This window comes from Kogia breviceps, chromosome 15 (genome assembly GCF_026419965.1).
Source record: "Kogia breviceps isolate mKogBre1 chromosome 15, mKogBre1 haplotype 1, whole genome shotgun sequence".
NCBI lineage: Eukaryota > Metazoa > Chordata > Mammalia > Artiodactyla > Physeteridae > Kogia > Kogia breviceps.
Genome location: NC_081324.1, coordinates 61,574,119 through 61,982,382, shown reverse-complemented (window position 1 = coordinate 61,982,382; position 408,264 = coordinate 61,574,119). Strand labels below are relative to the sequence as shown.

At 46.8% G+C, this 408,264-nt stretch overlaps 6 protein-coding genes and 2 long non-coding RNA genes across 36 annotated transcripts; 2 read left to right on the top strand and 6 right to left on the bottom strand.

Annotated features, from left to right (window-relative positions):
• Positions 1–1,829: 1,829 nt before the first annotated feature.
• On the bottom strand, positions 1,830–12,444 carry TUBB6 (tubulin beta 6 class V). Of its 3 annotated transcripts, XM_067015259.1 has the most exons (5): positions 12,343–12,444; positions 12,079–12,178; positions 10,901–11,009; positions 9,270–9,380; positions 1,830–3,145 (listed from the first exon to the last, which is right to left on the bottom strand). In XM_067015259.1, exons 4-5 carry the CDS (start codon positions 9,328–9,330, stop codon positions 2,082–2,084), a joined length of 1,125 nt encoding a protein of 374 aa, XP_066871360.1. In that variant the 5' UTR covers positions 9,331–9,380; positions 10,901–11,009; positions 12,079–12,178; positions 12,343–12,444; the 3' UTR covers positions 1,830–2,081. The 3 variants fall into 3 exon arrangements, with proteins under 3 accessions (XP_066871360.1, XP_058895726.1, XP_066871361.1); XM_059039743.2 differs by lacking the exons at positions 12,079–12,178; positions 12,343–12,444 and adding an exon at positions 11,301–11,455; XM_067015260.1 differs by lacking the exons at positions 9,270–9,380; positions 10,901–11,009; positions 12,079–12,178; positions 12,343–12,444 and adding an exon at positions 8,557–8,784.
• Positions 12,445–18,423: 5,979 nt separating this feature from the next.
• On the bottom strand, positions 18,424–21,661 carry LOC136792710 (uncharacterized). Its single transcript, XR_010836918.1, has 3 exons — positions 21,548–21,661; positions 19,321–19,453; positions 18,424–18,938 (listed from the first exon to the last, which is right to left on the bottom strand). It is a non-coding gene; the product is annotated as an uncharacterized lncRNA (long non-coding RNA).
• Positions 21,662–24,267: 2,606 nt separating this feature from the next.
• On the bottom strand, positions 24,268–37,998 carry CIDEA (cell death inducing DFFA like effector a). Of its 4 annotated transcripts, none has more exons than XM_067014835.1 (5): positions 37,326–37,998; positions 30,677–30,821; positions 29,836–29,982; positions 26,652–26,833; positions 24,268–24,600 (listed from the first exon to the last, which is right to left on the bottom strand). In XM_067014835.1, exons 2-5 carry the CDS (start codon positions 30,806–30,808, stop codon positions 24,453–24,455), a joined length of 609 nt encoding a protein of 202 aa, XP_066870936.1. In that variant the 5' UTR covers positions 30,809–30,821; positions 37,326–37,998; the 3' UTR covers positions 24,268–24,452. The 4 variants fall into 4 exon arrangements, with proteins under 4 accessions (XP_066870936.1, XP_058896185.1, XP_058896186.1 ...); XM_059040202.2 differs by having other exon boundaries at positions 37,645–37,978; XM_059040203.2 differs by lacking the exon at positions 37,326–37,998 and adding an exon at positions 37,049–37,301.
• A 4,560-nt stretch (positions 37,999–42,558) lies between these two features.
• Positions 42,559–70,430, bottom strand: IMPA2 (inositol monophosphatase 2). Its single transcript, XM_059039463.2, has 8 exons — positions 70,194–70,430; positions 60,782–60,915; positions 54,401–54,505; positions 52,564–52,609; positions 50,738–50,846; positions 44,921–45,029; positions 44,176–44,327; positions 42,559–43,063 (listed from the first exon to the last, which is right to left on the bottom strand). Exons 1-8 carry the CDS (start codon positions 70,287–70,289, stop codon positions 42,948–42,950), a joined length of 867 nt encoding a protein of 288 aa, XP_058895446.1. The 5' UTR covers positions 70,290–70,430; the 3' UTR covers positions 42,559–42,947.
• Positions 70,431–82,684: 12,254 nt separating this feature from the next.
• Positions 82,685–105,408, top strand: MPPE1 (metallophosphoesterase 1). Of its 21 annotated transcripts, none has more exons than XR_010837088.1 (13): positions 82,849–83,035; positions 83,782–83,844; positions 91,469–91,869; positions 94,812–94,920; positions 96,074–96,215; positions 96,936–97,038; positions 97,585–97,659; positions 98,346–98,454; positions 98,567–98,635; positions 98,714–98,836; positions 99,422–99,562; positions 103,915–104,098; positions 104,443–105,408. XR_010837088.1 is itself a non-coding variant. In XM_067016082.1 (13 exons), the coding sequence occupies exons 3-13, from the start codon at positions 91,574–91,576 to the stop codon at positions 104,531–104,533; spliced, it is 1,341 nt and encodes a 446-aa protein (XP_066872183.1). In that variant the 5' UTR covers positions 82,849–83,035; positions 83,782–83,844; positions 91,469–91,573; the 3' UTR covers positions 104,534–105,408. The 21 variants fall into 21 exon arrangements, 20 of the variants coding, with proteins under 20 accessions (XP_066872181.1, XP_066872186.1, XP_066872195.1 ...); XM_067016082.1 differs by having other exon boundaries at positions 103,915–103,997; XM_067016084.1 differs by having other exon boundaries at positions 103,915–103,997; positions 104,792–104,912.
• GNAL (G protein subunit alpha L) lies at positions 102,508–190,331 on the bottom strand. Of its 4 annotated transcripts, none has more exons than XM_067016099.1 (13): positions 189,771–190,259; positions 172,744–172,985; positions 172,440–172,512; positions 171,717–171,771; positions 171,116–171,235; positions 135,116–135,213; positions 107,580–107,634; positions 106,755–106,828; positions 106,266–106,324; positions 105,887–106,007; positions 105,005–105,135; positions 103,704–103,771; positions 102,993–103,236 (listed from the first exon to the last, which is right to left on the bottom strand). In XM_067016099.1, exons 2-13 carry the CDS (start codon positions 172,883–172,885, stop codon positions 103,090–103,092), a joined length of 1,143 nt encoding a protein of 380 aa, XP_066872200.1. In that variant the 5' UTR covers positions 172,886–172,985; positions 189,771–190,259; the 3' UTR covers positions 102,993–103,089. The 4 variants fall into 4 exon arrangements, with proteins under 4 accessions (XP_058895428.1, XP_066872200.1, XP_058895430.1 ...); XM_059039447.2 differs by lacking the exon at positions 189,771–190,259 and adding an exon at positions 173,504–173,679; XM_059039448.2 differs by lacking the exon at positions 189,771–190,259 and adding an exon at positions 173,504–173,597 and having other exon boundaries at positions 172,744–172,982.
• CHMP1B (charged multivesicular body protein 1B) lies at positions 115,269–117,068 on the bottom strand. Its single transcript, XM_059039466.2, has one exon. It carries the CDS (start codon positions 116,780–116,782, stop codon positions 116,183–116,185), a length of 600 nt encoding a protein of 199 aa, XP_058895449.1. The 5' UTR covers positions 116,783–117,068; the 3' UTR covers positions 115,269–116,182.
• LOC131742052 (uncharacterized) lies at positions 189,683–402,456 on the top strand. The gene is made up of 9 exons (XR_010837089.1): positions 189,683–189,786; positions 263,601–263,752; positions 355,738–355,917; positions 376,268–376,602; positions 378,863–378,960; positions 383,208–383,356; positions 395,359–395,616; positions 400,093–400,140; positions 401,596–402,456. It is a non-coding gene; the product is annotated as an uncharacterized lncRNA (long non-coding RNA).
• The last annotated feature ends 5,808 nt before the right edge of the window (positions 402,457–408,264 follow it).

Sequence of the window (408,264 nt, the reverse complement as noted above, 5' to 3'; positions counted from 1 at the left end):
GCAGGGCACTGCCACTGGGCTGGGAAGCCCTGCGCCCTCCACGAGGTCACTGTTACTGTTAGAAGGGATTGATGTGCTGTTGTGGTTCCAGAAAAGCCAGAGTCCACAGTGCCGCAGACCTAGGTCAGAACTCACCAGAAGGTGGCCCGAAGATGTAGGTCTTCAAATGCCATTATCTGGACTTGGAGGCACCACACATTTCTGCATTTTTAATACTTTTTAGCTGTCTCCTTTTGTGTTATTCCAACTTGCTTGTGTGTTCTTGACGCAGATGTGTTGTGGGACGTGACTTGTCAGGCTTCAGGCACAGAAGCGGCTGGCATCCTGGAGGAGCACTGGACCGATGGGGTGGCAGGTGGCCCGGTGGCCCCCACCCATCCTGGGACCGCTCTTCCACTCTCCAGCTTGCCAGGCCACAGAAGCACTAACAGCTTCACAGCATCCCGGGAGCTGGGGCTGCAGGGGTACCGATCACAGCCTCCCTTCCCTTCCTCACGGAATGCTCTGGGCGCTTGTTGAGTGAGGCTGTTAGGTGAGGAGGACAGCCCTGCAGGGAGGGAGCCAGCGTGCGCCACCCCTGCTGAGCCTCCTGGGTGGTGCCAGTCGTGAGTCAGGCCTGATGGCGCTCGGGTGGTGACCCACATCTCCCCTGCACTGTATGAGGTCCTGCATGGCCGGCGGCCAGTGGGGCCTGGAGTGGCTGCTGCAGCCTCACTGCGGCTCCTCTCCACACCCACGGAGCATGAGTGTGTCGGGGCCTGACTCGGGTTTGGCCTCAGGGCACCCGTCTCTCCTCCAAGGCCCGTCAGACCTAGTGAGGGTCCAGCGTAGATGGGGGCAGTGAGAGATTTTAGTCTCTCAGAACGGTTAGAGACTGTAGTCTCACAAAATGGTTAGATTTTTGCAAAAATGGGATCTTACCTCGGTTCAAGCTATGTTACGTGTTTTGTGGGTCACTTTGTCCAAGGTGCAGCAGACAGAATTACAGAGGGCCACCATGGGGCAGGGGCTCAGCTCAGCGGTTCCTCAGGGACCCACGAGGGGTGGGGAGGCTGGGCAGGGGGTCCAGCACCAGCATTACCACCCGCAGTGACACGCTTGTGTTCCCTGGGCTGAAGCAGCTGGGCTCACAGTGCCCTCCAGGGGGAAGAAGCCAGAACCTGGGAAGCGAGCCTGCTCGCCCCTTGGAGGCTGAGCCTAAAAGGCATCTTAGGGAGCAGACACCGTGAGGTGGGGGGGCGGGGGATCCCGTGCCCTGTGCGGGGCCTGCCTGCTGGCCCTGCACCCCCAGAAGGAAGCACAGCAGCTCCCAGAGCCGCCACCTGGCCCCCCACCCACCTTGAGCTTGTGTGTCCCCAGCTTTGGCTGGAAGCCTGAGGGTCATTTTCTGTGGCTCCTCCAAGTCTCAACCAGGTTGTTAGGGGAGGCTGGGTTGACTAGCCTAGGGCCGGATGCAGGAAAGAATCGTGGGGGTGTAAGTGCTGGGGACGTACAAATGGGGACAAGGGCTTTTATTTGGGGGTGCGCTGCTTTCCATAGCCACCAATTAAAGAATCTCTGAGAGCCTCCAACGGGAGAGAAGCCCCTCCCTGTGTGGAGTGGGCTGTCAGGGCTGCACCCCAAGAAGGGGTGGGTGCTGTCGGGGAAGCAGAGGCTGGAGAGACAGAGGGGCACTTAGGGTTTATTGTGACCAGGTTGTTCCCGAGTTCAGAGCTGCACGTCCAGTACAAGGTGGCACCTTGCGGCTCCAGGTGTCATCACAGGATGAAACACACCGTTTCTAACCCCCTAATTCCCAGATGTGGTTGAACACTTAAGAGAAGGTGAGGTTTATTTATTTAGCCCTTTATTTATGGCCCATGAGTTCTTTCAAGTCCTCTCTGGTCTGACGTTTGGGTAGGGATGCCAGTCCCCGCTCTTCTGATGTCCTTCATCCCGGATGATGGACAGGACAGTCTCGCTGCCTCTGCGAGGGGCCCGTCCCCACACACTCAGACCAGGGCTCCCCTCAGCGGCCAGGAGACTCACCAGGGTTGGAGGAAGGACCTCTGAGCCGCGGCGTCCAAGGCAGGGACGCACCTCTATTCGTTGACCTCCTCCTCATCATCCTCAAAAGCTTCCGCACCCTCGTCGGCTGTGGCATCCTGGTACTGCTGGTACTCGGACACCAGGTCGTTCATGTTGCTCTCGGCCTCGGTGAACTCCATCTCGTCCATGCCCTCACCCGTGAACCAGTGCAGGAAGGCCTTGCGCCGGAACATGGCCGAGAACTGCTCCGAGATGCGCTTGAACAGCTCCTGGATGGCCGTGCTGTTGCCGATGAAGGTGGCGGCCATCTTCAGGCCGCGTGGCGGGATGTCGCACACGGCCACCTTCACGTTGTTGGGGATCCACTCCACGAAGTAGCTGCTGTTCTTGTTCTGGATGGCCAGCATCTGCTCATCCACCTCCTTCATGGACATGGGGCCCCGGAACACGGCGGCCACGGTCAGGTAGCGGCCGTGGCGGGGGTCACAGGCTGCCATCATATTCTTGGCATCGAACATCTGCTGGGTGAGCTCGGGCACCGTCAGCGCCCGGTACTGCTGGCTGCCACGGGCGGTGAGCGGGGCAAAGCCAGGCATGAAGAAGTGCAGGCGCGGAAAGGGCACCATGTTCACGGCCAACTTGCGCAAGTCGGCATTGAGCTGGCCAGGGAAGCGCAGGGAGGTGGTGACCCCGCTCATGGTGGCCGACACCAGGTGGTTGAGGTCCCCGTAGGTGGGCGTGGTCAGTTTCAGGGTGCGGAAGCAGATGTCGTACAGGGCCTCGTTGTCGATGCAGTAGGTCTCGTCCGTGTTCTCCACCAGCTGGTGCACGGAGAGGGTGGCGTTGTAGGGCTCCACCACCGTGTCCGACACCTTGGGCGAGGGCATCACGCTGAAGGTATTCATGATGCGGTCGGGGTACTCCTCGCGGATCTTGCTGATGAGGAGAGTGCCCATCCCAGAACCAGTGCCGCCGCCCAGCGAGTGGGTCAGCTGGAAGCCCTGCAGGCAGTCGCAGTGCTCGCACTCCTTCCGCACCACGTCCAGGACCGAGTCCACCAGCTCGGCGCCCTCCGTGTAGTGGCCTTTGGCCCAGTTGTTCCCGGCGCCGGTCTGTCCTGGAGTCAAGCAAGGGCGGGGACACGTTTCAGACAGGGCTGTGGGGTGGGGAGAGCTGCACGGGGCCGTTAGTACGTTTAAAACGTGTTAGGAAACAATTAGATAATAGAGCGGGGTGGGGGCCCGTCCCCCAGGAGCGCGGGAGGCCAGGCAGCTGCTTCAGACAAGGGAAGCCCTCCAGTTTTAAGATGTACTGCGTGTTCTGACCTGGTAATTCCATTCTTGTTTTTAAGCAGATAATTCTCCCACAAGGTAAAAGACAAAGAGAACAGAAAGTATACATTAAAAAACAAATTGCTTTCCCCTCTGCTTTGGGCTCTCTGAATTTTGTACTATGCACAAAATACTTTCTTTTCGAAACAGTAATACTTTCTCATGTTAACGGGGCTTCTCGTTCATCATCCAGAATTACAGTTGCCAAAGTTTCTGAGCACCCACTATTTTGCACCTGTAATTAAACACCCAGCACAGGAAGCCATTCCTGCCCTCAAATTCCTTCCAGTCAGTCGTGGTAAGATTAACATGTGTGAAAGTCTTTGTATTTTTTCCAAGGAGTTCAAGTAACTAGAAAGAGACCTTCTCGTTAGTCTGTTTTGGGTTTTTTGTTTGTTTGTTTTAAACAACTGTGCATTTTCCCCAACATGCTTATTTCTATTTTACTTTATGGAAGAAATTTTTAATCTGAAAACTTGGCTGTTCAATTTAAAATCCTAATTTTCAGTTCACTTCGTTATAAAATGGAAGCTCCATCAGTAGACAAAGCATTTTTCCCAAGCTGTATACACAGGCCTATGTTTGTTTGAATGGATGCACTTAAAAAGATCTGGCAAAGAGGACCGGTAGGAACTTATTTTCATTTTTGCTTTTCTGGACACTGCATTTCTTGTAATGCAGTGCTCTTCAGACACCACTGCTCTGTAGCCCTGAAAATATTAAAAAACTACATACCCCAACATTAAGCTGACATCTAAGGTCTTCACAAAATTACATAGTTGCAAATGATACTTTAACTTCTGAGGTACTATAAATACTCCCTTTTGAAAACAAACATGTTACATCATTCTATTAAATGTATCCCACAGAGTCCCTGTAAAAATCAGGAATAGGGAATTCCCTGGCAGTCCAGTGGTTAGGGCTTGGCAGATTCATTGCCGTAGCCAGGGTTTGATCCCTGGTCGGGGAACTAAGATCCCACAAGCCGCGCAGTGTGGCCAAAAAACAACAACAAAAAAAAACAGGAATAAATCCTAAGTTGAAATTGATTTTTTAAAAAAAATTCCTATGATCACAAGGTGTTTAAAATGTCAATAACTGTATTCTTTTCAATCAGTTCATTTATCCAAGTGTGAACATCACATATTGACAGAATGAGACAAGGTTTGACATCCCTTTTTTTTGGCCGCACCACACCACATGTGGGATCTTCCCTGACCGGGGATCAAACCCGTGCCCCCTGCAGTGGAAGTACAGAGTCTTAACCACTGGACCACCACAGAAGTACTTGGCATCCATTTTATTCCTTTTTCTTTGTTTTTACATATATAAACACTGAGAAGTCTTGTTCACATAAATATGTAAATGGAATCAATTGTATTCTAAAATTGTCATTGAATTATTTGATCTGCAGAGTTTAAAGGCCAAAAATCAAATAGTGACCTATCACTTCCTTGTCTATGCCACACGGCCAAAAAGAATTTTTAATCATCTTTCAGCCCAAAACTCAATTTTGTAGAAAGCAGAATTGGAAACACCTGACTTGCATCAATCACACTTTCCTTCTGTTGGTCCAAAAGGCTTTGCACCAAGACTTACCTAATGCTCTCTCATTGAAAGGCTCTTCGTGTGGTCCAGTATACTTAGAAAGGGTTGGAAAATTTGAAATCTTAATTCCAACACAACTTTGCAAATATGGTTTTTAACGAAATGTTTTAAATATATTTTTGTCAAAATTTTTAGGTTGCAGATTTATCTTATTCAGGTTGTAAAAACTATTGGCCATGTAACCTAACTGGCAAAGGCAGCCCTCATTATCAGAGCGATTCTGTAGATTGGACTTACTTTCTGTCAGAAAAACATGACTTTAATTTTCAACTCAAATCAATATGTTAATATGCATTTTAAGGAATATTAGAGAAACTACTGAGAACTGAATTCTAGAGCACACTATAAGGTAAATTACAAAAAGCAGTAAAATCAAAGTAAATGATGCAGAGATTTAAAGATAAATTAAAAAGACAAGGCATTGCCATTTCTCATTAACTGGTAATTAGGCAGTGTAAGGTGCGGCTAAAATGGTCAGCTGTTGAGGAAGCAAGGAAGGCTATTTAAAGGCATTGTATTTCTTCAGTTTGGGTATATCAAATTTGGTTTTGAAAAGAATCATGTATTACAAAAAATTTAAAAATAAATTCATCAGCCCCCTTATCAAACTTTCCCTACATATCGAACAAAAGAGACCACGGTGGTCCCACTGCTGAAGGTGGCGTGGGCAGGGGATTCAGCTGCGTCAGGTAGACTCAGAAAACAAGAGGAGCAGAGGGGCCAAGGCGCTGCTGGCACATGCTGTGCAGACCTCTCCCCCCTTACGCCAAAGACATTCCCTTGATTTCTGTCTACACCCACTGGTGGCAACAATTCACCACCAGCCCCGTGCACCGATGGGGGAAACAGCTGTGGCAGTGACACAGCCGGGGCTGCCCCTGGAAGACCCGCCTAGCGCCACAGCAGAAGGAAGGCTCTGGGCGCTTGGGGGCGGGGGCCTGCTCTCGGACACCCCTGGATTCTGCAGTTACCCCGGGGGGCGGCCTCACACATGGGGAAGGAGTCTTAGCTCAAATGTCTTTGGATCTTGCACAGCATTTATCAGCGCTAAGCCCTGTGGTGTAAAGTGCAAGTCTGTAAAAGAAGAACCACCGAAATACTGTGATTCTTCAGTAAGTTTAAGGTGTACTGACTATTAGTGATTCGTATCTTATACCAAGGGAATCCCTTTGGAAGCATCTAAAGAAGTCCTACAAATCCATAAGGACAACGACAGCCTTTAGGAATATGGGCAAAGATAAAAGCACAGATCGCAGGGCGGGAAGTGCAAGTAACAACCCCATGGCATACTCCTCACGAGGGAAATGCAATAAATGAGATTCGATTACCCTCCATGAAGCTGACAGAGCTCAAAATCTTGGTAACACCGTGCTGACAGGGGTCTGGAGCAAGGCCCTTCCACACACACTGGAGCCACTGAGGGCATGAGGAGGACGGGCCTCCACAGGAGGCAAGTCAGCGACAAGGATCAAAGTTGGTCCCATTGACTCAGCAAGTCTACCCAAAACGTGCAGAATGACATATGGACAGAGACTCACCAGGGAGCAGTTTGTAATAGTGAAAAGGTCAAGAGCTAAATATCTATGAGTAGAGGACTGGTGACATCAGCAAGGCCATTGAGCCGGGGGCAGAGATGGACAGACTCCAGAGGGGCAGCCTTGAGTCCTGCCACGGCCCCTTGGGGTGTTTCCCGCCCCCAGGAGGTAACTGCATTCTCACTCAGGAACACAGACTGCCTTTACGGTGAAACCTGGCTGGTTGCCTTCTCGTACAAGGTTGGAAAACCATCACATCCTTCCTAGGCCCCCACAACTCTCGCACCTCCCCACCAAGCCAGCCTCCCACCTGGAGCTTGGTGAAGAGCAGCTGCACCTTCAGCTGCCCCGAGGGACTAAGAATGATTTCACTAAACAGCGTAGAAACCAATGATCAGAGGGCAGTGGGGACACCGGGCGACAGGCAGCCACAGCCAGTGAAGCCCCTTGGCCTTGACCCTCCCCTCCCTCCAGCTCACACCATCCACTTGGCTTCCTTGGTGTTTACATCATGATCAGCCATGAGGTTTTCTCGGCCATCGACAAAAGAAGGAAGCTGGAGGCTTCTGAAAATATTTTGCCACTGTCTCATAGCAACAGACGTTCCCAGTTAAATATTTGGGGGCCAGGAGTTGAACATCTTCTGCAATAGAGGTTGGGACATTAACCAGTGGCTCCAGATTGTAGAACACAAAACTGCAACAGATCCCAAGGGCCTCAGAGCCCACCCCTGGTTCACCTCCAGCTCACACGGGGTGTGGGGTAAAGTTCAGGGCTACGTGCTCCAGGACTCCCCTCCAGCCCTGAATCTGGAAGAGAAAGTTACAAGTACGGAGAGACCTAAGGTCAACCTCCCTGGTGCTTCGCTTTGTCCCACAAAACTCTCTCCCACTAATAGGCATGACTGCTATGCAACGAGCAGTTTGTTAAGAAAAAACTGGAGTTTTCTAAAGCATACTCATGTTTAAAACTCAAATGCAGAGAACTCCACTTTTTAAATTACAGTCACTTCAAGTCAGTGGTTTTTTTTAAACTACTTCAAACTATATCTGAAAATGGAATGACACTGTTTTTTTTAATTCACCAACTCTGAAGGCAATGGGGGTGAACCATCTCCATTCACAGGCAACTCGGCCTCTTTTATTAACTGGAGAATGACTTAAAAACAATTGTTGGGGCTTCCCTGGTGGCGCAGTGGTTGGGAATCCGCCTGCCGATGCAGGGGACATGGGTTCGAGCCCCGGTCTGGGAGGATCCCACATGCCGTGGAGCGGCTGGGCCCCATGAGTCATGGCCGCTGAGGCTGTGCGTCCGGAGCCTGTGCTCCGCAACGGGAGAGGCCCGCGTACCACAAAAAAAAAAAAAAAAAAAAAACAATTGTTGAGCCTAATAGCATACCACAGTGCGTTCAGACATCCTGGGTCCTCTCCATGCCCCATGGCAAACATGTTATTTTCTTAGTTAAAAATAGTGTCAACTTTTAAAAATTACTATTAAAGCTATTTCACATCAGTACCATCTTCGTTCCCCTAATTTGGTAGAATCTCTATGAAGGCTGTGAGCACTGCTGTCTGATACAACTTTCTGCAGTGATGGGACTGTTGTATCTTTGCACTGTCCAATATGGTAGCCACTAGCCACACTTGGCTATTGAGCACTGGGTGTGTTGAGTACAACTGAGGAAGTAGACTGATTTTATTTAACTTTAATTAAATTTAAATAGCCACATGTAGCTAGTGGCTACCATATTGGATGGTAGGATCTTGAAGCATCTTTGCTAGAGAACAATTATGAAAAGTCTAGTTCAGCAAAAGGTAAAGAATATAAATGTCCCCATTTGTAGACTATAAAAATACTGGTAATTTAGATTTTTTGATGTAATAAAAGGGGCACCAGAGACCTTCATTCGTCCTGGTCTATTTGAAATATCAAAGGTGACAAAAACCCTTGAACAAATTATCAGAAGCTTCGCCTGTCCCATTGCTTGTGTAGGTTGTATTGTGATGGGGAAGGGGATGATACCAAGAGGACTCATAAACTTCGTGAACACGTACCTCGCTGAAGGTACCTCGCTGTACCTTTATAACAGGTCACTGCCTGATTCTAATACAAGGGAATCAATTCATGTACCAATAAAATCTTCCAAGATTCTGCCTCTTCTTGTACATTTTGAAGTAACCTTGACTCCCCAAACCATGGCTCCAAGGTGAAAGCGGCTGGTCACACTAACAGTGCCACTTCGTTTAATTTTATATAATTTTCTTTAGGAGTTTGCAGAGGAACAGGCACTGCCATCATTTTCTGGGTGGAGGAAGGAGGAAGGAAGATTTGCCCGAGTCCGATAAAACTAATAAATTCATATGGCACCAACCTTTGGAAAGAAAGCAGAACAACTCTCTATAGATGATGGAAGAAGAAATATAGATATAAACACACTGAAGTTAAAAGATGAGCAACATAAAAACCAAAGACAAATTATTATTATCATATTAGGACAGTCATTTATGAGAGGGAAAAAGAAGTTAATGTCTAAAAATTTTCAAAATCAAGAACTATCACCAGTAAGCATTTCATTTAGAGAATCAAAGGTTACTTTTCCCCAAGGGGGTACTTTTCTTAAAGAGGCTGCCTATGATGGGGCTGGGGACTGCTGATTTCCATTCTAAGCTTTTCTACACCACATGATGTTTTCAATCTTGCACCCAAATTAGCTGGATGTTTAAAAAATAAAAAAGAGGAAGAAGAAAGCAGGAAAGACAGAACCTACCGAAGATGAAGTTGTCAGGCCGGAAGAGCTGCCCAAAAGGCCCAGACCGCACGCTGTCCATGGTGCCCGGCTCCAAGTCCACCAGGGCGGCCCTGGGCACATACTTCTGAGCTGGAAGAGAAGAGCCCACCCACAAAGGTCAGTCTCTGGTTCCGAAGGCAGTGGACTTCCCGGGAGCAAGTCCCACCAGCACAGCTGCCTGGGATGTACAGAGCAGGCTTTCTTAGAGTCACAGAATCTCAGCCCTGGGGGAGGGGAGCCCCAGAGAACACAGTCCACCGTGGACTTGTCCGGATGAGGAAGCCAGCCTGGCACAGGGCACAGGAAGTTCCTGGAAAAGGCAGGATGAGAAACGAGGTCTCCCGACCTCCTGCCGCCTGTATTTTCCATTTCTCACCCATGGACAGTTCTACTTTTTAGCTCCACGAAAATCGTACTTGCTGCAGCGAGTGGCCGAGCTGCTGGGACACTCTGGCACCTCCCTCCCTCACATGCACGTGAACCCACGAGCGAGTCTGAGCACCTGTTCCAGGTGCATCCATGGCTGTTTCCCGAGAGACCGTCTCATTTATGGACAAGTGTGGCCGTGTGCCATTTCATCTGTAAGCACACGCTCACACCAACTGGGCAAGAAACTGTCCCCATGAGGGTGGGGTCACTAGGACTGCATTGGGAACTGCTCTACAACCCGTCCTGCTACGCACACACCCAGGCTGAAGAAAGAATGTCACCAGGCTAGGCCTGAAGGTGACCAGCAAGTGCCATGTATATTGCCCTCTTCTCAGGTCCAACCAGGAATCTCACCATCCATGTCCTGCTGTTCCAGACCTTTTTAAAACCCAGTAATTTATGTGTCCTGTTCTTCCCATCTCTCATGTGGACAAGCAGCAGTAACTCCAAAGACAGAGCGTGATTATCTCTGAGGCCGGGGACACGTGTATGGAAGGGCAGCGCCTGTCACTTCCTGGGTGTTCTTTCAATGTGTTAGTTTTGTGTTGTCTTGTGAAGGGCATGTATCACTTTTATAATAAACGTTGTTACAAAAATAAAGTATAATGTAACCACCATATAGATGTAGCTACCCAGGACAGGGGTGATACTATTCTCAAACTTGGATAAACCACAACCTGGAATTTTTACTAAACTCCACCGGACAATGACCCTCTCTGTCTGTAGTTGCAGCTTCCAGGGGATGTAAAGTCTTTTTGGAGGTCTGCCAAGGGCCAGAAAAATCATTTGAGGGAGTGTTTTTCAAAGTTTTAGCCAAAATCCTTCATTAAGAAATAAAATTTTAAAAGATAAAATAAATTTTAGTAAGAGCCGGACATGACCCACTAAGCTGATTTCACAGCAGCAACGGGTCCTATTCAAGAGCTCAGACCCGCCGGGGAGGACGAGATGCTGTTTGAAATCAACCGACGTCGGATTTCCCGCCCCAGCGGGAGCGAGGGAGGAGCCGGGCGTCCGGCTACATCTGGGAGGATTTTTCCAGAGTGAACCACCCACGCGCCGGGCGGCCCCGCGGGTTGGGGAGGGGGAGCATGGCCGGGGTCCCACAGGGCGATGCAGGGGTCCCAGAGAGGAATGGCCGGGGATCGGAGGGAAGGGAGGGGTCGCGCCGCGCCACTCACACGATGACTCATTGTAGTAGACGTTGATCCTCTCCAGTTGGAGCGTCGAGTCACCCACGTAGCCTCCAGCAGCGTCGATGCCATGTTCGTCGCTGATCACTTCCCAAAACTTGCAAAGGGCGGGGCGGAGGACAGACGGTCAGCCCAGGGCCCTGGCACCCGCGGCTCCCCTAGGGCCGGCCCGGCGGACGGGCGGGCGGCGCGCGAAGAGCGACCGCAGAATTCCAGGCGCTCCTGAGCTGCCAGCGGGCGCTCCGGGGCCGGGGGGACGGGGAGCGGGGCCGGGTCCCGCGGTGACGTCCCCCTCGGCCGCGCCGGTCCTCCCGCGCTGCCCCGGCCCGAGGGATTAGGGAGGGGCGGGCCGCCCACCCGCAGGGAGCCCGGCCCGGCCCGCGCCCACCTTGGTGCCGATCTGGTTCCCGCACTGGCCCGCTTGGATGTGCACGATCTCCCTCATGGCGCGAGCTCTGCGCTCGCTGCTCGGACAGCGCGGCGACTGCGGGCCCAGACGCTCGGCGCCCTGCACTCGGCGCCAGCCGCCCCTCCCCGCCCCTCCCCCAGCCGCCCTGGCCAATGGCCGGGCCCGCCCACCCCCCGGCCGCGGACCCTCCGCCCCCGCCCCTCGTGCGTCCTCCCCCATCTCCCCCGGCCAGGCCGGGTCTTCCCAGCTCCCGCCTCACACTCCCTCGCCCCCTCGGTCCTTGCGCCTTCCCCCTGCGCCCACCCCGGGCCCCCAGCGGTCGGTGCGCCTCCCTCCGCTCCTCCCCGCAGCCTGAGCGCCCTGGGCTCCTCACCCAGGGGCCGTTCTTCCCGGGCCGCTTCGACCCTGCGCGGTCCCAGAAGGGAGAACAGACCGGGGACAGTGGAGGGACCCCTGCTGGGGCGCCGGGCCGGGAAAGAGCCGGTCCTTGGGGCGCCCACCCGAGTGGGTCGGGGCAGAGACGCAGCGGGCGGGCAGAGGACGGGAAGGACAAGCTCGCCCCCCAGCCCTTCGCTGCTCCGCGCGGAGGGAAACCGGAGACCCCTCGCGGGTTCCCGGACCGCGGGCCTAGGGGTGCTCATGGTCCCCGCCACGGGTTCAAACCCAGCGTGTAGAGGGCTGTGAGACACGGGAGTGGAGTTTTTCGGGGCAACTCTGACCCCCGGCCCTCGACTCAGGCTCCGGCACGACTACTTACGTCTCCGCCCTATTGTATCCGTCTCGATACAGGTGCCCTTCGTTTCTGAGCACTTGGAACAGTTTGTGATGGAGTTTGATTAAAGTGAACACGGCTGGACCTGAAAACGAAAACACACACACACACACACCCGCCCTACACAGTTTACGCAGCCTCTCCATCCGGAATCTGGGAGGAAAGGCTCTTTGTCGGCCCCGGAAGGGGCAGGGGTCTGGGCTCCCCGCCTGGTTCCCTCACTTTCCCCATCGCTGGGTCGGGGCCTACCTTGCTGTTGGGAGGGGGTGTGGACGCGGACCTCCTGCGTGTGAATAAATGCGAAGCTGGAGGAGGAGGAGAGAGGAAACTTCAATCTTACGGGGGCTCGTGTGTCTTCTGTCTCTGCTGGGGCCACGGAAAGTCGGGGGTTCCCTGTGGAATGAGCTAAGCCCTCCCCAGGCCTAGGAGACAGTTCTGCTGTGCAAAGCTTGGTTTCCTGTTCCTTTTACAAGGTGCAGCCCGACCTTTCTGAACCCCCGCTCTTCGCTTCTCCAGTATTTGCCCACAGCCCCTCCAGCAGGTAAAGTCTTTACTCCTTAGCTGCTGCTATCAGTGTTCTGGGTCCCCCACCCTACTTTCTCAGTGGTCCTCAACCCCCAGGGGCTGTCACCCCAGCAGCCTGGGCCCCCGCTGCCAGCCTCCCAGGGGCACGGCTCCACCTGACACCCAGAATTCTCCAGGTCACTCCCATGGGCAGCCCAGCTGGCCAGGCGGCTCACAGGCATTTCTGTGCCACAAATGCCTCCTGTGTGCCAGGTGAGAGTCGAGGTCACTTCTCAGTGTGAATTAGGCTCTCAGGAGCAGCAGTCCCCCTTCCAAGCACTCCTCTATGGTGGAAGGGAGTGACCACTTTGCAGTGAGTCAGGGTGACTTGGTCAGTCCCGACTCCGTTTCCAACTAGCTCCATGCTACCTCAGATCATCTGGGCTTGGGTTTGTGCATCTGTAAAAGGAAAGGGTTGTCCTGGGGTGTCTGAGCCCCTGGAACCTTCAGTCTGAGTGTGTGTGAGTCTCCCCGTGAATACTTCAGGTGAGGAGAGTGTGGAAACAGGGGGCTGTGCCCCACCCCAGCCAAGTGGAAACGCCCCATGATGAAGAAGCAACCCTTTTGTCATTGGCACCACCAGTTTCCTTTTAGATGCGTGAAAACTCTGGGGAAATCCTAATGCGCGCGCGTGCGCACACGTGTGTGTGTGTGTGTGTGTGTGTGTGTGTGTGTGTGTGTGTGTGTGGTTTGAAAGAAGTGGAGAACTTAAAATGTTTTCTTCTGCAGTTTTTCAAACGTTCTCAATTTCAGGGGTCAGTTTCTTTAACCTTAAGACCCCTGTCCTGTCCCCCTCACCCTCCCCTGCAATGCTGCTTCTCTGCCTTCCTGTAGGTCCCCATACCTCTCTTTACACACAGGGCACCCGGGGAAGCAGGTTAGGGGGCACAGCCCCACCCATGCCCCCAGTCAGGACCCGAGACAACCCAGCACCCTTGCTTAGCCTGCATGTTGCTGTCGCTCAATTTATTGACTCCAAAGAAATGCTCCTTTTATCTGTGTGCTGGTGCTGAGTCTGGTGCAGGGAGTGGAGGGAGGGCCTGTGGTTCCTGGAAGAGCCTGGTCACTCAGTCCCTGTAGAATCAAGCCACTGAGTAAAGAGAAGTGCCCACATCGGCAGCTTCAGTGCTTTGTTGAAATGGCCACCTCACCAAAGCTAGTCCTTGGGTGGAATTTGAGTCCAAGGTGTTCACTGGAGCCAGAGAATAGGTGTTGGCATGGCCTCAGGGACACCTGGATTTGATGGGGGGGAAGCTGATTTACTGGAGTTTCTGATGGACTCTCCCTGCTGACCAGTGACCCAGCCTGCCCCCTGCACCATGAGGGGGGAAGGGGAGGTGACGAGGGCTCAGTGCTAGATGCTTTTGTACAGAATTTGCACGCCACCCCTCCAAGTTTAGGTGTCACTGCCGCTGAGCCAGGTTGGAATGAAAGGGTCCCCTGCCCCTAACACGGATGGGACCCAACCAAGGGCACAGACAGGCTAAAGACACAGCAGCTACAAATCAGGCTTGTGGAAACCATTCCTGCGTCCCACGTGGGAAGCCTCTCATGTGCACACCAACCCTCGGTCCATCTCTTCTCCCCCCCCCACTATGGCCATCCCTGGGCCACATTCCGTGTCACAGTCACTAATGGGAGGAGGGGGCCCTGAAGCAAGCTCAGGGATGTCTGGGCAGGGAGTCCTGATGTCCCGGTGGCCCCAAGTGGGAGGGGAGCCACCCAGGGCCCGGTCTGGACAGAGACAGAGTTCTGGGTCCTCGCCTCCTGTCTGCTCGCTTTCCACCTCCCACAGCCCCTCCCCCTGCCCTGTTTCCTCCATGGTCACCACGTGGGGTAAGGACCTGGGGCCACTGTCCAGGTCTGGATATAGGTGGGGAAAAGCCCCCCAACCCCAGGAACAGGTCTCACTGCTCCCTGCCCGTGTCTGAAAGTCATGGTGACGGGGAGGTAGGTTCCATCCTGTCCTCTCCAAATCCTGAGGAGCCCCTGGAGAAAGACCCCAAGGGACCAGGTCAAGCTCTGGGACCAGGCTGGTGGTAGCCACCTGTGGCCTTATTTGCAGCTAAAACCCTAGGTTTTGACAAGTGTAATGACATGGGACCATTGTGCTTCTATGTGATGTGACTCTTGGTGGACAAAGGACAGTGCTTGGGAAGGGAGTGGCTGTCCACCCGTGCTCTGTCAGGCAGGGGCAGGTGCTGGGACCGGGAGTGGAGGCTGGGCGGTGCTGTGGATGGGGGCGGGGGTGGGGGGGCGGTCTGGATTCCTGGGACGATTGGGAAGGGGCCACCGAGTGCCGAGTGCCAAGCCTCTGAGCTGACTCTTGGGATTTTCTGCCATCTGCACCTTCAACAAAGCCGTTCTGAAGCTGTCAAAGCTCCCTCCCTGGAAGTTCTGCAAAGGGGAGCTCAGGTTCTGCTCATCTAGCAAGTGGGCCCTGGGCCCGCGTCCGTGGAGCCTGAATGTGGCTGGTGGGTCCACCTGAGGGTCTTGGTTATGAGTGGAGCCTGCAGACCTATTATATACTGGCCCCCATCGTGCTGTCTAGGAAAGTATATTTTCTTGGGTTCTAATTCTTTGGAAAAGTCGTATTTCATATATAGTATTTAAACAAATATTTGACCAACCAGAACACCAGGCTCACAGGCCAAGTGGATGTGAGAGGAACACTTATTCCAGAGGCCCAGGGGCTGCGGCCCTGCCCAGTGCAAGGCCCCCAGAGGTCAGGGCCTGACTGCATCCCTCGTGTGATCACAGCCGGGCCAGAGACCCAGACCTTGTAACACAGGGTCACAGAGCACCTAATGCTTGGGGTGGTGTGCGGGTTAGACCATTTGGCCCTCTGCGTGATGAGCTGCCCTCTGCCTCATGGATTTCAGTTATTCCATTGAAAAATGAGACCAGCCTTTCCAGGCTCAGCATCTCAAACAGCAACAACCACCTCTGGTTTTACTTTAGGATGAAGAGCCTCCCTTTCTCAACAGGGAAGGTGGCCAGAGTGGGGGCCTCCGGGGGGCTGCCTTGCTGGATGAGCATGTCACGGGGTGCAGGGCTTATTTATTTCTGTGTAAATCTGATTACAGAAGATCTGGGAAACTCGAAGAGAGTTCAGAATAAAGCCACAAAGATTCTTCAGGATTTTAGAAAGATGAAGGGAGGGGAAAGAACCGCGAGGGAGAGACAGCAGCCCTGATGGGATCCAAGTGCTGCAGTTGTTTTCATCTCCAACAGGCCTTTGGAGAACAGGTGTGGAGCATGGATCATGTCTAACGGATGTTATTTTAAGTTTGATAATGAGATGTCAGGGGTACAGGCAGCCTGCTTTCACATGCTTCATAGGAAGGGTGGGCGTGTGTGCTCAGAGGGGAAGAAATGTGGCTGAGTGTTCACAAAGCCCAGCCCAGACAAGGCGTGGGTGTGCATTTTGCTTCGGGATTATTCTTTCAACTTTCCCGTTGGTTTGGAAACTGCAGATGAAATGGTGATGGTGGAGGATGAACTGAAGGATTTAGCCGGCCAATGGGGAGCATAGCCAGCCAGCAACAGTCCCAGGGCTCTCTAGGTGATGGCGAGGTGATGGGCTTTGCTTCCTGACTGGGGACAGAGAGGGTCAGAGGAGTGTGGAGTGGCCAGAGGCCAGGATGGCAGCTCCCAGGGACAAGGAGGATGTCCCCAAAGGGCCTCCGAAGTCTGGAGGTCTTCAAAACCATGGCAGGTTCCCTTCGTCCACAGGAGCCAAGTGTGGGGGCGGGGGATGGCATATGAATCCCTATTCCTTCCATGAGGGTCACCAGGCAGCTGGGGACACAGCTCCTTCGAGTCCAACCCAACCCACCAGCGTGAGCTGTGTGTCTATCCTGTGCTGGCCCCGTGCTGTCTGGGATGCAGTGAACAGCCAGGCTGCCCAACTAGTAGGATAACTGGACATCAAAGGAGGCCGGGCTCTCGCTCACAGCTCTGCCCGCCCCACCTGCCTCTGTGTTGGGTTCATCTGGACGGTGGTGAACAGGTGACAGGCACCCCACACACACACACCCCACCTCGGCCGATCTTGTGCAGGGTTGGGAACAAAAGTACAACTCCGTTTTCTGTGCCTTTTCTAGACAAGAGTCCAGACAGGGTGGGATGTGTGATGGTAAACCCCTGGAGGGCCAGAGGAAGGCCGCACGGAGGGTGACTACAGCCTGTTTTGTTCTATGCGCGCGTGGGAAGTGAATTGAAACTCTGACGAGATGCTCAAACCTGCCTCCTGGAAGCTCTAGATTCAGACAAGTCAATCTCCTCATTTGCAGGTGAGTGAGTAGGACCAGACGGTCTGTAAATTCCCTGCCAGCTCTCACATCCTACGACTGATCAACACCCATCCTAAGTTACATCAGACAAAACCCAGCTCACCTAAAATGCAATCTGATAGTCCTGAGTCATCTGTTTTTAAAGAAGTAGTGAGCATGTATCCAGGAAGTGCACAATGAAGAAGAAATTCATGTATAAAGCTGAGTCTAGAAAATCAAATTTATAACAGATGTGAGCGGATGATAACAGAATTATTACCACATTCTGTAGCAAAGAGAAACAATGTCTCACCCATAATGAACCCAATGGCTTTCACCAGCCAAGCCTCACCCTCTGCATTCCTTATTTTCTGAAATGTGGAGTCAGCTCCATCCTGACCACCTTCTCTGTTCCCTGGCCCAGTGTAACCGTCTTCAGCTTCTTGTAAAAGGATGGGCTCTGAACGGGGTGACAGAACCCTGGGATCTGGTCCCCCGTGACCCCCTGACAAGCTGTGTGACCACGGAGCCTGTTTCTCCCTCTGCAGCATGTGGGGGTCAAGGGCTCTGCAGCCAGGTGTCCAGAGCTTCCCCCCACCCCGGCCCCTTATCTCAGACACACAGGCAGGGTGTGCGGGGCTGGGACAGAGGCAGCAGCTATCAGTGAGGAGGGTGGAGGGGACACAGTGCTGGATGGGGTGGGGGTCCAGAGGCCGCCAACTGAGACCAGCTCTGTAGGGTTCCCATCAGGGGCTGGGGAGGGGGAGGTGAGGAGACACGCCTTCACCAGGGTTTTTTAAACCAGCTGAGGCCCAGCAGCTTTCAGGACTGGCCTTGGGCAGGTAATATTTTTTTAAATAGTCTTTATATTATTTTTCATTAAAAACTAAAGATGGGGCTTCCCTGGTGGCACAATGGTTAAGAATCTGCCTGACAATGCAGGGGACACGGGTTCGAGCCCTGGTCCTGGAAGATCCCACATGCCGCGGAACAACTAAGCCCATGCGCCACAACTACTGAGCTTGTGCTCTAGAGCCCACGAGCCACAACTACTGAAGCCTGAGTGCCTAGAGCCTGCGCATCACAGCAAAGAGTAACCCCCGCTCGCCGCAACTAGAGAAAGCACACATGCAGCAACGAAGACCCAAAACAGCCAAAAAAATTAAAAATAAATAAATGAATAAATAAATAATTTTTTTTAAAACCCAAAAAACTAAAGGATGAGTTTTGCAAGATATGAAGTCCTGGAGATCTGTACCCAACAATGTGGATGAAGTGAACATCACTGAACTGAACACTTAAAAAGGGCCACAATGGTGCATTTCAGGTGATGTGCTTTTTACCACAATTTCTAAAAAGGAGAGTAATAGACAAGCTTCAGAAAAGTTGGGAAAGACTGAAAACTAACAAAAGACAACATCCAACTCCCAAACACCATTAATTAATTAATAACATTTGGACACACTTCCTGCTGTCTTTTCTTAGCCCTGATGTCCATCCCTCTAAGAGGAAGGCCTTTGCGGGGACTGCAGGCCGGAGCCCATCCAGGTGGAGGTGGCCTGGGAGCCGCAGGATGGCACCCAGCCGGGTGGGGAATGGGTGGTGCTCTCCCAATGGCTCTGCCCAGCATGCCTCCCCCTGCCATTTCATCCGCACCCCCCGCAGGAGAACTGCAGTGTTATCTGTCCCCTTCTCTGTGACTTCTGCTGTGTCCTCTCCTTGGGGACATTGGGGCACATAACTCACCACTAAGAAAGGTCAGTGCCGTGGGGAGTCTGAGGTCGGGCAAGTGGGCTTCATTTTGGCTCTGCCGAAGGGTGATGTGGGCTGTAATTGCAGCTCCGCAGGGTCGCTGGGCATATTGTGGGGGGATATGGAAAGTCTTCTCTCTCTCTTGGCGCCCCACACAGCAGGCGCTCGGCATGTGCGGTTGCTACCCCGTAAATGCACATCTCCGTCCCGGGTTGTAGAAGGCAACCTTGCTTGCTTGCTTGAGACCACTGGGATCTAAAAAATTAAGGGTACATTAAGCAAAATAGAAATTGATCTAAGTGATTATATGATTTGGAAGGTAGTTGGTTTTTTTTGTGTGTGTGTGTATGATGGAGAAATATATACTCAGCCACCTTTTATTTAAAATCAAATATTGACTTAGTTGATAGAACAAACAGTAAGTTCCACCTTTTAGTCGGGAAAGAGAGAAGAGGGCAGGAGGAGAAAAGGGGAGAGGAACACAGAGAAGGGCAAACAGAGCACCGTGCTGAAGGGGGTGAGAAGTACGGGGAAAATTGGCCGTGCGTTTCCCCGGGAACCGTACCCCGGAACCTTGCCTGGCCCTCAGACCCACTCACTGGCAGCAAGGCTGCTAAGGTCAGGGGCTGGGTCCCACCTGCTCCCGTCGTAGGATGCTGTTTAAGTCTTCAATGATGATTCATTGATTTATTCCGTTTTCTTCAACAGTCCTTACTGCATCCTGGACACGGTTAGGTCCTGACTAGAATCCTCGCGAGGTTTAGTAACGTCTGCAACAGATGAAAAATAACATTTATAATAATGTGATGTGCTGGAACAAATAGTGATCGCCATCATGCTTACTATTTTCATGTTAATATTAAGGAAGCAGGCTGCCCATGAGTGTGTGCATGCAGGCTTGTGGAAATGGCTGAAGGAGAATTCGACACGACCTGTTTGCACAGGCAGAGCAGACCCCTAGGAAAGCACGGGCAGGGCTGGCTGGCTGGCCGAACCAACGAGTCCTGGCAAGACGTGGGATCTGCCCTCCAGGCTGGGAGCCTCGGGTACTGACTTCTAGGCTGGAGGGCAGAGAAGCCACTGATGCAACTGGCCTTAGGGCAAAAGCCCTGGACCTGCAGCTTGGAGCTGAGCTGTGCACCAGAGAGCTGGGGTTTTCTGGGACACCCAAGCCCCAGAGGACGCCCCGCCTGCACATCCAGAGGTTGATTGGTAGTTTCCAGTGCCTTGTGGATGATGAATCCCGTGAGCGTTGATATACATGCCAGGGTACATTTTTTGTGATAAATATGTTATAGGCCAGAACTTGTGTCCACTGATTAGTTATCCTTGTCTTTGCTTTGCAATATCATTCGTGGAAAAGATTTAATTTTGCATGTCCCTGCTCTAAACTCTGACCTTTGGTTCCAGTCACGGAACTTTGTTTCCCTGTGGTTTGGACGCTGCTGTGGGTCCCTGGCCCCAGCCTTCCTAGGAGCTGGAGCCTCTCCCTAGGCAGCCCCCACTTCTTGTTTCCTGCTCTCCTTGGCCACTGCCTCTCCCTGCCATATCTCCTGCTTGGACCTTGGACCCCTGACAACAAGCCCTGTCCACCTTGGGGACTCTCCTTCCCCTTCCTGTAAGAGACCCTCAGGTCACCTCCTCACCTGCCCCCGGCGCTTACAGCTTGCCTGCCCCTCCTTTGCACATCTCTGGATCTTTTGGACCTGATCATCTTTTTTTCCAGCCCTTCTTTTCACCCACTGGGCTGTTGTGTAAGGAGAAGCTTCCAGGAAAGATATTTAAAGCTATGTTGCACTTTCACAACTAAAAGCACAACTGGGAATGTTTGTCTTTTTGCTACATAAACCTGTAGATTGGATTAAATTAAGTTAATCTGCATCATCGCCACCTGCAGGTGCAATGCTCTGACGGGCCCTTTTTCTGGTCCCAGATTCCAGTTGGATGTGAAGCACCGAGTAGGTGTGTCAGGGCTGAGCTCTCATCTGCTCCCTGCCCCATGTCTGCACCAACCGCACACCATGCGCCCACCGACATGCCAGGTGCCCAGGTGCCCAGGCATTCCACGTTTAGAAGCCTTGCCTCCTGGGCTGGGTTATAAGTTCCTCAGGTTGGAGACTAGACTTCCTGCGCGTTGCCTGTAATACTCAGCATGTGACTTAACATGCAACTGCACTGAATAAATGATTGTGAAGGAAGAAAACAGGCACAGAATTCACAGCCTCGAAGGACTTTCCTTTTCTGAAAGGGGGGCCCAGAATATTACAATGGGAAATGAAGAAGAATTGTATAATTCCTCCCTAAACAAAGAGGTTTCCACCAGGGTTTTGTTCGAGTTAAATATAAAGTCAGGTGGTGCTTTTAAAAGAGTCAGAATCATTCACAGCTGATTATGATCCTCCAGGTATTTGCCGGAATTGCTTTCCCACCTCTCCTGCTGGTTTGTGTCTGGTCCTGACTGCTCCCTGCAGGGGTGGTGCGCATGGAGGGCAGGTGGGGAGTGGCCCTGCGTGCCTTCCCTCTTCAGAGGCTCTGGGCTGGGCGGCTTTCTCTGCTGACAGCCTTGCTGGGAGGGTGCCTGAGATAAGGTACGAAGTACCGACATGAAGCCGTGTGAATTCTTCCTTCTTCCCCACAAGAGAGCCCTGGCTTTTTGGAGAGTCAGACGCAGCTCAGGCCGAGCCCGCCCTCCAGCTGTCTCAGCTGTTGCCAAGAATGCGGTGGGTGGCGACAGCGCCGGTGCCCACAGGCCCCTCTGGCCCCAGATTCAGAAAACATCCCTCCCCACCCACGCCCACGGCTCAGCTCACCCCGATTCTATAGCCCTTCCCTCCTAAATCTATGTGTGACCAACTCCCAGATACCTGCCATGTGGCTCGCTCATCCTGTCCAGGGAGAAAGAGAGGGTCCCAGTGCCGGGAAGGGGCCTGGTCCTTCTGCGATGTGTTCACCCACCGTCGTCTCCAGGCAGCTACCCACTGCACCTTCACAGGTGAGGAAACCAAGTAAACCATCGAGCCACACATTTTGACCCCAGCTTCTTTTATTTTTTAAATTCATTTGATTGGAGTAAGAACACTGAACATGAGGTCAACCCTCCCCCAGTTCTCAGGTGTGAGCTGTATGACTGTTGACTCAGGTACAACCAGCAGCCACTAGACGTCCTCACCTGACTTCACTGAACCCATAACCCACCACCTAGACCCTGGCTTCCTGAGCAGGAGACAGGCCGGGGCTCTGCAGCTCTGCCTATATGACTTGTTTCAGCTGCAACAGGATTGACTAGAAACTCATGAACAGGAGAACCGCTGTGTCGGATGCTCATTCCAGGGCGGGCTGGGGGGTCGCAAGACTTTTCTGTTGGGTGAGACTTTCCCGCCCCCCGCCGGCCCAGCCTTCCAACGCAGCTGCCCGGCTGCCTTCACTGAGGCCCCCGCCCCCGCAAATCTGGCTTCCGCTCAACACAACAGCTGGAAAAGTGGCACCTTGAGGCCCCCGACTATTTTTATGAGGCCATCTGCCTCCTGGACAGGCCTGGCCGGCCTCAGCAGGCCTGAGGAATCCCACAGCAGGTGGTGACAGCTGGACAGCTGGGGACACCGGCCCTGCCCTTGACTGTTCTGGGGATGCTGGAAATGTGGCCTGAGGACATGGAGGGGAAAAAGGATGCCTTTACCAGTCGCAGCTCAGGGCAACGTGGTGCCTGGCTTCCTCTCCATCTCTGGAGCCCTGAGGCCAGCCCTGCTCTGTCTGCCGTCACCAGGGTCTGGGTGGTGGGCTGGGAGGGGAGCCCCCAGGTGTACGGGTCGGAAGCTCTGGCCATCTGCGGGTCTCACTGCACAGAAGGGAGGGCGCAGCACCCAGAGAAAGCACTGGGCTCCTGCTGGTGACGAGGCCCCGAGGTCCCTGCCGCAGACTGACTGAAAAACTGCCAGAGCAAAATCTAGCTCCTTTTTTTTTTTTTTTTTTTTCCTGTACGCGGGCCTCTCACTGTTGTGGCCTCTCCCGTTGCGGAGCACAGGCTCCAGACGCGCAGGCTCAGCGGCCATGGCTCACGGGCCCAGCTGCTCCGCGGCATGTGGGATCTTCCCAGACCGGGGCACGAACCCACGTTCCCTCCATCGGCAAGCGGACTCTCAACCACTGCGCCACCAGGGAAGCCCAATCCAGCTCTTTTGTAGAAACTACAATCATCAATCATCGGAGAAAGGAACGCGCATCCCCAGAGAGGAAGATGGCAGAAAGGAGAGAGGAAACATCCAGAGTTTTCTTTTTGCACACAATTTATTCATCACGTGGGAGCAGGAGACAGGAGGCCGGTGGGTGGATGCAGGTTGTTGGAGGAGCTCGTTCAGAAACTCCCAGACTCTAAGCCGTCCTTCTGAATGTAACCCGCTTCCAAGACACCTGTCCGTTCCACATTCTCCTCCTGCTTAATCCCCCTTAGAACAGGCCAGGGAGCCCCTGGACGCAGTACAGAAAGGGTGCTGAGTCAGAGAGACGGCTGAGTCAAGGCATCAGGGCACTGAGTGAAAATTCCTTTTTTGGAAGCCGGGCCGCCCCTCTCCAGGAGGCCAAATCCCTGGGAAGTGATGCAGCCCTCAGTCAGAGAGAGGCAGAAGCCGCCCAGCGGAAGGTGCTGGAAAGCCATTTCCGTCCTCCACCCTCTCTTGGGAAGGGCTTCCAGCAGAGCTCCTTGTAAGGGAAGCGCTCATAGCAGAGCCCACAGAGCTGGTGGCAGCACCACCCACCTCTGCCAACCTCCCCACCCGCTGCATTTCCCCCAGAAGGAGGGGAAGGGGGGCCCTGAGATGCCTTTTTTATTTTGCTCTGTTTGAAAAAGAGGCTGTGCTCTGAGGAATGCGGCTGCAGTTCCTTTACTTCTGCCCCTCCTGCCTGCGGTCCTGGGCTCCCAGCCCTGCTGTTGGGCGTGTGAAGCAGGGAATGGATGGGAGTCAGGTCGGCGTAGCAGGGGTCTGAGGGGATCCGGGCTGTGATGGGGGTGGGGGCGGGGGAGCACGAGTCTGGGCCCAGGGCTCTGACTGTGGGCGGTTCTGTGCTTCTGGGACAAGCTGTGGTGTCTCCCACTGTCCTGGGCTGTCAGCCAGGAAGGGGACAGTCCTCTGTGGCAGCATTTCTTAGGAGGAAAACCACAGATCCGAATGGCACCTGGCTCCTGCAGGTCTCCTAGTCTAGCAACAGCGCCCCGTTTCCCCCCACCCCGGGAGCCGCGCTGCCCCCTCCCGAGCCGTGTGGTCCGGGCTCGCCCCGCGTCCCTCGTGGCCTGGGGTCCCGCCCGACTCGGCCATGCCCGCCCTGCATCAGGCCGCGGTTTGGAGCAACTTTAAGGAAAGGTTGCCAGTGCAGTTCATCACCTCCAAAAATTCAGATCCAGAGGCTTTCGGGTCACTGGGCTCATTCAGGACCGACACTATAAAACCCCACAGTAACATCTGACCTTCCTGTCTCCTGACAGACTTAAAAGTGATTGCACGTGTTACCAATGCATCTCTGGCTGAGTTTTGCTTCTGTGAGTTTTGTGTGCTTTTCTGACATGAAGAAGACAGGAGGAAGAAGTGCGGTATCACAGCAACTCTCTTGACTGGTTTATTGTGGAGCCGCAGGCCTTGTGCTGCCTCCGTCCCCCCACCCCATCCCCACCCGTTCCTGAGCAGGGGACAAGTGGTGGGAACACAGTGCCTTCCAGATGCGTCCCCCGGAGAGGGACCTGCGGGGTTGAGGCCAGCGGAGATTCCGCACTGTGTGCCCCTATCCACTCATGATCACCCGGCGAGGGCGTGGGCCGGGCACCGCCCGCTCCTCTGTGTCAGCCAGCACTCGGAGCATGTAGGTGCCCGTGTGGACGAGACACTGGCCGGTCACTTGGGCAGTGTGAGACAGGAACCACAGCAGCCTCCTGCAAGAGACGGGGCGGTCGGGCGGAGCGGCGGTCCGGGCCCGTGGGGCAGAGGACAGGGGGTGCCCACTCCCACCCCCACATGCGCTCAGGGCCACAGAGCCCACATCCCAGCACTTTCCAGTCCCAGCTCCCAGGGCACAGCCCCTCATCGCTGAGATGTGGGCGCCGGCTCCGGAGGTCTGGGTGGGACCTAGGACTCTGCGTTTCCGGCACCTCCCCTGCCACTGGCCTGGGACCACTCGTCCCCTGGCCTCTCCCGAATATGGCCTGTCACCAAGTCACTGGAACATGCTGAGCGGGCGGCCCAGGCAGCACAGGCTCTGTCCTCCTTTGGCCGCTTGCTAACCCGGGCGGCCTTGCCGGGGCTGTGGAGCTTGTGGCTAAACTCAGTTGAGTCGGGGTGAAAGGAACCCCAGGCTGGAGTGGACTCCACACACCTGCCGTTGCGACCCTGTGACCCAGTTCGCTTAGGGCTGACGGGACACCCCAACTCGACCCTGGGCATCTGAGCCCAAGGCTGACCTGGCATTCGTGTTGTTTCAGACTAAAAAAGAGCTCTAACTCAAATTCTTATTCTCTACCAAGTCCAAAGCTGAGGAATTCAACGCATTTTAAGGTCCGTCCCTTCACAAGGAACCAGGGGCTCGGCCGCACTGGTGGGGACCTCCACTCCTGGCATCCCCGCGGGGCCTGGCCGGCAAAGCCTCATATGTGGGAGATGCAGCTGCTCACACCACCCTCAGATCCACCAGATGGTGAGAATCAGTGTCAATAAGGCTGGGTCGTCTCTCGGGAAAGATTTTGCTGAGGCGGGTTCACTTTCTTTACACTTATCTAAGTTGTTGTAACTCTCCCGTCTCACTTGAAAAATCAAGCAATCAAGCTGTTCTCTCCTGTCTCAGCAAAAAGAGGAAGCTCACTGGGGAATGAGGGGCGGTGCAGATTCCAGCAGCAGGACAGTAACTGTTGTCTGGGACCAGGCCTCGGTGACTCTGGGTGGGAAAGGAGGCCAAAGGAAGCCACTGTCTGCCCACACGACCATGTACCGGGCGTGCAGCCCCGTCAGAAGGACCAGCCTCATTTCCAGAATGAGGAAAGCCTCGTTCCCCGCCCGCACTACCCTGCCCCATGCTCCCCTCAGGGAAGCCGTCCTGGGACAGCGGAAGGAGGGGACCAGCGCACCAGAGAAACAGGCAGGCCCGGCCGGGGAGCTGTGCAGGAGGCATCAGGTGTCACGTGGCACCTCTTAGGCGAACTTCAAAGACCTCCTGCTCCTGTCACCCTCTCCCTGCATCCCCCCAACCCGAATCCCTTCTTCAGAGGCTCAGTGACGGATTAACGGAGGGCTGGAAGCAGGTGTATTTAGGGCCTATGAGATCAGAGAACTTGGAAGCAAACTCCTCATTTTAAAGATGATGAAACTGAGGCTCAGAGAAGTTGAGTAACCTGTTAAAGGTCACACAGCTGGCTGCTCAGAAGCAAGGCTGGGTGGGAACCCCTGGTGCAGGGCTCACAGGCCGGGTGTCAGGAGTGTTCCTGGTGCACATAGAGAATTTGTTCAAACTGTTTTGGGGTACAGATCGGGACCCACCTTCTCCAGGCCCGGCCTGTGGGGTAGGGGTGCTCTGGCAGTGCGTGGAGAGGGGCAAGGCCAGCGCCTCCTGCCCACCAGCTTCAAGTTCCATAACACAGAACTACGTGTGCGAGTCCTCATCCAGGTTTGGGGGCTAATCTGCACAAACCAGGTCAGAATCTCCTTGGCTCTGGTTTTAGCTGTCATTGCTGAGAAATAAGGTTTTTAAATGCACAGCTCTAGCTTTTAAAAGGAATTTGGTTCTTCTTCCTATTTATTATTTAGGTTTTCTTTCCATTTCGTATTTATTGGTCTTTGGAGAAAACTATGTATTTTGGCTCAAGTTTTTGTTTTCTGAGTAAGTCTGTGGCGTAAGAGTTTTCATGACAACACGAGTGAGAGTCAGGCCAGGGCTCAAGGGGCTGGGGACGGGCTGCCTGCCATGTCCAGACTCTCTGGTCCCCAAGTCTGTTACCTCAGCAGGGCCTTGAGCCCTGGGCACCGGACGTCGTAGGACACCGAGTACATCTCATACATAGTGGCTTTCACGTTGAGGCAGCCGATGACATCCTTGGGGTTCAGCTTGTACAAGTCGAAGGTAACTCTTGCAATCCCCTGTCTCTTTGGAGGCTGGTGGGCTGGGATGTAGGTACGACCCTAGAGCCGTGGAGGAAGAAAGCCTGCAGCACTGGCCCCGCTGTGACCAACAAATCCTGTGCCTCTGGTTTTAGGCTGGTTTCAGCTGTCCTGTCAGCTTAAAATCTGTGACTAAGCCGCTAACTATTCGAGGAATGTTTTCAGCAGATCAGTGTGCTTATGTTGCCATGGGGTCCAAACCCATAAGAAAGTGCCCTCCTCCAAGCTGCTCTGTTCAGTGACCAGAGATGAGTGTGATTCAGCTTCAGGGTCCAGGGGTCAGTGGACAGTTGTGCCGGTGACTTGAGGTGGAAACGCACTCACCCTGGTCACCTAGGGCCACGCGGCTGCCTGCTGATGACTGCGCCACAGCCCGCCTGACGGCCAGCGGGCACCACGGAAAGTGCCAGAATCCACGGCTAAGCCAGGGCTGGTGGCGTGTGATAAATCGTGGGCTCCCCTGATTTCTAGTTCCTGCCCTGGAGGAAGGTTGGTCTCTTGGGGACACTAGTGGGACCTACTCTCGGTCTACCTGAGACCCTTGTGGTTGGGAGAGAAGGTCAGAGACCTCTATAAATCCCAGGTTTATAAACAGTCTTCCCACAGAAGCTTTGAGAGGAAACAAGAGAGAACAAAGCTGTCCCAGGTACACAGCCCAGGTATATGTCCCAGGTACACATCCCAGGTACATGTCCCAGGTACACATCCCAGGTACATGTCCCAGGCACACGTCCTGGTGGGTGTGCAGCAACATGGTCCTGCAGTGTCCAGGATTCAACTAGAGGTACAACTTTCATGAACCTTAGGTGTTGGGAGTAGTTGAGGCTGTGAGTGTTAAACTGTCTGACAAAAATCTACTAAATTTGAATTTAAACCATAAATTTCCCTAAAAGCACCCAAACCCTCTTGCTGGAGCCCCTCTTCTCTTCCCGCCACCCCCACCCCCCGCCCACTTGACACACGATGGTTGCAGCCCATCGACTAACACACCGAGGTCCTGCTGCCTTGGAGGGGGTGTGTCTGTCGTTTAGAAAACGTTAGTAAAAATTAAGATTACAGGGGCTTCCCTGGTGGCGCAGTGGTTGAGAGTCCGCCTGCCGATGCAGGGGACACGGGTTCGTGCCCTGGTCCGGGAGGATCCCACATGCCGCGGAGCGACTGGGCCCGTGAGCCATGGCTGCTGGGCCTGCGCGTCCGGAGCCTGTGCTCCGCAACGGGAGAGGCCACAACAGTGAGAGGCCCGCATACCAAAAAAAAAAAAAAAAAAAAAAATTAAGATTACAGAATCAAGGGGTGAGTTCCACCTGAGCCCCTGACATAGCTCCTCTCTGACTCATGAAAGTTTTAATCTCACTCCCCCAACATCCTTGGTCTTGAGTCAAAATCGAGATGCCTCCCCAAACTCGGGACCTAACGGGGGTGTGGTTTCCATGATCTGGACCCAGGAGCCCCCTGAAGATGCTCTGAGGACCTGCTCCCCACAGGACAGGCTCCAAGGCTTTGGGTTGAGGAAGGGAGACCCCTGGTGGCTACTTCTTGGAAGTTCTGGCCAAGTCAAGTAGCCTCACTGAGAAACCCCTACAAGTGGGGCAGGACTTACCAGCCCTGAAGGAAGGAGGTCCAGACGCCTAAGACTCCGCATGAGACTCACGTCAACCAGGCTGTTACCAGACAGAGAAGCCTCCTCCCACCCCGAGAACCACCATATCGGTGCCACTCTCATCCACAGCCTCCTGTCACCATCCTGACCCCCAGCTCAGCACCCACCACACGGGGGCTTCAACCTGTCACATGGCGACCGACTCCCCCACTAAGTAAAAGAGGATTTCACTCGCAAAACAAACAGAAAAGACCCTTCCCTCCTGAATTAGTTTTCTGGGGCTGCTGGGACCAATGGCCACAAGCTGAGTGGCTGAAAGCAACACAGACTCATGCTCTGACAGTTCTGGGGGTTGGAGGTCCTGAGTGAGCCGCAGGCTGTCCTGCTGGGGCTGCCGTCCCGGCTCCAGAGGCGCCTCTGTCCCTCGGCCCGTCTTCCCGTCACTGCTCTCTCTGCTTCCGCCCTTGCTGACCCTCCTGTGTCCCCCTTACAAGGACCCTGTGATGACACCGCCCCACCAGGCAATCCAGGATCATCACTCCATGCCAAATCCCCTTTGCCATGTAAAGTGACACGTTCCTGGGTTCTGGGGATGAGGACGTGGGTCATGGGGGCTGGAGAGAGGGACCAGCTGGGTCAGGAGCATCAGTGAATAAACTCTGTCCACTGATGCTTCCTCGCCGGGTCTCTGTAAACTACATTCCAGCTTGCGTGGTTTGGGACTCAGCAGTCCCTAAGCCTCAGGGGGGCAGCTTGAGGCCAGGTGCTCAGGAGAGAGCTCTGGGCAGCTGTCCACCCAGCATCCAGCAGAGCTGGGGTCACTGGCTGCCCACAGGGGAGACGCCAGCTTCCCTGCCTGCTTCCCTCTCTGGATCCTGGTTTCCATAAAATGTTAGATTCTGAGGATTTCCCTTTCTCGAAGGTCAGTTAGGCATATAAAAAGATGTTTGAATATTTTGCTTTACATTTTTAGGTGTTTTATGGTGGGAGTGTTTTCCAAGATATATAACCTATAGTTTTCTCAGAAATAAAACCCTTTATTCTACCCCTTTGCTTGCCTAAATCACTGTGTTTACACCTACACACCCCTCCCTAATTTTACCAGCTGTGTCAGCTCACCACCTCCTGAGGTCACAGGCAGTGAGTGGTCACAGGTCATATCCACACACTCTAACCAGATCTGTAGCCCCTCACTGGCCAAAGCCTGACCCGCAGAATTACTGGCTCTAAATCACATAGTCCAGGTTCATAAAGATGTCAAGTTTCCTAGAAATAGTTGAAAGCATCCCTGGAGGGTAGGAGATCCAGTTATCAGGTGAACACAAAGGAAGTATTTGGAAAGTGGGCCAGTCAACCCCAAAGTGGAGACCGCACTTTCATAGGTGAGAAGCCTTCCCAGAAGCTGCCCAGACAACACGCTTACCGGTGTCCACTTCTGTCCCTTCTCCAGGACCATGAGGTGTGTGTTGTCCCCCAGGGTCTGGAAGAACTCCTCCGTGTCCACCACGGTGCCATCCTCCTCCAACACCAACATGACCAGTCCGCTGGTGATAACCAGGGCATCCAGGGTCTAGGTCAGAACACACCAGCATCACGGGGTGAAGTGAGAGACTCCGTTTGGACCAATCCATGGCATCAACTAAGTCATAGTTCCAGAAGTGTTGGCCGATTTTGAGGGTTTTAAATGGTAAAGATGTACCTTACCTGGTGTCTGTGACTCAGCCTTTGCTTGGAAAAGAAGTTAAAAAATCAAACGGACCTAACTTCTTCGGAGGTTTCAACGACATGAGATAAGGGATTACAGTGAATAATATTCAGTTTCTAAAATGTCCTTTTTATTTGGACAAATAAAAAGAATGACCCTGTATCTGTGATACTTAAAGAGCCCACATCTCTGTCGCTTCAGAGACGGCGTGTTGGATTCTCATTTCTCGTCTCCAATGAGAGTCTATGATTCTTCCTTATCTGGCGATCGAGGACGCTGTTATAGGTTAAGGACAATTCGTCCCTGGCCTTTATAACCAAAACCAGATTTCTACAGTTGCTGCCTCCTATATTCCCCCTGTCAAAGAACCAACGCCACATTATCAATTGATGGCTACTTTGAAGGTTTTCGTCTCTGTACCTAAGTCTTTTATGGGAGAGGGACACAGCAATATTCCCTTTAATGTCAGAAGGCTCCCCCAGACCCTCTGAGGCCAGCACACAGACCCTCTGTCTCTCACTGGCTTGTTCCCAGGACCCATGTGGGCTGGTGGGGGTACCTTGGTGAGGAGCTCCTGCAGGCTGCTGGCGGTCACCCCTCGGCGGCTGCTCCTGTCATGGTTGGAGACCCGGAAGGGGCGAGCAGGATGCCTGAGGGGTGTGAGCAGCACCTTCTTCGTCTGCGACCCCATAAACGTCAGGGGCCTAGAAATGGAGGGAAAAGTAAAAACAAATTGATGTTACTTTAAAGAAGAGTTTTTAAAGAGAGGTTTGAAGTACACAGAAATAAGACAAGCTTAATATTTGCACCTAAAAGAAAGGAAGCCAATGGCTGGGGATGATTAAAAATTGTGTACCTGACATCCAAGGAACAAACAAATACATAAAATTTAAAAATACAACCATCGTTACACCCATTTTTACCAGAACGTTCAAAGCCCTTGCAGTAACTGTGTGAGAAGGAAAGGTAAGGTTATCAAAAGAGAAATAACAATTTTGTTCTGTGAACATGGGTTTTAGAGCTGAAAAATCTAAGAAAATGATTTCTCCAGGCCATGTAGTAACTGAACAGAGTTAAAGAATTAGGCACACACACAAATAGTTACACATTTGCACAATAAGACAAAGCCAGAAATTTAAAAGCCAGATAGTGTTCACTATAGCAATAAACTAATTGTTTGAAATTAGGATAAATGAGGGACAGCAGAACCCTGTAATCACTGCGGCTGGAAAACCAACCACTTCAGACTGTATGTCATGTGGCGCTTTGGAGTGAGTTCCACATTTATCAAAGAATTAATTTAACAATTCACCACAAAAAAGGAACTAACATAGGAAAAGAAAACAACATACCAAAACCAAATCAAGACAATTTTCTGAGAAAAAAATCCCCAACCTTTGATTATTAAAGTTTTGTTACCTAGCAAATACTAAAAAGTAATAAAGTGAAGGATAAATGAAAAACACCTGATAAGTAGTAACTTTAGTAGTTTTTTTTTAACATACACATATTTTGCTTTATATGTATTAACTCAATCCTCAAAAGACCGAGTTTTCTCAATTTACAGGTGAAGAAACTCAGACCAGAGAGCAGCCCCACAGGTCAGAGCTGGGATTTAGACCAGGCACCTGGTCTCTGCCTCAGAAAGGTGATCTAGATGCCACAGGCTAAGAAGGAATAAGAAAAGCCTGCATATCAGTGAAGAGGTGAAAATTTGACAACAATCAAAGAAATGCAGAACCACCTTTGACACCATGGGTGCTCTTAAACCCACATGCAAGAAGTTGACTAAATAACTCTGGAGGGGACTAGATGCGCCTTGCTGGTGGGGCTGGAAGGGGGTTTTCAGTCTCTGTGGTGACCAGTCTGGCACTGAGGGAGGAGCTCCACCCTGGACAGTGGATGTTTTTATATCAGGAAGGTATCTGTAGAGAAATTATTCACAATATAAACAGAAATCAGCAATGTCCCAGGTCCTGCTTTGTGCTGGCCACTGTGATAAATGTTGGACACTCAATCTCCTCAGACTCCGAGGGCCTAGGACCTGTCACGGCACTGTCCCCCAACCCCGAACAGCACTCAAATAGGTGGTGACTATTTGGACAAATCCTTGTTCAGTGACAATCAGGAGATGAAACAAAGGGCTTTATTTTGGGGGACAACCTTGAAGAAGATACAAAGTGAGGACATGACTGCTTTCTGACACTTATAGCAGTTTGTCTAGAGTAACTCTTACGAAGGTTAAAATTCTAGGAATACCTGCCCTGTTTGCCAGTGTTGGCCACCTGCATATATATACTATATATACACACACCTGCATCTATATACATATGCATATATATATATATCACACAGTCATTTATCTATCTATGCTTTATTTCACCAACTAGACTGGACTTTCCTTATGGACAAAGGTGACAACCTGGACTTGGGACTGGCATCTGAAATGCGGGGGGTGGGCGGGGTGCAGTCTTGTGGGGCTGAGCCCTCACCCTGTGGAATCTGATGCCATCTCTGGGTAGATGGTGTCAGAACTGAGTTCAGGGACTTCCCTGGTGGCCCAGTGGTAAAGAATCTGCCTTCCCTGAACAACCTGCCAGCGACTGAGAAATGCTTGGTGCTGTGTGGGAAGCCCCTCCCCCATCCTTACATGCTAGAATTGGTGTCACAACCCCTTTACCTAGATTGTCAGCAAGAATTTGGTGTGACGCATATTTAGCCGGCATCAGGCTTGTGCCTCGCTACTGCAGGCATCCGAACACCTGCCACAGCCAGCAACGTGCTGGATTTTTATAAATTTATTTATTTATTTTTATGTTTGGCTGCATTGCGTCTTCGTTGCTGCGCATGGGCTTTCTCTAGTTGCGGCGAGCAGGGGCTCCTCTTCATTGCAGTGCACGGGCTTTTCATTGCTGTGGCTTCTCTTGTTATGGAGCACGGTCTCTAGGTGTGTGGGCTTCAGTAGTTGTGGCGCACGGGCTTAGCTGCTCCACAGCATGTGGGATCTTCCCGGACCAGGGCTCAAACCCGTGTCCCCTGTATTGGCAGGTGGATTCTTAACCACTGTGCCACCAGGGAAGCCCTGTGCTGGCTTTTTAAATGTATTAACTATTTCATCACCTGACAAGGAAAGCATTACCCCATTTCTCAGGTGAGAAAACTGAGGCTCAGAGTGGTTTCTCAGGGTCACCCAGTTAATAAGGAATCTTTCTGAACTTCAAGTCCCAAGCAGTAAACATTGGTCAGAGCCAGTGAAGAAGAGCTGCGGACTGGGAGGACGGCCACAGCTCCTCTCCAGGGTCACCACCCAGCCTGTGGCCAGCTTGGCAGCTGCAAGGGGACTATGCCTGGCCAGTGGTCCCCACATGGCTCTCCCACCAGAATTAGAGCGGCCCAGAGAGGGAGTCCAGGGCTGAACCGACCCAGCGGAGGACCTGGCACATGGCCTCCAGACCTCTGCCCCAGTTCCAGGGAGTTACACAGGCTCCTCATTACACAACATGACAACCAGGGGCCCACGTTCTGCTGGGCTGGTGCTCAGAGCCCTCCCCGGCAACCCGGTGGACAAGGCAGCAGCAAGGATTATCCACACAATGCTTCACAGCTGGGACCTGGCTCTGTTCTCAACCTCTGTTCTCATAGCATCATCGGAAACTTGAGCTCGCGGTGAGGAGGAGAGAAAGGTACCTGCACACTGCCTGACCAGGCCAAAGGCGAGCATCTCAGCTGAGTACCAGGGAGGCTCAGGGTGTGGAGTCGGGGCGGGTAGGTTGCCCACTGGTGAAACCCTCCTCTGGTGCGGGAGACTGGGGCCTGCCAGCAAGAGCCTCCCTCCCCCCAGAGCAGGGAGTCATTCCTCTGTCCCCGAGTAAAAGACAGCTAGGGCCAACCAGAGAAGTGGGAGGGTGGGAGGACAAAGTTCACGTCTTGGAACCTGGACCCAGGCCCTGGGGGGTGGGGGTCAGTGGCACGCCCTGGGCTGAAGAGCTCTGACCCAGTTAGTCGTGGTCTGTATCTCCTCATCGCCACCTTTGTGAGCCCCCAGGTGATCCACTGACCTAGCTCCGCCCACCACAAAGCCCTCACTGTCTTTTAACTTCTGACCAGATTAAGTGCTGGCAGTCACTCCCGGGGCCTTTCCTCCTCGCTGCCCTGAGATAGCAGACCTCAATAAAGAAGGACGTCCAGTTATTGCTGTTCTTACGCCATATGTTTCCCAACAGAGAACTGGGTCACTGTTGGAGAAAAGGCTTAGGAGCCACATAAAAAGGCCCTGCAGGCGTGAGCCATTCTTTCCAAGGAACAGGATGAGTGATTTGATGTGCTGAATTATATATAATCAAGACTATCTTATAGATGATGTAAAAAGGGGTTAAATGATATCTTAGGTACACTAAACCTGCTTAACAAATACTACACATGCTTACTCTGCTCCAGCGAGAGGAACAGCAGGGACAACCAGGTACAAGAACAAAGCAACGTATTAATCCAGCTCAATTCTTGTCCTCTTAATGGGAACATTTATGTCACTGGCCACTAGACCAAGGCTGAAAATGTGTTGCTATTCCCCCTGAATGCTGTACTACATTGAAGTTGTCACAGGAGTACTAAGAAGACTTAGAATCCAGCTTTTGGCAACCCCTCATGTTGGCCACCCTCTAATCCCTGGGAACGTGCAGGCAATCACACAAAACAGGAAGGGAAATAGCTCAGTACACAGAAAAAAAAAAAACAAACAAGGAAACAAGCTCTTCAAGGAAATAGACTGTTTGGGGAAATCAAGACGATAAGAAAAGTCACTTCATAGAACATTCTGGAAAATTGTGAGGGTGTGTATCTCCCAGAAGTGAAGGAACAGGGAAGTCTCTGTATTCTTCCTGGGGGGAGTGAGGACACGTCAACTCGTAGAGTGGGAAGTAAAGCAACAGGCACAGGCTGACAGTGGACATGAACCCCACTGCAGTGGAACAAAGCTGGCCCACAGGTCAGAAGGAGGTGTCTTTCTAGGCCACCCTGATGGCCTACACTGATGTTTGTTCTGAAAGTGCTGGGGGAGAAAAGCAGGCCCGGGAACAGGCCATCAGGTGGACAAGTAGGGCCCACGTGAAGAGATAAAGCTCAGACAGAGCTCTGTGCCCAAAGCCGGGTGACAAGGACAGTGGAGGGAAGGGAAGTGTGACCCCAGCCATGGGAATGCAGAGAAGGGGCAGGCCTTGGAAAGCATCCATCAGGCTTGGCGGGGCCTCCGAGAGCTGCAGGGACAGTGGCTGAGGGACAGTCTTGGGGGTGGTGGGGTCTCACTGCAGCAGGAAGCAGAGGAGTGTTGGCCCCTGCGAGGCTTCCTGCTCCCCAGCGGGCCCAGCTCATGACAAGCAACACATGGGACATGTAGGCCTCATTGGGAGCCCCATGGGGGGACTGTGGCAGCTCCTGGCTGTGCCTTGACCCACCCAGCAAAATGCTTGGCTAGAAAGCATATCCAATACATGACTGTGAAGTCTTTGAACACTTTGAATATTATTAAAATAAGAGTTTAGACCACAAAGGAGTAAGCATCAGTAACCTGGGAGATCGACTTGTAGAAAAGTCAATTCCTTGCTTGCATCACTAACAAGACTGGTCAAATTTGCACTGAAAGGGCAGCTTTTCAAAACCTAGTGTTCCCTGTTCAAGGAAAGAGGTACTAAATAGCAGCTACTTTGCACAAAGTGTTAAGGAGATCAGCTCTGTAACAACCTCAGGGTCAGTGTGAATGTTATCAAAGCCAGAACACAAAGTCAGAGCAGGCTTCATCTGTGGCAACACACACCCTGTGGACACCCTGGTTGTCCAGAGCTGAGCCAGGAGACCTCGGGCTGCAGCTGCTGTGTCTGCAGCCTGGACTCGGCTTTAAAGAAGGCAGAAGACAAAAGTTTTTCTTTTAGCAAGTGTTACAGATGGTGCAGAAGCAGGTGGGGTCCCAAGAATTAGAGCAGCTCAGTTCTCAAGCAGGAACCCAATGACGGTGAGTCCCCACATGTGGTCCCTAGCTCCCAGAACCCTGCACTCAGGTCTGTCCAAGCAGATCAGTCCTTCCCCATGTGCTCATCTGCCAACATTTCAGAAGCAAGTTGCTTCCACCTCACACAGAGACGTATTGGGTTTGGAATTGTGTTGTAGGGTCAGGTACAGAGGCAGGGGCAGCCTTAATTCTTCAGGCCTCGTCTCCTCCCCCTGCAGGTCACACCAGCCAGGGCTTAGGGCCCCCTCACAGTCCTTGCAACTTGGCCCACGCAGTGCTGGGAGGACCTAGCAGAGGTCCATGGGAGAAAAGTTTGGAGGATGCACTACAAACTGTCAGCAGTTGCTACCCTTGGGAGTGGGACTGGTGGGCGAGTGAAGCTGGAGGTAGAGGAAGAAACCAAGGGTCTTCCCCTTAGGCCTAAACCACATCAGTGAAAATGCATGAAAACGTCTGTTTCTCACCTTTCCTTTCTGGGCTCCTGTTTTTAAAGAGAAAGCCCAAGCAGCAGACAGCGCCCCCTTCCATCTTGGCGGCTCTCTCTAACCTTGGGCCTGGCACAGATCCCCCTTTAAGGACCCAGGTTCAGAAGCTTACAGATCACATTCCCCTCTCTCTCACCCACCCCATCCCTCCACCCCAGTCACCTCGGAAAACCTGCATTTTAAAGAACTTAAGGAGATGTTCAGAGAAGCAGGATCCCTCCCCCAAGTCTTTAAAGTTACTGTCACCAAATATCTTTAGGATTTTACAGACAAGGATTGGTTTGGGTTTCCTGGGTGTGAAGATGAACCCAAGAAAAAAAGTGATGCAGGGCCTGGGTCACGGGCGCATGGACCGGAAGAGGAGGTGGCAGGCGTCCGCGGGCCCGTCTACCCCTCTCCGCCCCCCAAAGTGTCACCACTTCCCCCCAAACTCCTCCTTACAAACCTGGGGGCTCAGCCAGCACGGCGAGGGAGCGTCCAGGCCCGGGCGCACCCCGGTAAGCCCACCACGCTCGGAGCCGGAGCCCGCGCGGCCCTGAGGGGTCAGCTGGCCGCCTCGAGGGCGCCCAGCGTCCCCACCAACGCACCTCGTCTCGTCCCAGCTCCCACCACGGTCCGAGACCCCGAGAAGCCTGGCCGCGCGTGCGCCCAGGCCTCCCGGGACGGGGCCCCGTTTGCAGCCGCGGCGGTCGCGGCTAGAAATACAGCCGCTCCGCACTCACCACGGTCACCTGTTCCGCGGACGCCCGCGCACCTCGGGAGCCACACCTGGTGCTGGCGGCCGGCCGGAGGCGGGAAGGAATCGCGCGCGTCCTCCGGCTGGGCGCCTGGGCGCAGGGGCCGCGGGGTTGGGGGAGCGCAGGGAGAGCGGGGCGCACAAGGACAAGGGGCGCCGGGGCGCAGGAGGACCGGGGCGCAGGGGGACGAAGGGGGTTAGGGGGATGCGGGGACAAGAGGCGCCGGTGACGCAGGGAGCCGGGAGGGGGCGGGGAAACGAAGGCCCCCGAGGGTGGCGGGGGCGCACGCCCGCGGGGCACTAGCCTGAGGAGGGCTCCGGCGCAGTCCCGGGCCATGTCCATCGCTCGGGTCGCTGCGAGGCCGGCCTCCCCGGGCGCAGCTTCTTTAAGCGCCGCTGCCGGCCCCGCCCGCGTCCACGCCCCTTGGGCTGCTGAGGCCGCGGAGGACAACAGTCGTCACGACCTGGAGCCCAGCCGCTCCGCAGGCCATAGGGGGTCGCTGGTCGGCCTGTCGGAGGTTGGGGCAGTCGGGGACACCACCACGCTGGCAGCGTGGCCTCGGCTGTGGAAAGGCGGGTGTGGCCCCAGGATTTGGGAGACCGTGGGGCGGGATGCACGCAGGTCCCCCAGGGCCGCGCCAGCCGCTGCCTTTGGGGCGAGGACCCGCCCTCAGGGCCGACCTGCCAGGCTGTCTCGCGGCCGGGACAAGGGGTAGAGGAGGTGAAGGACCCCGGGGACTTAACAATCCTTTAGCCACAGGGACGGGACTTTCTCAGAGTAAGGAAGGCGAGAGAAAACACCAAGCCAGGGCGAGGGGGTAACCCAGGTCCTGCTTGCGTAGCCCTCGGGATGGGAAGATGCAATAGCGCCTGTTCAGACCCCAGAAGGGGCGGGGCTGTCAGGGATTCCATAGTTCTTAATTGCGAACTTGGAGCGGACTCTGCTGAGCGGGTTAAGGAGTGGGGTGGTCTCCCAACCCCGGCGCTTTAAAAGGGGTAAACCGGGATGAAAGTGTCCAGCGCTGCCCTGCACGCAGGGTGACTGGCCCTCGCCTTGTCACCCTGCTGCCCGTGCTGCTGCGAGGAGCCGGTTTCCAAAGAGCTGTGACCTGACCTCTGCCTTGGTCCCAGGACTCACTTGACCAACAAACAGCACAGCAGGCCCTTCTACCCGCGCTCCGCCTCCCTTTAGTCACAGAGACAAACACATGTCTTGCCCTGAGGGTCACTGGTGTCACCGAGATGAATGTGGAGCCAAAAGCAATTTCCTTCCAGAGTCCTGGACTCCACAGGGCCTGCCCCAGGTAAGGGGGCTCCTGCCCAGAGCCCTGTGGCTGGACTGGGCCTTAGCTGCCCCTCCCCCGACCCCCTGCCGTGGCCTGAATGTTTGTGTCCACCCCACACTCATATATTGAAACCCTAATGCCCAGGGTGATAGCACTGGAAGGTGGGCTTTGGGAGGTGCTTAGATTGTGAGGCCGGAGGCCCCATGGATGGGATTAATGTCCTTATAAAAGAGGGTCCAGAGAGCTCCCTCACCCCTTCTGCCACATGAGGACACAGGGAGAGGATGGCCAGCCATGAACCAGGAGGAGGCGTCACTAGAACCCGACCCTGCTGGCCCCTGATCTGGGACTTCCAGCCTTCAGAACCATGGGCAGTATATCTCAGCCATTCATGATAAGTCACCCTGTATACAGCATTCTGTTAGAGCAGCCCCACCAGACTAGACACGCAGTTTGACAAATGAGAAGGTGAGTCCAGTCAATTCAACTCCCCTCTTTAAAAACTTTTTATTGTAAAAAATTTCAAATATAAAGACATATAGGGACTTCCCTGGTGGTGCAGTGGTTAAGAATCCACCTGCCAATGCAGGGAACACGGGTTTGATCCCTGGTCCGGGAAGATCCCACATGCCGTGGAGGAACTAAGCCCATGCGCTACAACTACTGAGCCTGTGCTCTAGGGCCCACGTGCCACAACTACTGAGCCTGTGTGCCACAACTACTGAAACCTGAGTGCGTAGAGCCCACGCTCTGCAACGAGAAGCCACCGCAATGAGAAGCCCGTGCACCACAACCAAGAGTAGACCCCGCTCCCTGCAACCAGAGAAAGCCCGCGAGCAGCAACGAAGACCCAACGCAGCCAAAAATAAATTAATTAAAATAAATAAATTTTTAAAAAACCTTAAAAAAATATAAAGACATATAGAAAGAACATGCCATGAGCATCCTTATACCCAGTGCCTGGATTCAATCACCATTAACATTTTGAAATATTTGCTTGTTTTCTTAACCTGTATTTTTATTTGAACCCCTTCACATCAAATCCTTCAACCTGCATCTCTGAAGAAATCAGAATGTTGTCACACACACCATAGTGACGTCACCTCTCCTAATGAAATAAAAGTGACTCCTAGTCACACCTGTTCATCCACGTGGTAGCAGTGGTCAGGATTTCCTTCCTTTTTAAGGCTGAATAATACCCCACTGTGTGGATGGACCACATTCCGTTTATTCATCAGCCATCGATGGACACTTGGGTAGCTTCCCTCTCCTGGCCACTGTGAATAGTGCCACTGTGAACTCCAGTGTACAGATATGGCATCATGTTTTTTAAAAATAGAAAACCAGGGTGGCCCAGACCTTTTCCTTCCTTTTCTGCACTGGTCTTGCTGCCGACCAGAAATCTGTCAGAGCCGGTGGAGCACCAGGACACCCATGCCAGCATCGAGCCATGGCAGTGACCAGGGTGAGCAGAAGCTCAGGCTTTTCTCGAAGCTGAGAGACTGCAAAGGCCATCCGTGTGCCCAGGGACGAGACTCTGGACGGCTGGGAGTGGCAGCTCCAACCCTCTTGCCCCACATGTCCACTCTGGCCCCATTTGGCTCCATATGTGGCCTCCCCACCAAGGTGGGGGAGGGGGGAACCTGCCACCAGCCGCCTGGTGGCAGTAAACAGCTCTTCCTCCGGCCACCAACCTGGCCACCTGGGCGTCTGGCTGCTGCTTTGCCTGCTGTCCTGCCCCCCGCTGCCCGCCCCCCTCGGACCCCCGTCTCACAGCCTAGGCTTTGCATGAATACTCTCCAGCCAAGGTTGTCAACGGGCAGACTGGTGACACCACTGTGGACGCACTGAGGTTTGCGAGCTCATACACAACATGGAGCTCTGGAGAGGACCAGACTGCGGCGGAATGACCGACCGAGAGGTCTGTTCAGAGCCTGTGGGAGTGGTCACGTGCCTTTCTGCGTGCCCAGCACATGCCCAGGGCGGGGACGGCTCGTGGGGCCCTGCCAACGCGTCAGGAATCCGTGTGCAATCGCAGAGCCCGCTCAGGTGCACTGCAGGGGGTTAGGCGGGAGCTGCCATCAGAAACGCACAATTTCCCCAGATCCGCACAGCAAAGTGGGGATGCACGTGCCCTGCAGCCACGGCCCTGGGACGGCTCCCGTCTCTGGAGTCCTCACACCACCTTGGGATAAGACCCTGCGGTCAGATTCTCTTCACCTGTGGTGCTCAAGCTTCGCAGAGCTGTGGTCCTGCACAAAGAGAAGCTGCTTCCCTATTTCGCTGTAGTGTTTTTTTTTTTTGCGGTACGCGGGCCTCCCAACTGCTGTGGCTCCTCCGGCTGTGGAGCACAGGCTCTGGACGTGCAGGCCCAGCGGCCACGGCCCACGGGCCCAGCCGCTCCGTGGCACGTGGGATCCTCCCGGACCGGGGCACAAACCTGTATCCCTTGCATCCGCAGGCGGACTCCCAACCACCGCACCACCAGGGAAGCCCTGCTGTATTGTTTTCATTGATTCTAGAACACGAGGTGTGAATAGAATAATGTCCTACATGTGGTTGTACAATCCACCAGCTAGGACAGCTGGCGGTGTCCCAACAGAAGGAGCTTGGGCTGGCTGGTCAGGTGGGGCACAGGGGCTGCCAGATGGAGCCTGACATCTAGAGGCCACACTGGGTTGGCGTGGCTGGGGGGGGGGGATGCTGGTGCCCAGAAAGGAACCAGAGCCACCTCACCTGGAGGCAGGGGCAGGACGAGACAGGGATCTGAATCCTGACACCACCGCACAGAAGCTTCCTTGGTTATTCACGGACCCACAGGTGAAAGCCAGAGCCGAGAAGGAAGCTGAAGGATCCCAGCGTGGGGGGTGGTCTCTGGAGGACAGTGTGCCTTCAACGGGGGTCAACGAGGGGCCGGACACTGGTCAGGGTGCAGGGGAGATTCGAGGCCCCGAGGGGTGACAGGGGAACCAAGTGGCCCCTGAGGCTCCCCACCTGCATGCAGCCTGCGGTCCTTGTGTGGGTATCAAAGGCGGGTCCTCATGCACAGCAGGCATGAGACCCCGTAGTCCCAGAGACCCCAGTCCTCACGTGTCTGAGCCCTTTACCTGTGCGCCTTTCGGGACATCACCTGGCACCCCATTCAGATCAGATCAGAAAACTCCTTCCTAAAGATAGCGAATGTATCAATCAGTAACCCAAGGGGAGGTGGAGGTGAGGCCTCTGGGGATTGGCTTGGGGAGGGAATTACCCCCTGGGAGGCCCCCTGGGCTCCACCAGGTATGTGAGCAGTCCCAGTGCACCTGCCCTTTGAGCAGCAGGTGGCACAGGGGAGTCAGCGTGATCGGCTCTGAGGCCCTGCAGTGTCCACAGAGGGGAGCGGGGCCGGTGGGCTTGCCGAGGGCTCTCCAGGGTGTGGTTTGGTGAAAGTGCCTGGGTCATTGCACAGGCCGAGCCCCGGAGTTTGGGTGCCAGAGACAGCAGGTGCCGGGGCCGCTCTAAATACTCTTTAATTATTGTTGACGGCAAATTAGGAACACGAGGGAGAAAGCTAAGCATGGGTTGGAATTTCCTCTGTCCTAAGACTGACTTTCTCGATTTTTAAACTTCAGAAAAGACCCGTGGCCAGCCAGTGAATATCCTCATTAGAATTATTCTTATATATAATTCCTCCTCCTAAAGAGGAAAAAAATAAGGCCCAGAAGATATTTTTCTTCGTTAAACTGATCACAAAAACAATAGCATTTTAGAGGCTTGGTTTCCTTCAGTCTGACCGACAGCTCGGATTTTAAATACTGACGTGATAATTACTGAAGTCGTTTTCATCACCCGCAGCAGGCAGATAGCAAGCATGTCACCTCTGGGCTGTCATATGCAAACTTCCCTAAAGAGCCTGTGGATTTTTGGGGTCATTTGGGGAAACAGGCGACACACTTGTGGAGGGAAAAGCAGAGAGTCATCATTTGGTTTATTGCATTCTGAAGTACCATGGGCAGAGGCGGGGGAGGTCGCTGAGAGCAAGTCTGCTTTATCAGCTGTTCGAAACCCTTATTACCTGAGATTTGCATTCTTGGAAAAAAATTGCAATTGCAGTATCAATACATACGTCCTGTGAGATCCGGGTTTTGGCCCCGGTAGGAGGGCTGGACCAACCCACACAAGGCTATGTGATATTACAGAGGAACCACTGGACACCAAAGTCACCAAGACGTGGGCTCAGCCAGACAGCCTGGACTCCAGCCTGATGGCTCCTTTGGGGATCAGGAACTCTTGCTCCAGGTTCCCAGGAAGGCCCCGTCCTGGGGCAGCCCTGTCTGCTCCCCTCACCTCTCATCGTCCCGCCCGTAGTTAATCGTCTGTAGGGCCTGAGCTATGAGCACCGCCATTTCCCGTGTGCCCGCAGCAACCACCCTGCAAGACATGAGGTCTAGCGGCCCGCCTGCGGACAGAGGGACAGGGTGTCTGGGTTAGGGAGGGGGTGGCACGACCCCCAACAGCCCAGCACTCAGGCTGAGCCAGCCCAAAGGGTGGAGCCTCAACCCCTCTCTGCCCCAACCTGGGTGCCATCCAGGCTGCAGGACCAGCACCTCCTGAGGCTGCACTGGGAGAAAGCGGCTTAAGGTACAGCGTTCAGGCCCGAGACTCAAACAATGTTAGGTCAGGACAGGGAGCAGTTCTCACAAAGTCTGCGCTGCACGGGGCTCCAGGGACCCAGGAGGCCTTGGTGAGGGGGTGCTGGGGGTGGCCTTTCTGCTGGGCCCTTCGAGGCGGCTGCTCTGTGCACCAGGTATCTGGGGCAGGATGAAGGCCCTCGACCTCCTGGAGGTGTGAACAGGCCAAAAGGCCTCGCTGGAGACCTCAGTGCACATGCGTGCGTGCGTGCATGCGTGGTCACATCCAGGACAGACACGTCTTGAACAGGGACGGGCCTGCCTGGCCTCGATGCCCAAGGCTGACCCCTCTTCACTTCACACCCTCCCGGAAGCTCAACTAGGGCCTCCCGAGAAGGAGCAAAAAAGAGCAATCATGGGATGAAGGGCCCACTGCCAGCGCCAGCAGTTAAACAGAGACCAGCGTTTTCGCAACAGGCTCTGGACTAAAGCTGGGGGAGGATGGGCTCCACAGAGGACCCCAATGTCAGATGAGGCTCCATGGGCATCCCCGGGACAGGGACGCTGCGGGACTCGCCCCCGTGGGGTTGGTTACTGGGCATGGTGACTCTGAGGCAGAGGAACAGGTCACCTCTAGGATCCATCACCTAAAGCCTCATCATTGGATCAGGGAGCATGCTGCCTGCTCTGTGGTCTCAGTGGACTGGGGGTGAGCGGGGGGAAGTGAGTGTTTAGAAAACACAGCCACCCGTCCTGTCCTGACCCTGGGTCTATTTTCACACCTGGAGGCAGGAAGGGGGAGGGGCCTTCTGGCCTGGCCCACTGCCCTCCCTACACGTCCCTGTTAGCAGAGGAGGGGGCCTGTTGGTCTGGGGCATTGCGGGTCTGTCCTGGGGATGCACCCCTGAGGACAGAGGGCAGGCTGAGGGCCCGAGCTCACCTGACGTGTCCATCACGACGCCACCTGCTTCCCTGATGATGACAGTGGCTGCAGCCAGGTCCCAACAGTGCAGGCCAAATTGGTAGTAGGCATCGGCGGCGCCCGAGGCCAGGTGGCAGAGCGCCAAGGTGGAGCTGCCGATGACGCGGACCCTGGTGGAGATGGAAGAGGGGAAACACACTGAATGGCTCTACTCCAGTGCCCGCCCCCTCCACCGCAGGCACCCCCAGGAGCTAAACAAGAGCCCAGGGCCTCTTCCCAAAAGCTCGATTCTGAGCCCTGGGCCCAGAGCCGTGCTGTCCAATAGAAGCTTCTGTGGTGATGGACCACTCGGCACCACGAAGCCACCAGCCCAAGGCCATGGCACTTGAAGTGTGGCTGGTGCAACTGAAGGACACAACCTTCACTCTGTGGACCTTCAACGACCTTAGATTTAAACCATCTGGGGTGGCCGCAGTCACAGCGCAGACCCAGGGGAGACTAGGCTGGGGGGGCGTCACTGTCATCACGAAGGGCGCTGAGCTCTGGGCGCACACGGGGCTGAGATGGGCTCCCACAGGTCCCCTGCCACCCCACCCCCACGGGCTGCACGAGCTCCCGGCTGGGGACCCAGCTGGCTCGCGTGTCACTGCTCCTGCTCCGGGGAGCAGCCTGGGACCTGTGCGTGGGGCCTGGGCGTCCCATGGGTCTCGGGGAGGGGGGAGCGTGCACCCATGGGTCCCAGTCCCGGGAGGGGAGCGCATACCCATGGGCCCCAGCACGGAGCAGCCTCTCCATGTTGCTCAGGAATAGCTTCAGTGTCGTGGGGTCTCGTCTGGGCCCGATTTCTGTCAGAACGAGGGCCTTGGAGAGATCTGTGTGGAGAGAATTTCTCCAAGTCAGAAACACCAAGGCTCAGTTCTTACCCAGCAGTAGGGTTTTTCCTCGAAGCGAACTGCAAACCCTCCTCCTGCTCTTGCTCGATTCAGTGTCCTCCCTGGGTGGCTGATGCTCCAGAGGTTTCTGGCCTGGGAAAGGAAGGACGTGCCGACTAGAGTTGAAGCCACACCCTGACCATCTCACTTCCCAGGCCCCAGAAAGTCCCACATGCGGGGGTGGGGGGGGCAGACCTCCCAGTTCTCTTTTCAGGGACGCTTACCAGCAAGAACTCGGATGGGTCTGGTGGCTCATGAAACCAGCATCATTCAGTCACAAATAAAAACAAAGTGACTCCAAACTGGGAATGCCCCATGTTTAGAGGAAAAAAAAAAATGCCTCATCAAATAAATCTGCCTTTAAAAGCCTTTCTCGGGACTTCCCTGGTGGTGCAGTGGTTAAGAGTCCACCTGCCAATGCAGGGTACATGGGTACGATCCCCGGTCAGGGAACTAAGATTCCACATGCTGCAGGGCAACTAAGCCTGTGCACCAAAACTACTGAGCACGCGTGCCTAGGGCCCGTGCTCTGCAACAAGAGAAGCCACTGCAATGAGAAGTCCACGCACAGCAACGAAGAGTAGCCCCCGCTCGCTGCAACTAGAGAAAGCCCGCATGGGCAGCAATGGAGACCCAACGCAGCCAAAAATAAATTTTAAAAATAATAATAATAATAAAAGCTTTTCGCTAGCTGCCGTGATGACGAAGATGGAAACGTCATCCCTGCTGAGGAAGCGACTGATAAGCAACGTCTTTGGAAGGGGGTCCTCGGGAGTAACCCCCCAGCATCGGGGGTAGATGCTGTGGCCACCAGACACAGGAAAGTGGCTGTAGGCGGGCCGGGCCTGACTCACTGCGGGGGTCATAGCACTGTCCCTCTTGGCCACACACGCAATCACATCCAGATCTAGTGTCCTGTCTCGTCAGGCCTTGCCGTTCGGGCAGGATCAGCCACTCCCTTGTGTTCAGTTGAGAGAACAAAGCCCCTCCATGAAGTGGAGGAAAACCACGCCCATAGGTAACCTCACTCCCCGGGCCCAATCCTGCCCGACTCCCATAAAGTCACCTCCCACCAGGGACAGACCACTAGGAGGAGACACTGAGTCTGTACCATTTCCCCTTTTCTCACACTTGGAGGCTCTCATTTTATACTGTGGTAATTGGTATTTTGACTTTCTGAGACCTGGCACCACAGCTGGGCCAGCGACCAGCCCTGCCGTGTGTCTGGTGGCAGCTTGGTCTCTACCCACACGAGGGGCACAGGGCGGCGGCTCCAGTATCTCCGGGGACAGGACCCAGTCTGCTCTCCAGAGCTCACCTCCCGACCCCACCCTCACTGGGCTGCAAGTTGAGAGGGCACCTTCCCATGGAAAAAAGACTTGTTTTGAAGAAAAAGACCTCAACAGGGCCAGGCGCAGTAGGTGACCGGCAGGAGGTCGTGAGGCCCAGACCTTGACTCAAGCTTGTCTGGTGATGATGCCAAAGAAAGGGTTTCTTCCCATAGTTTTTCATCTGTGAGAAGACATCTCTGTGTCCAGTGTCCCCCCCCCCCCCAGCTGCAGTGTATCCACTCTTCCTCATGCTTGCTCAAGTGGTGTTTTTTCCTAAATGAAACCCAGACAATTAAGAAGTCATCTGAACTCTGCCACCTGAGGCAAAATACTTTCTACTGTTTTCTTTTGCCCAGATAATGAAACAAAGGTAAAAATTACAATCCCCTCTACTTAATATTGTCTTATATTATGATTAATTCTGACTAGCTCTCCACAATTACTATGACTTACTATGACTTTTATTACCTTTCAAACTATTTTTATCATAATAGTTTAGCTCTTAATCAAATACTAATATATATACAATTTAAAATATTCTGTGACTTCATGGGTATGTGGGGAGCAGGGGAACTATTGCTTAATGGGTTTAGAGTTTCTATTAGCAGCAATAAACAATTTGGAAATAGAGGAAATGGATGCACAAGATCGTGAATGTAATTAATACCACTGAATTGTACACTTAAAATGGTTAAAACGGCAATTATTATGTTATATATATTTTACCATTATAAAAAAATCAAATAGATTTTGAAGCAGGGCATCTCTGCATCCTCTTTCAATAAACAAATTTTAGGGTGAAAAAATCGTCCGTGACTTCCAACAGTTTGAAAACCCTTTTTCTGGTTGAGGATCAGAGCACTGTCGTCTTGAGAGAGATTTTACAAGTTAGAGGTGAGAGAAGCAAGTCCTCTGTCTGCCCTGAAATACATCCTCACAGGAAAGAGGTGACTGTGCCTTTAAGTGTGGGCATGAGCGCAGGCCGTGCAGCTCCCGTGATGGCCTCGGACCGGCGTGTGTGACATACATGCTTGGGCTTCCAGATCCTTGCAGACCATGAGTTCCTCACACAAAAAGTAGTATAAGCTGTACTTCACTGAAAACCCCAGAACTAGACAGAAAGAAGGTTGGGGGCTGTGAGGGAGAGGCAGAGAGTGACCAACGGGAAGGGGTTACCCCAGAACCACCCAAACACGGGGCGCCAGGAATGTAATGCCACTGAATTATTCACTTTACAACAGCTAATTTCATGTTACGTGACCTTAACCTCAATTCATTATGTTCAAAACCAAATAAGTAATTGGAAAAAAAAAAGTATTGTTCAGAATCCTGGAGAAGACTGATCCGGAAACCTATGTAACCTCTTCCAAATCCCCTCTGACAAAAAAACAGAGCAGCTGGGAGAGTAAAACACAAATCACAGACAAAAACCATCTACAAAAACCTACATCCACAAAGGCGTATCCAGGCCCCAGAGGGCAAGTGGGCGGGCAAACCCCTGACAGCTACTACGACCTCTCATAACCAACCTTCCAGGGACTCTCAGGGCAGGACCCACTGAGCAGAAACGCATGGGAGAGAACCCCAAATTCACTGGATGGGAATCAGGGGCAAAGGAAGGAGACGATCCAGGTAGCAGTGCGGGAGGGGCAGAGCCCAACCGTCCAAGGAAGAGGCCAACTTTGAAGGCACTTCACAAACACAGCAGAAGAGGGAGCCCTAGAGCCATGAGACGACGGAAAGTGTTCACCCCCCACCCCATCACACCACCGGCCTCCAAAGCCCTTTCAATTAGAAAGAATATAAAAGAATGAGGTTTTAATCCCATATACAATTATTATGAAAAAAAGAGAATAGGGAGCAGAATAACATTTCTCCGGTCGATCAGAGATTTCCAGAAAAACCTGTCCACAAAACAGAAGTAGCTGCAAGTGAAAGAAACGGAGAATCCACGGAAGAAGAACATCACTCAAAAGTAGAGGGGAGGGCTTCCCTGGTGGCGCAGTGGTTGAGAGTCCGCCTGACGATGCAGGGGACACGGGTTCGTGCCCTGGTCCGGGAAGATCCCACATGCCGCGGAGCGGCTGGGCCCGTGAGCCATGGCCGCTGAGCCTGCGCTTCCGGAGCCTGTGCCCCGCAACGGGAGAGTCCACAACACTGAGAGGCCTGCGTACTGCAGAAAAAAAAAAAAAAAAGTAGAGGGGAGGGAACCTAGGAAAGAATTAGGAAAGAAAACAATTCAGAAAAGAAAGTCAAGCTAAAGGAACAAGAATAAATAAACACAATAGATTGTGCTTTACAAGAAATGGAAGGTGAAAAGGAGGAAATTTTTTAAAATTAAAAAATCGGTGGAAAAGATTTAAGATAAAGTGACAGAGAGATACGTACTGAAATGCTGGCTAGAAAGTGCCATTATGTCTGGGGTTTGTAGCAGGGAGTTGTTTGGGGTGGTGGGGGCAGGGAGCTTGGAGGAAGCAGGGTTGGCCGCGGAGGGGGGGCAGAGGGGCGACATCAGGCTGTGATGGGTCACGTGGGTTCACTGTACGTTTTCTGTCTCCTTTGTATGTGTTTGCAGTTCTGCAAGGTAGAATTTTGAGAAAAAGCTACCAAAGAAATTCTGGCCTCATCTAATCCTTTACCACTATGCAGTGCGGTCTTTGCTTTGCTTTTGTGAGTTGAAACCAGTGCAGAAAGGAGCACAGGAAAGAGAAGGCAAGGAAAGCAGGGAGATGAGTGGTGGTTGTTTTAGCGACCACTTCCTTCAGAAACGCATCCCGGAATTAATAGCTGGTTGATCTCATGCGAATATTCAAATTCCTTCTCTGATAATGACTCTCATTTTGGGCACCAGTGCCAGGCCATTCCTGAGTGCCCTGTGGGTAGGATTTAATTTGATCCTCAGAGCTGTCATCAGCATCACCTCCCGCCCACGTGAACACTGAGGTTCCAGGAGAAGAGCTGACAAGTCACATGTGGAGGGTGTCAGAATCAGGCTTTGAAGCTAGGTCTGTACGACACCTAAGGACCATGCTGCTGAGGAGAGCTTTCTGTCACCTCCTGTAGAAACCTTGTCACCCGGCAAATAGAAGACAACCAGGGCTGAAAACATCACCCTGGACTTTATGAGTCAGAATTTTTAAAAAATCCCAAGTGAGCTTTGGGACACAAGCACCGACAGACTTGGGGTTCTGTGTTGCAGAGAGGGGTGGATGGCGTGTTTGAGCAAGGAGGCCCGTGGGCGGAAGGCCTGGAATGGGTGTGAGCGCGGGCACCGAGCCTCGAGTCACAGCAAATGAATGTGGAGCAAAGTTCATCAGGGCCTTTGACAACTCACTCCCTCACCCCCGAGTTACACAACTGGCTGGCAGGCCAACTCCTGGCAGGAGCAGCTGTAATCAACGCTGCTGTCTACGTGGCCAAACCAAACAGTCCCCGGGCAGGAGCCTGGGCTGGGCGGTGGCAGAGGCCGGTCCGTGGTCCTGCCGGGCCCCTCCCTCTGGAGCTCCTGCGACACTACTTCGCCCCACCCCCCACACAACACTCAGGAGGCCTGGGCCTCCTGCCTGACCTCCTGCCTCGCCCGTACTTCACGGGGTGGTCATCTCCCCAGCAGATCCACCAATCACAGTCACCCTGCCCAGGGATCCAGATGGCGCTGCTCTCACCGGACCTCAACGGACCCGACCTGGGCTGGAAGGCCTGTCTCCTCACTGGCTGAGGGCAGCTCGGGGGCAGGGACGCTCCTGACCCCTCTCACCACCTCTCAGGCCAACTAGGCACATACTGTCAACTGTGATGTTACAGGCAGTCTGAGTGTAACAGCAGCCCTTTGTAAAAGCCACCGGTGTCCTTCGGTCCTGCTCCAGGAATGACAAGGACAGGAAGCATCTGTGGTGCATACACCACGGCTCACGGACACGGCTCCCCTGCGGCCGTCCGTGTTCTCACAGGGACTGAAGCCAACGGCAGTGGGTCCACATCCAGGGAGCCACAGCCCGCACCTGGGGAACTGGGTCCCCAAGAGGCTCCGAGGGCCAGAGTATGCCTCTGACCCTGACCTTGGCCTGGCCAGCTCACCCAGGCCCACTGGGACCACGCGGGAACTAGTGGCCGGGTGTCTTCTCACATTAGGGATGAAAGGGGAGAGCAGAACAGAAAGGGCCCATTGAAGGCTCCAGGCCACATCCACATCCACACTGAGACACAGACTGGCTCAACGTCCAGCCCACCAGGGGCGCGCTGTCCCCGAAGAGACTGGACCTTGGTAGGAGATCCCCACCACTGCCTCGCGGAATGCGTGACATGAGCGGGGCCCACCTGTCTCCCCGGAGACGCACAGTCGCTGGCCGTTGCAGAAGGCGCCCCGGCCCCTCCGGCCTGTGTACAGCCGCTCCTCGGTGCAGTGGTAAATCACCCCGAACTCCAGCTGTGGGGTGGGCAGGACAGAAAACAGACACAGGATGTGACACAGGGACCGAAGGCCATGCAGCTCTAGCTGTGACCCCTAACGCAAGAACCGTGGATGGAAATTAGCTTCCGAAAGGGAACTCAAAAAATCAGCATCTGGATTCAAACCTAGACCTGGACATGAAAGCAAATGTTCTTTTCTTAAATAACTGTATTTAAAGATATATTTAAACAAATAAAACTATATTTTAAACTGACATCATAATCAAGCATTAGTAACTGAAAATTACTGAAAAAGCTTCCTTCTTCAAAAAGGCCTCTTTTGTTTTTTCTGGGAGGGGAAAAAAGGCTCTTGTGACTCAAATCAAACCCCACAAGAAACCCTCAAAATTGCTGACATGTGAAGAATTCAGAATGCATCTGGAGATCCAAGAGCATCACAGAGCCCGGGGCGGCCCAGGAAGAGACGTGATTCACCGGAGGGGCTGATCCCTCCGTCATCGCACACATCACCCGGCCTGCGGCCTCAGCCCCCACAAGCCAGTGCCGAGAGAAGGGGAGCTGGAAAAAGGCCTCCCCACACCCGGAGCCCGTCTGCCTCTCCTCCCGGACTCCCTGCCGTCCTGGGCTAAGAACAGCACGCATGCCTGGCCTGTGGGGCCGTGAACGGACAGAGAAAACAAGAAGCCTCGCAGATGCCCGAGGGAAGTCTGGGAGGGCAGGAGAAGGGCTCACTTCTGGGAAGACCCTCCAGTCAGCACACACCCAGAGCCTGCGCCCCCTCCAGTCAGCACGTGACGGCCCCCCTTCCCAAGCCCAGGTCAGTCCTGGAACCGGCCGGCCTCTGAGACCCTGCGGTAGGCAGCCAGGGCCTCCATGACGAGGCCAGAACACGTGTACCCAGCGCACACCCTGGACCGTCACAGGCCTCGGCCTGGCCAGTCAGAGACCCTGCCGCCAGGATGAACAGCCCCCGGCCCCCCAGCTTCCTGCTTCACTTGCTCATCTCAATGACCACATTTAACACAGAAACAAGTGAGTAACTGACTCACTCACCAGATCTCAACATTAAGGCTCTTGCTTATCTTCACCTCAAAAATTAAGTTCCTTCTCACAGGTATGACTCCTCTGCTGCCCCAGAATCTGCGCTAACCCTGAGGGTGCCCTGATGAGGGCTCCCTCCGCAAAGCCTGACCCCCTGCCCTATTCAAGTGTAACTGTAGTAACTGCAACAAAGGTAATCGCTGAAACTGGATAATAAAGCTTAAGCCTGGATCCAGCCTTTTCTGCAGGTCCCAAGATATGGCCCAGTTCCGAGGGTCTATGGGAACCACGCAACAGCCATGTTCTCACCCAACAGCTAGAGGAGAATGAAGAACTAATAGAACACTGGGATTAGAAATGTCCTCCAAAAATAGGAGTTTCTTTTGTGTGTGACTCGATCACACGCCCCAGGGGTCAGATGGAGACTAACTGGGAACATCTGCCCAGAACGTCCCCTCCACGCGGCATCGCTAAACGGCCACCGAGGGAGAGGGCTGGCCGGAGCCCCAAACCCACACACCCCAAACCAGTTTGCATTTGTTTACTTTCTTGGATTTGAAGACACATGCTTGGATTTACTCGTCATGATGAAGGCCGAGGACAAGAAGAGGAAAACTGAGGTTGGAACCAAGAAGCAAGATGAATAAACAATACCCAAGGGGCCGCGTGGCCGGGCCCCACCCATCACGTACCTCCTGGTTCACAGCAAACCCAATGCTCACTGCCACTGTCGGGAACCTGCAGAGAAGACAGATGGTTTACACGGTGACACACACGGACACGTGCAAACTCAGGAGCCTCTGTATGGCTGGAGGCACAGAGGACCCGTATACAGCGTGGCCGGGTTTGTTTTGTCAAAATCTACCTCCCACAATTTCACTGAGCGCTTTGAGGACAAGCAGGCCGAGCTGACATGTAGGACAGCGACCTTGACAGACAACAGTGCTGGCCGTCGTCAGGACGGACGTGACTCAACAGTGACCACGGAGGACCCGATGGAGAGTTGTTAATAATCAGCTTTCTGGTTCTCAGAGGCTGAAGGGACGGAGGGGCCTGGCCCCAGCGTCCATTGAGGGGCTGGGTCCAAGACAATCGCGTCCCTCCTGCCGTGACCCCTGGGTGAGCCTCGTGCAGGACAGCAGGTGTGGTCACTGCATGGAAGGCGGGTGGTGACCTCACGTCCTGCCTGCAAGTTTACAGGTTACGTCTCCAGAAAAATTCCTCCTTTATGTGAGGATCGTTAGGGCTTAACGAGTAGGAACAAGGAAGGGCTGCTTCTAACCCAGGAGACTCAGGACCCAGCCTTGCCCAGGCTGCGCCGTGATATCCCCTGCCGTCTCCATGGGGAGGCTCTTGACACGCCACGGCCGGGCCTGGCTGTGGTTCCCACCCTCAGAAGGCTTTTCTCACTTGCTCTAGTCTCAGTGCTTCTGGACACGAGCAGGACAGGTTCTGTCCGAGCTGCAGTGGCCAGAGGCCCCCAAATGCCTTTAGGCTTCAAGGGTCACCACAGCCCTGGATGGCCCTGGACTGTGTCTGGAGCCTAAGAGTCAGCCTCACAGCTTGTTTCCCAAATGACACTCTCGTCCAGGTTCTCTCTCTGGTCCTGGGGTGGACATGTGGCCTTTGTCCATGGTAGGGATTGGCCCATTCTGTGCCTACCACCCTCACACAGGTGACCAGTGGGACAGGAACAGGAGCCCCACTCGGAGATACACAACCGGAGGGGAGCCCCGTGGTCCCACAGGATGCCCCAGGGGGGTCACGCTCTAGTTAGAGTCTGGTGACACTGTTGCTGTCACCAGATGGCTCTGTTCCACCGTCTCTAAAGGGCCACCTGTGATGCTCTGAATCACTTTCCACACCTACACATAAATGCTCCATTTGAGGACCCCACACCCCGGCCCCTCTCACTGTAAAGAAGGAAGCGGGAGGCTGGCTCACCTATGGGAGGGCCCCTCCCCGCGGGTCCCGCTGGTGGGGGCTGCAGGTCCACAGGCCCCCCCAACCGCCAATGGGGACCCAGGATGGGGCAGGAGCCCCTGCCAACTAGCTCTGGGGCTGCACGAGTGTCCTCGTGGGAGGCTTTGACAGCCCGCCCCCCACCCCCCGTCAGCGCTTCTGGGGCTGGGCAGGTCACTGCCATCACATGCCTCTGACCTCCCGAAAACCTGCTGCTCTGGGCTGACATCTGCCCAGATTAGGTCGGCAGCTGGCGGCTCCTCAACCCCCCAGGCCACCATCCATACGTGTGCTCCCAAGGCTGCTGGACCAGACACCCTGTGTTATTTACAACCCTGCCCATCCCTCCAGGGGCCTCCTTAAGGGTCCTTCTTAATTCAACCCAACGTTTAAATGTGACAAATGCCAATAGTTTTTAAATAAGTGAAGATTTCCTACATGCTCTGAACGTATCTCACAAACGGGAAACCTTATTTTAAAGTACCATGACTTGTAAGTGAGACCACAAACCCGCTAGAGGTTTGCTGACGTGCTGCTTCAGAAAAGCCGGGGTGTGCCTGCACTCACCTGTGCACGAAGTTGCAGGTGCCATCAATGGGGTCGACGATCCAGGTGGGGCTGGGGGTAAGCACGCACTTGGCCCCAGCGGCTGCAGCCTCCTCTGCTATGAACCTGCAGTGGACAGAGCTCAGCCTGAGAAAAAGCCAGGAACTTGAGACTCAGCGCTTCGAGCCCCGGCCCCGGAGACCAGCAGGCAGGGTGAGGAGATCTCACCCGGCCTCTCCGGTCAAACAGGGCTAGCGTCCGGGAAAGACCTTCTGCATTTTGCCCTCTGCTAGTCTGTCACTTGGCAGGACCCAGACACACAAGGTGACACCTTCTGTTAAAGCACCAGACGGGAGGGGAGGGAGGCCAGGCGGGGGTCCGAGGATGGACGTGGGAAGAGTGGCCGGCGAGAAGCTGAGCTCTGCGCTGACTTGACTCTGCAGGGATAAGGCCGAGGAGAGAGCCAGCCAGGGGCCTGAGGATGCTGCGGGGGCTGGCCCGGGGTTGGGGGAACAGGCTGCATCACAGCTGACACCCCATCTGTACCCAGCCCGGCCTCCCCGAACCGCAGGTGGTGACATGGCATCCATCCTGCATGCGGGAGACAGGAGCTGACGTTGCTCCTGGGAGGCCCCAACCCCCGGGGCTTCCCTCTGGACCCCATCCTGCAGAAGTATGCAGGCCACGCACCCCGGGCCCCTGTCCCCGCCCGTCCTCTGTGACGAGTCCTCTGAACACAAGCTCCCCTGCAAGGCCGTCCACGCCCCATTGGGAACCTGAACTAGACGGCAACAAGGCAGAATCCACTTGGTCTGTCTCAGCAAAGGGAGCCGCCAGGAGCCAGCCACCTAGGCCGGAAACCAGGGATGGCTCCCCTACCCCTCCTTCTTGTCCCCCCCTCACCATGCTGCCTCATGCTGGAGGGTCCTCCGAAGTGTCTGCATCCCTGCCTCCTGGGAGGAAAGAACAAACTACACCTAAATTCCCAGGACGGCGCCCGACACAGGTTTCCGACCATCCCCAAGAGATCAGATTCACCTGGTCCTGCCAAGGGCTTCCCACTAGGTCCTCACATGCACGTCCGTACTAGAGGAAAAGGAGCCCTGACCACAGCACACCTCTACCAAGAAGGAAAAACGAGTGAAAAACAAGAAATGCTTGGTGTCCTACTGCTGGCGTTTTGCACACCCGAGTTGTAGTTGTCGGGAAGCTCTTTTTAAATAGAATTTAAAAGTTAGATTTGGGAAGTTTCCTGGTGGCACAGTGGTTAAGAATCCGCCTGCCAATGCAGGGGACACATGTTCGAGCCCTGGCCCGGGAAGATCCCATGTGCCGCGGAGCAACTAGGCCCGTGTGCCACAACTACTGAGCCCGTGTGCCACAACTACTGAGTCTGTGCTCTAGAGCCCACGAGCCACAACTACTGGATCCCGCGTGCCTAGTGCCCATGCTCTACAACAAGAGAAGCCTCCGTAACAATGAAGAGTAGCCCCGGCTCGCCGCAAGAAAGCCCGTGCATAGCAACGAAGACCCAATGCTGACAAAAATAAATAAATTAAATAAATAAAAATTTTTTTAAAAAAAGTTAGAGTTAGAAAAAAAAAAAGTTAGAGTTGGTGCCTTAGTCTCACTAGTCACACGAGTCAGAGGCCACCACACTGGACATGCAGACAGAACACCTCTGTCACCGCAGGAAGCTCTCCAGTCTGGCATGTCATGGTCCTAACACTGTGAAGGTGCCCTTCATTCTGGTGTCACTTCAATTGACACAGTGCCATCACCTGCACTGTCACTCAGCTGGTCCCCCTCAACTCTGGCAGCATTTCTGTCCAAAAGATTATGAAACTCATGCTCTATGTGCACAGAATCATCCAGACACAGACAAATCACCCAAAGCTCATCCGTGTACACGATGAGGCTACATCATTTTCAGGTTGCTGTTTCCAGCCCGCCCACCGCTGTCCCTGGAAAAACCCACCTGTGAGCAAGCAAAGCACCAGATTGGGGGCAGGGGTGAGGAACCTAGAAAATTTGTGTGAGTGGAGAAAGCCTACAGCCGCCCCCAGGAGCTTACAGCCCAGAGGGCAGACCAGATGCATGGGGGAAGCTCCTGGCTTTTGTCCCTCCTCCTGCTGGGCAGCCTCCCTGCCATCCTCCCCCCTGGGAATTTGGATCATTCGGATCATGTGACCCAGGTAGGTGGGTCTGGATGAACAAGGTCGTGGTGACCAAGTCAGAGGAGGATGGGTGGGGTGTGGCCAGGCAGGGTGACTCCCGGACCGCTAACCCTGGCAGAAACAAGGGGACGATCCTATGCCGCATTAGCTCTGAGGTTTTCTGAATCAAAGACGTAAGGTATTAAATCCGTCTTCAGTGCTTTCTGCAGCTACGTGATTTTCCTGCAACAGTTTGTGATTATGTTCTTAAAGAAAGGGGGCCATACCCGAAACACACACACATGAGGACAAAGTCCCAGGCTTGAACTGGGCACAAGGTCCAGGAAGCAGTGAGAAGATGTCACTAAGGTTGAGAATAGAAATGACTCACAACAAAGATGATCCCAGGAACCTGGGAGGAATGTGGAATCTTCTTCCTTTTCTAACCTGATTTTAAGCGAGAAGCTGGTACCTACTAGGGGGCTTGGCAGGAGTCGCTGGGGTCCTGGAGGAGGAGGAGTGGCCGACAGCTCAGACAGCTGGACCACAGCCTGCGGCTGGCGGTCAGTCCATCAGCAAATGTGTGTACACGGTCTCTGGGCTCCCGGAGCAGCCCCCATGATGCATCTGCAGACACAGCTTTTGTCCTGTGAGGCATTTCTGGTGGGAGTCACTCCAAGCAGCTACTCCAAGGCCTGGCCTTTCTGGGCATCAACTGTTCAGGCTGCAGGCACTCTCCTCTTGACTGCAAGCCCAAGCGGGGGGAGCACTGGTCACCTCCCCACTTGCCTCGTGCCCGTGGGTGGCCCCAGGGGCAGGGGCTCAGACGGGTCCACTCTTCTAAGGCACCAGAATACCTCCCCAGCCTGTGGGCCCTGATTTTCTCCATGTGGGAAGGTATTTCCTGCAGAGGCCGGGGTACACGGACTCAGATGGCATGTGAGAGAATTACAGACACCTCAACAAGAGCGCTGGACCATCCACAAAAAACCCACAATGTAAACAGAAACAACACACGTGACTGAGCATGGGGCCATTTCATAGGCCTATGGAATGTACAGAGGAAAACAGCACCAGGGACAAGGTTCAGAGCTCGGAAACAAGTTAGACCAATACATTCTGCTTTATTACTTCTTCCTAAGAGTCGTAACAAACCCTCCTTATGATTTTGATGGCCAGGAGCACCCAGGCCTTCTCTTTGGCCAGTTTGTTGACTCTGTGACAAGGTCAGGGTCACCTTCAGTCCACTAGGGAGCCAGCTAATGTCCTCGGCCTCATCGCTCAGGCTTCGGCCCGGGCTCTGCTGCCCAAGGACACAGCGTGAAATGCAGCAGGGAGACGATGCAGTCAGGCATTGTCTGGATGCAGGCATCCAGGTGGTGGTGGCCAGGAACGCCTTCTCCCCGAGTGCACGCAGCCCACAGGGCACAGGGGCCGGTCGGCATGACAGTGCGTCCACGTCCCACCAGGGGCCCAGCCCGGGCAGAGGTGAGAGAGCACCAGCCGTCCTCCTCCTCTGGCCTGTGCCTCCCAGACAAGGGGACTCGGACAGGCTCAGCGATGCTACTGCATGTCTTCAAAGTCCCCCCACTTGGATCTCATTTGGGAGCACAGCTGGAACAGGTTTCGGCACCCATAGAGGCGGCCCAGACGCAGACTGAGCTCATGCTGTCGGTGCCAACACAGTGCTTCAGGAACACGGCCCTGACCTGGTTCCTTGTGACACCTCCTCCACGCGGCAGCGTCAGTGCTGGGTGACACCGTGGTCAGATTCCCATCCCTGGGGGTGGAGCAACTGCCCAGCCGAGGGCAGAAGCAAGCGCAGTTTCTGTCCACACCCATCTCCCAGGCTTTGGATTTCACCAGTGAGTAAAATAAAATAGCAAAACCAGGGAGCCCACAGTCAGGTTGTTTCTTATTTTATCAAAGTCAAAACAGCTGGAATCTATCTTTTTTTTTTTTTTTTTTTCTTTTTTGGCTGCGTTTGGTCTTTGTTGCTGCTCATGGGTTTTCTCTAGCTGTGGCGAGCGGGGGCTACTCTTCGTTGCAGTGTGCGGGCTTCTCATTGCAATGGCTTCTCTTGTTGCGGAGCATGGGCTCTAGGGTGCGCAGGCTTCAGTAGTTGTGGCACACAGGCTCAGCAGTTGTGGCTCGCGGGCTCTAGAGCGCAGGCTCAGTAGTTGTGGCACACGGGCTTAGTTGCTCCGCGGCATGTGGGATCTTCCCAGACCAGGGATTGAATCCGTGTCCCCTGCGTTGCAGGTGGATTCTTTAACCACTGCACCACCAGGGAAGTCCCATGCAATCTATGTTTAATACTGTTTTGTGAAAGACTAAAAATGAGGAAGAGCATAAGTTCAGACTTCTTAAGAAAGGGTGACAGCCTTATACCAACTTGTTGTTTAAGGGATATATTTAAATACTCTGAATGCAGAAAAATAACAATATACTATTTTATCTTATAATATGCATGCAATTTTTTTCCTTATCACAAGTTTCTCAATTTGTCTCTGATCTAAAATACAATTAAATGTCCTCAAATTCTGGTACTTTCTTTTAAATCTTAATCATTGGGAAAAAACCAAACCTGACTTAGGTATGCTGAAAAATGACTTTACCTATCTGAATTTTCTAGGCAACAGAGCAGAGAGTAGCATCCTGGCTTTGCTCTCAGAGCCAAGAGGGGAGACGGAGCAGAGCCACGCTGACACGGGCAGCCAGTCCCTGCCTTGCAGCCTGCAGCTTGGGGACCACTGCCTCTTGTTAGGGGTTGGGGGGCACCTGCACTGTCCAGGGCTTTGTCAGGTGGGCTTGCAGGCACGGTTGGAAAGGCTCCAGGGGGCCTGACACCCACCCGGGGTGGGGACTGCTGCTCTGGGCGAACCCAGTCTTCCGAAGGGGTTTCAGAGCCTGAGGCCCCCCGTGTGACACACTGTCTTCCGTCCTGTGATACTTGGCAAGGAGCGTGTAAATTCACACTGTGCAAACAGACACCAGGCCCCACATCAACACAACAGTGCATCCAAAGCACCAGCAACTGGCCAGCACTTTCAGGATTCGGTCTGTCAGAGTGATACGACTGCAAAGCGCCAGGAGGCCTTGGGACCGCCACCACGCAGAGCCCTGCAGTGACCAGAGCCTTTACCTGGACCCTGGACCCCAGGGCCCCACAGTCCAGGTGCCTCACTGCTGTTGGAGTCACCGGACGATACAGGGACAGAAAGAGCTCCTGGGCCAGAACCAGTGGTGGTTCCTGAGCCATCACCTCTCAGGGAATCCAACTGCCTTGAACACGGCGGGGCCAGGGGCACTGACCCTGCCAGCCAGCCCCACCCACCCCACCCTGCGTCTGCAGCCACGTCTGCGTGGACCTGTGCCGCTCAAACCCATGCTGTTGAAAGGTCAGCTGTGATTCTTTGGACGCTGCCATTTAATTTAGATTTTTGAAAGTTAAGAAATCATAAACAGTGCAGAGCCTGTAACCATTATAACAGATGCTAGGGTCCTGACTTTATGCCAAACAAGGAAAAAGGGAGAGACGCTGAAACACAAGGGCTGCCGTCAACACGCTTGCACACACACACGCGCGCACACACACACACACACACACACACACACATGACCCCCCAGGTGATAGGGGTTAGAGGGAAGGAGTGGGGAGAAGGTGCAAGTGTGTACGGCCTGTCCCCTCCCCCCCAGTCACTCGCAGGGTGTCACGCGGCAGGAGGGAGCCCCTCACTGGTCCACACAGACGTGGGGCCGGACAGACATGTCGTCTACACCTGGGAATCCAGCGATTGGGCTCCAGGGTGAGCAGCTCCCTAAGGAAGGAAAGGGACACTTGTGCCCAAGGAGTCCCCTCCCCGAGCTCAGAGCATCTGCCCCTGGGGCTCTGGGCCCCCTTGGAACTAGACACACAGCGCTGGGCAAATGCTGGCCTTTTTCAAGGAAAAGATTAATCATTGCATCGGATTCTCCACACGGTGACCCAAAAGGTCAGGGACACCTGCTCTGGAGGGGGGTGGCCCTGGGGGCTTGGTGTGGGCTTGGCAGGAGGGGTGGGCGGCCCTGGGGATGGCCACATGAGGGAATGCGTCCTGGGAAAGTCCACGTGGCCCTGGGGTGACAGGGCACAGCAGAGGGGACTCCCCGCCAGGATCCACGGCAGGGCGGTGGGGGGAATGGGGGGGGGAATGTGGCCGGGGGCGGGCACAGCAAGAAGTCAGCGAGGCCCCAGCGCACCCACCTGTGGGAGGGAAAGCGCTGCTGCAGCTCCTGCAGGATCAGAGCCTCCACCACATGATCTGTTTCTGTCACCAGGTCCGCGGCCGACGTTTTTGTTGAGACACGTTTTTCCTCAGAAAGGGCTTTCCTGATGATCTGCAATGAAAGTCGGGAGGTGGGTGATGCTGGCCAGCACCCCCTGCGCTGGGGACGGTACTGCACTGGAGCTGGGCCCCCTCCCCCACCACGGACGGCCAGACAGACGGACCGGTGGCACCCGCCTCTCTGTGGGGCTCCTGGGAGCCTTCACTGCTGCCTACTCTTCTCGCGAGAAAGGTGGTCATGGGTGGAACAGTCTTTCTCTGGAGGAAAGAAACGTGGTTCTAAGGACGAGAAGCTTCAGCCACGGAGCCCCACGGAGCCCCCGAGCTTGAACTCGGGAGATTTCAGTGTAGGAACCGCTTCTCCTCAATCACTTTACCCGTCACACGAACGTGCCCCTGGATCGGAAGCCCAAACAGTCCAGCCGAAACCAAACCTGGGAAAGTGAAAACGCACGCAGAGAACTGGAAGGCAGGCCCTGGCTTCACGCCCTGGGGGCTGGGTGCATCAGGTCACAGGACTGAGTGGTTTGGTTCCCCAGGAGCTGCCAGCGCTTTGCTTACACCCGGGACGGAGGGCTGAGTGCCAGGGCCTCCCCGGGGGCCCACACAGGAAGGCGTTGAGGGTATTAATCAGGAAACAGCCCCACTGCAGCTAGGGCCTATCCTGTCACCTCTGCCCGAGTCACAGCTCGAGTTCCCAACCACGGTGACATCAGAACGCTGAAGTGACCTCTGACCTCTCCTCCAAGACCCACTGCACCCAGGATCCCTCACCTCCTTCCATGGACCCCCTCACTCAGCTGCCACCTGACATCCACACCGCCCACCCCGTGATACTTACTCTTCAACCTTAGGCGGGTGTACCCCATGCCCTGTACACACATGCCGTGTACACACATGCCTTGTATACACACACCGTGTACATACATGCCTTGTACACATGCCCTGTACCCACCTGCCTTGTACCCAGATGCTGTGTACACACATGCCCTGGACCCACATGCCGTGTACACACATGCCCTGTACCCACATGCCCTGTACCCACTTGCCCTGTACCCACGTGCCACGTACACACATGCCATGTACCCACATGCTGTGTACACATATGCCCTGGACCCACACACCATGTACACACATACCCCGTACCCATATCCCATGTACCCACATGCCGTGTATACACATGCCCTGTACCCACATGCTGTGTACACACATGCCCTGTACCCACATCCCAAGTACCCACATGCCGTGTACACACATGCCCTGTACCCACATGCTGTGTACCCATATGCCCTGTACACATACCCTGTACCCACATCCCATGTACCCATTCGCTGAAGAGGAGGAGGCCACGAAGACGCCTCCAGGAAGCCTGCAGACAGGGGTGCTCATGCAGGATTTCACAGAATAAGCAGAACCCCTTAAACAGGGGCGGTCCTCATCCCAGCACCAAGCCCAGACAGTTGTTTGGTTTTCCCAGCTTGGTTGCAAAGATAACAGATTGGTTGCAATGTTTTCTAACAGAAAACCCAGCTTGCTCTCTGCTCCCTGCTGCCCGCCTGGTGTCTAGGGTCGTGCCCGGCACACAGCCGAGGCGCAAAATCCTTCAAGTCACCAGTACATTACACCTCAGACTGCTTAAACAGACTCAGCACCGTTTTTTCCAACCGGACTTCACGTGCTTGTGGAACACTGACCCCTTGATCTGTCTTGTTTCGCCTCTTGTTGCCCTCGAAGCCCATCACCCTCTGGCTTCCATCCCATCCTTCCTCCCGGGGCTCCCCGCACATCCACTCCCTGCAGTGCAGCCAGAAGAGCTAGACTAGCTAAGCCCGGGCCCGCATAAAGCACCTAATGGCCCAGTCACCCTGAGGATAAAGTCACCCCCGACGTAGCTCACAGTGGCCTCCGTGGGCTGGCCTGGAGCAGAGACAACTGGACCCAAGTAGCTGGCCCTCTTCTTTCTAGGAACAGAGCCCAAGGTTAGCAGGGCACCAAGCCACGTGGCAGCCCGCATCGCAGCCTCCTGTGCAGGCAGGTGTGGCCCTGGGACCGAGGTCGGCCCCAAGGACGCGAGGGGAAGCGATGCGTGTGACTCCCGAGTCACGTCCTCAAGGGGCCATTGTTGGCACGGCACTTCCTCCCGCCCTTCCACTCCCTCCGCTGTGACTTGGGCGTTGTCACCGGGGTCAGAGCAGCGGCGGAAGGAACGGCCCCTGGGTGACTCGGGAAGCAGAGCCTGCCTCCTAGACTCGAACTGGACTTGGGAGGGGTGGGGAGAAAGGATCCCCTGCCTCTGTTTCAGACTCGAAAGGAGCCAGCCCATCAGCCCACCTCTGCGCCCCCGCATACCCTGCCCCTCCTGCTGCACCGAACCCGTCACTCACTCTCCCGCCCCCTTCCCACTGGATGCCAGGTTCCTCTGGCCCCAGCACTCCTCCTTTGTGACTGGGATGTCACGTCTCTGCAGAGCCGGAGCTCACCCTGAAAGTGTGCTCCTGGCTCCCAGGTTAGGACCCTCGTCTGCCCTGTGTCTGAACCCACCCCCCAGGCGGGCTCTGCAGCCTGACACATGGTGGGGTCTCAGAGAACACCTGCTGGGTACACACAGGGCTCAGGTAACTAAGTCGGGAAGAAGCTCGGCAAGTGCTCTCATGAAGCCTCATCTGAGTGCCCTGGCCTCTGCATCCTCTAGATCCAATGGAGAGGAGACATGCCCAGGGGCAGTGGCGGGGGGGGGGGGTCCTGATGTCATCTGGGCTCCTTCCCAGGGGAGCCAGGCACCCAGATCATGCAAAGGATGGAAATTACGGATCCAGGAGGAGGATGCTAGGGCATGTCCTTTTATAAGGATTTCTTTTCCGTTTCTATTAGTGTTTATTATGGCTGTGTGATGATCCTTTCCTTGTGGGCCTGTGTCTCTTAGCACAGGGCAAGCCACACCCGCATTCCCGGCCACCTGCAGTGCTGCTGTGGCCAGCCTTCTTCACCAGCTGCTGCTCCTTGGGGTCTTGGACGCCTGGGAGGGACCTGCAGACAATTCCCGACTGCTCCCTCTCATCCAGTTACACTCCCAGAAATTTAGATCCCATTTCTGAATTATCGTCCCAGACTACACTGCCCTTCAGATGAGCCAGCCATCCTGGCCCCAGACACTCTCCCATCCACTCCTCTGAAGGCCCACCCGTCCATCTGAGGGGGCCGAGGCCTCACAAAACTTAACGCCTTACGACAAAACCCCCAAAGCTACCACATACACAATGTACAAATCTCAGTACTAGATTAAGAAAAGTTCAATTCAGACAGTTTCCTACACTGAGAGGAAAGGTGGGGATAGTGTCTTGTTTTTAAACAAATCATTACGAGACTCAATCAGCCCTGCCTTTTAACCACAGTCGCATCCTCAGGGGAAAGGTCTGTGGGGTTCCGGGTGAGTTACCTGCTAAAACCCTTTACCACATCTGTTTTCTCTCAGTCTAGGGATTTTAAACACTCTCATTTTGCCAGCAATAAGTTAGTGTGGCTGTATTTTAATTAATGTTTTTCAGCTACTCACTAACTAAGCCTGCACTTCACAGACCTCCTGGCCTGGATCTCTCCCTTGAAATAACATTCTGTTAATGTTTAATATATAAAATATGGGACTTAAGTCACTGAAGCCTGAATTTCAAACCCCATCAGCTCCAGCGTCTGAGGTGTCATTCAGAGACACGTCCAAATGCCTCTTGCTTGTCTGTGAACCACCTCGATTGTATGCTACTGTCCCCAAGTTGATCATACGATTATCACCTTTCCCTACGGAGCAACCTGTGTGAGCTCGGGGACCCATGGAATGCACACGGAGAACTCTGCAGAAGTGGGGTTTCAACAGGCAACATCTTTCCTCTGCAGATGTGGGCCTGGAGGTACTGCCATGTTTCAGGTTCCAGACTTATGAATGTGATGTGATGGTTAATCTTATGTGTCAACTTGACTGGGCGCTGGGGTACCCAAATACTGTGTTGAATGTTATTCTGGGTGTTTCTGCAAGGACGTTTTTGGATGAGATGAACATATTAATCAGTAAAGCAGATTGCCCTTTGGAAGGTGGGTGGGCCTGGCCCCATCAGCTGAAGGCCAGAACAGACAGAAAACACAAACCCTTCTCTGCGTGAGAGAGAGCTCTCCATAGACTGTCGCTGGACCCTCAGCCCATGTGTGCCAGTGGGGGTGCTGGTCCACCTACCAGTTGCTATCTCACAAGTTCCATCTTGGCTGAGGCTTCAAATGTGGCTGAAAGTGTTACAATTGTCAACAAGGGTGCCCCCACTCTGCGGAAGCTTGGGGAGCGGGTGCAGGTGGGGCTGACAAGGTCAGGACTGACAGTAGAGATGGTGAGGTCACCAGCTGCCCCCTCCATCCTCAGCCAGGACAGCAGGGGCACCTCCACCTCCACGTCCCACCAGGTTGGGATCTCCCAGAGGAAACGCCGGGAGCTCGACCTGGGATCCGCCTACGGAGAGCCCAGGGCAGACAAGCCTGCTTGTCCCCGTCCCGGGAGGGACCCGGCCTGAGACACCAGCCCATGCCAACTGACGGCTCCCAAACTGGCGCCTCCACTCTCAGCCTCTCACGTGAACTCTCCACCCAAAGGGCCCCACGTCGAGATCCACCGGCATTTCAAGGTCAGCAGCTCACACACAGCTCGTGGAACACAGGACCTGATCTCCACCTCCAAACTTGCTCCCCCTACAGTTCCTACAAATCCACTGGACAGTTCTTTAGGCCCGAACCCTGCAGGCACCCCTGGCTCCTCTCACACCCGCTTCCGATCCGGCAACGAACCTGGCAGCTCTGCCTTCGAAATACATCTGTTTACCACCTTCTTCACCACCCCCAGTCAGATCCATCCTCATCCCTCACTCGGAATATTCTAATCACTTCCATAGGAGATCTGGTTCTGCCCCACCCCCTGTGGCATTGCAGCCTCACCCCCGCCCCAGCAGCAGCCAGGGTGGTCTCCCCATCACCCTGCAGGGCTCCACATGGGACTCTACCCCAACCTCAATCACACTCAGAGTAAGGTTAAAGTCCTTTCCAGAGTTACTCAAATAGTTGTTGTGTGAATGAATACATTTCTAACCTGGTTTAGCACCACCATTTTAAAAACAGAGGCCAGTAAACACATAAAAAGGCACTTAAGTTCATTAGTCATACAGGACATGCAAATTAAAACCACTGTAAAACACCACTTCAAACCTGTCACAAGGGCTAAAATGGAAAGACAGACAATACCAAGTGTCGTCTGAGAGATGAGGCAACAGGAACCCTCATCTCCTGCTGGGGAATCGTGAATCCCTGCATCCACCTTGGAAAACCACCTGGCAGAATTTCATATACGATGACACAGCAATTTCATTCCTATTGTTAATCTATCCCCAGCAGAAATGCATACGGAGGTAACCAAAAGACACATGCAAGAGTGCTGGACGAGCAACATTATTCCTAATAATTCCAAACTGGACATTATCCAGAGTTTCTTCAAGAGTTGAATGAATAAACTGTCATACAGTCATGTAACAAAATACTACATACAGCAGTGTTTCCCAAAGTGCCATCCCAGCCGGACAGCATCAGCTGGGGTTTTGGTGGAAGTACTCATTCTTGGCCCCACTCCAGACCCGGTGAGGAGGAACCCTGTGGTGGACGCAGCCTGCCGTGGAGGCCTTCCAGGTGCTTCTGACGCACATGAAGGTGTGAGGACCACGTGTCCCCAGCAGCGAGACCCATGAGTGTCTATACCAAGGAGATCATCAAAAATTCTGTTGGGAAGTCGGAAGATGGCTGTTGGTAGGTGTGTAGAAAACTAAGCCAATAAAAAAAATTTTTTTAACCTTAAGGAAAACACAAGTTGCATAAGAAAGAAAAGAATATATAATACAACCCAGCTTGACCATGTGTTACATGTGGTCATAGCACGTGAACACAGGTACCAATGGAACCAACAGGTAACGCAGCCACAGGACATAACAGTGTCTAATGCGGATGACGCCAAAAAAGAGCTACTATTTAGAAAACGGGTGTAACTATCAGAAAATTGAAAACAGTGAGTTCTGGGGAAAAGGATGAGGATGATACGGGACAGGACACTGCTGGTTCCATGACAGTCCCTTTAGCAGTATTTCACTTTTTAAACTCCCTGTGTGAATAACTGATTAAAAAATAAAATCACAAATCAAGACAACACCTGTGGGGACCTCCCTGGTGGTGCAGTGGTTAAGAGTACACCTACCAATGCAGGGGACACGGGTTCAAGCCCCGGTCTGGGAAGATCCCACATGCTGTGGAGCAACTAAGCCCGTGTGCCACAACTACTGAGCCTGTGCTCTAAAGATCGTGAGCCACAACTATTGAGCTCCTGTGCTGCAACTACTGAGCCCACGTGCTGCAACTACTGAAGCCCGTGCACCTAGAGCTCGTGCTCCCCAACAAGAGAAGCCATTGCAATGAGAAGTCCACTCACCACAAGGAAGAGTAGCCCATGCTGGCCGCGACTAGGGAGAAAGCCCACGCACCAGTAATGAAGACCCAATGCATCCACACACAAAAAAACAAAACCAGAAACAAACAAAAAACACCTGTGGCAATGCAAGCCAGACAAATAGGGATATTGGGTCAGAGCCCCCGCTGCGCCTCTCTGCTCTGGGCAGTTGGAGGTGGACATAGGGTATCCCCTCAGAGCACACTGGAAAATTCTTCCCTGTCTGACAACTAATATGTAAAATAAAACTGACAGGATTCTCAAATTTGATGGCAATCCTAAACATTTATATGGCCCTACCAATAACAAGTTTGAAGCCTAATTAAACTTTTCTAAACCATAGTAATCAATTTCAGTGAGCCATCCTACAGGAAAGCCTGAATTTACCTTTCTAATCTCTCCATAGAAAGTACTACAAAATCGTTGTCATTCAAAGATGTAAAGAGTATAAAGCCAAAAATGGGAAAAGAGTATTACAGAAGATTGAAAAGCAGTTAAAAAATTATTCTTATGTACTTTGTTACATTTGTCAGCATCTGAAAATTTATGCTGTTGTGATCTTTCTTATTCTAAATAAACTTTTATATCTAATTTTTAATTTTGTATTTTGTTTTTTTTTCTTAAAGAGGGCCCGTAAATTGTCTAAACTTCAGGTTCAAGAAAACCTGGATCTATCCCTGCAGGACAACTTAAAAATCATAGTTTTCTAACATACTTTTGCTCACACATCACATAAGAGATGATAAGTACCCATTTTGATGAATATCACTCTGTATACTTGTGGTGGTGATGGTGTGGGGCTGATGTCACCCCCTTCCCCAAAGCCCAACAGCCAGGGAGGCGCTTCTGCAGTGGTGGTTGGGACTGGAATGGATGTCTCTCAGGGGCACCACAGGGATGGGTGGTGGAGAGACAAGGAAGGAGGGGTCTGGGAGGCCTCTCAGGATGCGGCAGAGGGGAGGTGGCAGCAAACTGTCCAGGGCTGCCCTGACCCGAACCAATGTCTGAAACATGGACGGCAGACACTGTCTCCTGGGAGGGAGGGCACTCCCTCTGAACGCAGAGAACCCAGACTTGGTGGAGCATACAGAGCTCTCTCGGGAGTAGCAGACTTAATAAAACAGCAGAACGTGAGAGGGCGGGCACGTTGGGCCACAAGGCCACAGAACCGGTACCAAATGTGCCTCTGGCTAAGGAGGACTCCCCAAAATCACCACTAACCACCCTTCATGTCTCTTGGGGCTTTTTGGCTACAGGCCAGGTTTCCTCCCATCAGCACCTTGTTACTGTCAGAACATGACTAAGACAGTCTGTTGCTCTTTACATGGGTTAGGATGACCCTGTGTGGCTTCTGTTCATCCCAGCCACAGACAATTTGGCCACTCTCCCTACCACTGCCTGGCAGGCAGGAAGCATCAGCATAATGCCCAGGAGGGAGCCCAGAGTGCTGGGCCCCCTGCTCAGACTCCCAATGGCAGAATCCTTATTGCATCCTTCCCCCACTGTCAAAAAAGGCTTTTTCTGTTCTTGGCAAGTTGCAAAAGCAGAAGCTATCTCTTAAAATAAGTTAAAGTTCCCAGGACCCTTAGAACGGTGCCTTCTATATTGCAAGTTCTGTGTAAGCATTTGTAAATTTGTTTAAAAAAAAAGGGGGGGGGGGTTCAAAAACCCTTCTGTTTCCTCAAGGATCTAAATTTGAAAAACCATAGAAACCCGTAACAACTCACCAGGGTTTACACAGTGGTGTCTGAATTCTAAACTGGCTTCTTCTCAAAGCTGAAAGAAGAAAAGTTGTACGGTGGAACCTAAAAATTACCAAATATCCTGAGGACGCTCACTCTGAAGAGGAAGTGAGGGTCTCGGGAGCGGGGAGGGCAAGCGCGCCCCTCACACAGTGGACCAGCTTTCCGGGAAGAACGTTGCCCTGAAGCCATGAGCTCCATCAGTGCAGCAGGTAAGGTTGGGGTCCTCCTTCTCCCCAAGTATCAAGTCTCACAGAGGGAGGGTCCACTAGTGTTGAAAGTTAACTTTTAGGGCCCGCACTGTGACTGTACACGTTAAGAACTCACTTCAAATGCAGGACTGGCGACAGCCTGACTTTAGCCCGTGGGGTACTTTCAGACCGAAAAGTAACTGCCGGTGGTAACAGAAAATCCGTCTGCGGGCAGGGCTCCTCCTCTGTCCGCCCTCTCGCTTCGCTCGCAGGAACGCAGCCGACCGCCTTGACGCGCGAGCAGGGAGCGAGCGGTCCCTGCGCCCTGCCTCCCCCCGCGCCCCCCATTCGCCACCGCACGTGGCCTGCGGAACCCCAGGCGTGAAGCATCGAGGAAATGGAGGAACAAAACACACAGGAAAGTGCGAAGAGAGGGGCTGCCCTTCTGAAGGTTTCTTCAGCTCCGCTGCTTGACCGTCACCCTTCCGGTGCGGGTAGCAGTTCCTCCAAACGCAGAGTGTAACCCTCTAGACTCCGGACGCGCGAGGACAGGCTGTCCGCCCGACCTCCACGCGTAGGGGTTCTAACCCGGGGCAACCGCACCGTGTCCCGAGGCAGTCCGCGCACCCTGACCCTCCCGCTCCCGCCAGGTCGCCCTGCGCCCCGAGCCTGGCCCGCGCCTCCGGGCCGCGGGACCCAGGGCGCCCGTCCCGGCGCAGGCGTGGCAGGTGCACGGGTGTGCGGTAGGCTACAAGGAGCCCCTCCGCGGCTCACGCCCCCAGATCCGGGCCCGGCCCTCTGGGTCTCCGTCCGCCCACACCCTGCGTCCGCTTTGCCCCAAGTCCGAGTGCGCCTGCCGTGCGCCCGGGGCCGCGCTCACCTGTCCAGCCCGCAGCGCCAGCTGCGCCGCTGCCTCGAAGCACTCCTCCCACGGGCCCCCGGCCTGCGCCGCCCCGTCCTCGCCGCTCGGCTTCATCGCGGCCTCCGGGCCCGCCGACGCCTCCTGCCGCTCCGCGCCTGGGCTGCGCTCGCCCGCCCGTGAGGACCTGAGAGGGACCGGGAGTGGGCGGGGAGCGGACCTGGAGCTGCCCCAGGCCCTGGAGCAGCGACCAGCGTCCCGTCCCGCCCCTCGCCCCTCCCTGCCACGCCCTCCTGCGCAAACCCCGCCCCGCGCCGAGCCCCGCTCCTTTCCCTGGGTCTCTCTCCCTGCGCGACCGGCGATGAGCCCCGCCCCCACAGCGCCGGGCCCCGCCCCTCCGACTCGCCGCTGAAGCTGGGTCCAGCTTGTGCGAAGCTGAGCGCCGCGTGGCGGGAGAGCCTCGCGGAGCTCAGAGTCCTTCCCGAGGGTGTGGCCGCGAGCGAGGAGCGTCCCCCACGCGGACCCGGCCGGGCAGCACCTCGGGCGCCGCTGGCCGCGGGCACTGCTCACCGCGAGTACCGGGCGGCTGTCCTCCTGCAGTTGGAGCTCAGGAGCTGCCCGGCCCGCCCTGTAACAAGTGCTGACCGCGTGCACCCCGACGGGACCCTGTCACACGGTCAGCCTTCGTCTGTGCCCACCGTGCGTTGGACACCTGGTGGAGAGGCTTTAGGTTGTAGGATCGAGAGACAGGTGGAAATACAAACAACAAGGCGGAATCAGAAAACGGAGTGTGTTAGGGTTGCCCGGCCACCTCGCCCTACACGTGGGGAAACTGGCGGAGAATTGCCCGCTCCGCCCGGCCGCACTGGGGCAGCCAAGGACAGGCTCCACTCCATCTTTCTTGTTTATATTTTTCATGATTGTCAAATAGGGAGTTGGTTTCTGAAAATACTTAAGACTGCGCTTCGGATGCTTCGTTTTAAAATTAAGTGTATTCAGTTGCTGATCCTCATGGCAGGTTTTCATTAGCGATTACTCCCAGCACAAAGCAAAATTAGGAAGTTAGGACATTTCTCTTTGGCCTCTTCTCAGCTACCCTTTCTGAACACACCCCCACCCCCCAACTCCGGCCCGGACCAACCTGGGGCTCAGATAAACTCACATGGAGTCCAGCTTATCACACATCTAGAGAAAAAGACTGTAACTTCCTTGCCTAACTTCCAAAAATCTTAAGGCAGAATCATGTGGTTTTAACTAGTGTGAAGCTTGGTGCCCCCAGGTTTTCTAAGTACTTTAAGTATTGGCCTCATTCCTTCCTTGCTGTGTGCATTTGAGCAAGTTACAAATAACCTCTTTTGACTCAGTTTCCTCAACTGTAAAATATTTTTGCTAAGTATTATACGGGTTAACATACATGTGCTTGGTACTTCTTGTTGTTTTTTAAAATTTCATTGAAGTATAGTTGATTTACAGTGTTGTGTACAGCAAAGTGACTCAGTTATACATATATATTCTTTTCCGTTATGGTTTATCACAGGATATTGAATATAGTTAGTTCCCTGTGCTGTACAGTAGGACCTTGTTGTTTATCCATTCTATATAAAATAGTTTGCATCTGCTAACTCCAAACTCCCAGTCCTTTCCTCCTCCAGCCCCCTCCCCATTGGCAACCACAAGTCTGTTCTCTATGTCTGTGAGTCTGTTTCTGTTTTGTAGACATGATCATTTATGTCATATTTTAGATTCCACATATAAGTGATATCACATGGTATTTGTCTTTCTCTTTCTGACTTACTTCACTTAGTATGATCATCTCTAGGTCCATCCGCGTAGCTGAAAATGTCATTATCTCATTCTCTTTTATGACCGAGTAATATTCCATTGTACATATGTACCACATCTTCTTTATCCATCCCTCTGTTGATGGACACTTAGGTTGTTTCTATGGCTTGGCTGTTGTGAATATTTGGCACCTCTGTTATTAAAGACTTGCTCACCAATGTACCCTAATGTGATCACCATACTGCTTAGCTATAATGAGTGCTAATAAATATGCTAATCATTGAATACTGAAATCAGCCTTTTCTAATGGATTATCCAAGTTTCCCGTGCTTTAATGGTGATTCGCTGTGGAAATGTGAAATGCTCCTTCACCATCATGCCCTGTATGCCAGTCTGCTCGCTGCCTCTTCCAGGGGCCCTGGGGAACCACCGTAACTTTGGTAGCCCCTAGAGTACCGGGCTCCGCCCTGGAAAACGATTTCCTAACTGCCCCTTCCCACCCCCACCTGAGGGTGCAGCCTAGGTGGTTATCAGGAGGTGGCATGCAAGGTGCCCAAGCTGGGCCAAAGGTGGGGGTGCAGTGAGACGTGGGAGGGCACTCAGGAGAGACTGTCTCCTTTATGCTTCCCCCCTCTGTCCTTATTAATCTGGGAGTCCCTTTCCTCCTGTCTTTTCTGGGACAAAGCAAAGTCTAAATAAATAAAATGTCCAAGTTTTCTTTTCTTCTACCTACTTCTCTACCTCCCCAAGTTACTTTGATCTTATTTCCCAGGGCCACGATGGCTGGTCTGGACATTTGATGAGTTTGTTATTTGTTTCATCTCATCTGAATCCCAGTATAAGGTCTAGCCATTCTTAACCTCAGGTGGGCCCCCCCACCCCCACCCCCCGGTCATCTGGATCCACCCTCCTCCACACTGACCGTGTGCCGAGACACATGAGATGATCCTAGTGGATGGAGGCCAGGGAAACTGCCAAACATCCCCCAGTGCAGAGGACAACTCTCCCCCCGCCACACACACCATAGCAAAGGATTGTTCAGCGCAAAAGGATAATAACCCCGGGGTTGAGAGATCATGTCCTACTTTAACTTTATTCCAAGGAGTCTGGCTCCAGGTCAAAATTACACGTGTGATTTTTCAGACCTGACCATAGGCAACTACAGAGTTTTTACCTGGCAGGTCTCACAGGGGTGGGGTCTGCCCTCCCTGCGCTGGACTTGGGACTCGGCCATCGCGCTGCCATTTTCTGGAGGGAGTTAAGCCCCAGACTCAGAAGCCTCCCCACCCACTTCCCCAGCCGTACTTTTGGGCACATCTGTGAGCCCGGCCCAGGCACCTCCATCCCCTTTCTCAGGGTCTCTGCCAAGACCACCTTGTCTGGGGGCCTTGAAGACCTTGCCTCTCCTCTGACTCAGAATCAGTAATTTTCCACTCCTAGGCCTACCCAGGCCCCTCCCAGGCCCCTAGGTCCCGGCAACTCCCCAACTGGCTGCAGAACTAGACACATTATGCAATTATTTGCTTTGCTTTGTCTTTGAATCTAGTAGGCACTTGCTTTTAGAACTGAACGAACAAAAGCAAGTATCAGTTTTGAGCTGACAAACCTAAGTGGTAACTCACAGTAGATAACAGAATAAGGCCTCAGGGACTTTTGTGGACGGCTTGGCAAAGGAAAATGTAACTGGGGTCAAAGTAAACCCCTCCGTTTTGCTCTCAGAGAGTAACTGCGAGTGTGGACCTGGTGCCTGGACTGAGGAGCAGGTGTTAAGATTCCCTGACACTTAAAGCTGCTTAGGTTAGCGTCCAACTGTGCTGTGGCAGATCATGTTCTCCGCATGCTCCCAAAGTTATTTACTTTAACACGTGATTAAGGGCATTTCAGAATGCGCTTTCTCGCACATGTTCAAACCAAGAAGTTACTGAGTTTAGTTTGCAGGAGAGTCCGAATCTCCACTCCTGTAGCTGTGTCCTCACATGCTGGCTTCCTTCTTAAACACGGCTGCAGGCCCCCCCAACCACCACCCAGGAATGTTCGTTGCTGCCCTAATGGTCAAGGGACACAGCCTCTTGGTCCTTGAGACAGGCCAGTCAATGCTGAACCACGGGTGATCATCCGACTGATAGTGATGCGCGGCCACCATGGGCCGCTTCTCATCAGCAAGGAGCCCGGCACTGCATTCAAGGCCTGCCCCGCCCACATCAGTCCTGTGGCCTGACCTGTGAGTCTGCTTTCTCGGACCATCACTCCCAGCATGACATCAATCATGTTCGGTCAGGACAACAGAAACAACACTGGGTATTTCAACAGAGAGAATTGAATAAAAGAAATTGGATAAGCAGGTAAAAAGGCAAAAAAAGAGAACTGAGGCCGCAGAGATAGTAAGGCAGGAAGCAGCACTCAGCCTCAGAGCTGGCAGAACCTGCTGGCAGGGAGGGGTGCCAGGGGCTGCAGCCAAGAGGGGCTGGAGGCAAGGCTGCTGCCTGTGGGAGCTGCCACCTCTGCCAGGTGCGGGCAGGCTGGTTCAGGGTGCAGTGCTGTCAAGACCAGTAGGCGAGCAGGCCCTCCTCCAGCCGCCCAGCTCCTCCAGGCCTCTCGCTGGTGGAGCCTAGCAGGGAGCCAGCTGGCAAAGGGACCTGCAGAGTCTTAGCCCAGCCTCAAAATTCAGAGCTGAGAAGATGGCTCTGAGCTGGGAGACCAGTAAGCAGCACAGCCTCCCTGTCCTCCTTCCCTGAGGATGCCCAGACTCCTTGGTGGCCCCCACGGCCCTCACCATCCGCAATCCCCCCACCCCAGTGTCTGCTGCCCCTGGGAAGCTGCTCGCCATCACTCAGGTGGAACTGGTGATGCCCACTCCCTTATGCTGCTCTGGACCTGCCCAGGGAACCAGGAAAGCCCTGAGCACTTCTCTTTATGTTGACATGTCTGTTCCCCAGACTAAAATTCCTAAGCCCTTGAGGAAAAGAATGGGTTTTCATTATTGTATCTCCAAAGCCAGTGCTGTGGTTGGCACGTAGTAGGTGCTTTAAGAACATCTGTTGAATGAATGAATATGTCTTAAGTGTTTGCCCAATTATGGTTAGCAATATTCTAATCATCAGAGGTCCTACGAAAGATTCACATACAAATTGAAAGCCTTTAAAGGAAGGTAAAGGGCATTGGACTCAAATTGAAAAAAAAAATGTTTCCCAGTCTATAGAAAACTAATATAACTTCCATTTAGTCATTGAATGCATTGGGTAGCTCTTCAGAAAGCTTAAATATCTGGGTGTCTAAAAGCCTCCACCGCTGCGTGAGATGATTAACACATGGAAAACGCTTGTGGTCTGAGACTAGGAGGTGCTTCTATATAGGGCAGAAGTCTTTATTTCACATTTTCTTTGGGAAAGATGGTAGAAACAGCACAACCTACTAAGTTTCCTCCCAGGAAAGGCAGGACCTTCTTTTTTCTGCTCCCTGGAGAATGGAAGGGCTCAAGTGATGTCTTTGGGCTCAGGACTGGCCCAGTGACAACTGTGGAGGCTAAAATAATGCTGACTTACTAATCATTTGAAAGGCACATTAATCAAGGGGCACAGATGTTTTAAGGAGAATGAGGCTGATCTTCTGCCAACTCAGGCAAGGAGACCAGGCAGCCAGGCTGGCCCGGGGGAGGCCACAGGGGGAGCAGAGCTGGGTGTGGGTGACAGGCAGTGGGCAATGAGCTGGAACATGTGAGCACAGGTTGCCCAGCCCCAAGCGGGTGTGACGGGGGCAGGGCTGGCCACGTGCAGCTGGATCTTGGGGCCGAAATTCCCAGCTGGGCACTAGTTTGCCCACAGAGATGGTCACAGCCACACGACAGTAATACAGCCAAGCCGGGGAGATGTCCACCCAGCTAAGTATATTCCATGCAAAACATTGTCTTTAGCTGAGGTAATGTCCTTTCTGCATTTGGGTGAAAAAAGTTTTCTGTAATAAAATGATTCTGATGGGAGATGGCAGGTTTTGTTTTGCTTTTCCCTCTCACTTGGCCACATAAATGGTTGACAAATCTATGTAGGTCACCAAAAAAAAATTTTTTTTTTTGGAGCTGTCGTTGGCGTCTGGAATCCAGAAGTCTGGGAACCATGGAAAGGGCTTGTCCCCGGGGCCCTGTCATGAGTCTTTCCTTAACCGGATGGGAAGAATCGGAGGGGTCCAGGGAGGGCACGCTGCATCCTTGCCTGATGAGATGAAAAAAACAAGCCGGTGAGAATCCGCAGAACTCACTGAGCTGTTCCAGGAACTGAACAGGGAATGCTCGCTCTCTCCCCAAACGCCCTTTTGGGTGAAAAAACACCCATTGGAAAACACTACTGTTACATAAATATTCCAAAAATTGTATTAATCAGAAAAAAATCCTACGGTCTTTAGGAAGAAACAGCTTTAGCATTTTCTGCGGTTTGAGCGGCTGCATGTCCTTTGCTTTTTGAAACTGTGGCTAGAGGCCTGTCCACTGAGTGTTTGGTGGGGAGGGGGCGTTATGCTCAGAAAAGAAAAGAAGCTGGTGTTTTTTTTACCAGTCCTTAATGAACTAAAATTATAAAATCAAAACCAAATGTTCTTCAAGCTTTATGTTCAGTTTATGAGTCTTGCTAACCTAGTCAATGGCCTGATAATGTCAGCAAGTCCAAAGACAGTTCTGTAATCAATGCTCAGCTTGTATATACATTTGACAGATTAAATTCCCCCAAACAACAGCTTTTCTAAACTTGACCAAGTTACGGTAGATAATTCAAGCTGTAATTATGAATGTAATATCTGCTTCTTTCAAACACTTCCACAGGGCACGGTTATAATCCTTGAGGGCAGATTCCCCCTGCACACGTCCGTGTTCTTATCCACCTGATGCATCAGACTTCCAATCCCAGCAAATCAGGTGCCCTGACCCCATCAAACAGGCTAACAGCAGTCGAAGCAGACATAACACAGCATGTGACTTGAAATCTTGCTGCCACAACTGGATACAAGCCAATGTCTACTCAATTGTGGGTAACTTCTCCTCTACGCCTTTCAGTGTTTTCAAACGTCTTGCAGCTAACATATTACTTTTACATTTAAAATGTCTTTGGAAAGTAAAGTTTTCATGGTGGGCTCACAGCAAAAGCAGCTGCAGAGAGTTAAAATATCGGTGGATGGGCGGGAAGGGAGGCTGCAGATGCTGGGGGCTCCCTGTTCACTGGAAATTAGTCATAGACTTGAACTTCCAAACTCCTTCTCTGGAAACTTGTGAAGACAGATGTTTAAGAACTCAATTAATAAAGCTCTACTTTCTGTCCCAGATTTGAGGATGATTCCAAAGAAAACATGTTACGTTCCCTGCCTCTTGTCCAGAGATGTAAATGCTTTCCATTCTGCTGTGTGCTTGCTCGTTGAAAACGCACAGCCCAGAGGTCAGAATGTAAGTAACCAGCGAAGCAGCAGAAACATTGATTTATCCCAGTAATCCCTAGTCAACGTTTTCTGTCCTGAGGTTTCCTTCAGAATTGGTTTATCTTTCATTTGTTACAGGAAAGCTTTCCTCATTTATGAGCTGTTCACCAATTATCCTACCAGATAACAATACTTTCAGATGTCCTAATTCTTAGTACTTTGTTGTCCTTTGTGACATAATTTAAAACTCTGTCTTGGAAGAATTCTTAACTTTTTCAGAGCCCCAGATGATATGAATGGAATAGTATTATCGGTGAGGTCAGTGCATGTTTTTAAACAGTTTAACATGAGAAATAAATATAAAAGCCTCCAGATTTTGTCTTCCCTACTCAGCTTCCCCTGGAATTCTGGTGGACGATTTCTTTCCTAACCCAAACTTACCTGGTTAGGGTCTACTGTTTTGACCATCATGTGAAAAGGAAACCTATTTTGACACTAAATGGAGCCCAGGGTGCGAAGTCTCATCTCGGCAGAGGGCAGCTCGCGCCATCTGCTGGGGACATTAATAGTCCTTCCATCCAGTCATGAAGTAATTGCCTGCAATCTAGTTAGTTCACGACCTGATCACCTTTACTACTTCTGACCGACAATTTTTTTTTTTCTGACCGACAATTATTTGCCTTGAGACCCTCTGTCTTTTAGATTATGTTTCAGAGAAAAGCAAGGTGTAGTTGACCCTAGAGATAAAAATAATTTAAACCAAAACATGCAGCTATCCCAGCCATTATCTGCTCTTATCCTAAAGGATGCTCTAGGAAGGGCTAAGATAATAGGTGTAGTTTGAAAATAGTAGATTTCTTTAGGCTAATCACAGTGGGGGTGGGGTGTGTGTGTGCACGTGTTCCCACCATAATGATGTCCCTCCCTCCCTTTCCTCCTTCCTCCCTTTCTTTCTTTTTTTTCAGCTTTCTGTCTCTCAGTTCTTTCCCTTTTTCCTTCCTTTAATCCTTCCACTCTTATTCCTCTTCCTCCTCCTTTCTTTTCCTTCTCTTCCCCCTCCCTCCATCTCTCTGTCTTTCCCTCTCCTTTTCTAATTAACAAAAACCATTTCTGGAGAATATGCTGTGCGTCCAGAAGAAAGAGCATGAGTGAAACAGCTCTATGAATATCCTTCTGTTGGCAAACTCCCCACCTCCAGTAGTGGCAGAGGACAGTGATGTGCTCTGAGGAAAGACATCTGCCCAGGAACTCAGGGCTCTTGTGGTTCTTGAGTGCTGGGCTGGGAACACCCTGTCACTAGCCTATCTGGTGGGGCCTCTGCAGCCTAGAGGGACAGCAAGGGTGCAGTCTGGGACCTGGCCTTTGGGGTTCAAAACTTGGCCCTGGTCTCGTTGCCAATATCAGTTGTTTCTCTGACCACTATCCAGCCTGCAGAGGTGCTGAGCCCCTGACCTCTCCACTGCCCTGGGAGCACCCCCGTGTGGACACTGGCCTTCGTGACCTGGCCTTCCCTGTGGATGCGGGGTCCACTGCTTTCTCGGCTTGGTTCCAACTGGTTGCTCTTCCAAGCTCCATCCAGCTGCTCCAACTGTGGGTACTTTAATCCTTGCTCTCCTCTGCTTGTGATGGCAGTGTTTCTACACCGATGGCTCCGGCTAGTTCTACCTGCAGGGATTTAAGAAAATCGCTGTGTCTAATATGAACTGGAAACGCAATGAACCAATCCTAGAAGCTCTGGGTCTACTTCTGGATTGTTTTGTTTCTCTTTATAAAAGTATAATCTACCAAGTTGGATAAATTATAGATAGCTTAAGAGAGAAAATTTTCCCTGAATCTCGAAAACATTAAAGAACCAATAATATCCTGAGCAAAAGTCATGAAAGAATCATAATCATTTTTCATCAGGGACTGATAGAATATCCCATAGTTACTAATCTGCTTTATCCCCTCTTATACATGCAACAGTGTTAGAAGGACACTACAAATAATATTGCTACCAATAACGCTTACTGAAAACAAGAATTTGTCTCTGCATTTGTGTTCTCCATTCTTCCGCCATTAAAAAAAAAGCTGTACATCTATCTTGTCAGAGCATATAGCTATTACATACCACTCTCTCTTTTAACCCTAACTTGGTCTTAGTTCAAATGACACTGTGACTTTGATGTTCACCTCTGGTCTTTACAGCAATGTCTCTCCCTAGTCATTCTGATGGTCTGAAGATTGTTTTCTGGGAGAAATCACGGGAACTGAATTCTCTGAATTCCTGCATGTTGATAAGTGTTCTATGACCTTTATACTTGAAATTCACTTTTGCTACATATAAAGTCCATGGCTCACATTTTCTTTCCTTACAAAATCTTAAGTACATGTACTTTGTTCTCTTGTGGCATAAAGCACACTGTCAGAGTTTGATGATAACCTAAATCCTATTCCCTCATAAGTCACTTACTGTTTTTGCCTGGATGCCCAAAGATATTTTCTTTTCATTTTTATTGAAAACCCAATAATTTTACTAGAATATGTCTTGGTGATGAACATTCTGAATTCACAGTCTCAGGTACATAGTGTTTGCCTTCGATATGTTTCAAGTATGCCTATTTTTTTATTTCAGGAACATTTCCTTGAACTGCAGGTTTTAGAACTGTTCTCTCACGTTGCTTTCATCTTCTGGGACTCCTGTTATCTGTGGTTGCTCTTGGCTGTCCTCAATATTTGTTGGCCTCCCTTACACTCATTTGTCTTTCTTCATTTTTAAAAAAATTATAAAGATTTTCTCCTTTTCACTTTACATTTCTCTTAAGGTGTTGTTTTTTATGTTAAGTTCCTTTCATTCCTTTAGTTCAGTCTTTATTTCTTAATGTTTTTCTTTTATTTCTAATTTCTCCTGATTCTGATTTACATTGTCTCTCATTCTCTGAATGTCTTTAGTTTGTTCTGAAGTAGTAGGTGAGTTTTGGTCTGTTTTGTGGGTATGTTTCTGTGGCATGCTTTCATCATCTTCAGGAATGTTATTCTACTTGTCGTTCTCTTTTTTCTGATGATAACTTTGCTGACTTTTGACCTCACTTCTTCCCTAATGCTCATTCCTGAATTTACTTCTGAACATCCAAAAGGAGCAGCGTTCAGAGAGCTTTTGCAACACCTTCTGTTGCTGTCATCGGCGAGCTAACGTGTGAGAGCTTGCCTTCTGCAATTCCCTCTTTCCTAGTTTTATCTGCACTTCTTTCCTCCATGTCTCTCGTCCACGTCCTGCAAATTCTCATCCCACCCTGGGAGTCCCCCTCCATGTGGGGTCTTGTTCCAGAAGAAGAATTGCTCCAGCCCCTCAGGCCCATCTGTGGGCCCCTTGGCGCTGGACGAAGAAAAATCCTTCCTGTTTTCAGCTGCTCTCCTCTCCATGCTTCCTGCGGAACCTGATGCTATTTGGGGTTCCCTGTCATCAGGTCCATTAGATTCTTTACTGTTCCTGTTTCTATCTGCATCTACACTGATGTCACCTGGTCTTGTAGTGATCTGTGGTTCATCCTCACTCCCTTGACATTTGGGGGGTTTGTCGGAATAACTCGTCAGATCGTTTTGCCCTAAGCATCGTCTATGGGTTTTGGATCTGGTACCTACTCACTCAGTTCACAGCACCTAATGGATAAACGGCCCTTTAACCTTCAACACATCTGCGAAGTCTCTTTTGCCACGTAAGGAAACCTGTTTACAGGTCAGGAGATGTGGAATGGACATCTTTGGGGGCCATTATTCTGCCAAACACTGTGCCATACACCCACCTCCTTGCTTCAGCATTAGCAACATTTTGCCAATAGCGGTTATTCTCCTATTTCCCTACCGTAAAATATTTTTCTGGAGTATTAAAGAAAATTCCAGAAATCATATAATTTACGTATAAGTATTTTAGTATGATTCTCTAATCTTAAAAAAATACAGGGGAATTCCCTGGAGGTCCAGTGGTTAGGACTCCAGGCTTCCACTGCAGGGGGCATGGGTTTGATCCCTGGTCGGGGAATTAAGATCCCACATGCCGCGTGGGGTGGCCAAACAAAACAAAAAACCCAAAACCAACCAACCAACCAAACAAAAAACCCTGAGAGCATTATCATAGCAAAATTATCAATTCTTTAGTATCACCTAACATTCATTCCATGTCCAAGTTTCCCAATCTTTTAAAAAGTGTTTTTGGTTTTTTTTTGAAGTTAGTTTGTCCTAATCATGACCCAACCCAGCCCAGGCAGTGCATTTGGCTGCCTTGTTTCCCGTCTGATTTGCAACAACAGATCCTCCTCCTGCTCTCCTCCCTTTTGTCGTGATGCTACTTGTTCAATAAAGAAACTGGGTCATTTGGTCTGTAGACTCCCCACATTCTGGGTTCGGCTGACTTGCTTCCTGCTGGTGTAACATAACATGCTCCTTTGGTCCCTGTATTTCCTTAGGCTTGTAGTTCTAGGCTTAACCGGATTTCATTTCTTTTCCTTTTCTTATCCGGTTAGTGAGAATACTTTGGAGGTGATGCTTACCTCCTGTTGCATCATATCACTGTTCATACAGAGTCCAGTTGTGCCGGTTTTGCTGATGTTAAAATTGTTTATCTGGGCATTTTTGAAATTATTCCAATATTTTAATTAATAATAATTACCACTTACTGCTTTCTTACATATACCAGGCATTTTGCTAATTGTTTTCTATGCGACTTCTTATATTACATCTCAGTACATTCACTGTACTCACAGATTTGAAAAACAGACCGGACTTGGTTGTTTGGAAGACTCTGAACCGCTGCTCTGAGCCTCAGTTTGTTTTTTTGACATAGTGATTCTTGCTCTTGATTTACGGGGTTATTTTGAGGATTATTTTAAGTAAAGATATGAAAGCATATTGAAAAGTAGAACACGTCCTGCTATAGTGTTATAAAAAAAATTTAAAAAGAAAATCCAAAATAAACAGTTACTGTGATGTCTGTCTCACTTATTCCGCACCCGTTTCTGGCGCTGAGCCAGGCCCCGCAGAAGAGGATGAAAGCGGCCCGGTGCCAGAGCGCAGCAGCCGGAGAGGCGGGGACGCAGGTGAGCGGCCGCACGGCCACCCTCCGCGGAAGCCCGGGGAAGGGCCCAGAGCCGGCCCAGGGCCGCGCGCCCCGCTGTGCGCCCCTCTCTCCAGCACCCTCAGAGTCTCCAGCCACAGGCGCCCCTGCGCAGCGCCCTGTGTGCGTCCCCCCCCACGCCCCGCCCCCCGCTCCCCGCTCAGGCCCGCGCCCCGCCCCGCCCCGCCCCAGCGGCTCGCGCCTCCAGTGCGCCCCGCCCCTCCGCCCTGCGCGCCCCGCCCCTCCACCCTGCGCGCCCCGCCCCCCGCCCCTGCACCTCTACGCCCCGCTCCCCGCCCCCAGTGCGACCCGCCCCCCGCTCCCCGCTCCCCGACCCTGCGCTTCCACTCCTGAGCCTCTACGCCCCGCCCCCAGCGCTCCAACGGCGCTCGGGCCCCGCCCCGCGCGCCCGTCCGTCGTAGCCCGCTGGGTCCGTCGCCGAGCAAGCGTCGCGCCGCCGGCAGGTCCGGGACGACGGGCGCACTGGGGCTGGTGCGGGAACGCACGGGGCGCGCCCTGTGGACCCGCGGTGGAAGCCTGCGGACAGAGGCCGGCGCGGCTGGGCCTCCGGGACCGGAACAGGCGGCTGCGCAGGCAGGTGGGGGCCAGGCAGCCGGGCCCCGTGTCACCTCCGCGCTGAGGCGTCGGAGCTTGCGTTCGTTGCTGTTCCCGGCCCTGCGAGCTGCAGCCCCCTTTCCCTTTTAGGAACGCAGGTTTACCTCTTGAGAAAATGGTATACTGGAAATTATTTATTTGCTGGAAAATTACCATTACCTAGGGCCCATGTATTAAATTGTAGGGGCTGCTCCCTTCCTAGTTTGCTGCTGTAGATTTTAAAAAACCCGTCTTATTTTAAAATGTAATTTAAGATGGAAAATTTAACATGCAAACAGCCACTGATGACATTGTGGTAATAATGAATTTAACATTAATGGACAAGTATTAAACATGTTTTAATGCTAATTTTGGGGGGGAGGGAAGTTAGCTATTCAGTGATAGCTTTGAAGTTAAAAATCAGTCAATGGATGAAATATTTTGCTCCCAGTGATGGACTGCAGCTACTATTGTTGTGTGTTGGGCCATACAGAGCAATGTTGTATACGTGTTTTATGTGTAAGTATTTATACTACAACTTAGAAGAACTGTTCTTGGCCAGTAACTAATGTCGGTCGTTAGGTCTTTAGCTGTGTGGTTGTCGTTACTTTCAGCGTGGCTCAGGTTCCTTGTGTGGAGGAGGCAGCAGCCACTGTGCCCTCTAGGAGGTGATGCATTTACCGTTTTAACGATAGTTAATGAATGAAAGCTTATTCTGCCACCAAACACACAGTTTGTGTTTTATTTCAGGTAGAGGCGCTCTGATTTTGGGGAGCACAAACCAACCTTCATACCGGTCTCTGTGTTTAAAAGGTGAGAAGATGACCCAGTGATATTCCCCTGAATCCAAGCTCCCAACACTTTTTCTTCTTTTTTTAAATATAAAAGTAGTGAATTTAAATCTAAAAGGAAGCCCTTGTTATAGGACATTGTTAACTTATAGGGTCTTCTGTGTGCATGTGTTTGTTTTCTTCTTTAAAAAAATTGTGGCAAAACCTACATAAGTTTTACCGTTTTTAAGTGCACAGTTCAGTGGCATTAAGTACATTCACATTGTTCTGCAACCACCGCCACCATCCATTTTCAGAGCTTTTTCCTCTTCCCAAATGGAAATTCAATATCCATTAAATAATAATTCTCCATTCCCCCTACCCCAGGCCTTGGCACCCACCATCCCACTTCTGTTTCTATGGAATTGACTTCTGTAGGGCCCTCATATATAAATTTATTTATCTATTTATTTATGGCTGCGTTGGGTGTTTGTTGCCGAGCACAGGCTTTCTCTAATTGCGTTGAGCGGGGGCTACTCTTCGCTGCGGTAGGCGGGCTTCTTATTTCAGTGGCTTCTTTTGTTGCGGAGCCTGGGCTCTGGGCGTGCGGGCTTCAGTAGTTGTGGCATGTGAGCTCAGTAGTTGTGCCTCGTGGGCTCTAGAGCCCAGGCTCAGTAGTTGTGGCACATGGGCTTAGTTGCTCCGTGGCATGTGGGATCTTCCCGGACCAGGGCTCAAACCCGTGTCCCCTGCATTGGCAGGCGGATTCTTAACCACTGCTCCACCAGGGAAGTCGAAGGGCCCTCATATAAGTGAGATGGTACAGTATTTGTTGTTGTGTGTCTGGCTTATTTCACTCAGCATACTTTCCTCAGGGTTCATCCATGTTGTGGCCTGTGTCAGAATTTCTTTCCTTTTTTAAGGGTTGAATAATATTCCATTGTAATTAGATGTTCATGCAACATTTTGTTTACTCATGATTCATCCATCAGTGGACACTTGGGTTGCTTCCACTTTTTGGCTATTGTGAATTGTACTGCAGTGAAATTAGTGTACAAATATCTGAGTCTGTTCTTTCAGTACGTTTGGGTATGTACCCAGAAGTGGAATTCCTGGATCATATAGTTCTATTTGTAATTTGGGGGAGAACCGCCATACTGTTTTCCACTGTGGCTGCACCATTTTACATTCCCACCAATAGTGCACAAGGATTCCAATTGCTCCACATCCTCATCAGCACTTGTTATTTTGTTTGTTTTGTTTTGTTTTTGATAATAACCATCCTGTCCCTTTTTTATTTGTTTTGTTTTGAGTGACTTGCGTGAGGTCACACGCTGGGAAATAACACACTGGGGTGTGGGCTTCCCCGGCTGTTGGGATAACCCGGGCCCCAGACATTAGGGTAGACCCCAGGAGCTCCAAGCGCTTCTGTGTCCTTCCCTTTTAGAAGAAAGTGTTTTCTCCAAAGAGACTGGGGAAGACTGTCATCACTTCCCTCCAACCAGAGAGCTGCCCGGGCTCTTCCTCTGTTTGAGTCCCACGCTGAGGCTGGTGAGAGGATGGTTCTGGGCATGTGTTTGCCTGTCTTTACGTTCCCGCCTGGCTCCCACTCAGAGGAGCAGGAACAGCCTTTGTCCTTTTCCCTCTTGTGTCTGTGATGAGGGTAGACTGTTGTGCATTTAAAGAGAGATGATGGACCGAAACAGCCACGCTGTGTGTTCGTAATTCTAAAATGCCTGGGAAAATAAATAAAACTACATGTAAGCCATTAAGTCCACACACATTTATTGAGCATCTACTGTTTGTAGGCACCAAGTGGGCATGAGAGGGGGGACATGAAGATAAATGGGCTGGGTTCCTGTGCAGGGAGCGGAGAGCCTAGTGCAGTAAGAAGTATTGTTGATGTCATGGCCAGTGCACACAGGCACGTGTACAGAAAAACGGAGCTTAAAGCTTTACTCTGCCTTTCCTCCACAGTGTGCACTACAGGCTTGTCTTTTCTGTTTTGTTTTATTCTATTTTATTTTTAAAAATTTGGGTCAGAAACCCCAAACTGATTTTATAAACCAGTGATGAGTCTCTTCTAGCTTGTTGAAAAATTCTGGGATAGTAGTGTTATCGAACCAAACTTGGGTCTAATCTACTGACACCAGATTGTGGTGAAGGAAAATGTGGTATTTATTGGAAAGGCGCCAATACAAGGAGGACAAGTGGCTCGTGCTCTAAAACCCCAAACTCCCCAACGGTTTTTCAAAGAAAAGTTTTTATAGGCAAAATTTGGGGGGAGGGTGCAGGGTGTGTGTCTTTCTTCTGTTTGGTTGGTGGTGAGGTAGCAGGGCGGGTCTCCAGGAATCTTGTGCTCAGCCTGAAATTGCCTTCCTCCACCTGTGTGGGAGCCTTAGTTCTGCAGAAGAGCTCAAAGTCATTATTACTTGTATCTCTTGAGTGGGGAACCAGGACCCTGCCCCAAGGCTGCACTATTGTCTCTTGACTGTTACTTCCTTGTCTCTGCATTCCTTCCATTTCCTGAGTAGTAACTGTTTGAATCTGCCCTTTGGGACTCAGGAAAGGTCAAGGAGGTTGAGTGAAGCCTATTTTCTACAAATGAGAAATGGGGCACACAGAAAGGTCTTGTACCATAGTGGGCTCCATAGGGTCCTGCTCCATTTCAGTAGATGTTACTGAGCTGTTTTTTTTTTTACTGTTGTTGTCTGTGTTGTCAGGAATAAGAAGTGTGTGTGTAGTAGAAATCAGAATACCAAGATTCATCCCTGTAGGGGTCAGCAGGGCCTCCTACATGTAGATAAGCCAGGAGGGGTCCTAGACCTGTGAATCTGCCCCTTCATCCGAGGCCAGACTGAGCTGTGTCGGGAGCCTGTATGGCTTTCCTGCTGGGTTAAATTTGATGAGCTTAATAAAACTGACAAATTGAACTTGGGGAATGGAAACAATAATATTATATTAATTTTGCCTTTTGAGCCCAAACCTGCTAACACAGAGGAAAGCTTCTAATATGGACAGAATTATTCATCATTAATCCCAAGAAGGTAACACACAGAATATAGTCTTTATCATAACTTACCACTTCCTCCTCTTACAGGCTGGTGATACAGACGGATAAACACATCTTTTTCGTGTGTTTATTGATCAGGCAGGAGGGGATGGTGGCATCTGGGCCTGGGAGGGACCAGACCCCATGTTGCTTAGTCTAGGAAAGGACACGTTTTCTCTCCATTTGCCTGTGAGAGCCTGAACGTGGAAGGGACAGTGGTGGCATTTGGTGGTTCAAGCTGTGGCTGTGTTACCGGAAGGGGAACCACTTCCAGGGCCCAAGGGTGGGGTCTTTAACATTCAGAAATGAATTGTCCGAGGAGACACATGTACTGATGAATCAGAAGACTTTACTTCAGCGGGAAGGGGCACCCAGGTGGAGAGCAGCAGGGTGAGGGAACCCAGGAGACCTGCTCTGCGACATGCTTGTAGTCTCAGGGTTTATGGTAAAGGGTTTAGCTCCCGAGGTCATCTATGGCCAGTCATTTTGCTTGTGCCTGTATTTGGTCCAGTTCCTGGCAGTGTAGGCATCTCAGTCAAGATGGATTCCAGCGTGAGGGTTTCTGAGAGGTTGGCAGGACATATTGTAGGCTGGTGTCTGCTGCCTTCTTTTGGTCTCTCCCTAATTCTTCTGGCTGTCGGTAGCTTGTTTGTCAGTCTGTGTTCCTTATTAAGACCTCCTGTTGTAAGATAAATCCTGCAAGCGGTCATTATCCTCCCTGGGCAGGGCGGGCAGTTTCAGTTAGTGGTTCCCTAACAGCTGTGGGGATCTTAGGTCACTGGTTTTTATTATGGTTGAGATAAAACATAAGGTTTACTTTTGGTGAGGCAAGGGTCTGGGGGCTTCAGGTGTGAAGCGTTAGAAGCACCGTGTAGTGAATGAATGGAGAAGCAGGGTCAGCCCGGCAGCCATGGCTCACAGACCCTTCGGTCCCTGGCCCTCCTTCCCTGGACCTGCTGAGTTCCACTGACCGAGCCTGCGGGAATCCCTCAGGGTGTGAGCTTGACTCTAATATCGTCCTGAGAAGCCTGCCTCATAGGGATGAAATAAAATTCATGTTTTATGGCAAGACGAGAAAACCTTAGATACACATTTTTTCTCTGCCCATTTGGGCCTCCTCCCCCCTTTAGTGTGTGCTCTGCACCTGCAGTGACCAGCCCTCCTTACTCAGAGAGGGCCTTTCCGTCTTCATCTCATCAAGGGTCACAGCTCCTTACGGGGTGACCTTCCTTCTTCAACTTGTAAGGGACCGTGACAGCCCACCACCCACTGCTCGTACGTGCAGGTCTGGATTGTGTAAACTGTCAGTGATACATTTGATGTGTGACCCTTTGTCTCAGAAACAAAAGACCATCTCCCAGGTTGGCTTGAATAAAATTTTCCATTTTTTCCTTAGATCGACTGTTGGTTAATTTTACTGTCAACAATAGAAAGACTTACTTTAAAAAAAGAAAAAAAAGCACTTCTGTGAACATTTCTGTTAATCTCCATGGGTGCAGTGGGGGCAGGTGCTGTGACCCCGCGAGGCCCAGGAAGGGTCGAGGACTTGCCAAGGTCCTCCAGCAGAGCTGCGGTCGATTCTCACAGATGTGACGGAGGATGCAACACCGGAAGAAGGGCCAGGGCTGCTCCGTCTTGTTCTTTCCTGCCCCCGCCGGCTGCAGGGTAGTGATTGGTTGCCCATGGCTGCAGGTTCCCTCGAGCTGGGCCAGGAAGTGAGCAGCAGCCAGGTCCCTGAGGCCGGCTGCAGGCTGGGAGCGAGCAGAGGGCCGTAGGAAGCAGCTGTGGTGGAAGTGAAGTCTGGGCCCCTAGGGTGGGGCTCAGAGCGGCACCTGGCCTGGTTTCCCCACCGTGTCAACCCTAAACGCTGCCTTCACTTCAGGAGGTCAAGGGGGTGGGCTATGGCCATGATGTTGCAGACAGCGTTGGGAACATGACTTTGATGGATGGTACAGTGAGTTTTGGAAAGAGGAAGAAAAGCAGTTTCCAAGCTTTGAGCAAAAGGAATTCTGTTTGAAAGATTTGGTGTCAGAAGCTGTCAAATACGGTTTTCACTCTGATGGTGAGTTCTATTTTTTTAATGATGACACTGGGGTTTTCTCCAGAAAATGTGTCTTAACAGCCTCTGGCTGGCCTGCTGCCCCCCTTCTTTCCTTTCTTCCCCTTCCCTCCCTCCTTCCTTCTAAGTCCTCTGGTTTGTTTGTTCATGGCAGAAAGAACACGGAAGCCTGAGGAAGGGCCAGGGCTCGTGCCCTCTGACCTGTTTGCCTGGGCCCTTATCTAAGCTGACCGCTGTGGGGCATAGGGTGGGCTGGGAGGGGTCCCCGTGCCCTCGGTGCGAACCCACCGTGTCTCTGCTTGTCCTTGTGCTCTTGTGTCCTCCCCCCAGGGCGTGACCTCCCTGTGCTCCCAGGTCTCTGTCACCATGCTGTGGGGAACAAGGTTCTCTGATGGAGCAGTGGGTGTGGAGGAGCCATTTAACTTGTCCTTAGGGTTTTCTCGTTGGGAAACTGGGACCCACAGAGCAAAGGCTGCTGACGGAAGGCTCCAGACCAGCCCCAGGGCTGGGGCTCCCTCCCTCCCATCCTTGTGGGTGGGGACATTAGGGTCTAGCAAGTTTCAGCTGCTGTTTTGGCCTTGGCTTTCGGGATTTTAGGAGATTCTAGGACTTTGAAAGAAAATGGGACAGTGAGAGCAAGTGGTTTTGGTACATTTGAATGAGTCCAGGCTGAGGAGGCTGATGGTGTTGAGAGGGTTCGTTACTCCTTTGAATCCCTTTGGTTTTCCCTCTCTTATCAGCGAGCAGAGTCCGTGCCCCGAGTCATCACACTGATGGTCGTCCACATCTCAGGTGTGACCGTGATGAGTGCATGGCAGCAAAAAGAACTTGCTCCTCCTCCTCGTGCCGTGCGAGGAAGTGCTGGCCATGTGGGCAGAGGTTCGCGTGGGGTGACCACATGTCACGAGGCGGCGCTACCACCCATCAGAGCCGCTCTGCACTCTCCTTAGAGGAAACGGGTGGGGAGGACAGTCCAGGTCAGAGGGGAAGGGCTGGTTCCCATCACCGACGGCCCAGACCTGGGGGTAAAGCTGTTGTGTGTCGTGCGTCTTCCATGATTGCAGGTCACATGCGCGGCTGCCTGTGACCTCTGTGTCCCAAGGGACGTGTTTAAAGTCTAGCCTTTGAGTCCTGCTCCCTCTCCCATCGGGCACTTACTATAAACAATGCGGTTCATGGGCAGACACGGGACAGGATGGGGAGGTGGGAAGCACCTGCCCGTCATTTCCTCCTTTCTAAAAAGCCGCCTGTGGAGGTGAGCCCTGAGCAGTGCAGCCCCACAGCTGTCAGTCGTTGCAAGCAGGCTTCCTCATTGATCAGTTTCTTGTCTTTTCAATACTGTGTTGTGTTTTAAGCTTTTGTTTAATGGCTCAACATACACGTTTGACCCTGTTTGTTTTTAGGTGAGGTTTTGCTGTTTTTCTGTGTCTTAGGGGTTGTGTGTTATAAACCCCACTGTGGAGTAGGCTGGGCTTTTACAGGTGCAGGTGCAAACATTCTGGAAGCCGGACTTCGCGGTGATTGTTTTAAGTCCTAAAAGAATGAGTGTCCTTGTCCCTTTGGTTGTCAACCATATGAAGGTTTCCTAGATCTATCCTAGAAAATCACCTCCCTGGAAAGGACTCTCTGTATTTATTGGCTCAGTTAGGATCCATGGTGGGTATCTCCACAGCTCCCCCTGCCTTCTGGAGCTTCTCCCGAGGCTGAGCTCTGTGGCCTCCAGGTTACCACCTGTTGTAGGATCCTGGTCTTGAGCACTAGTGGAGGAACCTAAAGTGGAAGGCCACCTCTCAGAACCCACCTCAGGCCACCCTGTCATCAGCATTCTTGTCAGATGTGTCAAAAATGGATGCAAAGTTCATCTACGATTCAGATGAACCTGTGAACATTTGAAAGGTTCCCGAAGAGAGACAACCGCACATAAATGTCTTACAAAGGAAGGCCATCTAGAGTTTAAGGCTGATGTGCAGGTGAAAACCCATGTTTGTGGGAATGTGTGTAACCCAACGCAGTGTTCATGGCTGTGGCTGCATCAGACCCCAACCCTGAGCCAGTGAGGAAGCACCTTGTCTGTGAATGTCTACTTATTTTGTGGAAGAGCCGTGTAGATAAGTGGAGAATTCACACTAAAGGCAAAACATTACATGGGGCTACGGCCTGTTGATTTTTGAGGAGGTAGGTGGGGCATCCTTTTGGGAGCCAAGTGGCACCTGCTTGCTAATTGTTGACTTTTCCTGTTATGTCGCGCACCTTAAACATCCTTCTCTAGACTCCCTCCATCTCATGATTCTAAAGTAGTAATAAAACTTTGTCATCTTGGTGGGAAGATCATTCTAGTAGCTCTATCCTGTCACATGGAGGTGTAGAGACTGCCTCGAAGCCACTGTTTCCCTTATCTGTAAGTCACGTGGTGGGTTGTTCTTGTGAAAGTACAGGACAGTCCTGTTTATCTGGGAAGGTGATAGGGTTCTGGAACTTGCTAGTTCTTAATGGAGGGCTAGTGACAGTGGCTTGTTAAGGGACACACATCACCCGGTCCTCTTCCTTTCCCTGCAGGTACTCGGCTAAGACACCAGCGCCAGCTGCACCTGGCCAGGAGTCTAGTTTCCTTGTGGGAAGTCTCGTGGATTTGACTTGGCTGCTGCACCCCCAGGCAGGGACATGGCTGCAGGGGACATGGCCTCGACCCGGCTGGGGGCCAGGAGGCAGCACCTCCGTCCACTGAAGAGGAGGGGCTTGGTGCTGCTGAGACTCACGGCCATCATCTTTGCTCTGCTTCTCTTTTGTGAATTTCTAATCTATTACCTAGTGATCTTCCGGTGCAGTTGGCCTGCAGTGAAAACTTCCGCAGATGCCGGAGGACTCGGGACCCCTGAGCCTGTGCTCAGGGTCATGTTCTTGGCTGACACCCACCTGCTCGGGACTGTGAGAGGCCACTGGCTGGACAAATTACGGAGGTAGGGGCTGGACAAATTAAGGAGGGTTTTCTGCAGGTCTGTAGGCTGGAGGCTTCTCAGCCTCTCCCCACGGGTAGGGCCTCACGGCTTTAGGGAAGTGTTCATTATTTTCTCCTCAAAGAAGGACGTTTGGGGCATTTGGCTTTTCCTTTAACTTACTGTTTACTGAGTGTCTGTTACGTACAAGGACCCAGGATTGTGAGTCGGGTGTGGGTCTGAGTCCTGTGGCTCTGGACTAGTTATCAGTCCTCTGAGCTCCTTTGTCTCCCCGTCTGCAAGTGGGTTCATACGGGAAACCTCACAGGCCATGTGGACAAGGTCCGCGGAGGGGTCTCCCTCTCCCCCTCACCTCTCTGGTGTGAAATTATTATTATTATTATTATATTTTTTTGTGGTACGTGGGCCTCTCACCGCTGTGGCCTCTCCCGTTGCAGAGCACGGGCTTCGGATGCGCAAGCTCAGTGGCCATGGCTCATGGGCCCAGCCGCTCTGTGGCATGTGAGATCCTCCCAGACCGGGGCACGAACCCGCGTCCCGTGCATCGGCAGGCAGACTCTCAACCACTGCACCACCAGGGAAGCCCTGGTGTGAAATTTTGAGCCCTTGGGTTTGCCTCTCTGGGACACTGGAGGAGGAGCAGATTTGTGGTTGTTTCCCTGGGGACAGCTTAGACCTGCTTGGCTTAGTTTGTTTTCTCATTGGAAGGCTTTAAAAAATTTTTTTTGAATTATTTATTTATTTATTTTTGGTTGTGCTGTGTCTTAGTTGTGGTAGGTGGGCTCCTTAGTTGCGGCTTGTGGGCTCCTTAGTTGCCGCTCGCTGGCTCCTTTAGTTGCAACATGTGTGCTCCTTAGTTGCAGCTCTTGGCCCCCTTAGTTGTGGCTCCCAGCTCCTTAGTTACAGCTCACGCGCTCCTTACTTGTGGCATGCGAACTCTTAGTTGCAGCATGCATGTGGGATCTAGTTCCCTGACCAGGGATTAAACCCGTGTCCCCTGCATTGGGAAGCGGATTCTTAACCGTTGAGCCACCAGGGAAGTTCCTAAAAATGTTATTTTTAACTGTGGTAAAATGCAAATAATGTAAAACTTACCGTCTTAACCATTTTTAAGTGCACAGCTTGGTGGCATTAAGCATATTCACAGCACTGTCCAGCTGTCACCCCATCCATGCCTAGAACCTCATCATCTTCCCCAGCTGAGACTCTGTCCCCACTGAACATTGACTTCCCCTCCCCTCCCCCAGCCCCTGGTCCCCCACCATCTACTTCTGTCTCTAGCAACTTGACTGCTCTGTGTCCCTCAGTAAGTAGGTCCCACAGTGTTTGGCCTTTTGTGTTTGACTTGATTCACTGAGTGGAACGTCCTCCAGGTCCACCTGTGTGGTGGCAGGTAGCAGGATCTCCTTCCTTTTTTTTTTGTGGTACGCGGGCCTCTCACTGTTGTGGCCTCTCCCGTTGCGGAGCACAGGCTCTGGACACAACAGGCTCAGCAGCCACAGCTCATGGGCCCAGCTGCTCCGCGGCATGTGGGATCCTCCCGGACTGGGGCACGAACCTGTGTCCCCTGCATCGTCAGGCAGATTCTCAACCACTGTGCACCAGGGAAGCCCTTCTCCTTCCTTTTTGAGGCTGAGTTTTACTCTGCTGTCTAGACAGACCACATTCTGTTTATCTGTCATCTGTTCCTGGACACTGGGTTGCTTCCACCCCTTGGCCTTTGTGCTTGATGCCATGAAGGCAATTGATGGCGGTGCTTCCTGCCCTGGTGGCCCTGTCCCTGGCACGTTTTTGTCACCATGGCTTCATTTGTGCCTCCCTGGGCGGGCCTGTACTCCTGTGGGCGGGAATGTCCTCCAGTGCTTGGGATGTCCCCAGGGTGGGCGCAAGAGGCGGGATGGACGGCGGGGCTGTTGTACCTTCTTCCTCGGAGTTTTAAACCCCAGGAGGCATGAGCTAGACCAGGGCTAGGGCAAGGCCCAGGCTCTCTGTTTGGGCCTCACCTAGGGAGCCTTGTTTATGAGCAGTCCTGCAAGCAGGCTGCCCTGTCCTCCTGCTGCTGCTTCTACACGCTTTCCTCGCCAGGGTGAATAACAGTAAATCAGGGCAAACCAAGATGTGTATTTGTGAGGTGTCCTGGGTGAAGCAGTGGCCCTGCAGAGAGGTTTCTTGGCCTCAGTATCCCCTGACGGACAGTTACCGTCCCCTCTATTGTGCACCGGACGTAACGCCCGCTTTAGGAGGGGAGAGGAGCTGGGATCGCAGGACAGTGGTGGAGTCGGAGTTGGCCAGGGAGCTGGAGGCGGGGCAGGCGCTGCCAATTTGAAACCCCACCTGTGTGGGCGCCGTGCCCGCTCGCTTCATCCCGTGACTATCTGTGAAAGCAGGTTTCACTGTCTTGTTGACCACAGAGAAACCAGGAATCAAAGGCAGTAGGCAGCGTTGATGAGGCGACCACGGGTTGCTGAGGGGCGCCTGCCGTGTTGGGCTGTGGCCTGTTGGGCTGCAGGCCCGAGGCTCTGAGCGGTCGTATTCCTCCGGGAGTTCTGATGCTGGGCTTTGTCTCTCGTCTCCCCCAAGAAGCCCTGTGCTGCATCTCCTCCGTGTGTCCGTCAGCATTGGCATCTTTGGAAGCCTCATCCAGGCCTTCCAGGCCCCTGGGCTCTGGTGAAGGAGGGACAGCTTCATGTGCAGGGTGGGGCTGGTCTGAGGGTCCCACCCAGGGAGGCAGTCCTTGCTGTGGTGGGAGGGGCAGCCTGATGGTCCCCTGGTGCCTTTGCCCCCTCAGTGAAGCAAGTGGGGACCCTGGCTCTTCCAAGCAAGGGGGGCTGTGGAAGAAGGAGTGGGGACCTTTAGTTCACATTTTAAATGGCCCATCAGACCATCCGCTGGATGTAGCTCCACCCGAGAAGTGGACTGACCCTTCCTTTCCTCTTGGTCTCCAGGGAGTGGCAGATGGAGCGAGCCTTCCAGACGGCGCTGTGGCTGCTGCAGCCCGGAGTCGTCTTCATCCTGGGAGACGTCTTTGACGAAGGGAAGTGGAGCTCCTCCCAGGTAGGACCCTGCGACCCTGGAGCCCTGGTCCTGTGCTGAGGTCTTTGGGCTCTGTGTCAATGACAGTCCTGAGTTAGGTCAGCTCATCTTAGGTTTGTCTGTGTAGGAGACACCTGGGTTAGCCAGACGCTTCCCATGAAGCTCTCGGAAGGGGAAAAGTAACCAAGAGGGAAGCGTTTCAATTGTCCCCGGAGTTACAGAGTACATGCTGAAAAGTAGCTTGACTTTAGGCTCTTAAAATATAACGGCTGGGGCTTCCCTGGTGGCGCAGTGGTTGAGAATCCGCCTGCCGATGCAGGGGATACGGGTTCGTGCCCCGGTCCGGGAAGATCCCACATGCCGCGGAGTGGCTGGGCCCGTGAGCCATGGCCGCTGAGCCTGTGCGTCCGGAGCCTGCGCTCCGCAACGGGAGAGGCCACAACGGAGGCCCGCGTACCACCAAAAAAAAAAAAAAAAAAAAAAAAAAAAAAATATAACGGCTGTATCATGAGATTGTGCTATGTACAGGTTACTTGCTTTCCTTTCATTTTCCTTTCTCTGAGGAAGGTTGGGGGAGCCGGGCCCTGGTGGGAGGTTCCTTTGCCCTCAGGCCCGAGACCGGGTGATGTGAACCTTTCCACAAACCAGAGAGAAAGGCCCTTCTCACCTTGGCTGTCAGAATGCTTTGCCTACTACATTCCTGGGATTAATGGGGAAAAAAGCTGTTCTTGCTGCTTAGTTAAAAATGTGCTGATGGTTTTGGAAGATTTTTTTCTTTTGGCTGCGCCGTGCAGCATGTGGGATCTTAGTTCCCCAACCAGAGATCGAACCCGCGCCCCCTGCACTGGGAGTGCAGTCTTAACCAACTGGACCACCAGGGTAGTCCCCTGGAAGATATTTTTAAAAATTCATTGAAATTTCCCAGGACGGTCCTAAGCTGTACAAAGAAAGTCTTGGTCCAGGTATGATAGAAACCCAGTGTTCATAGGGTTGCAGTGTTTGTTGTGATCTAGTGCAAAAGTAATTATGAAATAATGGAAATGCTGTATGTAAAAAGCAACTAGTTATAAAATGAGGTTGGATATAGATGTTAGTTTTGCAAATCAAGGGGAACATTTTTTTTTTTTTTTTGCGGTACGCGGACCTCTCACTGTTGTGGCCTCTCCCATTGCAGAGCACAGGCTCTGGATGCGCAGGCTCAGCGGCCATGGCTTACAGGCCCAGCTGCTCCACGGCATGTGGTATCCTCCCAGACCGGGGCACGAACCCGCGTCCCCTGCATCGTCAGGCGGACTCTCAACCACTGCGCCACCAGGGAAGCCCGGAACATTTTATCTTTTTCTAATTTTATGTTATTCTAACCTTAAGTATTATTTGTTAAAGTCTTTGTAAATGTATTGAAGGAATCTGTATCCAGCTTGTTTCCCTAGGTTGGGCCAAATTTAAAACTTTTAGGATAAAGTTGACTACTATTCAACTAGGTATCGTCCAGCCTGGAGTGTTTGTCCAGTTTAGTTTTTTCGGCTTAATAAAAATAAGAACTAAACAAGCATCATTATCAAGCTTTAACTGTTAAAGTCAGAAAAGTCTTGAGAGATTTGTTGGGCTTTGTCTTTCCCCCCACGTCTCATTGGGCCCTACCCCACCGTCCAGCCTCAGGGAGTGTGACCCCGCGGGAGCTGCTGGTCCTCATCCTGGGGAGACACACAGTGTACTTGACGTTTCTGCAGAGCCCATTCTTAGGACATGCCCAGATCTGCAGGCATCCTCACTCAGCCTGGGGTCCGTGCGTGGCCGTCAGGTGACCTTGAAGTAGTGGGTGTATGAAGCAGGTGGTTTGAGGAGATAACACCATTTCATTAAAATTTGGCATCAAATTAGATAGTTAAAATATTAAGTTAGTTTTGGGAAAAGAATGTTAGAAATTCCGCACGTTGGCTTTATGAATGTCTGATCTGGGCGGGAGTGACTTCCTCACCCTCAAAACAGGGCAGGGAAGGCTCCCTGGCCACAGCAGCGGTGCTTCTCCCTGCAGGCCTGGGCAGACGACGTGGGGCGCTTCTGGAAGATCTTCCGACACCCGCCCCATGTGCAGTTGAGGGCTGTGGCCGGCAACCATGACATCGGCTTCCATTACCAGTGAGTGGTCAGAGGAGGCCCCTGCACACGGTTGTGCCTTCCTGCCTGCCCAGCCTGGGGGGCCTTACCTGTGCGGTCAGGTGGCGGGGCTCCACGCGGGCGGGACTGCTGTCCTGCACATCATACGCCTGCCCCACGGCTGATCTGTATGTGCCCTGGAGTGATCCTAACTTGAAACTTACATTTCGTGGCCAGTTTTCTTCGGGAATCAGAAAACAAGATGATTTGGGCTTTACTAGCTAATGTTCACACAGTGCTTCTGATGTGCCAGCCTGTTAGAAGCACTGTACTTCTGTACATTTAATCTCTTATTTTACCTATTATTTTTTATTACTTTACCCACTGTACCAGTGAGGAAGCTGGGGCCCCGGGGATGAAGCCGCTAGCCCCAGGCTCCAGGCCCTGGGCTGGTCAGTGGTGGGGCAGTGGGGGTGGCACCTTGCCCACCTGGGGCCCGTGTGAGCTCAGAACGAAGGGTGCTGGTCGAGCCCTCAGGTCCCGGAAGTTACTTTCTGTGTTCAAACTGTTTCTTTTTACAATTGATAGGATGAACACATACAAAATAAAACGATTTGAGAAAGTTTTCAACCCTGAAAGGCTGTTTTCTTGGAAAGGAATTAAGTGAGTATCATCTGTGAATTCTTATGAAGACTCCTAGAACTTGAATTTCCTTAAGAAAGTTTAAACACGATGGTCATGTCCCAGATCATTGGATTAATCGGCTTCTTATCTCTAAATTCTTTAAGTGTCAGGCACCTTCTTCGTGCCCGGTGGACTTGCATGTGGGAAAGGAAGGCACATGTAGTGGGCGTCTCTGATGGTGCACTAGAGGGAAGGGGGCCCAGGGAACCACAGCTGGCCTTGTTGTCAATCCCAGTTTGGGCTCCTCCAGCCCAGCTAGCTCTGCAGCACCCCTACCCCCCGCCGGGTTTTAGGCTCTGCTCTGTTGTCTTATTTCACGTCATCTCCAAAGGGAGCCAGGGTGTGTGGGTGGGTCTTTGTCTCCCCGTTTTACAGCCGAGGTCCAGGCACACGAGGTCAGACGCTCAGCATGGCAGTCACCTGGGACCTCTCACACGTTCAGGGTGGAAAAGCCTTTACCGTGTCTTGGACTCGCCCAGAGATGCTGTTTTGTCCTCTTAGCATCGTCTGCACCTGCAGACATGGCACAGCTGGGCTGAGACGTACAGCTGTGCTGGGGTTTCTTCCCCCAGAAGAATGTGTGTGTGTAGCTTCTGTGTCCCAGGGACACAGTCGCCAGTGGACAGCACAGGTGGCCCATGGCTGATCTCCTGCCCTTGCCTCAGTTTCGTGATGGTTAACAGCGTTGCACTGGAAGGGGATGGCTGTGACATTTGCTCTGGAGCAGAGGCTGAGCTCCTGGAAATCTCTCACCGGCTGAACTGTTCCCGGGAGGTAGGACTCCACACCCTCCCACCCCCAGGGCATGGCCTCCCCGCCTTCCCTCCCCACCGTCCACTGTCCAGTGAAGGTGGAGGTGTGAGTTAAGGGCCTGACCTCTGACCAGCAGGAGCATCGCCCCCAAGAGTGTGGAGACGGGCAGCAGCTGCCGGCCTCGGCCCCCATCCTCCTGCAGGTGAGGGGGTACCCGCCCGTGTTTGGAGGAAGCATCCAGGGTCTTAAGGTCCCCTGACTCCTCTCTGACCCTGGACAGCACTTCCCGCTTTACCGGAGAAATGACGCCAACTGCTCCGGGGATGATGCGGCACCCCCCGACGAGAAGTACACCCCCTTCAAGGAGCGCTACGATGCGCTCTCCCAGGAGGCCTCGAGGAAGGTTTGCTGCCTTTGGGATGCAGGGAGGTGGGGACACAGGGACGCGGGGTGGGACAGGCAGTGCCTGCACAGCTGTTCCATCCCCCCCCCCCCGGAAACCCACTTCTGTTCCCTAAGATCTAGTTAATAATGTTCTCAGCTATTCTTTATTCTGTTTTCCCATCACCACGTATTGGGGAAGGTGAATGACACTAAGAGTTAAGTTTTTAGGGACTTAATTAGAATGTGCTTTCTTAAGTGTGTGTGTCTGTGTGTATATATTCACATGAATATTTATATACTATATGGTGTATGTGATATGCAAAGCAAAATATAAGTACATTTATGAAGTAGATTTATAAAAATATTTATAAAGAGAAAATATAATTAAAAATATGAAATCTGGGATGAGAAGAATAGATTCTCCCTAAGAGCCTGAGCTCAACTTTTGGTGGAGTCTAAACCACCCAAAGATTTTCAGGGCCGAGGGAAGCAGGCCCGCGGGCGGGGGCTTCGTGGTAGCCACGGGGCGATGGCCGCGGGGTGGTATCTGTGGCGGTGGCCCTGGGCCCCGGCCGCACTCTCCCCACCTCCACTGTCACTGCAGCTGCTGTGGTGGCTCCGGCCGCGCCTGGTCCTCAGTGGCCACACGCACAGCGCCTGCGAGGTCCTGCACGGGGCCGGCGTCCTGGAGGTCAGCGTGCCATCTTTCAGTTGGAGGAACAGAAACAACCCCAGTTTCATCATGGTACGTGAACCTTTATTTTTGTCTCAAAGCTTTCATACGTATTTAAATCAACACAGTGATCAACTACTGAATTGCTGCAATCTGTGAAAATACACAGAAGCTGTAAACACCACCCCCCAGGCACACCAGCAGGAACACCTCTCAGGGGACAGTTGCGGCTGCGGGGGGACACCTCAAGCCGTCTCATCCTGCGTCCCTGCAGTGCCCTCAGCTCTGCCTGTTCCGTTTTCTAAGGAAGCAGGGTCATCTTGTGTTATTTTCCAGACATGCCCATTTGTTCTGACAGAAAAATGCTATAGCTCTTGGACGTTTATTAAAGATGTTAATTAGTGATGACCTGAAGCTTCAGCTCCTTTCTTGGACCCATGAGTCCAGCATCCAGGTCACAGTGCTTTCATGTCGGGGGCTTTTACTTCATAACAAGATGGGGAAAACTTCCTGTTTTCAAATTCAAAGTAAATGAACGTGCCCCACTGTAATTCCACATAGCAAAAACATCTACCAAAAAAAAAAGGAAAAGCCCACTGAGATGCCCCCAGCACACGTATTTCTGTCAGCATCAAGTGGCATGGAAAACAGCCGTGTCCTGCTTGTTCCTGGATGACCACTGGTGCTAAGTCTCCAGGCCTCTGAACCCCTCTGCCATGTGCCCCCGCAGGCTTTAGAGGAACCCCCCCATGCCAGGGGCTAGATTCAGTGGAGGTCAGCTCCAGGTTGTGTGCACTCAGCACATGGGGACCCAGTGCTTGGAGGCGGGTGGGCGCTAAAGGCTGTGCCCTCAGTCTCAGGTGCCTCAAGCCCAGCGGCTGCCTTTCCTCGGTCGGGTCTGCGGGTTGGCGCTGTCACGGCAGCTAATGGTCTCGCTTACTCTCCAGGGCAGCATCACGCCCACAGAGTACGCCCTTGCCAAGTGCTACCTGCCCTGCGAGGACACGGTTCTGACCACGTACTGCACGGCGTTCGGGGGCCTCGTGCTCCTCACGTTAGTCCATGCTGGGCTTGTAGCCTCACCTTTTCATTTCGGTTGGAACATGCTCAGAAAATTTAAGACCACGTGAGTAGCAGGAGACGTTCTGCACTTAGTAGTAAGTCCTGAACCCAACGAAACTGAACTTCGGGCACTGCTTATGGAGGGCGAGACCAAAGTGGGCCATGGGCACAGCTCGTAGGATCTGGGTTGCTGGTGCAGAGTCCTGCAGAATCAATAGTTGATTGTGCTGTTCTCACGCTGCGAAAATGGGACTTGTCTCTACAGCAGGTCTGTCTTCTAGTTTTATCAAATATATGTGTAATCAAAGATTGTGTCTGTACAGTGTGTAAAAGCTATGAATGTCATCACTTGCATGCACTAGACAGCCTTCCTTCCCCAAGACGGAGGGTTGGCTGTTCACAAATGCTGGGTTTGATTCTGTCCTCCTATGAGTAGTTCTCAAGTTCTTATATTTTATAAAGCTGTATACTTAAAATAAAATACAGATGCTACGAGCAGGAATACATTGTTCTCAAGACTTTTGTATTTCTGTGCTAAATTAATGGAATCAGATTTTTATTAATTAATTAATTATTTTTGGCTGCGCCACGCAGCATACAAGATCTTAGTTCCCTGACCAGGGATCAAACCTGTGCCCCCTGCAGTGGAAGCACAGAGTCTTGACCACTGTACCGCCAGGGAAGTCCCTGGAATCAGATTTTTAGGTGAGTGTAATTTTCTCTCCAGCAGACCAAGTTGTCAAATTTGAATTGAATGCCTGTCAGTGATCAAAAGAAACTTGAAAAACGGACCAGAAAGAGGCTTTTGGTATTTAAAAATAAATATGCCGTGATAATTTTAAACCTGATAAAATGTATTCTTTTTGTGTTTTTTTTCCCCTAAGAGTCTGGCTCTTCAATCAGACTTTTAAATAGGAAGTTTAGTTACAGCGGAATTATTGAATACTAATGCATGTAAAAATATACAACTTCATTTTTTTGGGTGTATGTGTGGGGCTGTAGCTCTTCAGATTTTCATGTTTTACTATGAAAATGCAATGGAAACTGAAAATCATTTCCACTTTATATGTCTCAGTTCAACTGAGTTTTATGAAATAAGGATGACAGGAACAGGCATTCGATGATAATGAAATAAAAAAAAGTGTGATGGTGCATTGTCTGTAAAGTTGTCATCCTTTATTTCATGGAAGAGCAGTATTTAAATGTGGATGAGTTTACAAAGGATTTTAAGATGCTGCTTTATAGAGTAAACTTAAAAATATTAAAGACTAAAAGATGAAATGGAAGTTAATGCAGTAACGCAGGCTAGGCTGCCCCATCTCTGCATTTGTGTCGTTGAAATATAACCTTGGACAATTTAAAAGATTGTCTTTGACCTGAGAAAACCGCCCTCAAGGCCATGGATAGATGAGAACAGTTTTCGAGGTCTTGAGCTGGATGTAACTCATGAGGCTGCATTTGCAAGTCTTGCAAGGTTGAGAAACAGGCATGTATTTTGACTTTGTATTTCAAATAAAGGTTTTGTAATGTTTCTTCTTCAAAAGGCAAATCACGTTCTATCCTTTGATTCTCCAAGGCCAGACACAAACCTGGAACCCTTGTCTTTTTCTCGCTCTTTGTTTACGATGAGACCTGTGGTCAAATAAGTGGTTCAAAAACTTTGACTAAGGGAATGGGTGACCTTGGAAAAGTCTTTAGATTGCCAGATAATTGAGAAACATGTTTTCTGGAGAGAAAAAACATCCTTGGTTCCCTGAAAGAAGCTTGTGATGTGGGTGTGGCATTTTTGAAATGTGGATGATTAATGTGTATCATTTATATTTATATAAATTTATATATATATATATTTATCAAGGAGTATTGTTAAAAAGTACCAACCTGATAAAATACCCTAAACTCTCTATACACCATTCACTCCCTTTCTCAGAGCAAGCGGCAGTATGATGACAGCTGTTCAGCACAACAGAAACACGTTTCTTTTACAGGGACAGCCATAGTCAAGGCACGGAGATCTACAGGGATTTTCCTTGAGTAGTTATACAAAATAATATTACATTTCGTGGTCTGTACAGTGTAATAAACCAGCAGTAAAACAACAAAAAGAACCTATGAAAGGAGGCCGTTGCCTGAGCAGCGTGAGTCTGGGGACCATCGTGGACGGGACACATGTGGCCAGAGCGAGGGGGGGGTTTCTGCTGATGTGTGGACGGTCAGAGGGGCTCTGACACAGAGGCTGAGGCCAGCCGCCCCTGGAGACAGGACTGAAGGGGGTTCTGTCCCCACAGCGGCTTGGGGGCTCCTCTGAGTCGTGGGCCCATGGGGTCAGAAGGGCGACACCCTGTCACGCTTGGGCCACTGCGTCTCCCCATCTGCCAAGTTCTCCATGAGTCGGGGCCCCCTCACCCCCACACAGACCGGGGCGGGGAGGCAGGGGCAGAGGTGGCCGGGGGCCCGGCGGTCATGAGAGCCCGCACAATGGACGGGGACTCGCTGCTCTGTGCTGGGCGGCCCTGGGACGTGGGGCGGGGTTGGGGGGCTCACAGGAGCTCATACTGCTTGAGGTGCATCCGCTGGATGATGTCCCTGCAGTCGTTGAAGACGCGGCGGATGTTCTCTGTGTCCACGGCACACGTGAAGTGCGGGTAGCAGTAGTGCTTGCCGTCGCCCGTGGCCGTGCTGATGCGCTGCGGAGACGCAGCCCGTCAGCGCCGGGGGCGGGGGCATCTGTGTCAGGGCTGAGCCCCCCAGATCTCACTTTTTATGTAAGTTTGAAATCATCTCAAAATACAGAGGTTTTTCAAAAAGGGAACGTCTGAACCTGAGCAGGTACATTTCCACGTGACCCTTGAGCCGAGGAGAGGCCACACCCCACATCCCACTGAAAGGCAACACGCAAGCTGGGTCGGCCGTCTCAGTGCCTCAGTGCCGCCCCGGGGCCTGTACCCTGCCTATTCCTGCTGGGAAGCTGTGTGACCTGAGGTCGGAAGTCCGACCTCTCTGAGCCTCCGTGTGCTCAGCTATGAGATGAGGGAAGGACACCTTCCCATCCCTCATTGTTTGGGGGAGATTAAATGAGCTCGTGAGAGACTAAGTGCAAAGAGCAGGGTCACCCTAAGGTGGCAGGACAGCAAAGGGGAAGGAAAATGCTCACCAAGAACAGATCCCGGATGAAGAACTTAGCTCTTGTGACTTTGGGATCTTCTCCTGCATCTGGTGTTGCTGTAGAAAATCAAAGGGAATTTTATTTAAGTGACATGACACACAGATACAGCAGGATGGAGGCTGTGCACACAGAGCACGGAAGCACACGGGCCATGCAGCCAAAGTCTGAAACGTGACCTTCGTCTCTCTCTTCCTCCCAGGTCACTTTGACTTCAACAGTGGTTTGTGTTTGGTGCCGGGTGAACAGCTTCTCCTCAAGTCAGATGAAGCGTCTTACTAACTGGTGAGCCAGCCCCCAGTCGCCTGCACCTGGTGAACCGTCCTGCAGGGAGGGCTGCCAGCTCATCCTGAGACTTTTCCCAGGAAAAATGCTGACCAGACAGGGTAAGGGGAGCGAGGGGCTGGTTCCCAGGAAAGGTCAGAGCACGCCCGGCTGCTGCGGGGTGGGTGGCATGGGGGCTGGGGTGCTCCCAGATGGCGGCTGCTACCCGGTCCCAGGAAGCACCCCGCCAGGCTAGCTGAGGTTGGTGCAAAGACCGCGATACATTTCTTAACTTCTAACTGAAGTTTCTGGGAGAGCCCCCTTCATCCTGCTTTATCCAGTTTGAGATTAAACCTTGAGGAATGGGGTTATTTTGCCATAAGCAAATCCCTCCTTGGAGACTCTGGTGGCCCAGGAAACTCAAAACCCAAGAGCAGCCACTGGAAATGAGTCCCGATTCCTCCAGGTTTGCCAGGCGGGACCTTCCAGGCTTCAGCACTGAAATTCCCACGTCCCAGGAGCCTCACAGCCTCCCAGGACGGCTGGTCACCCGATGAAGTCACCATGCTGTGGCCAAAGTCATCGCTGGGGACAGAGCCCTCAACACGGTGGTCGGCAGCGGGCAGCTTGGGACAGAGGTTACTGCTGCCCCATTCCTGCGGGCCCGGCTGGAGTGGCTCGGACAGCAACTTCCCTATCTGACACTGTGGGGTCAGCAGGCAGGTCCAGGCGGACCGACCGACACGGGGCCCCGGGAGGCAGATTCCCCGCAAACCCCGCATTCACGTCAAGCTTCCCTTCCTCCTCCTGCTCAGCGTGGACCAAGCTAAACTCTGAAAATTTTAACAAATGGGACCCTAAGGACATTTTAATACTCTAGAAGCTTAAGGGTGGGGCAGGAGTCAAGAAGATTGATCTAAATTAACTGAGTTTCCTAGATTCATCAGAACCATAGGAATTACAGTTACAGGGCTATTGAAAGAACAATTCTTTCCCTTAATCGCAAGATACTTGTTTTGGAATCTTACCGTCTTCAGGAACAGTATAATTTGCATACTCTGGGAAATAGTCTTCAATTTTTGATTTCCCTGCCAAGACTTTTTCTGCCAGCATATCCTGTTTGTTCAAGAACAAGATGATGGAAATGGTCCGTAACCACCTGGAAAGGAGCAGGAAACACACACAGGTGTGGGTCCACTTGCCTGAGCAGGCACCTCTGTCGCAGGCATTATCCACGGAGAGGACAACGTGCTGCCCTCCGGACGAGGCGCTGGGCTTGGGATTATTCGATGCCCCGGAACCTCAGCCCCCACTCCATCTGCACACAAGACTCCCTCATGAGGATAAACTCTCAGGAGGAGGATTCAGCTCCACAGGGCTGTACTGGCGCCAAAGCCAAGGTTCACGTCAGGAATAAATACACTGGGATTTGTGTGGTGTAATTTACTAGTAAAGGGTCAGAAAAGTGGGAGAAGTTAAAGCTCTCACAACAACAGAATAGATGGTCACGCAGGGCATCTGCGGCTCTTGGGCGAGGAGCTGGGTGTTGAGGGTCTGGGTGGGGACCTGTCACTTCGCTGACAAGTCGAGGGAGGGGCTCAGGGGTCATCGAGTCATGAGCGGATGTTTTAAATGGGCGCTTTTTGCATTTTAAAAACCAAACAAAACCAATTTTGAACCGTATATAACCTTAAGCTTCCAAAACAGAGATCTGGATTTTCCTGACAAAGTCCCATCAGCTTCACACCCCCATCTTAAGTAAGTCACTACATTAAATGGACTGAAAGAGGCTTCTTATGGTTTTAGAAGATTTATCACAAGGAAGGACTGCATCGGAGAACAAAGATGAAAGCAAGCCGAGAGGCATTATTTTTAAACCCAGCGGGAGACCGAGTTTACTGTCTTGTCACCTGTTGTTCCAGATGCTCTCGAAAAGGTCCAGGGACTCCCGTAGGCGGTTGGTATTGTTATCTTCCCGGATCACCATGTTGTAGCTGCTGCAGGCGGCCACGTAGATGATGGCGGTGACGTCTGGGTGGGAGGAGTGGGGGAGGCACCTTGGTTATTTATAGCAGTTACAGCCACCCATGTCCGGGGAGAGCTCCCTTGTGATCGCAGGATTGACCCGGGGCCCCCCAACTAGCAGAGACAGTGTGACCCCAGGATGCTTAACTTCCGTATTCATGGGACTAAGGCACTTGATAGGTGACTGGATTGAAAGCTACTGAAACACAGCAGCAGCAGGGAGTGTGGGTTTGTCCCCATTTTCTTGAGAGAGGGAGAAATCACCGTTGAAGCACTGGATCCATTTTCTTCTCTCGTCCCTCTGGCCTCCGACGTCAAACATGCTGGGGGAGAACACGGGTTGGGGGTGCCGTTAGCCGGGGGGTGGGAGGACATCTCTACTTTGCTCTCCCCCTCACCCTGGCCCGTGGCTCTGCTCCCCAGGTGACCTTGCAGATGGACCCAGCGGGGCCTCCCCAGTCTGGCCCTCAGGGGTGTCCACACCCCGGTATTTCTCTGAGCCCGGCCCTTAGCCCTGTGGTCAGTGGCTGCTTGGCTCTGTTTCCCCCGGGAAGCCCCTTGCCTGCATCCTTCTCCTCTGCACCTGCCTGAGGCCACTAGGCTCGAGTGCTTCCCTTCCCTGCACTGACACCTGCGCTTGCGGGCACGCACGCGGGTTTGCAGCACTGCAGGCCCGGGATCACCCTGTGTCCAGGCCGCTTCCCCGACCCCAGGCCTGGGGGCCCTGCGGGAGGGTCCTGCCCACATGCTTACTGGAAGTTGACTTTGTCCACTTGGAATCGTGTCTCGAAAATCCCTGATGTCAGAACTCTGCACCTGAGGAGGTCCTGGGGGCAGAGAAGAGAGAAGCAAACAAGTGACACCTGTCCTCAGGAGGACAGCCCGGGGCAGCCATAGGCTGCAAGTGTCCCAAACAGCAATTCCTTCGGAAGTGAAAAGAAAGAGGAAAATCGGAAAAGAAACAGGACTTAAAAACTCAGACAAATGCTCTTGGTCTCACTCCCCGGAGAAAGTCACAGTTAATGTACTGGTTTGGTCTTGGATACTTGATGGCTCTGCTTTTATTTCCTTTAGAAGCTTCTTGTAATCACTCCCGAGTGTTCCCTACTGACACCATGTTACCAGCAGCCCACCAGTGTCTGGGGAGAGGTGCCTGTCCTGCCAGCTGCTGCTCCGGGTCAGACTCTCTCTCCTCTCACAGTTCTAGTCTCTAAGGTGAAAGATGATGAGAAAGCCGTACAGTTTCACAAGGCTGACACCTCTGCTGGCCTGTCAGGTGTCAGGGTTTCTTTCCTGGTCACCAGATCCATTAGGATGTAAATCTGCCACCAAAGTGACTCTGGAAGCAGAGGGCGGTGGCCCCTCTGAGCCCAATGAGAAGTGTGAGGACAGACTTGAGGGGCAGGCTGAAGGCCAGGGTAACTGAGCTCCCAGGGTTGGCCTCATAGAGGGATGGACTCCAGGGGGTGACCAGGAGCTCAGACCTCGGGGTGGGGGGTGCAGGGAGCCTCCCGGAGGGGCACGGCTGGGCCCCGAGGGTACAGAGACCCTCCAGTGTCGCGGCCCAACCCCACCTACCTGGTCCGTGGGTGTGTAGTCCACCAGGCTGACGCTGTCAATTCTCTCCAGGAAGCTGAAAAGAAAGCCAGATGTGCTTGGGGCCTCTCTGGGGATGCCTCTGGGCTGGGGGGCAGGTTTGCGGGGCCTGCACAGCCCAGGGGGATGGGGCAGCCACGGGCCAGCAGGTTCCCGTGTTCTTCCTGGACACGTGTCTCCCCGGCAGGTCAGAGTCCTGAGGGTCCTGATCCGTCGCGGTGGGGGAGCGGGGGTCCAGGCCTCTGCCCTCCCTTGACAGGTTTTACATGTATTTGTCTTTCTGTTTATTGTCTGTCTCTCCCTCCAAATGTGGGACCCACAGGGCAGATCTGGGTTAGCCGGGTTTCCCCAGCGCCTGTGGGGCAATGCAGCCCCTGCATATTTGTCAGATGAAGTGAGCAGGGGGCTGTGAGGCTCAGCCTGCAACCGACACAGGAAGACACAGCGCTGGTTAACCAGTGAGCAAAGGACCACTTCCCGAGGGGTGGGGGCAGCAGAGCGTGTGAGGAGTGGGCGGGGCTCTGAGTGGCCCGGGCTCTACTGGTGGGGGATCCTGCCCTGGGGAGAGTGGATGTGACCTGGATAGGGGGGACTCGGCCGGAGTCCCTGCCTGGACAGCTTGGGGTCCACTGTTCCGTATCTGGAGTAAAGTCATGGTGGGCCTTCCTCCCAGCCTGTGTGCCCGTGAGCTTCTGCACAGTGAGGGGGGAGCACTTCCCCACCTCCACACAGCCCCCCTCTCCAGCCAGCACTGCAGGCCCTTGAGCTGCTCACAGGAGGAGGTGGGAGTGCAGAAGACCCTGGAGGAGCCACAGGAGGGGACCCCTGAGAGCTGAGTCTGGTTTGAAAACCACAGTGCACTCTGGCCCAGTCCTTGCCGGCCTTGCATTTGGTGGAGTGGAGGGCACCTCAAGACCCTCTAGCAGGAGAGGAAAGGGGCAAGAAGACTTGAGTCTGTGATGAAGTGGGAGGGGTGTCTGCCGAGGTGGGGAGGGGCTCTGGACTATAGCCCAGAAACCTGGGGGCTCCGGTGGGAAGATGAGCCGCCCCCCTTCCCCGTGTATGGATGTAATAATTTGAAGCAGAAGTGGTCTGTCCTCTCGGCAGGGACATCTAATATGAGAAGGTGATACAGACACTGATCATCTCCCATTGAAAGGGCTGGAAGGAACTGAAAATCAAACCAAATATGAAGCCTTCAGCTCTGGTTAGAGGGTAGGAGGCACCCGATTTCAAACAGGATGCAGACAGGGTGGAGGGGGTGGGTGAATCTATTCAGATGGTAATAACGGGTTAAGTAGAAACAATGAAGTGTGGTTAACAAAAAAGACATCAGAAGTTGTTGCAAGATCAGAGACGCCTTCCCGAGGACGTGGGAGTACCTTCCTGACCACTTCCTGACCTCGACTAAGGAAAGATACACCATCTGTCCCCACTCCTGAGCCCCGGGTGAGTGTCCAGGGTTCCTTCCAGCTCTGGTAGTTAACCACCTGAGACCTGACCGGCATCAGTGAACGTTTCCCAGAGCATCTTCTGAATTGTTACTGATGGTGAATAGTCCTCTGAGTTCATGGATTTCAAGTTTGTGCAATGGAAGTAAAATGTGAAAATTCCCCGGATGTAAATGTTTCCCCGGACATTTGAGAGCCTCTCTAAGGAGTAAAGGCTAGCAGTTGATTTCTGCCAGACTTTTGACTTAATCTTTGGTTCAATCGGTGTATTTCCCACATGTTGTAGTAGGACTTCTTCAAAATGGGGCTCTTAAGATAATATATAGAGAGAGGAGTTTTAAAAGGATCTTCCAAATCATGCACAGAATTTTGTATGACGAAAATTTAAAAGGTTGTCTCCCTAAATACGCCACTGCCTGTTATGCCGAAAAATTAACAAGATCTAAGAATTCCACTTGTAGACCATTCACTCCCACTAGATAAAGAGTCGCAGGACAATAACAAAATACAATTATAGAAAGTCGACCCCCGGACTTCCCCGGTGGTCCAGTGGTTAAGACTCCGTGCTCCCAATGCAGGGGCCTGGGTTCGATCCCTGGTTGGGGAACTAGAGCCCACATGCCGCAACTAAGACCCAGTGCAGCCAAATAAATAAGTAAATAAATAAATATTAAAAAGAAATGTCACCCCCCCGCCCCCACCCTTATGGTCACTTTAAGAAAAGCAGTTAAAAAGCAAGTTACTTTGATTTCTCTTCACTGTTTCCTGCTACAGCTGAGGATTTTTGTTTTTACAGAAGTGTTTTTATTTTGGCCACTGCGATCCCCCTCTGCTCGACATTGGCACGAAACAGCAATTCACTGTTCATTTCTCATCTGTCTGCCACCCCAGTAACTCAAACTGCAGGGTTCTTGTGGGCCGGGGGTGGGGGTTGAGGGGGATGGTGAAAAGATGAAGCTATCCTGTTAAATGCCTTTGAACAACTGGATCTCAGGAAAAGCACCAATGACGTTTAATTAAAATGTACTTAAAATGATTTCTTTTATGAAAAATGCAGCAAGTCGGAGCTGTGTCAAGCCAAGTGTCAACTACAAATTGGCATTTTCCATTGGCACTTGACATCTGCCTCTACAAGGATTAACTCTTGTGCTGCTGCAGCTGCTGACTTTCAACACCCCCTGAAAGGAGTTCAGGTGGACAGCAAAAATGAGGCACTCTGTGCTCCAGGAAAAACTGGCAGAACAGGTCTTCAGAGAGTTAGATGTTTTCAGAAGCCGATTTTATGAGCCCAATTCTTGTATCTCTTCATATCTAGAAAAGCACTAAAATCCTTCATGGTGACGACTACTACTTGTGACTAGCAGAAACCTTCTGCAAAATAGTATGTGCTCAGTTGCACGTATTCCCCCTTCACCAGAATCACATATATACTGACCTTCCCCCTCTGCCTCTTTGGAGCAGTTTCTCAGAGCTATCTGGGATGCTGTCTCTCGGGCTGTTTTCCTCATTTTGCCCCAAATAAAACAACTCACAACTCTCATGTTGTGCATTTTTTTAAATCGACACAAGTAAAACCCTTTTCTCAGTGTCTTACCGAAATTCACTTCATGATGATGTAAAAAATACTGGAGGAAAATGTTAGCAGTAATGACAGGGCACCAGCCTGATCTAACGTGCAGCAGGGCTGAGATCCAGGCCATGTCAGAGGTGGTCCTTGGACCAGAGTCCGGGCATTGGGATTGTGGCTGAGCCAGAGCCGGGGTGGATGAGTGACCCACATGCCCTTGGATGTCTGAGAAGCATTATGCCTTTTCCTCCCCTGCCCTGGCCTGTCCTCTCCTGTCACCTGGGTGGCACACCTGATGACTCACATCCTGTTCCCACCCTCAGAGTGAAGTCCACCCTGAATCTGGCCTCTGAGCCCTTCGCAATGCGTCCTATCTCTTTCTTGTTCTTCTTGATGTCAGACCCTCCACTCCAGTCAAATCCCCACATAGTTTTTGGCTATTCAGACCTTTGTGTAATCCCCACTTTTTTTTCTTTGAAGCCTCAGATTGAACCCAACCTCTTCTAAGAAACCAATTCTATGGAACAAAATTGAGAGTGCAGAAACAAACACACACATACGGACAACTGACTTATGACAAAGGAGCAAAGAACATACAGTGGAGAAAGGATGGTCTCTTCCATAACTGGTGTTGGGGAAGCTGGACAGCTACATGGAAAATAATCACACTGGACCACTACCTCACACCCTACATAAAAATCAAACTCAAAATGGATTAAAGACTTGAACGCAAGACCTGAAACCATAGAATTCCTAGAAGAAAACATAGGCAGTATGCTCCTTGACGTTGGTCCTAGCAGTATCTTTCTAGATATGTCTCCTCAGGTAAGGGAAACAAAAGCAAAAATAAACAAATGGGACTGCATCAAGCTAAAAACATTCTGCACAACAAAGGAAACCAGCAAGAAAACAAGAAGGCAACCTACCAAATGGGAGAAGGTATTTGTAAATCATATATCTGATAAGGGGTTAATATCCACACTATATAAAGAACTCACATGACTCAGTAACAAAAAAACAACATGATTTTAAATGGGCAGAAGTGCTTTAGAGACATCTTTCCAAAGAAGACATACAGGTGGCCAACAGGCACATGAAAAGATGCTCACCACTGCTAACCATCAGAGAAATGCAAACAAAAACCACAATGAGGTATCACCTCACACCTGTTAGGATGGCTATTATCAAAGGCAAGAAATAAGTGTTGGCGAGGATGTGGAGAAAAGGGAGCCCTTGTACACTGTTGCTGGGAATGTAAACTGTCACAGCCACTGTGGAAAACAGTATGGATACTCCTCAAAAAATTAAAAATAGAACTACTTATGAATCCGCAATTCCACTCCTGGGTATTTATCCAAAGAAAATAAAAACACGAATTCCAGAAAATATCTGCACCCCAATGTTCATATCAGCATTACTTACGATAGCCGAGATATGGAAACAACCTTAAGTGTCCATCGACAGATGAATGGATAAAGAAGATATGATACACACACACACACACACACACAGAGGAATATTATTCAACCACACAAATCTTGCCATTTGTGACAACACAGATGGACCTTGAGGGTATTATGCTAAGTGAAGTAAGGCAGATGGTGAAAGAAAATACAGTATGATTTCACTCATGCATGGACTATAAAAAAACAATCATGGGGCTTCCCTGGTGGCGCAGTGGTTGAGAATCCGCCGGCCAATGCAGGGGACACGGGTTCGTGCCCCGGTCCGGGAACATCCCACATGCCGCGGAGCGGCTGGGCCCGTGAGCCATGGCCGCTGAGCCTGCACGTCCGGAGCCTGTGCTCCGCAACGGGAGAGGCCACAACAGTGAGAGGCCCGCGTACTGCAAACAAACAAACAAAAAACCAAAAAAACAATCAAACAAAACCCCCAAATAAATGAATAAGCCAAACCAAATAAAAAACACGCAGATACAGAGACCAGAGTAGTGGTTACCAGAGGGGGAGAGGCAGGGGGAGGGGAAAATGGGTGAAGGGGATCGACTGTGAGGTGATGGCTGGAAACGAAATTTTTGGTGGCAAGCTTGCTGTAGTGTGTACAGAAGTAGAATGTTGTAAACATGAAACTCGTGTCATAAGCCAGTGCTACTTCAAAAAAATAAAATATAAAAACCAGTTTTACGACACTATAATCCCATCCTCCATGTAGTTTGTTTCATGATTTGATTAGCTCGGAACACAGCTTACATCGTGATTTCCCCCCATGTATAAGTTGAGGTATAAAACACGGTGTGTAAAGAGCACTGACATTACTCATGTTGATGACTCTGTCGCACCTGGGTACGCTTGTGTATTTTCCTCTTTTTGCTTGTGCCTTATCTACCTAACTCCACGGAGGACCGTTTAAGGCAGAAGCATGTCTTTATTTCTAGAAAGAAGCCCCCGACAGCCAGCATCTGACACACCTCAGTCTAAATCTTTTACTGTATTGTTCTCAACAAACACTGCTGAATTGTTTGTCCTGACACCGTTCAGGAGGGACAGAGGATGTACAAACCCTAAAGAGCAGGAGCAAATACCTCAATTTGGAGAAACACGATGAAGAGGACAGGGTGGTCCTGAGGGTACATCTGGGCTCTGCTGAGGGCCCCCGCACCCACTGTGATGCTGTCACCGGGGAGCTCTGGGCGTGGTCACGAGGGACAGCACCCAAGGGAGATCTGCCTTCACACCTACTGAGCTGGGTATACCACTTGATGCCCAGGAACCATGACTGAGATGCACTGGTCCTGCCCCACATGGAACCTACTATCTGGTTGTAGGAAAACAAACCCTGGTAACACCAGGCAGGCACTGTCTCATTCCAACCAGTTTATTAAAAGAAAAAAAAGAGATGGGGGCCTGCTCATCAGTTTGTTCAATGACCACAGGGTCACAGCTTTTTGCCAACAGCACCCGAGGTCCTGAGCTTTGGATTTTGGCTACGGAAACGCCTCCAAGAGGGTGTCATGCCTGTTGCAGGGGAGGAATCTAGAACATGAGGTGCCTCACTTCTGCTCAATGAGGTAAGGTTGTCTGGCTGACCCTGAGATCACGTTCAGTGAATAAGGTTGTCAGATGGGTGCTTACTTTAAGTGGCACCTTTCCAAATTGAAGACAGCAGGGTGGGCACACAGCACCCTCATCTGAAAGGCACACATACATTAAGGCTCCTTCAGGAAGAAGCACCTGTAGTAAGAAAGGTCTCCAATAGTGCAGTTATCATCTGAACTGAAACTAAATAGTTCCTAAAGTAAACTTAAAAGTTTACTGTAAATCCATTTGGAAACTGTGAATTTGAAGGCAGAAAAATACAAAGGATAAATAAGAGCAAAAATTATACTAGTAGTTGCATGAAGATGAACCATTTCCTTGGTATGTTTGAGCTGGATCCTTTTGGAAATTCTCTTTTTAGCCTAGGCAAGTTTCAGTATGAGGAAGAACCCTGTTGCCATGAAGAAACAAAGAAATAACAACTTGGGCTTCTAGAAATATGCATGCAAACTGAAATTCAGGTGCTAAAGGTGAGTCTGGAAAAATACTATGCTTTCTGAACCAAATCAACCTCTGAATTCTTTTCCCTTAAATAGCTTTGTAAACAGGATGTACACTCAGTATGCAATAACATGCAGTTTAAAATTATTTATTTGACAAACTTCTGTGGTTCATATTCCAGCATTTCATCAACTGCAAAACTGAGGAAATAATTCATGGGCCTGGTATGCTTTTGAAAATATTTGTTTCATAAAAATGTACATTCATGTAGTTTGAAATGAACATATTTTAAGAAAGTTCAAGCATATATAAGCATTTTTTAATCTCACAAAATATATTACTTTTGTTGGGAATTATCTGCACTATAAAAGGGTCCTCAATTTACCAAAGGATCAACACCAAGCTATTATTTAAGTTGGAATGATGTTTTCAGTCTAAAGAGGGGTTAGGACTCATGCTGTGCTCACACACAGATGCCTCTGGGCAACCTTGTGGATGAGAGGAGACACCAAAAGGGACTAGTTCTAGAAAGAGGATTTGGGGCAGACGACTGGCAGGTGTTCCTTACAGAAGACCTTGGAACAACATCCAGTCAGACATAATGACACTTATATACGAGGGTCAGTCCTCATCTCCACACAACTCTTCATTTTTCCCCCCGCTTAATACACACATTCATACAGGAGGACATGTTGGAACAGTGAATACTTGGTTCTCAATCTTTCAAAGGGCTTGGAAGAGTCCCTTTAATTATTTTCTGAAATACTGGAATTCTCTCCAGTGAAGGGAAGAGGGGAATTTAAAATATCCTTAAGTGTTTAACTTAGATTTATATGCTCGCCAAGGCAAAAGCAAGTTGCTGTTCTCCATGTTTTGTGGCTCTGAGAAAATGGTAGCTACAGGCTCTGCTTTTTCACTTTTACTTTACACACCACCATTCCAGAAAGATGGAAGGCAGCACATCTGGGCTCTAGCCTGAGAGGGTCAAGCCTACCGTCTGACCCTGCATCTGTCCTTCCCAGACTTCCAGGCGGCTGCATGTATGTGTAAGGGATTTGCATGGCTAAGCCAAACACTCCAACTTGTATTTCCGAGATTTTAGAAGAGCTGTTGCTTTTAAGACAAGATAATAAATGCAAATAATTAGAACCTAAAATGCAGTTTTAATTTTATTTCTATTTTTGATTAAAATCAAAACAAAACCTACATACACACAGTCCCAGGGCTTTCTCAAACCAATCAACGGTTCTTTGGCAACGTCAGAGTAATGTGACTGTCATGCTAATTGCCATATTTTAAAAGAAGTCTAATTAAATAGGAAAATAACTAGAAAGGTGAAGAGAGAAGTTCACTTGGAAAAAACTGTCATACTAACGTTAAACTTTGTAAATCTTAAAACCATAAATGAACACTTTTCTCTTATGATAAATGGAAGTTACATGGCATTTTTTCCAGTTATAAAAAGACAACTACCATAAGAAAAATTTATAGGACGTAAACAGTAACTGAACATTATGCAGGAAAGTCGTAAAGTAATTTTAGTGTAAGTTATGAGAACAGATTAAGTCACCTGTAGTCTGGATTTGATGACAATAAACAAAGGATACACAGAATAGCACTACCCATGAAATAAATCTCTTAATGAGGTGTTGATAGCGCTGTAATCAACCTAAGTAATCACCTCCCGTCAACTCTAGATATTATCGATTACACAAAAATTAAAAAGAAAACCTTCAATTCTGGTAATTCAGGCAGAATCCTGAATACACGGGAACTAGAGTTTTGACCAAATTTTTGAGAAAGATTCATATACACCAAATTAACCAGATCTGTTAAAAGGCAGCTATAAAAATACACATGATAACAAGCTATACAGAACTTTCAAATCCATTTAAGAGTGGAGAACGCCTGGGACGTCTTCGTTTATCTGGAGAGCACTGTAAAACCCAAAGGAAGAAGCATCTTGAGTAAGAGCAGTTCAGCATTCCGGCCGGTTCCGAGTTTCTAGCGTAGAGTATCCCCGTCTTCGAAGGTGGCTGCGGCCGGGACGCCTGAGAGCGGGTTCCGCGGTCACACTTGGTCCCGCAGGCGGGCCAGCCTCTGGGACAGTTCGTCCTGCTCGGCCGAGGCCACGCTCGTGCCCACGGAGCCGGTCTGGCCCTGCGGCAGCTCCATGTTGAGGTCGAGGCCGGCTTCGTCTGCCATTTCCTGCAGCAGCATATCCACCTGGCCCTGGGGAGTGGTCAGCGTCGTCGTGCTGCTCATCGTGTCCTCCATCTGCTGCGTCTGCACGTCCAGCGTCTCGAACTGGTGCTCGAACTTGTCCATCAGGGCGGAGATCTTCTCGAGATTCATGGTCTTCAACGTCGCGTCCATCGACTTAACCACACCGGCCATCGACTTGGTCACCTTGCCCATCGTCACGGCCGTCTGGACCCTGGCGGCCACCGCGTCCACCCGCGCGCTCATCCTCAGGAAATTCACCGCCTGGTTCTTCTGGCGAATTGCGTTCTCGGCGTGAATCCTCGCAACTTCCATGTTGCCCTTCTGAATGGCCTTTTTAATCTTGGCCTTTTCGGCCTTTTCCTCTTTGTCGCATTTTTTGGCACTCCTGCCCAGTTCTTTGGCCGCGAACTTTAGGTTGAACAGGTGTTTCTCCATGTTGGACATGATCGGACGGCTCCCGGGGGTCGGCGGCCGGGGCCGAGGTGGAAGCCGGAGGAGGTAGGAAAAGAAAGACCGCGCCCGGCCGCCGCTCCTTTGTTTTGGTCCCACTTCCCGTTTCTGCCGCACGCGGCGCAGACCGTGACGTCATCGCTCGGCGCCTGGAGCGGGGCCGGCGGGGCGCACGGCGTAGGGGGCGGGGCTTCCGGACCTGGACCAGGCGGACCTGGGCCCAGGCAGCCAGATGGTGCAGTGCTAACCGCGGCCCCGCTCACCTCCGCGCTCGCCGTCTGCACCGACTTCCCTCGCCCCGCAGCAGTTGTTAAAGTACTGAAGCATTAGTAAATTCACGGAAATGCGTGCCCACACACTTTCGTAGGCACGGACAGGACTGTCTGGAGCTGCACGTAAAAACTGTCCAAACTTGGTGGCCTGAGGTGTCCGGCCAGAGGCTGGAAACCAGGAAGCTGTCCTTAGGTTAGCAGACCACAGCCTTCTCCATCTGCTCTGGCAACTTCCACTTTCTCAGGGGAACGTGGACCGTTAATAATTAAAAGTACGAAACAGAAAAAGTTGTATCACTGACCTGCGCCTCGGTCTTTGAGGACAATCTGGTTGCAGCCTGTGACATCCTTTTACTGCAGTGGGTGAAAATACCTTCACGGACCACCTCGTCTATGCTGTGGTTGAAGGTCAGCTTGTAGATGAGTTGCCAGCAACTCCAAACATACAAAAATCCTTGTGTGCTTTAGTAATAAAAGACCCATCTTTTGCTGACATGATTCTGTTTGATATTTTATAAATATCCAAGGAACTTCACTCACATTTCATTTTAACACGAAACTGTCATTTTAAATTATGCAGGCAGAGGAATGGTGAAGTACTGGGACCCACACCCACTGGCGTAGATCAAAATTGTCACTATGTATTATACCCTTTAGAAGTGCAGGCTTTCAGATGGCGGCAGACTGTGCTGTGGCTTTTTTCTTTTAGGAAGATTCCTCCCGTACAGCAATAACAACATAGCAGGGCCCAACCTGCCCTAAGGAGCTAGGCTGAAAATGAACTGAGAGTAATTCTGTTTGAGAAAGTTTTAATCCAAAGTCTCACCATCCCTTTGGGCTTCGTGTGATAGTTTGCCAGTGGTGCTGTTGCACATGCATTTTCCTAAAACCCAGCTCTGGTTATATCACCCTCTTGCTCCAAAACCTGAGCAGAAAGGCACGCCGTGAACACGGTCCCCACCCTCCCTTTTCTTTCCTTCCTCACCCAGTCAAGCCAGACTGAGCTTGGACGCTGAACACCATTTGTGTCACTTGGTCAGTGTGGACGAGGAGGGATGGTCCTCCGGACACTGTCCCCACCGCCTGGGCTTTTAGCCGTCGCATCTCTGCCTGTTGTGATCCTGCCCCTGCTCAAAGCTGCTTCTCCAGGACCCCGGCTCCGTGCTGTCCCCTTACCCCGCACAGCACACATGTCAGACTGCCTGGCACGGGGTCTGGGTACCTATTATATTATGAACTGCATGGAGGCAGAGAACAATCTTATTCCTTTTCCCCCCGTGGAACCCAGCACATGCTCTGCACACAGCAGGCACTGAACCCAGTAATGTTTTGCTGAGTTGCACTGTGGCTGAGAGGGGCTAGGACATTACCCTCATCAGCAGCTTAGCCAAGATTACTTTTTTCCCCTAAAGCAGAACTCTTTCTTCACATAAGACATTCCTAGAAACAGAATATAAAAGACCAATAAAGGGAAGAAATCTGTTTAAAGTAGGGCTTAGAGGGCCCCACCCCCTCCACTGCTCACCCACTGTCCCCCCACCCTCGCCCTTTCTTTTAGGTCCCTTGCAGTCAGCAAGCCAGTTCCTTGACCATTACCCATGGCCTGTTCCATTAGGTGACAGGGTTTGGAATATAAGCATGAGAAACCTTGACAGATTATGAGGATAATGACAACTAACATATTATAAGTCCTGATGTGCTGGGTTGTTCTGGTCACTTTGCATGAATTGACCCATGTCATCCTCACAAACCCGAGGAGGTAGACGCTGTTAACACCTCCAGCCTACAGGCAAGGGAACTGAAGCACAGCATGCTAAGCCACTGGCTGGGTCCACAGCTGCTGAGCGTGAGGAATGGGATTCCAGTGGGACAAGTAAGAAACAGTGGGGGATGCAGTAAGTTAACATGGGATCCAGTGGAGTTATCATTTCTACTTAAAGGAAGAGGTTGATGCAGCAGGAGTTGTTTTGAGACAGCTGAGGACTGGATTGACCGCGAGGTTAACAGGAGCTAAGGAAGGCTGCTCAGAGAAGTTGACAGCCCTTGAGGCTACTCTTGCTGACCGAGGCAGGTCTCCTCTGGCTGCTGGACAGCCTGGACTCCAGACTCCAGCTGAGGACTCCAGAGGCCCGGGCAGACTGGACGCCGAGGGGAGGCAGACCTCGCCGTGGGCCCTGCTTCCCAGGCCTGGCCCTCTGCTTTCTTCTCTGACACCCCAGCCACCCCACTGTGCTCAGTATGACGCAGGCTGAAGCGCTCATGGTCACCTTCCTAGAGCCAGATTCCTCCTGAGCCCAATGTCCCAACGACCTGCTGACCCTGGAGAGCTGGGGACGCAAGGCCGTTGGCAAGTCCTCCCACTGACTGCTCGGTCCTTCCCCCCAAACCTGCTCCTCCTGCTAAAGGGCACTTCCATGCACCCAGCTGTTCAGGTCAGATTCTTAGGAATCATCTGGAACCACCCCCTTTTGAAAGTTCACTGCTTGGCACCAGGTACCAGTCACCCTCGGGGACACACAGAAGCTCAGTGTGTTCCTGCTGAACATATGACTGCAGGCGAAGGACCCGGCACTGGGCACATACCCCCTTGGTGACCATTTCCAGGAGTGCATGACATACACCACTGCATCTATTATATATATAATTTTCCTCTCTATTCATTTAGGAACACAGCCATAATGTGAGACTCTGAGACTCCTCAAACCTTGGGAAATCGCAAAGCCATTGTCCCTCAAATTATATTAACATCATGTCCAGGTTGAAAAACGAAAACAAGAAAGTGTTACAAGGAAACAGAAAAGTCGCCCCTGAGCGGACTGACGCGATGCTCCACACAAGTGCAGCTGGGAAACGCCCGGTCAGTGTCCTCACGGTGGCAGCACAGCCCGAGTCCCCCTGTCCTGATGGTCTAATCACAAGGACACAGGGATTCTCCGGCTCTATGCTGAACACCTTACTGATCTGACGACAGGCTGAAAATGAAACCTCAACACTCTAGGCTCTAAAGACTTCCGGGATTTCCCTTGGTGCAGAGGAAAGCAATCCCTACTGCGCCCAGCTGTTCACAGAAAGAGCCTCCACACCCCTTCCCGGTCGTCTTTGCAATAAAGAACAATCTGATTCAGAAAACAGCAATAGCAGTAATTTTTTTTAAGTCTCTAAATATTAATTTCCCCGCTTGAGTTTTGTTAAAACATAACTCCAGATTCTCTTCGGTTTGGTCTTATTTTAGGACGATTTTGGACTTTCCCAACAAAAGAAGCAATGTGAAAGCAAGAAGGGGTGGCCTGGGTGTGACCCTGACTGGAAGTCAGGGCACCGGGCACTGGTCCCTTCTGGTAAAGCTGGGTGATTCCTCGTGTGATCCGGCACAGACCAGCTCACTTCTACGGGCCTCAGTTTCCTCATTTGTAAAACTGGAGAGGGAGGACCTAGGATCTAACAGTCGTGCCTTCATCAGGTCCTGGAACCGGGGGAGGCTGCTCAAAACTATTAAATTAAAAAAAAATTCCCTGAATTCAAATAATTCAGGCAAAGTCTCAAAATAGTGTGTTTTGGCCAAGATGTGAAACAGTGAAGACTCTCATACACTGGGAGTGTCAGTAGATATAACCTCTCTCTTTTATCTAATAAAGTTAAAATGTGCACCCCCACGAGCACCAGTTCTGCTTGCAACGATCCACCCCAGAGAAACGCTTGCACGTGTGTCCCGGGTACAAAACAAGACGTCATGACCTAAACCTGGAAACAACAAAACTGTGAACAGAACAGAGATACAAATTGTGGCAGATTTTTACAGTCGAATACTACTTAGCAATGAAAATAAATAGCTACACCCGTACTCAAAACATGAATACATCCTAAAAACTTAACTGGAGCAAAAGGAACAGACCAAAATGGTATACACGGCATAATTCCATTAAAAAAATCCCTAAAACAATCTGTAGAGATTTGTTTTAAGATTTACTTAGAGAAAAAAATGTACTGTTTAAATTGCTTTTCTCCCGGCAATTTGTGATGGATGTTGCCAGATCTCGTGTGGAACGCGCAGAGAAGATTCAGCAAAAGGGAGAAGGCGGACTGTGTCTATCTTTATGTTACTCCTCCATATAACAGAAGTTTGTAGGAAGAAAATCTCCTCCTCCTGCCTCAAAGGGACGGATGAACATAAGCAGAGAGTAAGGAACTGTGGTCGGAAAACAAAGACCTGAAATATTTCACGGTCTGGGACATGTGCCTGCACGTCTCTTCCCAGTCACTCTTTCCATTCGTCACTGGGAATCTTTATTCTGCTACTTTTTCTTTGTTTTTAAGAAAAGCTTATTCCCTGCCTAGAAACATGTTGCAGTACCTAACAGCTGCCTGGCTGCCTGATGGGAAGTAGGTCATCTTGCGGCCACTGCTCTGGGTGGGAAGGGATTTCAGGACCACAGGTCCGGGGCAGGCGGACAGGACTGCTCGCTGGTCCAGCCGGGCTGCAGAGGGGATCGCTCTCCAGGAACCTGGAGGCTGATGGTTCTCACACAAGTTTCTTTTCCCTTGAACTTGAACATTCAGCTTATAAGCCGTACGTTAAAAAGAGCACCCTGGGGCTTCCCTGGTGGCGCAGTGGTTGAGAATCCGCCTGCCGATGCAGGGGATACGGGTTCGTGCCCCGGTCTGGGAGGATCCCACGTGCCGCGGAGCGGCTGGGCCCGTGAGCCATGGCCGCTGAGCCTGCGCGTCCGGAGCCTGTGCTCCGCAACGGGAGAGGCCACAACAGTGAGAGGCCCGCGTACCGCAAAAAAAAAAAAAAGAGCACCCTGGGCAGTAAACCTGCCGCACATCACAGGCCTGTCTAGGCCTGCTCTGGCAGCTCCTTCTGGCAATAATGGAAACATTAGAAGCAGAGCGTCCTCAGGGCTTGGTGGGGTTGAGTGTCGGGATCCAACCCTGGGCCCCTCATTGCCGCTCCTGGTACCAGTGTGTGCAGCTGATACACCCACATCCTTAATCGGTGCTGTACCTGACCCGTCCCGAGACACAGCTTTTTCTTTTTTTTTTTTTTTTTTTTTTTTTTTTTGCAGTATGCGGGCCTCTCACTGTTGTGGCCTCTCCCGTTGCGGAGCACAGGCTCCGGACGCACAGGCTCAGCGGCCATGGCTCACGGGCTTAGTTGCTCCGCGGCATGTGGGATCTTCCCGGACCGGGGCACAAACCCGTGTCTCCTGCATCGGCAGGCGGATTCTCAACCACTGCGCCACCAGGGAAGCCCCCGAGACACAGCTTTTAAGTAGCATCCTGTCACAGTGAAATTAAGCTTAAGTGGGTCACGTGATTTAAAATACCCATGGCCACAGAACAGAGGACAGTGCTGACAGCCATGTACTCTGAGAACCACTTAAAGTCCCTTCAGGTCTAGTTTAACCCACACTGTCCACATAAAGGAAGGAGTCCTGGGCCATTAGTGCCCAAGCTCGCAATTTCTTTTGTTCAAGGAGGAGCTGCAATTAAGCTTTTGAGCCAAACCATAAAGGTTTTGTTAGTTTAAGCTGATATCTTTAGTTAGGAGGCAAAACAGGATGAGAACTCCACTGTAACTTAACTCAATTAATCCTACTAGAAATAACTTAAAACTTCTATTTAATACGTGAAAAACCCTGTTAAAAAAGCCGGATACTTGTTAACACTGCTACATTGCTATAATTACTATGATAGCCTTCAGTTTCTCTGAGACAGTGAACACTTGTGGTCTGAAGGAGGCCAAAAGGTATTTTTAAAAGCAGTGTCAACTTTAAAATGGTTTTGAACTAAGTCATCAGATGCAAGGTATCTGAACTAAAATATACTGGCTATGCTTTCTTATTCTACTGTTTGGTGGACTTGCGCCGGACTCTTCCAGCTCACACCTGTTTCCACAAGTACTGCCTGGCTCGAGGCTCGGAATGTACGGCGGGGGTGGGAGGTGGGGACAGGTAAGTAATCCACACGCGTGATGCATTTACACTGTTCCACAAAGCAGAGGGGTCCATTTCCCCCGCATTTCGTTTTTTGGAAGGGTCACCACAATTGGGGCACAGAGGTGCTGGCGGAGCTTCCCTGATAAATCTGCCCAGTGAGGCTAGGTTCTAGCAGATATTTCTATTCCAGGAACCACTAGGCTGCCTTGAGGCATGTTTAACTGTGTCCTAAATATAAGAAATCCCAGCCAGGGTTAACATCTGGAAAACAATACTTAACAGTTAACTCTAGCATACTGCGGGAGAGAGAAAATGTATTTTCAGAGCAGTTTAGGGGTTAAAAGAGATTTCACAGCTCCCTGAATTTCAGACTCCACGCATGGGGGAAATGCTGCAAATTCTTCAATGTCTTTCACGTGAAATAAAGCAAGGAAATAGCACAGGTGGTGTCCACTGTGTCATGTGCCTGTCACAGCCCCGGGATGCAGGTCCCGCCACCTCCCAGGTTCTGAAGAGGCAGCTGACCCAGGGCAGGCCAGCCTGAAAAGCAGGGGGTCAACTGAGGGCTTCCCGACGCAGACAGCCTTCTGGGGGCCCAGGGCCGCCCTGTCGTCAGAGACCAGATACACAACTGTGTCACACCAGCACACCATGTATCAGAGGAAGAACCGCAGTGAGAAACGGGCCCTCCAGTCTGTGCTCACTTCATGCCAAATTTCTTATTTTAGAAGGGATCTGAGATGTCGTTAAACATGGTCAATTGAGGATAATAAAAATGTATCCTTTCTTGGAAAAATGATGTAAGTCTTGTCAGTTTTAGAAGAGGATATACTGGGACTTCCCTGGTGGCGCAGTGGTTAAGAATCAGCCTGCCAATGTGGGGGCATGGGTTCGATCCCTGGTCCAGGAAGATCCCACATGCCGCGGAGCAACTAAGCCCATGCACGAGCTACAACTACTGAGCCTGTGTGCCACAACTACTGAAGCCCGCACACCTAGGGCCCGCGCTCTGCAGTAAGGAGAAGCAACCGCAATGAGAAGCCCGCACACCACAATGAAGAGTAGCTCCTGCTCGCTGCAACTAGAGAAAGCCTGCACGCAGCAACGAAGACCCAACGCAGCCAAAAATACATACATAAATAAATTTATTTTTTTTTTTAAAGAAGAGGATATATTTAGTTACTGCATACATCTTAGCAGAGAGTCACGGCAAAGTGACTTCTTTCTGAGCCCCCGTAGCTGGTATGAGGAATCCTTCATTCCTTCTCCTCAGAAACAATGTCCAGCCCTCGAGGTTCACATCGATGGAGAACAGGATGGGAAACACTGAGTACCAAGCACTTAACTGTGATCACGTGGATAAAACTGTTAGCGAGTACATGGGAATTCCATCTGTGCTTAATATAAGTTAATATAAGAACAGAATGAAGCTTGTATTTGAAAGGTAGCTTTCTATTGGTATCATGGAGTTTAATTATTATGTGATAAATGGAATTTGGTGTAAGGAAGAAGGACGGTTTTACTTTCTTCCTTTTTTGAGAGCTTTCTTTGATGTGAAATTACCAAAGGGCAGCTTCCTCACTCCCTGAATCATACCTGAAAGGCTGTAATTACATTGCTTGACAGTGTGAAGACATGCTCACTGCTTACTGGAAGGAGGGAAGTCCTTGTGTAATGTACTATTTACTAGAGCAGCCCGCTTTCTCTGAGCAGAAGTGAATGCTTCTGCTTGAAAGGAGGCCACGTGAAAGCAGGAACCAGCCTTTCGTCCTGTCAAGGCTGAACAACAGTCATTGTCTGATTAGACCACATCTGTTTCTCCTTTCATCGTACGATGGACATTTGCGTTATTTCCACTTTCTGGCTATTTTGAATAACGCTGCTATGAACAGATATTGTGCCTTTATCTGAGTTTTAGAGAAAGATAAATTCTGTACAAACGAGAATGAACAATTAAAATGTAAAAGTCCATTCATGTAACAGTTGCTTTCTGAACACCTACTATGTGCTGGGCTTTGTTTCAGGCATGGTGGGGAACAGCCAGCAGTGGCCCACTGACCCATCCATAATGGAGAGTTTAAAATACCTGATTAGATTTACTTATTCATTCAACAAATATTTAATGAGATGTTACTGTGTCGGGCACTGTGTGGAGAAGAACAGCTCAAAATCCTACGGAAGTAACTTCTTGTAAGATTACCTGCCAGTTTCCATAAAGATATTTTTTAGAGATATCAAGACATCTTTTCAGTATGGGAATTGTATTTTGAATCGGTATTTTTGTTTTTCCATTTCTCCTCTTCCCTTTTCTTTCAGCAGCATACCTGTACCGCCAGCTCAAGCACACAGGTGAGACAGAGATCCTTTTATAGGGTCAGGAGCATTCACTTCTGTGGAGCAATCGTTCACCACTTTTGAATGGAGTCTCTCTTTGTGCTTTTTCCTTGATATTAAATAGAAACGCCCTGAAATTAGGCAGATTCAAAAGATCAGCAGTCTCCATATTAATTTTATTCTGGTGTCCAAATTAATCTAACAAGCCAGTTGCAACAGGGGGTCTCAAAGTGCATTTAAAGCACACAATTCAGTGGTTTTCTTCGTTACTTCCAGACTTGTGCAACCAGCTCCACGATCACTTTTAGAATTTGCATTGCTCCAAAAGGGCACCCAGTACACACCAAGCAGTCCTCTCCTCATCCGCCCCCTCAACTCCCCTCAGCCCTATGCAACCCTAACCTACTTCCTGTCTCTACAGAAATACTTATTCTAGGTATTTCATATAAATGGAATCACACAATATGTGGCCTTTTGTGTTTGGTTTCTTTGACTTTTCACATCTTCAGGGCTCATCCATGTTGTACTGTGTCAGTGCTTCATTCCTTTTTACAGCTAAATAATATTCCACTGCATACACATACCACAATTTGTTTATCCATTCATCAGTTGATTTGGATTGTTTCTTTTTTTTGGCTGTGCTGCGTGACATGTGGGATCTTAGTTCCCCCAACAGGGATCGAACCCGTGGCCCCTGAATTGGGAGCACAGAGTCTTAACCACTGGACCACCAGGGAAGTCCCTGACTTAAAGTTTTGGTATAGATGTATGTTTTCAATTCTCTTGGGTGTATACCTAGGAATTGCTGGGTCATATGGTAACTCTGTGTTTAACTTTTTGTGGAACTGCCAGACTGTTTTACAAAGCGGCTGCTCTATTTTACATCTCTACCAGCAAAAATATGAAGGTTCCAATTTCCCCACATTAGGTTTCATCTGACTCTTTGATTCTAGCCATCCTAGTGGGTGTACAGTGGTGTCTCATTATGGTTTCAATTTGCATTTCCCTGAGAGCCAATGATGTTGACCACATTTTCACAGCTTACTGGCCACTTACATATCTTATTGGGGAAATGTTTCTTCTGATCCTTTGCTCATTTTAAAATTGGGTTATTTATCTTTTTAAAAAAATAACTTTATTTTATTTATTTATTTTTGGCTGCATTGGGTCTTCGTTGCTGCATGTGGGCTTTCTCTAGTTGTGGTGAGCAGGGGCTACTCGTCATTGTGGTGTGTGGGCTTCTCATTGCGGTGGCTTCTCTTGTTGCAGAGCATGGGCTCTAGGTGCGCGGGCTTCAGTAGTTGTGGCTTGTGGGCTCTAGAGCACAGGCTCAGTAGTTGTGGCGCATGGGCTTAGTTGCTCCGTGGCATGTGGGATCTTCCCGGACCAGGGCTCGAACTCGTGTCCCCTACATTGGCAGGTGGATTCTTAACCACTGTGCCACAAGGGAAGCACTATTTATCTTTCTGTTACTGAGTTGTAAGGGTTCTTTATATATTCTGGATACAAATAACTTATCAGATACATATTTTACAAATATTTTCCCTTTTTGGTGAATTATCCTTTAAATTTCTTGAACTATCAGACCTCTATAAAAAAAACCCCAACTATCCTGGTTTTTATTTGCAAGCTATGTTCGAGACACGAATGTGATAAGAATGAACAGTTAAGGAGAGTGACTTCAGACTCTGAGAAAATGGGTGTCCTTGTGAAAGTCCACTCATTTATAAGCTAGGACCCACCCTCATCATCTTTAAAATTTATTCTGTGGCAGCACCTGGCATGCATTTCATGTTCACATAATGTTTGTTAAACTTTTAAACCATAATAGTCTCTCACAATCTTTATGTTTAAATGTGAAATCCTGGCTAAATCAGGTAACAGCCTGGTAGTTCTATGTAGTCGTGGGCAGTTTTGGTTCCTCCTCTGTAGAGTGGAGATAATAAACTCTCTGTGTTTGTGTGAGGATGGATATGTTAACTCATATGATGTGCATGGTAAGTTTCATTAACAATGGGCTATTCTATTCTTCCAGCTACACTTGGAAGCTGAGAATTACAGGACACATCTCTTACATTATTCTGCAGCTGCATATCTTATTAATAGTTAGTAGTATGAGTGGTTTTCAGCCTGAGTTCTCTGGGCTCTTTGCAAGTTTTTCACATAATTCAACACACACTTAAAAGAATGGTAGTAAAACCCTTCCACATCAAATGTCTTATGTGCCATATTATATACTTCATGGGGTACTACCAATGCGTTACTCTGTGCTGCTATGTTACTTATTTTTCTGTAGACTTCTGATCATATCTATATTTATGTATATTTTTCTTCCCCCTATATTTTATTATGAAAAATTTCAAACACACAGCAAACTTGAAATAATTTTATACTGAATACTTGAATACCCACCACCTAGATTCTGCCATTACCATTTTTACTGTACTTTATTTTTAATTTATTTATTTTATTTATTTTTGGCTGCGTTGGGTCTTCGTTGCTGTGCCCAGGCTTTCTCTAGCTGCGGCGAGCAGGGGCTACTCTTCGTTGTGGTGCGCGAGCTTCTCTTTGCAGTGGCTTCTCTTGTTGCGCAGAACGGGCTCTAGAGCCCAGGCTCAGTAGTTGTGGCGCAGGGGCTTAGTTGCTCTGCGGCATGTGGGGTCTTCCTGGACCACGGCTTGAACCCGTGTCCCCTGCATTGGTTGGCAGATTCTTAACCACTTCCCTGCCACCAAGGAAGCCCTTTACTGTACTTTAAAAAGTCACATATCTACCCCATTTATCCATCTTATTTTTGATAATTTCAACAAAATCACAAACACCAGAATACTTCCTCCTACATGATTCAGCACCCAGGTCATTAGTTAAAATCAATGTTTGTTCACAGTAAATTTTGACCCATAGAAACCCAAATTGTGAGTGTACGTTTGCTGAGTTTTGACAAATGCGTACACCTGTGTAATGCTAACTCTTATCAAGACGTTATGCGCATGTTTTTAGATGTGCAGTTGTTTGGGAGAAAGGCTGTAGCATCTACTGCTTAGACAACCAGCCCCGTCCAGCTGCAGGACCTCGAGGTGAGGACAGGGCACCCGTTTCTTCAGATGCCACTGAAGCTCGGGCTCACATGAGGGTCAGAGTCTCGTCATCACAGTTGGAAATGTGACACATTTCCAACTGTGACACATTAAAGCATTTAAGCATCTATCTGACTTTACATTTACATTAAGGAACGGGAGGAGTTGTTAGGGGCTGCTAGGAATTCCATTTGGTGGGAAATTTCTTGCATTTCTCCTTTCCACATTCCTGCATAATTAATTTAAATGTTTCTTGTGATTGATTATAAGGCCAACTTGAAAAAGCCCATTTCTGCTACTGTTTGCAGCTACTCAACCACATAAACCAGAGTATTTCCACACACCCCTCCCCCCTTCAGGAGACACTGGATGCTGAGCCCAGAGGAGACCAGCTGCCCTCCATACCCACACTACACGGATCATATAGTAAGTTAAGTGTTACCACTGTGAACATTGAAAATTTCACTCTACTCAAGTACCACTTTGGTTTGGTATTTGATGCATTTCATTCTGCTGCTATGAACCAGGCTTCTCCACTCAGGGGAGTAGTTTTTCTGAGAGGTTTAAAAAAATCCGTGTATACAGTGTGAAATCACAGAAAATAAAGGTAGTCTCTGTTCCTGGTTCCTGACACAGGGCTCCTGAAACCCGTGTAATTTCCTAAGTAAGAGGAGCATCTTTGTTCTAATGGGGTGACTCTTGGTGGGCTCCTGGTTGAGGGCTGGTCACAAGAAAGACCAACCTGTGATTGGAAGCTGGGAATTTTCAGCCCCACCTTCATCCTCCAGGAAGGGAGGAGGGGCTGCAGATTGAGTTAATGATGTATCATGCCCCCATGGGGAAGCCTCCACAGCAAACCCAGCAGCATGGGGCCTGGAGAGCTCCCCTGCTGTGGACGCACCCACGTGCTGGGAGGGGGGACCCCCAGCTCCACAGAACAGAAGCTCCTACCCTCAGGACCCTCCCAGGCCTTGCCCTGGGGACCTCTTCATCTGGATGTTCACCTGTGTCCTTTATCATATCCTTTAATAAACAGGTAAATGTTAAGTAAGCGTTTCCCTGAATTGTGTGATGAGCTGTTCTAGCAGAAAACTGAATCCGAGGTGGAGGAGGACACGGGCACCTCCGATCTGCAGTCAAGTGGGACAGATGTGGGGGGTCCCCTGGGGACCTCATTGTGATTGGCACCTGAAGTGGGGCGTCTCGTGGCCTGAGCCCTTACCCCGTGGGGCCTGAGGATCTCCGGGAAGAGAGTGTCAGAACTGAGTTCAACGGTGGGACACCCGGCTGGTGTCAGAGTGTGGTGAGTGTGGTCACAGTGGGAGCAGAGAGGACCCACGAGGGAAGTGCAGGTTCCCACCCTCAGGACCCTCTCAGAAGCTGCTTCTCGGGGTGAAGTTTCCGAAGAGGGCAGAGGAGAACCAGGCTGACCCACTTATACTGAGATATTTGCATGTAATTTATTCTTCATACTTAAAAACATTACTGCCCATAAACAGGAGCACTTCCAATTCTACAGATCTAGAAAATGAATCTGAAAATAAACTTGGCTGAAATGAAGGTCAAAACGAGGGTTCAGAAGCACTCAGGTAATTGATTGGATATTCAGTGAGTTAACACTATATAGTAACATGCATATTTAAAATTATAGTTTATTTTACAATGACCTAAAAATCCACTTTGAAGTTGAAACTTCATTTTTGTGAATAATTTCCAGATTGTCCTGAAAGCTCACATTCAAGGACTTGCAAGCCCTGAGATCCAGGCTGGTGTGGAGGGGACAAACGGGGCCCCCATGGGCTCCTGCCGGGCGGCAAAGGGCACACGTGGGAAATCACTACACCTTTCTCACTGCTCTTTTCTTTTGGGGGGATATTCTCTCCTTTCCAGAGTGTTCTAAAACCAATTATGTAAATGGATGTATAAGAAAGGTGAGTATCACATAAACACATGTGTGCAAAGCGTGAGAACCTACATACACTCCAAGCTGTAGAGTTTCAAGTTAGATTAAGCAGAGTACGATTTTATAAACCTGTTCTAAAGATCCAATTTTCCAGGGACTTCCCTGGTGGCTCAGTGGTTAAGAATTCCCACCTGCTAATGCAGGGGACATGGGTTTGAGTCCTGGTCCAGGTATATCACATGCTGTGGAGCAACTAAGCCCATGAGCCACAACTACTGAGCCCATGAGCCACAACTACTGAGCCCGCGAGCCACAACTACTGAGCCCAAGTGCCATAGCTACTGAAGCCCACGCGCCCTAGAACCCATGCTCCGCAACAAAGAGAAGCCACCGCAATGAGAAGTCCGCGCACCGCAACAAAGAGTAGCCCCTGCTCTCCCCAACTAGAGAAAGCCTGCGTGCAGCAACCAAGAACCCAATGCGGCCAAAAATAAATAAATAAATAAATAAATAAATAAATAAATATCCGATTTTCTCTGATTTCCTTTCTCCCAAAATAGCTGTTTCCATGGCTACATAATCACTTATTATTAGCACTTGGAGGAAACGCATTTTGGGGGATAATGCAGTAGAGATTGTTTTTAATTTTCACAGTGGGAACTGGGGACCTCTGTATAAAATATAATCTCTGCTAATTTGCTCAGCTTGCTTGATGCTGCAAAGACACTCATTTTTACCAAATGTACAACCCTTGAAGTTCATAATAATGATTGTTCCCACGCCCCTCCAGCCAGGCTGGTCCTGGTGTTGGATGGTGCAATGCCCACCCCACCTGCCGCAGCTCTGCTTGGGGACGCAGAGGTGGCCGCTGGCTAGGGTGACAGGGACAAGGCTGCCCGGCTGGAGCAAACCCGTCTGCCCTGTTTCCTCTGGGCCCTGGCCTGAGGGTTATGCGGTGGCCCCATGGGTCAGCAGACAGGGACGGAGAGGTTGTGATGCCTCGGGCTTCGGTGGCTCTGAGAGACTCAGAACAAATCCCCCATTTCCTGAAGGAGCCTTAGCAAGTGTCCGTGCCTTGCACGTCAGGTAGCACACACAGACCTGAGCAGACTTTCTCATTTTTATATGAAAGGTGCTTTATAACTTGGGAGCTCCACGTGCGCCCGTGTGTCGCGGCCTGGAGAGGGGGCAGCGGGTACGAAGACGCAGCCCTTAAAATGCTTGCTTAGACTTGAATCTGTTGCTGGGAAGAGAACCGAGAGGAGGCAGGATTTCTGCTCTCACGAGTCCTCAGCAAGACTGACTGGTGGTGCCATCGCTTGTCCTGCCCTGGACCCTTCCCTCCCCTGTAATATTTCTTTTTTTAAATTGAGATATAATTCACATAACATAAACCTCACCATTTTGAAGTACACAATTCAGCGGGTTTTAGTATATTTAGAACCATCACTACGATTCAGTTCCAGAACATTCTCATTATCCCCCAAAGAAACCCCGTACCCCTTGTCACTCTCAATTTCCCCCTCCCCCAGCCCCTGGCAACCACTAATCTACTTTCTGTCTCTATGAATTTGCCTGTTCTGGGCATTTCATGCAACTGGACTCATTCAATATGTGGCCTTTATGTCTGGCTTCTTTCACTGAGCCTCACGCTTCCAAGGTTCATCCATGTTGTACCATGTGCTGGTGCTTCGTTCTCTTTTATGGCTAAATAAGATCCCATTGTGTGGCCAGACCACATCTGTTCATCCAGTTAGCCTTTCATGGACATTTGCATTGTTTGCACTTTTTGGCTGTTGTGGATATAATGCTGCTGTGAACATTCATGTACACATTTTTATGTGGATGTATGTTTTTAATTCTCTTGGGTGTTTACCCAGGGGAGAAACTGCCGGGTTCCTCTGTGTTTAAGCTTTTGAGTTACTGTGGCGAGACCATCCTTGGATTCTTCACTGGCGGCTCAGCCCCCCTGGGAAGTGCCTCTTCCCCCAAATATTCCCGTGTTTTCTGCCATGGAAGAAATGACTTCAACAGGGCTTAGAATGAATCCCTTCTTAATTAGCACTTGGGCTCAAAACACAAGCCTGCTGAGCAGGTAACACAGTGACTTAGAGTCACACCGAGATGTCGGCAGATCTTTTCTCAGAGGATTCATGAGAGAGAGGAAAAGAAGACCTGTCAGAACTCTGGACTCTGCCAGGGCAAAGCTCAGCGTCCCATCGGCCCCGCGCTGAGCCCCAGGCTCCCGATCTGCCCATTCACTTATTTCCGATAGCCCTGATTTCATGCAAGAACTCCCACTAAGGAGCCGGGTCTTTGAGGAGGAATAAGACGCATTCCCCAAGGAACTGGAACTCTGGGGTGCTGGGCAAGCCGGCATGAGCGTTCTGGTCCCAGGACATCCCCGGTTGGACATTGAAATGTCCTTTCTGTCCTTTATTTCATGAGCAAAGGTGATGGGAGGTGGAAGCAGCTACATTCCTTCAACATCTTATTTGGCAACAAAAAAACATCTGTCTCCATGTGTCGGTCTAATAAGAGTTACTGAAATATTACTTGTTTTTGAAATGTCTCACCCCCAACCTCAACATCTGAGTGCAGAGGAAAAACAAGATTGTTATTAAGAGACAAAGGTTGCCGGCCTAACCTGATTCCCATGCATATTAAAATGGATTAAAAAAGCAAAGCTGGGACGTTATGATTGACCCAGATAGTGAGGTTTAGGGGGGAACGGCTTTCAGTGATCCTGCCGAGCCCAGAGTGAAGACTGCAGGAACCTTGGTGTTTTATTTTTGATGAGCCTGGGGTCTTGACCTCATGCCTCAGAGTCTCACTCTCGTAATTTGAAAGCATGGAACTGAAAGAAATAGCAGAGCTTGGCGGGGGCTCCCCGCCCCGCCACCCCCCAGGTGGGAACCCTGATCTCAGTGGCCTCAGGTTACCCCCTGGACCTCAGTTCCCACATTGGAGACACAGCAGCAAGAGCTCAGGAGGGCTCACGTGTGCCAGGTGCCACTCTGGGGTCTTTGGGTCTCTATTTAACCCTACAACAACTGTACAGGAGGAATACAGCCCATAATTTTATCCCCCATGGAAGTGACCTGCCCAGACTCTCTGCTCTCAGAAGCAGAGCAAAGATCTGGATCCTGACTGCCTGCTGTCAAAGCTCATGCTGCTTCTTTTTGTCAAATTTACTTTGCATATTCTATTTTAAAGTAAACCATTAATTCTATCGCTATGGTGATGCGTTGTCTCGTTTTATAAGAAAGAGAAACTCCTAATGCGACACTGAAGGGTGCTGTGGTCCAGAGGTGACTTCGCTCAAGAAATACTGCGAACCACGATCAGACACGTTCCCCCAGAACCTCAAACGCAAACCTATATGAATGTTAATGTTATTCCAGCTGTGCTAGAAATTCCCTCTGGCATCACAGCTAGACTTCCCCAAACCAGAGCGTGATGGCATCGTATCCTCCATAAACGACATCTCCTGGGTCCCTGTCTCAATAACGGCCCCGTGGTCATCCTCATTGACCCTCCCTTTCCTCCACCTCCCTCGTTCGATCCAGTGCCTGGCTCTGTCTCTGAGGCCCCAGGCTCACCTCCACGGCCACCACCTGCCCGGGTGCACCCACGGGTCTCTGCCATCTCCGTTTCACCCTCCACGCAGCACCAGAGTGACCTGACAGCCTCACTCCTCCAGCCGATGGCCACTTGCTGCGTCCGGAGGAAAATCCACGTTCCCTGGCCTGGGAGGGTGTGGCCCATCGACCCCTCTCGCCTGTCCACGGCCACCTCCATCACCGCTGGGTGCCCACAGAGCTTCCTGTCAGTGCTGAGGACGTGCCCGCGTCCCCTCCTGGGCCCTGCCCACCCCGCTCAGCACCCCTCGCCCGTGACAGGTGATTGAGCCTGAGCTCCGAGGGGTGAGGAGGGGCCGGGGCCGGCCGCACCTCCCTGTCCTTAAAGTCAGTATTCACAGTGTAGTTCTAAATAGTGTAGATTTGGTCCCAAATACTGTGAATTCCCAGGTTTTACGCTTCTGGAACCTTTTCCACAAGTATGGATTTTTAGAGTTTACAGACTTAAAATGTAAAAAAGCTTATTTCTTGCTGCCCAAAGACTTATCTAAGACAAACTTTAACTACAGTTTTTGTTATCAAGCGAGCAAACACAGCGAAAACTCATTGATTAACCTTCTTCTGGGGACCATTATGCTCTAATAGTTATAGAATGAATCTAAAATAGCGAAAGATAGGAAATAGGAAAATGAGAATTTCAGGGAGAAACAATGAGCCAGCGTTGGCACCAGAGTCCTTTGCTTATTTCTCCTCATACATTTTTTTCATCAAATATTTACTTATTATTTTAATTACCATCTACTCTTGAGGTTCTAGTCTACTTCAAATGTGTGTAGGATGATCTCGTTACTTTTAGTAAGAGCTCTGGCTTGACTGCAGATGTGCATTATTTAAATTTTAACTTGGGGGCCCCGGCTCCAAAATTAAAATATAGTAATGAATACCTAAGTATGTTATAATTTATGAACATGCCTATAACTCTATAGAAGGCAAAAAGTGACTAGAACTGAATACAAAGATCGAGGTGAAATGAATACAACAGCTTCTGGTTCTTCCCTGAAACACTGCCTCCTGCTGGATTTTCAGTTTTGCATCTACTAAACTCATCTTATGTTAAAAGCTGGTTTCTGCAATGAGTCGTTAATTATTTGTTCCTTGTACTTAAGGAAGTTCAGAGATTCTGGGAGGGCAGCACGGATTGGTCCTCGCGGACAGACTCACTATTGGGCGCAGTCGATGAGCTGGTACTCGTTGGACCTCTCGAAGCAGGCCTTCACACCTTCGTCATCCCAGAGCTTCTTCACGTGATCGAAGAATTCCTGTAGTTTGAAAAAGTTACAGATAAGAAAACCCATGTGTTACCTTCTTCCAAAAGTTAAAAGGAAAAAGAAAATGCCAAAAACATTTGCAGGGAGTGCATAAATTGTTTTCTTCCTGGAGGTCGACTCCACACAGGGGTTGGAAGGCCCAGATCTCACCACTCAGTCTACTGGTCAAACATTCTTATTGTTCTAGGAAGTTCCCCAAAGTGGAAGTGACAAGTCAAAAATTAATGCCATTCACCAACTATCAATACAACTAAGAATTTAAAGTTCTTAGGACTCAATGACCCGATTAGCAGAATGGCCATTTCAGCCCTGAAAAAACATGCTTGTTACAATGGCAAGTTCTGTTTTAGCTGCTTCTTTTAAATTTTCTAGGTGAGCCACGATTACGAACAGACATGGTTGAGCAGATGGGTTAAATTCAGCCCCAAAGCATTAGGTACATAAGAAAGAAGGTTTTAAAATTACAACCTTTGGAGATAGTGATTTACTGTTTTTGACCTTTTTAGAAACTCTGAGTTAAGCGTGAACCGGGATTTTTGGTTCACACACTGTGCGCAGGCCCATCTCTTACGGCACCAGCAGCCTCTGAAATAGGAGCCTGTCTACCTCAGTAAAGGTGGCTCTATGAATCCGTATTTCCAAAATTATCCAAATTAAATGAACAGTGCTATGGAAGCAGATGACTATACATTAGCAGCTAAATATAAAATAAGTTACATAAATTTTCACAAAACTCTTTGTTAGAATATTTATATCCCTTCCCAAACCAGGAAGCACCGATTTCTATCTCTGCTCTGCAGGAGAGGGCCTGCGGTGACCCCACCAGGAAGCAGTCAAGGCTGCTCTCCCTAAGAATCAGCGCAGATTCTTTGCAGGAAAAGCAAGACCTGAGTTGGTTCACGATTCCAAACAAGGGTGGATCCAAGTATTGAGGGGCCTGATGCTTATACAACTTGTGGACCCTCTTTGAAAAAAAAGGAATGCAGAGTTATGAGTACAAATCAGGTACAAGATCTGGGAGGGGGAGCAGGGGGCCCTGAGTGCAGCTTCACCAGGTTCTTGTCCATCGCAGCCTGACTCCCAGTGTCGGGAAAAGCTTTTAAGCTTGTGCCAGATGTCTCTGTATCTATCGTGTCTGCCTGTCTGTCCCCTTCAACAACAAACCCAAACTGCCCACAGGTGACAGGAAGGGACTGTCTCCACACCAAGGAGAGGAGCTGGACCCTCAGCTTTTATCCTGTCTCCCTAGATTGATGCTTCCTTCTGGATTCTTCCAGGGCCGCTCCCATCACTCCATTGAAGGAGTCTGTGGGCTTCCTTGAAAAATTTCCTTCAAAGAGCCAACTGAGGAGACACACACACACACACACACACACACACACACACGCACCCCACGTGTAAAGAGAAATGCTCTATTGTGCTATTATCTGGACGGTCCAGGAGAGCAGTCATACCCCTGTCGCGGTGGTATTGGGATTTGGGCCCCACTTTCCCCCTACTGCAAACCCCTGTGCAGTGGTCCTGGAAGAAAGTTCCTTACTGTCTTTAACAAGTGTCAGAATCTTCAATAGTCTGAGCAGAAGCCTTTGAGACAGAGTCACAGAGGGGTGCTTGACCCAAGAAACAAAATGCACGGTTCCTGGGGACATGCCGACAGCATAGTGAGATAGGAGCCGTGAATGCCAGGATCTTACAGCCGGCGCCACGGACAACACGGAGGAGACAGAACAGGCTCCATCTGCTGCTTTGCCTTCCTTGTTGGGAAACAAGACGCAGGGCTAGACCAGGGCCAGGTCCCCAGGATTCCCTACGTTTACTCTTAAGGAGTTCTCAGATCTTCGTGGAAAATTCCAGGGCTGCTGCTGCTGTGGCCCCTTCACCTTTTTTTTTTTTTTTTGCGGTATGCGGGCCTCTCACTGTTGTGGCCTCTCCCGCTGCGGAGCACAGGCTCCGGAGGCACAGGCCCAGCGGCCACGGCTCACGGGCTTAGCCGCTCCGCGGCATGTGGGATCTTCCCGGACCAGGGCACGAACCCGTGTCTCCTGCATCGGCAGGCGGATTCTCAACCACTGCGCCACCAGGGAAGCCCCCCTTCACCTTTTTATCAGGGAAAATGTCAAACTTACACAAGGAGAGAGAATGCCCCCTGGGCACTCACTACCCACAGGCAGATTCCACATTCATCAAGTGGCTGTTCTCTTTTATCTGTATCTCAGCCCTTTTCTCCCACCTTTATTATTTAATAGCAGTTCTCTTACACCATATTATTTTATTTCAACATTATTTCTAAAAGATAAAGCTTTAGAAGTCATAGCCACAATACCACAATCTCAAATAAAAATACATAAACCAGTAAAGAAATGATTCTGTAAAATCATTAACCACTGCAGCTTCTTTAGCTGTGCTCAAACATTTGTCCAGAGCCTGGCTAGAATTCTCGTACATTTGTTAAAACAACTGGGAAATAAATATGAGGAATACTTTTAGTGTGCCTCCGTTAGCAACTAAGATGAATAATACTAAATAAAAATAATTTCAGTGGTATATATGTGTGTGTGTGTGTGTGTGTGTGTGTGTGTGTGTGTCTGAAAAGGTGACTTACAGTGAAGTCTCACTTGTTTTTGACATCTGAGAGTTGAGAGACACTGAGAGCATAAAAAGAAAATTACTAAATAACATTGCTTAATTTTTTCTGTATTATTGAATTTGAGAATCACCTTGTGATCGTCATATATTTAGCAACTGAAATATATGGTCATTTACGTCACTCTAATTCAAAAGAGTTTGAGTTGTGTTATAGAAAATAAACATGATAATGATACCAAATTAAACCTACTTTTAAAAAGCAAGGCTTTAAATTTTCATAGCATAATTTTGATGTTTAAATCAAAATTTAAACTAAAATTAAATACCCAGCTCCTCCATTTCCTATTACAGCACTTTCCTTCTCGTTCTGCTGTTTACAGCTTCCTATAGGTATAAAGTGTACTCAAAGCTAGCCTGGAATTCTCAGGTAGGTAACAATTTTTAAAAAAATTTTACAATTCTTCATAACTGCTTTAAAACAGAAATAAATGTCTGCCAATAAGAAATGTAAAAAAATTATTGCATGATTTCTCTGCTAATGTAATACAATAAAACAACTTCTGGTTACACTGACACTTAAGATTCACTTTTCGTTTTGGACATAACAATCAAAAGCATAATATTTCTTATCTGGTGAAAGAGATGTCGTCCAGTGGCCTGGAGGGCACCCAGGTCTCAGGTGGAGCTGCTCCCACACGTGGTGCTCTGTCCTGAGGGTGGTGGAAACCCTTACTGGGTTGAGTGAAAAATGTTATTCCTAGCATGTCTTATGGAAAATATTCCTCTTTAATTTTAGTGTCAGTAATACTTTCTTGCATCTCTCAAGAAAATGCTTTACCAATTTCATTATTAATTTTTAATCCTCTGGGATCCTGTGACTTTTCTGCTGCTTTCATTTATGTCACTGAATTGACCGCCAAGAAGCTCAGAAATTCCGTTTGGGGGTTGGTCCCAGCTTGCGTGTAGACCTTGCCTTTATGCTCTGGGTACCAACTTCACCTCTGCTACCACATCACTCACTCACCTGTTCCTGGCTTCCTTCTGCCATACTTTGTTGTTTTTTTTTAAAGTTAACTTGTATTATAACTTTGTGAGTGGCACTAAATCCTTTCTGGAACACGCTAGAGCAAAAATCATTGATTACCAGAACTTTCCATGGTAATGCAGTGAACAACGGCCACCACCACCGTCAAATGGGCCTCAGAAACAGGTAGTTTCAGTCAGGAGAGTAGCCATTTAAGTAGAATTTTCTAAAGCTCAAGTTTGGGTCTGATTCATTTAAAATACACCTACTCAGTTTTACCCCTCAGGGAGTAGAACGATCTAATAGGTTTCTGTCATTTCTTTTTTCAGATATCTGGTGGATGTCAAGTTGAAGGTCTGTGTGGGATCCCTCACGCCTGGTTATTTATAATCTCTGTCCATCCTCAGGTCTAAGTTAATACAGGATGCTTCAAATTCTATTTAGAAACAGCTTTCAGAGACCAGGCTAAACAAACTAAATAAAGTATCGACAGTAATCAGGGGTCCCCAAGCCCGAGTCTTCCCCAGCATGAAGCACGGCCTCCGTGGGTGACAACCACAGCAAGTAACCAAACGTAAAGTGGCGTCACCCTGGCCCTTCCTGGGGCCTCGTGGGCCCTAGGCAAGCTTCTCAGGGTCTTTGGCCGAGGGTTCACTTGAGTCTCAAATACCCTGCCATGCAGGTGATGCAGCTCTCGTTTTACAGATGAGGAAATGGGAATGATCTTGGATCCTTTGTACTTGCCGGAGCTCCCTGACTAGGACGTGATCAGCCTGGATGTGGAAGCAGCCTCGGGGCCTGGCCAGCTTCCTCTTTCTCTTCTGTAGCAGCTCCTCATGGCTGGAGACCAGTGAGAGCAAACCCACATTTACAATATACATCACACTCGCCTTTTTCCCCTCTGTGACAGCCAACTTTAACTATTCTTAGAATCATTTCTAACAGCCTCTTGAGGTATACTTTATATGCCCTAAAATTCAACCATTTATTTATCCAGTCACACACCCAACCAACACAGCCAAGTCTTAGAACCCCTCCACCATCTGCCCCCTCTCCTGGTCTCAGACAACTGCCGATCTACTTTGGTCTCTATAGTTTTGCCTTTTCTAGAAATTTTGTATAAAGGAAGTCATATAGCCTTTTGTGTCTGGCTTCTTTCACTTAGCCTGATTTTTCTGAGATTCACCCATTTTGTTATGTATTTTATTTAGCAGCTTAAAAAAAACCTGCTGAGTTTTATTCCATTGTACGGATAAGACCACATTTTGTTTGTTTACTCACTCACCAGTGGATGGACATTGGGGTTATTTATGGTTTTTGACTGTTATGAGTAATGCTGCTAGGAATATCTGTGTACCAGGCTTTGTATGGACTTCTATTATCATCCCTTTTGGGTTAATACCCAGGAGTGGAATTGCTGGGTTACAGGGCAGGTGCATGTTTAACTTTAAAAAATGGCTAAATTGTTTTCCAAAGTGGCCATTCCATTTGTACTGTCAAGAGCAATGGGTAGGGGTTTGAGTTCCTCCAAACCTCACCAACACTTGGTTTTGTTAGTCTTTTTGATTTTAATTATTCTAACGGGTGTGTAGTGGCATCTGGCTGTGGTTTGAGTTCGCATCTCCCTAATGGCCATTGACGGTGGACATCGTTTCACGTGACTGTTGGCTGCTCACATATCTTCATTTTGAGGTGTCTGTTCAAATATTTTTCCCATTAAAAAATTGGGTTGTATGTCTTATTATTATTGTTTTATTTTTCATAAGAGTAAAATATTCTAAAAAATTGCCTGGATTCAAATCCTTTCTTAGCTACAGGTTTTGCCAACATTTTCTCACCCAATGTGGCTCTCATTTTAATTTTCCTAACCATCTTTTGATGAGCAAAGTTTTTAATTTTGATGATGTCTAATTAATCAGTTTTTTAAAAAAAATATTTATTTATTTATTTGGCTGTGCTGGGTCTTAGTTGTGGCATGTGGGATCTTTAGTTGCGGTGTGAGAACTCTCAGTTGTGGCATGCATGTGGGATCTAGTTCCCTGACCAGGGATCGAACCCAGGTCCCCTGCATTGGGAGTGTGGAGTCTTAGCCACTGGACCACCAGGGAAGTCCCTAATTAATCAGTTTTTGCTTTTCACTTTTCATGTTCCAAGAAATCTTTGCCTAACCCAAAGTAAAAAGTTTTTTCTCCAAGATCTCTTCTAAAAGTTTAATATTTTTAGCTCTTAGATTTAGGTCTATGATCTGATTTAATTTCGGGTTATGGTGGGAGGAAAGGGTCATGCTTCACTTTTTTCCATGCGGATATGCAGCTTCCCCCAGCATATTTACTGAAAAGACTACCCTTTCTCCATTGAATTGTTGAAAATGACCTTGGTACTTTTGCTGAAATTGACCATACACACGTGGGTCTGTTCCTGGACTTAATTCTGTTCCACCGACCCACACGTCCATCCTTGTGCCAACTCCATCCACCTTGATTAACGTAGCTCTGTAGTCAGTCTTAAAATTAGGTGTTAAGTCCTGCAACTTTGTTCTTTTCCAACATCATTCTGACTATTCTTGGTCTTCTGAATTTCCACATATGTCTGAGAACTGGCCTGTCAGTTTCTATAGAAAAGCTGCTGGTATTTTGGCTGGAATTGCACTGCATCTCTAGGTTGCTTTGGGGAGAAGTGCCATCTTAACAACAATGAGCTTTTTAATCCATGAACATGGTAATATCTGTTTGTGTCTTATTTTCTCTCAGTGATGTTTCCTAGTTTTCAGTGTATACATCTTTCATATCATTTGTTAGGTTTTTTTTTTCCTAAGTAATTTTTTTGGATGTTGTTTTGAAGGTGCATATTTTTTTAAAATTTCATTTTTGGAATTTTTCATGGCTAGTACAAAAAAATACAGTTGACATCTGTATTGGATCCTATATCCAGCAACCTTGTTAATTTCATGTGTTAGTTCCAGAGGCTTTCACTTCCTTCCTGTGTAGCTGAGCACAGAGAGTTACCCACAAAGCTCTGGCCTGTCTCTTTTCTCCCTGAAGCATGACCCACAAAGGCTGGGGCAGAATCAGAATTCCCTGTGGTTCCAAGGTTCAGGGGGACTGAGCCAAAAGGGCCTTTGCCGCCCACCATGGCCAGGTTGCATGGATTTTGCTGCTCTTGCACTTGGTTAAAAAAAAACCTTTTTTTAGAGATATAGTAAGGTTTGTCTAAGGACTCTACCTTTTATTTCTAAATTATAGTCTCACAAAACAATGGATAAGTATAAAGTTCTAGTAATTAGATCCATGACCCATAGTGGAGAGTTAAATAAATCTACCCCATTGTGATGGGAACATATAATTTTCCTTAAGTATTTTTTCCCCACAAAATTAATTTTTTAGCTTTTGATTTTCTCCTTCATAATACTCCCACTCTTATACCTAAGATTTTCTCTCTAAAATCCTAATTCTCTGAGAAACTTGTGCACTTGAAGCATGCCAAAGAGACTCACAGGAGAAACTTATTTGTGTGGGAACAGAAATAAAATAATTATGTATTTTTATTAGGGATAAGAGACTCAAAGAATCATGACTTTGGTCTTTGCTTCCAGACAGGCTCTGTCAAGTCGTCTGACAAAAGTTCTCCGTGGCATCAAGCTTGATTATGTAACACCTGGAGGTATTATTCTTGGTCTTCTTAGTCACTCTGAGTCTTGTTTTATGTGCTGAGAGGCAAAATGGAGGGAGAAGACCCTCTTTTTGCGAACAGGTTAGATTTAAAGCAAATGTCTGTAAAAGTGGGCTTGGTATATTCCTACTGACAATGGCTGTAGAATTAGATACATATTTCTTTGGGAAAATTTTAGTGTAAAACATAGTAGAGGTGCCTAATGAGGAATCCTAAAACGATATTTCTAGTTGAGCATGGATTTTGGGTTCAGGTCCCAGCCGGGGGAGCTTCTTCACTCTGACCACTATGTCCTGTTCCCCGGGGACAGAACGGGTCCTTCTGGTCAGAGGCTGGAGCTTCAGCTGGAGTGATGAGCACACGGCCGACAGGTGGAGGGGGGGGCTGAGGATGTGCACGTGAAGGGCCAGGGCAGGAGGGAGGCGGTGAGAGGGTAGCAGGAAGACAAAATTAGAAGGGGCAGGGGTGGACCAGGCCTCAGAACAGCCAAGAGGTGAGGACCGACCTGTGAAGTGCTGCTGGGGGGAGGGTCAGGGAGTTCTTGGCTTTGGGCCCAAGGACAGGGCCAGAACACGGGCTGCAGATCTGGGAGCATCATGACAAGGCCGCCAGGTGCCAACAGGCTCACAGAGAAGCACGTGGCAGGGAACAGAAGGCCGTGCAGGCTTGAGAACTGAATTCCAGAAACAGCTTCAGGACACCCACGGGCACGAGGCATCACACCAGGCGCTGGGGAGGGGGCACGGGTTCTGAACACAAGAAGGGAACGGCCAGATCACCAGCAAGAGGTAGGTTATGGTGGCCAAGAGTGGGCCTCGGGGACAGGAGCCCCGAGGGCACTGCTGTCGCACTGAGCTGCACCCTGAGCTTCTGGTGCCTGGGCTGCCCCGGCTCCCAGATCCCCCGCTCCCCACCACAAGGCCCCCAGATTCCTGCACTAACAGCTGGAGGGGGAGTGGGGCTGGCTGAACAGGACTGCAGCTGCTTTCTAGAAACAAGGGCCAAGCCCTTGTAGGAGAACGTGTGCAGCCCCATGGAAGGGCGCCTGGAAGCCGAGCCTCCAAGTCCCCACATGGGAGGGTGTCCCTGGGGCCCTGGCGAACCCCAGCTCAGCCCGTAGGCAGCTGGGGGGCGGGGAGGAGGAAGGGGAGTGGGCTGGGCCAGGGTGCAGGCCCACGATCCCCAGTTACTAAGGGGGATCTTAGTAATTAACTAAGCTGCACGTGTACCGGACACCCTACAACAGGCGGAGGGTGTCCTCAGTGGGAATGTGCAGCCTCCCTGAGAGGAAACAATGGCTGAATGGAAACGCAACACCCACGGTGCATTCCTGGAGGGATTAGGGGATTCATGTTTCCACAAAATAAAAGATTTCAAAGGCGCCTCAGATCTCCCGTGCAAACCTGCAGCAGCTGTGTATCTGGCACTAGACACAAAAGGGAAGGAAAATTGTCCAAAGAACCCAAAGACCTTGATATTCTACACTCATGTGTTTGTATGAGATCACCTTTAAGATTTCTTCCAGCTCTGGGACTCTCTGATTTTAAGTTTTATATTTTCCCTCTGTCTATTTTTAATGGAACAGTTTTATTGACCTATAATGCACATGCCATACAGTTTACCCATTTAAAGTGTACAAGTCAGTAGTTTTTAGTTTATTCACAGAATTGTGCACCCATCACCACGATCACCTTTAGAACATGTCCATCGCTCCAGAGAAACCCTGCACCCACGAGCAGTCACTCCTTATCCTCACCTCCCTCTGGCCCTGGCAAACACTAGTCCATGTTCTGTCTCTACAGATCTGCCTGTTCTGATGTTTCATTAAAACGGGACTCATATGATACGTAGCCTTTTGTGTCAGGCTTCTTTCATTTAGCATAATGTTTTCAAGGGTGTAACATGGGTCAGTGCTTCATTCTTTTTATGGCCAAATAAGATCCCACTGTGTGGATGGACCACATGGGTTCATCCATTCATCCTTCGATGGACATTTGGGTTGTTGCACTTTTTGGCTGTTGTGAATAGTGCTGCTGTGAACAATCGTGTACAGGTATTTGAGTAAATGTAGGTTTTTAATTATCTTGGGTATATACCTAGGAGAGGGCCTCCTTTCCCAAGAGAAACATCTGGAACCATTTTACAAGAGTTCTTAGTTGGAATTTCTGATTCATCATGCTTAATTCATCTCAGCATTTAGCAGCTTTATTAAACGTGTTTTTACCCGAACGGAGGCAGGCAGTGCAGCCAGTGTTACAAGATGTCACTCCCATCCAGCTCTTGAACGTGTTTCTGATTTAAACTTGAACACAGATGGACCTGACATTCCTGGTGCTCCCGACAATTCCCGACAACAAGGAAGCCTCCTCCTGGGCCCACTCTTTGCCTCCTGAGCTGACTTTGGCCACGATGGTCTGGAAGAGGAGAGATCAGCGCAGCCCAAGGGGCTGTCTGTGACACAAGAAACCCTGTAAATGGATGGCTTCTGCTCTCACCCTCTCAATCTTTTAGGCCAGTTACCTCAGTGGTGACGACAGGATCTCAGGGGAAAACCCATAAGAAGCATGACCTTTATTAGTTTTTTGCTAACTTGACGCTAAATATCAAGAAAATGATATTTGTTTGGCAAGGGCACTGTCCAGAGGGAATCAAAGAAGGCATCTGACAATTACAGGAAGAAGAAACATTTTTCTTGTAATCTTTATCCGAAACCCACCATTCTTCCTAGACAAGGAAAATGTTCCTAACCTTCCAGGGAATTGGGTAACCAGGTCCACGCCGGAAAAAGCTTTGATGCCATAAGTGGTCCATGTGATGATTCTGCACCGCTCGGCTCACCGCGGTGACTGTTCCGAGGACCCGCCCGGGATCACGTATCTGAGCGCCATCTCCTCACTCTGTGACCACGAGCCCCTTCCTCAGAAGAACCTGTTACCTGAAGGTGAAGAGCAGTTCTGCCCTCCCCCCGGATGTCCAGTGCACGCTGGACACTCGACACGGCCGGAGCCGAGCTCCCGACCCCCCATACCTGCCCTGCAACTTGGCAGATGGAGGCTGGTCTCTCTGGTGGCTCAGACTGAGCCCTGAAGTCACCCGGACGCTCCTGTGTCTCACAGGCACATGAAATCCATCACCACGGCTCCACCTCCACAGCTGGTCGGGTTCTGACCAGCGGCCTCTCTCATCTGATGACTGCAAGCGCCTCCCCCCCGCCACATCTTCGGGGCTGCAAACAGCAGTCAGCTGGGGTCACCGCCGTGCCCCCCCCCCGCCTACGGCCTGTCCACTCAGGGTCCCTGTGTGACACCAGACCTGTTTCTCTGGCGCCCCCTTTCTGGGGCCTGTCCAGCATCTTGTCCGCATTCTGCCCTCCCTCTCGGTCACTGTTCCAGCCAATGCTGGCCTCCCACTCGCACCCGGGCGGCCCCTTAGCCCTGCTGTGCGGCTGCCTCTTCTCCTTCAGGGCCTCCCCAACACCCTTCCCCATGAGACCCTCTCTAACCATCCTCAGTCTTCCACGCCCAGGCCCCTCGCTGCCCTGACTGTTCCTGTGTCCACAGCACTCAGCACTTCCTAAAGCCTGCAATTAACTCATTCACTATGTCCTACTTAGTCTCTCTATCCCCTGCTACACTGTCAGCCCTGCGAGGCAGGGGTCTTCATGTTTTTTGTTCCTGCCACTTAGTAAGAGCTCAATAAATATTTGTGTCATGAGTGCTTGGGTGAATAAGCTTTTCTGGAAAGTCCCCTTCTCTTGGCCTGAGTAGGACTTTCCTCATAACAAAACTGATTTCACTTTCAGTACAAGGCTTTTCGTTACATCGGCCTCTTGGTCACTATCCTCAAATCTGTAGCTTAGCGTGAATAATACATGGTCAAAATCCAATATTTATAAGTTACTTTAATCTATTTGTCACTCAATTTAAGAAATTTAAGAAAGGTAATTATTCCTGACGGTAGGCACAGACGTTGTTAGATGCCTGCTTATGTATGTCTTTGTAAAAGATTGAGAAAATTGAGGTGAAATTCACAGAATAGAAAGGAACTATTTTAAAGTGTGCATTAGTAGAACCACGATGTTGTGTAACCATCACCTTATTTGTAGGTCCCAAAACTTCCATCGTCCGAAAGAAAATCCCTTGCCCACAGAGCAGTAACTCTCCATCCTTTCTTCCACGCAATACGAGGCAACCACTGATCTGCTTTCTGTCTCTATGGATGTTACCTAGTGTGGACAATTCATACAACTGGAATCACACAACACGCGGCCTTCTGTGTCTGGCTTCCTTCACTGAGCATGTTTTCGAGGCTCATCCACACTGCAGCATGTGTCACAGCTTCATTCCTTTGTAGCTGAGTCATATTCCATTGTATAGATCCACCACATTGTGTTTAACAATTCATCTGTTGATGAACTTTTGGTTCATCAGAGTGAGGAGGTGGTCCCTGTTCTCAAGGAGCTTGAAATTTTGCAGATTATGTGCCCAGCATGAGGCGAGGAGCTGGGGAGAGGGACCCCCAGAATAAGCCGCGACTCCTGGTCTCAAGAAGTGAACACTTTCAGTAAGGAGATTGCAGCTCAGATATACAGAATAATTAGGCAACTATAAAGGGCAATAAGTACTGGATATAATATAATGACCAAAACTGGAGTGCCAACTAGGAGAGCCACAGGAAGTGAAAGCTGCGGGAATTCGGGAAAGGGCGAGATCGCCCCATTTCAGAACAGACTGGAAAGGTCTCCAAAGGAGGTAGAGTTAAACTCAGAGAATCAGCAGGGGGACTTGCCTGGTGGTGCAGTGGTTAAGAATCCGCCTGCCAATGCAGGGGACCCGGGTTCGAGCCTTGGTCGGGGAAGATCCCACATGCCGCGGAGTAACTAAGCTCGTGCGCCACAACTACTGAGCCTGTGCTCTGGAGCCCACGAGCCACAACTACTGAAGCCCGCATGCCTAGAGCCCGTGCTCTGCAACAAGAGAAGCCACCACAATGAGAAGCCTGCTCACCGCAACGAAGAGTAGCCCCCGCTCTTTGAAGCTAGAGAAAGCCCGCGGGCAGCAAAGAAGACCCAACACAGCCAAAAATAAAAAATATATATATATATAAAAAGAATCAGCAGGACATGAGCGATTAAGGTGGTAACCGTCAGGAGCCTTGAAGAGACTGGCTTAACTTACTGGGTGGGAGACGTGATACCAGGGAGCCACCCAAGTCTGGGTGACATACCTACAAGCTAACCTGGTTATGCTCTACTGATGATGTCTTACCTAAATGGGTAAGACATGCTCTAGTCGCTGATTTTCTTGTGGGGGGAGGGGATACGATACGGGCGTAGCATCTTATTTAGATCATGTGGAGTTGATTATAGGTTTGTGTTTTCTTTTTCCTTTTTGAAAGCTTTTAAAATGTTTTACCAAGAAAAGCACCCAGGAGAGAAATCAGCTCATTTATTTGAAGCAAACAAGCGTGATCTCTTGATAATGAGCCTTTTGCTGAGAAGGTAAATAGGGTCCCTTATGGCTCTTCTGGTCTCTCCTCCTACCTGGGTGTCTACGGCTCTGCTGTGGCTACAGAAAAACATCGCACTGGCTCTGCTCGGGTGGCTGGCAATGGGGACACCGTGGACAGGGAATTTGAAGATAACCGTGGCCAGCAAACCTCTTGGAGTCCCAGCCTCGATTTCCTGGAAACCTTCTTTAGGATACCAGGCACGTCTCACGAATCCAACAAGCTTCTCAACACTCAGCTTCCCTTCCCAACACTAAAGGGATATAGCATCATTCCCAAGTCAGGGCACCTTGCTCTGTACATTCTAAGCAGTCCTTTTCTTTCTTTTACTAAGTACTGAAATAGCTCTGATAGAAAAATCAACAGGCTACAGACCACAGAATTTGACATGATGTCAAATGCCCAGGGGTCTCAGAGATCAAGGTCAAACATGTTAACAGGCTCCCCCTCCCTTTGAACCCCGACCCGCTGTGGTGCTGAGAATTCACAACAGTGTCAGAAACTCATGGAACATCTGCACTCACAGTGAGGTGGATCCAGCTCGTAAACATCCCCCTCCGAGAACTCAGTGATGTCAGCGTGGGAATCAGAGGCTGTGACAGCCATCGCAGCAGAGCTGGGTGAGGTCCCAACCCCACCCCACAGAGACCCCACACTCAGCGATTCTATCCACACCATTAAAAGCCATTCCGCACTCTAATCTTTACTTTGAATACATCTGGCATCTCATTGTTTTTTGAAAAGAGCACCTTTCCCAGACCCTTGGGGATCTCCAGAAAACTGAACCCTTGAACTTGGTCTCCTAGAATTTTCTTCTCATGTTCGCATCGGTGACTTGAGTCTTTCCTACCTCATATTTACTTATTTACTATTCATGTTATTGAGGTGTAATCCACATAGGACATTACACTAGTTTCAGGCGTACACATACCGACTCGTTATCTGAATAATAGCAAATGAGTCTTTTCTTCTTCAAATGTGTATCTCAGATACATGTAATCAGGTCTGTGATGTGCTCCCAACAAAATATTTACTTTTACTTCAAACAAAACATTTTCGCTGAGACTTTTACTCTGAAACACAGCAGCACAGATGGTGGCGGCCTGCATAGTGTTACAACGCATTTCACAACAAGGTGTTTTTATAGCTTCTGGGTCTAAACTCTTCCTATACCTCCTCAAACTCAGACGAGCATTATTTGTGTAAATGACATGTAAAACTCTGTCAGTTTAAGATTGTTTTCAAATTACGGTAGCTAATGCCAAGAAAAAAGTGGGCATACAATGTAAGTAGGATAAAAGGAGAAACACGGAGAACTTTATGCATAACTGCCTGATTTGATACGAGGGAATCTGGCTGTCTCTGTGTGGTCTTCCCCCAAACACGCTCCCGGGTGCACAGCCCTGCCCTCCCTGTACATGGGGTGAGGCTGCGGCGGGGGGCGCCGGGGCTGGGATAAAATGCTGAGCCGACAAGGAGTGACCCCATCCTGCAGTCCTCAACTCCGGAGGACCTCACATACAAGGCGGAGTGGGGGGGGGGCGCTGGCGCAGGGGGGCACAGTTCCTAACGCCATCGAAGCCTCTTTAATCCCTCAGCATTTCCCGCTGAAACACGAGATGCCCATATTCTCAGGACTCCGGTTCTGCCTGGGCTGTTCCACCACCTTGGCTTCCAAAGCGACCCCTCAGCACTTGTGCTGCGCTGAGAGCTTCCCAGCAAGCCTGCCCCAGCCGCCCCGGTTTCCCCGCAGGCCTGACAGGGGTGGGAGTAGAATGACAGGCCAAAGGAGGCTCAGGCCACCCTGCCCGGGGCTGGGCGACCCTCTGGAGGGGGCGCAGGTGTCAAGCCCTCCTTACGATCGATCCTTCACATTTAATGTATCACACATTCTGTTTTTAAGCAAAAATACTGTCGATGACTTTGAATGAATCAAGACTTACTCTGAATTGTAAATACAAAAATGGCTACAGTAAGGTACAATTATCAGTGTGATTGTGAAGCGAAGCTACATTTACGTCCAGCAACCCACACCCCATAACCAGAAGTCACTGCAAGTCCACGGCCGCAACCCGGCCCCACAAGGCGCTGAGAACCACACCAGGGGTCTGGTCATTACTGCCCAACCTGGGGGTGCAGTGGAAACCTCACGGAGCTTTTCAAATGCACAGATTCCTCTAACCTTCCCCCAGAATTCCTACTCAAAGTCTCCAAGGGCAGGCGTTGGGATCTTGCTTTAAAAGCTCCCCAGACAAATCTGAGGTGCGGCCTGATCTGGGAATAATGCACTGACCCCGTGGCTGCCAAGTTCTCAGGCTGCTTCAGATCTCGAAGGCCTGATTATGGGATTGGCTCCGGGTTTGATCAGGATTATTTATTGGGGCGGCAGGAAGTAAAAAGAAAAGTCTGCAGAAGGCAGTGGGAAACTGGCTATGGCAATGGAACAGGTACCTAAGTCCACCCTGTGCCTTTCTTCTCATGGAGCCAGCCCAGCGCAGGTAGCCCACGAGCCCAGTAAGCTCCCTAACTATGCATGAAAACTTCATGACGTAGAACTGACCAAGGCAGGTGATCTCAAATATAGGAAATCACCCAATTGGGTTTAACGTTTATTAGTTAATGATGCTACCTAATGATGCCAAGGTCTGAAATGCTCTATATTCATCCTTTACGTCATTGTTGCAAAAAGTCACTAATGATAAAATTAGGTGATGCTGCAAAGGTTGAGAATGGCTTCCGCCCATCTCACTAAACAGCGTGTTGTCACTTCCAGGCACCAGAGCTGTCGCCAGAAAAGTGATGCGTTATCGGCCGAGACTACAGTCCTAATACCTCTACATCTGAAGGGCGATGGGGAAGGCATTGTTTTGAAATTTGTATGGAATAGACTTTCGCCATTGTCAGGTTCTTATTTTCTTTTGTATTAGTGGAAAGTAGAGACAGTTTAAGACTAGGATTTAGTGAAATCCTAGGATCTCTTGATCTGTAGCTTTCCATGCATGTTGGTCTTATCTTCCTACTTAGACCACGAACCCGAGAACAGAGATTATTTAAAAAATCTTTACCCCACCCCCTCACCCGTCTGAGCCCCTAACCTGATGCTCCCAGCATGGCTGGGGCTCTGTGAACATAGCTTGAACAGTTTCATTAGCTTGGGATGTAGAAAGGTGAGCTGAACTAACAAATTATGAAATGATGTTCATAAAATACAAAAAGATTTAAATGGAGATGTGTGAGGGTCCATCCCCCTACAGTCTTTACTCAAGTGTAAAAGAATCATTACTTCTCATCCAGATCTGACCCCCAAGTGGATTCATTTTCAGTGGCAGTTCTAGGACTCCAGGGGCGGGAGACATAAACTGAGTTTCCTTTCCTTCCCCTTTGACATTCTTCTCTGCATTCAGTTACTTGGGGTCTTCCAGACATGGCATCTCCTGCTCTGTATTTCAGGACCCTGGGTTCTAAGCTGAAATAGGCACACAAGGCAGCTGGGATCAGCTTCCTTCTCTTGATTTCTGGGAGCCGGCATGACAGCATCCTCACAGGTACAGAATAGCAAAGGAGGGCCACAACCCACTTTTCTCCTCTCTCCTTTTCAGAACAGGGAACAGTCATTTTCTTTCACTTTAATAATTTTCTCCCTTGAGAGAGGAATTCAAACGTCTTTCACTTGCCAGGAGAGTGGGCGGGAGGTGGGTGGAAATCTTTCAAGACTTCAATAACAGCTCAACACAGGGCTGAGCCGGAGGAGGAGCGGGTGCTGTAACCCGTTGGGAGCCGAGACTCCGAATATTTGATATTCTGCTGGAGGGGGACTTATCCCAGGTCTCTGGTCAGAATGACCCTTTATGGCCTCACATACAACGACTTGAACCCAATTTAGGAAAGACACATTGCCAGAAAACCAAAACCAAACCAGAAACAATACAATTCGGTTTTAAATTCACCAGCTCTGACTTCTTTTACCTAATGTGATGAATTGTACGCTAGAGAGAGAGAAAGAAAACCCTTGGAAAGGCTGGATGGGAAGCTCACTGGGACCAGGGTTCTCAGCGGGTCCTTGCTGGCGTCGTTGGGCTGGGCTGGGAGGAAGCCCCCATCACCTGGGCACCAGCCAGCGCTGGCACCTCCGAGTGCGGCCCAGCACCCTTGTTTCCTCTCATTGTCAGAGCTCTAAAATTTACCTTGTCAATTTGTTCTACTTGTTGGGAGGTTCAAGGCACACAGCTTGCTCTGGAGCATCCTAACTGCCCATCTGCCCTACAGATGCCCACTGCACCTTTGCAGAGCTTCCCCAGGGATGATGCCGGGGAGTGGGCAGGATCCAGGTCCACCTACCCAAGCTTTGTCCCAACTTTCAGCTCCCCTCTCCCCTCTCACCTGCCAAGACTCGATTTGCAAATTCCACTGGGGCAAAATCTTGCAAAAAGAAATATCTAGAAGTCTTCAGGGGACTGAAGCTGGGGAAGAAAGGTGCTCCTTTCAAATGGCTGACGGGGGACAAAAACTAAGCATGGGACAGACAAAAAGTGTGAACCATAGCAATTCCAGACTTCGGAGAGACTAAAAATGTTACAATATCTGGAACTTTTTCTCTTCAAACACCATTGAGCTCATTGTCTTCTGGCCCCCAGTTTTAAATAGCAGCAACTGAGTAATGCTTCCTGCTCTTTCCCTGTTTCCAAACTCGGATTCTCTGTTCACCATGAATCACACATTTCCTCCTACTTTTCTGACTCCCTCAAAGACGGACATCCAGGCCCGCCCAGCTCTCAGAATCCGACAGAACACGCACAGCGAGTTCCTTTAAGGCTCAGAAATCGGGTTCTGTCTCCCCCCTCCGCCCCCCGCACTGAGCTGAAAAGGAATCTTTTCTCCCCCTATGTATCCTATTTAGATTCATAACACAGTCTTTTTAAACACACATAGACCAGAGCCAATTTCTTGGCTCAGAAGTAAAATGCTAATTTGTATGTTTTCAGTGAATTACTCAATGCCCTAAAAAAGTGCACGCATAAAAGAAAACGAAAAGAACAAAATCACACAATCTGTCTCTGCTCAAGCAATCCAGAGCCACATGGTCCTTTTTGGGCAAAAGCACCCAGAAGGGTACGTGTCACACACACACAGCGCTAGGCTCATGGCAGCTTTCAATCATGACAGGGGCGTCACTGGGGAGTGTGGTGAAGCAGGTCTCGCGGGTACACCTGCTGTACACACAGAGGCCCGGCCGCTGGCAACACCACCTACAGATACAGACAAGGGCCACGTGGCTGACTGTCCCAGAGTCAGGACATGGCGAATGACACGGGAGGCTGAGAGGCAGGGAGCTGGACTGGGGTCATGCTAAATGGCGGGCACCTCACCCCCCGACCTGCAGACAGAGAAGCCTTGCAGAGAAAGTTCTATAGGAGGAGGAGGTTTTCATCAGCATTAGGAGGGCATTAGAGCGTGCCTGCCCCGTGAGGAGGACACACACTGCCTGGCCCAGGCCAGGCCCCTCCTCAGGGTGTCCCGCCCCACCAGCCGGGGCTCAGATGGCCACGTGGACGTCAGGGTCCCAGTGGGGGCTCAGAGAGGCCCAACAAACAGCCACTGGCCTGCACCCGTCACTAGCACCAACGCTGAGGCTGGTTAAGAAGAAATCACTATGTCCTCTGCCCCATCCTTGGGTCCAGCCCTGTCTGTCTGACGTGGCGGCTGCCATTGACAGGTGACTTTTGAGCACCTGGCATGTGGCTTCTTCATCTTGAGGTGTGCTGACATGTGCAATACACAGTGGACTTCAAAGATTGATTATGAAAAAAGATGATAAACTATCTCATGAATAACTTCTAAAAACTGCACATTGAAGTAATATGTAGAATATATCACGTTAAGTAAAATATATTATTAAATTTCACTTGTTTCTTTTCATTTTTCAAAAAATGTGCCACTAGAAAATGTAAATTTACACACGTGGTTTGCATTTGTGGCTCTCATTATACCCCTATTTTCTGTATCTGGTCAGTGGTGGCATGGAGGACGCGCTCACTGAGAAGGGCTGGCCATGGTCTCATGTAGTGTTGCAGTTGCTTTGAGATCAGCAGAGTGTCTTGGCTTTGCAAACAGGCAACATAAACATTTGACTTAAAAATGTTTTTCTTCTGAATAGCTAATCGAGACTACTGAGACCAGCAAAGGTGGAGCCCAACCTTTTCCGTATATTAACTCAATCAATTCAATCCTCATGAGCTCGGGGCAGAGGTTCTGCTGTGACGTCCATTCAACAGAGGGACACACTGAGGCTCAGGGTGGTGGGGTAGCCAGGAAGGGAGGAGCCGGACTCAAGCTCAGGCAGCAGCCTCTCCCCATACCCATTTCTTTTGAATGTTGAAAGTTTAGAATACTTTCAAAATAACCTGGCTTACATTCATAATAAAAAAGAAATGGGACAGCACCCGTCTCTGGAATTACTGCCAAGATGTGATATGAAGTTTCCAGAAAGACAGTTACTTCAACAAACACTGATCTTCCACCGTGTCTTCTGCACAATCGGAATCTGTCTTTTTTTTTTTTTGCGGTACGCGGGCCTCTTACTGTCGTGGCCTCTCCCGTTGCAGAGCACAGGCTCTGGACGCGCAGGCTCAGCGGCCACGGCTCACGGGCCCAGCCGCTCCGCGGTGTGTGGGATCTTCCCGGACCGGGGCACGAACCCGTGTCCCCTGCATCGGCAGGCGGACTCTCAACCACTGTGCCACCAGGGAAGCCTGGAATCTGTCTTTTTTAGAAAAAAATTATTTATTTAATTTAATTTATTTATTTATTTGGCTGCATTGGGTCTTTGTTGCCGTGCGCGGGCTTTCTCTAGTTGCGGCGAGCGGGGGCTACTCTTTGTTGCGGTGCGCGGGCTTCTCATTGAGGTGGCTTCTCTTGTTGTGGAGCACGGGCTCTAGGTGCACGGCTCAGTAGTTGTGGCACAAGGGCTCAGTACTTGTGGCTCGTAGGCCCTACAGCACACGGGCTTCAGTAGTTGTGGGGCACGGGCTTAGTTGCTCCTCGGCATGTGGGATCTTCCCGCACCAGGGCTCAAACCCGTGTCCCCTGCATCGGCAGGCGGGGATTCTTAACCACTGTGCCACCAGGGCAGTCCCTGGAATCTGTCTTTATTGGAGGAAATACCCTCAGCAGCGTTGTGCCAGCGAATCTTAAAGCACCATCTTCTATCACAAGAAATGCAAACCTCAGTAAAATTCTTGAGATTTAGGATTTTCTTTACTGGATGTTGTGCTCACACAGCCCCTTCGAGTTCATCTATGCAAACTTCCCTCTAAGTGGGAACAGGGCACAAAGAAGAATCTATGCTAATAAATTAGAAAACTCCAATTTCTTTTTAATGGGGACTGCAGGTGAGCAGAATTGGGGAATGACACAGGGCCCTCTTTGGCTTTGTTTTGTTACATATTTGTTTGTAATACAGAGAACACTCTGAGCCCCTCCCACCCCCCACACCCAGCGTGATGGATAACTGACGTTCACCTTCGGCAGCCCTCTCCTGCTTCCTCTCCCGACCCCGAGTACTGTGATGCTTATTCTCTTCTCTCTTACAAAAATTATCACAAACATATGTGCGCTGAAACAATATGGTACTTAGTTTTGCTTGTTTTTGAACTTCATAGAAGAGTACTGTATTCTATATAACCTTTCATCACTTCAGTTCTTCATTCACCATAAAGACACGGAGACCCACCCATGTCGTGATAGGGGTGGAATCCACTGCTGCTGCACCCGCCCCTCCTGGGTCCCCCGTAGGTTCTGTGTCTGCTATCCTATGGATGGGCATTTGGGCTGTTCCAGCCTTTGGTTCTAAGAACAGTGCCACTGCGTTTCCTGTTATACATTCCTCACGATGACACTTATTTTATTAATTAAAACAAACTTAATTCTGAAATCCATTGTAATCCCTGAAGTAGCCAGAAATCTCCTAGGTTTTCCTCAAAAATAGCGGAATAAAGAAACATCCAGTACTTTGATAATTCTATCATGTGCAACTCAGAATTTCCTTTCCATATTGCTTATCAAATACAGCTTTTCAGTCCCTTTAATTATATATGTATATATATACCACAAAGGACAAGGGCTATCTTCAAAGAACTCAGCAGTGTGTTCATTATGTAAAATGATGTTTTTTTAAGAATTATATAATTAGCCAAGGAAATGTTTACAACTGCTCTTTTCTTTTTTTCGAAGCAATATGATATTTAATTTTCCACAAAATGCTATATTTTCTCCATTCTGGATGTACTACAGTTGTAATAATAGATTTTGGGGGTTGAGGGGGTGTATGGGAGGAGAATGCTGTCACAGTAAATGTGCATAGCTATTATAAGACACATGGCAATTTCAGAGATTCCACATTTTTAAAGGTGTATGGTAATAAGGCTCCCTCAATCCTGGGTTAGGCTCCCTCAATCCTGGCTTGGGCTCCCTTGCTTGGGTGACACAAAGGAAACTTCAGAGTTGTTCAGAGCTGTACATCAATGGTTAGGCATTTCTGAGTCCACTTTCTTATGTATAGGTCAGGGGATGCTTAATTTGCAGCGACCATGGATGTGGCATGTTGAAAAGATGACTATAAGAGGAAACGTCTATAAGGAAAAAGAAAACATTTTCCCTACACTTAAACCCTAATTTGAAACAGCCATAAAAAGCACTGAGACGTTTTAGTCATTCACTGGATGATATTTAAAATTGAACTTGTAGAATATCAATCCTGTGGTCCCAGGCTCTGAGTCGGTTAAAATGAAAGACACCTGGGGGATAACACCTGTCATCAGTCACTTAGGCCTTGGGGTGACCCAGGTCTTACGGGCGAGGAGTAGGGTTGGCAGCAGTGTGTACACGTCAAATTGGATTTCCTGCTAATTTTTATTGTAATTCCAAGTTCCTTTCTGGTTCTCGTATTTCAACTTGGCCAATGGTAATAACCATAATGATTCACGGCTATTCTGTTCTTTAAATTACTGAGCTTTCTCATGAGATCTAATTCATTCTCAGACATGAAGCACGTATTACTGTCCTCATTTTACAGACGGGAAAATTCAAAGGCAAGTTGGTTAAGAGACTGTGTCTGGCCAAGAACTGACTCAAGTCCTTTAGATCCTGGGCTCACTGTGCTGCACCTGACTTCACTGGGGCTGGTTGGAATAATTCTGAAAACTGTTTGGAGAGAAGCCCCATCCTTCCACTTACAGCTGGAATATTTTATTTTAAAGAGCCAAAGAGGCTCCCATAAGCATTGACTTTTTTGAAGACCTGAAAATATTTAAAGTCCCAGAGTTAGCACATCTTAAATTTGACACAACCTTATCCTTTCTAAAATATCAGGCACATTATAAAAATTTTTAGATATTTTCTCTAAAAGATGGGCTTACATAATAGAATTCAAATATGTACCAACAGCACACAAGGATAAATGTCTGGCCAGGAGGGCATGGACGTGACTACGCAAAAATCCCTCTACTTTAGGGACTGGACTCAAGTCCCTATAGAATAATTTCAGGTGTCAGAGTATGAAAAGAAGTTTAAAAAGTTAAAAGTAGAAACTTATCACAGAGATTTTAGATTTGTTTGATGTGGACCATTTTTAAAGTCTTTACTGTATTTGTTACAATACTGCTTCTATTTTATGTTTTGGTTTTTTGGTCACAAGGCATGTGGGATCTTAGTTCCCCGACCAGCGATGGAACCCGCACCCCTTGCATTGGAAGCGAGGTCTTAACCACTGGACTGCCAGGGAGGTCCCTATCACAGAGATATTTTTATACTATGTCCGAGCAATGTAACACGAGCCATCTGAGACCCCAAGGAAGAGTATAAACCAAAAGCTGGGAAGAGGCCCTAATGGGGTGATGATCCACGTTCTAATGGCCTATTTAGTTCAATAACAACAACAACAAATTATCAGAGGCGTCTTTCACCAGCTCAGGAAGCTACACGACGCTTCTACAAGGCAGTAGAAAAATAATCCGTGGTTGATATTTTCCACCTTGATTAATTAATTGACTGCACAGCTAAATGTTTGCAGTATGATGCAAGGGAATGAACAGAGCTCCAAGAGTGCGCCCGTGGAAATGGCCAACTTGCAGTGAAAGTCTGGTGAATGAACTGTCCTTCAGGGCAGGACTGTGTCTTGGTCATTGGGATGTTCCATTTTCCAGGTCACCCTAACCTTCACCCAGGAGGCCTTCAGGAAATTCTACTTGAATGAGTGAATGACCCAATAATTCCCAACTTTCATTTTCATTCACTTGCATTTTTGCTCCTAAGAGAACTGAGTGGCACCAAAGCTGACCGTTTACAGCACCACTAGAGGTGGACCAGAGTGACTCCAGAGAACACCCTGTTCTTCCAGGAAATTTCCCCTTTCCAGGCTGCTCCATAGGGCTGCACGTGGCCTGACCAAGCCCCCACCCCCTCAGCTGGAACGAGGCTGACTCAGCGATCAGGATGAACCAGCAGTTCCCGAGCCCAGGAAGGCCACACAGCAGGCTCTAGAGTCAGACCACCGGGCTCCAGCCCTGACCACTTGCTCCCAGATCCCAGCTCTGACCCTGGACCAGTCAACCGCCTTCTCTGAGCTCCTGTCTCCTGAGGTATGCAGGGAGGATGACAGAGATGCTGTGACCACTGGATTCAGGACAGGATGTGGCCTGAGGGCTTTGGGAGCTGAGGCCTTATTTTCACTTGTATCAAGCTGATTGACCAACATCGCCAAAAAAGGATGAAAACCGAGGGGGAGAAAAAATTTTTTGATAGACTTTTATGTATTTTAAAACCCCAATTTTGTTTTTCTTTACAATTTTTTTTTTTTTTCCGGTACGCGGGTCTCTCACTGCTGTGGCCTCTCCCGTTGCGGAGAGCAGGCTCCGGAAGCGCAGGCTCAGCGGCCATGGCTCACGGGCCCAGCCGCTCCGCGGCGTGTGGGATCTTCCCAGACCGGGGCACGAACCCGTGTCCCCTGCATCGGCAGGCGGATTCTCAACCACTGCGCCACCAGGGAAGCCCTTTCTTTACATTTTTATTCTAAACTATGAATTTATCCCAGATCAAAATGTTTTCTGCAGAATATAGTATTTTTTACTCTGCCCATGCAACCCAATCCTGGAAAAGCTACAGAAGAGAGGCCCCTGCAAACACCACAGCCAGATCCATTAGTCAGAGGCAGACTTGTTCTGGGACCACTCCCAGAGGTGCTGTCAGGTGGGGCAGCCTGTGTGCAGCTCGGACATCCAACAGCCAGGACGGTTGGTCTCCATCCCAGCCTTGTGGAGGCTCCCGTCTCCCTGCTCCCCATGGCCCAGCTGGTCTCAGGAATCCAGCAAGGACACTGAGAGCTCACTGCCATCCTCAGGAGAGATGTCAGGTCTCAACTCTCCCTTCATGAGCAACAGTGTTCTCTGCGTGATTTGATGACAAAATCCCTGAGTGAAGTTTCCAAAGCTTAGCAGTGTACGTACATTTACAAATATCACATGAAAGGGCAACCAGGATGACGGCTGATGTTTGTTGGACGTCTGCAGCATCCAGACACAATCCCGAGCACTTAGATGCATGACTGTATTGCATTCCCGTCACGGCTTCATGAGACAGGCATCATTATTACTGACCCCATTTTACAGATGAGAAAACTGAGCCCAGAGATGCTCCTCAACTTTCCCAAGATTGCAGCAGGAGGCAGAGACGGGACAGGAACCACAGAGACTGCATCCTCAGCCACAAGGTTGAGGAACTTTTAGTGTATCCACCAGAATGATTCAGATACAATGGTTTTTATATAATTATATATGTCAATCTCTTATGAATAGAGTTTTGGTACTACTCTGCTTCCTTTCTTTTCAAAAAAGAGCCTCAAGAAAGGACACCGAGCCGACTAAGAGAATTATTTCAAAGACTTGTTATGCAGAGAGCATCCTGTTTCTCTCCCACCCCAACATACACTGAGGCTCGTTTGGGGTGATTTCACACAAAATCCTTTAAACAGACTGCGTGAACCTGTAGTTGTTACAACTGTAGATAAGCAAACACATCACATGCTTAGTTACCCAAAATTTGTGGCTTTGGCTAAACCAGCACTGAAGGCGCAGGAATGAGAGGCACCAGGTGGGGAGTGGGTGTGGGACATGTGAGCACACGGCTTCGGCGGGGAGGACACTGGCTTCATGGGGGACACTGGGGCTGCCTCTCCTCTCACGGTGGGGGGTCTCTCAGGAGCCGGGGCTGGTTGGAAGGTTTCTGCCCAAACATAGGAAGAGACCCTGGATGGGAGGGAAGCACCTCGGGGTTGGGGGTGGGGGTGATGGAAGTGACCAGAGTGAAAGGCAGCCCTGAGGAGGGAGCCCAGGACTGAGAGGACAGAGCCGGGCCCCTCGGGGGCACCCGTCACACAGATACAGGGCAAGGGACCAGGCAACTGAAGGGACCGAGGCTGGCAGGTGGCACGAAATCCACAAGGTTGAACCTTATGAAATGGGCATGTTGTAGGTCAAAAATGGCCACACGTGGGCAATTTCTTCTGTTTCCGTTGAGCAGATCATAAAACTCCTCTGTACAAATGTGGGTCCGACACACACATGGATGAGGTGGTGAGCAGACCACCGACAGGGATCAGAAGACTGTCGTTGTCCTGACCCGACCTCCAGGACAGCACGCCTGGGTGACCCCCACCCCCCGCAAGTCTCTGTGCCGGTCTACAAAGTGAGACTTGGACCAGACACCCTGAAGTCACGACCAGCTAAAAGGCCGAGATCCAAGGAGCAGCCGCCAGAATGTAGACAAGGGGCCCAGTCAACACCAGGTGGGCTGTCAGGTGTGCCCGACCCAGGACCCGCTGACGCAGCAGCAGGGCTGGGGGCTCCAGGGGGCACAGAACAAGGCCAGAGGCAGAAGCCTCACACGCTCACTGTCCCAGACTTCTTGGTAAAGAGAACCAAAGAGAAGCATGACTAGTAATTTAGCTTAAATACTAAGTAGTTTCAAATGTACTCTCCATACAATCAACCAGAACAATGCAAAACAATCTTTTTATTGAGGCACAACCATTTAAATGCCTCATAATTCTTTTCTACTACCTGCACTGGTGTGTTTATTTCTACCATAATATTCATACTATGAAATGTTACACTGCAGTTAGTGTAAAAGTCTCCAGCTGAATTACCTAAATATGAGCTTCATGAGGGCTGGGACTCCAAGACCATCTGACCCTGGTACTTCTGCAGGGCTCCACTCTCTCAGTTCTTCATATGATGTAGGGATTTGGGAGATGGACCCCTTGGATGCATCCCCCATTGTACACTCTGGCCACACTGCCCTCTGTCCCCGGTCAACCTGTAGACCTGTCCACTCCTCACAGCTCAGTCCAGGCTCCCCTGGGACAGAGCCACCCAAACCTCACCAGCAATCCCTCCTCCCCTGCACCCATGTGCCAACCTTTCCTAATTATTTACTGAACTCTGCACCCTGTTATTCCTCACGGGCGTGCAGACATTCACGCTGGTACTTCCAACGCCTAACACAGTTCCTGACACATATCAGGCAACCATTGGAAAAAAAAAAAATCGAATAGGATGCCTCTTTAGATAAAACGGATGAAGGTTGATTTGAAAGATTTTAACTTCTAGTGAATTAGAGGAATTTATGTGATGATATGGATATGAGGTACTACTTATAATTTTTTAACCGTAGAAATAAGAAACATGGATGATAATCTTTATCACCTAAATTCTTTCAAGCAGCTAAAGATGCCAGCCGGTGCCATTTTAGTTTCTTTGGGAGGTGATGACACAGTTTAACAAAGAAACAAATAAAAATACAATGGTTTAAGAACCATTAAAAATACCCTTAAAAATGTAATACTGAATACTTTGAAATGATATCATCATTTACTACGTAAAGCGATGGGACATTTAGACAATGTCTAAAATTCAGGAGAGAGTTTGGGAAACTCAGGAGTAGAGGCTTGGGAAAGTGGTGTAGGAACCGCCTAGTAATTTCTCAAATCGGCCAACTTGTAGTAAAAGGTGTTCTTCTGGGTAATGAACACACTGCTGTGGATGAGAATAAATGACGATAACTCCATGCATCCTTTAACATTGTAGCTGATAAAAATGAAAGCTCAAATACCAACTTTCATTCTTCTACCAATACTCATCTGATTGAGCGCGCCAGTTAGTTTGGGGGTCGATGTCCCACCTCTGTAATGCTCCGTCTCCCTTCAACACACACCTCTGACTTGTGCCGGGTCCTTCCCACCATGACCCTCAGTTCTTACTGCTCTGCTGGTGACACTAGCCCAGGAAGCCCCTCTCCCCCCGAGCATGGTCACCAAGCCTGTGGTCTGAGCACCTGTGGTTCTTACGGGTCTTCTTCCCTGAATGGGTACAGAGTTTCCAGTCTACCCCACAGAAGGCAGCCTGACATTACAGGATACTTTATTGTTCATTAATTCTATGTTACGTATTATATGTTACAGATGTTACACATTACAAACATATTGTTTCTTCACTAAGTCATAAGTTTCTGGAGGTGAGAAGTCATAACTCAGTTTCTTAGTGTAACTCGCGGTCCTAAGTGTAGCACTGAGCACATGGCAAACACGTGATTCTCGAGCACGTTTTCAGAGCATAACTATATGCCACATGCCGTGCCAAGCAAGGGGAAGAGACTCCCACACCCCATAAATGCATGCTTACTGGCAAAACTCAACATGACTCGTCATGATGTGAGTTTCAGATAAAAAGGACAGGCGTGAAAGTTAAGCATTTGGAATCATGACGCATAAGCTGCTTTCTAAGTAAGTCTAGCCTTGTTAGTTGGAGGGACTTAAAAGCGGCCAATAACTTGTTTCTTTAGTTATTCTGATCACTCAGCATTAATTGGGTGCTTACTGAGTGCTCAGGACGGCCCCTGGCAAATCACTATTTAAATAAGGACAAACATACAGCAGAACACTGTGCTCTCGGGAATCTGAGCTTTTCAAACAGAGGAAGAAAAATCAGCAGGTGGGTTTTCAAGGTGGAAAGAGCCAGAGCTGGGGAATGACCTGCAGATGGAGGAAAGCACGTCACACCTGGGGACACTTGCCCTTTTCAGAAGAAGAGGACATGGAAAATACCTTTACGTATTGTTAGGGCTTTCTCCTGGGCAGAAACGTCCAGTGAGGTCTGTGAAAGGAAGCTGGGTGTGGGGGGAGACGGTGTGTCCTAAAGCCAAGGCGGGATGGGGTCAGACCGAAGAGGTCACCCGCCACGCAGAACCCAGAGGTCAAGTGCCCTCCCGTGTCCTGCTCTGCTTAACTGTGTCATTTGTAGTTTCCCTCCAAGGATGACGCCTGCAGCTTCTGCACATTAAAATCTCAATATTTTATGGATGCCTAATAAACCTCTCTTATTTTTGTCACCATCCACTCTGGCATTTTGTCTCAGCATCAAAACAGTTTCAATACAATTTACTTTAATGTTAAATGTTATTTGAAAAAAATGCTTACTTGGCAATTCAGGCTAGATATTTTCTCCATACTGATAAGATTAACTGCAATGACATTTTATAACTGACTATTTGCTATGAGAGCAAAATATGTTTAAAAGATTGCTCTTCAAAAAAAAAAAAAAAAAAGATTGCTCTTCGAGGACCCTAAGTCGATTTTACGTCACCTTGGCTGTCTCTGGGGATGACACGTGGGTGCCTGGGGGCAGGAGTGAGGAGAGACTTGTCATTTTTCCTATCTTTTGGATTTTGTGCCACACACAGACACTTCCTATTCAAACAAATACAACTTAAAACATGAAATCGCTATGTGCAGTGAGAATGTTACATGCGAAGTTGATTTAATTCAATCTATATGCCATAATAAAGGACAGGATAAAAACTGTGTGGGATTGTTTTAAGAGGTGAAGAAAAACCCACATACTCATGGATGACATTCTCATGCAAAACTAAAAACTTGAAAAGTCAGTGTTTCAAAGGAATCTTCTCAGGAGCAACTTCATTTTTCTGCTTCTGAAAACCTCATGTACCTGTGTCATAAGCCACGCGTGTTGACTCACTCAAGCCTTAATTTGACACAAGAAGATCAACTCATTCTGCTTCTTCCTCCGTTTCCGGAGAGATAGATGAAAAGGTAAAAATGTTTTCTCTCAGAGTTACATAAAACTGCAAAGGTAAGGAATATTACTCAGCCTTTAAAGGAATGAAATAAGGCCACTTGCAGCAACATGGATAGACCTAGAGATTATCATACTAAGTAAGTCAGACAGAGAAAGACAAATACCATATGATATCACTTATATGTGGAATCTAAAATATGACATGAACATACCTACGAGACAGAAACAGACTCACAGACATAGAGAACAGACTTGTGGTTGTCAAGGGAAAGGTGGGCTGGGGGAGAGAAGGACTGGGAGTTTGGGATGCGCAGCTGCAAACTATTATATATACAATGGATAAACAACAAGGTCCTACTGTAGAGCACAGGGAACTATATTCAATATCCTGGGATAAACCATAATGGAAAAGAATATGAAAAAGAGTATATAATATATATATGCATAACTGCATCACTTTACTGTACAGCAGAAATTAACACAACATTGTAAGTCAACTATACTTCAATAAAATGAAACAAAAATTGCAATGGTAAGGACAAAATGCCCCATTACTAAGGTATTTTTAATGTCAAATGCTTCTGAAAAGTGCAAGTGTCCTCAGAAGTGAACTTTGCTTTGGGAAACCCGGTGACAAACTTCCAATACATCCAAATTTGAGGGGAACCTTGACAACAAAATTCTCACACTTCAAAGGATCTAAAGTTTCAGTGACATCTTCTCCAAGGAATTTTTTTAAAATGTTGCCTTACTTTGTAACCCTTAGAGTGTATTTTCTATAAGGAAAAATACTTTAGGGAAAATGTGTCTCGTGGTTTCAGCCCGGATTTCTCGCTGTGAGGGTATAGATAAGAGGATGCTGCTCTGAGTGACCCTCACAAACTCTGATTGTTAACAGCATGAATGACAAGCTTTTTACCATGTGCAAGGCAGCAACAGGCCCCACACTCTATTTACTTCTCTTTATAGGATTTAGACATAGTTGAAAGAATTGCCAACAGCTTTCCCTCTTAAATATTTATTGTGCATGAAATTTATTAGTGTGCTAAAATGAGAGTATGGAAGTTTTGAAAAGAACAGGGTATCTACACAGTCTCAAAGGATATTCCCCAAATGCACTCATGAGTTACAAGAGGGGGAGGTACCTTTACAGAGGAGAAAAAGGCAGACCCCACCTTCACTAAGTGACCAGAGTTAATGTCCCCAACCACTGGGAAGGCCACCAGACCCTGCATTGGATTATTGACCAGGGTTACCAACAGCATTATTATTATTACTATAATTTCACTATAATTATTGGGACAACTGGTGAAATCTGCATAGGCATTGTATTAATGCTAAATCCCCTAATTTTGATAACTGTGCTTTGGTTACATAAGCGGAGGGCCTTGTTTGTAGGAAATACACACTGAAGTATTTATGGGGAGCATGATGGCTGCAACCAGCTATCAAATGGCTCGTAAAAGTGTGTTTTAGTATAGACAGGGCCAGAGAGCAAATGTGGCCAGGGGTTACCTCTTGATGAATCTGGGTGCGGGGTATGGGAGTTCTTTGTTCTACCTTTGCATTTTGGGGGTAAGTTGAAAATTGCTTCAAAAAAGTTATTATTTATTAGGAATACCCCTTACGATAATATTTCAAAGAAGAAGATGGAATTTTTAAAAAGTATCTTCAGTGAAGCCCTAGTGTGGCTAACGACCTAACTGGGATATTTTACTAAAAGGACAGCCCTTCCTTTCCCCAGCACATGGAATGTGCAGGACGGATCTGAGCACTAACTGTCTGAGCTGCCCTCCTCCTGGCAGTGTTTGGACAGAAGCCACGGGAGGCCTGGAGGCAGGTCTCTGATGGAGAAAGCGCCCCCTCCCAATGCAGACCAACTCCCGAGCACATTCCAGGGGCACAGACAGAGGGCGTCCCCTGGATGAGGTGTTTTTTTGTTTTGTTTTTTTTAATAACCAGAGAACATACCCTAGGACATTTTAAATATTTTATTTTATTTACAAAAATTAAAAATGCTGGTAAGTGTCCTGAAAAGACACTGGCTCTGGAAATGGGACATTTCGGTGTGAGCTCCCTGTGGGTGGGGACCGGCTCAGCCCCCATCACCAGGCAGCACAAGGCAGAGGTGTGTGGGGCAGTGCTCAGTTGGAAGAACAGCCAGAAGCTTGATGGAGCTTGTGGCAAAACTGGGCGGGACCTGGAACCCCAGGGGCAAGGTGGAAGGTCTGACCGGGATCTGAGATCTCGCAAATACAGGTGCGTCCAGGGGCCTCAGAGAACCTGTGGCCGGTGAGGCCACCTGAAGGGCAGGACAGAGGCAGGCAGAGAAGGTGGCAAAGCAGGAGGACCAGGGTCGGTTTAGGAGAATCTGACTGAAACTAAGGTGCGGCGAGAGGAAGAGGGCAGGGTGGGACTTTGCAAACTATAATGTGCTGGCAATTCTGGTCGACTCTTAGGTCATACTTGTTCAGAAGACTAGACTCCTGGATGTGTTAATATAGATGTGTTAGTCCGGGTAGCTTGTACTTCTGACAAGGAAGCAGGGTACCTGAGTGCTTCCTTAGACAGTAAGTCCTCTTTCCTCTTTGTTTCCTGGGGCCTCACAGCACTACCCTGGTGTATTGGAATTTTCTGTTTATGATCTGTCTCTCACTATATGTCAAGACCTTCTGATTCATCGTTATTCTGTGTTCCTAACACTTAGCAAAGTGCCTGGCACATACAGTGTGTCTCAGTGTTTGGGGGCTGCTGGTGACGGAGACCAGGCAGGGGTTACCTGGGCGGGCTCTCACCTGGGCTTCTCTACTCTGAGAGGCAAGGATCGCCCCTTGGGGACAGCTGAGACACCCCCAGGCAGGCTGGGAGGCGTTGGGAACACTGCTCAGATCCAGACACAGGTCTGATCTGGGCCCAGGCTCCGGCGCCACCCGCCACCCCAGCCCCCTGTGGTTTCCGACGGTGCCTGGTGGGGTCCAGGGCAGATACCGGGGGTCCCCGTGGGACTGTGCCCTGGGCGCTCCTACCTGACTTGTACAGTGGGCTTCAGAGGCTTTTTGGGGTGGGGGAGCGAGAGGGTAGGTTGGTTAAAATTGGTTAAATCAGTTGGTTAAAATATCACAAGGAAGGGCTTCCCTGGTGGCGCAGTGGTTGAGAATCCGCCTCCCGATGCAGGGGACATGGGTTCGTGCCCCGGTCTGGGAAGATCCCACATGCCGCGGAGCGGCTGGGCCTGTGAGCCATGGCCGCTGAGCCTGTGCGTCCGGAGCCTGCGCTCCACAATGGGAGAGGCCACAACAGTGAGAGGCCCGCGTACCACAAAAAAAAAAAAAAAAAAAATCACAAGGGAAACCACTAGCCTGGATGGTGTGAATCAGGATTCTGCATATACTCCCCAGAGGAGGGGCAGCTGGGAGCCACTGGTGCTGGCACGTGGCAGGGCTCCCAGCCCATCACCCTCTGCAGCGCTGCCCCAGGAAGCCCAGCTCCCACCCTGTTGTCCGCCGAGCGGGAGGCCTCTTGCTCCAGGTCACAACTTGCTCTGAAGTGGAGCCAAGGCCCACGGTGGGCAGGCAGCCTCCCGGGGAAGGCCAGGTCCGCTCTGGCGAGCCGGCCTGCACCCCAAGCAAATGTTTGCTGGGAAGAGGAACGCCTGCTCTCCGGGTGTGTGACCACATGCGATGCTGATAAACGTCCACTTAGGAAACGGGTGGTGACAACAGAGTACTGACCGACCGGACCACTTTCACATTTCTCACTAAGCCTCACTTATCCACTGACCCTTACAAATGCCAGCAAAACACACTCTTAAGGGAACTAATAAAATTACCACATTTTGGGAAGAAAATACCGAACGAACAAGTTAATACTCCAATTTAATCCGTAAGTGATTTTGTCCGGTGTTGTGCAAAGAGTTTTGGGAGGTGCGGGGGCAACCACAATATCTTCCCACTTTGTAAATGATCAGGTGACGCGCGTTCTCTCAGGACCACCACCTGAGCCTGTGTATTTCCTACCACTTCCCATGTAGATGGGCTGGGTGTACAGACGGGTTGCCGTCCCAGGAGGGGGTCCCGGGTGGAGCCCTGTCCAGAGCGGAGGTGATCTGGCGTGCTCAGGAGCAAAACGCTGTGAACAGGCAACGGCCAGGGAGCCATCCCAGGCCACCCAGGCTACCCCGGTGTCTGCCATCCGGACTGTCACAGGAGTCACCTCTTCCTCCCCAGAGCCCGTCTCCGCCAAAGGCCAGAGCGACCTTGATAAAACGCTCAGGTCACGAAAATCCCCTCTGAGAGGGCTCCAGAGCCCTCCCAGGTCGGGACAGACCAGGCCTAAGAAGCCAGCGAGATCTGGCCCCTGATGCTCACCCTGACTTCCCCAGGCACCGTCCCCTAGGCAGGCCACCCGCCAGCCTCATTCTTCTTTCTATAATCCAACTGAAATTCAAGTAGGAGGCAATGTGAAGAGTAAACCCAAGTGTGACATTCTTAGAGGAGATTCTTAGGATTCCACTAAGATACTGTCGATTTTTCATTGTAAAGAATAATCTCACGTAGAATCTCAAATTCTTAATAATAAAGAAGAATCTTAAACATCTTTCTAAGTTTTCCTTCTAAAATTAAATAACTCTGAAATTCACTTTTGATGATAGGACATATATGGTTCAAAAATTGTTCTAGATCTGCAGGGAAATAAACAAGATCCTCAAGGAATTGGATTGCGACACAGACTTTCTCAAGGATTTAATCCAAAAAAAAGTACTAGACTTAGTAAATTCGTGTTACGTTTACTATTGAAATACTTGAGTTAGCTCTACTTTTATGATTTTTACAAGACATTTTCTTTAAACAAAAGTTAATTGTCTTCAAATGTACCAAGTGTTATTAGTATATAAGTCAGAGATTTGTCTTAATGTCACTCTTACGGGGGTCATCAAAACATAAATTCAAGAACTATTTAATCTAATGATATAAGTGATGAATATTTCAGAGTACTATAGAATAAGTGTTACTGAAAACTGTGTGCACATTAAAACACAATTTTCAGGAAGAAAGTTATATGTTAGATATTAATTTCCTCATTTATATAAGTGTAGGCTCAGTTGTAAACATAATCTCACTTGACATGGACAGAGACACGTATGACAACAGAATGTAGGTTTAAAAACTACCAAAAAAAGTATTACCTCTGAAAAAGTATTATAATTGCATTTGCATCTGCTGGTTTCCAATTCTCTTTTATTTTATTAATAGTTAATTATGGTTTCTGATAATCATTTTTAAGTAGCCTCAACATATCTATATGAAAATACATGCCTTCAATGCAAATGGTTTCTTGAGTTTTATTTTTTTATTAAAAATCATGCTATAGCTCAAAAACACATTTGTAAATTAGGTGCTTTGGATTCCTTAGTAACCCACGTGGGAGTTACTGGATTTCAGATAGAATCTGGGAGCTCTTGTCACGTGTGAGTTTGTCATAAACAGAAGAAAGAAGATGGAACAGATCGATACATCTTGATGCTAATTTCTCTTTATATGCTAAGTATAACTTTTCCCTTCATCAGAACCACATAGGAAATGTTTTATGATGACTTCTGGGCAAGCATGCGGGACCAAATTTAGAACTCACATACGTGTCTATAAATGTGTAAATCTGAAGTTGAATAAGAACAACCTGATTTCAGCTAGGACCTTGCATCTTGGGTAACTTTTCCAATATGTAAATCATCACAGTGAGCTGGGAGGACCCAGAGCTCCGGTTGGCTGAAGCACGGCTTTGGCCCCCCATCATCTCCTTGAGCCCCCTCCACGCCACTCAGTTAAAGACACAGTTAAATAAAAAAACAGTGTGCCTGCCATGCCACCTGGCATGGCCGCCTTTTCTAGGTAGTTTGCCATTGCTACCTCTGTCTTTTTAGAAATTCTAGGAGTTTCACTGGCTATATGGGAATGCTTATCAGAAACAAAAATCACATGAGAGGATGCAAAAAAAGCGCTTTAAAACGTAATTCTTATCCGCCATCTGGATACAGAGCCTACAGGGCAGGTGTGTTCTACTGAAGGGTAGGGGAAAGGCACTTGGGCCCATCTGTCTTACACACTGGGTCCTGCGTCAGCTTCCCTCAGAAAAGAGGATTCTGAGAATGAAAAATGTCTCAAGACCACCATGCCAGGCAGTGGAGACTTTGAAATACTGTTTTGGAGGGGTACACATGCACATACACACATGTTCTTTGGGCACAACTGTTAACAAAAATGATTTTCTGAGAAACTGAACAAATATTTTCTCCTTCAAGACATGTTTAATCAAATTACCAAATAACAATATTTTAAAGGAACGTATGTCCACCAAACAAGAGAAAACTAATATTCATAACACCCTTTCGCATAAACAACATTGCCATCCAAGTAATTAGAAAAGCAGCCCTAAATCCTGCAGAGCTGAAGTAAATCACATTTTCCCAGGATACAGTCAACATTCAGAAGTGATCCATGTATGACCTACAGCTGGCATGCGCCTCGCATTTGAGCTGAAGGACACATGTCTTAAGAGCGACCTGAATTCTGTTCTATTACTCCCAAGGATGCAGTCACATACCATAACGCCTTTCTCTCTGCTTGTGTAATTTCTACTCTTTTGTCATCTGGGAAACAGCTTAATTGTTAATTTAGGAATACACAGAGGAAAAGGTACTACCAATATTTCTTAGAGGTATGCTGTCTTCCTGATCATCACCCCCACCGATACACTCATAAAAGCATTTCTTACAATCTTATTGTCTTTAATATTTTTAACACGTTAATATTTGGGTATGGAGCGAAGTACTTCTCCTCAGCAGAGAGCTAGATTTTGAACAAAGTCAAAGATGCAATAATATTAACGTTGGTTCTCAGTAAGCCACCTCGTTAAAAAACTGTTCCACCTTGCACCATTTAAAATATTTCAGTAAGGATTTACTTACCTGGGAATATTCAAAGTCAGTGATGGGGGCTATGCTCTTGATATAGTCTGATCGAAACTGGTTTTCTGGGTTGGCCAGTGGAACTGGGGGAATTATAGTACTCATCGCCGAAACAATTGTCTAAAGTGGAGTGAAGGAAAAAGATACATGGATAAATAAACCACTTAGGCTCCATGTGTGGTAATCTAGTGCATAATTTCTGTCTACGCAGTTTGAGGGAGCAGAGGATGCAACCTTACTACTGAAAAAATATTAAAAAAAATTCCTGGGGGGCTTCCCTGGTGGCGCAGTGGTTGAGAGTCCGCCTGCCGATGCAGGGGACACGGGTTCGTGCCCCGGTCTGGGAGGATCCCACATGCCGCGGAGCGGCTGGGCCCGTGAGCCATGGCCGCTGAGTCTGCACGTCCGGAGCCTGTGCTCCGCAACGGGAGAGGCCACAACAGTGAGAGGCCCTCGTAATGCAAAAAAAAAAAAAAAATTCCTGGGATTTCCCTGGCAGTCCAATGGCTTCCACTGCAGGGCGCACGGGTTCAATCCCTGGTTGGGGAACTAAGATCCTGCATGCTGCACGGCGGGACCAAAAAAAAAAAAAAATCCTTACCACAATAGCATCCTTAACGTTTTTCCGGATGTCCAGAATTTTCTGTTTCTTCTCCCTGTATGAAAACAGAATGGTTATTAACTAACTGTACACATTGCCCCAAATCAGTTGAGTGGGATTTTAAATTTCCAGCTGCAGGGCATCTACAATGGTATTGCCAGAGGTCAACATCAGCCCCAGGACAACAGCGCAAAGTTTTTTATGTGGAAAAGGAAAACATCCACCTTTTTGGTTTGGACTCTAAACAAACGTGCACCCACCACAATCTCTAGCTCTAGACAACCACACAGGTTTTACGTAACATGGCAAAATCATCATGACTATTGCATATAAAAACTACAGGGCTACAGCTGTAAATATATTTTATTTGAATCTATCCATATGTTGAATTGAAATAGATGCAGACAAATGATATAGAGGGAAGTATATATAGACACATTGGTTAAGTGTGCTCAGCGCAATACCAATAATGCAGATCAATACCTCAAGAGTATTTAATAAATCATATATTGTTATTTTATTTTGATGTAGACACTACCAGAAGAAGGATTTGCCTAAATATGCCAAATTCAACAACTTTCTTCTATATCCCCACCCACCCACCTAAAGGTCGACTCAAAGATCAAATTAACTGTTTAGAGAAAACACTTTGGGGAGGCCGGGAGAGCAGTGACAAAATTTGCATGCAGTTGGGAAGAAAACCCGAAACCGGTCATTCCTTACTCGGGATTAAATCCATTGACGTGCAGGATCCTCATTTGTTTGACGATAGTGCTTTTCCCAGACTCACCAGCCCCTACAAACAAACAGAGAGAATGCTGTGATCTGTGGCCTGGGACCATAGCCATCTGTCACTCCAACCGAGACTGAACTAGTGTCCTGCCCCCACGCGGGCGTTTTCAGGTGCGCTCTCGCTGTCTGCGGGGGCGCGGGCCCTGCCCGCCCGGCCCTCTCCGCGCTCCAGACCGTGCGCCCCGGGCCGTGCGCTCCGCTCGGGCCGGGCGCCGCCGCGCGCCCCCCGCCTTACCCAGTAGCAGCAGGCGGTGAGTCGCTTTGTAAGCCAGGCGCTCCTTCTGCAACTGCTTCTCGATCTTTTTGTTGGCCTCGCGTCTTTCCTTTTCATCGACGCCCTGGTCTTCTGGCGCCTTGCTGTTGCCCAAACACCCCATGCCTGCCCGCTTGCGTGGACGTCAGGCGCAGTTAGGAATTGCACAAAAGTAGAGAGTTGTAGGTGTGTGTGGATCCTGCGGCGGCCCCTCTTCCTCGCTGCTGAAAGAGATGCTCAGGTCTCTCGGTGTTTTCCGATCGGAACAGGCGTTTCTTCTCCCTCCCCCTCCCCGCCGCGAACTCCCGACTCAGAGGACAGAAGGAAGACGCGCGGAGCCAACTACTTTTTAAAGACACTTGTTTAGAATTATCTGCTGGATAAACAGCAGTGAGCGGAGACCGGGCCAAGAGCGCCGGGGCCGCCGGAGCCAGCGGGGTGGCGCTGGCCCTCCCCTCGCCCCGCGCCCGATGCGCTGCCCGGGGGTACCCCGAGCAGGCACGCTCGGCGCGGTGCCCGGGCCCCGCCGGTGGCGGCCGAACGCGGCGCGGAGGAACGGAGCGCACCTAGTCCCCGCCAATAACTGCGAACACCCGCCGGCCACCCGCGCCCCATCCCGGGTCCGAGACCCTAGGGCCTCTCCGCGGCGGGGAGGGGGAGCCGGCTCGGGGGCGGCCAGGCCGCGGGTCCCGGGGTCTGGAGGGGTGGCGGCCTCCCTCGAAGGGCCCCTGCCGAGGCTCACCCGCTTGCGGTCCGGACGCGGCGCGCGGCTCCCTCGCAGCCGGAGCGGCACTAGGTCTGGGCGTGCGCTCCCAGATCCCGCGCCGCCTCCGCCTCCCGGCGGGCGAGGCCTCGCGCATGATCATGCATATTCTATCAGGGGGAGGGTCCGTGCCGGGCTCGGGCACCCCGCCTTCCCCCGTTACCGTTCTAGACGGTTCCAGCGCACCCACGCCGCCTCACGCAGCCTCCTGTGTACCTCCCGCCCCCGGCTCTCCTCTGCGCGCTCTGAGCAGCTTTGCTACTTTTCTGGAAGACGCCGTGGCCCCGAGCCTGGCACCGCTGCCGGAACCAGTGAGGGCGGCTGCTGGTTTCCACCCGTTGAGCGGGTGCCCGTCGCTCCCCATCCGCGCTGCTGGACGCAGGGGGCGCAGAGCCGTGACCACGGAGGTCGCCTCCCAGTACGTCGCTGGTACCAGTTTCGGGTCTCCGGGCCAGAGGCCCTGGCACCGCCGTCAAGTCCCCACTCCCCTCCGGCTCCACCGTATTCCCTCGCGGTCATCACGCCTGGCCTCCTGCACGGATCGCGGCCTCCGCCGCCCCTGCCCCTGCGCTCTGGGCCCCGCGGGCCTCCCCCGCCTCCCCGCTCTCTTCTCCTCCCTTCTCTACGGATTGTTCCGTCGGGCGGACAAACACGTTCAACTCCGTCCCATTTGACGGCCCATCCTACAGCCTCAGGCCCTGCGTCAGCCCCGCCGTGTCCTGCCCACCGACCGGCTCTGAGTAAAACGGGGACCTGACTCCCTTTGCCCTCTTCCTCACCTCCCGTTCACGCCTCAGGTCTCGGCAGCTGGCTTTGGCCCACCTGCTTCACTGAAACACTCTGACGGGGTCATCAGCCGACCCCCAGGGTCAGACTTCACCCAGGAACTGTGGTCTTTACCTTCTCTGACCCTCTTGGAGTCTCCCCGGTCCGTTGGCTTCCCCGACGTGGCCTTTGGATTTCCCACCCACTCTCCACCTGGAGAGGCGGCTCAGACCCAGCACAGCCCTTGTCCCCTTAGTGCCCTGCCCTTGGGGGCTGACTGCCTCCCTCATCCTCTGCACACGCGGCTCTGACGACGGCCACACCAGACCTCCAGCCCAGCCCACCCTCCTGACCACCAATGTGGCAAGCACATCTCCACCTCTGTGCCTTCAGGATCTCCTCCCCGTGCACACCCACACCTCTAGCGCGCTCCTCTCTCTCTCTGTGAATAAGGCCCCTGATTTTCCCAACCAGAACATGGCAGTCATTCCTGACTCCTGTTCCTTCTTGCAAACCCAGTTACCGTGTTCCTTTGGGTCTATTTCCTAAACATCCTTCCTGTTCTTTCCACCCCATCTGCCGTTGCCATGGTCACTGTCCAGGCTGGATGTCACAAGTGGCCTCCTGCTCACATATTCCGGCCCACCTGCAGTGCTGCCACAGTGACAATGCAAATCTCATCACATCACTGTCCCCATCACTGCCAAGCCCCCAGCCACGGTCCATCAAGACTGGATCCGTGTAAACTCCTCAGCTTCAGCTCTCATGTCTCCCCTTCCTGGCGCCACCCCAGCCCCCCTTTGACCCCTTGCACGTGGACACCCGAGTGCATGGCATGGGTGCATGTGCTGCTTCACTCTCTGGGAGTTGTGCGGCCCCTTCTTCACTTGACCAACTCTTAGTCACCCTTCCTGCCTCACCACTGCTTCCACAGTCAGGGCCAGGCCCCCTTCTCTTTTCTCCAGCATCTCACAGCACCTTACATTGTAATGGTTTGCTTGCTGCTCTTTCAAATGTCCACTGGACTCGGGACCCAGTGAGGGCCGGGGCACAGCCTGCACTTCACACCTGCTGGGCTGTGCCCAGTTCAGTGCCTGGCCCGGGGAGATGCCCCTTGAGTCTTTATTTGATGGATGAACAAATTCATGAAGGTCAAAGATAACTCCCGCTCCAAGTGTGGGTTCTCATGAAAGGAATTTGACGATCAGATTTTAAATTCATAAAATACTTGTCCAGTTTAGTACTGTATCCAAATAAGAATACTCTTAAAAAAAACAAAAGCAGTAGTGTCTCTTCTTGACACAGCAGAAGCAAACACGCAGTGCCATGCCATATTCCGAGCTGGATAAGAGTTTTAGCTTGTGGAGGGACACTGTTTAGCACTGCTGTGAGGCCTCACTCCTTGTGTTAACACAAGCATTCACCTACGGCAACATCCACGTGGCCTGTTCGGTGGCTGACAGGGCAGTCGGAGGCGAGAACAGGTGTACAAAAATAGCAGAGTGCGGTGGGATGTTTTAAAAGATTTGTCTCTTTTTTTAATGCCAAGGTTTCTATAAATTGTTAGCTGGAAGAAAAGGGGACAAAACAAATCCCACCAAACTTATAAAGGGAGAAAAAAGTTAGAACCTGGAACCCTGAAAACATAGCAAAAGGTTTTCACTTGTTCATATCTAGGAATTAGGGTTAAAATAACTCGTTTCTATGACTTATCCAGTGATTACTGGCCCTGGGCTAAATCCTTTCCATGGAGCAATTTATTTAGTATTTGCAATAACCCTAAAAGGAACTACTGTGACCGTTATTTTACAGAATGTTAGAGGGTGCATACGAGGTGTGTCTGGGATCTAAACCCTTGTAGCCTGGCTGCAGCGTCTGCACTGTAAGTGCACAGAACACTGCTAACCACTCCAAAACGTAAAAGCAACATGCTTACACAGCGATGCAATCTTTCTGATGAGAATGCCAAGCCCATCTTTACACAGTTTATTATCAGGTAGGAGCTCAAGACACTTTAAAAAAAAAACCCAGTCACCTGGCCTTTTCCTAGTCTGGTCTGGGAAACCGATCTTCATTTGAGTTTTGAACCCTGGGATCAGAATCCAGAATCCATGCTGGCTCACCTGGAGCGCGGGAGCGGCGCTGTTGGGGAGCAGCCTGGAGCTGGCAGTGCCGGCATCTGTCGCTAGGCAACGGCAGCGCAGCATCAGCACCACTCGCGCAGCGCACACCCATCTGCGGAGGCGAAGGGCCGCCGGCAGCGCGCTGCCAGCAGAGGGGGCGGCCGGGCGGGGTACGCCCTGGCAGCAAGAAGGGTTGGGAAGGCACAGAGTTTGGGGCGAAAGGGCAAACCTAAAACAAAGTGGTGCTTTCCTGCTCTTGTTGATGTTTAAGACAAGGTGTCTCAGAAGTCTTAGCGCATTTGTCAGTTGAATTATTTGAATTTCTTTTGTACTTAGTTTTGTGAATTTTGAATTACCATTTTGAAATCTTTTTGTTTGAGCCCCTCTGATTGAAGTTGGCAAATGTCGAAAAGATCACAGCTGTTCTCTGGTTAGCTGGACCCAAGTCCTCGTTGATAACAATGAGAACAAAATTTGTCTCCCATTATAAGGAGGACCTCCACAGAAATTTAAATAACAAGATGAAAAATTCAAAAGAACTGTTTCACATCACTACAGGCCTGGATCCAGGAGATGCTGAGCCAGTTTGAAAAGTGACTAGAATGCTGTCTGGCATGAGATAGCGGACATATTGAATTTAATTGAAAAAAAAATCAATGTTTTAAAACGTTAATAACTGGTCTAGCATTTTATACTGTAAAGGTTAATAAAGGTTAAAACTGCACTCTAAGGCATTTGGAGCAGGTACATTGAAAGATTTTAAAGAGGAAGAACAAAGCAGAGTGGGAGAGGCGAACCCTCACTCAATGCAGTGACCCGGCTGAAGAAACTGAAAAGCTGCGCCCAGTTTTGTAAACAAACTTGGCGGAGCCAGAGCCGAGGCGGCCGAGTGGCCTGTGCGCACACGGCCCTCGTGCTGCTTCCTGTCATTTAACACCTTGCAGTTAGTTGTTTTCTCTCTTTCCTTTCTTAGTGTCTCGGTGGAAATGGTCTGTGTGGATTGCTTTCATTCTCAGCAGCAAGCTCACCCCACGACCTAATCACAACACACTTTAAAAATCTTGTGAATTTGTTTTACACTTTTAAATAGAAAAGTAGGGAAACGTTTTCAACATTCCCTTTCTGTATATAGCACTCTGCAATCAAATATTTTAGAATTTACTGAATTAATTTCTCTTTTTTTCCCGTACTCCTACAGCAAAGTAGTATTAAGGAGCTTTCAGAAGTACCATCCATAAAGGGTAGGGATGCAGCCTTTTTAACTGATGGCTTAAAAAACCCAAATAGCGAATGAGTAGGAAAGGTAGGTTAACTGTCTTTGACTTCACCGTGTCCAAAAACCCAGGACTGAAATATCCTCATTGGAAGATGCAACTCAGTGCCGAAGACAGGGGTTTAGTTTCGGTGTGAAAACGCGAGGTGGTCACTGAATACATTAGAAAGTAGGATGGTGGTTACCAGGGAGTGGTGGAGGGGGAGGGGGAGCCAATGTTTGACGGGGGCGGAGTTTTAGTTTGGGAAGATGAAAAATTCTGGAGATGATGGAGGTGATGGTTGCACAACGAGAATGTACTTAACCGCCACTGAGCTGTGTGCTTAAAAATGGTTAAGATGAAAAAAAATGGTTAAGATGGTCAATTATACGTTATGTATATTTAACCACAAAAAGACAAGAAAAAAATTTACATTTAGGGTCTTCATCATGACCGTGGTTGAAGAGAGAACTCCTTCTCTCCGGTGGTTTCCCGCTATTCGTTTTGAGGCTTCCGATTACAGCCACGTGACTTCAATTCCTCCTTTACAAACATCTACTGCAGTTATAGTTCTGACCAGCAGGTGGCGATGCAGACCCTGGAATCAGAAGGAGGCTCCAGGGGCGCCTGTAAAGCGGTGTTTCCATCATTCACTCGCCGTAGAGCATTTTTTGAATCCTACACATACGTAGCCTTGAGATTACAAGGACGAACTCGACCTTGTCCCTGATCGCAAGCAGTTTAATCGGCTAGGAGGGAGGGGCAGACGTACAATCAAGTTCTCGGGATTCTGTAGAGATTACAGTGGGAGCACATAGGGGTGTGTGGTGAGTTATACAAGTGAAGAAAAATGTCTCTTCCTTAAGAGCGATGCGTGTTAACCTTTGTAAGTCACCCTTCGTCTTATTTTTAAAAAGACACTGAAAGGTGCTCTGTTTCTAGTGGCTCATCTGATCAGATCATCGCAACAGCTACAAGATTATCCACACTTTGCAGAGAAGGCTGTTGGTCCGAAGGTTCCACAGGGGCCTGATGGGGGTGGAGCTCTGTCTGATCCCAAAGGCTGAGCCCTTTCCAGAAGGAACTCTGACTGGTGGGAAAAAAAATCGTACCGTTCTCTCTTCCAAAATGAGAAATCGAACAAGCCCACCTCCTTGCTAACACAGGCAGATTAATCTGCGTATAATGACTGATGAATAAATTAACTCTTTGCTCAGTTGCCTTAGCAACTGGTTTCTTTTAGAATTTGGCTCAGTTACAGAGTCTAAAGCAACAGTTTTCCTTGTAATAGAATGTCAATCTGTATATGAAATTAAACAGAACATGAACTTGCTCCATCATAGGCGGGAACTATGGGCCTTTCCCAGGAAGGTTGCACGGGCTCTTTCTAAAGCTCCCGGGGCTGCGAACAAGGGAGACAGAGCCTAGGGATCGTCTGTATTTCCCGTTCGTGGTTTTTGTGCTCATTAAGTAGGGACCGCTTGATGAATTTAGACGACAGATAAATTCAAGACTGAGGTTCAAAAGGGAGACTCTTGAATGCAAATCCTAATCCCTTAGGTGCATGAATGACAGGACGGGGCAGGTGGACAGGTGCACTGAGGTGGTTACTGAGAACCAGAGAGATTTTCAGAGAGAAAGAGGACGGACAAACATGGAATGGCGAAACGCAAGGCATGCCCGTGGGATGGACTGGAATTGTAGCGATCGGAATGAGCTCGTGATGTCTAGAGTATGTATGTATGTGTCTGTGATTATGTGCACATACGTGTGTGTGTACACTGTACACCTGTGCATGTGCCACTCACATCTATTCCCTTGTTCTGTCTGCTGAAAAGACCCAGGCATTAGACACGCCAGTGGCAGTGAGAGCACCTAGTGCCCAGGCCTTGGTCTTCAGTATCACCCACAACCCAGAGGAGCCAGGCCTCCTCAGAGAAACGGCAGATTCTGGGGTGGGGGCAGAGGAGCCACAGATAAATCTGGAACATTGTTATGCCAGAAAGTAGGAAAGTGCTTTCAAATGCTGGGGGCACCTCCCGAGAACACAAGACCAGACAGAAGGGGCTCCCATTTGGCCAAATCTAGGATGATTTCAGCACCAAGGTATTTAAGTACAGGAGTGACTTCTAAGCCACTGAAAAATATAGAAATATCATGTGTCCATGCCAACAACAAAGAGATAAATAAAGGGGGGAGGGAGAAGGGAACATAACATCACTTATGGAGAAGCGAGAACCCCTCTCACTCATTTCTTGGTTCCTTTTCTTCCTACCTGCTGGCGAGCTGGGTTTTGTTTGTGTGGAGTTTATCATCGGTCTCCCCGAGTACTTATGCAGTGCTGATGGCATGGCTGGTGTTGCCCCAAGGAGTCACGACTCACGCTGTCCGGCCATGGGTTCTGTTAGGGATGCTTCTTTACCCCCAGGACGGCCAGAAGTCAAAGTTGTGAGAAGCAGGGCAGGGATGGGGCAAGTTTTACGTGGAGAATTGATTACAGGCCGGACAAAACTAGAACCAGTGGTTGTCAGGAGGTGGGGTGCCCTCCCTGGGACAGAGATGGCGGGAACGGTCGTGCAGAATGGACAGGTGCATGACCTGTCCGGGGATGTACAGCATCACACGGGCACACAGAACAATTATTCCCAGGAGAGAAAGGGGACCACACAAAGGAGGCACCGCTTTAACCGCCACTGGGGGATGCTGCCACCTGCAGGTGTGTGCACGTGTGCCCAGGTAAGGGCCCTGTCAGTGGGGTCCCTCCCTCCAGGGCCCGCTCTGCCACTGGCAGGACATCCTTCGCTTTCACCTCTTGCTCAGCACCACCATTCACACCTGGAAGCTCAGTTCAAGCCAGTTTCCCCGCTACCCGCCCGGCGGGCAGTGCCGACCGTGGTCTGGGAGCAGCTGCTTCCCATCCATCGGACTTTCCGCGCCGCAGCGCCACCTGGCGACCACCGCAGGAACGACCGGCTGCGCGCACCTGCCTCGCCTCGAGAGGCCCTGGGTCCCCACTGCCTGGCCCCACCTTCTCTTCCTTCCCGGCTTCTTTTCTCCTTTTCTGTTTGCAATTTCTCACGTGTCAGTTAGTCAAAGCTCACAACGCGCCTATTTCAAAATACACAGCATCCCCTACCCATCCCTTCCCTCCCTCCCCTCTTGCTAAGGCCGCTATTTTCCATCCCCGCAATGTCCCTGTGTTTCTGTTACTGCTGTTAAATTATCCTGTTCATCATAAACTATCGGGTTCTGTTGATTTCACAGTTATGTTGATAAAACAGTGTTTCAAAGTATATTGACATCTTAGAAAATTCCACATACCCACCCCTCCATAAATATGTAAATGTTGGTAAGGTCCATATCTGGAAACTTGGAATTAAGACTCCTGATATTTCAAGGCAATTGTACAAGGCAATTAAAATTATAAAAATAGAGGCAAAACTTGACGTTATTCACTACTGAACAGATATTCTGCAGGTTAGGGCATAAGGTGCAGAGTTACATGTGGTTAAGAACAAAAGGCTCCAGCAGACAGAATATTTAAGAAACTACTACAACTCGACAACAGAAAGACAAATAACCCAATTAAGAAAGGAACAAAGTATTTGAACAGACATTTCTCAAAGGAATATGTACAAATGGCCAATCAGCACACCCAAAGATGTGCAACATTAGTCATTAGGGAAATGCAAATCCAGAGCACAGTGTATACCATTCGGCGCCCACTAAGATGGCTGTAATTAAAAAAAGATGGACAATAACAGGTGTTGATGAGAATGTGGAAAAATTGGAACCCTCACATGTTGCCAGTGAAAATGTAAAGTGATTCAGCTGCTTTGGAAAACAGTCTGGTAGTTCATCAAAAAGTTAAACAGAGAGTTACCATATGACCAAGCCATTCCACTCCCAGATATGCACCCAAGAGAACATATGTCCAGACAATAACCTGTACACGAACATTCACAGCGGCATTAGTCATAGTAGCTAAAAAGTGGAAACACACATTTTAGCTATTATATCTACCAACTGAAAGAATAGATAATAAGTAACAGGTGGCAGATCCATACGATGAACTTTATTTGGCTATAAAAAGGAATCAAGTGCTGGTCCATGTTATACGGGTGAAAACATCCTGTTAAGTGAAAGAAGCCAGACACAGAAGACTACATATTGTGTGACTTTTTAAGCGAAACATCCAGAACAGACAATTCTATAAAGAGAGAAAGTGGATCAGTGGTGGTCAGGGGTGGCAGGGGGAGGGGTGACTGCTAAGCGGCAGGGGGCTTCTTTTTGGAAAGATGAAAATGTTCTGGAATGAGGTAATGGTGATGGTTCCACAACCTTGTGAATACGCTAAAAACCTGCTCAGTTGTACAGTTTTTAAAAGGGTAGATTTCATGGTATGTGAATTATATTTCAATTAAGAAAAGAACAGATGGCAATCTTTCTGGGTTGGAACTAAAATGCACGGCGGGATCTCCACTTTCTCATTTCTGTTTTGTCAACGATAATTTCCCATTTATTTTATGCCAGGTTCTGCCAGGTGGCATGGAGGTTTAATAGATAAATCAAAGTGGACGTGACTCCCATAGGATATAGTCTGATCATGGATTTCAGGTAAACACGCTCATAGACACACACAGACACGCACACACAGACACATGCACACACAGAGACATGCACACACTCACAGACATGCACACACACAAACACGCTCATAGACACACACAGACACGCACACACAGACACACGCACACACACAGACATGCACGCACACACACAAACACACTCATAGACACACACAGACACGCACACACAGACACATGCACAGAAACATGCACGCTCAGACACACCCACAGACACAGACACACACAGACACACAGAGACATACACACATGCGCACGCGATGGCAGACACGGGGTCGGGTCCTGAAGGGCCTCAGAACAGCCTGACGTTAGGCGGGGAATCTCGTTCTCTCTCACGTCTCAGGAGAAAGCGCTCCATCTCTCCGCATTAGAGGACGTGAACCTTCCAGCCCACAAACGTCACATCCTGGGTGTCATTTCCAGGATTTTAGAAACACGGCTTAAATATTGTATTTGCTGCCAAACACCAACTTACCAGTACAAAGACCAAAGAGCAAATCAAAACTCTGATGCCTGAGATCTCTTCCCTACTAGTGGTTCTGACATTTCTTGTTGAGATTTCATCTGCTCCCTGGTCCACCCCTACCAGTGTTTAAACCTCAGGACTTTAAGTGATGCCTTATGGTTTCTCCCAAGAGAGAAGAAATCCCTGTCCCTTACCTGTGGTCTCCCAAGGAAACAACCTGCCTTCGAAATGTCTGAGTCTTTAGCTTGCAATAGTGCTTGGGACTATACATCATAAAACTCACTGTCTAAGACAAGAATCCAGGAATTTTTTCATTTTCTTACAGTGATATAGCAAAAAATCTATGTTTCTGTCCATTTCATCACTATAAGGGAACAGAAGAAATTATGAAGAAATCAATGTCTTTTTTCAAAGATTAATGGTGAAATTAAGTTTAGAAATAATTTCAGAAAATATTAAATGCATTTATCTTAAGATGCACCTTTGAGGTTTGGGACAAGAACAGATACCAGTTAGAAACAATGTTAAGCTCTCACTTGAGCTGTCCACCCAGAACTGTTACCAGAGCCTCTTTCCTCTGGGCTCCTGAGACTTTGTGAAGTTGGAGCCGCTGGTGAACACACAGAACCAAGACCCTGGACAGACAGAGCCTGGCTGACACCTCCTCTGCCTCTAACTTAGGCTGTTTGAGCTGGAATTCTATCACAGTAGAAAGAGTCTGGATGAAAACAAGTGACTATTATTTCCCTACACAGTTGGCCCAGTGAATGTATTAGCCTTCTGCCTTTTGAGTTTCAGCTTTACAACTTCAGTTTGGGGTCCCATTTTAGAGAGAAGATAGGGGAGAACAAAACAGAAAAGTAGCAAGGCAGCAGGGGACCCGGTAACAAAACAGTTTATAGTTTAATGATTTCCAGTGTGGATGTTCCCGTGACGCCTGGCATCACCCAGGAGCTCAGTAAATGGCTAGAGAAGCAGTTAATCTGACCACACACACCCCCTTTCACTCTGAACACGTGGCAGAGAGATTAGCTACACCACCCTTGCCCTCACTCACATACCACGCTCCCACTTCAGCGTCTGGTGTTTAATCTTTGGGATCATTAGAACACAGATCCTACAAATGGTAAGTAAGGATCTTTGTATTAAATGTATTAAATTTAGGTATGGTGTAGCACAGCGGTCCCCAACCCTTTTGGGACTAGGGACTGGTTTCATGAAAGACAATTTTTCCACGGATGGTGTGGGGGGGTATGGTTCAGGCGGTAGTGAGAGCGACAGGAGAGGCAGATGAAGCTTCGCTTGCTAGCCCACCACTCACCTCCTGCTGTGCAGCTCGGTTTGTAACAGGCTGGGACAGGTATGGGTCCACGGGCCTGGGGTTGGCGACCCCTAGTGTAGCAAGCCATAATTTATTATCTCATTCTATAATTAGAATTGTCCCTCTTTTGAGTTTTGATCTATCCTTTTAAAAAATCCTTTTAAAAACAGCAAACATTTATTAAGCCTCTACTATATGCTAGGCACTATTTTTAAGGGCTTTATCTTTTTTTAAAAAAAGTAAAATTTAAATACATTGACATGCATAGATCTTAAGCATACAGTTTGATAAGTTCTCACATGTTTACACCTGTGTAATCACTGTCCCACTCAAGATACAGAACATTTCCATGACCCCAGAAAGGTGCTTCACTTTTTCCAGAAATCTGACCCCTGAAACTACTGTTCTGATATCTATCACCATCGACTGGCTTGACCTCTTCTAGAATTCAGTATAAACAGAATCATAAGTAGATACTCTTTTGCACGTACACATAACACTCAAAAATCTCATCCATGTTGTTATGTTATCAATCAGTACTTTTATTATTGTTGAGTATTTCATTGTATGAACATACACAGTATGCTTACTCATTCTCTGGTTAGTGACAATTTGAGTTGTTCCCAGTTTTCTGCTATCTTGAATAAAGCAGATAGAAGCATTTTGTATAACTTCTTATACTAAATGCATATTTTCATTTTTCTGCTGTAAATTCCTAGAAGTGGTATTGCTGGGTCATAGGATGTGTGTTTAACTTCATAGAAAACTACCCAGTAATTCTGGGGAGTGACTGTACAATTGTCCTTGTGCCACCAACAGAGAGTGAGGGTTTGGCATCTAGATCAGGGCTTGGCAAACTTCGGTTTGCAGCCTGTTTTTGCATAGTCTGTGAGCTAAGACTCCATAAGTGGTTGGGAAAAAAAAAATCAAAGGAATAGTATTTCATGATTTAAAAATTTAAAAATTACATGAAAAAAAAATTAAAAAAATAAAAATTACATGAAATTCAGATGTAAGCATTTATAAATACAGTCTTATTGGAGCACAGCCCCCACTCCTGTGCTTATGTGTGGTCTATGGCTGCCTGCATGGCGCAGCAGAGCTGACTAGGTCCCATGGCCTGCCCCTCATAGAGAAAGTCTGCTGACCCTGTTTTATATCCTGGTCAGCACTGGAACTGTGGGTCTGTAGGCCACCCTGGTAGGAGTGAACTGCTGTCTGTGGTTTTAATCTGCATTTCCTTGATGAACAATCATGCTGGCAGTGTACTGGTTTTTCACGTATCTTCTTTTGTGTACTGTCAGCTCCAAGCCATTTGCCCGTTTTTTTTTTTTTTTTTTTTTTTATTGGGCCGCATCTTGTAGTTTGTGGGATCTTAGTTCCCTGACCAGGGATCGAACCCGGGCCCCTGGCAGTGAAAGCTCGGAGTCCTAACCACTGGACCACTGGGGAATTCTCTGTTTGCCTGTTTCAATCGGGCATCTTTTAACGTCAGTCTGTAGGATTCCTTTCTTTATTCTGGGAACAAGTGCTCTGCAGGTGCATGCTCTGGGGATGTTTTCTCCCAGTATGGGTGGGGCCCCGCTGGGCCAAGAAATCCTACGAGGTGGTCTATGATCCCATTTCACAGATGAGGAAAGCAAGTAACTAGATTTTTTTTTTTCTGAAGAGGAATATGAATACTTTCCTTTCCTGGCTGAACTGGAATGTTTTTGTCTAAACCCTGGTTATTATGTTCTGGGCCTTCCCTGCCCATCCAAGCTCATTATTGTGCCCAAGCCCAAATGGGATCCGTTTCTTCTGAGAAAACACCACTCGCCAGAGGGGAAAGTGGGTCTGAGTATTAAATAAACATCCTCCATTAGGGCGCAGGGAAGTGCATCAGACCAGCTGCGTCTCTGCCTGCCTTTCAGGCCAGACAGCACCAATAGATGGATAGCTGGTGTGCAGGACGCTGTTACATTAAATTAAGAAATGATTCTAAAGTAAAGTACCAGGTACTTTAGAGCTTCTGAGAGAGAGAATTACATAACCATCCTTCCTGGCCCAGGAGGGAAGGACGGACAGAAAACAGCCATCTCCCCCTGGGTTTTGCTGCTTCTTTCCAGCGCATGGAATTTCCTGGTACATGAAAAGCTCTAATAGCCAAATGAGAGGGCCCAACCTCACCTTCCAGGGGGACACCATGAAGGTTGACGGGGCGTCGTGACTAGACTGTGGATGCAGCTGGCATGGGGCAGGTGCCGGGTTTCGATGGTGGAAAATATGCTGGGCGTTTTGTTGTGCATTTGCTCCAAGTGCAACCTTAATATACTGTTTTCTGACAAACCCCTCAAAATGGAAAAAAAAAGAATCCCCGGTCCCCTTTAAAAACAAATCTATTCTATGAGTGTACTTTGATCTTTCGGTGACCTCCACGTGGCCTTCCCTCCTCCAGGCCCTGCTCCGTCCCGCCAGTGGACTGGGTGTGATGGCGCTGGTGCCCTTGTCTCTGCACTAGGCGGGGATGACTCTCTGCTGAGCCCCCTGGGCAGGAGCTGCTGAACTCACAGGCAGGTGGCCCGAAACACGGCCCAACATCCTTCTGAACACAGGCCATCCCCACATCAAATGACGGATTAACTCCAACTTACACCCTCCTGGGCTGTGCTTCCTTCTAAGGAGAGGTGTGGGTTCAGGGTCCGTCCACACTGGCCTTGGAGGTCCACGGCCCCACCTACTCGTTCTCACTGCCCCATCCCTTGGGCCACATCTGCTTCCCAAGTCTTGCTCCACTGATTTGAAACGGGGACCTTTGTGTCTGCAGGATGCTGGTGATAGTTTATACAATAGAGTGATATAGAAGCTATGGCTGCATCTTCTCCCCGGGCTGTAAGGACGTGTTGTGCATGTGTTTGGAAAAGCCAAGGCACAGCCAGAGCATCTGGAATTTCTCCTGACTTTAAAAGCCATGGGACTACAGGAGGCTGGGGCAGGACAAGGCAGCAAACTGAAAGGGAGGCGTCCTGGGGATCCATGCAGCTCAAGTCCACTGCACGACTCAAGAAAAGAGACATTTATCTGAAAAAAAGTGATCAAAACCTCCCAGTGGAGAACATTCTGTTTTTCTGTGACTGTACCAAGTACTTCCTCTTAGAGACACAGACAGAGGTCAAGCCAGCGTTCTGGTTTCTACCAACAGCCAAGTACAAGAGAAAGGCAGCAAGTGTCCCACAGAGACTGCTTCCATCTCGAGAGATGTATTCCTGGCGCAGAAAGACCAAACACACAGGAAAACAACAGGAAATAATAGAAGGAAGCAAAAAACATGAATCCTAACCACAGTTGGCCATTTTAAATTTGAATAATTATCTGGAAAAAAGGATAATATCAAATGAATACTTTTCCAATCAGAATGTAGTGAACAAGAATTTATGTCATAGTCAACAGAAGAGGTGGAAGAACAATCAATGGCATCTACTGTCATGACTGTGTCACGACCCTATGAGCTCGGTGGCAGAAAGATTCACTTGAAGGATGGGGAACCTGGCTTCGCTTGCTGTGTGTTCAGACAGATTACATATTTTGATCCCACACCCAGTCTTGTCAACTGCGTTTTGCTGGTGTTGACCTGGGGCCGCTGCCCCTACAGCCCAGTGCTTGGCCTGTGGAAATGTCCATTTAGCTTGGGAGAGATCCGACCGAGGTGAGACTTGGTGGCCTGTGGGCCACAGCAGACACACAGATTGTGTTTTATTAATTTGAGCCAATGGTTAAAAATAAGGAGGTTTCAGATGAAAATGAGCATTTCCCTCTTAGTCTGAAATTCAAGACCCGGCAACACTGGGCCTGCATTCTCACAAGGTGACAGTGGGATGAAGCTAGGATGCATTGTCCCTGTTAGACCGACACCTGGTCTGGACTAAATGTCACCTTGACAGGACAGTTTGTGTTGCACTCTTGCTGTCACTGGTGGGAAGATCCAGGACACTTTCCCCTCAAAGTGTGAGTCACCTGACTATGCATCACATCAGATATGATGCTGACACACAAGGCTGAGCAGTGTCTTTAAAGAGACAGTCTCTCAACAAGTTATAAGAAACTGCTCACCGTTCAAGTCTTTAGATCTCACCTCCCAGGACCCTTTCATAGAATCGTTAACTTTAAAATTTTTTCTATATATTGAGCATCTTCTGCTTCACATATCCTTTTAGACACTTCTGTCCTGCTGCACAAACACATTAAAACAACATTACGTTGCCAGAACTGTAGACCTTATTTTTCTCTTATTTCTTGAGACCACAGTTCTCTCCTTTTTGAGTTATTTTAATTTGGTGCATTAAAAGAAATTTGGCTGGAGTAATTTCTGTTTTCTTTCCAGAAGAATATGTGGTTGGGGATGTACTTTGAACACTTGTATGTCTGGAAATCTATTTTCCCCTCACACTCACACACACACACACACACACACACACTCACAAACACACACACATAGTGGTTTAACGAGGTATCAGGTTCTAGGATCACGATTCTGTATTTTCAGACCGCTGGAAACATTGTTCTGCCCTGATCCAGAAGTTAGCACTGTAGATAACTCTGCTTCTGATGTGTCCTCTTCCCTTTTCAGGTAACCTGATCACTTCTATATTTCTTGTTCTTTGTTACTCCAAAAAAAGTCCCTTTATGTTAGAATTCAGATATTTCACCGGATACAGCAGCTAGGTTTGTGTTGTTTTAGTTATTCATTCTGGCAATGGTGAGCCCTTTCAAAACCGAAGACTAAGTTGTTCTCTAGATCTTAAAGAAAAGTCTCACTCATTTATAAGCAGGGATCTTCCTCCATCGTGGGCCGGGTTCTTTCTTTGTGCCCAGGAGGGCACAGAACTCAACAATTATTCTTCCTTATAGGTCACAAAATTGGGGTCAGAAGCCCACGTCTTGCTTCCCACCCCCCCAAACTTTAAAAGCCACAAGCAGCATGAGGAACCCAGGCTTTGAGAGCACAGAGAACGTCTCCAAGTTGTTCACGGGAAAGACTGTTCCGCTCGCTGAGAAATGCCAGCAAACGACGCGGTCTGTACCTTCAAGCACTGGTGGTGGTGTGCCCATTTTCTTGTGTGCAGGTGGCACAGCGAATGTTTCTGAAGGACGAGCAAACATTACGACGGCACCAGGCTCGAACCTACTCAGTGAGACAGAAGGACCGTACCCTGGGCTGTGGAAGTTATTTCTCTAAAGGGGACAAGCCACACCCACCGATGTAAAGGCCTCGTGCACTTGCTTTCGCTCGCGCCCTTAGAACAAAGGCCGCCGCTGAGGAGGTGAGCTGCACGAGGCCCCTCCGCGGCTGCACGCCCTGGGGATGAACCGAGTGAGGACGAAATTCCCGGGCAGGCTCCTTAACCGGTAACAAGTGAGCCACGGGCCCGGATGACACGGTGTGGAAAAGAGAGTCACCGGGCAGCGCGTTCGCGGCCCAGTCACTCAAGTGGACGCTGTCGGGTAAGAACCACTCTAGACCCGAGACTGAACCCGCCGAGCCCGCGTACGCCCCGAGCCCGGTTCCCAGCCCAGCGTGCGCCCGGCTCCGCGCCCCGCCCCACGCGCCTCACGTCCCGCGCGCCCCGCCCCGCGCCCGGTTCCCCGCGCCCCCCGTGCGCCGCCCGCGCCCCCCGTGCGCCGCCCGCACCCACCGAGCAGCAGCAGCCGGTGAGTCCGCCGCAGGTCGCGCTTCTGCTCGCGGAGCCGGCGGTCGATGCTCCTGCTGACCCGCTTGGCCTCGCGTTCCTCCGCGCGCTGCTGGTCCGCGCGCCGCCGCCTCTCTTTCTGCGCGGGGGCCCGTGCCGCGCCTGCCACCGCCGGGGTCCGGACCGGGGTCGTGACCGGGTTCAGGTCCGGGTCCGGGGTCTGGTCTGGGCCGGACCGCGCCCCCTCCAAGGGCGGCTCTGGGTCTCCGAAGAGCAGCGGCCGGAGGCTGTAGCACAGCCCCATGTGGGCGCGGGGAGTGGGGCTTACGCCGGGACCCCAGCTGAGGGACGGGAGGGGGCTGCACGCGGACCCGGCGCGGCGCTGCAGCCTGCAGGCTGGGGGGCACGGATGAGGCGGGTCTCCGGCCCCTCACTGCCCCCGAGGGCCATTCCGCGTTTTCCGCTGGTGTAGGGGGCGGTAACCGCCTCAGCAGTAGATCACCTGACAACGCGGACTTCGGGCCGGCCCGGCAGCCCCGAGCCCGGCCCAGCCCCCTTACCGTAAATACTGCCGCCTGGCCACTCCCCCCGTTACCGTAAGTACCGCCCCTCGTCTCAGTTCCCGTTATCGTAAAGACTGCTGCCCGAGCCCGGTGCGCAGCTGCGGACAGTGCCGCTGAGGCCGTGGCGGTGGCGGTGGCGGTGCCGCCGCCGCCGCCCGGAGCTGCCATTGCAGCTCTTAAAACAGCTCCCTGGCTGTGATCTTGGACAGTGGTCAATAGGAACGGAGAGCCAGATAAAGGGGTGGGATGCTAGCTTTGAGATCTGGAATTCCTGGAGCACCTGGAGCGCTCTTTTCACTTTGCGGCGCTGTTTCCTGCTCATCTTACACACGTGCATACACTTACGCACACTCTTGACCCCCTACCTTAAACTATTACACCTTCCATCTCGACAAAGTTTCCAAATCAGGAGGTCCAAGACATAATTTTCAACAATTTCTACACTTAGTAAAAAATTGAAAACAATTGCCAGTTGTCACATACTGTTTATATTTGCTAAAAGGAGAATACGCAATTGCACACTGCATCCTAATTTTTAATCTGCAATATAGCCCAGGGAGGAGCAGGCCGCTTCCAGACCCTGTGCCCTCTATCCACACCTCCAATCCACCAGAGATCCCTTGGTTTTCACCTTAATTCTCACATAATGTCCATCATCTTATAGGGCTTTTGCAACACATGAACATTTCGACATAGCTTTTAAGAAACCTGCTATAACACGTGTTCCTTGATTTCGAGCAAAATGACATGGGATGTTATAACTGATAGGTAAATATATCTAATAAAAATCCCTTTAATAGAGCAAATTGGGCCGTTTAATGCAACACAGCAGTGGGCATTTGGAGTAAACTTTATATTTGATTAATTTTTCAAATAAAAAAATAGAGATCCACAATTCACATTTATTTTAGGGCCCTGTTAATAACAAATGTCATGTAATGCTTTTCGCCTAATATTACGCCAAAATTTTTGCCAAAATTATACTATACTTTTAGATCTTTGAGTAGAACGAAGGATGACTATAGAAAATCTAACTTGAGAAGACAGAAGAAGGTTCTAAATATCACTGTCATGTGCATTCACTGACCTCCATGTATCCACTTGTTTATTAATACGTATCAAGCACACACAATTTGCTTGGCTTCCTGGTTGGTATTGGGTGAAACAAAAGACATGGGTCATTTGTAGAGAGGTGGATGGACTTAGAATCTGTCATACAGAGTGAAGTTAAGTCATAAAGATAAAAACAAATATCGTGTATTAACACATATACGTGGAATCTAGAAAAATGGTACAGATGAACCTATTTTCAGGGCAGGAATTAGAGACGCAGATGTAGAGAATGGATGTGTCGACACGGGGGCCAAGGGGTGGTAGGATGAATTGGGAAATTAGGTTTGACATATATACACTACCATGTGTAAAATAGGTAGCTAGTGGTAACCTGCTGTATAGCACAGGGAGCTCAGCTCTGTGCTCTGTGGTGACCTAGATGGGTGGGATGGGGGAGTGGGGTGGGAGGGAGGTCCAAGAGGGAGGGGATATATGTATACATATGGCTGATTCACTTGTTGTACAGCAGAAACTAACACAACATTGTAAAGCAGCTATACTCCAAAAAAAAAAAAAAAAGACGTGGGTCCTCATGGAGTTTGTACACTAGGAGGTGGAAGTATGTTCAGTCATATAAACATAAGCCAATGTGTTTATTATATAATGCAAATTATACAAGTGAGGAGAAATAGGGAAGGTTCAATTTAAATTGGGGAGGGAAGGGGGTTTGTGTATAATCAAGGGAAGGCCTTTCAGAGGAAGGGTATTTGAACCGAGATCTGAGAAGTGCATATTTATTCCTTTTCTGTTATAACTTAGTTTACTATACACACTTTATGAAGTCGTATCACATGAGATGGATAACAGTGTAAATTAAAGTCAGCTGAAAATAGAAGCAAACAGTACAGTTTTTTAAAAGTTTAAGCACATAAAATAAAATGTATCTAAAAGAGAATTCACTCAAATTTAATAGTTCACTTAGAAAAAGAAATAGAAGACAATATTCCCTCTTGGTACCTTACATAATAAACTGAAAAAAACCCTTACTATCCTATTAAAAGAACTCTAGGGAAAAAATGCTCTGCCCCTTGTGTTCACATTTCAGTTTCTTTCAAACACCTCTAATTACATCCTATTGATGGAAATAATCAATAAACAGTCTATAATAGGAATGGAAAAGAGTTTTATCTGAGACAAACTGAAGACTATACCCTGGGAGACACAGATTCAAGCAGCACTTGGGTTGTGTTCCTCCAGACTGCAAAGTGAGGGTGGCTAATAAAGGAAAAAACCTCACAATTACCTGAGTTGTTTGTCAGGAATGATAATTGGATTTGGTAAGAAGTGAGGCGCTTGTTAAGCCAGGATTGGTTGGGGTCTGAAGTGGTGGCATAGTTACAAGGGGAGACGTTGAGACCAGAAGGTTGCAGCTGGCAGTTGCTATCAGATTCTGTTTTGAGAAAGGCTGCTGGTGTCCTTGAGTTTGATACAGTTCAGAAAATTCAAGTTCTCAGTGATGCAGGAATGTGTCTGAAACCATGTCCACAAAGGACACCCTGCTCCATTTTGGATGCCTGAACCACAGTTACTCCATTTTGATTTTTAAATGCGTTCTTGTCTTTAGTGGTTCAAGCAGATGCAGATGGAAAATGCATGGTTGACAGGCCAGGAGGCAGGCTATTCTAGTGAGCATAAAGTTCAAGCCAAATCATGTGTAAGCCAGAATGACTTCCCCACACCTCAATATGTGAAAATTTCTTCCATCAATACTAATTATTAGATGATTGGATTATGTGGTCTATGCATAGGACAAATTAGAATAAAATATTTAATATTTGTATATAACTGTTAGTAAAATTTAATGTTTTTTCTTTAATCTAGATAATTTTTTTAAATTTAAGAATCATTGGGTCATAGATGTAGGCAATTTCTAATGTCAGAGAATGATTATGAATCTGGAAATAGAAATCATGAGGGGAGTCTAAGTAAATGTAACATTACAGCATGTTGATATAATATGTAATCTTATGTATAATCTTCACTGCTACAGGTAGGATTTTTCCGTTCTTAATCCGTCTTTCTCTGAACTTCCTTTTGAAGAGCAAATAGTTATGATGTAATGAAAGGTTATGTCTGAGGTCTTTGTATGGATATCGTGCTTAATTGATGAAAGTGGCATTTTATTATTGCCATTTTTGCACATTTTGACTCTGTTCCGTTGGAAACATAAGTAAGATTATAGGAAAGAGTTAAGGCCAATTTGGCTTCCTCTTCCCCTGAATTGGGGCTATGTTTGATTAGTATGCTATATAGTCCTAGAGGAGTCATTAAACAATGCGATGATAATGTATATAATAATGTTGCCATTAAAAATGAAAGTGGAGGCCTGACTTCCTATAATGCAGGATTTCTCAATCTCGGCACTGTCAACCTTTGAGGCTGGATAATTTGTTGTAGTAGGGAGTGTCCTGTGCATTGTGGGATGTTTAGGAGCATCCTTGGCCTCTACCCAGTAGATGCCTGTGGCACCTTCCTCAATGGTGACAACAAAGAAATGTCTCCAGGCATGCCAGATGTCCCCTTAGGCAAAACTGATCCTGGTTGAGAACTGTGGCTGCAATAGATTGTCAGAGGAGCTTGGTTGGACTGACACTCCTCAGATAACAAAAAAAAAATATGACATTTATATCTCCTTTGTGAATGCAGGGTGAGTCTACCCTTGAAAGCTGAGTACACTGGCTAAGATTTGTGAGTTGATGCCCTTTTGCCTGAGGACACTCCCCAGTCTGCAGTCAGGGGGAAGCAGAAAGCCACAGGGTTACTGGCAAGATGGGTTACAGAGTTTGTGGAGCCTGGTGCAAAATGAAAATCCTCTGTCTCTGTTGAAAATAGGAATTTCAAGACAGTGAGTGAAGAGTATTAAACCAGGCCTGGGGCCCTGTGGGACTTTACAGGTCACACGCCCAGAAAGCTGGCCCTACTAACTGGCTCATGATGTCAGAGAACAGAATTTGGAGGTGTGGCAACAGCCAGAAAGTTTGCAGCCAAATCCTAGAAGGAAGGGAACTTGAGAAGTGAGAGCCCCACAAATCTGAATGCAGAATCCACTGAGATCCTTGGCTGATGACTTAACAACATGGTAGCCTGACAAGAAACGCCAAAAAAACTAGAAGAACAGAGCAAAGATTTCAGCTTCTTCTCCCTTCGGGAGAGACAGAGTTTGAGCCCAGCCAGGTTAACTGGTGTATAGAACAAAACAAAACAAAATGAAACAAAACAAAACAAAACAAAATCACTCATTAGAGAACTGTAATGGAAGGTAAAGTCCTCACAACATATCATTCATAACATCCAGTAAAAAATAATTAGAAGGCACAGAGACAGGAAAATGTCACCCACTGTTCAGAAAAAAAGCAATCCTATAAATGGATGCCTGGATGAACCAGATGCAACCATTAGCAGACAAGGACTTTAAAGCAGGTGTTACAAATACTCTCAGAGATTTAGAATGAGATGTATACATAATAAATTAACTGATGGAGAATCTCAGCAGAGAAATTGAAACTGTAAAAGGGAAGCAAATGGAAATACTAAAACTCAAAAGTGCAATAACTGAAATGAAAAATTCATTGAATGTGCTTAACACCAGGTTGAAGATGAAAGAACAACAAATTGAAGACTTTGGAAACAAGTCTATAGAAATGATCCAATCTGCAGAGTGGGGAGAAATAAACAACTGAAGAGAAATGAGCAGATTTTCAGAGGCTTGTTGATGAATATTATCTGGTCTAAAGTAAGTGTAATTAGAGTCCTGGAAAAAGATGGGAAAAAAAAAAACCAGGATAGAAACAATATTTGAAGAAATAGTGACCTCAAATTTCTGAAATTTGATCAAAGACATTAACTTATAAATCCAAGAAACCCAGTGAACCACATGCAGGATTAATATACAGAAAAACTCACATGGGCACATATGATGAAACTGCTGAACTCCAAAAATAAAGAGAAAATCATAAAAGAAGTAGCCAAAGAAAAGAGACATTGTGTGTAGAAAGTAACACATTGAAAATGTTGGCTTTTCATTAGAAATAATGGAGGTTAGAAGACAGCAGAACAGCACAGTGGAAGTGCTGAAATACAGAAAAAAATCACCAACTCATAATTTTATATCTTGCAAAGATATACTTCAAGAGAAATGGTGAAAAAATTAAAGACACTATAAGCAAATTTAACATCAGCTGACCTGCACTATGAACAGTGCTGTTATAGATATCCAGGCTGAAGGGTTATGACACCAGATGGTAACTCAGATTCAGAGGAAAAATAAAGAGCAGCAGAAATGGTAAATATGTGGATAAAAATAAAGACTACATGTAATTTTTCTTAAAGTTTCTTTTACAAATATGTGGAAAATATTAATAGTGTATTGTGAGTTTATAATGTATGCAGATGAAATATATGAAAATGTTACAAGGGACGGGGTCGGGTAAAGGAACTACCTTCTCTCGAAGTTCCAATATTGTATGTAAAGTAGTGTAATAGTAACTATAGATAAATTGTGATAAGTTACCAGTAGGGTTTTCTTCAGTGACAGAAATGTTCTGTATCTGCAGTGTCCCCCAAGTCATGTGTATTTGGTGAACACTTGGAATGTGGGTATTGTGCTGAATAACTAAATTTTAATTTCACTTAATTTTAATTAAAGTTTAAATTTAATAGCCACAGGTGGCTAGTAGCTACCATTTTGTACAATGCAGCCCTAGAGCAACCACTGAAAAATAAAAGAACGGGAGGATACCTAAAAAGCTAATAGGGGAATAAGACCAAAATAGCAAAAAATCTTCAAGTAAGCTTAAAGAAAGAAGGAATAGAGACAAACAAACAAATGAGCCAAATAAAAAGCAAATAACAAAATGGCTGCCTTAAATCCAAGCATTTTAATAATTAAATGTAAATGGACTAACCCTTCCAATGAAAAGGCAAAGAATGTCAGAGAGGAAAGAAAAGACCCAGCTTTGGGACTTCCCTGGTGGTCCAGTGGTTAAGACTCTGTGCTTCCACTGCAGGGGGCATGGGTTCCATCCGTGGTCAGGGAACTAGGATCCCACAGGCCACGAGATGCGGCCAAGAAATTAAAAAAAAAAAAAAAAAAAAGACTGAGCTTCATGCTGTTTATAGGAAACACTTTAAATACAGACACAAATGGGTTGATGGTAAAAAGAAGGAAAAATGTGTATGATGGTGTATCGGTTTCCTGTGGCTGCAATAACAAGTAACCACAAGTTTGGAAGCTTAGATCAGCAGATATTAATTCTCTCCTAGTTCTGGAGGCCAGAGCTGAAATCAAAGTGCTGGCGGGGCCACAGTCCCCCCAGAAGCTCCAGGGGAGAACCCTGCCTTGCCTCTTCCAGCTTCTGGGGGCTCCTGGTGTTGTTCCTTGGCTTGTGGCAGCATCACCACAGTCTCTGCCTCTGTCTTCAGTTGCCTTCTTCCCTGGGCCTCTGTGTGTCCTTTTCTGTCTCTTATAAACACAGTCTCACTGGATTTGGGGCCCACCCTAATCCTACGATATCACCTCTATCCTTACCTTAAGTACAATCTGCAAAGACTCTATTTCCAAATAAGGTCATATTCTGGGGTTCCAGTTGGACATGAATTTTGGGGAAATACTATTTAACCCAGGGCACATGGAAACATTAATTGTGAGAAACTTGGACTGGCTGTATTAATATCAAGCAACATCGACTTCAAGGTAGGAGATTTATTGGAAATAAAAAGGACTGTTTCATCATAAAAAAAAAGGGTCAGTACATCAGGAAGACATAATATAAATGTGTATTTATATTCAAAATACGTGAAGTAATATCTAACAGAACTTAAAGGAGAAGTAAACAAATCCACAATCTTAGGTGGATCATTTAACATGCTTGTCTCATAAACAGAAAAACTGTGACACCACAGTGTCTGGGTGACACCGCAAACTACCTTTAACTAATTGACATTTATAGATCACTATACCCCACAAATGCAAAATGCTCTTCTTAAGTTCAAGTGGAATGTTCACCAATATAGACCAAATCCTGGCCCCCCAAAATCTCAACAAATTGTAAAACATTAAAACTCTTAAGAGTATGCTTTCTGGCCGCTCTGGAATTAAGTTAGAAAGACAATAAGGTAGTTTTAAAAATCACCAAATATTTAGAAATTAAGCAATAAATTTCTAAATAATCCATGGTTCTTTGAAAAGTTGAATAAAATTAATAAATTCCTAGCAAGAAATAGAGAAAATGCAAATGACCAATAGCAGGTATAAAAGAGGGAATACTGTTACAGTGACTACGAGCATCAAAATTATAAATGGGAATATTATGAACAGCTTTATATCAACACACTTGATAACTTAGGTGGGGTGGATGAATTCCTTAAAAACACAGTTTATCAAAACAGAAGAAACAAAATCTGAATAGTGGTATATCTTAGCAAATAAATGGAAATCGTTACTGAAAGTGTCCTCACAAAGAAAACTCCAGGTACTGGCGAATTCTAGAGAACATTTAAGGAAGATAGTAATATCAATCTTTTATATTACAATGTATGTACCCCCCCAAAAAAAACCTCAACAATGTAGACTAGAGTTACAGATGATACAAGAATGGCAGAATGTTTATAATTGTTGAAGCTGGACGACGGATACATTTGGGCTCATTAAACTATTTTGTTTACTTTGCATACATTTGAAAATTTCCATAATAGAATGTTTAAAAATCAGGAACCATAAAAATTAAATATACTATGAGACATTACAGTAATTAAAAACGTTGAGAAATTTAAGGACATACAAAATATTCACGATAAATGCAAAAAAGGAACTTCCAAAACAGCACATTTTGAAAAGAAACCTCTCAATGCATAAAAAGTCACTGACAAACTTCATTCTAAAGTGTAGGCAGTGTTCTCTTAGGAGTTGGGTCACAGGTCATTTAAAATTTTTTCTTGTGCTCTTTTCCAGTTTTTTTTTTCCCCCAGTGAATATGCATGGCCTCATCATTCTGTTGGTGTCTTTCCTGGACTCCTTGCGTGTAGTTGACACGTGGTTCAAGCCAAGGTGGGTCTAGGTTTGCTTGGCTTGTAGCTCCATCAGTGCAGACCCCGAGCTGAACCCAAGACCCAGGAGGGGTGTAGTTGCTTCTCTCCCCCGTCCAGCCCCCCTGTTCCAGGTAGCTGAGAGATTTGGGGCAGGGGGTAGATACACCCAAGATGTGCAGAGTGGTTTGCTGGAATTCCAGTAGGAAATAGAGAGACTGCTCTAAAAATTGCATTTTATGTCTAGATTCCTTTAATATGTTTTTGCATGTATGTTTCATAATAATCACGATGTGTTGGTCCAATTGATGATGTGCACACGTTAAGGCTTTAGACTGAAACATCTTTTCGCTGGTGGGGTAGACCCTCATTTAGAGAGTATTTGGCAGCTCTGCCGTTTGGGGGTCTCCCTCACGAGGCGCGCTGGGCCTCCTGGGCTGTGGGAGCGGGTCTCTGACCCTCTCGCTGGTCACTAAGCAGCCAGCCTGAGCCAGACTAGTTCTCACAACCAAGGTCAAATTGAGTTCATAAGGACTGTCCCCAACCTGGTGGAGGTGGGATGGACATTAGGGCATCTTTTACCCTCAATTCGCCTAAACCTGCACTTTCAATAGCTTGTATCTTGCAAGTAGTTTTGATGCCCCCTTAAAAACTTGAATGTAGCCAGTTTAATTTCTAATTATAAAGCCATAAATATTTCTTATGCAAAACAGCCTTGAAAAAAAAAAAGAGTACCCCACATGGTTCAACAGTCTTCTGCATTTGGGGAATGAATGGATAAAGTGAGGCATAAAGAAGTGAAATCACTAACATCAAAGGACAAACACAGAAATGGACTTATATTCTTGATGTTTATATTTGGAGGTAAATTGCCCCTAATTTATGAGAAGCAGCTTTTCTTTGCCAGTCTTCTCACTCATTTCTTGCTCTCAGGAGGCAGCCAATTTCAGCTTTCTTAGCTCTTATTAAAATTAAAAAAAATCTTATTCCTATAATTTATGTTTCCATTCCTGCTTCTCGATTGTTCAATTTCAGCCAAAACTATGAGCTTCCCGTTAGGTATGATGAGACTTCAGCTCTGTAACACCCCTGCTTTCCCCCAGTCCCCCAAACCTCACCCCTCACATTCACTTTTTAAAATTTATTTTGTATTGCAGTCTAGTTGATTTACAATGTTGTGTTAGTTTCTGGTGTACAGCAGAGTAATTCAGTTATACATATATACATATATTCTTTTTCCTATTCTTTTCCATTATAGGTTATTACAAGATATTGAATATAGTTCCCTGTGCTATACAGTAGGACCTTGCTGTTTATCTGTTTTATATATACTACTTGGTATCTGCTAATTCCAAACTCCTAATTTATTCCTCCCCCCACCTCTCACAGTCACTTTTAAAAATTGAGATATAATTGACATACAACATTATATTAGTTTCAGGTGTACAATGTAGTCATTCAAAATTTGTATTTATTGTGAAATGATCACTACAAATAAGTCTAGTTAAGATACATCACCACACATAGTTACAACTTTTTCTTGGGCTGAGAACTTTTAAGATCTATTCTCTCAGCAGCTTTCAAATATACAATACAGTATTATTAACTATAGTCACCATGCTGTACATTACATCCCCAGGACTTATTTATTTTATAACTGTGCCTTTTGACTCTGTTCACCCATTTTCTCCATCCCATCCCCAAACTCCCTGCTTCTGGCAACCACCAATCTGTTCTGTATCTATGAGCTTGGGGTTTTTTTTGTTTGTTTTTTTAGATTCACATATAAGTGATAACATACATTTGTCTTGTCAAAGTATTTGTCTTTCTCTGACTTATTTCACTTAGCAGAATGCCCTCAGGGTCCATCCATGTTGTCACAAATCGCAAGATTACATTCTTTTTTATGGCTGAGTAGTGTGTGTGTGTGTATCACATCTTTATCCATTCATCCATCAATGGGCACTTAGGTTGTTTCTATCTGCTCTGAATAATGCTGCAGTGAATGTGGAGGTGCATATATATTTTCACATTTCATTCTTCATGTCCTCTCAAAAATCCCACAGGGTTTTATTGAAATTTAGCTCGCATCAGTATTTATGTCACTATGACTAGGTAAATTCTCTTTGCAGTTGAGCTACTTACTATTTTAGAATCACTTTTCCATTCATCTGGGTGAGCAATCCTCTCTGCTCTGGTTTTCTACGTTCTCATCACTAATTCAACAATACGTTCTGCACCCCTTCCGCCACTGGATCCTGGACTCTACTTGGTAAGAATCCCCTCTGAACACACTCAGACACATCAGCACTTCCACTGTCTGCTTCCCTCTGGACGGCCTGCTCCCTTAGCCTGTTACAGGATGAGGCTGTCCCTTTGCTAGAAATTTTCTTATCCCAGGTATTATTTTCACCGCTTTTCTTTCTGTCTTTCCCCCCACCCACATTTTATTATATAAGATTTGAAAAACAATTCAATTATGACATAACATTTCATCATTTAGACATACGTGGTTTTTTTCTTAATCAATATGGTAGTTTCCTTAGGAAATGTTGCCAGTATTAAGGTTGAAATGAATTAGCTTGAAAAAACACAAACTATTTTAAAGAGCAGTTTTGGGTTCACAGCAAAATTGAGCAGAAAGCCCAGAGATTTTCCCTGTACCCCCTGCGCCCACACACGCGTGGCCTCCTACGTTATCAGCATCCCCCACCAGAGTGATGTGTTTCTTACAGTCAGTGAACATGGACCCATCACTATCACCCAAAGTCCATCAGGATTCATTCTTGGTTGTGTACATTCTTTGGGTTTGAGCAGACGTATAATGACATGTATCCATCATTAATTATCATGCAGAATAGTTTCACTGCCCTAAAAATCCTCTGTCCTCTGTTCATCTTTCTTTCTCCCCAATCCTTGACAACCACTGATCTTTTTACAGACACCATATTTTGCCTTTTCCAGAGTGTCATGTAGTTGGAATCACACAGTATGTAGCCTTTTCAGATTGGCTTCTTTCACTTAGTCATATGCATGTAAGATTCTTCCATATCTTTTCATGACTTGATAGCCCTTTTTAACTCTGAATAATATTCCATTGTCTGGACATACCATAGTTTATCAATTTACCTACTGAAGGACATCTTAGCTTCCAAGTTTTGAACAAAGCTGCTGTAAACATCCATGTGCAGGTTTTTGTGTGGATGTAAGTTTTCAATTCATTTGGGTAAATGCCAAGGAGCACAGTTGCTGGATAGTATGGTATCACCTTTCTTTTATGTGGAATTCCTTATTTTCTGGTTGCTACAGATTTTTCTTTCTTGACTTACTCCCTGTATTTTGTAGAAAAGAAGCTAGTACAGTGGAAGTGAATTTTCTGAGAACTTGCATATCTAAAAATGCCTCTGCCACCATGCTTAATTGCTACTTAGCTGGATATAGAATTCTATATTAGAAATATTTTTCTCTTCGAATTTTTTTTAAAAAAATTTCTTCTCTTTTGTTTGTTTGTTTATTTATTTATTTGGCTGTGCCATGCAGAATGTGGGATCTTTGTTCCCCGACCAGGGATTGAACCAGCACTTCCTGCAGTGGAAGCACAGTTTTAACCACTGACTGTGAGGGAAGTCCAGCCTAGAATTTTTTTTTTAACATCTTTGTTGGAGTATAATTGCTTTACAATGTTGGGTTGGTTAGTTTCTGCTCTACAACACAGTGAATCAGCTCTATGTATACATATATCCCCATATGCCCTCCCTCTTGCATCTCCCTCCCACCCCTCTAGGTGGTCACAAAGCACTGAGCTGATCTCCCTGTGCTATGCAGCTGCTTCCCACTAGCTGTCTGTTTTACTTTGGTAGTGTATATATGTCAATGCCAGTCTCTCATTTTTTCCCAGCTTACCCTTCCCCCTCCCCATGTCCTCAAGTCCATTCTCTATGTCTGCATCTTTATTGCTGTCCTGCCTCTAGGTTCACCAGAACCATTTTTTTTTTTTTTTAGATTCCATATATATGTGTTAGCATATGGTATTTATTTTTCTGTTTCTGACTTACTCTGTATGACAGAGTCTAGGTCCATCCACCTCACTACAAATAACTCAATTTCATTTCATATTTTTTAACATCTTTATTCGAGTATAACTGTTTTACAATAGTGTGTTAGTTTTTCTTTTACAACAAAGTGAATCAGTTATATATATACATATGTTCCCATTTCTCTTCCCTCTTGCGTCACCCTCTCTCCCACCCTCCCTATCCCACCCCTCTAGGTGGTCACAAAGCACAGAGGTGATCTCCCTGTGCTATGTGGCAGCTTCCCACTAGCGATCTAATTTACATTTGGTAGTGTATATATGTCCCTGCCACTCTCTCACTTCGTCACAGCTTACCCTTGCCCCTCCCCATATCCTCAAGTCCATGCTCTAGTAGGTCTGTGTTTTATTCCCGTCCTACCACTAATCTCTTCATGACATTTTTTTTTCTTAGAGTCCATATATATGTGTTAGCATACAGTGTTTTTCTCCTTCTGACTTACTTCACTCTGTATGACAGACTCCAGGTCTATCCACCTCATTACAAATAACTCAGTTTCATTTCTTTTTATGGCTGAGTAATATTCCATTGTATATATGTGCCACATCTTCTTTATCCATTCATCTGTTGATGGACACTTAGGTTGCTTCCATGTCCTGGCTATTGTAAATAGAGCTGCAGTGAACATTGTGGTACATGATTCTTTTTGTTTTTTTGTTTTCAAAGTTAAACAGATTCTTTTATTGCAGGACTTTTCAGAGCCTTTATGGGATCTGAACAGGATTGTGAACCTCAGAATTTGTGCATGGGATGGGATTTACTACGGACCATTGAGAAGTTATTTCACCATGGACCATTTTCTTGTTGATCATCTTGTCAAATTCAAGTTTGAGTTGGCTTAAGTTTTTCTCTAACTCAGCAGGTGTCACTATCTTTTTTTTTTTTTAACATCTTTATTGGAGTATAACTGCTTTACAATAGTGTGTTAGTTTCTGCTTTATAACAAAGTGAATCAGCTATACATATACATGTATCCCCAGATCTCCTCCCTCTTGCGTCTCCCTCCCACCCTCCCTATCCGACCCATCTAGGTGGTCACAAAGCACCGAGCTGATCTCCCTGTGCTATGTGACTGCTTCCCACTAGCCATCTATTTTACATTTGGTAGCGTATATATGTCGATGCCATTCTCTCACTTCGTCCTAGTTTACCCTTCCCCCTCCCTGTGTCCTCAAGTCCATTCTCTACATCTACATCTTTATTCCTGTCCTGCCCCTAGGTTCTTCAGAACCATTTTTTCTTTTTATAGATTAGCAAATGGTTATGGTTTTTCTCTTTCTGACTTACTTCACTTTGTATGACAGAGTCTAGGTCCATCCACTTCACTACAAATAACTCAATTTCGTTTCTTTTTATGACTGAGTAATATTCCATTGTATATATGTGCCACGTCTTCTTTATCCATTCATCTGTCGGTGGACGCTTAGGTTGCTTCCATGTCCTGGGTATTGTAAATAGAGCTGCAGTGAACATTGTGGTACATGACTCTTTTTGAATTATGGTTTTCTCAGGGTATATGCTCAGCAGTGGGATTGCTGGGTCGTATGGAAAACATAGACAGAACACTCTATGACATAAATCACAGAAACATCCTTTTTTAACCCACCTCCTAGACAAGTGGAAATAAAACCAAAAATAAACAAATGGACCTAATGAAACTTAAAAGCTTTTGCACAGCAACGGAAACCATAAACAAGACGAAAAGGTAACCCTCAGAATAGGAGAAAATATTTGCAAATGAAGCAACTGACAAAGGATTAATCTCCAAAATATACAAGCAGTCATGCAACTCAATATCAGAAAAACAGACAACCCAATCCAAAAATGGGCAGAAGACCTAAATAGACATTTCTCCAAAGAAGATATACAGATTGCCAACAAACACATGCAAGGATCCTCAGCATCACTAATCATTAGAGAAATGCAAATCAAAACTACAATGAGGTATCACTTCACACTGGTCATAATGGCCTTCATCAAAAAATCTACAAACGATAAATGCTGGAGAGGGTGTGGAGAAAAGGCAACCCTCTTGCACTGTTCGTGGGAATGTAAATTGATACAGCCACTATGGAGAACAGTATGGAGGTTCCTTAAAAAACTAAAAATACAACTACTTCTTAGAATTTTTTTTTTCATTTGGCATCTGTTTATTGTATTTGGCGATAAAAGATCTGTTCAAATCTTTTGCCCATTTTTAATATTTGTTTTGTTTTCTTTTTTTTTTTGTAACACCACGACCAAGTGAGATTTATTTCAGGGGTCCAAGGCAGGTTCAATATTTGAAAAATATTAATTGAAATTCCCCAAATTAACAGACTGAAGAAGAAAGATCACATGACCATATCAACTGATACAGAAATAGTATTTGACAAAACTCATCACTGATTCACGATTTTAAAAAAACTCTCAAAAAGGTAGAATAGGGACTTCCCTAGTGGTCCAGTGGTTAAGACTTTGCCTTCTAATGCAGGGGGTGCGGGTTCAATCCCCTTAGAATTTTTAAGGCATTCAGTTGACTTTTAGTTTTCAATATTGCTTTTGAAAATCTCACTGCCTTTCTTATTCTTGATCCTTTGTATGGAATCTTTTCCCTCTGGAAGTTTATGGACTCTTGTTTTCAGCGTTCTGATCTTCACAGTGTGGGTCTAATTGCATACGTTTTGCTAGGTACTTCCTGTTTTCTCATTTTTTAAGGCTTCCTTCCATCTAGAAACTTGGTGTTTCAGTTTTGAGAAAATTTGATTTCCTTGATGATTTTCCTGTCCTTAGTTTTCTCTGTTATTTCTAAGAAATCTGATCATTCAGATGTTAGACTTCCTGATGCTAATTCTCTTATTTTCCCTTTCTAATTTTCCAGTTATTTGTCTTCTTGCTTTACTTTTTTGGGTGATTTTTCTCAACTTTAAATTCTAAACATTCATTGATCTCTTAAAATGACATACATTTATTGAGATGTAACTCACATGTCATAAAAAGTCACCCTTTTAAATTAAGTGTTTTTACAATTAAGTGTACAATTAGTGTTTTTTAAAAAAAAATTTTTTAGTATAATCACAAAAGTGTACTACCACCACCACTTTCTAATCTGGGGACATTTTCATCATCCCCCAAAAGATACCTTGTATCCATTCCAAGTAACTCCCTGCCTTCTCTCCTCCCAACCTCTGTGTCTCTATGGATTTGTCTCTTCTGGAGATTTCTTATGAGTAGAATCACACAATACGTGGCCTTTTGTGTGTGGCTTTGTTCACTCAGCATAGCGTTTTCAAGGCTCAGCCATGTTGTAGCTGTGTCAGTGCTTTATTCCTGGGTTGTTACCAGATAGTATCCTCTTGTAGACCACGCTTAATCTGTCCATTCATCAGTTGATGGGCGTTTGGGTTATCTTTCCTTTTTGGCTACTATGAATAACACTGTTATGAACATTTGTGTACAAAATCTTGTGTGGACACGTGTTTTCATTTCTCTTGGGAAGTGCTGGGTGTGTTTAACTCTTTGAGGAATTGCTATGCTGCTTTCTATTTTACATTCTTACCAGTAATGTATGAAAGTCCCCTTCTCCACATCCTCACCCATACTTGCTGTTTGTGTTTTGGACTATAGCCACCCTAGTGGCTATAGTGGAATCTCATTGTGGTTTTGATTTGCATTTCCCTGGTGACTAATGATATTGAGTCATTGATTTTAAAAATCTGCTCTCAAACTCTTAATTTCCCATCGCTTTTTCCCTTTGGTTGTTCAGATTATCTGTATCTTTATCTAAATATATAAAATCATCCTGCCCTTGTTTAATAGGGACATAGATTTCCTTGCCTCTGTGAGGATATTAATGAGAAGATTGTGAAGTTTTCTTATTCTTGAATTTATATGTTTGTTTTAGTGTCTTTCACTCTGTATCTTTCCCTTCATATTATCCAGCCATCTTTTGAACTTAGAAGTGTGTTGAAAGCCCCTTGTCCGCAGGCATTACTGCTTTGCCCTGTCTTCCCTGCAGGGTGATGTGGCCGGTGGGTTCCACCAGTTGAGCATCTGTGGTCAGATTCTCCAGAGACGTTTCCTGCATGCTTTTGCCCAGAGGGTCTAAGCTGGAGCTTGGGTCCCCGTATTCTAACAGCTTAGTGGGGGGCTCATCATTCAATGTGTAAACTTTCAGTTAGTCCCTCTATTTTCAGTACCGTAATCCCTCCTTCAGCTGTCCAGCCCAGTCAAGACATCCTGATTTATCTTCTCCAAAGAACAAGGCTCGGGGCCTCTGCTGGTCCAGCTGCGGGGCAGTTGTTCAGTGAATTGAGTGGGGAAGGGGAGGGAAGGGGTCCGATTGCTTTGTAAAAACTTTGTAGCCCCGCGATTACCCTCATTTCTGGATCTTCCTATCATATCTGTTATGTCCCTGCATCGTTAGTAGTCAGGTGCTCTGGGACTACCCCCCCACCCCACTCTCTTCTGACCTACCTGGACCTGCAATGGCAGTTACAGGTAGATGGCAGTAGATCCATCTGCCTTCTGGCTTCCAAAATTTTGTTTGTTTGCTTCTCTGCTACACTCTTTTTCTTTTTAGGTTTCTTTCAATGTAGTGGGGTTTGTTGAGCACCCTTGATCAGTTTTGAAATAGACACCAAAATGAAGGTATCAATAGATTCTCTGTGCCTCTTGGATCACAAAATCCAATAATACTTTGATATAAAAGAAGCCCTATTGTGGTCCCCTTGTAAAAAAAGGACTTTGTCATCTGGCAATGTCTGTCAAACCAGGCCAGCTCCTTTTGGCACCAAGACGTGTGAAATGGTGAACTTAGTCGAGGTTAATTTTTGTCTTGATACCAAAATGATGGCTAGAGAGATAGTTTGGTTCATGCAGAAATGGTACAACAGCCTGTGTGTGAATCAGACTTATGCAGCAAAGGTCTTAGGCCCAAAAGCAGCTGTACGGGCTCTAGGTTAACACACATGCAGCCTTCAGTAAACGTTTACTGTCGACTGCTCCATGTAGGTTCTTGAATTAGGTGCCAGTGGTGGTGGAGATGCAGGGAGGGGAGGGATGGTTTTCTACTCCCCAGATCGTCCTTATGGATCCTTCTTTGAGGAAGAACCTGTTCAGCTAAGATCTTGCTCCACACCTAACCAAGAAACTAGAAAAAAGTGAACAGGAGCTTCATCTTCTCTTGGCCCAATATGCAAACCTATGTTCATCCATAGCTCTGTTTCCTGTCTTTTTTTCCAGGGGGCATCTCTGCTCCCATCAGAGGCTGCCCACCTGCCTCTGCCCGGGTGTCAGATCCTCCCACTGTCTCAAGCACTTGTTTTCCCGCAGTTATCTCTTCTGTTTCTCTTGAAATATTCCCAGCAGGAACACAGGCCCGAGTCCCTCTTCCAGCCCCTTCCTCCTGCCAACGGCCGCCAGCACGGCCCTGGTCCAGGTTAGAGGGGGCTCCGTGCTGCACGCCCGCTGGGCACTTCTGTATCCCCATTGAACTCAGCTATGTTCAACACAGTTCTTTAAATGTGTCTTGTTTTTTGTGACCACACTCTCCCAATGTCCCTTCTTTTTTAGCTGCTTCTCCTCAGCCTCTTTCGCATCCCCACCCCTTTTGCTTCCTCTCCAAATGGTGGTGGGTCCACAGGCTCAGCCTTTCCCAGGTCCTGGTTAAAATCCAGCCCACAGCTTAAATCCTGTCTGCGTGTGGATGAGCCCGACTTCTGCCTCTTCCCCTGAGTTCCAGATTCCTGTATTTCGTGAACGACTTGACCTCTCTGTTTAGAAGTCTGACGGTCACCCCATGTTAACCTGTGCAAATGGAACGCACACTTCTCCCCCCAAACCGATTCCTTGTTCTCTTCCCCAACTCGGGTAAGGAGACCAGGCCTCATCCACTGCTCACAACAGACGCTTGGAGTCTCCTCTGTCCCTCTGTCTCCACCACCTCCAACTTGGTCCAAATGATGACTTTCTTTCACTTGTGTTGTTTTGTTTGCATTTTGTTTTTCTGGCTTTTTTTTGTTTGTTTTTGCAGGAGCCTAATCTAAATGTCTACTTCTACCACAAAGTGGCTGCAAGGATCTTTTTTTTTTTCTTTTAAAATTTATTTATTTATTCATTTATTTATTTATTTATCTTCAGCTGCGTTGGGTCTTCGTTGCTGTGCACGGGCTTTCTCTAGTCGCGGCAAGCTGGGGCTACTCTTCGTTGCGGTGCGTGGGCTTCTCATTGCGGTGGCTTCTCTTGTTGTGGAGCACAGGCTCTAGGCACGTGGGCTTCAGTAGTTGTGGCACATGGGCTCAGTAGGTGTGGCTTGCAGACTCTAGGGCGCAGGCTCAGTAGTAGCAGTGCACGGGCTTAGTTGCTCCGCGGCATGTGGGATCTTCCCGGCCCAGGGCCCGAACCTGTGTCCCCTGCACTGGCAGACGATTCTTAACCACTGCGCTACCAGGGAAGCCCCAGGGATCTTTTAACAACAGAAATCCACGGACATCATTCTGTTCCTCATCAACCTTTCGAGGTTTCCCTTTGCATTTGGAGTAACCCCAGCCCCTGCCCTGTCTGTGCTCCTGCCTGAGCTGCTCTCTGCTGGCCTGCTGCTCATCCTGCTGCTTCCTCCACAGCAGGTCTTGGTCCACCCCCACCGGCTGTCCTTCTGTGCCTTAAACACCAAGGGCAAACCAAGGTCATTCCTGCCTCAGGGCCTTTGCAACTGCCCTTTCCTTGCCTTGAGAGGTTTCCTAGGAGGCTAGCAGCTCCGCTGCTGAGTGGCTGGGAGTCAGGAACAGGAGCCGGATGTGGGCTCCATGGGAGTGGGAAGCTAGTTTTTCTAGGTCACTGTATCCCTGTGTTGAGCTCAGTGAATGATTTTAATCATCGTGTCCCAAAGGAAGAAGAGAGGGGGCAGAGTGCCGAGAAGCATTCAGAAAGCAAGTGGGGTGCCCTGGCCCCCACCCCATCTCACCTCCCATCCCCAGGGAGGGCTCTCCAAGCCCGGGAAGGAGAGACAGGAGGAAGGAGTTGTGTCCTGTCTCCTGGGTGGGACCCTGGGGTTTCGGCACAACCCAGAGGGAGAGAGTTCCGAGTTCAGGCTGCAGTTTGAAAACGGCCCCAGAAAACACAGCCTGTGTGCCAGGAAAGCAGGGGTCAGGTCAGGCGGGGGCTGTGCGACCGTCCTCGAGGAGTGGCTGTGACCCCACCAGTGTCACCGAGTCACAGGTGTTCACAGTTATGTAGAAAACCCCCCAGAGTGAGGCTGGGAAGGAAGGTGGCTGGAGCTGGCTCCCCTGGCACCTCTTTCCAGCCCCTGGTCAGCGACATTGTGTTGGGAGTTTGAGACTGGCTGTGGTGGGATTGTTTATATCATGGAAATTAGCAAGTGCTAGAAATCAGGACTTTTTTCTTTTCCCTGGTTTACCAGTACACTCCTGGGAACAAACCTATAACTGACTGAGGGATTCATTCAATCTGGGGGAAACAAGGTCTCTCAATAGAAGTTTGGTTGGGTTATAGGAAAATACATGTTGTTCTTTGCAGGCACAAGGTTGGGATAGCAATTTCTTTTTTCTATTTTGGCCATGCGGGATCTTAGTGCCCCGAAGAGGGACTGAACCTGTGCCCCCTTGCGGTGGGAGCACAGAGTCTTAACCACTGGACTGCCAGGGAAGTCCCTTTTTTTCTTTTTTTTTTTCATGCTGGAAATTGTCTTGGGTGGGGTTCCCCAGAACCAGACCCTGAGACAGAGATTTGGATGCAAGTGATTTGTTAAGGAAGTTCTCCTAGAATAGACTGGTGAGAGAATGGGGGAGCAGGGTGGGATGGAGCCAGGCCCGGTGGGCTTTCAAGGTACGTCTCAGTCTCGTCTGATCCCGGGCCCCTGGATGCAAGTCACAGAACAGTCTGGTCCTGCCTTACCCCGGGACCTGAAACTTCCAGATAGTTCCAGTTCTTAGCGGGCAGCCCAAAGGTGGTCGTCCGAGGAAGCTGGGGGACAGACTTAAGTCCCGAGAACCTGATCAGAGGGGTGCCAGGTGGCGCCGGAGGGTGAGACTGATTTACTCTTACTCCTTGGTTCTTGGCCCGCTACCCTCACTGGTCTGTGCAAGGAGCCTGCTTTGCTTTACTGTCCCTGCCTTATTCCCGACCCCCCACTTCTGTGTGCGCACAGGCGCCCAGGCTCATGTGCGGGATGGAGGTCTACACCAGTGACAGCACCTGGGCAGGTGGACACCTTGGAAGATTACAGATTTACCTGTGTGAGTGTGTGTGGGGGGGTTTGCAGTGATTCAGGTAGGCTGAGTTTTCTGAGGGCACCCACCCAGGCCCGGAGGTGGGGAGGAGCAGGGCCAGGCCCCCTTCCTAGGACTCAGGAGCTGCATCCTGCACGTGGGCCCCGGGGATCAGGTGGCGGCTGGGCATGTGCATCGCCCTGGGGGCTGCGGGGACGGAGGTGGAGGGTGGCACACTCTGGCAGTTCCCACGAGCAGTGCACCCACGGCACTGGGAAGGGTGAGGGGGTCTGTGGGGGGCTCTCCGGGGAGGCCAGGCGTGGCTCGTCAGCATTAGAATCGCTGCTGGAGCGGCAGCACCGTTCGCTGGGGGGGTGACCCCGGTGCCGTGCACCACAGCACTCCCCCCGCCCAGTGACGGAGGGTCCCAGGCCTCGAGTCAGGCTCCCAGAGGAGGCCAGGGGTGGGGGACGAGACCCTGGAGCCGCACTGGAGTTCGGCTCACTCCTGGCAGAGGTCCCCATGAGTCCTGGTGGCAAAGAAGACTTAAGAGCGAGAGGGGGCTCTGGGCCGGGGGGAGCTCAAGTTTATTAGGTGATGGAGTTTGTCATGTGAGCGACAAGCTCACTTCAGCACCTGCTCCGGGGAAACCCGACACCCCCCCCCCACCTCTGACGGGGGCTCGGCTCCCTGCCTGCTGGCCCTGGTCTCCCCACGGCCCCCCATGAGGGGTGGGCTCCAGGGGATGCCCTCCCCTGCCATGCCTGACTGGGTCGGGGTGGAGCCTTGACCTTGGGTGACCAATGTCAAAGTCAAGACTTAGTATCAAGAGAGTCTCCAGTCTGTTTGATATGATATGTTTTGATATGTGTAGGCTCAGGAGCTGCGGGGCAGCTGAGGGGCCTGGGGGTCAGAGGAAACCTGTCTGCGAGAGAAAAGAACATGATAGAGGCTGGGAGGGGAGCCCAGGTCAGGCCCAGGGGCACCAAGGGCCTTTCCGAGGCCCAGCTGTGACCGTGGCTCTGGGGCCTGTGAGACGGGCCTGTGGGCAGTGCAGCCCTCGTGTTTGCTTCTCCCATTTTCCTTCTTTCGGGACTTCCTCCTCAGCCTTTCAGAAAGCCTCCTGGACCTTCCTGAGTTGGGCCAGGTGTTCCCCTGTGCGTTCCCCCAAAACAGCCCTCGTCCCCCGCCAGGCTGGGGGCTTCCTGGAGGGGCCACATCTTGATTCATCTCTGTCCCCGTATTGTGTGTCGTCGAGCTTGGCACACGAAGAGCTCAAACAGAGTTTTAAAACAGAGTGCCCGACAGAGCACATGGTCCCAGGGATGTCCCAAGATGAGGACGGAACAGCTTCGTAGCTCTGGGCGATGACAAGTTCCCTGGTGTCTTGAACCGAAGATGGTGTTGGCCACGTTGTGGATGCGGAGCCCGGTCGTGTGGATTAGATGCTAGTCGGGAGGGATGTGCGGAACCGGACAACAAACTGAGCAAAATTTCCAAGTAGTTTGCTTGTGAGGGGAAGAGAGTGTAGCTAGCATATGGGTGAGCATGGAGGGTGAGTGACCAGAGAAGGGCAGGGGTCCTCGGGCCAGGCGGGCCTGGCCGGGCAGAGCTTGGCTGTGTCGCCGCCCCCGTCCTGAGACTGTGCAGAATCTGAAATGACAGGTCACAGCTGGTGGTGTTTAGGCACAAGGGCCGGCGGGTCTCAGACTAGACCCCAGACCAGCCTTAGGGTGGGGAAGGATCCCCCAGCCAGAACAATGTTCTGTAGCATTATGTTCTTTTTAACAAATAGTTTTGTGTGATCCTGAGCTTTTGACAAAGTAGTTAAGTGTGTTCTAAGTGCCCAAGCCACTGATGGAGACCATTGCCAGCGCTGGACACCGCCAAGAAACTCTCAGAAAGTGGGCACGTTCTGGGGTGGAGCCCAGGAGGCAAACCCAAGATGCTGGAGGAGGTGAGGGTCTGGTCCAGCCTGGGGCCAGGATGGGAGGCAGTCCTGAATCAGTGGCAGTTGCTTAGAAGCCATTGGTGGGGGTGGGGGAGGGTAGCAGAGGGGGGTTGGAACCCGAGGCAGTTAGAGGGAGAGGTTCTAGCAGCCCAAGTGCGCAGGTGCTGCCGGCCACGCACTGGGCTTGGGCGGAGGGGACGTCAGGCCGAGGGTGACCTGTGCCCCTTCCCTCTTTGGGCTTTGACATTTCCTGAGTTTGGTGCTGCCAAGTCCTGAGACGGGCTGAGGGGGCAGGGAGGGAAAGGCCTGGGAGGAGGGGTGCTCTCTGCCTTCTCCTCTCCCTTCAGGCCGCCCTGCCCTGAGGGCGCCTCTGAGCCTTTCTCTCCTCCTTCCCGGAGAGATTCTGGGCCCGGAGAGCAGCATCTGTCAAGGGTGTGGGCTTGACACCGATGTCGTCTTCTGTACCCCACGCGTCCGGCTGGACCAAGGGAAGAGCAGGGGAGGGTCCACACGCACTGATTGCCCCGGGCTCCCTGCACTGCTCAGCTGGGTTGGGGCTGCTGCGTTTAATCTACGCTGCACAGAGCAGTTAGAGTGAAACAGCAGGAAGCAGCCCTGGCAGCCCCATCACAGCTCTGACCTGGCTGGTGCTGCCTCTCCATAGCCCTGTCGCCTGGCCCTGCCCTGGCCCCCGGCCCAGCCTCAGACCTCACAGCTCCTCTGCCCGTCCTCCTCACCCTCCATCTTGGAGGTTTCCCTGCCCGATGGTGCCTCGCCAGGGAGCTCTGTCCCCACATCCTGTAATTCACACACAATTCTTGTCCCCACGTGTGGTGAGTGTTTGCTCAGGGCCTCCCCACAGGAGGGGGCTTCTCAGCCGGCGCTCAACATGTGGCCTCTGGTCTCTCTGTTACAACCACCCTGTGTTGGGCCGGCAGGAAGCCCCACTTGTCTTTAGTCCCTGCTTAGAAGCTGTGGAAGCTTGATTTTATGGACTTAATGATCAGGGTCTCAGTCCGGCTCTGGAGCGTGCAGCCGTTTCTCACACTCTGGCTGGGGGTGAGGGCCCCGGCACCGTCCCCCTAACAAGCCAACTTTTTCTGGGTCATGTTCTCCGCTGTGCTTTCCCCACGCGGGACGCCCCTCTCGCCCCTCGGCAAGCCTGTTTTTCCGCACTTGATTTGTCTTCCTCTGGATTATTTTCAGGATTCATTTTGAGATGGTTAACTTTTGTCACTTGATTGGACATCTCTCACTGATAGTTATTTTAGTGAGTTTCTGCATGTCTGTTTTTCCCCCAACCACTTTAAATTCGAAAAGGATAAAGACTGGATCTTGTACTTTTCACTGTGCCTTGCAAGCACATGAAAAAAACTTCAATAAACTCTTAACTTGAATTGGTTTATGAAAAACAAAAAAAGTGAGAATACATGATTCCTACTAGAACATATGAGCACGTGATTGCTTGAGGGCAGAGATTTTTTTAAACTGTTTTGATCATTCTTGTATCTTTGGAGCCTAGCATATTAATAAATATAAGCTGAATGAATTCATCTTTGAAAACGTGGTGGGGAAAATATCCTTATTCCATGAAACTTTCATATTTTCTGATAATAAAAAAAAAAGCAACATGGAACTAATGCTCCTGACTTGTCCCTGTCAGTAGTTTTGTGTTGTTTTTTTAAAAAAATATTTATTTATTTATTTGGTCGCTCCGGGTCTTACCTGTGGCATGCAGGATCTTTAGTTGTGGCACGCGGGATCTAGTTCCCTGACCAGGGATCGAACCCAGGCCCCTTGCATTGGGAGCGTGGCGTCTTAACCACTGGACCGCCAGGGAAGTCCCAGCATGATTTTGAATGTTACTGTAATTTATCAGCTGATTCTTACTATGTTGCATTCAACTAAATCATCTGCTAACAAGATTGATTTGACATTTCTTTGAAGAAGTCAACGAAAAAGGAGTATATGGATTATGGAAATTCAGTTTACAGTCAGGCATCTCCGGGACACAGTCCCTGGGCAGAGCAGCATGTAGTTAATGCAGTCGGGGTGGGGCAGGTAGTGGGACCTGCAAGGAAGTACTGAGGCTGTGAGTCAGGGATGTGTCCCAGGCTTTTTGTGATTAACCAGCTGTGTGACTTTGGATCAGAACTTGTCTGGCACTTGCTTGTCTCATAAACACAATGTTCCTTTAGTTTTACCATTGGGGGGTTATTTCCTGACCATGTCAGCTGCCTCTGAAGGTCACCCTGACGGAGCAGAAAATGATCTGGACTGGGGTCCAGGAGCCTTGAGACCTTGGGGTGACAGGAAGATGTACCAGGACCTCAAGTTTAATTTCAGGAACTTGGAAGTGCCTAATGCACAGATAAGAGGGGGAGGTTGGCCCAGGCTAACCTCAAAATTGAGTTTCTCGCCCTTTCAAACTGATGAAGCTGAGGCCTGAGGTCCAACCTAAGTAAAGATCTGGCCCGCAAAGATTTTGGGGAGATGTGATCCACATGCAGAATGGCAGATAGTGAAGACAATCTACAAAGCAAGGGCAGCAGGAAATCTGAGGAAGATGGTATTTGAGATTTGATCCTTTACCCTGTGACAAGCTGCACCTGCATTTCATCATTCACTGTGTGGTGTTGCAGTGGTTACTTGCCCAAGACGCTTGGACACAGCATTTCCGGACCTCGTTTTCTCTAGAATAAGGGGTTGGAATAGGCACTCCTCCACCTCCCTTTCAGCTCTACTGACCTGTGATTTAATTTTGCATCCCTGAAATCACAGGTGGCAGGTGCATTTTGACCTCATCCTCCCTGTTCAGTGCAGTCAGTTGGGAACTCTTTTGCGGGAAGGGCCACGATTGTTGCAAATCCCAAGGGCTGCAGGATGCCCACTGTGCAGAAGGCTTCTCAGCCTGGGGCTTCCTTTATCAGCGCTGATGGGTTCAAAGAGAAACACAGTGCCTCCAGCGAACTTGCTGGATTGTTCCTGATGGGACAAACCGGCAGGTGTGATGCCCAAGAAGTGCCCCAGCTTGCTTGGCCCCCGAGTCCCCTATACATCCTCGTTTCCACCGAGCGAATGGCTCCACATCCTGCTCAGTTCCCTCCTTCCTTTGCTGCCGTGAAGCACTCTCACCGCGGGCCTCCTCTCTGCCTGGTCGGCCCAGCCAAGCTGGGGCCCGATCGCGTTAACCACGCTCCCCCAACTTCCCAACACCTCGTGTCTAGTAGGAATTCTGTTAATAAAAAATGGTTAATGCCGTTCGTAATAACCATAGCAAAGTATTTTCAAAATGCTATGATCACATAATTATTCATTTTTCTGCTACAAAATGTCTAACATTAAATTGAAAATGCTGGATAATAATGTACCACTTCACAGGCATTTACTTGTGATTACTACTGGCTTTAAAAGTCAAGACTTGGTTGCAAGTGACAGAAACCCAACTCAAACTTGTTAAAGCAAAAAAAGGAAAAACAAAGGGATATTTTAGATCAGATAATTCAGGAGTGTTGGGGCCTAATAGTTTCAAGCTGGACTCTGTCCAGGGGCTCAAATGTCATCAAGACACTCGCTGTGTCTCTCAGCCTCACGTTCTCTCTGTGTTCGCCTCATTTCAAGTGGGTTCTCCCTAGCTGGTGACAACTAAGGCTTACCTCCTCCTTCCAGCTAGTTTTCTATGCTCAGAAGAGCTGTTCCCTTCCTGATAATTCCAGCGAGGTCCTGGGAAAAGGTCACACGCTCACTCCTGAATCAGTCACTGTGACCTCGTCTGGAAGGCACCTCGGCAGGCTGGGCAGGGTCTGCGTCCACTGTGTCCAGAGCTGCGGACAGGGGTCACCCCTCAGAAGCACAAGGACACGGTTGGGAGGGGGTGTTGGGCAAAGTGGGGACGTGCGTGGTTATGGGATGAGCAAAGCCAGTGCCGCCATGTTCCTGGGACGTGTGGTGCTCTCAGAGGAGCTGTGTTGATGTAGGTTATCGTTTCTTTGGTGTTTTGCTGAGGATGGCACATCCTGGGACCCCTCACATAGCTTCTAACTAGTCTCCTCAAGGCCTGAATTTGTCTTCTTGGCTCCCAGGTGTTTGCTGATCCCAAAGTTGATGCATTTTGTTAGAAATGTTTAAGAGCAGGTTTGGGGTGAAGTGGGAAAAGCCCCGGTTCTCTGGTGGGCCCCTGGCTTCACCTCGAGGTCTCCATTTTCATTGCTTGGTAACCTGGACCCGGTCATCTCTCTTGGGTGAGACGGTGTGATCCCCTTCTACCTTAGAGGGTTTGTGGGGATCAAATGAGATTATGCATGGGATGGTGCTTTCATAAGATGCAAAGAGCCCCATCAGTAAAGGCCTTGTGTTAAATAATTTAAACTAATACATAAATGGTATGCTTGTAAATATTTGTTTGAGTGAATGGACTGTATTTTCAATACTTTGTCCACTTTATAAAGCTTACGTTTATGTTCAGTCAAGATATCACCATGTTTTTTTTTTTTAAATTTTACCTGGCTTAGTATTTCAGTCATTAGGTTATTTCCAATCCTGAGTTTCATTTTTCAAAGAACCTACTTGACAGATGCCAAGTCATTTATCATCAGAGGGTTCTTTTTCAGCTTTATTGAAGTATAATTGAGCAATTAGAGATATTTAAATTCAACATTTCTCCCCCCACCCCGCATGAAATATATACATATATATTTTATAGAATAAATTATATATATATATATTTATTTATAGAAAAAGGAACTGAGGTATGAAGAATTTGGGCCCACAAGGATTGCAGACTTTATTCAGAAGGTCAGCCTACATACAGGTTTTGTTGGGCATGCAGAGTTTTAAAAAATATTTGAATGCCTTCAGGAGAAACTTGCATTCTCTAGTTTGTATCACCACCTGTTTTTGCTGCCTTGGGCAGGATGCATGTGTGTCTAAATATCCATGGAAACCCCAGGAAACACTCGGTGCCTCCTCGTCCAGTCCAACCAGCTGGGATGGGTATTTGGTTCACACAGTAGTTCTAAGAAAGTGGGAATTGGTTACAGACATTTAAACACTGCAGCATTCCATACAAAATCCTGTGTTTCTGGCTTTTCTTGAAAAACGCAGAAGTCCAGGCAGCCTTAGGCAGGCGTGTCCACCCGGAGGGAAGTGGCCTGGGCTGGGTGAGTGCTGCCACCTTGATGTCTCCTGACGGTCCTGTGGGCCCTGGAGCTTGTGACCTGAGCCCCTCAGAGCCGCCCCGGGAGAGAGGACAGGAGAGGGGCCCATGGGTGACGAGGAGCAAATCCAGAGACAGCACGGCCGCCGTTAGGGGGCCTGGCACCTGAGCTCCATAAACTGGTCAATTTCCCATGTCACTCATATTGTTAGAAACATCAGCTTTTGCAGACGGGCTGAGGTCAAACGTCAAAGCCACGGAACCGGCTGTCAGAGGGCAGGGACTACATCCTTCGCTGTGGATGTCTGGGCTTGGGTGAGCCAGGTGGCCCCACCTGGAGACACGAGGGCCCTCTGCTTCTCTTTTGGTCAAGACTGGCTTTCTTCACGTTTGCCAGAGAGAAAAGGTGGTTGGCCAGGGAGGTTGGGGCTGAGTGAGGGACTGGAATCTTGGAAGGATGGGGACAAGGAGTCTTTGTCCTGACTCTCGGGAAGATCCTGAGTGTTTTGGGTTTGGGGGGCGGTGTTCCCAGCTGATAAAATCCTTGGAGGAGGAGAGGGAGTCACCTCCTCGGAGGTCACGTCTCACCCTTGCAGAGGATGATTTGGTTGCTGCTCAGGAGCAACCTGAGCTAGTTTGTTAGGTGACGGTGTGGCTTAGCCCTGGGGGGGCACTTAGTGGGTCCTGTGAGCCGGGTGATGGACACCTGCCCCGTGAACCTCCGGGTGCTCTCACCCCCTATCCACCAGCCTCGCCAGACGGCGGGTCCTGCTTCTGAAAAACAAACACCACACTGAGCCCTGGTACGGCTCTCACTGAGGTTCTGAGGAGAAATGAAGGGATTCCACGGCTTTCCTGGTCCCTCCCCACTCTTGCTCTTCCTTCTGTCCCTGTCACATCCCTGTCATCTAAGTCTTCTGGTTTTCTCTGGTGTACCTTCAGACCCGGACAGGTTGCTGCACCGTGGTGACCTGTTCTCTACAGCGGGCCCACAGGTTATGGGGTTGGAAGGGTTAATTGCTGCTAGTTAGACGCCCTCAGTTAACTAGTTAACTAGTACTTGCTGGATGATGATTTGACTGCTGCTGGCTTTCAAGGGTCCTCCTTGAGACACGGACCCCAGGGGAGAGACTTGCTTTTGGAACTAAAACAAAGCCAAACCCAGTATTTCTGTATAGAGCCAGAAGTAAAAATCAAACATTGAAACGTAGAGTTAGAAAGTCTTGCCTGTAATGTCTGACTACAGGTGCTGTCTGTGGAGGGGGACGGGTGGGGTGCGAGGGTGCGACCCTGGTGGAAACACCGGGCTGGATGCCGCCCCCCGCCCCTCGCCAAGCGCCGAGGCCACGTCCCAGGCAGACATCCAGGCCTCCGGGCAGGCTGGGGCAGACATGGGGACCGTATTCCTTGTTCCCCGTGGAATAATTTGTAAAGTCCACATTGCTCACCAATGCTTTTGTCTGAGTTGGTTCTTCTGGGGAAACTTGGAGGAAATGTTAAATTTCATGACACGCATTGTTGGGGGTCCAAGGGGCCCCGGGGGTGACCCTGGGTATGGGGGGGACAGGGACAGAAGGCAGAGGCTCCATGAAGAAGGACGTGTCTGGGGCCTGCAGAAGGGTTGGGGCGGGGACTTCAGGGGCCAGGGAGGTCTCTGCAGACCTGAGAAGGCACCTCTGATTAAGGCCTCTCTCAGCCGCCCTTGACCTTCAGGGCTTGAGGAAGCTGGACCAGACGAGACTTAAACGGGGTCCTAGGGGCCACGCCGCTGATGTTTGGAACCCAGCAGCAACACCAGCATTTTAAGGCTTCTCCCCCGCCCACCCTGGGTTTAGAAGGGCAGCTCCCTGACAGTGCTCTGAGCTGTCACTGCCCCAGGCTGCCTTCCAGGTCTGCAGACAGACGGGCCAGGGCCTGTCCACCCCACAGGACGGTTGTGAACAGCGAATGGGACAAGGGGTGCGGGCTGCCCAAGTGGATGTGCCGACCCAGCCAGGTGGCTGGGTGAGAGCTCCGGGGGTGCTCCCAGCCCCGAGATCCACCTCGGCTCTGGCCTCCCGATGGACACAGCAGTTCCACCCGTTCTCCCTGACGCGGCGGGGCTGACATTTGAATGTGCCCCTCCAACCCTGCACACCCAGGCGGGGGGTTCGCTGGAACCTGCTGCCTCCCCAGGATGAAGTGAGAACCTACCCCATCTTGGGGGCCCGCCCAGGCCTCTTCCTCCTCTTCTCAAATCAGCAGCCTCTTTCAGGAACCTTAAAAAAATTCTTCTGCTTAAACATTTGGTCTTAGGGAAAGACAGAGTTAAGTGGGAGGGGGGCCCAGAAGCTGCCTCCCCCACCCCTAGACCCAGTGGACCCCTCCCAGCCAGCCTGTCCCCCCCAGGCACACCCCCCACACCCCCGCGGCACAGGCATCCGTCACACGCACATGCGTTTCTGGGCCACCAGCTTTGTGGCCAAGCTCAGGGTTGCCCTCCCCCAGCGTGAAAGGCTGATTCCCCGTCAGAGCTCTCCCTGCTCCGGGTGGTACTGACCCTGAGCTCAGTGCAGACTCTTCTTCTCCTGGGTCACCTGCTCCTTTGGCCTTTGTCCTGTATGAGGGACATGCAAGCCTGGACCTCCCGCCCCTCTGCCCCAGAAGCTGGTTGCAGGCCCGTCCCCTTCTTGTGATGGGGGTGCATCCACCCCCACGTCGCACCCCAGGAAGGTGTGGTGTCCGGCTGCTCCATCTTGGAGGGTGGTCTGGACAACCCCACTGCATCACGGCTGTGCCGGGCCCCAGGCGCTCGATTAACCCACCGGAGGGGCGTCTTGTTTCTCTGGCTAGATTGTAAGCTCTTGACCACTGGCTTGGACTCCTGACGCCAGGAAGTGCCGGGGATGCTCATCCGTAGGTGTTGCATGTGGTTGGCGAGCATTCAGTGATGCTGGTTGGAGAGGCTTCCCACGCTGCTGGGAAATGTTGGCCTTCGCGCTGCCTGCAAGCTGGTAGCACGTGAGGCCAGGAAGTGTGATTTGGATTCTAGTTCTGTTGCTGCCACTGACTAGCTGTGTGCCCTCAGGCGTGTTTTTAACGTGTCTCCAAAGGAACCAGTCACTCGGCCGGCCCCTGTCAGCCTCGATTCTCACCCTTATGACTCTGGAATTAGACAAGGGGCTTCGTAAGGTTCCCTCCCGGCTCCAGGTCGGGACCAGGGTCCTCAGAGGCCAGCGCCAGCACCACGCTTCTCCCACTGGGCTTTCTGGATAGATGTAAATGGATGCTGTCGCTAAGTCAATCGCATGCTGTTAGAAGCATCATTCCTTCTATGAGAGAGGGAAGGTCCCAAGCTAAGAGACCTAGAGAATTCCACGGGGAACTGAGTCGGGGGATGGGGTGGGGTGGGCGTGGAGGAGCTCCAAACGTGGCAGATTGTTCACTGTGAGGACTGGCTTTAGGGAGGCGCGGTGATGGGAGTGAGCAGGGCGATGGATGGGTGGAATTGAATTCTGAATTCTGCAACGGCTCCCATCCGGCTCCCATCCATATGACAAGTTCCACGTAAACTCCATAGAGAAAGAGAAAAAGCTGCTTCCTGAGCTTGCTTCGATGAGGGCTCCTGCTGACGTCCCTGAAGTGCAAATTCTGTGCCTCAGAAGGGCTCAGGGGCGGGGCTCTCCCGGCAGATTTAGGACATCACCCTAGTGGACGGCAAGAGTGCACACAGATAAGAAGTAAGATTCAGGCACTTGTCCCGGAGGAGAAGCACCCCCGCATCTCTCGGCCGCTTTCTATGGCATCTCTGTTGGTTCCTCCCTGCTCGGTCCTCTTCCCTGTGTTCCTGGGCTGATCCTGACCCAGGCCCAGTTCTGGGGATCCTTCTGTCCAGTGTGATGGGTACCCTGTGCTCACCGAAAGCACTGAGGCGCCATGTTTTTGTTTTCTGTTTTCCTGCCGAGTCCTTGCAGTTGGTCTCAGTGGGTCTCTGCCTGGTTTTCTCCATGTAACCCCGCCGGCCTTGCAGGCCCTGAGCCTCCAGCTTGTGTGTGGAGGACACTGAGCCCCGGCCTGACTTCTCGGTTGCCTTGGCAGGAACGTGCTGGCCCTTCCTCCAGAGGCCGGCATGAGTGGATGGTTTCTGTAAATGTCACACTGCCCACCCAGCCCCCCAAAGCTGCTCTTAACCCGACCACGGCAGCTAGACTGACGTGCCAGGACCTTGGCCTCCCCGTGGACCTGGGTGGATGCATCTGGTCGCCTGGCTGGCTGGCAGGTCAGCTTCTTCCTTTCCCTTCCCGGAGGCTCGTACCGAAGGGACGTAACGTTTTGGGTCCACGCTGTGCGGAACAGTGAAACTGCCCCCAGGAAGGAGGCCCCTCACGCGGGAAAGGATTCCCAAACTCTGCCCTGCTGTTGCAGGAGGCTGGTGTGAACTTTATCTCTGAGGGTTCAGAGCTTTAAAAAAAATTAAGTGAGAAATAAAAGTAACTCATGACTTCAGAAACGATCCAATGAAAAAGAAAGGGAAGAAGATCACTTGATTTCAGAGAAACTTACTACCCACCAGCCAGTGGGGTCTGGAGACATAAATACTGTTGTAGCTAGAGGGGGCGTGTTTATGTCAGTTGGGAACATTTTGGGGGGGGTGTGGGTCTTTCATCATTTTTAAGTCTGGATCCTCTAGCCATTGCATTTTTATTTGGGGTCAGGGTGAGCCAGAATATTCATGAAAAAGAGCTATTTGTGTAGGATTTGCAAACTAAGTGAGTTTAGTTCATCCTCCTTTTAGTTGCTTTCTCTAACCAGACAGACATGAAATAACTGTCTACCTAACGCAGACCTGTGGGATCCTCGGTAGGAAGGCGGCCAGGAGTTGCCCAGCCCTGTTTGGGGCCAAGCTTGTCCTCATAGCGTCCCTGCCTCTGCTGATGGGGGCTCGTTCCACGTTTGCTGGCTCTTAGGCCTGTCTTTGAGCCCAGCGTGTGTCTCCCCACGCCCCCAGCTGGCCCTCTCCTACTTGTCAGTTTTCATTGCCCCCCACAAGGCCGCATGGAATTAAATCCTGGTTTCAGTTGTGGTTCTCTGGAAATCAAAGCCCGAGGCAGAAGGAAGACAGGGGGCGGGATACCAAGGAGTGAGGGGGCGGTCCACGGCAGGGAGCTCTCTGCTCAGAGCCGCTGACTTCCCCATCTACGGGACCGTGCCAGCCAGGCCCCCACCCACTGCGGCCATGTGGACACTGGTGGTGTCGGTGGTGGCCTCTCCAGGGCCTGGACCACTGTGCCATTGCTGTGTCTGCACCGGGTTGGTTGGGTCACAGGGGACCATAGTTCTTTGGAGCTGGAAAGTGGACACAATAATGATGCCAGAACAACAGGGGCAAAGCTGGGGCAGGCGGCCACCCTCGTCAGGGCCCACGAAGAGCCGGCTCAAGGATTCAGGCCTCGAGCTCTGCAGAGGTGCCCGAGAGAGTCTGACACAGCTTTGTCCACATGATGGGCTAGGCTGAGGGTTCGTCCAGTCTCCCAGAAGATAGTTATCAAGTCCCTGGGCGGCCAGGCCCGGGTCTCTGCTCCCCCGGAGCTCGTAGTTTAGGACAGCAGACACCTGCTTAGCAGATAATTCAAGAACAACCCAATTTCGATCGCAGTGCTATGGAGAAACCCGGTGAATGGTGGCAATCAGGAAAATGTCCCCGCTGGGGTATGCTAAAAGTGAGACTAAAGTATGGGCAGAATTGGTCAGGCCGGGCTGCGTGGAGGAGGGGGCGCGAGGGGGAGGGGAACAGGCAGGGCAGCCCTTGGGGCGGAGGGCGCCCAAGGTGGTAAGAAATGCTGCCACGTGTCGGGGGCGTGGGGTCCAAGGGGAGGACTGGGTGGAGGCTGGGGCCAGGTGGCCAGGGGTCCCAGGCTTCAGTGACTTCAGCATTTGGAGCAGTGTCCCCACTGTCCGCTGCTGCATGTAGTAGCTCGGATGCGGCGCGGGGGGTGGGGGGGCGGGGCAGCCTTCAGGATGCTCCTGGGAGTACCTCGCAGTGGGGGTTCTAGGTGCTTTGGTTTGGATGGAGGGAGTCGAGATGGGGAAAGTGGTGGGTTGGGAATATATTTAGGAGACGGGCTGGGCAGAGTTCAGCAGCCTCCGATGCCAGTGGGGGGTGGCGGGGAGGGTCAGGATGAGCTCCAGCTGAGGGCATGAACAGGCTTCTCTACAGAGGTGTGACTTTCTGTGGGGTGAGCAGGCTGGAGGGGAGGAGCTGTTTGTGTGCTGGGAAGAGACAGATGCTGCGTCCTCGTTGGCTTGGGATCTGCAAAGCCTGGGGTGATGTGAGGGCAGCAGGTGGGTGACCTGCAGGGCTGGAACTTGGAGCAGAGATCTGGCCCTAAGATAGAACCTGCTTGAGGCGGTGGGTGTGGACGAGACCTCAGAGGGAGAGAAGAGGAGGGGGTGCAGGACAGAATCTCGGTCCAGCACGTGCAGGAGGAGGAGCTGTCGAAGGAAAGGAGGCCGGAGGCCCAGAAGGTGAACAAAGGGAGGGGTCTCTTGGGAAGCCCGAGGGGAGAGTGTTTCGAGAAGGAGCTAAATGGTTCCCTGTGCCCACGGCTTCTGAGAGGCCAAAGGGGGCAAGACGGACCGGCCGCAGGTTCATCCACGAGCAAGTGTTTGCAGGCCTGCAGGACAGAGAAGAGCAGGGGGTCAGGGGGGTGCTGAGGAAGCACAGCTGCGAGCCTGGGTGCCTCCGGGAGAGGCTGAGAGGAGATTGGGGAGCTCCTGCCTCTGCCCCAGGGAGGCTGTCCCTGTGGATGGGGTGCGAGCTCGCATTTGGAGGCATCTGGCACGTTTTGTGATTTGGAGACGCACCAGGAGCATAGCCAGCTCCCAGATATTCACAGTGAACGCCCCCCTCAGAAGTCGACCCGCTGAGCCGGCCGCTGGTGGGGAGTGCTCGCTTTCCCAGGTCTGTCTCCAAAGGAAATCAAAGCAAGAATAAACCAGTGGGACCTAATTAAACTTAAAAGCTTCTGCACAGCAAAGGAAACCATCAACAAGACGAAAAGACAACCTAGAGACCAGGAGAAAATATTTGCAAATGATGCGACCGATGGTGGGTGAATTCTTCTAGGAGGGTGTAGACTGTCCTCTGCTGGACTCGTCTAGAAACCCCGCGAGCCCTGGCCGACCCCCCGCCCCTATGCCGCCTTCAGGGAAGAAGACAGAGCTCTGGCATATCTAGGAACTTAGCCTCTTGGCAATGGGAAGGTGTAACGTGCTAAGTCCCTGCAGCGGTGCCTTCTGTGGTAGTTAAGTGCTCTGTATTGTCACTCGGGGTGTTCCTGCTCTAGGGTTTTACTACATCTGCTCCAGGGGCTTGGCGACGCTATCCTCTGGGGACTCGGGCTCACGCTGGGGGTACAGCGGGGCCCCGGGTGCTGCCCTGCAGGACATCGGCTTGGCTCCTGGCTCTTTCTCCAAGCTGGGTTTTTCCTTGTGAAAAACAGGGTAGCTTGACTAGATGATTTCTAAGGACCCTTCCAGCCCTGTGTCTGTCGTAGCCCGGGGGCACATTTCCCTGAGCCCTGAGGGCAGTGGGGGGAAGCCAGTGACCCTGCCTGGCCAGGGTGGGAGCTGGAGGACACACACACACACACACACACACACACACACACACACACACACACACACCCCTACTTCCAGGCCCCCAAGTTCCTGCTCCCTTCTCAGCTTCCCTCCCACCCAGCGGGAGCCCATTTCCAAACGTTCCCCTGATGCCCTCCTCTCAGATCACACCCTCTGCCCCCTTGTGCTTCACGGGAAAGGCAGGAGACTTGGGAGCCTCTCCCGCACTCGGCTGGTTCCTGCTGGTCATGGCTGCCCCGTCCCTGAAAAAGCCTGTCCCTGGTGCCCCCTCTCATCTGCATCTTCTCTTCCCTTTCACAGACAAATTTCTTGAAAGCAATCTGTACATTCACTGTCTCCCATCTCCCCACCCCACTCAGCCCCCCTCCCCCAAGGTCCCATCCACCTCCTTGGGAGCCAAGGCCAGTGAACACTAGTGGTTCTGGTCCTCCTCACCCAGCTGGCCGGTCCTTACTCCCTCCCTGCCTTGGTTCCACCGCAGGCTCCTGGGTTCTCACTCCGGCGGTGCTGGTTCCCAGCCTTGACCTTGGGTCCTGTTGCCTCTGCTTGTCCTTGGGCTCTGTCCATCCTCCACAATTTTCTGTGTTGCTCCCACACTTCCCCTGTTCTAAAGGGGACGGGGACAGAGGCGGGAGGCAAAGGCAAAGCAGGGAGGTGTCTTAGGTGGGTTGGCTGAAAAGCCCAAAATGGAGGGGCTTTGGCCCCCTCTTCTCGTTGGGAGCTGTGGGAGGGGTGGGCGCGGGGCGGAGGCTTTGTGAGATCTCGGATGGGGATGCAGGGCACAGGCACAGAGCATCTGTCAGCTCCTGGGGGGCGTGGGGCCGACCCAGACGCACAGGGAGAACCTGAGAGCCTTGATGGGGAGTTTGCTCTAGAGGCAGATTGGGGTGGGGGGGTTATACTGTAACTGTGACAAGGGGATCCCAGGAGGCCCACAGCACCAACAGGGGCCAAGGTGGGCTGAATCAGCAAGGGGAAGTGTGTCCACAAGCTCCTTCGGAAGGAAAGGTCTCATTTTCCAGCTGGATTCCAGGGGCAGGACCAGACCACCTTGCGACATGAAGCAGCCAGTGCACACCCAGGACCCAATCCAAGGTGAAGACCAAGGCCTCAATGCCTTGAGGGCCCTGGCACCTGTTCAAGCCCAGAGGCCCTCCTGGAGGGGACTGGGGGTGGGGAGAAAATGGGGAACGTTTTCCACCCCCAAAAGTCATCCAAAAGAGTTCATTTAATTGGGTGGGGACATGGTTACATAAATTGTCAAGTGAGAATATCCAAGTGATTCCCCCGGGGGGTGGGGTGGGTAAAGAACCCACATTTTCTTTGCACACTTGAGTACAGTATAGAGGGAGAAATTTATAAATTTTGCAAGAAACTTGAAGGGACCTTTAAAATGCTTTAAAATATACATCTGTAATGATGGTAAAAGTAAACTCTGTGGCTCGACATGAAAAGCCCTGTAAGATGTAATATTAAGTGAGAAAAGAATACAGCCTGTGTGTTTGACTTTTTTTATATTTAAAAATTTTTTTTTTGTGGTACGCGGGCCTCTCACTGCTGTGACCTCTCCTGCCGCGGAGCACAGGCTCCGGACACGCAGGCCCAGCGGCCATGGCCCATGGGCCCAGCTGGTCCGCGGCATGTGGGATCCTCCCGGACCGGGGCACGAACCCGTGTCCCCTGCATCGGCAGGCGGGTTCTCAACCACTGCGCCACCAGGGAAGCCCTATATCTATTATTGATTTTAGTTTCATTCTACTGTGGCCTGAGAACATACACTGTATGATATCTATTCCTTCAAGTTAGAGTGTGTTTTATGTCCCAGAATGTGTAGTCTGTCTTGGAGAATGTTCCATGTGAGCTTGAGAAGCATGTGTATTCTCTTGTTGTTGGATGGGGTCGCCTCTAGATGTCAACCAGATGCAGTTAATTAATGGTGTTGTTCAGTTCAATTGCCTTCCTAGTGATATTCTGCCTGCTGGGTCTGTGTATTATTGTTAGAGGAGTGCTGAAGTCTCCAACTAAAATAGTGGATTCACCTATCTCTCCTTGCAGTTCTATTAGTTTTTGCGACATATTTTGATGCTCTGTTGTTAGGCACATACTCTTTAGGGATTATTATGTCTTCCTGGAGAATTGACCCCTTTATCATTATGTGATGTACCTCTTTATCATCAGTGATTTTCTGTGTTCTCAAGTTGGCTTTGTCTGAAATTAATACAGTTGTTCTAATTTTCTTTCAATAAGTGTTAGCATGCTGTATCTTTCTCTCTCCCTGTGCTTTTAGTCTATCTTGTATTGCAGTGGGTTTCTGGTCTTGGTTTTTTTTAATCCACATTATGGTCTTCCTCTTTTGAATGGTATTTAGACCATCGCTTTAAAGTGATTAATAAAATATCTGGATTAATATCTACCATATTTGTTATTGTTTTCTATTTGTTCTCTTTGTTCTTTGTTTATTTGTTTGTTTTGGTCTCCCATTCTTTGACTCCCTTCTATGGTTTTAACGGTATATTTTGTAGAATTCCTGTGATTTTATTTTCTTTCCTCTCTTAGCATATCAATTATCCTTTTTTTTTCACTTTTAAACTTTATTGCTCTAGAGTTTGCAATATACATTTACAACTAATCCAAGTACTCTTTCGAAGAACACTGATGATGGTAATTTCTCACAAAATGATGCCACTTTTTCAATCTTTTTTTAAATGCCAGTAGCTGAATTCATTGAAAAGTTACTATGGGTTAGACATTGGGCCAAACCATTTACATGTATTATCCCATTTAAAACCCATCAAAGTCTTATGGAGTAGAGCTGTTATTACGCTCGTTTCACATAGGAGGAAAAGGACGTTCAGAGAGTTCAAGCATTGCACTCAGATTCACACAGCTGATAAGTGGAAATGCCTTGATTTGAACCAGGCAACTTAGCTCCAGAGCCCAATACCCATGGGATACACAGCTCCAATGCTATAAAGTGTTGATGTTAGTATTATTAAACTTTATATAAAATAAAAATTAAAGTGAGGTAGAAAACCTTTGAATTTCATTCTCTTCTCATCTTTATCATGGAAATGTCATTCTTTTCCAGAAGTCAAAAATACTCTGTGTTTGCACAATGGGTCTCCTGTGCAAGTCTTTTAGGAATAGGGACCAAACTTCCAGTATTGATAATGGCAGACTATATATTTGGAATGATGTTACCAATGAAGAAAACTAAAAATACCATATCAAATTTCTGCTTGAAGAAATCTGAGCATTTATCAGATAGTAAAATATAAGCCCAAATTCACACAGTAAGTCAAGGGGTCAAGACCAGCCTGAACTGTCAGATTCCAGAGCCCATGTTCTAGCTGCTTTACTGGAGAGCAACTAATATCTTGAGAATGTATCAGCTTTCTGTTGTGAAGAACAAGGAAAAGACAAGAAGAAGAAAGTTTATCTCCCTTATCTGTCACGTGAAAGCTCTGGAACATAATTTTTGTCACGTGGGATTGGCTGTTGAAGAGTCCTCATCTGCACATGAGTTGGTGAATCACAGATGAATTATAGCAGGATGAGAAAAAGTTCTTGGCTCAGAATCGCAAAGGAAGCCTCTGCTCTTGACCCTTTTGTGAAGGTGGTTGCCTGATGATGGAAGGGGGTACAGAGCCATATTGAGAAGCTGGTGTCATGTTTTGGCTTAAATTGCGAAGACTTCTCCCTCTGAATTAGGCCTGGGCTGTGGCTCTTCCCGAAGCCCAGAGTGTGGAAAACTGCATCAAGGACCTATAAGACAGATGCATCTTCGTCTTCTTCTCAGTGACTCCAGGGCCACGGCTCCTGTTCCAGTGGAGAGTTAGTCTGTACAAATGCACTTTCTTGCAGAAATCAAGACTTCTCTCTCTCTTTTTTGTCTGAAGGTTAAATTTTGGTGTGTTCAAATGTTTTGTTACATCAGTGAGAATGCAGCTGCTGGTGGACCACTGCAAGGAGAGCTGTCATTCCAAAAGATCCTTGATCTAAGAGAATAACTCAGTAGATCGTTTTGTCAAGTTTCCCTTATTTAACTGTGTGACTGATGTGAAGAAAATGAAACGCCTTTACTGGGCTTCGAAGCCTTCCATGTATTCCTCCACCCAGTAAGGGATAAAGGAACAGCATCCTCCATTACATCATTCAACAAACCCGACTTACAGAATTCACACACACTTAGGATAAATGACGTGGTGGAATCATCATATAAAGATGTCATGACTATTGACAACGACCCCATTCACTGGAGGTGTGGCCTTTCCTTCCCGAATAACTTGACTCTTCCATGTTTTGGCTAAACTTCTCGTATTCTTTTCTGGTGGATGACTAGGTTCTAAGAGTTCATGAGTTCAGGCTCATCAGGGGAGAACGTTCTTGCTTAGATGCCGGGTGGTGTGTGGCTTGAGAACACGCCTGTCGGTCCCCTAGTGGATTTCACCTACTGGATGCCTGTCGGCCATTTGGGGTTCAGAGCATCCCTGAGCGGTTGCTCTGTGACTCTTTAATTTCCAGTGAGCTTGTGAAAGGAAAGGAGGCCTCCTACCTTCCTTGAAGCTACTCACTGATGTAGTAAAATGGTATTCCAGTTAAAAGGCTGAACCCCCAAAAGCAGAGAAGCCAGGAAGAAACAAGGTACGGCCAGGTGTTTTTAGGGGACACCCAGGAAAGACCCCTTGAAAAATGCAAATACAAACCACAGCTTTATCATCAAGCAAGTATGTGTGAATTCCCTTGAGTAGAGAGTAGGGGAGGACAGAACAGAACAGAAAAGAACAGAAAGACAGGGTTTCAGTGGTGAAAGAAAAGACATTTGCTTGGCCTGTGTCTCAGCAACAGAAAGAACGTGTAAGATTGATGTAGAACTGTGCTCACATCAGGGTCGTAACTTAACATCCGCCTTTCCTTCGTGCGTCACTGTCTTTTAAGTTCCTCCATCAACACCACCCCTCCACCACGAAGGCACCCAGATTGGCTGTCTCTTCTGCCTGAAATGTTCTTTCCCACATTCTTTGCGTTGTTTGGTTCCTTCTCAACTTTCTGACAGCAGATAGGCAGTTTCTCTGGTGCAGACAGGATTCTTCTGGCAACAACCCAGGGGAGGGCAGGGGCCCAGCTGGGACGTCTCTGGGCAATGCCTCCCCTGCTGCTGGCCGGTCAGCCTGTGTGAGTCCGCTGTCCACGCACCGAGTGCCTGGCCTTGCTGTGTCTTTGGCTTTTTCCATACTTCCAGCCTGCTGGTGTCTTTCCTGGGGCTCAGATCACTACTCCATTGTGCCTCTGCTTGTCCTTGGGCGGCCAGGTTCCCTCCAGGGGTGGTGAGATGGGCCCTGAATTTCAGGAGGCTGAAGACGGGCCTCCCAGAGCCTGGCCTGTGTCCGTCCTGCCCCATAGAGGTCTTTGATCAGCAGGGTATCCAGTTTAAGAAGTAATATTAGCCCTTTGTTTAAAAATCTTTGAGGAATATACTTGAGAAGTTTGAGAGAAATAAAGAAAATTTAAAAACATCCAGCTCATTGAACTTCTGGCACAAACATACCTTCTGGCTCTTGCCCTGAAAGAGTGGTTTCATTCTGCGTAATTTGGGCCCATTTTCACGCACCAGAAGCTTTTGCTGTTCAGTAATTTTCCTGAGATTAAACAGGCAACTGCAAACAAGCACGTTAACCTCAGTGAAATCTCTTTATTTACTTAATACTGGTGACTTTTAAATTTAATCCGTTCATCCAATTTTATGTACCTACTGGGCTCCAGTCACCCACGTTTGGGTGAGAAGGACATACGGGTGGACTTCACGGCATCCCCACCCGTTATCCCCTGGACACGGGGAAACGCGTCTGTATCCAAGTTCACCCAGGTGGCTTCGGTCAAAGGTCCCACAGCGGGTGGTTGGAGAAATCTGCTGTGATTGGAAACAAGATGAGTTCCCTAGAAACTTGCCCGGGGAAGAGGCTTCAAGGAATGAATTCTGTAGCTGGATCACTTGGGTGTTTGGAAAGTTTGACGTAGGGTGGTTTGGGGTGAGGGCGGAAAGCAGGGCTTGGCAACGACTGGTCAGAATTTAGAAACTAGCGGATAGCTTCTTGGTTTGGTATGTGAAGCAAGGCTATTGCGGGAACCGAGGTTTATTTTTCTAGAACACAGTTGGGGGCAGCTATTGCTAATGCAGGTAGAGCTTTAATGGTTTGTGTTTTAAAATGTGGTTTCGCTATAGTTTATCTGGTTTTGCCAGTTATGCTTTCTTTACAGTTTGTCTATTTGGCATGCTGTGGTTTTTAAAAAAAATTCCTTTCCTTGCTCCTGCCTTTTGGTTACCCTGAAGCCAGGACTGCGGGGTAGATGACATTCCCCGGGTGGTGACCATCTGACACCTGCACTGGTCAGAGCATCTGCGGCTATGCTGGAGGTCACTTGAGTTTCAACAAACTTTATACAGTTTTGTTTCTGTTGAATAGTCATTTGGTGAGACAGTGGCTAACAGCACTTTAGACGTGGGGGGTCAAACATTTGAACAACGCAAAGCACGAAAATACTAAAAGAAGGATTGTGAGGTCATCTGGGGTGCCAGGCAATTCTAATTGGAACATCACAAGGCACCAGATATGACATTTAAAGATTGGCAGGTGTGGTGATGCTAGAAGACGATGAACTGTCTCTAAGTTATACATCTTCCTTAGAGGGTTTATAAAAATGAGTTACTTTCCGCTTGTACACCCATCTCTTGGTTCCTTGCTAAGTTCTATTCCTGTGAGAGTTTGGTTGTAAAAGCAGCTCCTACGAGAGCTGGAAACCTGTCTCACTACTTGTGATGTGATGAGGGGTTTTAGACTTTTGGCTGTCTTGTCTGTTGTGGCATTTGCCGTACAAAATGTCATGGAGTGGTCGCGTCTGTCTAGGAAACTGATTCCTTTGAATGACTAGCGAGTACTGTGCGGTACTCAAGGGCAAATCTGCACCAGTGAAAAGAAAGTGGCTACGGCCCAAATGAAAGTGGGTCCAAACCCAACAGGTGACTCAATGGTATGTTTTAGATATATCCCAAGTGAGTGATGGCAAGTATTGTACTCGCGAAGGAGTGAGCAGGGGTGCAAATAACAGTGTTAAGGGTAGAGGCATTATAAGTCCTATTGTTAAGAGATAACACACATCCATTAGAAACCCAGGATCTTTTTTTTTTTTTTTTTTGGTGGTACGCGGGCCTCTCACTGTCGTGGCCTCTCCCGCCGCGGAGCACAGGCTCTGGACGCACAGGCTCAGCGGCCATGGCTCACGGGCCCAGCCGCTCCATGGCGTGTGGGATCTTCCCCGGACCGGGGCACGAACCCGTGTCCCCTGCATCGGCAGGCGGATTCTCAACCACTGCGCCACCAGGGAAGCCCAGAAACCCAGGATCTTGAACCTGCAGCGAGGAAAGACAATAGCACCAAGAAACAAAAGCATGTAAAAAAGTGCACGGCAACCAAACGTTACAGGCCTTTGAGGTCTTGTTCTGATGTTTCAGATGGAAGCTGTCTACTTGCTGCCTTGTCTGCTTGACCCAGGGGTCTTGGGTCAGCACTGGTCTTCAGAAGATCATATACGTCTGGGGGATACTTCCAGGTCTGGAGGCTTCGGGTGGGTGGGGTGACTTTCCAGTGGTCTAAGGAAGGTTGGTTTCTCTTTCATTGGGAGATGCAAACCCAAGGATCAATATATAACTAGTAATTAAGCCAGGGTGCTGTGGGTCTGCAGGACTTTTCATCAGGGTTCAAGAGCTGCCGCCCTCTGGCGTCTCCCCTAGAAGATGAGGTCCCTGGAGTTTCAGTCACGTTGGGGCGGTTAGGAAGATACTGAAGAAAAGTCACCAATAAGATGGTCAGACGAAGTATGCAGTAGTCCCTTTAAATATTTAGCCAGACGAGTCTGTAACAGGAGGGAATATGAGATCTGGGTGACGTTCCCAGACTTTAGGGTTTCTGGTCATCAGCGCAGGAAGGGAGGGGGAGGGGTCAGTTTCCTCCAGTTGGAATTCACGCCTGGTCAGTGAGGCAATGGCAGCAGCTCTGGTCACGGAAGTTCAAGGGTCTCTGAGAATTTTGATAATTTTCCTTTTAAAAAAATATTGGTCCTGTAGACATCTCCTGAAGGCCAAAGATAACATGGACAGAATGGAGTTTTTGAGTGAGTGGTATGATTTCTTGGAGTTTCATAACGACACTTTCTGTAATGTGGGTCCCTTAATACTGGAGAGATGTGGAGTAGAATTCTCTACATAGGATGATGGTGACTGTGACATCCACTGAGAGACATTGGGGCAGGGTTGGGGTAGCATCTGGTCTCTTGCCCACGCCTTTCCTTTACACTTTACAGGATGGTGTTGGTAACAGATGGGAGGTGCACCAAGTACTCGCTAAGCCATTTTAGTGAAATTTCTCCACCAGAGTTAAGTACATCTTAGTCTGGTGGGTGATCTTATGAGAAATGGTTTGCATGGCTCCATTCTTGAAGTTCCCTGGCACCAGCTCAAGGCTGACGTAAGGGTGGGAGAGATTATTCTCCTGCAGCCAACAGACAGATGGTTACCGGAATCTTTTTGTCTGACTCTGGAGCCAACTTTTGACATCGCATGACAGCCTCTTTGAACTTCTCCAAGCATTTGCTTCTGCGTGACATTGGAAGGCCTTGATTTTAGGGAGGACTGCTCACTTGGCTGAGTGGTCAGCCAGAGCACTTTTTTTTAGCATCAAAATCATGCTCTTTCATATATGCTTCTATAACAGCGTCCTCTTTAGGGCGCATCAGGGTGTTAGGAGCTCTTTCCTCTGATGACCAGTTCAAACTGGGCTCCCCACTGATGTCCTTTCCTCCAGAGCACGCCCAAAGCGCACCCCCTCCCAATGGGTGTGCCCACTCTGGGTGAATATCCATCCTCTTATCCCGAGCCCACTGATGAGCTTTAATGAGCACAGTTGAGCTCTGCCATTTGAAATGATTTTGCCTCCCGTAAGAGGCCATGACCTAGAGATGCGTTATGGCCTGGCCAGCCCTGAGGTCCTGAACAAACTGGTGCCCTCACTGGTTTCTTCAAACAAGAATCCCATTAAGATGTGGTTCATAAACAACTGATACTAAGTGGGGATTTTCTATGAGAACCACTAACAAATCTGTTTGAGGCATGAAGGTGTTAGCAACTGTGATTCTCCTTCCTTGTGTAGAGGGGTTCTGGGCACCAGGGAAGATAGAAGTGTGGACTTTGAACATAGCAGGCGCTCCCAGGAGGTGATGTTGCTGCTGAGAAACGCTGAGTTCTTCCAGTGAGTGACAGGGACTGGAGAGTATGAGGGACACTTATGCTCAAGGGGATCCTTGTCTGAGTAGGTGGAATCCTCCACATGCTTACCTGGTTCCCCTGCTGCTCTGAAGGGCAGCCCTGCCTTTGCTGCTGGGGAAAAGCTGTACTAAGATATCGCTGTCTGTACTTCCAGGAGGCTGAGTCAGAGCTCAGAGGGCTTGTCTAGAATGTCTGTGCTCCAAGAAGTGGACGGGTTATAATAATCAGGTAGCTTCAGCCTGGTAGGTTGTTAGAGGGGTAGTTTGAAATCACACAATGCCTGCTCTTGGTAAGTTTTCTAATGGGGTACTAAGGGCTTAGTTAAGTCGTGTAGAAATGTGGTGACCTCAGAAAAATGAAGAACCCACTACTGTCTGCAGTAGCTGATTTGAGATATAAAGGCCCTTCAGATCTTGGTTAAGGATTTATGAAAAGGGATAAAAGTCTTCTGTGAAAGAACAAACAAAACCCAAAGTTAGTAGAAGGAAAGAAATAATAAAGATCAGAGCAGAAATAAATGAAATAGAAACAAAGAAAACAATAGCAAAGATCAATAAAACTAAAAGCTGGTTCTTTGAGAAGATAAACAAAATTGATAAACCTGTAGCCAGACTTATTAAGAAAAACAGGGAGAGGACTCAAATCAATAAAATTAGAAAGGAAAAAGAAGTTACAATGGACACCACAGAAATACAAAGCATCCTAAGAGACTACTACAAGCAACACTGCCAATAAAATGGACAATCTGGAAGCAATGGACAAATTCTTAGAAAGGTATAACCTTCCAAGACTGAACCAGGAAGAAATAGAAAATATGAACAGACCAATCACAAGTAATGAAATTGAAACTGTGATTAAAAATCTTCCAACAAACAAAAGTCCAGGACCAGATGGCTTCACAGGTGAATTCTATCAAACATTTAGAGAAGAGCTAACACCCATCCTTCTCAAACTCTTCCAAAAAATTGCAGTGGAAGAACACTCCCAAACTCATTCTATGAGGCCACCATCACCCTGATACCAAAACCAGACAAAGATACTACAAAAAAATAAAATTACAGACCAATATCACTGATGAATATAGATGCAAAAATCCTCAACAAAATACTAGCAAACAGAATCCAACAGCACATTAAAAGGATCATACACCATGATCAAGTGGGATTTATTCCATGGATACAAGGATTCTTCAATATATGCAAATCAATCAATGTGATACACCATATTAACAAATTGATGAACTAAAAACCATATGATCATCTCAATAGATGCAGAAAAAGCTTTTGACAAAATTCAACACCCATTTATGATAAAAACTCTCCAGAAAGTAGGCATAGAGGGAACCTAAGACCATATACAACAAACCCACAGAAAACATCATTCTCAATGGTGAAAAACTGAAAGCATTTCCTCTAAGATCAGGAACAAAACAAGGATGTCCACTCTCGCCACTATTATTCAACATAGTTTTGGAAGTCCTAGCCCTGGCAATCAGAGAAGAAAAAGAAATAAAAGGAATATAAATTGGAAAAGAAGAAGTAAAACTGTCACTGTTTGCAGATGACATGATACTACTATACACGGAGAATCCTAAAGAGGCCACCAGAAAACTACTAGAGCTAATCAATGAATTTGGTAAAGTTGCAGGAAACAAAATTAATGCACAGAAATCTCTTGCATTCCTATACATTAACAATGAAAGATCAGAAAGAGAAATTAAGGAAACAATCCCATTCACCACTGCAACAAAAAGAATAAAATACCTAGGAATAAACCTACTAAGGAGGCAAAAGACCTGTACTCAGAAAACTATAAGACACTGATGAAAGAAATCAAAGATGACACAAACAGATGGAGAGATATACCATGTTCTTGGATTGGAAGAATCAATATTGTGAAAATGACTGTACTACCCAAAGCAATCTACAGATTCAGTGTAATCCCTATCAAATTACCAGTAGCATTTTTTACAGAACTAGAACAAAAGAGTCTTAAAATTTGTATGGAGACACAAAAGACCCTGAATAGCCAAAGCAGTCTTGAGGGAAAAAAAACAGAGCTGGAGGAATCAGACTCCCTGACTTCAGACTGTACTACAAAGCCACAGTAATCAAGACAATATGGTACTGGCACAAAAACAGAAATTTAGATCAGTGGAACAGGATAGAAAGCCCAGAGATAAACCCATGCACCTATGGTTAACTATTCTATGCCAAAGGAGGCAAGGATATACGATGGAGAAAAGACAGTCTCTTCAATAAGTGGTACCAGGAAAACTGGACAGCTACATGTAAAAGATGGAAATTAGAACACTCTCTAACACCATACACAAAAATAAACTCAAAATGGATGAGAGACCTAAATGTAAGACTGGACACTATAAAACTCTTAGAGGAAAACATAGGAAGAACACTCTTTGACATAAATCACAGGAAAATCTTTTTTGATCCACCTCCTAGAGTACTGGAAATAAAAACAAAAATAAACAAATGGGACCCAAGGAAATGTAAAACCTTCTGAAAAGCAAAGGAAACTACAAACAAGATGAAAAAACCCTCAGAGTGGGAGAAAATATTTGCAAACGAATCAATGGACAAAGGATTAATCTCCAAAATATATAAACAGCTCATGCAGCTCAATATTAAAAAAAACAAACAAACAACCCAATCAAAAAATGGGCAGAAGACCTACATAGACATTTCTCCAAAGAAGACATACAGATGGCCAAGAAGCACATCAAAAGCTGCTCAACATCACTAATTATTAGAGAAATGCAAATCAAAACTACATTGAGGTATCACTTCACACCAGTTAGAATGGACATCATCAGAAAATCTACAAACAAATGCTGGAATGAGTGTGGAGAAAAGGGAACCCTCTTGCACTGTTGGTGGGAATGTAAATTGGTACAGCCACTATGGAGAACAGTATGGAGGTTCCCTAAAAAACTAAAAATAGAGTTACCATATGATCCAGCAATCTCACTACTGGGCATATACCCAGAGAAAACCATAATTCAAAAAGACACATGCACCCCAATGTTCATTGCAGCACTGTTTACAATAGCCAGGTCATGGAAGCAACCTAAATGCCCATTGACAGATGAATGGATAAAGAAGATGTGGTACATATATACAGTGGAATATTACTCAGCCATAAAAAGGAACGAAATTGGGTCATTTGTAGAGACGTGGATGGATCTAGAGACTGTCATGCAGAGTGAAGTAAGTCAGAAAGAGAAAAACAAACATCGTATATTAACGCATATATGTGGAACCTAGAAAAATGGTACAGATGTACCAGTTTGCAGGGCAGAAACAGAGACACAGATGTAGAGAACAAACGTGTGGACACCAAGGGGGGAAAATGGGGGGGGCATGGTGGTGGTGTGATGAATTGGGAGATTGGGATTGACATGTATACACTAATATGTATAAAATAGGTAACTAATAAGAACCTGCTGTATATATATATATAAAAAGTCTCAAGGCACAATGCATGTCCGGTGTAAAGTTGGCCTTTCCAGAAAAAAATGAAGAGGTGTTGTCCTGATTTAGCAGAATCTGGAGAAAGCAGAGCACAGATGTGAAAAGGGAGGACTTGGGTGGCACCCAGGATGGGATGATGTTGGAGTTCGGCTCCACAGGAGACAGAGGTCAGGCTATTTTACATACAGCTCTGGGTCCAGGCTGAGTGACTTCTTATCAGCTGGGTGCCACACCCACCAGGAAGGAGCGTGGAATGAACTCCTTCCAGCCCATGTCTGTGTTTTCCAGTCTCTGTGTAGATTTTGGTTTTAATGTTTTCTGGGAGTGTTTGAGAGAGGGAGATGGACGACTAATCTGATCCATAATGGGTTTGGTTCCAGTACTTCCCCTCGGGAGCTCCGGGGCCCCCTCCCCTCAGGGGCTCCAGGCCCGCTCCCCGCAACCTGGGAGCCGACTCCTCTGACGTGCCCACATGGACTACGTCATTCACTCCCCAGTGGCCCCCAGGAAGCCCCCCTTCATGAATTTTACAGAAGTGTGAATGGAAGCCTGGAGGTGCCCAAGGTCACACAGTGGTCAGCTGATACTCTGGGGACACATCCCGGTCAATCCTTTTAGCAGGTTGGAAAGCTGTGAAATCATTGATTTGAGACATCTTCCTAAATATCTTTGCCTCATAACGTCCCTGCTCAGGGTAGCCAGAGTTCTCCCATTTTTGTTAACCTGCCCTGATTTCAGTGGCTGCATGGCTGCATGGCTCACCCCCGGCCGGTCCCCGCGGTCACCTGTGATGCCCACACCTCCGCCCGCTCCCATCGGGGCTTCTTCCTGGGGCCTCCGAGCGCTCCTGCTCTGTGTCCAGCAGACTGTGCGGCGGTCTGTTAAAGGTCAAAGCAAACGGGAATGTGACCTGAAGAAAACCCAAATCTCAGTTAACAACAAACATGCCATGTCCATTTCATAGCACAAGAGGGCGCTGTGGGCTAAGAAAAGGGGAGGTTTTGGGCTTCCCTGGTGGTGTAGTGGTTGAGAATCCGCCTGCTGATGCAGGGGACACGGGTTCGTGCCCCGGTCCGGGAAGATCCCACATGCTGCGGACCAGCTGGGCCCGTGAGCCATGGCCGCTGAGCCTGCGCGTCCGGAGCCTGTGCTCCACAACGGGAGGGGCCACAACAGTGAGAGGCCCGCGTACCACACACACAAAAAAAACAAAAAACAAACAAAAAAAAAAAAAAAAAGAAAAGGGGAGGTTTTGGTTTGATCTCATCTTTTCAGCCTTCCCAGCGCTCCCTAAATCTGAGAGTCCGTGGCATCCTCTCCAGGCATCATCAGACTGGGGAGCCTGTCCCGCATGTGCTCTGTCCTCTGTGGCTGTGACCGAGGAGGCCCCACCGGGTAGGCGGGCTGGACCACAGAGTATCCTGCTGGGGTACAGAGCAAGGGTCCCGGAGAATCACCGGGAGGTGGAAAGAGTGAGAAATCGGTTCTGTGCGAGTTTGTTTCTTCTCACTCCAAGCGCCCTGTGCTGTGTTCCTGGTGAGCGGGCAGCCTTCCCCATGTTGGTCTGGGACTCAGGTCCCTTCCTAAGAGGTGCACCCCGTTGGCCCATCCGTCAGCAGATGGGGGTGGCGGGGGGAGCATCACACGTCACCCCACCCCTCCATCCTGCTTCCGCCCACCAGGCTTTCCCGCAGACACCCTGCAGTTACTCTTTGCTCACACTTCACAGCAAAATGGGGGCTCATTTCTGTTACATTTGTGGATGTAGAGGAAGAAGGCTTTGTTACTGTGGCTGTCACTTTACAGTAGGCAGGTCCCAGCCACGGTACATCACGGTGGTTGTCCACGAATGCGGGCATCTGAAAGCTGCACCCCAGATGTCATCAGGGGCAGGTCTGGGTGGGCCCGGAGCTCTCATCACACTCCAGATGGCATACGGGGTGGTCTCACCGTGAGACCAGGGAGACCACCAGCCGCTGAGACCCTCGGCATCTCCAGGTTGGCAGATTCCATGGTTGCGTGGCCACGGGACGGCAGAGCTGGTCAGAGGTGACTGGGTCGCTGAAGTGTTTAAAATGGCGATTTTACTTGAATAAAAAACACTGCACAGCAGTCTCAATTCAGGACAGTAGTGGGTCAGTAGGCAGGTGGGCTCCGGGCTGGGCCTTTACAACCAGCCTCCCATTTGCACTTCGAGATAGAAAAAAAAAAACAACAGAAACGGTAAATAGCGGGACTTTTGTCTCCTGAGGACACTTTAGGGTAACAGTCACGGCAGGGACAGAAGGGGGCTAAACCCTATTTGAGTAAAGGGTCAAGAGGTCACATATCTCCCATCCTTGGGGCAAGGGAGACACTGCACATGCGCAGAAAGACTCCTCAGGGGTCAAAGAGGAGGGGGCACCATCCCATAATAGGTGATTCCAAGGCCCCCCATAGGCCTCTGGGTTGTAATCCATCTTGGAAAAACGTTGCACACGCATGTTGGGGAGGGCCCTAGGGCAGGTCAGGTGTGGGGAAAGAAACCAGATAATTGGCCAAAGGTAAACCAAGACCCAGAAGAAGTGACCTATATAAGTGACTTAACCGCCTCTTTACTGGGCTCCTCCTCATTAGGGAGGGCGCCCACACCCTTTCTCTCCAGGTGTGCATCTCTGCCTTGCTTCTGTCTTAACAAACTGTTTCTCTGTGTGCTCTCCCACCTGTTGTTGTGCTATGTCTCTAATAATAAGCTTTGTACCTGTTTTTATATGTTTTACCTCCTTGAAACATTCTTGCTTTTGAACGGGGGTGGGGCAAGAGCCAGGGGAACCTTATTTCTAGCCTCTAGCCCCTGATGGACTGGCGGCTAGGATTCCTGGTTTTCATCCAGGCTACCCAGGTCCAATTCCTGGGCAGGGGACTAAGATCTCACTTCAAGCTACTGCTCACTGCTGTCTCTCCAAGATCAGTAGCAGGTATTATAATCCTGATGTATTATAATATGACGCTCCATTTATTGGAAATTTTATTATATTGCAAAGGCTGTCTGGGTTCAACATGCTATCAGGGAAAAGAGCCACTTTTAAGGAGTTGTTTGTTTTTACTAAATCCTCTGAAATCTATCCCATTTTAGATAACGTGTTTTATCTGAAAAGTCTCTCAGACTTGGAATTTAGTCTGAACAGAAAAATAATAAATAGCATAATTATACCTGTACAGTAGATTGGAAACAATCTAACTTATGTATTAGCTTTGCCTAGTTAGCATGGAAACACCAATTCTATTTGCATATAAAGGAACACTAATTGCTAAAACCGCAGTTGAAAATTGCATTTTCCTATATATTTAACAAGCTGAATTTCTCCTTCATGTCAGTGAAAATGGATGTTTCTCCCAAGCAGGACTTTTCTGAGAGTGGTCCTTGGTACAAGCATAGTTGTGTCTGCAGAAGATCTCTTGGGTTTTTTTGGTTTTTTTTCTTTTGTGGTACATGGGCCTCTCACGGTTGTGGTCTCTCCCATTGCGGAGCACAGGCTCTGGACACGCAGGCTCAGCGGCCATGGCTCACGGGCCCAGCCGCTCCGCGGCATATGGGATCTTCCCGGACCGGGGCACGAACCCGCGTCCCCTGCATTGGCAGGCGGACTCTTAACCACTGCGCCACCAGGGAAGCCCTCTTGGGGGGTTTTAATACCAAAGTTTGCTTCTGAGGTCAAGTCGTGCAAGACAATAGAAAGTCCAGATGAAAATTAGGTATTAGGTTCCTGTGGCTGCTGTAATAAATTACCACAAACTTGGTGGCTTAAAACACATTTTTAACAGTTCTGGAGACCAGACGTCCAAAATCAATGTTACTGGGCAGAAATCAAGGGGTTGGCAGGGCCGCGCTTTCTCTGGAGGTTCTGGGGGAGAATCCTCCTGCTTCATCAGCCTCTGGTGGCTGCTGATGCTCCTTGGCTTGGGGCCGCATCCCTCCCGACCCTGCCTGCCTCCCCACAGAGGAGGTTTTCTGCCTCAAACCTCCCTCTGCCACCCGGTTAGGACACTGTGACTGCATTGAGAGCTCACCTGAATGATCAAGAATAATCTCCCCTCTCAAGATTCTTAATTAAATCACACCCACAAAGTTCTTTTTGCCATTTGAGGTTCTAGAGATCAGGGTGTGGGTATCTTTGGGGGGCATGTTCAGCCTTCTACCAAAGTCAGAGCTGACTGTCTGGTACAGGTTAAAGCCAGCGGGAAGGTGTGCCCAGGTGAATGCGGTGCTTTAGGAGCTCTGAAGCCTTGATGTAGGGATCCCTATAGAATTCCAGCAGATTAGAGCATACGCTCAGGTAACCCACTGATGTCTGGAAGGGAGTCTTGCCCCATGCTGGAGGTAAATACATCCTCGAGAAGAGCTGTCTTGTGAATGTCCTTGGGGCATCTCAGGGAGCTCTGATACACTGTTCCAGGAGCCCAAGATTCAAACCCTGCGTGAAATTTCATCACGTGGTTTACGTTGAAACAGGTGTCATTTTTTTTGCAGGGATTGCTTGTCACTGTCAGACCCCACAGGTTCAGGGCTCAGTCCTACAACATTGTCCCCACTTCAGACGCCAGCCAGTCCCAAATTCAGATGCTTCTGACTGACTGGCTGTAGCTCAGAGGGTCCCACGACTCCCTCCTTGGGCTTGACTCCTCCCACAGCGGCTCACAGACCTCAAACAGTTTACTCACCAGATTACCAGTTTTAAAAAATTTTATTTGTTTTTTATTGAAGTATAGTTATGTATATATTATATGTTTCAGGTGTACAATATAGTGATTCACACTATTTATAGTTATAAAATATTTGCTATATTCCCCATGTTGTACAATATATCCTTATAGCTTATTTTATACCTAAATAAGCTATTTAGGTATTAGCTTATTTAGGCATAAATAAGCCCTCCACATTCCCATTCTCTCCAGAATGAAATTTTGCCATTTGCAGCAACATGGCTGGACTTGGAGGGTATTATCTCAGTGAAATAAGTCAGACAGAGAAAGGCAAATACTGTATGATATCACTTACATGTGGAATCTAAAAAATACAATAAGCTAGTGAATATAACGAAAAAGATTACCAGTCTATTTTAAAGGATAAAACTTGGGAACAGCCAGAAGAGATGCCCAGGGCAAGGTGTGTGGGAGGGGAGTGGAGCTTCCATGCCCTCCAGGTGCTGCCCAATCTCCACGTGTTCACCAAGCTGGAAGCTCTCCAGTCCTGTCTTTTTGGGTTTTATGGAGGCTTCACTACTTAGGCAGGACTGATGGAATCATTAGCCATTGGTAATTAACTCAGTCTCTAGCCCCTCTCCCCCTGGAGGTCAGGGGATAGAGGCTGAATGTTCTAATCCTCTAATCAATCCCTTGGTTACCCTGGCAACCAGCCTCCATCCTTAGGAGACTTTCCAAAAACCACTCCATTAACTTAAACTCCAGTGTGCCAGGAACTAGGAGGGAGACCAAATATATATTTAATCACAATATCACAGGTGAATAATATTTCATACCTCACAGAGCTGTTATGAAGGTGAAATGGGATATGTCAAACACATAGCCCAGGGCCTGGGATCATGCAAGCTCTCAATAAGCCTTAACTCTTGTTACGATGGAGGTTCTTTCTTTTGGGGACTTCAATCCCTCCCGGTGAAATGAATTTGAGCCCTCAGCCCCTGTGTGGGGCAATGTGTAACCAAAGGAAACCCCCCCAGCTGTAAATCAGTCACTGTTTTTGTTGATGTGGTCTTTTTAGATATTTAAATATTCATGTGTTTAGCAGATGCATTAGGGTTGGAGTGATAAATCTGAAACATATAGATGGTGATCCGAGACATTAAAGGGAGACAGATGGTCTTCTGGGCATCGGAGATTGACCAAGTTTGCATTAGGAATTCAGACTGTTACATGTCATTAAGTTTTTCTCCTGTATTTAGATGCTGCAGCACTGGGTGCCCTGTATTGACAAACAAAGCAGAAAGTGAGCTATATGATCAGCTTTAAAGGGAACTGGGAGTGCAGAGGATGCATACCTTGAAACATCGGATTTTTCTTTTAATGCAAAATAGCTTTATTATTTTACGTATAGGTCAGCAGATTTCTATTTTCTTAAAACACGTTAAAAATTATACAAGCAATTTAATTTTGTGGGGGAAATCTTTGGAGTATAGTGTTAAAACAAGACAACAGGCCCCAAATGGAGTTGCTTATGCTAAGCCCCACGTGCAAACCAAGACTTAATTATGGTTGTGGCTTTACCAGAAATGGAATCCTCACCAGACACCTGCTAGATAGCCCCCCCCCATCCCCTAAGGGAAAGTAACCAACCCACTTTCCTGCCTGGGATAACTTCTTTGTCCTCCTCCCTTCTGCCTAGAAAAGTCTTTCATTTTGTACAGCTAGCTCCTCAGACCTCCCTTCTATCAGCTGGATTGGATGCTGTCTGGTCCGAATCGATTTTTGCTCATATAAACTCTTAAAAATGTTAATACGCCTCAGTTTATCATTTAAAAAATTATTTATTTATTTTGGCTATGCTGGGTCTTAGTTGCGGCACGCGGGGTCTTTGTTGTGGCATGTGGGATATTTAATTGCGGCATGCAGACTCTTAGTTGTGGCATACATGTGGTGTCTAGTTCTCCGAGCGGGGATCGAACCCGGGCCCCCTGCATTGGGAGTGTGGAGTCTTACCCACTGGATCACCAGGGAAGTCCCCTCAGTTTATCTTTTTTTTTTTTTTTTTTTTTTTTTTTTGCGGTATGCGGGCCTCTCACTGTTGTGGCCTCTCCCGTTGCGGAGCACAGGCTCCGGACGTGCAGGCCTAGCGGCCATGGCTCACGGGCTTAGTTGCTCCGTGGCATGTGGGATCTTCCCGGACCAGGGCACGAACCCGTGTCTCCTGCATTGGCAGGAGGACTCTCAACCACTGCGCCACCAGGGAAGCCCCAGTTTATCTTTTAACAGCAGAGAAAAGAAGAAAAAACTTCACACTGTCTTTCCACTCCAAGACACCACTGAAAATATTTGGCTGGGGATTTCCCTGGCAGTCCAGTGGTTAGGACTCTGTGCTGTCACTAACAAGAGGCCAGGTTCAATCCCTGGTTGGGGAACTAAGATCCCAGAAGCTAGAGAAAAAAAAAAGAAAAAAAGAAAAAATCTGGCTGCATTTTTCCAACATAAAATTTATTCCATACATAAGGTTTTCTGTTCTTTGATACAGTGATATCGTATGCATTATTTATTTTCTAATTCTCTTCTTCTTCACCCATCATTATTATGTCATAAGTATTTGAAACCCATTTTAATGCTAATGAATAATAATTCTGATAGCTGACATTTATTGAGTGCATACCATGTACCAGGCCCTATTTAACCAGTGATGTGAATTAATAATCTACTGTTCACAACAATCCTACCAGGTAGACACTATTACTAGTCCCATGTTGCAGATAAGAAAATGGGACCCAGAGATGTTTCTAGAACTTTCCAAATCACAGATGGCAGCAAGTGACAGAGCCAGGGTTGCAGGCAGCCTGGATGCAGAGTCTGACTCATAACAACCGCTTCAGATCGTTCTCCATCAAATCACTGGTAAGTTAGGAGGTAATATTTATTTGAAGCAGGGGCACTGGCAGTTTTCACAGGTCTAACCACGTCATATTCGTGTTTCTATTGATATATCCATCCCCAGGTAATGCACCTCTGTACATGCCTTTTGAATGAATGGATAGATTTCTAGTTTGGGTACCAGGCATTGGTGAAGTTCTGTGGTAGATCAGTGTGTCAGTCAGCAGTGAGCTGGAACGGTGTACAGACCGTGGACGGGGAAGACACAACCAGGTGACCGGCCCCTGCAGCATCATGGCCACAGTCAGGGCTAAGGATTTGTTGAGTGGACATTTTTGAATGACTCCAAGGCCAGAATAATAGGAATCAGGACTCAGGGAGCAGTCTGGGTTGGCTGTCTGTGGTCAAGTTCTTTCACATCTGAACTGGGTTCACCCCTTTTGTAGCCTTTCAATTAAGCGTAGGTGAGAGTGATCACAAGTTCCTCCTGTGAGGGGACGTGGGACAGGCGGCCTCCACTATAATGCATGTCACCCAGGTGTGTTATGAGTGAATCATTGTTCATAGACTGGCTTGAAAAATCAACCATTTCTAATTGGGTTTCTATGGGGTAATGTGATTGTGTTCCTAAATAACCCATGAAAAATGAAATTTTGGAATATTCTTGTTTGTATTACATCAGAAACTGCTCTACTTGAGGCAGGAAAGTAGAATAATTCCAGAAAGATTTCCAGCAGCAGAAACAACATAGGCTTCTGGTCAACCAGCTTGCTTGGCCTGAGATTTGTAACAAATATTACAAGGGGTAGAGAATTAAGGTTGCATGTTGGAAAAACATGTTTCTTTTCTCCTTTGTCAGAGATGATATTTGGAAAAGGTCCTAATAGAGCAAGTAGTACAAACAATGACAGAAAATTGGGCATATGTGCAAAATCAGGAGAGTTAGGCTGTGAATTGAGGGATATTGATACAGTGAAATACACAATTTAGCACTAGGGCTTTGAACTTGGGTGCAGAGCATGTGTGATGAGCCTCCAGCCCTATATCTTTCACAGACAAACGCTTCTTCCTAAAGTTTTCACTAAGACAATCTTAGCTTTGAAAAGAAGCCTCTTGAAATGCTATTTTTTTCTTGAATCCTTTAATCTATTTCAACTTATTCATCTAAAAATTGGTCAAAAATATCACTAAAGTACACAGGGCATTTATGAACCATCTTGGATTTTAAAGAAACATTGTTTTTTATGGGGACATTTTAATATTAAAAAATTTTTTAGCTCTACTCAGAATGCCAAAAAGTGAGCATTCCAAAGGTGTTTCAGCTTCAGACATGAATAAATATATGCTTTGAATTGGTCTCTTTGTACCTGGTCCAATATTGAGAACAAATTGCCAAGTTAGCAGTCTAGCAAGAAGAAAAATACTAACTTTTCTGCAGATTTTTGGATAAGTTGAAAAGAGTTTTAGAAACTCAGTGTTTGAGCCTGGGAAGCAAATTGCTAGAAACATATAAGTGCAGGTTTAATTTATAACTCCCGGTGGATGGCCGAGGGTAGCGGCAACCTGCAAAGGCAATGGCGGCCGGTCCTATGCGGCCCTGGGTGGGACTGTGGGAGTTTGGGGGAGAGGAAACGGGTCTGCTTAAATTGTTTAGCTGGGGCCCATGAGGACTCGTGTCCTCTTCTCATGTAGATACTTGTTGAAAACACTAATTAGGGAGTAAAATATTTTAGATCATCTGCCGGGGATCAGTCTGCCGGGGAGCCTGGGTAGCAGTATGAGATACACATTTCTATATAATTTGCCACAATTTGGGCCACTGTCGCATTGGAGTGAGGCTGGAAGGTCAAGTTAGATGGTCTGATCATCAGGGTTACACACGGGCTGGGCCACCTCCCTGGCTGGTGAGGTTGAACTTCCCAAGCTTCCTTTCCACTACTCATCAGACCGCGAGCATTCCTGTCCCAAAGCGTTGTTGTAACCACCTGTGATGATACAGGTCAGAGGGCGCAGCATCCCTGCTGGGCCTCCTGATCGATGCCCCCAAATGTTAGTGTGTCTGAATTTATTCAGTGAAATACTGCATGTTTAGCACTTAGCATAATGCACCTAAGGCTTGGCATTTACTGAAGAATCAATACTTTCCTCCTGAAAATTCGAAAAACGAAGTTTTCTCTCTGGTCTGTGTGTTGGGTGGTATGGTGCTTTTACAACAGAAAAGTCAATAACGCTGTCTCCTTACTCTGCACTTGTTAGCAAAGCGGGTTTGTTTTTTTTATGAACTCTACACTTCACTCATAAAAAATAATTTTCAACCAATATTAATCCTTCAACAGTTACATTCTGGACCCTGTGATGGATGGTAGGCGTACAATGCTGAGCAAAGCAGGCTCAACCCTTCCTCCTAGGACTGCCCCCCCATCAGTGTTCACTTACTAACCGTGATGAGCTCCGGGTAGAGAAGTCGCTGGGAAGGTCCAGGAGGGTGGAGGGAAGGACATTTATAGGGGACGACTCTGGAGCTGAGAAATCGAGTGGGAAGAAGGCAGGACGAGGGCCACGGACAGGCAGTGCATCAGAAACAGGAAGGGAGAGTCACACGTGGCTACACTAGGCATGCAGGTCACATGAGGGGCTCCAGCAGGAGAACACGTGGGTCAGCAGCACCAGGGTTTGGAGGGCAGGGGTGGATCTGGGCGGACGTAGGGGGTTGCCCATGTGGGTGACAGTTGTAGCTTGGACTGGGGAGGGGGCTGTGCTGGTGGAGAAAATGAGGGGAGTCTGGAGATGTTTAGGGATTTAAATGGACAGCATCTGGTGATGAGTTGACTGTGTCAGGTGGGGAGAGGGAGTTTCTAATGATTACACCCCAGTTTCTAGATTGTCCCTCTGGAAGGATGGTTGTGCTTTTCCCGGGTGCAGGAGACACATGTGATCCCATGAAGACCTGGTTCCCTTTGGCCACGTGGAGTTGGAGGTGCTTCTGAGACCTCCACCTGCTGGACCTTGGGTTGGGGACTCTGTGTAAAGGCCTGGCCTGGAGATGGGGATTTGGGAGCGATGGTCCCCAGCGGGGTTATGGATGCGATGTGAGGGGAGGGGAGGCTGGGGCTGGACCTAGGGGGACTCCCCCCCATTTGAGTCTTTGGGGCTCGGGCCCCAGGAGCCTGGTCAGGAGTGTCGTGGACAATCCATCTCCTGAGTTTCTTAGGGTAAGAAATTCCCAAGTGACTGGACACCACTTATGGCTGCTTGTCTAGAGGTGGAAGGGGACCCAGAGGTGGGAACTCTCCCCTCACGGTTCTTGGGGTGCAGGGTGGGGGTGAGGGGGATGCTCTGTGCCTTTTGGGATGGAAGGAGAGAGTCAGAATAAAATACTAACGTGAGTGCATTTCGGATGTTCTTCACCTTCGTTGCCTGCCCTGCCGTCCACACACACACAGACGTTTACACCCGGTCGTGGTGGCGTGTGGAATGAGCGTGAAGGAAAAGCATGGATTTAAGTGTCATTGGTTTCTTCCTCAGAAGGCCTCTTGATGAAAACTGCAAACAGACACGTGCAATTACACGTGCGCGCGCGCACACACACACACACACACACACACACACGGATAACTAGACGGATGCCCATGTTAGTTTACACATTTTGAAAGGTAGCTCAGGAAAATGGTTTAAATTATTTTTCCGTTGGGGACAGAAAATAGAAGGATGCCACGCTGCTTGCTTATGAGTCTCTCATTTACTTAAGAAAAACAGAGAAAAGATTCTCAGTCAAGAATTGCTGAGTCACGTGTGTAATGACTGCTGGAAACGCTGGCAGCCTCGAAATGCTGGTTCAAAAAAGGAGCAGGTGGGGCTTCCCTGGTGGCGCAGTGGTTGAGAGTCCGCCTGCCGATGCAGGGGACGCGGGTTCGTGCACCGGTCCGGGAAGATCCCACGTGCCGCGGAGCGGCTGGACACGTGAGCCGTGGCCGCTGAGCCTGCGCGTCCGGAGCCTGTGCTCCGCAACGGGAGAGGCCACAACAGTGAGAGGCCCGCATAGTGCAAAAAAAAAAGGAGTAGGATGCATCCTGACCTCACCTCAAGCGATGACTTTTGATTTTTTTTTTCTTAAAGAAAATTGCTTAAAAAGATCCAAAAAAAGAAAATAATCTATGATAAGCTATAAATATAGGTATACCAATTGGAATGTACATGTATAAAAATACTGTGTTGCAATATCTGTAGCTAAAAAAGCATTGTATAAGAACTAACGTTAAATGGTATAAAAAGGTGGGAAACCTCGTATATAGACTACAGACCACAGGAAAGGATTGTTCACAGCAGTAAGAGAGCAGCAGAGAACGACTAAAATTAGGATTTTCCCAATTATGCGTCTTTTTGCTGAGGACTTCAAATGGCATCATACAGTCACTGTAGAAGCAACAGAGAGGTGGGACGTGGTTTTTGACCTCAAGTTCTGATGGGAAAGGTATGTAGATAAACGTTAGAAAATGAAGCTAGCTTCTCCTCTACCCGATTGTACCATGTTTCTATTTCCTGAAAATTGTATAGTTTGCTAAAAATTCTCCTATTTTATCTTCCTTTTCTCTCTTACCTTGTGGAATTTTAGGGTACATGTTGTCTATAGCTTAAAAAGACATTTTCGAATTTTAGAATGGTTAAAAACAATCTTTTTTTTTTCAAGAGGAAAAAAATACTTCATTGCCTGGTGTTTCTAAAAAACTCTATTTGTTTAATAAAAAAAATACACAGGAATTTAAACATAGGTTTAAACTTTAAATAAATAAATTACAACAAACTGTGAATATAGGAATCTAAATGGGAGGTCTAAAATAATTTTCATGTTAAAAAATTGAATTTACCTTTGTGAAAAGAAAAACAAATTTAGGGGCTATTTAATGGTAAAGTAGTAGTTCAGAACTGGTAGAAAGGAAATAAGGTATTTGTTTAAATGAAAGGCATTTTTTGTTGCTGAAGACATGCTCTGTTGCTGCCGAGATTTGAGGCGATTTTAGCCCGTTTCAAATTTGGTTTTATTATTTCCACAACGAGTGACAGCCTCATCGTCTCCAAATCTGGTTGCTGGCCAGATTATTGCCCTGCCCCGGGGGTAGTGGGGCAGGGAAGGGGCTGTATCCACGTGGTGTTTTGCTTACGTACTTGCCTGTTGATTTGTCCTTTCCTAGAGCTCCTCATTGATGAATTTTCGGTGTTATTGTGTGTGCATTTTTCAACAGTGCAGTTCTGGGCGAGAATGAGCCGTAGCTTTCCTATTCCTAATGGGGGTGGAACCCCCCACCCCAGAATGTTAAGGCCCCAATGAACTTTCACAAAATACCACTAGAGGGCGCTCACCAGCCAGCAGTGGGGCCAGAATCTCCTCCAGCCTCTTTGCCTGACACTGCAAAACAGACCCTGAAATAGTTTAGACACAGTTAAAAGGCTTTCTGCGTTCCTTCCCATACTGTGCTCTCAGGTAGTGACAGTAACGGTTAACAGTGGCAGAGTCCCTTTTTCTTTGATGCTTTGCATTAACGCTTTGCAATCCGTACAATATGAATTCGGAAATATTAATTAAAAGGATAAAAACAAATGGCACCTAAATATTCTTTTGGCTTTTGGATATTACATTTCTGGATTTTCCTCATGTTTGGATTTTATAAAATCTATTTTGAATCAGTGTGATTTAATGGGAGTCTACTTAGTAGTATATGACCTTGGACAAATTTAATGAGATTCTGTTTTCCCATCTGTAAAATGGACTCATCTGCCCATTTCACAAGGGTTCTGTGATGAATTAAGTCAGTATGTTTGTGAGGGAATCTGGCCCATAAGATTTGCTAAAGAATTTACTAAATCAGAATTAAATGCTTTAATATTTTAATGCTTTTCTCTATCTTTCAGCATTCTGTGTTATATATGTCTTGAGTAAATCATTTATATAAAAGTTTATAAACAAAAAAATTTCACTTTCTGGAAAGTTAAAATTTCCTGCTCATCAATAACCAAGAAGTTCTTATCCAACATTCCATCTCCATTGGAATTAAACGTAAGACAGAAAGCAGAATATATTTTCCGACATAGGGTGTTTATAGCTTTGGTTTTAGGGCCAATAATGATTGAAAAGTGTTTTTAACATCCAACGCTATAAACTCTGCATTCCCGTCCAGTGGGTCAGCTTCACCAGTTCAAGAAAAACACTATTAAATCGTGATAATTTCAACATTAAATACACTCTTTTATTAACAAGAAAACTAAAAACTTTGTAAATCTTATGTTACCCTTTGCTCCCATGAAAGTTTTAATTTTGGTAGGAAACCAAGTCTTTGTTTTTAGCACAGAAGGACACTGCCAGACCCCCGGTGCTGATCTGAAAATTCACTCCAGAGCTTTTGGACCAGCCGAGCTCCTTTCAGGAGCGTGTGAGTTGAACCCACCATTCTGCTAGGCATGGATGATTTGATGGATGATTAATCGGGGGATTTAAATCTTGCTCCAGAAAAAAAACTTAAGTTGCCAAATCTCAGCGTGCCCTTCATGCAAAGTTACAATATACGCAGGCGCCCCCTTTAACACCGAAAATGGTGAGGTATTGTGGCACAAACAGGTAGAGGGTGGAGCAGCCCCCAAGGAACCTCCTCCAGGCCTCCGTGTCCCTTCCTGTGAGTGAAGTGGTCACGCTGAGCCCACGCCAGGACCAATGGGCAGCTCATGGCCCAGGAGATGCTCTCCTCCAAACTTCTTGTTTAAAGGGACTGGCTCCTCAGCGCCCACCCAAGTACACCCCTGGTGCCCATGGATGAATGTGACCCCGCCAGTGCCAATGGTGGTCAGATGAGATGAAAGAGGACGCATTTCTTTCCGTCTGTCTCCTGCGGGAAGGGCACCTGGGCTGCTGTCCTTGCAGGGACCCCCATGTCTGCAGCACCAAAGGCGGAGGGAGAGGCAAAGCCTGGGACAGGTGGGGGGTTTTAATCAAGTAGAAGCCAACCAGGCAGCCTGGTGCCAGCCTCTCGGCCAGTGGCTGGCCAGACAGTCAGCATCTTCAGTTTGGCAGGCTGTGTTTTCTGCCACCACCCCACTCGGTCCCTGTACATGAAAGCCACCCTGGACAGTAGGTAAGGGAAGGAGAGGGCTCATGTTCCCAATAAAACTATTTGTAAAAATAGGTGGTGGACATAGTGGGCTGAAGCGTCCCTGAGAGATGGCCCCAGAGAAACGGCCAGTGAAGCCCCATCTGACGATGAGACTGGGAGGAAGAGAGAACAGACTCTTCTTCACTCTCCTGAATCCTCTCTCGGGCTGTTGTTGCCTCTGAAGGCCTCCCAGGGCGGGCGAGGAAAACCTGCGTCTGGGACAAGCTGGGAGCCTCCTGGTCTCTCGGTTGTGCGCGTTTGTAGACCCGCGTCTTGTCCACCGCGGGGGCCTGTGGGCCGTGTGCGTCTTCACACAACAGGCCTTTGCCCCCAGAATATCTGCAGGAGAGACACTGGGTTTTTTGCTCCCTCCCTAACGGCCCTGCAAAATATGCTCCGTGGAAAATTCTCCAACTCACACTTTATCAAGTGGCCCAACAGGCCACTTTCCCTTCCAGCTGGCGTCCCACTTGGAAGATAACCACAGGCACCGCGCCGGGGAGTCCCGGGCTCAGAAGTGGGTTGGGGGGGGGTCTTCCTGTGCTGCCCCTGGGTCAGCCTGGGATGCCCCGGGGCGTCGGTTGTCTGACGACTACGGTCACCTGCTGAGAATCCCCGCCCTCACTGGTATGAGCACACGTTTTCTTCCAAGAAGTTGAATCTGCCTTGGAGATGTGATTTCAATAATCTTCACTCTCCTTCTTTTGAATGCTGAATTATGTGGCCTAGAAGAGCAGCACAAATTTTGAAAATTATTTCGATGTTATTGTTTCTCTTTTTCTGAGGAACGTTTGTTTTTGATAAATTACAGTTTTCATGAGCAACCTGTAATATACCTGTCTTTTTTTTTTTTTTTTTTTTTTTTTACAAATTTATTTACTTATTTTTGGCTGTGTTGGGTCTTCGTTGCTGCGCGCAGGCTTTCTCTAGTTGCGGCGAGCGGGGGCTACTCTTCGTCGCGGTGTGTGAGCTTCTCATTGCGGTGGCTTCTCTTGTTGCGGAGCGTGGGCTCTAGGCACGCGGGCTTCAGTAGTTGTGGCTCACGGGCTCAGTTGCTCCGCGGCATGTGGGATCTTCCCTGACCAGGGCTCGAACCCATGTCCCCTGCATTGGCAGGTGGATTCTTAACCACTGCGCCACTAGGGAAGTCCCCTGTCATTTCTTTTATATTAAAATAACAGACATTTCTTTCCAACACCCCCGCCCCACTTGCTTCACCCAAATTTTGCATTCTTTTGCCCCTTTGGTCCCCCTTCTTTAGTCCATTTCTGATGAAGTTGAGGAGGAGACAGCAGCCTGTGGCCTCACGTCTAGACCCCAGTTCTCTCCCCACTTACCCCACCGTCTGTTCAAATAGTTAAAAAAATGCAGATGGTAAAACATAAATCTGCTCCCACCCCAGGCTCCCAGCACCCCCGCCCCCCTCCTCTGGGGCAACCACAGCCAACGTTCGCTGCGTACCGCTGAGCTACCCCATCCCGGGGGCCTCCACAGCCCTCCGCTTCCTCACCTACGCGCACGGTCGGGCTGCTAGTCTCTCGTCCTCGGGGGAGGGGTCCATCCCTGCTCTGACGTCACGTGTTCCCTCCCCGCTCGCTCGATGCTTGTCCAGCACATCCTGCAGGGCTCTGTGCACCCATCCCTTCCTAAGTCTCCAGAGGCGGTGCTCTCGGGGGACCTGCGAGGCTGAGGCGCCTCGTCTAGTTAGGGCTTACATGCGCCTCCGTTTCCCTCTGACAGAGCCCAAAGCGCCTCCGGCAGCGGCTCCCACCCTTGCTGGTCCTTACTGCCCAGCACAGCCCCGAGAACTGACCTCATCTGATTCTCCCTCAGAGGGACGGCCGTGCCCACCTGTTTCCCTTTTCCACTGTGAGCTCTCTTAGGGTAGGGGCTCTGGCCTGCTTTGGAGGCTGCTCAGACCCCAGTGAGTAACCCTGACGATCACCCCAACAGCAGAGGCCAGGCCTAAGTTGCGAGGATCTCTAAGTTTATTTATTTGAAGTTAAGGTGGAGCTGGAAGCTGTGGTTTTATGTTGCTCTCTGTGTTGTGATTTTCCCAGGTTGCTTATGAAACTCCAACGTTTGCATCAGCAAACCCTGCATCAGATGTAGGCATTTCCAAATGTGTTGAAAGATACACCATGAGCAAATCTAAAGTAATTCAACTAACAGGATTTTAGGGGAAGAGGAGGCCTCGGCAGCCTCGTCTTAAGAGAACAGGCGCTGCCCCTCTGCAGCCCACTGAGCGAATCCATGGGTAAGACGGAGGTGCCTGCCCCATAACCAGGGCCATGTGGTGTGGGAACTTGCTGCAGATCACCCCCAAACATCCCTCGGGACCCCTTCAGTTGTCCTCTGAAAGTTCTGTCTCTTGGGACAATTTTCTTGATGTCATGTATCTATAGAGAGTCTTTTAGTCCCTGGGAAACAATTGCTGGGAGGCTATAGCTTAGCCAAGTGATAAAGAGCCGGCACATTTAAAATAAATTATTGTGTCATCTGCACTTAAGGTAAGCCCTTTCCAGTCTCCTTTACCTCCTCAGTGGTGCTGGAGGATTTGTAATCATTCTCATATTAAGAAAGAGTTGTTTGGGACTTCCCTGGTGGCGCACTGGTTAAGAATCTGCCTGCCAATGTAGGGGACATGAGTTCGAGCCCTGGTCCGGGAAGATCCCACATGCCGCAGAGCACCTGAGCCCGTGTGCCACAACTACTGAAGCCTGCACGCCTAGAGCCCGTGCACCACAACGAAGAGTAGCCCCCTCTCACTGCAACTAGAGAAAGCCTGCGCACAGCAACAAAGACCCAACGCAGCCAAAATAAATTAATTAATTATAAAAAAGAGTTGTTTTTCCATGCCACTTTATTTTCTAACTTTTAAAGACAAAAAAAAAACCCAACTCTGAAAAAAGAGATATGATATTTTTTGGCAGACAAGGCTCCACTGAGGTATAAATTCAAGTGTTAGGACTAAGGAGAGATTAAGGATGTAAATTAGCTGATCAGCGCAGGTAGGAAGCGCCTGGCAGATGAGGTATGGGGAAAAGATGAAAGAAAATGAGAAATGTGTCTGGAAAGGCAGAGGTAATAAACACACCTATTATATACTCATTTGTGAGCTTTGTGTGCACACTTTGTGTGCTCACAACGTGGATTAGAGAAACAAAGCACAGTACAACGTCACGAACAGTTTCAAAGGACAAAAGGACAATGTCAACTAATCTGCACCCCGTAAGTCCATGGTCAGAGTTCAGTAAGGGTGTGCTCTCCTTCTTCTAGAAGTGGGAAACAGACTTCTCCTAGATGTAGAATATCAGATGTTTCAGGGTCCCTATGGTTTCACTCATCTTTCACTTTTTATAATATGGCTTCTTATGTACTATAAAATTCACATGTAAGCATAAACTCAGACACAAATAATAAACATCATAATATGAGTTGTTTTATTACAGCTTCAAAGGTCATTCTAGTTTTCCTTTAAAAGATCCAATGAATCTTTTTCTCACCCTCTGAGATGAGAAGTCTTGGCCTTTCTCACCTTCTGAGACAGCCCACAAATTCTTAACCACTGCGCCACCAGGGAAGTCCCCCCCCCCCACACACCCTTCTCCCCTCCCTTCTCCATTCTGTGGGGTGAGGGAACTCATCTCTCCTCCAGTGTGAGCACACTTTAGGGAACATGGTAAATGCAGTTCAGCAAGGAGCTTGGCACAGATGTGGAACATGAACCTCTGGGACTGGTGCCTTCATACCACACACCCAGTTCTCACCCAGTGGTGGCTGTAGCCATGGGGACAGGTGAAAGCCCAACACCCATCAACAGGGAAGTGGTAGGTGACTTCAGAATTTAGAAGCTGGTGTGATTAGCTGTGTGCCTCAGGCTGGAGCAACCGTACAGTGATGAAAGGGGGCTTCGTTGCACTGCATTTTTCCTGGGGAACCTGTCTGGAGTTAGGAATGTGATATATTACCTGCTCATTTACTTTAGACAAAATGCTCAGTGAGAAAGGGAGGATGCACCGCTCCAGGAATTATCTAAGTGAAATCAAATGCAATGGTGAGGAACACTTGGACTTGGTTGTTTCCAGAGCCTGTTCTTCCTTCTGTGGAATGAAGTCAGCCCACCCTGCTGACTGGAACGTAATGAGGTTTGGGAGGGTGCTCTGCCCTTGACAGTGTATTAGGAGAGAGTGTTTCTAGGCCAGCCCTTGGAAGGTGTGTCCTGGGTTTTACAAGCCTGGTTCCTTTCTCGGTCAGGAAAATCGATAAAGAAAAGCTGTTTGTCATGGGCTTGCCACATGTGCATTTGGACTGTCTGGGCTTCTGGCGCCTGGCTGGGGACGTGTTGTGATGGCCTCAGGTTCTTGGTCATTCGTGGCCCAGTCCACTCCTCTAGTGGTTTCACTGGGATACGCAGGCCCAGAGAAATAGTGCTGAGAGCCTTGATTCTGCAGCCTGAGTCAGGCAGGCCTTCCTAATACAAGTAGAGATGGGAGGTCAGGGGCCAGGGTTTCATTAAAAATGTTAAAGAAAAAATAGTTTTATGGAAATAGAAAATTTTAGAAAAAACAAAAATGCAAAAAGTAGATTTTTTATAGTACTTCACTCTTCTGATTTTGAAGTGTATGAATTAAGTGACACTCTCCCCTGCCCTCTGGCTGCCCCCTGGAGTAACCACGGGCGACAGCTTGGCCATCACACTGCACTGTCTTCTGTGTCCCTCTGACCACATGCATGTGACATGCATGGTTTTGTGGTATTTTTTCTATACTGGATCGCACCGTACACATTGTTCGACAGCATCTCTTTTTGCTTAACAGTATTTGACATGGATATTTTTTTCAAATCAGTTCATATAAATCTACTTCATTTTGAAAAGTTGTTACATAGAACTATAGCACATGAATATACTATAATTTGCTAAATCTTTCCAATTTTGTCGAATCTGTAGGTTAGTTTTGAGAGAAGCACATTACAAATAACCAGCATTTAGATCATGGAGATTGCCTGGTAAAATTTCTCTTTTTGTAAGTGAGAACGTTGAAAGCCCGAAAGGCTGAATGATTAGCATAATTAATAGAGAAACACGGACAGAATACCAATTTCTGGATTTTTCCTGTCAGCTCAGAGTTTAGGCACGAGGACTCATTCTGTGTTAACAGAGGATGTGGGAGAGAGACACGGGTGGCAGAGAGACAAAGAAGCCTTCATTCATTCATTCACTCGTTCATTTCCTCATTCAGGTTCTCTTCCGGTTGCTACAGTAAGTTGCTACAGTCAGTAAGAAAACGGAGGTCACGGTGAGCCCTCAGGAAGCTCACGGTGTAGTGGGATGGCTGGGAAGAGACAGTAAACACGATATAAAAAAATAAATTATGCTAGATTGGAGAGTGAGAAGTCTATGGAGAAGGATTTAGGAGGAGATTGAGGAGGAGAGCAGGGTGGAGTGCCGGGGGGGCATAATGCAACTTTAAGTGAGAGGGTCAGTGGCAGAGAAGACCTCGCTAATTCGTGGACTTTTGTAAGAAAAATAGCTTTACTGAGGTGTGATTGACATACACTAAACCACACATACTTGGGCACTTTTAGTTTTGACGTATATAGTCTACACCCAGGAAGCCATTACCGCAACCAGGATAATGAACAAATCCACTCTCAAGTTTCAGCACACCCTGCTGTGATCCCTCCCTCCTGCCCCACTTGCCCCCCACCCCCCAGCAATCATTACCATGCTTCTTGTCACTATATTATATTGACATTAGTTGGGATTAATATATATATATAGTATATTAGTTGGGATTTTCTAGATATTGATATAAATGGAATCATATGGCATGTACTGTTTTTGGGGTGTTGGCTTGTTTTACTCAGCTTAATTATTTTGAGAGTCATCTATCTTGTTGAGTGTGTAGATGGTTCACTCCTTTCATTGCTGAGAACTAGTTCATTGTTTATCTGTTGACTTTTTTTTTTTTTTTTTTTTGTGGTACGCGGGCCTCTCACTATTGTGGCCTCTCCCGTTGCAGAGCACAGGCTCCGGAGCGCAGGCTCCGGAGCGCAGGCTCAGCGGCCATGGCTCACGGGCCCAGCCGCTCCGCAGCATGTGGGATCTTCCCGGACCGGGGCACGAACCCGGGTCCCCTGCATCGGCAGGCGGGCTCTCAACCACTGCGCCACCAGGGAAGCCCTATCTGTTGACTTTTTGATAGGTGTGTGGCTCGTCTACAGCAGCACTGCTAAACTCTCCTGAAGTTCTTATAGGGTTTTTTTTGAGATTCCATAGGATTTCTACGTAGACAATCATACTGTCTGTGAGTAAAGAATGTTTTCCTTTTTCTTTTCAGTCTACATGAATTTTACTTCTTTGCCTTGCCTTATTGCACAGGTTAGAAATTCCAGTACAAAGCTGAATAGAAGTGGTGACAGTGTAACAGGAAAGAGCCAATCCTGAGTCCATCTTGGATCTGTTTCTTTTACTTTAACCTTTGCTGCCTGCTGCTTTTGTTCACTAAAAGGATACTGTCGATACATAATGGCCTGCCTCGGGGAACCCTGCCCCTCTGCCTGAATGTAAGTGCCTTTGTTCAGGGAAACATCTGGACCCTGTCCACCTGTGGATGGCTGCAAGAAAGAAGAAATTAACACATCCCCTCCCCGAGGCTGGCGTTCCAGGGGATATTTGCAAAACTTAAGGCCTTTTTACTTTACTTCCTCATCTCTTCCCCCTCTCTGTGCTATGAAAGAAACTGGCATCCAAACCCCGATAAGATGGTTTTTCGGACACAGTAGTCTGTCATCTTCTTTGTCTGCCGGCTGTCCGAATAAAGTCGTATTCCTTGCCTCAACACCTCGTCTCCCAATTTACCGGCCTGTTGGGCAGCGAGCAGAGCGAGCTTGGACTCTGTGACAACAATGGACGTTCTTTCCTTTTCCTGACCTTAATGGGAAAGCGCACAGTTTTCTACCATTAAATATCACGTTTAAGGATTGTGTTAGCTGTAGGTTTTTTTAAAAGACTTAATTTTTTAAGAGCCACTTTAGGTTCACGGCAAAATTAAGAGGAAGGTACAGAGATTTCCCATACACCCCCGGCCCTGCCCCCAGCCTCCCCCACTGTCCACATCTGTCTCGCACCAGACGGTGCTCTGGTTACAATTGATGAACCTACATTGACACATGACCATCACCCAAAGTCCATAGTTTACGTTATAGTTCACTCTTGGTGGTGTACATTCTATGGGTTTGGACAGATGTCTAATGACATGTATTCACCATTAGTGTATCACAGTGTTTTCATTGCCCTAAGCTGCAGGTTTTTTATAAACACTCTTCATCAGGTTAAGAAAGTTCCCTTCTACTTCTTATTTGACAAGACTTTTAATTAATAAGAGATTTTGGATTTTTTCAAATGTTTTTCTGCATCTAGTGACATACTCATATGGATTTTCTATTTTCGTCTGTTAATATGATGAATTATATTGATTTTTTTTTTTTTTTTTAATGTTAAAGCAACCTGGCATTCCTGGGGTAAAGCCCACTTGGTCATGATATATTATCCTTCTCATGTATCCTTGGACTTGATTTGCTGAAATTTTGTTTCTAATTTTTGTATCTTTATCCATGAGGCATATCGGTCTGTAGTTTTATCATAAAATCATTGTTTGGGTTTGATACTGGAGTCACGCTGGCCTCAGTGAATGAGTTGACAAGTATCCCTGACTTTGCAGTTTTCTGGAAAGGTTTGTGTTCGTTGGTATTACTTCTTCTTTAAATGTTTAGCAGTCTTTGTGGGGAGGTTTTGAACTCCAATTCATTTTGTCAAGGAGATAGAGGGCCTTCCACGTTATCTATTTTTTTCTTCAGAGAATTTTGGTAGCTTTGCTCCTCGACAAATTTGGCCACTTTCTGTGAGTTATCAGGTTCATCCTCAGTCTTGCTGGGGACGACATGGGATGAAAATGTTGTGTTTTTCATGAACTGAGCATGTGACTCGCCCATGTCCCCCTTCTGCCTTCCCTGAGTGTGAGAGTGGCGCGGTTAACAGCTTCCACCAGGATGTGTCATTTTCCCAACCCTCTGCTACGGTGAACGTGTCGGCCCAATTGTCCTTTTTGCCTTCATCCAGCATGAGCGGGGCCATTTCAACCTGCTGGTGGGGTCCAGGGCCGGCTCCAGGGTCAGCCGTAAAGGGGTTTCTCAGCCCTCCCTTCCCTTTTCTGACAAATCCATCCTATCCAGCTCCTGCTTTTCTCACGTCACCCAGGCTCCTCAAGTCAGGAGGAAAATATCTGAAAAAATAACTATAACCTTGGTGCGAGTTACTTAAAGCCTTTAGCCTCACAGGAGTGTCTTAAAAGAGAACCCCAGATGGAGGAGCCTGGAGAAAGGACAAGTAGGGCCGCGTGGCACCGGGCTGGGATGGTGTCAGCGATGGGGCCTGGCGCGCAGCCTCACACAGTGACCTGCAGACTCATTTTAAAATTAGCATTAGCAAAGCAAAGTAGAACCAGCTGCCAAAAGTTCATTTACGACATCAGGAGGTGAAGTGGAAATAAATGGTTTCCTATTAATAATTTTTGTTTCATCGAAGCCACAGGGCCACACCAGTCATACCGCTTCTGTTCCCGCAAACACGCATCTAAACCACGGCAAAGCCACACTGCTGAGGTCCTCCCGTTACTGGGGTCCTCACTTTCCTCTTGGAACTGGATTCACCCCTTGCGAACTGGGTGGGGAGGGGGTCTTTGGCGTGGAGGAAGGGAGGGATGGAGGGGGGAGTGGGGACGGGAAGGGAGGAGGGCAGGGGGTGGCCCTGGTGGGAACCCCACTTCATCACGCAGCCCCCTGGGTACAGTTGCAGCCCCTTTGGATTAAGTTGGGCTCCTTCAGGGCCTGAGTTTTGTCATCTTTAAAACAAGGCGCTGAAGGGGGGATGGCTGAATCTCCTTTGTCCCAATCTCCTCCTGTTTTGTGGACGGACCACCCCCAGCGTGGAGCTGCTGAGCAGTGTCCTGGCTAAAGCTGGAGTTTGAAGTGGTCTTGAGCCTCTTCTAACCTCGATGAGAGACCGACAGGGTGGCAGGTGCTTGTTGGTGCAGATGCTGGTCTGGGCACCTGCAGCCAGTGTGTCTGTGTGTCCGGATGTGAGCTGCCCGTCACCACAAGGAGTAGCAGGTTGTAGCTGGTTATTAGTAGAGTCCAAGTTCTATTATAAAAATGTCTTGAATTGAAAAATGATACGCCTTAACTTATACCAGATGTAATGTGTTTTCTTAAAAGGAGGTAAAATGTCAGAGTTGGTTTCCTGTCGCTCTTTTTCTGCCCCAGCAAAGGCAAATGCTTACAAGCGACTTTAATTTCCCCTGGGAATCCGGGGTGGCCTGGTCCTGTCCTCCCACTGTCGCACCCCAGGGTGGGGTCTCGGCCCTGGTTCCTCGAAGCTGGTGTCTTCTCCATCCCGTGAAACCTAAACTCGCTGATGCTTGTGATCGTCCGGGAAACCTGGAGGTCGACAGACACAGCCAGCCTGGATCTCAGTGTGATGTGCCTCCTTTGTCTTGGAGAGGGGAGCCTGACATCTCTTTGTCCCTTTCCTTGGTAGAGATGCCCCTCCAACCCTCAGGCCCAGCAGGTCAAGAGGGGCTTGTGTGCAGGGGTCTCTGGGAATGTATGACTTTGGTAGACCCCAGTTCTACCTCGGACTGTGGAGGAAGGTTTCCTTAAAATTGTTTCTGGCGTGAGTAAGCAGGTGAAAGAAGCTAGGTGACAGAGTCCTTCGTCCTGTCCCCAAATGATAACGGAGCATCGTTCCCTCCCTTGTAAATGCGGCCACATGAGTTACACGTCAGGGTTGTTGTTGCAGATGGAAAACGCAGATGTCTGTCCAGTCACTGCTGCCACCTTGGGGACTTCTGTTTTTGTCGCTTTAGGTTCTTTGGAGAAGGGGTCCTGTGTAGTTCTGAGAACTAGAGGGGCCTAGTGCAGTCTCCTCCCAGTGTCCTTGGCTTTTAGTGGTGCTAATAATGCCTAATTCATACGTGAAGATTAAATACTCCCTGTAGACCATTCTACAAATACAAGATAGAATTACTTAACTAGTGCAGAAATAGTTAGTGCAGAACTGGTTAGCACAGCGTGAGAGCCAGGTGGAGAAAGTCCGGTTTTATTGGTTTTTGGTTTCTGTTATTTTCCTCTCTGTTATCCTGAATGTCCCAGAAGCCCAGCTTCCTGGACTGTGTGCATTGCCTCCCGTGCAGTGAGTGACCAGTTAGCCCAGAGCAGAGATTCCTACTGTTTGTAGATTTGAGGTCTCTATCATAAAATTGTGAGCAGATAACCTTTTATCACAGCATAGACTTTCTGTCCAAGTAAGACATTATTTTGAAAATTGGCCTTGTGTCTGGAAAGGGCACATGGAAGTTTGCCCCGTCTCCTCTTTTGCATGCCTGGATCATGGCTTCCCAAATCCTGGAGGAGGTGGTGGGAGGGGTGTCTGCCCCTTTGGGCTAAAGGGCTTCATTTTAGAGTCTCCTCTGCATTTCTGAGGTTCCAGTTATGGTACTGAGTGTCCCTGAAATTACCATTACTTACAGATGGAAAATTCTGGGAAAAAGAGATATCAACTATTAAAGGAGAAAGAAGAGCTAAGGAGGTGGCCCCTGCATGGTGTGGCCTGGAGCCCCTGCGGATTCTGGAAATACTTCTGCAAGAATTGATTCCACACATGGAGTCGCGGGCTGGATAGGTGAGTCATTGCTACAGCGTGGGAACAGGCTCAGGGAGCCTGAAGCCCCAGATGCCGCTGGAAGGTGGGAGCCTGTTGGAATTCCAGCACAGCCTTGCTGGGTTCGGGGCACAGGTCAGCCCGCGCCCACCCAGGGTGTGATTGTGCTTTGCGTTTCTGAGGCCAGAGACCAGGAGGTATCACTTACCAGACTCTGCGATCTTCCTGAGAGCATCCCCTCCCCCTCCCAAGGGAGCATCTACATTTTGGCCAAACATTAGGAATTTAATATTTAATGTTAAAAGAGAAACTGTTTAGAAAGTCTAGGAACCTCTTGTGTGCCTCGTGGCAATTACGAGATCCCTGGGCCCCCCTTAAACAAAGAGCTTTGTTCTTCTAAAGCAATTACCAGAAGTAAAAAAGCAATAGTGCCAGTAAAACTTTTTAAAGGCACCTCTGCAGAAAGACGATTTGAGTTCAGGCTGTCTGTGGGTAGCTGGATGACGGGTCGTGGCCCTGGAAGAGCCTGTGGTCGGGAGTGTCCCCTACAGCTGTCGTTCCTTCCAAAGCCCGGCTATGGGCCACGTTCACGGCGGCTGGCAGGGTCACCTGGTGGGATGGAAGGCATTGCAGCAATGACAGCCTGTGAGAGCGAGGCTGCATCTGGACAGGGTCTGCCTGCCAGCCGGCCAGCATCTTCAGAAGCAAGTTGTAATTAGATTAGCCAAGTGATGGAATCGACTAAAAATGGCTTAGCCTCATGAAATCACTTTGCTTGTGAATTGCCCTTGGCTTATGATAAAGGACGCTCGGGTCCCGGCCTTCACACTGTCATCCGGTCCCCATGTTGCCTCTCCGCTGCACCTGCAGCAGGTGACTCCAGGGAGCCGTGCTCACTGGAAGCTCCACCCACCTCCCGCCCCGTGGGTCCTTCAGTCTGGCCCCTCCCTCGCTGCACCTGTGGAGTCACTGCTCGCCAGTGACTTTGCTGAGCTGTCCAAGGGACCGTGGGAGGAAGGGTGGCGGGGAGGTCAATGGAGGGCGGTGGCTGCTTGTCTCCAGAGACCGTCGGACTCTCCTCCAAGAGGGACCTGCTTCCAGGACCTGTTTCCTCCTTCCCGCATCCTCACTGCTCAAGGCTCGCCCCTGCCTCCCTTCCCATCCTCCAGCTTAACTGCAAATCCTCCCTCTTCGAAGTTTCTTTTTCTCCCTTTTTCCTTTTTTCACTGTAAGACAGATTCTGACCTTCCCTGTGGACCAGGCTGGACTCACCCCCTCTTCCAAGCATCCCTTTTGGATAAGACCAGGACACCTCTCCTTCTCTCTTCATTTTTACTAACGTGATCAGATTTATGCATGTGTGTGATGGGAGGGGGGGTGCTGTTTTAATATCTATTAAAATTATACAAGTCCCCTGCAAATTTATTTTCATCTACTGAATACATGAATCATTTACCTAAAAACATGAGATAACACCCCGCTTATATTTCTGTATTTTTCTGTCTTCAGAAAAAACGTTATATTTAAAGATCTTTCCATGTTAGAACATAGAGATTAACATTCTCTTCAACTTTTGCGTATAATGCTATACTATGAATTTATTGCTGTATATAAGCTAAGCATTTCCCTACTGATGGAAATATTGAGGCTTAAGTGTCCATTTCTAGCAACAATATTTAAAAACACATCTAAAATTAGATTTAAAAAACACTTTCTGTAGAAAATAAAAATCTTATTTTTTAGGAGCTCTGCCATTTAAAGGGTGTTAGTCCCAGGAAGATATGAAGTAGCTATGTTGGGTAACAGAATTCAGTCTCATTTCCTGTGTGCTTTTATTGTTTCGACTGAACAAAAACTGTGTGTCCTGCTCTGTGCCAGGCCCTGGGGACAGAGATGAATGAGTCCTGGCCCCAAGGGACACCTACACCTGCACCACTGGTTGATCCAAGGCAAGAGAAACAAGGTCTGCCATTTCTACAACAGGGATTATTGGCCTTGGCTGGGGAACCAGGCGCAGGGGCAGGGCTGTGTCTCTCCCTGTCTGACAGGAGGCGGCAGGATTTGGTGCTAGCTTGATAACCTGAGTACTCAGTCACTACCTTCTCTGAGAAGGAGATTGTGACACTCCGGGTGTGTTTTATTGATAGAAAAGAGTGTTGTCTTACAACCTGTAAACAGAACTGAATTTACAACAAATCGAAGGAGTGATGACTTTTGGTTTTCCAGTTCTCAGGCCTGCTGCACAGTAGAGAGATGTTTCCTATTCCGACAGCTTCCTGGTGTTTCTCTGTTTACAAACTGACCCACTGAAGGCTTCAAAGAGCCTCATTCAAAGTGAATGTCTGAGGGTATATGCCCAGTAGTGGGATTGCTGGGTCATATGGTAGTTCTATTTGTAGTTTTTTAAGGAACCTCCATACTGTTCTCCATAGTGGCTGTATCAATTTACATTCCCATCAGCAGTGCAAGAGGGTTCCCTTTTCTCCACACCTTCTCCAGCATTTATTGTTTCTAGATTTTTGATACCCTGAGAAAACCATAATTCAAGAAGAGTCATGTACGAAAATGTTCATTGCAGCTCTATTTACAATAGCCAGGACATGGAAGCAACCTAAGTGTCCATCATCGGATGAATGGATAAAGAAGATGTGGCACATATATACAATGGAATATTACTCAGCCATAAAAAGAAATGAAATTGAGTTATTTGTAGTGAAGTGGATGGACCTAGAGTCTGTCATACAGAGTGAAGTAAGTCAGAAAGAGAAAAACAAATACCGTATGCTAACACATATATATTGAATCTAAGAAAAAGAAAAACGTCATGAAGAACCTAGGGGTAAGACGAGAGTAAAGACACAGACCTACTAGAGAATGGACTTGAGGATATGGGGAGGGGGGAGGGTAAGCTGTGACAAAGTGAGAGAGAGGCATGGACATATATACACTACCAAACGTAAAATAGATAGCTAGTGGGAAGCAGCCGCATAGCACAGGGAGATCAGCTCAGTGCTTTGTGACCACCTAGAGGGGTGGGCTAGGGAGGGTGGGAGGGAGGGAGGGAAGAGATATGGGAAGAGGGAAGAGATAGGGGAACGTGTGTATAACTGATTCACTTTGTTATAAAGCAGAAACTAACACACCATTGTATAGCAATTATACTCCAATAAAGATGTTAAAAAAACAAAAACAACAACAACAACAACAAAAAAAGTAAATGTCTGATTTACAATATGAACAGCTCTTTTGTTCTATTGTCAGATCACTTGGCCATTAAAGAAAGGCTGCATAAACAAACCCTAGGAAAAAACCCGTTGGTTTGCCTGGTGGCTTTTGTTCGCTTCTCAAACGAAAGCCCGCTGAGTTTATCACTCCTGGAGGGCAGCTTGAACCCGACAGAGAGAGATTTCACTGTCCAGATTGTGGTAGATGGTGCTGGATTGGAAAGCCGAGTGTTTGCTTCAGTTCCTGAGGCCCATTTTCCAAACACAATAGGGTGAAAATAAGGTTGTACAGTTTGTTTTTCCAGAAGGCTTTGGTTATATATTACATAAAATAGAGTCTTTGGTTTCAGGTCTTCTTATTTCTGAAGGTGGCTCAGTTATCTTGTAATAACGTCAGCAGATTTCACAAACTGGCTGTTTGATGTGTGGGGCTTAAGGTCTTCTGGTTTGGGGGTGGAAAGAAAAAAAACAGGTTGGAAACACAGCTGCTGCCTGAGGTGCTCTGACCCTCTCTAGGAACGCAGGAGACAGGGTGTAGTCTAGAGAGGTCAGGGTCAAATTCTTGAAGGGTGAATGAAGGTCACGGTGGCCCAGTCATGTCTGTGGGACACTGAAAGTTAAGATCAGCATCAGTAAAAAAATATTGTGACTCAGGAGAGCTGGTAGGACACAAATGTGAAGTCCTTTTAAGTTGATGTGGATGAAAGTAACACTCAGGAAGGTGCTAGGCTGAACACTCGGCACCTTTGGAACATCTGGGAAAACCAGTCACAAACAGGGATGCCCTGAAGCCATTGTTTCCCGGGGAGGCCAAGTGGACTTTGGAATTAGGTACATCGGCTGCACTAACAGCGATTCTCCAAACCACCTGCAGTGCTTGTCAAAACATTGATTCCTGGGTTCTCGGCCCAGACCTAGTGAATCAGGATTTCAGGACGAAGGTCCTGGATAACTTAATTTTTAGCAGGCTGTCCAGGTGACTTTTAAACATGGTTAAATCTTTCAAAAACTTACCATGCACCAGATCCTGTGCGAAGTGCTTTATGTCACGTGGGAGGTGACACAGCTCAGCGAGCTCTGTATGATTATCTCATCTTGTAGCCTAGAAGCCGAGGCTTAGGACCCCTGGACATGCCCCCCCACCCCGCTGCCCCAGTGAGGGATGGAGCAGGGGTGCCCTGTGCTGTCTGACTTTAGAATCCGTGCTCCTCAGCATCACTCAGCCTTTTATGTCCTTTGTACCTTTAGAACCACTTAACTAACTCCCTGAGTGTCAATTTCCTCATCTGTAAAAGGGGGATAAGCACATCTAAAGTGTGAGATCTATGCTGTTCAATCCTGATAACGAAGAGAAGCTTAGCTGCTCCACTTTCCTAGGCTATGAAGAACGTCTGTGTTCCTGCAGTATTCCAAATTTGTTGTTTGCATTTACAGACAAACTTCAAATATTGGAATTATTGTGACAATGATTGTGATAATATTATTTTATATTTTTGTTTAGCATGCTTTCTTTTTCCTAGCTTTATTGGGGTATAATTGACAAATAAAATTGTATACATTTGAGGTGTCCAATGTGCTGATCTGACACACATATATATTGTGGAATGATTACCACGATGAAGTTAGTCAACCCACCCATCACCTCACACAGTTACCGTGTTCATTTTTTTGCAGTGAGAACATTTAAGATCTACTCTCTTGGCAAATTTCAAGTATACAACACAGAACTTTTAGCTAAAGTCACCACGCTGTACATTAGACCCCAGAGCTTATTCATCTTATAACTGAAAGTCTGTACCCTTTGACTAGCATCTCCCCATTTCCCCCAACCCCAGCCCCTGGCAGCCACCACTCTATTCTGTTTCTATGGATTTGACTTTTTAAGATTCATAGAGTATTTGTTTTTCTCTGTCTGACCTATTTCACTTAGCATAATGCCCTCAAGTTTCACCCACGTTCTTGCAAATGTCAAGACTTCCTGTTCACTGCAGCGTCATTCACAACAGCCAAGACATGGAAACTACGTAAGTGTCCATGGATAGAGGAATGTATAAAGGATATGGGGGTCTATCCACACAATGGTATATTATTCAGCCATGAAAAATAAGGCAATGCTGCCATTTGCAGCAGCACAGATGAACCTTGAGGGCATACATCAGGGAGTAAGTCAAACAGAGGAAAGCAAATACAGTAGGCCTGCTTTCTGAGACGGCGCCCATGCTGAGTGATTTCACTGTGGCTGAAAGATCTGGATCCCATCCAATCTGAAATTTTCTTTTTTCTTAAAATTTTTTCCCCTCTTTTTAAAGTTTTTAGCCTGATAGAGATGGAATGTTCTCTTCCTGAGGTCAAGTATTTAGAGGTCACCCAGTTGAAACACAAGTGTCTGTATAACCAACAATAATGGAACCATCTCTTTGTCTGTGGTGAGGCACTCTGACTAGTGATGCCAAAAATCTTGGCTCTCTGTGCACTGATGCTGAAAAGAAATACAGAGACAGAGTTTTGGAGGAAAGAGAAAAATGGCTTTAATCTCTGCCTGGCAAAGGAGAAAACACAGCAGGCTAGTGCCTCAAGAACTGTGCTCCCCTTCCCTGGGGAATAGGGAAAGGTGATGTAGCCCAGGGCTTATGGTCTGGGGTAGGTGATAAGGCTCAAAGTAATTAAGGTCTTAACATTTCTTTTCTTCTGCAAATTCATGGCCAAAGTTTGCTCAGTTGGCTCAGCAACCGGGTCTGGTGTCCCTGAAGTTATTGCCCATGACCTTCCTTCTGAAATGAAGAGTGCTACAAGGGAGTGCAGGGGGAGAAGAAATGCCAGGTGCAAAGGGTAATTCATATGGAGTCAGAGAGTAATCAGCTTTGTGAAGGACAAGTCCAGCTACAAGTGTTTGTTAGTAGTAACAGCTAAAGAATAACCAAGATGGCTTAGCTCTTTCAGGCCTGTTTATGCTGTTTCCCCAACCTGTTCGTTGTTTCCTTATTTTCCTTGTTTATCCGAAAAGTCTCATTTCTATTTTTGCTGCAACACTAGTGTGATGCCACCCCCACCCCCTGAATGTACATGTAGCTCACAGATCCTTCTTTGCTGTCCCGGCAAAGGTAACTCTCCAGGAGTCAGGTGTCCTAACTTTTCCCTTTGCAGAGGATAAAGAGAATAATTTGTTTTTTAAATTAAAAAAAATTTTTAAGGTGACTAAGTATCTTTTTAAATTTAAGGGCAGGAACTTAATTCCAAAATACACTTACAAATTTATAGCCTGTTGCTGAGGCTGAATATGACAATGTGAACTTTTATCATTTTATTACTTACTTGGCTAAAGGATTTGAATCCGTGTCAAGACTGTTCTTTCCAGCACTGCAGGGTGACTCATGTGAGCTTGCAGATGGGGAGCCCCAGGGCACAGCCGTGACCTATATCACTGATCTATTCTCCTGAAGCCTCAGGATTAGGTGAATTAATGAAACCCACAAACTGACTTGTGTCAGGGGTTTCAATCACTTCCCCAGAAAAATGTTTCTAGCTTGACCAGTCGGTAGGCAGAATCCAGGGCTCCTCTTGTGTGTGGAGGGCAAGTTGTCTCTGCTGGAGGAGCTGGAAATAGTTGGTGACATTGGTGATGCTGGGCTGCTTGAAGTAGGCAGAATCTGCTGGGTTGGTAACTCAAGGACAAACTCTCCACTCCTGAGCGATCCAGTTCACGTCATGGAAGTCTGCAGGAAAAGGGGTAAAACACTCACTGATACTCATTCAACAAATGTTTATGAAGCACCTACTAAGTGCCAGGCCCTGGGCTGAGGCACTGTGGATTCGGTACAGGACACAGTACAACCAGGTATGGTTCTCACTCCCCAGGAGCTTAGAGTATAGGGACCTACAACCAAATAACCACAGACACAAGTGGAAAAGGACAATGGTGGTAGGGGCTGCAGAGGGAGGGCAGGAGGGGCCGTGAAGCCACAGTGAGTGGCCCTGACCTGGACATGGCCTCAGGAAGGACTTTCTTGGGAGTCATGTTTTGGCCGAGACCTGACAGAGAAATAGGATTTAACTTGTCAGAGGATGAGGGATGCCTTCCCGGTGGAGGGTGGTGCCCTGGGGCCCGTGCTAGTGGTGGGAGTGGGGAGAACTGATAACACATGATCCTGAGGTCTCAGCGGATGACGCTGATGGCCGAGGTAGGGGCAGATCATGAAGAGCCTGTGGGCTTTGGAAGGAAGGGGCCGAGGGGAGCTCCCAGTGGGTTTTAGGCAGAGGGTGACATGATCAGATTTACGTTCAGTCAAGAACTTTATATCCACCAGGTAGAGAGCAGAGGCAGGGGACAAGCTAGGTCTGGGGGAACCGGTTGGGAGGTGGGGGCAGAGGCAGGCAGTGGCAGGGTCTCCAGGATGAGGTGGGTGAGGATGGAGACGGACGGAGACCCAGGAAGGAAAGTCCTCCTTGACTTGGAGATGGATCGTCATGGGGAGTGAGAGAGAGGAAGGCTGATGGTAGGATGACTCCCAGGTTTCGATTCTCCAAACGGTTGGATGGTGGTTTTAGTCACTCATTTAGGCACCACTGGAAGAGAATGAGGTTTTGGGGGAAATATTATGAATTTTGATGTGTATAGTGTTGAATTTGGAGTGTATATTTCTGATATCCTAATGGAGACTTTGAAGGCAAGTGACTGTCTAGATAAGGATCTCAGAAAAGCAATGGAGCTTGGATTTGGGGATTTGGGAGTCACTGTGTGGCCATGGGCATGAAGAGAGTGTGAGATGAGTGAACTGCAAGTGAACTTGGAGAAACTGCAGCGTTTAATGACTGGGTGGAGGAGGATGAGCCAGCAGTGAAGATGGAGAGGAAAATGTAGGAGGGAAACCAAGAGAATAGAGTTTTCCTGGAAACCAACAGAAGGTGTTGTTTCAAGAAGGAGGGGATCATACTCAGCAGCGCCAAATACTCCAGATGGTCAAATGGGAGAGGATGGATCAGATTCCACTGGACTTCGCAACACGGAGATTCCTGGTAACCTCAGGAGGATGAACTTCGGAAACTAAAGGGAAATCCAAGTGCAGGGAAGCATTTTACCCAATACAAAATATAACATTGTCTTTAGAGCACCAAACTGGAAGTTTAGACCACAAATAAAAACTGCCCTCTGGCCTGGCTGAGTTCACAAAGAGGATGATTTTGGAAAGAAAGTTTTGTACCTTTCTGGACAAACAGTGGTGTAGGGAGAAAGGTAGACGTCCAAGTGCAGAGACAAATGTAATGGGAAGACCAGACCCTTTATCCTCGGTGGATCCGGCTTTAGCTGAACTGTAAGCAGTGGGTTCACTTGTCCGGCTGGGTCGCAGCTCTTGTGTGTCTGAGGCTGCAGGTGAGGAGGTAGTTCCTGGAGCCCTTAAGTACCTGGGGACTGAAGGGCATAATCAGGAGCTCCGTTCCCCTGCTGGCTCTACACCAAGTGGGGGGAACTGACGCAACTTCTTTGGGTTTCAGTTTTTTCACTTGAACATGAGGCTGCTCTAGGTCCCCCTGTAACCAAGCGGGACCCTGCAGGGCCTTCCCAGGACAGATCACCCCCTCCCTAGTGTCCTCTGCCTGCCTCTTGTCTGTAGAAAACTTTAGCCTCCTAGGCCTTCCCCAAGTTCTGAAGAATAAATTTAATCAGAGGAGTGAGAAAACGCAGAAAGAAAGGAAGACAAAATAATATTTTAGCCATTAAGTAAAGTCAAGGACCTTTAGTTCCTCCTCAACGGCTATATATAATATTCTGAGCCATGTCCTCTGAGCTGTTTTGCAGGTACTAAACCCCACCAGGTGCAAGAAGCTATCTGCATGCTGCCCACAAGCATGTAGACCCTCCAGACCAGTTGGAACCAGAAGGCCAGTGATGCTGATTCCCAATTACCTCACCACCAACCAATCAGAAGACTGTCCATGAGCTGATCACACACCCCGCAACCCTTCCTTCCTCACCCTGTCTTTAAAAACCTTTCCCTGAAAGCCTTTGGGGAGTTCAGATCTTTTGAGCACTAGCTACCTGGACTCCTTACAGGCACTAGCTTGGTGCCTGTAATAAACACTGCCCTTTCCTTCACCACAACCTGGTGTCAGTAGATTGGCTTTAATGGTTGGCAAGCAGACCCAAGTTTGGTTTGGTAACACTCCCACTCCACCCCAAGGCCATTTGTAGCTTTGAAGTTGTAATAATTAGCTTCATCAAGGAGAGCATCTAATTTTGTCTGCTCAGTTAAGCAAATCAGGAATTCTCTCTAATATCCTCATCACTGGATGAGCAAATTCTTTGTACACTATTCTAAAATCATACAATTTTGTCTTCCTCTTGCCTTTTACTTCTCTGTGGGAATGAGCTGTCTCCATCCCCCTGTGGTGGGTGAGATCATATTTACTCTCGTGGGGCCTTCTCTGTGTAATTATGGTCTCTCTGTAACACCAAGGCCCAAGTTTTCAGGAATAAACACAGTAGGGATTGGATGATGATTCCCTGGTTTCATAAAACCTCTAAAGAACATTAGATAATGTTCACGATAGAAGTAAAACTCATTTATCCTCTCTGCCAGTAGTTTTTATGTCTCATAAGATATTCTGCTGGAGGGATCACTGGGTATTTCAAAGATGTTTGGAAACATTGCATTGATGGAGTTGTCTTCAGTGGGAGGTCATTAAATGTTTGTTAATGACTTTTGGTGGGTCTATCAAAACCACTTAGTCTTACCATTGTTGCATTTTGGACTCAATTAGGAAAAAAAATGTATTGGCAAGAACTAACTTTGCAGCAAAGGGAGAGGTACTCTTTTTTTTTTTAAAGATAATATGTTTATTTATATCTTTTTAAAAATTTTAATTTTTTTCGCATATAGTTGATTTACCATGTGGTGTTAGTCTCAGGTATGCAGCAAAGTGATTCAGTTATACATATACATATCCTCATTCATTTTTAGATTCTTTTCTCATACAGGCTATCCCAGAATATTGAGTAGAGTTCCCTGTGTTATGCAGTAGGTCCTTGTTGGTTATCTATCTTATATATCAGACACTCTTGAGTACTGGAAACTCGCAGAGTTCTGGAAGAATAGGAATCTTGAGACATGCTTCACTGGGAGCGATAATTTAGAAAGGTAATTTTAGTCACTTAGTATTCTGTGGTGCCAGTGGAATAATTAAAAACATGATGATTTAAGCTGACTGTGGAGGTAATGGATGAAACAGTAAATTTAGCTTGAATAGGATAGTTGAGTTTTTTTTCAGAAATCATATTGAAATCTTTGGATACTACGGGAGCAGTTAAAAGCCAATCCACGGAAATATATCTCATGCATTTCTGGGTGATGCTGGTCCCCTTCCTGCGTGTCCTGGCACCTTTGAGGATCTGACAAAGCTGAGCATCTTCTCTCCAGACAAAGGCACGCGCCACCGAAAGCCAGGATGGCCCCCAGAGCTGATGGGGCAGGGCGCGTGCCACCAGCAGCCACCAAGCGCTTACGAGGTGCTTCAGCACAAGGATGGCGTGATACTGATGCTCGAGTTGGGTAGCTGCTAGCTGACACAATCTTGCGTGTTTTTCAATGTGAAACGGAGAGAAAGCCTAGTAAAAACAAAAGTAAAGATAACAAGAGGCAGAAGAGAAGGACTTGGATGGAGAAAAGAGCCGAGATGGGAATGATGGGGTCCATGAGGGGGCCGAGTGTCCACTCCGAAAGGTGCTCGGGGCAACTTCCTGAGGCAGCATTCAGACCATGAGGGGCGGGGGCCATGTCCCCACCGGTCTGGCTGCGTAGCTTCTGAGATGTGTTCTGAGTCCCCTTCGTCGTTACCGTAAACGTCTCACCAAGCCCCTAAGGCGTGCTCCTCAAAATTTCCAGTCAAGATACCCCCAGGAGTCTGGAGACCTAGGACATGCTGTGAGTGGCAAGTGGGGGTCCTTCAGGTTCCTTGTTATCTCAAAATGGCCCCGCTTTTCATATTTCAATCTGTAACGTACTGACTTTAGTACCATAAGACTGTCGTCCAGAAAGCTGATCCAATAAAAAAATGTGCTGCCGTTTGTCCCCACATTTGGAGAATTGATCTAACCTCTTGGCACATCTCTGCTCTTTGCAGACCAAATAGGCAAGGAACAAGATGACCTCACTTTTTCCCAGAAAGTGGAGATGGTCGGTAGCCATCTATCAGGAGGTTGCAGGGGGGTCTGTACGCCAAGCTGCCGCGGTGGAGTTAATGTCCTAGTTAATATCATCGTCTCCCCTCTTTACTGCCCATTCAAGGTTTCCCTGCCATTAACCAGCGCTTCAGCCGGTCTGGGTGGCTTGACTGGGGGTAGAGTAACGCAGGCCTTGGACCCTGAGGTCTGACTTTCTAGTTGCCTGGCTGTTCCAGGTGTGTGGTTGTGGATGGGCCTGTCGGGTCCCCCCGTTAGCACAGAAGGCAAAGGTGAAGGTGTGGGGAGATGTGTAACTAAACCTGACCCCATGACCCTCTGTCCAGTGGCTCACAAGTTGCTTTTTCATGTCATGTTTCATAGCTGCATTTCCAAGGAGCAGTAGAAATAAAACTCACATTTGAAACCCATCCCTTTTGGCTTCTCTACTGATGTGTCACAGCCTCTTTAGTCAGTACTTGACCTCATGATATGCATCTCCATAGTATTTTCTGACTCACAGCACTTGGAGTATCCAGCTTCCTTGGGTGAAACCTCTGCATGATCTTTCCAGCTGGACATTTGAAAGTGCAGGGAAATGATTATGTCTTAGACTAAAAAATCCACTTGATGTTATATCAGCTTGGAAAATGGAGAATACAGAATTATAAATTTCAAGACCAAAGATCTCAATCATCATCTTAACATATTTTATAGATTAAAAAGTAATTCCAGGGCTTCCCTGGTGGCGCAGTGGTTGAGAGTCCACCCGCCGATGCAGGGGACACGGGTTCGTGCCCCAGTCCGGGAAGATCCCACATGCCGCGGAGCGGCTGGGCCCGTGAGCCATGGCCGCTGAGCCTGCGCGTCCGGAGCCTGTGCTCCGCAACGGGAGAGGCCACAACAGTGAGAGGCCCGTGTACGGCAAAAAAAAAAAAAAAAAAAAAAAAAAATGTAATTCCAGAGATTTGAAAGGACCTGCTTTGCCATGATCATAAAATGATGTGCTGACGTGTAAGTGCTTAATATATGTGAGATACTGTGCTAAGCATTTTATGCGTATGACTCTTAGTTTACAGATGAGAAACATCTCTAAGCAGTAGCAGAGCTGGGACTCAAAACCAAGGTTGTGTGATGGCAAAGCCCGCGTTGACAGCGCTGCACACCTGTTCCCAGGGCCAGTGCAAGCAGGTAACCCTGGAGGTGACGTGTCGACAGGTGTGCACCCTGGATTCAGGAGGGACGAAACTTGCCCGGCAGCATCTATGCTGAACCCACTGAGATGTCAAACATCAAAATCCCTTAAAACTCTTGTGAACTAAATCTAAGAATAAGAACTGGATTTCAGCATATAGCCCCTAGAGTCGCAGCCCTCCAATTTTTATTTTTTTTTATTGGAGTAAAATTGCTTTACAACGTTGTGTTAGTTTCTGCTGTACAGTGAAGTGAATCAGCTATAGGTATCTCTGTATCCCCTCCCTCGTGGACCTCCCTCCCCGCCATCCCACCACCTAGATCGTCACAGAGCACTGAGCTGAGCTCCTTGTGCTATGCAGCAGGTTCCCACTAGCTAGCTATTTCACATATGGTAGTGTGTTTATGTCAAACCTAATCTCCCAATTAGTCCCAGAAGCATTTAGAAAGATTACTAACCAGGAACTTGACGATTTAAACTATATGTTGGCTTAGTTAAAATATTTAGATCACAGCCAGGTATTGAGATATTGTTTCTCTGTTGAAGTATTTTCCAAAAGGATACCGTCTTTGTCAAGTAGCTTGGTAGATAGGTGACAGTAAAATATCTGATACCTGGGTTTGTTCATTGGATAAAATTGCTTGTATTCCCTTTAGATAAGCAGAGTTCTTGTGGGATGATGGCCAGGAATGGAAATGTCCATTAACGTAATGATCATTTACTCATTTATCAAGAATTTATTGAGCTCCTACTATGTGCCAGACTTGTTTGTTGCTGCGGACACGCATAGCACAGAGCAGTGTTTTCCTATGCTGTATGTTGCATTGTGTAAAAATGTTATTGAGGAAGTGTTTCCACAGTGCCTCTGTATAAGAAGTGTTTCTAGAAATTTCCCATTCTCTGCTCTAATTCTTTAATACTACTGAGAGCTTGAAACAATTACATCAAAGGCCTGGGATACGATCCTGCAATTATAGAGTGTTAGATTTGGAAGTACATCATAGACACTTTCTTTGGCCTACAAATAAGGAAACAGGCCAGGGAAAAAAGTGAGCTGGAAGAGGGTGCAGAGCTGGTTAGGGATGTGGGCAGGAGTGGAAACCAAGTCTTCTGATTACCGTCTCGTCCTTATCTTACTGCACTACTGGAAAAAGTCATGTATGGTCACGGATTAAATAAGCTTACTTAATCCTTTCCAGGTGTATGATAAATTACTATTTCCTACAAAGCTCGTAACCCTCCACATAATTTTAAAGGGTTGAACATGCATTGTCAAGAAATTCATTATAAATAAACGAAATATCTCATTAAGATACCAAATTAAGCTCGATATGTAGCTTAATCTTATATCTGCTTTCGTTAACGAAAGTGGGGTCTGGCTGCTCGCTGCTTCAAAGTGGCCTCTCGCTGGGCTCGGCCCCGCCTGCAGCCCTGACGTGGGTGCAGCCGAGGGCACAGGGCAGTGGGTGATTTGGAATTGGGCAGAGTCGAGTTTGAGTTCCTGAGGTTACGTTACTCTGAGTGAGTCACTTCACTTTTCTGAGCGTTAGATTTCTCTGCACGAAATGGCTACAATAATAGGTAACCTCAAAGTGTCACTGTCAAAGTTGGGCCACAGGAAACACTTCACAGTGCCCTGCTGGTACTTAGTCCACAGGAGGCACCCAGAAGTGTCCCTTCTCTTTCTCCAGGGCCCCTCGTACAGTATTTCTTTTCTAGGTACAGTCACTCTACAATCGTACATAATGCTCTGTAACCTCAGCTCCGCTCTGATCCTGCCTTTGGCCAAAATTAGGTATCAGACACTCATTGCCAGAAAAGTCAGGAAGAAAAATAGAACAGAGGGTCCAAGACGAAAAGCCCTGCTTGGCCTGATATTTCCATGGTCAAAACCAAATACATTCTCTTTCTCCCTAAGTTGCCCCTTTGGTCCTTACTTCTTTCACGACACAGTCATGTCTGTGTCATCTGAGTCTGGTCCCATCCTTGGGCAAGTCCTCTAAGGTGGCTGCAGGCTGGAACCAGTGTCCCCGAGATGCGCCCGGGCTTCACCTAGGAAGAGGGGTGCAGGGACCGGGGGATGTGGAAGAACCGTGAGCAGGACCAGGTATGGTTCAGAGAATGGGTGCAGACGGGGGTTACGGCCCACAGGGTCCTCCTGGGAAGGCTCCTTGGTTCCCGTGGGCTTCCCCAGTGCCCGGTGCATGCCTGGCGTGTTGGCCGGGAAGACAGGCGTGAAAGCCTGCAACTTTGGTATAGTTTGGGAATGGCTCTTCTAGAAGCTCAAAAGAGATCATAAAAACCATAGAACAATTTGAATGAGAGGGAAAAAACAAATATTCCCGATGACCTCCGTACCATTTCTCTCTGGTGGTGAACATGCCAGCGACTCTCTTCATTGTTTGCTGAGTTTTGTGGCACAGATCGGAATAGGACTAAGGATGTGTGTCTGTGTGAAAGAGGGTACCTTCTACTGGCTCCCAGTACCGCTGCCTGGAGGTCGCCCTGGGCAGTTAGAGAGCCTCCCCTGGACCTGGGGTAACTTGTCCTGTCCTATAAGCGACTCTGCCACATGGGCACGAAGGCCTCCAGACTGAAGAGGCTCCGTGGGGCAAGTCCTTCTCCTGAGGCCCCAAAGGGTCCGGATGCAGCCTGAAGCCACGTCCTTCCTCCCCTTGCTTCCCCTCCTTAAACGGCTTCCCACGTGTCCTGTCCTCACAGGTTTCCTATGAGAGCACTTCTGTAATGAAGGCACAGACATCCCATCTCAAGTTCTGCTTCTAGAGGACTTGACCCTAGACACTGTGTAACCTGTTCCTCGAATCCCCCCCGACCCCCAAACCCTTCATCCCACACGTCGAAAGGAATCCCCCCATCACGACACTTGGACAACGGCAAACACACTTACCCCCCTCCCCGCCCCAGGAGGAAACCAACCAAACTCAAGCCCACCACTCATCTGAAGGTGATGTTCTCAGAGCCCCTTGCCTCCAGGGGATGGCCCTTCCTGTATTTGTCTTGATCAACGTTCCACGCTTCCCAAAGCGGGAGAGGTGTGCCAGCCACCAAGACAATGTCATTTGTTGGGCATGAGACTAGAGGCTTGTGTAGGGGTGATTAGTAAACGAAGGGACCAAAGCTCTAGGAAACATTAATTTGTTGAGTAATTTATTTGGTAAGAAGGTAAATTTCTTGGTCAGCCGAACGACTGCCACGGATTCTGTCCTCCGGGAGAATTTTACTTGCTCTGATGCTCCCAGAACATCGGGAAGGACTTCTCTGTAGGGGTGGGGGAGGAGGACTTAGTCCATTTCAACCATTATAGCATCTTCACTTGTGCATGAAGATTCAGGTGGGTGTGAGTTTGAAGAACTTTTCTTGCTGTACCATTCCTGTAAAACCTTAGTCAGTTGGTCTGCCGGTTTCATTTGTGAGAACTCTGTTTGCTAAAGACTCATGTCAGGACTATTGCTGAGACGTGCTTTGTGAATCTCCTGGCCAGTTACACTCCCAGGGCAATGTCATTCCTGTGGGGCCTCTGACTTTTAGTGGAAGTTCTGGGGCTCTGCCTCTTTTCAGGCTTTTTCTTAATGACATCAGAGCACGAGTGGGGTGGGATGGATTGACGTTTTGGCATGGCTTACAGGAGCATTGATTCTCAAATCTGCCTTGGAGTGTTGCCAGAATGTTTCATGACAGCCAAGTGAGTATCACAAAGGGAGGCATCGTCCCTGTTGCTGGTGATGGGGGAGGTGCATGGTGAAGGGTTTGGAACATTTCTGGCTCCTCTGCTGTATCTCCATTCCAATTGTTAGTAGCCTTCCATTTCTCAATCAGTGCATCATCTCTCTCTCTCTCTCTCTCTCTCTCTCTCTCTCTCTCACACACACACACACACACACACACACACACACACGAATCTGGCCAACCTAAGAGTGATCTGGATTCCTGCAGTCTCCTTGGCACCTTCTTTTCTCTCTGCCTTTGGTTTCCACGGAGCAGCTCTAGACTGGAGTTTACACTTCCTCTTGCCTCTACTGAAGGCCATGAGAAATTGTGACTACAACCTGCTATTCTAGCATTGAAAAGTGAATTCCTGGGCTTCCCTGGTGGCGCAGTGGTTAAGAATCTGCCTGCCAATGCAGGGGACACGGGTTCAAGCCCTGGTCCGGGAAATCCCACGTTCCGCGGAGCAACTAAGCCTGTGCTCCACAACTACTGAGCCTGCGCTCTAGAACCCGTGAGCCACAACTATTGAGCCTGCGTGTCACAACTACTGAAGCCCGCTTGCCTAGAGCCCAACAAGAGAAGCCACTACAATGAGAGGCCCGCGCACCTGCAATGAAGAGTAGCACCCGATCGCCTCAAGTAGAGAAAGCCCATGCACAGCAACAAAGACCCAACACAGCCAAAAATTAATTAATTAAAAAAATAAAAAATTAAAAAATGAATTCCTCTAAAGCCTCACTGTCTGATGAAGTAGGGGGTCTGGATCCTACGAAACAAGGCATATGACAACACTGAACCCATATCACCAGCTCCATGCCAAGGCAACAGACCTCCGACTGCCCAATCCACTGTGACTCAGCCAGTTCATTTCCTCTGCAACTCCATTCCCAATACCTGTTTTCTTATAACTTTCAGTGGTTTGTCAGCAAGTGATGGAAATCCTTGAAACCTAGGAAAGGCTAAAACAGGATACAGTAGACTCTCCTGGAACTCCAAGGTAGGAGTAAAGTCAGGTTTCTGTTCCACATCCTATTGCTGGCAAGCCACAACCATTTTATATGCTCATGGGTTCCTTGTGTGAGGAGGAATCCACACAGGACACAGCAGGGGTGGCTTGTCTCTGTTTCACAATGCCTGAGGCATCAGCCGGAAGATTCGTGGGCTGGGAACCGTTGGCCTCTGGAGCCTGGAGTCCTGGCGGTGTTGTCACTCCTGCGTCTCCTGGCCGAGGCTGGCTGTCGTCGGAGCCTCGAGTGGGGCTGTGGCTGGAGCCTCTCGTGGTGGCCTCCGGGCAGTCTGACTCCATATGCACTGGCTCAGGACTCCCAAGCAGAGTATCCCAGCTCAGAAGGCAGAAGCTGTGCTGCCTCAGAATCCCAAGCCACGACTTCTGCTGCATTCTGTTGGTTCCAAGTGAGTCACAAGCCCCACATGACTCAAGAAGGAGGAATTGGTGTCCAGGTCTCAATGGAGAGGTGAATGTCAAGGCTTCAGAAGAGAGCGCGTGGAAAAGGAGACACTGTTTTGGTCATCTTTGGAAAACCCAGTCTTCAGCCTCAGTGGTACTAAACTCAGTACTTGCAAAACCATCAGGTGCCCGAGCAGTTTCTTTCTTTATATCCATTTCGTGCTTCTCTGTTTTTGCATCCTGACTCTGCTTTTCAGTCTACAGGTGGGACGGGGAGGAGAAGGATACGTTCTCCCATGGTCCTCGATATCATATCGTTAAGGTGGGGACAATGGTCCCTCATAATTTTCTTGATAATTAACAAGATGCTCTTTATAAAGAGACTAGCACAGACTAAAGCAGACTGCAGAGCTCCAAGAACAAACTGCCAGGAAGGACAATCTGATTTTCCAAACTTGGATCTGGTGTTGTCCCTGGATCAGGCTGGGCCAGGGTCATGGGCCTGACCAAGAGCTCAAAGGCTGTCCTGTGAACCAGGCAGACACTCTGAAGGGGCCTAATATACTTATTGCACCATTTTACCTCCCCCTATTTATTTTAAAAATAAAATTGGATTGTCAGACTCAGAATTTCTCTTCACCCACTAAAAGTGTGTACCCTCTTAGAATTCCCCAAGGGCCCTGTGCAATTAGCAAAGCCTATGTAAATAGTTAATGAAACTCATCAGACTTAGGATAGAGATGGCAACGCTGCCTTAGCAAAGCACTTAGTGGGCATCAATTTATTTTTGTTTCTCATACCCTCTTTATTTGAGCCCGGTCTAGGATGAATCTTGAGGTTGGCAAACCTGCCTCCATTTTCTTTGTGTGAAAGCTTTCAATGTCCATTCAAATATGACGAGTGCATGGGTGCACACAACACACAACACACACACACACATACACACACACACACACACCATGAGTTTGGTGTCTAGGATCTTCAGACACCACGCTTTCCCAACAGTCATAAAGACTCTCTCTGGGCAATTCTTATCACCTTCTGGATGCAGTCAAACAAATTCCAAATTCTTATTCCAGCCTAGTTCCAAGTGCACTGTAAAGACAACACTAATATCAGAGACGTTTTCATTGTTTATAATCATGATAGAATACAGACCCTGTGGGGCAAGATTTCTGCTTGTTTACTTTATTGCTGAAACGCCAGCATCCAGAGCAGCACCCAGCGTGTGGACCCTCAGTGTGAGTTCACTCAACGTGGGACATGCAGATGGTTTAATGTGTCCAAGGAATAGTGGCGCTTCTGTGCTCAGTGCTTAAAAACTTTAAAGAACGCTGAAGCTGATTGCTATTCATAAACTTTAAGGCAGAGATCTCGCTGGATCTATGTCCGCATCAGTCTCCCTTCAATCGTAGTTAGGGAACTACTTTCACTACCACCACTTCCCCACTGCCGCCCCGCCTCTGCACACACCACGCCCACTTTCCCATTCACATTCTCAGGCACTACCTGTGCAAATTCACCAAGAGGAAGTAGGATTCAGGGTTTGGCTGTTTGTGCGATTGTGAACCAGTGACATACCTGGGTTCTCATTTGCACGACGGGGTCGTCTGGGGTTTTGCCTGGACTGTGAGATGGGATAGTTTCTGAAATCCGGCAGGCCTGGCATTCATTCCCCGTTCGGTCCCTCTGACTTTTTTTTGCTCCAGGGAAGTAGGAGTTAGAAGCAGAAACTAATATGCTTTCACAAGACTTTGTAAGGCTTCCAGTGCACAAAATATTGGGTTCGGGTTTAGGTGACAAAATTCTGTACAGAACTGGGGAGAATTCTGTTCATTTCTGCCCAGACCCAGAACTGACTTGGCCCAGTAGCCTCTCCGGGAGTCAGATCCCTGCTTTCGTGGCTGGATTGCTGAAGTGCTGACATGGCATCACTGAGCTCCAGAGCTGCCTCAGCCACGGTTTCTGAAACATGGATTGACACACCCATGGCTCTCTCAGGACTGTGGTTGTTTGACTTTTTAGGTATTCACTTAGATTATACAAATAAAAAGCCAGAAAGAGATTTGCAGAGTTGCTGATATTATTAAAAAATTATCAAAGAAGAATGCTATTGCTGTGGTTTCATGCTAACACTTATTGTATTATTTTTCATATACATTGTCAAATTGATTTTTTGTCATTACTTGTATCTTTAAAGCAGCAATTTTCAAGAATTTTACGTAAATCACCAGTCATGTATGATGCTCCCTCAAAAATAATTCTGCCATTGAATAAGCTTTTGGGGTGCACATATCATGGGGAGATTCACATGCATTAGCACATTAAATCCCAAAGAAATTGTTAGTAAGGAAATATTATTCTTTGTTAACCTACAACATCCAAAACTTTTGTGACCAGATGGACTCCCGCAACCACGTGTTGTTTTTTTTTTCCTAAGAAACTATTACTCTCTGGGGGAACTGATAGACTCAGAACACTTTTACGGAAATTCTGTCTTAGAGAAGTGATTGTTTGTATACTTCAAAAGCGAGTGCTGAATCCCTGTTTTTGTGGTATAAGACTGTCCAAGGAGAGTTGCTCTTCCTACGGCCCCTGCTGCTGTTGCTGTGCATTTACTAAGTCCCTGTGGATCACATGCAGGGCCAGATCCTCATGTAGATTTTCTGGAATCCTTACACCATCCTAACCAGGAGAGTATGAAATATCTATTTTACCAATGAGGAAACTAGGGTTCGTGGAGGGGAAGTCATTTTCACAAAGGCTGAATCAGCCCCAGTCTGTCTGCCTACACACACTTTCACTCCAGTTGGTGCCCTTCAAGTGATGCTCTTTTCTGCAGCCCAGGGTCACCCTCAGACCAATCAATATGCAAAGTCCTTTCTCACTGTTGAAGAGGAATCACTTTTTCTTCTGTCTCTTACTGGAATTCCTCGTCCAGTGCTGCTTTCATGTGTGGTAGGAAGTGGGCAGGAAGGTGCCTGCCCGAATGGATTAGGCATCAGCTCCTAAAATAATGGATCACAGACGGGGCACCAAAGGCCGTGTGTTTAGTTGCTGATGTAGCACGAAAAAAGTGAATGATTCTGGACCAGGAAAGGAGGAGCAATACACGCTTCTTTCTGTGGACTCACTGAGCAGAAATTGGACAAAATTGCCCCTTTAGTTCTTTGGACAGTTTCCTTCCCACCTCTTCCTGCTCCAGCTCCAAACCTGCCTTTCCAGCCAGCTGAGGGGGCCTGGACATCATTGTAATCATCCCTGTTGGTGGCTTTGGGAAGGCTACTTCTTTTAAGGCTGCACTAAGACCGAAGGTTGGACGGCTGGAAGCTATTATGACCTCACATCATTTCTAGGCGACAGCATACTGGGAAATCCAATTTAAGCAATTATACTCCACAAACCTAAGTGGGAAACACTCTATTTCATTGATTTTAAAACAATTTCCTATGTGTTTTAGGGAGAAAAGTTATTATGCTCTCTTTAGAACAACTGTACATGATGCAGGTCAACTTTCTTTTTAGCTGAAGAAAATTGGGCCCTGATTTCTCCACAGGCTTGCTCCATGGTCCTGTGATTTTGGTGATAGTTTATGATTGGTGAGGGGCACATGCCAGTATCAAGACTTCCCTCTCGAACATGTTACTAAGAGTTCTTCCTTCGATCTCTGGGTAAGGCTCAAAGAGATGACATCCAACCAGCCAATCTATGGGATGGACATATCAAATGTGTTCTTCAAGGTCAACTTAAAGTAGTGTCACCTGTGTTAGTTCACTGACAAAGATGCGGAGGTTTAAAAAAATTACTGCCCAAAATGTATTCCAAAAATGCATCATAAGAGAAATTGGAAGTACTATCTCTAGTGCTTATGAAGTTACAAAGTGCCAAATAATAAAACAAATAACAGAGAAGTGAGAGGTAAACTAAAAATCACCTAAAAAACAATACATTTTAATTTAAAATAGAACTTTTTTGGTTATTGCCTTTCATCTCTCATCATCAAATTGCCTAAATCCTGACAAAGGTGTATCACAAATTTAAACCTTGAAAGAAAAGCAAATCAGGAGGTAAAGCACCACATTCGCGGAAGACTTCCAGAAGTCTGAGGCAATTCTCAACTTAGGTAATAAGAAGGAAAGCCAGTAAAGCTCTGAGCTTGTCTTTCATTTTGATTACCGTCTGAACCTGTTCTCGGAAGTCTTCATATTACTGTCTACTCATAAGGTCCACTTTAGAAAAAAATCCTCCACAGCAGTGGATGGTTTCCAGTGCATTTGTATTGGGGGTGGTGTGGGCAACAGAGCTTCTCCAGATACTTTTTTTTAGAAGGGAAGAATCTTCTGGAGGCCGAGGCTGACTACAAAGCAGCCATGTTGTTTTTCTAAAGAGCCTGGACATTCTCCCTCTCCCTCTCCTGGTCCAGGGTTATTGTTTTGGGCAGTGGGGATGCTGTGGGACTGTGGGCCTTGTAGTAGTTCCATCCCATGATGTGAACAGACTCAAATGTGCTAACCCATTGAAGCCACCCAATTAGAAATCTTAAAAAATATAGGTATAGGAAAATTTCCTGGAAGCACTTTACCCTTTTTTCCATCCCTGAAACACAAATCTATATAACTCTTTTAGGCATTTGGTTAGAAACAAGAGAAGGCAGATAACAGATATTCGTCTTCAACTGGAAAGGATGTTTACTTCCTATTTGGAGGACAGGAGCCACATAGAAATTGCTAATTTCCCAAGGAACTAGACACATTTGCCTGTTTGGTCTCTATGTTTAGAAGACTGGCTGCCTCTTGAGTAGCTAAATAAGTTTACTGAACATCCATGATCTAATAGAGATACAAAGTAAAAGAAAAATTTTTTCCTTATGATGAGAACTCTTAGGATTACTTTCTTAACAACTTTCCTATACATCATACAGCAGTGCTAATTCTATTAACCATGCTGTACATGACATCCCTAGTGCTTGTTATCTTATAACTGGAAATCTGTACCTTTTGGCTACCTTCATCCAATTTTCCCTCCTCTAAGTCCCCCCCTCTGGTAACCACAAATATGATCTCTTTTTCTGTGAGTTTGTTTGTTTTTGAAGTAGAATTGACCTTCCACACTGTGTTAGTTCCTGGTGCACCACATAGTGATTCAATATTTCTATACCTTTCAGAATGATTACCACGATGTCTAGTTAACATCTGTTGCCATATAAAGATGTATTTTAACATTCTTTTCAGGTAGCTGTGGATGTTCTTCTTTGATACTACACCAAAACTCGCCAAGTGGTAGTTTCTCAAAGGCTAGTTGCAATGTATAACCTGAAAGCTTATCAGTAAACTTTTCATTCTTGATCACATTAAAATCCATTGGTCTCTCTTGTGCTCTGAATGGATCTTTAACCCTGGATGATTTTGTCATGTTATGAGTGTGTTCACTGAGGTACATGGATCTTCCAAATGCTGATGCATTTTATTACATGATAACATAAAACCCCCACATTTGTTAATATGACTACTGATTTCATCTAGAAAGTCTCTATATTTTGGGAAGGTGTCAAGTTCACTATGATAGAGTTCACAGTTTTCCAATTTTCTAATTTTTTTCTTAAAAGCCTTATTTTTTTCCCCCATTGGTAATGAATACTCAATTGTTTCCTTGAAGCTACATGCGTACTTCGTTCATTTTCAAGATGATGTCTGCCAGCTGTCCATTTGAATAGTCACAGTTGATCTGTCAGTCCTTCTTTCAAGTACCATCAAAAATGCCATCCCAAGAAAACAGCAGATGGGTCAGCTCATGACTCAGGCAGTTGGGCAAGTCCTTTTCCTTGAGATCACAGTCCTCTTCCATGTAGAGCTTGATGAGAACTTCCCACTTGTCTCATAGAACAGTAAAAAGGTGTGGACTCAAGTGTTGAGATTTAATAAAATTAAAAAATTTTTTACTCCTTTATCAAAAATATTCTTTTTTTTTTTTTGCGGTACGCGGGCCTCTCACTGCTAATGGCCTTTCCTGTTGCGGGGCACAGCCTCCAGACGCGCAGGCCCAGCGACCATGGCTCACGGGCCCAGCCACCCCGTGACATGTGGGATCCTCCCAGACCGGGTCACGAACCCGTGTCCCCAACATCAGCAGACGAACTCCCAACCACTGTGCCACCAGGGAAGCCCTATCAAAAATATTCTAAAGTGATGCTGGATTTTTAAGAAAATGTTGAGTGTTTGGTGAACATAGTGGCTGCTCACACAGTTTGATGCCAGGAATTTCACCCCTATTGCTGTTGTGCTGTCACGGCACATGGCAACAAGTGAGGAAGGCAAATAATGTGTAGATGATATTACAAAACATCATGAATATTAGACAAGTAAAATTATTAAAATATAAAATGCTGCAAAATATTCAAATAAAATAATAAAAATAGGAAAGGGCCTTGGGGAACCCCCAGGGACGTGTGGACCACACTTTCAGAACATCTGCTACTAGGGTCACTGAAGGGGTGAATTAGTTATACACACAACGCAGTAGCACCGCGTGTATGGGGGTCCCCATCGCTAACTCTCCTGGTGCTGATGCAGCACCAGGAATGCCTCAAGCTCGCAGGTGTGTCTGGATCCTGTCTGAGGGATGTTGGCAGTTAGTTTACATTTTCCTGGGGAGACCACAGATTAAGAATTAACATTGAAAGGAAAGGATATAATCAGTTAGATCACTTCATTCTAGTATTTATCAGCACAGTGGAAACTGTCTTAGGAGGGTCTTATTGCCCACTGGGGTGTTGAGGCCTTATAGCTCACTGGTCCTGACTCTGGCCATCGGTTTGTCCATTCATCTAAAGGGCGGCCAGGACCTGAGAAACCAGCCACACATACTTACAAAACCAATTTGTGGCAAAAAGGCAATTTGCACTTTGTGATAGGTACTGATTAAGTTTCCTTCTGGGAATACCCAGAAGGGTCACGTTTCTACCAAGGGCACTGAACGTTTGCTTTCTTTGAGATGTATTTCAGAGGAGCGTGAATTATGTTGAACCATGTTATGTCCAGAACGGTAACGCGTTAAAAAGGGCCTTATTTTAAATATTCCTTTGGATTTGGATGGCTTAGACGAGGCATGGGGTTATGGATGTGCTTGCGCGTGCATGGGGTTTGCTAGGAGTTCTATTATTTCTTGATACATTTCGGGAAGAGATGAAAAGAATTGACTTGTTCTCCTTACCTTACGTTTTGTGAAGAGAGTCCACACAAAGGGAAGAAGCCAGCCAGTCCTCCGTAATGTGCACTCAGCCTGTTCCTCTCCAGGATGTCAGCAGTTTCTCTTCTTTCCTGAGGGAGCACTTGCAAATAATTTGATACAGAGAAGATTTATGCTTTTAGAGTAACATTCCTTTATCTTGCTAGTCATCTGTCTGATTTCAGATACACAAACAATATTAGATCATTTCTTAAAGTAAAGGCTTTGGCCATTGCAGATTTGGGAAAACACTGAACTATTGCATAATCTTAAACGTGTGACACAAGATGTATCTTAGAAATAGAAATTAGCGTAAGAATATAGTTTAATAAAAGGTTATTTTAGAATAACACACGTATGAATGGAAAATACAACTTAAATTTCCCCAGGGCCCCATGGCAAGGGGCTATGGGCAGCCTCTAGTAGCTGAAAGGCAGCAGAAAACTTCAGTCCTATAACTGCAAGGAACCGAGTTCTTCCAATATTCACGTGAACTTTGAAGAAGACACCAGGTCCAGAAAGGAATACAGCATGACTGGCTCCTTGGTGTAGCCTTGGAAACCTGTGGGGGATCAGCTTCTTCATGCTGGGACACCAGGCTCATTGAAACCTTGGGATAATAAATGGGATAATACAGAGAGTTCCTGTATACCCCTCACCCTGTCTCATTTCTCCCTACATTATTGTTTTCCATTACTGTGGTTTACTCATCAAAACTGAGAAATCAACGTCCAGACCCTATTATCACCTAAACTCCAGCTGTTACTCAGATCTCACCAGTTTCTGTGAAGTCCTTTCGCTGTTCTAGGACCCAGTCAGGACCCCACGACCTCACATTTAGTTGTGATTCTTCCTTATTTTCCTGGGATATTGGACAGTTCCTTCCTTGCTTTTCATGTCTTGACAGTTGTGAGGACTTCTGCTATTTTATGCAGTGTCCCTCAATTTGGGTTTGTGTGACGTTTTTCTCATCATTAGACTTGGGTCATGGATTTATGGAAAGAATAATCAGGGAAGTTTTTGGAGTGATGGAAATATTCTATATTTTTATTGTAGTGATGGTTACATGGGTATATACACTGGTCAAAATTAACTATGGAACGAAATGAGAACATTATTGTATGCAAATCATACCTCAATGAAGCTCTTGGAAAGAGATATTTCATATATGTGTATATACATATTTATGTACACACACATCAGTCATACAATCTGGGTTAAATAATATTCAGTTGGCCCTTAATTGCAAGATTGCCAGGACCTTTAAGATTCTAAATTCACAAGCATTTCCTGTGAGTCTCCAGGCATTAGACATCGTAGGTAGCGTTTCCAAACTTTTTGGGCTACGAGACCTTTTTTCCAGTACCTCACAGTATCTGAAATGCAGAAGGGAAAATGTTGGTCTAAATAAACTACATTTGAGTTTATCAGAAAAGTAACAAAAGCATGGAGAGTTGTTCAATTTTTCTACTATGGCCAAAGACTGGGAAAATGTATTTGTCCATCACAGTGGAAATATCTTCTGGTTTACTGTATCTATGAATGTGAAAAAGTAATAACATTTTAGAGCTGGAGAACATTCTTCACTTAGTCTAATAACCTGTGTACATGTGCTGTCGCCACAGTTACCTTAGAACTTATTTGGAAACAGGCAGGAGGAAGGGAAGCACTCAGCCCTTCATGTAGCCCGGCATTGTGTGGTCCTAGCTCTGAAGAAGTTGGGGCTCCTGTACCCTTGCCTTTGCTGAGCACTTGGGCCCCGGATCTGGATGGGTTTGGACAGGGCTGAGGGTGCTCAGCCAGTTGCTGAGGGCCCGAGGGGATGGCCCTTCCCTCACAAAGAAGAAGGAGGAGGGGTGATGCTGAATTCTGGAGGAAGGCTTCCTACCCAGGACACCCCCTCTGTCACACGGTCATCTTTTGCTGTGTTTCCATTGCTGACCACCAAAAGCTACCTCCCTGCTACACAAGGCCACCCGGATCTGTGCACCTAGGCCACAGTTCCCTGTTTGGAGGCTGAATTCATGGGTGAAATGGCATCTGTTGATTTAGGTTTAGGAGAAAAACCATCTTATCTTGAGCTGTGTTTTGATGCTTTGATAAGACTCAGGTGGGCTATGATTTATGACTTGTGTCACATGATTCATAGATCGTGTTTGCAATTTTATTGATAAAAGAAATATCCCTTGCCTATGCAGTTCCATTATGCACTTAACTATTGAGACAGTATTGAATATTTTTAAGTTTTTCTCTTAGGCCTCAGACCCAAAGTCTGCATTAATAATGATTTGTAATGTTTGGAGAGTCTTGTCAATGCAGTTAAAAGTATTCAACCTATTATAATGGTGCTTGCTGCTTCCTGGCCAGTGCTGTGTCTTGACATGTGGCCAAACCTGGTCCAGGCAACCATGGTGTTGGTCAAGGTAACTGTGGTTATGAGCCAGGTAACCATGGTGGGTTGAGGCAGATGCAGGGCCAGGGCCTGGAACCAAAGTTGCTGACTTGGTTGGGGCAGGTTGGGAACTGAGACCCAGTCTTAGATGCAGAGCAAGTGTCTCATCTGGTGATCCAGATGTGGGATTTTAAAGGGATGGTGCGGGGCTTCCCTGGTGGCGCAGTGGTTGGGAGTCCGCCTGCCGATGCGGGGGGCGCGGGTTCGTGCCCCGGTCCGGGAGGATCCCACGTGCCGCGGAGCGGCTGGGCCCGTGAGCCGTGGCTGCTGGGCCTGCGCGTCCGGAGCCTGTGCTCCGCGACGGGAGGGGCCACAGCAGTGAGAGGCCCGCATATCACAAAAAAATAAAAAAAAAATAAAAAAAATAAAATAAAAAAAAAAAAATAAAGGGATGGTGCATCAGGGGTTGGACCCTGATGTAAGGTTAAAGCATCTGGGGATTTGACCCAAAGGGAGGTGGAGCTTGTATGCTGCACCTTGAAGGGAAAAAGCAATGAGACCAGCAGGCATCCTGGCGGGAGGGAGGGAGGCTGGCCTTCCACCAGGCAGGTCTCCCCAGGGGGCAGGAGGCGGGAGAGCCTCCCCTGGTCCAGGGCTTCCTGGGCCCAGAATGTGAGTGTTGGCCTTCTCAGAAGTAATTGGGCTGGAGGACTCGCAGGGACTGATGGTTAAGAACCAAAATACCCATTTATTCCTTTACACTAAGAACTCGAAGCAGTGTAGGTATTAGGTGTACTGTCCAGCTTATTTTCTCTTTGGAGATAATCTTTCGGGGGCCAAAAGATGATCAGAGGCTGCTTGTGGAGCTTGGGCTCTTAGCAAGGGGAGGTATCTGGTGTTAGTCCCATGCTCTCACTTCTGTCAACAGGCTATTCTGTCCCATGAACAGGTCCTGCTACTGGGCCTGGGGCATACACTCCCTTGCCCATGGCAGGAGGCGCAGCATCAGGATTTCCCCTCGCCTGCCTTTTCCTCTGCCTGCATCACCAATCATCCCCTTTTTCTTGGCCAGTATTTCTTGAGATTGGCTAGCATCTTTCTGGCCTAGTCAGGGACTACAGGCCTGAGAGCCATTCTGTCTCTTGATGGTGAATTGACATAACTCTGCTATGATCCATTAAACGTTTGTGGCAAAGTTTTGCTCTCAGAGATTACCTGCTTTCTAGGTGTTAGACCTGAACGGTCTCTGAGGGATCCCAGCTCGCCCAAGAACCGCCAAGAGTCGAGAGTCGCTGCAACACGCAAGAGGTTTATTAGGAGCCGGTGCACCGGGGTTCCTTGGTCCTCACGCAGGAGGCCGAAGAGGAACCCCTTAAAGCGGAATTACACATATTTTATAGTTTTCTTTATCTAATTATGCAAAGTGTGGATACATCGAGGGTTTTCTTCTGATTGGGCTCGTTTGGTCCGGAGTGGGGACTTGGTATTTCTTGATTGGTTAGCTGTTGGATGCCTATTTTACATTCTGGTGTTTTTGTGGTGGGGGGTTGAGTCACATGAGTTATGGTTGGCTAGGGCGACCTTTAAACTCTGGCTTAATCATTCTTATCACCCGCCATACTGGTTTGCTCGAGGTTTCATCCCCCCGCCATACCTGTTTGCTCGGAACGGTTAGGGACCTGCGGGGGAAGGGGGGAGGCTTACTCTCGGGTGAGGGTCTGGCAGAATATGATTGGCCCTTCAACAATGAGGAGACTAGGGTGACTAAGGTAGGCATCTTGAACAATGCAGTTGCAACAGCCTTTTCTTCCAAAGGTTTGTTCTAACCTTTGGCCTGTGGCAACACACCTTCCTAGAACAATCTGGCCATTTTGGGTTCCTGGAATTGTTCGCCGTTGGGGTGGGTCACCTGCGCAGGCCTGCGGTTTCTGCTAACTTACATTTTAATCTTACATAGGTTCCTGGGTTGGGGAAGTTTAGGGAGAAAAGCCCCTCATTGTTGAACCTAAGTATTACTTACAGTGAGTAGAGAAAAAGAGTGATAAGGATTCCAGAAACAGCCGTACTTTAAGACCTCAGCAGTAGGAAAGTGTGTGACAGAGGTGAAAAAGCCATCCTGTTTATGGGTAGGTCACTTTTGGCATGTAACTGGCTGAGGCACCACCCCTTCTATGACTGGGTTCCATACTGCAAACGTCAAAGAGCAAAAACATTCCTTCCTTCCCTGCCTTCCTTCCAACAATTCAAGGCTTAATGGAGTCCATATACAGTTGCTTAAAATACAATTGCCGGGTATTAATTCTTATTAGTAACAATTTACATTCTGTATCTGAAACCTTCCCTGTTTATTTGATGTAGTTTGTTTTTTAAACCCATCCTCTGCCTTGGAGGCTTGTTTTTCATCCAGAATGACTTTGAGATGGAAGGAGTAGATGCATTCCTCTTTATCTGTCAACTCCACCTTGATTTGCTTCTTCAGAGATGTTTTTGTTGTTGTTTACCTTCTTTCGGTCTGTTCTTTCCTCCCAATGGACTGATGCTAGATGGATGCTTCATTTTCTTTTTTACTGATTGCCCACTGAAACGTTTGCGTCAATTAGAGGAACTGGCAAATCTAAAAGGTTCTTAAATATTTCAGAAAAATAAATGGCATCTAAATTTTCTAAATAGTTAATTGTTGGGAATTCGACTTCTGGGAAGATGGGGTAGATGCAGTTTTCCCTATTCCTCTCAATAAGTACAAATAAAACCCCTGAACATTACATATAAAACAAATGTAAGAAGCCTTTGAAAAGTGAAGAAGACAGCGGACTAGGGATGGGGCTAGGGATGTGGGGACCTAATCAGGAAGATGGTGGTGGGTTCCTTGGGTTTTCCTTTTGCCTCATGTATTCCAGACTTGGAGCTGAAAGAACCGGCAACCTGGAAACCCCACTAGCACAGACAACAAAAGCCCAACAGAAGTCTGTTGTCTCTGGTCAAAGCTTAGGAAGGGAGCAGCCTCATAAGATAGAAAACTTTTGGATAATAACTGCTCTACTGCAGCCAAACACCACAGAAAAAACTGTTCCCTTCTCCACCCGCCACCCCTGCCAACACAGGGTGAAAGGGGAGCCTAGACAACAGCCCTCGTCAGGCTGCAGTGAGGAGTTCAGTCCCTGCACAGGGGTGGTGTCCAGGAGCCCCACTGGGCTCTGCAGTGCCTGTGGAGGCCCTGTGGGAAAACTGTACTTCCTCCCTCCCTAGCATAGATGAGGCGGTGTCAGAGGAAGCCCAGTGGACACTGTCCATGAGTGATGAGGCAGGTGGGTTGAGGATCCTCTGTCCCCAGGGTTTCCACAGAGTCCAAGTGGAAACATGGACGTCTACCTTCATTTGTAATGAAACAGGACACCCCTCTTCCTTCTGTTGAAGTGGTGTCAGAGGAAGCCAGCTAGGTTTAAATAAGATTCAGAGTTTTGGGCTCCCCTGGTGGCGCAGTGGTTGAGAGTCCGCCTGCCAATGCAGGGGACGCGGGTTCGTGCCCCGGTCCGGGAAGATCCCACATGCCGCGGAGCGGCTGGGTCCGTGAGCCATGGCCGCTGAGCCTGCGCGTCCGGAGCCTGTGCTCCGCAACGGGAGAGGCCACAACAGTGAGAGGCCTGCGTACTGCAAAAAAAAAAAAAAAGATTCAGAGTTTCATAAAATAACACCTAAAATATTCAGGTTTTACAAAAACTCACTCATCATACCAAGAACCAGGAAAATCTCAACTTGAATGAAAAAATATAATTAATAGATGATAAAACAGAGATGACAGAAATGTTAGGGTTATCTGACAAAGATTTTAAAGCAGCCATTGTAAAAATATTTCAATGAGCAATTACAAACGTGCTTGAAACAAATTAAAAAAGGAAGTCTCAGCAGAGAAGTAGATGATATAAAGAAGAACTAAATGGAAATTTTAGAACTAAAAAAACCTATAATAACCAAAATTTAAAAATTCAGTTGATGGACTCAGTAACAGAATGAATATGAAGATGTAACAATCCGAAATGTGTTTCACAGAGCAACAGAGTTTCAAAACATGTACAACAAAAACTGATTAACCTGAAAGGAGAAATAAGAAAATCCACATTCTCAGCTGCAGACTTCAGCAGCCCTTTCCCAACAACTGAAAAAATAACTAGACAGAAAACCAGCAAGCCTATAGAATAACTCAAAGGTGCCATCAACCAGCAGGATCTGATTGACATTTATAGAGCACTCTACCCCCCAGACAGAAGAATACATATTCTTTACAAACATTCATGGAATATACATCAATAGAGATCATATCCGGTGCCATTAAACAAACCTCAACAACTTTAAAAGAGCTGAAATCATACAGAGTGTATTTTCTGATCACAATGGAATCATTCTAGAAATCACTGAGAAAGCTAACAGAGAAATCTTCACTTAGAAACTAAACAATGCACTTGCAAATAATCCATATATCAAAGAGAAAGTATCATGTGAAATAAAAAATACATTGCTTGCATGAAAATGAAAATACAACACATCAAATTTTGTGGGGAACAGCTAAAGCAGTGCTGAGAGGGAAATTTATAGCACTAAATGCTTACATTTGAAAAGAGCAAAAATCTCAAATTAATTTAAGCTCCTGGCTCAAGAACCTGGAAAAAAAGAAGCAACAGAAACTCAAGGCAAACAGAAGGAAGAAAATGTTAAAGATAAGAGCAGAAATAAATAAAATTGGAATTAGGAAAACAATAGAGGCAATCAATAAAACAAGAACTGGTTCTTTTAAAAGATCAAAAAAACAGACAAACCTCTAGCAAGACTGCCAAAGGAAAAAAGAGAGAAGGCACAATTTTCCAATATCAGCAATGAAAAGGGAACTATCACTGCAGATCCTTCAGATATCAAAAGGATAATAAGGATAGGTACTACAAAAAACTCTACACGCACCGTTGATAAATTAAATGGGCCACTTTTTTGTGTGTGTGGTACGCGGGCCTCTCACTGTTGTGGCCTCTCCCGTTGCGGAGCACAGGCTCTGGACACGCAGGCTCAGCGGCCATGGCTCACGGGCCTAGCCTCTCCACGGCATGTGAGATCTTCCCGGACCGGGGCACGAACCCGTGTCCCCTGCATTAGCAGGCGGACTCTCAACCACTGCGCCACCAGGGAAGCCCTAAATGGGCCACTTTTAAAACCAATTCTGAACTACCACAGTACTCACACAATATAAAAGTGATAATTTGCATAGACCAATAAATATTAAGGAAATTTATTTTATATTAAACTCCCCCCCAAAAGTAATCTCCAGGTTCAGAGGGATTCATTGGATAATTCTACTAAATACTGAAAGAAGAATCAATACAACTTCTATAAATATTCCAGAAAATAGAAAAGGAAGAAACACTTCCCTATCCATTTTAGGAAGCTAGTACCATACTGGAATTAAAATCAGACAAAGACAGTAGGAAAAAAAAAAAAGAAGAAATCTACAGACTGATATTAACAATCTATTGAAAAATAGACTTCAGCAATATAGGAAGAGAATTATATACCATGGGCAAGTTTTTTTTCCAGGGTTGCAAGGCTGGCTCTCTCTATAAAAATTAGTCAGTGTAAAACACTGTATTAACAGGCTAAAGAAGAAAAATCATATGATCATACAAATTGATACAGAAAAAGTATTTGACAAACTTAAAATACCTGTTCATGATAAAAACTTTCAGAAAAATAGAAATATAGGAACTCCCTCAACTTGATTAAAAATCATCTACAAAATACCTACAGACAACATTATACTTAATACTAAAAAACTGAACACTTTCCTCTGAGATCAGGAATGAGACAAGGATGTCCACTCCCACCATTGTTATTTAATATAGTACTGGAAGTTCTAACCAGTGCAATAAGACCAGAAAAGGAAATAAAAGGCACACAGATTGGAAAGGAAGAAATAAAACTGTCTCCCTCTGCAGATGATATGATTGTTTTATGTAGAAAATTTCAACAAATCTACTCCAAGCTCCTAGAACTAATAAATGAGCTGAGCAAGGTTTCAGGATGCAAGGTAAATATACAAAAGTCAATTACATTTATATATACTAGTATTGAACTTGAACACACTGAAATTAAAAATACAGTACCATTTACAACTTTTCAAAAAATAGAAATACTTAGGTGTAAATTTAACGAACATGTGCAGGAGTTGTATGCTGAAAATCACAAATCACTGATAAAAGAAATGTAAAAAGAGATTTAGAGAAATGGAGAGGCATAGTACATCCATGGATTGGAAGACCTAACATTGTGAAGATGTCAGTTCTTCCCCAAATGATATACCGGTTTAATGCAATTCCTATTAAAATTACAGCAAGACTTTTAAAATAGATATAGATGAGATTATTCTAAAATTTGTATAGAAATACAAAGGAACCAGAATAAGTAAAATAATTTCTTAAAAGAATAATATAACTGGAAAATTCAGTCTGCCTTATTTCAAGACATTATATGGCTTCAGTTATCAAGACAGTGTGGTATAGGTGGAGTAACTGACATGTATGTATTGAAATGGAACAGAATTGAGAACCGAAAAACTGACCTGCATAAATATGCCCGCTTAGTTTTGACAAACATTCAAAAGCAATTCAATGGAGGAATGAAAGCATTTTGAACAAGTGGTGCTGGAGTAATTGGACATCCATAAGCCAAAAAATGAACCTCAATTTAATCCTAACACTCTATATAAATATTAGCTCAAAATTGATCATGGGCTTAAATGTAAAATTTTAAACTATAAAACGTCTAGAAAAAAATAGAAGGGCAGGCAAAGAATTCTTAGACTTAACTCTAAAAGTACAATCCATAAAAGAAAAAAGTCATAAACTAGATTTCATCAAAATTTAAAACTGTTACTCTGCAAAGATTCCTGTTAAGAGGCTGAAAATACAAGCCACAGACTGGGAGAAAATATTTGAAAACAACATCTGTCAAAGTACCAGTATCTAGAATGCATCAGAAGTCTCATAAAGAAATAATGCAACTAGAAAATATGCAAAGACATGAGCAGAATCTTACCAAAGAGAATATACAGATGGAAAATAAACACATGAAAAGATGGTCAACATTTTTAGCCATTGGGGAAATGCAAGTTAATATCAAAATGAGATATCACTACACACTTACCAAAATGACTAACATAAAAACAGTGACAGTACTGTATGCTGGAGGATGTGGAGAAACTGGTGGTAATATAAAATTGTACAGCTATACTGGAAAATAGTTTGGCACAAAAAAAAAAACAACTAACCATGCAACTAACATGTAACCCAGCAGTTGCATTCCTGATCATTTATGCCAGAGAAATGAAAGCTTATGTTCACAAAAAAACTTGTACTGGAATGTTCATAGCAGCTTTATTCATAATAATGTCAAACTGTAAAAAGTCCAGTGAATGGTTAAACCACCAGTGCTCCATCCATACCGTGGAATACTACTCAGAAATAAAAATTAATAACTTGTTTATGCACACAGTGCCTTGGATGAAACTCGAGAATTATGCTGAGTGGATAAAGTCAATTCGAAAAGATTACATATTATCTGATTCCACTTATATAGCATTATTGAAATGGTAAAATTATAAAAATGGAAGACAGATTTAGACTGCCAAGAATTAAAGTTGGGGTGGAAGGGAGGCCCAGAGGGAAGTAGGCATGGCTATAAAGGGCAGCGGGAGAGATCATTTCAGTAATGGAAGTATTCTGTATCTTGACTGCATCATTGCCAGCATCTTGGTTGTGGTACTATAGTTTTGAAAGAAATTTTCATTGAGGGAAACTGGGTGAAGGATACATGGGACAGCTCTCTATTGTTTCTTAAAGCTACATGTGAATCTCGAATTACCTCAAAATAAACAGTTTAATTTAAAAAGTTAATTATTATGAACGAAGACTTTATTTTAACACAGATTTCATTATATGCTGGGAATGAATTCTTTGGAGTTATTTGTCTCCTATTCACCTTATTCCTAGTTGTGAATAAGGGTGAATTTCCGTTTGAAAGATTTTGGGTTTCATTTTTATGCTTAATTAATTTATCCACTTTCAAAGAGTTCTCTCTTCATAGTATGGATTATTGAGTAGAAAAATTTTAATTAGTAAAAGAAAAATGATAAAACATAGTTAACAATGTATAAATTCAAAACTATGAGACTGAAAATTGATTACACCTAGAAGTTTAGATTTTTCTTTCCCAAATGATATGGATTTCAGATCACAATATTTGTTACCTTTCTGTTTTGTTTTTAAAGATACTATGTACAGTTTTACTTTATGCACATCCCATGTGGAGAAAAAATTCATCTGGCATCGTCAAAGAGCAGAGAAAGCATCGGGTGACAACAAGTTATAACAACGCTGGGGGGGGGGCTGGCATAAACAAGAGAAATTTCACCAGAATTTGAGCCCTTGTTTATTTACTAACTGATCAAGTAAATTATTCTCTCAGAGTCCATAAAGTTGGTAATATTATATCCATTTTATTGGGTTGGGAGGAATGCTTCATGTGAAAGGCTTCATAAATTGTGAAGTGCTCTGTAGATGAAGTGAAGGCTGTTTATCTGATTCAAGTGGACAAGATTAGTTGAAAAAAATCCTTCATGCAAAAAGGGTGATGTAATATTTATCTAAATTTTAGAAGGCAAACAGAGAGAGGCAGCCTTGGGCAAGTTAGTAAAACGTCATGAAATCATGTTGAAGTATTTTGCTATTGGAATATTGGAGGGGGGCCAAGATGATGAAGGATCTTGCGTCGGAGGGGGTTTAACTTGCCTCCAGCCTGGCACTTAACCACATTATAGGTTACATTGTGTCATTCAGTTCACTTCTTTTTTTTTTTTTTTGTGGTACGCGGGCCTCTCACTGCTGTGGCCTCTCCCGTTGCGGAGCACAGGCTCCGGACGCGCAGGCTCAGCGGCCATGGCTCACGGGCCCAGCCGCTCCGCGGCATGTGGGATCTTCCCGGACCGGGGCACGAACTCGTGTCCTCTGCATTGGCAGGCGGACTCTCAACCACTTCGCCACCAGGGAAGCCCCCACTTCTTTTTTAAGTTGAAACATAGTTGATTTACAATGTTGTGTTAATTTCTGTTGGAAAAGCCAAGTGATTCAGTTATAAATATATATAGTCTTCTTTGTGTGTGTGTGTGTGGTATGCGGGCCTCTCACTGCCGTGGCCTCTCCCGCTGCGGAGCAGAGGCTCCGGACGTTCAGGCCCAGCGGCCGTGGCTCGCGGGCCCAGCCGCTCCGCGGCATGTGGGATCTTCCCGGACCGGGGCACGAACCCGTGTCCTCTGCATCGGCAGGCGGACTCCCAACCACTGCGCCACCAGGGAAGCCCTATAGTCTTTTTAAAATATTCTTTTCCATTAAGATTTATAACAGGATATTGAATATAGTTCCCCATTCAGTTTACTTTTAAAAATGTAACTGGTATGATTGAACGTTTTCCTGAATGTTAAAAACTCAGCTGTGGTTCTCCATTGCCTTTATCCATGTATTTTTTAAGGCGTTTAGTATGCTTATTGATTTTTATAAAATTTTTACATACTGATCCTTTGTTATGTTTGCTACAAATTTTTTTTCTTTTGATTCATTGTTTTAACATTTTCAACTATCATTATTAGGTGCTCAGGAATTTTTAGTCTTTTATAGAGTGAAATTTTATTTCTCTGTGCTGATTTTTCCATATTTTTAAAATATTCCAATCATGAGGTCAAATATATACTTTTTATTTTTAGTAATTTAAAATTAAATAAACGATTGGTGATTTTATTATAAAATTAAATAAAATTTTTAAATGGTTTGCTTCTTTTAATTTAATTTTTTAAAATAAGTTTATTTATTTTATTTAGTTATTTTTGGCTGTGTCTTTGTTGCTGCGAGTGGGCTTTCTCTATAGTTGCAGCAAGCGGGGGCTACCCTTTGTTGCAGTGCACGGGCTTCTCATTGCAGTGGCTTCTCTTGTTGCAGAGCACTGGCTCTAGGCATGCGGGCTTCAGTAGTTGTGGCACATGGGCTCAGTAGTTGTGGTTCCTGGGCTCTAGAGCACAGGCTCAGTAATTGTGGTGCATGGGCTTAGTTGCTCCACGGCATGTGGGATCTTCCCGGACCAGGGCTCGAACCCATGTCCCCTGCATTGGCAGGTGGATTCTTAACTACTGCACCACCAGGGAAGCCCTAATTTAATTTTTTTACACAGTGCTTTACTCCATCTGTCATATATTTGAGTTTATGGTGTGAGGGGAATATCAGCATCATTTTAACTTTCAAATGTTTGTTTTAGGAGTAATATCACCATAAATACTCTCAGTTCTTGATCAGTTGTTACACCTGGGGTCAACATAAATTTATAAATATTAATTTCATTCAGTAGCTTTAACCATTGCCCCCACAAACCTCTTATCAATATACTTGACTGAAAAACAAATAAATTGACACACTTACTATACTCTTCTGGTGCAGATGCAAATGTAATCTTTCTTTGCAGGAAAGTCCCCCTGCAAAATTATCAACAGAAAAGTTATCAACAGGTGATAGGTGTTCTCTGGAGTGAGTACTTCACTCCAGTAGGGAATTTGGTTACACCTGCTCCGATCATCATAAAACAGAAAGAAATGGAAACTAAATTAAGTGTTAGTGATCAGCCCTGGACCCATCATCCCCGAGCATGGGTTTTGAATCCTAGATGGTGTGATTTTGCTGATTCAGCATACTTTATTATTGGGTTCTTCATGTGTGGGGAAAAGATGGAATTTTTTAAAGTGGCTTATGGATCTTTCAGTTCTTATAAAAAAGAAAGAGCCATCATTCTGTTCCTCTCTAATTTATTCTGTTTTGGTGCATTTTTGAATCTCCCTGAAATTTAATGATTTTTCACATTAAATTGAAATGAGAGAGCTGGGCTCAGAATAGGACTTGATGGTGAGTAATTCGTGATCACATTGGAATGTTCCTTAGTTTTATACCTACTTTATTGAATGGCCTTAATGTTATTAGCATTCTTTGTAAAAATATTTCTAGATCCCGTGAAAGGAACCTTCAAATGATTTCATCATCACTTCTTGTTTCTATAATTAGGTGATGCAGTGTGAATTGGGTGGTTAAAAATTTAGTATGGATGTGGTTAGATGCTTAGAAAAGGGACTTGGATGCATTGAGATTGTTTGTTTAAGACTCAATAACTACATAGTCACACCCCTGCCAACACACACACACACACACACACACACACACACTTCTCTCTGGGGGTGGAGGTGGGGAAGGGGTAGCAAAGAAAAGAGCAAAGAATTGTTTACAATCATATCATCATCAACTATTTTTAAAGATGCCATATTCTAGAGGTTTCTGATATAGGTGGTCAAGAAAATTAGAATCATTAATACTAGAAATCATAAAGTTAAAAATCACAATTATCTGACACCTCATTAGTAAGGCACTTTTTTTAGTGATTCAGTATTTTAAAAGATAAGCCAATATTATCTAATAATTTCAAATGGAGTATGTATTTCCTGTGTTGTACATTACATCCTTGTATCTTATTTTATACCTAGTAGTTTGTGCCTCTTAATCCCCTTCTCCTATTTTACCCCTCACCCCTTTCACCTCTGGTAGCCACTAGTTTGTTTTTTTTAATCTGTGTGTCTGAAAGCACTTTTAATTGTTTCTTTTTTACCAAGTATTTCACTATTCTTGCTGGAGGTGCTGATGAATGGCCAGTGTAGAGCCTTCCCAAAGGTGTGGGGTGCTTAGATAATAAAACAAAATTCTTTGGCAGAGAAGAGATTGTTTATGCTTTTCTTTTCTTGCTTACTAAAGGCCAATATCTACTTTAGAGAGATCGATATTCCTGAATTGCAAACTTTGTAGAAGCCTGAAGGAAATGGATCTTTGTCAGGCTTCAATGTTAACCCTCTCTCTGCTGTGGGAGAGCAGAGCTGTCTTTCCTCTGCAGTTGAATTTTGCTCTGTTTTGGTAGAAAGAAGAGGTCATCTCCAAGGAGCCTATGACTGGTTAGCTGTGGCTTTACTATTCTAACCAACCTGTTCTTCCTCCTTAAAAAACATAAGCTGGGTCTGGGCTCCCGAGAGCACGGTGTCGGGTGGGCATATTTGCTGAGGCCATCTTGAGTTAGCTTTCAAATGCTTGTCCTTCTCAATTCTCCAGTCCTCAGCTTCATAGCACCTCCTGGGGAGGCCTCCTCTGGCTCCGGGACCAGTTGGACCTCTCGGTATATGTTCTCTGCACAATCCAGTTTCTTCTATCAGACCCTCCTCATATTTTATTGTTTTATCTGCTTAATTTTCTGCCTTCTCATCTGCACTGTAAACCCCACGAGCACAGAGACTCCGCACAGAGACTCGTTTTCATGACCAGCGTGGGTTTGGGGTGAGGCACCTGATAAACGTATACACTGCAAGACCGAGTGAATGTCATTAGTGAGGCTCCCGCCATGTCTGATGCCCTTGGAGCCTGGGGGCATCTTACTCTCACGTCTGACCTCAAGAAGCGATTTGCTCCGAGTTCACAGTGAGAGGTAACTCTGGTTGTTTCCAATCCAAGTCCACGCTCCTTCCACTCTGAAATGCGTCCCTCTGCACTTCCTGACCTCAGCTGCTCCCAGTCCTGGGGGACAGGCAGGCAGAGCCCGGTCCCCCTCCTGCGGCCCCGCGGCATCACTGCTGGGGTCTTCTTTGCCCCACTCTTGGCTGGCACTGTGTCAGCTGGTGGCAGACTGAGGACATTCCTCTCATCCTCTCCTGACCCACAACTTCCTGGGTGGAGAAGACGAGGTTGGGGGTGAGTGGACAGCGGGGACAAATTTCCTGGAGGTGGCTTAGGTGGCAGCTTGAATTAAAGACAGTTGCCTCATTTTGACATACTCGGGGATGCGCTAGGACCATGATTGCCAACATCAACTCTGTCCTGTAACAGGCTAGAATTTCAGAGATCCAGAAGAAAAGAAAGCCTTCCCCAGCCTACCTCAGAAAGACTTACCCAGGCTGTCTGTGCCGGAGCCCAGAGGAAGCTCTAGCCCAGGAGCTGATGAGCTGTGGCCCAGGGCTCAAATCTGCCCCATGGCCTGTTTCGTATGGTCCACAAGCTAAGAATCAATTTTACATTTTTCAAATGGTATAAAAAAATCAAAAGAAAAATAGTATTTCATGACACATGAAAATGATACATTATCCAGACTTCTGTTTCCACAGATAAAGTTTTATTGGGTCACAGCCACACCCATCTGTTTATATATTGTCTCCGGCTGATTTTGCCCTAAACTCTAGAATTAAGTCCCTGCAACAGAGACACCCACCCTGCAAAGCCTAAACTATTTCCTCATCCAGCCTGTAGAGAAAAGGTTTGCTGACCTCCGCTCTAGTGGAAAAAAGAAGAAATTCATGGCAAGGCTACCTCTTCCAGTAATTTTTCGAGTTAAAAATGCCAGCTGTTGAAAGTTAATAACGTATGAAACCTTTTTACTGCTTCCAACCACAGCAGCGACCACAAGTTCAACACCACATGTCTCTCCAGCCCTCAGAGCCAGGGCGGTTGGAAGCCACCCTCCTTCTCCTCTGTGGGCTGGGGTCCCACGTTCCCAGGGACCACAATGGGTGACGTTTCTGCCACTGCCTATGTGGTCAGAGCTTTGATATGGGTCAACCTCATCTCCCAACACACAAATCACATCTTTTCCAGGTTGTGAGTGAAAGGAAGTGACTTGCTTATAGGACTAAGTGGAAAAGAACAATGCAGTGGAGTGGGAACTAGAGTTCCCTGTTTCCCGGACAAGTTCTTTGACTGTTTCCAAGAAGTTTCAAAGCAAACTTCAACCAATATACTTTATCCAGAACCTGTCAAGTGATTAACTACTTAAAAATGACGTTTTTCTCACCTAGAGACTGTCATGCAGAGTGAAGTAAGTCAGAAAGAGAGAAACAAATATAGTATATTAACACATATATTTATGTGGAACCTAGAAAAATGGTACAGATGATCTTAATTGCAAAGCAGAAATAGAGACACAGACGTAGAGGACAAATGTATGGCTACCAAGGGGGAAGAGGTGGGGATGAATTGGAAGATTGGGATTGACATATACACACTACTATATATAAAATAGGTAACTAAGGACAGCACAGGGAACTCTACTTGGTGCTCTGTGGTGACCTAAATGGGAAAGAAATCCGAAAAAGAGGGGATATATGTATTTGTATGGCTGATTCACTTTGCTGTACAGCAGAAACTGACACAGCAGTGTAAAGCAACTATACTCCAATAAAAAAATTTAAAAATTAAAAAAGAGACATTTTCTCTTATAACATGAGCAATTGTGGAAGCAGTTACTAGAAATATCACCACATTATGAGTGACAAAATATTGGGAAACAGAATTATCATGTATTTATACATACGTTATGTATGGTGAGCTTCTGGGGAATCAGGACCTGGGTCCAGTTTTTCTTATCTGGAGGCTAATCCCTTTACTCTGCAATATCTTCATGTCTAACTACAAATTATCCGATGGAAATGATTTAAGAATTCCAATCATTTGTTATTGAGGCCACGGCTAGCACCTCTGGCATCATGCATGGAAAGCCCAGGCACTAGGTAGACTAATGGGAAGTTTTCATGGGTTTCACTTGCCATTCATGCATCTAACAAACATTTATTTAGCAACTATTGTGTACCCAGGAACGGAGGCTCAGAAGTAGAATAAAACACCGTCTTTGCCACCAATAACCTTATGGAGGGGATAGACAATTCAGTCAATGTGTGAAGAATGTAATGGGGCACAGAACGAAGTCATCTAAATCATACTGGGGTAATTCTGGAGGAAATGGTGTGTGAGCTGAGTTTTGAAGAATGAATGAGACATTCATTCCTGGAAATGACAGTCCAGGAATAGTGAATGATGATTAAGAAAGTGGTACTTATATGGGTAAATCTAAGTGTGTGTTGACTATATATCATGATTGGCATTTCAAAGAAAATTTCTGTAAGGAAATGAGCAAAATTATTAGCAGAAATTACTTCTGAGTAATGATTTTCTAATAAACAATGGGAGAAAGACTTAATTTTTAATTACTGTTATAAAATAAATAAAAGTGATGATAAATAAAATTTTTACTTCAGAGAATCTATTTGGAGCTGAAATTATATTTTTCTTAATTTTCATCCTTACATTCCTCAAATAGTTTGAATTGAAGGTACAGTTATGTTTTTAAAAGGCGCTTGAGACAATGCAGTTATTGCTTTCGAATCTTGTAAACTTTAAATTCTTGCTCCCAAATATTCATGAAAAATTTTGATCGACACAGAGCAAAAATCAGTAGATCATATGTAATCAAACAAGCAAGAGAGTATTGACAACATAGAACAAGGATAATATGACAATATTTGGAGGAATAAAAACCAGGCAGATATAATGCAAATTAAGATCTTGTACTATTTGGGAGGAGGATAAAGACATTTAATAACTTGACAGAATATTAATCAAATATACGGATAAATTCAAGGGTGAATATAAAATTTAAGGGTAAGCACAGAAGAACTGAAATTTTTAAACACAATTCTCTCAGTAAGAAATAGTTCAAGTACAAAATAAATTAGTAAGAATGAAAAGCATTTAAAAAAACACGGGTGTTTGAATACACGCATGCACTCAAGATTTAAACAACATTCTTTTCAAGCACTCAAAGAATAGATTTGTAAAAATAGAAGAACTAGGAAACCATAAAGGAAATATAATGGATAGCAAAATAATTTAGTGTCATGCAAAATATTCTAGCTGACCACAGTGCTATTAAGCTAGAAATCACTAACAAAATAAAATTAATTCCTCCATACTTTTGAAGGTTTAAAAAAACACTTTAACTCACTGATCAAAGTAATCAGTGTGAAATTTAAGAAATAATTAAAACTAAATGGACAAAGTAAATGGTTGTGTAAAGAGGTTGGATATTTCTTCCCATAGACAACAATGACAAAAACTGGACAAAGATTGGAAAAGGACCAGAAGCAGGAAGAAACTTGAGACGGGTTTACTCATAAAACTCTATACTGCACGGGGTAAAAACGATGAGTTAGCGGTGTTCCTGCCTTGAGCCTCTTCACAATCCCCTCCCTGGTCAGACACTGGTGTTAGGCGCTTGAAGGGGCAGGTTGTTGTTTAGCAGAGCGGCTGAATTCCTTATCCTCAGAAACTGTGAGATAGCACGTACCTATTTTTAAACGCTGTTTTGGGGGTTAACTGGTTGTGCAGCAATGGATAATAGATGCAGATTCGAAAAGGGAAGAGTCCAAGCAGGGCATCCTGATACTCAGCCATAAACTCCTTCCATCCCAGGAAGCACACTGGCCTCGACAGTGAATGTCCTGGTCCTCCCTGGAGGCGGCCTCCCAGGAGCAGCAGATGATTGGTCCTGGGGACAGTCAAGCAATTCAGCAAAACGGACAGAAGAGAGGCAGATCCTACTGACCACTCTCAGGCTCAACGCAAGACTAAATTTGTTCAGTCTGTCAACAGGTTGACTGTAGACCAGAGGCTGCTATTTACTCAGAGGAGCCAGGCAGGCAAGTGGATTGGACCACATTGGCTGTGGCCACAGTAGGATACAGAGGGTTTTGAATGTGATTGACCTTTATTTTGGATTTGGTAATGGAAGCAGTTGTTTCTCATATCATCAGATGATTAGAACAAAATATTATTTCAGTTTAGATCATCTACTTCTCTATCTTCATATCAAGGAACACATTTTACTGAGGATGCAGGGCAACAATGGGCTAAAAATACCGTATACAATAGACTTATGTATTTTAAACATCACAGAGCAGTGGATTATTAGAAAACTGGGATGGACCATGAAAACACCTGCTTACTAAATTGGGGATGGTGGTGGCAAAGGATTAAAAGGATGGCTTGCATTTCTAAATAAATGTGTAGCATGAAGGTGGGTCCCCAGCAGATCAACTGTAAGCTATACTGGGAAATACAGAGAAGAGGGAAAGAATACTGTAATTTACACAAACATCTTCCCTACTTCTCAAAATTTTTCTTTTCCTTTTCTTGATCTAGTGGAACGGGACCCAGATTGCACCTACAATTTCTATTGCTAAACAAGACCAAATGTCAGTGCTTTAGAATATAATTGCCTAAACACCTAGGGGCCTGAGGGTTATTGACTTTCATCTAGGTTAGGATTAACATCTTCAGCCTCCTTCCTACGTAGCAGTTGGGGCGACCCCCCCTGGAACACTCGGGAGGAAGAGCTGGGAAGCAGAGGTTTGCCCCCAGCTTTGCGGGCCAGTCCTTCCGCTGAGCCCAGGAGTTCCACTATAGATGGTAATCCAAGCGTGAGCTCGTACTGACGTCTTCAGCTCTGATCCATCACCACACAGGGCATCATCCCCTGCCCCCTTTGCTTGTCTGTAACCTTCCCCCCAACACTAAGTAACCTGGTTCCCGGCATCTGCCGCAGGGAACTTTGTTCTCTGTTCCCGTGTACTGGTTACGTGACTTTGGAACCATCACCTTATTCTTCTGTGGGAAAGGACTAATGAACCAGGGCATTGTGCTTACACACAGTTCATCTTGCCTTCCGTCTTGCAGACTCCAGTAACTTCCAAAGTGAGGCCAGCTCCTTCATCCCCCGCCCCTACAGGGAGTTTGTTTCATTCTCTGTGGTGCAGTCAGATGGTTTCATCACAGTCCGCACTCCATCCTGTGGTGCCTTTATCTACTCATTGATTTGTTAGAAAATTTGTGTACGTTAGGTTCCTTCTTTTCGCTGTAAAGTTTTAGGGGTTTTGACACATGGATAGGGTCACATATCAACCCCTACAGATATTTTATCACCCTAGAATATCCCCCTGCTCATCTGTTCCACCTCCCTCACCCCACCCCCAAACGCCTGTAACCACTGATGCGTTTACCATCTGGGTAGTTTTTCTTTTTACAGAGTGTCAGAGAAATGGAATCGTCAGTGTGCAGCCTTTTCAGCCTGGCTTCCTTCACTTTGCAATGTGAGTTTAAGATTCAACCGTGTCTTCACGGGGCTTAATATTTCTTTTATTAAAATCGCTGAATAGCATTTCACCGTATGGAGACACCAGTTTGCAAGGCACTGCATTAAATGATAAATTTTTTCAGAGCAACAAACTGTATTACTCAAGACAGATACAAGCAATAATAACAAACCCCCATATGTACCATGGCACAGAGCTGTAGAAATCAACTTTTTGGCCTTGTGTTTGATGCAATTGTTCACACTGCAATATGGGACCAGTCTCCCTCCTAGGAGACTTGGCTGCTTCCAAGGCCTCAGGGTCCTCTGCTGGATGCTGTGCCTCCAGCCCCGAGTCAGGGGCAGAGGGAGAGTTGATAATTGCTCAGGGGAATCTCCTGGGAGGCTTGGAAGGGGTGAACATCAGTGGACACAACTGTCACACCCTGACACCAGGGTTGGGAAATATCTCTCTGGGAGCCTCGGAAGAATGGAAAGCAGTGAGATCCACCAGGCTTTCTCACTACTGTGGTCATCTCTCCCCTAAAAAAAAACCTTCCAACCAATCCTAAGAAGCTCCTGATTTCCCACATCTCTTCCAGAAGTAATTGACTCATCACCTAAGTGAAAACCATCCTCATTCTTATCACACGCCAGTTGTCTGCACCAATGTCTGTCAATCATTTACAGTCTGGCAGTTGTATTTGAAGACAGTTTTCTATGGTTTGCTAGCCCCATTGACTAACTGGCTTAGACAGTTGAATTTCCTGGTAAATATTTTAAATGCTTCAGGAATTCTTATAATAAAATCCATTGGCTAGGTTTTGCATGCACAGCCTTTTTTTTTTTTTTTTTTTGGACCCAAATTTTCACATACATACCCTTAAGTCTCACTGTGGTATAAGTAAATTCCTTTTATTTCAACTTCTAACTTTTTCTTCCGTTTCTAATTTGTGGTATTTCCCATTTAATGTGCAACAAAATATTTGTTGAAGCATGTATATAAACTCTTCACAATAAAGGTGAATGTAGGACATATGATTCAATTTTTTTGAGTTAAAGTTTCCAAGAAGTATTATTGAATCCAATGCCACATCTCAAATACTGTGATATGATTGTTCACATTACGATCGTCTATTCTGGCTTCTTCTAGAATTTTATCTTTTGGTCTTTGTGCTCAGCATCATGTGACATTTCTTGGGAATGATTTAGGTTTCTGTCTTTGCCTGCTGTCGAGCTCTGATGTAAACCTAGTCAAGGATGGGGCTTAGCAAAGAACCTGCAAGAGATCAGAGCATCGGAAGTGATTAGAAGGGTCGTGATTCTAGCAGTATGTGAGAGCAAAAGTAAATAAAAGGTTGGTACTGAATGGACATAAGACTGTATCTCAAGGGCAGTGAGTCAAAGAGAGTTAGGAAGGACAGAATGTGAACATCTCAAACTAACAGTATGAAAAGAAATTTTTCCTATAAACAAACTGTGAAGCAAACCCATGGACAAGCAAGTCAGTTGGCATCTCCCAGCCATTTGCGGTTTGGAGTAGATTGGCTTGAATCCCTGTGATTCCCAAAGCTCTCCCCGAGGTTTCTGTGTACTCACTGAGCCTATCCCCATGGTGCTCTCTGGGGGCTTGTCTTCCCCATCTGGGGTATTGGTTCGACACCAATAGGGAAGTCTTAATCTCTTTATCAGTTTCCATTAAAATAACTCCACTCATATACAAATATGAGTGTAATAGACTATAATCAAGGCTTAATTTTGGTCCTGCTGGTTCTGGGGTCCCCTCATGGCTGCTCGTTGCATCCCTGCTCTTCAGGAGTCCGCTTGCCTTCCAGCAAGACTGTTCTCACCCTCTTTCTGGGGGCTCCTGGTCTCAGATCCCCCACGCTCCCCTTTATCCCCCCAGAGCCATAAGACTCTCCTTCCTCTGTTTGTCTCAAATGGAGCAAATATGCCTTTTCTGAAAACTTGGTGAAATTCAACACCCAGGTCTCACCTGTACACCGTGTATCAAGGTAGCTTCTTTCCTGAGAGGAACTTAGGTCCCAATTATTGTCAACTTTTTTCACACCTTGCACTGTCCGTGAACGTAATTGGTTCTGTAAATATTTAAGCTGTATTAAAAACTAACATTTTCGATGCTGAATAAGCATAAACACTTGAGGAGAAAGGCTGAACAAAGCATCGTGATCACCAGTGATGCTCCACGAGTTAGAAATGTAGCTTGATGTGGTTGGCATTGGTCTACACGACAGGTGGATCTTTGCTAAGACTTGGAGTGTAGGAAGATGTTGCCAAATTTACTCTCGATTGGTCTTTTCTCCTAAATGTGAGATGAAGTGGAGCAGTAAAGCAACTTTTCTCTTGTGCTGGTGTCATCAACTACATGTGCATGGCTCTATTACTCAGATTCTGGGATTCCTAACTCATTCTTGGTTTGTTTGATGGAATGTATCTCTCTCTTATTCACTCATTCATTCATCCAGGTATCCTTTAATCATACATGTATTCAGTCCCATACAATCTTTTAAGCACATGGTAAATACTGAAGATATGAGATAAACCCATTAAAACCCTATTGTCAAGGAGCATGAAGAGACAGGCAGCATATTAATCTCAGTCTCTCCTCTGTGATTTTTCCTAGATCACCTTCCTTTTGGCTTGGAAAACTCTACAGTTAATAACCACTGAAATCTTTTCCCAACTCCCACTTTCCCTTTTTGAAGCAGCTCTTGTAATATTGGCTGCTTCAGGAAACCTCTTTCTACTTGGATTAGAAAAAGAAGATACTCATTAAACATCCAAGTCTTTACTTCAAATTACCACTCATCCCCCATAGTTTGGAGTTACCAATTGACTTATATTAATTGCCAATTCATCCAAGTACATGTAGATATGCAAAATATATGTTTTATATCTACATTAAAAATATTCAATCAACATACATTTACTGTGTCTACTATATGCAGGTAGTGTTTAAGCTGTCAGGATCAGGGGACTGCAGAAAACAAACACAAATCCCTGCCCTCACAGAATTTATATTCTAGTGAGTACTGCATATTTTGGTTTGATAATGGTGATGTGACTTAAACCTTTCAAATCTTTTGACTAGTTGAATTGTTTCATGTAGTAAATATTACGTTTCATTTAGGTATTTTTTTTTCCTTTTGGCCCATGAAAATAATTCTATGGCAGGTCTATAAATCAGTTGCTTAGGATTTAAGGTTAGTGAGTTTAAAGCCAGTTTAGACTTGTCCACATTGTATCCTTGGGACATGGATCATTTACATTTATAATCTCTGAGGGGTTTGGAAGAGAATGGAATGGGTTTGCAGAAATTCATCTCCTTAAATGGGAAAATATTTCTTACTACCAGGATCATCTTCACCTATGTGGGGCATTTTCTATTTGGACTCTTCAGAGCACAGAAACATGGAAGTTTAGAGCTGAGAGCTTCTTCACTTTATCCATGAGAAGCCCGAGGTCCCCACGTGTGAAGGGTCCTACCTGGTCCCCTCAGCAAGTTTGCAGCCGACTGGGGGCCAGAATTAGCCCTTCAGACTGCACGTTAAGAGCCCCATGAGCTCTGGGACTTCTGCTAACATTCAATTTGAAGTGGTTAAAACAGTGCTTGGCATGTGGAAAATACTTAATAAACACTTTGTTGAATGGGGGGAATGAATGCTTTTTATTTTTCTTCTGAGTACTCCATGAATAAATTATCCTTAATTGACAGAAATAAACTGAGGACATTTTTCTAATCTGTTGGTTTCTGGGTTAGAGTTACAAGTGAATACACCTAGGTACCCTCAAGGAAAGAGAGAACCTTTCTAACTGACTTAGAGAGACGCCTATGAGTGGAAAAAATCTAATTAATAATACTGCTGCCGGCGAATATAGAACTCTATTCTACCTGAAATTTGTCAGATGAGACCAACAAGGATGCAGAACAGCTGACATGAGGATGTGAGTTTTTCCTGAAATATTTTTAGATTCTTCCAGTTTTTAAATATTCAAACTGAATCCCCAAATGCACATTTGCACTTGCATTTAAACTTCAGAAAGTTTTTCCTCTCATTGAATTCATCTCCACAGTATTCTCCCCTGCTTTTCCAGGAACTAATGCTCCTTGAGGAGCAGATCGAGATGTGTTAGCTCTGAAATATGCTCTATGTGAAATAGAAGCCAAATACACGTTTCTTATATAACTCTTTCACATAATTTTACTCCAAAAACTTAAACTTGCTTCTGATGAAACTTTGCCACTTTGACATCCATTCACTGTTTATTAAGATCATTTGGGATTTACTTTTCATCACATAGGCATTTCATCATCTAGAAAAACACAACAAAACAAGACACTAAATATCTTCCTTCTTAGAGATTTCCCCTAAGATCCTGGGAAGGGGCCCAGAGAGTTTCTGCCTTGAATGGGTACCTGGGTAGATGACTTCCAGGTTTTGTCCTAATGTTCAGAGTCTATGAATTAGTTAATAAGGGGAACACACACTTACTGATTGCTGAGCAAGACCCCTGGAAGATAAGGGTCTTCTTGTGCCATTATGTGCACATCCCATTTTGCTTATGCGATCTTAGTGGTCAGGAAAAGCATTTCCATATGATGGATGTGTCTACATGATTCTACTAAAAACCTAATGTCATTGCCAGTGTGGAGCTTAACTATTCAAATCCCAAGAAATATGGTGGAAATTCACAGCTCACTTTACTGTCTGTTGTATCTTAATATAAGAGTTCTTTTAACTGAACGTGCAGGACCGCAGGGGTTTCTTACTCATATGGATTTTAAAGGGATTTGTGAAGTTCAATTAAAGATTGCTAGTGTGGCATTGATGAGGGCAGGGTGACTTTGGCTGTGAATGAAGGAATATGAAGTGTGAATTCTTTTTTTTTTTTTTTTTTTTTTTTTTTTTGCGGTATGCGGGCCTCTCACTGTTGTGGCCTCTCCCATTGCGGAGCACAGGCTCCGGACGCGCAGGCCCAGCGGCCATGGCTCACGGGCTTAGTTGCTCCACGGCATGTGGGATCTTCCCGGACCGGGGCACGAACCCGTGTCTCCTGCATCTGCAGGCAGATTCTCAACCACTGCGCCACCAGGGAAGCCCGTGAATTCTTTTTATTATCATTTTTCCTGTGATGCTCTTACCATACATTGATATCAATTGAGGAGGCAGCAACTGCTATATGAAACGGAAAGTTAGAGGTGATTTTGTTAACTATTGATCAGAACTGGTATTAAATTTCTCAACTCAAGTTAAATTGTATAGTCCAATGGAGGGAAAATACCAGATCCACAGGAAGAAAGATAAGCAGAGGTGAAAGGTAAGGAACCTCTTTTTATGTCCCCGGCTGTGCTAGATGCTTTCACATGTGTAATTTTATTTAAGCTTCACCAAAAAAATTGCAACGGAAGTATTCTTTCCAGATCTACTGATGAAGTTACTAAAAGTCAGGATAAACTCTTTGGAAGTCACACAGCTTGTAAATGATGGGTCTGACATCAGACCCAGGCCTGTCTGACTTTGCAGTCCTTGGTTACAAAAGAAAAAAAGAAAGAAAAGAAAAAGAGGGGGAGAGAGAGAGAAAGGGAGAGGAAGGAAGGAAGGGAGGCAGGGAGAGAGGAAGGAAGGAAAAGAGAGAGAGAGAGAGAGAGAGAGAGAGAGAGAAGGAAGGAAAAAGGACAATGTATAGGATGCAAAATCACCATGCATAAAGGACCACAAGCATTGGGAGGATAGAGAGGAGGATAGGAATAAAGCAGGGAGGTGCTCTGGTGGGTTCTGCGTGAGGTGGAAGGTCTTGGTCTGTGACAAGAGCAAGGGTGTGGATATAATCAAGGGCACTCATTCCCTTTCCTTACAATAACCTCAGTTGAGTCTAAACAGAAGAATGTTATTTAAAATCAATTATTGTGGGGAAAAGGGGGTGGATAATCAGGATTGTCTTGAAATAGTAAGAAGGATGTTCCATGGAAAAATATTTAATTTATTTGCTATGGATATTGTAACTTTTAGTAAATGTCTAGAGTGTTTTCCTTGCAGCCTTGACTTTCCAAGGCTGTAATATAATTGATCACATTTTGAATATAATTATTAAAATAATTATCCTTTCTTTGAAAGAGGTTAACTGATTAGACCCAACGTTTGGGTGACGGTGGGGCAGATGGGGGACCGAGAAATACTGGGGGCTGTTGTTACTGGCGGTGACACAGGTGATGGGCTGAGGCCGGTGCGCTCCACCTCTCTTAGCTCTGATGGATGCCAGAGGGCCCCGGGCATTGGGAGGCCTCCACGGTTAATGTGAAGTGTGTAAATGCACTTGCATTTATGAACAGGATGTCAGGATGCATTATTAATGCCCGCCTGAGAAGGATAACAAGAGGCTTTTGTGGTTTATGCAGTAACTGTGTTTTCACTTAGGAGTGGACTATAGTAAATAGAAAATGATGATACAGGCAATAGTGATCAGAAAACCACAGCACAGGCGGCCTGACACCAGTCGGGAGCCGCCAGCTCAGTGGTAAATGTTTGCCTTTAAAACATTTCTATCTTCCATCGGTGGTTATTAGCACATATTTTTATCACTTTAAAAAGCTTTGTTCACATAAAGACCTCTGTACTTCCATGGTGAGAAATGCCATGTATTCTATAGATAAATGTATTCTTCATCTGTAATTTGGCTTATGAAATTATTTAATAGTCACTATTGTCACAACGCACTCTTTTTCATTTTTAAGTAATGTATTTAAAAATATAATGAATTGAAACCAATTTTTCTTTTTTTGTATTTCCACCAACAGAAAGATACTGGTCCTTATTGAGATGATGTTATCTTACCCATCTTGTGGTTCTGAGACGTCTTGGTGTTTGTGACAACTTCAGGGCTTTTGCAACCACAGAGGACCTGTGTCAGCAAAGAGGCAGCCCAGACAGCAGCCCTCGGTCACAGGTCCTTGATTTATGAGCCAGCAGGCAGCACACCTAGACTTTTCTGGCTGTTGCCTCTTTGCTGAAGCCACGGCTGGAGAAGTCACGGCCCTGGTCAGGATTAAAAGGGTTTCTGCGGGCTGACCAGATGCGGTTACCTGCGGAAGAGTCTTAATGGCAAACAATCAAGTTAGGAGAGAGCCATGGGAACGCAACCCATCCTCGGGCTAGGAGCTGCCCTTAATGCGAAGTATTCGTACCAATCAAGGCAATCATGTGCAGGCTTCTTACAAATGTCGTATCAGAATAGCTCCCAGCGAAGCTCATGAAAGAACACTTAAGGTTATGATACAGAAATCCCACGTGGTTCTTCTCAAAAAACAAGTCGATTCTTTCTGTGTGTCTTAATAGATAATTGTCTAAAAGTTGCCGCATTATGAATGTTAGAATTATTTTTCCCCTTGTACTCATCAGACTCTCCTGTGCTCTTTACAAAAAGAAAGAAAACACATCCAAAAAGAAGAGTCCAGCTTCATCGCACTCAGCAATAAATAAACAGTTTAGAAAGGAAGGAGAGACCCCCATTGACAGGGAAGGAAAGGAGGCCGGTTGCTGGTGTGTTTATCGCAAGCAAAACGTGGTGTATTTGAAAGTATAGCTCCCCTCTCAGAGAAAACAAAGAGCTCTAGAGATTTTAGTCTCTGTTGTTTATGACTTATTATTAAATGATGTATGACTTTTATTTCCTTAAAGACAGAAGATGGTCTACATGATCACGAAAAGAATTGGGCGATATCTTTAGGGAAATTTCTCCATAAATAGTAGACAGCACATTTTATAAACAGTTTAAAGGTTCCACTGCAGGGCCAGCTGGCTCCAGGAATGTCTTCCTGGTTTGTTCCAAGTCTTTGCAACACACTCTACTCTCTCTGTCTGTGTCTCTCTCTATCTCTGTCTCTGTCTCATTTAGGATGCTTTAACATGTACTCTGTAGTGATCTTCACAGGCACTGCCTAATGTAAATATTTGATTTCCTCTTCTTTTCACAGACCATGGAAATGTGTAAGAAGGATGGATATATTATTGAATCTCACTGTTCAGAAAGCAGGGAGGGAAGTTGGCTTCTGTGGCTGCATTACTGATCTCTGAGGATAAGTGGCTAAACTATTTAGAAGTGAATAATATATGCTTTAATGTTAGATTATGGTTTTGCATTCTTCAGTTTGTCATAAAATTTATTGTCCTGCAGAATGAGTACATGATGTTTTCGGATTAGGCCCAGATGTATATCCAGAATGTAAAATTGCAGAGAGAAATGTGTAACATATGGTCTGGAATTCTTAGGAAAGTTATGAAACCTCTGGGTCTCAAGAGCTATTATGACCTAGATGTTATAAAACAGGGTAATTTAAAGGATATTTGTACTTTTTCATTATAGCTGTGTCATTAGCTGGAAGGGAGTGAGATCCCAGCAGGTCTGCGGGAAAACAGACATAAGCTTTTGTCCTGTGAAGTGTTTATCCCACCCTTAGCAAAATGCCTGCAAGCCTGCTGTTCCGTCTTCCCTCTGGAAAGAGAAAAGAAATCCGTTCTTCACTCAGCTGGTTCTGTGTCTGATGGATCTGGATTGAGAGACTTGAGGATGAGTCTGGGGTCCTGGATTATTTCCCTTCTTGGAGTTGGTAGTTATGCATTTTTAGTTCAAGTGTGAGCACATAGTTAGATGTTTTGGGCTGCACGTGTCCCTTCAAAATTCACACCTTGAAACGTTAACCCTCAACGTGATGGTATTTGGAGACAGGTCTCTGGGAGGTAATTAGGATTGGATGAGGTCATGAGGATGGGGCCTCACAGTGGGATTAGTGCCCTTATAAAGAGAGATGCCAGAGACCCTGCTCCCTCTCCTCAAGCAGAACAAAAAAAGAGGCCACATGAGGACACAGGGAGAAGGTGGCCGTTGGTTAGCCTGGAGGAGAGGCTTCACCAGAGCCCAACTATGCTGGTCCCTTCAGCTTGACCTTCCAGCCTCCAGAACTGTGAGAAAATAAATAAAATTTTTGTTGTTTAAACCATCCAGGTATGGCCACCTGAGCAGACCAAGACATCAGGTGTAATAAGAGAAGACTGAATTAAACAAAGGAAACACTTCTTACCTTTTGTGGTCACTTTGGGTGAATAATGGCCACCCGAGGACACCAGGTCCTAATTCTTAATTCTGTTAAGTGAAAGATAGGGATTTTATCCTGGATTATCTGGATGGGCTCAAACCCGATCACCAGTGTCCTTGAAAGACAGAGACAGAGACTGCACACAGAAGAGGACGAGGGAGGGTGACCACGAGGCAGAGGTGGGGTGATGTGGCCATCAGCAGCTGGGCCAGCACAGGAGCCCAGTCTCCCCTGGAGCCTCTGGAGGGAGCACTGCTTAGCCCACAGCTTGACTTTGGACTTCAGGCCTCCAGAACTGCGAGAATAAATTTCCGTTGTTGTAAGCACACTGGTCGTGGTCATTTGTTACCTGCCACAGGAAACGAATACCCTCCAACTCCTCACTCTGCCTGGATACAGTGTTTGTGAACCAGCTATGCAAGGCCCTGCCCTTGAGTTTGGGGCTTCTTTCGCCCCCACAGCGGTAGAGCAAAGTACAGGGAGTGAGATCAAGCCTGAAGCCACTGTCCTACAGGATGAGTGGTAGAGAAGGTCTTCTAACCTCCAGGTCACTGCCGACAAGACCTAGCCTCCTCCCAGGTCCGAGGGCAAACCCAAGCCCAGTGCGTGCGATTGGATTTGGCAATTCAGCCCTGCGGGTATTTCCAAATGCTGGGCTATAAAGTCAGTCGGGAGTGTGGGACTGAAAAGAGGGATGATGGAGGCTTTCAGAAAATTGCACCACTGCCAGATCATACCTCAATTCTTTGAAAGGGATCTATGAATTTTCTTTTTGACCTTTCTACTCTGCTTTATTTTTATGACAAAGAATGCCTGGATGATACTTCTGAGGATGAATGCTTTTGTATGGCTCCCAACCAAGCAGAGAAAAAGTGAGGCAGTAACAGCCTCACTGTGATCTTTCTCTGCTAATTGCTCTAAAGCTTGGCTTAGAGGAAAACCATTTCATGCTGGAAAGGCCTGCTGTGCTCAAGGGACCAAGAGAACGGGGTGCTCTGAGAACACTTCTACTCAAAAAGACCGACTTTCTCAAAAACCAGGCCATAATTGATTGAAAGTTTAATTTTGCATCCCTGTTGGGGATTTGGCTGAAGACCAGCCCCATAATGGCTAGCACATGCAGAAACTTTTGATACCTCTACCTTCTTCTCTGGATTTCTTTCATTTTTTGAGATGCACATCTAATATTTTTTGAGTTTCTCTGCTTGTTGTTTGTATTTGCCAGGGTATTCGCTTGTCCATCAGCTTCTTGTGAACAGTATGAATGTCTGCCTGGTTCCCCATTTTTCTGCTTATTTAAATGATCAAAACTTAAAGCCTAATACTAACAAATACCATCTGTGTCATCTTTCTAAAATCTTTCTGGTAATCTCGAAAGCTTGTTGATTACTCACAAAGAAAATAAAGCATAAAGAAAATCTCTGCAAATCTCTGCCTTCCTGTTTGTGATGAGAAACTTTGAACAAATAAATATTTTGCAGCGTAAATGCCTGAGAAGTTATGCCAAGAAGGCCCAGAGACCACATTAAAAAATAACATACTGCACACAAGGGATTCTACTATGTACTAGAGACTCTAATTATTTTTTGAATTATTTCCTTTCCCTCATCTTTGACCTTTCTGGGGGTTACCCACAACCTGTTTCAAGAATCACTTATATTTCTGATCCATTCAGCCTCTGAAACTCACACCTTTATTATGTGTGCATTAATTAAAGCATCTGAAGTGTCATGAAAGGAGGAGGGACACCAAGAGAGAGCAAGCCCCCCACATCCCACATACGTGGATGTTTAGTATCCGGGGACCGGAAGAGCCACAGTCCTTGGCCCCGGCTCCCATAGAGGCAGGTCTGGTTTGGGCCAACTCCGAGATACGTGGTCCCAATATGGAGCTGCCCTGGGGAAACAGCTCAGGATGGAGCAGTCCCCGTTGGGGAGATGCTAGATATCTTAGTCGTCATCTATATTTGGACTCAGTAATTCCAGGATGAGTCATAGAATGTGCTGAAAACTGCATATCAAACTCAGAAAGGGGGAAGACAGAGGACAGAGAGAGAAGGCAAAAGGGAAACTCGTTAAACAACAGAAACAAATAAAAAACACTTCTTCATCTGATTTAGAAACTTAATGCAAGTGCCAAAGGAGAAAATACATTTAAATTGATAATGTAATAAAAGTATTAAAAATCTCTGCTTAATTATACTAATAGGGTCCAGTGGCAAGTGGGTGAGGGAAGAGTGAGTGGAGAAGTAAAGTGTGTGAAAATTTTCTGCTCCATAGAGGATAATTCAAAATCTACTGTTTTTGTTCTAACTATGACAATGTAAGAAGCATATTAATAAGAAATATAGGTTAAATATGGTCTTGAAAAGCTTAAAAGTAACTGGTAGTTAAAATAGAAGACAAGACACATGGTCTATGTATGTATATATATATATGTATCTGTCATTTATCTATCTATATCAAAACATTGGTTATGATAAAATTAAAGGCCATGTAGTTTATTTGGCGAGTAAATGAAAACAAAGGAAACTGCGAGGAAGTTTGAAACAAAAAAGGAAAGGGCAACATGAAAAGACGTCTAAATATTTTAGCTATATGTGCTAATTGGCAGAACTACCTCATGAAAAGACAGTCTTTTGGATTGGATATAAGACAAAATGTTCAGTGTAAATCAACATACTTAAAGCAAAGTTTCCTTAAAAAGAATAAAAGCACGAATGTGGACACTTGTAAATCATGCAAATGGAAAAAACCCAAATATCATCATATTAAATATTAAAAGATAAACAATAATTCAAGGCAAAAGCCTTAAATGGGAGAAAAGGGATTATTTTATATTGATAAGGCACAATTCTTGTTTTAAAACAGGTTATCAATGGTTTTCACACTGCATATATTTTTCTGCACTTGCTTATTTTTCCTAAGTACTTTTTGATATTTACATGACTTGAAAGGTCTTATGAACATTTGTTTTCATTGCTTCATGAAATTTCATTGCATAAAATACCATAATAGTATATTATTTTGGGGTCCATAGCTAACAGAAGTATGAGGAAATTTATGAGAAATATAAACTTAAGAAGTAGTACAGGGCTTCCCTGGTGGCGCAGTGGTTGAGAGACCGCCTGCCGATGCAGGGGACACGAGTTCGCGCCTCGGTCCGGGAAGATCCCACATGCCATGGAGCAGTTAGGCCCGTGAGCCATGGCCGCTGAGCCTGCGCATTCGGAGCCTGTGCTCCACAACGGGAGAGACCACAACAGTGAGAGGCCCGCGTACCACACACACACACACACAAAAGTAGTACAAAGATTTCATTTGGGGTGGAAGGAAGACAGATAGCCCAGGGGAGGGATCACAAAGACGAATTAACTGTGCTGCTAATGTTTTGGTTTTCAAGTATTTGTTGCATTGTTTTTATAACTTTTTATTTCTTAAATATTGTGTAATACATAAGTAAAAATTTTAAAATAACATGATACTCATTTTGTCCATATAAGTTCTATGAAACTCTCTATGCTAAAACAAATTGCATTAAAATATATAAAACATAAGATCTTATTAACTCAATGGGAAATTGAAAGAAACAAGATAGGGTTGGGGTACTTTAAAATCTCTCTCAGCATCTAAGACTTAAGGCAGTAAAGAAGATAGGTTTGAAAATTTACTAAATCACTAAAAATTTACTAAATTGTATAAGCTGTTCTAATAAATGCACATGAACTTTTTATCCTATACACAAAGAATGACTCTCCCATTGTTCACGGAATATATTTTAAAAAGGAGTAATATATCAGGCCATCAAAAGCAATATTTCCCCAAATCAGGAATTAGGCTGGCCACATTTTATGAATATCACTGTCATTAATTTCTGATCAGTCTACCACATTTTTAAAATGCCTTATTTGACTCAGTAGTTATGAAGTGCTTGTTATTTGGCTTTTTATTTCAACATGGTGGACTCATGTTTTGGTTAAGCAGGTTCTGAATGGGCTAAGTTTTTTTCCTTCAAGATTTTTCTTCGTTCATTTAGTGTTGATATTAATTAGCATCTGTAGACACCTTCCTGTGGCCTCCATCACTTTCTACCGTAAGAGGATAGGAATGAGGGAAGACTCCCTGACATCACTTGGTGTCTGTGCTGATGGCATAATTCTTGATAATTCCTATGCAGTGTAATACTTTCAAGGATCAGGATTTCCTGTTCCTGTTCCTCTGGATATGGGTCACTTGTCTCACTCAGTGCCTTTTTAAAGAGTAGTTTTCCATGCAGGGCAGAGGGCAGATCTTTCTGACAGGAGGGCAAGCAGCAGATCCAGAAGAGGAGGGAAGGGTCCTTCAGCTGCTAAGTGAGGAGGGTCCCTAAGCAGACAGTTGGTGTCTGTGACTCCGGCGGGGTCCTAGGCTCACGGAGCCAACCTGTGAAATATTTGAGTGGGGATTCAGACTGAGAGATGAAAATGAGAAGCATCCGTTTTCTTAAATGCTGAGGTCGAGCGGTGCTAAGAGGATATTTGAGTTTCTTGAAGGGAGAGTTGACATGAAGGATAGAGAACACTGATTATTCTGCGTTGAGACAGCTGAATGTACAGTGATTTTTTTTTTTTTTTTTTAGCAAGGGTTATGTGAAAAGATGGGAATATAAACAAGTTAGCAGTTTACCTAAGAAAGGCAAGAATGAAAGAAAAACAGGTAGAGAGATGCTCATTGCCCTCTGAAGTAATTACTGAGCAAAAATAGCACACAACGATGAAATCCAGCAATTGCATTTTATAATTAGGCAACAATGCGACTAGAAACATCTTGTTGAGTTTTTGCAATTAACAGTTGTTATCTGCTTTAAGGGCAGGGATAAAGAAGCATGAATTCCATCATGCACACTGTGGTAGCCATACCAAGAGCATGGACAAGACCAGCATCAGGTCTGCACATGGGGCAGAGCCGAGTGGCTGGATCCTAGTAGCTAAGGTCTCCTATCTCGATAACTGCCATAGTGGACCCATTCCAGGAGACGGTTTAACTTTATAAATAATGCAATCGTTCTACAATTTCCTTTCCCTCTAGGTTTTGGTCTCTTTAATGATTTCAAACGTTACTGTGCAACACCATTATACCAGTGTTATTACACCGTCTGAATCCTGGCAAGAGGCTGGTGCTTGACGGCTCAAGAGCATCAGTGGACCCAGGATGGGATCTTGGCACTCACTGCCAGGCTCTGCGGTTTGCACTGCAACATTGTTTGGTAAAATGAATTGAGGAGATAACATTGTTTGGAAGAGTTCTTCAGCTCCACTGACGTATTTTTTTCCTTTGGCTTGCTTTCTTGCTTGCATTTCTTCCTGTCCAGAGACAACTCCCCCCAGCCCCTGCGTTCTTCCTTTTCCTTGTAAAGGGAAGGCCACTCTTGGCTCAGGGGATGCATGGGACAAACTTAATAACAGGAAATTCATGGTCTCAGCCCATTTTGACTTCTGACAGTTTGGCATGGAGCATTCTAAAATACAAACTTTCAAAAATCATGATTATACCAACATTGATACATTTTAATCAAGGCTGTGGCTTTTGAAACAGACTCCATTATGTCAAACTAAGCTCTGGATCAATGTTTTATAATAGCACAGTTAAAGTTTCCATATTTCTGTATACTTTTTAAAAATTTAATTTAATTTATTTATTTTTAAAATTTTTATTGGGGTATAGTTGGTTTACAATGTTGTGTTACTTTCTGCTGTATAGCAAAATGAATCTGTTATACATATACATATATCCATTCTTTTTTAGATTCTTTTCCCATATAGGCCATTACAGAGTACTGAGCAGAGTTCCCTGTGCTATACACAAGGTCTTGATTAGTTACCTGGTTTATGTGTAGTAGTGTGTATGTGTCAATCCCAATCTTCCAATTTATCCCTCTCCCCACTTACCCCCCCCCAGTAACCATAAGTTTATTTTCTACATCTGTAACTCTATTTCTGTATACTTTTTGATTGAGTGAATTATTTAAATTTTATATTTTATATACAGATTTGATTCATTTAATTAATATTTTCTCCCATCAAACTTTTCAGATTATCAATTCTCCTATTGTGACTTGTCATTTGTGGTCATTATTTCTCTTGAATACAAATGTTTATAGCTCAAATGCTGCAGTTCTAAAATTGATATTGAGATATTGTGATTCACCAGCCAGTTTTTGAGCAGCAGAACACTTTATGAGGGTTGAGCTAGTGTCAATTTAATTTTTTTGTTGATTATTTTCATCAATATTACTTATTGTAAATTTGAAAAAAATACTTATAAGATTTTTTTGAATCAGTGAGAAATTTGGGAGGCATTTTGGTTTTTTTTTAGTCTTTATTGAATTTGTTACAATATTGCTTCCGATTTTTTTTTTTTTTTTTTTTTGCGGCACGCGGGCCTCTCATTGTTGTGGTCTCTCCCGTTGCGGAGCACAGTCTCCGGACGCGCAGGCTCAGCGGCCATGGCTCACGGGCCTAGCCGCTCCGCGGCATGTGGGATCCTCCCGGACCGGGGCACGAACCCGTGTCCCCTGCATCGGCAGGCAGAGTCTCAACCACTGCGCCACCAGGGAAGCCCCTAATGGTTTTTTAATAAGCTGCTTTTCCCACTCAGCTTTCTTAGGGACATATTAGCATGTTCATGGATAGATAAACATAATTTTTAATAGCTTGGACATACGATTTCCAAAATTTCCCACAAATGTGCTGTTTACAATATCTATAGCCAATTATGCATATGTTGAATATTTTAAAAATTGCTAATTACATATGCTTTTACATAAACCCTTATGTTTGTCTGTATTTCTTCTTTACTATATAATCGATCACCTTTTCTTACATTTATTGGCCATTCTCAAATTGCCTATCATGTCTTATCCAATTTTCTATTGGTGTCTTTCTTATTGATTGGTAAGATTTCGTTGTACCTTTAATACTAGCGGTCTTTGTCTGGCTTATAAAATGGAAACATTTTCCCAGTTTGTCATTTGTCTTTGATACAAAATGTTTGAAGAAAAGAAAATTAGAATTTTTCTATAGCCCAATTTATCATTCATTCTTTAACAGTTTCTGCATTTACATGCTTAGAAAAGATTTCACATCAGCTGTACAAACAGCTGTATTTTCGGAATGTACTTTTTTACATGGTCATTTTTTCATATCCAATTTAATCCATCTGGAGTACATTATGTTATAAGGCTTAAGTAAGTATACTTTTTGTTGTGTTTCTAATGACCACTCATTTGCCCTACCATTATTTATTCAATAATTCATTTTCCACTATAGACCTGAAATGTCATAAATATACTTCAATGTATATTCTTCTTTAAGTCCTGTTTTGTTCCACTTATTTTTCTGTCTGGTGCAATAACTACAGTGTTTAAATAATTATTTTCATTTAATTTAAATTATTAAATATATCTTGATATCTTATATCATCAGTGCCAGCTTATTATTCTACTTTTTCAAAATCTTTTCCCGTGCTTTGCCTTTCAGACACATTTAAAAATCAGATTGACAGTTTTCAAATACCACTCTCCTCCAAAACATAACATTGAAATTTAGACTGGAATTTCATTGCATATATAAATTAATTTGGGGGGAGATTTAGAATCTTTTCAGTTTCCATCCAATGGTGAATTATATACATTAATTAAGTCTGTTAAGTTTTTCAGAGCACATTTCTAGTTTTTTTCCTAATAAACCTTAGACATTTCATGGTATGTGTGTATTTATTATATATGTATATTATGATTTGTTGGGTTTGAGAAGGAAAGTTTTAGTCATAATATTTCTAGCTATTCATTGATACTGTTGAAAAAAATTAATTTTTATATTTTATTTTATAATTATCCATTTTGCCAAGTTCTCATTGATCTTACTATTTTTCTGATTTTTACTGAAATCTCAGGCATTTCAGGGATACAGTCACAAAGTTTTCAAATGATGAAAAATTTCACTCTCTGGGTGCATTAGTAGTTTACTCCTTGTTACTGCAAAGTAGTGTTCCATTGTAAAGATATGCCACAATTTGTTTATCCATTTATCAGCTAATGGAAATTTGGGCTGTTGCTAGGTTTTTTTTTTTTTTTTTTTTTTTTGCGGTATGCGGGCCTCTCACTGTTGTGGCCTCTCCCGTTGCGGAGCACAGGCTCCGGACGCGCAGGCTCAGCGGCCATGGCTCACGGGCCCAGCCACTCCGCGGAATGTGGGATCTTCCCGGACCAGGGCACGAACCCGTGTCTCCTGCATCGGCAGGCGGATTCTCAACCACTGCGCCACCAGGGAAGCCCTGTTGCTAGGTTTTGACTATTACAAATAAAGCTGTAATGAATGTTAACATATACTCATATTTGTATGGATATATGTTTTCCTTACTCTTGAGGAAATACCTAGGTGTGGAAAGGCTGAATTATATGGTAGTTACATGTTTAAAGTTTTAGAAACTGCCAAAAATGACTTTCCAACAGGATTGCACCATTTTTAATCTCCTCCAGCAGTGTATGTGAGTTTCAATGGCTCCGTCTCCTCCCAACACTAGTTATAATCAGTCTTTTTAATTCTAGACATTCTAATGGGTTTGCAAGGATATCTCATGGAGGTTTTAATTTGCTTTTCCCTGATGACCAATGGTATGGAACATTTTTCATGTGTTTATGTGCCATTGGCATATCTTCATACATGAAGTATTTGTTCAAATTGCTCATCCATTTTTAATTGTTCTGTTTTGAGAATCCTTCATATATTCAAGAAAGAAGATGACAGTAAGAGGACTTCTAAGATGGTCCCCAGTGATTCTGCTCCTGGTGTGTACCTCCTTGTGTAATCTCCTCATTGTGAGTGTGGCTGGATGTACTGAACAGCCTCTAATTAGTAGAGTGGGCTAAAAGGCATGGGTATAACTTCTTTTTTTAAAATAAATTTATTTATTTATTTTTGGCTGCATTGGGTCTTTGTTGCTGCACATGGGCTTTCTGTAGTTGTGGTGAGCAGGGGCTACTCTTCGTTGCAGTGAGCAGGCTTCTAATTGCGGTGGCTTCTCTTGTTGCGGAGCACGGGCTCTAGGCACGCGGGCTTCAGTAGTTGTGGCATGCAGGCTCAGTAGTTGTGGCTCACAGGCTTAGCTTCTCTGTGGCATGTGGGATCTTCCCAGACCAGGGCTCGAACGCGTGTCCCCTGCATTGGTAGGCAGATTCTTAACCACTGCACCACCAGGGAAGTCCCTTGAGTTCATTTCTTAATCAATGGAAGTTGGTTTTAATTTCTCTAATAAAATGTGGTGAATCAGTTAAGTGATGAAACTGATTTGAACTCAATTATGTCTGACTCCCAAATTTAGTCATTTTCTGCTCTGCCATGCTGCTTGTAATTCATAGTAATTATTAACTCAGTATCCATCTTGTTGCCATACATACAGGGTGAGAAATTGCCTGGAAGGAATGGATGGGTCGTGTCATGGTCTTACACTTTGTGTGCATTACCTGATACCATCACTAGGTACCATCTGGAGGGGGTTGAGTAGAACCAGAAGAGCCTGCTCAGAAGTGAGCAATGTTTCAAGAATAAATTTACACGTACAGAATAATCCATGGTTGGACGCTGAAACAGTTTAAGAAATTGCTTTCCCTAAGCAAGTTAAAGGATAGGATGTCTTCCCATCTGCTTTAATACCTGGTCTTGCTTTGAAGATAACAGTTGAGACAACTGAGATCTTATATCCTTTTCTACTAATCGGACCAGAGTCATCTTTCAATTTTTTTTTTAAAAAAGAAGAATTTAATTCGTGGGATCTTTAAATCAGAGCGAATTAGATTGAAATTCAGGTTCTCCTAATCATTTATGGAGATTTAGACAAGTCCATAATTGTTTCAAGTCTGTAAAACAAAGAAAATAGAATTAACCAGGCACGGTTATGTCTGAGTGTTTGATAAAACAAAGATGGTAGGTCCAGGTACTTAGTAGGCTGATCCTGGACACTTAGTAGGGCTATAGTTGTTGCTGGTTTTGCTCCCACACTGTCTAATCTTAAAAGGATGCCTTAACTAGAGTTAATTAATTGCAGCTGGTAATCTGGTTCAGAGCATGGATCCTGGTGGAAGGAGAAAGCTGTGGGTGGTCTCCTGTGAAATCTATTTTTGTGATGTCCCCTGGCTATGAGCACTGAGTGGTGGTTGTGTGACTAGGACATTGTCACACGGCCATCAGTTGAATTCTTGCTGTGTCAGATGCCTAAATAAGATGGAAGCACATAAACCTAAATGCAGATCCCAGGCTTTCAAAAATGAGGCATTTTTATTGGAGTGATTTATGGCCTTTTGGGATTGGAAATGCTAAAGGAAGGGGCAACGGAAGTCATTTAAATTATTGATGTTTTTATTGCAACAGTGTAAGTCTCCGGTCTCTCCAGCTGGGAGATGCTTTGACTAATGCCAAGGGAAAAACTCCTGATAATGGAGACTCAACCCTCGTGTTGTGTTGTTAACTGAAGACATTACTCTTGCTCATCAGAGTGCTTCACGGAGTCAGTTAATGTGGTGTCTTTTCAGCGAACGTGGGCTGACTGCATCGGTGGTTTCCGCTAATGCATCGTGAACAGACTGTGGGCAGATTGGTCCATGTCTTCACTCCTGATTCTTCGTCTTTTCTTTGCATTGATAGTTTTCATAAGTATTTCTCTTCTCAGTTAGTATCTAGCTCCAAACCTCGATACAGTCCCTGACCAACTTTCCAACTGACTCACTAAGATCCCCCAAGAAAAGCAACGCCACTGTAGAACAATAAACATGCTCAAGATTTGCCCAGAGAGAAATCTATACGTGGATCTAGGAAAGAGCTATTTTTAATCAAGCATAATAATACATGATTTTTCTTTTTCAAGACGTTCCCTTGAATCCAAAGACTTATTTTATCCTGTTTAAAAAATAAAATACTCTTGTCTTTCCTACTCTCACTCCTTAGCATTTCATAAGATGTGAGAAGAAACCAAGACACTTAGTTCCATTTTAATGGAACTTAGTCCCTTCTCCCAAAATGAACTGAAGTTGAGCCCACAGAAACTTCATGATTCACTCACAGTTGATGGGAATTTTCAGGAAGACTTGGGTTCTCCCACTCCCACTGTATTTTATTTTTTTTTAAATTTAATCTTTAATTTTAATTTTTTTTTTTTTGCGGTACACGGGCCTCTCACTGCTGTGGCCCCTCCCCTCACAGAGCACAGGCTCCGGACGCGCAGGCTCAGCGGCCATGGCTCACAGGCCCAGCCGCTCTGCGGCATGTGGGATCTTCCCGGACCGGGACACGAACCCGTGTCCCCTGCATCGGCAGGCAGAGTCTCAACCACTGTGCCACCAGGGAAGCCCAAAAAAGTTAATTTTTTTATTAGTTATCTATTTTATACATATTAGGGTATATATGTCAAGCTCAATCTCCCGATTCATCACCCCTCCCCAGCCTGACTTTCCCCCCTTGGTGTCCATACGTTTGTCCTCTACATCTGTGTCTCTATTTCTGCCTTGTAAACAAGTTCATCTGTACCATTTTTCTAGATTCCACATACATGCGTTAATATACGATATTTGTTTTTCTCTTTCTGACTTACTTCACTCTGTGTGACAGTCTCTAGGTCCATCCATGTGTCTACAAATGACCCAATTTCGTTCCTTTTTATGGCTGAGTAATATTCCATTTATATATGTACCACATGTTCTTTATCCATTTGTCTTTTGATGGGCATTCAGGTCACTTCCATGACGTGTCTATTGTAAATAGTGCTTCAATGAACATTGGGGTGCATGTGTCTTTTTGAATTATGGGTTTCTCTGGGTATATGTCCAGTAGTGGGATTGCTGGGTCATATGGTAATTCTATTTTTAGTTTTTAAAGGAACCTCCATACAGTTCTTCATAGTGGCTGTATCAATTTATATTCCTACCAACAGTACAAGAGGGTTCCCTATTCTCCACACCCTCTCCAGCATTTGTTGTTTGTAGACCACTCCCATTGTATTATGCACTTGGCTTTTGTTTTCCTTTGGTAATATTAGAACATCATAGACAATCTTGTGCAGCAGCTACATGATTCACTTTTTTTCTGCTTTCACACCAGAAAACAACAGGGAGCTGAAGGAACTCTAATCTTTCCTCAGGGTGATGCCTGAATTTCTATGTTATTTCTCAGCTCTTAGAGCCATGGAAGTTCTCATTCTGTGTTGGGCTGATGGCCAGAGTTTTTCCTGAATTTGAAGATTTCCTTCATTTTTGGCTTTCACCTCCAAGTTCCCTGGGGAAGCACAAAATCTTGGTTCTTGAAATGTCATTTTTCTATTAGAAAATGGGCCTTTCCAATCATTTTGTACCAAACTGCTGATATTTCTGAGAGAAAAACAAGTACCAAAAATTCAAAAGTTTGCTCTTTACAAGAAATGTTGCACTAATTTCCCTTTTCTTGCACTGGGTGACTCAAGTGTGATCAATTTTCATGCTGTGCCAATTTTTCAAAACAACCATCAGGAGTCATTCCTCCTCTTCTATTCCATCCCCGGTTCTAGAAAATGCTCTGTCTTCTGGAGTCAATAACTTTCTTTTCTTTTTTAAAAAAATTTTATTATTATTTATTTAATTAATTTATTTTTGGCTCCGTTGGGTGTTCGTTGCTGCGCGCGGGCTTTCTCTAGTTGCGGCAAGCAGGGGCTACTCTTTGTTGCGGGCTTCACATTGCAGTGGCTTCTCTTGTTGCGGAGCACGGGGTCTAGGCACACAGGCTCAGTAGTTGTGGCTCATGGGCTCTAGAGCGCAGGCTCAGTAGTTGTGGCATGCGGGCTTAGTTGCTCCACAGCATATGGGATCTTTCTGGACCAGGGCTCGAACCTGTGTCCCCTGGCAGGCGGATTTTTAACCACTGTGCCACCAGGGAAGCCCTGGAGTCAATAACTTTCTTTATAAATCTTGTTAGTTCATGAAACAGCAGGATGGAAGATTAAAGACCGTTATTAAAATGACTGGTTGAAAGAAAGACGGTGCTAAGAACAATAAGGAGCACTAACTAAGATTGTTAGTGCTCAATTTTTTTTTTTTTTTTTTTTGTGGTACGCGGGCCTCTCACTGCTGTGGCCTCTCCCGTTGCGGAGCACAGGCTCCGGACGCGCAGGCTCAGCGGCCATGGCTCACGGGCCCAACCGCTCCGCGGCATGTGGGATCTTCCCAGACCGGGGCACGAACCCATGTCCCCTGCATCGGCAGGCGGAGTCTCAACCACTGCGCCACCAGGGAAGCCCAGTGCTCCATCTTAAATGTGATGATTTTGAAAAAAATAATAAATAAATGGGAATAAATGTGGGCATTGGGGATATAGAATAAAAGGCCTGTAAACTATGAATGCCTTTGGGAATATTTTCCTCCCATCATGGCCCATGTAGAAGCTTGAATACTCAGATCAGCAAACTAGTGAGGCCATACTCCCTCCCCTCCGCTGCAAATGGAGGGGCCAAGACACCAAAATGTCCTTTTATGTTACTTTTCTTCTGTGGTCTGATCCACTGGGGCAAATGTTTCACCTCTTAGAACCGCTGGTCACAGTTCATCTTTCATCATGGTGTCCCCAGCTTTTGGTTGTCTGACGTGAATGAAGACAGTTCAGTCGGAAGTCAGCCAGGCAGGTTCTTACTGAATATCCCTGTCGTGAATCCTGGGATCCTGCTGAGAAAAGACATACAGAGTCTTTGTTCCTAAAAAAATGAACATTCAAGGTGTGCATCAAAATCAGTATTTTTCAGGTAGTTTTAGACCCTTCACGGAGCAACTCCATGACGACCTGCTTTAGTCTTGCTCCCCTGCTTCACCTAGAAAGGCACCCAGTGCAGAGGGGGTGCTCAAGAAACATCCTATTTAATGCAGAATAAGACCTTGTTTTTAAGGAGTCAATGGCTGCTTTGAAACCAGGTGAAATAAAACAGGATTTAAATATGTTGTCAAGCAACTCTTTACTGGCTCATTCAAAACAATTTAAATTTTAGCCTTAATCAGGCTTCCCATCTCTTTTGGGGTTGGAGGCCCTGAAAACCTGCCGCCCAGCCCCCTATTCGCAATCAGAAGCCCTCTTTCTGAGCCCCATCCCCCTGCCGTGACCCTGCAAGTTTACTTCCCAGAACAGGACACCTGCTTGGGTATCAGAATGCCACCCACCTCTGGATCTCCTGGATTCCCCACTACTACTCCCTGATGTGTTTGGGGGGAATCGTGTTCCTGGAATTGGATCTACTTGGTGAACCAACTAATGTCTGTTGTCACACCTGTGGGTACTAGGTGGTCTGCAATCTCAGCTGGCCCAGCCCTGCTGGCTTGACAGTTGTACACGGAGACCGCAGCCCCTCCCAACTACATCTCCCCAATTCCGTGAACAGGGTTAGCTGGACCCACAGCACAGGATGAATGTGCCTGATCTCTTCTGTACGCTCCTCAGGGACCCTCCACCCTTCTGCCCCGGAGGCTGACCTGTGCTCTGGAGGCCACAGATGTCAGAGCTCAGGGTCTCACTGCCTGGCTCCCCACCCTGGCCTGTGGCTCGTTTCCTGCAGTCCCCTTGCTCTGGCCACCTGGGCCCACGGGTTCAGCCTCCCTCTCCCAGGACCACTCCCTTCTTGCCCTCCTCAGTGTTCCTAGACCCCCCCACCCTGGCATCACCCCTTTTGGCTTCTGGGCCTTTGTAAATCGTGCCTTCATCAAGTCCCACCCCGCCCCATATCACAAGAGGGAGTGTGCCTGTACTTCTTGTCACAGCCCGGCTGGTCCATGTCCTTGAAGAGCCCTCAAGGTTAAACTGATCCAGTCTTGGGAAGTGAGAATGCCAGGGCTCTCTTACAGCATCCCCTGTAGCCAGCTTCCCTTTCCTCCTGCTGGGAGCTGTTCCACTGGTCTTGGTCTGGCAGAAGTTATCCTGGTACACAAGACAGTACACATGCAGGTCTTTTTCCTCTGTCATCCACCAGCCTTAATCCACCAACAGCAAATGGGCTCAGTGCTTGCTTCTATGGTTGTTTGTACAAGAAAGGAGAACACTTTCCTCCTTCTTTTCCTCCCTCCCTCCCTTCCTTCCTTTCCTTCCTTCCTTCCTTCTCTCCTTCCCTCCTTCCCTCCCTCCTTCCTTCCTTCCCTCAGTAATAACAAAACAAAATCTTAATTTCCTTGTTATGAGAAGAATTTCCTCTTATTGCCTCACTGCAACATTTCTTTGTTTCAATTAACTGTACACAATGAAAGAAACAAGTTAATGGCTTAGAAATGAGCCTGCCCCAGAGGGGTGTTAAATATGAGAAAACTAATCAAGATTAGCAAGTAACCTTTCCACAAGGAGCTATGTTATCCTAAAAGAAATTCATTTTAAATATTTATTGTAATTCAAATGGTCTTGGAACCATGATATCTTAAAAGGATGTTTTGTTTATATCCCTGAATAGCTGGAACATTTGGTTATGGATGGATTCGGAATATCAGTCCTAGAACTGACTTCCATGAGGCTACGCATTCATTCCACTTTTAGTAAACTTTTCCCAATACCTCTGACTTTCACGATTTCATTTGTAGATACGCTTTCTCTCTTTCTGGAGGAAAGCTCCGTAGCGGGCAGCGGCCCTCTTAGCTGGGCCCAGGCCCAAGCCAGGCAGGCACAATATGTCCTGTGTCCGCAGCGGGCAGCGCATCCTCAGGGCCCAGGGCTCTGCCCACAGTGGCCCCAGGGTCATGGTCTGCACTCACTGTGAGCCTCCTTCCTCAGCCACGTGTTGTGGGAGAAGTGAGGCTCCCGCCTTCTTCCTCTGAGGGCAGAGGGTCTATCTAGAAATAGCTCCTAAATCAAGAAATGATCTGCTTACCAAAACTGAAAGAGTTTTCTGAGAGAAGAAAATGTTTTTCTTTCATTTGAGAGCTTGACTGTTTGAAGAGCCCAGGGGTGGCTGCCCTGCACCCCCAACGGATGCTCGGATTTTCTATAAATTCCCCAAGGCCTTAACTACACCAAGAGGAATCTCACAGGATTCCCAGCAGCTTTGAAACAAGATGCAGCGAATTTTCTGACTGATGTAGGATATATAACTTTCCGAGTTGTGTTGTGAGTTGGGGTAGCTCCTGGGCTGCGGGGCCTGCCGTCCTTCCTTGAAAACACAGAGGCTCTTGTGCTCGTTCCGTTGGTGGAGCTGAGCCCTCCAGCCATCGCGAGGGCTTCAGAGGCTTTTCCTCGGAACTAACTGGCAGCCTCAACGTCCTTAGAGGAAGTGGCCTTTTGCTGCTGTGTTGCTGTAAGTCTTTTCACGAGCGGACGACAGGGACCCTTGAGAGCCTCTCCCTCCCATGCATTGGGAAGGGGCCACCCCCATCCTGAGCGCGGCAGGGGAGACCTGTGATCCGGGGCAGCCCCAGTGGCCTGCGTGGCCCTGTGACCGTGGCCTGCTCCTGTCTCTGCCACCACGGTTTTGTGTGTGGCCGACAGAGGACAACTGGGCCCCGGGAATCTCAGTCCCTCCCCCAGGTCAGGTCATCAGAGAGCCCTGAAGTCCACTAAGATGGGATTAGTGTTTCCCGTGTGCTGATGCTCCGCGTGGGATGCGTTAGAATGGAACTTGTCTTGTCCTTCCATCCCCTGGAGATGCGGCTCTCTCACCCTGACGAGCGCGGGTCCCTAAAGTTACATCCTCTGCTCGGAGCCACCTGCCGGCAGCGGCGGGACCGGGTTCGGACCCAGACGTCGGCTGCGGAGCTGCCTCGCGGCAGGACGCGTGGCTCTGGATCTGGATGCGCGGGCGGCTTCCCTCCTCCTGCATCTGCTCGCCAAGCTCATCCTCTGAGCCGCGAGGGTCCTGTGTGCAGTGGGGTCTCTGACTTCTAACTCCCTTTGGGCTCGGCCATCAGGAAGCCCCACCTCCCCCCGGACGGGGGCAGGCGATGGGCGGAGAAGAACCGGCGTTTCCCTGCAGTTGGGGCCACTGTGCTTCTCCACCGAAGGGCCTGCTTCCTCTATGGTCCTGTGGTTCCCAAGTCCTAGAAACTGCCTGCTCTCTGATTCAGGTTTCTGTCGTCAGTCAGGGACCCTGGGGTTCCCTGTTCTTTTCCCACTTTGTAAATCACTCCTCACTAAATCCTTTTCAAACTGCTCTGCTGGTGCCCTTTGCTCCTGCGGGATTCACACAGAGATGCCTCCACTGTGTCATAACCCACTTAAAACGCGTCCTCAGAAATAACGGACAGTGATACGAGAGTGTGCATCTGAAAAGGTCTCGGCAATCTTTAATTTTTTAAATTTATTTTGGGCTGTGTTGGGTCTTCGTTGCTGCCTGTGGGCTTCCTGTAGTTGCAGTGAGTGGGGGCTACTCTTCGTTGCAGTGCATGGGCTTCTCATTTCAGTGGCTTCTCTTGTTGCGGAACATGGCCTCTAGACATGTGGACTTTGGTAGTTGTGGCTCATGGGCTCAGTAGTTGTGGCATGCGGGCTCAGTAGTTGTGGCTCATGGGCTCCAGCACACAGGCTCAGTTGTGGCGCACGAGCTTAGTTGCTCCGCAGCATGTGGCATTTTCCCGGACCAGGGCTCAAACCTGTGTCCCCTGCATTGTCAGGCGGATTCTTAACCATTGTGCCACCAGGGAAGTCCCTCGGCAATCTTTTGGGAAGTTAGAATTAAATGTTTCAGGCATTTACATTCTTCCATATTCCCTTTCCAAGATATCAAGATACCAAAATGACCACATCTTCTGTATACAGCACCAAGTGAAGAAGGTGTGGTTCAACTAACTTAGAGACAGAAAGTGTATTTTTTTCGATGCATTTATTGGCACTTTTTTTTGGTCAGAAAACTAGACCTGTGCTGACCCCAGTGCTCCAGGCTGGCTTTAGGGCACAGCAAACACCCCTCCCGGGCACCTGCTCATCTCCCTCCACTGTGCTTCCCTCCTCTTTCTAGCTGTTCTGCTCCTATTGCCACCTGCTTTCAAATTCTTTTCTAAGAAGGTGACAGAAAGTTCCTGGAGAAGTGGATCAATTCCTGACTGCCTCATTTTGCTAGACAGATTCTTTTTTCCAGGAAGACAGTAGTTTTCCGTGTGTGTGTGATGATTTGAATGGGATTGCGAATGGGCTTCAAGGTCAGAAAGGTCAACTCCCCCCTCTTCAATTCCCTGCTCAGCATTTGGGGGCTTTGCAATGATGCAGAAGAACAGACCAAAGAGATGAATTGTGAGTATCAGTTAAAACAGCACAACTTAGATTTTTTTTCCCAAATGCACAGAGATTAGTGGCTGAAACAAAAACACTACCAGGGGTACTGTGCTGGTGGTGCAGTGGTGAAGAGTCCGCCTGCCAATGCAGGAGACACGGGCACAATGCCTGGTCCGGGAGGATCCCACATGCCGCAGAACAACTAAGCACGTGCGCCACAACTACTGAGCCTGCACTCTAACGCCTGCGAGTCACAACTACTGAGCCCGTGTGCCACGACTACGGAAGCCCACGTGCCAAGAGCCCATTCTCCACAACAAGAGAAGCCACCACAATGAGCAGCCCGTGCACCACAACAAAAAGTAGCCTCTGCTCGCTGCAACTAGAGAAAACCCGTGTGCAGCAATGAAGACCCAAAGCAGCAAAAAACCCACAAAAACAAAAACACTACCAGGAAGCACACACATTAGTGTCCAGGACCCTTATTTCAGTGTGTGTGTGTATGTATGCGTGTATATGTGTCTGACTGTGAATGTGTGTATATGTGTGTATGTGTATGCATGTCTATGTGTATGTATGTGTCTGTGTGTGTGGTCATGTGTATGTGTGTGTGTCTAGTGGAGTTTGACTGCTGTTAACTTCCTGCTCCTCTCAGCACCATCCCCCTCCCCCAGAATCCCCATAAAATCACCAAGGCGGGGCTTCCCTGGTGGCGCAGTGGTTGGGGGTCCGCCTGCCGGTGCGTGGAGCCCCCCCGTGGGCCTGCGCGTCCCAGGCCTGTGCTCCGCGGCGGGAGAGGCCACAATGGTGAGAGGCCCGCAAAAATTACTGCAAAAATTAATAATAATAATAAATAAAATAAAATAAAATAAATCACCAAGGCGGTCTCTCCTGTCAGACAGGATCCTAAGTTAGCACAGGAGTTGTGATTTTTGGAATGCTTTACTTAGACTCATTCAAGGGGGTTCAAAAAACTCAGGTATGCATGCAGTTTGGGAAATTAAATCTTCTTCCACTGAATTACTGAAAAACCAACACTATATAACTTCTTAATGCTCAGCTTCATATCATAAAGAAAATATTCCAGATAAACGTAATTTGGGTCAGAGGATCAATTAAAAAAGCAATTGTAGTTTTTTACTTCTCAAAAATATATGGTTTGATGGTTCCTACATTCCTGGGGGATGAAGAGGACAGAAGTCAAACCTGTCTTTGTTAGGACACACGGAGCTTAATCTCGCACTGAGTTAGCCCATAAGCATCATGTGTCTCTTTATACACGTGGCCTCTTTCCATGGCTAGAGCTGAAAGAAAACTGACTGAGGCTCAGGAAACCCATCTAAAGCTGCCTCTTGATACCAAAGATCCTTGTGGACTGTGCAGTGATTGTACTTTCTTCCTGTGAATGAAAAGGCCAGTATCACTGGTTTTCCAGATTTTTTAGTGAAAAACTCTTCTTCAAAGAAACACTTACAGATGCCAAATACATACAGCTGGCACACTGACTTGTGTTTAACAGGACTGTAAACCAAGTGCTCACTCTCCTACTTGACCCTCCACCTCTGCTCCCACCACGTCATCTGAAATCCTCCTGGCCCCTGGACCAGAGGCGTGGCCTCCTCTGAGTCCCGACTCCCAAATTACTAGGTGTCCCTCACTTTCTGATGACAGTACTTCTCCCACACATATGACCAGAGTAGTGGACAAGCCACACCCAGGGAAGAGGCAGTTCAGAGCCCTCCCCGATTTTCTCTGGGCCCTTGGAATGTGCTCTGTAGTGTCAGGAAGAGTGAGCCTTTGGGGGAAAGTGGGGGGAGCTTGCAGGTTGTTGACAAGCCTGGCCCGCAGTCCCCACCCTGCTGGACTTTGTGGTCTTTCCCTGAAGGGGGTTACATACCACTCACTCTGTGCCCCTCGGTTTCGAATGCAGGGCTTGTGTTTTTCTACCAAATAAAGTTACCCAACCGGTAAGGGTCAAACAGTCACCCAAGTTATTCTTCCTGTTACAACTTAAAAGAGAATAAAGAGCTCTCTGTGTTCAACAAAAGTATCTTCAGAAAAAGGTGGACTGGGAGAGGGCAGCCTGGATGTGATAGTATTTATTTTCTGGCAGAAGAAAACATTTTATTATTTTATTGTTCTGTCTGTGTCCTTTTCTAACACTTTATATTTGACATTAGAAGTACAAAGGGGGAAAACCATATTGAATAACTTTGATTTTGGGGTGTGAATGATTTTTTAAAACCCTGCAAGTATGAGTCATAAATTGCAGCCTATGCTGATTGAACGAAACCCTTCTTAGATGCTGTCATGACTGAAAGCAGGAATGACCCAGAACAAATCCTTCATTTTTCTTCAACATGTTTACCCAGTGACATTAGCGAACACAGAATAAGCAGGTATTTTTACTAGACTTTCATATCAGAGGTCAAAATCTCCTTTTTTGATGAGGTTCTTGTAAGCAAGTGAGAGCAGCCAGCGGGGGTAATTACGCTGCAGGACTAAACAGCTCGCGGGCGCAGCTGCCCCAGCCTGGCTTGTTAACCCCACTGCTTATCAGCTGCTTGATAAACACCAAGATTCCTGGGCCCCAGCACAGACCAGTAGATTCAGAACTGGGGGCTGTTGGGTGTCAGGGAACGTGCATTGTATTGATTTTTTTCTATTGTGTTTTAAATCTCTATTTTATTTTATTTCCTCTCTCATCTTTATTGTGTCCTTCCTTCTGCTGACTTTAGGTTTTGTTTGTTCTTCTTCTTGTGATTCTTTTAGTAGGTAGGTTAGGTTGTTTATTTGAGCTTTTTTTTTGTTTTTTGAGGAAGGCCTGTATCACTATGAACTTCCCTCTGAGAACTGCTTGTGCTGCATCCATAGATTTTGTATGGTTGTGTCAGAAGGTGCATGCTAAACTAGCACCCTGGCTGATTCCTGTTCACCCCAAGGCTTGAGAAACTGGTGTTGGGGGGAAGTTAGGCAGCACTGGCATCAAATCCACCCCCCCCACTGCCTAGTATCTGTGTGACTTCTGGAAATCTTTTTTAAGAAAATGAGATATGATCAACCTATGACATTATGTTAATTTCATATGTACAAGATGAGCATTCGATTTTTGCATATATTACGAAATGAGCAGCACAAGTTTAGTTAACATTCATCACCACGCATGCTCACATTTTGTTTTCCTTGTGGTGAGAACTTTTCAGATCTACTCACTCTTGATATCAACTCTGCAGTGATTTTGTGAGCATTTGTGAAAACAATGAACTGGGGTTTAGACCAGGTTAACCGCTATGACTTGAAGATAAGGTTTGTGACCAAGCCTGGACTGTGCTGGCACATCACAGCCTCTGTGAATGTTACCACACACACTGTGTGTACAGAAAAGGCATTTTTCTCTTGGAGCTTAAATATAAATAAAAGACATGGTGAGACTTTTCTGACTCGTTTTGGGGGCCTGGTGTGAGGACCACTGTGGGGAGAGGTGTAGGTGTTGGGGACAGCCTGATCCGAGGACCTCAGTGGAATACTTGGTGTCAAAATATATTCCTCACAGAATATAATATATACATTATATATATAGATTATATATTTATATATATATATATATATATAAAATCTATATATATAATCTCCTCATGGAGATTGCAGTTTGTGCACTGAGATTCATTGCCAGAGGCATGAAATGGGTACTTCTCAGGTGGTAAGAATTCCTGCAGCTGGTTCACACTGTCCAGAGCAGAGAAGTGCCGCAGGGTGGACAGAACCCAACCCCAGACTGGAGGAGGTGGCAGGGCAGGGCTGGCCGAGGCATGGGGTGTGTCCACTCACAGTTTTGTCTGGACCAGGCTTCACTTCGTTTGTTAGGTCTGATCTGCTCTGAGTAAACTGGACAGAGAACCAGCAGGCACATTTACATAAAATACAAAGCAGGGCATGTAGATAGAGTGAACTTGAGCCATAAGGAAGTTCTCTGGATGTAGGGAAGGCATGGTGTCCATTACGGAGAGAACCCTCTGTGATGTTCTTTTCCCTTCCTTTCCTACTCATTATGCTTCATCGAGGACCAGCTGAGGGTAAAACGTACTACCTTTTAAAAATTACATATACAAACCATTTCCTTAAAGTGATGGGCAGACGTTAAATGTTATTTTTGTATATTTTTATAATCTTATCACTGTCCACATAATGAAACTTGGTTAGATTTCAGTGAAAATTATCTTCCAGAGAAGGGTTTTTGTTTTTTCCCTGGGATGGGGTAACTTGGATACAATTAGGAGGGATGACGTAGCTTTTATGCTGATGAGGTGTGCCAGCAGTGTGATAGTTTAAACATGTTTAAACAAAAACAAAAACAGGAACAAAAGGATGGATGCACAGACTTGCTGCTTAGATAACTTTAGCTCTTAGGACCCAGTTTCTTTCACTGATTAAAAAAAAAAGTTATACCTGAAAAAAGAAGTCCCACACAAGTGAGACAGTTTGTCTTTTCTCAGTTCTTGATGATCAAGTATATAAAAGTACATACATAGAATATTTGAGTGAAAAAATAGGCTTACCAAATAGATCTAATATATACACTGAATGTATACCTTATAAACTGACCCTGAATTTTCAATTCAAATGTTCATGAAACATTTTAAAAACTAGCAATATATTAGATTATAAAGAAATAAAATTGTAAGTAAGACAGAGTAAACATTGTGTATTTCTGGCTATGCAATTATATTATAAGTAAGTACCAACTATGAAAACAGTAATAAAACCACACCCATTTTGATATTATACAAACATCTGGAAAGTAACTTTAGGATCAAAGAGGAAGTCAAGCCTGAAGTTACAGAACATTCAGAAAATAGTAATAATGGGAAAACTCCAAATAAAAATCCACAACTTACTGCCAAACTTATACTCAGGGGCAAATAGAATTTATCATAAAACGTAGGTTGTTAAAAAGTAACAGAAAATAAACCTAGGAAAAGCAGGAGGAAAAAATTAATAAAGTTGTGAAAATAAGTCAGAAAAAGAAAAAAATAACAGAACGGATGTATATATAAAGGGCTGTTCCTTCAAGAGAAAAATAAACATTAATCAGATAAAACCCAGTAAATAAATAAATCAAGGGATGGGTAAAGGGGAAGAGTGTAAGAATGCCAAAATAGAAATAAGAACAGGAAAATAACCAGTTATAGAGACACTTAAATAAAAAAGTCCTTTACAGAAATCTATCCTAAAAAGATCAAATATAGGATAAAATGAAAGTATAACTAACATAAAACTGATGAAAGAGAGAGAGAGAGAGAGAGACAGAGGTCCAAAAGATCTACATCTTAAAAACATTATGAGGAGATTCTCTCAAACTTAAAAGAAACATAATTTTTTATGTTATTTCAACTGTTCTAGAGCTTTCTGATTATTCTTACAACACCTATATAAAAGCTGTACCAAAACCAGGTAAAGGTAGCACACAACGTAACAACTGTAGATCAGTATCACTTATAAATATTGATGACAAATAAATAGAATATTAAGAAGTAGAATCTGGCAGAACAATGAAAGAATATGTAATAAAGATAGTGATGGGCTATAACTCATTGGTTAAAAAAAATTCATGTGTCCATAGAATGGAAGGAAGGATGGAAGGAAGGAAAGATGGAGGGAGGGAGGGAGGGTGGGAGGGAGTGGCCTAGGAAGAAGGAACAGCTCTTCCCTATAATAAAATGCCAACCAGTATATAAAAAGAAAAAAAAATTTTCATTTTATATAAAAATATAAAAAGAAATGGTAGAGTCTGAAATACCATGTTGTGGCCAGCATAGTAATATCTGATTCAGGCAAAAATTATTAAGGGATTCTAAAACTCTTCAGTGAGACTTAGATGCAGAAAAAGATATTATACAGTCCTGGATATCTGTCTACCTCCACACATTACTTACTAATTTCAAAGGAGAAAAATGGTCATTTTACTCGGCAGATATGTTATCAAAGCTCACATGACCAAGCACAGATGGACTGACACCAGATGTCTGCTGCTGAGATGACTGAGGACATATCATTTCTATGAATTCCTGCCCAGAATGCATAAGCTGAACCTAATCTTTGGGACACAAGAAAAATTCAATTTAAGTGACATTCTATAAAGCTACTGGCCTGTGTTTTTCAAGGTTTCAGTGTCATGAAAGAAAAATAAATCCTGAGGAACTTTTCCGTATTACAAAGGGCTAAGGAGACAAGATAAATAAATTTAATGCATGATTGGATCCTGGATCAGAAAAATAACAGCTATAAAGAACATTATGGGGAAGATTGGAAACATTTTAATATAGACAGTTAGTTAAGGTGTCAATGTTAACAATCACTTAAATTTGATCATTGTGTCCATGGCTATATAGGAGAATGTTCTCATTTTTAGTACACACACATTGAAGTATTTAGCAGAATAGATTAATCATATCTGCAATTTTCTACCAAATATTTCAGTAAATATAAACATATAAGGGACGGGAGAACAAAAATAGCAAGCGGTTAAGAGTAAATAAATCTGGGCGAAGAACACAGAAAATTTTATTGTACTATTCCTACAACTTTAATAAAATCTTGTGGGTTTTTAAACAACTAAGTAAAAATATAAAGATTAAGTAATTATTCTGAGATGTATAAGGTGGTCATAATTAGGAATGACTGAAATAATTCACAATATATTAATTCTAAAGAGGAGACACTGTCTGGTTGTCTCTGTAGTTTCCAAAGTAACATTTGACGGAAGTTCCACAATGATTTCTAACCTAAAAAATAAACACCTTTAGTAAAGTAGGTGGATAACTTACTGGGATCAATATATATATTCATAACCAACTTCATGTTTCATAGTGGAAGGGCAGAAGCATTCGTACTAAAGGGAGGAAAGGAACATTGTTTTACTGTTACCACTATTTCTCCATATTGTCCTGGAAGTATTAGACTATACAATTAGAGAGAGCACAATATATATGATATGGGCATAGTGTAGAAATAATATGTGTCATTGAAAAACTCAAGAAAGTGAACTAAATATTTTTAGAGATGCATTTGGTAATAATGTTAGTTATAATTAATGTATTAAAACCATATTTGAGCAGAAATAATGAATTATAAACTATAATAGAAGGAAATGCACCACTGACAACAGAATTCTCCAAATCATGGAATAATACCCTGAACAAAATGTTACTGAAGGAAATAAAGGAAAAATGGAATAAACTGAGTAATATACCTGGTCCCTGGATAAAGAGGTAATTTTATTACAAAATATTTTTCCTGAAATTAATATATTTCAGAGCAATACCAAAATGATTCTTTTGAAAGTTTCTGATAATTATTATAAATTTATCTAAAAAAATGAAACAAAATCTAAAAATTATGAAACTAAAGGAAAAATGGGAAGGCACAGGGCATAACAGCATTCCACTGTATTATCAGTAAGCTATAAGATATTCAATTTGATGGCCTAGAGAATTGGGAAATAAAACTGAGGTAAATATGAGCTTCAGTAAGGGTTTTTTGTTTGTTTGTTTTAATGGGAGTATAATTGCTTTACAGTGTTGTGTTAGTTTCTGCTGTACAATGAAGTGAATCAGCCATATGTATACATATATCCCCTCCCCCTTGGATCCACCCCCCCCCCCCCCCCGCTGCAATCCCACGCATCTAGGTCGCCACAGAGCACCGAGCTCCCTGCACTATACAGCAGGTTCCCACTAGCTATCTATTTCACACATGGTAGTGTGTTTATGTCAATCCTAATCTCCCGATTTGTCCCACCCTCCCCTTCCCCCACTATGTCCACACGTCTGTTCTCTATGTCTGCGTCTCTACTCCTGCCCTGCAAATAGGTTCATCTGTACCATTTTTCTACATGTTTTAAATCAATAAGGGGAAATAAATTATTTGATATATGGCATTGGGAAATCTGGCTGTTTATTTATCTGTGAAAACACTAAAGTATATCTCCACCTCACCTCACTCTAGTGTAAAAATGAACTGCAAATGTAGAAGCTTTATGTATTTAAAAATTGAAGGGCTTCCCTGGTGGTGCAGTAGTTGAGAGTCCGCCTGCCGATGCAGGGGATGCGGGTTCGTGCCCCGGTCCGGGAGGATCCCACATGCCGCGGAGCAGCTGGGCCTGTGAGCCATGGCCGCTGAGCCTGTGCGTCCGGAGCCTGTGCTCCACAATGGGAGAGACCACAGCGGTGAGAGGCCCGCGTACCGCAAAAAAAAAAAAAAAAAAAAAAAAAAAAAAAAAAAAAAAAAAAAAAAATTGAAATATGAGATTTTCCTAAAGAATACAGCTAATTAGTATTTATGATCATGTATACATGTGTATGAGATATATCCAGTGAGAGGATGATTGTGATAAAAGCCTTTCCAGGAATGTTAGAAAAACCAGATACCATAAAAAAAGATGAATAAATTTACTTCCAAGAGAATAAAACTTCTCTATGTCAAAAAAACTTCACAGAAACTGAAAGAAAAACCAAAAAAGAGAAAATAGTCTGAACAAAATTGACATGTAAGTATTATTATAAAGACGAAGAACGTTTTTTAAAAAAACAGAATATGCAAAGGATGTACACAGACAGTTCATAAAAGAATTACAAACGGCCAGTAAGCATATTAGAAGAGTGTTAATCTTGCAGATACACATGAAAATAGATACTTTTCTCCTATGCAATTTGCTTTTAAGATAAAAGAAAACTACTGAACATTTAAATCTTTTTGCTAGTGTTTTTTCCTTTGAGTGCAAATCCCACTTCAGGGAATTTGCCCCAGTACTGTCATCTCTGCCTTGTCTACACTATGTGAATAAAGATCACACCGCATTTCCATTTACAGGGAATGGGTTAAATAAATTACTGCATGATAACTTAGTGGAATATGATCCAATCATGAAGATGACAATGTAAATAGTAATTTTGACATGGCAACATGGTGAAGGCGTATTATTCAGTTACAGCACATCTAGTACAAACTCATTTATGTAAACCTGTTTATCCAATCTCTATCCATATACGCGTATATAAGAAGAGAGAAAAATGGCTGGTGGACATTCATGAAAATGATAAGAATGGTTTCCTCTGCGCTCCAGAAAAGTGAGGTGGCTTTATCTTCCTTTTTGTACTTTATTGTATTGCTTGAAGTTTTTGTTTTTGTGTGTTAGTTCGTTTGTTTTAACAGGAATCAGTTCATCTAGTAGCTAAAATGGAAGCAACCCCAGTGTCCATTAACAGATGATAGATAAACAAAATGTGGTCTATACATACAGTACTATTCAGCCATAAAAAGGAAGGACATTCTGACACACGCTACCACATGGATGAACCTTAGAGACATTAGGTTAAGTGAAATAAACCACCCTCAAGAAGACAAACACTGTATGATTCCACTTCTATGAGTCACCTTATATGAGTCAAACTCACAGAGAAGGAAAGTAGAATGGCGGCTGCCAGGGGCTGGGGGAGGGGGAAGTGAGGAGATAGTGTTTAATGGGGACAGAATTTCATGTTGCAAGAGGAGAAGAGTTTTGGAGATGGATGGTGGTGATGGTTACACAATGATGTGATGCACCTAGTACCACTGAACTGTATGTTTAATAATGGTTAAGGTAGTTGTAAAGGAAAAACTAACACACTATTGTAAAACAATTATACTCCAATAAAGATGTTAAAAAAATTAAAAATAAAAAAAAAAAATAAAATAAAAATAATGGTTAAGATGGTAAATTTACATCATGTGTATTTTACCACAATAGAAACAAACAAAAAAGGAATTGATCCACAAGAATGTTCCACCCCCCCCACACACAATCTATTAAATTTAGCAGGAAGATTTATCAGTGTGTGAAGTGAACTGGGAGACCGTGGAGCAGATGTGAGGAATCAAATACCTCATTTGGGGGGAACCTCTTACAAAAGAAGAAACATCCAGGAAGCAGATGGCCAGGCAGGTGTTGACATTCCTCTGATTACATCCAGAGACACCAAAGGGTGGCACAGCCAGCGATGTTAGGAGGCCAGATTTCATAGAATTGAACAGCTTTTTTTCTTTAACACATAAAATAGACCAAGGGTGCTTCACAAAATAGGAGGAGGCACTGTTGGTCCGAGTGTAGCCTTTTAGCTTATCTTTTAAAAGTGGAAACCAAGATGTAGGCAATAGGATTTCATAACAATTTTTATTCATTCTCATCACCGCTACGATTGAGGTCTATTTTGCTCACCATCCAATTTTATTTTTATTCTGATTCCACCCAAATAAATATGAATAGCAGGGCTTTCTGTGCCTCCTGGGAGCTCTGTGTGGGCGAATCTCAGTGAATGCTGTCAGCCTTAAAAATAGAAGCACCATCAAAGGAGTAGGCTTCCTCTGCCTAGGCCACGGCCAGAGAAGCACAACAAGGCCACCTCAAGGGAGAGGCGATGGAGAGAACTCGTCCTGCACAAAACGTTCCTGAGCTGAAAGTAACACAGGTATGAAGAAGAGAAGGAAAAATGTCAGGTAATGTGAATTGACAGGCGCGCCCCAAGGTTGCTTCAAAGAGGGTGACTCAGAGCCACAAGTGCACCAGCCAGACCAGAGACGGAAAGCACAGCGATTCCACAGAGGACTGAACCATATAAAATCTGCCTTTGTTTCTCATCCCACAGAATTCCCTCTTCACCCATGAGGTTTATACTATTCTCACATGGCGTCCACTGAAGGAAAACAAATGTGATCCTGTCCCATCCGCTAGAAGTACCATTTCCCTAGCTCACGCCACTTGATCCTGGCAATAACAACATACAAAATGAAATATATTTAAGGCAAAATTGATCAGGGTTAATGAGGATAATTATATATCGAGAAGATGAGTGGTTTGCTGGGGAGATAAAATAACTGTGGCTCTTAGTGTAAAAGTATATGGTGCAAAAACTATAAAATTATAATTGTTCTGTACCAGTGATTGGTTCAGAAACTTCTGCTTTAGGTAATCTGACCATGGCTATGGTTCTTGTATTTGATTGTCTCTCCAGGTGTTGGTGGGTGTTTGCCCTGTGACCTCACTTGCATGATGGGTCTACGGAAATTTATTGATTTTTAGTGTGTTTCCTTTTGGTGAGAGAGGGAGTAACGACCTCCAAGCTCTTTACATGTTGGCGAAACTAGAAGTGGGAATTAAATTTTGAATGTTTTAAACATTTGTGACTTGCTTGAATGAGAGAAAGGGAGTGAGGGAAGGAGAGAGGCAGTACCTGCTGTATCAGTCAGGACAGGCTGGGTAGCAAACAATCCCCAAATCTCAGTGGCTGAAAACTACGAAGGTGGACATTGAACCTTCAGGATGGTGGAGTGAAGAGCATGGCAGACTTTCTCCCTCAAAAGAAATGATAAAAATGGACAGTCATTGCAGGACTCTAGAAAATGACCAAGGCAAACAACAATTGAGAAGCTTTATTCAAGGAAAACAACTGAAACTTTGGTGAGAACAGTGAAAGTCTGTGGCATCTTAGCCAGGGGCTGCTGCCCCTCCTCTCCCACCTCCCTCCAGACCATTGGTGGCGGAGGTTCTTCCAGGACAGGGCGAGGCAGGGAGTGAGGACACAGCTTCTTTGCCAGAGGGGTTAACTTGGTTTGGAGGGGAGCAAAGAAACACTCCCTACCGAGGTGTTTTGTTTAAGGATCTAGGCGACAAACGATCAGGGAAGGTGAACATCTCAGATGGCCTGAGTTGAGATTCCAGGTGGGACAGAAACAAACAGACCCGGCAGGATTTTAACCGAGTGATCCAAGTAACAAGATGGCCATCATGGTTCTCGATAAGATCCCACATTCCCTGAAGGTCTTTCATTTGCTTTAATATCATTAAAAATCCTATAAATGAAACTCACCTTAATTTTGCAAGAGAGCAAAGATTCAAAACCAGGCTCGGGTGATAAACAATAAAATCACAATATTTTCCTCAGTGTTCTATGTTATCTAAAGTAAGTTAGGGGCTTCCCTGGTGGCGCAGTGGTTGAGAGTCCGCCTGCCGATGCAGGGGACACGGGTTCGTGCCCCGGTCCGGGAGGATCCCATATGCCACAGAGCAGCTGGGCCCGTAAGCCATGGCCGCTGAGCCTGCGCGTCCGGAGCCTATGCTCCGCAACAGGAGAGGCTGCAGCAGTGAGAGGCCTGCGCACCGCAAAAAATAAATAAATAAAGTTAGATGTTAAGGAATAAAATTCTTTTAGCTTAAGAAGTTATCACTTAAACTACAGAAGCAGTAATGGCTTTTGGTAGAATTGTAGAAGGAATTTACTGAGTGTGATTCCATCTCTTTTGGAAAACTAGGGTTAATACTCTTAATTTACTGTGCTTTAGAAAGGAAAAAGCTATTTATACTGTTCATTTTCTTTGCACAAATCTGTTACTTTAAGGAAACTCTTCTGTGATGGTTTTTCTAAAAACGTCCCATTCCAAGCATCCAGTTTGTCTTAGATGGGTGTGACTAATTTACATTTTTGGAGCTCCGAGGTATAGGGAATGGAGTGCATTCTGAATTTCCCATTGATTTAATTGCTTCTGGGTGTGTGCATTCCATATGTTTTAAGTTAAATACTTCTGGAGCCCTGTACTTCATTAAATGGAACCCTAAGGCAGTTGGTGACCAGAATGATGATCGGAATGGGAGAATTAGGAAAATAAGGGTGAGGAGATCATTGGCTTGATGATATCAAATATCCAAAAGCCACAAGAATTTTAATTACTTTCAAAACACTGCATAGGCTTCTTAGAAAACATGAAGTGGATGTTTATTTAGTTACATCTCTTTTGCAACATTAGCCAATAAAGTTTCCTTGGACAAAAAACGGAGCTTCATGTATTGAAAACGGCTACTTTTTTAAAAAAAATTTTATTCAAGTGTAGTTGATTTGCAGTGTTGTGTTAATTTCTGCTGCACAGCAAAGTGATCAGTTATACATATATATTCTTTTTCATATTCTTTTCCATGTGGTTTATCACAGGATATTGAATATAGTTCCCTGTATTGTAAAATAGGACGTTGTTTATCCATTCTATATATAATAGTCTGTTAATCCCAAACTCCAAGTCCATCCCTCCCCTAACCTCACCCTTGGCAACCGCAAGTCTGTTCCCTCTGTCTGTGAGTCTTTCTGTTTCATAGATAAGTTCAGAAACTGGCTACTTCTAATGCAAGTGACCATTTCTATTGAAATAATCTATTTCTAATGGAAAGACTGCTAAAGAGCATGCTTGAATGGTAATTGAAATTGTTTTAAATTTACATTGTCTTGCTCTTCTTGTAACAATAAATGTATTATGACATTTTATTACTGTTTTCATCAAAGTGACAAAAATTAACATGTTCCACTTCATCTCCATCCTTCATCTTTTTTCTGGACTGTGTAAATACAGCAGTACTTATGTGGTACTCAATCTAGTGCTGTAGTATTGTTACTGTTGTCACGGTAGCAGAAGCAGTACTAGTGTACAGTGGTGAGTGGTAAATAAAGAAAGCACTGTCGGGCTTCCCTGGTGGCGCAGTGGTTGAGAGTCCGCCTGCTGATGCAGCAGATACGGGTTCGTGCCCCGGTCTGGGAGGATCCCACATGCCGTGGAGCGGCTGGGTTGTGAGCCATGGCCGCTGAGCCTGCGTGTCCGGAGCCTGTGCTCCGCAGCGGGAGAGGCCACAACAGTGAGAGGCCCGCGTACCGCAAAACAAAAACAAAAACAAAACAAGAAAGCACTGTCTCTTTCCTCATCAGGCTTAAGCCCAAGGAGACAATAAGCAAGTGAACGTATACAGAAATAATTTAAAATTATGGAGAACTCTGAAAAAAATTCCTGTGGGTGATGGGGAGGTACCAATAATATAAGCTTGTCAGGGAGACTCTCTGTGGATTTGGGACCTTCAGGAATGTGTCCTAAAAGATGGAAACGAGCCAGTCTTGTGAGGTTTACATCTTCTCATTGGGAAGATGGGCACTGCCTTCCTTGTCGGGTGCCTTGTGTTTGATGTTACTTCATACTCTGTGTGGCTTAAATTGTGGCACATATGGTCACTTCTCAAAACCTCAGTCATTACTTCTGTAATAATGGGACTGTTAACTAGTAACTCGTAGCTCATACATGACATGTTTGTAATTAAGGATTTAACATGATAATGTACAAAAAGGATTTGCCATACAGGATGCATTCAATTATTGCTATAATTATTACAGTTTTCACATTAGCTGCATTCTGTCCTTTTCTTATTTAACCACATAATGTCAGAAATAGTTACGCAGATTTATGAGTAAATTGGTATCATCAGAAACCATTCCCTAGTATCTGGGCAGACCTCAGTTTGTAAGTCACCTTGTGAATTCCTGTCTCTTTACTACTTGGATTTTTTTTCTCTAAATTCACCAATCACCCTCAATTTTTCATTTTGATTTTACTTGGGTAAAATAAACATCCACGTTGCTCCTCTGTTTTTGTTTTTTTTTTTTTTAAATCAACAAACCATAAGCAAACCCAAAATCCCAACCCACAAAAAATCACCACCAAACAACGATGGGATTCAGATGCAGATTTATGTAGGCCTGGCCCAAATGAATAGCTTGATGATAATCTAGTTCAAGTTTCTTTTTCAGCCTCTCCCTCCCCTAAATTTATAAATTAATAGTTGCTATATGAAAGGATATTAACAGACTTTATTTCACGCATACAAAATTTATAAGGTATTCAGGTAAAGATGTTAGCGCCAAGGGAGCGCGGTTGTAATGTAAATATAAATTTTAAAAACCTGAAGAAGTCCTTTTTTAAAGTCACGGGTTTTAAGCCATTTGATTATAGTGTGTGTTGGTCTAATTTGCATCATGGTCCTTATGCTTGAGTTTCACTGAGCTTTCGGATCTGTGGGTTTACAGTTTTCATGAAATCAGGAAAATTTTAAGACATTATTTTTCCAAATATTTTTTTCTGTGCCCTCTTCTAAAGGGACTGGAATTACCCATGTATTAGGACACTTGAAGTTGGTCCACAGCTCACAGCTGCTCTATTTATTCGCAGTATTTTTTCTGTGTTTCATCATTTTGGACAGTTGTTATTTCTATGTCTTTTCTTCCATGGTGTCTAACCTACTGTTTATCCCATTCAGTGTACTTTTCATCTCAGGTATTGTATTTTTTTACCTAGAATTTCAATTGGGACTATTTTATATCATCTGTATCTCTACTTAACATTTCCTCTACCTTTTCAATGTAGGGAATATAGATATAAGAACATGTTAACGTCTTTGCCTGCTAGTTCTATCATTTACATCATTTCTTGGTCTGTTTGCATGAATGGACTGACCTATGTGGATGCACTCTCCTGCTTCCTTGCATGCCTGGTAAGATTTCACCGGGATGCCAGGTATTGTGAAACTTAACCTCATGGGTGCTCCTTCTCAGAATATTTTGTATTCCTAGAATATTCTTGAGCTTTGTTCTACATACAATTTGATCTTTTCAAGTTTCAGTTTCAAGCTTTGTGAGCCAAATACCCTTCTGAGTATTCTCCCTGATGCCCCCGGCTTTATGAGGTTTTACTCCCTGACTGGCAGGAAAAGTGAGCTTCTCCTACCCCTGAGAGTCAGGATGTGTTCCCTCTGCTTCATCTGGGGGCTGCTTCCCGGGGGGGGGGGGGGGGGGGTGACGACTGATCAACACTCAACTGAGAATCCCCCAGGGCGCTCTCTCCTGTCCTCTGCCTGCCAGGGCCTCCCCAGGTCCCAGCTCCATCCCCCCAAATCGAAGAGATTGCTGAGCGATTCTGGGTTGCTGCAGTCCCAAACTCTCTCGAGGTGGTCGGTCAGGGCAGAAGTGGGGTCACCTCATTCGTTTCTCATTTCTCAGGGATCAGGTTTGTGCTGGCTGCCGTCTGATAGATAAAAACCATTGTTTCATATACTTTATCTTAGTTTTTAGTTGTTTCAGGTAGGAGAACGAATCTGGTTCTTGGCTGAAAATAGAAGTCCTCCGAAGAAGGAAGTTTTTAAGGCAAGCTGTGTGCGCTAATTTTAGAGAAAGTTCTGAGTTCTTTGCCTAATCACCCACCCTCCTGATATCCTGCAATCACGATGTGTTAAATCTGACATTTCGTGTGATAAGCTTATAAAAATAAAGAAGTCAGCATTTTATTGAGTATGAATGACAGCATTTCAGTAAAGGAAAATGAAATTCCTCTTAAGACTAAATAAAGGCATTTTTAAGTTCTCTCAACTCTCTGTTAACATTAGAAAAAAGTTTATAAGAACAAAAAATATCCTAGATTAATTGTGGGCAACTGGTTCATTTTAATAGCAGAGTACTCAGTATTTCCTTATTGGGGGACTTGCTTTTAATATTTATGCATAATAATATGCATGCAATGAATTAATTTTTCTTGGTGTTGTTTAGAGATCTAATAAAAATGTACACATATGCCTGGAATGACTCTTTTTTAAAAAAAGGGGGTTTACTGAGATGGTAAAATGGGTAGACTGCTAAAAATAGAGGAACAAGTTTACTAGAACTACAATTATTATTTCTTAAATAGATAAAATCTGTCAGGGACAATGGTTAAGTTTCTTCAATTTTGTCTGGTAGCTAGTAGGAGAATACTTTTTAACCCTGACCTTCCCCAAATTTCCAAACATTAAATATAAGGAAAATTTAATTTTTAGCCAAATACTATGTCCACATAGGACATTTCGATTGAACAAAAGTAGTGTTGTGCAATTAATATGCTTATATTTTTTTGTTTCCTACATAAAGTTCTTCTATTTCAAACAGTTTAAACAATTTGTGATGCTAGACCCAATCTCAGGCAGGCTAGGGCCTGTTTCAATGCTGTTCCTTATCAATATTTTCACAGCTTGAAATATTTTGAAGAGCTTTAAATATGTACAAGTACATTAATTTTTAGTGATTTGCTTCTGTATATTAGCTTCTGGTTCTGAGTGAACCAAGAGATTGTTTATTTTATAACTTCGAAGTAAAGAATGTACCCTTTAGCAATTCGGGGTCATACTTTAAAATAAAGAAATACTTTTCTACTTTTATTTTGTGGAAATTTGCTTCAGAGTTTTCCAAAACTCCTTTCCATAAATTCTATTCACTGGCTACTAAACGGAGCAATACCAAAGAAATTTGTCATATGTTCCGATCTTTTATAATTTCTTACAAAATTTATTACTGTTTGTTATTTTTTGGGGGGGAGGGGCAGGTTAGATGGAAAATACAACATACCTTCCGTTTTCCGCGTGAAAAGAGCAGGAAGCCTCCACATACATCACACGTGGAGAAGGCTAAGGTCTATTTTTTAGTGTGGAGTCATGAAGGGCATTTCAGAGTGCAGGCACTTGATGTTCACCCTTCTGTTTCCTTAGCAGGCTCAGCACATGCCCGCTGGGGGTTCTAGGATTTGACCTTTGCTGTCAGTCTGGTTGCTGGGACAAGGTGGGGCCTGATCCTGAGTGGGCGGGCGGCAAGCCTTGTCTCAGAAGGAAACTGCCTCATCCTCGGCCCCCTGTATGATCCCCAAACGAGGGTGGGCAATCTTCCAATAAGGAGAAGTGGGTCACTTCTGCAGGCCTAAGGGTTCAAGAGAATCTGAAACTCAAAATTCCTGACTGCATCCACCAGACATTTCCCACTCCAGGTCTCACTGTCCTTCTTCACTCCTGGAGCTCGGCTACCACAACAGGGACCTGCCAGGCTGAGAACTCACCGTCGGAAGCTCTGCTATTCCTACGACGAAGCCTTGGCCTTGGTGCTTCCCTGTCTGTCCTTCGTCTTCAGGAGATGAGGGTTTCATTACGTACCACCAAGGGGTCCCCTGCCATTTGCTGGTTTCTCTCCTCAATGCTGTCTCCCTCCCCATCACTAGGAACACCTTTGCCTTTTAACAGGGCAGTAGTTCTGGAAGCTCCCCTCCAACAGCAAAGTCCCAGCAGTAATGAGAGTTAGCAGATCCTACCTTTGGCTATAGCTTGAAAGTGCTTGACCAGTTCTGCTCTGAGAAGCTGACTCCCCGTATATTGTACTGATCTCTTACCAAAGGCCCGGCCCCAGCTGACAATCCATCTCGACAAGACAAATGCTGTGCGTTTTCCTAGCCTTTCTGCTAAATGACTGCACCCAGTCTCGGCAGTAAGTTGAAAAACTTTTCAGGTTGAAATGTGTTACATTTAAGTCCCATCAGCAAAACGTCCTCCGCTGCTCGGACCACTCTTTGTTGGGTTAGGAATAGATCTTTCTTTGCCACTTGTCATTTTGTCGTGGCCACAGACCATTTACTCTTCCAGGGTTCAGGCTTCAGGAGGAACCCTAGCAGCTGAATCAGAATTGCAACAACACTGGTTTTACATTCAGATGTTGATTTCGCTGTGCAGAGAAGACAAACGTCTCCACTCAGAAAGGTGCTCGGCAGGGGAAGCCGGAATTGGGTCTAAGAGCACCAGACACGGCACCTGCCCTGCGTGGACGCTATGGGGGGAATGAAAGGGACATTAGCCTCCTTCTCAAGCATCGGAGGCTCGGCCCTGCTCAGCCCTCCCTCCCACCACTACCCGTGATTCTACTTGTAGTGTGAAACATGGACTCCATTCATTGCCCACCTTATCATATGTATTCCACGAAGTTAAGCCTGATCTCTAACGAGGCTGCAGAGCATTGCTTTGCTCTGAATCAATCAGATCTTTGAAATCTTTGAGGTTCTGGGGGAAACTGGATTTCCCACATGAGTCAGCCAATCACTCTGAAACTGACAAAGGAGAAATTTGGGTTTTGGGACCGCACAGCTCGGGCCCGCTCCCTGGCCACCCTCGCCAACATCCCCCTGTCCCCACAGTTGCATCAAGTTATAAACGCTGTCTGGCAGCCTAAAGGCATCACTGGCTGTTTAATTCTTGCCCCGTGAACGTAACTGCCTGACGTGAACAGTGAAAAATCTGTCTTGAGTTTAGAAAACCTTCCTATGAGAAACATTCCTGGCTTCCCGAAGAAGCAGTCAGCAGTTCTTTAGAATTTAATATCGTAGTCGAGAAGATTAATTTATACCATTATACCATAATGAATGTGTACCTGGCTAACTGTGATACACTCCTCTGGAAAAAATAATACAATCAATATAAAATATTGGTACCATCTGATATTTGACAGACTGTCAACACGGTGCCAAATATTTTTTTAAAATTATGTGCTTGCATCTGTGGCTCTCAGGGCAAAGGGTTTGAAAGACTCATCTTTAAAGTATGGTATTTTCCCCTCCCTTCAGGATTTCTCCACTGGGAAAGAACTGGAAAACTGGGAGCGATTCAGGACTCTGAGGTCACATAGTTTTAAGTGGACCCGGGCGACTGCCATGGCTCCGATGACCTCCTGCTCTGAGAGACAGACCATCTCCTCGGGACGAGCCAGGGGCTGGCACACAGGAGGATGTTTGCCTCTGTTTCAGGTAGTTGTTGAAATCGTACTCTCTTTGCTCATGATACGGCAGGCAAAACCAAACAATCCCTAACTCATCCATTTAAAATAACTGAAAAAAAAATGCTAGACTGAATAAGAGGTTTTATTTTCCCCCTTGTCTGAGATTTAAAAAATAAGAGATATCGTGTTATGCTTTCATCTTAATTATTATCTCAAATAAGTCTAAGAACATGTGCCTGGGTAGAGGTCTTTGGGATTCTGCTTTAGTGACTAACTTAAACAATGATTTGCGGGCTTCCCTCGTGGCACAGTGGTTAGGAATCCACCTGCCAATGCAGGGGACATGGGTTTGATCCCTGGTCCGGGAAGATCCCACATGCCACAGAGCGACTAAGCCCGTGCGCCACAACTACTGAGCCTGCGCTCTAGAGCCTGTGAGCCACAACTACTGAAGCCCGCTCTCCGGGAGAGCTCTCTAGAGCCCATGCTCCTCAACAAGAGCAGCCCGTGCACCACAACCAAGAATAGCCCCGGCTCACCGCAACTAGAGAAAGCCCGCGCACAGCAACGAAGACTCAATGCAGCCGTAAATAGACAAATTTATTTTTCAAAAAAAGAAAGAATGATTTGAAATGAATTTTTACTTACAACTAACAATGATATTAATTGTTACTGTGTTCTGTACATATGATATTATACCATGAAATACAGAATGCTATATCACATATATAATATGTAATGAAGCTACTATTATTATCTCCACTTTGCAAATGAAAGAGAGTCTAGGTAACTAACCTAAGTGCTCCAAGGCCACAGGCAAACTATTTGTTGAGCTGGAACTTGAACCAAGATCTGCCTGACCCTAAAGCTACACTTACAGTGTCTCTCTTAAAGGCTGCTTGATGCTCCAGCTCTGGGAAAACGGGAAGAGAGAACCTAGCTTTTAAAAATCAACATGTGTTGGGCTTCCCTGGTGGCGCAGTGGTTGAGAGTCCGCCTGCCGATGCAGGGGACACGGGTTCGTGCCCCGGTCCGGGAAGATCCCACATGCCACGGAGCGGCTGGGCCCGTGAGCCATGGCCACTGAGCCTGCGCATCCGGAGTCTGCGCTCCGCAACGGGAGAGGCCACAACAGTGAGAGGCCCGCGTACCACCAAAAAAAAAAAAAAAAAAAAAAAATCAACATGTGTGGTTCAAGTCCTTCCTCTGCCCCTAACAAGCTGGGTGTTCTTAGCAAACCTCACCTTCTTTATCATGAAGACTCAATGCGATAACCTCTAGACAGCACTCAGCACAGTGCTAGAGTAAGATTAACTTGTTAACTGCTAACTTCTTTCCATGAAAATGTATGAGATTTTCTTAGGACAAGTGTGAACATCACAGCTAGGGAGATGGGCTAAATCTTCACTGCCCAATATGGCAGCCCCAAGGGATAAGGCTATTTAAATTTACATTAGATTTAAAGTTAAATACAATCTTTTAAAAAAACAAACACTTCATATCATGGAAAGACCTCTAAACACCAATAGGGGTATAAGAATGAGAACAACCTTATAAGATAAGGCCAGGATGGAAATACTCCTTTGGGCGCTCAGGGGCCCTGGGGGTGGGGGTGGGAGACGGAAGGCAGTGGGGTCCGTGTGAGTCACTCTGTCTAGTGTCTGGAGTGGGGAGACCCCCAGGGTTTCCTGGGCTTTTCCCAGGCGCATGGCAAGGAACGTGAAATTATCCCAAAGGAGGCTCCTGATTGTAAGCCAAGATGCGAACACCCTGTCCTGAGGAGCAAGGCTGTTGGGAGAGCCGTGATGTGGGCAGAAAAGACTGATGACCCCTCAGAACCTCTAGACTCTCCTCTGTCCAAAGCTCCACAGAGGTGACAGGTGGGTAAATGTTTGACAGACAGGCAGAGACCTTCAGGGCTGCCGTGGGGGAAATGGATGTGAGAGGCAGCGTGAGATGCTAGGACAGGGTCCAGCGGTGCCGGGTACCACCTGGCTGAACTCGAGCAATTGCTTCCCCTGTCTGCCCCCCAACCCTCACCTTTAAGAGGCGGTGATGCTCCATGACGTAGGTGTGGAAGTGACGATGTGATTACCTGGCCCATAGGGGCACTACATTGATTATTGTAAAATCACCTATGTAGTTATGGCTACTTACACCCCAGAGCTGCACCAGCTGTTGCAAGGAACATAAAGAAGTGTAAAAACTTTGCCAGGCCCTTCAGAAGCCTGCACTTTTCCAGGGGAAGAAAGACGTCCCACCGGCCTCTCTGGGCTGACTGGGTAATTTATAGTCCAAAGTGTAACGTATAGTCTGCGAGTAGAAATGCACAAGTGTTCATTGTGCTGCTATAACAGGTGTCACCAGGACCGTCCTGGCAGTTGGGTGTGTGGTCACCCTGCATCACATCCAAAAATCCCTGCTCTCCCGGGACAAGGTGGGGCCTCCTGCCCGGCTTCCGTGGCCTTCAGTTTTCCCATCAGAGCCCTTGCCACGTTGCGTGGAACTGTTTACTATGCTCTCTCATATCTAATCCCAAATAAACACCTGCTCATGTTGTCAGGTAAGAGGCAACGTCACGATCAGGAACTGTGTTCATCCGCTTAGCCCTTCATCCCAGTGCTGGGCGTGTATTTGGGCTCAATAATCAGTTGTTGAATAGTTATAACTTTAGAGGTGAGTGGTATCTACAGGTATCAGTGATTAGGCTCTAGTTTTCTGTCTCATCGGACTATCTGAATGTGTGTGTTCATATGTGTAAAGTAGAATATTTAATCCCCACATGTGTGTAGGGTAAAGTCCCCCAATGCATCAATTATTCCACTGTCCAATATGGCAGCTACCAGCCATAGGTGGTTATTTAAATATAAATTAATAAAAATGAAGTAATATTAAGGATTCAGTACCTCATTTGCGCTAGTCACACTTCCGCTGCTCAATGGCCGTGTGCAGCTCCTGGTGACCACACAGGGCAGCAGAGATGTGGGACATTCCCATCACTGCAGCGGGTTCTCTGAACAGTGCTGGTCTATGTGTATGTGCCCATGGCAAAAGAACTCTGAAAAGTCAATAATTATGAAAGTTCCTCAAAATAAGAGGCTACCCTCCTACTGGATATCATAGGAAATGTTTTCTTGGAAAACATTTATAAAGGTTAAATGATAGAGGGAAGGAAATTTGTTTGCCGAAAACCCCTAATTATTCTAAAATCTCTAATTACATCTTTCCTTTTAGACACATATTATTGGCATTAGTTTTGTGCATCTCATACAAATTCTTTAATTTTATTCTTTTCCTTCGCACTACCCTTTTGTTTGAAACCTAAAATTGGCTTCTAATGAGCACATCTAATGATTTCCATTTTCATTTCAATAATATAAAATTATATAATATATGTATAATATATATAATATAAAATTGTAAGCCTTATGCTTACAATCTGTAGTATCTGTACTATCATTCTTTATATTACAAACGTTTTCATTTTTCAAAATGAATAATGGAAAATTCAGTAAAACATTAAAGGTATGGTACAAATGCAGCTTTAACAGAGAAAGGTAATGACAGGCAGAACTGAACAAAGCTAACCTGCAGTTTGAAAAGTTGGCTCTTGGGAGGACAAAGTCTGAATGGCATCTGAGTTCTGGGTCACTGGTGTCTGGGAATAAACTGAATCCCCGACGTGGGTCAGTGGTCACTAGTTATGCTGACGAGATGAACTGGAGATTCTGGGTCTTCCCTCCCACATCCACTCTCCCCATGCTCCCCTGCCCTGAGCCTGGGGCTGATTTCTAGGACGGGCTCAGACATGTCTGGTGCATTGGTTTCCCCTGGTTAGTGGATAGGAGATGCAGGAAGGTAGTGGGGCCAGCGGTGCGTCAGTCCCTTCAGCCTGGACAGAGGCGGTGCAGGTCTGGGGCTGGCAGTTTTGGCTTGACCCCTGCTGCTCCGTCATCCCCTGCTGTTGTTTGGACCCTGGTCGCACATTGGTAAGCACTCTTTCACTAAACTCTTTTTTTTCCCCAAGGCTTTCTTTTTTTTTTTTTTTTTTAACATCTTTATTGGAATATAATTGCTTTACAATGGTATATTAGTTTCTGCTTTATAACAAAGTGAATCAGTTATACATATGTTCTCATATCTCTCCCCTCTTGCATCTCCCTCCCCCCTACCCTTCCTATCCCACCCCTCTAGGTGGTCACAAAGCACCGAGCTGATCTCCCTGTGCTATGCAGCTGCTTCCCACTAGCTATCCACCCTAAGTTTGGTAGTGTATATATGTCCATGCCACTCTCTTACTTTGTCACAGCTTACCCTTCCCCTCCCCATATCCTCAAGTCCATTCTCTAGTAGGTCTGTGTCTTTATTCCTGTCTTGCCCCTAGGTTCTTCATGACCTTTAAAAAAATTTTTTTTTCTTAGATTCCATATATATGTGTTAGCATACGGTATTTGTTTTTCTCTTTCTGACTTACTTCACTCTGCATGACAGACTCTAGGTCCATCCACCTCACTACAATTAACTCAATTTTTTTTCTTTTTATGGCTGAGTAATATTCCATTGTATATATATGCCACATCTTCTTTATCCATTCATCTGTTGATGAACACTTAGGTTGCTTCCATGTCCTGGCTATTGTAAATGAGCTGCAGTGAACATTTTGGTACATGACTCTTTTTGAATTATGGTTTTCTCAGTGTATATGCCCAGTAGTGGGATTGCTGCGTTGTATGGTAGTTCTATTTTTAGTTTTTTAAGGAACCTCCATACTGTCTTCTATAGTGGCTGTATCAATTTACATTCCCACCAACAGTACAAGAGGGTTCCGTTTTCTCCACACCCTCTCAAGCATTTATTGTTTCTAGATTTTTTGATGATGGCCATTCTGACCGGTGTGAGATAATATCTCATTGTAGTTTTGATTTGCATTTCTCTAATGATTAATGATGTTGAGCATTCCTTCATGTGTTTGTTGGCAATCTGTATATCTTCTTTGGAGAAATGTCTATTTAGGTCTTCTGCCCATTTTTGGATTGGGTTGTGTGTTTTTTTGATATTGAGCTGCATGAGCTGCTTGTAAATTTTGGAGATTAATCCTTTGTCAGTTGCTTCATTTGCAAATATTTTCTCCCATTCTGAGGGCTGTCTTTTCATCTTGTTTATGGTTTCCTTTGCTGTGCAAAAGCTTTTAAGTTTCATTAGGTCCCATTTGTTTATTATTTTTTTATTTCCATTTCCCTAGGAGGTGGGTCAAAAAGGATCTTGCTTTGATTTATGTCATAGAGTTTTCTGCCTATGTTTTTCTCTAAGAGTTGATAGTGTCTGGCCTTACATTTAGGTCTTTAATCCATTTTAAGTTAATTTTTGTGTATGGTGTTAGGGAGTGTTCTAATTTCATACTTTTACATGTACCTGTCCAGTTTTCCCAGCACCACTTATTGAAGAGGCTGTCTTTTGTCCACTGTATATTCTTGACTCCTTTATCAAAGATAAGGTGACCATAGGTGCGTGGGTTTATCTCTGGGCTTTCTATCCTGTTCCATTGATCTATATTTCTGTTTTTTTGCCAGTACCATACTGTCTTGATTACTGTAGCTTTGTAGTATAGTCTGAAGTCAAGGAGCCTGATTCCTCCAGCTCCGTTTTTCTTTCTCAAGATTGCTTTGGCTATTCAGGGTCTTTTGTGTTTCCATACAAATTGTGAAATCTTTTGTTCTAGTTCTGTGAAAAATGCCATTGGTAGTTTGATAGGGATTGCATTGAATCTGTAGATTGCTTTGGGTAGTAGAGACATTTTCACAATGTTGATTCTTCCAATCCAAGAACATGGTATATCTCTCCATCTATTTGTATCATCTTTAATTTCTTTCATCAGTGTCTTATAATTTTCTGCACACAGGTCTTTTGTCTCCTTAGGTAGGTTTATTCCTAGATATTTTATTCTTTTTTTGCAATGGTGAATAGGAGTGTTTTCTTAATTTCACTTTCAGATTTTTCATCATAGTGTATAGGAATGCTAGAGATTTCTGTGCATTAATTTTGTATCCTGCTACTTTACCAAATTCATTGATTAGCTCTAGTAGTTTTCTGGTAACATCTTTAGGATTCTCTGTGTATAGTATCATGTCATCTGCAAACAGTGACAGCTTACTTCTTCTTTTCCGATTTGGATTCTTTTTATTTCTTTTTCTTCTCTGATAGCTGTGGCTAAAACTTCCAAAACTATGTTGAATAATAGTGGTGAGAGTGGGCAACCTTGTCTTGTTCCTGATCTTAATGAAGATGGTTTCAGTTTTTCACCATTGAGGACGATGTTGGCTGTGGGTTTTTCATATATGGCCTTTATTATGTTGAGGAAAGTTCCCTCTATGCCTACCTTCTGGAGGGTTTTTATCATAAATGGGTGTTGAATTTTTTCAAAAGCTTTCTTTGCATCTACTGAGATGATCATATGATTTTTCTCCTTCAGTTTGTTAATATGGTGTATCACATTGATTGATTTGCGTATATTGAAGAATCCTTACATTCCTGGGATAAACCCCACTTGATCATGGTGTATGATCCTTTTAATGTGCTGTTGGATTCTGTTTGCTAGTGTTTTGTTGAGGATTTTTGCATCTATGTTCATCAATGATATTGGCCTGTAGTTTTCTTGCTTTGTGACATCTTTGTCTGGTTTTGGTATCAGGGTGATGGTGGCGTCATAGAATGAGTTTGGGAGTGTTCCTTGCTCTGCTATATTTTGGAAGAGTTTGAGAAGGATAGGTGTTAGCTCTTCTCTAAATGTTTGATAGAATTTGCCTGTGAAGCCATCTGGTCCTGGACTTTTGTTTGTTGGAAGATTTTTAATCACAGTTTCAATTTCAGTGCTTGTGATTGGTCTGTTCATATTTTCTATTTCTTCCTGGTTCAGTCTTGGAAGGTTGTGCATTTCTAAGAATTTGTCCATTTCTTCCAGGTTGTCCATTTTATTGGCATAGAGTTACTTGTAGTAATCTCTCATGGTCCTTTGTATTTCTGCAGTGTCAGTTGTTACTTCTCCTTTTCATTTCTAATTCTGTTGATTTGAGTCTTCTCCCCTTTTTTTCTTGATGAGTCTGGTTAATGGTTTATCAATTTTGTTTATCTTCTCAAAGAACCAGCTTTTAGTTTAATTGATCTTTGCTGTTGTTTCCTTCATTTCTTTTCCATTTATTTCTGCTCTCATCTTTATGATTTCTTTCCTTCTGCTAACTTTGGAGTTTTTTTGTTCTTCTTTCTCTAATTGCTTTAGGTATAAGGTTAGGTTGTGTATTTGAGAAGTTTCTTGTTTCTTAAGGTAGGATTATATTGCTATAAACTTTCCTCTTGGAACTGGTTTTGCTGCATCTCATACGTTTTAGTTTGTGTTTTCATTGTCATTTGTTTCTAGGTAGTTTTTGATTTCCTCTTTGATTTCTTCAGTGATTTCTTGGTTGTTAAGTAGTGTATTGTTTAGCCTCCATGTGTTTGTATTTTTTACATATTTTTTCCTGTAATTGATATCTAGTCTCATAGTGTTGTGGTCGGAAAAGATACTTGATACGATTTCAATTTTCTTAAATTTACCAAGGCTTTATTTGTGACCCAAGATATGATCTATCCTGGAGAATGTTCCATAAGCACTTGAGAAGAAAGTGTATTCTGTTGTTTTTTGGATGGAATGTCCTATAAATATCAACTAAGTCCATCTTATTTAACGTATCATTTAAAACTTGTGTTTCCTTGTTTATTTTCATTTTGCATGATCTGTCCATTGGTGAAAGTGGGGTGTTAAAGTCTCCTACTATGATTGTGTTACTGTCGATTTCCCCTTTTATGGCTGTTAGTATTTGCCTTATGTATTGAGGTGCTCCTATGTTGGGCGCATAAATATTTACAATTGTTATATCTTCTTCTTGGATCAATCCCTTGATCACTATGTAGTGTCCTTCTTTGTCTCTTGTAATAGTCTTTATTTTAAAGTCCATTTTGTCTGATATGAGAATTGCTACTCCAGCTTTCTTTTGATTTCCATTTGCATGGAATATCTTTTTCCATCCCCTCACTTTCAGTCTGTATGTGTCCCTAGGTCTGAAGTGGGTCTCTTGCAGACAGCATATATACAGGTCTTGTTTTTGTATCCATTCATCCAGTCTATGTCTTTTGGTTGGAGCATTTAATCCATTTACATTTAAGGTACTTATCTATATGTATGTTCCTATTACCATTTTCTTAATTGTTTTGGGTTTGCTATTGTAGGTCTTTTCCTTCTCTTGTGTTTCCTGCCTAGAGAAGTTCCTTTAGCATTTGTTGTAAAGCTGGTTTGGTGGTGCTGAATTCTCTTAACTTTTGCTTGTCTGTAAAAGTTTTAATTTCTCCATCAAATCTGAATGAGATCCTTGCTGGTAGAGTAATCTTGATTGTAGGTTTTTCTCCTTCATCACTTTCAATATGTCCTGCCACTCCCTTCTGGCTTGCAGAGTTTCTGCTGAAAGATCAGCTGTTAACCTTATGGGGATTCCCTTGTATGTTATTTGTTGTTCTTCCCTTGCTGCTTTTAATATTTTTTCTTTGCATTTAATTTTTGATAGTTTGATTAATATGTGTCTTGGTGTGTTTCTCCTTGGATTTGTCCTGTGTGGGACTCTCTGTGCTTCCTGGACTTGATTAACTATTTCCTTTCCTATATTAGGGAAGTTTTCAACTATAATCTCTTCAAATATTTTCTCAGTCCCTTTCTTTTTCTCTTCTTCTTCTGGGACCCCTATATTTCGAATGTTTGTGCATTTAATGTTGTCCCAGCAGTCTCTGAGACTGTCCTCAATTCTTTTCATTCTTTTTTCTCTATTCTGCTCTGCAGTAGTTATTTCCACTATTTTATCTTCCAGGTCACTTATCCATTCTTCTGCCTCAGTTATTCTGCTATTGATCCCTTCTAGAGAATTTTAAATTTCATTTCTTGTGTTGTTCATCACTGTTTGTTTGCTCTTTAGTTCTTCTAGGTCCTTGTTAAACGTTTCTTGTATTTATTCTATTTCCAAGATGTTGGATCATCTTTACTATCATTATTCTGAATTCTTTTTCAGGTAGACTGCCTATTTCCTCCTCATTTGTTAGGTCTGGTGGGTTTTTGCCTTGCTCCTTCATCTGCTGTGTGTTTTCCTGTCTTCTCATTTTGCTTAATTTACTGTGTTTGGGGTCTCCTTTTCGCAGGCTGCATGATCGTAGTTCCTGTTGTTTTTGGTGTCTGTCCCCAGTGGCTAAGGTTGGTTCAGTGGGTTGAGTAGGTTTCCTGGTGGAGGGGACTAGTGCCTGTGTTCTGGTGGATGAGGCTGGATCTTGTCTTTCTGGTGGGCAAGTCCACATCTGGTGGTGTGTTTTGGGATGTCTGTGGCCTTATTATTATTTTAGGCAGCCTCTCTGATAAAGGATGGGGTTGTGTTCCTGTCTTGCTAGTTGTTTGGCATAGGGTATCCAGCACTGTAACTTGCTGGTCATTGAGTGAAACTGGGTCTTGGCATTGAGATGGAGATCTCTGGGAGATTTTTGCCGTTTGATATTACATGGAGCTGGGAGGTCTCTTGTGGACCAGCGTCCTGAACTTGGCTCTCCCACCTCAGAGGCACAGCCCTGATGCCTGGCTGGAGCACCAAGCGCCTTTTATCCACATGTAGATGTATTTCTGATGTATTTGTGGAGAGGAAGGTGATCTCCGCGTCTTACCTTACTCTTCCGCCATGTTGAAGCTCCTCCCTCACTAAACTCTTCAATCACCAACTTTAAATGGTCCTAATGAGATAGGCCAAGACCTCGGACCTGGGACCTGGGACCCTTTGCTGCAGTGCTTGCACCTGGACACATGTCTCCTTGGGCAAAAAAAATACAAAGAAACTGTAAAGGACTAAAAATAACTGTGTGCATGTCCAGTTGGGGCAAGTTAGGGACAAGAAGATACAAAAAGACTAAAAAACCCCAATTACCACTTCTGAAGAGCTGGGAGCAAAAACAGGGTACTGCATACACGCCCTGCACACAACACCACCAAAGGGGTGGGCAGATGGCCTAAGCCACGCCCCCGGCCCCACCCCTGGACCTGCCCCAACCCTCACCCCATATAATGAAACAGCTCACCCCCCACCTCAGGGAACAAACTAGCAAGGGAACCTGTTACTTGTTTTCACTTCCCCCTGCTGCAGCAGGGGCCCTAATAAAGCTTGGCCTGAATTTCTTGTCTGGCCTCTGATCAATTTCTATTAATTAAGGAGGCCAAGAGGGACTTCTCTGGTGGTGCAGTGGTTAAGAATCTGCCTGGCAATGCAGGGGACATGAGTTCGAGCCCTGGTCCAGGAAGATCCCACATGCCGTGGAGCAACAAAGCCTGTGAGCCACAACTACTGAACCTGCACTCTAGATCCCGTGAGCCACAACTACTGAGCACTTGTGCCACAGCTACTGAAGCCCACGTACCTAGAGCCCATGCTCCACAGCAAGAGAAGCTACCACAATGAGAAGCCCACACACTGCAACGAAGAGTAGCCCCCGCTCGCCGCAACTAGAGAAAGCCCGCATGCAGCAATGAAAACCCAAAACAGCCCAAAAAAATGAATAAATAAAATAAATTTTTTTTTAAAAAAAGGAGGCCAAGAACCCTGGTCGGTATCACTAAGAAGCAAAGGCTCCGTGAATCTAAGATTTGAGGCTGGAACCCCCAGACCAGCAAGGAGGCTCGCTGCATCCACTTCGTGCTGTGTGTTCACTGCAGTGACACCCAGGCCTTTGCCTTGGGTCCTGGTCTTCCTCTGCATTTTCTCCATGACCTTATCACTATTTACGTGCTAGTGACTCCTATGTTTATATCTCTTGACCAAATTTCTACAGCATTCTAAATTTGTGTAACCCACTGTGTACTTGACCTCTCTTTTTGAGTTTTCTACAGGTAATTCAAACTGAATATGGCCAAAACAGAATTATCCTTTTCCTCCATCTATCCTGCTCCCTGTCCTGTTCCCTCACCATCTTCCTATTTTGGACTTCAGGAAGTTACACAAATGCTTAAGCTATAAACCTAGGTATTTATTCCTTATGGTTGTTTTCATTCTAGAACCCTCTTTATTTACGGTCCTGAAACTTAGTAAAAAAAAAATCCTTGAGGAATTGCTATGGTAATAACAACGAGTCATAATCTGGCAATGCAGTGGTATAAGACATTAGATCATTAACTGACTTGCTTAGATTGTGGATTATCTATAAGCCTGATCTTACCACATTGGTATCAACTAACAAGCCAAAGCCTCTTTATATTTTTAGTACGTTTGGTGGCTATTTAAGTTAACAATCCTTTCATGTAGGCCCTCAGAAGAAAGTAACCTGTTAATCCTTTCTTTCCAAAGGCCTCCTGAAGCCAGTGGTTTGAAGGGGAAATATTCCTTCTGCAGCCACATCCTGTCCCCAGGTTCTCTCCTCTGCTGAAGCCACATGCTTGTGTTTATTCTTTGATTCTGATTCACTACCACGTTTAAATTCCTTCTCTGTGCCTGGGGTTGTGCATAAAGCATTTTAGATGAGATTTGATTACCACAATGGGTACCATCAAGGAAAAATGTTTTAGTTTATTTTTGTTCTGCCATTTTTATATCTGTATATATGTATTTATTTCTAGGAGCTGATAGAATTTGCTTTTTGACTCTTGGTGTTTGGAGCCAGAGGGCACAGACTCCTTTCAGACTGTGTCAATACTCAGATGCCAGAAAAGGACACAGACGTAACTGGCTCCTGGATTTGTTTTAGGAAGGGAGATTTACTGCAGTTAATGACACATGGAAACAGCATCAGTCTTAGATGAAGGCAGAGCAGCTGGTCACCAGGTGGATAGAGGGTCACCAGGAATGCTTGCTCTTCTTAAAAATGAAAACTTCTTTCTGCTCGATGATGTAGGGGATGCCAGGGTTGGAGATGTAGTCTTTTAACACAAGGGCCCTTGCCTCTGTTAAAATACAAATCCCCAAGAAAGCTACTGGCTAGGCCTTAGTCTCAACTTATCAGCTCACTTCCCAAAGCAGGATTTGAAGAGTGAATGGAAGGAGCAGAAGAACACGGGGGAAGTAAGTTTCCATGGGAGCGAGAAGAGGACAGAAAATGCAACAAGTGTCAATGTGATGGGACAAACTTTATATTTTCTTGGCATTGTTCATTTTTATATGTTTGCCTTTTTCTTATTTATTTTTAGAAACTTTTTTTTTTTTTTTTGCCGTACGTGGGCCTCTCACTGTTGTGGCCTCTCCCGTTGTGGAGCACAGGCTCCGGACGTGCAGGCTCAGCGGCCATGGCTCACAGGCCCAGCCGCTCCGCGCCATGTGGGATCTTCCCGGACCGGGGCACGAACCCGTGTCCCCTGCATCGGCAGGCAGACTCTCAACCGCTGCGCCACCAGGGAAGCCCTAGAATCTTTTGATAAACATTAACCTTTTCTTTTTTAAATGTTAAGCTCCCAGTGTCTTATTTGCCTTTTAATTTCTTAAATGTTATCTTGTAAAAGCCTTTACATTTTATCATGTTCAAATCTTACCTTCTTTAAGGTTTTCAGGTGTCTTAGCTCACTTAGGAAAGGCCTGTCTTTTGAATGACTTCATTATTCATAGAGGACAACAACAAAGACATTATTTTAAATGAAGATTAAAAAGTGTGAGTTCATATGGTACTGGCACAAAAACAGAAATATAGATCAATGGAATAGGATAGAAAGCCCAGAGATAAACCCACGCACATATGGTCACCTTATCTTTGATAAAGGAGACAAGAATATACAATGGAGAAAAGACAACCTCTTCAATAAGTGGTGCTGGGAAAACTGGACAGCTACATGTAAAAGAATGAAATTAGAACACTCCCTAACACCATATACAAAAATAAACTCAAAGTGGATTAAAGACCTAAATGTAAGGCTAGACACTATAAAACCCTTAGAGGAAAACATAGCGAGAACACTCTTTGACATAAATCACAGCAAGATCCTTTTTGACCCACCTCCCAGAGAAATGGAAATAAAAACAAAAATAAACAAATGGGACCTAATGAAACTTAAAAGCTTTTGCACAGCAAAGGAAACCATAAACAAGACGAAAAGACAACCCTCAGAATGGGAGATAATATTTGCATACGAATTAAATGACAAAGGATCAATCTCCAAAATATACAAGCAGCTCATGCAGCTCAATATCAAAAAACAGAAAACCCAATCCAAAAATGGGCAGAAGACCTAAATAGACATTTCTCCAAAGAAGATATACAGATTGCCAACAAACACATGAAGGAATGCTCAACATCATTAATCATTAGAGAAATGCAAATCAAAACTACAATGAGGTATCACCTCACACCAGTCAGAATAGCCCTTATCAAAAAATCTACAAGCAATAAATGCTGGAGAGGGTGTGGAGAAAAGGGAACCCTCTTGCAGTATTGGTGGGAATGTAAATTGATACAGCCGCTATGGAAGACAGTATGGAGGTTCCTTAAAAAACTACAAATAGAACTACCATATGACCCATCAATCCCACTACTGGGCATATACACTGAGAAAACCATAATTCAAAAAGAGTCATGTACCACAATGGTCATTGCAACACTATTTACAATAGCCAGGACATGGAAGCAACCTAAGTGTCTATCGACAGAAGAATGGATAAAGAAGATATAGCACATGTATACAATGGAATATTACTCAGCCATAAAAAGAAACCAAATTGAGTTATTTGTAGTGAGGTGGATGGACCTAGAGTCTGTCATACAGAATGAAGTGAGTCAGAAAAAGAAAAACAAATACTGTATGCTAACATATATATGGAATCAAAAAAAAAGGTTATGAAGAACCTAGGGGCAGGACAGGAATAAAGACGCAGATGTAGAGAATGGATGTGAGGACACGGGGAAGGGTAAGCTGGGACGAAGTGAGAGAGTGGCATGGACATATATACACTACCAAACTTATGGTGGATAGCTAGTGGGAAGCAGCCGCATAGCACAGGGAGATCAGCTCAGTGCTTTGTGACCACCTAGAGGGGTGGGATAGGGAGGGTGTGAGGGAGACGCAAGAGGGAAGAGATATGAGAACATATGTATATGTATAACTGATTCACTTTGTTGTAAAGCAGAAACTAAGACACCATTGTAAAGCAATTATACTCCAATAAAGATGTTATTTAAAAAAACATAATTCAAAAAGAATCATGTACCACAATGGTCATTGCAGCAATATTTACAATAGCCAGGACATGGAAAGCAACCTAAATGTCTGTCAACAGATGAATGGATAAAGAAGATGTGGCACATATATATAATGGAATATTACTCAGCCATAAAAAAACCAAAACTGAGTTATTTATAATGAGGTGGATGGACCTGGAGTCTGTCATACAGAGTGAAGTCAGAAAGAGAAAAACAAATACCGTATGCTAACGCATATATATGAAATCATTAAAAAAAAAAAAGGTTCTAATGAACCTAGGGACAGGACAGGAATAAAGATGCAGATGTAGAGAATGGACTTGAGGACACAGGGAGGGGGAAGTGTAAGCTGGGATGAAGTGAGAGAGTAGCATTGACATATATACACTACCAAATGTAAAACAGATAGCTAGTGGGAAGCAGCTGCATCCCACAGGGACATCAGCTGGGTGCTGTGTGACCACCTAGAGGGGTGGGAGGGAGATGCAAGAGGGAGGGAATATGGGGATATATGTATACATGTAGCTAATTCGCTTTGTTATACAGCAGAAACTAACAAAGCACTGTAAAGCAATTATACCCCAATAAAGATGTTTTTAAAATGTGGGTTCTATGTTATTAATTAGGCTTTAAGGGTCAGTTGACAATACTACCAAATGATATCATTTTTTTTAGACATCAGTTTTGTTAGACTTTCACCAACATTTTATTGCCTCCTAGTTAACAAACTTACTGAGTTGCCCAGACACACAATTTGCAACCATTCTATCTTGGTGAGCTCATCAGGCAGTTTTATTGCTTAGTATTAAATATTCTGTGACAGTTTTATTGATTTTTTTTCAATTACAAGGTGGGTGTTTGTTCTTGATTTTAAAGATTCCTGGTTGTTTTTTGTCAACCTCAAAAGAAACGGCTTTCTGGAACTTGTTGGAAGAGTGACCATGGGGTTAGTCTTTCCGGACTTGCTCTCAGGTGCTGGGGTCCCAGTGGGGGGTCCACGGAAGAGGGAGGTGGGGCCGCAGGCATCACCCCTGCCTCGACGGGGGCAGCTGCCTCCATCGTTTTGGCAGAGGTCAGGCATTCACATAAGATTCTATTGGAATAGGGACTTCCCCGGTGGTCCAGTGGTTAAGACTCCACGCTTTCAATGCAGGGGGTGTGGGTTGGATCCCTGGTCGGGCAACTAAGATCCCACGTGCTGCTTGATATGGCCAAATAGTAAAAAAAAATAAGATAAAAAAAATAAAACAAACAAAAAACCAAAGATGCTGACATATTTCTAAAAAAAAAAAAAAAATCTATTGGAATAAAGGGTCTAATTGCCAAAACCACCTTGAAAGCATGGATGAGGACTGAGAACTTCTGAAGATGACCCTCCAGCATCTAGTCATAGTGAAACAAATTTGTTTCTTAATGAAGATGGGGCACTTCCCAAGCATCCCTTGGTCCACATCTGGAAGGGGGTTGGGTTGTGTCCAGTACTGTCCTGGTCACATGGCTCACCTTTCCCAGGATGACCCCATTCCAGCCCACCCTGGAGTTGGCTCAGGCCACGTCTGGCATTTGAACAACACGGTTCAATACAATCCACTCCACTGCAGCTCTGTTTCAGAGTATAAACCCGAATCACTGTCTTTCTCTACCTAACGGAAACCACATTGCAAGGAATATCCATAGGTGATTGCCCAGAGGATTGGCCTTCAATGCATTTTTCTAGATAGTAAACAATTTATTCTTGGAAAAATAGAAATTGGACCAAGCTGTGAAATTGCTGTCACAATTCTTCAGGATCGTGATTCTATGTATGCACCTCAAGAACCCACATGAAGGATGTTGTGCCATTTACTGCTTGTGCCATAGTGACGGCCTTTCTGTGTCTTCCACATGGACAAGGAGCTGCTCTAATTAGCGGCATGTGGCCCCTGACCACTGGTGAGTGTTATCTTTCAGGCATTTCAAGTCACAGAACTGACTATTATTTCTCTCTTTTAATCAGTGGCCAAAACGTTCAGAGCCTTTTAAAAAATAGACTTATTGGGTTTCCCTGGCGGCTCAGTGGTTGAGAATCCTCCTGCCAACGCAGGGGACACGGGTTCGAGCCCTGATCTGGGAGGATCCCACATGTCGCGGAACAACTAAGTCCATGCGCCATAACTACTGAGCCTGCGTTCTAGAGCCCACGAGCCACAACTACTGAGCCCACGTGCCACAACTACTGAAGCCCGTGTGCCTAGAGCCTGTGCTCCGCAACAAGAGAAGCCACCACAATGAGAAGACAGCGCAACACAACGAAGAGTAGCCCCTGCTTGCCACAACTAGAGAAAGTCTCCACACAGCAACGAAGACCCAATGCAGCCAAAAATAAATAAATTAAATAAATAAATTTATGAAAAAAAATACGCTTCTTGTAAATATAGAAGACCTCAAGCCATGAATTGGGTTTATCCTTATTGCTGCTTTGCCGCTTTCATTACTGTATTGCTTCCCTCATCACCTTTATTTTAAATTTTGTTACAATAGGTATGTATGTAAACTACCTATATTCCCTTTTCCTTAATTTTATAAAGGAAGGCATAAAAAAAATACAAGCCATGTATAATGTAGGATAAATTCAAATCACCAAATTTCTACTGCCAGGCATAGTACTTGTTAAACCTTATTTCTGATGATTAAATAAAAAGCTTTATCTCACACTTACACTTGACCCCAAAGACCATGATTTTGATGCTGACCCCTGCCAGACCCTGCCCTGCCCCCTCCCACCCTGGCCCCTACCTTTCAAACTACTGACTAGAAGGAGTGGGAGTGATGGGGGGGGTCTCTTGTGCCGACATTTTTAATAAAGAAAACACAGACTCCTTCTTAAGTAAAAGAAAGGAAATAGTGTCCCACTAGTGTCACCAGGATCCTGGGAAGAAAGGCAAATATGATTTTTGAAAATAATATTTAGAGTGTTTTTATAGGTTCAGACTGTGGGACTGTAAACGTGTATCAGTGATTTAAAGCAGGTATTTGGGGTCATGCAGCTCAAATTTTCAGGACAGTCCGGTTTCAAATGTTCTGATCTGTTATCCGCATCCATATCACGTGTCTTTACTGTTCAGGAAACGTGGCCACTACGAGCTCATGTGAGGTGTGAATTGAAAATATGGCTAAGAGTGAATGTCTAGTAACTTGATTTATAAACAGCTTTTTATCTGAGATTTTTGCAAACACCCTTGGATTAATATACCATTTGGCACAAATTTATACACACTACTATATATAAAATAGATAACCAACAAGGACCTACTGTACAGCACAGGGAGCTATATTCGGTATCTTGTAATAACCTATAATGAAAGAGGATGTAAAAAAAGAATATATACATTTATATATGCATTGAATATAATTGAATCAATTTGATGTACATCTGAAAGTAACACAACATTGTAAATCAACTATATTTCAATAAAAATTTTTTAAAAAGAGGAAAAAATCAGTGTGCACCTTTCAACGGATGGCTCTCATGGTTATTGACAGCGTAATGTAGTATTTTCCTTAGAGGAACAAAAAATAAAGGTGCACATGACAAATCGAGGGTGTCTTAGAGTCAATGAACAGCAGTTGTTAAATAAATGAAGATAGTGAGATAAGGCTATGAATTAACTACGAGACGTTCCCATTTACCTTCCAGGGGTGAACCCCTTCAGTGATCTCTGATTGAATTTAGAAATCAGCATTTCAACTTGCTGCCTGACTTGTAAATAGGAAACTCAGGTTCAAAATCTACAAAGGCCTTGGTTAGGATGGTGGCCCTCTGGGAACTTCACTCAGTAGGATGTGCTGAGGTCTAGTCGCTTCCTACACCACGAAGTGAGATGGAGGGCTGTGCAATTTGCAGTGAGAATGGGGGTAAACAACCTGGGATCCTAAGGCAGTTGCCTCCTCCCACCCCCATTTCTAAGCCTCCGTTTAAACGGGTGTTTGCTTTTAGCCTGTAGCACATGTGGATGTACCTGGCCTCTCCCCTTGCTGTTTTTCTTGCTCATGGTTCAAGATGTCCCTTCTTTGGCCGGGTGGCCTGGCAGCCTCCATCCCTCAAACAACACCTCGCTGTTCGTCTCTGTTTATCCTGCCCCTCACATCTAAACTGAAGGCTGAACCCAGCAGCCAGCATAGCCCTCCCCCCGCCTCTGCATGTAACAGGAGACTGCACACGTACAAGAGGCCCCTCACCTACACCCACACCTTTCCTGCACCCCAGTCTCTGAATCTGGCCAGAGGTCTGACTGCCAGCATCTCCTGCTTATGTCTCCCAGGTGCTATATTATATATTAGGAAAGGAAAACAAATGCAGCCTTTTCCCTCTCACTTACCTGAGGGTGTGTACAGGACTGATGGAGAATCAACACGCAGACTTAAGAAGCATCCCTGTCCTGTGTTTGGGGGATGAAGTCAAGTCTGGGGACCCTGTGTGGGAGAGAGATATATGAGCTTTCACTGTGCAGATGTCTTAATGTTAATTTCCTGTATTACATTTATAGGGTGTAATCCACACAGCATGTTCCTCCTGTACGTACAGTACAAACATTCTCACTGAACCAACATTTTTCACAGGTGACATTAAACTCTGCAATGTCGTGATTCGAACTACGTGACGTTGCCACGTGCAAATATTCCCTCCCTTTTTTTTGCACACATGTATGCATTTTTTTTTTACAAATGCAATACGTAGAAAGCATTAGCGTATTTTATTTAAAAAGGGACCATGAACTTTTCTACAGAAAGTGAGGGAGAACATTTAGCACATTGCAGCTTTAAGCTCTAAATGAAACATTGTGGGACGATTTCTGTTAATATTCTCCATGTGTCTGTCAGGATACATAGATTGACCTACAATGATTAGCTATTGCAGCTTCAAAAATGATTGCCCAGATCATTGCGGTTCTAGTAAGCTTACGTGATTTGAGTCACAAAGCAATTTTTCTTTTTCCTTAATGAAACAATACAGACATTACAACAGACCTAGGGGAAGCTACGGGATTCTTGAGTGGTCAGTGGAGGGCTTGCTGATTTTAAAAGCAGGGCTGTGTACAATGTGGGTAAAGAGACTTGAGATTCAAGCCAGTTTGGCTGGGAGGTTCTCCGAGGTTTATGAATGTGGGCCAAATATTGAGGAAATCGGGGCTGAGGTTTGGTTTGGATGGAGGCCAATGAATTCAGAGCGTCGAATGGAAACAGGATAGATTGTGATCATTGGACATGGTTTCCCTCCAGAGCAAGGTAGTTCTTCAAACTGTAAACCTCCAGGAGCCAAATCAAAGAGCAGATGTCATAAAACCATTGTGGACACCTCCAGTGGAAGTGAGCAGCAGCCTGTCACCAGTGTTCTGTCGCTTTCATACGCGTGTGGGGACAGCCAGGAAGCAGGAGGGGTTCCTCTGGACGGTCACCTTGTGATTTACCCAAGGCATTGTTTTGTTTCCTTGTCCCATGACTGGTGTGGCCGCAGTTGTCACCTACGTGAGCCAGAGCTTCTGGCGTCAAGGATGGGCAAGCCAAGCGAGCAAGGTGAGGATCAGGTGGGCTACCTGCCCTGAGGTGGGCGTGGGCAAGCTAAACCAATGGTCCACGGGTATTTTTAATGAAAAATCGTTATCAATGAAACATTTTAAAACACACTGTGAATTGACGTATGCACTTGTAAACTGGAGAACATTCTGTTGTACAGGCATATTTTGTGTCCTGTACATTTTAAATGAAATAGTAATTTATAAAGGTCCACATGAAAATGAAATTATTATTTTTACTTGCAGACGTGGCTCCTGCTAGGAGTGTGAGTTCCCCACTTTCTTGTTTTCTTGAGCTCGTATCACAAGAATTGTCTTCAATCTGTGTTTTATCAGTTAAATCCAGATGATACAATTAGTAAATTGTGGGCACATGTAGCTGGTGATGCATGACAGTAAGCTAAACAAGTGGGCTGGCCAGGACGTGCCCGCCCCTCTCGGCTGTGTGACAATGCCTGACACACACATGGGGGACGTGTGTGTCTGTCCATGTTCAGCAGGAGGAGCACCTGAGCTTTTTCTGTTTTTAGATGGAGGTCACAGTGGATGGATATCAGCTGAGGTTCGGGCACCTGCCCCCAGCACTCTGTTTTGCACCCCCAGGTACATGAGCACCTTTGGAGAACCGGCTTCTAAATCTGCAAGTGTGTAAGTGGCGCACTGTGGTCCGACCCCATCCAGCGTTGCTTTCCAAGGCATGGCTCCGTTTCACATCAGAAGTGGATGCTTCCGAGATAAAGGAAGGCACCGAGAGGTACTAGAGCTGGTCCAGGAAACCAGCACCTTCAGGGACCCTTCCCTGCGTCCCACAGCTGAGTCTGGCCTCGCCTCTGTGTCCCCGCAGCAACCGGAACCACCTGAGTCAGAGCCTGCGCCTCTCTGTCATCCCTGCCCAGTCACTGGTCTCTCTCCCGTCTGACTGCTGGTTCCTTGAGGAGGTAGGGGCTTCACTCCTTCACGCTTGTATTCCTGGAGTCCCAGCTAAGGAAGAATTCAATAACTGGTTGCCAAGGTGAGGAAGCAATCAGTGCTGGCTCATCTCTCTCCACAGTCTGCACCTGTGGTCGGGGCCCAGCTCCAATCCAGCAGGGGATGGCAGGGAGGATGGAGTGACTTTCAGCCAGGTGACCAGCCACCAGTGCACGGGTTAGGAAGGAGAGGTTTCAGCCTGATAGCCAGGTAGGAACCCTACTGGAAAGTCAGCCAGATGTGAACCACAGTGCGACCCCACGTGCCTATAGTGGGGGACTTGGCGGAGGGCTGGACGGTTCTGGAGTGAGCAGCGGCCCTTCTGGGCTGCCCCCATCCAGTGCGCTCTCTGAGCAGGACCCCTCTGCTTCTTCTGCAGACCGGGTTCAAGCCCTCTTTCCCAGGGCTGCCCCCGCCCTCCAGATGGCCGCCCCCTCGTGGAAATTCTCCACTGTCCCCGGCCACTGAGTGTGTGCTGGTGTCAAGGGAGGGGGAGGGGAGGAGGGGGGAGGAGGAGGAGGAGGGGAGAAGAGGATTGTCCAGAGGCCCTAGAGCCCGGAGGCCACAGGAATGGGGGTCTGTCAGACATCAAGAAAGCCCAAGTTCAAGATTTTTCATGTCCCAGAGATGAGACCAAAGGTGTCTGGATGGGGGGAGGGAAGCGTCTCCGGGCAAGAGGATGAGCAAGGAGAAGGCAGCTGCTGGCACCTGGCCCTTCCCCCCAGCAGGGGGACACAGAACAGTTGTCCTTGACCATCCTGAGGGGGACATGGTAGACCGAGCGGGCACAAGTGGCCTGGAGTCCTTGCCGAGTGTCTGTGTCCTCGGGCACAGGAAAGCGCACCCGTTATACCTGTGCTCCGGGTCTGTGGCCCTTGCACCCTAAGTGGGTCACGATGCCCCATCCCAGGGTGGGGGCCGTCCCCATGAGGTCCCAGGAGAGGGTGAAGCAGCTTTGAGGCCCTTGGCCTGTGCGGACCCTACAGTCCAGCTCTGGTGTTGAGATGGTGTCGTGGGCGTAGACCTTGCCCAAGGGACTGAGGGAGGGAAGGGCCCCTCTTGTCTTGGGAATTTTGTATTTTACGATTAATAAGGGCATGACTCTTTCTGGAAGTTTGACTCCAGGTTCGAAAGACTGAGGGTGGGTGTCTGCAAGATATAAGGAACTGAGGGGACTGTTACTCGGATGGTTAGATTTATTGGGTGTGGCAGCGCGTGTCACAGAAAAAGTGAGAGTGACCATCACCTCCTAGGTTTTCAGGCTCTCTTCTTCCTGGAACCATCACCATCTACCAATTTTCCTGTCGTCTTTGCCCTCCCGTAAGCTCCTGTGGGAGTCTGTGCTTGTTAGTCTCCCTGTGCCCCCTCCCCCGCCTTTTCCATCCACCTGGATTCAGCAGACTTAGATGGTCCCCCCACCACTGCGGAGCCAAGCTCCGGGGATGCAAACGGGAAGACCTCGCTCTCAGCTTGGAGTAGCTCACTGTCTAGTGGGGGAGAAAGATGTGTAAACAGCAAGTGTTTACAGTCACTGGTGCTGAAACAGAAAGATCTACATGGAGGAGGAAGCTTCAGCTCGGAGGAGCTCTCCAATTCAGCACAGCTCTGGAAGCCGCCCCCTTTCCTCACCCTCAGCCATTGCTACCACTGCAGTCCCAGCAGTGTCCTTTCTCCTACATGACTGCCATCACCCCTACCCCGTCCCTGTGTTGGCTCATCCCCCACTGTCCCAGGCTCCGAAGAGCCACCGTGGGGCTGCAAACACGACTGTGTGTTCCCCTTGCTTACGGCCTGCTGTCTTCGCTCCGCTGTTCAGGGTGAAATCCTTCAGGGACTTGTGTCCCCTCCCCATCGCCGCCCCTCTCATCCTCCATCTTCCGACCCTTGATCACAATTCTACTTCCTCAGTTTGCTCAGGGCCTCTGCTGATCTCCTGTGTCTTGCTTCTTAACTTCCGATCACCTTCTGATCTCAGTTTGGGGCCATTCCTTCCAGAAACTGCCCCAATGCTCCTAGGCTGGGCTGGACACCCTCGTAAATACCCCGCAGCTCCTACCTTTGCCCTGTGGCAGTCGCCCTTGTGTACCTCTATATTCCGTGATTATAGGACTTGTGTTTGCTTCTTTAAAGAAAATAAAATAAGGGATAGGGTAAAAAAGGATTGTCTTTGCAAAATATCTGGCTCCTTTGATAGACCCCCTGAGGGCATAACTTATCTTTTATTTTCAGGGAACTAGATCAACAATTTCGGGCTCAAGCATTCATCACCCTTGCCCCCTCACCCTTCTTCTGGGAGGAGAGGGAGTCACCCAGCTAAGAGAGACCAGGTATGTTCAAAAGAGATATTATACACAGCTCCGTCTTAAAATCTAAAACATTAAAACTCACTGAGACTTATCTTTTTCTCTTCACGTGCCCTGGGCTTCCGCTCACCTCCATTTGGGCCCAGTGACACTCGCTGGTGACCACTCAGGGCTCTGCAGCTGTTGTGGAGATGCTCCCTTGTAGATTGGGACATTATTTGGTTGGTGACTGGGGCATGGTGCTGGCCTTTCTGCTCTAAAAAGGCTGAAATCTTCCATGAGCTTGTGCTGCGTTGTTTGTTTGGCTATAAAATATCAGGTGCGCAATTAATACACATGTACTAGTAGTACATTCCATTACTAGGACTTCTTGTAGGGGCTACGGGGAGTGGTCCCTTCTTGCAGAGAACTCAGTCCCCAGGGCACTCAACTAAAGACATCTGGATCTAAGGAAGCAAGTTTTTGCTCATGTGGTTTGGGGCTCGGTCTCATGGCGCCTTTGACCCATGACTTACAAAACGATGCTTCCTTCACACTCCAAGGCAGTGGGTGAAAGTTGAGGACCAAGTTTCACTTGGGAATTTGCTAAAAGATGACTTGGAGACTGAGAGGAGGTGCCCCCCCCTCCCCCCCCAGGGACGTGGTGGCGGCTACATTCTGCACAAAGTTTTAAAGATGGACTGTGTGGTCCAGGAGCTTGGCCCACCGCTGTCCCACTTTTCCTGAACTGATATCCAGGTAATTTCATTTCTTAACCTGCATCTTCCATCAGCAGGAGAAAGTTGAATACTTTTCAGCCTTCTCTACTCAATGGTGAACCCCATTCCTCTGCCTTGTGAAAGACCTGACTGGAAGTTCTCCTGGATGGTGGAGACCAGCTGACTTGCATTCCTTCTGAAGGAAAATGGGGAGAAACTGGCAGCACAATTCTGTGCAAGTTAGAATCCCAGAGCTACAGAAAGCATAACAAAATGGCCTAAGGGGGGGCTTCCCTGGTGGCGCAGTGGTTGAGAGTCCGCCTGCCGATGCAGGGGACACGGGTTCGTGCCCCGGTCCGGGAGGATCCCGCGTGCCGCAGAGCGGCTGGGCCCGTGAGCCATGGCCGCTGGGCCTGTGCATCCGGGGCCTGTGCTCCGCAACGGGAGAGGCCACAACAGTGAGAGGCCCGCTTAGCGCACACACACACACACACACACACGCACACACACAAATGGACTAAGGTGCTGACTGGCTTTAATCCTTAAAGAGACCACCTGTAGATCCTATCAGTTCAGAAAGTCCCTGAATTACCAGTGTCGAGCATCGTAATGACCTGCCCTCGTGCACGGTCAGGAGAAGCGTCATCACAGGGCTGCAGTGAGACACCAACTCTCTATGCCGTCCTGAACCCAGGATGAGGTCCCTGCTGCCTCCAGTCCTGCCTTTTCAGTGGACTCTTTCAAATGCAGCCAGAACGGTGCTTCTCAAGGGAAACTCCTCTCAGTTCCCCGCTTAAGTCTCTTCTGGCTTCCATCGCTGTCACGATAAAAACCACAACTCTTCCTAAGGTTTGGGGGCCTCCTAAGCCGCTTCTCCCGCTCCGGCTGCATTTTCACCAGCCCCGTTTCAGGCCCAATGAACCAGCGCCTTTCAGCTCTCCAATGTTCCAGGCCCCCCGACACTTTCTTGCTTTCTGTCTCTGCCTCTAACTCCCCCACCCCTTCGCTTAGCAAACCCCTGCTCGGCCCTCAGGCCGCATTCAGGAGCTTGTCTCTCAGTCTATGGGTCTGCCCTGGCTATTTGCTTCCCCCTTCCCTCTTCTCCTCTGTGACAGCATGAGCACAGTGCATCACTCTAACCTACTAGGCTGTAAGCCCGATACAGAGTCATCCATTGGCCACCGTTAATAATACCTTAAAAATAACAGTCTGAACAACAACACTATTTACTATTTGTTGAGCACTTACTATGTGCTAAGTATCATCCTAAACACTGCAGGCACCTCTCTCTCATTAATCCTCTCTCCCAATGACACATAGAGGTGGTAATACCCTTATTTTACAGATGAGGACACCAAAGCACAGAGAAGTTGAGTAACTTGCTAAAGATGGCACAGCCAGGAAATGGTGGAGGCAGGGCATCCCTGACAAAATGTCAGTTACTTTTTGAATGAATGCAAGTCCAGTCTTCAAGGTCCGTATTCTTTTCTTTATTTTACTGATAAACTGGGGCCCAAAGGCAGTAGCAGTTACCCAAGTTGATGTGAGTAAGAAGGGGCTGCAGAGCTGGGCTGAGAACTCAGTGTGTGGGTCCAGGAAGCCTCTGTCCCCCTGTTCTCCCACCCCAAATGGCTCCATCAGTGGCGATCCTTATGTGTCAAAACTCTTTGCCATGCATATCATTTTGTTCTGCTACCATCGTCCAAAGAAAAAGATCCCTGAAAAGAAAGAAGGTCAAATAGGAAGGAATCAGTCAATGAACAGAGTAATTTCATTGGTCCTCAGTCATGGGATGCTACCCACAGGAAATCTAGACATGGGTTATAATTAGGTACCAGAGGTGGATTAAACATAGTTTAGGATTATCTCCTCAAATTATTTAATAACTGAACCTTCTGAAAGCATATTCTCATATTTCAAATCCTGAAAAAGTCTATAGTTTAAGCTATAAGAAAGATCAAATTACAAGGTATGCCGTAAATTTTGTTAAAACCGACATAGTCTTACACACACATTTCTTTCTGCTTTCAAAAGGTTTAAATAAAGACCAAAGCCATTACTTAGGATGTTTTAAATTGTCTGAGTCTGTTACTTGTTGGAGAAAAATTGTCTGATTTAGTGATATTATGGTATTTAATATCAACAGTTTTTCTTAAAAAAAAACACAACGAAAAACCTCCTTGGAAAACATTTCAAAGCAACATTTGATACTAACCAGAAGTCAATTCTAGTAGATTCATAAAAGTGATGTAAATGGGAGCTTCTCAAATATGGATTAAAGTAGTGGAGGCAGGTTTATGTTTTTCTTGAGAAGTTTTATTTCTCATAGAAACAAGCAGTGAGAAGCTATACTCCAGGTAATTTCTAAAATGCCAAGAACTTAATTTTATACTCTGAAACTTTTGCTTTGTGTATATGAGCTCTTATGAATAACTGCATTTAACTGAATACATCAACATAAAGGTAATGGTTTAAAAGGTCAAATTCTTAATTTCAAGATTGTTCTAGATTTTGAATTCCCATTTTCTAGCAAGAAATATCTAAATAGTTCTCAATCTAAGATTTAAAGAACATAGAAATGTATCAACTGCAATTAATCTGAAACACAGCTGAACAGTAGAAGAAAAACAAGAACAAAATTACAAAATAACAAAAACCAAACCACTGGAAGCCCAGATCTGATTCTTTAGGGCTCCTCAGATCCTTCTTAATTATAGGAAGAGTTTGCACTAACCTAGAAGTTCTTGGTAAACAAACTCAAGCCTTTATAATATCCTAGGAAAATAATTTATATATTTTTTGGAAATCAATCCATGAGGTAACTTGGTTTCTTATTCTAAAACCAGCCGTTAGATGTAGAAATTACAGCTCTAGGAGATCGCCTGAAAGCAGAGGTACTTGCAAGTTCAAATCTTTGATCCTAGCTAATCCGGATTGCAGCTCCTCCGTGGTGAAAACAGCTTCTGTAGAAAGATCTCTGACAAAGGTTAGATTTCAGTGGAAAATTTTAAAAATCACAAACGTTTTTGGTCTTCCCATAAGGATTTCACCCAATGTGGTGTCCTTATGAAGCTGAACAAAGATCCTCCAAAATTCAATTCAAGCTGTTCCTGATGATGTCATTGATTAGCGGATGAAAGGCATGTATAAGAGATTTAACGATGAACACACGACACCAGGCGTCTGCCTAATCTTGTAAAGAAACTTCACGGACACAGTCAGGCTCGTTTGTCTGCATGTTTTCTATGGCTGTGCCCTCGCCACCATGGTGGAGTGGAACGGGTGCCATCATATGGCTCACAGAGCCTAAAATACTTATCTTTACAGGAAAAATGTGCCAGCCCCTGAACTAGATGGTCAGCGACTTGCATTGTGTCACAGAACAGTGCTGGCAGATTCATTTTCTCTGCTCCCACCATCCATCCTGGGCACCACTTTTCTATGTAGGAAATTGTTTCCTCACCATCAATAACTCAGTTTTTTAAGTTAACTTTTGCTTTTGGATTTAGAGTTTATATTTGAGATTTTTCACCACTCTTTCTAGGCTTATATCTACTATGTTTTGCTTTACAGGTTTGTTTCTGTTTTCAAACCTGAATTTGTAGTCGTGCAGCCTTGCATTCGAGCAGCATGTACAGTGTGACAGGGAGGTGCCCTCCTGGAGCCCGCAAGTCTGGACCGTGGCCTGGCGTCCCCTCATGTAGCTGTGAGGCGTGGTCAAGGTATTAAAATGCTCTGTTCTGGTCTGCGGGTGCCTGGGAGGCTTACTGGAGGTGGTAAGCCCCCTGCAGTCATTTCTGTGTTGTTACGAGAGTGAGGCAAAAATGTAAAACAAAAATTTTTTGAAAAGTCTGAGTGCTATTTTAATAAGGATTTCTGGAACAAAACCGTGGACTACTGTCAGAAGACAAAACCAATTAATGCATCTTCATTGAGGGTCTTCCAAGAGAAAGGATGTGGAGGCCAGCGGAGGAGAGGAGAGAATCAAGCCTCCTCCCAGCCTCCCAGCTTCCCTAGCCTCCCCACGTGCCTGTGAACCGAGCTGCCTAGGCTCGATGTCCTGTGAAGACACTGAGCCTCCAAACAGGCAAGTCCATCCTTCCCTGTAATCTATCTCTCTGAACTTCCTGCACTTTAGTGACCTTGGAGTTTCCAGACCATAGGCAGAACACAGCATCTGCAATTGGCTTTTCCCCAAACATGGTCTTAGCTGGATGGAAACCTCACGTGCAGTGCGTCCAATTTCATCACGTACACATCATGGAGAACTTTGCCATGGAGCCCAAGCTGGCAGTAGAAAAACAGTTAAGAACAAACCCTCTGCTGTGAACGTTTGGCTATCGGAAGCAATTCATACTGATGTGTCTGCATTTTTAAACCCCCAGGGTTGACTAGGCAGGTGCGATGGAGCCCTGTGCTGTGTCATCTTCTGGATTTAGCCTGTCTCTCCTTTGAAATTAAGTGACAGCGCTGCAGGTTCCACAATTCCATTGATGCTGGTTATTTTGGAATGTTTTCTTACTAAATGCTCAACAGCATTAAAATATTCTCTGGGGAGCCTTTTCTTTTTTAAAAAGCACACTCTCATTTCAGACAAATGGCCAACCTTTTTACTCTTTCAATTTCTTCAGAAGTCAATGGGATAAACAATAGTTCCCCAAGATGAGAAATACAAATCAAAGGATTATTCATTTGCTGTTTTAACGGTGGGTACAAGAAGCTTGGTGAAAACATACACTGTTAGTTACTGTGTAAATAGACACCTAGCATGTAAATTAATCTGCTTTTATGAGATGTAAATAGAAACACAGAATGATTTTACTACCATGCTTGGCACTCCTGCACTGCTACTCTTCACTGGGCCTCTGGGCTGATGTTTGGTTTCCAGGGCAATGCACACAGCAAAGAATAAAATGGTGAAAATCCTTTCCTTTTTGTGCTTACATTCTACGGGTAGAACACAGGCAGCAAACAAGGTTGCTAGTAGCTACTGCCCTGAGTTTGATTTTAGAGTCTAGGTGACCCATGAAACTGTAATGCCTCTCTGTGCTGTGAGGAAGGCAGGACCGCTGCCCTGGTCACAGAGTCAGTCCATGCTCAGCATTAATGTCCCCTCCCCACTGCCCGTCTGCTTTATAGTGGTTGTAACTGTGGATGGTTTACATGGCTGAGAAGTTGAATGAGGAAAGTTCAAGAGAAGAAATGAAGGTGCTGGCGGAGCAGCTGAATCACCCCTGGACAGCGGTATGGACTGTGAATCGCTTCTTCCGTCGGTCAGGGGCAGAGTCCGTCAACACAGCATCTCCGAAGGACTCCAGGGAGGGAAGGGTCCCCCTTCCTTTATTTCTGGCTAAAAATTCCACAACCCTAAATTAGGCAAAAGATAACCCTGAGTAAGTATTTGCATCTCAGTATTCTGGTCGGGCCTGGGGTTATTGGGGACCAGAGGTCCACAGATCGCCCCATCCCTCTACCTGGCCCGGCTGTTGGGTGGACCAGCGGCGGCTGGAAGGTGTGTGCCACGAATAGTACATTCAATGTTTCTACCTCACACCCGGGCCTGTGCTGGTGCGTATCCACCCAGCTCCACTGCCCAGATCTCTGAAGCTGATGGTTAGAGGGAGTTCACTTACCATGGAACACAATGTAAATGCATTTACAGCTTGTCACCAGGATGCTGACAGTCACTTCCATGTGAGTAGCTGCACACGCCTCAGGCTCTGTGCTCACACCCACTGCGTCCCAGGGCCGAGGGGCATCTGACCGGCTGCTCAGTGACTGTTCAGCCACTCTCAGCCCGGGAATGTGATTCCAGGCTCTGAATCCCAGGGCTCAGCTGCCTTCCTGCTTGGGGATGGCAGAGAGCAAAGAAGAAACTCGGTCACTTGGGAAAAAACAAAACATTCAAATACTTTCAGTGTCAGATGTCAGTGTCTGATGTGAATTAAATTATTAACATAACAGGAGTGCTGGGAAAGATCAACCAGTGTTTGAGGTGGGTGATTTGGCCAGTGATCTAAACCTTTCCCTGAGAACAAGTTTATTCTGTGAGCATGCCCAAGAGACCGGGGTGGTCACGCAGATACAAGGTACGAGTCGACCATGGTGACATGTACCAGCGGACACGTGAGCCATTGTGAGAGGAAGAAAGCAGAGGTCCCTGCCCAACCCCCCACCCCGGTGATGCTGGCTGAGGACTTGGAGTCTGGAGACTTCCTTCTGAGAGCGTCTCCTCTCATTTCGATGTGGTCCCCCCATCTCCCCACAAGGTCCTTCCTCCCCGGAATTTCCCTCATGGCCCCCAGGACTATCTGTCCTTCAGCCCAGCCCAGGTACCATCTCTCTGGCCCTGTAGGTATTTCTGACAATGACTTGGAGTAGGAAGAAGATATTACCATCAAAGTGACCTGCACTGTGCGTTATACGCTTTCTTAATAAGATAGGAACATGGATGGTTTTCGTTCTCATCTGTTTTCCCATCAGACTAACCTGTCAGTTCATCAGAAAACTCAATCAGTACCCTGCATTCCTCAGGTTAATCAAATCTTTGCCATACTTTGCAAAAAAAAAAAGTGGCTGTTTTGTTCTTATAGAGAAGTCATAGTTTTGTTTTTACTCACCAGTTCCTTAAGGGCGACTATACATTATACGATTTCAGAGACTGTCCACAGCTATAACTCTGTGCTTTGACACAGGTTATGTATCGAAAGTTGAGGAAATGAGGATGGTTACAAACGTGATGGGAACAGCCTCTGTGGTTTGGCCTCACAGCAGCAACAATGACCCTGTGAAAACCCAGGTCGTATCATGTCACCTTCTGAGGGAAGGAAGGAAGGAGGGAGGGAAGGAGGGAGGAAGGGAGGAAAGATGAAATGTTTACAAGGTTAATTTAGCATAATTCTATCTGATTTTTTTTTAGTCAATAGCTTCTATTTTGCATATTATTTCCATGTTGGATTTATGAAATTTCCAGAATATAACAACGTAGAATTAATCAGTGTTACTTGCAACAATCATTTCCAAATCTGGGAGCAAAACCTTCAAGAAAACATTAGATGTACTGGGACGAACAGCTCACTGGCTGTTCGCAGATGGGGCTGGAGGTCCAGGGCTCGGCGTGAGTTCTGTGGAACTGTGGGAAGCCACGAGACCACGTTCATGGGAACAGACCCATCTCCACACCTTCTCTCAAGGGAAGCCTGTGGCCCAACTCTCTCTTGTGTAAGTTCCTCTTCAAAATGAACCCGACAGTTTGTCTACTCACCTCAGACGAGGTCTTAGCCATCAGCCCCCAGCCCCCAGGCTGGAAGGACCCTGGCTTTCCAGAAAAGCGGGAAAGTCTCCAGGGAACACGCCACAAGTGGTTCTGTGGGGAGGACACTTGCATTTCACCATCTTCCAAAACACTCCCTTTCCAGGAAGCAGCAGTCTCCCTCACATCCTCTGGAGTAAAAAAAAAGTAATAATTGCCATAACAAATCGATTAAGAGGAACATGTACAGAGAGATGCTGCTTCTCCCTCTTCCAAGAGAACCATGAAATATTAAAACGAATGTGGAGAGGAGCTGAAGAGAGTCTGGAGAGGTGGCCCTTAGGGCCTCGAGAGAGGTGCCCTGAAGGGGGCGCTGAGACCTGAAGCAGCGGGGTTGTGGGCGGGGACTGGCTTTTTGAGGTCTCTCCACTGAGGGCACCCTGGAACCTTCTCGTTAGTGTTAGTGTGGAGCCTCCTCGCGGGCACCGGCCGTCACTCCTGCGCGGAGATGAGCTGTCCTTCTGGGTTTCCTGTCTTGCATCTCTCATGATGTCCTGCTCTGTTTCTTGTTTGCTATCTTCGCTGTAGAAATAAGTTCTGCTCCAGCTGCAGGGAAACGCCTGCTGGTTACGGTGTCTCTCTTTACTTGTCAGACCCCATCTCCAGTCACTCACGCACATCCTACCACTACATGTTCATTTGTCCCTTTGTGTTCTGTTGTTTCCATCATAGCAGAGAACTATATTCGCTTTAATTTCATTTCTGAGGGTTTCGGGGGGAGGGGGACTTGGAGTTGTATGTATCTTGTATTGGTTTAGGGGTGCTGGGGGCAGGAAATAGCATGTCAGTGTGAGCGGATACGAGACGGAGGAGAGAGGGCAGGACGAGAAAGACAAATATCATATATGATATCGCTTTATGTGGAATCTAAAAAATGATACAGATGAACTTATTTACAGAACAGAAACAGACTCACAGACATAGAAAACCAACTTGCGGTTACCAGGGGGGATGGGAGGGGGAGAGGGATCGTTAGGGAGTTTGGGATTGACATGTACCCACTGCTACATTGAAAATGGATAGCCAACAAGGACCTACTGTACAGCACAGGGAACTCTACTCAGTATTCTGTAATTACCTAAATGGGGAAAGACTCTGAAAAAGAATAGATACATGTATATGTAGAACTGAATCACTTTGCTGTGCACCTGAAACTAGCACAACGTTGGTAATCAACTAGACCCCAATAGAAAACAAAAATTAAAAAAAAAAAGGAGGGCAGGATGAGGTGTGACAGGGGTGACTTCACAGCAGGTGTGTGAGTTGTGAGAGCGACTTGGGGGGGGTTGGGAGGAGTCAGGAAGTCAGGCTCTGTGCCTGGTGCTGGTGTAGGACAGACAGCACCTCAGTGCTGCCAGCTTGCCCCCAAGCCCTACGGCCACCTACTGGGCCTCCGCTCGGGGTTTCCCAAGTTTTGAAGACGTGGGGACATACAGATACCCCCTGGGGGAAGAGCAAGGGACAGACCGTCTCTCCCCACGGGAGAGGGAGATGGACTCACAGGGCTCAGAGTAACTGGAGTGGAAGGTTCTGGCTCAGGAAGGAAAGGTCTTGAGGTGCCACGTGGGGGACTGAGAGCAAAGACTGGCCGCATTGGGGGAGGGGATGGGGCACTAATGGGAGCGGGAAAGATGCTGAGACACACTTTCTAATCCTCAGCTTCACTCTTGCTGGTGCTGTGCCCAAGAAATTGTGCCCGAGGATCGGCACACGGTCAGTTCTGCCCGAAAGAATCCCTGGGTCACACACCCCCTAACAATGGTCCATCGTGTGTGCTGGCCATGCCCACAGCCCTGCTGCAAGTTGCTGTGACAGGTTGACAAGCCATGTATATGTTTTAAGAAAGCCTTAAAAATTTTTTCAAAGCCTTAAATCTCCCTATTTCCAAAGTTCCTTTAATATTGTAACTAGGGGTTAGGAAAAAAAAACCCCTGTGATTTATTGAAAAACGATATTTCCAAAGGTCTTTTTATAGTGTAGTTAAGGATTAGGGTGAAAAAAAGCTATGATTCATGGAAGATGTATCCTTACTGGCCAAAAGAAATAAAAGTTCCCTTATAATCTCTGCATCCGAACCCACAAGTATGTAGCCAACCACCCTTTCTTCTGACTCCCCAGGAGTGCCTCTAGCACCCAGTCTGACGTGCATACCGACTTCTTGTTAAATATCCTTACAGTTTGGATGGAAAGTATTTACTGGACTCAGGCTGGCTCCGGTCACCAGGCAATGACCCCTGCAGAATGAAAGGGTGACTCTTGGCCAGCGAGGCCTCTCCCACACCCCCTTAGTCTGACCGCGGTTTGTGATTAGCTTGCTTCATCTTAGAACTTGTGGCACTACCTCTAAATAGACATCACAGTGGAAATAACAGCTCACAGGACATGGCTCAGAATATTATCAATAGCCCTTGAGGAGGAACTAAAAGCCCTTGACTTTGGTTAATGGCTAAACTATTATTATTTTGTATTGCTCGACTCCTTTCCTTTCTTTCTGCATTTTCTCATTTCTCTGAGTAAATCTATTCTTTGAAACTTTTGGGAAGGCCTAGGAGGCTCAAGTTTTTCTACAGACAAGAGGCGGGCAAGGGCATGGGGCGTGGGGTCTGTCCTGGGAAGGCCCCATAGGGTCTTGCTGATCTTGTCAAGGATGAGAAGAATGACAGTTCAGAGTGAAGGAAAAACTAAAAGTCATTCACTTAGTGAACAATTTTTGTTTCCTTTCTTTGATTTCATGGATGACACCAGTTGATTTCATTCTAGAAATGTCTTTCTAGTACAGAATCAAATTTCATCCTTGCCATTTAAAATTTTATGGGTGGGAGATAGAAGAGGATGAAAGCTGTGGTCTAGGGTGATATGGTATCTGGGAAGACAAGCGTCATGCTTCAATTTCATCAGCCACTGTCAGCTTTCTGGCTGAGACATCATAAACCTTGTCATTTTCTTGATTGATTTTTTTGTCACAAAATGAAGAGAAATTTAACCACAGGAGTAAATCCTTATAATAAGTTTGGCATACATCACAATGAAGTAAAATCCAAGTGCTTTCAAAGTAAATCTAATTTAACATGGGCCAACGCTTCGAACATTTGTAAAGCTGTTTCTTACTGATTGATTTACGTGATGCTCATATGTGGTTCTAGGATGTAAAGTGCCACTGAGACGGTGGGTATCAATTTTACAAAGTGGAATTTACATACAAGGACAACGATCACAGTTCTCGGAGTCCGTCTCAGGCTCCTTCTGTCACCTCTTTCCCTGCCTCCGAGCCCCCAGAGGCTCAGCTGGGAGAAAGGGGCAGCCTAGTTAGGGAACGAGGGACCTGCCGATGTATAGACGGGGTCAAGCTTCTGATAGAAGGACATTACTGATAAAATGCCTCAAAATTTGGCTTTTAGAAAATGTATTTTTTTTGACTTTGTATGAGTGATGGGCATCTATTTATGCTCATGTTAATATTAAAACTATTTTTCAACGAACTTGAATGCATACGAGATATCGATGGAGGTAGCCACTCAGTTTAAGGTTGGAGATACTCTGTGCTTTCCTAAAAGAAAAGTGTTATCCTTTGAGTGCCTTTATCCACGTTTCTGGCTCTGGGTGGCCTGAGAATGTAGGACAATCTATGAAAATGCAGTCATTCTTACACATAGAAAAGATATTAGATCGCCTTGATTCTAAGACACATTTTTTTTCACATTTTATTATCTCTGAAACCCTGACGTGCCTTAGATTTTATGAAATGTACTTTATGTTCTGAGTTGGTACCAACAGAAGTGTGTTACTATAGACGAATGGCTGAGTACGTGCTATAGGTCTTGAATATGCATTAATTAAAATTAAATGGATAAAGGTAAAAATTATTCACTAACTTCAAATAAGTGTATAGATATTTGGGATAACTAGTTTAGCAGTCTCAGAAATCCTAGAGAGTTTAGATAATTGATAGTTAAATCTGGTTAAATGTAATATTTGTATTATATATGTATGTACCTATGTATATATTTGTGCCTATATATATTTAGTGTGCATAATATACAATATAGTTGATGCTTCTGACCTTGAAATGCATAATGACTTGATATAATGTCTGAAATTGGGACTTATAATAATATCTGCCATCTGAAAAACCCTCCAGAGCAGACTGCAGACTCGGGTTTGCCTCATTGGCCTCGAGATTTCAGTGGAATTGCCTGGTTATATTTCAGATGGAGACGATGAAGTTCTCAGGACTCGTTCTAGTTCAGTGTTTCTTCACCAAAGTGTACTCGTGACATGCAGACTGTCAGTGCAGACCTCAGTAAAGGGCTCAGACAGTATGGTTCCAGTTCTGCAGGATGGGGGAGTGTCTGGCATGAGGGGAGCAGCACACAGCCTGAGCCCAGAGGCCAAGAGCAGGGGACACCACGATGGTGCCACCTCTCCCTGTGTCGCTCTTTCAGATGGCACTTGCCGAGTCTGGGACTCTGCCCTGGCTTCTGCTCCCATCTCTATTGTAGTCACCGTGATTATCATCATCATCGTCACCATGATCACCATCATCACATCATCCATTATCCTCACCATCATCAGCATCAGCATCAGCAACATCATCATCACCATCCTCACCATCATCACCATCACCATCCTCACCATCATCACCATCAGCATCAGCAACATCACCATCACCATCCTCACCATCATCACCATCACCATCCTCACCATCCTCACCATCACCATCCTCACCATCAACACCATCACCATCCTCACCATCAACACCATCACCATCCTCACCATCAACACCATCAGCGTCAGCAGCATCCTCACATCATTGTCATCATCACCACCATCAATGTCATCTTGACATCGTCATAAGAGGTACCCATAGTCTGGGGTGAGAAGATCCATTCTCTTCTCACAGTTAGATGCTTCATCCAACTTGGCCTTTATGTGTAATGAAAGGAAATATTCTGGATCTCCATCTGTCTCCCTCTTGGACTTATGTCTCAGTGTGTTCTGAGCCTGGGAGGGACGAGGAGGACAATTTCCCAGGCCCACTCAGACATCTCTGAAAAATCAGTGAGGCAGCCCTCAGGATGTTTACTTACTGGGGAGAGAGAAGCTTTCTAGAGGGAAACATCTTTGGATGTAGTATCAGGTTGGCCAAAAAGTTTGTTTGGGTTTTTCTGAAAGATGTGGAAAAACCCCAGTGAACTTTTTTGCCAACCCAACAGTAATGGAAACACAGGGCCCAGTGACACTGACCTTCAAAGGTGTCATGAATGCTGCTCCCTTCAGGCTCAGTGCGAGTGATTTACCGCCTCTTACGCTGTCTGGAGGTGGGTGATGGGCCAGGGCTGCGAGGACTCATTGAAGCATCTCTAAGCAGGAGACGTGTAGGTGGTCAAGGGGCATCTATATCGTGATCAGACTTGGAATCTAATGTAAGGATCTCAGCCTCTGCGGGCTTAGACCTGGGGCAGCAGGAAAGGTAACTGTAAATGTCCCGTTACGTCCACAAGCCCCTGCTCCCCACACAGCTCCCTCCACCCTGCGTGTCCTCCCTGCTGTACTGTGGGAGCCGCTGTCACATTAGAGGGCCCCAAGTAAAAGAAAAATCGATTCCTATATTCACAATGATCTATTTGAGAACAAGGGAATTTCTCGCTAAATTAAGCCCACTCCTCACAGAGTTATTTATTCACCCCTGGTTCTGCCGTGGTGACAGAAATGCTACCCCATCTCCCTCTGACTTTTATGGATAAACTGTACCCAGGGAAGATTTGATAGAAATGGTTCTGGCAACTGAGACACATGAGTGAGAAGAAGCAGCTATTCCAGAAATCACAAACACTGTTATCTCTATTGGCTGTTAGGCATATTTTGTAAAAGAAATCATGAAGTCAGCTTTTTGGGTAAGATAAGAATTTAATGAAGTTTTACACAAAATATTCAACTGGTCTAGAGGTCAAGGGTTAGCATTTCCCAATGAACTTCATTTGCTTAGAAGTTTAAGAAAAAAAAATTTCATTTGGTAACACTTTTTCATTCTCTCATGGTCTAGGTCAGTAATTTCCTGAGACAAGCTCTCTAGCCTGCGTATGGGACTAGATTCTTTGTCCACTGTGTGTGTGTGTGTGTGTGTGTGTGTGTGTGTGTGTGTGTGTGTGTGTGTGTTAGGGGAATAAGAGGGTTGGTGTAAAGCTGGGTCTAGGGAGGAAGATAAAATATCACTGACAGTACACCCTAGTTATAGCTGAGACACAGAGGTACACGCTATTTTGTCCAGGATTTATCAACAGCGACAATGATGGAGACCAGCAGGAATGTTTGCCCAGCATCCCTCCCTGAAAGGTGCTGTCTTCAACCCCTGTTCACATGGCGATTCTGGGAACTACCATATCAGTCAGGTAACCCCCCCTTGCAGGTCAGCATGTATTTGTCCAGGGCTGGGAATGAGAGCAATTCAGGTTACTACAAATCTCTCCTTCAAGAATTTTGGAAGGAGCAAAAAAAGAGAATCAGTCTCTTCTGGGTGCCCTCACCGTATTATATGAAGGGAAGGAACAGGTAATAGCCATGCCGACCGAGCAGCAGAGGGGCCGATGTGGAGAGAACTAAGGGCTCAGATACCCAGAATGCAAGGAGAAGGGAGAGGAGAGAGAAGCTTGGCGTCTGTCTGGTCCCCATCAAGCCTGAGGCTCAACCCCGATGCTGCCCCTGGTGTCTGACACCCAATATCTTCACCGTAAGTTTGCTGCTTTGCTTTATAGAGTTTGAGGTGAGTTTGTGTTACTGGAAGAGCGGAGTCCCAGCTGCTGTGTATCCTTTAGCAAAGCAAAGAATGCGATCTTGGTCTTAAAGGCAATTTTAGACCTGGGAAGTCCAGGGTGGCCAGGGGTGGGTGTGCACCCCCAACGGGGAGATAGAGGAACCAACCACCAGGGTTGGGGTTCCTGCAGTTTGTACTTTTCCTGCTCAGCCTGCCTTTTGTATGAACAGATGACTCCAAAAATAATAGAGGATTCCTAAATGTTGTTACATGAGAGAAAATTCCTAATTTGAAATTGCTAGGAGCAGGTGAGGGTGTCCTGTACGGAGAACGATGAGGGGAATAGAGTTAAATGTACGAGAGAGGTGAATACTCTGATATCTTAGCCAAAAAGAGCCCAAGAAATGCTGAAACTGTATGATTCTCGACTGCAGAGTTTCTTGGACCTGATAAGTAGGAATTTGCAAAATGAGCATATTTTCCAAGAAAGGAAGATTTTAAAACTCTCAGTGAAGGTCTCCAATGAGAAGTCCCCAAACAAACAGTAAATTCTTGGCAAGGAAGCAGAGTAAGGGATGTGAGAATGAAGAAGAGTGTCAACCATGTAAAAAGAGATAGAACACCACAGATTTCAGCTCAAAAGCAGTGACTACCAGAGCGTGTGAGCAGAGTAAAGCCAGTTCATCCTGCTATTTATTAGTAAGTCTAACTGTGTGTACATAGTTTATAGCAACAGTTGTTTTGTGGTATGTGGATGTGTGTCCAAAAGCAAAGGCTTGGCTGATAACCACAAAGTTTCCCAGGAAATGGGTGTGTGCTTGGAGGGACCCATGGTGGTGATAACCGTGGAGGTGTTGAGTTCCTTGAAGCTCGCTGTTTTCACTGGATGATGGACAAATTCTTCAAAGGATCACTTGTGGGAGCTTTCTGATTCAAGGCAGCCCATCCCCGATGTATAGAATGCCTCCCCCAAGGGATTGTCTTTGTGCAAAACCCATTCACACACTCACTCCTCAATCATTATTTAATTTATGGGGCACCAACTTATGTGCGAGATTCTTGAGATAAAGACAATGTAGTGAAGACAGACCCAGAAACATCTGATTCTAATAGAAAAGTTAGGTGCTTGCAGACACACGAATAGCGGGAGTCTACGGATGGCCTAAAGAGAGGAATCAAATCAAGCTTTGGAGGAACAGAGAAGGCTGAACGGAGATGGTGGCAGCTGACGTGGATTCCGAAGGATGACCAGGTGTTGTCAGGGGCTGGATGAGGAGAGAGCAAGGGGCGCAGCACGTGTGAGGTCGCAGAGGCAAGGAAGACACGGCCGAGGCAGCAAGTGTGCGTCCCCAGTCGGCAGTGTGAGGCGTGTGCGTGCGTGTGTGCGTGCGTGCGTGCGTGTGTGCGTGCGCGTGCGCGCGCGCGCGTGGGCGATATCCAAGCCAGCCCTGGGGCTTCCAGTTACCTCCATCAGCAACAGGAGCAGGCGGGTGGGAGTGGGCTCTTCCAAGAGCCACGGACCTGGATGGCAGGTCCCGACCGGTGGCCCCGCAGTCACTGTGGACATGTGGGTGACTGCGACCTCACGGATCTGTCTCTGTCCTCAGCACACAAGGACATGAAGGATTTGCATCTCTCTGATCACTGTTAACATTTTACAGACGAGTGCTTGGGAAAACAAGGCAGCCACTGACACAAGTCAGCGTCTTTTCTCTGTGAGTCGGCCCTGAGCCGGGAAACGTGGCCTCGCCTTTGATCCCTGTGAGTCATCTCACGTCTCAGCAATGCTGTGCCAACCTGCTGGACCAAAGAGACGATGCCGTAAAGGGAAGACGCAGGCCTCTCATCGTGCGCGAAGTGAGTGGCCGTGATGGATGGCTTCTGACGCGTCTCCAAGTGATCGTGTTCTTGATGAGAGGGTGAGTCTCAGCGCCTAAAAGGGGTTTTTGAGACAAAGTCAGTTGTTCCCTGGTACTTATGATTATGATACTGAGCAAGAAGCTTACATTATTCATTCTGACTCTATTAACTAAAAGTTGGGCAGTGTTTCAACACTCTCCCAGTGTACTTCTGCAGCCAACACTCAGTAATTGAGGGGCTGCACTTTATGGATTCCAATCTCCTTCTCTCTTATCTCCCCCTCCAAACGCCCACTCTCCATCCAAGGCACTGCATTACATCATTTCTGTGAGAGTCTGGGTGAGAGGGGGGAAGAAGAGGCAAAACTCAAAGGGCCTCTTTGTTTTCTTATTTAGCAGCCCCAGGAAGAGGTTTGCTTCGACACGTACCTGTTGGCTAAAATACACTTGAAGTTTTCCCTAATTTACGTTGCTGCTTCTTTACTTTTCCTCTCTTCACACACACACACACACACACACACACACACACACACACACACACACGTGCTGTGTACACCTGAGGGTAGGTTATAGGTATCTAGGATTCCTCGTTAAGAAAGTGGAACATTTAAGAAAAACAAACCATACAAAACCCCTAGACTCAGAGCATGTTCTGGACCAACCACTAGTCAGGAGTTTGACCTTGGACACAGAACTCACAGTCTCTGAGACTCACTTTCCCTATGAAACTGGGAGTGTTGAACTGAACATCATTTCCTGCCCCTAACGATTCTGTGCCGATTCTGTGACGTTCACAAGACCGCAGTGAACTTTGCACCCCCAGGGCATGAAGAATATTCGTTTGATGCGTTAGGTTGGAGTTTTTTGCTCTCCAACAGCTGGAGATAATTAATTGCAAATACAAAAATACTGTCTGCAGCCAGCTTTAGAGATGAGACACTTTGTAGATGGTATTTCCATGAACTTTGCAAGATTTATTAGTTGTGGGACACAGGCTGCTGAGCTTGCCTGAACCAACTTCAGGGATGGGATTGGGGCAGAACCTACTTACAGAAGCAGAACCCACCTGGGAAGAAAGAAGTGATGCTGAATATCGGAGACCTGAGATCTCAGTTGCCGTAGTAACAGCGGTAGAGGTGTGTGACCCACTAATGAAGATAAATATTAAGCTTTTCTAATTTGAATTTTTACCAGAAATAGGAAAAATGTTTTCATTTTCAATCGGCTGGAAGAACTTTATTTGGACATATTCAGATCTATTCTCCATCTCTCCAACAGAACATTTTATTTTCAATTCCATAAGCAGGAGATAGGTCTAATAAACATATTTAGGCAAATGACAATGGGAATGTTGAGGACCAAACAAATAAAATTTATCCTTCAGAAGGACAATTAGAAATACTCTTTTACAATTCTTTTCTGCTATTAATTTTTTATTTTATTTTATTTATAAATTTATTTATTTATTTTTGGCTGCGTTGGGTCTTCACTGCTGCGTGTGGGCTTTCTCTAGTTGCAACAAGTGGGGGCTACTCTTTGCTGTGGTGCGCAGGCTCTAGGCACGAGGGCTTCAGTAGTTGTGGCATGTAGGCTCAGTAGTTGTGGCACACAGGCTCTAGAGCGCAGGCTCAGTAGTTGTGGTGCAGGGGCTTAGTTCTGCTGCATGTGGGATCTTCCTGGACCAGGACTCGAACCCGTGTCACCCGCACTGGCAGGCGGATTCCTAACCACTGCGCCACCAGGGAAGTCCTGCTATTAATTTTTTAGATTAATGGCAGGGATATTATTTGAAACTACTATTTTTTCCCGCAGCTTATCTGGAAATAAAGTAGGGGTCTAGGATCTTCAGGTTCTGTTTATTACAAACATTTAGGAAAAGCATTAATTAGCATTTAAGTATGTAGATATTACTTTCTTGCTACAGAGCTATCTTCTGCTATATATTTCCCACTTTGGTAGAATTATCATATAATAATGGGGAAAAATACTTGGGTGTGTGTTTCTATGTCTTTTTCTTGAGGGAGGCTGGGAAGAGGAAGGAAGAAGATGTGATTGGTTTGTTAAGAAAACTGATTTTTCTGTATCCTCAATAAATATTTGGAATTTTATGGTTGGCCTAATGTCCAGTGTGTCCCTCCCATAAAAACAAGTATTTTCTAATTGCAGAAATGACTTTTAATTCAATCATGTATCACGAATAAAAAAAAATATTTTCAACACTCTTTACTCAAGCACAGTTCAGTGACTTTGGTATCAAAAAGTTTGCAATAATCATTTATATCAGTTCTTTAGCTTTGATTAAAAAAAGAGACAGGCATTGGTCAAATGATAACGTGACTTGGCATCCATATTTAACTATGTTAAATAAGAGAATTTCAGGGTTTCCCTGGTGGCACAGTGGTTAAGAATCTGCCTGCCAATGCAGGGGACATGGGTTCGAGCCCTGGTCCGGGAAGATCCCACATGCTGCAGAGCAGCTAAGCCTGTGCATCACAACTACTGAGCCTGCGCTCTAGAGCCCGTGAGCCACAACTACTGAGCCCATGAGCCACAACTACTGAGCCTGCGTGCTACAACTACTGAAGCCCTGGTGCCTAGAGCCCATGCTCTGCAACAAGATAGGCCACCGCAATGAGAAGCCTGCACACTGCAATGAAGAGTAGCCCCCGCTCATCACAACTAGAGAAAGCCTGCGCGCAGCAACAAAGACCCAACTCAGGGATAAATAAATAAAATAAATAAATAAATGGGAAAAAAAAGAGAGAACTTCAGCTGCTCGCTCCTCACCTGGATGGGACACTGATCAAATCCTTAAACTGGCTTCTGAAAGTTCCACTTCTTGAGTATTGACGACTTTTTGCTCAGAAAGAGTTTTCCTTAGTTCAAGGCTACAAACAAATGGGTTCGAGGTTACTCCCCTTTGGTTCATTGGCCAACATCATGAATATTGTTCTTAAACCAGGAAATCCCTCTTCTTAGAGTAATTTCTTAGAGTGCTTTCTCCTGAATGGTTGATGGTCCACACATATGCTAGTGACGTCAGTTGGAGCCACTTTTCCAGGCATGGAGGTGAATTTCTATTATCACCAACACTGTCACAGCTCACACCCTGTCTGGTAGCCCATGTTGGCTGGGTGTCTCTTGTGGGATTGTTTTTCTGGGTGTGGAATAAAGGCACCACATTGCTCATCATTGTTGTATACTCGGCTCTTAAGCTTCCGTGTTTTACCCTCCCTAGTCTTACAATGAAGAATTATCTAGACATATAAATTTAGCTGAATCCAATTAGCGAGTGGAGGGGAGGAAAAAACTTTTCCCTCTACCCTCTCAGGTTCAAATTAGACTGACAAAAGACAGAGTAACAGGAGAGAAGCATACAAATTTTATTTGATGTTAATTTTTACATGACAAAGGTGACTTCCTAGAAAAGAAGTGAAGATCCAAAGAAGTGGGTCAGCCTGAGAGCTTATATATCATTTCAACAGAGTCATAAATTGTGTAGATGTGACATGATAAGAAAAAGGGCTCAAAAGGTTAAAAAAAAAAAGGAGACAGAAAATATAGCACATAGAAATTAGTTGACTACCAAACATTAGAGATTTGCAAATAATTTTAGGATAATCAAAACATTGTGCAAAGTAAGCATTGTATTCATGGTCTTTTCTACTTGTTCCTTTCAACTATAAAAATAGGTTAGGATTTACTATGATTGAGGAGGAAAGAACTACTTGCCGGGATGGTAATTATATGAAAGATGTTGCCAAGGCACATAATGCACTAAAAAAACAAAAGAAAAAGAAAAAAAAAGAGAGGAAGGAAAAGGGTTTGGACTTGTAAGGGCGGCAAACTGCTGGAGATGAGAATATGGAGGACATGGGCTTTGCAAATGGAAGAGGATGGTGATTTTGAGTCCTAGCTCCACTTACTGGCTATGTAATTCTGAAAATTATTTTATCTCCTTTTGATTCTATTTCCTAATCTATAAAATGTATATAATAATAACAAGGAAAGTTGTAAAAACTGCCCTTGATAGTAATATGCACTGCCTGCTACGGACCAGGCGAGCACCAGATGAATCAGTGTTGCTCTTACTGTCGGTGGCCTCATCTAACCTTTGACTGCAGGTCTCCCAGACGCAGAGGCCCGGGTTCTGATCACTTTTCCACATGCAGGACTCACCTCTGCAGGCAGGCCAACCCCAGAGACGGGGGAGCCTGCGCCGTGTGAGGCCCAGATCTGCAAGGGAGGCGGGAAGTGCGTTTCTGGCTCTGTCCTGGGGATCTGGGGCTTTCAGGGTACGAAATTCTTCAAATATTAGACGGTTCAAAAACTACTGAGCAGCCTCAAAACATGATAAACATTCTCTAGAATGACATGAACACCCCCATTTCATGCACTGTGCAACAGAAACACTTTCATCCTGAACATTTGTATCAGGAGGAGAAAAAAGACGGCCAGTGTAGTGGGTTTCCGCAAGCACGATGTAGTCCTTTCCCACTGCTAAAGAGGATGAAAGCTGGTTTTCTTGTACTGCAGTGATGTTTGCTGGCCTGGACGAAGCTATTCATTTCTTCCTTGGCAGAGGTGAGTGATGGTGGGCACCTAGCACAGTTTGGAGGGCAGGTAACTGTGACGCCTTCCTGGCCAGACAACCAGGCTTCTAGCAGGACTAGGAATTTCAGAAATATCTCTGCAAATATTAAGAGTAAGGTGACGTAATTTAAACAAGAATAAAAATGACATTTCCTCTATCTGCAACTGTATCTTCTACGCCACCTCTTACTTTTATTTCTTTTCCTTGCTTTTCCCATCGCTGTGTGTGAAAGTCTGTTTTCAGACTTTAGACAGCTTCTTAGTACACTAATAAAGAGTTCTAAGAGGATCTAAAAATATACACTGTTAATAAGAGTCTAAAAGTCACTGCATTGCCTCTCTCCTCGCTCCCATTAGCTCTTTGCCTTGATTTTCCTCAAGCCAGAGAGAACCAAGAAAGACTGGAGCTGTTAGGAGTGGTAAACATGGTGATTTTTTTTTTTTTTTCCAATTAGGAGATTTTCCTATATTAGGCTTGTGACCTCTGACCTTTTCTAGGAAGCGAGTGTTTGCTATTTAAGCCACAATTCAGATACTTTTTACCATCACTTGTTTTCTACAAACTTCTAGCTTTTAACAAACGTGTATATAAAGGAAAGCAGAACTTTTTCCCTAAATAAAATTATTTCATATCCCTGTACAATGGGCACGGACAGTTGGTTTTTTAAAAGTAGAGGTGTATCATATGTAGTGATTTCTCCATAATTGTTTACATGTTGATTCAAATCGGAAGTTAATAAAAATCTGTCAGTGACTCACATAAGGTGTTGCTGTTAATGATACACCAGAAGTTATCTGATGCTTCCAAGAGCAAGAACACGGGTGTCCCACGCCGCCTGCACCCTCCACCCCTTCATATTCCTTAACTTTCACTTGTCTTCCGCATTTCATGATTTTCCCAGGTGACTAGCTAAAAAATTCGGTAGAGCTCATCTCGGATGTGAAGAATAGTAATACATTCTCTCTCTCAAGTAACGTGGAACACGACATTTCATGGCATATCAGTACCTTAACCTAAAATAATAATCATTTTTTAAAACTCTCAGGGACAATTAAAAAGCCCTGAAAATACTTTCAGTAAGAAATGCGTGTGTACTGAGCCAGTCTGCTAGCTGGCCCAAGTTTCCTTTTCTCCGAATACAGACCGTCTGGAAAGCGACAGACAGCAGGGCTCAGGGGTCTCATACAGTTAGTCCTGGGATGGGTGGGCCAGGGTGCCCGGCAGGTCATAAACAAGGGACCCTGGTACAGAAAACAGCAATGAAAATGTTCACCTTCAAATGATTTCTCTTTTATGTGTATTTTGAGATAATTAAAGAAAGAGGATATTCATGCAAGTATGTTTTCTTAATTGAACGTATGATTCAATAACTATAACAGAATAATTTCAAAGTAAATACATATTTTACCAGTGAAAAGGTACCCCTTTCTTTCCCCCCCAACCAGACAGATGAGTGACATAATATGAAAGAACTCGAGGCCTGGCAGTCGTCAGCAGCTGGAAGTGAAACTTCTCGTGAGATGATGTGTCTGAACATTAAAATTCAGCAGCGACATCAAGCCTCCTGGTCTGGATGTCTTCTGTTTAGACTTTTTTGGGTTTCTCTCGCCTCGGTGAAAAGAAAGAAAACTCGGCCTGAGGCAGCTTGGCCGGCTTTTGGCACAAGTCCCTAACTCTGAGAATAGTAATGCTTTTAGCTCTTATAACTGACCCAGTGGAAGGCAGAATGACATCAAGCTAACAAGAAAAAGGTGTTGGAGCTAAGCCTTGGCTGCAAAGAAACATGGAGTTTCTCTCTTTCATCTCAGCATACCCTTAACTCTTCCAAACAGCAGGCACAAGATTGAGAAGACATTTTGGATGGAGTCGGGGAAAGAGCTGAGGGTCAGCTCCACTCCAGAGGGACCTGATTCCATGAATCGGGACAAAGCGTGACCATATGTAGTTTCCCTAAACCAGTGACTCTCAAAGTGGGATTTCCAAGGGTGCGCTCTTGGAGTTTCTATGAATTTTTTAAAAAATTCATGAGGTCAAAACGATTTCCTTGGGCTTCCCTGGTAGCACAGTGGTTAAGAATCCGCCTGCCAATGCAGGGGACACAGGTTCAAGCCCTGGTCCGTGAAGATCCCACACGCCATGGAGCAACTAAGCCCGTGCGCCACAATTACTGAAGCCCGTGCGCCTAGAGCCCGAGCTCCGCAGCAAGAGAAGCCACCGCAATGAGAAGCCCGCGCACCGCAATGAAGAGTAGCCCCTGCTCGCGGCAACTAGAGAAAGCCCGCGCGCAGCAACAAAGACCCAAAGCAACCAAAAAATAAAGAACAAACAAACAAAAAAACAAAATGATTTTCATAATAAAACTAACATGCTATTTGCCTTTTTAACCATGTTGACTTTGGTATTTAAAAGATCAGAAGAAATGTTAGCCCCTGGGCAGGAATCATGGCAAAACCAGAAGTCACCACCGTCCTCTTCATGGCCACGTGCTCACAGGTGGATCAGCTCTGATCAACATGATTATTCCTGAAAGATCCCTGACAAACTTCAGTTTCCCAGACCTGGGTTTTGGCCAAAGATGTCCTCAGAAAAGAACAGAGTCTGTCACTTTAAATAAAACAATGGACAGTATTTGTTGCCAATGATAAACTTCAAAGTTTCGAGTAAAAATTGGAATTCTTAAAAACTTGGAATTAGCTACTGTGAGCCTGACCTCTTCCCAGTTTTAAAGACTTGATGAGATTTGCAATGAAAATAACAGCTGTCAATTTTTTATATTGTGTAATGAAATGTATCAACGTTTATAATGTCAGCATAGCTCTGTGTCAGTGTTTGCCAAATGATGAATGCATGATGTAGCAAAATCCTATATAGATAATGATCCATTCCAAGTGAAGCACAGACCAATGATTTTTTTAAAATTCAAGTATAGTTGATTTACAATGTTGTATTAGTTTCAGGGGTACAGCAAAGTGATTTAGTTATATATATAATATATTATACATATAATACATATATATTCTTTTTCAGATTTGTTTCCCTTATAGATTATTACAAGATATTGAGTATAGTTCCCTGTGCTATATAGTAGGTCCTTGTTGGTTATCTATTTTATATATATTAGTGTGTATATGTTAATCCCAAACTCCTAATTTAAACCCCCCCTTCCCCTTTGGTAACCATTAGTTTGTTTTCTACGTCTGTGAGTCTATTTCTGTTTTGTAAATAAGTTCATTTGTATCATTGTTTAGATTCCACATATAAGTGATATTATATGATATTTACCTTTCCTTGTCTGACTTACTTCACTTAGTATGATAACCTTTAGGTCCATCCATGTTGCTGCACATGGCATTATTTCATTCTTTTTTATGGCTGAGTAATAATCCCTTGTATATATGTACCACATCTTTTTTTTTTATCCTTAACTTTTATTTTTTATTTTTTTAACATCTTTATTGGAGTATAATGGTTTTACAATAGTGTTAGTTTTTCCTTTACAACAAAGTGAATCAGTTATACATATACATATGTTCCCATATCTCTTCCCTCTTGCGTCTCCCTCCCTCCCACCCTCCCTATCCCACCCCTCTAGGTTGTCACAAAGCACAGAGGTGATCTCCCTGTGCTATGCAGCAGCTTCCCACTAGCTATCTAATTTACATTTGATAGTGTATATATGTCCCTGCCACTCTCTCACTTCATCACAGCTTACCCTTCCCCCTCCCCATATCCTCAAGTCCATGCTCTAGTAGGTCTGTGTTTTATTCCCGTCCTACCACTAATCTCTTCATGACATTTTTTTTTTCCTTAGAGTCCATATATATGTGTTAGCATACGGTATTTGTTTTTCTCCTTCTGACTTACTTCACTCTGTATGACAGACTCCAGGTCTATCCACCTCATTACAAATAACTCAGTTTCATTTCCTTTTATGGCTGAGTAATATTCCATTGTATATATGTGCAACATCTTTATCCATTCATCTGTTGATGGACACTTAGGTTGCTTCCATGTCTTGGCTATTGTAAATAGTGCTGCTATGAACATTGGGGTGCATGTATCTTTTTGAATGAGAGCTTTCATCTTTTCCAGATATATGCCCCAGGAGTTGGATTGCTGGATCATATGGCAACTCTATTTTCAGTTTTTTAAGGAACCTCTATACTGTTTTCCACAGTGGCTGCACCAATTTACACTCCCACCAACAGCATAGGAGGGTCCCTTTTCATCAACATGATTAGTGATTCCTCGCTGCAATTAAACTTTGAGAAATTACCATGTGTCAAAATTGGGTGTACTGTCAATGAAAAATACCTACAATAATCTGGGAAAACTACTAAAATAATCTTGTGTTTTCCAAATACATTGTACATCTCTGTGAGGCTGGATGTTCTTTCTCCCAAACAACACATTGGCACACTTTGAGTGTGGAGGCAGATAGGAGAGCCACTCTCTGTTAGTGAGGAAGCTGCCCAAGGTGGGGGGACCAGGGCTAGGAGGATGGTCTTAGAAGAAGAAGGGAAGCTGTGAGTCTGGGCAGGGCTGAGCAGCTAGACTTCACAGAGGGGGAGCCCCGAGAAGGAGCCACGGAGATGTTTGCCCTGGAGTCTTCAGCTGACTGTGAGTCACTGCTTGAAGTAAGGAAAATACCGAGCGCTGGGGAAAGACCCACCCAAAAGGAAAAGAGGAAATGAAGCTGGAGCTGCAATCAGGTGGGAATGTTCCCTGCTCCCAGCAGCCAGAGCGGGACACCTCATAATTCATGGGGCACCGGGCAGAGTGCTCAGAAGTCCACGTGGATACGAAACCAAAACAGACCACATTCTGGGCCATGAAACAAATCCCCCAAATTCAAAAGGATCCAAGTCATACAAAGTATGTCCTTTTCCCACAGTGACAATCATTTAAAGGTCAATAACAGAAAAATATCAGGAAAATCCCTAAATATTTGGAAACTAAGAGGCACACCAAGTAGTCCATGGAAAAAGGCCAGGGAGGGGGGAAGGAATGTGGGGAGGAATAGAAAGTCTTTTGAATTTAATGAAAATGAGACTGGCAATCATCTATTCAGACTGATAAGGAAAAAAAAAGAATGCACAAATCACAGATATCAGAAATGAGATAGGTGACATCACAATATTGAAAGAATAATAAGGGAAACTTATGAACAGCTTTATGACAAATAATAATGTTGATGGAATGGTCAGTTCCTTGGAAGAGACAACCTGACAAAACCTGCTCAAAAAAAAAAAATGAGAAACTGAATTCCACTATATTTACTAATGTAGCTGAAAAGAAAACTCCAGGCCCAGATGTCTTTATTGGCAAATTCTGCTAAGCATTGAAGAAATAAATAATAGCAATTATAGACAATTTTTCCAAAAAATTGAAAGTTAGGGGATATTTCCAAACTCATTCTATGAGGTCAGCATTACTTTGATACTAAAAGCAGACAGAGGCATTGAAACACGTTGTGGTGGATTTCTGGGTTTTCTTTTTATCTCTCAGGTATCCCAGGCTAGGTGCTGGGATGATTGGAATATCACCACTTAGGGAAAAAACAATCATACCTGTGATATCCCCTCATTCTTAGCTTTCAATGAATAATGCTCACTTGATTTTTAGTAATTCATTAAGTAGGAATGCTCTCTTCCTTTTGCTTTTTGGTCCCCCAAAGAGCAAGGACACTGGTGAGATCTATCAGCGTAGCTGCCTCTTAAACCCCCCTCCACACACAGGAAGTTCCGATAAATGACAACAGCCATCGTTTTTTATTACAGTGATCCCTCGGTATCCGCCGGGTATCGGTTCCAGGACCCTCTGCGGATACCAGAATCTGCAGGTGCTCAAGTTCTTGCAGCTGGCACTCCGTAGGCTCGGGTTCCACATTCGTGGATTCAGCCAATTGCGAATAGTGCAGGATCTTCCATCCGCGGTTGGTTGAATCGGGATGCGGAACCGCGGATGTGGAGGGCTGACCGTGCCACGATGGAGCCTTCCTTAAACAAGGATACTTACTCATATTACAATCCCCAGAAGTGTTCAGGTTCAGGGGGTTGTTACTAAACTAAATTGGGACATAGAATGGACTTTGGCAAAATGATGTTTTAAAAATCCAAATATCCTTTTACCCACCCAAAGTCTTCAATACATATATACATTAACTACATATATATATCTTTATGTAGAGATGTTTACCATGTATACATTCAATGTGGGGATTTCAGATCAATTATATTGACCTTTAAATTCAACTAGCAATAAATCTTACCTTCTCTGTGGCATTCCAGACCTAATGGGTACAGAAACTTTTAAAATAACACTTAGGTCAGCAGCCTTCAGAAATTTATAGACAAACATTTCAGATGAGCCAGATACTGCCAAGGCTTGGGATGTCTGCAGTTGCTAAGAAATCTTCATTACACAGTTGACAACACCTGCCATTGCTTTTCCTTTTGTCCTCTGCAGAGTCTATCACTGCTGACAAAGCTTCTATTTGGCTTTTTTCTTTTATCCCTCCATCCTTCTAGAATTACTGCAGTTGAACTTCAGAGTTCCAACACTTAAAGTTTCTTTCTTTCTTTTTTAAAATTTTCTTATAACATAATATTCTTTCTTCCCAAAGAAGATGAGGTAAGCAATGGCTTTCGTCTCTAATTATCTTTTCAACGCAGACATCTTGGTAGTAGATGCCACACAAGAAACAAATCTTCTGACCATTTTCGTAAATATCTTAGGACTTTATGTAGCGCCTACATTTTCTATCGTAAGGAGGGTGGCCCCTCCCTGGGGTCTTCTCTCCAGCTGTGCAGTCCTCCTGAGCTGGGGTCCCTCAGCTCCGCCCCCCCCAGCAACTTGGAGGGGATTTGCATGTGGACACTCAACCAAAGTTAATTCCCTTTACTGTCTTAGTTCTGTTGGCAGTTTGGGTCTTTATAATGTATGGCATTGTCTTCCAAAGGCAAATCTGAAGTCAGTCACCATTTTTTTTCCCTCTTGCTTGACTTTTGGGGTATCTAGAGCAATTGTAAGGTAGCGTGTGTGTGTGTGTGTGTGTGTGTGTGTGTGTGTGTGTGTGTGTGTGTGTGTGTGTAGTGCACATTTACATGTATAGAATACTTTACAGGTTAATTTCCAAAGGAGAAAAGTATAAAAAAATTTTTTTTCTTTTCATAGGAGGAATAATTGCTTTAAAAGATAATACTCTACTGCCTTAGCAAAGAGAGTACATATTACTGGAAATGTGAGGTGTAACCTTAAGAATAATCTGTAGTACTTATTTTTGAGGGAAGCTTGAAATTCATTGGTAGAAAAAAAACCCCTGTATAACCAAGATTTTTTTTAAAATTTAAAATACTTAAGCTTATATTCTCTGCTGAACTTTGATTAGGATATTGTGGTGAGCATTGCCCTCTGAGGAAGGCACCATTAAGACCCTCATAAGCCTCAGGGCCCGATTGTACTCTCCTTGGTATGCATCCTGGACTTTATGGTATGAACGTAAAAAGGGAGATGGCCTTTGGCCAAATTGCTCCAGGGACCTGCTCAGTCACTGGGAGTCCCTGGTTGTTCCCTAAAGCTAGGAAAAGCAACCCTGGAGGGGAAATTGGTGCCTTTGAGGGAGAAGCCGAGAAGCCAATCAACCAGCTGACGCCGATAAGGCGTGACTAAGCAAATATATACGGCTACGCTTTGTTGTTAAACTTGCTTTGCAACCATCAGTTGCTTGTGCCCTTCTGATCCCATACCTTGGTGCGTTCAGTTCCCTACACCCTCTCGTCGATTGTTGCTGCACTTTGAGAACCCGCTGCGGCTGGCGGCAAGTGGCGCCCGAACAGGGACCTGACAAGAGGGACGTCTGAATCTCGGTAGGTGAATCCCCGGAGTGAAGAGTGACAGTGTGGCCACATAGTAAAGTTGATAGTAACTCGGGGCAATAGTCAGAAGTAAAAAAATATGGGACAAGAAGTATCCAAGAAGGGACCTGAAATCACTGATCAAGAGAAGTTGTCCACCAGTGCTTTCTAGGCTTTTACAGCTGGAAATTATGATGTCTGTCTGCAACATCTTGCCTGCCTACAAGATATAAACAAAGACGATTATAAAATAATTTT

Coding starts and splice junctions, on each gene's coding strand:
- CIDEA (XM_059040202.2), bottom strand. CDS start 37,682: ATGGACATGGCCCGGGACTGCGCCGGAGCCCTCCTCAG. Junction 29,983..30,676: donor TGCAGGAGCTCCTCACCAAG/GTACCCCCACCA, acceptor GTTCTGACCTAG/ACCCTGGATGCCCTGGTTAT. Junction 24,601..26,651: donor GGGCTCAAGGCCCTGCTGAG/GTAACAGACTTG, acceptor CGTCTCTTGCAG/GAGGCTGCTGTGGTTCCTGT.
- IMPA2 (XM_059039463.2), bottom strand. CDS start 70,289: ATGAAGCCGAGCGGCGAGGACGGGGCGGCGCAGGCCGGGGGCCCGTGG. Junction 45,030..50,737: donor GTGCGTCTCCGGGGAGACAG/GTGGGCCCCGCT, acceptor CTCTCCACACAG/ATCTCTCCAAGGCCCTCGTT. Junction 43,064..44,175: donor CGTCGTGATGGACACGTCAG/GTGAGCTCGGGC, acceptor CTCTGTCCGCAG/GCGGGCCGCTAGACCTCATG.
- MPPE1 (XM_067016080.1), top strand. CDS start 91,574: ATGGCTGCAGGGGACATGGCCTCGACCCGGCTGGGGGCCAGGAGGCAG. Junction 97,660..98,345: donor TTTTCTTGGAAAGGAATTAA/GTGAGTATCATC, acceptor CCCTTGCCTCAG/TTTCGTGATGGTTAACAGCG. Junction 98,636..98,713: donor CGGCCCCCATCCTCCTGCAG/GTGAGGGGGTAC, acceptor GACCCTGGACAG/CACTTCCCGCTTTACCGGAG.
- GNAL (XM_059039445.2), bottom strand. CDS start 190,068: ATGGGGCTGTGCTACAGCCTCCGGCCGCTGCTCTTCGGAGACCCAGAG. Junction 172,513..189,770: donor TCACCGGCTGCTGCTGCTCG/GTGGGTGCGGGC, acceptor GTTTGTTTGTAG/GGGCTGGTGAGTCTGGGAAA. Junction 105,136..105,886: donor GAGAGCATCTGGAACAACAG/GTGACAAGACAG, acceptor GCTCCTTTCCAG/GTGGTTACGGACCATTTCCA.
- TUBB6 (XM_059039743.2), bottom strand. CDS start 11,357: ATGAGGGAGATCGTGCACATCCAAGCGGGCCAGTGCGGGAACCAGATC. Junction 9,381..10,900: donor CTACTACAATGAGTCATCGT/GTGAGTGGCGCG, acceptor CTTCTCTTCCAG/CTCAGAAGTATGTGCCCAGG. Junction 3,146..9,269: donor GCCTGACAACTTCATCTTCG/GTAGGTTCTGTC, acceptor GCTTGACTCCAG/GACAGACCGGCGCCGGGAAC.
- CHMP1B (XM_059039466.2), bottom strand. CDS start 116,782: ATGTCCAACATGGAGAAACACCTGTTCAACCTAAAGTTCGCGGCCAAA.